The 530,599-nt window shown below is 45.0% G+C and overlaps 10 protein-coding genes and 1 long non-coding RNA gene across 37 annotated transcripts; 7 read left to right on the top strand and 4 right to left on the bottom strand.

The window, feature by feature from the left end:
• Nucleotides 1–29,682: 29,682 nt before the first annotated feature.
• On the bottom strand, nucleotides 29,683–39,571 carry LOC101937461 (neuropeptide Y receptor type 2-like). The gene is made up of 2 exons (XM_005295898.4): nucleotides 39,297–39,571; nucleotides 29,683–31,304 (listed from the first exon to the last, which is right to left on the bottom strand). The coding sequence occupies exon 2, from the start codon at nucleotides 31,255–31,257 to the stop codon at nucleotides 30,094–30,096; it is 1,164 nt and encodes a 387-aa protein (XP_005295955.2). The 5' UTR covers nucleotides 31,258–31,304; nucleotides 39,297–39,571; the 3' UTR covers nucleotides 29,683–30,093.
• Nucleotides 39,572–40,433: 862 nt separating this feature from the next.
• LOC135973270 (uncharacterized) lies at nucleotides 40,434–64,343 on the top strand. The gene is made up of 4 exons (XR_010590088.1): nucleotides 40,434–41,254; nucleotides 58,485–58,667; nucleotides 59,266–59,363; nucleotides 60,736–64,343. It is a non-coding gene; the product is annotated as an uncharacterized LOC135973270 (long non-coding RNA).
• A 1,080-nt stretch (nucleotides 64,344–65,423) lies between these two features.
• Nucleotides 65,424–80,531, top strand: LOC101942122 (zinc-binding protein A33-like). 3 transcript variants are annotated; one of them, XM_008166458.4, is made up of 7 exons: nucleotides 65,424–65,578; nucleotides 66,741–67,015; nucleotides 68,363–68,458; nucleotides 73,601–73,834; nucleotides 75,392–75,411; nucleotides 77,358–77,473; nucleotides 77,602–80,531. In XM_008166458.4, the coding sequence occupies exons 2-7, from the start codon at nucleotides 66,743–66,745 to the stop codon at nucleotides 78,144–78,146; spliced, it is 1,284 nt and encodes a 427-aa protein (XP_008164680.2). In that variant the 5' UTR covers nucleotides 65,424–65,578; nucleotides 66,741–66,742; the 3' UTR covers nucleotides 78,147–80,531. The 3 variants fall into 3 exon arrangements, with proteins under 3 accessions (XP_008164680.2, XP_005295877.2, XP_023959474.2); XM_024103706.3 differs by lacking the exon at nucleotides 65,424–65,578 and adding an exon at nucleotides 66,083–66,322; XM_005295820.5 differs by lacking the exon at nucleotides 65,424–65,578 and having other exon boundaries at nucleotides 66,082–67,015.
• Nucleotides 80,532–94,399: 13,868 nt separating this feature from the next.
• Nucleotides 94,400–192,879, top strand: FLT4 (fms related receptor tyrosine kinase 4). 4 transcript variants are annotated; one of them, XM_065556014.1, is made up of 30 exons: nucleotides 94,400–94,750; nucleotides 130,571–130,667; nucleotides 139,236–139,510; nucleotides 148,096–148,208; nucleotides 149,091–149,253; nucleotides 150,239–150,378; nucleotides 151,651–151,822; nucleotides 152,753–152,870; nucleotides 153,820–153,974; nucleotides 155,268–155,430; nucleotides 163,937–164,078; nucleotides 167,380–167,488; nucleotides 169,460–169,819; nucleotides 170,128–170,274; nucleotides 171,402–171,533; nucleotides 171,954–172,060; nucleotides 172,543–172,678; nucleotides 174,512–174,616; nucleotides 178,518–178,631; nucleotides 178,919–179,007; nucleotides 179,355–179,502; nucleotides 180,951–181,045; nucleotides 181,754–181,876; nucleotides 182,471–182,582; nucleotides 182,958–183,057; nucleotides 183,497–183,602; nucleotides 185,515–185,654; nucleotides 186,608–186,728; nucleotides 187,367–187,452; nucleotides 188,673–192,879. In XM_065556014.1, the coding sequence occupies exons 1-30, from the start codon at nucleotides 94,693–94,695 to the stop codon at nucleotides 188,890–188,892; spliced, it is 4,146 nt and encodes a 1,381-aa protein (XP_065412086.1). In that variant the 5' UTR covers nucleotides 94,400–94,692; the 3' UTR covers nucleotides 188,893–192,879. The 4 variants fall into 4 exon arrangements, with proteins under 4 accessions (XP_065412086.1, XP_065412084.1, XP_065412087.1 ...); XM_065556012.1 differs by having other exon boundaries at nucleotides 94,558–94,750; nucleotides 188,676–192,073; XM_065556013.1 differs by having other exon boundaries at nucleotides 94,615–94,746.
• Nucleotides 192,880–199,916: 7,037 nt separating this feature from the next.
• Nucleotides 199,917–286,059, top strand: RNF130 (ring finger protein 130). 8 transcript variants are annotated; one of them, XR_010590086.1, is made up of 11 exons: nucleotides 200,082–200,520; nucleotides 201,162–201,197; nucleotides 218,273–218,467; nucleotides 238,860–239,110; nucleotides 249,995–250,066; nucleotides 252,023–252,105; nucleotides 257,988–258,132; nucleotides 264,553–264,649; nucleotides 265,711–265,915; nucleotides 268,105–268,198; nucleotides 270,650–270,837. XR_010590086.1 is itself a non-coding variant. In XM_065556016.1 (10 exons), exons 1-10 carry the CDS (start codon nucleotides 200,253–200,255, stop codon nucleotides 282,174–282,176), a joined length of 1,353 nt encoding a protein of 450 aa, XP_065412088.1. In that variant the 5' UTR covers nucleotides 200,082–200,252; the 3' UTR covers nucleotides 282,177–283,495. The 8 variants fall into 8 exon arrangements, 6 of the variants coding, with proteins under 6 accessions (XP_005295880.1, XP_065412089.1, XP_065412088.1 ...); XR_010590087.1 differs by lacking the exons at nucleotides 268,105–268,198; nucleotides 270,650–270,837 and adding an exon at nucleotides 282,125–286,059; XM_065556016.1 differs by lacking the exons at nucleotides 257,988–258,132; nucleotides 270,650–270,837 and adding an exon at nucleotides 282,125–283,495.
• A 15,673-nt stretch (nucleotides 286,060–301,732) lies between these two features.
• On the top strand, nucleotides 301,733–338,696 carry TBC1D9B (TBC1 domain family member 9B). Of its 6 annotated transcripts, XM_024103703.3 has the most exons (23): nucleotides 301,864–302,002; nucleotides 307,602–307,712; nucleotides 308,662–308,722; nucleotides 311,872–311,990; nucleotides 314,359–314,587; nucleotides 315,298–315,556; nucleotides 316,441–316,648; nucleotides 318,810–319,022; nucleotides 320,326–320,487; nucleotides 321,335–321,485; nucleotides 321,994–322,208; nucleotides 323,016–323,133; nucleotides 324,005–324,290; nucleotides 325,987–326,116; nucleotides 327,394–327,492; nucleotides 328,399–328,467; nucleotides 329,311–329,551; nucleotides 329,875–329,940; nucleotides 330,353–330,424; nucleotides 330,841–330,891; nucleotides 333,404–333,457; nucleotides 335,300–335,406; nucleotides 336,010–338,696. In XM_024103703.3, exons 2-23 carry the CDS (start codon nucleotides 307,623–307,625, stop codon nucleotides 336,706–336,708), a joined length of 3,699 nt encoding a protein of 1,232 aa, XP_023959471.2. In that variant the 5' UTR covers nucleotides 301,864–302,002; nucleotides 307,602–307,622; the 3' UTR covers nucleotides 336,709–338,696. The 6 variants fall into 6 exon arrangements, with proteins under 6 accessions (XP_005295882.2, XP_008164677.2, XP_065412078.1 ...); XM_005295825.5 differs by lacking the exon at nucleotides 308,662–308,722 and having other exon boundaries at nucleotides 301,733–302,002; XM_065556006.1 differs by lacking the exon at nucleotides 330,841–330,891 and having other exon boundaries at nucleotides 301,840–302,002; nucleotides 308,582–308,722.
• Nucleotides 338,697–341,878: 3,182 nt separating this feature from the next.
• On the top strand, nucleotides 341,879–350,488 carry MRNIP (MRN complex interacting protein). The gene is made up of 7 exons (XM_005295832.4): nucleotides 341,879–342,228; nucleotides 345,374–345,433; nucleotides 345,531–345,628; nucleotides 346,404–346,476; nucleotides 346,875–347,014; nucleotides 347,256–347,358; nucleotides 349,181–350,488. Exons 1-7 carry the CDS (start codon nucleotides 342,169–342,171, stop codon nucleotides 349,829–349,831), a joined length of 1,185 nt encoding a protein of 394 aa, XP_005295889.2. The 5' UTR covers nucleotides 341,879–342,168; the 3' UTR covers nucleotides 349,832–350,488.
• Nucleotides 350,489–351,225: 737 nt separating this feature from the next.
• On the bottom strand, nucleotides 351,226–359,886 carry SQSTM1 (sequestosome 1). Of its 8 annotated transcripts, none has more exons than XM_008166452.4 (8): nucleotides 359,489–359,886; nucleotides 356,625–356,720; nucleotides 354,449–354,678; nucleotides 354,119–354,275; nucleotides 353,779–353,862; nucleotides 352,901–353,145; nucleotides 352,385–352,592; nucleotides 351,226–351,530 (listed from the first exon to the last, which is right to left on the bottom strand). In XM_008166452.4, exons 1-8 carry the CDS (start codon nucleotides 359,667–359,669, stop codon nucleotides 351,373–351,375), a joined length of 1,359 nt encoding a protein of 452 aa, XP_008164674.2. In that variant the 5' UTR covers nucleotides 359,670–359,886; the 3' UTR covers nucleotides 351,226–351,372. The 8 variants fall into 8 exon arrangements, with proteins under 8 accessions (XP_008164674.2, XP_065412081.1, XP_065412082.1 ...); XM_065556009.1 differs by having other exon boundaries at nucleotides 353,779–353,859; nucleotides 354,575–354,693; nucleotides 359,489–359,778; XM_065556010.1 differs by having other exon boundaries at nucleotides 353,779–353,859; nucleotides 354,575–354,678; nucleotides 359,489–359,776.
• Nucleotides 359,887–372,767: 12,881 nt separating this feature from the next.
• MGAT4B (alpha-1,3-mannosyl-glycoprotein 4-beta-N-acetylglucosaminyltransferase B) lies at nucleotides 372,768–463,552 on the top strand. Its single transcript, XM_005295835.5, has 15 exons — nucleotides 372,768–373,013; nucleotides 437,902–438,081; nucleotides 438,683–438,823; nucleotides 439,709–439,842; nucleotides 442,985–443,031; nucleotides 446,258–446,371; nucleotides 447,920–447,995; nucleotides 448,853–448,967; nucleotides 450,087–450,217; nucleotides 454,891–454,998; nucleotides 456,478–456,671; nucleotides 458,118–458,196; nucleotides 459,724–459,811; nucleotides 461,243–461,355; nucleotides 462,327–463,552. The coding sequence occupies exons 1-15, from the start codon at nucleotides 372,917–372,919 to the stop codon at nucleotides 462,348–462,350; spliced, it is 1,641 nt and encodes a 546-aa protein (XP_005295892.1). The 5' UTR covers nucleotides 372,768–372,916; the 3' UTR covers nucleotides 462,351–463,552.
• A 2,199-nt stretch (nucleotides 463,553–465,751) lies between these two features.
• On the bottom strand, nucleotides 465,752–485,747 carry LOC101945657 (leukotriene C4 synthase). 2 transcript variants are annotated; one of them, XM_065556011.1, is made up of 5 exons: nucleotides 485,004–485,747; nucleotides 470,270–470,369; nucleotides 468,458–468,528; nucleotides 467,526–467,607; nucleotides 465,752–467,023 (listed from the first exon to the last, which is right to left on the bottom strand). In XM_065556011.1, exons 1-5 carry the CDS (start codon nucleotides 485,059–485,061, stop codon nucleotides 467,005–467,007), a joined length of 330 nt encoding a protein of 109 aa, XP_065412083.1. In that variant the 5' UTR covers nucleotides 485,062–485,747; the 3' UTR covers nucleotides 465,752–467,004. The 2 variants fall into 2 exon arrangements, with proteins under 2 accessions (XP_065412083.1, XP_005295893.1); XM_005295836.5 differs by having other exon boundaries at nucleotides 465,752–466,447; nucleotides 485,004–485,589.
• Nucleotides 485,748–497,438: 11,691 nt separating this feature from the next.
• On the bottom strand, nucleotides 497,439–525,447 carry MAML1 (mastermind like transcriptional coactivator 1). Of its 2 annotated transcripts, none has more exons than XM_005295837.5 (5): nucleotides 524,688–525,447; nucleotides 512,753–514,171; nucleotides 508,078–508,338; nucleotides 505,430–505,541; nucleotides 497,439–502,123 (listed from the first exon to the last, which is right to left on the bottom strand). In XM_005295837.5, exons 1-5 carry the CDS (start codon nucleotides 525,054–525,056, stop codon nucleotides 501,135–501,137), a joined length of 3,150 nt encoding a protein of 1,049 aa, XP_005295894.3. In that variant the 5' UTR covers nucleotides 525,057–525,447; the 3' UTR covers nucleotides 497,439–501,134. The 2 variants fall into 2 exon arrangements, with proteins under 2 accessions (XP_005295894.3, XP_005295895.2); XM_005295838.5 differs by having other exon boundaries at nucleotides 512,753–514,174; nucleotides 524,688–525,446.
• Nucleotides 525,448–530,599: the final 5,152 nt, after the last annotated feature.

The raw sequence follows: 530,599 nt of genomic DNA, 5'->3' as shown, positions 1-530,599 counted from the left end.
AGTTGCATTTGAAATGAAAGTTTTTGTTTAAAGTGGGCGTTTCTGAGGATCCTGCGGGCCTACAAGCTTTTTTCCATCCTGCTGTAATAGTGTTTTGAGAAACAGAAAAAGAACATTGCTATTTAAAGATCTCCATTACTGGCCCACAGAAGGGTGCAAAGCTGTGCACGCTGGCCACCTTTGGAGACAGAAAGCATCATCTCCCCAGTACTCCCAAGCCACTGTGTCTCAAAAATTCAGAGACTTGAGAGAAAAGTGGATCACCCTCTTCAGTTCCCTGCAAAATTATACTGATTATGAATTTAAAAGACTAGGTGTCACATTGAGCGAGTATGCTGCTCTTTCGCTTCTGAGGAGTTATTTTCAGATCCTGATTTGGTTACCGATTAAATTGAACGTGATAGTCTCATTGGGTTGTTATGGCTACTGTTCATTCACCCTGAAAGCCTCCACTCAGAGTCCCATGAGGCTAAGTCCTCTCTCCCCCCATTTTATTTAACATCTGTATCAAGCCGTTGTGATGGCTGGTGAGACAACTAGGGCTTGAGCACCAGCAGTAAGCAGATGACCCTCAACTCTCCATCTCCTTTGTGCCAAACAAACGGTACGATTTCTAGCTCTCTACCTAATGAAATCAACAGCTGGCTCAAGCTAAACCCACGTATGAACAAGATGATACTGGCAGGAAGAAGGAAGTGCTTCAAAGAACTTTCCTCCTCTACAACATTCCCCTCTATAAAGAGCATTTTCACGTGGTATGGAGGGTTGAGTATTCGAAAACTCGATTGGTTTCTGCACAAGTCTTGTTTACAGTAGAGAAAACTTGCAGAAAATTCCCATTAATGCCAATACTGGTTCAAGAGTAGTGCAGCATTTGATTAGCCCTCTTCTGAGCCAAGGTTAGATGATGGGATGCTTAAGCTGCCAGTGTTTTATGTTTGAAGTTCTCAATATTGCTAACTTTGGTGGCTAACATGGCCATTATGTTGATTGCTTGGAAGTTATTGTATACTCAGTCTTGCTGTCTTTCAGTATAGCCATTTATCTGGCACTCTTTTTCTTGTGGCTTCGGGACTCCTATTTTGTCACAACACTCAGAAAGATTCTTCTTACTGATAGTAATTTCCGCACTATGGTGAAGATGAAAGTCTGAGAAATGGAGGCTAATGAAAATTATATAATACAGAGAGAGAAAGATGTGTGTGTCTGCAGAATGGTAAATAGGTCACTTTTTTTGCAGAAATGTTAAAACAAGTTGTTACTATTTTTAAAATGGCGCTTCTGGAGAAGTAAAAATAGGCCTTTTACTATTTTGCTATGTTTGAGAAATGTCTGCAAGGACAAACACCAGATCTCAGGCATGTTAACATTTTCAATATTTTTAATTATATACATAGTATAAAACGGTTGGAAGGGGGAGCAACAGTAGTTTATCTCACAGTCTTTAAAACATTCAGTAGGGCTTGTCAGGATCCTCATTGTTTTTAGATTTAATAGGCTTTTAATGTAGTTCTTGTTGTTTTATGAAGTGCCTTTGTTTACCAAACATATTTCTATTTTTGGGAAGTACATGCCTCCTTAACTTCACCAAACCTTCACTAACAAAGGTTCATGCCAACCAGGAAGCTCTTCTCTTACTAAATCAAGGATTAAGAAAGATGGACCATTTTGTGTGGAAGGGGGAGTCATAGGAATTCCATACATATCTTCAATCTGTAATCTACGTCAGGGAATACAGATTCATAAAGACATTTCTCCTCACAAACATACAGCAACGGGGGGGGGGGGGGGGGGAATAGCCTTCCCCAATGTAGCAATGCAACTTAATAGTCAGATTCCCTCTTCCAACTCCCCATTGGATGAAAAAATGGTATTATCAGATGCCTTCTGAGGCTCAAAATATCTTTAGGACATTCTTAACTCCTGAAATGCTAGTCTCAGAAGTTGAGCCTGATCTCCTGTTCAGTAGCATATTAAACTTCTTCCTGAGCTATCAGATCAGATATCAGCCTGACCTTAAGTGAGTTAGATTGTTTCATCCTTGACCATAATGGATTTAAGTTCACCTCATAATGCAACATAGAAGTCTTTGCTCAGGATTGGGCTGTCCCTGGAAAATCGCGTATAGCAGGGGTATAGTAGGGATGCAATATGTGGCAGCTCAGGATTGTAATAGCATAGCTGTACAGGTTAGGATTAGGATACTTTGGTCAGGCTGTTTAGGAGATTCTCATTATTGAGGAGTTGGTTTCCAGTTAAAATTAATCACTGAACTCACTGAGAGCTGTGGTAAGTGGGGGGGGCCCTGAAGACATCTTGGCAAGCGGCCAGCCAGGTGGCTGGCAGAGGGGGCCAGAGCAGAGCCCCGCAGAGAGGTGCGGCAATCCCAAGCAGTGGAGCGTGTAAGGTGCCTCCTTTCCCCCCTCCATACAGGGTGGGAGGTGAACTCTGCAGATGAACCTCTGAACTCTGGGGCTCCACTGGCCAAGCAGAGCGACTGTGAGTGGGGTGCAGAGAAGAGACGAGCATATTAAAGGGACTTTTGGGTTGCTGGACTTAAGAACCTGAGGGGAAAAGGACACTGCCCAATTTACTTGTGAGTGGGTCTTTTGATCATGATTTATGTTTATGAATCCTAGTTGCAGTGTTTTCCCAAATTAATGCAGCGTTACTTTCCTCCTTTTATTAAAAATTTTTGCTACACTTAGACTCTGCTTGCGAGAGGGGAAGTATTGCCTCTTTGGAGGTGCCCAGGGAGTAGTGTGTAATTGTCCCAGGTCACTGGGTGGGGGCTCGAGCCGGTTTTGTGTTGTATTGTTGAAAAGGAACCCCTAGATACTGTACCCACCCCTTGTTGCTGCTGGCTTCACCTGGCAGAAGGGTTACACGTACAGTACTAGCCAGAACATTGCAGGTTGCAGAGACATTGTACTTAGTCACTGCACAGACAAGAGCATGTTTTCTCACTCTGAATGGTTGCTACGTGTCATCTCAGTTGCAGTATTGATAGGGTTCACAAGGAAGCACAACAATCTCTACTGGGCTGGAAGGCCAAGATCAGGCCAATGTGGGGCCTCTGGGGAATGAAAAAATGGAGGAAATGCCAGATGAATTATCCCATCCCAAAATATCCCTGTACAAAAATGATGCAATCTTGGACTCTTAAGTATAACTGCCTTTCCTTTATTGAAATTGTAATTAATTATTCAGGACCGAGACTGTTAGTGACTTTAGGCTGTTGCATGAGAAAAGAGGTTGTAAGTGCTGTTTGATTTAAACTAGATTCCATGAGGAAAAGTCTCTCCTCATTTCATTAAGAGCAAAATAACCATTAAATGCAGAGAGTGAATTGCACTGACTTATCACATAACCTTCCAGGAGCATAAACATTTCAATTTATCAGAGACCTAATATACCCATACACAGTGCTTACGTGGGGTTTCATACATTAAAAAACAAAATGAGCCTATCTTCTTTGAAATTGCTTTGACTTTTGAGTCCACGGCAAACAAAATCTGTCCAACAGTAATCAGACTAGGACATATTTCACAATAAGATAACTGAATTTGTTTTAAAGAGCATACATAAAGCATTTTCAAGGCATTTCGTCAAAGCGTCTTAACCACAGTTAAATAAGGGGCACAGATTCAAATTGCTTCTGTAGTCCGGTTATCCTTATATCATTGTTTGCTAGCCTTAAAGGTGACCTTTTATATTTAAAAAGAAAATCCAATTTGTATCTTTTTTTCCCCCCAAATGATTTCTAAAGAAATCATATTTCTGGTAATGAAAATAACAAAGGCATGGGAAGGCTTCTGTATGAGGGGAATATTGAAAAGATTAGAACTATTTTGGAGAGGAGACAGATAAGTTGGGAACATGACACACACAAATTAACAAATGGCACAGAGCAGGTTGGCTGGGAGCTCCTATGTACCCTTTCTCATAATAAAACAACAAGGGACAGCTAATTAAATTGAAAGGTAACCAATTTGAAATTGACAAAAAATAATACCACTTACCACACTACATAATCTATGGAACTCATAGCCATTCGTTGGAGTACAAGAATTTAGTAGGATTCAAAAATGTATTAGACATTCATATGGATAATGAGACCATCCATTAATGCTGAATAGGATAAAAAAATAAAAGACTCTAAGCCCTCTTGTTTCAGAATAATCCAACCACTAACTGAAAGGGGTTAGGAAGAAACTTCCTCTATGGCCAAGTTATTCCATAATTGTCCTTTCAAGAGGTTTTTGCACCTTCCTGTGAAGCATCTAGCACTGACAACTCTTTGAAACAGACTGCTGGACTAGATGGGACAGAGGACTGATCTGCTGTGGGAATCTCTGTGTTCCTAAAGCAACTGTGGATGATTTCCCCTCCCCACTTAAGTATTTTTATGTTTTTTTTTTCTTATTTAAAAAGATGAGGTATATCTTTCCTGATTTTTGCTGAAGGTCTTCTCTTGTTCTCTGAGTGGGAACCTTTTCTATCCTTGGACATCAATTTTGAATTTTCTCACCCTTTTTTTTTTTTGGTAAGTTATTTGAGTTAAGTAGTGTGGTGCTTCAAAGGTGTAACAAAGGTTGTGAGGCACTGCACTACCACCTGCCCTTAGCATGAGAAGTCTCCTCTGTATCTGCCCTGTATTGCCGACTCCACCTGCCACAAGCAGCACAAGGTAGACTCCAACCCCTGTCCCTTCCAAGCATCTCCTAGGACTTTCCAGCCCCTGTTCCATTAGACACCCGCAATATTCCGATTCATGGCTTCCAATTAAACAGTACACACACACCCCCACGGCTTACCAGTTTCACCTCAGATCATTGCTCTGCTTGACACACAGCACTTAGATGTGTTTATAGTGATAACAAGTAAAAGCTTATTTAACAATGTATAGAAATTCAAGTAATAGCAAATAGAAGTATTGGAAACAAATAGTTACATATAAAAATAAAATTATAGCATGCATTCTAGAACCTATACTTACTTACCTGTATACTTTCATGTCCGATGGAGCAATGTGCTCCCAAAGTCCTTCCAGCACTTTACAGCCAGGCTTGACTGTGATCATCCATTCATGAGAGACAATCAGGCTTTCAGCTTGCCTCCATGGTGAAAAATCCCAGGTAGTCTCTCTGCTCCCCCAGATATAGCAGAACAATCCATTGTCCATAGTGGTGAACAGGCTGCCCCCTGCTGGTTGTGCAGTCTACAAGAAAGGAATCTACAGGAAAAAACAATCTCTTAGGCTTGGTCTACACTACCCCCCTAATTCGAACTAAGGTACGCAACTTCAGCTACGTGAATAACGTAGCTGAAGTTCGAAGTACCTTAGTTCGAATTAGTTCGAACTTACCTTGGTCCACACTCGGCAGGCAGGCTCCCCCGTCGACTCCGCGGTACTCCTCTCGCCGAGCTGGAGTACCGCAGTCGACGGCGAGCACTTCCGGGTTCGACTTATCGCGTCCAGACTAGACGCGATAAGTCGAACCCAGAAGTTCGATTTCCAGCCGTCGAACTAGCGGGTAAGTGTAGCCAAGGCCTTAATCATCTTCTGGATCAGTATGCAAATAGGCACATATTGTGAGGTATTCATATACCATGACCAGACCGGGAGATAAGTTCCTGTTACCCCCTGCCTGAAGGGAACCTGCCTGAGATGTGTTCCCTCACGGTTACCTATCTTAAGAACATAATTTTTAGACTAGACCCATAACTCTTTAAACATTAGCCATACATATACTTTGCAATGATTATGATGACTGGTGCTCTGTTAGCCCGTCGGGTCTACTGAGAGTCACCCTTTTACTGAATTGTTATGCAGATATCTAACCCGGGGATCCCTGTAAAATCCTTTGGAATCCCTGTGCCCTCTGCCACTTGGCATCAAGAAGTCCCTGGGTTACAAGAGTTGTTAACAACAACAACAACAACACCCCACGTTCAAGTCCTGGTATGCTGTGTGGTTGTTTTGTCCAACACTGCCCAAGGCATCTAATGATAGACATAATCAGAAACGTAGGAGGATCATCCTAATACAGGGCAAGCCATTGGTATCACACCAGCTCTTGTGTTATCCCCTCCCTCATTCTATCCTTTCTGGCAGCATAGAGGCAATGGGGACATGGTCAGGACATCTCTATATTCTGCTGATACTGGACTGATATTTTGGCCCACAATTGCATTATGATTCATCCTCTTGTTACTACTATATCAGAAATCCAAAGACAGAACCAGCCCAGGGCTGTGCACTGAGGCTAACTGCTTGGTCTTGCAGAAGGCCTATGGATTTTGTACTTCTTACTAGTTTGCTGTTCCAGAAATAATATAACTTTCTGATTTTAATGTGGTGCTACTCTGTCTGTCTGATTAGAAGCCTTGCAGACATGCTGGACCCTGAGACTCCTAAGCAACAATGCTATCTTTCAAAAGCAGCCCGTTGCTTTAATTTGTTCTGGATTTGTTTATTGTTTTGTAAAAAAAGTATTACACAGAGACACTGCACCCATTATTTAATGAACATGTTAATGAATTAGATCCATGATGGGTCTGCTTCCAATGTAATGTATTCCTCAAATCCTTCCAGAGTTCACAAATTACAGATATATGTCTCACTGAGCTGGTAAATATATTCATTGGTTAGGGATGGGCATTTACAGGCTCATTGCCTTTTGAAATTAAAATGTCCTATGTGTTGAGACTGGCCTAGGTGATTCACAGCGGAGGAAATATCTGGAGTCCTGGAACTGAAGGCTGCAGCTGCAATAAGCAATAATAGTACTTAGCACTTTACATGCAGTAACTAACTGATCATCTCAAGTGAAGTAGGTAAAAACTTGTATCCCTGTCACAGCCCTTTAAGGGGAGCTGGGCTCAGCTTCACCTGTGACTGATCAGTGACCTCCTGAACAAGGGATTATAAGAACCAGTAAGTGGATTAGTGGATGGGGAAGGTGTGACCAGTAGATAGGTTCTTGTAGCTGGTCCTGGAGCACGTGGAGAGACATAAGGGAAAAGGCAGCTTCAGCATTCTTTGGTCAGAGAACTAGCTTTGTTTTGGTATTTTATGTTTGAAGTATACAACTGTGCCCTGAAGGAAAGGCCTGAACAGACACTGGCTGTGGAGTTAGTCCTTCCTGTGCTGAGGGACATGGACCAACAGCCTACAATCCCCTTTTTACCGGTGGAGAAACTGAGACACAAAAAGGCTAAGGGCCTAATATTCAGAAGTGCTCCACATGCTCACGCTCCCAATGAAGTCAGTTACATCATTTACTGAGGTCATAAATAAAGTTAGTATCAGAGCCAGTTTTGGAACACAGGAACTCCTGACTTGGCACAGACCAATAGATTCTAGTGACTACTAGACCATGTTTCTCCCTCCCGTTCCCCCTTTGCACATGGTACAGCAGAGTATGGTGGTGATATTGAAACATACCCACTATTTTCCAGTATTCCTAACACCAACCACTTAAAAATCATGAATCAGCTCCTTAAAGATCATGAGAGAGCATAGATCTGCTATGCCTATACCCAACAGCCAGTTGCATTCCTACCCAGAGTTCAGTACATCCAGGCATCTGGACACCTTAAAGGACTTGTCAGTTGAACCCAAAGCCCTTCATGGCTTGTGAGAGTTATGGACAGTTGGTGCCACTCCTGATCAAAATAGCCAGTGCCTCATTCAGAGAAGAAATCTTCCCTTCTTCAAACATGCAGTAATCCAACCAAAATTGAAGGTGCCCCTCCTGGATACATTGGGTGGTAGTTGGCAAGAACCAGTGTTAAACCTCCCATTCATCAGCAAGCTCACAGAGAAGCAAGCCAAAGGCCAACTTTAAACTCATCTGATTGCTGCTAATACTCTAGATCTGGCAGTATCTGGACTCAGGCCAGAACTGAATTGAATCCATTTTAGTGGCACTGATGGATGATCTCCTGTCAATGGATAGAGTGCAGACATCCATTCTTCTCTTCTGAGACTTCTCTGCAGCATTCAGCACTGTGGACCATGAGAGACTGCGATCTCACCTGAGAGGTGGCTGGGGTCCATGGTAACACACTAAAATGTTTCGAGTAATGCTTTCTACCCTCTCCAGTTGGCTAGGAGAATCAGTCCCAGCATGACAAATGATAACCTGACCTCAGTTACTCATGCCTTCATCATCTCTTGGCTGGACTACCGAGATGTGGTGAAGGAGGCTGGACTACAGCAATGTGATAGACCTGGGCATGAAGCCTTCAGTGCTTAGGAAACTCCAATTAGTATGGAATGCTGCACAACATCTTCTCAGCAACACAGGCTACTGTGAGCATGTAAAGCCTGTCCTATGCTCACTACACTGACTTCCCATAGAATTTAGAATCACGTTCAAGGGCTTGGCCCTTATCTTCAAGGCTCACCATGGGCTGGGCACAGGATATCTAAAAAATCATATAAAGCTCTGGGATGAAGACAGTGGCTGACAACAATGCTCCTCTGGCATAATGAAACTTTCTACAATAAGGGTAAAGCTCGTCTGTGTGTGAGACAAGACTTTCTCTGAGGTTGGTCTGAGACTGTGAAATGAACTCCCCTTGGAACTAAGGACCATCATAAACCTCATCACCTTCTGTTCCAAATGCAAGGCACATTTCTTTGATCCTGTCTTTTCTAACATACATGTTGGGGGGAGGGAAGAATGTGTGAATGAGTTTAAATAAAAACACTCCACTGCAAATACTTCTCTCCGTGGGGAGAGGATGAGAGAGCAAATGTGGCAGATGTTAGCCATGTTGGTTAATGGCTGACTGGAAAGTGTTCAAATCTATGGTGATAAGCACAGTGTCAGAACCTATGTAGAACAGGACAAAGTAAACTCACTGCCCGGTCTAGCCATTTGAGCAGCTAGTGTCTTCTCCTCTGCAGGTTCCTGGATGGTATATTAAAGCCTGCTGGAATCTGGCTCGTTTATAGATTCCAATGCCAGAAGGGAGCATTGTGATCATCTAGTCTGACCTCCTGTATTACACAGGCCATTGAACTTCCCCAGAATAATTCCTAGAGCAGCTCCTTTAGAAAAACATCCAATCTTCATTGTAAAAATCATCAGTGATGGAGAATCCACTATGACCCTTGGTAAATTGATCCCATGGTTAATTACCCTCACTGTCAAAACGTTTGCCTTAATTTCCAGTTAAATTTACCTCCAGCCATTGGATTTGTTGTACCTTTCTCTGCTAAACTGAAGAGCCCATTAATAAATATTTGTTCCCCATGTAGCTACTTACAGGCAGTAATCAAGTCCCCTCTAACTTTCTCTTTGTTAAATTGAGCTCTTTGGAGTCTACTTAGCTTATCATTATCAGGCTTGTTTTCTAATCCTTTAATCATTCTTGGGGCTCTTCTCTGAACCCTCTCCAACTTATCAACATCCTCCTTGAATTGTGGGCACCAGAACTGGACACATTATTCCAGCAGCGGTCACACCAGTGCAAAATACAGAGGTAAAATAGCCTCTTTATTCCTACTTGAGGTTCCCCTGTTTATGCATTTTAGGATTGCATTAGATCTTTTGGCCAGAGCGTCCCAGTGGGAACTCACGTTTAGCTGAGTATCGACCACAATCTCCAAATCCACAACCCTCCAGGAATCTTTGTTCTCTTGGGTTCCCAATACTGCTGGGCTGATGTAAGCTTTCAACACCACTTGACCTTCAGCAGGGTGCTCCTAAATGTACACTCATTCAGATCTCTAGTGCCCCGTTCAAATGCAATCCACAGCTTATGCAGCACCACTTTTGTCACTAAACTGTTAAAATGCCACATGCCCCAGTAAGGAAGCAGCTTTCCTGTAAATAAAGCATTTTCCATTGTATCATGGTAAACAAACACAGGAACTAGCTCTGGGCTCATTTATTTCAGTTCTAGGCAGGCCATTTGTTCAGTCTTAAGCCAGACAGTCCTTTTCTTGTGTGACTTGTCCCCTGTCCAGGGCGAGTATAAAACCAATGGTTTTATCTGATATCACACATGGAGGATGCCATTTTGAAGAACTCTGTCCCTGCTGACATGATCTCACATGCGTGCACTAGCAGAGGCGGGGTCAAGCCATTCCCAGAAGTACTGGAACATCCAGTATTCTGGGGATGCGTCTGTGGCCCCTCTACTGGTGTCCATGTGCAACACGGCATCTGCCTTCAGCCACATTCGCCTCCTCCCCCCTCGCTGTAGCCAGCTTCATTTTAAACTAAAGCCATGTTACCTTATCACCCTCAGCAGCTGTGTGTTGATTAAAAGAATTAAGAGCTTGAGCCTTTATTTTGCTTGCATAACAGAGCGTTTTGAAATGTTTGCAAGTCTCCAGCAAGCAAAGCTTGATGTCAGTACCTTATTATTGTGTTCAGTTTCCTCAGAGCAACTTGGCATCCGTTAACACTCTGGAGGACCCAGTGAGCTGAACCGCAGTGCACATGGCTCATATGGAGAGCCATAGAAAAGCTGCCTGGAGGTTCCAAAATTCAGATTCTTTGCGGGGGATTTATGGATTACACAGCAGGGGTACTTCCACTAATGAAATCACACCCCATAGTAACTGTGAAATATTCAGTTATCAACAACCCTTCCAAAAAGCACACTCCATTTCATCAGGTTTCATTTGATTTGTATGTGGCATCGCTCCAGGCAAATTCTGGCCTGGTTATATATGGTCCCTCTCTCAAAATATTATTCTGGAAGGGCTGAACCAAAAACTTTTGCTGTCCCAGACACAAGGACTGCTACCCCCAGTTCATTAAAACAAGAAATTGTCCATATCACACATATTAGCTGAACCTCTATAAGATTCAAGGGCTCATTATATGGCTGTTTTTAAAAGGCATATTGACTAGTGGTCAGAGCAAGGAATCGCCTCAGTTTGTCCAACTGTAAAATTTGTACTGATCAAACTCACTGGAGTGTTCTGAGGCTCAGCTGGTTAGTTCTACCCTCAGGTACATTCCTTCTTCCTGAACACTTATGCTCTGTGCATCTCATTACCATAGAGATATTGACAAATTGGAGGGAGTTCAGAAAAGAGTGACAAAAATTATCAGGGAGTTGGAGTCACTGTCTTTCCAAAATGAGACTAAAAGAGCTATGTGCACATAAGCATGGCTAAGAGAGATTTACCGAGAAGGCGAGGTGATAATGACCATAAAGATATCTGAAGGGTGTAAACATTCAGGAAGAAGAGGAATTATTTATTAGGAGATAAAACCAGGAATCATGGGAAGAAATTAAGAAAGGGAAAATGTAGGCGGAATATCAGCAGGCAGTTCCTGACAGTGCAATCTATTTGTCTGTGGAATAATCTCTCAAAGGAAATAATGGAAACCCCATAGTGGGATTATGTAAAGCTAGACCAGATGAAACACTAGCAAATGCACTGTAGGGAACAAAAGGATTCTGTTCCAGCTATTCTGGACTACCAGCCACTCCCTTAGGAATGCATCTGATGAAGTGGGTATTCCCCCTCAAAAGCTTATGCTCCAATATGTCTGTTAGTCTATAAGGTGCCACAGGACTCCCTGTTGCTTTTTCCCTTAGGAATCATTGCAGCCTGTGACCCAGGGACCAGTCGGGGCCAACTGACAGGACACTGGAATTGCATAAGGTTTTACAGGGATCCCCATGGTCAGATATCTGCATAAGAATTTACCAAAGGCTGACAAGTGAGGTCTCTTCCGAGAATCAGTAGCCCTCTGGTCATCTTAATCTTTGTGATATGTATGTAAGGATAATATTTAAGGAGTTATGTATCCTCTACTGAAAGTTATGTTCTTAGAGTTAGGGCAGGTCACCAGGAAGTGACAAACCTCAGAAAGGTTCCTTTCTGACAGCAGGTGACAGACTCCTATCTCCCTGTCTGACCATTTGTGTATTTTATGCCTTACACTGCATACCTATTTGCATTCAGAGCCAGTTGGAAAATGAAAGAGTGCCTCAGCCACAGAAGAAGAAATCTTCAGGATGGAAAAAAAAACAGCTGGGGTTGTCCTGTTTATGAATGAGGACAAAAGATTGTTCTGCTTTTATCTTGTAAGGAAACACACCGAGTCCTTCACCTAGGAGGCAAGCTGACAGCATGCTTGTCTGATGTAAGAAGGGTCACAGCCAGCCTGGCTGTAAAAGCACTGCAAAGATTTTGGATGAACAAAACTCTACAAGACATGCAGGTATCTTGTTAATTAAGTCTAGGCTCTAGACTGCAAATTATGATTTTATTTTATATGTAACCAGTTGTTTCCAGTACTTGAGTCTCTATGCTTTGTTAAATACATTTATACTTGATTTCACTATAAATAGGGCGCTACCAAATTCAAGGTCCATTTTGGTCAATTTCACGGTCATAGGATTTAAAAAATCATAAATTTCATGATTTCAGATATTTAAATCTGAAATTTCAAGGTGTTGCAACTGTAGGAGCCCTGACCCAAAAAGGGGCTGCGGGGGGAGGTCACAATATTGCCACCCTTATTTCTGCACTGCGCCTGACAGCCACCCAGCTCTGAAGGCAGCGCAGAAGTAAGGGTAGCAATACTGTGCTCCCTCTCTTCCCACCCCCCACAATAACCTTGCAACCCCCCACAACCTTCTTTTGGGTCACAATCCCCAGTTTGAAAAACATTGGTCTCCCCCATGAAAACTGTGTAGTATAGGGTAAAAGTACACAAAAAGCCAGATTCACAGGGGGAGATAGATTTCATGATCTGTGACACATTTTTCACGGCCGTGAATTTGGTAGGGCCCTAACTATAAACATATCTAAGTGCTCTGTGCTAAGTGGAGTGGTGATCAGAGGTGAAACTAGTAAACTGGGATGTACTGCTTCTTTGGAAGCAACACATCTGCAAGTACTGTGAGTGTCCAGTGAAAAGGGCGAGACGCTCTAGGGAGACGCTCTGAGCACTGGAGGAGTGGGGTGTGCCAATCACTAACAAGTAGACTGACAGCAAGACCTAAAGGGCAGTGCTTGTATTGTCCATGGATTTGGGGAGCTGACCTACGTCAGGCACAGACAAAGCTTCCTCATGCTAAGGGCCGGTGGTAACGAGGTACCTTCCAACCCTTGGTACCTTGGGAATTGCCATACACCCGGGGCAGCCCTGAATTCCAGAGGTGCAAAGCTGGCATAAAGCCACTTTTACCCTGACCCCTTGGCACAGCTCAGAATCGGGGCCATTGTCTGTATATTGTTTTTTAATACACTCTTCCAGATCTGACACTGCAACCGGGAGTGGTACACACACATCTCAGGGCAGAATTTGGCCTTTGGTGTCTGTAAAGCATTTCCAGACCCTCAGATGGACGTGCAGTGCAAAGCATTACGGTTTGGAGGGGGCTCTTTTTAAACAAAAAAAAACTGCTGCACGTTAACAGGCAGACAGCACATGAGCTGCAGGTCTGGGGGGACGTGATCCAGCTGCCTTATTCATAACAGTTGAGACACAACAGTCTGCTTTCCAGCAGCCTAATCTGGATGTGAAAAATATTCTACTTCATGAGGTCACCTATATGCTGCTCCCAAATTTCCTTTTCTGTCATTGCTCATTGCCAAGAGATGTGTGTGAGATTATAAACCTCCTTTGTAACCTGTTTGCATCATTCTTCTCTTCAGTCCATTTACTGCTGCTGAAGTCCAGGGCTTGCGATCTTACAACTGTGTCATAGGCGAAAGCAAGTGATTGCACTTTATACATTTTGGCAATCCGGGAAGGAAATACAAGACGGCACGTGGCAGTAGTGAGAGTTTGCTAAAATATGCTGCTTATTTAAACAATTAGCCTCTGTGGAGCAGAAAACAAAAATATTTTTACAATGCATTTCTAGAACACCTTTCATCTCAAAGATTCGCAGATGTTTTGCAGTCCTTTCTCATCCTCTACTCAGGCATGATTCCCATTAAAATCAATAGAAGTTTTGCCTAAATGCCGTGGATACTTCTCTGCACCTTTGCTAATAGAGAAAATCCCCTTTGGATTCACGTATAATTGTTAGGCATTTTCTGGTAACTTATTCCCACAGGAGAGCTCAGAGGCAGCACCTGATTTTCACTGAGGTTTTTAACAATACTTTAAATAAAAGCAACATCCACCTCTATTAACAAATGACTGAGAAATTAAATTTTGTATTAAATTGTATTCAAATATAATGTTTCGCTACTATAGCGCCATTCAACTAATAAGTGCAGAGTGCTTTGGAAGCATTAATGGACCAAGTCTCAGAACACCTCTGTAAGGCAGCTGTTATCCCCATTTTATACCTGGGGAAACTGAGGCACAGAGGTTAGTGGCTTGCTGCAGATTTCACAGGAGAGCCAGGACTAAAATGGACAACTGCTTCTGTTTTCTGTTAAAGTTTTTGGACAGATGTGATAAGGTATTCAAATGCTACACTGGCCTAGCAAGGGTTAATGAGCTGCTGTGGACTCAATTAACTCCACCCTGCTACATCTGCATGTACTGTCAGGCTTGCCTTGGAGAGGGCCCAGCTTAGTTGCTGCCTGGCTGGAAGGGAAAACAGATCTCTTGCTCCTGGAGAGCAGGGCTGGTAAGGACCAAGACCCATCCAAAGACTACTAGTTGCCAGGGCCTTCCTGAGGAAAGATAGGCTTGGCACAGGACTATCGGTTGCTCCTCCACTTGGGACTAGCTTCTGGTTTGAATAAGACTGCTGTAGGCAACACCCACCTGCGGGCGGGGATGACTGCCCTCCACAAGCCTTGGATTTTGCATTCCATTGGAGTCTGCACCATTATTTGTCCCAAGTTCAGAAGTCCCCTGGTCCCAATGGAAAATTCCTATTTTGTTGAAATGGAAATCTCCATTTTTGACAGTACTCTTGAGGTTTTCAACAAAACATCCCAAAACTTTCTGTTTTCAGCAACTGCAAACCAAAAACTTTACACTGAGCAATTTTGGCTGGTTGGGTGAAAACTTTCAGTAAAACAAAACACTTTTGCCCAATTTGTTGAAATGTTCTGGTGCTGAAAACCAAAGAACAAAGTGTGTGTGGAGGGAGATGGAGCCTTCAATGAATGTCCCCCCAAATGTTAGTTTGGTTTTCCATCAAAACTTTTGGGGGCAGTGAGAGGGGATGTTTCCTGGTCACCTCTACTGGAGTCTAAGCTCTTTGGGGCAGGGACCGTCTGTTTGTTGTGCGATTGTACAGTGCCTAGAACAGCCGGGTCCTGGTCCATGACAGGGCTGCTAGGGGCTCCTGCAATACTGCTGCTGCCCACTCCTGCGCTTTACAAGGCCTCTTTTATAGTGTGTCTGGCTCAACAAGAAGGGTCTGGAGTCCCAAGCTGGCAGGGAAAATGGGCTCCGAGGTCATTTCAGCACGTCAGGTGACCGTCCCAAGGGGGTCTCTGTGACCAAAACCGTCACATGCTGAACCATCATCTACGAAATATCTTTTAAATGATTTCTGTCTCCACATATAGCCTCCTATTGTAACACAACATGTAGTAGGGGGCTGTAACACAGCTGAGATCTTTCAAAGGGACACCTCTGAGTGCTGGCTTCCAGTCTTCGGATAAAGTAGGTTTGGGATAGAAGGGTGGAAGAGCATTGGAAGTTTGCTGTCCCCTTGAGAGAGAGCAGTAATCTCATGAGGAACAGCTGTTGGTGTCTCATTTTCCCCACTTCCAAAGATGTCAGAAATGTGGGGAGAAGGTGATAGTTGTCTGGCCCCTGCCAGCAGGATCTCCCCAGCTGAGGAACTGGTCTACTCACTTTGCTTCCTTGTATTATGCTGAAAGGTGTTAGTGTCTGCCATCAAGTGGTTCTTTGCTCTATAGACAACCACAGAGCTGATAAAAGCTGATGGGTTGTGCTAAGTATCCAGCTTTCCAGTTGAATGGAAGGAGCCTTTCATGTAGAGATAGCAGGAAACAATAAGAGACAACTGGCCCAGGCAACCAGCTGCATGGAGAAGCCTGAGCAAGACTAACCCATGAGGCCGAGGGATATCTCTGGGATTGATGGCAAATGCAGGGGCTAGGGAAATGTTTGATTGCATTGAAGCTGTGTATGAGAGCAGAAGTCCACATGCGTCAAGAGAAGTAGTAGAAAGTGTGGCCCCGAGAGGGACTAGAAGAATAGAGTTCCTCTGGCACAGGGCTAGCTAGAGAGGCAGGTTTGGAAAATGCCCAAGGAAACTGCCTGCTGTTGTTTGTTTCTACTGTGTTCTGGGAAACAGGGCTTTGTGTTCACTCTTTGTAAATAGATAGGATAATGACTTATATGATCAGTTTCTCTTCCTAACAGAAACAACCCAGCAAGACCCCAAATTTTCACCATCCCCTCAGGCAACCAGGGCCTCACTTGCAAGGTGTCAAACTCAAAGTAGTTGATGTGGCATACAGGGAAATGTTTGCCCCATTTTCTCTCTCAACATTTAGGGCTGGAATAGTGTTACAAAGTGCCACAACTTCTACCTACGAGGAAGCAGCATAGAAATAGCGCTGCTGCCGGCATAAGAAAGGCCCTGGTTTTCTGTTGCACAGCAGAGACCGTTGTCATGTAGGAAGAGAGGAGTTTACTCATTTCAACATGTAGCGTGATCAGTAGGCAGATTTAATTTCTCCAGTCCCTTTTACTGCTCTCAACCTTTATGTTTACTTGGATACTTACGAGACCGGAACACTCCCTATAAATAAACTACCAAATTCACGGCCATGAAAACGCATCACAGACTGTGAAATCTGGTCTCCCCCATGAAATCTGGTATTTTGTGTACTTTTACCCTATACTATACTTAGGGCCATCCCTAGGGGGTTGCAGGGCCTGGGACATAGGCACCGAGTTTCTATCTGCCAGGGGGGCTCCCCCCCCCCAGCTCTGCCCAGGCCCTGCCCCCACTCCACCCCTTTCCCCCAAGGCTCCACCCTACCCCTTCCTGTCCCCACCCTGCCTCTTCCCTGCCCAGTTCCACCCTGAGCGCGCTGCACCCTCGCTCCTCGTCCCTTCCCCCAGCGACTCCAGAGCCAAACACTGCAAAACAGCTGATCAGCGGTAGGCACTGGGAGGGAGGGGAGCCACTGATCGGCAGGGCCCGCAGGCAGGCAGGAGGCGCTGCGGGGAGGGGAAGTTTGTTAGGGGAGCTCCTACTTGCCCCCCCCTCACCCATCCATCTCCTGCTTCATCTCCCCGCCCACCTCCTCACAAACCGCGGTTGCCCCAATTTGCTGTACCCTAGGGACAGCACTGACTATACTAGAGGGTAAATGTATACAAAAGTAGACAAGGTTTCTCAAACTGGGGGTCCTGACCCAAAAAAACCTGCAAGGCTATTGTAGGGGAGTCGTCGTATTACCAACCTTACTTCTGCACTGCCTTCAGAGCTGAGCGGCTGGAGGGTGGCCGCTGCTGGCTGGGTGCCCAGCTCTGAAGGCCGCGCCAGCTGCGGCACAGAAGTAAGGATGGCATGGTATGGTGTATTGCCATCCTTACTTCTGCACTGCTGCTGGTGACAGCACTGCCTTCAGAGCTGGATGCCTGGACAGCTGCTCTCTGGCTGCCCAGCTCTGAAGGCAGCACGGAGGTAAAGGTAGCAATATTGCGAGCCCCCTACAATAACCTTGCAACCCTCTCTTGGGTCAGGACCCCTAGTTTGAGAAATGCTGATTAAAGGACTTTACATGTTTATATTTTGCTGTTTTTAAATACATATTCATGCTTTGTTACAACACTGTGAAATTTAAGATTTAAATATCTGAAACCATGAAATTCAAGATTTTTAAAATGCGATGACTGTGAAATTTACTAAATGGACTGTGAATTTGGTAGGGCCCTACCTATAAAACAAAAGAAGCTTTTTAGAAAGCCTCCCGTGCTGCTGAGGGTCTCACAGTCAGGAGTTTTATACCCATGTTTCAGGGGAGTCTATTTTTCCTAGGCTCTTCTGGCCAATAGGAATGTAGCAGCTCCCATCATGGACTCCAGTTTAGCCTCTGTGCATTAAGATAATTACTAGGTCTGGGATTTGCAAAAGAGCTAAAGGCGTGAGATGCGCAGTTTACTGACTCTCAATGAAGTCAATGGGAATTCTGCCGGACTAAGAACTGCAGTATCAGGCAAGAGGGAAACTGCTTATGTGGCTCAGATGTCGCCAAGAAACTGCCCCTTTGAAGGTGACACCTTTGCCACAAGGAATATCCTATCACTGGCACTCTTCAGGCAATTTAGAGTTTCAATCAGTTCTTGCCATGCTAACTCTCCCACATTAGCTTTGGTTAATTGGGCATTGCAGGTCTGTCCCTGAGAAATGAGCCTTGTTCACTGAAACCACTGCGGCCCTTCATCCAGGCTTGGACTTAAAAATGGTATTTCACATAGCAAAGCTGTGAACAAAACTGTAATGATATGCTGAATTGCTGTTCAAATGCATTAACTAAGGCCAATTTACCCATTGACTGCCTCTTGACATTGGAGATGAGCTTCTAGCTAACGAATCTGATTTTGAATTTTTTACAGTTTAAATAATAGAGGTCCTGTCTAGAAACAAATCAAACTTTAACACTAGTTTATCTGGCAGGGATTTAGTGGCATTGTGTGCCCATGTCTATGGGACCACAGGATTTAACCTTATCCCTTCTGGCTTTTAAATGAAAATATCTGACTTATTTCCCTTTGATAGGTTTTATTTCTGGCACTCAGAGTTCGACTGTCAGGAGTACCACAGTGCTACCTCAGTGTGTACTGATTGTAGTCGACAGCTGGATTAGAGCATGTGCAAACTCTGCTGCGAAATGCCTCCCTTGGGTGGAGGTGGCATAATGAGGGATTATTTCACAAGGCAGGAAGAGCCCAGAGGCTGACACAGCCAATCACATCGGAAAGACAAGATCAGGATTGTGAAGACTGGGACAGCCGCTTATCCTTGGGCAGGTCATGAGAGACCTTCCTGTGTGGGAGGGTAAAAGATCCAACCACAACCCTGAATGCACAGACTGATTTTTCAGAGTTGCTGAGCAATCACAGCTCTCCAAAAATCAATGGCTGCTGAGCACCTGGGAGAATCAGCCCTCTTTCACTGAGATGCCTAGATATGGGGTTAGCCTAGCAGACAGGACGGTTGGTGTAGGGCACCAGCCTGGGATTTGGAAGGCCTGGGTGTAATTCCCTGCTCTGCCACAGACTCTGTAGGTGACCTTGGGCATGTCACTTAGGCTCTCTGGCCCCAGTGAACACTAGGAACCTAAATACCTTTGTGGATTTGTACCACTGTGTCTCAATTCAGATGATAACACTTCTTTATCTCAAGGGGGTGTTGTGGGATAAACACATTGAAGACTGATTTGCTCAGATATTTCTATAATGGAGGCCAGATGAGTAACTAGATTACTTTAGGCACCCATGTTTGAAAACTTGTAATTTAATCTAAAAATTACCTGAAACAATTACACAGAGTGTTCCTGAACTAGCCTTCTATTTCACTTGTTTTAGTCCCTTGTATCATCTAATCAATGCGTTCAAGCCTTGATGTTTACCCTTAAAACACTAGTAGGTAGATAGGCTCTCCCTTAGGCCTGGTCTACACTACAAAATTAGGTTGACATAGGTTGCCTTGTGACAACCTATTTGTGCATGTGACTACACTCAAATTTGTCTCCTGCCAATGTAAGCACCCCGTTATGGCAACGCAATTAAAATTCCTCCCCAAACAACTTGGAGCCACTGCCAACCTACTGAGGTCAACACAGTGCAAGTTTAGATGCTGCTTGACCTGTGTTGACCCTACCAGTCCTCCTGCAGCTATCCCACATCATAACACACTTTCTAGAGATGAAACCTACTTTACCAAGCTCACCTTCTGTCTGAGGAAGTTTATCTCTCCCCAAAGTCTTTTGTAGCATTTCAGCCAAGCCTGACTGAGATCCTGTTTTCATGAATGAAAACGTGCGGTCCACCCTTTGCAGTCCTTGAAGAACTCCATGGTTGCAGCTCACTACACCTCCCATCATGCCACATGGCATCACAAGCTGCATCTTCACCCCTCCGCTCCACACCTGGGGACAGCAAGGTAAGCCACATACACTGCTTCACATACACTGACCTGTGAGAACCACGGTTGGTTTATGAGTAGCTACAGTGGATGACATTTGCGCACTGAAATGGACAGAAGTGTTTGCTGCCTTTCCCATTTTAAAATTCCATTCCATTTATGTTAAAAGCTTATTTGCATTGCCTGCTGTTTTTTGCATATTGTGTTTTTTTTCTTTTTGGTTTTGGTTTTGCACTGTTTTTGCCACTCAAGACATTTCTAGTTTTTTAGACCATAACATTATCTTTATTAGTTCACCAGGCATATTACAGAATGCATAAAAACATTCAAAGCACTTGTAAATGTACAGCAAGCACCACTGAATTCATAGGTTCAAGAAAACACAGCTGTATTTATAAATGTACAGCACTACGTAATTCCTAGCAGCACCCAAAGCTCTGGGCCCAGAGACACTCTAGCTTAGGACACTACTGGGGCTGACTGTTGAAGTGCCCTTTCAGAGCCTCCCTCAACCACATAGCTCCATGTTGAGCTCATGTAATGGCCCTTGTGGCTGGCTGTCCAATTCAGCAGACAACCTTCCGCCTCCACCTTGGCAGCAGCTTGTTCACCTTTGCCTCACAGACAGGGCCGGCTCCAGGGTTTTTGCCGCCCCAAGCGGCACCAAAAAAAAAAAAGCCATGATCTGCGGCGGCAATTTGGCGGGAGGTCCTTCGCTCCAAGCGGGAGTGAGGGACCATCCGCCGAATTGCCGCCAAATAGCTGAACATGCCGCTCCACTCCGGAGTGGCTGCCCCAAGCACCTGCTTGGCAAGCTGGTGCCTGGAGCCGGCCCTGCTCGCAGATATCATGCAGAACATAGCAGGCAGCTCTAATCATTGGGTATTTTTCTCACTGATATCCAATCTAGGGAGTAAACACCAGCAGTATCCCTTCAATCTACCAAAAGCACATTCAACAGTCATTCTGCACCCACTGAGCCAGTAGTTGAATCTTTCCTTGGCGCTGTTGAGGTGGCTTGTGTATGGCTTCATGAGCCAGGGGAGCAAGGAATAGGCTGGGTCTCCCAGAATCACTACTGGCATTTCAATATCTCCAATAATAATCCACCATTCAGGAAAGAATGTCCCTGCTTGCAGCCTTCTGATCAGTCCTGTGTTCTTAAAGTGTGACCATCATGCTGATAGCAGTGAAGCATCCCTGGTGATCCACCAACGCTTGCATGACCATAGAAAAGTAGCCCTTGCAGTTCATGTACTCTGTGGTAAGGTGGGCTGGTGCCAAAATAGGGATGTGTGTGCTGTCTATTGCCACAGTTCAGGAATCCCCTTGCTGCAAATCCATCCGCTATTTTCTGCATATTGCTGAGAATCAGAGTCCTGTGTATTAGGAGCCGATTAATGGCCCTTCATGCTCGTATAACAGTGGCCCCTATGGTGGATTTTCCAACTCCAAAATGATTTCCCTCTGACTGGCAGCAATCTGGTGTGTGATTGCCACTCACTTCTCCATTGTCAGTGCAGCTCTCATTCTAGTGTCCCTGCACTGGAGGGCTGGCACACAGATCCAGGAGTGTAGCCTTTTATGTCCGAAAGTTCTGCAGCCACTACTCATCATCCCAGATTTGCATTACGCTGTGATCCCACCAGTCAGTCCTCATTTCTGGGGCCCGTAAGCAGTGCTCTCCCATCTGCAGCTGCTCCCTGAATGCCACCAACAATCTTGAATTGTTTTTCGCTATGTCCCTCAGCAAACTCCTCCCAGAAATTCTCTGTCCCCCTTTGTTGCAGTACTTCCTGTGGGTCTGCATGTGGCCTGTATTTGCAATGTTTATGAGAATAGTGCAGAGCTCTGCAGGCTCCATGCATCTGTCCGAGATGGTGGACACAGAAAATACTGCACAGGTTTGTTGGATTTTTTTTAAAGGCACAAATACTATGTGATATGGATGTGTGAGTCATTTCTGTCCTACAATACACTGTGAAAAGTTCCCAAAAGCATTGTGCCGGATGGCACCATGTGGCACACTGGGATACCCCATGGTGCACCGCATTTTTTACTGACACATGCACTCCTGGTGAGTACGTGTAGAGTTAATGCAAGCAGCCAAGTACACACACGTTCAAACAATAAACAGACTTCAGCAGCTGTACACTGCCGTAACTTCTGTCCACCAAAGTTTGTTGGGTAGGCATGACCTAACTCTCAACTGGCAGAGCGAGCGAGCTGGTTCTTTCAATCTTGTCTCATAAGTTGGTCCCTCCTTCCCCTGTATCTTTTCTATATCTCTTCTCTCTATCCCCTGCAGTTTACCTATTTCTGTGTATTCAGAAACTCAGTAAGAGTAAATTACCTGCATGCAGTAGAACTGGTATAATAATGACACAGTAGGAAAACGGGCCCTCATGTCCAATCGGCACACAAACTATTGTGACTCAGACCTGAGGAAACTTCTCCCTATCAAATATTAATTTCTCTGATAGACTGACGAGTCAGAAAGCTGTCAATGGGTGCTCAGGCTTCATGCTTTGCATGCAGATTGCTTGATTGGAGTAATTGACATTGATGCAGTGATTTACATAAATGCTGCTTAACCAACCACTAGAATGGCCCATTGAGCTTTCTCTTCCCGTTTTTTCCATCCTCATGGTTTCCTGTTTTATTTCAAAAAGGTTTTTGAACTTCTGTGTGGAAAATAGAAGTCAATGCTGAGAAGAGCTGGAATTTTACCTTCCCTATCTGTGCAACTCTTGGAGTCCTGTGAAGTCAGGTTTGTTGAGATGTAGCTGTTAAAACATGACCCAGTACCTCCTGTATGGTCATCCTGTTGTAAGAGAACCCAGTCGCTGGGTGCCTTGTGCTTCCAAGTCAGCTGGGTATGGGTAGAGTCTAGTCACTGTTTCTAGCTCTGGGAATATAGGCCACACTCCCAACCTCAGACATGTTGTCAGACGCCCTTCTTTGGAACAGGAGGTGCCACCATCCAGCTCCCCATGACCACAAAATTGGTGTCTGAGACCTCCAAGCCACCCCAGTCACTGACAAATGCACCCCTGGAGCTCCACTTGGGCTATGGACACTCTGGCTTTCTTGTTTAACCCCTTCAGGTGTAACGTGGTAGTCAAGCAAGGAACACAAGCTTCGCAAAAGAATTTCTGACCCACTACAACTTTACACTGAAAGCACCGCAGAGGGACAGATCTTTGACAAACCAAAGAAAAGTCCTGAGATGCTCCCTCCCCTGGTCTGATCTCTCCCCTTCTTGTGTCCAGACAGGGCAGAATCCCCACTGGTCTCACTCTCCTATATTTCCTCCTTACATGTGATCAGTCTTTTACCCTGCACAGAGCAGTACTCCCTCCCCCCCAAGCCACTTTCCACTGGGAAGCTTCAAAGCCCTTTCAGTCATGTTTCCCTCAGCCCCTATGTGGACCCCTGTGTAGAAAGTCCATTGATAGGCCAGTAGTTGAGTGACAATCAAAGTCGATGCCCCTGGATTGCTGCCTTGATGGCTTCTCAGTGATAGATAGTCCTTCAAAAGCGTGTCAAGCACTGCTCCACGGCTGGGCAGCTGTCTGGAATACACCCTAATAGGCAAATTTAGACATATGTTCAGCACATAATACACCTCTACCCCGATATAACGTGACCCGATATAACACAAATTCAGACATAACGCGGTAAAGCAGTGCTCCGGGGGGGGCAGGGCTGCACGCTCCGGTGGATCAAAGCAAGTTCGATATAACGCAGTTTCACCTATAACGCGGTAACATTTTTTGGCTCCCAAGGACAGCATTATATCGAGGTAGAGGTGTACAAAATGGAGTTCGTAATCTGATACAGACATACCCTGCTCTGTCACAGTAACTGAGAGCACAATTCAGCTCTCTATGAAATTTACTAGTCTCTCCTGGTAGCGATCCTGTTCCTCCTGGACTCTGGACTTCACAAACCCTCAGCTATTAGTGGTCTTGCCCTTCAGACATACACAAAGACAGTGGTATCTGCTCAGCATTTCAATGGCAAAGACACACTCCCCAAGAAAATTCTTCTGTCACCTCCACTGCCTCTTCTAATGCTTCAGAAATTGTAATCTTATAACCTGACTGATACCATCCTCCTCCTATGTTCAGGTTGTCTTTGGAGTGGACAAGCAGCCAGTAGATGATTGCCCATTCACTCTTGTGACATGATGGTGTCTGAAAGCGTGTAGGGCGGGGCTTAGCAGAGTGACCCTGTATGGACTCCATGCTGAGGCACTTTAATACACTGGTGGTAAACAAAAGGCTTCCTTCTCTACTGTTCGCAATCTTTGCTAATGCGTCAAAAGCAAAATAAAAAAAGACATAAGAAAGGACCACATGACAATCTCCTCCTGTGAGCACCAGGAGATGTCTGCACTATTCCCTTTCTGCTCATTACACTGCACAGGCTCTGAAATAATATAGTCAGAAAAAGCATCTTCTGGCGAATATAAATCATGAGTGACAAAATGGTATTATTATGAGCAGAGGCAAAGTGCTTTCCTCCCACAGAATTACAGCCTCATTCAATCCCATACACATACGGCAGTTCTGCACCCAGTGGCGGGGTGTCTGGGTAGTTAATTAAATATGTGTTGTGTATGTCTGAAGATAAATTGGGGCCGTGTGTGAGAGTGACTTTGTCTCTGTCTTTGTCTGATTTATCTTTAACTTACAAAACACTGAGAATAAAGATAACTATAAGCTTTAAAAATCTACTTTCCCCTCAAGCCCCTCCTACATAAATCTCTTCATTGAAATAAGCTCAAGAGACAGATAAATGCTCTGGCAGGAGTATGCAATATTATTTCTGGCACTTGAAGAACCTCAAAATAGATAAGGGAGGAATTGAAAGCAGGCTGTGAAGCTCTGTTTGTTCTAACACATGGGGCCAAATTCTGCTCAATAGTTTAAGTCCAGAGTAATTCTTTTGAAATCATTGGAGTTGTTCCTGATTTACACCCCTTTAGCTGAGAGCCAAAATTGGCCCAGAATGGTTTTTTTTTTTAAACAAAGCCTCCGGAAACCCAAGAGCCCCCATAATTAATAGATCCACAGACGACGACAGTTCTGAGAAGAAAAGGCACCAAAATTGCAGCTCATGCCCAAGCAAAAGGTTAATTTGGCTCCAGAACAAATAAGCACTAATAATGAAAAGCTTAATACCTGATTTCAGGTGAAGCTCTGAGCCGTCAGTGACCGCATCCTGGAGCAGGGCATCCCAGGCATCGCTTGTTAGGATCGGTTACTCTTTCTCCTGACATGGTGTTCATTTTTCCTGCAAAGCCTTTGCTAAAAACCCAAGGCAATGTTTTCTGGGGCCATGTCCAACAGCATATGTGGTAAAATATAAGCCATTTGACATTGTTTGTTTGGGCTTTCACAAGTCAAGGGAGGGACCAAGTTTTACTGCAATGTGAATGTTCAAAAGGGGATTAGCCTAGTCTCTCTAGCCCAGAGGCCTTTTGGGAATATTTGGTTCCAAGTCCAGTGGAACCTTAATACAAGGTCTGAGACAGGCAAACCCTGTTGCAGAACGTTCCATCTGAACGATCACTACATCTCGAGCCTTCCCAAATCAGCCATGTGACAGGAGCAAAGTCTTTGACGTGCAAGGGCACAACAAGCTCTAATAGACACTCAACTGCTCCGCTTTGGCATTAAGAATCTAGATTATACACGGCTCTAACTAGCATCTCCACAGCACTCGTTACCTACAGCTGCCTAGTGCTCAGAAAAGTGAAACGGTCTTTGGCCCTGATTGTATTCCCCCAATCCTTGTGCAGCAGCAACCAGTCCCTTCCTCTCTGACCCCGCAGAGGGTTCTCCATGAGTGCTGGGATTTGCACATAGGAAGGGGGGATGTAGTTTCTTTTTGCCAGACCTCCTCCCCGCCCCCCATGGGGATCCCCCTTTAGGGAAGGGCTCCAGGATAGCTGTCAGATAGCTCCAGTGGAGCTCAGCTGCCAAGAAAGAGGGGTTGCCTGAGCAAAGAGTTAATGTGGAGGCACAAGGATTCCACAGATGGTTCTTGTCTCCCTTTAATCCCCCCCCCCCCAGTCAGCTGTCCCCTTCTTCTGACTGAAGCCTGTGGAGTCCAGTCAGTGGAAAACAAATGAGAGGGGAGAATTGGCCCCAAAGTCTTTCATAGAAGTTTTAGAAAATATTTAAACCTGGAATCTGTTGTGAGATTCATGGACAAACTTTTGTTTTCAAACTCTACCAAACCTTCCACCAGTGAAGGCAAATAGGCACAGGCTGATTAAACCCAGCCTGCAACATATTGATAGGGATGTGCCCCAAAATACTCTGTGAAAAATAAAAACCAAACCTATGTTTCTTATATTTACACTTGAACTAATTTGTTATAATCACATCTGCTTTGGAAAACAAACGGGATACGATTTTCTAAAGCAATCTAGAGGATTTAGGCACATACTTCCCAATAAACAAGGTGGCTGCTGTGTGTCTAAATCCCCTATGCTGCTTTGGAAATCTCAACCATGCTGTTTTATCAGTTCTCTGTTGTGTTCTATATGGACTTGTTGCAGAATGGTGGTTTGATAAGGAACTCTTGGGCTTCTGAGAGCCCTGGAAGACTTTGTAAGAGAGAGACAACAATTATTAACAATAGCAGCTGTTTCTAAACTATGTTGCCATTTCAGTGTGGTTCCAATGTTCTTTTGGCATTCATAACGTTACGAATTGGTAAATTACACAATAACTTCAGGTTGGAATAGGAAAGAGGACTAAACATAGAGAAGTTGTCCTGCAATTGTACCAATACTGACATTATGTAATGACTCCATCCTGCTTCCACTAAAGTCCGTGGCAAACTTCTTATTGACTTCAACAAGAGCAGGAATAGATGACCCTACCTCTGGGCTTTGGAAATATATTAAACACTTGCATTGTAGCTGCTTACAAGTTTTGTGGGGCTTATCATGCAACTAGTGTAATTTCATAGGCGGGGGTTACACTGAAGGAACCTTGAATCATATCAGGTTTCTTCTTTATGTAAACTTAAATCTATTCACCTTTTGGTGGATTGTCATAATTGTTCTGAACATGCTGATTAATTACCCAGCGTATGTGTGTTTGGTAGAGAACTTTGCTCCCTTGCTGTTCACTTTATCCTGTTTGATTTGGCAGTGAAATCATAGGGGTCTATTTCTCTCCTTGTAGGAATGTGATTTCCACAGAAACCCTGCGTGAAGGTGTGATACTGTGTATTAAGATTGTCTACTCTGCAATTAAACACCCACAGCTTGCCTATGTCAGCTGACTTGGGCTCGCGGGGCTGTAACATTTGTCATGTAAACATTCAGGCTCGAGTGGGAGACGGAGCTCTGGGACTCCACAAGGGGAAGGGTCCCAGAGCCCAGGCTCCAGCCCAAGTCTGAACATCTACACCACACATTTTACAGCCCTGTAGCCTGAGCCCCACAAGCCCAAGTCAGATGACACAGGCCAGCCATGGATGTTTAACTGCAAGGTATACATACCCTTAAATCACCGTTGTTTCCAGTAGCCAAAAAAAAAAAGGCAGACAGCTGAGAGAAAGAAATCCCTTAATAACACTGCAAGCATATTCAGTAAAGCAAAGAGAACTTTGCTGAGTATATTTATTTTAGAGCAAATCGTTTTCTTTCCTAAGTTTTCTACAGAATGAAAGATCCCCTATAAACAACATCACTAGTTTTTATTTGTGAAGGACCATGGCCTATTGAATTATTTACCCATGTTTAGTTTAAAAGCCTGACTCCAATTAAATGGTCATTCATAATGTCATCATGGCCATCCTTCTGCAGTCAGACATGCTGTGTAGTGTCACAGGACAAGACACGTGGCAAGCACTTAGGAAAGCAACTTGGCTTCCCATGCTTCTCAGCTGACAGAATGATCTGCTCCAAAATCTGTCTTGCTGATGTTTTACTGGGACATGTTACTGTGTGCTAAATTGCTTTATGAAATGTTTGCGGGTAAAACTGAATACTTGCCACTCATTTAAGCCTCCTTTAAGAAGATAAACATTTTTGTTACCCTCTGGTTTCATGAAGATACATAATGATTTCCTTGGAAGATGAATCACAGAACTGACAAATTCATTAAATAGCAAAGGATTTTGCCAAGATTGCTCCTATATAAAGAAGATGCCCTTGTTATCCAAACACCATCGCTTAAATTCATGAGCAGAATCCCCATTTGTTCCCAAGCACTCTAAAAAGAACCGCATGGGGTTTGATTGAGAAAATCTGCCACCAGCCAGGTTTTATGACAATTATTCCTAGCAATTGTCACCAGACGCTCTGCCCAGGCACATAAGTGAGGTCTTGTTGCCATAACTTGCAGCGCAATGGTCTCCCTGTTTGGAAAAAATAACGTGCCACCTAAGGACTTTTTTATACCTCCTTGCAGCTGGGGTTAAATTCATGCAAATAATAGGAGGAATGAAAAGACTGGGGGAAACTAATCTAATGTGGCAGCATAAAGCTGAGCTGAGGAGCAAGCATGGCTGGACCCTGGTCAAGACGGGGAGGGGGTAGGAAAACAGGACCCACAAATAAGTCATTTAGCAATTTTCCCCCCCACGCTTCCCAGGACTCCAGTCTTGATGGACCAATGATCTGATCCAATATGGCAAATCCTATATTCCTGTGGTCTTTCATCCTTCTCTCATTTGTTTTCCTGTGTTCCACTGAAGACTTACAAATCTAATTTTTTTTTTAATTAGGAGGTATGTCAAGTCCCTTTTCCGGGGTTCTGGAGAGTTACTTTCCGCTCCGATGAACACTAACTTTAAATGACACAAATGACGAGCTGTTAAGATCACGGTGGCAATCAAGTCGCCTTTGATGGGAAAGCTAAAAATACACTTCTCCAGCTGACACAGCCTGAAAGAGGAAAATGTTGGGGTTGGTTTAAAAGAATACATCTTTTTGTGTACCACTTCCCTTAACGTAAGTACAGGGACATTGTCATGGTGAGTTGGTTAACATGTTATTTCTGCCTTCCAAACTAGAGCGTTAATATACAATCTAAATCTGACTCTAAACAGACTGTACCCTAATTACTCATTGTTTATAGGGCATTGTTTATAGAAAATGGGGTTATTGCTAAGGACCCTCCAATAGTGATTCTTACATTTCTCTCAATGATCAGTGGTTCTGGATGTTGGCGAATGAGGCCCACATCTCTGAGTCTGGATGAAAGCAATACTGTCAATAATCTTAACACAGCTTGCGTTGCCTAGTGTCCCCACACTGGGTCTCCCTAAATCCTTGCCTAAACTAAGCAGTCATGGAACAAACTGCAGATTACACTGCCGCCACTACTCAGCCTTTCTAGAAATAGTAGCTCCTGTTAGAGGTAATGCTGGACAAGTGACCTATCTGCAATGGCTGGAAATGTAAAATCATGGGACAGGCTTATGTGCTTCCTGGCTTTATCTTTCAGCTGCTCAATCCTGCTTGTCCAAGACTGATTCTGAGTTTAACAGTAGTAAGCAGAATCCTAAATGTTTCTATTTCTAGGATAAAGTAGGATTCTCCTTGTTTGGAATCATTGTCTAGGGAGGAAAGAATAAGGAAGAGGTTCAAATAAGAGCACGTACATACCAGATACAAGAATATATTTAATGGGCACCAGTCTCAATAGATTCCATATTGGTGATGGATCTTATTTCAATGAATGGAAGCTTTTTCACAACAAATAGCAGAAGAGAATCATCTCACTTTTTAAATGGAAATATCCTCTGTACAACACATGTTTCCATGCTTACGTACAAACAAAGTGCTCTCTGCACTTATGGACAAGTAAGCACAGAACTAAGAGGCCAGAATACTTAACCTGTTTCATAAGACAGAATGGACAGTTGATTGTTTTGATAGATACAGTAGGTGCTTCCATTTGGCTACGGTAGCTACAATATTTTGGCAACACAACATTTCTCTCTAAAAGGTATCAGTCCTGGGAGGAACTGTTCAGGGTCAACCAGTCTCTTCCCCTGTGGATAATGGGTTTCTCATCTCTATACCTCTGTCGGCAGCTGCCCATTGCCAGCGGAGTGCTTGATGCTCCCATTCAAAGTGGTGGCCTTGAAGGTGTAAGACCGGCGTCTAATTGAGCCGTCAGTGTAGATATTCTCAGGCTTGTTCTGGCAGCTGAAGAACGTGAGGAACCCGTTCCGGTAGTTCTTGTTCATCCACCCATAGAGCAGGGGGTTTACAAATGTGGAGCACATGGCCACCACATGGAAGACGGTGTAAAAGAGTTTGTACTCACGGAAGACGAGCACCAAATCCAGGTCGATGGCAAGCTGGAAGATGTGGAAGGGGAGCCAGCAAACTGCGAACACCACCACCACCATCACTAGCATTTTTGTTGTCTTCTTCCTCCTGCACTGGCTGTCACTGCTGGAGGTGGGGCTGATATGATTTTTCAGCTTGAACCAGATCCTGATGTAGGCATAGCAAATAATGGCAAGTGGAAGGATGTACTGCAGAAGAAGCATGGAAAGGCTATAAATGGTGGCATCTCTGTTATTTCCGGAAGGCCACTTTTCAGAACAGACGGCTATTTTGAGGTTGATGGATGGGATTTCCTCATGCCTGTACTCTCTGAAGATGGCCAGCGGGCCAGCCAGGACTGCACCAGTCAACCATGTAATGGCTATGATCATGAAACTGAGCCTCTTGGAGATCCTGCTGTTCAAGTGGAAAACAATGCATCTATACCTGTCCAGAGCTATCACAGTTAAGGTGAGGGTGGACACATGGACACTCAAAGCTTGGGCATAAGGGACCAGATGACAAAGAACAGCCCCAAACTTCCACTCATCCAGTAGCGTGTACACCAAGGTGAAAGGCAAACAGAGAGTGTCCACCATGAGGTCTGCCACGGCCAGGTTAGCGATGAAGAAGTTGGTTACAGTCCTCATGGTTTTATATTTCACTATCGTATAGATCACCAGGGAGTTGCCGATGAATCCCAGCAGAATTATTAAGGAATAAGCTGCGATCAATATGACCTGGACCCCAAGGATCTTGGTACTGTCCATCATGATGCTGCTGGAACCTTGGAGACCCTGGCTAGGAGTGACAGTGCCATTGGAGTGCCAGCCTAGTGGCAGCTTCTCATCCAGAACCGGCTCCTCCATCACCAGGGTGCTGTTGGTTTGCTTCAGCAGCCCCATGTCTGGTGTGTCCTTTCAGGAGAGGGGGGAGGTCTGTAACGTCACCTCTGGAAGAGTAAAAGTGAAATAGTAAAAGTGAGACCCTTTCAGACAGGAGAGCAGCTTCAAGCACCTCGATTCACAGTGGCGTATCCAGGTTGGTATTTCAAATGAAGCAGCAGCAGCGGTAACGTTCCTTGACTTTTCCCTATTCCCTGGTAAACTTGTGGTTTCCATACATAGTTACCACAGCCACTCAGAGGGATGTTAATCCCCATTAGACCTTATTTTAAACAGATGCTAAAATTCATACCAACCCACCAAGGAAAGGCCAGTGCCCATTCCATTTCCCAAATGAATTTTTCAGATTTTATTTATTTAAAAGTGAATGGTTTTTTTAACAAACAAACAATCCTTCCACTCGCCATGCTGATGCGACCAAGACAGAGCTCAGCTTCTGTGTGCCCTGCCTGTTGTGGTCTGCTGTGCTTTTCAAAATGGTTGCACTAGAGAGAGAACACCCCCCTTCTCCCACCCCAGCAAGGTGCACGAGCCCAAACATCTCGCATGAAAATGCCTCTGGCAGCATGGTGCATGATGACACAGGGCCAATCCAACTCCGTAAGCCAATGCTGAATTTTGTTGCGATCACAATAAGAGAATGTTGCCACTGCAGGGGTTTTATTCAGCACATACACAGCAGCATAAAATTCAACACTGCTATTAAATCCCCTTTCTCTGTCAGAACCCCCCACAGCTGAGAAGTGAATAGGGGTGAGCAGGGGTCACACTCTCCACCTGCTCAGACCCAAATGTGGGGCCAAGATCCAAGAATAATGCTTGAACAAAGTGCTGGTTAGGAAAACAGATCAATTGAGTGGCATAAATAAAATTGTCTGCAAATTTGCTGTTCAGCTTTTCTGTTCTGAATCATTTCCAGTTGAGCAAAAGGGTTTTAATGCCGCTCGACTGAGGGAAATGAAATGTGGGTCCAAAATCAAGAGTGCACCCTCAGAGGCAGGAGCAGCTGCATGGCATCTTATCGTCCTCCTTTCAAATGAATTGTTCGAAGTTTCACATTTGTTTCTACAGGAACCAGCGAACCATCTGCTTCTGGGCAGCTCAGCAGATCCTAACCTGACAGCCACAGTTGCAGGGTTCTCAGAAACAGTATGACCCGAGGAATGGATGACTCTGAGTTTTTATGTGAAATGTGCAGTGGTTTAAGCTAGTTCCTTAAACAAATGGAAGAAAATAATGGCCATCACAATGGTAAATGAGGCGGCGATTATGTTGTAATGGATAATAAATAGCTGGGTGTTCATTTAGAACTCCTCAGAACAAGGATCTTCGCTCCCCTTGGGAGCGGCTTCAGGAATCTGCTCTGATGGCTGCAAAGCTCTGTTGCTTGGGAAGCCCAGGGAAAGGAGAACAGCCTAATTTAGATGGGTCCCAGCTGCGCTCTCCCTTGCGCGCTGTGTGTTTTTATTGGCATTTACAACTTTGGCACCAGTGGCTCTACTGGCGATGCTGGTTTCTACGGCAGGGATGCTAGGATAAGTTCTCCTCTCAATGAAATCAGTGCAATCCCACTGCGGTGACAAGTTTAAGTGAGGCTGCGTTGGTCTGACCAAGAGGAGGTGATTCTCTGCCTTTATGTAGTATTTTCTCCATCTAAGCAAAGACGGTGCATTGACAGAGTAAATTCTACACAGCTACAAGTGAGGGAGAAAGGATGGTCCGGGGTGAGGACACGCCCTGGACAAATTACTTAGCCTCTCTGTGTTTCAGTTCCTTAGCTGTACAAAGAGAGATCAAAGCACCCTGCTTGGGCTCTCAAGAGGGTTGTGAGACTAAATACACTAAAGGCTGTGAGAGGCTCACATACTATGGTAATGGGGGCCATATCTAAGGTGGGAGAGATCAGGAGGAAGGGTAACCCTAGGCAGCAGGGGGGAAAGGTAACACCCACATTCAGCTGGAGGTGAGGCCGGGAGGAAGGTAATGAGGGTGAGAAGTCAGTGTTGAAGGTAACATGAGGCTGGGTGGGGTAATGGGAGGGTAACCCCACTTGGAACTAGTCGTGTCTACTAAATCTTCACCAACTAAACCAAAACCCACAGGTAGGTTTGTTGGCACGGTTCTCTTCTCCCTGCAGGACCCATTAACTACAATAGAGAAAACCCTCGGGCCACCTGCTCATCCCTGACAACTAAGAGAAGCTGGCTCCACCACGGAGGCTTCTGCTCTTGCACCGAATGGAGACATTAGCTGAGCAGGGAGACGTTGGGCCATAGAGAATGTATTGATCAGTGCACAAAGAAAATGCTGAGAGACACAGTTTGTTGCACAAGCCTCCATGGAAACAACGCTGCGGATCAATGGGCAGCATGCTGCAGTGGTGACCTAGCCCCACTGCTTCCCTGCAGCTCAGAAAGCCCCCTCCAGCCCTTCTCAGGTAACAGGTGCTGGGCTGAGCCAAAGTCAGACTGCAGTAGGGAAGAGCAAAGTTACAGTCCAAAGGCTGATGCAGAAAACAGAATGAATGATGGGCATTTTTCACTGCAGACTTTCTCAGCTTCCTCACTTCCTCTTGCCCCATATGTACTCATCTGACTAGCTATCTACCCACAGCCTTGGCATCATCCCTGGTCCCGAACCTTCCCTTTCTCTTTTTCCCACATCAGCTGCCAACTGGCTGCAGAGTTTCCTATTTAAAATCAAGCTATTTTCTTTAGTTGGAGACTGGCGATAAAAACAACCTGGGAGCAGCCAGAAACATAATAATCATTAGAGCTGTTTTGCCTCAACCATAAAAGGTCTTAATGGACTTCTGCTTTTCAAAGGGCAATAATTAAAAACCAATTAAGGAATTGTAGTTAAGAGGCAAAACCGCTCTAGACTCATAGACTCATGGACTTGAAGGCCAGAAGCGACCATAATGATCATCTAGTCTGACCTCCTGCACATCACAGGCCACAGAACCTCACCCAGCCACTCCTATAATAGATCCCTAACCTCTGGCTGAGTTCCTGAAGTTCTCAAATCGTGATTTAAAAACTGCAAGTTACGGAGAATCCCCCATTGACTCTAGTTCAAACCACCAACTGCCCCAGCCTGCAGAGGAAGGTGAAAAAAACCCGACCATTAGGCTATACCAAGGTCATTTGGGCTGCTTCTAGGTCAACAGCTCATGCACCGAGGTTCATCCCAATGAGAAATCAAACTGTGGAGTTACAGCCCCCTAAATGCGTATTGGGATGTGGGAGTTAGGGTAGCAAGCCGCCCACACCCTAGAGCCCCAGCAGAACTGCCAGGCTAAATGGAGAGATCTCAGGAGCTGGGAACTACTTTTGTGGGAATGAAGCGGTAGCAGTGCAGACAAGTGGGCTGGCAGAAGCAGAAATACTCCCATGATCTGTTCAGACCTCTACACTACCGTAAACAACTGGGAATGTGTTCAACGGCCTTGTGCCTCTGACAGGAGAATTATTTAGATCTGTTCCCCTGCTGAGATTAAACCTACCATCTCGGTCTCTTCAAAGGCAGAGTCATGCTGGGGAAGGTCTGTGGTCTGCAGGGAACAAGAGGTGACCTCAGGGGTAGAGATATACACCCAGCTGTCTGTGAGAGAAGTGTACCTTTCGACAGGAGAGGCACAGGTCAAGTCTCCTTGGTGGCCCAGGCCCTTGCTAAAGGTCTGAGCGCTGCCTGGTTTTCAGAGGTGCTGAGAACCCACAAATCCCACTGAAGTCACTGGGAACTGCTTGTGCTCAACCCCTTTGGGAAACGGACCACACTAGTGTCCTGTACATCACTGAGCACGTTGCTGGGGCTGAATAATAGTCCTGTATGTGGATGCTTCAGGGTTCATCCTCTGCTTCAGGGAAGACCTGCCACACTGAGTGTGGCAACTGCAGCCCAAAGGGGAGAGAGGCTACCCCCAGTAGGGAGAACTGGGATGTCGGATGTCTCCACTCCTGGGTGCTACAGTCTACCTCCTGCCCGTATGGGAATGTGGGAGGGTGATACTGTGCACCGTGCGGGCTTTCATGGCTGCACCCCAGTTCTCAAGGCAGGACAGGAGCAGGCTGAGGAGGCGATAGAAGCATTTCTGGGGGAAATACAGTTCTGTAGCTTCCAGTTATGCATAGAAACCCCAGCCCAGCATCCATTCAAAGGATCCATCAGGTCTGCAGCCACAGTCCATCCCAGCTGAGCAGTGCAATCTACTTTAGGTTCCTTTTCTCCCAGGGATTAGACCCAGAGTCCACTCCAGTAGGCAATGAAATCCAGTTCCAGAATATTCACATTCTAAATGACCTGCATTACCTGCCTGCCTGACCTCGCTAGCCAGGTCTGCTCACCTGGAAGAGTCATAGGTGACTCACAAATCGCACTCTCAGTGAGTGACTGGCCCCTTTAAGGGGAAATGGGGCCAGCCCCACCTGTGCGGTAATTAATTCCATCTCACCCAGACGGAGTGGGACTAATGGAGTCAGGTGTTAGAATGGCAAACACCCAAGCCTCACACTAAAAAGGCTTAAGAAAACGCAGTTGGGACCGACTGTGGAGGATGGCAGTTGAGCTGGGTTGTGGCTTGGGCTGAGATGCAGGAGCAGAGCTAACTCCTTGGTAGGTCTTTGGAGCAAGAGCGGAGTCTCCAGAGAATCTGGGCTGGGGTTCTGCAAGAGAAATAGGGAGCTGAAAGGGAGTTCAGGAAGATTGAGAGGCTCAAGCCTGGAGCGGGGTGAAATATGCTTCAATAGTGTTTAATTTCATTTGTAGTTTTGAGTTCTACTGAGGAGCTGGAGGAGGTGCCCTGGCACGTGCTACTCTGCAAAGGAAGTGTGAAATTCTGTCAAGTTCTGTTCGATTTGGAAGGACTGTGCAGCCAGCCCCGGGGAACCCAGGCAAAGGACTCTGAAGAGGCCGACTGGGAGAAGCCAGGTTGGAGCCTGACCAGTTACAGCAGGAGGACTTTCCTTGCCTTAGGAGGGGACTGAACTTTAAGTATGACCTGGCTGAGTAACCCAGAAGAACTCTACTGCAGAACCAGATTGGCCACCAAAAGGCAGTTCTGGAGTGGGAAGAATCCCTGCAATGCTGCGTCCTGACCTCCAATGGTGAGTGAGCCCCCATGACATGCACCCGTACAGCCCCCAGTACTAGCCACCTGGATGGTTTGACTCCGATCTATACGTTGTTTCACTGAGTGTCCAGGCTGTGAACATGATCCATACAGAGACAGGACAAGAGAAATGGCAGAGGGCATTTCCTGAAAAATGAGGTAGTTGGACAGATTTGGAGACAGAGAAGGAGAGTCTTTCCCTTTGGAGACAGAAAACAGAGCTGGTTAATTAAAAGCAGTGCATAGTGAGATTATGGTGGCTCCAGCCAGCAGTTTCTGAGCGTGAGGGGGGCAAAGGGAGCAGATGGGAGGGGGATAATGGCAAAGGCTACCCTTAGATCAAAGGCCCTCTGCAGTCACAAGCCCGTCACCATTAGGTTTAAAGTGGGAAAGGAAGGGACCTGGAGCCAGACTCTTCTCTCTGCTTCCAATTTTAGAGTAGCTGTTCTGATTAACATTGCACATGGTCTCTTTTTGCTACTGGCTTGGGGCATGAGGAATCAAAGGGCTACTAATAACTTTTGTATTTTCATGTACCCGGTCATGGTCCTATTGCTGCTGTGCCCTCTCTCCATAATGGCTCAGACCCAAACTGGCCCATCAGGTAAAAAAAAAAAGTGTTGAGTTAGGGCTTGGACTAGACCAGTGCCTGGAAAGGACTAGACCAACTCTCCCTTTGCCTACTTCAGACAGACTGTGTGAGGAGGGGCAGCGATGCTGGAGTCATTGCCTGAGGCGGGGACCCGGCAAGAGCTGGATCTATCCTTCCTCGTGCAACACCAGGGAGTCATTATGGACCGCACTACAGGGGGACTCTGGGTTCTGAGCCCCTCTCTGCCCTCCAGAAATTATGCAGCAATACCGTGCTAGGTTTCCGCTGTCCCTGGTTAGACCTAAGAATTGCCAGACCAGATCAGACACATGACCCATGTAGTCCAGATCCTGTTTCTGAGACTGGCCAGTAGCAGATGGCCTTCAGCGGAAGAGCTATGACACTTTTCTCTGGCTGAGGGTCTGCCCCAAAGTGTGTGTGTGTGAGAGAGAGAGAGAGACCCTCCCAACCTGCCCGAATTCCACTCTGCTCATCGCTCCTTGCAAAATATCATCTGATCCTGGAGAAGCACAAAGCCCCCATATTGTGTAGAACAGTGATAGGACTTCCTGGGGAGGAGAGAGATTGGGGGACAGAGAGGAAAATCAAGGGCAGTCAGGCAGCTGGAAATGGAATCAACACCCTGAAGCCACGGGAATCCAAGAGCACCATCCAGTGGCCACTTCCCCAGCACTCTGGCTCCTCCTGCTTAGAAACCCAGTGGGCCCACGTTTGAATCTTAATTGATTCTGAAAACTCTGGGGAATGTCACGCCAGCAAGGTGGTAGGATAATCCCTCGTCACTCCATGACTGAGCCCCTGGGTGGAGGAGAGATGATAAAACAAGGAAGGGACAACAGCACTAAAACAGCCCTAACAGATGTAGAGGTCAAGAGTTGGATGACCTAGCGCTGCTCAAGCGATGAAGCATAACTGAGGGGAAGAACCCCAGGGGCTCCTGTTTCCGTACTGGAACCTGCAGGTTCCTAGCATGATGCGTTCATACTTTCACAGTTACGGTGCTTCAAAGGAGCAGGTGAAGTTTCTGCAGGAAATGGTGCAAGGAAGTTAATTGGGGGAGCTCCCAGCTACTTGGCTCAGAAGAGGAGGAGCAATAGGTGGTGACAGCACTAGTTGTAAGGGACATTCATCTATACTTCAGCCCTAGTTCTCCCCCCACAGAAACCACTGGGGGGGATGTTGCAGGAGCACTGACTGTGGAAGAGCTCACAAGGTACTCTAGTCCCAGCAGAAGACCCAATAGGGAATGATGGAGGAGCACTGGCTGTGGAGAAGCTCACACATACTTCATTCCCAGCTGTTCCCAGCCCTGTGGAGAATGACAAAGGAGCTGGTATTCCCCTTACAGACATGAAAGCCTGTAGCAGAAGTGCCTCCAACATTGCCATGTGGCAGAGATTGGCTGGGCATGGGGAAGCAGATTCCTGACATGCTTTTCTCTGCACCAGCTGTGGGAGGCTGCAGGAGGTAAGAGAAGGGATATGCTGGTTGTGTGCCAGGATCCAGCTGTGGTTTGGGGAGTGTGCGACCTGATTCTGCTCCAGGAGTGAGATGCAACCACAGCAGATAATGGAGGAGGAGAAGAGAACCCCTGAAGAGAAAGTTGGAAGAGAGAAACTAGAATCCTATTTCCACCAAACCTGTAGCAGTAACTCAACTTATGGTTGGACACATTTGAGGAGCAGATGGCAAAGAGTCTACCCCAGACCCGGGAGCTGCAACCACTCTTAAAAACAATATGCAACAAGGGAGGAAAGATAGCAACCCCTGACTTTCATTCTACACCCAGCCTCGACGGCTTGCTCCTGGAGCAGAGCTACCGGTAGTGACAGCAGCATACCAAGAGCGTGTTCCTATGTAAATGACAATGGAAACCAGCATAAAGGAGGTTTCTATCAGAGGATGCAGGGAAAGATTTACAGGAGGGAGCAGAATTTCTCAGGTGGCAGCTTGTTATATCCACACCTGCCATTCTCTGCTCTGTAGGTTTGTGATTCGTTTCTGCAGATGCCCCCAGCCTCCCCTCTCCTATCCTCTCTTCCCTCAGAGCATCCTGCTCCCCCAAGCTCCCTGCTTCTGCTCAGGAACATTTCAAAACTCCTGTCAGTATTGCTGGCTGCACGCGTTTTCTTAATTCCATAGCTCAGTGCTGCCAGCACCTGAAATCAATCCCCGGGATGATGATGCTTAAACTCTGCCATGGACAAAACATACCAAATCTCCACTGTGCACCAAGAATGAGCCCTTCCCAACCCACCTTGCAAATGCAAGAGCATTCTCTGAATTCAGTAATGAAGGCACAGCAAAGCCACATACCTGGAGTTACTGTCTCATCGCTGTTTGGGATGGGGGTCCGTCCTTTCCTTTCCGCTTTCCCTCTCCGCGTGGATCAACCTATAGCAAGCAGGATTTCTAAAACTAACTCTTGGAAAACAAAAAAAATCATGTTGCTGACTGTGCTCCTGGAATGTGCTTCATCCCGGAGGAACAGTTTGACCTGCCAGCCTGCAGGCACTCAGAGCTTCCTCCAGGAGAGTGACTGACAATCCCTGCCACACAAAGCTGGATGCTCCGTTAGATACTGAATGAGAGAAAGAAGAGGGAGTGTGTGTGTTTTAACAAACAGGAAAGGAAAGGGGGAGGGAGCCTGCTGCTGCTGTTCATACATTGTGCAGCCACTGAGGGGCTTCTTGCAGTGGAGGAGAGAAGAAGAAGCTGAATTGTTCCATCACATCATCTTCTCATCCCAGGGAGAGGCAGTGTGGTCTAGTGGCTAGAACAGTGGCTGGGGAATGAGGCGACCAGGGTTCTGTTCCTGGCTTTGCTCCTGACTTTGGGCAAATCTCATTCCACTCGTTCTGTGCCTTTCTTGTCTTGCCTATATAGATTGTGAGCGCTTTGGGCCTGGAACTGTCTCTTCCTCTGTGTTTGTACAGTACCTAGCACAATCTATGTGCTTCAGTGGTATAAATAATAATGGTCTGAAATGGCAGTAGCCACATGGCAACTGCTTGTCCCTTTTCAGAAATTGGAACTAGGAAGCCAAGTGAGCCTTCCATGTGCCTGGTGCTGTCCAAACTAAACAATCTCTGCATCCAGGAGCTTACCATCTAGTGCAGATGTGTCTACGTTAATGCAACAGGTGTCACTGTGTATGGGGGTTGGTGGAGTTACATTTTCTATTCTTTTTTGGAATAAAAAACCCATAGAGATGTAATTCAAGAAAGAGAGAGGTGATCTATCACAACAGCAAAAGTTTGGTGTTCCTGCAACAACTAGCCTGGCAGAACCATGGGGCATGGCAGAATATCTTGCAGGCAGCCAGAATGGGGGAAATAGCAGAGGGGGCAGGGTTTCCGGTCTTGCTGAAGGTCCCACAGGTGGCCAGCCAATAGAAAGGAGGCTCTACGGCATGAGCTCTACCTGTGTTTGCCTTTCCAGCTGACCTAGACAAGGAAATGCAGGAGTGAGGAAATGAGGAGAAGGAGACCCAGCATCTGCTGTGAGACAATTCAACTAGGAAGCCATTGTGGCACAGCTCTGGCTCTGGCAGGCTGCGCTTCCTCTCTCTGGTCAACTGTGGAGAATCAGGAGCCGAATAGCATCAAACTGGGGGGTTTTGTGCCTGCTCGAAGAGGTCCAGGGTGCTAAGGGAATAGGAGAAAACCCAAATGGCCAGACAGAGAAAGGAAAGGCAAAACATGTCCGTACCAGAGACATCCTTTTCCTGAATCTGTCCGAGTCACCCACAGCTTCCAAGCAGTCAGTAAATGGATGCATGGGGTAGTTTCTAACCAAGGCATTCTTTATTGCTCTGCAATATAATCACAATACATTTTCAGCAATGTATTAGACAGCTGTACCCAAAGGCCTCTGAGCGCCTTAGCAAAAACATAACTCTAAACAGTAATAAACACAGTGCGGGGAGTGAGCAGGCCTGATCCACACTGGCTGCTGCTACAGGCTGAGGTGTAATCATTTCACAAGCCTAAGGATTATGCTTGTTCACCTCTGCCCCTGTGCTGGGTGCAGATGTGACAGGCACGTGCAGCTACACTTTTCATCTAGGCTGTGGTATGCACAGCACGCCTGAACTCTGCCCGTTCAAGAGTCAGGCCACCTAATCACTCCATCCCGGGGTCAGCGCTCTGCTCTGGTTTGTGAAAGACTCAGGTCTGAATGTAGGCTTCCCTTGACGGCCCCTGAATGGTGTCAGCCCAGGAGACACAAAAGACAATGCTGCTTGCTGAACCTTTTCCGCTTACCAAGGTCAGGTGAGGAAACAAGTCTGATGAGCTACACTGTATGCTTTGCTTTAATGTATTCTGCATCACCTCTGCAGTGTGTCATCTGCCAATTGTTCCGGGGGTTACAACTGCCCAGTGCATTGGGACCCTTCCGGATAGGAGGCATTAGTGTATTCATTTGTAAGTTGTTATTACAGTATTATTGCTATTCAAACACTTGGGCAGTATTTCAGGACATGGCAGCACGCTGGATACTAGCAAAGGTTCTTTCTCTCCCTAGTGCTGAGAAGGATGGTTAAGCGCTGGAGCTGGTTACCTAGGGAAGTTGTGGAACCCGCATCAGTGGGGGTTTTAAGAACATGTTAGACGAATGCCTGTCAGGGATAGCCTAGATATACTTAATTCTGCCTCAGCAGGGGCTGATGGACCTCTTGATGTCGCTTCCAGCCTTACATTTCTAGGATTCTATATGGCCCTCATCACCTTAGTTTCTGAACACCTCACAGTCTTCCGTGTACTTATCCTCACAACTCCCCTAGGAGGCAGGGCAGTGCTGTTATCCCCATTGTGCAGATGGGGAACTGTGGCACAGAGAGGCTAAGTGACTTGTCCAGATCACACAGAAAGTCTGTGGCAAAGCAGAACTCAAGTCCCAGGCAAGTGCTAACCATTGGACCATCCTTCCTTTGTCTGCCATTTCTTTTAATAAAAGTCTCTTTACAAGTACAAGCTAGAGCTCAGTAACTGCAGGCAGGCAAATCCAGTGTGTCATTTATTCACTCTTGCTGAGCCACCCTTGCCTGGGAGGTTTGCGTCTTTCTCTTCCCCCTTCTTCTTTCACACTCGTCCATTTTGTTTTAGATGTACCAAAAACTCAAGGCCAAAGGGACAGCTGTAGCTCTCGAATTCCCAGCTAGTTGGGTGAAGAGAAGCAGCAGGTCAGACCCTAAAACTGAGGGGCCCTGAGCTGAGGCAGCGTCTCCCCTCTGTCCCCTTGGAAGATAATGAAGCAGGTGATCACATCCCAGAAGGGGAAGCTCATGGGTAGTGAGTGATGCATAATATCCTGAGTCTCTTCTTGTAGGAGGGAGAAAGTCGGAATCCAGCAACAAGAGCATTAGGTCTAATGTGGATGGCTGATTTCTACCCAGGTGCAAGAGAGACTCCTCCCTGCTCTTCTGGCAAGAGATGCTTGCTACCCGTGCCCCAGAGCTCTTCGCTGAGCTTCCCCCTTGGCTGTCATGAGATGCTGTGAAGAGGGCAGAGACTGCCCCCAGCAACATCCTCCTCCGCCTGGTGCTGTCAGGATGCAGCTCAGAGCTACGGGGTGAATTTCTTCCATTGCTGGCATGTGGCGTTGCAACATCACGGCCGATTGGATGCCAGCAAATATTAACGCTAAGTCTGGGGCCAAAGAAATTGTGTTGTTTTTTTTTATGGACTTTGGATTAATCAGTGTAACTCTGTGCTCGCTCCCCTCCCACAGCTCAAATGGGCCCCAGCGGAGGGTTTAGCACTAAAGATGAGATGCCTGCAAATATTAACAAATCGCTTCAGCCAAAGATGAGCTATTTCTTCATGGATCACTTCATCAGTGCAACAGTCAGAGCCCTCTCCTCTCCCAGAACTAAGCCGGGTCAAAGGGCCTGGGACGCTGAGAACGCCTGGGCTGACCTAGCCGCACAGCAACCCCTGTCCCTCCCAGCAGAAAGGGCGGCAGAGCCCGGGGAGGAAGCACTGTATCGGCTTAACTGCTGATTCTGCTGCTGTCTGCATGTGGCCACGGATCATTACCCTGCTAAATAGAACATTCCTGTCACTGCAGAGTGCAGTCCATCGTTGACGTAGGACAGGCAAGGATGTGCTGCCCCCCAGATCCAGCCCGGCTGTGTGACCGGAGTATTGGAGAGCTCTGCAGCACACCACGGCCTGCAGCCAGGCACTCGTTGTCCTCGGGTTGTGTGCGCACCTCTCTATCTATTCCGTTAGTGAAGGCCAGACCTGTGTCTAACTGGCAGCTATCCATCCAGACTCGTCTTCTACTTCTTTAGGATTCTACTATGGCTCTGAAGAGCCTGAGTCATGCTGTGGGGAAGGAATGCAGTGCCAGAGGGGTGGTACCTGGGTAAGGATCACTCCCGTGTGCATCAGGCAAAGAGTGCCTATCCTACACCCACATCCCATGCTGCCCTGCCAACTCTAACTGGGATCCAAATGGGCTGGGCCAAGGCTCCCCCTGCCACATACAGACAGGCCCTGCAGGCACCTTGCCACTCCTTGCGCTCCCGGGGGCTTGCAGCCACAATGGGGCTAGGAAGGATGAGGCCCTAAAAACAGCCTCCACTCCATGGGACTGTGGAGTAACCGTGCACAGCTGTAGCATAGTTCAGGACTGGCCTGTTGGGGAGCGAAAGCAGACCTCCCATTGCTGTGCCACTGTCCCCGAGAGGGCCACCCTGCCTAAGGCTGTCCCCGGTTAGCCAAACCCCCTTGCATCGACCCTATCCCGAGAGCCTGGCTCTCCTTGCTGCACAGCAGGCTTGGGCTGCGTGCCAGCCTGCCTAATCTCTCCATGCCGTAACGTCATTATTATTGGATGTGCGCTTTGGTAGCGAAGCGCTAAAACGCCAGCTGGACCCTGAGCTTCTAATCAGTTAAAGGAACCATTAGGCCAAGAGCCACTCACCTTCCTCACTTGATCAATGGGAGCAATCAGCCTGGGGAAAGATTTGCTGTAAAATCCCCCACTGTTTTCAAGGGTGGCTCAACTGCTGGTGCAGCAGGGGCTGGGTGAGGACCTATCCCCTCTGCAGAGCCTGGGTTTCTCTCTTGGCAAAGAGATGGACGTACCAAGTAGAGGGGCCTGTCTAATGTCACAAATGTCCAGATCCTCAAACTCCCAATGTCAGGCACCTAAATACCTTTGATCTGGGCCAAACTACCCTACACAGTTATCGTCCTCTCTAGGAAAGCCAGCAGCTTCCTCCAAGATAGAGATTCAGTGCCAGGAAGCCTGCTTGGCTCTGGGCAAATTTCCTGACTGCCATTTCCTATGATCCATCTAGCCCAACATCCAATGGCAGCAAGTACTGGAAACTTGGAATAAGTGCATAAAGACCTGTAATGCGCCTAACTGCAATAGTGCACCATAGGGGGAAATTTCTTCCTGATCCTAGCTGGCAGTCATGCCCTGAAGCATGAGATTGGAGAATCTTTGTTAATTTGTATCCTTGCTAGTGGAAATATGGGTGCTAGACTTATTCTCATCAAGTCAGATCTTCCCAGGTGAGCACCCTTGTTACAGGCAAAAATATTCCCAAATACACATTGGGGAATTTCCACATGTGAGCTGGGCACACACACAACCATGCATGCACTCGGGAGGATTCATCCCATGAATGGCCAGTCTTTTTCAGTCTTGCTAAAGCTCTTTGCCTCAATAATATCCTGTGGCAGCAAGTTCCAGAGGTCAATCGGTTGCCTTTTCAAGCAATCTGTGGAATTGCTCAGAGGATCTTTGCAGCCCAAAACCCATACAGTGTTTGAGTGTTGACTAGGCAAAAGCAAACTCCTCCCCACTTTCTGAATTTCACAATGAATTTTGCAACCTCGGGAGCAAAATGTATCACAAAATATCTGTGCAACAGAACAGATGCAACGTGGGATTTGACTGACCAGTGGTCTGTCTGGAATGGAAGGAGGCAAGTTACAAGTCTTGCTCCTGTAAGGCTAATTCAATCCTAGGATGCCTCAGGTGAGGTATTTCCAGTAGAGACAGGGAAGTATTATTACCATTATACAAGGCACTGGTGAGACCTCAGCTGGAATACTGTGTGCAATTCTGGTCTCCCATGTTTAAGAAAGATTAATTCAAACTGAAACAAGTGCAGAGAAGGGCTACTAGGATGATCAGAGGAATGGAAAACCTACCTTATGAGAGGAGATTCAAAGAGCTTGCCTTGTTTAGACTAACAAAACAAAGGTTGAGGAGAGATATGCTTGCCCTCTATAAATACATCAGAGGGATAAATACCAGTAGGGAGAGGAGTTATTTAAGTTAAGCGCCAATGTTGACACAAGAATAAATGGTTATAAACTGACCATCAACAAGTTTAGGCTTGAAATTAGACAAAGGTTTCTAGCCATCAGAGGAATGAAGTTCTGGAACAGCCTTTGAAGGGGAGCAGTGGGGGCAAAAAAATGATCTGGTTTCAAGATCTGGGGGAGGTCCAGGTTGGATATCAGGAAAAACTATTTCACTAGGAGGGTGGTGAACACTGGAATGCGTTACCTAGGGAGGTGGTGGAGTCTCCTTCCTTGGAGGTTTTTAAGGCCCGGCTTGACAAAGCCCTGGCTGGGATGATTTAGCTGGGAATTGGTCCTGCTTTGAGCAGGGGGTTGGACTAGATGACCTCTTGAGGTCCCTTCCAACTCTGATATTCTATGATTCTATGATGCTAAGACTGAGCTTGATAAGTGGTATGATGAGACTTCCTAAAATGGCATGTAGCCAATCTGCGACTGCTAGTAGCAAATATCTCCACTGGCTGTGATGGGACAGTAGATGGAGAGGACTCTGAATTACTAACTGAATTCTTTCCCAGGTGTCTGGCTGGTGGGTCTTGCCAACATGCTTCAGGGTCTGACTAATTGCCATACTTGGGGTCAGGAAGGAATTTCCCCCCGGTCAGATTAGCAGAGACCCTGGGGGAGGGTTTCACTTTCCTCTGCAGCATGGGGCACAGGTCACTTGCAGGTTTAAACTAGAGTAAATGGTGGATTCTCTGTAACTTGAAGACTTTAAATCATGATCTGAGGACTTCAGTAACTCAGCCAGAGGTTATGGGTCTATTATAGGAGTGAATGGGTGAGATTATGTGGCCTGCAATGTGCAGATCAGATTAGAGGATCATGATGGTCCCTTCTGGCCTTAAAGTCTCTGAGTGTAAGGCAAATTCTATGTCTCACTTTCCTTCAACAAAGAAAAAAATATTATCAGTTATTTTCCCCGTGAGGAATCTGTCATACAGTGCTTGTTACCAAGGCTTCCAGACTCTTGCTTCCTCACTCAGCTGGGGCTGGGAGCAGCAGTGGTGACACACATTTAAAAAGCAGCCTTTTGTTTTAAAAACAGCTGTTTGATTCCATGTGCATGTGACTAAAATGTTTAAAAGGTTCATTAGTGTGGTTTGAAATCTGTGCTTTGTTGATCAGAGATGGAGACAACAACACATGATGGCACAAAAAGCCAATTTTCCCTTTTGAACACAACTGGCCACAGGTGCCACAAATTTGGTGGTCTCAGCCAAGGATCTGTCAAATAAATCACCTCCAGAAAGGTGGCATACGGATATATAGTATCTGTCCACCCTCTGCGTTTGTAGTTCTCTGTAATTGTTTTTAACCCTGCCTACAAGTTCCAGGGTCAGAAAAATAATTGGCGTAATTTCAGAGAAAGGTTCTTGCTGGAATATATGTCTGCTCAGATACTGCAGTGATGGGCACTATGTAAGAACCTATATAGATGAGCGAGGGCTGCAAGATGTTCTGCTTCACTGAAGACGAAAGCAGGCAGAGGAGATAAGTACATCTTCAGTGACAATGCAAATGAGGAAGCACAGAGCAAAGCCTAGAGAAAAAGATTTACAAAGGCTAAACTTGTAACCAACAGAAGAGCCAAAGGCCCACGCTCTGCTTCGTCGACTACTGCCAGAGTTCAAATCTCCCTGGGATGGCTCCTCAGCTGGTGCAAATCAACCTAGCTTAGCTGACTGCACAAGTTCACACCAGCCAAGGATCCCCTTCCGACATACAAAATGTACTCAGTCGAGCTGGGGTCAGCCCATCCTTTTGTCCTGAGTGAACCAGCATAGCGGCAGCAGGATCAATCCATCCAGCATACCTTTCTCATCTAGGTTCTTATATGGTGCCCATCACGGTGGTATCTGAGCACCCACATATTCCGGCAAGATCTTGAGCAGAGCAGTCCGAAGTTGATTCAGACTTGGGTCCACTCTGTTTAGCAGTCATTTCGGCTCAGAGCTTGCTAATTTACTGGAAGGTTGTTGCTGTTTATTTGTGTACCAAACTGTTTAAAGGATGGCTTTCACAAAGGGGACAATACCTTGAAGATAAATTCTTGAGAGCAGGGACTTCATACTGTGTCTGTATAGTTACAGTGCTGAACAATAATAATATACTATGTGCAATAAGTTGCCTTGAGAGCACTGCTCGGTGGATGAAAGGATGGCTGGGTGGTTAGGGCGCTAGCCTAGGACTTAGAAGCTCTCAGTTAAATTCCCTGCTGTGCTACAGACTTTCTATGTGACCTTGTGCATGTCACTTAATTTCTCTCTTTGCCTCAGTTCCCCATTGGTAAAATGGGGTATAAAGATATTTCATCCACCTCGCTAGAGTGTTGTGAGGTGCTCCAATACTCCTGTGGCTCCTAGTCCCATAGATGATCTATCTGCTCCATTCCCCTGTGTTTTTTCATAATTGTTATTGCCACATCAAAGCCACATGCATTGAAATCAGGATCTCTCCTCCTGGCCCAATCCTCCGGTTTGATGACCCCGTGCAGAAGTCACAATGCGGAATTTGTGACGTGTCAACTACTTCTGTGGCTGCAACCTGTGCTGTGATAAACACAGGGTTATGACAGCAGAAGCAGACAGCGCTGGACAGTGTGGTTGACAGCTCTAGCATAAACACTATGTAAGTGTCAAGTTGTATAAGACCAACGGCAGCACATTTACTGCCTGAGAAAAATTCAGTATCTGCCTTCTTTCAAATGGATGTAGTGCAGGTGCAAGATGCTAAACTGACAGTGACTGAAGTCTTACACTTAGCTCCAGAACAAATGTCCGTGGAGAGTGGTTGCTACACCGCCCCACCCAGCTGTCTCAACTCTGGAGAGACCACCGTCAGGTATGATAAAGGAGTTCCTTCCCCCGGGTCCACTCAGCCCTTGGTCTGTCTGCTGAGGCTGCCACCAAAGGTGCCAGTTGTGATGGTGGGGTTTTGTGTTAGGGACACTTGGGGCCAAGTTCATTTCTGGCGTAAAGTCAATGGAGTTACACCAGGAATTAATTTAATAGAAACATACAAAGATAAGGCTGGAAGAAATGTCAAGAAGTCATGTAGTCCATCCCCCCCCTTTGCTGTTCCTGTTTCCTAGAAACTTGATTGAAACCCCACAAAACTCATGTCACATATCTGTAGGACACCAAAGAGCTGTCAGATCGGAATGACTATGTCCTATCGTTACAAAATACAGGAACTGTTGCATAAAAGGTAGTTGATTTGGATCTCCCGGAAGTGTATTAAGTGTCACATTATCTATCTGAACCAGATGTTGGAGTCATTTATTGGCAGGTTATTGACCAGGGTGACAAAGAGCCTTTGAGCTCAATCTTGGTGAGGGGGACAATCATGACAGGGTATGAGCCCAACCCTGGCATGATGGCCAGAAGTAGCAGTGAGTGAACAGCAGCTGCCCTGCAGTGGACTGAGAATGGGAATGTTTTACTGCTTGTCAAGTAATAGTGTGACAATCGTCATCTTAGCTACCACCAAGAACTGAACTGGGGATCTGCAGAGCTAAAAGCACAGACCTCAATAGCTTGAATTAAATAGCCAGGCAGGCTTGTCGGACAAGAGCTCTAAGAGACTCATACCCTCTGTGGATCAGGCACAGGGGGGAGACGGCACACCCTGACCAGCGGGTTACATATCATCAACATACAGGACTTTCTTACATAAAAACAAGACATGCTGGAGAGATTTTAAACCTTTGGAGCTGAAATCCTGGAATGGAGCAAAGGGGTGGGATATGGGGTCTTCCATGGCTTTGATTTTTTTTCTCCCTTTAAAGTTGCTCAAATTCCACTATCCATCTCACCTTTCCTCCCAGCAACTGCTGCCTTCACCCTGAAGTGCAACAGAATCTGAGTGCCCAGAAGGGGACCAGAGGGAGGAAGAGGGGTGACCCTGGAACACCATTGACCTTATAGGAAGCAGCTGCAAGATAGCTCAGGAACAAGCACACCCTTTTGGGAGGGAGCCCTGGAGTTCTGCATTGCCTTATAGGATGGAGCCCAGGAACACACACGCCCTTATAGGCTGAAGCCTTGGAGTGTGCATGGCCATATAAGAGGGAGCCCTGGAATCATTCTATTTTAGGGCATTATAGTACCCAAGCTCCTTCCATATAGAATAGCTCTACGTGGGGTTGAGCTCCTGGGAGCGGGCGGGGAATGGAATGTGCACAGCCTAACAGGAGGGAATTCTGGAATGTGCATAACCTTGCAGGAGGGACTTCTGGGTTTGTCCTTCCTTCACCTCTTCCGAATGATAAAAAGGCGAATTCACAGTCGCTAATTAAATAGAATGTGCTAATACGCCTGAGCTTCCATTGCTAGCAAATTGCCACGGGGACTGTGGGACATTTTCCAAGCAACTGCTCAGGTAACACATGCCTGCAATTCAATATTATTAAATAGGGGTTCCGTTCCGCCTAGAGACTCTCCCCAGAGAAAGGAGATAGGTGAGTCTGTATCTTATAAATCCGCCTTGAACGCTGCTTCACACTGGAGACAGAAGAAGCAAGTTTCTCCCTCGCGTAATCCGAGGCAGTAATAACATAAAGCAAACGTATGAAGCATAAGGGTTTGGTTTTGTTCCCCTGGCATTGACTTAACTCTGGAACAGAGAACACATCAGGTGCTGATTTCACAATCCTATTCCTATTTGGCATTCTTGGTGCCAGGCAGACGAGTAGCCTAACAAATCTACTGCTTGCTGGGACTTCTCGTGCCAGTGAGTAACTGCTATGGGATTAAACGTCTGTTCCTTTGAAATTGGAATGATGAAATTCCCTGGAAAAAATGACACTAATTTGGGGGTGAAATTCACCCCAGTGCAGAGGAACCACACACAAGTCCCGCATAAGCCCTATTTTGAGGATTTAAGTGGCGCATAGTCCTTCTTCTGGCCCTTTGCACAGGCGTGAATTTCATCCGTAGTGTCTTTGCAAGAAAAAATAAAGGAAAACAAGATCAGCTTAACCAACAGCACAGAGCAAAAGTGCTAGCTTGGACTCAACGCCAAGTCTCCTGCGATGGTTATTCTCTGTTCTGACACTGCCTCACTGCATGGCCTTGGGCAAGCCAACCTCCAGTGCCTCAGTTTGCCCACCCTAAGAGGAGGAGAAGGATTGTGCCTCCCACCCTCATTTTGCTGTTGTCAGGCTGGAATAATGTTTTTAAAACACTGCGCTCTTGGGATGGAAAGTGCTCTAGACGTGCAGCGTAACATTATAAAGATCAATTCATCCTTCTTGGTAATGTCATTGTTCTTATTTATACAGGCACCAAAACCCTGCCTCCTGGAAGCCACTGCCTTCCCCTTGACTTGGCTTAATGCAGCATATACCACAGTGTTATGCTGGGACAGCCTTTTGGCATATGGTATTATTTAGGGCAGCAGTTCTCACAATGGTCTGCCAGTCACTTGCTGCTGGTTCATGGACAGCTAGCTGGTCTATCTACTCTGCTACCCACCATCACTTTAGTATAGAAGCCTCACAAGCATTAATGAATTGATCTCTCAATCCCCCTGTGAGATAGTAGCCCCATTTTATCAACAGGCACAGGGAGATTGAATTGCCCCAGTGACAAAGGAAGTTTGTGGCAGAGGCAAGAACTGATCCCAGTATCCAGAGTCACAAACCCACCCATCCTCCACCTCATCATATAGTGCTGGGTCCCCCTCCTTGTTTTCTCCTCTGCTACCAAGATTTTCCAAATGCCCACTGCAACTTCTAATTTGCGAAGGCGCCCATTTCCTCCAATGCTTCTCTGTCACCTTGATGAGGTTTGTGTCTCCTCACTTTATAGTTGAAAATCTCAAACAGTGTGTTTTGAAAGCACTTTTCTCCCTTTACAAATGTTGGTTGTTATGGTGACAGTTCCGGAAGTGAACACTTCCAAGCATCTTTCAGGAGATTTTATGATTACAGTCTACTTACTTCAATTACTTTGCAGCGAGGAGACCATTATCTTTGCACTCTGCTAAATGAGAATTCCTTCGTTTCCTCTCTGAGGATTGCTTGAATGTTTGTATAACTTTTATTCCTGGACCTGGGGATACTTTTTTGCTGTTGTGCACAAGTGCCAAAAATAATCAGCTCTAACAGGGAAAAATACAACAAAGAGCTTACGGGTATTTGAAATTAATACCTTCGGACGAACTAGAGATTGCCCTGAGTTGCAAAGTTCGGCTCTAGATGGGGATCCAGATCTGAGCTTCCCAAAAGTTTGTCCGTGTTTGAATCTAGTTCATGCCCATCCCTAGCAGCAACAATAGTCACCGAAAGCAACTGTAAATGTTGGCGTTTGTATCCGGCAATTTATATTTTGCGTCAGCACAGCACTTTGTGACATTCTGCCTGTATTCAGAATTCTTGATTGTCTGTGAAGATCTCTTCCTGTCTCCTCTCCTGCTGAAACAGTGACTAGGCTTTCAAAGACATTTTGCTGCAGCGTAGAGGTAAATGAATTATTTCTCTACCTTCAATGGACCCAAGACTTCCATGTTTGACATCAAAGTGCGCTGTATATGAGTGAACTTTGTGGCAAACTTTTATGTAGCTAATGAACATAAATCACATTGCCAGCTAGACAATAGTGATTGGAGGATCTGATGTGACCTGAAGGCGCTATTCCATGGCTGTGATACCCTGGCTGTTGAATATGTTCAAAATGACAGAAGCGACACCGACAGCATTTAAACTACTATTGGCCAGAGTGTCTGGCCTATATTAGCAACAGCTGATTGCAGACCCCATCCCCACATAACTGTGGGGGTCAAACTTCTGTGGCAACATCCACCCTCCCCAGACCCGACAAAGGCAACTCTGCATGGTTAGGGGTCTGCAGCTCCGGTGGGGGCAGGAGCAGGAGGGGCAGGCACCATCCTCCAAGCCCTGCACAAAAGCTGGCACTGCTGGCAGGCTGGGGCTGCATTAACTTCTCTATGATGGTGGCAGCTGGTCATTAGCTTATGGAGCCAAGGAAGTATTAACCAGCAACTAGAAGGGCAGCGGTGCAAAACGGCTTTGACAATGCCAGGGTGTGATAGACGTCTGTGCTGAGTGTGAAACGTCAGGAGGCATGTATGCAAAGCGTGGAATGAACATACACCTCTACCTCAATATAACGCTGTCCTCGGGAGCCAAAAATCTTACCGCGTTATAGGTGAAACTGTGTTATATCAAACTTGCTTCGATCCGCCGGAGTGCGCAGCCCCGCCCCCCCGGAGCGCTGCTTTACCTCGTTAGATCCGAATTCGCGTTATATCGGGTCATGTTATATCGGGGTAGAGGTGTACAAATAAACAGCAACCATAAACGTTAATATTCCCTGTTAACCCTGTTTTGGAGCTTGGAGGGGGGAAGGGCTGGAGCTCCTGATGGAATGCAAACATGGATTCCAGGCTGTAGAGAAGATCTAGCGTGGGGAATCTCACTCATTAACATGTCAGAGCCCTTGGCAGGCCAGCCTGTGATGGTTTATAGAAGAGCTCTTGGAGGAAGGAGACCAAGCCAGGCAGAGGTTTTATAACCGTATGAAATGTGCTTCTGTATATTTAGCTACAGGCAGCAGCATCAAGGGAAAAGTGAATAATCAGAGTCCCGCAGCCCCAGAGCATGTCTCCCTTCTACCTCCCCATCCCTTTTCTCTCTTCTCTCCTTTGCCTTGCTCTCCATCTGCTACTTCCTCTTGCTTTATCTATTTTCTCAGCCTCCTGCTGCCTTCCCTTCCTCCCTCTCTTCTCCCCTGCCTTGCTATGAAGGGGACAACCACACCCGTATATTCTCTCCTTGGTGAATTCATCCCTTTGCAGAAGGCCTGCGTAAAGGCCGCTGTACTACACCAGCCCTGCAAGGAAGAGCCGTGCATGGGGCCTCTGCAAATACAGAAAGGGTCTCAGTGCCAGTTCCGAATAGGCCAGGGTAGAGGTGGCTGGCTATGGAAAGGGCCGAAGGCTCTGTTCTTATGGAATCCCCCATAGGGTGGATAAAGAAGGGATGTGGCTACTGTTACCATAGCCCAGAACAATGGCCACAGGGGGCTGTGCTCTGGCCCCATGTCCTGGCTGTAGATTGGGCCGATGGATCCGTCCCCACCTTCCCAGGTTTCCTTGCACAAAGCCCATTGGGGCTTTGCCTGGGGAAGGATGGATGTAATTCAAGCAGAAAATAAGCCATGATGTGAAAATAAGGCTGGTTCCCTGTGGAGCTCCACCGGGTGAGAGCCCTAGAGGCAAAGGAGCATGGCTAGGCGGGCCACTTGTCTGGTTTGAAACTGAACAGTCCTCTTTTTGGGGTGGTTTGTCCCCTGTCTGGTACTGAGACAAACCTGGAAGAGGTTTTGTCCAGTATCTGTATCACGCCGCACCCTTCAAAATGGCATCCCATTGTGGCATCACTTTGTGCGCACCATGCGTGCAAGGGCGTGCTGGTGGGGGGCAGGGTCACTCCTGTGGGGGTGAGCCCACGCCATTTGCGGAAGTACCAGAATGAATGTCTGATATTCTGGGAGTGCATAAGGGGCCACCCTAAGTGTCGCCTATCCCGAATCGCTGGTTACAGTCCCCCTCCCACAATTCTGTCGTCTTTTAATGCCATTGCAATTAATCTCCAAGGTTTAGGATTATAAAGGTTTAGGTGGGGAGGGGATAGCTCAGTGGTTTGAGCATTGGCCTGCTAAACCCAGGGTTGTGAGTTCAATCCTTGAGGGGGCCACTTAGGGATCAGGGGCAAAATCAGTACTTAGTCCTGCTAGTAAAGGCAGGGGGCTGGACTCCATGATCTTTCAAGGTCCCTTCCAGTTCTAGGAGATAGGATATCTCCATTAATTTATTTTAAATAGTATTTAGCACTAACACAGGAATGTGTTATATATTTTTGTACTATTTAAGCATTAATGAATGAATCCTCACAGCCCCATCATAACCGTTGTTATTCCCATTTTACTGATGGATGGAGAAACAGACAGATTATATGACTTGGCCAATGCAACTGCAGGATTCCATACTATAGTGATAGGAATGATAGATGCTATCTATCCCCATATACAGTGATCGATCGATCTATCTATCTATCTATCTATCTATCTATCTATCTCACTGAAGTTGCCTGGATGAAGCAGGAGTCCTGAAGGACCATAAAACCTGTAGTGTTTGTTTTCATCTCAAGCAAAGTGAAACAGGGAAGAGAAAATGTTGTGTTTTTAAATAACCTTCCAGCTGTTCTGCCTCTGCCTGAAGAGTTGATCCAAGGTCTGGTAACATATCTAAGCAGTTCCACTTCCAGTTCATATATAGTTACAAAGATTTCATGCAAATGGTTTGAAATTACAGTGAAACCCATCTGATTCCACTCTTGATCTTGCTGGTTTTATAAGGCAAAGCAGTGTCTCTTCCACTTTGGTCTCCGTGGAACTGGCTTCACAGCAACTATGAGAGTCTGTGTTTACAGTGAGGAGCAGATAATTCTAAAGAGTTTTGGACAAAACCCATCAGATTTCAGCCAAATTCTCCCTTGTCCATCTTATTCTTTATTTCCCCAACGCACAATCCTGCTGCCAAAGACACAGCGTGTTTGGTTTTCAGTTTAAAACCTTGGAATCTCCTGAGACACACATTCTAAAGAAAGAAAGAAAAACATTCCATTGTCAAGTGGTGCTTGATACTGAAAATCAGCCCCTTAGCAGGAGATGCCTGTGGGACCTAACCAAGGATCAGAGACCTGGGAAAGGTCCCCAGTATATTTTCATATAAACTCAGATACCTGGGATTGCAGGAGTATCAACGAGATGTGCTAATGAGGAAATAACTGCCACCTTCCGTTATATTTAGATTTCATAGTCAATGTTGCCCAGTTCACACAATTTGGAAAATATATGCAAAGAACATCCCTTCTTTCACTGAAACAATGGATGGTGATATGACAAAATTGTACCACTCACTCCTGTGGGGCTCTAAAGCTTACACATATGGAGTGTGAACCTGAAAAGACTCCCATGACTAACTTTACCCACACAAATAGTCCCGTTGGCTCAAAAGCGGACTCTTCGCATGCATAAAGTATCAGGGGGGAGCCACGTTAGTCTGAATCTGTAAAAAGCAACAAAGAGTCCTGTGGCACCTTATAGACTAACAGACGTATTGGAGCATAAGCTTTCGTGGGTGAATACCCACATGCATCTGACGAAGTGGGTATTCACCCACGAAATCTTATGCTCCAATACATCTGTTAGTCTATAAGGTGCCACAGGACTCTTGGTTGCATGTGCATAAAGTTACTCCTGGGAATATGTGTTTGCAGGATCAAGGCCTTGGTTTGGACCAGGGGTCTCAAACTCCCGGCCCGCGGGCCATCTGTGGCCTGAGAACCTCCCCGCTGCGGGCCACGGAGGAGAGCGAAGGTAGACACGCTGCGGGCAATGTCCTCTGTAGGCGCCGCCCCCCCATAGCTCCCATTAGTTGCCGGGCAGAGTCAGCCATGGAGGCAGCATCACTTTTTTCCACAATGAATATAAACAAGTCAAAATACCGAACACAACTATCTGACGCACACCTTGCTGCAATCCTGAAGGTTTCAACTGCTCAGTCACGGAGGCCAAGCATCAACAAACTGACAGAACTGAAGCGTTGCCGGGTGTCTGGCAAACACTAAAAACTCTCTGGCAGGCGAAGAATTATATAAAGTTGTATGAGAGTTTTATTATTTCTAAGAAATTTTAAAAAAAATACAATATAAACGTTTTCTTTTCTGAACACCATCTTCGGTGACATTATTGGCCCGCGGGGAGGATTTGAGGCCCTAAGGCAAATTGAGTTTGAGACCCCTGGTTTAGACAGTCCATTAGCCAGATTGCTCCCTAAATCTGCTGTGTGTCTCCCCCTGCTGATACCAACAACAATTGACACTTTTTCTTTCTTTGTCATTTGTACTTCTCAAACTTATACCATCAGTTGGGAGGAGACAAACAAGAATTCTCTCTAGTCATTCAAAATGCTTAATTCTGGATAAGAGATTTGATTTATTACTTATTAATTAAGTATAAAAAATTATCCAGTGAAGGTTTGTGTACACGTACAGATCTACACACATTCAGGCAGAGAGTTCATTAATGAGCAAAAGAAGAGAAAAAAAACAGATAAAATAAGGATGAGCGATACAAGAGATTATAGTAGAGGCAGATCTATCATGGGAAAAGAGCCTCATGTACAAGAAAATTGGTCCCATTCATTGTTTCCACCCAGTAGAGTTCCATGAGTCCTGTAGGAAGCTTCTGCTTCCGTTCCCTGCTAAGAGAAGGAACTCAAATTTTCCCAGCGGCCAAAGAAAATCTGTTTTTAAAGGGCTGTTTCTGTTAATCTGGTTTTCTGAGGCAGTGAGGGATGGGCGAGCCCACATACAGGCCCAGGAGGCATAATTTAACTGAGCATGAAATGAGCCAGAGCGAGAGGAGAGTGCATAGAATTGCAGGTGTCCAGCATTGCTGCATTATTTCATCTAAGGGATGCTGAGAGTCTTGCTGTCAAAAGGCCAGATTCACCCCTCAGGTTCCGCCAACACAAGCCAGCAGAACCTGGCCTGTGGGTCCCCACAGCAGGAAGTCCAGGGACACAGCGCCACAGACCAAAAGATGCCCTGGTAGATTCCCTGACCAGCTCTGAAAGCTGCTTCCCCCTAACAGGACCCGGCTACCTGCCCTGCCACAGAGGTGAATGCTCTCTCTGGAGTCAGTGGAGCTGAACCTACTTATGCCAGTGGTGAATTTGATCCATGACATTTAGAGCATATTTTATTTGTCCCCATTGATAACTCTCAAGCTGTGGAGAGGGTGTACTTTATTGTGAGGTGGCCCCCATGGAGAGAAGGTGGTACATGTAGATGCCCAGTGCACTGTTCTAGCTGAGCTAAGAACAGACCCATCTTTCTACCTCTAGACACTGGAGGCTCAAACCTGCCTGTAACCATGCAAGTACATAAATGGGGAAGTGAAGTAGAGACCACAGAGTCAGCACATGAGCTGGGGCATGCCCTGGGGCAGACACATGCTCACGCAGGAATTCAGAGCTTTAAGGAGGCTGGACTCAGGCCCTCCTGCTCCAAAGGCCCAGGCCCGTACCATTTGAGCTAAAGAAAAATCCCATTTCCTAGCTGCAAGGCTTAGTTCTGACAACACTCGAGCAGGTCTGATATCCCAGCCGGGAGATACACAGTAATATACTCTGTGTGCATTGTCAGGGCCGGCTTTAGGCTGATTCGCCCAATTCCCACGAATCACGCCCCGCGCCTAAGAGGGCCCCGCGCCCAGCCAGAGCGCGGCAAGCCCACGGCCCCGCTCCCCCGGCCGGAGCCCAGCAACCCCACGGCCCCGCTTCCCCAGCCGGAGCGCAGCAAGCCCACGGCCCCGCTCCCCCGGCCGGAGCCCAGCAACCCCGCGGCCCCGCTCCCCCGGCTGGAGCCCAGCAACCCCGCGGCCCCGCTTCTCCAGCCGGAGCGCGGCAAGCCCCGCGGCCCCGCTCCCCCAGCCGGAGCGCGGCAACCCTGCGGCCCTGCTACTCCGGCCGGAGCCCAGCAACCCTGCAGCCCCGCTCCCCGGCCAGAGCACCGGCCGGAGCTCTGCAAGTCCCACGGCCCCGCTCCCCCAGTCAGAGCGCCGGCTGAAGCGCCTGGTGAGTACAAGAAGCCTCATGAATCGGGCCCCGCACGTGCTAAAGCCAGCCCTGTGCATCGTCCTCCCTTGGCACATGGCGCCATGTGCCGGGAAATGCAACGTGGTAGATTCCCTGAAATCCAGGGGTATGGTCTTAAGGAAAAGGGGAGGTGGGTCACCCCAAACTCAGCAAGCGCATATGCTGCCATCCACAGCCAGTGCAAGATGGCGTCTTTGTTCCTGTGGAAGCAGTAGTAACAACTCCCTGCAGCACATGGAGCCAGGCCGGTGAAAGAAGGAGTTGTATGGCACTGCGTGTACCCAATAGCATATCTGACTACCTGGGATGCATTGTCAGAATCTGCACCAAAGTATCTATAGCCAGATTTTCAGCTGGTGCAAACTGGCGTAACACAATTAACATCAGTGGAGCTATACTGATTTGCACTAGCTGAGGGTCTGGCCCCTACGGTTTAACTTACTCATCTGTGCATTGGGTGAATTCCACCATCTCTTTACAGGGCCATCTCCCTGTGTCCGAGAGCATGACAGAAGCAAGAATCTGCGTTTTCCAGCTTCTTTCTCTCCACATGGCAGGCCTGCAGTTACTCATAGAAAGGATATGGTTGGGTACAGGCTGGGCAGAGGCCAGGAGGTGTCATCATTGCTCGGGCCCCACACTGCTTTGCTGTGGCTTGAGGGAGGTAAGTCGTCTGGCGAGCTCTCTGTGCAGGCAATAGTCTGTGATTCATGTAGACTGCTCCTGGCTGTGACAGACTGGGCTGCCCAGGGAACACAACCTTTAACAGCACATTCCAAGTCAAACACGGAACTCTGCTTTATACTTGGAGATGATTATTAATATTTTTTTACCCCCGTGCCCTAGCTGTCCTGGGCATGGGAGAGCTATAGGAATCTCGAGCTGTATTGTCAGGGGCTGGAGTAGATAAGTTAACCAGCATTCTTTGGATTTGGCTAGTTCCCTGCTGTAATGCTAATGTGTATATAGATCATCTGAGACATCTCATAATGACACACAAACAGAGACAAAGCCACCTGCTGGCCGGCTGGGAGATCAGGGCCTCAACTTGCATTAGTAAGCCATTTATCCATTTTTTTTAAAAGCATTCTGGGCAGATGACTCAACTTTCATTCAAAAATCAATCAGTTCAAAGCCAGCCATGTATCAGGGACTCCCAGTGCCTGGCATGGAGGTGAAACACAAATCCAAGTGACAGCCATATGCCAGATTAAACAGAGCCTAACGCTTCCAAGCTGGTATCCTGCACCCTCTCTCAACAGGCTAGATGGGCTTGTCCTTGGCAAGATCAACATCACCAGAGGTGCAATAGTAGATGTGAGGGGAGAGAGGTTTTCTTTTCTGGAATTCACCGCTCAAGGTATGCATTTGCTGTGTTTCTTACATATTCCTGGTTCCTTCTGCTCCTTCGTTACTCGCACACATCTATCCCCTGGTGTCTGATGAATTCAGCCCAATGGCTTTAAAATACCCATCTTGAAAATTATAACTGTAATATTATAGAGCATCTAGCTTAATCTATCTATGTTACTTATATGCCCCCCGTTACCATAGTATTTGAGCATGTCATGGTCTTTAATGCATTTATATTTAGTAGGCAACTGGAGCACAGAGAGACTGAGTGATTTACCCAGGGACATGCAGGAAGTCAGTGGCAAAGCAGGGAATTGAACACAGGTCTCCAAGTCCCAGTGCTCTAACCATTGGACCATCCTTCCTCTAAACAGGGCTTAGTTACTGATTGGGACCTTTAAATGCTACCACAATACAAATGGATAATAATAAAAAATGAATATTCCCCAATTAGGATGTTGTTTTGTATGTGGAAAAAGTAATAGGGGATAAATACTCTAACTTGTTCCACTCCAAGATATGCTACATTATCCCTGGTGCTATACATATAGGCTTGGAAAGCGGTTTTTATTGATAAATGTTGGTAAACATCAGTTTCACCACATACACATAAACTGACAAAAATATTTCTATTGATGCTAGAAATTTATAGATAGATGAAGTAAGAAAAATGCTGCTTGAGAACTTAGTCAAGTTTACTTTAAGGATATTTACTTTGTATATTTTAACATGTGATGTTGACAGTTTGTGTTTTAAAGTTATAAAGCTTTAACTTTTGGAATCTCAACACCTACTATCATTAAATAACTATTGTCTGACACACCCTCTCAGAATTTCCAGCAACTGAAAATTTAAAGTGATAAAAACATTTTTTTAAATCCTTAAAACCCATACTTTTACACAACTGAGAACATGTACATTGATAAAACTAGAAAACAGCTTAAAAATAAACATTGATATCTGTTTAAATTATAAAAAAATAAAAATTCAATTCTGCCATGCCTATATATACATTATTATTATTACAGCGGCACAACAGGGCAAGTCACTCTGCCCTGGAAAATCATTCATTGTTATCTATTATTTTGCATAGTTGTTCCGGTGTGCTTGGTGCCTTGCAGACTGTTAAATAGACAGGTTTCCTGTCCCAAAGCTTCTAGTCCGTTAATGGCATCAGGCATCAGACAAAGAAGGCAGGAGGAGACCAATAAAACAACATGCAGCAGAGGGGTTAAGCTAAGCACACATCTGACAACACCACAGTATTTGTGCTTGTTTGTTTGAAGTTAACCCAGTGGGGGACAGCGGGAATTATCAGGGCAAGGCCTGAGTGGTAATGACAGCATTATAAAAAGATTGCTTTCACATCTGTTTTACAGACACATCTGGAAGGAACTCCCAGAAGGCAGCTCTGTGTCCCAACACGGTCCTCAGACAGGGCTAGTCAGTACTGCTCTCCAGACCCACTGCTATTCTCAGTCAAATCTGGGCTCTGCATGGGACTTTTCTCTGAACCCATCACTGCCCTCAGTCCAGTCTGGATGGTATCCCTGGGTTCTCTGAGGACACGGTGTGGAATTTCCATGCATCTTAAACCCATGCATGGGCCTGATAAATAACAGCTCCATGATAGCACAGAGCCAGAGCTATCGCTCCACTAACTCGATTCCCCGTTCTGCTGGAGCAGGAGTCAATAACCTGGAGGAAAGCAATGAAGGCAGAACAGCCACGCTGCGTGGTTAAAAGGAAAAACAGACTGTGCACCATCAGGGGACTCCAAGTCTTTACATGGCAGCATACAGCCACTTTTCTTCTTCCGGTCTCTGCAGATTGCTGCAGGCTCACACAGTGGAGAGTAAAAATTGCAGCAGACACAACACCTTGGGAAACTGCCCCTGTCCAACAGACATAGGTACCTGCCTTTTCTACATCCACAGCAGCTGATAATGTCTGAGATTGAGGCTTCTTGTTACACTGCCACCTGATGGAGGACTTTGATATCATATATCAGGGATCGGCAACCTTTGGCACTTGGCCCGTCAGAGAAAGCCACTGGCGGGCCAGGACGGTTTGTTTACCTGCAGCATTTGCTGGTTCGGCCGATCGCAGCTCCCACTGGCTGCGGTTTGCCGCTCCAAGCCAATGGGGGCTGCGGGAAGCAGCGCAGGCCGAAGGACGTGCTGGCCGCCACTTCCCCACAGCCCCCATTGGCCTGGAGCGGCGAACCGTGGCCAGTGGGAGCTGCGATCGGTTGAACCTGCAGGTAAACAAACCACCCTGGTCCGCCAGCGGATTTCCCTGACAGGCCGCGTGCCAAAGGTTGCCAATCCCTATCATACATCTAGCCTCCAGTTACTGTAATAGCCCAACTGGCCCAAAAGCGAGAAGTGAATGTACCTGGTGACGTGTTCGTGGGCACTGTATTGATTCATTGGACTAACTACATGCAGCAAAGCAGTATTTACAGACGTCATACATACACTCTCCCGCATTTCTGTAGCTCCCTCCACATGAGGATCTCAAAGCACTTGTGCAAATATGAATGGTCACAACACCCTTGTCACGTAGGTAAATACCATCACTCTTTGTTAAGGATGGGAGGACTGAGATGCAGACGGGTGAAGTGACTGTGCCAAGGTTATACAATGGGCGAGTGACAAAGCCAGGTATAGAACTCAGATTTCCTGACCTTCACTACCCACGCAGGCTTTAATAAAACTTAGTCATGGCTTCTTATAGCAGGGAAGCCCATGAATGCCTGCTAGGGTTAAGCAATAGTTCCTGGCACCGGTGTGTTGCTGCTGGGGTCACTAGTTGGTGATGCAACTAATAAAGATTTGTTCCATGCCTGCCTCGTGCTGGGGCATGACCCACTGGCAGTAGAAGGAATGAGAAGGATCTAGACACTCACAAGAATAACGTTCACCCAGGTCTGGCAAAGGAATACACCTTGCTGTTTGACTTTAAATAAAGCAGCAGCTATTGTATCTCCCCCTCGGCAGAGGTGGTCTCCTGCCTCCCCTCGTCTGATTGCACAGCACCATGCGGAGATGGTGGTTTCATTCATTGATGCTGCACAGCAGGAAGTCAAGCAGCCTCAGCTTGGTGGGGGGCGAGGCTCTGCGTCTTTCCACAGCACCAGCATGAAAACAAAGTACACGGGAGACAGCATGAAAAATCAGCGTCTGCAGTAGCAGAGATTCTTTGGGCAAGCTGATGGTGTCTAGTTCTCCCCACATACCAGGAGAGCAGGGGGTGAGACCCACAGGATGGGGGCGGGGGAGAGTGAAGGTCCACTCAGTCTTTTCCGCCACATCCAGAGACCAAATCATCCCTCTCCCCAACCCACAAAGAGCTGCTCTTGTCCGGACACCATCCTACCCCCTCCTTTACTCCCACTTGTGTTCTGGCTAATCTAGTACACAGCAACAGAGCTCTTCTCTCTGTTGTAGGATGGCCCTTTATTTCCTGTCCAGGGGCTGGGACTGTTTTTGAACTGAAATAATTAAGGGCCAAATTTCCAGCAATCTTCGTTGTCTGCACCAAGAATATTTAGGGGCACATCCCTCTCCATCTACGCATGCAGTATCCTGCTTTGCATGTGAAGAATCCTGCATTTGGCACACAAACGCTGGGGGTTTTACGCACAAACAGTTGTAACCACAAGTACTGCAGTTGCAGTTCAAGGTGGTCAGGACAAAATTTGGATCCTAAAACTGAAGAAAAAGACATGTCTGGTGTGAATAGGAGTTAAAGTTTGATTCTGTTTCCTGTTTACAACATTGATGATATAAAGTTGGTAAGAAAATATCATAGATTTGATTTTTATAACTGATTTTTAAATTGTATGTGATAAACTGGATTTTTTCTTTAATAGGTGGGAGGACACCAAACCAGAAATGGATAGTCAGTGTCTCTGGCGCTGAATAGCTCTGTCATAATAACTCTCCCCCTGCTGTCACAGAGCGGAGACAATTACAGTAATCATGTGGCCTTGTCCCCTTTCCTTTCAACTTCCTGATGTATTATTGCAGCTCGCCGCTTTAACGCAGGCAAAAAGGCAGAGATAAAGGCTGCTGCTGAAATAAAATTTTCTAATTTCATGTTCAGTAGAAAGGGCAGAAAAAAAACCAATACTGTTTTGGCCACAGCTTCACGTCTCCCTCTTCCTCCTCATGTTGGAGAATACAAAATGATCATATTACTAGACCTATACATCCTGATTTGATGGCATGTACTTGTAAGAAGCGACAAAGAGTCCTGTGGCACCTTATAGACTAACAGGCGTTTTGGAGCATGAATACCCACTTCATCAGATGCATGTGTCAGATGTATTTGTAAGAGTGACAGTATCCCACAGCATCACCGAGCATATGCAGGTTTTGACTGAAGCACAAATCTCATAGGGTCTGATTCTGCCGTCCATACTTACATTCGGTAGTACCTTACTCTGCTGGTGAAGTGCCACACTGTAAAATTGGGTCCAGTGGGAACTTATATTCCACACACTCACATTTAGTATTGTTTAATTGTGATTATTAGCATCAAGTTTATAAAATAAGGAGGGCACAGCATGGAGCCACAAAGGAAGACCAAGCTTATGTGGAGTTGCTTTCCAGTGTAGCACTTGACTAGCATGTGGGACAAGTGGAGCTTAGCAAATCATTTGCAACAAGTAATTTCTGAAAGGGATTTTAACCTCTTCCGTTTGCGAGTGTCTGTGAGCAGATGGTGTATACCATGATGCCTGCAAAAACTTGACAATGTTTAGGCTGCTAATGTGCAGATACCACCGCCTGTCAAGCTGACAAATATTGTCTCATTGTTTACTTGTACTCCCCTGTCTGTTGTCTCTTCACTTATAAAAAGAAGAACAGGAGGACTTGTGGCACCTTAGAGACTAACAAATTTATTAGAGCATAAGCTTTCGGATGCATCCGAAGAAGTGGGCTGTAGTCCACGAAAGCTTATGCTCTAATAAATTTGTTAGTCTCTAAGGTGCCACAAGTCCTCCTGTTCTTCTTTTTGCGGATACAGACTAACACGGCTGCTACTCTGAAACTTTTCACTTATAAAGATTATAAACCCCTTGTGGCAGGAACCAGCTTTTTGTTCTGTTTCTACAGCTCCACGCACAATGGAGTCCTGGTCTATGATTAGTGTCCTGAAGCACCAGGGGAATGCAAACAATAAATAACTCCTCTAATAAAATCATTTTCTCAATGTATTCAATTAAAATAGTTCTGAATTTTTTACTCTATGGCTGGATCATGAATATTCAAATTATTTGGTGTCTTTCTGAAAGTCCCAGGTCCTGATGATTACATGAAAATGTCAATTTTTATTTTTTCTTCTTTTTTTAACCAAAGTTTCTAGCCCTTGTAGTTGTGGCGCAAACTTGAAAAGATGACTCTTAAAGAGTTAAAAACCAGGAGGCAAATAAAACGAACTCAGCATGTTTTGTTTTACTCTCATGACTTTGCGGGGTTCTGGGGCCCATTGTTTTTGAATGCTTGGTGCCAGCAATACTATCGTGCGGAGGAGTGATTTGGGGGATAGAAAGGGAACTGAAAAGGAAATCTCTTGTCCAGGGAGTATATTTCAAGTGGAAGGGCCTTTTTCTCCTCTGATTTACGCCACCCTGTAATCCATGCGTTCAACCGGATTGTAGGCATTGTGAAATCAGGCAAAATCTGGCCCTCAGTTAACAGTTCCTCCAGGAACCTGGAGCCGGCAAGGACTTTAGGACAGAGATCTGAAGCTAGGGCAAGTCTTTATTTTTCCAAAATAAAGTCTGCACGCCCTGGAAGGAATTCAGGAATGTGGAATTAAAGGAAACCCCAGCCCAATCCTTAAGGTGGAAGGCTGGGTGGCCCGGGGGTGCTGTGCCCCGGGGGGTGTCTTGGCCAGGCTTGGGGTCCGGGGGAGAGGGGGCGGGTCCTGGCCATGCCCGGCAGGACACCCCCCTCCCTTCGGTAACACGAGGCCGCAGCGCGTGTCCCGCTTTCCTGCCCATAGGACTGAGCCACGGGTCCCCCGGGGGCAGCCTGCTGGCCAATAGGCGACGGCGTGGCTGGCACAGCTCTGCTCCGGTTGGAGCAGGCCGGTGTCACTCACCGGGGAAGGCGGGTCGCTGGGAATGTGGAGCGGCCCTCGGCCGTTGTTTGCTTGTGACCTCTTGCGGACGGGAGCGGTGGGGAGGCGCCGCCTGAGCCCCGAGCAGTAAGGGAGGGGGCGGGTGGGGGGAGTGACGGGGCCAGGGGCGGTGCGGTGCGGGGGCCAGTTGTGGGGTTGGGGGTGGTGCAGGGGCCGGGGGCGTGGGGGGGGGGAATGGAGGGGGCGGTGCGGGGGCCAGTTGTGGGGTTTGGGGTGGTGCAGGGGCCGGGTGTGTGTGGGGGGGAATGGAGGGGAGGGTGTGCGGGCCAGATGTGGGGTTGGGGGTGGTGCAGGGGCCGGGTGGGGGTGAGGGGAATGAAGGGGGCGGGGTGGGGCCAGCTGGGGGGTGGGAGGAATGGAGGGGGCGGTGCGGGGGCCAGATGTGGGGTTGGGGGTGGTGCAGGGGCAGGGGGTGTGTGGGGGGGGGGAATGGAGGGGGGCCAGTTGTGGGGTTGGGGGTGGTGCAGGGGCCAGCTGGGGGGGTGGGGGGAATGAAGGGGGAGCCAGTTGGGGGGTGGGGGGAATGAAGGGGGGGCCAGTTGGGGCGTGGGAGGAATGAAGGGGCAGGGGTGGGGGCAATGAAGGGGTGGGGGGTGTCAGGGGCTGTTCAGGGGGCAGCTGTGGCAGGGCAGGGTTGTGCAAGACTTTAGGCATAGTGGTGGAGGGTATGCCAGGAGCCAGCTGTGCAAAGTGTAGGGGAGGTGGATATTGTCCATCCCCGTGGTTTCTGTTGGTGCGCACTTTCCTTTCCCCAACTGGAAATAAGGAGTGCACCCTACACAGCTGGAAGAAGGCCTCCCTGGACTCAAGGTTGCATCTCCTACTCCCAGCTTGTGTTAGGGCCATGGGGTTAATTACCCAAAGAAGCCTCTGAGAATTGTTGCTGAAGTTAAGGGAAGTGAAAGTAACTGACTCAGCCCATCTTAAAGGAAAAGATCCCTTGCCTGGAGTTCACTGCACTGCAGTAAACTTAAACATGGTTCTTTAGAAACCCGTAGAGAGGACAGTGCACAGAAAGTTTGCAGATCACAGCCCCCATTCGTGGTTTCTGGGCACTTGTGCTGTAGCACAGAGTTCTGGCAATAAACCCTCTAACCAACTGGCCTGCTGATGTGTGGCCAAGAGTGTCAGATGACAAGCGTATGTGGGTGGGGGAGAAGGGAGGCTGGATGTTTATTTCATTCTGACCCCTATGTGAGATCCAGGAGCGTGCTGTGTGTGTGCATAGGAATGGCTGGCCGGAGTGAGGAGCAGAGTCTGAGAGAAGAGCTGACCTGTGCCATCTGCTATGAGCTTTTCAGTGACCCTGTCATGCTGGAATGCATGCACCATTTCTGCAGGGCATGCATCCAAGGCTACTGGGGCAGGTGCCCCCGTGTGGCTTCCTGCCCCCAGTGCCGAAGGGAGTTCTCCAGCCGCACCTTTCGCCCCCACTATCTGGTGTCCGGGGTGGTGGAGAAGGTGCGGAAGTGCAGCTCAGAGGACCACAAGAGAAAAATGCAGGTGAGTGGCTGTTGGCATGGTTATTTAGAAGGCATCAGTCATAATAAAATCTGAGGCAGAGACATGCCTCAGCACAGTGTAGAGCAGATATCTGACATGTCTCTTACCCACCCACTTCTCTGAGGTTCATTCAACCATAAAACCACATACGCATCCTTCACCTGGGCAGAGCACAATGAAGACTTTCTCTGCTTCTCTCACTGACTGGTTCCCTATTCCTCTCTCTAGCACCTGGCGAGTTGCAGTCTGTAGTTTAGCTTTTGTGCTGTTGCCTCCCTTGCATTGCTCACTTGTTGCTGCCTTGTGACACTGATCACATGTTTATTGTTTGTAACATGTAGGGGCCCCGATCCAGGATTAGGGATCCATTATGTTAGGTGCTGTACAAACCAGTGATAAGAGACTCCTTGCCCCAGAGAGTTCAAAACAAACAAATGTTAAACTCCATGCAGGCTTGTATCCCCAGCTCTTATGTATGCTGAATCTGGAGTTTCCCCAACCCACTGGATTCACGTGTGTGTAAAAAGTCAGCTTAGCTCGTGAACATACACCTCAGGTTGGTTGGTTGATTGTTTTTGCCTTATGGGGAGTCTTGGATTTAAACAGCTGCTACTTGCCCTTCTAGAGTCAGTGCCGTACATGTAGGCTGCTCCATGATAAATCCATGGTACGCCCACATCTTGAATATTGCATGCAGATGTGGTCACCCCATCTCAAAAAAGATGTATTGGAATTGGAAAAGGTTCAGAAAAGAGCAATAAAAATGATTAGGGGTATGGAACAGCTTCCATATCAGGAGAAATTAATAAGACTGAGACTTTTCAGCTTGGAAAAGAGACAACTAAGGGGGGAGATGATAGAGGTCTATAAAATCATGACTGGTGTGGAGAAAGTAAATAAGGAAGTGTTATTTACTCCTTCTCATAACACAAGAACTAGGGGTCACCAAATTAAATTAATAGGCAGCAGGTTTAAAACAAACAGAAGGAAGTATTTTTTTCATATAACACACAGTCAACTTGTGGAACTCCTTGCCAGAGGATGTTGTGAAGGCCAAGACTATAATAGGGTTCAAAAAAGATCTAGATAAGTTCATAGAGGATATTAGCCAGGATCGGCAGAGATGATGTCCCTAGGCTCTGTTTGCCAGAATCTGGGAATGGGCAACAGGGGATGGATCACTTGATGATTAACTGTTGTGCTCATTCCCTCTGAAGCATCTTGCATTGGCCACTGTCGGAAGACAGGATACTGGGCTAGATGGACCTTTGGTCTGACCCAGTATGGCCATTCTTATGTAAAACAGCAGAGTAGTGAAATTGGTCTCCTTTTATTTTTCATTCTTAGAAACATCTTGAAAATGCGCTGCGAGCTCACCAGAGAGAGATGGAGAACTTTGTGCGAATGAAGCACACAGCAGAGGAGGATATTTGCAGTCTGACGGTAATGCCAGTTCTCCCAGCTACACTCGTGTAGGCTCTGTGGCAATGCCATTAACTTGGATAAGGGAAGACTGGGAGGTTGCTGGTAGAGGTGGTGCACACCCAAGAGCCCCCTGTAAGAACAGATTTAAAAATTTTATTAAGAAGATGTTTAAAAAAAAAAAGTGATCAGAGTTTGAGCATAGAAGTTTCTGGTTATCAGGGAATACCGTACAGATTATCGAGGGTGCAAAGTTTGGTTTAAGGTCGGGTGGCATAAGGAATACATAATCTGCAATATCCCCGATTGGGGGTAAAAGGTTGATGGGTCAAAGTACAGGCATTGAGATATGAGGGTATGAAATTCATAGAGTGGCTATGTTTGGGTGTGGAGTATAATGCGTGGATATGAGGATGGATTGACCCTCATTTGGTGAGATTTAATATTCAGGGAGTTTATGGTTCCATTTCATACGATCCAACGGAGAAGGTCTCTTGGTCCATTTCTCGTAGTGGGAGAACGATGTCGTTCTGGCTCATGCCTCCTGGTACTAATATACTGGCCCTACCCTTGACGCTGCTGCTGCTGCAAGCTTGCCTGCAGGATGAGTAAGGATCAGGCAGGATATAATCAGAGCTCTTCTACCTGGAGAAAAGAATAAAAATGGAATATTATCAAAAGCTGAGTTATTTGGGGCCTTGAACAACCTGACCAATAAGCAGGCTCACAGCAGATACCTACTACCATCACTGTCGTCTTATGCCAAGTATCTTTTTTAGACTATGGGCAAAAGATTAAAACCAGCAAAGTAAAAATGCTGCAGCAAAAAACATCTCCTCAGTCAAGGTAACTATTTGCAGATGGGAAGATGAATAATTGTAATTGCAGCGCTTAAAGAGATAGCCGTAGGGTAATTACAGAGGAGTGTACAAAGCCAGCTAAAGGCTCCTAACCTTAGTAAAATACATCAGAGCTTTTCCTCAGCAGTGCTACATCTTGAGCCAATGGATCTGTCAGATTTCCCTGAGCCACGTGATAGAGTTTAATTTGGGGCATACCTTTATAGTTGTGTATAATAGTCATTGGGTGACAATCAGCAGTGTCTGTGTCTCTAGCTCTTGTGGCTTTAGTCAAGATTGCTGATTTATTTACACACACACACACACACTCTTACACTTCTTTTCAGAAGCCAAATGAGAGTTACCTACGGATCCTGAATGAAGTTTGTCACACACAAACCAGAAAGACATTACCCGCTTAACTTTCAGAGAATGTTTCCAGAAAAGAGGCATTAAGTACTCGTTAACACAGGCAATTACTGGATTCTGATAAATTGATGCACCAAAGCTTAGACAGGGTTCAGATTGCTCAGTGCTTGATAAAAGATGACATCTGGGCTAGGCTGATGAGCAGTTGCTAGTTCTGGAGAGTTGCCAGACTGTGGGGGGTTTGTTTTTGTTTTTTTAATTGCAAAAGCACCGATGTGACCACAAAGTCCGTCAGATCCCAGATCTGTTTCCATGACAGAGCAGTTAGGTTAATAACCAAATTTAAATATTCCTGTCATTTGTAGAGATAACATAGTCCCTATAAATGCACTATAGTTCAGATTCACTCTTAGAACATTAGGAACCCAAATATTCTTTTCTGAGTTTTCTCAAAGTTGAGTTAAACGTTATGACACAGGCTGACTCACCAAATTACTGTAGATAAACCCCGAAGTAATAGTGGCTGCAGTATAATTCCACTTCTCTTTTGGAAGAGAAAAGGTACCAAGAAGTAGCACAGTGACGCTAAACTTCAGAAAGGAAAAAATCTGAGGAAGCTGGCTAAGAAGGCCCTTCAGAAGTAAGGAAATTAAAATTCTTGGATTTAGTATTGACCTTACCAGAACAAAACTGCAAAAGGCATAAATACACCAAAACTAAAAATGAAGCAGGAAGGCAAGAAATAAATTAGTATGACTAAATGGCAGGGCTGAGCCAGTTATCCAACCCAAACGGGTATCCTTCAGAAAATGGAAATCCATTCCTAGCGAAGCTGATAGAAGGGAACATGAACTACAGCAGTTGATGATATGTAAGAAAGAAATTAGGAGGGTGAGATGGCATTGGAAGAACAAATGGTCAAAATTACACTTAAAGAATTTATTTGGTCTTATAACAGAAGCAGGAAGCCAGCAAGAATCTCAGTAAGTCTGTTAAATCAATTAAAGAGGATATGGGCATGGCAGAAACAGAACATTTCTTCTTTCCATCCATCTTCACCTCAGAAGATATTTGGGAGATACCCACTCTTGTCAGGTAGTCAGTATGAGGCGCTCTCAGAGACTGAGGTGTCAAGAGAAGGTGCTGGAACCAATTGAGAAATTCAATGCAAAAGTCACTAGGAATGGATGGCTGCACCCAGGAGCTCTGAAAGAATGAGAATGAAATTGCTGAGCTGCTAAGAAAACTCTGCAATCTCTCATTAAAATCAGCTGCTATCCTGGAGGCTAGCAAGTGTATCTATGTCTTAACTTCATTGGTCTAACTTCCAGGGTGAGCCTAGGAGTTACTGTAAACTTCATTTTAATAGCAGGGAAATTATTGGTTGAGACCGTAAATAAAGATAGTTATAAACATTTGAATAATATGGTATGATGGGAATAAACCAAATACAGCTGCTGAAAGGGGATGTGTTTCAAGTCCACTAGAATTTCTTGAGCTTGTCAATAAAATATGAGCCAAAGAGGGCTAATTGATACAAACTTTCAAAAGCCTATGACAAATTCCTTCCCAAGAGGCTAGCAAGAAAACTAAGTGGTTATGGTTACATAGATTGTAAGCGCTCTGGTGCAGGAGCCATCTTTGTTGTGTGTTTGTACAATGCCTAGTGCAGTGGGATCCTGGTTAGGGTGACCAGATGTCCCGGTTTTATAGGGACAGTCGCGATATTTGGGGCTTTGTCTTATATAGGCGCCTATTGCCCCCCCACCCCCACACCCTGTCCTGATTTTTCACACTTGCTGTCTGGTCGCCCTAATCCTGGTTCGTGACTAGAGATCCTAGGTGCTAGAACAATACAAATAATAATGGAGTGAGAGGGAAAGTACTGCTGTGAATAGAAACTGGCTAAGAGTCAGACAACAAAGGAGTAAGAACAAATGATGAATTTGCACCATGGTGAAAGATGAGCAATGGGGGTGCCCGAAGGGTCCAGGCTAGGACCAGTGTTTGTTTTATATGTTAACGGTTTGGAAAAGGGGGTGAGCAGTGAGGTAGCAAAGCCTCTGGTTGACATAAAATTATGTAACTCAGAGGAAATGAAAGAGCTTCAAAGGAACCTCGGCAACCCATGTGAACAAGCCACATGATGGCAGATGATATTCAGTGTTGACAAATGCAAGGTAGCCGTAATTGCACAATGGAAGCAATAATTTGGATTCTGAATTAGCTGTAATTACTCAGGGAAAAAGCTGCAAGGCTCATTATGGACCTCTGAATGAAAGCTGCCATTCAGTCTGCTGCAGCAGACAAACCGAATAATGGGGGCAAGAATAATACTGACTATTGTGATGCTGTTATAAATCAACAGTGTGTTCTCATGTGGAATACTTCATTCAGTTCTGGTCACCAGAGAGAGAGAGCAGAACTAGAAGGGCAGGGGAGTTCAGAGACCAGCAAGGAAAACAATTAGGGGCCAGGAGAGACTGAAAACACAGAGCTGTTTAAAGGAGCTGGGGGCTAGCGAGAGATGCATACCAAATGCTATAGAGAAGGTAAATAAATTGCATCTGTTTACCCCTTCTCGTAAGACAAGAACAAGTGCATGTTCGGTGAAGCTCAATGGTAGTATGTTTAAAACTGACAAAAAGCAATAATATCTTACCTGACACGTAATTAACCTGTAGAATTAATTGCCCAGAGATAGCGCACACGTCTGTCTGAGTTACCATTTCAAATGCAGAAGCCCAGAGCCACGCTGGGGCTCAGGACCTCAGACTAAGGATAACATTTTCAGAGGCTCCAAAGTGACTTATGAGACCAACTCACATTTTCCAAGTTTAATTTTGGGACTTGAGCTCCTAAATCACTTAGGCCCTCTTGAAAATGTTAACCTAGGTCTGGAATTTAAGACCTGTAAGTTGATTAATAGGCAGCAGGTTTAAAACAAACAGAAGGACGTATTTTTTTTTCCACACAACGCATGGTCAACCTGTGGAACTCCTTGCCAGAGAATGTTGTGAAGGCCAAAACTATTACAGGGTTCAAAAAAATCAAGATAAGTTCATGGAGGATAGGTCCATCAATGGCGGTTAGCCAGGATGGGCAGGGATGATGTCCCTAGCCTCTGTTTGCCAGAAGCTGGGAATGGGCAACGAGATGGATCACTTGATGATAACCTGTTCTGTTCATTCTCTCTGAGGCATCTGGCATTGGACACTATGGGAAGACGGGATACTGGGCTAGATGGACATTTGGTCTGACCCAGTATGGCCGTTCTTATGTTCTTATTACTCCCAGATTGTTGTCAAAGCAATTGGACAAGGTAATTGAGTTCAAAGAGGTCATTTGAAAAGCTTAGTTCAGTGACTTTACTTCTGACCTTAGTGGCATCCACATGGTCCAAAGCAGGGTTCCAGCAGTGCCTCTAGCAGGGAGGGCAGGGGGAAGACTTCCCTTCTATCCGCTCTCTGGCTAGATTACATTGCAGGAGTATTAAATTAGAGAAATCAAAGGCAGCTGTGTTGTCCCTCCCCCTGCCACCTACTGCTCATTTTGAGTCTTAATCCAAAGAGCCACTCAGCGTAGAATAAGGCCTGCTGTATACCTAAAATGAAGGTCAACCTAGCAACATTGCTCAGGGCTGTGAAAAAATTTGCACCCTGTGCAACCTAGTTAGGTCAACCTAATTCCTACTGTAGAAGCATCTAGGTCGATGGAATAATTCTTCCGTTGACCTAGCTACCGCCTCTCAAGGGGTGCATGCATATATATAAACCAGGTGTGTGTATCTGCTTAAAAGTACCCCAGTCATTGCTCCCCTGTGGATCAAAAGCCCTTCATTTTTATTTTTATCGCCTGTCCTCTGCCCCATAGTTTTGGAGATTTCTGAAACCCTATAGGAAATCGACCTGTAACCCTCTTCACTGTGTCTTTTATGGCATTTGCCTCTGCTCAGAAAGCCTCCGGGGAGCTGAACTCTAAGATTCGGGCAGAATTTGAGCGCCTTCATCAAATCCTGGAGGAAAAGGAGAGAGTTGTGTTGATGGAGCTGGCCAAAGAGGAGGAGCAGTTATTGTTGAGGCTGCGTGGGGACATCATGCAGCTGGAGGAGGGGATCTCAGAGCTGGGAAAGAACATTGAGCACATACAGGAAATCCTGAACAAGACGGGAGACTCATTACTGCTGGAGGTGAGATTGCTCAGCCAGCTCTTAACGCATTGAGGCTTGGGGAGGAGGGCGAAGGATGTTAGCAGGATGCTGACACGTGGTGGGAAGAGCTCAAAATCTGAATCGGGAAGTTGGAGAGCAGCAGAAGCAACTCTGTTGTGCTGTAGGACTGCCCAGGACTCTAGGCTTACACATCTGAAAGGGAAGCAGCGAGGCAGGGCAGAAGCTACAGTCCAGAATTGGGATCCACAGATCCTGGGTGGTCTAGAGCTCTTGCTGTGGTCCCTGCCAAGCTGTCTGGTCAAGGGGTGACCTCCTCCCTCTCTTTCCATCTGCTAAATGACATCACAGGAAGGTTAAAATACGTTTGAATACTTCCCGAATTACTTTTCCGTGTATGCCACAAGGATGTTTTGTGATTGAGGATGGGAGGGGAGGAGGTGGTTCCTGAGACAAGTTCTCTGCTAAGATATGGTCTGTCCCGGGAGACATGTAGGGACCCTGGGGCTGGGCAAAAGGAGCAGCGCTGAGCAGCATTGCTGAGCTGGATCTGCCAAGGCTCCTGTTATAAGAAATCACCATCCATCATTGCGCTTGGCAACCGTGAATAGCTGGCACCCAAGGTGGGTGGGCGAGCGAGCCAGCCGCTGCTGGGAAAGTGTGCTTCAGTGGCACTCCGATCCCTAGCACTGATGGGCTGCAGAGAAAGCATTAACGGGGCCATGAAAGCAAAGCTGGAGCACCCAGGCAACCCTCTCTGATAGTGGGGTCAAAAGCTCACTTACATGCCCTGTCCCCATGGGCAGCCATGGCCCCCACCCCTCCCCATTGTGAATGGCAAGATCTCCCCGTTAGTAGATGGAAGGGGAAAGGGTAAATCCTTGGCACTGTTGTCTTTGCAGAAGCTCAGGTTGAAAACAGACTGGCAAGGTGCAGGGGCGGGCGAGAAGAGGTGTTGACTCCTGTACTGGGAGAGGGGTGAGGAGCCCCCAGATCATGAAGGCAGGCTCTGGTGGCTTCAGGTAGGTAAAGGTACGCTCACTGTATTTAATAATAAAGCACGTGCCTTTACCTGCCTCAGGTTCCCAGAGCCAGCTGTATCCTTTGGAGCCCATCTCTGCAATCATGCTTAATCTTTCTTCCCGTCTCAATCATTGAAAAGATCCTTTAAGCAGAAGGAAATCAGTCCCAAACCGTACCAGGCAAATGAAAGTATACAGGGGAAGGGGGGAGAGAGAGAGACTGTTCATGAGCGAGTGAAACCTCTCTTGAGACTGACTCTCTATTAGAGACACAGCTGCAATTTTGTGTCTCACTCCCACTCTTCTGGATCTTATTCTCAGTCCCTTGGACTGAGGCATCTTAGATGTGTTCTGAGTCCTCCTCCTCAGCCCCTAGCCCTCAAAACAACCTTGGTTTATAGACACAACGTCCATCCCCTGTTGGGGTCCAGTTGGACTGGTGTGTTTATCGTCTCTGTGTTCGAATGTGGTGGCAGGAAAGAGGGTAGTTAATTTATTTGTGCAGCTGTACAAATTAAGGACGGTGATTGTTAATTTTCTCTGCCTTTCATTGCAGGTGGAGAGCGTGGCTATCAGGTACGTGTCTGGAATTAAACAAGCTGTTTCCCTTTTCATGAGGCTTTTATCTCCCCTCCTTGGCTGGGGACAGTGGGAAGAGAGGCGTTATCTTTTTAGTTTTTAAAGCACTGCTAATTGTCTAGCAGGCCATTGGCATGGAGCCAGCCGAGGGGAGAAGGATCTGTTCCCCAGCGAGCATCAGATGCTCTCATGTAGACGTGCTGGGCTCGTGGAGCTAGGTTCAATGGAAGTGTGGGCTATAGTGGAAGTGGGGAAACGGAGTTGCGGGTGCGTACAATGAGCATGAATTACACATCAGGGAAAAGTGGAGAACTGTTACATCAAATAACAGGGTGTACAAGCTAAACCGGAGGGCCGTGTGTGATGAATATGGAAATGTTGGTAATGTTTGTATTTTTATGCACGCCCCTGTTGTCTCTGTGTTTTATGCTGCTATACACTGACTGCAAAGGGAAGGGATGAGGTGTTGGACTCGGGTAGCCACTTGGCTGGAGACCAGAGTCATTAGCAAACTGAATAGAGGCTACATGTGTGAATGGAGAATCTGGAACAGACAATGGAGATATTCACACCCAGTGACCAAAGGCCCAGAGGAAGGATGATTTCCCCCCCACTTTTCTGCCAAGAAGCAGAGAAAAGGCCCCCGAGCTGGAGAACAAGGGGAGAGGTGTCAGGTGGCTGTGTGACGAGCTGAGCTCCCAGAGACACACAGCAGCTCTCACCGGGGACAGAGACCAAGGGGCAGAGACAGAGCCTGCAAGCAAAAGATGGTTACTACAGCAACATGGCCTGTGGGAGCCCTGGCACTGGCCAGTCTGAATTCTGGCTTAACCTTTGCTTCCCTGTGGTGACCCAAGGACTTTCAGATTCTGGAGGTCAGGAGACGAATCAATTGTCACCTTGTTTTGAAAAGGCTGCTTGGTGTCACCATAAATACTCACTAAGAGCATTGCACCTTGAAGGGGTAAAGGACAGGCCTCCCACAGCAGTCTGGCTTGACGGGACTTGCTGCAGGAAGTCATAGAGAGGGATCGCTGGCTCCTGAAGACCCAGTGTCAGAGTCATGGAGGCCACGGGGCTGCCCCTGTGGCACCCTAAAGGGATCACTCCCAAGGGACTGGGTACAGGCTGGGACATAGATGACCCTGTGAATCCGGGACATTCTGTTTAGCTGATTTTACTGTTTTCCTCTCTGCCCCCTTGGGACCAGCTTTTCAGTGCTTGGCATAGCTCAGAGGAGAGGGGGCAGGTGCAAGAACTTGAGCCTCCTGGGGGGGTCTCTATGTTCACCCCCAAGGCACAACTTAGAGCAACCTTCTGGCAGGTCTGAAATTGTGCCAGCTGCCACTGGCCCCAAAGGCGCATTTGTGCCCTTTTCCCCCATTCCCTGCACTGGGGGTTGGGGGAGGAGCTGCTGCAGCAGGCGGCTGATTCTGTCTGCTTTGCACTGCCAGAGTGGAGCTGAGAACATGGTCGGTGGGGTGGAAGTCGTGCTCATCTTGCATACCTGCCGAATGGTGAACCAGTGCATGTTGCTCTGCTTTACCAGCCACAACACCGTGTCCATCTCTGCTGAATTTGGCCCAAGGCTTCTGGGGGGCTTACACCTTCCTTCTGCAGGGCATTTCAGCCAGTAGGGGAGCAGGGAGACAGGACAGCAGCCTGTCTCAGCTCGGAGGTCTCTGTATCTACTAATCGCTCTGCCCTCAGAGGGACTTCCTGTTTGAGCTCCTTGGCAGGATGTAACCACCCCCCGGACCTTTTGTTGTGTACCCTGCCCCGCTAACTCCATTTGCTCTGGTCCCTTGCCTCCCGCAAAGGCCTTGCTTCTAAAACACCCCCAGTCCAAGTCCTCTTTTCTAGTGGGCTTTTACTAATGGCTTTGTAAAAACAACTGGCTCCTTGTCTGGACCCTGCCTCACTCCTGTTCCTTGCTTGCCCAGGCCCCCAGTGCATGTGGAGGCACAGCCCTCCCTGGACATAGAGCGCCACAGAGACCGGTACAGCGGCCCCCTGCAATACATCTTCTGGAGACAAATGCTACAGTCAATCCACCCTGGTGAGTGTGACGCAGCGCAGGGTCCTCGGGGGTGGGGAGGTGGCCAGAGGAGGAGCGCCTAGGGAGGGGAAGTCGCCTAGACTGAAAAACATGGAGCAAAGCCCTGACAAATTCTAACTCTGTTATAGCTCCTGCCCTGCTGACATTTGACCCCGAATCAGCCCACCCTAACCTCATCCTCTCCAAAGACCTGACGGCAGTGACGGAGAGCAACAGGCGCCAACCTGTCTGCAGCAGCCCCAAGCGTTTCCAGCAGTGTGTGAATGTGCTGGGCTCCGAGACCTTTGACAGCGGGAGCCACTACTGGGAGGTCTGGGTGGGCAGCAAGACCAAATGGGACCTGGGGGTAGCAGCGGAGTCCGTGGACCGGGCAGCCAAGGTCAAGCTGTGCCCTGAGAATGGTTACTGGGCACTTCGTCTGAGGAATGGGACGGAGTATTGGGCCACTGCTACCCCGTGGGTGCGCCTTGCCCCAAGGAGCTGTCTCCGGAAGGTGGGGGTCCTTCTGGACTGCAAAGAGGGGAAGGTGGCGTTCTACAACGCCGAAGACATGACCCACCTCTTCACCTTCCACCAGGCTGCCGCACGCAGGTTCTGCCCCTTCTTCAGCACTTGCTTCAGCGAGGGCAAGCTGAATGTGGAGCCCATGAGAATCTGCCACCTGACTCTGTAAGGGTGATATTGGCGGGGGAGTGGGGAGGGAGGAGGCAGTCTCCCAGGAAGCTATGCAGATACCAAAGAGACAACATGTGGCCCTGGGAGCTGGTGTTGCTTTCTGGTTTGGTTGTAGTTGCTGCTGCTTGGACTGTCCCTGGAATAGGAATCGCTTGCTAGAACAGCTCAGTTGGCTCCCCCCTGCACTAGTGCCTGGTCGTTTACTGTTTGAGCGAATGTAGCAAAGGTGTGTGGACTCTGGTCAGTCTAACCTGTAAATCCCAAGCCTCTAGGGCAGAGTCAGGGAGAGTCTCTCCATTTGTGGCTTTACTCTGTGGGGAGAGAAGAAGTGACTGAATCTTAGTTCCCAGTATTTTGTCTTCTGTTCCCTGCCTTGGCACAGGGGCGAGGGTCCTGGACTCTCACCTCAGCAACTCAGCTTGAGCCATAGCGTATTGTGCACTGAGGTTTCTCCAGCCTTCCTCCCAACAAAGAGATGGTGCATCTCGCTGCTTTACAGGCCTTAGAGCAGCCTCGTGCAGCAGCCAGTGACACTGAGGTGAACACAGCCGCCTCTCAGCAGCCGCTTTGGTACAGACTGTGAGAAGATTCAAAGGAAACTAGGCAACCTAAGTGAACAAGCAGGAATTGCACAATGGAAGCAATGACTTGGATTCTGTGTTAATTGTAATCACTCAGGAAAAGGCCAGGAGGCTCATTAGGGACTACTCAAACAGCTGTCTTCAAAGGGCTCCTGCCTTTGTGCGACTAGAACAAGCAGGTAGAAGTCAGGTGGTAAGTTCTAGGGAGCTCCTGGTCAGTGGGTAGGCGCCTGTTGCATGGTGGGGATTGCATCTTCATGACACAGTGGACAGCGCTGGCTGGGAGTGGAACAAGCATGGGGGCAGGGGATGGATCTTCAATGATTTACTGAGATTTTGCTGCTCTTACTCTATGAATTTGATCTGTGAAGTGGACACTGCTTATCCTAGTGGCAAGCATTTAGTTAGGGGCCAACTTGTTAGGGTGTTACAAGTCCTGAGGAGCCAATGGAGAGGAAGGAGAGCTGTAGCCTTACTGACCTTCTCTGCTCCCCACAACTTTCTCTGCACAAACGGTGTGGCCTTTAACAGCCATGCACTTCTGCCACTGGAGACAAGGTGAGGGGCTCCTTTTCCTGCCTGTGAGCAGAGGAGTGTCCCACCCAGTGCTGGGAGTGTAACCAAGCAGAGTCTAAGGGACTCTCTGGAACCTCCTGAATGCAGAACTCTTGGGGGAGAGGGAGGGGAGGAAGGCAATTCAGGGGCCAAGGGGCATCTGCTGCTATTACCCATCAAACTCTCCTTCCCATGTCATCAGTCTGAGCGGTTTGTGTTTGGTTCTCGAATTGTGTGGCGCTATAGCCATTGTCTTTCCCTGCGCCCCTAGCGGAGAGGGGAGTTGAGCCGATGTGGAAGCACCTCTTGCGGACACGGCCACTCTGGGTGGTTGCCTCCCCCTCACACGCCTCCTGGCAGAAGTTAAGTCTTTTCCGGTGCTGCTCCAGAGACTACTGGGGGAGGCAGGTTTCTGGTCTGTTTAGATTGTAAGCTCTTTGGAGCAGGAGCAGTGTTTTTGTTCTCTGTGTGTACAGCACCCGCAGCTCTTGCTGAAGTCAGTCAGAGGTGAGACCGCGGCTGCTCCCAGGGGGCACTCAGCACCTTGCAGTATTGAGCTCTATGGCTGCTGGCAGAGAGGTTTGTTTGGGGGTTTAGGGAGACAGCTGCCCTAGTGCCGCAGTGTAGGTGCTGCAAGTCAGGCGCACTGACAGTGATGGGAGGTGGGGGGGAGCTAGGGTTTGAGTAGCAGGAGTGCTGAAGATCAGACTTGGGCTGCATTGGCACAGATGGAAGAGGGACCCAAGGGCTGGAGGAGCAGGGGGGCTGGAGGTGAAGGCTGGCATACATTAGCAGAGCTGTGTGAGAACTGGCTTGTGCTGTGCTGTGTGATCAGCTATTCAATGCTGGGATCTTAAAATTCATGTAATCTGAAAACCTTCTGCTACACAATCCTCGGCAGGAATGTCTTCGTTCTGCAGCCAGCACTTGTGATCCCCAGCCCGTGCCCCGCTCTCACGTCAGTGCTTGAGCAGTTGGTAAACTGGCCTTTCATCTAATGTTGATGCTTGAAGAATTTCTTAATCCCAGCTGTGGAATTTCCTTCACTTGAAGTTTGTTTCCTCCGAGGATCCGAGGGAGGGGTTCCTGCTCCTGCTCCCCGCCTGGGAACAGGGTGGGCCAGCAGAGGGCACTCTCCACTAAGCGAATGTCATGAACAGCTCCATGGTGACAGGCTATTATAGCTGCAGGTGATTTATATGCTGTACTCTTAGCTACTGTGCTGCTATTAAAGCTTGTTAGAAAGACGGCTGCATGCTGCCTTACCTTACTGTCTTACCATCCATACACTCCAGCAATCCCGCCTCCCCTGGCTGCAGCAGAAGAGGGGCGCAGGTAACCCGCCCTGTCTTTTTGTAGTTCTGTCACTAGCTTGTTCCCCTGTTCACTGGGCTAGATGTGGATCGTGGATGCTGGGAAAGAACGGAGGGTGGCCTTGAAGAAAAGGCTTGGAGGGGGAATCTGAGGCCCCTATCACCAGTGTGGCCTTTAGGTTCGGGAAGAACCTGGCCCAGCACTCCCTACATGCAAGATGACGATGCAGGGAGAGGATGCTGGGTAATGTGGTTGTCTGTGGTCTCGCGGGCTGGGACTCTTCTGCTGCCTTTATTTTAAGGAAATTCCTTCTGCAGGGATTAGAACAGGGCACCCCATTACCCTCCCCCCTTACCCACACCTCAGACGTGGAGATCTGAAACCCCATGCCAACTGCCAACTCGTTGTAGCCATGGTGGGCACCTTCCTCTCCATTTGGCAAGTTGGTTGGAAACAAGATGCAACCATGACTAGGTTGCAATCAGTGGGTGGAGGGGAGTGAGGTATTTTCCATCCAAACTGTACTGGTGGAACTTAACCTAAAACCATTGGAATCTGGATTCTTCATGGCCTGCCTCCTTCCACCCTGCTCCCTTTTAGGGCACATGTATGTTCTGGCTGTGCTAGGCAGCCTACACAGACGACAGGGTTTTCCATCGGTGTAGGAACACCACCTCCCTGAAGTGCAGTAGCTGTGTTCACAGAAGCGTTCTTCCAGCAACAAGCTGCATCTCCAGTGGAGGTTAGGACAGCATACCAACAGTGGTGTGACTTTTTCATCTCTCTTTTTGACATAACTTTGTCAGCCTAACTTTTAAGTGCAGACCAAGCCTTAAACAATACAGCTTTACTTTGTGTCTCGTCTTTTGTCCCAGCTATCTCTCTAAACCAGGCATGCACAGCTTGTAAAGCGGCGAGGGCCATATTACTCCAAAGAAAACAGCTGAGGGCCGAAACCCCCCGAGTGCCGCCAACCCCCCCCCAAACACAACACACACACCCCCAGCACCGCCTGACCCACGGAAACAACCCCCCCAGCGCCTCCAAAACACCCCCCCCCTGTGACACCTGCCCCGTGGAAACAAACCCTCCTTCCCCAGCGCCACCCCACCGAAACAGCAGTATTGAACCTCGGTAATATGTTATAGCGGGCCCCTAAGGTAGTATAATGAAGGTAAAAGAAAAATGTCTTTTTTCGAGAAGTAGAATAAGATCTTCCCCCCCCACACACACTTTGTAATCAGTTGCCCTGTGGAATGAATGAGGTGTGAATGAGGAAGGCGTGGAAGTTAGGCAGCTCCAGACAGCTGCAGCCCTTGGAGAGGACAGGGCCAGCTCTAGGATTTTTGCCGCCCCAAGCAAAGAAATTTTTGGCCACCTCCCCTTTCTTTTTCGTGCCCCTCCACCCCTTCCCAACCCCTTCCCCAAATCCCCAGCACTGCCTCCTCCCCTGGTGTGCCGCATTTCTCCTCCCCCCCACCCCCATTGCTTCCTGCAGGCCCCCCGTGACCTCCCGCCCTAGCTCACCTCCGCTCCACCTGCTCCCCTGGGCGTGCCACCACTCCACTTCTCCCCCTCCCCGGCGAGAGAGGGCGGAGCAACGGTGTGTTCAGGGGAGCAGGCGGAGCGGAGGTGAGCTAGGGTGGGGGGGGCGCAGGAAGTAATGGGGGGGGGGGTAGAGGAACCACTCCCCGCTCCAGCTCACCTCCACTCCACCGCCTCCCCAGAGCGCCTGCTGCTCGGCTTCTCCTCCCTCCCAGCCTTGCTGCGTGAAATAGTTTCGCGCGTGGCAAGCCGAGGAGGGAGAAGCGGAGCGGCAGCGGCACGCTCAGGGGAGCAGGCGGAAGCGAGCTAGGGCAGCAAGGGCACTTTTTCCCCTTGCCCCGGAGTCAGCACCTATGATGGCCGGCGCCAGAATGCCGCCCCAAGCACCTGCTTGTTTTGCTGGTTCCTGGAGCCGGCCCTGGGAGAGGGGATGGGAGCCAGACCAGATCAGTAGAACAGGTCAGCCACCGACTCACCACTCGCCTCCTCAGCCCCCCTCCCCCGGCTCGCTTACAGCCGCTCCCCCCCCGCCACTCCCTGCTCACTCGCCTCCTCAGCCCCCCACCCCTGTTTCACCTGCCCCCGCACCACTGCCCACCCGCTCACCTCCTCAGCCCCCCACCCCTCCTGACTCGCCTACTTACCCCCTGCCACTGCCCGCCTATTCACTCCCCCCACCCGCCGCTTGCCTACTCACCACCCGCCCCCCGTGGGCCGCACAGTGAGCCCATCTACTCAACTCTCACTGGCCGCACAGTGAGCCCATGCGGGCCGCACGTTGTGCAGGCCTGCTCTAAACACACTATAGTGTTATCTAATAAACAATGGTACAGGGAGAGAGACAGGATCAGCACTGGCCTTACCATAGCGTTCATAGGCATCCTTGTCTTTCACCCCATATGCCAAGCAGTCCCTGCTTGATTGAGATCGTCCTTTCTACACACTGCTCTATGGCTGCCTAGATCTTTTAGTTCCTAGTTCTATTGGCTTTAGGGTACCTGAATTTCATGCAGTTCTGGGGGAGAATCCTGGTCTTCTCCCTCTAGAGCCTAGTTTCAAATTCCATTTCCAGTCAGCCATGAGAACAAACTGGGTTTGCCTTTCTGCCGGTGATGGGATGTTCACCCCCACGCTAGCCAGACAGGCCACACCTGAGGGAGAATGAGGGTTGATAAGCAATCCTTAATTGAGGCTGGAGCCCAGCTGAGCAGGAGCAGGTGGGGCTGGTATGAGGTCAGGAAGATAGGACAGAAAAGGGCTGCAGTGCAGAAGTCTGTAGTCTTTCACTGAGCTTAGCAGGGAAAAGGAGGAAAGCCCCAGGGGACAGAAGCAGCCTGGGATCCTGGCCCTGAAGGAAGGGGGTTTACCCAGAAGGGTGGTGGAGCAGAAGCCCGATGGGGTGGAGTAGGAAAAGGCTCAGGGAAATGGCAGCAAGGTTCGGGATAGTGCTGTCTTTGCTGGTTTGAGAGTCCCTGAGCTGGAACTGGAGTAGTGGGTGGGCCCAGGTTCCCCTACTGCCCACCGGGGAAGTGGTCTAGCTCTGAGGTAGAGGACGGCCAGCAACAATACCTGGACAGGCAGTCTGGTGAGACTTTACCCCAGAAAGGGAAACTGTAGTGACCTGGCTGGAGCGCCGAGCCGCAAAGAGGGAGCACTGTGACTCCTGAAGCTTGAGAAGGGGTGTCAGCGTGAACGTGCCTGAAGGGGGCGTTAGACTGGGCAGAGCTGTTCCTCAGACGTAGCCTCGAGGAGGTGCCCAGCGGTGAGTAGAGACCCCTCTAACACTGCCCACCACAAAACCGAGAGGGCCAGACTGGGCCCAACACCGACCATTCCAAGCAGAGCTCTGTGGGGAAGTTTTTGCAGCACCCACCCTCTCGCCAACACTGCACTTCTTAATATACCGATTTCCCGTTAATTGGGTAAGTGAGCAAATACCATTCTGCCCTCATTATAGCACCTGTTGAGAGGCTCCTACCCACTGCTTTGTCAAGTTGTCCTGTTCTGATAAAGGGCTAGAACCCCCAGCTCCTGCAGGAAGACTGATCTACTTGTGGGGTCTCTTGCCTGGCCACCTTTGGAGATTCTGCATGGCAGCAAAAGAAATGCCGGTATTCGCGTTGTCTCCCTTCTTGCCTGTTGCCTGGCCTCCAGCAAGAGGGACAAGACCTCCTGGAGTGGCTGCTGTTGTGATACCTGTACTTCTGGCTTCAGATAGCGACTCGTGCCTCTCTTGGGAGCAGGTTTGGAGTGACGCTAACCGGAAGATGGTTTTGGCCGCCGGAGAGAGAGCTGCGGCTATTCTTACTACTGCTGCTCTTGCGTTTGGGAAACTGGCTGCAGCCCCGACTGGCTCGCTACCTCTCGTCTGTCAACAGCATTTCCAAAGGAGGCAGGAGACTCTCTGATGTGAGTCTCGCAGCCAAGCTGGCAGATCCAGGCCAGGCTGGCAAGAGCGGTGTCTGAATTGGCAAGAGTGAGCGGGCCTGAGGGTCAGGGAGGGAGGAGAATTGATGTTGGGGAGATGGAGGGTGGGTGGGATTGTCATGGTTATCTCACCATAATCCCACTCTGAGCTCAATGCAGAGGCCAGAGTCAATATAAGATCATATAGCCCCAGGTACTGGATGAAGAGCACAGATTCCTGATCCTCAGAAACTTGGCTTACTGTAAAGCCCGAATGCCCCTTGACAACTATTTTTCAGTGTAGTGCGCTCATGATTAAGGGCTGTGAGTAGCTTGGGCTGCCAAGGCTAATGGGTTGTTCGGGAAGCCTGGCTGATATGGTGCGACTACCATGGTGTATCTAGTTCCTGGTACAAAGAGTGTCTTTCCCTTACCAGCTGCCTCTTCTGTTTCTCTTCTTTGTTGAAGGATGGGGAAAGGTTCTTTGCCTGTCAGGGGCCACTTCCCCCATGATACCAAGTATTGTGGATTTACCATGGGGATGGACTTAAAAAACAATGGGCCTTTCTGAGACCTGGCAGCCTGGCACTAAAGGCTCAGCAGTGGGAAGGGGCAGATGTTCCATGGGGTACACGGCCCTAGTGCGACTGTTTCTTTAAGGACTGGTCAGCTAGAAGGGCAGCTCAAACATTGGCTGAGATGGATGGGACCTAGAGGCAGTTACCAGTTGTACTCTAGGAAGGGGCCCACCGCTGCAGGCGAGTGCATTTAATGCGCTGCTGCCTTGCTTGTTTTTCCCCCTTCCAAGAATCAAGGTCTCCCTTGTTAATGGCCGTGCTGAGAAATGGGGTGCCCTCCCTCCCTCCCCCTCTGGCTGCATGCACTGCACTGATCCCAAACAGCATGCTCTGCCCTCCCCCTGGCAGTCCCGGAACAGAACTAGCCCCCTCATCGCCTGCTGGCCACAGATGAAATAAAAACAGCAGCAAAGAGTTGTTTGTTTGAAATCTCCTGCTGCGGGGGATAAATCCAGTTCCTGGGGATGTTTTGGCCATGTGGGATAGGAGACAAGGTGAGGACAGTTTAATTGTAGCTGAGACTGGCTGACCCATCCATACTGCACTGGGATTAAATACCCCCACTAACGGGGACTCCGGTCAGAAAAGAGGCATAGCTCTGTCTCTACAGTGAGGCAGCGGGAGCATGGCTCTGTCTGCTTGGTACACATCTAATAGTTGCACTAGGAACCTCTCATCCTACCTGGTATTTGGTAACTGCAATCTCAGAGCACCTCCCACCACGCGAGGACCTAGCTCAATAGCACAGTCCCCATTTTCAGATGGGGGATCTGAGCCATACAGGTTAAGGGGCAAGGGTACAGCAGTCCCTGGCCGAGGTAGCCGTAGAGCCTGGGCGTGACGGGTTAGTGCGGGGGGAATGAGCTCATTTGGGTGTTGGGGGGTGGTTGTTGCCATTAGCACAGCATGTCATGCGCTCCGTGTCCTTAGCCAGCGTTCCAATGACTGCTTTAGTGCACGCGCTCGCTAGTTCTTGCCCCGCTTGAGTAACTGACTTTCTCCGTGAGCATAATCAAGATTCCCAGTGGGAGATGTTCATGTCTCAGTGTGACGCCCACCCCTACCGTCGCTGGGCCGCATTCTGTGTTTGCTATCCTGGCAGCTGGCAATAACAGGCTGTAACACCGGGGAGGGGATTCTGAGGCCATCCCAAACCAGGAACACTAGCCAATATTGAGTCACCAAGAGCATAATCCCTTAATTCTAAATGTATGTTGGTTTTAGACAGCACTTTCTAGGGAGTGTGCTTCCCCTCTCTGAACCTTGCTCCTCTGCCCACCTGCCTCTTTAAGATGCTGTGCTTGAAATGAGGCTGCAGCATTGGGTGGTGCCTTGTCAGATTGCACTTGGGGGAGGAACCTCAGTGCTGTTCCCCATATACACATGCACCCCCCTACCCTCCCGAATTAGCTGCTCTTTGTTATAATAATGATAGTTGGCAGCAGCTGCATGATGCTACAATATTGGTTGTGTTTTTAAAAGGGGTGGGTGTTTTTCCTTTGGAAAAGGGAAAAGCCAGGCAAAGGTTTCACGCTGTCCATGAGGCTGAGGCCAGGGGAACTGGGATGACAAGAGCAGGGTCTGAAAGGTGATCACCAGCTCTGCAGAGAGCGCCTGATTGCCCAGGAAGGTCTCCCTCTGAGTGCTAGCATGCCCTTGATCTATACCCCCTTGTGGGCCTGAAATGGCAACAGCCTGCACTGGGGGCCAGGAGGGGAGGAAGCACATTGAAGACCCTGCAGGGTCACTGTCAGGAAATGAGACACAGGCGGAGATATGACCCGAGTATTTGTAACTGTCCACATAGTGATGTGCCTGTCCCAGGTGATGCCGTAATTCAGGGGTATGGCCTCCTTTTCCGGGTGATAGTGTAATCCAGGGCATATTATCCTCCCGGCAATGTGGGTGTAACAGGCAGACTCCCGCTGCAGGCAGAGCGCTCTGAAGTGCGTGTTTGTTGTGGTCTGCAGAGAGTGGCAGGTAAATTAAGCACATTCTTATAAGCATGTAAAATGCTCTTCTGCGTCTCACTATAGCTTCATGTGCACCATTGAAATCCGTCTGATACAGCATTGCCTACAATCAGCACTGCAAACTCTCACCCCCTGCTGCAGGGCTGTATGAAAAATGCATTTTACTAATCAATTATAACAGTGCAGAATAGGGAAAACACACAAACACAACAAGAACAAGCAAATGATAAGACAGTGAGCAAGGAGCAAAAAATGGTCCAATGCAGTTATGTGGAAGAACATCATCAAGCGGCTGACGAGAGAGACTGAGAGGCGCTATGGGCAGTAAGAACATATTTACCCGCGTCTCCTCAGGGATCTCACGCCAGCTTCTAGTGTTGTCACCCTCTGCTGAGCAGGAGCCGTTTTCCATTGGAGGAGAAATCAGCACAGTGGAGTTGGGGGATTCATTTAGCATAACTGGTTTATTTACAATGGCATTGGGCAAACCACCTTCAGAAATCTCAACCCCAGCACCAATGCCAGGAAGCAACTCTGTGCCAAAAATATACTCTAGGTCAGGGTGGGTGCCAGCCTGCGAGCTCCTACTGGGATGTGGGGTCTGGGGCTTGCCCCGCTCCAGACGGGGCACAGGGTTGGGGGCCGTTCCATGCGGCTCCTGGAAGCTATGGCATGGCCCCACTCCGGCTCCTATGCTCTCCAATGACCCTTTCCGGTGCTCCAATGGGAGTTGCAGGGGCGGTGCCTGGGGATGGGCAGCATGCAGAGGCGCCTGGCCACACCTCCGCATAGGAGCCAGAGAAGGGACATGCTGCTGCTTCCAGGAGCCACTTGAGGTAAGCGCCATTCGGAGCCTGCACCCCTGAACCTCTCCCCATGCCCCAACCCCCTGCCCCAGCCCTGATCCCAGCCTGGAGCACCCTCCTGCACCCCAAACCTCTCATCCAGAGCCTGCACCCCTTCCTGCACCCCAACCCCTTGCCACAGCCTGGAGCCCCTTCTGCACCCTGAACTCCTCATTTCTGGCCCCATCCTGGAGCCCACACCCCCAACCAGAGCCCTCACCCCCTCCTGCATCCCCACCCCAATTTTGTGAACATTCATGACCCACCATACAATTCCCAGATGTGGCCCTCGGGCCAAAAAGTTTGCCCACCCCTGCTCTAGGCAGAGAGAATTAAGACAGAGCAAATACTATTGCTGCTTGCAACAGCACCCTTGAAGAAGCAATGACATCACTAACCTAACAACAATACAACATGGCACGTTGTGGAAGACTAGATGCTGCTCACTCACTAAGAAGAAGAACGTATAAGGCTGTAGGTAACTCCAGCATGGTGTTCTGAAACAACTGCCCGAACGCGTGCAGACCGCCTCTCACAAATGTATTGCTGAAGAAGCTAGCGGCTCCAGCTCCATTGCGCTAAACCCAGTAAACGAAGACGGCATGAGAGGCAGTCCCTGCTCCAAAGAGTTTACATTCTCTATAGACAAGACAGACATGGGGGGGTGGGGAGGAGAAGTGGCTTGCAGAAGATCACACAGCAGAGGAGTGTCAAAGAACCCAGGTCCCCTGAGTCTCACTACAGTACCTTAACTCCTGGAAAACATGCCCACCCACCCCTCTAACTCCATCCCCCCACCCTCCAAAGAAGTGTAACTACATTTGGGTTATATACTCAGTTACCCACCAACTACCCCAGAGGCATCTGTTCCTTAGCGTCTCACTTGTACGGTGTAATGCCATCACAAGTACCAATGGCAGAGGAGGGAGTCTGCTGGGGAATCAGGCAGACCTGAGGGCAACAACTTGCTGCACCAAACCCTTGGGTGTCCTTTCAGCCCCTACAAAGAAGGGCAAGAGAGAATAACTTTGTAAAAAGGGGGAAATCACCCACTCCCAGGGAAACATTCTGAAAATGAGACACGCCTCCTATTCAGCAGAGTCAGCCTAAGGCTGCAGCCAGTGGGACTTAGGTGGAAAAATTGGACCCACCCCAGATAAGGTAGTTTAAAAGATCACTGTAGTTTTGAAGGTGACAACAGCAGGTTAAAGTCCCATTGCAACCAAGGAGATGTCAGCTGAGTCCATGAAGCGGGGTTGCATCCAGCCAGAGAAACACTGCAAAAAGAATCATCCCATCCAATGTTCCCAACCCCGTGTGCTGCAGGCCCCATTGCTAAAAAGGACACGTGCCCTGGCCCACCCAATGGAAGAGTTTGCCACAGGGTGACAGGCCCCTAAGGAGAATGGGTCCAGCCCCTGCTGGGGGGTGCTTCATAGGCCTCTCCAGGTGGAGAAAATGAGCAGTGTTGCATGACTGAGTCACAGGACCTGCCCCTCAGGCCTCTGGGGTGTAAATAAAAGGAAGTCCAAGGAGTTGCTGGGGGTGAGTCAAAGGAGCACGTCAGCTGCCTGAGATGCTCTGCTCATAGAAGCCCACAGTAGCTCCTAGATAGAGGGCCGTGGGTACAGCCTGCTGCAGGGAGCAAGCGCTAGCTAGGAAGGCTGGAGCATGGAGGATAAGTCTGCTAGAGGAAACTCTCAGCAGCACAGGCATGAGAGCCCTGCACTAAGGGCATGCGCCCGTTCGGAAGGCTGGGTGGGAGTTCTTGTTTCCTGGTGAACTTTATTAATAAGCCCATATCCCAAGGAGTGCTGCCGCTTGACCCATGATCACCAATTTCAAATTTATTGGGAAGCCTAAGGCATGAAGGTGGCAGCTAGCCCCAAGCCAGGCCAGGTTCTTGGATCAAACCAATGGGCTGCAGCTGGGGACTCTTTGTTGAGGCCTCCATTTCAAACTGACCTCAGGCCTTTGTTTACTCTGCACAGTATTTAAACCTTTATTTAAGTAGGGCCATATATGAGAGATGCTTAATCACTGACTGTGACATGAATGGGACAGGCCTCTGTTCCACACCTGCTTAGCATTCTGAGAGACCTGCTCCTATAGAAACCCACTGCAGGAAACCCACTGTACACGGGGACCCCCACGGGACTGAGAGATGTTTATGAACCGTGTTTTTCATGTCACAAAACTTCATGTGCTAATTCTTATTAATGAACCCTGGAACACCACACCTCAGAATCCGCTGGTACTGTAGGATGGAAGTACCTAATGTCTTCTGCTGCGGAAAGCCCCAGCAGTTCTTTGGAGACAGTGCCTTGACTATCTGCAAAGCCACATCCATTGTATTTCTTAGGAAGAGGCCTTTCTTTTTTCAAGACCACTAACAGTGTGGCCTCTTGCACCAGCTGAGAGGAACTGCAGTCTACAACCCATGCCATCCTAGCTGAATCAAGGCTATTGGTAACTGCCCTGGATGGGAGTTTGTTTGGATATTGACTCTTGAGTGGACCGGACCATGGGAGAGAGGAAGGTGCCACCAAGTCTCATCACTTGCTTTAGCTGAGTAGAAATGTGATTACTTCATTACACTTGTTGGGTTTTTTTGGGTGTGGGAAGGGTAAGATTTTAAAATAAGATCCTTTTGTTTCCCAAGAATACAAGAATAGAAAGGCCCCGTCAATCACATAGTAACCCTGTGTTTGTGATGGAAAATTCGCCTCACTTCCCACCATTAGATGGCAGTGTGGTAAAGGCTGGGTGACAGACCCCTTTGGGGCACAGTGTGAGACATCCCCTATGTGACCAATTACGGGCTGTTCCATAAGCTGTGTCATGCAGTTTTTATTGCTCTGGTGACAAACACACCCTTCCCCACCTGCGATTGCTGATTGAGTTCTGTGTTAGCTACCCCTCAGCCTGGCATCCTCAGGGGAGCTGTGAATGGGTGAAATAGAAGCCAAGCTTCATCATTTCCACTCCAGCGGTCCTCTCTTATCAGTTCAACAGCCAGTCCCCCAAAAGAGCAGTTCTATATTTCCTCCTGGACCTGTCTGTCCGAGCCATGTGATTCATCTGTCACTCTATGAAGCTAGCTGCCTCTTTGTCACTTGGTCCATGCCCAGGTGTCTGCCTTTGCTTCTCCTAGTTAAAAGAGGTGTTCACAGAAAGTCTCCACGCTGACGTTGATTTCCATAGTCGTGAGTTAAAAACATGTTTTTCCTCTCATAGCCTTTCAAAGGGTCAGAGACCAAAGCTCATACTGTCAAATGTTCTACCAGAATCATCCCAGAGACTCAGGAAAACAATCTTCACGTTCGCTAGTGAAAACCAACATGTTCTCTCTCTGTTCAGTTCCCACATCACCAAACCCTACTGCCCCCGCAGCTGGCACCCTCATTGGTAGTCTCAATACTGGGTGGGCACAGACTCGCCATTCTAGATGGTCCCTCCCCATTAGGGCTGAATCATGTTAGTAGAGCAGGGAGGAGAAATGTTTACAGACACTTTAAGAAAACATTTCTCAGTTCTCTGTCTCTGTCTCACCAATCCCCATTGTCCATACAGACTGTTAGCCCTGTGGGGCTGGGGCCTCCTTGGTTACTTATATGTAATGCACCTACCGCAGTGGGCCCAGCTCCTTCACTGGGGGCTTCTTAAGCCATAGTGTAATAGAACTATACAGTGATGATCCATTTAACTGTTCCAGAAGGGACTGCTGCAGAAATTTGCAGAGTTGCTCTAAAATGGGACATGGGCTGCTGCATAATTGGGGATGTTGCTGCTCCGGATTCTGATCTAGACTTACAGATGGTATTTCATAGAATCATAGAATATTTCTGGCATATGGTGGGATCTAAAATTGTCCTGACAGGTAGACTGTTCTTCCATAATAATTGTTGGCTAAATTAAACTAACAGATCTTTTTCCTACTTGGAAAGTTCTTGAACTGATGAATGAACATTGTGAACCATGAGCGATGAATATTGGGGTATGAGAACTTGGCAGCTTTTTTATGGAAATTTCAGATGAAAATGCGAGAGTCTTTGCCAATTCTGACCTCTAAAGGGGGTTTGAAAGATGGATACTGAGGATACAATGTGTGTGCATGTGTAGACATTTTAGGGGGTTGAATCTCCAAAATTGTATCTCATTGGGGGAGGGGGAGGGAATCTTTTCGAATACCTGTAGCTTCTTAGATTTCCTTTGATGGCTTTGGGAAAAGGGCGTGGTGCATTTTTTCCATAGGTTTGGGGAGGCAATTAAACACACAATAGAATTCCATGCCATTTTGAAACTTCAGAACACATGAGTCTCATTCCAGGCCTCTTTTGTGATGTCTGCAAAGTTGTATAATTGATAAATCTCTAAGGTACAGACTTGGGACTTTTGTTGTTGTTGTTTTGTTTGGTGGGTTTTTTTCACTATGGAAATATGCAAGGTACGTGAGGACTGGTGTCCAGATTGCTAAGTCTTGAATGTGATTAGTAAGGGCTCTACAGTCATTGACATGTACAAGTTGCTATTTTATGGCATTTCTTTATGGCTGTTTTGCTTTGATTTTTATTTATTTATTTATTTTATTTTGCAGCTTTCCTTGGGAGAGGACTTTCCCCCCCTCCACAGAGGCTATATTGGAGGTATTTTTGTATCCTCTGTAATTTAAGAACCCCCCTGGCTGTAGCTGGAGGGGAATGGTGGAAGAGAGTAGCCCCAATGTATTAGACAGTCCACATAACCAAAACTCTCCATTACATGAGTGAAGGGGAAGGTCCAGTATTGTACAGTGCAGTACTCTCCTTCAGTCACGGATACACACCGGGTGACAGACCAAACACACTGACACACACACACCCCAGCATGCAGCTCTTCGGGGTTTGTAAAAGGACCTGTAGTAGGCTCTTTATCCTCTCTGCAGGTCAGTCACTAGAGGATATCATCTCTCACTCATTCATATCCCCACAAAGCCAGTACATCGCAGGCTGTCCACACCTCTGAGACCACAAGGAACCCGTGCTCCCTTGCTAGCTGACTGAGCATAGCCGATGGCATGCCCTGGCCGCTCCTGCCAGCTCGAAACAAGATGGCTGCATCCTATAACACAGCTGACTAGTGCGGAGAACCGTGGCCCACTCTACACTGGTGGCAGTGTCGTCCCTAGCACCCACACTAAACCAGCATGCTTGTAAATTCCCCTGGCACACTCTGCCTGCGGCCTAGAAATTCTTTGAAGGATTAGTTCTAGGTTTCCTAATGTGGCTAGCAAAGGAAAGGAAAGGAAACAAATCAACAAACAGCTGGAGGAGGAAATCGCATCCAGTAATCAGCACTCCTGGGCCCCAAGGGTGGGCTTGTTGCAGATGTTGAGAGAGCTGCATTCAATGACTCCCATGCGTTTAGTGCCCTATACGATGTGTGCGATTGTGCGTGTGTGTTCCTTTGGGTGGGAGGGAGGTGTACTACACTGGTATGTGTACATGTAGATTTGTGTCTGGGTGCATACACGTACATAGATGCCTGCCTGAGGTGTTCGCCGCGTAAGCATCGTGTGTGTGCGCCTCCATGTGTTCCTGTTTGTGCGCGTAGGCGGCAGTGGGCTTGTGTGCGCCCATGGGTATGTGTGCGTGGGCATAGCAGGTGTGCCCTGGTTGCAAGCCTCAGCAAGTATCCCACAGCAGAGACACTAATGGATCATGCCCACCCAGGCCAGCCCTTGAAGGAATGGATGCAAAAATATTGAAAACAAATCAGTGGGTCCCTCCTGCTCCTTCCCTTCCCTGTCCCTCCCCTCCCCTCCCTTCCCCCATGACCCCCTTTCTATTCTGCCCATCACCCCCACCCTGCCCCTCCCCTCTGACCCCCTCTCCCTTCTGCCCATCACCCCCACCCTGCCCCTCCCCTCTGACCCCCTCTCCCTTCTGCCCATCACCCCACCCTGTCCTTTCCCTCCCCTCCCCTCCCTTCTGCCCATCACCCCATCCTTCCCCTCCCCTCCCTTCTTCCCATCACCCCCATCCTTCCCCCCCTCTAACCCCCTCTCCCTTGTGCCTATCACCCCTCCCCTGCCCCTCCCCTCTGACCCCCTCTCTCTTCTGCCCATCACCCCATCCTGCCCCTTCCTTCCCCTCCCTTCTGCCCATCGCCCCCACCCTGCCCTTTCCCTCCCCTCCCTTCTGCCCATCGCCCCCACCCTGCCCTTTCCCTCCCCTCCCTTCTGCCCATCACCCCATCCTTCCCCTCCCCTCCCTTCTTCCCATCACCCCCATCCTTCCCCCCCCTCTAACCCCCTCTCCCTTGTGCCTATCACCCCCACCCTGCCCCTCCCCTCTGACCCCCTCTCTCTTCTGCCCATCACCCCACCCTGCCCCTTCCTTCCCCTCCCTTCTGCCCATCACCCCACCCTGCCCCTCCCCTCTCCTGCCCTAGGACCCCCTCCCCGCCCCGTGCACACGCCGCCGGCTGCTGGCGGACGGAGCGGAGCGGAGCGGAGCAGTGGGAGTGCGCGGGGCTCGCTGGCAGGAGCAGAGGAAGGAAAAGGAAGCGGGGCCCGAGCCTGCCTGCGCACGGGGCCAGCGTCTCCTGTGCGCTGCGAGCCGGCGGCTGCACAGCTCAGCGCGGGGCTCTGCGCCTGAACCCGCCGCCAGCGCGGACCTGCCCGGGCCAGGGGAGAGGGGACCCGGCTCCCGGTTCGCCTCCAGCCCCGGCCTTTTCCCGACGCCCCCCCGGCACGGAGCGCTGGAAATGAAGAGAGTTTGCACTTTGTCCCTCTGGCTCTGGATCGGGATCGTCTCGGAGGCAGGTGAGGCGCCAGGGCAGCCCCGGGGCGGTGGCGGGGCCCTGCGGGGACTCGGGGGCTCCGGGCTGGGCAGGGCAGACGGGGGATGCCGGCGCCGGGACTCCCCGCAGCCCAGCGCCCAGCACCCAGCCTCTCCCCGCACTTCTACCCGGCGCGGGACTTCGCCCCTGGGGCGCTGCTGCCGGTGCGGGGAGCCCAGCTCCTCTGTAAATGGGCGTGAGCCGTGAGCCCAGCCCCTCGGCGCCTTCTACCCCCCCCCCTGCTCCCCATCACCCCCCCGGCGCCTTCTACCCCCCCTGCTCCCCATCACCCTCCCCCGGCGCCTTCTACCCCCCCCTGCTCCCCATCACCCCCCCGGCGCCTTCTACCCCCCCTGCTCCCCATCACCCCCCCCCGGCGCCTTCTACCCCCCCTGCTCCCCATCACCCCCCCGGCGCCTTCTACCCCCCCTGCTCCCCATCACCCCCCCGGCGCCTTCTACCCCCCCCGCTCCCCATCACCCCCCCTGGCGCCTTCTACCCCCCCTGCTCCCCATCACACACACCCCCCGGCGCCTTCTACCCCCCCTGCTCCCCATCACCCTCCCCCGGCGCCTTCTACCCCCCGTGCTCCCCATCACCCCCACCGCTTCCCATCACACACACCCCGGCGCCTTCTACCCCCCCTGCTCCCCATCACCCCCCCCCGGCGCCTTCTACCCCCCGTGCTCCCCATCACCCCCCACCGCTTCCCATCACACACACCCCGGCGCCTTCTACCCCCCCTGCTCCCCATCACCCCCCCCGGCGCCTTCTACCCCCCCTGCTCCCCATCACCCCCCCCGGCGCCTTCTACCCCCCCCCCGCTCCCCATCACCCCCCACCGCTTCCCATCACACACACACACCGGCACCTTCTACCCCCCCGCTCCCCATCAACCCCCTCCGGTATCCGCTACTCCCCCCCGCTCCCCATCACCCCCCCCCCCGCGTCTGTTACCCCCCCCCCCCCGCTCCCCATCAACCCCCACCGCGTCCCATCACACACATCCCGGCGCCTTCTACCCCCGGCTCCCCATCAACCCCCTGCGGTATCCGCTACTCCCCCCCGCTCCCCATCACCCCCCCGCGTCTGTTACCCCCCCCGCTCCCCATCACCCCCCGCCGGCGGTCTGCTACCCCCTGCTCCCCATCAGCCCCTCCAGCGTCCGCTACCCCCCATCACTCCCCTGTTCCCCATCACCCCCCCTCCGGCATCTGCTACCCCCCGCTCCTCTTCACCCCCTCGTGTCTGTTACCCCCCTGCCCCTCATCACTCCCCTCCAGCATCCGCTATCCCCCCGCTCCCCATCACACTCCCCATCACCCCCGTCTGGCGTCCGCTACCCCCCATCCCCATCATCCCCCCCGCGTATGCTACCCCCGCTCCCCTCCACTTCCCCCCGGAACCCAGCCCCACTCCTCATTACCCTCCAGCGTCTGTCCCCCTTCTCCCCATCACACCCCTGGCAGTCTATTGTCACCCCATCGCTCCCCATCACCCCCAGTGCTCTGTCCTGCCCCAGCCCACCCTCTTGTCTGCCCCCCCCCACTCCCCATCACCCCCTGGTGTCTGCTACCCCCCTACTCCCCATCACCTCCTGCGATCTGCCCCCCCAGGCCACCTTTTGCTTTTAGCTGGTCCCCTTTTGATAGTTGATACAAACCCAAAGAGGGACTGAATCTGTCCCTCGGCCTGTCAGCAGAGGGCGCTCCTACATGAAGGCTGTCCCCCACGCCAGGCTGCACCCAGCTATGGGTCAGCTGCGTGGGGTATGTCCCCCCCAGCCTGGAGCACTAATGGACTGGGTGGGACCTACTAGGCCTTTCCCATGGCTGACCCCTGGGGTCCTGCGCTGGTCCCCCTTGTGGGATGCGGGTCTCTCACTTCACTGGTCTTTTCAAATGTTATGCCCCATTCTACCTCGCCCCCACCTCCGGCAGGCATGTGGCGAGCGCTATGGGGCAGTGGCTAATCTGTACCCGTGTCCGTGATCGGCATGGGAACGTGGCATGCTGTATCACGGGGGACAGCCCCGGTCCCATTTGCAAAGGAGTCTTCTGTCCACCTCCAGCTCTGGGGCCGGGAATTGGGAGGGAGGAGCAGTTTGATGGCTTGTTTATTTACTTTTCCTAACATCATTCATTAATTAGTTAATGTCTGCGCTGCGCTCTGCAGAGGAAAAGTGCTCCGTAAGCGCATTATTAGCCCCCTTCCAGTGTGGCCTCCCCAGGGGGCCAGAGCTTGCCTCCCACAGACTGGGCACTAATTTGCAAGGCCCCCAGCTCGGTGGGCTGTGAATCACTTCTCTCTCCAACAGCACTCTGGGTGGGGTGGGGGGGGCAACAGGGGTGGTTTGGGCAGAGAGTTGAGTCCCGCTCCGGTCCCGTGGCCAGAGTACGAGGTCAGATTGATACACGACCTACAGAGAGACCCAGGGCCGCACAGCCCCTCACAGTGCTTGGGTTGCTTGTCCCCGAGGAGGCTCCCAGGCAGTGTGACTGGTCCTATGGGTGCATGTAGGAACAAAGCCCGCTGAGCTCACATGGAGTAGGTGCTGGAGTGGTGGTGGTGAGCCCGGTGGGTGCATCCAGCAGCGAAATGCTCTGGGCCAGCGTAGCCATATCCGAGTGCTGGGTGTATCTAGGAACAAAACATGCTGGGCCTCTGCTGCCAGTCTGGAGTGGTGCTGGGCCAGCACTTCAGGGACTGAGCAGGTATCAGGAGGCCAGACAGAGCAGGCTCTGGGCTGGTGGTGTCAGGATGGAGTGAGCCCTGGGACAGGGCAGCTGGGATGGAGCAGGCTCTGGGCTGGCCCTGCCATAGTGGAGCAGGTGCTGGGCCAGTGCTTTTGCTCCACAAATTGCTACAGCTCAAATGTGCAGTGTAACATCAGAGCGAGACCACAAGGTAAATAATAGTGCAGGAAGCTTCAAACGAGAGAGGATCCATTTCTGGATCATAAATAACCTTTTTTAATAACCTCAGCTTCATGACTCATCATTAGCGCTAACGGCAGGCTTATGGGGCTGACTTGCCCAGGGGCAGGAAAGACGTGTAGAAGGGAATGTGCCACACCAATGCAGGGAGCACCCTGCGCTGGGATGTGCTCCCAGGAAAGCTTGTACTGGGCCTAATGTTGCTGGGTTAGAGCACATCAGGTTGATGGTACTGGGACATAGAACCACATTGGGCTGTTGCCGCTGGAATGGAGCGTCCCAGCGGCAATATGTCAGCAGACGTTTGTGTCTCCAGCCAAGCTCTTTTGGTGGCATCTTGTAAAGCATCTTACGGCTGTTCCTTGAGTTCTTTCCTCTTGTCCTAGTGCTGAAGGCTTTGGTAAGATGAGTTTCTGGCCCAATGAAGACCAATGTGATGTGCGGGTTTAACGAACTGTTTGTACAGCATTTTGAACCTAACAGGTGCTATATAAAGGCTAAATATTATTGCTAAGCAGGGAAATCTGCATATGAAACATGGGACTCTACCAAGGCTTATATTTCAGTCTACCTATGACCAAGGGTATCCTGGAGTGGAGCACAACAATGTGAAGTGTCCACAAGCTCCTCACCACATTAGCCCCCATTAGACAAATATAATCATCTTCCTAATTGTGGGCAAATGCAGAGGTTTATCCTCCTAGAAACTGGAGTGTACCCTAAAGAGGGCGCCCCACTCACTTTGGACGTCTGCAAGAGCTATTCTGTTCTATCCTGGTTGATATCCCACACTCATGACCAATTATCTGATTGACTGACGTGATCTGGTAAATGCAGTAGGTATCTGGGGTGGGGGTATATGACTATCAGAGTTCATGGATTAGGATTTCTAGACCCTCCTTTCTCACTGCAACGTTCTCTTGGCTCAGAAGCCAGGTTGAGTGTTATAAGGCGGTAAATCCGACACTGACCGATCTAAACTGCCACAAAAGAGAGCATCAGGGTCAGTGCAATGGATATTGCATGGCTGGAATTGCATAGGACTGTCATCCCACAGTTCTGAGTGAGTCTGGCCAGCGTAATAAGCTCCATGGGAGTGGAATGTTTGAAAGCTTGACTATCCTACTGACTGCTGCCGGGAAGGTCTACCTGACCAGCCACTTGAGTTGTAGGAGGGGAGTTCCTGGACAGGACAGTCTGGCCAGCTCATTGAATTTTAGGGATTATCTTCTTATCATTAGGATGTAAGCATCCAACCATCCCACTGATGGCCAGGATCCATGTGCAGGAACGGAGTTATTCACTTTGACCAAAGTCCCTGACCCAGCTTCCAAGAGCATTCAGTCATCCCTCTGTTTGCATGCAGTGGCAATACAGCTGTGACGGCTCCAGGCTTGGCATGAGTATGGCGGAGAGATGGTTGCACCACTAGCATCTTGTGCGTGAAGCGGCTACATCCAGACTTATTTGTTGTTAGTAATAATACCAGCCATTTCTATAACGTCCTTCATGCAAAGAGCCAAGAACGTGCAACCTAAGGTGCAACGTTTAGACACGGATTTATTAACTCTACTTTAATTAACTATGTGGTGAGTGCCAGCAGTGTGCTCAAGATGAAGGAAGGCATTCCAAGCTTAAGGGAGGCAGGGAAGAAGGCTACAAAGGGAGCACTGAGGAGACCAGACTAGGTGGAGTGGAGAAGTATGAGAGCAGTAGTAGAGGACATAGGGGTAGAGCTGTGCCTTGGGCCTTGACAATGATACAGAGATCACATCACCTCTCAATGCAGTGCAGCCCACTGTGGAGGGGAAGGGGACAGTGCACTCCAACACTACGTAATTCATTTCAAAAGGGGAGAGCATTTCTGATGAGCAAATGGCATTACCTAGCTGGGATGTGGCCAGAATACCAGAGCAAACACCTGCACTCCTGCAAAAACCGCCACAAGATTTTTAATGCTTGTGGACCTTGATTTGTACATCTCATCTGAAGGCCACGCCTCCTGCAGCAGGGTGCCCCCCTACCAGTGTGGGACAATACCAACTCATAGGGAAGAGCTACCTAGGAGGTCACCAGCACCACTTAGTTTTTTCTTGGAGGTCTCCCGTCCGCATGCTGACCAAGCTTGGCTCTGCTTAGGGCATGAGATCACAGCTCAGGGGGTTAGAATATCTCCCTGTTAGTTTTACATTTTCCACTTCTGACCTCCTTGGCATGGGAAGATACAGGTGTCCCTGTTTGAACAGAAGTGACGGGGAAGAAAGCTTGTGGTTTTACAGCTCCCTGCGGGAATTTCTTGCAGAAGAAAAGGGAGAATTGACTTCCATGGGAACCACAACAAGAGGTGTCATCCCAATGAAGCTGACTGACTGGAGCTAAGAGCCCAGTGCAGAAGGAACTTTACAGAGAGTATGGTGCGGGCTGTGGATGGGCATCAAGAAGGGGAATGCAGCTTTACCCAGCGTTTGTTTCTCCAGAGGATGCTTTGCAGGGATCTGGGAGAAGGATCATGCTCAGAATGAAGTGTTCCTTTGCAATGCTGTTTCTGGGTGAAGGACCCCATGCAGACTTCTCCTAACTCTGGGATCACAGCTCTGCCTCCAGGGGCAGAGGACAGGGCTTTTCTCAAAGGCCCATCCTGCTCTCTTCGTTCACTGTGACTTGGGGGAATACAGCCATTGCAAGTGCAGTGTCCACTCCCTAGGCTTCTCACCCAGACACAGTTCAGAGGGGAAGCTTCCAAACGGGTGTTTTACGACAGTGGTTCTCAACCAGGAGTCTGGGGCCCTCTGGGGGGCTGTGAGCAGGTTTCAGGGGGTCCGCCAAGCAAGGCTGGCATTAGACTTCCTGGGGCCCAGGGCAGAAAGCCAAAGTCCCACTTCATGAGGCTGACACCCGGGGTCCTGAGCCCCAGGGCTGAAGCTGAAGCCTGAGCAACTTAGCTTCATGGGGCTCCCTGTGGTGTGGGGCCTGGGCAGATTTCCTGCTTGCTACCCCTTAACGCTGGTCCTGGCTTTTATATGCAGAAAAACCATTGTGGCAGAAATGGGCCGTGGAATTTTTATAGCATGTTGGGGGGTCCTCAGAAAGAAAAAGGTTGAGAACCCCTGTTTTACCTGCCATCCCTCTTTCAATTGTTTAAGAGTTTGGGGTCTTCTTTGCGACCAGAGACAGCACCCATTGCTGGGGGACTCTACAGTCACAGCCCAATGACAGGAACCCTACGGCACATCCCCACTACTGGAGGAATCCTACGTTAAATCCCAATGATAGGGAAACCCAACAAGAACCCATGGCTGAGGGAATCCTACGACAACAGCCCACTGATGAGGGGGGAACCCTACAGAGTGAGCCAGCTGATGGGGTACTCCTACAGCATGAGAAACCTGACAGTAACAACCCAATGATAAGGGAGTAGCACAGTTTGAGCTCACTTACTGGGGTGACCCAACATGGGGTGTCCACTATGATCAACAATAGGAGTCTGTGGGCGGGGAGAACCTGACAGCCCAGGCCAGTAGATATGAGGTTGCTCTTACATCTCGATGCTACTGAAGAGGAGATTTCCGCACCTCATTTCATTTCGTCTCTGACTTTTTTGGGTGAGATTTTCAAAAGCTGCCTAGGAGATCTAGCTGCCCAATGCCCAGCTCCTAGGCCTCTTTCAAAAATGTCCACTTATGTCACCAGAGGGGTGGGAAGATCCAGTCCAAAGACTTGTTGTGATGGGAATAGCACACAGGCCATGCAGAAGGTACCAGTTGCAGCAGTTCCTTCAGACAAACACCCAGGGACGGTAGCATCTGTCGTAGTGTTTAGCAGAAGACAACCGTACACGTGGTGTTTGCAAGCTTCACAGCACTGTCTGCTCATTGGGACGAGAGCCTAAGTTTTCCCTGGGCTCTTATCTGGAATCATAATATCTCCTTTATGAGCAAAGAAATGCAGCTGCACTGGCATCTAGCGACTGGTTAAATTAATCCCAGGGTTTTATTGCCTCTGGCTCTCCCAGACCTTTGTTGCTTATTTCAAGTTGTTAATGCGGAGGGTTAGATTAGTCCCAGGAGTGTGTTTCCTCTGTGGTCAGAACTGTTATGATGTTTTCAGCGTAAAGTGTTGTTGCTCATTTGCAGCGTCTCATTGTTAAAGCAACATAACAAACCTTACTGGAAATGGGAATCCAAGAGATCAAGGGGGCTGGGAGGCAGGAACTCCTGAGATCAGAGCCTGGCTCCGCCACGCATTTGCTCTGTGGCCTTGGGCAAGTCACTTAATGCTCAGTGCTAAATTCAGAGGTGATGCATATGGTGATATAGAAGTAGGTGAAATCCTGGCCCTGCTAACGTCCATGGCAAAACTCCCATTGGCTTCAGTGGGCCCATGATTTCATCCAGGGAGTCTAAACTGAAGAAATCTACATGCTGAAGAACCTAAAGTAAATTACAGCAGCTGATCATCCCATCATGTACACCACCTTACTCCCAGCTTAGTTGCTTTTCTTGCAGCACTCCTCTCCCGTAACCCCTGGGGGGTGACTTACCCCAGCTCAGACTCCCGTGTACGCGCCTAGGCTCGGCAGGCCCAGTTCAGAAGCGATGTGTGAGGTAGGATGCAAGTCGCATGTGGCTAAATGGACATGACTCTAAGGGAGTCTAGAATGAATCCAAGTTGGTGGAACATACAGACGAGGGCAACACGAAAAGGCCTGGATCAGACCAGACGTAGACACTTAAAATCACCTCTGATTCTGGCTCTCGCTCTGTTCCCCCTTCTGTGTTATGGTAATAATAATACTATTAATCTTCATTCTCCTCTCCCTCTGCATTGTGAACTAATTGCCGATTTTGTGATGAAAATGTGCAGTCTGATTGATTGGTCAAAAGCCATAACCCCCGTGGTGGTGATCATGAGAAAGGCTAGACAGAAACCGTATCATAGACACATCCGAACCTCCTGGGCTTTACGCTGAAGCGTTGGTAGAGCAGTAACTGCAGGGGGTGGGTTTTGCCTTCCTATAGCAGCAACCCTCATGCTGGTGAGAACTCAGATCAGCTTCTGGAAAGACATAGTCTGGTCCCGGTAGCTTCAAAATGGAGTAGACTCAACTAGTATCACGGGATTCGTGTGCAATCTTAATGCAAATAAGAAGTGGCAAAGCTGCCTTTAAAGAGTTAAAGTAGCTAAAGACTTGCACAGGTGTAGAAGACGCTGTTCTGATTTCTAGCTGCGCAATTCCACAGCTTGCAGGTGCTGAAGGGTTAAATTTTTGCACGGTGAGATTCCAGTTCATTGAGTGAAGGTCAGCTGGTGTGTTGGAATCAAGCTGCAATGGTTTCCAGTTCCCATGGCGGTGCTAAACCAAGTGACGTAGTGTCTTGCACACAACCATGCCATCCCTCCCGGGGTTAAGCCAAGGAACGTGGCAGCAAGTCTGGGATGCCCATGGCGCTTGGATTGGCCAGCGTGGCTAACCTCCCAAGGGTTAAGTGAAGATGAGTGGTCCTGATGCCACGCTTGGTGTCCAGGTTCTTGCTGGTGGAGGTCAGCAGTGGTTCATGGGAAAGGAAAAATTGGCAGCTGGGCCGGATGTCCTGCATTTCCCCTCTTCCTGCAGCCGCCTGAGCGATGTTCCTTATTTAGCTTTCCTGACGGACAGGAGGAATCTGATGGCGGAAACTGTCACTGCCTGATAACAGCTCAGGGACCCCTTTATGATGGGCAGCACACAGGGAACAGGCAGCTTTCATGGGCGAAGAGGGCAACTTGGGCTGCCCCCTTGCACCATGTTTTCATTGGCTATTTTATAAACGCCGCCTCTGGGCGGGGTGGGGGGGGAGAGGGCATTTTCAGCCCCTCCCTTTGCACTCATGCTGCTTTGTGCCTGAACCACACCAGATTCTGTTTATAAGGCAATCAAGGGCGAGAAGCGATGACGTCTTTCTGTGGAGCACTGATGCAGGCATCCAAGCTCGCTGATGGATAGAAGACTGCGGGGGGGAGAGGGGAGATCCTGGAGTAAAGCCTCCTGGCTGGGGTCCAGGGCTGGGCAGACCTTTCCAATTGCTAATGGTGATGATGTGACAGCAAGGCCAATGATAACAGTGGTGTGGCGTGGTAACACAGGGCGTGTTGGCTGGGTGGAGAGAGAGGGGTGGAAGGGCAGGTCTGTGCACCAGGGAGCTATGAAACAACACACACACCTGCAGGTGTACTCTCTACGCTTCCCTCGCTCAGTGCACATACCAGCCCCCCACTCCTAGACACAGATGTGCCTTATATACACAAAGAGCAGCCAGTCAAGCAGAGAACCATATCTAGGGGAGCATCCACCATGTGTCTCATCTCTTCCCCATCCTCTCCTGGTGAAAGATGCATCTCACTGGCTCAGAGACTAACGAACTATTCGTATTATATCCCCCTACAATGTATGTGCTTATGTGAATCATCCCATAAACATCAAAGTGCCCCAAAGTAGGGTGAAAACATCCTACCCATTGCTTTTTAGCCTGCATTTGGGGATACCATTAAGATCCTCTCATACCAAGGAGAAATTTATCCTTTTTTCATCGTAATTGCTACATTACAAAGAGAAACAATGGGAAGAGAGGTTTTTTTGAAGGGCAAACACCAAGCCATATAAATGGCCTAATAACACTGACAAGATTAATGCTCTCAGTTCCACTACATTTAAGTCAGTGAAAGACTCTGGATTCACACTGGTATAACTGGTGTCAGAATCAGGACCAGCAGGTGATGCAATAGAAAGCTGTGAAGTGATTTTCCTACTGGTTTTGGATGCTCTCCTCCGCCACTAGGCCCTGGGGCGCTTTCCCATAGTCCACGTGGCTTTACCTTCTTGGTCACACACGCTTCCGTGGAGCTGGGCAAGGCTTGGGCACAGCCGCTGCGCCGGGTGGCCTGTTCTGCATTGCACAGTGGGATGGCACGACAGTTTCCACAGAGTGGTGTAATTTAGACAACTTTGATTTCATATGCTGTGCAGTGGAGGTAGAATCCAGGGGACTAGCACACTACTTGTAATGGTTGCAAACAATCTATTCTGTGTGAGCTGGGCAAATATTACAAAGCTATCTAGAGAGACAAGGTGGGTGAGGCAATATCTTTTACTGGAGCTACTTCTGTTGGTGAGAGAGCCAAGCTTTCGAGCTACACGGAGCTCTTCTTCCGGTCTGGGAAAGGTCCTAGGGGCGTCACAGCTAAATACAAGAGCAAACAGATAGTTTAGCATAAGTAGTGCTAAGATCGAACGAACTGTTCAATCTTGTATTTAGCTGTGACACTCTCGGTACCTTTCCCAGACCGGAGGAAGAGCTCTCTGTGGCTCGAAAGCTTGTCTCTCTCACCAACAGAAGTTGATCCAATAGAAGATATTACCTCACCCACCTTGTCTCTTGAATATCCTGGGATTGACACTGCTACAACACTGCATAAATCTATCTAGGGCAGACTTCCAGTCATGCTTAACTTCATGCACTGGGTGGTCCCATTGGCTTCAGTGGGGTTACTCCCATGTTATGTCTACGCTGCAATCAGGAGGTGTGACTGCAGTATGTGTAGACATACCTGAGCTAGCTTTGATCTAGCTTTGATACTGCGATCACACCTCCCAGTTGCAGTGTAGAAATATCACCAGTGCATCTAGTTAAGCATGTACAAAAGTCTCTGAAGGATCAGGACCTAGGCTACCATCATACTGCACTCAGTGCCATGGCCTTGGGTTACCTAACCATCTTCTGTGCATGTATTCTTGGATTTTTAAATGAATTCACTTCAGCTAGGTTCAGATGCTTTTTGTATCAGAGGGGTAGCCGTGTTAGTCTGGATCTGTAAAAAGCGACCAAGAGTCCTGTGGCACCTTATAGACTAACAGAAGTATTGGAGCATAAGCTTTCATGGGTGAATACCCACTTCGTCAGACACATGTGTGCTTATGCTTTTTGTATTCACTTTCCATGAACATTTGTGCATTCAGGTGTCACTGACACGCAGGTTCATGTAAAGTGAATTTCAAAGTCACAGGCATACTCATCCAATGGGAACTAGAAACAATACCATGTGACTTCCCTTGCCAATTCCACCTAAACATCTGAAATGTCGGTGCTCAAGAATCGAGTACTCGCGGAGGACTGTGATCATTCCACCGAACAATGTTTTGAACCCATCAGATACATTCAAATAATAACAACACCTGGGAAACCACACATTTTGTGGCTATTCTGAGAGCAGACAAATAAGCACAAAGCATTGAGTAAATTTCTGGTTTCGAATTATTCACGCACTGCTTATACTGTCACTTCCTCTAGAGAGGCAGGCCCGTGCTGCTCATTATAACTATGCGTAGTCGTGTTTCCACTGGGATGGTTTAATTCCCACCTATCTACATTTACACACCTCATGTGAACAATCCGCATGACCCAACCTTCCACATTCCAGCAGGGTAGGAGTGCCCATCTGGTCCACACACTTTTCCTTGCTGATGGGTCAAAAGCTTGCCTCACTTCCACGTGGCAGCTAGCAGCTGCAGGAAGGGATGGGCATCTCATCCAGCAGATGGTACAACAACAAAGAGCAACATAACCAAAATAACTGGTGGCCCAGGTCTCCAGAGACATGGACAGTAGAGAATAGGGCTCAGCAGTGTCATGCAGCGTGAGCACTACATGGAGGAAGAAAGTCTTTATTATCTGACCAAATCCTGAAGTCCTTCATCTTTACTCAGGGTAAAGCTTTAATGATGTCAGTGAGAGTTTTGCCTAAGTAAAGCTGGAGTAAGGACTTCGGGACTTGCCCTTTGTTAGTAGAATTATTTATTGCATAATGCATCCACAAGCATATGGTGTCTTTCACAAGACGCTTATGTCCTAAGTTAGCCAGAGAGTGCAGTTCAGATACATACACCAGATGCTAGGCCTCCAAACAGTGTCAGTATCATTTTTTTTCAAAGGTGATATGTGTTTATTTCACGGGTGGATTAACACTGATAATAGTGATCTAATCAATCAATGACGTTGCTACTGGATGTCCTTCTGAAAGGCATGATGCTCTTCTCCTGTGGACCCTGCAGGGCCTATGATGGGTGCATAGAGTCATGCTGTGAATCAGATGGCTTGTGAGAGGCATATCAAGAGATTCATAAGTCTCCAAAGGCCCTTGAAGGTCTGTCAAGTGTTCACTGGCCTTCGAAAGTTTGTACAAGACACATAAGTTCTACATGGGTCAAATGAGGTCTGTCAAAGGCCATATAGCCCCCAGACAGCCTGTAGAAGGTATGTAGCTGTAGTTGGGACACCAGGATCTGTAAAAGGTTCCCAGCATATGAAATGTACATAGACGCAATATGATCACCCAATGTAGAAGGTGTGCATACTACACTTTGAAGCCCCCACAAGGGTATGGTTCTACTAGTGTAAGTGTGGGATTGGAAGTCAGGACTCCTGGGTTCTGTTCCTGGCTCTGTTACTAAGTCTGTGACCTTGTTACTTAGTCTTTCTGTGACGTCTGTAACATATTGACTTCAGGATGTATTGACCTGAAAAGTAAATATTGGTCAAAGTGAAGCTTAAGTTGATAGTTTTCTTGAAGGACAATAAATCTTGATATTCACCAAAACAAGAAGTCAATATATGAATTGTAATTTACATTCACTCGTTCAAAACAGCCAGTCTGTAATTCCATGTAACTGAATAAACTGACAATCGGGTTTTTTCCCCATTTAAAAATAAGATTATATAGGGGAAAGGAAGTCAGATGCACAGAAAAATCTATTATTCACTTACTGGAACACGAGTTATATTCAGCAGAGTCTATCAGGGTGCATCATTTGCATATGTGATCTGATTGGTCAACATTCCTTCACACCTTAGTATTCATCTCTCAGGAGGTAAATAACAGAAACTTAACGATTCGCCTTGAGAAAGTTCTCAGCCAATCATGAGGCAGGATGTTTCTCTTGTGTGCACAGTAATACCTACCTCCCAGGAGTGCTAGGAGCTGCAGCTTTAATATCCTTGAATGGATGTTTTTGAAAAGCTTTGATATCCTTGGATGGAACGTGGTTATAGAAATTCAGTGGCATCATCTTCCCATACGTCTTTTATATGAATAAGAGGCTTTGCCTACCCACAAACTTGCCCCAGCAAAAATGGATGTGTGGATAGATGTCTGATTTAGTTGTCTGTTAAGTACCATGCACACACATGGTGCTGTATAATTAATAAGGAACCCAGAAAGTAGGCATGTAGAAGTCTCTTGTGGCCGTGGGAGTCAGTCAGAGGGCTCCTGGTGTGTAGAACACACAGGAAGGACCGTGGGCATTATTCTAAACAGGCTGTAGAAGTCGATTTTTGTATCTGCTTTCGTTAGAGCCAGCTTTCCAGCAGGAGTGAAGGCTGAAGAGAATAAGCAAGGTCAGGTGTGGGGTTCAGAGCCTAAGATTTCTTTGCAAGGGTCACTCCTTGACTGGAATTCACGTCCTGTGCTGGGGTGGGGTCATGTGACCCATTTCATTCATGGAAAATAATCAGTCCTTTACCCATTCAGAAAACGGTCTGTCATGCCAGCCCTTTGTTTACACACGTGCACACACCCACACAGCCTGAATAGGAATTTTATGACCCAGTCCTATGGACTAACGTGATCCACTCCAGGATCCACTGACCTCACAGTTCGTCATGTTGGTCCCTCCATATTCAAGCCCAAGCAAGAGCAGGTTTGAACAAAGCAGGAACAATTCCTCATGGTATCATCCAAATCTCCATAGAGGGACAGACAACTCTGTCAGCTCCATTCTCTTTCCCCCTCCCTCCCCCAATCATTTTAGAATCGGGCCCATTATGGGACTTGGCTTTCAATGAACATTGCAAAGTGCTAGTGACTTGCAAATGGCTTGCTCCTGGCTTTGCACTTCAATGGCACCAGGTCTGTGCTCACAGAATTTGGCTTTTTACAATATTCACAGCCCCTCCTCACCCCCAGCTGCTTAGACAAATAAAGTATAATGCTGACTGAAGGCATTTAATCCTCAGCTCTCCGGCCTCTGTAGCAATAACAAGAGCTGGGTGGCATTTCAAAGAATTTATCAGTGGGAGAGGACTGGGAAAGGGGGAGCATCAGAAACTATTTTTTTATATGCGGGGAAAAGTACAAGCCTACCTATAATGTAGATTAGGGCCACTGGCTGGGCCGGAGCTGCTGCTTAGCGATTATTGCTGTGAATGGAAGGCAGAAGATTCCACGCAGCCCTCACCTGTCAGTCACCCTCACCGAAAGAAAACACTTTTTAACACACTAGTAGATAAAACGCAATAATAAACACGGCCCTGTGTGAACTCTCGAGACCTGCGCAAGTGTAGAAAGACACGTCTGCAATCAGACCTACCAGGTGGGAGCTGGAGCAGGCAATGTTCTTCTAGGGAGAGTTACAGTTCCTGCTTTCAGCCTCTCGATACCTCAATAGTGAAATCACTCCCCTTGCCACCTCTCACCAGACCAACTCGCTTCTCCTCCCTTCAGAGTCCAAGCCAGTTCTTCACTGTGTCCCTGATGCTTATTGAACTTTTCCATGGTATTGCAACCAAGGCTTTGCTGAGATCCTAGTGAAGGAGGTTTGCAGCGTCTCCTGCTCTCAACCACCACCCTGATACCTTGAAAAAAATATTTTTGAGGTGACTCTAGTAGAGGTGAGAGGTGATGGGCTGACAGCCCTGGGGTCAGAAATCCTCTTCTTATGCACAGACTAGGTACAGCCAGATGGATAAAATGGTGCCGGGGCACTTGGGTGGGGGGCACTGGGGGCAGTGAGTGGGGAGTATTGGGGTGGTGGTGGGGAGTACTGGGGGCAGTGAGTGGGGAGTATTGGGGTGGTGAGTGGAGGCACAGGGGCGGGGCTGGCTGGGAAGTCCCAGCGGGGGGCAGTGCTTTCTTCCTGCCCACCCCGCTCCCCCCATCGGCCCGGGTCAGGGGAGCAGCGAGAGATGAGGCAGAGGAACCACCTGCCTCATCCCTGCTCATCGAAAGCCACAGCAGCCTCGGGCAGGTGGGAGGATCGTCTGCAGGGCTATCCGGTTGCCGGCCTGTGCACGCAGGTGGGCTGCAGGCCCACGTGTCAGGTGAGAGGCCGGGCTCTAGCAGCTTACTCCAGCCCCGAAACGCATCTCAACCCTGACCTGAAGGGAAGATCTCTAACCTTTCCCCCAGAGAGGCTGCTTCTCTGTCCACACGCACTCAGCCCTGGCCCCCACTGCTGAGACTGCAAGCCTGCTCTTTGGGATGGCGATGAGATACAAATTAAGACAGACAAATAAAACAGAGCTCAATGGTACATTCTAATACAAGCTTATTATAAGCAATCAGAAATAACCTTTCTGTGACCCCAGACAACCCTCGCTCTGCTCTGATGGCTACCCACATCCCCCCAGACTCTGTACCCACTTCTCCCCACTACATTTAAGAATTCCTTCTGAGCTGCTTGCCTTTGTTCTGCGCCCCCTTTCGCATCTTTCACGCTTGCGATGCTCTGAGATGCACTCTGTGGTAAATAGATCCGGCAGGTGTGAAATTTGCCACTTGCGAAGCCCCGCACAAAGGCAGCTGGACTATCTTCAAACTGACCTTCTAACGCCACGTGGGTGGAGCAGGGAATTCTGCAGGAGAGGAAGGGTTTGCAAGCATACAGGGGTGGACAAAAGCAGGTGGAGAATTGTTTGCCCAAAACGGGTACTCTGGTGAAAGATGTAAGACATCCAGAAATTTGATTTGGATTTGGAGTCTAGGGGTGAAATCCTGGCCCCATTGACATCAGTGGTTTTGCCGTTATCTTCAATGGGGCCAGGATGTCACCTTAGATTTTTTTCTCCCCCTCAGTTGTCGAGGCAATCTGCGTCTGTTCTTAGAGGAGTAGTTTGTGATGTGGATATTTGTCCACCAGGAACTGAATTGCAACCAGACTTGTGATTTCATTGAGGCCACCACTCCGCCATCAGATGGTAATGACTTTCTGATTAGAAACAGGGAGGTCGAGGTGTAATGAGCCAGACCCCTTTATGTCTCTTCTGAGCCAGGAGGTCCCCAGGCCTTAATCACGTCTTTGCAAAAGAAATCTATTCGATTTACGGGGCATGATCGTCCCTGTGGGCATCCATGGGGCTGACTCGGCACTCCTCTGCACCAGCGGCATCCTGCACGTGCACCCACAGCGGCCTTGCTCGTAGCGAATATGTTTTATGACAATCCGCATTGGCCAGGGCTGCTAGAGCCTGGCCTCTCACCTGACACGTGGGCCTGCAGCCCACCTGCGTGCACAGGCCGGCAACCGGATAGCCCTGCAGACGATCCTCCCACCTGCCCGAGGCTGTTGTGGCTTTCGATGAGCAGGGATGAGGCAGGTGGTTCCTCTGCCTCATCTCTCGCTGCTCCCCTGACCCGGGCCGATGGGGGGAGCGGGGTGGGCAGGGAGAAAGCACTGCCCCCTGCTGGGACTTCCCAGCCAGCCCCGCCCCTGTGCCTCCACTCACTGCCCCCAGTACTCTCCACCACCACCCCAATACTCCCCACTCACTGCCCCCAGTACTCCCCACCACCACCCCAATACTCCCCACTCACTGCCCCCAGTGCCCCGCACCACCACCCCAATACTCCCCACTCACTGCCCCCAGTGCCCCCCACCCAAGGGCCCCGGCACCATTTTATCCCTCTGGCTGTCCTAGCGCCAACCCCGGGCACCCTGCCAACCACCCACCCAGCTTCCCTAAGCACCCTCTGCTTGGAGATCGGGGTCCCGGTTGTGTGTATGGAGGGCTGATCCCGCTCCCGCCTGTTCCCAGTGTTCGGGGGGGATTTGTGCCTTCTCCACTCAGGGAAGGAAAGGGGAAATCAGTGAAATGTCACACACAGAGGGGCACAAAGCTTGGCAGCTCCGATCGGCTGGGTTAGACTTTTGATGATTCAGGGACGTTTAAAAGCGTTTCTGGGAAATGGGTTTGAGCAGGCAGCGTGCGCAGTTGTATGCTTGTGTCTATTTATTGTTTTGTCTTCAAAGATTGCGACCAGGGTAAACCGAGCTTTGTCATATCCCCATGTATTTTTGCCTACACGGTTATGCTGCAATTATCCAAGGTGGCATAGGTAACCAGCTGGTTCTTGTTGTGGTTTCCAAAGCCTCTTAGCATGCTGTTTCTGTAGGCAATCTCTCAGCTATTAATTATGCTCCTTCAATGGAAGTCATTAGCATATGTAAACACTTCCTTTCTGTTCTTTGGATGTGTGCTCCCTGGATCGAATTTCTTTGTAAGGGAACTAACCTTAAATATGGAAACAGCAATCAACCGGTGTGAATAAATAAAGTCATTTGGATATTTACATCATTCTGCAAACCTTTTGTAAGCTAGTTAACAACCATGTCTTCAGCTTGTTTGTCTTCAACTAGCTCCTCAGTACGATGATGCAGTTCACGCTCGGTGTTGGATCGTAGGAACCCTGCTGTGCTAGTCAAATCTTTTCTTTTGAAAGGAATTAAATGAGTCTAATATCTGCAGGGAATTTATTGTTTGGATGTCAACAGAGATACCTGTACAGCTGTTAAACAGTATCTTCATCCGTACCTATAGCAGTGCTACTGCCACACTATCATTCAATCTGTCGCGCTCAGAGCTGATGATAATATCATGGCTTAATAAAATCACGCATGGCTGGCTGTCACAGCTGTACACCAAGAGGAAAAGAAATAGTGTGTGTGTGATTCTGCAACCTTCACTATTCTCCTTGAAGTCAAGGGGTCTACTCACCGAAGTAAATTAAAAGCTGCCAGTTTGGTCCCAAATATGGCTAATTGTTCTTACAACAGCATCTGTGTATTAAAGGTTCTCACTAATAGGGAATAGAAAAGATAATTTAACTCATTACAGTAAACCAGGGCTCTTTTTCATACCGTATGTGGTATGAGTTCCCTGCCATTTACTCATTTAAAACTTATTCCTCTGTGAGATCCAGAAGGGGCGATAGTCAATTAGATCTGCATTAGCACATTAGACCAGTGGTCCTGATTTGGTCAATGCCGGATGCTTTGGAAGATGGCAAGAAGCCAATTGTGCAATGTTTTCCATGGGGGTTGGAATTCCTTTTTGATTCCTATAGTGCTGCATATCAGATTAGATAAATCCTTGGAGGACAGGTCCATCAATGGCTATTAGCCCAGAGGGCGAAGCCTCTGGCTGCCAGATGCTGGGACTGGACGACAGGAGATGGATGACCCGATAATTGCCCTGTTCTGTTCATTCCCCCTGAACTATCTGGAATTGGCCACCGTTGGAAGACAGGATACTGGGCTAGATGGACCATTGGTCTGACCCAGTGTCGCCATTCTTATGTTTCATACTCCTGGAATCTATCACTTGGTCCTGCTAACGGTACTTCTAATTCAAACACAGGAATCCCCATTGCTCAAATGAGTGATTAGAGGCATTCCAGCTGCCACTTCCATTTGTACATGGACCCTAGCCTCTTGTATTTGAGGTTTTCATCTACCCGATGCCGCTCACAGTATTGATTGCTTTTTGCAGATTACCCTTGTGTGACTAATATTCCTGGTTCTGCTCACTCCCCACACACTTTTGGGTGGACAGAACAAGTCATGCAGGGGTGTGTGTGTGTATATCAGCACCTTGCCTAAGAATGTCTATGAATGTCTGATTTGACATGCATCTGCACACAATCCCCTATAGTTTTATTTACACAGATTATATCTCGTGTTTTGAAAAACCTGCCCTTGAGATCCAAGGAAATTAAAGGCTCCTATTGCTGTCAGCTTGTTCTTTGGAAAACTCTCCTTGCTTCTTGGCATCGTCACCACCTCCCCTAGCTCCTTCACATCAGGTGGTCTCTGTAACAAACCCCTTTACTCTGCCCTTTCTCACCTTTCCTTGTGAGCTGCAAGGATTCTTCCTTCCTCGTTTGATTTTATCTCCCCCTCCAGGGTCTCCTCTCTCATCTGCTTTCAAACTGTCCTCTCCATAAAAAGTTCTCCCATTCTATCTAATCTACTTATATGACCACCATTGCTAACGTATCTGAGCGTCTCACAATCTTTTATCCTCCCACATCCCTGTGAAGCAGGACATTGCTGTTATCCCCATTGGGCACACTGAGGCCTGGAGGCTAAATGACTTGTCCAGGGTTACCCAGACACAGCAGGGAATTGAACCAAGGTTTTCCAAGTCCAAGGCTCTCACCCTAATCGCTGGACCATCCTCCCCTCCATTATCCAAGTCTTTCCGATCCCTTCTAAACACCCTCACACCCATCCCAGATACCCACCCACTTCTTTACCACTGCTGCGTATCCTTGACTGCATTCACCCCAGTGAAGTCACTGAGAGTTGAATCTCTGTAGCTAAGGGCAGAATGTGACCTCCTTGATTGACCCCTCAGTCCTGAAATATCCTATTCCTACCACGCTGGATCACGTCTGGTTTTCTCTTTAAATAGAATGCTAGTGAAAGGCACAGGTCTGTCCAGTTTTCCGTTTAGTCACAGAATAGAGTCCCCATGGGCAAGGACCATGCAGGCTTCCCCCAAGCCAGCCCACCAGCGTGCCCCCCCAGCTTGCAGAACCATTTGCCTTCAACCTTGACCGGGAGGGATCACCACTACGACTACAGCAGAGTTCAACCTTCCTGGCCCATTCAAATCTTGGTCTCTGCTGAGAAGGCCAAGTAGTGCCAATTGTGATGGTGTCTTTTGGTGACACAGACACTTGTCTGCTAGGAGCCGGACTTAGCTGACTGATGACCTGTGTGAATTAATTATTGGTCTATCTGATCTATTGGTCATGCCCAATATACGCTGGATCACTATGGCTAGCAAGCTGCAAGCAAAATGTGCTGTTTTCCATTACCAATCCACTTAATCATCTGGGCCCCATGCTTTTTAGAATTAATCAGAACTTACTGACATGTAAAATGGTATCGTTGCCAGGCTGTGAGAGAGAGAAATGACAAGAGACAGGGAGGAAAACTGATGGGCTCTAAGATGCGGACGGGTAATTTTTAGTTAATTTGCAAGGATCTAACCATGTGACCATGGGGAGAAAACCTCTGCTCCCTACTACTAAGAAGTCCTTGAGTCTGTCTCTGATTTTGATGGCTACAGCACAACTCAGGAAGTCACTGCAGACACCTTGTTGAAGCCTGTCAGATTTTGAAGCGCTCCTTTCTGGCCCTTTAAGAATGAACCTGGTGATCAAAGCAGGTCCAACTTGACTTGTGTCTGAAGGGGCTTGTTCTTCCTCCGCTTCCTCCCTCGTCTCCCTGGCCTGCGTCCCACTGAAAGCCCGAGCGTTGCTCAGGCAGAGGAAGCAGTCCTGGGCATTTTAGTTTCTAGGAGGAAATAAAACACACAGATGGTTGGAGCATCCTCTATCTCAAAGACAGGAAAAAGATTCGCCGGCTAGGAGTGGGAAGCCAAAGCAATTCAGAGAATCAGGGACCAAACAAAGAGGTGTCTGGCCAGCCCCTTGCCAATAAGAGAAGGGTGGGCCAGCAGCAATTGGCTGGCTGGCCTGAAGGGAAACGCACGCTCTCAGATGTGCAGAGAGCATCCCTCCCTGACCAAGAGCGGCAAACATCCAGCTCCCCTGGGGGCCGGAGAGGCTGCTGACAGCACAGATCTGAGAGGAGGTCTGCAGGGTGGCCTCGGCTGACCCACTGCTCTAGGCCGGACATGTGGCTACCTGACAGAGACTAACTTTGGCTCAGGACATCTCCTCTCTGGGAGGATGGAACAGAGAGCGAATGGGGAAAGGGAGGGGGGGTTGAGGGAGGCGAGAGGAAAGGCTGGGGGAGACAGAAATGCAAACACGGCCTGTCAGCCATAGCGTGGGGGTGGGGGAGGAAAAAGCAGGGTAAACCTGGCAGGAGAGGGCAGGAAATCAGGCTGGAGTAAGCCAGGGGGATGGTGAGATAGAGCTTCCTGCAGCGGGAGTGGGAGAGAGACAGACAGATAAACACTCAGACAGTCAGTGACCGGAGGAACTGATGCTGTTCCCTGAGCAAAGTAAGGATGTTGGAAGTCCTGGAGTTGACTGAACTTTGGCAGCTTACCATGTAGGGCTCCCCTCCCTGCACCCCGTCTCCTCTCTCCCGGAAACAAATCCAGGGCCAAGGCCCTGCAGACATGGCAAGCCCATGAAGGCAAGTCCAAACTCTAAAATACCTGGCAGCCTGCCAAGGGCACTGCATGATCAAGGGCAAGATCCTATAGGCCCTAATGCCTGGTGGTTCCCTGACACACACATGCCCCCAGATAGACAGGAATCTTTAATAGGGCTGGTGCTAATAATGCAATGTTATCCCCAGAAGCACCTACCCTTCCCCCCTCTGTGAGATAGGTAAATACCATTCCCATTTCACATGAGGCACAGAGAGGCCTAAGGTCTCAGAGCAAGTCCAGGCTTCAGCACAGGTCTTGCTGCCTCCCTTCCTCCAAATAGCTGGGCCACAACGTAGAGTTATAGCTGGTCAGAAAAACAGATCCATTTACATTCCTTCTCAAAGGCCCCAAAGAGCAGCCAAGAGCAACCTTGCCCTTCAAGATGGCCAGATCACATACTCAGGATGCCCCTTCAGGCCTCTCTCTTGCATTTTGTGCCTTCCTGAGGAGTTCTGGACATCCCCAGCCCACTTACTGGGAGCCTCTTCGGTTGGGTTCAGTTGCTGGCTCTGCCACAGCCCGACGTCCTATGCAACCCAGGACAATTCTCGAAGGGCCACATTTTCAAAAGGTGCCACTCTCTTGAGTGCGTTTGGTTTTGAGGTCTTAAGATGGGCAGCCAAAAGTGGAGGCACCCAAAATTAGTGGAAAATTTTAGTACGACTCTCTCTGCGTGTCATTTCACAACCTGGATTGCCTGCTCCTCTATAGGCCTATACGTGGCCCCTCTGTGCTATACCTCCCCCTGCATGGTTCTGGGAGCTCTTCTGTTGCAGCAAGTACCAGATATTTAAAGGTATTCAGGCACCTAACTACCATTGAAAGCAATGGGATTATGCACTTAAATACCTTGTAAAATCCAAGCCTAGGAGCTTAGAGGACCAGGTTCTTTTAGGCCACTCTTCTCCTCCAGCTGGGTTGGGATTGTTTCCTGTCTCTTATTTCAAAGGACAAGCCCCAGTTTTAACAGGAGCTTTTTGCAAGGTTAAAATGGCCCCAAAAGATCTCCTATGCTTGCAGCCCCATCAAGATTCCCTCCAGGCTCCTGTGTCTTCTCAGGGTCTTCTTCTGGCATCAACCAGCTTCCCCATTGGCACCACTGCCTTAATAACAATGCCCAGCTCTTACATTGCACTTTGCATCAGCAGATCTCAAAGCACTTTGCAAGGAAGGTCAGTATCATTATCCCCATTTTGCAGATAGGGAAACTGAGGCACAGAGCGGTGCCATGACCTGCCCTTAGTCACCTCACATGCAAGTGGCAATGCTGCCAATAGAGCCTCGGCCTCCTGAGTCCTAGTTGAGTACTCTATCCATTAGACCACACATCTTTCTCCCCAGCCTCTGACAGCCCATTATCAGGGTAGGCCCCTCCCGACAGGGACATGCTGCGTGATGAATTTCTAGGATAGCCCCTCAGAGAAATCAAGAACCATCTTCAGTCCCCACGCTGGTCTCTCTACTGGTACAGAGATGACTTATGGCCTCTCTGCCATAATTTCCTAGTCAGTAGAGAGAACCCCGACCTCTCACAGACGTTCTGCAATTTAATTAATTCGCTAATGTGTAGATATGCAGTGCTTTGAGATTCCTGGATGAAGGGCACGATAAAGCAGCTAGATATAGTATTGTAAGCATCATTTATTATAAGCAAGCCCAGGGGGCGAGGATAGGAGGATGCTGACCTATGAGCTGAATGAACTCTGGGTAGGACAGGGCATGTCACCCTGTAATTAACACCACGTGTGGCGTGACAGAGGGAGGACGTTAAGTAACTCCTAATTTATTTACGAATGGGATTCTGATTAATTCTCTAATGGGGATAACTGTGTGTGGGACAAAGACACTGGCCCCTTATAATGAAGGCATTGGTGGTCATGGACAAGACACCTACAGCTGCGATTGGCCCTGCATCTGGTAGTGAGAAAGCACTCGCTGAGCCCCTGTAGTTAACTCTTTGTGGGACCAGGAACAAGCTGCTAAGTGAAGAGCTGCACTTAATGTCCTATGGAGCAAAGCCGGGACACTGACTGACTCACTGCAGTGATTATAGAGACCCTCCGCGTTACGGACACCTCGAATGGAGAGTGTCCTGAACTCTGAAATGTTCAGAGTTACGAACAAAGCACAATTCTGGGTCCAGATCCACCAACTGAGAATCCAGGCTAGGTTTCAGCAGCAGCGGAGCACCCTACTCAGCCCCTGCATGAGTTTGCAGGCAGTGGGCATGGGGGGAGGAAGGAGAGAACAGGCAGCCCAGATGTGCCTTTAAGATGCAATACAGGCACAGTACAGTATTTGATGCTTTTTTGTTCGTTTGTTTTGTCTCTGCTGCTGCCCGATAGGTTACTCCCGGTTTCACATGGTGTCTGGTTGACCAGTCAGTCTGTAACTCTGGTGTGCGGAACTTTGAGGTTCTACTGTAACTTCTTGTGGAACAGGGGAGAGCACGTTGGAATCAGCTCTAATTAGCCCCTTAAGAGAAGCACAAGAAAGGGACCCAGTTCCTTGTCCCTCGTGTGAACACGCTGCTTTTGGGCATTTCCTGCTTTCTTCTTCTTTATTATTTGTAAGGTGGCAGTGTCCTAGCCCCTCTCCTGCCTGCAGGGACCCTTTAAAAAGAAAGAGGATCAGAGCTATTCAAACCCAGCATTGAGCCGTGACTCATCTTATCACTGCTCTTGTGCCTAGCCTGGCACAGGCTGGTGGTAAGAGACTGTTCCATTCTCCCAGAGTGAATTCCACCCAGCCTTTGGGATTGGTCATCCCAGCTGACAGGCTGGAGAGAAATCACCTGGGGCCTCTTTGTGGTGGTTTATCCCAGCTGTGGCTAGAGCTGCGAGAGCAGCTTTATTCATTTTTCAGCCTTCTGTGATATCTCACTCCTCCGCAAACGAGCCTTCCTCGCTCCTTCCTCATCCTCTCTCCTGACATGCGTGACCATGAGGAGGAGGAGGTGACAGCTGTGCACTCAAATTCCCCTTGTAGACCTGCCAGCTCCCCGGTTCAATATGTGACAACCATACTTTGTTTTTCACGTGTGACTCTATACAGTTATCCTGGAGAAGAGAGGAAGAGTCATTCTTTTCTGGGAACTCCACTCCCAGTAGGTGGGAAATGGGGCCAGTCACTATGCTTATGCAAGGTGGATAAAGACACCAGGGGCCAGATTCCCTGTTGTTCTTGTGCAATTGTTGATACCAGTGCAAAGTGGGTCTAAAATGCTACACGTTCAGAATGGTAATGATTTGCACCTGCTTTGCACTGGTGTAAATTACTGCACAAGGTGCAGGGCAATGGGGAATCAGGTTCCAGAAATACAGAGTTAAGTGGATTTAATGCTGGGGAAAGGTGCTAGTTCTGACAGCCCAGACTGGGAAGTCTTCTGTCTCCACACCCTGTCTAGTCCTTGGCCTTTCTGCTGATTACACCACGGAGGGTGTCAGTTGTTTTCATTGATAGTGGTTCTTGTGCTCTGTCTCCTAGGAACTAGTCCAATAGAACTTGACCACCAACCCATTTCATCTGAGCCACCAAATAACCATCAAACAATACATACAGTTCCCTCCCATCTGGACTAAATAAGCTTTCATGATCCCAGCCATCCTGTCTCTGCTACATATGTCTCATGTGGTTTGGATAGGTAGCAAGTGCCCAGGGCTGGCACAACCCATTAGGCAACCTAGGCGGTCGCCTAGGCGCTACAATTTGGGGGGCGGCGACCGCGGCGGTATTTCGGCGGCGGGACCTTCTGCAGCCTCTGTGGGGCGGCATTTCGGGGCAGGACCTTCCGCCGCCTAGGGCGGCAGAAAAGTTGGCGGCGCTCCTGCAAGTGCCCCTCACCTGCTTCTCTCTGCCGTGAAAAACAAAGCTGAGAAACAGAGAAGGATTCCTTCCTAGTATTTTCTTGGGACGGAGCTCCTTTTACATCTAGGGTCCTTGCTGTCTGGAGAGTCCATTTCACTTTGCAAGGCGTCAGGAGTAGTTCGGGACAAGAAGATAAATTTCTAAGGTGCAAACACACAAAAGGCAGTTCTGTCATTTTTCCCAACTCCAGGGAACCCAGGAAGGGATGAAGTGAAGGGTCTTTCTCCTGGGGCTTGCAAACAGATTAAAAAACGAAAGTATCTCACAGCTGCAGATATTATTCTTATAAAAATGTTGGGGGAAAGGAGCAGGAATTACCACTCCCCAGCAAGTGGAATGGGAGCCTGCTAGGGCTCAGTAGACTCAACACGAAGGGAGATCGATAAGGGAGTAGTCTGGAGAAGTTCAGGGAGCACAGACTGCCTCTGAAATGCAAAAGCTCCCACCAGCCAGGAGTTCAGGCTCACAAATTCATGACACAAAAGCCAAAGGAAACTGAAGACACTTTAAAGGAGACGCCATGTCGTGCTGTCCTGGTGGCTCTGTGGTACTGCTGAAGAGAGACGATCTGGATTCCCAGCTCCAGTTTCTGATTGCAGGAGGCTAGGTTCATTGTAGATGTCATACGTTCAGCCCCCTGGGTAGGGAGTGCTTCACTTTGTTCTGCACCTCAGATCAGCTTTGGAATGGTCTTGGTGGATTCTGAAGAGTATGTCACTCGGTCCAATCCTCCTTGGCTTCAGAAGGCTCTCCAGGATGTAAGGCCACAATCTGATCCCAGGTACACCGACCTCTACTGTCAAGTTTCTCCCAATTTGCACACTGTAGCTGAGAGTGGAGTTAACACTTAGAGTGCTTGAAATCTTCACAGCTCTTTACAGACATTGCATAGTGACTCCTCTCAGCACCCACAAGGCAGGTCCGTGTTGGCATTTACAGACAGGAAAGCCAAGCTGCTGAGGAGTTGAGTGACACCCACGTGACGACTCCGGGTCAGAGCTAGGCTTAGAACCCAAGGGATCCTCCTGACACACGGTGCCCTGCTCAGCCCACTATACTGCGCCATCTTGTATAAGACCACATGGGAGAGGACTGTAAACTGTTGGGGCAGGAGCTCTGAACTGTGATGTGGGAACTGGTTACCAGATGTTTGCCTGGGTGGAGATGCCCTTCATAAACTTAGTGGTCCAAAGCCTGAGGCCTTTCCTTGGTTGTTACGAACTCCCATTGACGGGCAGTTTTGCCTGAATAAGATGAGTGTGTCAGGATGTGTCCCTTTGCTGGGTGGGGGAGAAGGAGGCACGTTATGTTTCTTTTTAGCTTTGCCTGTGTAACAATTAAGTGTGTGCCAGGCTGGTGATGAACCTCAGGTTCAGAGCTGTATCAGGGAAGTGAAGGACCACACTGTCCAATGTGCCCCCAGCCATGGGGCAGGTGGGGGAAAGGGGAGTGGAAATCTATGGCCTTGTCCTGACATTTCTGGTGCTGACATCCCCCATCAGCAGTAACCTCTGCTGTTGTTGACACAAGGAACTCACCCAAAAGGCCGTCTAGACATTCATTTGGCTGCCAGCTTCTCGGCTAATATCTGGAATTGCTCAGAGCTCAACTTGAAGGCAAACAAGGCAGAGAGGGGGGCTTGGGGAGGGAAATGTCAATTCCCTTGTTAGAACAAAATAGGTTGATTTCATTCCTCTTGCTCAACTTGGTTCCCTGCTCCTCTCCCCAGCGAGGAGCCACTCGGATTTGAAACGCACTCTCTCTTGCAGCTTTTGCGGGTCACCTTTACCAGTACTGCTCTGCGTTGTCCCCTCAGAGGTCAGACGGCCCTGTCTGAGCAGGGAGACAAGAAGGGCCAATTAGCCCAATGCGGCTCCCCCAGTGTAGACTAGCTACAGCCCCAGTGACGAGCCAAGTGAGTTTCCAATCCAGGGGCGGTTTAGAACATGGGCGGTGTGGAGGTGAGCCATGAAACAGGAAGATGGTCAAGGAAGGGAGAGAGGATATGGAGGACAAGAGTGGGAAGAGGAGCTGAGAGGAAGACTATATGTGGGCTCAGACGGGGACGGCCAGGGAGAAGGGGAGAGGAGAAGGGGAGAGAGTCTGTGGCACTAGGATGGGGGTGGGAATAGAGAGCAATGGGCCTAGGGTTAATGAACCTTTGCTAAATGCTTGCGGCTCCAACTCTGGAAATACTTACTGGGGCCACTGGAGATAAAACAAACAGCCTTTGAAAAGTCCATTTATTAAGCGGCTTTGCGGCACGAGGGGATATCTCAGTCGTGGGGCCCGGCTGGGGCTGCACGATACTTAGGGGTGACTGCAGCCGGTGTGTTTCAGTCCGGCATTGGACAGGAAAGGAAGTCAGCAAGAGGGACAGAGTGTGAACTAAATCCTTCTCCAGAGAGGAACTGTGTTAATCAACAGGTCGGACTCCTCCGAGAGGGAGGGAAAGGGAAACGGAGAAGTGCTGAAGTGGCTTGAGAGGGCTTAGAGAGGATCCCAACAGGGCTTCCTGCTGGCCTGAGCGGGATGGGAGCTCACAGGCACTCACCTTTCTGAATGGCACTGACCGCAGCACACTCACAACAGCACCCTGAACGGCTCAGCTTTCCCCGGCCCAGGCAAAGGCTCTGTGTTACTCCGTGTCTGACCGTGGCTGCAGAACTCCACAGCACGTCAGGCCAGCCCCCAAGTCCTCGCTGATGGTCCAGCGGCAATAGGAAAGGGCCGAGAATGAATTCACACACACTGGGCCTAACTGTCCTCTCTCAGATGCTGGTGTAAATCAGGAGTAACTCCATTGAAGTCAGCCTGGTTGGTGTAAAATCATTCAAGGGAGAAGGGAATGTGCCGTCTGAATGTGCTTCCAGCACCCGCCTCGTCTTTGCTTTAATCTAATACCACGGAATTATTACCTGGTGGGACAAAAGACTGAACGCTGGAGAAGTGGAGCAAGAGTTGGTTGGAGGCTCTAGCATATACACCATTGGTTGGCAACTGATTTAGGGAGATTAGCCTTCCTTCCCTGGCAGTCCAACAGTCAGACAAGCTCGGAAGCTCCTCTTTCTCACCAATAGAAGTCGGCCCAATAAAAGATACCCCCTCAACCACCTTGTGAGTCCAACAGTGGGACAGAAGGGTCAGGTGGCAGAGAGGGTGGGTGGCAGAGAGGGAGGACCAGCCATTCCATGTCAGAGACTTGCCCTTATTCTGAGAGAGTTCCACATTGGGATAGTGATTTCAGAAAGCAGAAGAGGGGGGTTTCAAGGAGATTAAGGAATCACAGACAATAAATCCAGTAAGGATAAGGTCGTTGGTCTGCAGCCTGCCCCTTTAAGAGCCGTGTGCTGAAAGATCAAGGATAGGAAAACCGATGGGAAACGCACTTTTCCCGAAATAGACAAGGTGTGAGTGGCTGTGGAATCCTGCTTCCTCTCTCTATGTCCCATCAATCCAGCACTGTTTATTTTAATGTCCTGCTGCCAACTCACTTGGAAATCATCTTGAAAAAACAAAGATGGCTGGGGCTGCCGCATGCCTTTTTAATTACATTAATTCCTTCTCCACTGAAGTGTGTGTGTGATTTCAGATATCGCCCCCTTTCACTGCACACAGACGTGCACAAAAATTGCACTTCACTGTACATGTGAGAGTTGGGTTCCCTTGGGCTCCCCCCGTGAGATGAAGTGGCTGAGTGATAATGTGGAGACTCTCCTGGGAGATGAGGGAGCATTGTATTCGCATGAGACATCTCCCTCACACTCTGGGATTTGCCAGGGACATGAACCATCTGTATGTCAGTCAGCTGACGTTTAATAGCAAAACCCCGTGCCAAGATCAACTGTCAAGAGAGTCAGGTTGTGGTGTGCGAGCACTGGGGAGAATTCCAGCACAGGGTGCATTACCTCGGGAAACTCTGCCACATCAGTGCAGGCAAGGGATCCATGCAGAATGTGTTGGGGGGGGCGTTGGTGAAGGAGCAGGATGGGGCCGGGGGACGGCATGGGGAGCAGTTCTGATTCAAACTGTAGAGTGTCGGATGCCTGCGCTGAAGTCTTGGAGGTCAGTACCCCATCAGAGACCACCGGTGACATGTATCCTCCTGCCCATGAATCCGCCTAGTTACCTAAGCTACTTACTTAACTCCAGCCCCCATGCTTCCCAATTGCTGAATCACAGCTCGGGGCCTAAGGGTCACAGGTGCTTTTCTAGTTCAATTCAAGAAGCTGCATCTAGGGATCAGGGAGCCTGGGAAACTCCCACTTGCTGTTATGAAAGGTTGGGAGCTATGGGGAAGATAAAGGGGGCTGAGCGAGGTGGGATGGATTGATGGGAGGGCCGGATCTATGCCGGCTGGTCAGTCACACCGCTGTCCCTTGCTCACTGCGATGAGCTCAGGCCACGGCGCATTTTGATGGAGCATTTGTTCCTTTTCCTGTTGTACTTGTGGACAGCCATGGACAGGATGCATCTGCAGGAATCCCAGAACCCAAACCTGCACAGCTTGTACTTTTTCTTTCTTCCCCAGCCTTCCCTCCGCCCCCCGGTGCTGTTTTCTAACAGGTCATAAAGTTGTACATAAAGGGAGCGAGGGTTTTGGTTTTGTGGCTGTGGGTGCTCCATTGGGTCTTCACCTGGGTCTACGTTGGAGGAGGTGCTCTGCCTTGAGCCTCCTGGAGGTACCCAAGCTGACTGCACCTCCCCCGTAGGGAAACAACCCAGAGCACCAGTCTCAATCAGCTGCTGCTAACACGCCTGACTTTTCCTAGGGAGGCAGCATGGACGTGGGACTTGGTGGAGTCAGGAGTCCTTGGGTCTATTCCTGGCTCCGCCACTCACCTGCTGTGCATCCTTGGGCAAGTCACTTCACCTCTGTGCCTCTGATGTTCCCTCCCCCCCCCCCCCCCCCCCCGTTTGTCTGTCTTGTCTATGTAGTTTGTGAGCAATTTGGGGCAGGGGCTTTCTCTCACGACATTTATGTACAGCACCTACTGTACTTGAGCCTCTAGGCACTACCATAATATACATCATAATAATACATATAGCCATAAATGCAAGGGGTGGAGAGGGGTGAAAGTCTTAGCAACTCACAGCTGATTGTTAATGGCAGTGAGCCCCACAGCTCCCCCTGACTCCAGCTGGGGCTTCGGTGCTCAGTGCCTCTGAAAACCAGGCCCTTGCAGAGACAGAACTGTATTGCAGTTGAAGCCTTCCTCAACATTTCCCCAGTAAAAGCAGGGAGCTGGGACCTGCAAATCAGTTTCCGAATCTTTCCTAGCTAATTAATTATTAGGATTATTTAATTTGCTGTCAGTTAAACTCACCAGATAAGGGAACTGATTTATTTTCAGGCCACTGCTGACATCTCACTTCTTCAGATGCATGGAGTGAAAATTACAGTTGCAGGCATTATATAATGACACGTGTCATTATATAATGCCTGCATCTGTAATTTTCACTCCATGCATCTGAAGAAGTGAGGTTTTTTTTACCAACGAAAGCTTATGTCCAAATAAATCTGTTAGTCTTTAAGGTGCCACCCCGGACTCCTTGTTGTTTTTGTGGCTACAGACTAACACTAGGGTTACCATATTTCAGCAAGCAAAAAAGAGGACGGGAGGAGCCCCGCCCTAGCCCCGCCCCTGCCCCTCCCACTTCCCGCCCCCCCCCAGAACTCCCAACCCTCCCCCCGTTCCTTGTCCCCTGACTGCCCCCTCCTGGGACCCCTGCCCCTAACTGCCCCCCAGGACTCCACTCCCTATCTAAGCCTCCCTGCCTCTTGTCCCCTGACTGCCCCAACCCTTATCCACACCCCCACCCCCAGACAGACCCCTGGGACTCCCACGCCCCATCCAACCACTCCCCACCCCCTGACAGCCCCCCCCAGAACTCCCAACCCATCTAAACCCCTCTGCTCCCTGTCCCCTGACTGCTCCGATCCCTCTCCGCACTCCTGCCCCCTGATAGCCCCCCCAGAACTCCCAACCCATCTAAACCCCTCTGCTCCCTGTCCCCTGACTGCTCCGATCCCTCTCCCCACTCCTGCCCCCTGACAGCTCCCCCCCAGAACTCTCAGCCCCCCCCCGCTCCTTGTCCCCTGACTGCCCCCTCCTGGGACCCCTGCTCCTAACTGCCCTCCAGAACCCCACCCCCTACCTAAGACTCCCTGTTCCTTGTCCCCTAACTGCCCCCTCCTAAGACCCCCCCCAACTGCCCCCCAGGACTGTATCCTGACTGCCCAAAACTTTCTCCACTCCCCCCAAAAAGCCCCCCCCCCCCCGTTTCTTGACTGCCCCCTCCAGAACCTACCTGTCCCTTCTCCTGCCCCCCCTTACCCTGCTGCTCAGAACAGGGTGTTGGGCTCTGTGCGAGCCGGACACGTGGCTGCGCTCCCCAGCACAACAAAACCCGGTCCCTGGCCCTGCACAACAAAACCCGGTCCCTGGCCCTGCACAGTGCTGCCGGACCGGGCTGCAGGAGGAGGAGCTGCCGGCCGGCTCAGAATGCAGGGAGGAGGAAGCTGCTCCGGAGTCCAGCCCGGGACTTCCCTGCAGCCCTCCCAGCCAGTCGCTCTGCTCTGCCGCGGGAGGGGGGAAATCCCGGACATTGTGAGTGCTTTACAAATTCCCCCCGGACGCTATTTTTAGCACGAAAAGGAGGACATGTCCGGGTAAATCCGGACGAATGGTAACCCTAACTAACACGCCTACCTCCTGATGCTGACACTGGAGCTTCAAGCTGGTCAAGTGGATGAATGCACTCACCTTTCTACTCCAAAGAACTGGGTTGATACATTGCCCCGGTCACAAACAAACTGGGTGGAACCAGTCAAAAAATGCCTTTTATATTTTGCAGGGAATTTTTTAAAAAATATTTTTTTCAAACTTATTTGTTTTGTTCTGTTTTGTGTTTTCAATGAAAAACTGTAACCAAAGCCCAAAGCATTTTTAGTTGTTGAAAACCATTTTCGGTAACAATTTTCAGTTTTGAAAACCTGCAATTGAATATTTTTTTAGCAAAGCTCTGACCATTTCAGTTGCTGGTGTCTGGTTTTTCATCTAAAAAACTGGGGGAAAAAATGTCCCAAATGAAAGATTTCTATGAACATTTCTGTTGACACAAAAACTCCAGCCAGATGTAGAAATGAGTTTGGTGATCTCAGCCTAGATCTTAGTGGATCTCTGCTATGGGGAGGCCTGGACCAGCCAGGAGTCCATGCAGGACTGGGGAGCATTGCATAGCTGTGTGGGCACCCAGAACTGGACTAACAAAGGGATTGTAAGTCTGGATTGATCTGCATTCTCGGAGCAGTGCTGGGACCAAGGGGAGGAGTATCAGAAGGGTCTAAAGGTCTGGACATGGTAGAGCTGGGGGGGATGTTCAGGCGGTGCTGTGGGTTGAGCCCGAGGTACAGTGATGGAGGTGCATAGGAGAAGCTTAGGCTCTGACCATGCAGATACTTACCCATGTGCTTATCTTCGAGCATGTGAGTCGTCCCATCAGGCAGGCATACACTGCATCTGGGAGCAACTCTCCCGGCCTGAAGCCCACTGCCTTGTCCCAGCGGGGCTCATGCTAGCGCTCTGAAAACAGCTGTGTAGACACTGCGGCTCAGGCAGGAGCTTGGCCTGGGGGTGGGGTGGGTCAAAGTAATATCTACCCAGCTATTTGTAAAGCTAGCGCGAGCCCCACTGACATTGCTCACTCCCAGATGCCCACTGACTCCACTGGGACTCCTCCTGGGAGCGCATTGTTTGTAGGGTCAGATCCTCGCACCCGCGCCATACCTGGCGCACTGCAGAGCTGCTACCCCACTGCGTTCACTCTGAGAGGACGGGAAAATGCCCCCAAACAGACAAAAAGCGGAAACTTCTTGGAGGGTAAATCATAGCACCCCGTGTCTAACGGGTGTTTTATTTCATGGGTGGGCCACAATGGAATGGCACCTGTAGAGCTTGGTTTGTTTTCTCCATTCATGTGCTAGGATCCATTCACTGGGCAGGTCCTGCAGGGCAGTGAATAGTCTCTTCCAGACAGACCCGGTGCTCCCTGGCCAAGTGGAGAGCAGGGTCTACCCAGGGATAGACATGTCCAGGAGTAATAGGAAAGGCCGATTTGCATTCAGACCAGGCTTGTAGCAGAGGAGCTGAATTTTTTTTTTTAATAAATGTTGTTATATTTTTCAGGGATTTTATCAAAAATGCTTTCATTTATTTTCACAACCATGGGGCACATTTTTTTGTATGTTGTCCAAAGTCTCTTTCTAGCGTCGTCTTTTTTTTTTTTTTTTAACAAACAGTTGTTTAAGTGATGGCCTCGGGTGGATGGGACACTTAACCCCTTCTGTCTATGCCTCTCTCTCCTTGTCTTCCACACTCACTCACTCTTTCCCTTTCTCAGTCTCCCCTCCCTCCCACACTGCCATCTTCTTTCACCCACACATGGCCTTATCCTCTTTCACTCGCTCACTCGCACCCTGTGCCAGAGTTTCAGACTGCATAGGCGAGGCCCCCACATTGGCACACTTCAGTCAGGTTGCCTGGGCAAGGTCAGAGACCTGTTTGAAAAGATGCTCGCCCCGTCTGTCTGTCCCGCTCGTGCACACAATTCTCTCGGGGCCTTTTTCTCATCCTGTCTATCTCTGGCAGGTCCTTCACCCCCTCCCACTGTCTCTTCAAATCCTTTATAGCTTGTTCCCCTCCCAGCTATTTTTTTATAATTAATTATTTGCCGGGAGCTGACAATGTGCTCAGCACGACCCTGGGAACAAAAATCAGGCAGTGCCTTCCTCAAAGAGCTGTCAGTCCAAACAAGGCAGACTTAGAGCAGGCCAGACCCACTGGGAAGCCTAGAGGAGTGGCTGACTCGGATCCGCTTATTTCCTTGTAAGTGACGAATGTTGTTGACTCATTGCTTACGGGTTTGTGGAAGAAGTGAGACTCTTGGAAGGATTTGAACGAGCGGGGTGGGGGGCAGTGTGGACGCGTGTGTGTGCTTAAAGGGCAGTGTGGACAAAGGCACGAATTCATTTAACTCCGATCACCTGATTCTGTGCTATGAACAAGTACAGTCATCTCATCACAGAGCCAACCCAGGAAAATCTGACCCCATCCCAGTCATCGCGTGTCACAGGAACAGGAAAAGAGTGATTGGGAGAACAGTCCATCCATCAGAGCTAGAGCTGGGCGATTGCTAGCGCTAGCCCTGTTTCCATAGACACAGCCAGTCACGTGGCCCCAGTCAGAATGACTTCTAGGCGGGAAGGAAGTGGAAAACAATTAAAAACCCAGGCTGTCTGCGCAGAGCTCTGTTACTGGAGGTCCATTCACGCAAGGTGGGTGTTACTCTGCACGTCTCACAGCTGACTGCGGGAGCCTGTCCCAGTCGCCATACAGCCGCTTCTCATTTGCTTTTCCAGATTGTAGCTCAGTCCCAGAGGGAGCCAGTCATTTCACCAGACGCTTTCTTTCTTTAGCCTTTGCCATATCCTCAGTCACCTTGCTATCTAACAGAAAACCAAACTCACCGCCCAGGAGCAAAACCTAGCTGCCCTCCCTCCGCCAGGATGTTAACACGATTGCCAACCCCAGGAGTTCAAAGATCAGTCTCATGACTTTTGAGGCCTGACTTGTGGTTTAAAAGCCAGGAGGCTTTTAATAATCCATTCTTTAGTTCTTTTTCTTTGCCGCCTTCGCCTTTAGCATGCACCTGGGTCACATTTTAAACTTTCTTTTGCAATCTTGAGAGCTAGAAACCTTTTTTTTTTTTTTAATGAAAGCCATGGGGCTTTCCTAATCACATCCCTTCAGAAGCTGGGGCTTTAAGATAAGCATCAAATATCACAAGGCTCACGATAAAATCAGGAGAGTTGGCCACACTGGGTTAATGAAAATCCGTGGTTATTTACCTTCCAGTAACTGTTGTTCTTCAAGATGATTTCTCAGTGTGGATCCCTCTTATGGTGGACATGTGTATCAGATGCGTGGCTTGTGCCCTAGAAGAGGGATCCACACAAGACTTGAAGAAGAAATTAATTATATTATGTTCACCTATCCAAACAATGACTCTCTCCGCATAAGGGTGCGTAATTCATCTCATGGAATTCTACACCCCCAGCCATGGAAATGGTTCTGCCCGAATCCCAAAAGGTACAACATCCTCCCAGACAGTCTCAGTCTTATCCAAGAGAGTCCATGGTTAGAAAAACATTCAGTGTCAGTGTGAAAAGATGCTGTTGCTTTTTGAGAGCCTTGTGTTGAAAGGTTTTCCCCACGTCATTGGTACATATGCAAGAGTTCTGCGTTTTGAAATTGGGGGTCTGTAAGCAGATGGGGTACACACCCAACTTCAGACAAAACTACTGGTTTATTACTAAAAGGGATCATTCCAAAACAATACTTCATGTAATCGCAGCCTCAACCAGCTCTTGAAGATGGACTGTTCCTAGATTTCCTTCAACCCAGCCATAGTCCTCTCTCCAGGCCTCATCTGCTCCTGTGTTTCCTTCCCTCAGGATCTGTACCAGACCCTTTGCTGGAGAACTGCTCCCTTATGGTTAGAGCCTAATGAACCTCACTTTCCCCAGTGAGTCAGCAGTAAATTAACTGGGGGCAACAGAATCCCACTGCTCTGTTACAGGGTCTTTCCCTCAGCAGGCCTGGTCACCCTCCTGCATTTATTTAGACTGGCTTTAGAGACCAAACCAAACTACCACACAGCGGAGTGACCAGATTTATCACATTTCCACATTGCTCCTTCTCTTCTTTCTCTCCCCAGATCTGGTGAGAGGCTATTCTATGACCCCACCCACTCTCAGCATTACCGAGGAGGAACACACCATAAACTCCAAGGATACACTGACTATTACCTGCAGGTAAGAGACAAATAAAAATGTCTTTGGGTAGATTGCCTGAGCCAGCTCTTAAGTGCTCAAAGAAAAGTCCAACAGGAGGTCATCAGGGGAGCTCCCTAGCTTCAGGACAGCTGGAAACGGGCAGTTTAACATGGCTTGTTAGAAGTCTATGGCAGATATTCCTGGTTGAAGAAGAATCCCTTGAGATGGTGGTAACCTCCATTGCTCCATTACATGTAAGACCAGCTGGAAGCAGCTAGTAGAAGAATGGGGAGCTGCTTGCATGGTCTCACAGGTTCCATTGTTGGCTCTAGAATAAGGTGTTTTCTTTACCATCCTCCTCTTCCTTTTCTGTGTGATAGCCTCTTTGGCATTACTCTCCCTGCTGTTCCGGCTAGTTCTGGCTTCTCTCTGGAGCAAAGGGTGCCAGTCATGCTGTGGAGAAATAGAGACTGGGGGGAAAATGCCACTCTCATCGATGACTGTGACTGCATCCAGAGTCCCTTCTTCTTTTCCGGCAAGCAGGGGTTTAATGTCTTGCTTAGTCCTCACACAGACGGGCAAGGCAAGGCTGTTGGGGGTGGAAGGCCACCGACAAGCTCTCAGGGAGGGATGGGTAACTCTAGAAGAGGAGCTTGGCAATTGGAAGGAGAGGATGCCTTTGAGAAGACAGAGCTCTACACTGACTGGGCTGGTTTGCCCCACGCTGGGGTGTTTTTCCATTTATGCTGTACACACCGCCCTGCAGCCCTTAAGGAAAAATAAAACTGTGGGGAGAGAGACTTTGCTGGCTCAAACTGGATTTTGCTGCTGAATCAATAGTGTCACCCCAACAACTTACAGTGATCGATGCCAGGATTTGAGAGCATGTCTCCAGTGGTGGCATGCAGCCCACAGTGCCACTGAAAGCCCTCAGTAATATGCATTACAGTGGCGCGTCCACTCCAAACCCCTCCGTAAGGACGTTAGGCTTACCCACTCATCTTGACATAAGTTTATCTAGCCTTTTCTTGAACACCCCTAGTAACTGTGCACCATTGTTACCTTGCAAGTCATTTGTTATCCTGGTTCTGGGGAGCAAGCGGAAGACTAGAAAATATAGATGAAGTCAGTGGAGTTCCTCACGGGTGCAGGGATCTGCCTGCCCAGTTCTCTTTGCAGTGTTGGTGCCACACTCTCCCGTGGCTTCATTTGGACCTTGGTAGGTAAAGGAGAGAGACAGTGTAATTGGTCTCAGTTTAGGGGACCTGTCTTCACATCACAAAACCTACCGCACCTCAGTGGAACCCTTCTTAGCAGAGGCCCAGGAGTGGACGGGCCTGCCAGCGGTTGGAGCGCTTCAGCAGAGGCAGCGTGGAACATGCTCGTGCCCCCAGGGCCCGTGCTCTGCCTTTTCTTTGACTATATACGCCTCCATTCCCTAGCGATGTCATGTCAGCATCATTCGGCACACTAGGAAAGCTGCTGCAGCCTGCAAATCTGGCTTGAGAAGACTTCCTGCCACGGCTGAGCAGGAAGGGTCCTGCCTGGCATCTAACATATTGCAGGGTGCGTGTTGCTCCACCTCTGAGCAGGTGCAGCGTGCATGCCTGACCTTCTGTGAGTCAGCGCTGGCCGCTGATGGCAAGGCTTCCTTCTGCTGGCCTGGACACTCTGGAGGGAAGCTGGCTGCCAGCTCAGATTTCACCCATCCTGTTCTTTTGCATGAGACTGAGGAAGCCACACCCTTTTGCCCCCATTTGCAGCAACACACGCAAGGGCAGAACCCCACACGTAACCATATGTATAGTTTTCCATTACCTCTGTGATGTGCACTGCACGGGACATTGAGCAACATGTGAGGGGTTAGTTACCAGCCCTGACCCGTCTTGCTCAGCCATGGAAGGAAACTGTCTCAAGCCAGATGTACAGATGTGCAGGTATCCTTACACCACACAGGGCAAGGGAAGTGATGGATAAATGCATAGAGTCCTGTGTTGCTGGTTGATCTAAAGCAAAGAGGATGTATTCAGGCTAGAAATGGGTGGTAAATAAAAAATACCCCCTGCCAGTCAGTGCCTCTGGCTGTCCTGTATGCATATACTTGCCTGTTTAATATGCTGTGTGAGGCCCTTCTCTTTAATTCCACCCCTCCAGGACAGGAAATAGCAGTTATGCTAACGTTGTATCTTTAGTTATACCCTTATTATGTATCTATTTACATGAAAGGAAACCATGGGGAGCAGAAAAGAGTCTGATTTCCAGTCTGGACTCTACGCAGAAAAGCCTCCTTTGCCAAAGCGAAATGACCCAGGCTCTCAGTTAGCATCTGAGAAACAGAAGAAGCTACCCAAATAGCTTACAGCTTCCCCCGTTCCCTGCTGCTGACTTCGGCTCATCTTTCATGCTCGCTCGGAAGACATCCAAACTGCGGGCCAGGGTGGAAATGGTAGAGGCAAAAAAGGAACAACTCTGTCTTGAGCTCCCAGATGTTCGGGAGAATACAGGGCCAGCCAAAGATCATCTGGTGGGCCTGCGAACAGCACTAAGAGGGAGGGATCCCTGCACCTTCCACAAGATCATGAAAACTCTGCCCACTTGAAGCCCTGCTTCCCCTCAGCGTAGGGTGTGCGCCCTACGTTACCCAGAGAATGGTACCCAGAGAATGATCACTTTACAGGGACACTCCACAGACGCTGCAGACACGCTCTGCACCTTCGACGTGGTTCAGATGCTCCCCCTCCTCCCGTGGAGCTCTAGGGCTGGTGTTTCTATCACCTCTCGAGGGGATGACTGCTGAGAAGGCAGTTACCCTATCATCCTCACCCCCAACTGCTCCTTCATTGGAATGAAAAGCAAATCCTCATTGGTTCATACATCGTTAATTATGCCCAGCTGTGTCTCCAAGTCTCCTCTGGACCCCGGACCACCCTGAAAAGACATGGCTTACATTAATGGGAGCTGAAGGGTTATGGCAGCAAAAATATGCAGCGTGCAGACCACAGAGGTGCGGGGGCAGAGAAGAGAAAAGGGGGAGAGTCCCAGGGTGGGCAGGGGGAGATCGTTGAACTAAAATGATGTCCTTTCAGATTAGTATCCAGTGACCCTCCTGCTGGGAGTCAAAGTGGAGCTGGCTTTTGTTTGTCCACGTTGTAACTCCTGGGAACCATCCTTTGTAGCTGCCTCTCATCCCTGTAGTCCAAGGCTGCTAAGCAGTGTTTAGGCAGAGAACTGCACTCAAGCTGGCTTTTGTTTCCTTGCACAGACAGTGCCGGGCCCCATGTAAAAAATACTCTTCTGCTCCCGGAAAGGTGCATCAGCTCTGGGCCCTTGGAGTGTCTAGCACCGGAGCTGAGCAATTGAGTCCGAGCATGTGATGGAGTAGGGACAAAGGGGTGAGGGCCACACATACAGCACTTTTATGAGTTCAAGTCCCAAGAATGGCGGAAACAATATTGGGATGAATCTCAGTGTTCATGGCCTGGCCGCACTTGCCAGAGGGGAAGCGAAGAGACGGTGCCTTTCCATTTCCTGAATACTGGAGCAGAGCACATGGGAGCTGCTTGCACAGCAGCAGAAACGTCAGGAGGAAAGAAATGCAAAAAGAGATTGGTATCACACCTCTCACTACCTGCAGGTTTTAGTCACTCAGCGTGCTGGGTCAGCGTAAGTGGCTTTGAAATTCAGGCCTGGTCTAGGCTAGAAAGTGTTAGTGCCTCAACTGTGCTGTTCATGTACAGGAAAAGGGACAGCTGTACCAGTATAAATCCCCATTATACCAGGGTAACTGCATCCACACTAGGGCTATCACTGGTATAACTGTTTTGGTGAACATAAAATCACATCCCTAACTGCCATAGTTATATTGGTAAAACTTTTAAGTGTAGAGCAGGCCTTAGAAAGGAGAGTGGAGGATTGTCATTAACTGCATACAGCTGTTTAATGGATGCTTGTGGGTGCACAAATATTGCTCTGGGAGAAAGGAAGTTTGATCCTGGACCCCTCCTGGCTCACAATGACAAGTCCGTGAGCACTGTTGCGGTGCTGGAAGCATGGAAGGAGAAACCTATGTCCTGCACGGAAGCTTTCATGGGGGCATTGGGAAGAAGCAGAACTGCTCCCATTTTGATTCGCTGCTCAGCATGACAGACCCCAAAAGTCCTACCTGAAGTTTGGTGATCTCTCTTCAACAGGTTAGACCACAAAGCTTCTGCAATTTTTGCTCTGTATCCATCAGTCTGTGTTTGGGAGATACAGAGAGGGCAGGTAAGAAGAGTGCTGTCAGTTCCTCTCCATCTCCCTTGAAGAGCATCCTTTCAGAAAGTATTTTGGCTAATGAAGAAAACAGCTGTTGAGAAGTCTGTACTGTATCTGTTGTTAGCTGGCACCAGCACTGCCTGTCTCCTAACTCCCAGCGAAGCAGAATGCTGTCAAGGACCTGACAGAGGGGCCAATGCTGGATCAGTGTGACAAAGACCGTTGTGAAACAAAACTGTGAAGGTGAAATATAGCTGAGATGCCCAGAAACCATTACTTGGACCTCTTCCAAACACAGCCGGCCTGGTTCAGGGGTGAATCTAAGTGAGTCTAAGCTCGTGTAACTTCCATCTCCTTCTAGCCCACTTAACACACAAATTACACTAACTTAGACTCACACCCACTTACCGACATGTAACTCACCCCCCCATACACATCACCATGGAATTTGGACCAGAAATGTTTGAGGCAAGAGTGCTTCGATTAAGAACAACCCATGGGCCTGTCAACATGTCTGTTTGTATTGGCCCATCTCAGATATATGTTTATATAAATATCCATCACTCAACTACTGCTAGCCCTGATGGTTAATAAAACAATGGATTGGACAACATATGAAAATCCCAGTTGGTAAACAAACAGAAAGCAGAAACTCTGGAGACTTGTAGAATTACTAAGCTTCATATGCAGCCCCAAGAATTCCTGAACAAATGCAAGAGGTTTTGAGGCTCCATAATACTGTCTGCCTTAAAATCTTGAGATCTAGTTAATAAGCACTGCCGTCCAGCTAGAGTCTGGTCTCCCAGGCTTTTGAAAAGCAAGTTAAGTGCAGAGGGAGTAGGTGGACTCAGTAGGGAATGATATGTATGACTCTGGATAGGAGGTGAGGAGGGTTTATAATTTGTTTCTGGTTTTGATGTCTGATTAATCGATCGATTTTATGTATACGCATTGGATGGAAACAATTTTAAAATCCAAATATATTTTTAAAATATAAATAAGAGCCTATGGAAAAGAGTCAAGTTAGTCTAGTGTCTCCCCCAACTCTGGCTTGTTCTATCCTAGTGAAACTAGATTCACGCTACATCAGAGACTTAAAGTGACACTCTACTCAGGTCCCATTGTAAAAATAGCCCCTTCTTGCTCGATGGACCTGTGCTTTTGTGTATGCCGGGTCTGCTCATTTTAGTGATAAAGATACCTTTAAAGGACATTTTTATTCCTGTTAGCTCTGTGAGACTGAGTGAATTGCGGTTTCAATTCCATTTCCTGAATCAACAGAATTAAGTAAACAGAAATGTTCCCGTCAGTTACTCCGGTGCGAGCCCACTGAAGACAAGGGGGTTACACAAGTGCCATTGAGGGCAAATTTTGAAGAAAATGGGGATGCCCAGATATGACTGAGGGCACAATGTAGCCTGAAGCTCTGGTTATTGGTGATATGTGAGCAGGAAAGGACCCAGCTCGGATCTCCCAGCCCAGGCTGAGTTTGCAGGACGGGCAGCTTAGAACATACATTGTTCTACTTGTGCATTCATGAGGCACAATGAACACGGAACTCCACAATGCCTCCCTGAGCCACCTTTCACAACAGAGCCACCTTTTAACAGAGCCCAGGACTCTGTGACAAGCCTACAAAACCTTTTCAAAAGCCATGGACATTTAGAGCAAAGAGACTTGGAATTCTCCAAGTCTGCACCTTCGGTTAGAGAGATGGGGCTAAATGCATCATGTACATTTCACCTCCCACCACCTCCTGATCCCTCCTAACCCCAGGAGGGGATTCCCAGAGGAGGGAAGTGATAAGTACTGGTCAGAGTTTCACGGTATATCCATCAGGACAGGGTGCTCAGTGGATGTGTTAAATAAGCACAGTCCCTGGCTCCGTTGGCCATTCTCTCTTCCCAGCACCACCCACTTTGGAAGCTGCACCGTCCCCCCATGGGCATCCCTGGGGCCACAGGCCACAACAGCCTCCCTTCCTCATGCACCTCCTGCTGCTTGGGCTTTTCCCCTGCATCTGCACAGGTATCATTTGGCTTAGACTCGGGAACGAGTCTGGGCAAAAAGTACCAAGAGTCTTTGTAACTAATTAAGCATCTAATTCTGGATCCTGATTAGTGGAGAAGACAACCAGCAACTTGGTCCTTTGATGAGCATGCCACAATGCCATGAAACACCTAGGAACACAGGAACTGCCAGACTGGACCAGAACCAAGGGCCATCTAACCCAGTGGCCTGTCTCTGACAGTGGCCAACACCAGGGACTTAGAGGGAGGTGTAAGAACCTTACAGTAGGCAGGTGTAGGATAATCTGCCCCCACATTAGGTCTCATCCTGGTCTCTAATAGTTAGAGATTGGCTTACACCCTGAAGCATGAGGTTTAACATCCCTTCCAAAAGAGTTGTTAGCATGAACTATTTTAATATCTGTACAATTCCTGAGACTTCTCTTGCTCCCTATATTGTCAGGGACCGGGACCGCTGTGGAGGTAGGAGAGGGGTCTTGCATCATTCAACAGGGACCTCTGTGGCTAATTAGAGGAACTATAAATTTCTTCCAGCCTTCCTCTGCCAAGCAAGGTCTCTGCAGCACAGAGCTTTCAGGAAGGGAAATCCTCTGCTAAAGACAAATACAAAGAGGAAGGCAAGGCATCTCCAATGCCATGGGACAGGAACCCTATCATGGGCTAGTGTCAGGTGATATCGAATTGTGCCCTCCGAGGGCTCTTTATCTAATTTCTTTTCTTATCTTTATCTAACTTCCTCCTCCTAGTTCCTTGCTTAAAGAATCCAGCTGTTGGTGGAAATCACTCTCTCTCGGAGGCAGGGTCTGATTTTGCAGAGCGAAACCTTCAGCGTAGAATACACAATAGTGTTATTTTTAATGAGAGAGTGCTGTTGTGTCAAGCTGGGGGGGTGGTTTTTTACACACAGATGAGTGTCTGTGTATATCCCAGGCTCCATAAATCCTAGACCGTGTATAAATACGCACTTGTATTTCATGCCTGGAGTTTTCTTCATGTTCCCTGGCACTTTTTCCTTGAAGGATAGAGAGCAAAACTCTGGTGTCCTCCTTGGGTTTGATGAACATTTGCAGTCAGAGCTCTCCACAACAGCAGAAACGTGAACCCGATCAGAGCTGGCCTGTAAGGCGCTCGTTGGGCAGCCCCATATAGAAAAGGTTAGAGGAACTAGCATTGAGGGACTGCTTGAATAAAAACACATGGTGAGAGCTTCTGCCAGAGTGATTGGCTGCAGGGAGTCCCAGCTGGTATGAAAAGGAGGGAAATAGACCCAGCGGCTGGATTTAAGGAAGTTCAGTTTGAGTTTGTAGCTTTCCCTTTGTTTGATCTCTTTTGCTCTCTCCTCATTTTCTTTCTTCCTTTTTCTTTCCAATACACCATATTCCTCTTTCATTTCTCCTCTCCACTCCATTTATCACATCAGAGCCTGAGTCAGCTGCTGCCCCACATGGGGTAAGGACAGAATAGGTCATGTCTAAGGGCTTGTCAACACTACCCGCCGGATTGGCAGGCAGTGATCGATCCAGCGGGAGTCAATTTATCGCGTCTATAAATTGATCGCTCTCCCGTCGACTCCGGTACTCCACCAGAATGAGAAGCACAAGCGGAGTCAATGGGAGAGCGTCAGCCGTCAACTTACCACAGTGAAGATACCATGGTAAGTAGATCTAAGTACGTCGACTTCGGCTACACTATTCACGTAGCTGAAGTTGTATATCTTAGATCGACCCCGCGTGGTAGTGTAGACAAGCCCTTAAATGTTGTCTATATGGGAAATACTGGAGAAATGGATTCTTTCTCTCTAGCTCCTGGGCTAATCCTCACCCTGGAATCAGTATCAGTGAGATAAAGTCATGGGAACTAGGGACGGATAGACTCTCTATTGAAAGTGAACTGATATTTGACAGCATGAAATTCCCCGTGGAGGTGACCCCATGGCAGTGGGATATATCCACCTTCCTGTGTGTCACTGGCCGGGCTAATGGAGCTATATGCTTTCACCATCGCACTGCACCCTTTCCTGCCCACGAGGAGCGAGGTGGTTCCTCCAGTGGCGTTCATGGCCTGCACTTCCAGGCATGTGCAGACATGGGCTGGGCACACCTTATTTGGCTCTCCTGGGGGAGAACAGGGACAGCGGTCTGGTGCCTGGGGCCCCCTTTTCCCAATCTGCACAGGAGAAGTAGGGGGAAAAAGATGGCCCTAGCAGGTGAGGGTAGTAGCCACACTCCTATGCGAATGAAGGGCAGGCTGAGTAAGGATGAACAGCCCCCCAGGTGCTGCCATTCCTGGTCACTGGCTAACCTTTCCCTTTGTTTCTGTAAAGAGGGCAGCACCCCCTGGAGTGGTCGTGGCCTGGGGGCCTAGTGGACCCTGACCAGGGCGAAAAGGAGAACGAGACCGTGGTATTGGTGAACCTCAGCGGCGGCCGGACCATCAGGGAGGAGGACTGCGAGGGCACCGACACAAAGCCCTACTGCAAGGTCTTAGTGCTGACTGGGACCCAGGCTAATGACACCGGCTACTACCGGTGCTACTACAAGTACATCAGCGCCAAAATTGAGGGCACCACTGCGATCAGCATCTACGTGTTCGTGAGAGGTAAGAAGCCAGTGACTGTGCAGCTTCCCCTGCCGTAACCCAGACCTGGACTGCGTGAGCTCACGGGCTGGCCCACATGCTAGCCTTAAAACCCCTCAGGGGAAGTAGCTATCGCAGCAGGTGGGGAGGACTTGCCCAAGCAGAAGTGGCTGAGTGGTTCGATTCAGTGTGTGTGGGAAAGGGTCACCTGCCTTCTAAAAGGAGACTGATAAGCACCGGTTTAGAACCGAACAACATGGGAATCTGTATAAACTCCCCAGTTCTACCACTTCACCTCTGTCCTGACCTGAAGTACCCTTGCTAGTCCTCTCCTAGTCCTCTCGCACAGCTCTGCCAGGGCACCTCGCTTCTATTCTGCAGAGCTCCTGGTAGGTCAATCCCAAGGGCCTCTTCAGCGTAGGCTGGCAGCACCCCACGCTGGCACATTAAGGGTACAGCTGCACCGCCAATGTAACACTCCTAGGCATACCCACACTAGTTTTAACCTAGCTAGCACAGGTAACAGTAGTAGTGTAGACGTGGCAGCACAGACTTCAGCATGAGCCAACTGCCCCAGTACATACCCGGGGCCCCGGCGGGCTTGTGCTGGGGTGGCTATCCTGTACTGAAGACCTAGCCACCGTGTCTTCACTATTAGTGTTACCCATGCTAATTGACTAAAGCGAGCACTGGTATGCCTGTCCACACTGCATTTGCTGTGCAGACGTGGTTAAGATTACATAGCTCTGTGAATAATACAGGGATGTGGCAGCATCACTGGACCTGAGAAAGGTCTGTGGTGTTCGAGTTTGCCTGGCTACAGGAATATGTACACGCTGGGATGGATGGGGTGAGTGGTAAGAAATTACTCTCGGTATGAAAGATCACTGTTGGTTGGTGGCATCCCTGGTCATCTGGGTGAAGAGGAGCAATTGTGTTTGCCTACTTGCATCAGGGCTTTCAAATCCTGGCTGTGATTAATCTAGGGCTGTCAAGCAGTTAAAAAAAGCAATCATGCTTAATCGCGTGATTAAAAAATTAATTGTGAGATTAATCGCACTGTTAATAATAGAATACCATTTATTTACATATATTTTGATGTTTTCTACATTTTCAAATCTCTTCATTTCAATTACAACACAGAATACAAAGCGTACAATGCTCACTCTATTCATTTTTTATTACAAATATTTGCACCGGAAAAAAAAAAGAAATTGTATTTTTCAGTTCACCTCATACAAGTACGTATCATGAAAGTTGAACTTACAAATGTAGAATTATGTATAAAAAAAACTGCATTCAGAAATAAACAATGTAAAACTTTAGAGCCTGCAAGTCCACTCAGTCCTACTTCAGCCAATTGCTCAGACAAACAAATTTGGTTACAATTTGCAGGAGATAATGCTGCCCACTTCTTTATAATGTCACTTGAAAGTGAGAACAGCGTTCGCATGGCGCTGTTGTAGCCAGCGTCGCAAGATATTTACGTGCCATATGCACTAAAGATTCATATGTCCCTTTATGCTTCAACCACCATTTCAGAGGACATGCGTCCATGCTGATGACGGGTTCTGCTCAATAACAATCCAAAGCAGAGCGGACCGACGCATGTTCATTTTCTTCATCTGAGTCAGATGCCACCAGCAGAAGATTGGTTTTCTTTTTTGGTGGTTCGGGTTCTGTAGTTTCCGCATCAGAGTGATGCTCTTTTAAGACTTCTGAACACATGCTCCACACCTTGTCCCTCTCAGATTTTGGATGGCACTTCAGGTTCTTAAACTTTGGGTCAAGTGCTGTAGCTATTTTTAGAAATCTCACATTGGTACCGTCTTTGTGTTTTGTCAAATCTGCTGTTAAAATGTTCTTAAAACGAACATGTGCTGGGTCATCATCCGAGACTGCTATAACATGAAATATATGGTAGAATGCGGGTAAAACAGAGCAAGAGACATTCAATTCTCCCCCAAAGAGTTCAGTCACAAATTTAATTCACGCATTGTTTTTTTTAACAAGCATCATCAGCATGGAAGCATGTCCTCTGGAATGGCGGCTGAAGCATGAAGGCATCCAAATGTTTAGCATATCTGACATGTAAATACCTTGCAAAATCAACTACAAAAGTGCCATGCAAAAGCCTGTTCTTAATTTCTGGTGACATTGTAAATAAGAAGCAGGCAGCAGTATCTCCAGTAAATTGGCTGAACAAGAGGGAGGACTGAGTGGACTTCTAAGCTCTAAAGTTTTATAGTGTTTTGTTTTTGAGTGCAGTCGTAACAAAAAAAATCTATATTTGTAAGTTACACTTTCACGATAAAGAGATTGCACTACAGTACTTGTATGAGGTGAATTGAAAAATACTATTTTTTTTGTTTATCATTTTTACAGTGCAAATATTTGTAATACAACATAATAATATAAAGTAAGCACTGTCCGCTTTGTATTCAGTGTTGTAATAGAAATCAATACATCCAAAAATATTTAATAAACTTCAGTTGGCATTCTAGTGTTTAACAGTGCAATTAATCGTGATTAATTTTCGTAATTGCGATTAATTGTTTTGAGTTAATCGCTTGAGTCAACTGCAATTAATCGACAGCCCTGGATTAATCACAAGACACGGACAGTAGTGAGGGCAGCGCTGCTGTCAGTCTGACTGAGTGGGGGATAAAGACAGAAATTCAAGGAAAGCTTGATAACGATGACAGAAATATGAAAAAAGTCCAACCTTGCTTTCAGGCAGCAACATGTCTTCCAGCAGCAGCTGGAAAAGAACTGAGTTCACACCTCCTCTCTTGAAAGGCTCCTCCATAAACATGCTCATCCCCTTGTCTGCAAAAGGCTGTTGGAATCCAGAGGGCTTGGAAAGTGGGGCGGAGGGCCATCTCCTCATGCTGAGAGCAAATCAATATCCGTCCACTTCTGGGGGATTGCTGAAGCTCTGCTCCGGCCAGGATTCAATTACATCGGTGCCTGGGGTGATTGTTCCAGTCGGACTGGAATGCAGGAATTTTCAGCTCTGCCGTGCCCTAGGAGCAGATCACTGGGCCTTGGAGAAGCGCGATCTGTAAAATAAATAAATAAATAAAACAATTAGCCTCTGCTCTACTGGGGGGCTGTCAAAGAAACAGAAACGGAGCCAAACTAACTGAAATGCTCAATATTGTGCTGGACTGACAGACTGAGGAGAGCAGGACACAGTGCAGTCAGATGCTGTGCAACCCAGCCATACGCTGCTCTGCCAGTGTATTTCAGCCCTGACATGTAACACCTCTTTCTATGTCAGTCCCGGTTCAGGATCCCCCAAAACCTCTGCCAGTTCTATCGGTCTTGATATGCAGCCCTCTCGTCTCTTCCAGTCTTGACCTCCTCTGAGCAGAGACAGCCTGCTCGTCCCGCAGAATTCGGGGGTGTTTTATGGAGAGGCAGACTGTCCGCCCGGGATGAAATCGAGACTGTCCCATTCAAACAGGAGACCTCATTCAAATCTGAAGGTCTGCAGAGGTGAAAGGCTGATGCACAAACTCTCTGCATCCCGCCAAGTTCCTCCCACACTCCCCTGCTGCAAGGCTTAAAATGGATGCTGTTAAGATAAAGGTCTGTCCACTGGAAACTGTTGGCTTAGTTCAGCTGTACAGTTATTTCTCCCTCTTTTAGCCAGTGCCATTGTCATAAGACAGGAATCATGATAATGAGACAAAATTTTCAAAAGGCCCAGATCAGTGCCAAAAAATGGCACACAAAATTCTGGCTGCGTCTGAGCGCACAGTTACTGCAGTGGCAAATCAGATCAATCTATACAGCTGACAGTGAGGACGGATGGTCTTATGGTTAAGGCATTAGATGGGATTCTAGAAATGGAGGTTTAGTTCCTGGCTTTGACACATGTGCCCAAAGGTGAATTGCTTGACCTTTCTGTGGCTCAGTTCCCTGTCTGTAAAATGTGATATTTTCCCATGTCACAGGTGTGCTGGGAGGCTAATGCATAAATGTGGGATGGCGGCTCAGATGACAATAGCGGGAATTGTATAAGTACCTAGCTATATGGCTGGTTGGGTGTCTAGCTAACAACGTGCATAATTTATACCTGACTTACATGTGTAAAGTAAATCGTGTGCATTTGCAAGAGCCTTTTTTGCATATGGATTTTGCCTTTGCCTATAATTTTTAAACCCTAGAGGATACTTGGAATTCGACGTGTGATCAGGGAATGTTTCCCCCCTCCCCTCAACATCCCCACTGGCGAGTTGCCAATTGTAGGATTTCCAGATAAAGTTCTGCTCTTCTCCAGCTGAGTTGTTCTGTGTTCTGTAGATCCATCCCAAGAGCTAGGGAGGGCTGATTTATTTGTTGGAGAAGTCCAGAGAGACGGTGATCAAACCACTAATTTATCACTCAACATAAATTTTCACATTAGAGCTCTCTGTAGAATTGACGGGAGGATGTCTGTGCTGTGATAGACCAGTGAGACTTTCTATTGCTTTGATCTGACCATCTGCACTCAGCACTAAAATTAACACTCTACAGGTCTTCTCTCTCCCCACGTGTGTGTGTGTGTCTGTATGTATTGTTATTATTATTTTATTATTACACTTTTTTAGTCAGTGCTGTAAACATACAGAGTGCCTATAACAAACAGAACAGGATGCAGCCCCTGTCTCAGAGGGCTTAGTATCTATGGCTGAAGAAGATGCTAAATGGGTCCCAGCCCACCCATTATGACAGACTTATAGACAACACGTGATGTGGTCAGACAAGAAAATGAGAACATGAATCACAGTCTCCTTGGCAGTGATCCACCTAGTAACTGAGTTCTTTGCTGCCATCTGTGAGCTCAGAGGAGATCTCATGGTGTCTCACCTGCGATAGTTATTCCCTTCCCCTTCTCCAAAACTCTGCAAAGGGCCAGTGACAGGAATCAGGGCTGTGTTGAAATTCACAAACAAATCTGCAGCCCTGAGCACGGAGACAGCAGACTTGTAGGGCAAAGAGCCCGGGAAAATGAACCAATAGGTTCTCCATGCAAATTGAATTTTAAAACAGAGTATCCCTAAGTCTGAGCCGCATGATCCTAAATTGGGGGCCGTGGCAACCTTCGTCTTTGATGTTGAGTTGCCACGCCACAGTGTCTGCAGCTATTCCCTCTTTCGAAGTGGAGTGAAAGACCACGGTATATCCGATACCACTGTGCACTGAGTGCTGGCCAGCACCCACCTTTCAATGGCAATCGTTGTCACATATTATACCAGCGGCAGCCAATGGAATGGGCTTATTCTGGCTGGGTCCACTCAGACACTGGTGCAGGTCTCAGGCTCCTGGCAAGTTGCAAGTGTGGCTCTCAGTTGGGCAATATTTGGGCACTTCTGTTTTAAAAAGACCGCTCTAGTGGTTGGGTAATGAGGAAAAAGGGTCACAGGCATCTTAACACATGGCCTACATAAGGTGCTATGCAGTGGCGTAGCCATGTGGAGCGAACGGGGGGGGGGGGGGGGGGGGCGGACATAAAAAAAGGCGCCACCCGTTGCGGCGCTTGTATTCATCGGGCAGCGCTCCGGGTCTTCGGCGGCACTTTGGTGGCAGGTCCTTCACTCGCTCCAGGTCTTCGGTGGCACTGAAGGACCCGCCGCCAAAGTGCCGCTGAAGACCTGGAGAGAGTGAAGGACCCGCCGCCAAAATGCCGCCGAAGACCCGGAGCGAGCGAAGGACCCGCCGCCGAAGACCCGGGGCGAGCGAAGGACCCGCCGCCGAAGACCCGGGGCGAGCGAAGGACCCGCTGCCGAAGTGCTGCCAAAGACCCGGAGCACCGCCTGGTGAGTACACACGGACGCAGCAGGTAGCACCTTTTTTTTATGTCCGCCCCCCCGTTCAAAGTAAAAATTAAAAAGGCGCCAAAAAATTAAAAAGGCTCCACTTGTGCTCTGTGTGGGAGCGGCCGCTCCCCCTGCTCCTCCCCTAGCTACACTACTGGTGCTATGCCAAGGGGAATCTCACCTCCCTTGGAAGTTATGGTTATAGTCTCTGTAGGGACCCAGGTAAACAGAGTAATAGATTTTAAGGCCAGAAGGGACCATTGTGATAATCTAGTCTGACCCAGCAATTCAGTTCACCCAGCAATTCATGCACAAAACCCAGGTCTTTTTGAAGATCCACCACAACCCTAAGTAAGAAATATTCCCGTAGTCCAAATGGGCAGATTGCACAAGGGAAGCCAGACAAGATCAGATACAACACAGACATTTCAAAGGATATTGCCTTCACTTTGGAGTGACGCTGGGGTCAGTTTAGATTCTAGACACGGGATACGTAGGATCTGGGCTAGATTTAGAGTGGCCAATTAAGCGTGTGCGGCTGGTGTTTGCAGAGCACCGAATACCCAGCTGGGCAGCTGGTGCTGATATTTCAGAACAAATCCTTCCATAACAAACTCAAAACAACCATAGCCAGCAGCAGAAGAGACTTGGCAGGAATTCCCATCCCAAATATTAGTTGTCTCCTATTCTAATCTTGCCTTAGTCCTTCATATGAACATCAGTGGCTATTCTTCATGTGTGTCCTGAAGGCACTATTATATAAAGCCACAACGATGAAGTAACCCCTAAAATGGAACCTTTTGGCAGGAGCATTTAACAACAAAGAAATTCATGGGAGAAAAACACTGCAAAGTTCTTGTATTGGTAAGGGCAACAGAAAAACCATGTGCTTCAGTGCATGAGCAGTAGCAGTGCAAACTTCCCACCTTGCCCCTGCCGGTGAGTCCTGTAGGAGAACACCTATAAGGGATGAGAAGAGAGTTTGGTCTCTAGGCCTCTTCAATTCTTGTTAAGGTATCCTGGGATTGACCCTGGGACTTAAAAGCACAAGTCTCTACTGCCCAAACTATAAAACATGGGTTCTGCGAGACAAAAGTTGTATGTGGACTAGCTGCTCGAGGATGACAGTGGCCACATGGTGTTTGTGTGAGTTACATTGACTTTGTTATGACTGAGACTGCTCAAAAGAGGCCTAATTGTGGTAATGGATTTTATTATGTGATCCCATGTCCACTAGAACTTATTGCACGCATAGTACAGTGGTTGCCATTTAAAAGTCAACATTCGCCAACGGACACCGCACGGTTACATCTTTTATTTCCTACTCTAAATATGGGCGGAGGGAAGAGCAAATAACGCATCTTAGACACTGTTGGGAATCTCTATCTTTTTACTTAGATTGTAAGCTCTTTGGGGCCAGGATCATCTGTTTGTTCTATGTTTATACAGCGCCTAGCATAAAGGGGACCTGGTCCATGACTGGGGCTCCTAGGTGCTACCACAATCCAAATAATAATGACAACCAAATAATGCCAGCAAACAGGCATCAGCTGCTCTCAGCTCTCTCTCACTGTGGCCCTTGGCTGGATTTGAATTGATGATTTAGAGGTGAAAGTCTCTGTAGCCCATTTCCAGTCCCAGATCATCCAGTTATCTAGTCCCACTGTTTGGAGTGACATCAGAAATGCTGAGTCATGAAACGGTGTTTATAGAAAACATTATCCGTGCTACAGAAATGGACCCCCCACATGTCATTGGAAGCACCGTATGTGCTAGTGGTTAGATGTGTCCTTGACATTTTGGACCTTCTCTCATTTGATGTAGGCCGGATGCTGAGCAGAACAGGGAGAGCAGTCCCTCCATGGGGTGCTTGTTTGTTGGATGTTCCTTTGGAGGCCCTCACTAGGATCCTGTGTGGCTCTGATGGGCTTCGCCTAAAAAACTGCATTTATTAAACAGCTTCAAACATTAATTCTGTGTACTTGGTGTTTTTGCTCTTCCTGTCAATATTTGTGCTTGTGAAAGTTGAGAGGCAGTTGGGTGGAAGCCCTGGAAATCTCAGCTCATTTGTTTATCTACCGGGCGGGATCTCCACAGGATGACATCTGCATGCCATTGGGCTGCAGATCACCTCCTCCTCGGGCCGGAAGGTCGTGCTGGCTGCCTTTACTCTGGGCCTGCACATCCCGGCTAGCTCTGCCCAGTGACACAGAGCCATTTAGGTGTTAGGGGAAGAGCCGGCCAGGGACTGAACTGAGGCGAAGAAGAGCCTGTTTCACAAAGTCCCCTGAGGTAGATTTGAACCAAGGGCCCAGAAAGAGAAACCTGTAGAGAGCGGGGGGTGGGGAGGTAACGTCCTAAATTTACAAAAATTAAAAAAAACCCACTCAACTGCCGTGGCAATTGGGCTGAGCGGAGACACCCAACATGGACAACCCTGACTGGCTGGATGAAGGGTGGGGTCTCCTATAACGAGGAGGCTCATGGTGATATCAGAAGATGAATTGCAGGCCAGGCCTGAATTTCAGAGATTCCTTGCGTTGCCTCTACCAAGTTGCTTTTCTTGTCTGCTGGATGCTGAGAGGTTGTTCAGTGGCAAGTCACCCGAGTCTCAATTACAAGGAGTCTTTTAAACTTTCCAGCCCCTGAATAGTCAGGGTGTCTGGCTCAGCAGCGCTACCTCTGGCAAGCTTTTGCTGGGTTAACAAATGCCTGAAATTCACCTTTTTCTTGTTTCTCCCCCTTCTGTTCTTCTCCTGCCTCTGTTTATTCCTTCTTTTCTTCACTTCTCTTTCTCAGATTTCGAGCAACCCTTTATCAACAGACCCGAAACACTCCTCATCAACAAGAAAGGGAACACCTGGGTGCCCTGCTTGGTATCCATCCCAGATCTTAACATCACCCTGTTCTTGGTAAGAGACCTGCCTGCATGAGGCTCCTATATAGACAATATCTCCTTTATTATGCATTTTAATTGGCTGAGAAGGAGCAGAATAGACATTGCAGGAGCTGGGAAATGCACAGGGTGGGTTTTCCATGGAAAATGCAAGCCGCCGGCTTCCTCATTTTATGTGTTGACCCAAGCTCTGCTGACCAGCTGTTTGGGCATTCCCTGCAGCATGGCCTGTGGGTTTCCTGCTAGATCTGCTCCCCTTCAGGGAAGTTGTAAAATCTTTGTTTAGCATTCATACCTGTTCCTTGTTGTCTCTGCTACCTTTAGCTCCTTGGTCTTCAAATACCCTTGGTGGTCAGTGTTCCCAAGGGGCAGGCGCCTGTACTTGTGGGGACTGCTGATTAAAAACAACTCTATTATCAGCTTGCTTTGTGACTTTTTTACAATGCTAATACATCCTTCCAGGATGAGTGTTACTATTGTGCAAAGGCCTCCTGGGACACTTTGGGGGCCAGGGGCCTTTCCCTTGCCCGGGAAGGACCCCACATGAGGTCAGCCTTCATCCCATTTGGGCTTATGTTTGGGGAATCAGCAGCAATTTCCTTAGTTATCACTATCTGTTTCCATTCCTGGAAGTTCCAGTCCCATTCTGCAGACTGTGAGCTTAACGGCATGGATACTTTTATGGTCACTTCCCAGGCAGCAGAGGATGCTGGGATTCCTATAGGACAAAGAGTTGGGGGGGGAGAGAGGGCAGGAGTCCAGTGTGGCGTGATGCTGCATTTATTCTGCCCAGCCAACAAAAATGGAATGTGTTAGCCTTGGAAGAACAGGGGGTTGATGAGGGAATGCTGCCACCATTTACTTCTGCAGACAGTTTGCAAACTGTTGCTTTTTGCAGCCAAGCTCCGTTATCTACCCAGACGGGAGAAGGATTCTCTGGGACAACAAGAAGGGGATGCTGGTCCCCACCCACCTGATCAAGGACTCCTTGTTTGTTCAGTGTGAAACCATCATTGACAAGAAACTCTTCAGGTCCAATTATTTCATTGTGCACGTCACAGGTGAGGCTGGAGCAGGGCAGCAGGTCGCTCTAGAATTTCAGCTCCCAGTGGAAAAAGAAAACTAGTTTTCTCCTCTCGATAACTTGGAGAGAGAAATGACGGGATGTACCGGTGAGGCTGCAAATGGGCAGGCGGTGATAAGTTCTTAGCAGAGTGGTGAACTTTCCCGTTCGTTTTAATGTGGGTGGGTTTCAGAGTCCATTTGGGAACATTTCATTGCTAATTAATTCTTGGTGACCCAAAACACACCACCCAGCCTGGAATCACTGATGCTTAGGAAAGTGAGGAACTCCTCATGCAATCTGAATGGCTCCTTTTCTAATTCAGGAAGGCGTCTTTTCAATGACCACTTAAGGGGCCAGATCGTGACACCTTTACTACACTGAGTGGCACCTTACTCCTTAAGCTGTCCCATTGGATTCAGTGGGACTAGTCATGGAATAAGGTATTATTCAATTGAAGGATATCAGAATCTGACCCTTAGAGATTCGATTAGGTGCAAACGGGGCAGTTTTAATGGCGCTGCAGTTCTCAAATCCTGTGTTCTAGAGGTGAGTCTCGGCAGAGTGTGATGGCACAAGCCTTGCCCAGCAGTCTGTACTATCTGATATTATGTTGGATTTATAGTATTCAAGCTGTTCTGTGTATATGCGGCACTCCAGGCTGTAGCATGCACTCTATGATCCCCTTACAACGGTCTGCATTGGTAACAGTCAGTGACCAGGCCGCGCTGGACGTGGAGAAAGGTCACTTTGTCCTTCCTTTCGGTGTTGCTGCTTTACCCATCACTGCCCCCTTCAGGCGCAGATGTCCGTAGAATGAAGCGAAACCCAGGGACAGGGAGGTGAAGGGAGGGTGGGTTGGGCTGAACTGCAAGCCCCGGCAGCCAGTGTGCATTGTACGGAGAGTTCCAGATCCCAGGGTCAAAAAGTTAATGGCATTTCTTTAGCTTAGAGATGTATTTTTCTCATCTTCTTTATATCAGGGAATGAGCTGTATGACATCCAGTTGTTTCCGAAGAAGGCCATGGAGCTACTAGTGGGAGAAAAGCTGGTCCTCAACTGCACAGTGTGGGCTGAGTTTAACGCTGGAGTAAACTTCCAGTGGGATTATCCTGGAAAACAGGTACATGTCACTTTCCTCTGTCCCTCAGATACTCCCCCCCCACCCCCCCCAACCTCTTTCCTTAGGGAACAATCTGTGCTGGCTGTTTCTACAGGACATCTGCTCAGACCTGCCTCTCTAGGCAGTTCAGTTGCTCTTTCTGTGCTGGGTTAAAGAAATCAGTGGCCGATAAGCAGGATGCGTGGTCCCCAAGCTTAACGCTCCTCCTGTTCCCATCTCAATTTGTGAGCTGGGAAGGGGTTTGCCAGTCAGTAAACTCCTCCTTCAGAGCTGTCAGTGAGAGTTAGATACCAATTGTGCTGTGACGTCATTGGCTGAAGTAGGGCATCCCATTTTGATGGTGTGACTAGGTGGCTACCCACCAACGTTTTGCCACGCTACAGCAGAAGCCAGTTAACAAAAGAACCTTTGCTCCCTCTCTCCCACCCCAAAAAATAACAATCCCTTTCAACGTATTTATTGTGTTAGCCGTTGTCAGACCAAACGATCATCTCATTTTCATGGCTGCAAAGCCAGAGTAACATCCCTGACTTAAATGGAGTTACACCAGGTTTACAGTGCTGTACCTGAGAGCAAAATCCCGCCTTTGATCAAGCGCATTTTCCCTCCTGGTGGAAGCGGATTCTTTTAGCAGGTGTTCTCTTTAAAAGCACCGCACCGTATTCCTCTTGAGTTTTTGCTGTAACAGGCCTATTGCATTAAAGCGGCTTCGCTGTTTGTCAGTTTGACATCCAATCGATTATTTACACGGAGGTTAAATATGGGAGGCAGGAGGACAGGGAATGCGAGACCCACTTGTCTGTTGAGATGCTTACCAATTCTGGCAGCCCACTGCTAGCTTGTGGTAACTAACTACAGAGGAGCAGGTTTTCAGGAAGAATAGCCACAAACCAGATTTCTCTCTGCAGAATGTTATTCAAGGGTGATATCATCTTGTGGGCTTCAAGGAATTACTGTAGTGAGGGGGCTCTGCGGACTGATTACGCTCTGCCCCAGGCTACTGGCCTACAGATTGGAGTGGAGCCTGTGATAACAAAGGACCTGTTACAAGACTATGACGTGTATTTCTAGGCCCATAGGAATGGCTGTTTGCCAGCCCTATCATGGCTCAAGGGCTGAAGCAGTTCTTGGCGCTGCCCATCTTTAAAACAATGACTCGGGAAGAAGTCACTGAGGAATACTGCATGCTCCTGGAGCCTCACATGTAACCCATCCAAACTGTGTCTGTTCCCTTGACTTATCTTTTAACCCCCTTCCACCTATTCTTGGCAGATGCACCGGGCTGTCACTGAGCTGCCCGAGAGGCGCTCCCAGCAGACCCACACTGAGCTCTCCAGCATCCTGATCATCCAAAACGTGAGCCACCAGGACCTGGGGAAATATGTGTGCATGGCCAGCAATGGGGAGCATACGTTCGAGGAGAGCATCGATGTCATTGTGCACGGTACAATGGGTTTCTGCTTTGTCAAGGCAGCAGGGGTGGGGCAGTGGGAGAGAGCCCAAAAACAGAGAGCCAAGGAGAAGAGAATTCTAAAAATTATCAGGAGGTGTTTTGTTCACTAACGCGCCGGAGAGCTAGTTTTGAAGCATTGCCTGTTGCGTGCGATCTAGAGGTTAGAGGATCCCCGTGACCCTGAGACCCTTGGATTGCAGTAACAGCTGAGCTACAGACTCAGTGTATGTGACCCTCCCTTCACCCCCATGCAGTAAGTCATTCAACCGCTCTGTGCCCATGTCTGGACAGCTGGGTGTGAAATAGCATGAACCTCACTGCAAGGCAAACACTCACTTGAGCTGAGACGTCCTTGGCAATAAATTACAAGTACGCCTACGCGCCTGCACATCACCACACAGTGCCCATGTGATCATGGGGGTGGGATCACCCCCGTACGAGTGCACGCTGCAGAGATGTATACATGTAGCCACACACGTTCACAGACAAGCGTACACGTGTACAAAGGCGCTTGGAGACGCACAGTCACATCACTTTATGGAAGAGGCAGGGTAGTGTAGTGTAGTGGATAGCGCATTGGGGTGGAACTCAGAAGACCTGGGTTCTATTCCTGGCTTTCTATTAGCCTGCTGGGTGCTTTGGGCAGGTCACTTCACCTCTCTGTGACTGTTTCCCCATCTGTAAAATGAGGATAATGATTCTAACCTTCTTGGAGATCTGCTAATGAAACGTGTGAAAAAAGAGCTAGGTACAGTTTTATGAATGTCTCAGAAAGTGCAACCTCCTTCTCAGGTTGCTGGGCAAGTGACATCTCTGCCTCTGTGACAGCTCAGCAGCTTGACAGGTCTCTTTCTGCTTTCCCCCCCACACACACACACCCTTTTTGTCTTATCACCTGTCTGCATGCCCCTGCTTTTACAGAGAAGCCCTTCATCAACGTGGAGTGGAGGAAGGGCCCTGTGATAGAAGCCACAGCAGGAGACGAAGTCGTGAAACTGCCAGTGAAGGTGGTCGCCTATCCCCCGCCAGAGTTCCAATGGTAAGCCACCTTTCTTAGCCTGTGTCCCCCAGCCTTCATGCCCATCCTTCACAGAGGGGGGAATAGGGAAGGGGTGGGAGGGGGGTTGGGGTTAACAAGGGTCTTGCGGAAATTCCTTGCGGGGGGGAGATATCCCTATGCCACTCTGCAGCAGAAGGAGCTGGCTAATACGGTTGGCCTGAGGATCCCAGCAATTTCTATTGATGGAAAAGCTCTCCCTTAGCTCTTTCCCAGCCAGCTGGCAGCCAGCCAGGGAAGAAAACCTTCCTAATTGGTCCTCGCATGCAGTCTTCTGGTTTTGGCTACATTCTGCTCTCTCATCGTTCGCTTTTCTCCTCCCACCGCACCCGCACCCACAGGGCTGCCCAGCGCTCCCTGCTGTTGTGCAACACCTGCCCTCACACACAACAGGGCAGAGGCCTTCCTGGGGTTGGGAGTGGGGTGGTGGGAGAGGGGACGGTAGGTTAGGTCCTGGAACCTGGCACGTAGACAGCAAAGATTCCGGTCTGCGCTGAGCAGAGGGGCCGAAGTAAACTCCCCTGTGAACTCCGTTGGTGCTGCCTCTCTCCTGACCAGCCAGCTGGGGTCGCTGCTGCAGCCTGGAAGAGAAAGGCCAAGGGCCTGATTCTCCACTTGTCACCAATTGCACCAGTGCCAAGCAGGTGTAAAAGGCTAACAACCAGAATTCTCCACTCACACCAGTGGTGGTATTTTACACCCATCCTGACCTGGAGCATTCTTACCTCTAGGACAGCGAGCTGCCCCCTAACTTGTTTTCTTGGGAAACCTGGTAAGTCCCCTCTGAGAGGGCTCCTGCATTAATGACCGAAGCCCTCTGAGCACATTTTGCTGCCAGATGGCTTCCAGCATTAATGCCTGCAGGCCTCTGACTATATTTCAGTAGGACCGTACCTCTCTGTAGATGCATTTGCTCTCTATTTCCCCTCAGGTACAAGGACGGCAAGTTAATTCCCAACAAGCAATCTCCCTATTCGATGCAGATCAAAGACGTATCAGAACAGAACTCCGGGACTTACACCTTAGTTCTGTGGAACAGGCTGGCTGGTCTGGAAGAGCGCATTAGCCTCCAGTTAATAGTCAATGGTAAGGAAGGATAAGGCAGAAAATGGCAGGAGGCAACTGGCCAAGAGACCTTCCTGGTGTTCTTAGACCCAGTGGGCCAAACTCATTCCTGGAGTAACTCCCCTGAAATCATTAACCCGTTGTATTTAATTCACCAGGGGATGTCACTATTCTGTAGCAGTCAAAGTTTATACCTCTCCTCTTTCCCCATTCCACCAATTGTAGCCAGATAATGACATGTGGCCTTTTCAGTGTGATCTAGTGGACAGAGCACTGGAGTGGAACTCCAGAGACCTGGGCTTTATTTCCATCTCTGCCACTGCTGGGTGACCTTGGGCAAGTCACTTCCCATCTCTGTGACTCAGTTCCTCCATCTCTAAAATGCTGATCCCCTTTCTAAAGTGCTTTGAGATCTACTGACAAAAAGTGCTAGATAAGAGCAAGGTATTATTATCATCAAAGATTTCTCTGTCACTGAACATGGAGAAATATAGAAAAGGAAGGCGACCTCTTTTCCATGAACAATCCTCCTTGTCTTCATGCACATCTAAATTCTGATGCTGATGTGCTGGCCTTTGCAGCTGTCTCCTTGATCTGGTTTAGAAAAGCTCCTGTTGGAAGAGCTGATGGAGGATGGTGAGTGACACTGATTACGACTAGGACTTTGTGTCAGGGCAGAATAGAAACATGATACCTGGGGTTTATATTCATGTTCCCCAAGGTACTTGTGCCAGATTCACCCCGATGCAATTCCATGGACCTCAGTGGAGTTACAACAGGGATGAATGTGATCCCTCGTGCATCCCTGCAATATGGAAACAACATGGCAGAGCATGGAATTCTGGGATGTGAGGGATGGGGATGGTCTAACCCTAATTAAAGTATTTTTGGCATCCACTGTAACTGAGAAAGTGAGGCTTAAGAGGTACAGACAGGAATGGACTGGGGTGCAGGACTGCGAGGAGCTGCTTTGATACATGCAGTAATTGGACAGTCACACCAGTGAAGTCTTGTAGAGGAAGAATTCGCTTTAAATGTTGCAAAGTATAACTTACCCCTGCTTGCACAGCACCTCTACAGTGGGCCCAAGAGCTCCACAGATTAAAGACTGTTGCTTTAATTCATCGCACCACCTGGAGCCTCCCAGCAGGTCACTGCGTCTAGACCCAGTTGCCCTGAAAGTCAGGGTGTTCTGGTAACCTGTCTTTTTATAGCCCAGAACAGGAAGGATGTTCTGTCTGGGCGTGGCGACTCAGCAAAAGGGACAGCAGTGCTGATGCCAGATTACAAATATTGTCATTCTGCTGATTTCAGTTCCTCCGCACATCCACGAGAAGGAAGCGTCTTCCCCAAGCATCTATTCCCGTAGGAGCCACCAGGCCCTCACCTGCACAGTCTATGGCATCCCAGCACCAGAAGTGATCCAGTGGCAGTGGAGGCCGTGGAGTCCTTGCCGGATGTTCTCACGACGTAGCCTGTAAGTGCTCTTCCTCACCATCTTGGCCCTGGCTTCCTAGTGCTAGGTGCCAAGATCCCAGTCATATCACTCAGAAGAAGGCCTTGGGCCTATTCAGTATACACAGAGCCAGTAGCCACTCAAAACTAAGCTATGCCATTTGGCTGCAGATTTGAGTGGTGCATGGCGCATGTTGGGTGTGGTTTGTTGGTTGGGGGAAGGCAGTGTTGTTTGCCGGTTAACATAGGGAGTCAGGGTTCTATTCCCAACTAAGTCACTCAGTGATTTTGGTTACATCACTTCACCTCCCTGTGGCTCAGTTTCACCATCTGCTGGGCACAACGCTCCAGTCCAGCATTTGCCTGTGACGCACTGAGGTGAAATCTGCATATCCGATGGATATGCAGCTTCCTCAGTCTGTTCATTCAGAAGAGATGCTGAGCCCACCTGAAACAGACTTTTGGAGCATTCCTGATGTGTCATAGGTCTAACCCCTGACAGCCTCTAACACAGAGCCTGAGGAACTTTCTCCTGACTCCTCATCCACCTACTTCCAGTGCTTCCAGTGAGGTCACGGACCTGTCAACACTCTGACATTTGCCATAATAAGACCTAACAATTTACAAACCTTAACTGATCCTCACGTTATCCCTGTCAGGCAGGTGAGTATTATTATCCCCATTTTACAGATGGGGAAACTGAGACAGAGAGCCCAAATGACTCACTCCAGGCCACATCATAAGCCCATGGCAGAGCCAATGTCTGGTGAAATCCACTAGACCATGCTGCTTTTGCAGTCGGCCAGCGAAATACAAAGTACTAGGAAACCAAAGGGCTTTCTCTTGCTTCATTTCTACTCTGAGGGGCAAACACCAACACAGCATCTTACAGGTGATAAGCATCAGTGACCAATGACTTATGCACAATCTAGAATCAGATCTGGCTTCCTGTATGTCTCCTATTAGAAAGGTCAAAGTCAGAAGTCTGTGGTGTTTCAGTTTGGCATCTAAGTGGTTAACCTCTGAAGTGGGAAAAGAAACATCCTAAAGAGGAGTCAGACAGCTGCTGTCTCTGTGAGGGCTAGGAAGGGCCCCAAATGTCCCTGGACCCTTACTGCAGAGCTCTGGGTACTGGAAGGAGGGGGCTCTGACTGAGGAGACACCTGTTGCTTAGGTGACCTGTGTCCTAGCGACCCGGATGCTGCATTCCTGGATGTGTTCATTTCAATTCATGTTGCTAGGGGGAGCAGGAGAATTTCATTATTCCTCTTGGAGTGCTGGTCCCAATGTGTATTCCATTGTGAGGTACACGCGCGCTCCAGGTGCCTGAGACAGGAAGATTTTTGCTAGCCGTGTCTGTTCGTTTCCGCCTGCACTCTTCCTCTCTTTGTGCTCTGGACCGCCTCTCCAGTTCCTTTCTTCCGCCACATGGTCTGAGACATAACCCTCCCGTGTTCACGGAGCTAACCCTCTAACATCGAATCTGTAAATACTGTAAAATATAAATGTTGTTAGTTAGCTATTCGTTTTAGAGTTAGTTTAGTTAGTTAGAATTCAGGATTCTCCCCCCACCCCACCCCCCCACACACACTCCCAGTACAGGACACACCTTATGCCTGGGATTCCAGGCTTCAAGAACTGTATGTCCTACCCACAGTCCTGCCTGGTCAGTGACAACCAATGTCAGAGGTGCCTATGCTGCCTCCGAGAAGCTAAGTGCCGCTCCCAGCCAAACCCGGCAAGTGCCGGAGTTCAGATTTAGGAAACATCTCATGGAGTGTGCTATGAGACCCCAGTCTGATCCAGGCCGAGCAGAGACACCTGTACAGTGGGCAGAGGCGTTGAGGAGCACTCCACCTGCACTACCACTTCTGAGAGAGGGGTGAGCAAAGACAGAGCCAAAGACTCCTCTTCTCAGGCTCACCACCAGACCAGGGAGCCCTCTCAAAAGCCTAAAGAGAAATCCCCCACCTCTACGAGGCGGGCTGCATCGCCAATGCCTTCTAAGTTGGATGATTCTTCATGCCTGGCTCCAGGAGGCTCAAGGACCCACAGGAGTCGTGATATGAAGAATAAGGGTATTCTCCACCTCACCACTATTGACAGGAGTGGGACCATTGGTGCCAAGCAAGGAGAGAAATGAGCCAAGGCCGGGACAATCACCGGTACCTGCCAAGATCAAACACTAAGAACCTTGCCATGCTGTGTGGAGTGGCTCACGAGTATGTGTGCCAGCCTCGGGGCAGACTGTCAAAAAGCAGGGCAGAAATCAAAAAGGGGTTGTATATTCTATAATTAGGTTTCACCAACCCAGTATCAAGTGTGAACTCCTAAAGCAGTGTGACAGTCTTACCCTAGTTTCACAGCCAGTCCCTTTGGCCATTCCAGGCTATTTTGCCACCCAGGCAAGTTGCATTATGTGATAGGTGGTCACTTTACACCAAAAATCACACCAATATTCAGTTTACTCCCAGTCCCAAAGTACCAGTCACTTACCCCAGGTCATTTGTACTCAGATCTCAAACCAAAGACACACCGGTAGCCAATCCTGTAATAAACTAACTAAACATTTCTTAAGTGAGAACAGAAATAAAAGAATTATGTACGAGGTTAAAACGGGAAAAACACGCACACAAATGAGTTACAGTTTTCGATTTATAAAAGTTATAGACACGTCTATAATAAACAGGTCTAAGCGTCCTTCAGGACTGACCCATGCCAGGTAGCATGGGGATCTCTTGCTTACATTTAGGAATCTTTGACCCTCAGAGTCTAGACAGCATAAAGAGACCAAGTTTCTCCTTGTCAGGGACGTTTTAGTCCCCAGATTCCAAGATGATGGGATGAGTTCATGTTTCCCCTTCCTGGAGAGAGTTAGGAATGCAATCAACAAGGTCTCTGTCCTTTGTTACACAATGCCTCGTTTGCCGTCAATGAGCCATCTTGTGTGCAAAACAAGCACTTTACCTTAATTAATGCTTCTTTTTCCTGTTTGGCGAGTTACACAATTACAGAGGATTACAGTGCAAACCCTCAATAGAACTTTTTACCATGGGATACAGAGATTATAAGCAGTATCCTATGAGCATTCCATAAAGTCTAAACACTAACACATTCTTATTAAGCTAATATCCATTTTAACTATACTAACCCACAGATAAACCAGACTGGTTTCCAGATGTGCATTTATCAGTGTTCAGTGAGACCCTGGACCTTGGCATGAGCTGGCGTCTGGTCTGCCAGCATCACAAAGCCCATGCACCGTCGGTACTGACACGCTCACCTAAGGAAATGCTGGCTTCCAAGGGCCGTTCTATGCCAGCTCTAAAGGTGCATAGAGAGAAGACTCTTCACACCCCGATGACTGGTGATAGGTGCACTACTCCACACGATATCATAATCCTTCCAGATCCAGAATCTTCCCTCCTATCGGACCCAGTCCTTACAAGGGAGATTCTGACACCATCTCTCCACGAACTCTACAAGACAGGTCAATCCCCGATTCCTTCTAACAGGCGAGGTATTTCCATGTCAATGGTACCGATAGCACCACCATTGGAGGAGGCCGCATTTTCCTCTTTGGGGAAATCTGACATGGGGGAAGGCATCATCTCCAGTGAGAGAAGTGAGCCCAGATAGAGGATCCAGAATCACCTGGACCTGCAATGACCTTGTAAGATGGGGTGCCCCCACACCCTGACCATGATACCCTATGCCTTGGGGACCTCCTCAACCTATATTGGATCCCTCTCATTGGCCGTACTCGGGACCATGAGACTCATAAATGCAATATTCTGAATCAGAGTGGTCTCTGCGTGAATCACACCATCCCTCCCCCTCCAGAGATCAACCAGACCTCCCTCAGGAACCCATGGAGAGGAGAAGGAAGAGCTGGATCCAGCAGTACTGATGGTCCCAATAGGAGTACCATTATCATCTCCTGATGAGGTGGTTGCCGTGGCCCCGTCGCCTCCACCAGATGACCACAGTGTCAAGATCTGTTGAGGAGAGTTATGGACTCTCTCCAGATTCCTCTGGAGGAAATCCAGAGGCTACCTCACAGGCTGCAGATATTTACGGACCGTGGGACCTAATGAAGTAGTGCTCCTTGTTAATCAAGCCATCCTAGAGTCTGCCAAAGTCGTGTGGCATATTCCAGCAATATGTGCACCTCCTCCTAAGAGGGCAGACAAGAAGTACAGCCAAGGGAGCAGAGTTTTAGTTCACTCATCCTGCCTCAAACTCTTTTGGTGGTTCAGGCTGTCATTGAAAAGAGTAGGAAACAGTACCCCTCAGGGAAAGAGGCCAGACGTTTGGACTGCCTCAGAAGGAAGGAGTTTGCATCCACCAGCCTGCAGTTCTGAACCAGGCCTTGCTGTCACAGGACAGTATGTCTTTGCTAACTCTTCAAAGCTTTCGGAATTCAAAGACAAGCTTCCCCAGGAGAACAGGGCACAATTTCAGGCCATTATCTCTTGAGGAGAGTAGATTGGTGGCTAGAACATCTCTACAGGCTGCTGTTGATTCAGCTGAGACAGCTTCAAGGTCAATGGCGACTGCTATCATTATGTGTCACAAATCTTGACTGCTCTTCTCAGGTTTCCCCAGGGAAGTTCAATCCACTGTGGAGGATTCACCCTGTTATGGGTATAACTTATTTACCGGAAAGACTAATGAGTCTTGAAAGACTCAAGGGCAACCCTTCTTTCCCCAGGTATATACATAGGTCAGCACTGAAGAGCAAGTATGATAGACAGCCTTACAAGCCTAAATCACTACCACAAGCCTTCTACTACCAACGCAGATATGAACCACCACAGAAGCAGCAGAGGATGCAGAGAACCAAACACAATACTCCTCCCTCCAACCACAACCTCCCACTAAGAGATACTTTTGATGAGACACTTGAGAGCTGCGAACCAACTCGGATGCCATCTCCTACCTACCTAGACATCCAATTTGATGGCCACCTAGCCCAATTTTCCCAGACTTGGTGAATGATAGCAGACAAATGGTTCTCTGCATCATCCATTTTGGCTACACCATTGAGTCACCTCTCCCCCCCCCACCCCCGCAAAAAAAACTTCCTCATCTCATATGTACCCCACAGTAAAATACAGGTAGGGACCACACATCTCAAAGAACTTCAGTTCCTGTACAAGGCGGTAAGTGATCTCTCTTTACATGAAGGAAGTTTGCTTCTGAAGGTGCTGATACCAGGACGACCTCAATCTCCTCCAGCCGTTAAGCGCAGTGACGATGCAGGCAAGATCCACCTTATGGCTGATCCACCTTACACAATTATCTATAAGGCTAAGAGTTCGTTGAGACAACACACAAAATTCACCCTCAAAGTAATCTCGACCTTTCACCTAAACCAAACAATATACCCACCTGTCTTTTTTTCTGAAGCCACACGCTGCTAATGAGCAGCACAGACGTCATTCCCTGGATATGCACTGGGTGGTGACATTTTACTCACAAAGGACAAAGGACTACTGACTTCTGGAGAGAATGCCAAATCTCTGTGGCTTTCCAGTGTTTAAGTGCAGAGAGTTTTCTCAGCTGGCACAGAGTAGGTAGGAAGAGATATCTCTGAGGCTCTGTCTCCCTTCTCCATCTGCCAGCTCTCCCCACCTGAGCTCATCACTGCCTGGAAAGCCGGGAAAGAGAAGGCCACAGAAAGTTGGTTAGAAAACTGTACTGAACCGAACAGACCAACTGTGGCTGTTATGTGAATGGCCACATCTGGATGGCACTTTGTAGTGCAGAGTCATACAGCCCCGTGGGTCATTATATGCAGGAAATGTGCTCCTCCAGAAGCAGCCTGCCATGTATGGACTCTGCAACCAGAGCAGTAGGGACTGGGAACCCTGCAGAAGCCACGTGCTCAGGTTGCGGGGCATAAGAGTGCCTCCACTGTGGCATTGACCCACTGGCCGAAGTAGGAGCTATGTGAGGCTCTGAGGAGAATCTCAGCCTTGCTTGGCTGAAGGAAGGTCTCTAGAATACAGGACCTCCACGGGATGGGTTGTAAAGGTCAAGAATCAGTGAGCGGGCCTGTCTACGTTAGACTTTCTTCTGCAAAGTTTCCCGGTAGAGCTAAAGGTATCCTAGTGAGAGCAGTGGTGGGTGCACTACTGTAGACAGGGCCCAGGTATGTTTACCCCTGTGGTATCTAACCCTGTTCAGAGCAGATGACATGGTGGTTAAACAGCCAGGGGCCCCAGCTGCCTTTTTGACCTCAGTGCGCCTGCTGTTGCTTCCACCAGTGGAACTGGACTAGGAGAACATTTGAGGGGAATTGACTTAGTGGAGATGCATCTAGCGAGACACACGGAGAAAGGAGCCAACAGAGAGCAGAACATGAGCGAGGCAAAGTCACTGAGCGTGGAGGAAATGGGGCGTCGACACAGACACCTAGGCCACAAAGGTTCTGCTGTCACTGGTGAGGAAACCAGTGTATTTCCAATAGCATGTGAGCACTCGGTGGCCCTGTCAGGAAGCAGAGGGGCTGATGAATTATGAGCACTGTCTCCCAAGGCCGCAATGTTTCTGCTTAGTGCAGCTCCAGAGGATGCAGGAGGCTTCTTCCTGACTTCCTGTTGTTTACACAGATTCCTGATGTTGCCCCCGGGGCACTCACACTGCAGGGCACTCTGCCCTGTGCTACCAGCAGACGCCCCCTGTCCCTGATTCCTTGGGGCACTCACACTGCAGGGCACTCTGCCCTGTGCTACCAGCAGACACGCCGGGGAGCACTCACTTCAGAACCCCGTCCCCTGCATGGACAGTGGATACTCCCTGCTCCTCATTCCTGGCACCCCCGACTCCCACTGCTCACTCTCAGTGCAGAGCCCGCTCCTGCAGGCAGCGAGCAGACATCCCTGTGCCTAACCCCATGGATGGCCCTGGATCCTCCATCCCCCACCTTGGCTCCCAACACACGCTCCACTCCACTTCCTGACCTCTTCACCGCATGCCCTCGTGCACATGCATTTCTGAAACACACACTGCAGTTTGTATTCAGTTTCCCTATGAGGACTGGATTCTGCACTCCTGGAGGATCAAAGACCGAACTCTCCCTTCCCTTCCCTGTACCCCTGGCATCAGTGGTAATAACCTGGAGGCTCTGGTGCCAAGGTGAATCTCTCAGTCCTGTTTCTTTTAGCTGCCTAAATGTTTGAGACATTTCCCCTGGGTTAACCAGGTGCACTCCCTGCAGGGCTGGAAGATCTGCTAACATTACCCAAGCCATGTGGTGACTTTTACACCCTCAGTGCTGTGAATCAGGCTCAGAAGAAACACTATGGATCTAGGCCTCGCGACAGAGCAAACCAAACCGGAACAGAGCCAGAAACTGAGCATGGCACAAATGACTGGCCTTTGTTCCCACCGTAGCAGGGCTGGCTGCGTCCCTCGTGGTTAGAGGTCGCTCTGCAGCACTCCGACCAGGAGCGGCGCAAGCGTTTTTGCCGCCCAAGGCGGGGGGTCCTTCCGCGCCCCCGGTCTTTGGGGCACTTCGGCGGCAGGTCCTGGAGTGAGTGAAGGACCCGCCACAGAATTGCCGCAGAAGACCCGGAGCGCGGAAGGCCCCCCCGCCGCCGAATTACCGCCAAGGGCAGCAAAATGCCGCCCCCCAAATCCTGACTCCCTAGGCGACCGCCTAGGTCACCTAAATGAAAGCGCCGGCCCTGACTCCGACCCATTGTCTCCTTCATGGGGTCCCTTAACCAAGAAATTAAAACCTATCCTGGTCCCACTTAGTCACTTTCAGTATACACTGTCCCTCCATGCCCCAACACCAGTTCAATGTCTCTCTTCCTTTGTTGGGGGTCCCCAGCCCTCTTTCCCAGAGCCAGGCACAGTTCAAAGTCGCTGCAGGAGCCAGTCTTGTTCCTTGCAGCAGCTGCTACGTGTTCTCAGGTCTCGCCTTCCTGAGCATCCTCGCCCTTACTGCACCCACCTGCTGCTCTTCATAGGGAATTTGCATCTGAAGAAGTGAGGTTCTTACCCACGAAAGCTTATGCTCCCAATACTTCTGTTAGTCTTAAAGGTGCCCCAGGACCCTCTGTTGCTTGCTGCTGACTCAAATGTTACTTTTCCTGTAATCAGGGCTGGCTGAGTCCCAGGTGCCCCAGCTCAAGAGCAAGCCACCTTGTTACACCCTCTCCTCCATCATTGGGGGGGGAAGGATGATTTTGTGGTGAAGGCAGTGGCCTGGGAGCCAGGAGCCTAAGAGTCGCATCCTCTCTCTCTCTGCCTCAGTTTCTCCATCTAAGGAGGAACTATCCACTTACTAGCCATGGGAGTGTCATTGGCCTTCAGGTGCAAAGCGCCATGGACGTGTGAAGTATTGCTGCCGGGAGAGCTTTCCTCGTCCCGGGAAATCCTATTGGTTCCAACGAAAGGAGCATGCGAGCTCTCAGTCCCCACCCTGCAGACAGGAGTGCCACCGTTTGGCCTCATTCTCAGCGAGCACCCTCTCTCCCCTCCCCTCTTCTCTTGCATGGCTGTCGGGTGAGCAGTAGCAAGCATCGGGCAGCAAGGCGCCATCAGCGGGACCGAATGCCCGAGTGCAAGGACTGGGAGGACGTGTCCCCACAGGATGCTAAGAACCCCATTGAGAGCATTGACACCTGGACAGAGTCTGTGGAAGGAAGAAATAAGGTGAGGTGGTTTCTCTGTATCCCCACGGCCTGGGCTCGTCATGTGGGAGCACTCTAACAGCATCAGGTTGTCTAGTGATCACAGAATAATGAGAAGCCATGCCCATGTGTCTGCTAAGAATTAAGCTGTGAGATAAAAGTACCAGCCCTGTCAATGACCAGGAGAGAGGGGACTGAGAAACAGAGAGATACAGGCAGTATCGTCAAATGGCTGGGGTAGTTCCTGGTTGCCTGACATGCAGTTCCAGCTTGTCTCTGCCAAACCAAGCTGGAGAGAGAATGGTTTCCCTTGGACTTGGACTGAGCCCCAGAGACAGGCCTCTCTCCCACCTCACTCTGTGCCTCGAACTCCCCTCCCTTCAATCCCACACACGGACATTGCTTCTTAGAAGCAGAATGCTGATATAAAAGCGGGAACAAATTAGTTAATTTTGGGGGGGAAATCAGCCAAATACTGCTGACCAGTCACCAAGCCACCCGAGAAAGAGGGAATGGGGGCCAGGGCTGATGGGGAAACTTCTGAACATCCCAGGAAAATGCTTGCCTTCAGTGGTGCATGTCACTTGCTTGTGTGGGTAGTGGGAAGAGCCAGGGAACAAAGGTTGTGTAGAAATCCTGGCCTGAGTCCATTGCTGCTTTGTGAATGAAAATGTGTTTGTGCAGGAGGTGCCCCTGGGAGTCCAAGAAATTCCATTGGCTCTCGCAGCGCATTTCCTCTCTAGAAGGGACATCTCTCCCTCTTTCTGATGTGTTGCCCTATAAAAGCATGGCCAGCATTCAATAGCCGTTTCTTTCCATCCCCCGGTAGCCATAAGTGTCAGTGATCTGTGCACTCCTTCATGACTAACTTCCTGTTCAAGGCTAGAGTGTTCGACACCAAACACACACAGAGCAATGCAGGCTCGAGAACAAACAAATGGCTCCCAACTTCCTAAAGTCACTTCCTGTTTTCATACACACCTCCAAAGTCACTTCCTGTTCCAAGGCCCCAGCCAGGAATCCGTCACTGTGACTGAAAGGGCGGTGGACGGGAAGATGCTGCCTATGCATCTGCTCAGAGCAGTTCTGAGTCAGGGTTAATGGTTGAGTGTCCACACCAGAAGCAGGAGCGTGAACTGGTGACCAACAGGTGTATCGGGAGATGGTCATGGAACCTGGAGCCTCTTAGCATAGTTTTCATCTTTTCTTATACCATCTAGGTCTTCATTCCTCTGCTCTTCTCCTCCTCCTCCTTTCCTTCTTTCCCCTTCTTTCCTCCTCTATCCCTTGCATTCTTCACCTCTTCCTCCCCACTCCCTAGCTAGTTAGATATAACTTTAAATGTAAATATTCCAAAGTTCTAAGTCAGACAGTGAAGCCCCATAGGAGTTACCAAAACTCTGGGAGGAGAGAATTTTGCTGCTTGTGGTGGGAAGTTGTGTCCCCAAAGGTGTCTCCTACAAGTCATTCTGCAGGGCCCTAAGAGAGAGGTGTTGTGAGGGACCCACCTCCCTTCTGAACCGCCTAACTCTGACTGCTGGATTCACTCTTCATTCTTCAGGAAGGACTCTCAAGTCCAGGGTGGTCCACAGGTCACAGTTTGAGAACCTCCAGTCAGATTTCAGTTATCAGGTCATAGGTGGTGGTGTAAAAATTGGCTAAAAAGGCCAATATGTGCAATGATGTGTTCAGCATAGGATAATCCAGTCTATACAGAAAGACGTAGAAGAAATGCAAAAATCCCTACATTCATGCAAAATTATGGCTGCAGAGCAAAAAACACAAGATGTCAGAAAATGCAACACATAAGGTTCCAATAATATTAACTCAGCCATGTTGCAGACGTATAGTATTTTCTATACCTGTTTATTCTGATTAATTACCTAGCTTAGTATATTATTATTTAGATCACAAAATGAATATTATAAAATGTACAGGATGCATAGTGTGGGCAAATTATTTTTGTTGTCAGCATTTTAATTTTTGCATTTTCATCCTCATTTTAGACATTGCATCGTAGTTTTTTGCATTTAATTATCGTGTAGTTTTCAAATAAAGAATGGGGGGAAGGAAATTGCCCAGGCTTCATGCTGCAATGTCTTTTGAATGGGAAGCACTTCATAACACGCAGCTTTGAAGTTCACACCTGAATGAGGTGACTAGGGTGGAGGAAGAGTGAATTCCAACCTTTTGTGTTACTTGCTGTTGTCTTCCGGAGACATTTCCCTGCCGTTACAGGGGCCTCAGCCACTGGTGCACCTCTCTCCCTCCTATTCTCTGCCGGTGGCACATAATAGTCTAATCTCCTGTGGGATGTAATTTTTGGGTCTAATTTCAGTTGCTGGCTTAGTGTGTAGGTGCCGGTGTTGGTGGCCTGTGATGTACAGGAGGTCAGCCAGATGATCTGTTGGTCCCTTCTGGCCTTAAACTCTATGACTTTAAGTTTGAACTAACAGAACAGCAGCACATCTGCTTACTTTGCATTGGCTGTACCTTGGCAATGGGGAAAGGAAGAAGAATTTTAAATGAAAGCTTGGAATTTACAGAATGGAGAAAAAATTACAACAGGCTCTAAAATGGTCAGATGCACAATGTTTTCATACCCCTGATTTTCTCCTGATAGTAACGAACCCTCTTCAGGAAAACACTTTAAGCATATTCTCAAGTCCCATTGTCTTCAGCGGGACTTTAAGCACATGCTTTCCTGCTTTCCTTTAGAGGGATGCTTTCTTGAATGAGGGCCAAAGTACAGTTCTGCTCTGAGACGCAGCCGTAAAATGATACGGAGGTGTGTCATGTTCAGATGTGCTCAATTTACAAATAAAAAGATTTTTTCTTCCCAACTGCAAGTCCTGCAAACTAAACCTGGGATCTGGGAATCAAACCAAGCTCTTTCCTTCTCACTCTTTGTCACCCGGAATAAAGGTTTGGCAGGCCGTATTGGGCGCTCAGGGACACCTGCTTGTCCCATTGTCTCCATAGCCCTCCGTGGGCTTGCTCCCTGTATGACTGATTGGAGTTTAGTGTCTGATGCACAAGAGAATCCTGCTCACTCTCTGTTAGCCACGGAGGCTTTGCAGTGCTAACAGGAGTGGAAAGCAGCAAAAAGGTAGTGCTGTCACAAGAGTCAACAGCAGTACGCGGAATAGGAAAGGGCACAATCACTGTTCAGAGTAGAACAGCACTTTAAGGTTTTGGGGGGGGAAGGAGGGAGGATTTTGCTGTTTGTGTTTTGCTGCCTGTCCCATTGTCGGCCTGAGAGCCATGAAGATCCTGTCTCTCCCCTCACCATCATTCATTCTGACATTCACTTCCTTTATCAGACGGTCAGCAAACTGGTGATCCAGGAAGCCAATGTTTCCGTCATGTACAAGTGCGTTGCCTCCAACAAAGTGGGTAGAGATGAACGGCTGATCTACTTCTATGTGACCAGTGAGTACCACCAGATGCCAGGGAGGTCTGTCTGTCTATCTTGTGTCCCTCCAATAGGCAGTTCCCAAAGCCACTTAGGGCTTTATAGGTCAAAACCTCAAACTCCACCTGGAAACCCTGAGGCAGCCAGTGCAGAGCCCAGAGAACTGGTGCCATGTGCTCAGAATCAGAAATTCATCTCAGCAAGCCAGATGCATTCTGCACTAGCTTCGGCTTCCACATTAATTGGAGATGTAATCCCACATAAAGAGTCCTGAAGAAGGCTGATATCCAGCTGGCAAAGGCACAGATCCTGGTAGCAAACTTAGCATTTAAAGTAAAATGTCATTATCTTTTAGGCAGGCATAGATGGGGAGAAACCAGCTTGGTCACTGCTGCAGGTTATTTTTTTTTTAATTCAATACTGAAAAACGGTGCCTATGTCAGCATCTTCTGGGACTCTGTATGTCAGTCACTGATTGTGAATCCTCTTTCCTTACACTATCCTGCCTACTTTGGAGTGGAGAATTCACAACCTTAGTCTTTAATAATCGTAAAAGTCAGAGCCTGCAACTCTCAGGTGTGTCTGATGCAACAGCACCCTCTAGTGCTCTGTAGGGTAACTTCACCCTTCCTGGTTTGCGTTCGGGTCCTGAGACACTTGGCAGGAGCCTTGGGGAATTCTGAGGGTACAGGGCAGAGATGAATTTGATCTAGTTGAGTTTTTAGAAGCTGGAGACTGACAGCATTGGCTAAACCTAGGGATCGTGCAGTGAAATGCTGTGTAAACTTCCTTTGCACAGTCCCCATGCTGTTACAGGCCCATGTCCCTGCTATGTAGAAATTGGGAGTTGGACAGAATTTCATGGTGATTTTGTGCCTGAGGGCTGTGTGGGTTATATGCTGTTTGGGGGTTGAGCCTGCCTGCAAAGAGCCCAGCACACTGTTGGTTTCTATCCGAATAATTAATAACAACACTGCGCGCGCACACAGCCAGTATTTGTGTATGCAGATATGTATTTGCATAGGCAAATTGGGTAATTGCATCCCAAGTAATCTTCTGTGTGTGCACTTGCCTAGCTTGTATGCACAAATGCCTCTTTGCATGTGCAAGTGGTCAGGGCCGGCTCTGGCTTTTTGGCCGCCCCAAGCAAAAAACAAAAAAACAAAAACAAAAAACGGGGCGGCCAGAACGGCAAAGCAAAAAAAAAACAACCTGTGGCGCGGCCAGAGCCAGGGTGCAGGGGGACTCCCTGCGCTGCAGATGTGCCCTGGCTAGCGGGGGGAGAGGGAGGAAGCGGGGGGAGAGAGAGAGAAGGGGGGCGGCCAGGGCTTCAGCGGGGCGCTACCACGCGGCCCCTTCCGCCGTGCCCCCTGCCGGGAGGGCTCCACACCACTTCAGTCGGCTGGGAGGGAAGGACGCGCACTGCCCTGCCGGGCTTGCTGCAGGGCGCTCCCGTCCTCCGCGCTGCCACCCCCTACAGGGCGGCCGGAGCAGAAAAAAAACAAAAACAAAACAAAAAGCGGCCGTGCCGCCCTAGGATTGGGCAGAATGCCACCTTGAACAATTTGCCGCTCCAAGCACCAGCTTGCTCGGCTGGTGCCTGGAGCCGGCCCTGCAAGTGGTGGGGTCCAAACACATTTTTGCAGAAGCGGTTTAGAACCCTGGGTTTTAATATCGGACCAGGGAAGTAACCACCAAAAGCTTAAATTCAGACCCTGCAACCTTATTTCATTTGTGACCCAATCTTAATTTGAGCCTCGGCCTTCAGTGCACCACCTATGACTCCTCTTTGTTTTAGCATTTTCTTAGCAGCATCATGCAGGTTATCACTGTGCTTTGGGGAGGGATTTTTTTATCCGTGTCTATATACAAGATGGACTCAGAGTGCTAAGCACAGGGAGACCATTCCACCCTGTAAGGCAGTGATGCACCATGGAGCCTTAAAATCTCAGTCACGCATCCGTTTCCTTCCCTTGCCTTCCTGGCAGCCATTCCGGATGGATTTGAAATTGAATCCCAGCCCTCAGAGGAGCCCATTGAGGGACAGGACCTGAGGATGAGCTGCAATGCGGATAACTACACCTATGAGAACCTGCAGTGGTACCGTCTGAACCTCTCTAAGCTCCACGATGAGGAAGGCAACCCCCTCGTCCTGGACTGCAAGAACGTCCACCACTATGCGACCAAGATGCAAGGGGAGCTGCGCTTCGAACCCGACTCCAACGACGCTGCCCTGCTGCTCACCATCCCAAACATCTCCCTGGGGGAGGAGGGAGACTATGTGTGTGAGGTGCAGAACCGAAAGACCAGAGAGAAACACTGCCAGAAAAAATACATCTCTGTACAGGGTGAGGAGCGTGGGAGCAGGCAGAGTGACTCTGTGATGGTGGGCGTGATGCAGGGCAAGGAGCACACAAGGAAGCACAGGGAAAGGGTGCACAGGGCCTGAGCAGCAAGGGGTGCTGGCTATGAGAGAGTTCTCAACACTGCCTGTCTCAGCCTCACCCAGAAGGGGCTAGATACTCAAAATTTACAGTATATTAGGACCCCCTAGAATTCTTTCCCCAGTACTGTATGGGCCGAGATGGTCTTCAAAGCAAACAATCTCCTGCTTGTCTTTAATCTCCTCTTTGTCTGGATGCTGCTGCTCCTTTAGCCCTCGAGGTCCCCAGACTGAAGCAGAACCTGACAGACATATGGGTGAACGTCAGCGACTCGATAGAGATGCGTTGTAAGGTGGATGGCGCTCACATTCCTGACATCAGCTGGTATAAAGACGAGAAGCTGGTGGAAGAGGTTTCAGGTACGGTTGGTTCAAGAGGGTGGAGTTGAGGTCAGGGAATCTTCTTCCAAAGGACAGTCAGGCAAACTAGATTTGAATCCTGGCCCTGCCATGCCCTGGTTTAAAGACGGCTACTAGATCATTGGGCTGGAATATGTTTTTTAACCAGGTTCTGCCACAATTTGAGTGTGTCCTCATTGGCCAGCCAGACCGCATTAGGACCTGGCTCAGGTGCCGCTGCATTTATGCCATGCTTACACACAGCTGGTAAGCTTTATTCAGAGACTTGTGCAGACAGGAGTTGCTGAACTATTACAAGGTGTAGCCAAGTTAGACTCTGTCCGTGTTCCATCTGAAACGGCAGGCTGTGTGGGTAACTAGATACTAGGGCAGTTAAATACTGGTGCTGCTAGGTGCCTCTGGCTTATTTTCCCTGAACAGCCTGGAGGTTTTGGTTTGAGAAGACCAGTTTAGTCATGTAATGAAGCCATGTTGCAGGTTACCGAGGGGGCTAGTCTGTGGCATGGTTTAGCTGCACAGCTCTATGGCAAAAAAAAAATTCCTTGTTCACACCACTCTAGGGAAACTCGCAGGAGCCCTGCTAGCAACAGTAACGTTTGCTGGCCTGTGTTTGGCCAGGGTGCAGAAGGACCCAAGGGAGAGGGCACGCTCCAAATGGGATGGCTTCATAGATGGTGCTGTGCACATGGTGAGGGCTCTATGAAACTGGAGCCAGTAATGGGAGCGTTCCCCGCTTTCCCTGCAATGGTTCCTTGTGCTCTGAGTCCTGCGTGTTCCCGTGGGTGCTTAGAACCACTTCTTTAGACAGGCCCTGAGGGGCTTTTTATAGCCTAGTTGGAGGCCACGTGTGGACGAGGAAAAGAGGCCATGTTCTGTGACGTGTTAGATAAAATCTTTTAACTAATGGGCTGTTAGACCAGATCCTGCACCTACTGCAGACTGGGCAGGCCATGTTTAAAACCTTGTTAGCTAGTTGAGGTCATGTGCAGTGGGGAGCCTAGGCTAATCACCCTGACTGTTAAAAGGCTGCATTTTACTTCAAGTCTGAATTTGTCTGGCATGAGAATCCCCTCCCTCCGGAGACTGCACCAGCTCACACTGATACCATTAGCCTCTGTACCTTTCAGGGATTGACCTGGCGGATTCGAACCAGAGGCTGAGCATCCAGAGGGTGAGAGAAGAGGACGCTGGGCTCTACCTGTGCAGTGTCTGCAACGTCAAAGGCTGCGTGAACTCCTCAGCCAGCGTCTCTGTGGAAGGTACCGCCAGCATCCCAAGCCCAGGGAACAATCCCCTCAGACTCTGGGAGTGCAGACAAAGCAGGAGGAGCAAGGCCCCTCTCTGCTTCTGTGTGCTCTGAGACAGTCGATGCGGAGATGTGAGTGAAGGCCCCTCCATCTAGCTGGAGTGAAGGTGTCAGTCTGAGGAGTCCAAGGGCAGCTCTAGGCCAAGCTTGGATACCCACAGGGCAGCGCAGCCCTCCTCCCAGAGAGGGAACAGGGCTCTCACAACAGCGTCTGCTACTCTCCTGTGCTCAGCCCTGTGCGAGAGGGAAGGCACAGACGCACCTTCTCCAACACCTGCCTCACAGTACCCCATGATGAGGATGGGGCAGGCTGGAACAGGAGGTGGAGAATGAGCATCTCTCTGACTCAGCAATTTCCCTTCCTGTTCTGCAGGCTCCGATGACCGGACCAACGTGGAGATCGTGATCCTCATTGGGACCGGGGTCATCGCTGTCTTCTTCTGGATCCTCCTCATCCTCATCTTCTGCAACATCAAAAGGGTACGTTGCCTGCTTTTGCCCCCGCAGTGTGGCACCAGGGAGGGAGGGTGGAGAGCAGAGGGGAGATGGAGATGGGAGTTCACACGGCTCTTGCTTCTCCGGGTGGGAGGCGTAGCTGCAAAGGTGATCCGCAAAACCACTGCAGCGTGTCCCTAGTTCTAGCATTGCTGGCAGGACGATCACTGAATGGTGCTCTGGACTGGCTCCCTTCCAAGTACAGGGCTCACAGCAGCCACAAAGAAGGAGGCAGAATGGTGTTTGGCATTGGAGAAGAGGACCCAGAACAAAGGGGGTGAGGGAAAATGGCGGGGATCCCCAAAGCCCCCGTTCAGAATGATTAAACCTACTCTGTGGTGCCAGAAAACAAGGGAGTCAGGTCACAGCACAAGGGGGTAGGACAGAACCGGAGCTGTGTAAGCGTCTCCCCACTGGAACTGGTGCTGAACTGCCTAGTCACACCCCCTCTTTGCTGATTCCTGCAGCCTGCCCACGCTGACATCAAAACCGGTTACCTGTCCATCATCATGGACCCCGGAGAGGTTCCCTTGGAGGAGCAGTGCGAATACCTGCCCTATGACTCCAGCAAGTGGGAATTCCCACGGGAGCGACTCCGGCTAGGTGAGAGCTCTTTGCTGGCCACAGGACAGACAGGGCCTTGCTATGCGAGCCTCTTGGCTGCGTCTGATGGTTGGGTTCCAGCTTTCTCGCTCTCTCCTTCTCTGTGTCCACTACTTCCTTGGCTTCAGGACCACCGCCTTCTGCCTTCAAATGTTTCCTGGCTCAGCTATGCTTGGCAGATTTCTTTGTCTCTCCTCGGCCACCATCCTGGGACCTACTGTGGATTTCTGGATTGTATTCCCTTGCTTTCTGTGGCCCCTGTTTTACTGGGATTCAGGAGTCACTCTTTTGTCGTGGCCAGGTCCCCAAATCCAGGCCCTTGTAGAACCCTGCTCTCTCTCTGTGAACAATATGTGCTATCCTCTCTCTGGAAGCTCCTGTATCTCAGTGTGAAAGCTTTCAGAGCTATGTAGCTCTCCCTGTGAGGCCCTGCTCCTGTCCACACTGGGTGATGAGTTAGGAGGAGGAGGAGGAGCTTGGACAACTCATATGAAATCATTCCCCAGTGATGGCTCTGATAACACTTTGGAAGGCCACCACCAATGCTGCTGAGTCTCCCAGTGCTCCGTCTTTCAGCTAGGGTCAGAAGTTGGTCCAATAAAAGATATTACCTCACCCACCTTGTCCCGCTAGTATCCTGGGACCCACGTGGCTACAACAACACTGCATAGGGTCAGGAATGTCATTTTGCCATTACAGTCAGGATGCCTGGGTTCTAACCCTACTCTGTGACCTTTGGCTAGTCACTTGGGGCCAGATTTGCAACCCCAACTCACCCTGTGTATTATCTTACTGGACTAGTAGCCCCATTGATTTCAGTGTGGCTACTTGTGGAGTAAGGTGCTATTGTGCAGGAGCACGGGCATGAGAACCTGGCCCTTAATCTCTTTGTGTCTCCTTCTTCTGTAAAATAGGTATAATAATACTAATGTACCAGGCAGGGGTGTGATTAAGAGCTGATTAGTATTTGGGACCCAGGGAGGGAGTTTACTATCGCAGAGCTGTGTTACTATACGTGTCCTGTCTGATGTGGTGGTTGCTTTATGAAAGACTTCCTGGTCTGCAATTGATCACACTCCTTCACTCCATTCATCACCTTGATCCAGGGAAACCACAGAGCTCATAACTCTGCCACCCCATCGCTAGGGTCCATCTCCCACTCAGGAGTACCCCTCTGTTGGACATGGCTTGCAACTCAGAAGGGCTAACAGAAGAGCAGCCAATGCACTTCAAGCCTGGGGCTTCTGGCTTGTCCGGGGCATGCATCTCCTTTCAGCTGTCCTGAGGGAACATGCAGCTGCCTGGGCAGAGCTGTGCCAGCCTGAGGGCACATCAGCGCTCCGGTTTAAAAACCAGCCCTAGGAATGTGTCCACCACCCTGAGCCATGTGCACACACACACACACACACACACACACAACACCACTCCACTCCTTATGTAGCCTACAAAGGGTTACACGGAGCGCTGTGAATGAGAACGCCAAGGACCGGAATAATGACATCAGCCCTGGTCATTCTGCTCCAAGGTGTCACGCACACCTTTCCCACGCACTCCGCTCCAGGGCAACAAATGGCACCTCACCTCCGCAAGCTGTTTCCTTCCTCTACTTTGTCAATGCTGGGTCTGTCTCAGTTCCCCCCCTTGTCCTTTCTCTCATTATAACCGTCTGAGCAGGCAGCCACCTGGGAAGGGTGCACACTGCACTTCTTCCTCTTCCTTTGTCACTCATTTTCTCCTTCTCGCCGTTTCCTGTTTTGTTTTTGTCCCATTCCCCAGGCCCCGCACCAGTTCTCCATGACGCTCCCTTTTACCCTGTGTTTCCCTCCTTGGCAGGTAAAGTCCTGGGCCATGGCGCTTTCGGGAAGGTGGTGGAAGCCTCTGCCTTTGGGATTAATAAGAGTAACAGCTGTGAAACTGTGGCAGTTAAAATGCTGAAAGGTACGAAGATGGGGAGGCAGGATGAATGGCTTTTGTGGACAGCAGGGGATGAGTCATCTGCCTGGGAACGTCCATCTGGTTAATATCTGTCTTTCACAGAAACATCTTGAGTGATTTAAACTAATCCCTTGTCATCGCTAGAGTGCATACCTGTGCTCATGGCGTTAAAGAGTCCAAGGGCCCGATCCAGCCCTTGGTGAGGTGAATGGGGGTTGGATTATGCCCTAAAGGAACAACCTTCCTTTTTAACGTTTAGCTCCATGGCCTTTGACCCTGTTGACCTCTGATAAGTGATGTCCTGTCCCCATGCAGGTCCATTGGAAGGAGCCTGGCAGAGCAGACAGGGGAAAGAAGGACAAAGAGCCAGGTTTTCAAAGGTATTTAGGTGCCTAACAGGATTTTCAAAAGTGCCCAGGAAGGTCAGGCACCTCACTCCCATTGGAATCAGCTCTGGTTCTGCCGCACCTGACCTGCTTAAGCACTTTTGAAAATCCCACCAGGCACCCATCTGCATCTTTAGGCACCTACATACTTTTGAAAACCTGACCCTAATTGTGTAGAACTGTTTAAGGTCCCAAATTGGTAACATAGTCTCTAGATCATTGCACGTCTGACACAAAGTACAATAACATTGGGAATCAAAATATTTAAAAATCGGTTCTTTCATATAGCTGCCAAGACTCAAGTTCAGGGTTCTGCTGGAGTTAACGCCAATATTAGACACCTAAGAAGCTGTGCATAGTGCAGGAAAACACTCCTTTCCTGCTTCATTTCAAGAGCTTGGGTGATATCAGTGACTCTTAAAGGAGAGATACAGAATCCTGAACCCCACTCTCGGCTGGTCAGTATAGGAGGAGCTGCTTTTCAAATCATTTGCTTTTCAAATGTGATTGTTTAAGGGCCACATTCAGATCACAACTCAGTTGAAGTCAGGAGTGTTGAACCTGCCTTAGGGCCAGTTTCAGAGCTGGAGTAAGATTGCATGCTACAGATTTGAGATCTTAAACTTATGTGGCCACGTTTTCAAGCAGGACCCTAAAATGGCACCCTCCTATTCTGCATGTTGCCCATTTGGGTAAAAAAAATCACTTTTGTTTGCACATATTGGTTACCAGGCATATATGAAACTTCCTGACATGTAAGCAAAAGAGGAAAGCACATAGAGAGGACTATTTGCATGTGGAAACCAAGTAACTAGAGCTGTCAAGCGATTAAAAAAATTAATCACGATTAATCACATGATTAATCGTGCTGTTAAACAATAATAGACTACCATTTATTCAAATATTTTTGGATGTTTTCTACATTTTCAGATATACTGATTTCAATTACAACACTGAATACAAAGTGTACAGTGCTCACTTTATATTTATTTTTTATTACAAATATTTGCATTGTAAAAAACAAAAGAAATATTATTATTCAATTCACCTAATACAAGTACTGTAGTGCAATCTCTTTGTCATTAAAGTTGAACTTACAAATGTAGAATTATGTACAAAAAAATTACTGCATTCAAAAATAAAACAGTGTAAACCTTTAAAGCCTACAACTCTACTCAGTCCTACTTCAGCCAATCGCTCAGACAAACAAATTTGGTTACAATTTGCAGGAGATAATACTGCCCACTTCTTGTTTATAATGTCACCTGAAAGCGAGAACAGGCATTCGCATGGCACTGTTGTAGCCGGCGTCGCAAGATATTTACATGCCAGATGCGCTAAAGATTCATATGTTCCTTCATGCTTCAACCACCATTCCAGGGGACATGCGTCCATGCTGATGACGGGTTCTGCTCGATAACAATCCAAAACAGTGCGGACCGACACATGTTCTTTTTCATCGTCTGAGTCAGATGCCACTAGCAGAAGGTTGATTTTCTTTTTTGGTGGTTTGGGTTCTGTAGTTTCCCCATCGGAGTGTTGCTCTTTTAAGACTTCTGAAAGCATGCTTCACACCTTGTCCCTCTCAGATTTTGGATGGCACTTCAAGTTCTCAAACTTTGGGTCAAGTGCTGTAGCTATTTTTAGAAATTTCACATTGGTACCTTCTTTGCATTTTGTCAAATCTGCTTTGAAAGTGTTCTTAAAACGAGCCTGTGCTGGGTCATCATCCGATACTGCAGTAACAGGAAATATATGGCAGAATGCAGGTAAAACAGAACAGGAGACATACAATTCTCCCCCAAGGAATTCAGTCACAAATTTAATTAATGCATTATTTTTTTAACGAGCATCATCAGCATGGAAGCATGTCCTCTGGAATGGTGGCCGAAGCATGAAGGGGCATCCAAATGTTTAGCATATCTGGCATGTAAATACCTTGCAACACCAGCTACAAAAGTGCCATGCGAACGTCTGTTCTTAATTTCAGGTGACATTGTAAATAAGAAGCAGGCAGCAGTATCTCCAGTAAATGTAAACAAACTTGTTTCTCTTAGCGATTGGCTGAACAAGAGGGAGGACTGAGTGGACTTCTAAGCTCTAAAGTTTTATAGTGTTTTGTTTTTGAGTGCAGTCATGTAACAAAAAAAATCTATATTTGTAAATTACACTTTCACGTAAAGAAGTTGCACTGCAGTACTTGTATGAGGTGAATTGAAAAATACTATTTCTTTTGTTTATCGTTTTTATAGTGCAAATATTTGTAATAAAAAATAATATAAAGTGAGTACTGAGCACTTCGTATTCTGTGTTGTAATTGAAATCAATATATTTGAAAATGTAGAAAAACATCCAAAAATATGAAATAAATTTCAATTGGTATTCTATTTAACAGTGCAATTAATTGTGATTAATTTTTTTAATTGAGATTAATTTTTTGAGTTAATTGCATGAGTTAACTGCGATTAATCGACAGCCCTACAAGTAACTGTTCATCTCAATGCTCATTTGTGCATATGGATGCACATGTAAAATCTGTGGGAACAATTTCAGAAGCCTGTTTGAAAACGTGGCTGTTTGTGACTACCTTTTTCCACAAGTTTTGCAGATCCCCTTTAGGTGCTGTTGTTTTCTGACTTTGAGGCCCGGCAGATTTTGTTTAAGAAGGAGCTCCTTCCACACAAGTTAGGGAATCTCCACAGTGAAGCAGCCAAAAATTGCAAATCCCAGAGGTGGTGAGATTAGGATGGAGGAACGTAGCAGAGAAAATACTCATGATAAAGGAGGATACAAATTGAGAGTGAAATTGAGTCATGGAGCAATAACAAAGTATCTCGCTGCCTAAATTACTACCAAGACACAATGCCTGATGCTGTTCGTGTTCTCTGGGGAAAATGCCATGTAGAATGAGCTGTTCAAAGAGTACCTTTGGGTGTTTAGAATAGTAAATGGACTAGAAAATGAACTTCTGGGTTAAAATCGAGCTGGGGACTCTGAACCTGTATGTTCCTATCTTCAGTCAGGATCAGAAAACCCCAAATTCCTTTTGTTTCCCAGAAATGGGTTTGCGGCTCATCACATCAGCTCAAGAAGTCAAAAGGCCAAGTTACAAGTGTGTGTGTGTCTATGTCTGGGTCCATCTGCCTTTGTGTCTATAACCCTTGTGTCATCATTTATCCCTGGATATAAACCACTTCCAACTACCTCTGGCCTAAGTGTGTCAGGCCCAACCTGTGTTCGCTTTTACTTCAGTGCTCTACATTAATAGTCCAACTCTCCTCGCCTTCAAACAGTGATTCTGCAGGGCTGAGGTTATCACTTTATAAGCTAATATTCAAAAGTCCTAAAGCCATATCTATACTAGTGCCGTAACCATGTTGACAAGAACTGTTTTAACTCAGTTATGGATCATGCTGCCAAGGTTTGGAGGCTATTGGGGATAAAGCCTCAGTAAAAAGAAGGGAGGAGGAAGGGGCTGTAATTAAGGGGGAACCATAATTCGGTTTATTTGTTTCCAGAGGGAGCTACTGCAAGTGAGCACAAGGCACTGATGTCGGAGCTGAAGATCCTCATTCACATTGGAAATCACCTCAATGTCGTTAACCTGCTGGGTGCCTGCACCAAGCCCAATGGTAAATATCCAAGACCACCAAGGCAGCTGGCCGTGAAGTGAAAAGCTCTTTCACCTCCATGCTGGGCATCATTCCCTCTGCCTCACTCTGCCATTTCCTCTGTTGTGTGTGTGACTGTGTAGGTGTGTGTTAGCGTAAGGATGCAACTGTTTGTATTTATGTGTGTGTGTGTGTGTGTGTGTGTATGTACTGAACACAATGGGATTGCATGTTGTGTACATCAAGACAGATTTTAGCCCCATGTCCTTAACTCTGCTCCAGGAACTCCTTTGTTTCTTTTCTTCCAGGCCCACTCATGGTTATTGTTGAGTTCTGTAAATATGGAAACCTCTCCAACTACCTGCGGACCAAACGGGAAGGATTCAGTCCTTACAGGGTATGTAGCCTCCTTCATCTTGTGTCATCTTTAAGGGCCTTTCCCATGATTAGTGAACGAAGACGAATATCTCTGGCTTGGAATGAGTTTAACCCTGACAATAAGATACAAAGACATCATGTGCCTAGAAATGTGTCAGTTCCATGTAACAGTGTGTTTGATGTGTGAATGCAGAGTAAATTTCTTTCTGTCCAATGGGAGATTGGTGCTTCTAGGCCAGGATTGGGCTCCATTGGTGGACCAGAATTCAAAAGCCTAGGATACAATAAATGTGTCAACTGAATTACTGCTGCAGTGGTTAGACGATGTGTCCCGTGATTACCTTTTGGGTGTGGCCTGCTTCCCAGGAGAAATCACCCAGACTGCGCATCCAGGTCCGGTCCTTAGTAGAAGCAGTGAGAGCAGACAGAAGGAGTCGCTCTGGTACCAGCGACAGCGCAATCTTCAACAGGCTTCTGATGAACAAGAGCCAGACAGCACAGCCTATACAGGAAGGTAATGAGCCCCTGTTTTCACCAGCAGCTCCTCACTTCATCCCGTTAAACTAGTGCCAAACTTAATTAACATTGAATAATTAGGGCATCTGACAATGTACAGTAGGGAACTCTGACTCACCGGGACAAATAGGCTATTCGTCAAATTGTTTTGCATTAGTTGGAATCATGTGGTATTACGTGATCCTCGGTTACATAAGCCAGTATGATGAAGATTAATACTGTCTATGGAGAACACTAGCAGTTTATAACAGATCTTAGCTCTTACAAAGAGCTTTTAGTCTGGAGCCTCAAAAAGCTTCACAGAATCAGGTAAGTATCACCCCATTTTACAGATGGGGGAACTGAGACACAGACTGGTTAAATGCCTTGCCTTAGGGCACAGCGCAAGTTTTTGGCGGAGGTGGGGGTAGAACCCTGGTCTCCTGACTAGATGTTTTATTCGGTTTTCCAGATGGGTTGATTAAGTCAGATGGAAGGCTAGTCGGGCTACACAGTGAGTTTCTCTTCCCGTTTGATGTAGGACAAGCATCTTCCTCTTTATGTGAGGACAGATAAAGGGAGATCCCTGAGGGGGGAAAGAGGGAACCTCTTCCCCTCTGATGCTGAGGCAGACTATTAATTAATCTAATCACTTCGCTGTTGCCTTGTGGTTCCCCCCATCCGTCTCTTGTAATAAACTTAGGCTTGGTCTACACTAAACCCCCAAATCGAAGTAAGGTACGCAACTTCAGCTACGTGAATAACGTAGCTGAAGTCGACGTACCTTACTTCGAACTTACCGCGGTCCACACCCGGCAGGCAGGCTCCCCCGTTGACTCCGCGTACTCCTCGCGGCGAGCAGGATTACCGGAGTCGACGGGGAGCACTTCTGAGTTCGATTTATCGCGTCCAGACAAGACGCGATAAATCGAACCCAGAAGTTCGATTGCCTGCCGCCGAACCAGCGCGGTAAGTATAGAGAAGCCCTTAGACTGTAAATTCTCTGGGTCCAGGACCAGCTTCTCATTCTGTACATGTGTAGTATCTAGGGTAATGGGCCCTGATACCTTAGGGCCTTTAGTCTCTACCACAATATAAATAATAAATATTAATAGTGGTGAATATGGTTAATCTGGAAGCATCCTCTACTTGCCTGGTTCTGCAATTGGCACAGATTCCGTAGGTCTGGGATTTCTCTGTGACTGTCCTAATTGAAGAGCATTAGCTGCAGGAATTTTCTTCCTCAAACTTGCACAGGTGCCTTGACTGAATATTTTATCACCTGCAATGGTCACAGGGAAACTCTACGGTGGATCTGGTACTTTTAGGAAACAGGCTTCATTAAACATCCCTGTAGTTTGCCTCGATGCTGACCTGGTCCAGCAGTTGTGGAGGTAGGCTGTGAGCGGGGGAGGGTAAATTCCACTAGCTAGGTGAGATAACAATTTTTCTTTCCTTTCTGGACAGTGGATGATTTGTGGCAAAGTCCATTGACTATGGAAGACCTAATCTGCTATAGCTTCCAGGTGGCACGTGGAATGGAGTTCCTGGCATCTAGAAAGGTGAGCTTGCCTTACTATTTTACATCTGTCTGTCTATGAGTAACCTTACATGGTGCCCACCATCATAGTTACTGAGTGCCTCATATGTAGGTGTGTTTATTATGTATATGTACATATATACTTAATCTCTGTGTCTCAGTTCCCCATCTGTAAAAAGACAATGAGGTGGGTGGGGGGGATATCAATTTATCCACCGAACACCCCTGGGAGGTAGGAACCTATTCTTAGTTCCCTTGTTACAGATAGGCAACTGAAACACAGAGAGATTGAGCCACTAGGTCTCAAAATGTCTGAGGCAGAGGTGCAAATAGAACTCAGATCGCCTGAGTCCCAGTGCAGGCCCTTAGCCACAACACCAAGTTTCCTTCTAATTTTTAACTTCAGCCTCTTTCAAAAGAATAAAAAAAAGGTACCGGCTCCCATAAGGAAGCAAAATGTGACTCGTTTTATTCTGTTTGTTTTTATTCTGTTTCCAGCACCCAACACTCTGTGAGGCAGTTATTTGTGTGGTTGTTATTTATTCTTTGTGAGCTAGTGGGATTTGACCCCAGGTCTCCAGAGGTGGAAGGCTAGTGCACCTAAGTGCTGGGTTCCTATTTTAGTTGCTACAAGGGAACTGAATGAGAGGCACTTCAGTTTCCTCCTCTACCCCTTCTGATCCCCCACTAGTCCCACTCTTTGTGATTTTGCCATTGTTTTTCCCCTTAGTGTATCCACAGAGATCTGGCAGCTCGGAACATCTTGCTGTCAGAGAACAATGTGGTGAAGATCTGTGACTTTGGACTGGCCCGAGACATCTACAAAGATCCTGATTATGTCAGGAAGGGCAGTGTGAGTATAGAATCTCAGCTAACTCACATCTGGATTAAGACTGGGACTGGAAGTATAAAAACAATCCTGTGGCTGGTGTATGCAGGGAAAGACCAGGGAAACAGGAATGAGCAAGTGGTCTAACACCATCTGTGACAGGAGAACATTCAGACTGTAACCCCTCGCTGGATTTAGCCAGGAATGTGATATTTACTTATCTGGAGTGTGCATGTACTGCTGTAATCACTGATGAGCTCTAAACAGAGCATTGCAGATCTGTGTACATCTCTCTTCCTTTCCCAGACATCAATCCTTCTCCCTCCTGCCCATCAGTCCATCCGTTTCTCTCCTTTCTTATCTTCTTAACTTTCCTTATTCCTCCTCTTTTCCCTGCCTGTTTATCCCTAACCCCCTTCTCTATCTACCAGACCTCAATGTTTCCCTACTTTTGACTGAAGAACTGCCTGACTGCACATTTACATCTTCATCTGTCTATAAAATTGGCCAGGGAAGAGCAGTTGCAGGATGCCTGGCTTTGCTTTCCTGTTGGTATCCATTGCCTTGTTCCAGGCTGTGATGGTGACTGAATTTCAACAGCATGCTTCTGTCCCACAGGCTCGCCTTCCTCTGAAGTGGATGGCTCCAGAAAGCATCTTTGACAAGGTCTACACCACCCAGAGTGATGTCTGGTCCTTTGGAGTCCTCCTCTGGGAGATATTTTCACTAGGTAAGTGGTAGTGGTCATGATGATGATGTCACCATGCTTTGCTGTGCAGGAAGAATGTTCTCTTCTGCAGTATGTCTGAGGGAGAAGTGGGAAGAAAATGACACCTCCTCCCAATGTGGGGCATTCTGGTGATCACTTCCTCCCAGTGCAAGATAAAGGTGGTAGGCAGGACTAGAGGTCTGGAGTCAGCCTCCTCCTAATGTGAGGGTTTCTGGCTCAGAAGAAAGATCCATTTCATGAATGGGAGTGGAGCAGAATAGTGACTGCATCGCTCAGATTGGTTTGAGAGGAAAGGTAGAATGAGGAGAAAGTTTGATTGTTGTCCTATGGACTTCATTTTCCAACCCCTGGACCACTTTTGGATTTTTCTCCTAGGTGCCTCACCCTACCCTGGTGTGCAGATCAATGAAGAGTTCTGCCAGAGACTGAAAGATGGTACCAGGATGAGAGCTCCAGAATACGCAACTGCAGAAATGTGAGTTGGAAATTTCAGACCTGAACCCCCGCCAAGGAAATACTATAGAAAACACAAGAAAACATGGGGCCAAGGAGGCCAGGGGAAAGTCCCCCAGGCAGGATGGATAGACTCTCTCTTTCAACCAGTGTGTGGTGGGCAGGCCCAACCACTCTTTAGCCTGCTACCAAGTCTCCAGGAAGGAGCCTGAAACAAATAAGAATAATCACAAGAACTAGAGGGATGTTTCAGAGCTATTTAAAATAATTCAGCTTTAACCTTCCTTCTGTACAGGGTAACCAAACTGGGATGGTGCTGTAGGAGGCCAGGTGGTGACATGGGGGATCACATTCCCCTCCATCACAGGGGTGTCACAGTAGTCCTTGTGTTCAATTGGGAGTTGCAGCTTGAACAAGAAGGATGAACTTGATGAACAGTGCATGTTGTTTCCTCTTGGCAGTTATCGTATAATGCTGAGCTGCTGGCATGGGGACCCCAAGGAGAGACCGACTTTCTCAGACCTGGTGGAGATCCTGGGGGACCTTCTTCAGGAAAATGTCCAGCAGGTGAGGTTTTCATGCACTGTCATAATCCAGCACCAAACTGCGCTGGGTCAGTTTTCTTCAAACAGCTTGTTCTTCCTTTCATTGCTGGCCATCCTGCTGGCCAGCTATGCCCACATCTGACTCCGCTTGTGTTTGTGCATGTGTGTGCAGGCACAGGGGTCAGAGCCTACATTGGTGCAAATCAGCGTTCCACCACTGGAGATACAATATATATGTGGGCTGGTATAAATTAGTGTAAGTTTCCTTTGTAAAATGTATACTTCACAGTATCAAACATATCACTATTGTCTAGCTCAGGGGTAGGCAACCAATGGCATGTGTGCCAAAGGTGGCACGCGAGCTGATTTTCAGTGGCACTCACACTGCCCGGGTCCTGGCCACCAGTCCAGGGGGCTTTGCATTTTAATTTAATTTTAAATGAAGCTTTTTAAATATTTTAAAAACCTTATTTACTTTACATACAACAGTAGTTTAGTTCTATATTATAGACTTATAGAAAGAGAGACCTTCTAAAAACGTTAAAATGTATTACTGGCACGCACAACCTTAAATTAGAGTGTATAAATGAAGACTCAGCACACCACTTCTGAAAGGTTGCCGACCCCTGGTCTAGCTATTGGACAGATCTTTTTCATTATTCCTCGGTTGTCTTTTTAATATTTTTATCCTTATCTGTAAATTATGACTTGTTCATTTTTAAACTGATTCAAAATCCTGGCAGGCTCCTGCCTCTGTCAGGCATAATTAACAAACACGAGGAATTCTTAAAAACTCTTCGGATCTGAGTGTCGTGGACATTTGAATGAAATAGTTATTCTTTTACACAAACACATGCAAACAGTGCCATACAGATTTACCTTACCGTGTTACTAACTGTTACTACACAGTAGCTTATCTGCACTTTTATCTGGTGTGAGCATGCCACTGCACTTTTATCTGGTGTGAGCATGCCCCTGTGGTTTTAATTTCTCCTTTGCACACTATTTTAGCTGAAGATAGCTGGATGCTTAAATATGACTAACCTTCTCAATTATAAACAAAAATTAACCATTTTATAAATGCAGACCTGTCTTGTCTGCAGCTGTGTGCCTTTGGAACACTGACAATTCGTTGGTACATCACATAACAGGTGTATGACGTGCAACACACTGCAGGTGCTGCTCAGTAGTTGATAAGTCGGTTAGAGGGAAGTACTATACCCAAGGCATCGCCTGATGTAGTGTTTATTCTGTATTGTACATACAGGATGGCCCAAAGGCAGTTAAGTGGCTAACAGAGAGCCTAGGGATGGAGGTCAGCAGAACAAGTACTGTACATACCTGTTATAAACACCTCAAGAAGAGGAAAGCCTAAGGAACTGTATACATTATCAAGCTATGGAATTAGAGTTCACCTATTATTTCCCTATTCCCCCCATACATACACATCAGCACACACTGTACACACCTGTATGCACACAGACACTTAACTCACTGTACTCAAAGGACATGGAAATCTCCAGGGGGTTGTTGTGTTCCAGAAAAGCAAAAGACCTAAAATGGGAATAGAGAGACAAGGTGGGTGAAGTATTCATGGGAAGGAATATTTCCATTTTATGCAGTGTAGTTGTAGCCGTGTTGGTCCCAGGATATTAGAGAAACAAAGTGGGTGTGGTAATATATTTTATTGGACCAGCTTCTGTTCTTTTGAGCTTACACAGAGCTTGTCTCTCTCACCAACAGAAGTTGGTCCCATATAAGAGATTACCTCATCCACCTTGTCTTTCTAATATCCTGGGACCAACATGGCTACAAGAACACTGCATACAATGGGAACACTCCCTCCTATTATTGAGGGTGTCTATGTACAAAGTTCTCTCCTGTTTGCAGAGTCCTCTTCTCTCTGTAAGCACATTCGCTTTCCTTCCCTTCAGGAGGGGAAGGATTACATCCCACTGAATGACTCTCAGAGCTCCGAAGATGACGGCTTCTCCCAAGTGCCGTCCTCTGCCCAGCAGAACTCTGATGAAGAGGAATTTGACATGAGGCTACGCTGCCACAGCTTAGCAGCAAGGTGAGTCCCTGTTGTCCTCTGGGAAACACTGTGAGAGGAAAAGAGAGAGCCAAGCAGGGATCCAGACTTCTAAGGATGCCCTTTGGAAGTGCTAAGACCCCAGTAGTGCTAGGTTGGGAGGTCACATTCTAAGCAGAACTGACTCCAACACTTAGAGATCTTGCATCTGGGTTTTGTTCATGTTCTCTTCAGTGACTGGGGAGAGACCTTGGTGTCTGAGCATACGACCTGCCTCCTCCACCTACCTCCAGCTACACTAACAGGGTAGTCACACTTCCAAGACCATGGCTATAGATTTCAGGGTCCTGTGCATTAACAAGGGAAGAGACCTGTTAGACTGTCCAGTCTCTCTCTCTTCCAATGCAGGTTGATCCCAGCTGTGCTTTATCTTGTCCCTTTCTAAATGATGCAAGTGACAGGCCTGCGCCTCTTTCTTTGGGAGGCCGTTCCACAATCTAATGTTGGGACATGAGGACATCTGCATGTTGAGGATTTCATCATGTCTCCGTTCAGTGTAACTGGCTCTGTCCCTCTCACCTTGTCCCCTAGAGCAATACATCAGCAGCTACCCCTGCTGCTAAGCACTGTAACCCTACCCCTGCTCAGGTGAACAGCTCCTCTGTTTGGGTAGGGGGAAACCTTTGGAGGACTGGGGCTAAATTGGAAAGTCTGCCTTGCTGCCACCCTCACTAAAGTGTGCTTTCTGCTGCAGGAGGGACAGGGAACACAATATTCCACTCCATGCGTGTAAGAACGGGAGGCTACCTCACAGCACCGCAGTCTTGAGGTGTATGAATTCCTCCAGCCCCCTTAAATGCCCCATTGTGCTTGCCTGCTCCCCAGAGTAAGCTCTGTATTGAGAGGGTAGCATAGGGCAAGTGACCTGTTGTGGAGCACCGATCCAGATATTTGGCTTATTCAGTTTACTGTGTGCTGTATGCTTCTCTCGCCAGATACTATAACTGTGTGTCATTCCCCGGCTGTTTGACTGGAGGAAATCAGATAAGGTGTCCATCCAGAATAAAGACATTTGAAGAGTTTCCCATGACACACACAATGTATAAAACACACCCGGTGAGTAGACTCTGGGTGGAGATGGGCAGGGAGGGATGAGGGGGTTGTTTGTTTTCTGGCCCATTTACTAGTGATAGAAAACCGTCCTTCCTCCATCTGTCCATCCCAACATGATCTCATCCCATCCCATGCACACTCATCTATCTGTCATGTAAGGATTTTCTATAGTGCCGATCACTGTATGAGCTGAGTGTTGAACAAGTAAATTAGATCTGCCAGCGAGGTCCAGAGAGGATTCGGCTCTTCACCCTTCCCAGGTTTGTAAGAACAAGGCCAGTAGATCAAGCACACTGAAATCCATGACAGGACCAGTCATATGCTAATAACCTTGTGCCAGACTTTAACAATCCCTGGTCTGCATTGTATAACACCTGGGAATGCTCCCCAGGCAGCCACACGCAAACTCTGCATTTGCACATGCCATTTTTAGGAGGCTACATTTGAAAAGTGGGCCCCAGTGAAACTATGGCACTTACAGATAAAATTGTCCCACGATCCCCTCAGGGCTACTTTCTCACTCTTCCCAGCTCCCTCCTGTATTTGATTTAATGAAGGATTGAGTCTGCGCTTGATGAGCGAATGGATCTCTTGACAGGGATGGTACTCATAATGCATGTTGCTTCCTTGTTTCCTCCCAGGACAATCAAACGGACAGTGGGATGGTCCTGGCATCAGAGGAATTTGAGAGGATAGAAAACAGACACAGAAAAGAAGGTGGATTCAGGTACCTCCTTAACTCGCTCCCGTGAACCACTCTTGTTGTCCACAGCAGTGCTTGCTGTGAGGCACCCTGAGGCAAAAATGCACTGAGATCACTGAAGTATCTGCAGCTGCCTACCCACAGAATCTGCTACTGGAGGCAGCATTCCTAGAGCCCTCTGCAATAAAGGGCTTGATTGGTCCTATGGCTTTTGCATGGTGAAGTTGGGCCGAGTCAGCTGAGTGAAACGTATAAACTTTTAACAAGTGGTAAAATACCTCAGCACATCGACCTGTGAAAGTTGTTAAATAAAAACCACCCCTTGTTGACAGCCCAAAACACATTCCATACGGCAAAGGAGTAATGGCTCTGTTGAGATAACAAGGCACACGGAAGTACTCGTCCACTTCTCCTTCAGGCACCTCCACGCTTTTTTCCCACACCACTCACTGCACCTGGGAAAATCTCCCCAGCAAATTTTATAAAGCCACCATGTCTATTAAAATCCTTCCTTACATCTTTCCTCTGTCATAATGCCTACAAATCATTGCCCAGTGGTGTTAGGCAGGTGGTAAGTTGAGATGTCTGCTTTTCTGCTGAACTCTGTTCCTGTTGTTACCTTGTCCTCCTGCACTCCCCCACCTGGTTTGTTCTGCCACCTGTTGCATCCTGTCTGACACCAAAACTTGGACTTGCCTGGGGCAGGATCTGTCTTCATTGTTACTTGTCTCCACAGTGCCTGACACAATGGGGTCCTGAAACTTGATTGGGGTTCCCAGCTGCAAGCCTAAAACAATGTCATAATAATCATGCAGCTGCAAAAAGCTACTTCGCAGCAGAGCCAGAGGCAGGTCAGGGAGTGGGACCCGGGGATCCTCTTCTGGACATAAGGGCCCCACAAAGACTAGTTCAGTCATTGCGTTGAAATAGCTTCCAGAGAGCAGCCTGCGTGGGAAGATTCTAACACATGCACACCTTCCCAGTCTCGGGCCCGGGGCCTGAGTGTGCTGCATATCAGTGTGGTGGGTGCCCCGAATGTTAGAGCGCTGGGTATCAGAGCACTGGCTGTTAGCTTATTGGCTGTTTGTTAGCATGCAGGGTGTCCCCCTGAATGCCTGCCTTGCCTCCATGCTTTACCAGCTCTTTAATGGGGTTCTTTCTGATGCTGGGAAGCCTCTCTGAGAGGTGCTGGGTTTCTCCAGTACTGCTCTGAACTGATTCTCTGCATCTCTCTTTGCTAACAGCAGTAAAGGGCCCAGTCGAAATGCAGAGTTGGCAGTGGAACAGTCGGACCTGAGAGGCAGGTGTCGACCGTTGTATCAGTCCCAGGTCGGAGGCCAGACTTTTTACAACAGTGAATATGGGGAACTGTCAGAACACTCAGAGGATGGCAGCTACACCCCACCTGGAGAGGGGGCCAGTCCCTCCGCTGTCCATGCGTCCTTCTTCTCAGAGCAGTATTAACAGGAACAGGCTGCAGAGACACCATGCCAAGACACCACCTTCCACCCTTCATGCTGCATTGCCACTGCCATATGGAGCTTCCCCTCCAACCTAGAACAAACCACAGCAGGAAATCCCCACAAAACAGATGGAGAAAGGGAGCGAGAACACCTCGGAATTACAGACTGATGACTCAGGATGCAGCTTCTGATCCACTCAGGCACAGGAGAGAGCACATCATTGATTGGGATGTTTTGTTTTATTTGTACGGGTGAGACGGACTAATGCCACTGGTTAGTGTGTATCTGTGCTGAGTGCTGCAACTGCCTCTCCACATCCAGCCTCTATTCAGATAGGTTTCCACTCAATACGCCCCATTTCAGGTCAGATATAAATAGATCTGTCTGAGTCAAGGCTCTTCCTAATGTGCAGCTTCAAATGTTTTTCCTTGGATTGTTTTTAATACGCTTTGAGTCTTCATGACTTCAGCCACTGAGGAGAGGGACAGAACCAAAGGGAAGACTTACGAAGTGGTACCAGCAACAAGAGCAGGACGTTTCCGAGCGGTGGCTGGGAGGATCCCAGTGGATTCAGATATTCCCCGTAAACATACCAATGTGTGTGTAACCCACTAGGCATGAAAGCACTCCCGGCCCCTCAAAACCACTTCATCCAGTCCCACCAATATTCCTTTGTGAATTATCCCCAGGCATTTAGCATCCCTAGCAATGGAGACCTGCCTTTATATCTAATCAGATGATAATTTTTGCCATGTTAAGCAACAAGCCCTGAAACGGTTATCAGTTAATAGCTAAAGTCACCCCAGTGAGACAGGGAAACATCCACTGGTTTTGTAGACCTGTGAAAAAGTCAAGTTTTATACACGCTGTGCTGGCAGCAGGTAACTAACCATCCCTCTCCCCAGAGCCCTGCTACAGTTTGTTGCTCCAATTAAAAAGGAAACAAAACAAAGTCATGTTAATTTCAGCTGGATTCTAAACACAGAGGGAAAATCAGTGTTTGATGAAAGGAAAAGATCAAAGAGGTCAGATGTGATATTTTTATTTGCAATGAGCTGTAAGGGTTTTACAAACAACCGAGAATACAAAGCACAAAGATAAGGTCCCTTTAAATTGCATCACTTTGCTGGCATCACTGCAGTGGAAGAGAGAACCCTGCGTTGTGGGTCTGGTAAGTGCTATTAACTTGGATAGACTATATCGGCTTCACATACGTTTGCATCCACTTTCAGCAGCCAGTGAACCATTGCCCCAGCAGGATCTCCAAAGGGGAGACCACACCTCAGACAGACTCCTCTTCAGCATCTATCACAGCACTTTGCCAGAGTCTGCAGCACAGTGAACCTGTCTTTCATTCCAATGGGCTTTCTTAGCTGTGGGATCAAGAAGTATTGGTTTCTACAGAAGCAGCTTCAGTGGCTTTTTTATGTGAAATCACATGAGCTCAGAAGCTCTGGGGACTCTCTGTGCAGCTCATCTGAACACATTTCGGTTCTGATTCCCTGCCATTCCCCACCTCCTTTTCCTCTCCCTGCCACAGAGTATCTTCACAAAAGCGTCAGAGGAATCTTTGTGACGAGGCTCATTTGAGCAGCTTGTGAGTTTCCTTTTAGCATCTCATCCCACACACCTTTCAGAGGCAGACGCTCCCTATACCTTTGGCGTCTCAGCACCAGAGGAATTCTGCTTGCAGGCCAGGCTTCTATGTATAGAACTAAGGGGTTTGTTTTGACTTTATTATTTTGTTTTTTTTGTATCAGATATATTTTTCCAGATTCTATTTTTCCTCCATAAGAGGGTTTTGTGCATTTATAAAGCTGGCACTACCGTTGTCTGTACCTTTCCCACATAGAGTTGTATGTCGTGGCTGCACTCAATGTCTTGTCTGTTTGATTACAATTCTCTGCACAAGTGTGGGGCTATGAGTTTACTTGATGAATGGGAATGTAGGTGGTTTTGTTTTTAAAATTACATATAGACATCCGCAAGGCACAAAATCAGTCCACCAAAATATTGTTCTTCCCTTTTGTGTCAGTGGAATTATAGTATGATGTGCATATCAGAGAGCTGGAGGAGATTCCCCAAAACTCAGACCTCCCTGTGCCTGCTAATCCCACTGCACCCCGTGGGAATTCACCCCACAGTTGTCAGCTGCTAGAGTAGGTTTAAGTTGCAGTCATGACTCAAGTAAGGAACCCTACTGATGGAGGCTGCTAGGAGAGACACTGAATCAGTGCATCCTCTAGGTGCCTAGGCCATGCCCTATGCTATCACCCATTTTTCAGCTGCAGCAGCCCCTTGGCTCTGGGGAGGTTGATTCTGTTCCTGGCTCACTGTGGCAGAAGCTGGTATAAACCCAGGCTGAATTTAGCCCACTCTCTTGATGCATCCTTTAGACCCAGCCTTTTTTGTCCTGACTATACTCATCACATCTGCCAGCCTTCAATGTTCCATAGAAAAGAGTTCACCTGGAAATACACTTCACTGCAAAAAAGCCCTAAAAATATTTACCAATAAAACAACAAATAAAACGCCACCGTACAAAGGAGCCAAAAGGCCTTCTCAATCCGATGATTGAAAATGTACCAGCAAACCCCACATTTAACAGAGTCCCAGCACAGTTTCCCAGAGCAGTGTGTCCAGGGCTTTTTGAAATAGCCTGGTTATCATCACAAGCAATGAACCACACTGCTGTCTGTGCTTCTGTATTCAGAATACAGCGTGGATGGGCATTCCATATACGTGTGCACAAGCATCAGTCTATGGAAAAGTTATTGCACTAAAATCCATTGTTTAAAGGCAGCCTGGGTGAGTCCATCTGCAGGTCAAGAGCAAGGAGCTGGAATGACGTATTTCAGCAGAGATTTGCTTTGCTTCCTATATTTTGTACCCTCTTTAGGGTGGAGGGGCAGGAGGGGTGGGGGAATCAAATCCTATTATATTTGCAACAACATTAATACATGCGTAACATACCCATAATATGAGTAAACCTGTCTACTCTGCAGACACTCCCTCTGATGTAGTATCAATGTAATGTGTGACCATGCACAGTTGTATAGACACTTGTATTTTCAGTCATTTAAAAGCACACTATCAAGATTAAAATGATAGTGGTAAAAGTTGACATTCTTTCCTATGTTATTGCCACCATCCATGATTATTAAAATTGACAGTTTTAAAAATCAATGTTTTCATCATTTCTGCCATTTTTTACATTCTGCTACTTAGGTTGAGCAATGAAATGAGGTTGATCTGTTTCATTTTCAGTTCTGAGGCACTAGCCCCATGCTGCAATGTTTGGGCTTCCACAATTACAGTAGACAATTTCAACTTTTAAAACCCCTGGTTTAATTTCTGTACCTATTAGGTTTAGCAACACCCTCACTCCTTTTATTTTTAACTGAACCTAATTTTTGAGGCTAAGAGATTTGTTATTATGCCTTAAAAAATGACCAATATACTGCTGGTTTCATTTTCTTTACCACTCATTAGTTATTACAGATCATTCCTCTCTCATGAAAATAAAGTGTTTGACACAGAGCACTGGCATGTATTCTCTACTTGCTTGTACGTATGCACACCCCCAATCAAAGCCATTGGCATACATGTGAATCAAGTAATGCTTCCTTTACATGCCAATATTTTAAGCTGGTACCAATTGTTGCCACAGCAGCATTGAACGTTTTGGTGAAGTGGCCTTTGATGCACGTGGGGGGGGGGTAGGGGAGAGAGAGAGAGTGTGTGTGTGTGTGTGTGTGTGTGTGTGTGTGTGTGTGTGTGTGTGTGTGTGTGTGTGTTACACAGGAGTGTTTATGGGTTTTTTAAAATCACTTTATTTGAGTCCTGTCTCTGACAGTTCACAGTTATATATCAAACCAGTTAGAACACTGCTTTTTCCCCCTCTCCTCCTATAGTACTTGTTAAACTTTGTCATTAAGAGTTTTGTTGTAATATCTAAATGTGAAATTAAATAAAGTCATAACTTTCACCTGCTTTCTGTCATTTCTCAGTGGTTTGAACATTGGCCTGCTAAACCCAGGGTTGTGAGTTCAATCCTTGAGGGGGTTACTTAGGGATCTGGGGCAAAAATGTGTCGGGGGATTGGTCCTACTTTGAGCAGGGGGTTGGACTAGATGACCTCCTGAGGTTCCTTCCACCCCTGACAGTCTATGATTCTATGATTTCTGAAGTTACATAGCTTTAGCAGCTACAGAGACACTGGTCCTTGCTAAGTCGCAATGACTGTGATCTTCACATAAAACTCAAGCTTGAATCCAAACCTTGTTTGAAATCCAACTCAGATCAATTAACATGTTTTGGTTTTATTATTTCACGTGTGTGTCTCTTTGCATTTCCTCCTTTCAGGCAGGAAACAGCTGTTCTTGTGGCATTTCCAGGATGAAAGTTAGTCTTTTCTCATGAGATCCTTGGATAAAGCCGGATACACTTTGGATAAGTATGTTTATCTGAACCAATGACCTGAAAACTAAGAGCTTCACTCAGCAAGACCCTTAAAATACTGACCAGATACTTTGGGGTTTCATTAATGTTTTATTGTCTAGCCAAAGTCTACCCAAATGGGACACACTTTCTAATTTACCCTCTTTAATGTTGCCGCTCCTCCGATGGCTGTTTCTTGCACATGTTATCCAGCTAATTTTATAGCATTTCTCAAACTGTGGGTCGGGACCCCAAAGTGAGTTGCAACACCATTTTAATAGTGTCATCAGAGCTGGCATTGGACTTGCTGGGGATCGGACCGAAGCCAAAGCCTGAGCCCCACCGCCAGAGGCCGAAGCAGAAACCCAAGGCCTCATGCTACGGATTCAGCCCTGGGCGGCCGGGCTCCAGTTACAGACCTCCCATCAGGCTTCAGCTTTGGCCCCCCCACCCTGGGGCTGCGGGGTTTGGGCGGGCTCAAGCTTCAGTCCCCCTTCCTGGGGTCATGTAGTAAGTTTTGTTGTCAGAAGGGGGTTGCGGTGAATGAACCGCTGAGCCAGTGGCACTGGAACCGGGGGTGCCAGGGCCCTCCCACTTTTTGAAAGTGGGTTGGCCCAGTCTGTCCACTTTTCACTGGGGTGGACCCTGCCCCTTCCCCTCCTCCTCGCCCCACCTCCCAGTCAGGCCAGTGTGGAGCCCAGCCAGGGAGCACAGCCGGGGAGCCTGAGCAGCTGTGAGGAGCTGTGGCATGGACCCTCCACCTGCCCTGGTCGGGGGGCCTGAGCAGCCCCCAGCCCATGTCCCTGCCCCCCAGGCCCTCCGCCCAGGGCAGGTGGAGGGTCTGCACCGTAACTACCCACAGCTGCCCGCCCAGCTCTTATCATAGCCAGGCCGTGGCTCCGAGGCGCACATACACACACCCCGGGCTGGAGCCGGGTCGGGGAGAGCCATGCAGGCAGCTGTGGGGAGCCTGGGTCCCTCCACCTGCCTTGAGCAGGAGACTCAGGGGGCAGGCAGGGTGCTGCTTTTGGCCCCACCACGGGCAGGAAGGGGTTGTGGCCTCGGGGGGGGCCACCACTTTTGGGAAGGCTCCGGCGCCCATGCACTGAGCTAGAAGGATGTATGAATGGCCTCCTCCAAATATGGTGATGCTCTGAGATTGGCTGGCAAAAGTCAAAGCGAGCCCCAAAGCACCCTGTCAGAAACACCCTACTGTAGACAACCTCTCCTGACCTCATGATCAAGAGTCTCAAGACCCCTCCAGATCCATTTTTGCTCCCTGTGAATCCCATCCACTGTCACCCCTTTCCGCTGCGCGCTGCTGCCTGTTGTCTGAGCTCCACTTAGCTGCCCTCAGAAGTAGGTGAGAATTTTTTTTCTTCTCCAATACTCCCCTAGGTGGTGCTGTAGCTCTAACAGTTTCTTCTACAGGATGGGAAATGGCTCAGGGGCAGGTGAGGCACAGCTCTGCAGGTTGGAAGCCGGTTTTGTGGAGGGATGCACAGGAGACAGAGAGAGAAAGGGGAGGAGGTGGAGGAAACTTTTGACAAAGAACATTTGTACCATAAAAAGTAAAGACCGGGATGAAATTTAAGCCTATTGCGCTGGGGTAGAGGAAGGATGTGCTTTTACGGAAATTTTCAGCAGCTCTTTCACTGGGGAAACTTGTGCAGTTAAGAAAAAGTATGAACGTTTCCTGAAAATACACGAACTTTAATGCCAGCCAAACCCTGGCAGCCTCCTCTGTTTAACCACAATAGGGTGAGCTTGCGAAATCATAGAATCATAGAATATCAGGGTTGGAAGGGACCTCAGGAGAAATTTAGAGGCAGTATAGTCAAATCTCTGAATCTCTGGAAAAAAACAGGCCCTCAGGGTACGTCTACACTGCAAAAAACAAACAAACAAACAAAAAACCCTGCCGCATGAAGTCTGACTCTGGCTTGCACTGTGGGGCTAAAAATAACAATGTAGACGTTCGAAATCAGGCTGGAGCCCAGGCTCTGAGACCCCACCCCTTTCAGCCTGAGCCAGAATGTCTACACTGCAGTTTGTAGTCCCACAAACCAAGCCCCATGAGAGTCAGCTGACCCAGATCAGCCATGGCCATGCTGCAGGTCTTTTACTGCAGCGTAGACAAACCCTCAGATGCTGGACAGCAGATAAAGATGATGTTGTAACAGCCCAGTTCAGCAAAACTCTCTGCATCTCGTGGGGAGTGAGAGGGAAAGTACACACACCAGTGCTGACTCTCCAGGCATAGAAGGGTACAGTTCACAATTGCCTTGCCTCTTGGGTTTAATGCTTCGTTGCAGCTGTGCTATCCTTGGCACAAAAACAGGGTGTAAGAGAACAAATATGGCTTTAAACTACCTTTCCCCTTTTCTCAGGTTGGCCAGGGGCCTGCTCAGTCCCCTTTGTAATTAGAGCCTTCAGACTGCTCTATTTTACATTTGACTACCTAGAGCCATAAGGTCATGCCCCATTTTTCTTAACCAGGCCCTCAATGCTGTGAGGGGGTGTGGCAGAGAGGCATTATGCCAGCCGTATGCTACCTAGAGATTTGCCCTACCTAGGGAAATTCTCCAGTGGCCAGGTCTGCTGGACTGGTGTAAAAGGGTTGAAACACAAGAGAAAAGGTGATCCCTTGTGCAGTCATTTACACCTGTGCAAAGTGATCTACCATTCTGATTTGGTGGTGTTGTACACCTACTTTTCACAGGTGCTACTGACGATATAAGATGCAAGGTGAAAGTGCTCAAGAATGAGGCCCACAATATGCAGGAGACATGGAAGAGATGATGGAATGTAGCACCCACAAGGAGATTCATGAATTGGGAAGTACTAAATGGGGAAAAAAGTAACACAGAGAAAAGGGGCAGAGGGAAAAGGCAGAAATTCTCAAGTGAAATGTAGAGGCAGTATAGTCTAGTGTGGTTAGAGCAGGGGACTGGGAGTTAGGATGCCCATGTTCTATTCCCAGCTCTGATACTTGCTGTGTGACCCTGGTCAGTTTATGTCCTAGTGACTTGGTTTACCTAGCTGTAAAATAGAGATAATTCTTATTTCATTCCCAGGAGAGTTGTGAGGAATAATTGATGCTTATGAAGTGCTTTGAGATCTTTGGAAGAATGGAAGCATAGTATTAACAACTAATACTTATACCCTCAAAGGGCTGGATCATACATTAACCAAATAATCCTCACAACATCCCTGTGGGGTTGCTATTATTATCCCCACTTTACAGCTGAGGAAACTGAAATACAGAAGGGAAGTGAATGTCCCAGCATCACACATCAAGACCCAGGGTGAGAAATCAGCATCTCCTGAGGTCCATCACTGTGCGCACACCTCCAGACCATGCTCTCTATAGAAATGCAAAAAGCTGCTATGACATGCTTTACCCCATTCATCCTTGCCTTGCAGCTCCTTCTGGTTGGCACAAAGGCGCTACAGAGCAGGTGTCAGGGACCACCTAGAAATGCCTCCAGCACAGCCAATTCCACCAGCACCATGCTGCCTTCACAACAGGCCTTGGGCTAGGGGGCATTCTGGGGCAAGGATGGACTGGAGGAGGCAGACTGGGGGCAGGAGTGTGTGGTGGGGCATTTTTACACCCCAGGAATTCTGTGCCTCTACAAAGCCGTATAGGGGCCATTGAAGCAGGGACACAAATTAGCACAGCCTGGCAAGCTGCCTTAATTTGCACTGTGGGCCACCCCAGCCCCTGCTGCCACTGAACAGGGGAGGAGTAAACTGCCTCTCCTCCGTCCTGGGGCTGGTGCCTGCACCAGTGCCAAGATGAATCCAGCTGTTTATGAGGACTGCTCTGGGAAAAGCGGTATTTCAACAGTAAAAGTGCTAGCTCTGAGTTTGCTTTAAACACCACAGAGCTGCTGGCCCATAAAATTAAACTGCCATCTGTATTCCAAGCGTGATGAGATAGGGTTCTGGAACATTACCTCTGAAGGCATTATTGAAATATGAGCATTTGTCATTACCGTTGCCTTGTGGTCCCTCCCCCTTGTATACAGGATGAAAGGTTTTGTAAAATGCTTAGAGGCCATTAGTGAAATCATTGTGGTTCTTCACCCAGCATTTCCCAAGCAGGAGGGGGGGAAAATATGATGCGAAAGCAGAACATTCCATTGCTGCTTCAAAGACATTTCCTGCATTGTATTGACATTTCTATAGAGCTTTTCATAAGCAGCATCTCAGAGGATTTTACAGCTCCACAAGTTACATGCCTTTAGTGGGCCTCGTGGGCCAGTTTGTGCTCTCAGAGGCACACATCTGATTCCCACTACCTTCATTGGAAATTACACGGACATTTCCAAGGATAGAATTTAACCGCCTGGTTACAGGTAAAAGAAAATACAGGAAGTTCTTTCTCCTTGCTAGCTCACATGCATCTGTGACCAGGTGCATCACAACAGGATAAGCTGCAACTGTTATAGAATGGAGCAGTTTAACCACAATATTTAAGGTTAATCACTACCCTTATCTTGAGGTCTTCCACAGCTGTTGGTAAAGTCATCAGGGAGTGCATATCTCAAAAGAACATCAGCACAATTATTTGCTCAGGAATTCAGAAAGTATTCTCAACAAAGGCCCTGTGAAGACTGAAATACTGGATTACTAGTTTTCCTTCCCATAAATAAGTTTCAGATACTTTGCCTATGTGAGGCCTGGAAGGGTTTTTTGGTGTTTTATTTTTGATTATTCCTGTGGCCATGCACAGACCCAGATCCTTGGAACTTCTATGATGTTATTTAACTGAAGAAATCTAATTATTCAAACTATGATATTACAGTATTCATAGGATTAACATTTTTTCATTTTACTTCAGAAAACAAAGGCCAACTCATGCAGCAATGGCCAAATGTCCTAGCCAAATTCCAAATCAGGTTGTTACACCGTAGTCCATACCTACTTAAATTCTCTCTCTAGTTTCAATTGGCTAAATTATTTTTTACTTTCCCACATAACCCCTCCTTCCTCCCATGCATACAACACACATTTTTCCATTATAGACATGTGCTTTTAATCATGCTCACTGATCTACTTGGTACTCAGCAGAACTCTGGATCTTAGAGGTTAAAAAGCTAAAAGAATAATGGAGACCCTCTAGGCACAGTGTTTGTCCTTGTCTAAATCCCTGAATCAGAAAACGGAGTTAGTGAGCCAAGTATTTCTTCAATATAATAACTGTAAAGTATCTAAAATGGCCCAACCATTGTATTTAGGGCTCTTAATAGTCTATTGAATTCTAGTTTATGTCCTAGAGGCACTGACAGGGCTTCCGAGGAAGAATGGCAGTAGTTGTGTTTTGCAAATTCTTTTGTTAAGAAAATTGAGCCTGTCAAAGATCAGATGCCGCTTCAGATCAAAGTCTTGAGAGTCCAACCTGAGGGCATTGTTATGTCCTTCTGATTTTCCTTTCAGTACATTTAAGGCAGAGGTGATGGCAGTCTTGGAGACAGAAGGGCCATATCCTGCTCATACATATGACACCATGAATCCTGACTGACTCTGGTGAGTCACTGAAGTAACTGAGAGCAGAATCTGATCCTGTTGTCCAGAGACCATCCCCATGTGGTCCCAACCAGAAGAGACCTATCTCTAGCGGTGAAGAGCAGTTCTCTCCCCAAACCTACTCTCTCCCAGGCCCATTGACAAGGAGACCCATTACACCTCCCTCCCTTAGGCCTTGTTCAGCTTTGTCACCCCTGCTCCCCTGGGGCAGCCAAATCTGTGGGTTCAGCCCTTCCATCCCCATCAGAAGGTGCAGCTCCCAGCACTTCCCAGCTGGGAAGGAGCCAATGCAACCTCTCACAGGAAGTAGCTCGGATCCTAGTGGGAAACACCCCTTCTCCCCAGCTCTTCCACTCCCTCAAGCATAGGGTGCAGCAGACTGCTGCTAGCGCCCCACCTTTCCCTGACTAGCCCCGCCCCACCCCTCCAGGCACCTCCCCTCAGCGTAATAGCCATCCCCTTTCTAGGTCACCTCGCCCCCGGGTGGGTGTGACTCCCTGCAGAACCGCCCTCTCCCCGCGTTAACCACGCCCCCAAGTGGGCGTGACTCTCCAGAGCCCCCTCATGGCGCTGGGCGGGGGCGGGGCCTAGTGCGCCTGCGCAGCAGGCGGGGAAGTAGGAGCTGGCTGCTGTCGGGCTCGGTGCGCTGAGCGCGGGCTTTGCCTGAGGAACGGGTCGGGTCGGCGTCTCCAGGAGCCCCGGCCTGGGGAAGGCGCTGCGGGGACGGGCCCGGAGCCGGCCATGGCGCGGTAGCCGTCAGCGGGAGCGGTCGGGCAGGCGGGGCAGCCCCCGCGGCACCGAGCGGATCCCTGCCCGCGGGGGAGGCTGCGAGTCTGAGGGGGAGCCTGAAGCTAGGGGGGAGGGGCGGCGAGCTCCCGACGGACTCCGAAGCGCGCGGGGAGGCGACCTGCAACCCCGGCGGGGGCCCCTCGCGCCGGCCGGCGCCCGCTGCGCGCCCCGCCCGGTGACACGCCGCGGGGGGCCGCGAGCCGCCGCCGCATCCCCCCGGCCCGGCAGGCGGCTGGGGGCTCTGGCTGCCGCACGCTCTCCGTAGCAGCGCGGGCACAGAGCGGGACTCTCCGCCCCGGCGGGGGGCTGCTTCGAGCCGCGCCAGCCCTGCGCTGACCCCCGAGGCCGGGCTGTGGCGGGATGCGCAGGAGCCGCCCGCGCCTGTGAGTCCAAGTTCGGGGGGGGGGGCTTCATCGGCAGCTCCTTGGGGCCACCTGCAGTGCCGCTGGCCGGTGGATGGACTGTCGGGGGGCTGCCTTGCTGCGAGTCCGCGGCCCCTTGCTGCGTGCGGGGGAATCGACCCCCGCGCTGTGCTGTCGGAGGCGCCTGGGCCTGTGAAGACACTTTACAGCTCCCTCTGTGCTCGTGCCACTTCGGATGAAGATGATGCTCGCGAAGTGGACTTCCCAGTATTGGAACCGTCTCTCTTCCTTGCCAGTCTTGGTTCTGGTTAACTGTTGTGTCTTGCTGGCTAGCGCGGATAATGCCAGTCAGGCATATTACACAGCCCTCATCAATGTGACTGTATTGAACCCCGACCGAGTCAGCCCCACGTTACTAAGGATCGATCGTGGACGCTACGGGCAGGATTCCCCCAAAGTGGAGGTCAAAGGCCTGCTGCTGGCACCAGTGCCTATCAACGGAGGTAAATATCGTTGACGACCACCTCTTTTCCTTTATTGTGAAGGGAGAGGCTGTGCCTTGAAAGTATCCTAGATCTTTTTATGGGTTTTGGATGGTATGCTTGATTATTGAGTAAGATTATGTTGGGTAGCACACACAAAATAAACACAGCTAATAACAAAATAAACTTGGCCGGTGCTGTCTTGTGCTGTGGAGACTAGTAAACTATCTAATCTGATCTCAGAGTAAATCATTCACTTGCTATCTGGTAACTGCTCTGTCAACAAGATATCTGTGTGTCAGGCTTGCTGACTTTCATTGTTATCTCTGGCAAAGAAGAGGAGGGAGGACTTTCCCTTGCTAGAATATTCATAATCTGTTTCTGAGTGTGCTAGTACTGAGCAGTTGTACAGGGTTCAGCAAGTGTTAGTCATGTCAAGACTCATGCATTCTTTCTGAATTAATGGCGGTGTTTAGATATTAGGTATTTTTTATACATTACTTTGTTTAATACACTATCCCCAATGTCAAAATTGCTAAACTGTCTCTTCTCAGAACTTCCATACTAGGTATTTATCAGGAGAATTTGATGTGTCTAACTGCATGAAACTACTTGATAGCATAGTCAGTTATACACTTAACCTTATTTCTATGTATTTGCAGTTACAGGATGGTTGAAGTCACTAAGCTTGCATCCTGGTGAGTCTCAGACACCCACAGTATGCTTGCATCTGATACAAACAATACACCACCTATGTGGCTCTGTGTAATTACACCTTACCCAGATTTCATCTTTTATTAATGTGTGCATTATTTTTGTAACTAGTGTGATATTAGCATTTTAAATAAAATGTGAATGTAATAGCTTTAACTTTTTTGTTGGTTGCATTCTGATAAATAAAATGTGAGATTCTTAGAGAGAATATTAACCTATTCATGTTCTTTTAATGATACTAATCTTGTCAGGGCTGGAATTAAAGCCATTAACTAGGAGTACTTAAGCAAGTCAAAATAGTAAAAATTTTAAATGGTATTTCTTGAATTAAATGATGTATCACAGGGTTTGGAGGCTGCTACCTTTCTTGGATAATGGGCTTACTTAATGGATCATATCTGGCTCCTAGCATGTTTTCTGGATGCTGTACTTCTGCAGAGAGAGAGAGGAATATAAAATTTATCTTCTACTGCTTGTAATGTAAACCCAGAAACTAATAAGTAGTATTTTTGGGGGGGGAACCCAAAATGTACAATTTTTTTTTTTAAAGAATTGAAAAAATCTTTTGAATTGTCATAATTACCTGTCACAAATCCTAACATCACAATATTCTGTTTTGATGCTGAAGGCCACTTATAGGGTTTGCCTTGACTAGGCTAAAATATGAGTGGATTTTTTCATCTTTTTTTTTTTGGAATGTGGTAATATGTTTTAAAAGTCTATTGTAGTGTCAAGGCAAGTTGTATTTTAGCACATGCTAGCTGGTCTAGTTGAAGCCTTGAGCTTCACTAGAGGTTTTTAGAAGTGTTACTTAGAACATGCTAGAATAACACATTCTGAAAAACACTTTTTTTTATCATAGTCAAAATAAAACCATAGAATGATTGTTCCCGAAGGGCACTTGCGAGGGATGGATTTGGAATTCAAATAAAGGCCCTCCAGTGGTAGTTGACCTCTTTTTTGAGTCTCTATTCTCTCCCACTTCACCCCTTCCTCCCCCCCCCCCCCCCAAAAAAAAAAACCTTGACATGAAATTAAGATGCTATCTTGGTAAAGTGGAAGGAGATACAATACCATCTATAAGACATTGTTTTGCATCTTTTTAACATATTGTTTTTAATATATGAAAGAGTCTAACATCTGGATTTCCTTTACTGCGAAGTGCTGCATCTTTGATCAATAAAAATTATTGAGGAAACAATCCTTAATTCTATTCTAGCAGTGTTTTCCATTCTATTCTGATAGTCATCTCCAAAGAGTTAATGAAAGCATTCGTCAAAGGATGATAGTATTTTCACTGGAATAACAAGAGAAAAGCGAAATAAAACCTTAGCAAGTCCATGAACAGCCTTAAAAGTATCACATGACAAATAATTTCAGCTAGGTAGCATGGTGAATCATGAAATTGCAGACCTGAATTATTGCGGTTTTGACATGCTGTAATCATTGATGTTTGATATGTCATCACTTGCTGAACAAGTTCAGTTCTGTCCTTCAGCTTGGCAAGAGAAGCTTATAAAGGTAGACCTAACTGTCTTCCACTCGTCCTTTAATCTCTTTTATGAAGTGCTTTATACTGCTCTGTTAAAACCTTGCATATTTTCTTTATTTGTGCAAAGACACATTTTCCCACAGGTAAAAATAATAGTATCGCACAATTCATTTAGTGTAGAGAAAATTGAAATATTTATTTCACAAGCTATAACTAACATACCTGTTTGCACACTTATAAATAGTCTTAAAGGGTTTTTTGTTTTATGTTGGTTGTATTGCTGTATTTGATAAGTGAGCCTTAATGCCATCCTGCTACTAGCAGTTGCCCTAATACCTTTATCCTTGTCTGTTTAACTTGCTGCAAGAGTTTAAGAAGATAATAACTCTTAAACCAGAATAACTAGTGCAGTCCTTTGCTGAACTAGGACTGTAATCTTGTCTATACATCGACTCTTTACCTGTCACTTAGGCTGAGCAGAAAAGACCTTGTATTTGTGATATTATATATGCAGATTTACTGATAGTGAAGTTAGGGCTTGGTAGCAGCCCACTCAATCACTGTCTTGCATGGAATTTTCGTGAACCTGGGTGCTCAGCATAATGACTTTGCTTATGCATATACTGAGAGCATCTCTGTGAGGACCTGAAATGCCCCTCTTTGTGTGCAAATGTTACTTCAGTGCACTGTAGTCTCTTGTTCTTTGCATATAGAGAAGTAAATTACTTTCACACATAGTGGCATTAGGACCAATCCTGAAGATACTTAACTGCCATAATGGGACTCCTCCTGGTACTAGGTAGTTTTCATGACTTGGCTCTTTGTTTATTCAATATTTTTATATGCTATTAAAACAATTTTTTAAGATGCTTTAGTCCCCTGCAATTATGTGGTGGTCTTCCCAGATGTTAAAGATGTGATTGCATCATGCTGCAATTTTTTTACACTTGTGCATTTTTCCCTTCTCTCCTGTCCACATATGTAGCTGAAATACTTCCAGTTTATTACTCTGTCCTGTTAGTATGCACATTAAGACAATTTGATTTCCCTATGCCTTGCTAAAACTTGTGTGAATTTGATATCTGGTTTCAAAAGCTGTATTCCACCCAAAGAAACTTTACTTGATTAGATGGTAATTCACAAGTGATTCTGTGAATGTAAATTGCTAGTGTAACTTGAATGGTATGACTATATCACAGTTACCCTAAAATGGAAATACAGCATAAATATATGTATACCTTTGTAAGTATGATAATATAAAGGCTGAATAGCTCATCTGTTCTTGTGTTCTCCACTTACATGTGTTTTGGGTCCTTTTATGGTTACCCCAAAAACTATAGGTTTTTTTTTTTTAATTACTCAAAACCAAATACTTAATTTTTATCATGAGAATATGTACTTTCTAAATATAGAGATGATCATAAAAAAAGTACTGATGAGGAAACCTGATGTCATAAAGTAATCTGTGCGCTGAATAATGATGATGAAAGAATTCTTTTATAGGTCTGTGACCAGCTTCTCTAGGACTATAGATACGATTTTAAAGATTATTCTGTCGCTTTAAATCAGCAAAATTGACTTATTTCAATATCTGTAAGACTCTGACAATGTAGTTTTCTAATGGATCTTTTTGTAATTATCCCAGTGATCATTACTGTGTTTAGAGTGGCTTCTTATTGCTTGCTCTATCTTTGAAATTTTCTCTGGAAAATGTTTTTTAAAAAGGAACTAAGTAGTTTATGGAGTATATTTTTTTTCACAGTGAAAAATCTTGGGAATTGGGAGCTTGTTGTGGTCAATATTAACCCATGATCACTTGTGTATGTGTACAATCCAGGGATTTTAAACACTTATAAAATAAACCAAGGAAACTAAACCATAGGAATTTGGCTTTTGTAACTTGTTTTTCCCAGCGATGCTTAGCATCAGTGTTAGAAATGGTGTACTCCCATCCTGCAATTTCCTTGACTTAATATGTGAACACCTTTTCAGCCATTTTCTATTGGAGGCAGACAAGTGAGACTTTTCTTGTCTCCTTAATTTTTTGTCTTCCTTAATTGTGTGAAAAAGAAACTATTGAGCAAAATAAGGCATGTCCTTTTCTAGGGGTTGAATATGCTATTTTTGCAAATCCCAGTCAACCACATACTGTTGCATAGTACTGTTTTATTATTTTTTTATTACGACAGCACCTATGGAGCCTGTTTGGGCTCCACTGTACTAGGAGTGTACAAATAAAACACAATGCCTGCCCCAGATTGTGAACAATCTTGAGATTTAGACAATATGTGACTGACTAAACCAACAAACAAGAGCAGGGAGAGCATTGTGAGGAAAGTGTTGTGGCAGAGATGGATATGGATGCATATAGCCTAAATCATGTCAGACAATAGGGATTAGGAGATATAGCTAGACTAAAACTGTACTGGGGTTTACAGTTAAGTGGTAATTACATTTTTCTATTGAGCTACCAAGAAAAAAAATTATTACAAAAAAGTTGCATAAACTGCAGTGATTTTCCTTTCTTTCCATATGAACTAATGAGTCCTTTGAAACCAGATTAATTCTCATTTCAAAGTGCTTCTCCTAATCAATTTAGTTAAATCCAAAATACTACCTTTTGTAGCTAAAATGCTCTTTTATGTAAACTCTCTGATAGATTTTATACAAGCAATGCTTTTTAAAAGACTGACCTAGTCAACAGTTTTAAAAACACATGACAAAACTGATACTGCCTCTTTAAAATAGGAAGAGGTAAGGTGACTGCTGCTTTTCTGCCATTAATTCTTCCATCTGGAGTTCTAGCCTCTAAATTCTAATGCATAAGTCTTATTATATTTTTGCTGCACAAGCCTGCATGTTTGAATGTTACCTAATCCTTAGTTGGACAACTTTTGGAAGAGCTGCCTGGCATTGATGGCCCCGTGTTTTGATCTTGTTCATGTTAACAAATCCATATTTCTGTAGCCCTGCAAATCAGCGGATATCCCCTTCCAGGGTTGCGGATATCTGTGGACCATTTATGCGGATACCAGCATAGATACGGGTACAAATTTTCTATCCACGCAAGGCTCTGATGGTAAGAGTGGGTGGGCAGCTGTGAGGAACCATGGCGCGGATCCTCCACCTGCCCTGGGCGGAGAGCCTGACGGGCAGGGACAGGAGCTGGGGGTTGCTCGGGTCCCATGCCCCGGGCAGGTGGAGGGTCCACCGTGGCTCCCGCTGGCTCCTACTGTAGCTGGTCTGCGGCTCTGAGCCACCCCTTTCCCCATCCGGAGCTGGGTCAGGGAGAGCTGCACTAGGAGCTGTGGGGAGCCTGTATCTCCACCTGCCCTGGGTGTGCGGGCTAAGGGACAGGGACACTGGGCAGGGAGGCAGGGACAGGGGCCGTGGGCTGCTCGGGCACCCTGCCCAGGGCAAGTGGAGGGTCCACCGTGGCTCCCCACAACTGCCAGCGCATCTCTCCCCGACTGGCTACAGAGGTGTGGGGTGCCTCAGAGTCTCAATCCAGCCCCCAGTGTAGAGCCCTGCAAATCTACGCAGATTGGATGCGGATACACATTTGTGTATCCACGCAGGACTCTACGTATTTCTCTTCAAAGCAAATCCTTTTTCTTCTAGGTTGTTCAGTTTCTACAGCTTTCATAAAAGTTCTTGCATTCCTAATAGCAGCCCGCAGACAGCAAAAGACCCCTATCTCTCCCTTCCTGGACAACTTGTTAATGAGGGTCCCATTTACAGACAAAGCAACAATGGATACCCAGCATGCAACCTGGTTTCTAGAGGATTGTGTCTTCATGCTGCATCTAAAGAGCCAAATATTGATTGTGATTAAAAATTGAGACACCACCTACACTATAACGTGTTAGTGTCATAGGAGAGGCAAGGTAAGTTAAGGGCACTCACATGAGAAGTCTACAACTTCAGAGACCTCAGTCTCTCTCTCTCAAGAATGTCATGCATAGATATGCCAGTATGGGCCTGAGTCCACATGAGGCTTCTTCAGAGGTTCTGTCTTTTCCATACACTCTGCTGTCTTGTTTAGTAATGAATCTCTCTCCCCCCCCCAAACTGGCTACCATTTTCATCTTCTGGTGATTGAAGGACAGACTTAAAAAAGGATTCCTTGTACATGAGGAAGACGGAGCGTTCATAATGACCAATGCCGATCTAGGAGAGTGGAGTACTCACTGAAGGACAAAGATCAGAGACCTGATCCCAGGAAGTGAAGAGGCACAACATAAACTGGCTAGAGGTCAGGGCCATCCAGTATGGATTCACAGCATAGATTCCTTCTGTGCATTTTCCATAGAGTCTTGTAATGACAGACCACATCTCTGCCGTGGCCTATGTAGACAAAATGGAGTATAATCACGTCTTCATCTTTCCAGAAAGACACAACTGTTGGTGTCTTGGGCAGAGCAAACCTGTTACCAGTATGCACCATACATAATAAGGGAAAGCTGAATACCATCACAGTCAGGCTTGGCACTAGGAAGAAAAACAAAGACCTACAACACCAAGGCAATGGACCTGTTAGCTTTTTCTTGCAACCACACACTGTCTAACTAGTGTCTAGCTTTTCAGGAGGAGGTTCATGAACTTGGCCAGCAGCCACTCCTCAAATGGTTAAGAGATGGAAGGAAAACACACTTATGCCTCTTCCACCACCACTACTTGTTGAGGAGAACTATTCAACATGGCAAGTAGGTCTACTCATATTTCTACTACAAAGTGACCTGTCTGTTGTCACAAGGGCCAATCTTGCACCAAGAGCTAGACAGGCTTGAACTAGCTGCCTGATGTGAGAAGAATTGACTGTAAGAGGATAATCTGATATGGTCACTATGTGTTTGGTCTCAAGGAAGACCTCTAATATGACTTATTTCATGATGTGGTCAAGCAGTGGTTTAGGGATTTGTGACACTCTGTACCCCAAAGCAACACCCTGGCACCCCCATATTCACCACTGTCAATATAATTGATATATTTTGTACAAAGTATGCCTTGTGAGATATCATTTTAAGTCTTGATCTGTTTAATATTAATATCCTGTTGGATTGTATGTGCAATCATTGTATGTGAAGTTATGAAGTTTGCTATGTGTGTTACTGAAATATGTTGTGATGTTGGAAACACCCACAACCAGCCTTTCAGGTACAGAAATGGTGCAGCCAGACATTGATAATGGCCCATTAAGGGGAATCATTTACACAAGGACTAACCCAGGAACTATATACAATGGAGACCTCTCAGAGAAAGCACATAGACAATGGTGACTGCTTGACGCACATCATAGCAAAAGATCTTTCCAGCAAGTTGGAGGAACCTATAAAGGAGGGGAAGTGACATCCTCATTTGGCCTTATTCCTCCACCCCCCAACTCAACAACCTGGAGACACATCTGGAGGACAAACAGTGAACTGGGGAGGTAGTTCCAGGCTAAAAAGGAGAATCCCAGCCTGTGTATTAAGGAATTATACCATCAGGATGAGACACTGTTTGATTTAAATCCTGTCTAGTTTATAGAACTCAGATTTACTTTTATTTCTTAGGAAATCAACTTTGCTCTGCATGCTTATTACTTATAATCACTTTAAATCTATCTTTCCCTAGTTAATAAACCTATTTTTATGTCTAAAACTGTGTTTTGCTTGAATTACTTGAGGAATCTGCTCAGGAACAAAAACTGGTGCATGCCCTCTCGACATTGAGGGAGGGGCGGACTGGGTAATAAACTTACACTGGTCAGGCTTCTGACCAGGGCAGGACAGGACAACCCTGAGGTCCTAGGCCGGGGAGCTGTGGGGAATTGGCTGGAGCCTGTCTATTGTTGATTCATGAGTGGCTGGTGAAAGTATTCACGTAACTCAGCTGGGTGTGTCCCTGGCTGTGGATGGCTGTGTAAGAGCAGTACTTGGAGTGGTTTGCAGCTTGTCACAGCATCACAATGTGAGAGGGAGCCCAGGTTGGTGAGACAAAGGGCTCAGCAGTACCCCAATCCCTGGTTGCACCCTGGGGATCCCATCATAGGATCAAGGCATCATTTCATCAGAATTAGCCAAGGTTAGGGGAACTTGAAGGTGGTGGCCATGTAGTTGTCTTTTCACACATTCTCCAATTCTGTAACTAGGACATCGAAATGTCATCTGATCTTCCTTTTGAGAGGAGCTGTACTGTGACCTTGTGTGCATGTAAAAGTGTGTACATAATTGTAATATATCTGCCTTCAACTGGGTTCACATTGCTAATAAAAGACCATTATAACCGATGTAGACCTTAGACGATGAAAAGGAATATTTCTTATCTGTACTTCCTATTTGAACAAAAGGACTTTTCAGGTAAGTTCAGACTGGCCATTCCTTGGGTAGAGTATTTTCTGTTGTGAACTTGGATCAGAATTGGTCTTTATGTTGAAGGAAGTTTTGTTTTTATTATGTTCTGTATAAGGAGACAGTAGTGCCCATAGTTACTTTCTTGAACTAAGTGTTACTTCCTTAATGAGGTAGTCAAGATCCTTATTTTTGGCTATGGAAATTGCTTATGGAGAGGGATGCACCCCTTTGTGCCAGTGACTGATGATCACTTCACTCAATAGACTTGTTATATGCAGATTAATTGAAACAGAAGAGGAGAGATGTTTTATTTTGCTAAACATTAGATCCCATTAGTTATGAAAATGGTAGTTTGCTAAATTGACTTTGCTATAATCTGTGAGAAGGATGTCCAAACCGCATCACCCAACAAGTTCACAGTACAGCAGCAAATATAGGGAAGGGGATATGGGCCAAATACTGATTGTGCCAGTCCTAAGATGGACCTGTATGCTGGTAACAGATCACTTTGAGTTAGCCCACATCATTGCACTTGCATCTATAGTGAAAAGTACAAAAATGGCTGTCTGTTTATTGATACTTTTTTTTCTACAATAATGAAATGACATAAATGACTTCTGATCAGATCTCTTCATATGTAAGTGATTTGTATTAGCAATCATTTAAATTACTCTTAAATTGCTTTTCATTATGTCATGGAGACCATCCAGCTGATATATTCAAGTCCTAGGCTTGTGAAAAATATTGTACATTCCAAATGGCATCTGAATAACTGAGCATAGATGACGGATGATAATGGACAACTATTGACAATTAAACTTGCTGACTTAGTTCGGTTATCTGTCCCTTACAGTGCTGATATGCTCAGCACTAGTGTATAGTAGATATTTTATAAATTCTATAAGAAGGGGGAGTGATTCACTGTAAGAGTTAGATCCTCTGGAGTGTATTAAAAACTATAATAAAACAAAAAACCTCTAAAAATGACTGACTCTCCATTAGTGTTCCCTGTACACTGTGCAGTTGTCAGCAATAACAGACTTTATGGAACTTATGCTACGTACATAGGATGGTAAATTTAAAGATGTTATAATGACTAGTGGTATCTCAAACAAGGATATACCTATAATAAAATTTGATTATACTAATTTCTAAAATTTTTCAGACACTGTCGGCTCATGATCAGTTTGAACACTATTCCTTAATATGTTTTGACTGCTACAGGAGACTGTGCACTTTAGTATAGTTTTTTTTATTTTTTTTATTTTTGCCACTTGTAATTTCTGGTTTTGGTCATTAAGTGCTTCTTACAGGAATGCTATGCTACATTTTGTCCCCCTCCTCTTGTATTTTGGATATTTTTGTACCTCTGGGTTTCATGACTTCAAAATTAATTTTCTGCTAGAGATTATACTTGTCTAATATTTGTAGGGTATATATTGTCCAGGGCATAAGTAGCGTTTAAGCAAATCAAGTTTCTGGTTAAACTCCTACAAGTGGAGTTTGTTTTCTGCTGGTTTTAGGTCTTTTTTTTTTTTCTTCAGGCTCCCTTTAATAGAGAATTTGGCTATAATCTTCCCACAGTTGCTTAGTAGGGATTGGTAAAGGCTTTCACTCAATCTACTGTCCTTACCAACACAGCTGGATCTGATGTAGATGATTATATCCTCTCTACTTGATCAGAGCTTTTGTCAGATTTATTACAATTGACATGCCTGAAGTACCGTCTCAGATATCTGACTTAGATGTTTCCAATATTGGCCATAAAAACTTTTGTCAGGCTTGTTGCCTCTTCTGTAGTAAGGCCACCTAACTGAATCAATAAGTTACAGCAGTTTATTCCAAGCTTCTAGCGAGAAATGCTACAACAGCTTTTTGTAGTACTTAGTTGTCCCTCACATGGACTGCTGCGTTTATTGTGCTGTCGTACCTTAGGTTCTCAGTTCTGGAAACTTTTGTATTTTTCCCCTGCTTCTCCAGATTTCTGTGTTGCTGAAGTACAAAGTCTAGAATGTCTCAGAAGCACTGGTTTACGCAATTGGGTTTCTAACGTGCTCTTTATTTTTGGAAAAAGTAGAGCTGTCTACATTTCTTAAGGACACTGCATCAAGTCCACGTAATATTGTTTGACATTAAATAAATCAGTACTGCCTTTAGATGAATTCAAGACCTTTATAGTTTGGCTCATTTGTGAATGAACACACAGCTGCCTCCTATTTCCTATTAGTGTGAAAATAGGGAAAAATCTAGAAAATCTTTTTGTTCTGTACATGAACAGCAAACTATATAGTCGTCTTTCACTGCTAGTGATCGTAGCGCAGGGGTCGGCAACCTTTCAGAAGTGGTGTGCCGAGTCTTCATTTATTCACTCTAATTTAAGGTTTCGTGTGCCAGTAATACATTTTAACATTTTTAGAAGGTCTCTTCTAAAAATAAATAAATAAATTAAATAAATAAATTATATATATATATATATATATATATATATATATATATATATATATATATATAAACTAAACTGTTGTTGTATGTAAAGTAAATAAGGTTTTTAAAAAGTTTAAGAAACTTCATTTAAAATTAAATTAAAATGCAGAGCCCCTTGGACCAGTGGCCAGGACCCGGGCAGTGTAAGTGTCACTGAAAATCAGCTCGCGTGCCGCCTTTGGCACGCATGCCATAGGTTGCCTACTCCTGTCGTAACTAAACATTGTTTAAAAATTGTAAGTGATTCAAACATACTGAAACGCCTACATAATTTCCTTTTTATGAAACTGGGATATTTCTTAACTCCACCATAATGCCAGACCTTTTATTATTCTAGTTACTCCATTTTTAGCTCTTAATTTCTATTTTATTTTGCCTTAAGTGCTCGAAGGTATCGGACCACTCTCTAAATTAGAGAACTACTTTGAAAAGTGAATTTTTTATGTTGTATACGTGAAATCATGACCTATTAATAAGGCTCAGATTTTTGTCACAGATATTTTAAAGATATGCTAAAAATATACCTGACAAAATGGGGAGGGAATAGGGTCCAGCTTCCCAGTGGCTGGGAGTTTTGGGGTCCCCTCACCCCCCGCAGTGGTGGGGAGCTGTGAGGTCCCCGCCACGGCTGTAGCTGGGCTGCCGCAAGGGATCCGCCCGCTGCAACTGGGCTGCTGCAGGGAGCCCTGTGGAGAGTGGGAGCTCCAGGGGATCCCCGCCGTCTGCCACGGCTGCGCTGCTGCGGGGAGGGGTTTGCCACCTGCCGCGGCTGGGCTGTTGCGGGGAGTCCTGCTGTCCACAGCTAAGTGGGAGCTCTGGGGTCCCCCTGCTGCTAGGAGATGGTGGGGGCCTGCCAGCAGCATCTGAGAGCTGCAGGGCTGCCTGCTGACAACTCCAGCTCTAGGGCAGAAAATGTCAAAGGTCCCCGGAAGTCACGGATTCTGTGACTTCAATGACCTCCGTGAAATAATCGTAGCTATATCTATTAAGCATGCTGACAAACATACCTTTACTGGATTAGTATACTTGCATTTCTTACTGTAGAAAGACTTTTTGTGGTAGTTACAATGGATGATGTATTTTATGCTACATCCCATTAAAACTTTCTGCAGCTGGAAGAGGATGATGATGGAAATGTGCACTAACCTTTGCTCTTATTTGAACATGTCATCAATGTGACTGAAAACTGAAATGGACACAGATTTATTCTGATTTGAGACCAAACATTACTGCATACTCCATGTTTCCTTTTGCTCTTTAGGAAGTTTAACAAAGATAAGGTTATCACTTAATATGAGTTAGTCATTCTAATTCTTTCAATGTAGTACTTTAAAACAAAACTAAAATGTTTGGGGAATATTTTTCTCTCAAACAAGTCCCAGTAGTTCCTCTCTTCATAAAGCTTAGTCAGAAACTTCTAGTGTGTGAGAGAGATCCTTTTCTTTCTCTTTTACATAGCTCCAGTATGCTGCATGACTTACTCCTGGGGGAATTATGCACCAAAAAATTATAAATTCTGCGTATTTTAAAATACCTGTCAGCGAGTTTGTAACAATAAAGAGATTCAGGACATATTTTTTGACAAATAGATTCCTTACTAGGCATATTAATGCACAACTTTGAGTGATAATTCATTTAAACCAGGAGTTCTCAACCTTTTCCCTTCTGAACCCCCCCTCCACTCCCCCCCCCCCCCCCCAACATGCTATAAAAACTCCACAGCCCACCTGTGCCACAACAGCTGGTTTTCTGCATCTGAAAGCCAGGGCCGGCACTAAGGGTATCAAGCAGGGCAACTGCCCGGGGCCCCGCACCTCGGGGGGGGGCACCGCAAAGCTAAGTTGCTCATATGGTGGCTGAATTTCCTTTCTGAACGTTCTATAATTACCGAGGGAATAACAAAATACAGTGATCCCATCAAACCATTAATAAAGCGACGTACAAATCAAATGGTTTTGTGACTTTTTTTCTTAACAAAAAATAAAACAACAAAAGATAAAACTAGCCCTGAAGTGGTAACTAACAACAAATAGTATTTTCTATTGCTGTAGGTACTAGTTCTATTCCATTATAAAATAGTTTAAGGTTTATAATGCCTTTTTTGCTAAATTTGAGTGAGGTGTGAAGGGATAGTGATTTGACTTAATGTAAAAGATGTATGGCTACAATTTTCACACAGTTTCAAAATTCTGGAATGAGGGTCTAACTATGAAACTTATTGTAGTAAGAAAACTTTTAGGCTTCCATTCTGGAAGTTCAGTGGGCCTGGCAGCACTGGGAGATCTTAACATCCTAGATACTACAGTATCTAGTTACAATGGGATGTATTAAAGATGGAGCAATTGTCAAACTTTCTTACCCCACCTATTTAATGTTAATCTTCTGATGTCTTTGTTTCCTATCATAATTACTTTGTCTTGCCTCTTGCATATTGCCCATCTTTGCTCCCAATACTTCTGTGAGGAAATAGAGCAGGGGGGCCTTCTTTTTAATAGCCAGAGCTGTGAATCTGAAGGCCCTGAAATAAACCCTCCAACAGAGATCTGTTATGCTGACTGCCCTTAAACAGAAAGCAGTACAGGCCAGGGCCTGAACCAGACTAAACTGCACAATTCCCTGCCAAACTCGGTCAAGGGTCATGACCGGGGGTGGGGGGGAGGGCAAGGAGGGAAAGAATAAAAAGCCCCAGCAGCAGCACTAATGAAATATGTTCATGGCTGATGAAATATAATAACCACTTGTGTGAAGCAATAGGTAACTTTAGCTAAATGCAATTTCTTAACTCATGCAGCTTCTCCTTTGGGTGATCTGTGACCCACTCCGTGATTCCAGCTATCTGCTAAATTAGCCAATCATAGATCTTCTTTAGGTGTCCCATGGAAAACCCCCCCCCCCAATCTTTAACCAAAACCCCTCCAGAAAATAACATGTCTTGAGGAATGTACCCAAACTGGTGCCAAGTACCACCCCTGGGGAAAAATCACCAAGCGCCCCTCTACCCAAATAAACACCCAATTCTCGGAAAATAATGAGGAAGGTACCATGGATGGGAGGGGAATGACCCCGACCCTAATTTCTTAACTCATGACGTATTGTTTGTACTTTGCTTGCGGTTTAATGAAATAAAAACCTGCCTGCGAGCAGTCCTCGGTGTGTCAGTCTTCGGACTGCACCCCAGTGCACTGGTATGTATGTCAATAAACTGGCCTCAGGCTTGAGTCTTTGAACTAAAATCATTGCGTGGGTGTCTTTGACCACAACACTTCTTAGCCTTGATAATGATTGCAATGAAAAAAGTAATCTCATAATCTGATTAAACTATTATCCCAGGATAAAATTTGCATGCATTTGCTTTTAAAAGAAAATGCAAACTTAATAATATTGGATATAGCTTCTGCTTTGAGCTGCAGTAGTTAAGTTAAAAATAGGAAATTAGAGAGAGTAAAGTATCCTGTGAGTTCTCATTGTTAAGCCAAGGAGTTTGTGTGAAATTCTGGTTTTACATTGAGCTTCATCTTTGCATGCGTGTATGCTATGCCACAGTTATTGGAATCTGATTTTGCTGAAGAAAAATATATATGCCTTTGGCCCTGGGAATTTGAATGTTTTATTGCCCTGCTCATGATATTCTGTTTTTTCCAGTTCTTAGACTACTGCTCTGAACAAGTGGGAAGTATTTATTAAATAGCAAACAGCTTTATCTAAATGGAGATAGTCAAGGTTGTTATGTCCAAAGCTTGACATACTTTTGTCCCTTTTGCAGAGTGCAATGTAATTTGAGGGATTTTTAAAACAAATACATGTGCTACTTTCGCTTTTGTAACCGGTTTATTGTACTTCTAAATAAAAACAAACGAAATACAAAGTATTCTTATGGTTATCGGTAACTTGATACAATATCAGTGCTCCTAAAATACTTTTTTGTGACTCAGTGTCAGTGATTAATGGTTACCATAAATCTTAAAATAGAGGGGTTGTGTGTCAATGTAATGGAAGAAAACACCTGATTTTAAAGCAAGAGATTCCAGTTTCAAACTTCTAGATTTCAGAGTTTTGTTACATACAGAGTTCAGAAAAGAAATGAAATTCAGATTTAAGAATTCTGCTAAGGAGCTTTTATAACAATTCCTGAAGTATTCTAATCTAACATTGCAGAACCACCATGAAGATGTATATAACTTACTTAACTAATTCTTACAATGTTGATGGAAAAACTTAATTTCCTGTCAAATTACTTGTCCCAGGCAAGTGATAAAACAATTTTTTGTAAAGATGTCCCTAATACAGGTTCATCCACCCAAATGAAATGAGGATGGATCGTGATCTTTAAAATTTCAGAAGAGATCTTTTAACCATTTGAAAGCCCCATTTGTCACATTCTCCTGCTCTTGGAGAATGTCACCTCACTGCATGTTAAACAACGGGGACCTTTGTCTGGCTTGTTGAAGGTTGTGTTGCCCCTTTAATGGCAGCTAGAGAGTTACCTGCTGTGTGGAGACAGCTTCATACCAGGTCAGTGTGGGGAGGCTAGGTGACCAGAAGAGAAGGGAACTGTTTATGCACACGTCTATGCAGTAAAAGCCCTCTTTTCACCTGGACCATGCTAAGCAGCACCCACTTCCCCACCCATGGAAGTAGTTGAAATGCCAGGTTTCATCATGATCAGCTGTGAGCATTATGCTAGTCTCCGCTTTCTTGGGGGGCTAGGAAGGATCTTTTCCCTTACCACCAGATTGGCCAAGACAAGGTGGATTTGTTTGCCTTCCCCATAGCAGGTTGAGGGCTTAATGGGGGACAAAGAACAAAAAGGACAGGAGTTAGGCTGTGATTGTGTAAGCTTGAGGCGGATGTCCAATACAGGTACTTCATAGGGAATGGATATGGTGATCAGATAAAATGGATTGGGAAAGGATTTAAAGGAGGTATTCTTTAAAGGAGTGGAAGTGGCGGGGGGGGGGGGTTGGGGCTCTTATGACTGGCATGGCAGGGAGGCAGCCCCCCTTCTTTACTCTCTTAACACTCATTTGAGGGGATAATGAGGTCCCAGTAGTCCATTGGCTGGGCCCAGGATGGGTAAGGAGGAGGGCTGCCAGTAGCCCCCTGGGTATATGTAGATGAGTATGGAATTACCTGCACTGAACAATTTAATCTGCCAGATTCTCCTAGTCATGTAGAAATAAAGTTTCAGCGTAATTGAAGCATATCCAGTGTCTGCTGTCCTTCCAGCATAGCTGGACAATGCTTACAAAGGCCTTCCGTTTGGATTCTTTGTTACATGTAGTAGGCTGGATGGTGTTGTAGTAAATGTCACAAATAGACTTGTCCAGAAAATGCAGTTTGCCATGGAGAAGCACATTTTATTACTTTTTTTAAAGGGCACAAAGTTATAGCATACTTGACTTAAATTTTTTTTTATAAAGTGTTATCTGAAAAGCTTTCAGAAGCCTTACTGTGTTTACACAAAACTACTATTGGTTTTAACCTTATTGGTAGCTAGTGATATTTTTACTTTTTGGCAGTTGAAGGGCGTAACATTGACTCTTTTTTAAATACTATAGATGTTACCACTTTGCTCTCTTGTAAGTTACTATTTAATAATGCTACAATTTCTTGAATGAGGCAAGCATTAGGTTCTCTGTCTAAGCAGTAAGTTTCCAGCCACATGCAAACAGAATAATCTTTCATTGGTGTCAGCTGTTGTACCACAAGTGATGTATTGTACCTTGATTTTTGTCCCTTTTGTTTGGTGGGTTGGTTTCTCAGTGTCCCAGGAGAAATTGTATGACACTTGCATTTTCACTATAGGATGGGTGAGGGGTACTACAGGAAGGCTCTGACAGAGGTGTTGACAGGAGCGGCACCAGGGTTTTTGGCGCCCTAGGCAGGGGTCCTTCCGCACTCCCGGTCATAGTCGGCAATTCTGCGGCGGGGGTGTCCTTCCGAGCTCCTGGTCTTCGGGGCACTTCGGCGGCAGCGGGTCCCGGAGCGAGTGAAGGACCCGCCGCAGAATTGCCGCCGAAGACCTGGAGCGTGGAAGGACCCCCCGCCGCCGAGGGCGGCAAAATGCTGCCCCCCCCCCAAATCCTAGTGCCCTAGGCGACTGCCTAGGTTGCCTAAATGGAAGCGCCGGCCCTGGGTGTTGAAATTAAGAAGTATAACTGATAATTTTTTATTCTGACAATATATTAATACTGTAGTAGAAACCTGTTAAGTTGGTTAATTAGTTGCACCAAAATATTCTTAAGATAGACCAGTGACAATTATTAGCACTAGTCTGTACTTGACCGAACTAGTTTAAAAGCTTGTTTTCACATCCTCCTTTGTTTAGCCATACTTCACACTGGAATGATATTTATAACTGGAATAAAAGGGAGAAAACCCTGTGTGGCTGAGAAACAGATGCTTGGTAACACCTATGGCACACAAACCATATTTTAATGTTGTCTTTCCCCCTGAGCAAGTATTGATTCAAATATTATTTCATTGTGGAGTTAAATATCTTTGTGGTCACTAAATTAATTCTCAGGCGTATGTATTCACAGCTCCTAATGAGTATGAGGTTTTAAAAATATTTTTTGAAGGGGACTTTCTCTTTAAGCATGCAACTTGTTTTAGGCTTTGGTTGCCAGAGAGTAATAACTATCAAGTATAAGACAACTGAATTCTTTGGCAAATGTTTCTTTGTTTTCCTTCCAACCTTTTTGCCAGTTTGAACAAATCCCTGATGTATAAATTTCTCCTTTTTTAGTGGTGGATCGTCTGGGCTGTGATCCTCGAACACGTTTCCATGTTCCTCCGAATACCAAGCAGTGGATTGCCTTGCTGCAACGAGGAAACTGTACATTTAGAGAGAAAATATTGCGAGCAGCTTCACATAATGCCACAGCTGTGGTCATTTACAACAATATATCCAGTGAGGAACCTGTCACTATGACTCATCAAGGTAAATAGTATGAAGTCTGTTTCCTTTTTGTCCCCTTTGCCCTCTGGATATTTTTCTGCCATATAAACTATTTTTAAGGCACTGTTGACCAGGGCTTTGGAGCTGTGCTCCGGCTCCGCTCCAGCTCCAGGCTAAAACCTGAAGCTCCACTGCTCTGGAGCTGCTCCGGGCTCCGCTCCAAAGCCCTGCTGTTGACAGTATACAGCTACTTCTTAAGTGTTTGTACCCTTTGTTCTTTGCAAATATGAGCAAGTACACAATATAGTGAAATACAATGAATACATCTGGAACTGTTTTTGTTTTTTTTAACTTCAGAGGAATACTCTTATCCACTGAGTAACTTTTTTTTTCTTTCCCTTTTTTGGGATCTTAAAGCTATCATTTTTGTTTCAAATCTTAGTGCTATTGCTTAGTGGAGAGGCAGAAAACAAAACCGTGTATAAGAAAAGAGCTGTAACTTTATAGAAAACATCTGAGAGTGAAGAATTTTTATAGTAATGGGACTTATAGTGGAATTTTGAAGGCTGGGGTTTTCAAACGAGCCTAAGAGAGTTAAACTCCAAAATCCCAGCCTACAGGCTTCTTTTAGTGACATCTTACAAGGACTTCACCATTCCTGATGGTACAGACTAATAAGGCCACCACACCATTGCGATGCAAGACTAAACAGGACATACCTACTGTTTTGAGGAGGAGTTGTCTTTGTAAACATAATCTGGAATTCTTTCACGATTTGATATATTAATGATCTGGATCTCTGAAGACTTGCACATTTCTAGGGCAGATCACATGTAAAAATTTGGCATTGCTAGAAAATAATTTTAGGATCACTGGAGCTTTTACCCTTAGGTTTTTTCCCTTGCTGAAAGAATCCCTTTAGCAAATTTTACAGTTAGACAAAATTTGCGTTTACCTGCATTTTCCCAAAAGAATGTCTATTCACTTGGGATTCTTCATCCTTCAGCTCACCCCAAAAAGGCCACTTTCGATAGTTGCATCTCCTTTGAAAACTTCCCCTAAAAATTGTTCCACTATGGTTTTTTTGAACATACTGGGGGAATGCTTGTGGAATTTGGAGTTTCCAAATTATCATTTTGTATCTTACCAACCTCAGTGTGAATAGGATTGATATTCTAGGGAAATGAATATACACCTCTACCCCGATACAACGCGGTCCTCTGGAGCCAAAAAATCTCACCACCTTACAGGTGAGACCGCGTTATATTGGGTTCGGTCTGGTACGGCGTACCAGCAAGAGCCGGTATGCTGTGCCGGACTGGACCGGCTTCCCCAGCGGTCATTTAAAGGGCCCGGTGCTCCAGCTGCTGTGGGGAGCCCTGGGCCCTTTAAATCCCCGCGAGAGCTCTGGCAGCGAGGCTTGGGTGGGGATTTAAAAGGCCCGGGGCTCCCTGCAGCGGCCAGGGCCTCTGGCCCTTTAAATCACTGCCCGAGCCCATTTGTCAAAGCCCGATTTAAAGGGCCCGAGGCTCAACATGAGTTCGGATATAACGCGGTAAAGCAGCGGGGCTCGGGTGGCGCTTTAAAGGGCCCGGGGCTCCCTGCTGCTTTACCATGTTATGTCCGAATTCATGTTGTATCAGGTCGCGTTCTATCGGAGTACAGGTGTAGTTTAAAAAAAAAAAAAAAGGCTTTCCTGAGGGAGCCATACAGTCACCTGAACATCTCATTTTGGGAGTGGAGCAGAACCTTATACAAAGGAAATTACCCAACTCATGTGTTCATTACTTTTGTTGATTGTAAATGTCTCTTGCTTTGTTCCAGCAAAACTTTTTTTACCTTTGTTTTCTTTTGTGAGCCATCACCACTTCTCTGCTCATGCAGTTCTCCTAAAGACTTAAGCTCCAAAGGCAGAGACCAAAGTTGATGTGAAGTTTGTAACAGTTACCAAGCCCAAAGTATTTACTTCCAGATGATGCAAATGATTTCTGACTTCTAGTGGCCCTAGTGAAGTGGGATACTTGTAACAAGATAGTAAGATTTCTGTTTGTTGTGACTAAAACAGAGAGGAGAGGCAAGAAGACTAATATAGCCAGACTCTCTCAGACGGTAGGAAGATTTAAGATAGCTTTTTGCTTGAGCTCTCTTATCTCTGAATCTTGAGGTCTTTTAGACCTGTCTCTTTGTAACCAAACTTGATCTCAAATCTCTTAACTCTTCCCTTGCCTACACTGTCAACGGTCATATTCCTTGCTCCATCTTTTGGGAGCGGATGGAAATCTCTGCACTAATTGGATATTTAAGCTCCATTCCTTCACTCTTCCAGCTTTCCCCTTCCTTAAGGTCAGCAGTAGTTGAATTCTTTTCATGTGTCTGACAGTTTTGTAGACTCTTAGTGGGATGACAACAAGTTATAAGTGCCTTAATCAAATAGTTTTTTGACATATTTGGCAAAATAGATGCTACACACCAATGTTGTCCCAATTCCACATGTTAATATGGATCAGTGGGTCTTGTTCCTATTGCTTACCAGGTAGCAGCATATACTGTTTTGTCAGGGAAGCACAGCAAGGAAAACAGCAGCTGCCCAGGATGCAGTGCTCCTGTGGGCCATATGCATGATCTCAGCCTGGTGTGGGTCCCAACACCAACCTAGGAATGCTTGTGCCAAAAATACAGGGTTTGGGTCAAAATAAAAAGTGTAGGTTTATTCATGCTGTATATCTCAGGTTGTAGGCATCGTTTATGTAGTTATGTAACTTTATTAAAATATTGTCCCATTTCCCACAGGGGTGCCACTTCAGATTCTGGGGTGAGGAGGTAACTTCCAACCGGGGGTGGAATCACTTGCATTTGTTTGAAAGATAAAATGTCTATTTTTGGAGCATTTATTTTGATTAGTTCCTGTATTTTTAACAATACATATAGATTTATTACAACAAAATTACCAACACAGGGCAAATAGGCAACTTTTAAAGCTAAGCTAAGCACCTTTGCATGCAAACCCAGTACCAAATAAAACCTAATTTTCAAGTCTCTAAAGCAAAGCTCAGAACACCCAAGAGAAATACAGTAAAATATTACTGATCCCACAGCCTTGATATATAAATCTTTTAGCCTTTACAGGTAGCAGTGCAGTCATACAGTATGATACTTTGCTATTATGGAGCAAACTTGGACAAATTGCTAAGGAGTACAAAAGAATAGCAAAAGAATAGCATGTAAGGGCAAAATCAGAAAGACTAAGGCATAAAATGAGTTAAATGTATCAGGGACCATAAACGGTAATAAGAGGTTCTTTAAATACATTAAGAACAAGAGACAAAGGAAAGTATAGGTCCTCTACTTAGCAGGGAAGGAGAGCTAATAATTGGTGACCTGAAGAAGGCTGTGGTGTTTAATGCCTATTTTGTTTCAGGTTCACTAGAAAGGTTAATGGTGACTAGATACTCAACTCAATTAATAGTAATAACAAGGGGGAAGGAATGCAAGCCAAAATAGGGAAAACAGGTTTAAAGAATATTTAGATGTATGCACTTCAGCAGGACCTGATGAAATTCATTCTAGGGTACTTGAAGAACTAACTGAAGCAATCTCGCAACTGTTAGCAGTTATTTTTGAGAACTCATTGAAGTTGGGTAAGGTCTCAAAGGACTGGAAAAAGGCAAACACAGTACCTATAGTTAAAAAGGGGAACAAAGAAAACCCAGGGAACAATAGTCCGGTCAGCTTAACTTCAATACCTGGAAAGATAGTGGAACAGATTATTAAACAATCAGTTTGTAAGCACTTAGAGGAAATAGGGTTATAAGGAATATCCAGTATGGATTTGCAAAAACAAATCATGTCAAACCAAACTAATTTCCTTCTTTGACAGGAATACTGTCCTACTGGATTTTCAGGGAAGGAACCAGTAGATGTGAGATATCAAAAGCTGTACTAAAAAATCAAGATGATTCTTGGGGCACCCAGAACTGTGAATCACGTCATTACCCCCTGCCTCCATCATGAGAGGGAGTCTTGCCTATGCCTGGTTGGGTGTCAGCTCCTTAACACTACCAGTCTTTCTCAGGCTCTTGCTCGGACAGTCTCCTCTAGGCGAGGCCAGCCCTGTTTTCACCTTGCAGGCTAACAATAGATGCACCCCTCTCCCTAAGTCCCTTTGAAGTGTTCCACTGAGATATCTAGCCCCTTTAATTGGCAACTTATAGAAATTCCAGATCCTCTGCCCCTGGAAGAGCAGTGTGCCCCAGTTTACTAGTTTTACCTTAAACCACCACTCCTGTAAACCAGTGGTTCTCAACTAGGGGTACGCAGAGGTCTTCCGGGGGGGGAGGGGGGTACATCAACTCATCTAGATATTTGCTTAGTTTTACAACAGGGTACATAAAATACAGTAGTGAAGTCAGTACAAACTAAAATTTCATACAGACAATGACTTGTTTATGCTGCTCTTTATACACTGAAATGCATGTACAGTATAAAATAAATCAATTGGAATATAAATAATTATATGGTAAAAATGAGAGAGTAAGCAATTTTTCAGTAATAGTGTGGTGCGACACATCTGTATTTCTATGACTGTTTTTGTAAGCAAGTAGTTTTTAAGTGAGGTGTAACTTGAGGGTATGCAAGACAAATCAGACTCCTGAACGGGGTACAGTAGTTTGGAAAGGTTGAGAACCACTGCTGTAAATCACACAGCACTGATGAGCCCTTATAATAAAACAAAAGTAGATTTATTTAAGAAAGACTAAAGATTTAACTAGAAATGAGAGTGGTGGTAACAAATAGTTACAATACAAAACAAAATCATAAAATGCAAAACGCTGTCTACCCTTAATAGTTACCTTCCCTATCTAATAAAGTACATCCTCTTCCCCCGCCCCAAGGTCTGGCAGTTGCAGAGCTGGCTGGCTTCACAAGCCCCAGGATCTAGTTTTTCATGAGAACACTGGGTTCCTCCAGGTGTCTCCTGAGTGAAAGGATCCACAGGACCTCACTCCTCTGTTACATTGACAATCCTTTGGTTCTATACACTGACAGGGTGAACCCGTCTTGTTGTAATGGTGGGGTTTTTTTTTTTTGTTTGTTTTTTTACCTTTAAGTTCAGTTGTTTGCAGTTGCTACTCATGGCTTTCCACTGAAAGTCTTAGTATTGCACAAAACTATACAACGGAGCCTTGCATTGTGTCACGTCACCTAGTGACTAGTTTCTATTCCAAGTCCATAAAGCAAACTGTCAATATAAATATATTATTCCTTAAATATTACCCATACATACATCTTGCAACAATTAGAAATCTTGAAAAGTTACAAGCTTTCTGTAGATATTTTACATGTTACTCCTTATAGCTAAATATCCTGTAAGATGTGTTTGGTGTAGTGAATTTGTCAGTCTGAGGTCAGAGTTGTTTGCAAAGAAACAGGGATCCTTTGCAAAGGAGCATATATGTCATGGGGCAGCTCACTTGACCTAAATGGAGCCCCTGATTCTCCAACTAGGCCCACAGACCTGTATCTTTCTAACTCAGAATGGCAACTCTGAGTCCCATTTGCCCTGTAGCCTCAATCGTTAGCATCTCCCTATCAACTCTCTTTGCAAAGAAAAGCCTTGACAAATGTGTAGGTCTAATAGCATGTACTGAAAATCACCACATCCAGTTGCTGAAACAATTTCCATAGCAGCCAGGGGACCCTTTGCATTTCCCACCTCAGATTATCTCAACTACTGTGGTATCTTGTGGGGAGAGGTAGTTTCTCAGGTACCTGGGAACCAAAACATTTGAGGCTTGGATACACAAATCTTGCACATAAAAACAGAGTCCATAAAGATTTACCTTGAACGTTTTGGTGCTTTTTGAAGGGTACCTGTCCCCTTGTGGATTTCAGCAAACAATCCTCCCTCAGGTCAGTTTCTTTTGGCATGGTGAAAAATATTTCATCCAACTCATTCTTTCCATTTCCTAGCTGAATATAGATTTAAACATTTGAAATCTATGGAAACACATGTATATGCACTTTCTCAATAAACTTCTCCAGCAGAGTACAAATTCTTTTTGATGGCCAGATATCAATTGTCACTCTCCAATCAATATTTTCATCATATTAAATGAAAACAATTGGCATCTTTTATAGCAAAAGCTGTTTGATTTTATGTGCTCTGGTAGTATATTAAGTCTCTGACGTTCAGGTTTTAATGCTACACTGTCTCCCAGGGCCAACTAGCGAAAGAGGTATTGACCTCAGTGAGCTTGTATCCACTAACAAAAAACTGCTAAGCTTAGTTACAACAGGTGTTTTTGTTGTCTCTTCCCTATCTATATCCCTATAGTAATATTTTTATCTATCTGTCTATCTATCTATCTCCACGTATCCTGGTAAATGACCTTTCTTGGGTAGATGAAGGACATCTTTCCCAAAGCAGTTTATATTAGAAGGGCTGGGACATTACTGGCAGGAAGGCAGCTTTATCAGTGGTTTTGCTTGCTGCTTTTATTCAAGCCGAACAAATAATATCTAATGCACAGAGAGAAGATGTGGCAGGGGCAAATATTTAGTAGCTGTCTCTTTATAGTCAGTCATGGGAATAGGAAGGAAATGCGGGTAAAATAAGTGTTAATATTAATTTTTTTTAAATGTGGTTGTGTAGTAGAGACTTAAATTTAACAGTGTTACTAAATTACTGATTAATTCTCAAATTCAGGTAAATCTTGAAGTGTTTTATCATTTTAAATCTATGTAAAAGTGCTGTAATTTTACATTTGAGATTAGCACAGCTTCTGTCCTTTTCTTCTACATTATCTTCTTCACCTTGTTGTTAGTTGGGGTCGTTGGCTCTTTGTCTTGACAGGAACTCTTGAAGATCAAGTGTTTCTTCCAAGCTGACATCGACATTCTTCATGTCCTCCTTCAGCACCTTGAAGCACATTTTTCTGGGTCTCTCTCATGGTCTCTGCCCCGTGACTACTAGATAGTGTACTCTACCACCTCCCACGTATCATTGTTTCATACGACCCAGCCTTCTCAGTTGATGCTCCATCAGCTTTTTCGTGATGAGGGCTATCTGCATCGTGGCTCTTACTGTTTTGCGTCTTAAAATAAAATTTATTTAAATGAGAACTAAAGCACCAAAATAAAATTATTAAATTCCATTGATTACTGATTCAGTGTTGCCAAAGTTACAGAAATTTTCTCCTTAAGTCTTAACACTACATCTAGCATTGCATCTTTACATCCAATGTAGACTTGGATTAAGGCTTTAAAGTAATCAGAACAAGCTTACTGCCTCATTGCATCCTTGGATAAATAATGCATCCCTTTTTGAGAGAGAAAATCCATTCAATGATGTACGAGTGACTCTTTTCATTCTGCTTTTAGAATTAAGACTGTAGCTTTTTAGAAGATGAATCTTACACCCCACTCTATCCCTCCCAAACCAGGAAAGCGTAAATTACAGATCAAGGGGAAAATATAAAAATCAGATTATATTCTCTGATAAAAGAATAATGGTTGATGGAGGAGAATTCATGCTTGTTTTGAAATGTGATCAGAGAAGATGGGTGTGTTCTTGGTTACTGGTTCAAAGGCAAAACGGGCAGTGGATGACAATGACTTCAGGTCACTAATGGCTGTTTAGGGATCTCAGTCAAGTTCAGAGTTGACAGGTCTCTAAAGTTCATGCTGCCACCGCAGTTGCCATGGTAATGCTTGTTGGCAGGCACTTGGGGCAGGTCTTCACTACGGAGAGGGGGTCGATTTAATATACGCAAATTCAGCTACACGATTAGCATAGCTGAATTCGACCTATCGGAGCCGATTTACCCCGCTGTGAGGACGGCGGCAAAATCGACCTCCGCGGCTCCCCATCAACGGCGCTTACTCCGACCTCTGCTGGTGGAGTAAGAGCGTCGATTCGGGGATTGATTGTCGCATCCCGACGAGACGCGATAATTCGATCCCCGAGAGATCGATTTCTACCCGCCGATTCAGGCGGGTAGTGTAGACCTAGCCTTGGACATCAAGAAGGGGAATGGATATAGAAGCAGAACTATCCTCTCTCCAAAAAAGTGGTGATTTCAGGTCAGGATTCTGGGATATTGGTGAAACAATGAAGAGACGCTTGAACCAAATCTCTGTTCTTGCTATACTATAGTTTATTATTCCAATCAGGCATCAAAATTAATTTATTAAAAGGATGTGCAAACATGTTGGTAAAAAGCTGCATAGGTTTTAAGCACTCAAATTTATCTTATTGTAGATCTGGAGTATCCAAAACCAGTAGAATAATGGCAGATCCACAAGAAAAATAAGTTTGGGGGTTGCTGATGCCCATTAAACCCTCTTGAGCATAAACAGTCCATTGACTCAGACCAAAGCCTTTTTTTCCCCCCATGGATAAGTGAGAATTCCACCCATTCATTCCCAAACTCAGAGTGAATTTTACTCTAGTCTGCCAGGCTTATGCAAAAATCAAACAAAAACCTAGTGGTTCAGGTAGTGTCATCTTAAAATTTATCTCGCATCAACTTGTTTCTCCACTTGTGTTTTACTTGTTGAAGTTAGATAACATGATTTTAAGGCCATGCGGTCGGTCTGACTTTCATTATATACTCTTGTCTCTTAGATGATGCAGGATGACAGGTCAGAGGTGTGGCTGGCTTTTCAGGCCTCCAGTGGAATTTGAAGAATGGGATTAGGCTTTAAGATCAATAAACTGAGATAAAAATAAACTTTTCTAGTTGTAGGAACACATCTTATATATAGCGTTTAACATTTTATATATTGTGTGATTCTGATAATAAAAACCATTTTGGTAACACACATCAACTGCATCATATTTAAAGCAGTCTTCTCACTGTATCTCTTGGAGGCACATAATCAAAGTCTATCGTGCAGTAGGTGGAGTTGCCTGACTAGATAATGGGTCCCAAACAGGAGTGTGTTTGAAGCACACACCTTGGAGCATAAGGAAGCTATTGTCTCATTCTAAGACGAGCAAGAAAATCTGTTCCCTAGTATTAAGGAGACTGGGAGAGCAATCTGGGACACTACCAAAGTGCTTTTCATGTGGTGTGTATTTCAACCAACACTGAAATACCTGTAGCCACTGGTAGAACTGGCTTGTTTTCAGAGGATGGAGAAGTTACATCCTCTTACCGTTGTGAAAAGGCCCAGGAGATTGTTAATGACCATAAACAGTCAGGAATTGTTTCTTATCCACAGACTAAACCTCCAGCAATACAGTGCCCCCTAGTTCCTTGGGTTTGTTTGTCACATGGTTTTGTAGCAATTTCAGATTCAGATAAGGTTGTTCTCTTGCCATTCCTATTGTAGACTTAGCTATACTTATTTGAGGGGACTCTTAGATTGAAGTTTCTCTGTGGGGATATATTGCCTACAAGCAAAAAATATCTCTTAAATAGGCATCCATTATTTTCTGGCTCCATAATCATTTGGAGCAAATTGAACCCACTATCCAGAAATAGCAAAGATGGAGCTGCCTGCCAGCATCACCTCACTGTTATGGGATGAATGAAATTAAATATTTGGTTATCAAACTAAAACATCTTGATAAGAATCTGTTCTCATATGGCCTGCATTAAGCTAATACTTTGATTTATCAAGATTGCAGATTTTTTTAAAGCAGATTTTGGATGTAAAAATAATCACAGGCCCCAAGGCTATAACTTTTGGACACTGTTCTATTGACAATTCTACTCCCCCCCCCCCCCCCCAACAAGCTTTAAAATATGAATATGAACTTTCTATGAAATAAGAAAATATTTCACATAAAATATTGAAGTTAGTTGTTGAGGGCAGAGGCATGAGTCTAATTGATAGTGATAGCTACCTTATTTAGCTTCCTTATTTTGCCCAATGACAAGGTTATCTTCCTTCTTGGTTCAAAACTAAAGATCTTAACACTTTTTACTACCCTGTGTCTGAACACAAATCCAGTCTTTAGAGTTTCGTGGTACATTTAAAAAGTTTGTCTACTTAACCTTGTTGAATCACTCTTCCTGCCCTTTGGCATTTCTTTAAAGACTGGTAAACTTTTACGACACAGAAGTGGGGATTATTAAGAAACAAAATGGAAGTATTCATTGTGGTTTTATTTTTAAGATCTGTTTTTCTCCCCCATGCCTTACTTTCTGTGTTCATTGTATTCTACCCCAGGTAAGAAATAAGCTACATTAGGTAAGAATGTAGGTTGTGATAAGCACAATAATGAAATCACTATTAGAAGACATCCAGAAAATGCTGTTGAACTAGTAAATATTGAACACTTAGCACTTTAAACATATAAAGCACTTTACAAATCTTATAACTAATCCTTGCATTACTCCTGTTTGGCAGGTATGCAAGTATTATCATTCATTAACATATTTGGTTAAATGACTTGTCCAAGGCCCCACACACTCAATGGCAGTTCTAGGACTAGATCCCAGCTCTCCTGATTTGATCTTGTGCCATAAACACAAGACACTCCACTTCTTGTCTGGTGAGCACTGGTTGGCTGGAAAATTCAACTATGTACAGCAAGGGATGTTGCTGTTAGTCATAGAAATGAAAGCTGAACAAGAAGTAATGCTAATGTAACAGAAAATGAAGAAGTGTGTGGGCTAGTGTGAGGAGACCCACTGGTTATTCTCAGAATCTTTTGAAATGAGTTTTTATAGTTGCTACTGAACTGCAGAGAGCATATAAAGCAAATATTGAAGATGTTCCTTGCAGCGATGGCCTGCTATTGTAACTTCTCTCCAGTCGTGGTCTACTGTGCTGAAAACATTTGGAATGAACTTGCATTAGGACTGAAAATGTAGTTTCTACTGTTGGGAAGTAAGCAAAGCTTAAAATTGTTTGTTTGAAATATTTGCTAATAACCTTTTAATTGAAGTCTTCTCTCTTGTGTTAGCTCATTTCTGCATCCGTAACCTTGTGGATCCAGATTACCATCTGTTTACTCTAAAAGCAAAACCTTAAGTGATCTCATACTCTCTTGTAATAACAGACTGTCATCTGACTGGCACAAATTCTAGGCATCCAGTGAATTATTGTGCCTTAACATTGCTGAGGTCATGGTTAAAATTTTGTGTGTGTGTGTGTGTTTGAAATTGGGAGCTTATTTTCAGTATCTGTAGGAGATGGAGTTGTAGCATTATAACTAAGGCTACGAGTATGTCACAGAGGTTGCAGAAGTCACGAAATCCGCGACTTCCAGAGATCTCCATGACATTGGGGCGCTGCAGCAGCCCAGCCCCCACCGGCAGCAGGGGGGCCACAGCTCCCTGACGCTACATGCAGTGGGGCAGGGGGCAGGACCCTCCGCATTTTGTCAGGGATGTTTTTAGTAAAAGTCAGGGACAAGTGGCTTCCGTGAATTTTTGTTCATTGCCCGTGACCTGTCCCTGACTTTTACTAAAAATGTCCGTGACAAAATCGTAGCCTTAATTATAACTTTTCCATTAACTTGTGTGTAAAAGGAAGTATGGTTGCTCATACTTGAGTGCTTTCTTGGGTAGGGGATTCCAGCCTTGATCAATAGAGATGGTAAAATGCCTAGAAATATAACCAGTAATCACTAGAAGTGAGATATGAACATAGGGTGTCCTCTTTTCCAACTCGTGTAACTTGCTCTAGGATACAGGCTATTTGATTAATAGCTTTCTCTCTCTCTCCCCTCCCTCCCATCATGTTGGTGTATTTATAAGCAGTAACCTAACTGCAGGAACTACCGCCAAAAAAGAATGGGGACCCACTTCAAAGCGATATTGCCCTAATTAGCATATACAGAAGCAAAAATCAGGTCCCAGATGCCAAAATTGTTGCCAAAAAGGTGATTTCCCTTTCAAATATTTTTAAGTAGTCAACGTCTGACATCTTATTATTCCATGTGTAATTAACCCGTATTATTCCATGTGTAATTAACCCGATCTATACCATACTATACCAAATCAACATGAAAAATTCAACTATGTGAATTTTAATTTTTCTTTGCCATTCTTGCAACATTTCTTAAAAATAAGTATAAAATTCTTGTTGGATTGACTGCAACCTTAACTTTGGCATTGCTACTGTTTCCCCCACTAGAGAAGTGGAAGAGAGCTGTTGTCCATTGAAGATAGACTGGTGAGCTGAACTGGTTCACCTACCATACTGTATGATATAAATACCTGGATAATTAGAAACAACATTGGATGTGTTGGTCAGCTTGAAGAATATCTGTTTGTTTCTATTGCAGGTTCCTTGCTCCTTGAAGGCATTATATAGAAATGTCCTGAGTGAGTACTAGTGTTTTCCTCAGGACCACTGAATCCCAAAATATTTTGATTTGCATGTCAATCAGTTAGGGCACATCACTTTTTTTATTTAGTTTACTTTGTTGGGTTTTAAATAGGATTAAGTACTAAGTAGAGTAGATTTTTAGCATTAATCATTTTTCCATTTTCATTTGCAGCTGACTGAAATGGATTCATTCTTAATAAGCTATTCTGACATCAAAATTTATATTTGCTCAAGGTTTTCTGTGTCATTAACATTTTTCATTCCCTGATTGTTAGCTTTGCTTACTTCCCAACAGTAGAAACTACATTTTCAGTCCTAATGCAAGTTCATTCCAAATGTTTTTGCTATGAAATATCCAATAAAATTTGTGCAAACAAAGGTGGTAAATATAGATGCAAAATGGGGGGAGGGAAAAAAGTAGAAAGATCTGTCTACCATGAGTTTTTTTCCCTCTGAATAAGAGCAAAGTGAGAGCTGCTGCTTCTCCCAAGGCCAACCAGCTGCTCATCATTTATGCTGGCTCATGTAGTGCCTTGTTTGTAAATAAACATGCAAACTAGATCTCCTGAACCATTTCTTTTAGATTTATTAGCCTCTTTTCCTTTATCAGTTGCTTTAGTTAAGAAATGGAAAGTGTTCCTTTAACTTATACTTTTGTCATGGTAGCCACATTAATTCACTTGATAAAAAACCATGGTGTGCTACAATGCAAACGTTTTTAAAATACTTTTCTTAAAAGGTGACCACTAGCTAAGATGCAAATGCTTGGAGGCAAGCTTTCAAATCAGTACATGGAAGTGACTCTTATTGATGAGAGCTGCATGATTAAATGGCATTGTCCTCCTATGAAACTTATCTTTTAGTTCCTTGTCTCTCTCGATGCATTTTCTTCTGATCACACCTGAGTTTGAGTTCCTTTTTATTCTGGAGGCAACCAGAGCTATCATTCAGACATGCTTGAAATGTTAATAGGGATGTTAGTGGTACTGGGGGAAACAAGCATGGAAAGGGCTGTCAAAACAGCTTTAGCTGCCTTCATATAAACATATATTAAAATCCACTTTGGAAGATCACAGGAAGTGAGTATATCTCCAGGGCTACAAAATTCCTAGGCAAAAGAGGTTTGAGCAACAGATAGGAAAAGAAATACTTCCTCTAAGAACTCTCCTCCATCTTCCATAGAGCACCCCCAATGATCTGTTTCAAACTTTTTAAAATGTATGTTCTTCTCAGAGGGACCTCATTCACTGTAAAAGTGATCTGTCTGACTTAAACTGGTTCTCAAAAAGGACAACCTAAAAAGACAATGAATGCATCACTTGAAAATCGGATGTTAACAGACTACTGTATGTTTCAGAAAAAGAGAGCAACCACGTAAGATGCATGCTGTGGTAAAGTCAAAATGAAGTCTATTTTCCTTTCCATTCCAGCCTTGCAAGGTCAAGTAGATAGAAAGAAGCATCACTTCGGGGAAGGAGGGAGAAACTACTACATCAAACATCTGTAGACACATTTCAGTCTTCAGCTGCTTTATACCTGTTTTACAGAATTGTTTTGCCTTGGTGAAAAGAATTAAAAAGCTGAAAAGGCTAGGTCATCTTTTGAATAACATTTCCATCACTTAAAGCCCCTGAGACTACTACAAGATTTTCTGTGGGAGCATGAGCTGTAAATGCTGTTTCCAGAAGGTAACAGACTCTACACCTAGAGGGAGGATGCACAGTACAAGCAAAATGATTGGTCACATCTTTGAACTATTTGAATCTAAGGCTAGGTCTACACTAGGGAGGTGGTCAATCTAAGATACGCTGACTTCAGCTACGCTATTCGCATAGCTGAAGTTGCAGATCTTAGGTCGATTTACCTGGCTGTGAGGACGGCGGCGAGTCAACCACTGCCGCTCCCCCGTCGACTCCGCTTCCGCCTCTCGCCGCAGTGGAGTTCCGGAGTCGACGGCAGAGCGATCGGGGATCGATTTTGTCGCGTCTAGTGTAGACAAGATAAAAATCGATCCCTGATAGATGGATCACTACCCCAGATTGGCGGGTAGTGTAGACGTACCCTAAGAATAAGGCAATAGGAGGAAGGTGGAAAAAGAGAAGCCATCTTTACCATTTAACAAAATTCAACCCTGTCATAATTTTAGGTCTGAAGAGGATTTATAACTTTTTCTGTGGTACTCACCTTATCTGAGCTCAGCACACCATGAATTTATCCTCGCGATATTCCAGTGAAAGTTGTATTGAAAGCTTGAGGCTTAAAAAACCCAGACACACAAGCTGTTCTGTTGAGAAGGGTATTCCTGTTTAAGGCTAGTAAATCTGCAGGGGATGTGAAAATGCCTCAATTTGTCACAGTCTTGGTAAACTGGAATGTAACACAATTTCTTTAACTTACTTTGAAGGTGATTTCCCAGTGCCATTCTTTGGAAAGCTGCATATACTTTGTGGATTTGTGTTCCTCTTAATCTCATCCCCTCCCTTCTTAAAGAAAGAAAACAGGAACTGAATGAAGTGCTGACATTTACATTAGCAGTGCAATTGTGAACTTTAAACCCCAGTATAGTGAAGTCTGTAGGCAGATTTTCATAATACTGTCCAATGCCTGTTCTTGCTGTTTCGCGCGGCAAGCCTGGGAGGGAGGGGGGAGAAGCGGAGTGGCAGCGTGCTCGGGGGAGCAGGCGGCAGTGGAGCAGAGGTGAGCTGGGGGGGGGGGGGGAGTGGTTCCTCTGCCCCCCCAGTTACTTCCTGCAGCCCTCCCTGCGCCCCCCACCGCCGCAGCTCACCTCCACTCCGCCTGCTCCCCTGAGCGCGCCACAGCCGCTCCGCTTCTGTCCCCTCCCTCCCAGGCTTACCGCAAAACAGCTGTTTCGCGCGGCAAGCCTGGGAGGGAGGGGGGAGAAGCAGAGGGGTGGCGCGCTCGGGGGAGCAGGCGGCAGTAGAGCGGAGGTGAGCTTAGGGGGGAGCGGTTCCTCTGTCTCACCCCCAGGGTAACTCCCTGCGGCCCTCCCCGCACTACCACCGCAGCTCACCTCCGCTCAGGGCCGGCTCCCGGCTTTTTGCGCCCCAAGCAAAAAAAAAAAAAAAAAAAAGCTGGAGTGCTGCCCCTTGGAAAATGCTGCCCCAAGCACATGCTTGGCGCGCTGGTGCCTAGAGCCGGCCCTGTCTACACTAGCCATTTCTGCAGAAAGTCTTCCCACTGTAACTAACGTGGCACAGATGTCAAAAACATGGTGGTTAAAATGTTGGCCGCTGTCTGGTGCCTTGTGCATACTATTACTTGAACCGTTGCTACCACCAGTGGAGCTGCAATGGCGGGACCTTTTCAGTAAAAGGTTAGTGAGGCCAGGGGGACAATAAATGGTTTTGCCTAAAGGTGTTGCCTTGAAAACAGTTCATCAGAATTAACTTGACAGTCTGTTGCTGTGGGATCTTGGTGTCACCAAAATGGCAGAATGGAGTGAAAGTATAGTATACTTCATGTACGCTTCTAGCCACCTTCAGCCACATGAGGCAGAAGCAGCAATGTCCTCTGAAAAGATGATGCACAGAAGCTTGAAGCACAAGTAGCAGTGAGGGGAGTACGGCCCCAGGAACCCATCACTGCCAACAGAACCAATTCTCTTATTTGCTCATCTGTCCAGAGGGAGGTGAAGAAAGGTGGGAGGCCACTGGGTATAAACCTAGGGGTGAGATGATGTGGTTAATGTGTTGGAGTTACTTTCACCTGAGGGGAAAAGAATCAAATTATAGATGAAAAGTTAAAAGCAGTGGATGAAGTTTGAAGAGCAAACAGCATTGGGGGGTGCTAGATATCAAAAAAGCTTTTGGGAAGATAAAAGTTTGAGGACTGGGTTGTAATGAAAATGCAATGAGTCTGAATGCAACACATTTCTTACCCTTTATTTTATCCTATTCATTTTTCTCCTTAAATTGTAAGTTCTGGGGCAGGAAGAGACCTGTCATGTACGTGAAGCACCTAGCATACTTCTGGGTACTTGCATTAACATTTTCTAACTTGAGTAGTTGGTAGGGGGAAAGGGGCAAACTTCTTCAAAGTAACAGCAGTACCTGACATCTGTTCCATCAAGTAAACATAAATGAAGAGCTTTTGTCTGCAGGTTTTCCTAAACATCTGCATTTTAATCCACTTGTCCTCCTGTCGTATTAACCATAGACCTGCATATGGTACAGTTTCATTAGAATATTTGTCTTGCTTGCTGTGGAGGTGGTGTGGCCAGGGGACTTCAGAAAAATTCCCTTTAAGCCTTCATGCTTGTGCAAATAAGATTTTCTTTGCATGTTTAAAGCATCTGTGATTGCTCTTGCTAAATCTGTAATAGCCTTTCATATTACTTGAACAAATTTATTTTCTACCCCCTCAGCTCAAGAGCTGTGTGTTTGCTCTGTTCTGAGTGGTATAATGCTAGGAAATCTGTCCTTCATAATAAAAGGATCGATCCTCCCATGGACAGTGCATAGTGTTTCATTATTTTCATATGTATTGAAATGCTTTCAGAAGTACTCACATGACATGTAAATGTGGGATTTTTTTGCTGTTGTAATACAAGAATGGAGAAATCTTGCTTCTGTAAAGACTGTCCATCTCATTCCAAAACTCACTGTTTCCTAGTACTGAAAACTTCATTATGATAATTACATCTGCTGCTATATGTTGTCAGACGGCCACCGGGGTGGTGCTCTGCTCTGTTCAATGTTGATAAGTCGGCTGCATGCGTGTGTTCCATCTGTGTGCTGCCCCGGCTCTGTGCAGATAGCTGACACAGCAGACCCCTGAGAGAACCCCCAATGACTACAGACTCTAAGAAGGTACGAAGGCCCCCGGCCAGGTTTATTGTCAAACAAAGCACAGTAATAGTTCCCCACAGACTGTACAGGACATACTACGAATATGTGCCCCCTGACAATGGACCGGCTCAGTCAGTGGCGGGATACTCCATTGCCCCTTAGGCCAGACAAAGAGACCGCCTCAGATATAAGTTACACATCACTCCTGACTTATTCAGGTGCAACCCCCCTACGTAGCAAGTTACAACCCTTCTACGCAGTAAGGTGTCACCTCTCACCTTGTACATGTTGGTTCAAACAAAACAACTCTATCCATCATATTACCCTTTTGACCCTGTCTTTAGGATGGGTCAGCTTGTTCCTTGTTATCTGTGTGGAATGTGCAAGTATCCAAATGTTCTGCTATCTAGTGTCCAGTACCTCTTAGGTATGTATCTTTTTGCAGCATCAGCCCTTTCCTTGCCAACTTCTGTGAGCAGGGCCTGCGTCTGGCTCACAGCTTAACTTTGCTTTGTTAGTAAAGTCTTGACCATTACTTCAGGCCTTAGGCCTCATACCAGCTCTCTGATATAAGGGTTTGTTTCAGGGCCTCATCTCACTACACTATATATGTTTTCCTGCTCTGATAATTGGAATAAACTGTGCCCATCTTACAGTGGTATAAATAGGATGAGGTGGGGAGAGAAGCTTTGTCAGGAGGTTTTCGGTGCAAATGCCCTGATGGCAGATTGCCACCAGGTAGTTATGGTGGCAAGTAATGGCCACTCTTTAAAACTGCACAATGCTTATTTCAAGGAACAAGACTAAATAGATGAATGTTCCCCTTTTAAAATCCATTGTAACACACACTAACTGTACAGGTTATTTTTATTAAAGTTGCTGCCATGGAAGGACTGTTGTCACCAAACTTAAATGGTGTCAGCCTACTCTTTTTTTTTTTTCTTTTCTTTTTTTTTTAAATGGGTTTTGCAAGAGTCAGATATTCACAAAACATTTATCTCCCTCTCACCATGTCCTCACCAGGCACTGACTTGTTCAATCAGTCAATCAGCGCATTAACCCCATACATTTACAGCCAGGCCAGCTGACTTGTATTTAATATAGGAAAAGCTACACTAATATGAAATATGAGAATCATTTAAATTAAATGTTGGCATCTGTGAGTGTTGCATCCTAGATCTAGTGTCTGTCCTTAGTTCACAGCCTGTGGCTGGTTTTAGTGAAAATCCAGTTGTCTTTTTCCTGGAGAATAGCTTTGTTCTTGGGTGACTGAAATGTTGGTTCTCATTAGCATTTTGGGATGTGACTTCACTGTTAATACATACTCTTATTTCTATAGATACTTTCAAAATTTTATGTTCAGTATTTCAGAGGTTTTTCTTCCACTCTTTTGAAGCTGTGTAAGATGTGACGCATTTGATAGACTTTTTCTCCCCTTCTCTATGGGTATTTGGTTAATCGGCTTTGTTAGTGTTAGCATACTAAAGAACTTTCCATCTTACAATTTCCACTGATTAAAACATACAGAAAATTTTCACTCCTAGGTACACAATCTGTTTTCCTTTTTTTCCTTAGTTTTCTTTTTTGGACTTTGTAGAATCAGAAGCAGTAGAAGTGGTTTCTGTCTGTTTACCTTTCAGTCCTTCCAGGTGTAAATTATATTGCAGTAGTGGCAAGGAATCCCAGTCATGGACCAGACCCCTTGTGCTAAGCATTGTACAGACACATGACTAAGACAGATTGTCATAATTTTGGGGCAAAGACCAAGTAAAGGCTTCTGCAGTTGATTGAGAAAGAAACAGGCTAAACTACTGAGATCTTATTCAGTTGTGCTTTGCCGATGGCTCCATAAATAACGTTTGTATTGGAACACTAGTTTGGCTATTGCTGGCTGATATTCTGATGCACTAGAGTGATTCCAGGATGGCTGTATGTAACTAATTGGGACTCATAGCAAGACAGGGTTCTCAGGCAGGGGTTCCCAAATTGTGGTACATGAGTGTAATGTTCCATCAACTCTCTTCACAACAACTCTTTAAGAAGGTGGTATACGAACCAATAAAGTATGAGACTTGCTGTTCTAGGGAAAACACTGAGCATAAATAAATGGTCTGCTCTTGATCATCACATGTCATCTGTGAGCCATACTGTTCAGGGTTTCAGAAATACTTAACACATCAGTGCTGCATGTACTAACAGAGGTTTCCTCAGCCAAGGGACAGATGGCTCTTATCTTGTACTCATCTCAGCTGCAGGTACGGACTGGGCCACTCCTGTACAGGGTAGGAAGCCAACTAATGCCCTGTTCATAGAATTAAGGAGTTAAGGTGCTGACTGAGAATGGAGATACTGAAATAGAGGGTTTGGGCTTTCTGCTCTCTTAATTTCTTCAACCCCTATCATCTAGTAAATATCACAGCAAATAGTTTGTACATTTTCATGTGAAAATGAAACACTCAATCTTCCCCAAGAATTGAGGGAATGCCTGTACAGCGACAATCTACAGTGGATCTTCTGTGAATCTCTGGTGCTCTACTATTCAAATTCATTTTCTATAACTTGTGTTGGTTTCTATTTGTTTAACGCTTCAGATGAGTTATGTCTACCTTTCTTTAAAAATACTTGGTTCTGAATGAAACACTGGATTTTGCCTATTTTACGTTAATTGCATGTACTTTGTAGACACCTATGCTGCTTCCCTCCCTCTTCAGATATTTTATAGGCCCCCAACAGATTGCTGCCCCACTTGACACTCTGGTACCTCCTGAGGGGGAGAACTGAGAATAACTTTTTCTCCCTTAATTACTTGGCTTCCTAAGAGATGTAATTATTCTTTAAAACACATTGAACTTTACGTGGATGATACCTATGAAGTTCTGTAACAAAACAAAAACCCTAATAAATGCCATTTATTTCCTGTAGAAGTGAAAATTTCTAGTGGGATTTCTGTGGAATAGTATTTAAGTTCCAGGAGAATAAATATCTGCTCTGGTCTTATGGCTGAAGTTTGCAGGGTATCATATGTAGATAAGAAATGTACCTTTTTACACTAGTTCAATACACACACAGTTTAAAAAAACAGCACCCATTGACAATCTATAAATTGGTAGCATTCAAATACATGGTAGCACTGTGGAAACCTAACATCACAATTCAGAGATCTGTCTTCAGTACAAGCCATGAATGCTAAACAGCCACAAGGTGTTGAAGAGGGCTAGGTGCATCCTTTAAGACAAGTCATCAAACCTCTGTGTAATAAAGCTTTGGTGTGAACAGTGTGCCATGTTAATTTTCGATGTAAAGTGAGTGGATTTTTCTTTTATCTGTCTCTTTTGTAGGAACTGGAGACATTGTTGCTGTCATGATTACAGAGTCCAAGGTAAAGGAGATCCTCAATTACTTGGAAAAGAACATCTCTGTCCTGATGGCAATAGCAGTTGGAGCCAGAGTTCCTCCAAAGAATTTTAGTCGTGGCTCTCTAGTCTTTGTGTCAATATCATTCATCGTTTTGATGATAATTTCATCAGCATGGTTAATATTTTACTTCATCCAGAAGATCAGGTACACAAATGCACGTGACAGGAACCAGGTAAGATGCCCCTTGCTTCTCTCTATTTAGATGTTTTTATTTTTTATATATTGCTGTAGTTAACTATCAGATCATATATGTAGTAATTATACTATGCTATTAACAACGAACCCTGTATTCCGAAAGTGTATACCAATGGAGGAAAATTTTATCTAGCAGATGCTTGCTATGATGAGTAACAGTCATAGAAAATCTCCATACAAAAAACAGGAAGGAATACTATTTGATACTATAAGTTATTCTAGTTGATTGTCATTGCACGTTCTTTATTATTGCACCACAAACTGAAGTGTGATTGACTTTTTCAAATTATTACTCTGAGAAAGTAGATCCTGGGTTTTTAGATATCCATCACTCTTAGCCTGAGAAGTTTAAAGTTAACTGCTCAAGAGCTGTGTGTAATAGGATATAATGAAAATCCTAAAGAGAGAATGTATCTCCTTATGATTATTCTTTAGTTTCTTGAATCTGCTCATTAATGTATATGGGGTTATTTAAAGTGAGAAATTCCTTCCTTAGGAACTCTAAACAAAAATGACCCAGTGTTATAAACTGTTGTGCAGTGCAATAAAGTATTTTCTGCTGTATCTTCAAGTAGTGTCCCTGTGGGTGCTCTACTGTAGTTGTATCTGCGACCCTGCACTGCTGATCGGAGAACTTTGGTAGCAGTGTCTGTTCAGCCTGCGCATGCACTGCCCCCCCACGATGCAAACCAGCACTGTGCAGGCAAACCCTCCGCAGTTCCTTTTCAGCTGCCCCTGGCTAGAGATGGAGCTTTAGCTATTCGTTAGCGGATCATTAATCTCTTTAGAATTGCTAATCTTTAGCTTTTTTTTTTAAGCTTCTTTTCTTTCTTTACTCCATTTATCTTTTATTTGGCCCTTGCTCAAAACAAAAAAGACTTCATTTTTCCTTAATCCCCTGTCTGGGGGGACTCCCCCCACCCCCCTTGGACAGGGTATTTCTGGCTCTCCAGGCTTCAAGAAGTGTCTCAGGTGCAAGGAATCTATTCCAGTGACTGATGGACACTCTCAGGGCGTCTGCTGCCTGGGAGAGGAGCACATCCCACAGAAGTGTGGATTGTGCCAGCAACTGAAGCCCAGATCCAGAAAGGATGGAGAACTGAGGCTCAAGCTCCTACTCATAGAGGCAGCCCTTCAATCATCCAAGCTGCACCAGGACCCCAGACGGCGGAAAACCTCACCACAACCCTCTACTTCTAAGGCAGGTGAGCCCAAAGAGATGGCTCTAAGAAAAGGGCCATGAGTCCCCACAGTGACCCCTGATTGAGGCAAAGACTATCTCCAGCTCGATGGTCTGTACCAACTGCACCAAAGCTTTCTAAATACAGTACCCAGGGCTCTCGTGATACTGCCCCAACAGAGCATGTGGGGTTGCCTAAGAACACAATGGGCACAAGCAAGGAACCATCGGTACTGTCTGGTGCGACAAACACAGAAAATCCGCCCTGGGGAAGGCGCCTGTGGTATGGACATAAACATCGTACTGCTTGTGGCACGCCAGGCATGGACAGACCATACTACCAGGTCCATGTTACTGACTCCTTTGGTGCAGGCATCTCAGTACCGACAACCACCACTGGTTACCGATGCCTTTGGCACCACCAGACTTCTGCTATGCGATGGACCTCTTGGTGTTGGGTTTGCTGGATTCGCCTCTGGTCAGTACTGGGGCCCTGCTACCGAGTTCACCCAGAGCTCCTGTCTCACCAACAACCTCATGTCATGCACTACCCTTCTCATCCACTGAGTCAGAAAGTGAGCAAGAGGACTTGGTCTCCCATTGCTCTTCTCACTCTCCATATGGTGCCCAATTCCACCATGGACCACAACCATACCATCCCCCTGACCCACAGCCTCCCTTGTATGGACAGCCTTGGTACCAACAACCTGGCCCCTCCCTGACAGGCTCAAAGACAAAGCTGCCTCCCACAGCTCTAATGTGGCCTATCAGCAATTGAGGAGACATCCTCCTTCAGCTGCTGCATCTAGGGCATCTGAGCCCCCTGAACTAACAAGGGAGGAACAAGAGGCTGAAACCAAGGAGGAAGTTACCACTCAGGCTAATTTCTCATTGTCATCACCAGATGAGACGGTGATGTTCCCTCCACCATCGATGGCAGATGACTTCAAACTATTTCAGGAGCTGGCCCAGCGGGCAGCAGAGGCACTACAGGAGGTGACCGAGTCACAAACTATTGGACATCTTACATTCTTCTGCCTTGTCCAGAGCAGTCCTCCCTATTAATGAGGTACTCTTGGACCCTGCCAAAATCATATGGCAGACCCCCACATCCATCCTGCCAACATGTAAGCAGGCCAACAAAAAAAATTGTGTGCCAGCAAAAGACAGTTTCTCTTCTCCTACCCACCTCCCAATTCGATCATAGTGGATGTGGTTAACTCAGAAGGCCCCAGCACCATTTCACATCCAGCCCTACATTTGAGTCACCCTCTTGAAAGTGTGTGGCAATAGTAATGGTCTAATAACGTGGTCACAGTCAAAAAGAGAATTAAAAATATTTGGCATGCTCTAAATGGGCCTCAGAATCATAGAAAGAAATATAGGACTGAAAGGGATCTTGAGAGATCATGAAGTCTAGTCCCCTGCATTGAGACAGGACCAAGTATACCTAGACCATCCCAGACAGTTGTTTGTCTAACCTGTTCCTAAAAGTTTCGAGTGATAGGAATTCCACAATCTCCCTTTGCGTATGTCTACTTCGCATTGTAAGCCCAGGGTTAGTGGGACTGGAATCCACTGACGTGTGTTAGAGAACCCAGGACTTGAGCATATGACCTGCTAATTATTAACCCGGTGTTCAGAATTTTCTAACCTGGGCTCGAACCTGGGACTCTGGCATCCACACAGCAGCACACAGACCTGAGTCAAACCAAGCATATCCCAGACTCCCACGCACACTCCTGAAATGTGGCCATTCTAGCACCTTTGACCATGGTGCATAGTGGAAAACTTTACTGCCCACGCTGCATGTTTCAGGAAGTTTGAACAGTCTGCCAACACTAGGGTTACCATATTTAAAAATTAAAAAAAGAGGACACTCCACGGGGCCCTGCCCCCGCCCCAATTCCGCCCCCTCCCCTGAGCGCCCCACATTCCCCCTCCTCCCTTCCAGCCACGCGAAACAGCTGCCTGAGTGCTACCGGCTTCACGGAAAATCCGGACGTATGGTAACTCTAGCCAACACATACTGCTGAGCAGTCACTTTGCTGTGTGCTTCCAGCTACCAGAGCGAGCAACGTAGAGGAGGTGCCTCTTGAAGAATTTTCCCTTGATTGAGCTTTCACCCTTGTGTCGTGAAACAGGCTGAGCTTCTGTGACATGCTGGTGGACGTTTCTGCAGTGTTTTCTGACCCACCAAACGCACTTGACATACCTTATGATGGAGAAGGAGGAGGCGTACCTAGGCATGGTAGACTCAAACTGTCCGATGCTGTTCATGACACATTCTAGCTGCTGATGCCCCCTATGTACACCAGCACTTCTGGAACAGGGCCACAACACAGACTGGCGGGATCACATCGTCATGCAGTTGGATGAAATGTGATCTAATATAAGACACTAAGGGCCTAATTTTCGTCAGATAGTCTCCATATATGCTTGAGCTCTTCTGGTGCACTAGGACCTGTGTATACAGAGGATGGATTTTCTCATCCAGTATGTACAAGTGTTAATGTACAAGGATGTGCACCTGCAGTTACACATGCCTAAGCAGAAAATGAGTTGAGGTTCAATTGAAAATCAAGACCTGATACTTCCCCAAGAGCACTAGCTAATTTCATCTGATTTCGGTGCATCTCATCAAGTTAGGGTGGTGGTCTAGTACACATATGCTACATTTGACTGAAATAGAAGTTCCCAAGAAGTTCCTTGGTTCTAAAGATTGCTGGTCATCTGCTGAGCTATTGCGTCATTTCAGGCCTGATAGTCACATAGCACTCTCTCCTCATTTGCAACTACTAAATAGCTTTTTTTAAAAAAAAATAGCAAAACGGCATTGCTTTTCTAATATTATTCTTCCCTGTAAGCAATTGCTGGTGATGCCACAGAGCTGTTATGAGATTGCAAATAGAATGGTCGGTAATTCATGAGACACTGTAAGACGTTGTCCTTCTTATGAAAAAGTTTTGAGACCACAGTTCTACTGGACTTAAAAGTACAGTACCCTTGTGTGGGAAGGCAGAGATGCAGCTGGACAGAATTTTCTACATTAATCGCTACAGAGTGACTTGAAGAATGATGGCAGTTGGTAAATTAAAAACAGAATTTACGCCCACGTCATTGAGAGATGTGATTATGTAGGCTCAGTGTCTGGCTTGACATTCTGAAAGCTGCCTGAGGACATTCAGACCAAGAAATGAGTCATTAAAGATCCAATCCTCTGGGGAGTTGAGTCTCTTTAGCTTTTACTGACTTCATTGGGTCCTGTACTCAGCACCTGACAGTGATTTTCTATAGTTCCAAAAAGCTGATCCTGAAACAGACCATTATTTTAAAGAAAAAGTAGCCCTTATTTACTATCCTAATTAGTGGACTGAGAACTGATTAACTTCATAATGCACTGCACTTCTACAGTGTACTCTGTATAGATTGTCAAAGTGCACTCCAAACACCAAGGAATTAATCCTGTAATGCTCCTGTGAGTTAAATAAATATCCCCATTTTCTAGATTAAGAAACTGAGGCACAGAGAAACTAAGTGATTTGCAGTAACTTCTTGTGTGACCTTTGGGAAAGCACAAAGTAGTACACAAACCTCCTGACTCTCCCAGTCCTGTGCTTTAACCGCTATATTGTGCTGTCTGTTAGGGCTTCCTTATAGTGATGGGGATTCTAAAGAACCAAGGAAAATATTTTAAACCTGGCTGATGTCAATGCAGAGAAGGATTCTCATGTAGACTTCATGCCATTTAACTGTGCAGAACACCTCTGACTCTTGGTACTACAAAACTCCAGGAACCAACTTAGCCAGTCTTTGAAATTTATTGTGCTATTACTGTCTCTTTCACCAATATTTTGTCTATAGTTGTCTGTCTAAATATGGCTCCACTGTTTAAAAAAAAAAAAATTCCTTAGTCACTTATGACACTTACTCAGATATAAATTGGACTCTGAAAGTGACGGCTTTGTTAAATGGACATGGGCCTAATGGCCTAATTTTTCTTCATTCTCTTCCTGCTTCTGTTCCCATATACTGTGCCATTTCTTTTATGGGGAAGGATTAACAAGCCTCAACAAATCCTGCGTGAATTCTTCTTGTCATTCTATTATTCTCCACGCTGAGGATAGAATTGCTGTCTCTGTAGGTCCTCAGTTTGTTTTGAAACTCAGATTTGTTTGGCTATAATCACTGCTTAAGTAATCATTTTCAAGAGTCATTAAAGCCCATCTGTGGTGACTTGCTCTGTGATGCCCCTTTGGATATGTTCCGTTAAAAAAATGACTCCTTATGGCCCCTTTTGAAGCTCTACCAGCTCTGCTAAATGCTACTTGAACAATGCCTAACAAATGCAAAGCTTTTTAAAGCTTCAGAAGTGAGGCTGTCTATACTACGTAGCTTTTAGGGACACGGTAGTGTCACTACAGCCGTGCCGCTAAAAGGCGCACGGAGTAGCCGCTGTTTGTCGGCAGGAAAGAGCTCTCTGCTGACAAAAATCTTCCACGCCCACTGAGTGGCGTTAGCATTGTCGGCAGGAGAGCTCAAAGCGCTGTTCACACCGCCGCTTGTCATCAACAAAACTTTTCTTTCGGGGGGACGGGGGAGTGAGGTGTTTTTAACATCTCTGAACGACAAAAGGTTTGTCTTTGGGTACATCCAGACTACCTGCCGGATCGGCGGGTAGCTATCGATCTATTGGGGATCGATATATCGCGTCTCGTCTAGATGCAATAAATTGATCCCTGAACACACTCCCGTCGACTCTGGAACTCCACCAGGGCAAGCGGCGGAAGCGGAGTCAATGGGGGAGCCGCAGCCATCGATCCCATGCCATGAGGATGGGAGGTAAGTTGATCTAAGATATGTCAACTTCAGCTACAGTATTCCCGTAGCTGAAGTTGCATATCTTACATTGACACCCCCTACCCCCCAGTGTAGACCAGACCTTTCACTTGCCAGTGTAGACAAACTCTGACTAAAGATTTCCTTCTCAGTTGTTCCCAGTAATAGTGGTTGTGGTGTGGTAGGCCCTATGGAGACCCTGCAAGCTTTCCTGGGATACGTCATATTTAGGTTCCCATACTGTAACTGGTACTCCTCATGGTCCCTTTGGATGTTAAAAGTTTAAATATAATTAGTACTCTATGGATATTCCTTGAGTGACAAATTATTCCCCTTGCATCCCATATATTGCTGTAGGCTTCTTCCCAGTGCAGATGCTTTAAAACAGCGGCTCTGTGGGGAAAGTGCTCTTATGACCTTTTTTACTTTCTTTAGATTTTTTTCAAAGGTCAGGAGAAACTTGATGAAATTTTTATGTGGTTTAAAAAGCTCAGCTTATTAAAGTTTAATAAGGAGGTGGCAGCAGCTAGAACTCAGTTTGAAGTGCTCAGATATATTGTAAAGGAGAAGCCAGAGCTTTTAGTGATGCAATAACAGCTAATTTCTGAACTGTGCAGTTTTTAAGCTATTATGTGTAGAAGCACACTAGCCTTTCTACAGAAATCATTGAAAACAGATGCTGTGTTTCTTAAATAAAAAAAATAGGTAGAACTGTATGTTACAGGTGCCTTACAGTTAACCTTGTGCACTTCCACTAGGCCAAAATCATTAAACACCTTTTGTGGTTATTCAGTTTGCCAGTTAATGTCTTTTTCCTTAAGCTAGTATCAGTCATGAGTCTAAAAGCAAAAATTCCATCTACCTAAGGTACAAATAGCAAGACTGGGGCACACAGGATATTGGTTCATCAGAGAGCTTGTCTACATTAGGAATTTTTGCATCAGTGTAAGTACATGAGTGAAAATCAAAAGTGTAAATACTCTGCACTGGTACCGTTTACACTGGTTTCAAACTGGAGTAAGTCCCACTAGTGCAGCACATCTATGCTGCTTATTTTCACATTAGTATACAACCCCTGAAACTTAATATAATCTCCAAACAGCTACTAGAGTTACAAGATAGTTAAATGTGAAATGTTGTTAAAGATCAAGCTTGCTCTGTTAATTTTGTAGGTGTCCAAATTAAATATTAACGTTTCCAAAAGAAAACGAACTCTTATATTACAACTTTCAGCGCAGGCACATATTTATATGTTATTGTCACACAGTTTGAAGGTCCAATCCAGATCAGTGAGAGGTTGTCACTGCCTGCCCTGTGACCCTGGGTGCCTGAAATGCCCCACTGTTGAAGCTCACAACCTGGCACCAGCCGACAAGCCTTCAGGTCACATCCAAAGTGTCGGTGCACTAGACAGCCCTGTTTCAACAGCTTTGATCCATAGCCTGTCTACAGCCCCTCTCTGGCTTCCATCAACCTTGGTTACAACCGGCAAGGTGACTCCAACACACTCCAGAAGTTTCCCAAAACTGTGTGCTCTGCAATGTCCAGCCCTCTCCTAGACAGTTCAGAGAAAAAATAAGGTTTCTTTGTTCCTTTAAAGAGACAAAAGCACATCAGAGTTTATTAATTTACCAGGGGTAAATACACCCTACCCAGAAAACACAGCACTGAGTTGGTTTATAGTAAAAATAAAACACATTTATTAACAGAATATAGGTTAAATGATGCCAAGTAAAAGAAATAGGGTTAGAAAGAACACAAATAAAAGTGAAAACACTCGTCTAAAACTTCATCTAGTAAGGTTCAGGCTTTGTTCAAGATGTTTTCTCTCACCATTCATTCTTTCCAGCCCTAGCTGACTTTCCCTGTCAGGACCTTCTACAAAAGTACAAGATGCTGGCTTCCTTTGTCTTCCTAGGTGAAAAATCTTTGTGTAGGCAGGTTTCTCACCTATATTTAGTTTCCAGAGACTTCAAACCCTTCCGTGGTTGAAGGACCCATCTTTCTCAGCTAGCAAGAGCTCGGGCCTCTTGTCTGTCCAATGATGGTTGCCAAATATGTCTTCTGCCCTTGCTTCTTTCCTCCAAAATGTAATGACTTTTTGTTTCAAAAATAGGATGACCTCATGGTCTTCTTCCCTTCCTGTGGACTTTCCATCCATCTGTATATAAATGGGGTTTCCATTGTTTTGACTTCACCATGCTTAATTTACATAAGAGTTAGGTACATAGCTGCCTTCTCTCCTTGTAGGGAGGAAACATGATTGGCCACAGATTTTAAAGCATAATATTTCCTCATTGTGTTAATACATACATTTCACAATATTAATCACCAATGTCATTAGCTTTCAGAAAAGACCTCACTCTGTACACTTTTATAATACAGTAATATTGTACACAATCAGTTGATTATTTATTACTTGAGGTTCAGCCCACTTCTTTATAGACTGGTAACCCTTTGAAATTGATTCTTTTCAGGATCAACTCTCAAAGGTTTTTTTTCCAAGCTCTGAGAAAGGTGACATGGAGTCTGGTGGTGAAGGAAACTCCACGCTCTTTCATCCCTAGCTGGTATTTGCTAAAACGCAAATCATTCTGTTTCCTCCAATCTACCCTCTCCTTGTAGTGTGATAACCCTGTTTACGCTTATATGTAAACGTACCTTCTTTGTCTCTGCTTCATGACCAGGCTGGGTAGAGCAGCAAACACATTCCTTTGTCCAGGGCAGACCTGTTTACCAATTCCCCTTGACATGCCTGGTTTAAACACATTCTAGTTATAATCTCAGCATATATCCATAACTCTTAATACACACTGTGTACACACATCATGCAAGAATATTAATCAGTGAGTTCACTGTCAAATGATACAAGGCATATTTTATACAAAGGTTACAGTAGTTTGTAAGGTGTGAATACAGGGGTGCTTAGTCACAGTAATACCATAACATATAATTGCATACAAAAAGTATAGATTCCAAGAAAGTTATTTAGGATGCAAAGTTACATGCACAACGGGACCGAACAAATGTTTCCAGGGCAATATTAATTCTGGCACTTCCTAACTTTTTTGAGTGCTTGACTCTGCAATCTTAATGTCCCTTTAATGTAATTTTTCGGTGTAATGCCCAGTTAAAATAAAAAATTCTATCATGCAGAACCATATGGATCTCCAACACCAAACATGGGTCATAAAGTTGGCAGTGGACCTTTAGATTCACAGCACAAGCTCTACCACTTGAGCTGATCAAAGTCATAGGCTGTTATCCTCTACATTGACCAGTCACTAGAAGGAAGATGGGACACACACTCTGCCAGTGGGCTTCATAGTTATTTGCTGATAGAGTAATGTAGAGACCCAGGACTCCTGGGTTCATGTCCAGGTTCTGAAGGGGAGTGTGCTCTAGAGGTCAGACCCTTCTGCCCCTATCTCCCTGTGCTTCTGTCTGCCACACCCTGCCTCCTGCCCCTTCTGGGTCAATCCTCACCCCAGATCCTACCCCCACCATTTCTAACCCCTCTGCATTCCAGTCAGGTTACTTTCTCCTCCTCTTCCCTGCCTGGTTTCCAGCAAGGGGGAAGCATTGAAAATGGGGGAGTTCTCTCTGTTCAGTGTCAGAGCAGCAACCAGGAGAAACAGCTGCAGTAAAGTCCTGCTCAGACCCTACCCCTGGAAGGAGCATGCTCAGTACATATTTAACAACTACTTTCGCTGAAGATTCAACTGTAAACAAGTCTCTCCGGAGCATGTGCAAATAGCAGTTTTTCTAAGGCTTATAAACTGGCCAAATTCATGTGGATTTTCACTGGGGGTGGCTTAAGACACATCCCCAACCCCAGTAGTAAAGGAAAACTTGAAAATAAAATCTTTCCTTACAAGTTGTCCTTACAAGTGGTAACGGTAGAATATTCACAGTAATTGTATGTGTGCCTATAGAAGTTTTTAAAGGGAAAAAATAAACTAACTTTGTTTCTCTCCATCAATGTAAACCTCATCCTGTTTCTGTGGGGCGTTGTGGTTATTGAAACAAGGAAACATGAGCTTTGTTCAGCTCAAAGTGACCTGGCCCTGAAATCTGTGAACTAACTGGCAACTTGCCATTCTTAATTGGCTTGAATCAGAGCATTGCATTGGAATCAGCACTTTAAGCATAGAAATGACCGTTTCCAACTAACACTGATGCCCATTAAAAACAACTTGACCCTTTGCAACCAAATAGGTTTGTCTTGGAATCAGTATTCATGTGAGCTTTATTCAAGTATAGCCTGTATTGACTGAATTTTGATTTTATGGCCATTAAATTATTTTCTGGCATGTGAAGATACTGGTTGGTTTTATGGTGTATTGAGATAAATATTAGGCTCAGGTGTGAATTGTCTGCCTTTAGAGGTAATTTCAGGTTTATTCCCTACTCAAGGAAACCCCAAATAGAAAACTTAGGAAAAGGGCAAGTGATATTATACAGCTCATTGAATAAAAAGTAATTAGAGTGTAGTACAGTGGGAATTAGTGGAAGGGCATGAGCCTCTATTTATATCCCAGTGTGTGTTTTGATGGCTCGTAGATATGGCTTTAAAAAAAAACAGCTCGAACAGCCTATGAGACTTCTGCCACAGTAGATAATTACCTTGACTGCATGTACATGGTCTGCAGTTGAATTTTCTCTCTGATCTTATGTGCAGGTTATCGGATTGTCGTTGCTATATCCTCTGTACTTTGAATATTAGCCAATTATAGCAGAGTATTGTAGCATTAATATTTAGTCAAACTAAGTCATTTTAAAAGAAAAATTGTTACACTCTAAGCATTAATCCCTGCATTCTTTTCTCTGTAAATGTAATAGCGTCGTCTTGGAGATGCTGCGAAGAAAGCCATCAGCAAATTGACAACCAGGACAGTAAAGAAGGGTGATAAGGTATAGTAATAAGACTTCAGCAAAATATACTTGAATCTCATGGTTTATTTTGGTAGTAAAAACAATTCACTTTATCTGATTTGTTTTTCTTTCTCCTCTCATCTTTAATGCTGGTTTACTTGCTGAGGAGTTCATCTTTTGCTACAGTATTTCAGTGTGACATCTAGAGCTTTTCTGTATACTGTAGCCTTTGCTCCCCCCGAAGGAGAATTTCTCTTGCTTAGGGACTAGTTGAGCTCCATCTGGTAACTGTGATTGTGAGTGCTGTTCTGTGCTAGCTGGCTGAGTATTTCTGCAGGCAGGAGTGCAGAAGGCTTTGTATTGGGCCATCATGACAACATTTCATTTGCTATGCTCCTAATAACTCTGTATAAATTGTCATTACTAGAGAAAGGCAAGGTTAGTGTTAGTTATGTGGAACACTGTAAACTTGGAATGTTGCACATATATGATGTGCAAAATAAAAATAGAGGGGCTAAGAGGAAGAGTTCTTGTGAGAATTCACTTTTTATAAATTAGTCTCTTGGGTTAGGGGAGAGGTATTTCATTTGAGTTGAAATACCTGAGTCTGAAGTCTTGAGCTATGGGGAACTGTATTTGGCTGTCAGAGAATAATTGATCATGAACTGTGAATTAAAAAGCTACAAGTACTCATCAGTTCTTGATCAGCGCTGTAACATTTATTTATAGCCTTGCTCATTTTTCCCTTTCCTTTTGCAAAATGCACAGACCTGATTATAATTAAATGGTGTTCTGATTATGATTTTTCTTTTTAAAAAGAAAACAGTTTCCCTTTGGTGCTTCCACTGACTCCCTCTCATCATCTTTCCTACCAACACAACAGAAATACGAGAAGCCACCTGAATTTGTTTCTCTGAAGAGAAATATGAGAAAAATGCTTTTCCCAAGCCTTTGGGGTTTTTTTTGTTTCTAGGCAATTTGGTTACAAGAATCTTCTGCAGTAGATCTTTGCTGATGTGTGTATATTTAGAACTTATTAATACTACAAGGGAAGATGCTGCCTTCCTGACAACATAGAGGCAAGATTGTTAAGTGATATGGAGGTTGCAGAACAGGCAGCAGGAGATGTGTATGTAGTTGAAAGGAATACAGGAATAAATCTGCCATTCATCAGTGCAGCCCATCAGGGTTCTCTGCATGAAATATTGACTGCCTGTTTCCAACAGTGGAGTTGTTAATTTTGTCTTGCTGTGGTTTTTGATGTCCTTGTCTCAGTACTGAAAAGAATTGTATGATTTTGGAAGAAAGCACAGCCTGTGTGTCTGTGTAGCCCACGGATTTTAGTGTATAACACCAATGCCATGGCTTTATCTATATGAAATCTGCCTTTCTCCAAAGGGAAACTTAAAATATGTGAAGTTTTTTATCCATTTAGAAACAGTAACCTTTATAACAAACTATAGCCAGCAAGTGATCCTGAGCTGCATGTCTGTATAGGAATGACATCAGTAATTGTTGGGTCTGAGGAGCAGGAAACACTGGACTTTCTGAAGTATGAAATAAAGCAGTTTTTTAGCTCTGATTATAGCAAGAGATGAAAAAAATCTGCTTTAATATTATATAAATTATATTTTATGAAGTAATGATGTAGACTAGATCTTAACTGAAATAAAGTCCTGTGGAAATAATATCTTTTGAGTCAATATGAAAAGTACTATTATACAAATGAATTATAGCTATCTTATTCTAGTTTAAATTTAAGATATACACAAATGCTAGTTTTAAATGAGATGGTGACTTTGATATGCATGTAAAGTGTGTGTTGTATCTTCTTTGTGAGGCATATTTTCACCCTTTTCTGCCTCTTCCTGTTCATAGCCACTTTGCATATTTGATCCTCACTGCCACAGTAGAATTCCTGTTTACTAATCATGTCTACTTTACCTTTAATGTAGTCTTAACTCTTGACTTGAGTTTTCATGCTATTCATTTTAGGAAACAGACCCAGACTTTGATCATTGTGCTGTCTGTATCGAGTGTTACAAGCAGAACGATGTTGTCCGCATTCTGCCATGCAAGTAAGCTAGCAATTTTTCTTCTCTTGTTAATGGATTTATTCCTAAGAAATGTTTATGCTGATTCTTGTTTACATCCCTTTGTTTCATTTTATCTAGCATTTGCTCTTTCCTGTTATATACCAACATAGGTGTGCATAATATTTTACACATACCTAGTTTAGACAGGTCCCTTGTCCTAGGAGCATGCAATCTAAATAAGGTTAATACAATACAATTAGGTGAGAAGGTGGGAGCTGGCAGAGTTATTGACAATGGAGACTATGCAAGAAGAAGAGAGTCTAGAGGAATGGCAGGTGATTGGCCTATTGGAAGTAGGAAGTGATTTTTAAGGGAAGTGAAGACCATGAAAAAGGCACAAAATTGGGAGAGAGTGAGTGAGACAAAGAGAGCTTTAAGGATTGAAGATTGGGCAGACCCAGTACTTGCATTAATTATAGTAAACTAAAGTATAGATGCAAAATTCCACACAGTGGATACTGCAACCTGGTATCCTGCTATGCATGTGGGTCCCAACCCAAAATTATGCTGCCAGAATGTATCAAAGGGTTAGATGGGAGACCTGTGGGGTAGGGCAGGAGGGATTCTGCCCAATGAGGGGGCTGGCAGGGGTTGCAGAGCCCACCCTGCATTCTGTGGCTCCAGTCCCATGAGGTTGGCTGGGCTCGGCTCTCTGCTCCAGGTGTTGCAACATGAAGTACAGGGTCACAGCACTGCTTAGATTTGGCCCAGCCACCTCTCCATCATGATGATGAGGGGTCAGACAGGCCAAATTTGAGTGGCTCAGTGACAGCATGCACCAGGATACAACACCACTCTCACAAATTTGACCTGCCTGGCCTCCACCAAACATGAGCAGCACTGCAACCCCAGAGATCACAACTCCCAGAGCATGGAGCTGAGCCCAGACAGCACTGTGGGACAGAAGCTGCAGGACCTGCCATTATGGTACTCCTGGTATACTTATTTAGTACTTATTATGTAAGTGTGTATATTATGTGGGTAAGAAATATTTAGTAAGCCAGATGTTTCTTTTACTAAAGGTATTTTGTGTTTTGGGTATTTGGGTTGTGATAGGCTGTCCTGAGACCAAAAGGTGAGAACCAGAGGTCTAAGCAATTCGAGCTTGCTCAAGCATTTCCCAGTTACTAGAAATGCTGCTATCCCCCATCTCCACCTTAGTGTTGACATCAAGGACTATTTAAGAAAATCATTTCGGCTATCCAATACTGGCACTTAAAATGTATCAACCAAACTCTATCCTTGTGCTCTTGCCTCAGTCTTCTCATTTGCCTTCCATCTCAAAGATCTCGATTTAGAGCTATGTGACATTATCTCTGTAGCAGATTTTCAGTTTAACTGCTTTTTGTGCGTGGTGAATATTTTTGGAAGAATTATCTAATAATTTGTGGGAGCTTTGACTGTTACCAAGGATATCTTTCCCTTTCATTTTATAACACATTTTTCTTCTCTTCCCCCCTCCAAAAGAGAAATACGTACATTACTATGCATACATGCAGCCAAGATCCAGCAACTTGGCCTATGTTTGGTATATAAATAGCTATATGCATGATACACTAAGAAACAACTAAGTCACAGTGTCGGAACCAGGCATCAGTCTCATGTCCCTGGGGGGCATATTGCAGCTCATTATCAGTCTTCTAAATCCTCCTGCAAGCTGTCCTAGATAGCTGGAAATTTTTTCTTCTAATGCATAATGAATTTTTGCTGTTATAAGATATTAAAGAAACAATCTCAAATTATAATTGTATATAGTAAATAAAAATGTCTTTACCATGGATGATTCTGTTAATGCCTTTGTTTACTGGAGCAGGAAGATTTTATAAATCAATTCACTTTCCCTGTATTCTTCATTTACTTGCTTTTTTGTGTGTGTCTTGGACAATGAAAATCAGTGAAATGTCTCATTTTTAGGTTTTCAGTGCTGCAGTGCTTGGGTAACAAACACTGCAGAGACATGTTTGTTTAGAAACTATTTCCATTGAAATGTGGTTAAAAAAACACCACTTGGGAGCATTTTTCTTGGTCTTCGATGTTGTAAAAGTTTGTTTTTACAAAGTCTAAATTTTTTACCCAAATTTGAATTATACTTTTAAAAATGCACTAGTTTTTATGCACTCTTATGCAACAATATTCTGTCCTCAAGGGCCCCTACAAATTATTAGCAGCTGCTGGATAGAAATTTCAGAGACTATTTGATTGTCCGTAATTCCAGGGTGTAGTTCAAGAACCTTCAGTTACATCATAGTAACAACAAGGAGTCTGGTGGCACCTTAAAGACTAACAGATTTATTTGGGCATAAGCTTGAATGAATGAATTTGCAACAACATCAGAGGACCCAACCACGTCAGCCACACCATCAAGGGCTCATTCACCTGCACATCCTCTAATGTTATATATGCCATCATGTGCCAGCAATGCCCCTCTGCCATGTACATTGGCCAAACCGGACAGTCCCTCCGCAAAAGAATAAATGGACACAAATCTGACATCAGGAATGGTAACATACATAAGCCAGTAAGTGAACACTTCAATCTCCCTGGTCATTCTAGTACAGATTTAAAAGTCACTATCATTGAACAAAAAACTTCAGAAACAGACTTCAAAGAGAAACAGCAGAACTAAAATTCATTTGCAGATTCAACACCATTAATCTGGGCTTGAATAGGGACTGGGAGTGGCTGGCTCACTACAGAAGCAGCTTTTCCTCTCCTGGAATTGACACCTCCTCATCTATTACTGGGAGTGGACTACATCCACCCTGATTGAATTGGCACTGTCAACACTGGTTCTCCACTTGCGAAGTAATTCCCTGCTCTCCATGTGTCAGTACAGAATGCCTGCATCTGTAACTTTCACTCTATGCATCCGAAGAAGTGAGGTTTTTACTCACGAAAGCTTATGCCCAAATAAATCTGTTAGTCTTTAAGGTGCCACCAGACTCCTTGTTGTTTTTGTAGATACAGACTAACACGGCTACCCCCTGATACTTGACATCATAGTAACACTAATTGTGGGTCCAGGTTAGAGAAGATTATCTAGAGATTCCAGACTCTCCCACTTCTTTCCCTCCTGTCATTAAAACTTCTGTTTAGCTGTTCTTTGAGCGATTCATGCGCATCTTCACGTGGATGCCATTATCCTAGAAAGTTTGTGTCCTAACAATTTTTCATGTGTAATTACCTTGATCTAAAGTCATCAAAGTTTTTGAGTACAAGTATTTTCAGCTTTCTTTTATATCAGTTTGCAATAATTAGATTATGGCTTAATACTGAGAGCCAAATGGTGTCAGATGATCTGTCCATGAAATGTGTTCTCTTATTTCACTGTAGAAGCAGGGATTTTATTTGAGGTGTGCTTTTCTGAGACTTGTTTCTAGTCTTGAAAACCAACAGACTTCAACACCTGGAATGTAAAGGGCACCTGAAGGGAATAAGGAGTACACCTAATTCTGAGAAGAACTTGGCTTTATTTATTGGGTTTCAAAATATAGGGTCTGTAAATTTAAATAAGTGCTAATATATTAAAATGAATATCAACCAATTTAGGCTTAACACCTGACCTCTTAAATGGTGATAAATTGTCTATAAATTTCCTAAATCTGCTTTGGTCCCAGAGAGAAATAAAAAGGTATCCACATTATTATTCACCTTATGCAACTAACGAATCAATAATGTATTTCATCTTGCTGCAGAAGGGATACAATGAATGAAGTGTATGGCAGTTGTTTGATACTGTGCAGGTTCAATTCCCAGAACTATTCCTGCTGATATTAACACTTAGAGCCCTAAAGAAAAGTAAATTTGACTTAGTTGGAGGGACCAGAACAAAGTAAAATAGACTGCTTTCCCTCAACTTTGCTCTGCATCTTGAACTAAGTCCTTCCCAGCCTCCTTAGTCCTTCCCATCCCCAAACAATAAAGCAGTATCGTGCCCCAAAAGCCTGATAGAGCTTCTGCTGGCTCTATGCCAGTTCCTCCCAGATTGATGATCTCTCATAATGCATGTTTTCCTACTTCTGGATCCCAGCCTAACTGTGTGTATCAAGGATTATAGTAGTAGGCAGAAGAAAGACCAGACAAGCTGAACTGTCTTTCACCAGTTTGGACTGCCTCTTTAAGGAGTCCCAAACTAGTTCTGCATCCCTGCCAGAAACTTACCCTCCTTTTCAGCAGAACACTGCACACGCATGCACATGCTGAGTGAAACTCCCTCAAAATAGCTTCTAAAGTGTTAAAACAGCTACAGGTCAGCATAAAATCCTAGTGCATAGACCGAAGTAAATCATTGGTTACCATGTTGGCCTCTGAGGCACTAACAAAAAGATAACTCATGTTTACCAGATGGCAGAAGAAAAAATGAGCATGGAAAAATTTATTTCCGAGCTTCTAAGACAACATTCAACAATGGAGAGTAAATATATAATGTATTATGGGCATTTGGTAGTGACTCTTTTAATTAGAATCATATCAACTTAAAAAAAAATATTAGTTTACCTCACCTACCATTGGTCCCCCTACAAATTTTTGTTGTTTTGCAACCCTAGCTTCTATTTTTAAACATTTTTCTTCCCTGGAGCTATATGAAAACCTTAAATCCACACAAATGATACTATGAAACTGCTGTCAAATACACAAAGCAATCTGAAAGAATGTTTCATTACCCTTTTCAGCTACAGTAATATAGATATAATAATAGATACAAATATTAGACTGAATGTTTCTAATTTTTTGCCTGGGAATATTTTGTATATAGAGTATAAAATTGCCTGCTGATCAGCCAAACACAATTAAGATTCCCTGCAATTAAGTGGTTATCTTTGGAGGTCAGACTAAACAACCATAATGGTCCCTTCTGGCCTTAGCTTTAAATCTTGCTTGTGCATCTCTCAGATCACTTAAGCATCTTGATTGGCTCATATTTAATTTTTTCCTGGTGGAACATTGTTATAGTAAAAGATTGATCTCATATGAATCAGCTACATGTAATAACAAAAAAAATTTACTGACCTCTGAAAAAAGAAAGCATTACAAAGAATGGTATGTCCATGGCATAGTAATATTATTAGGGTGCAGTTTTGCTTGCATTTTCCCCCTCATATCACTAACAAGATTGCACATACTTTACTTAGTATGTTCAAAAATATGTATTAAATTACAAAAGCAGTGAACAGAATTCTTTAGATAATGGGCTTTTCTAGACTTGTTTGATATGAACAGGTAAGGAACTGGGTGTACTAATAAATACCTTTATAGGATCTTAATCTCTCTCTTTCCACTCTCTTCTCCCTGCCACTCCACCTTCTAATTTTGGTACCATATTTGTAGTCAGTAATAAAGCAATAAAAACAGTACAGTCAATAAGTCAGACATGAAGAAATGTCTTGCAAGAGAATGTTTAGAAAAATGGATAGAGCTGTATGTTGACCAAGAAGCACCAAATGAAAGCATGAGCCTCTGTCTTTTAAGGAAGCTGTAATCATTGGACAGTGGGTTTCAATGACATGTGACACTAATGTAGTTTACTTCTTATAGCCCATTGTGAACCTAGCATTTCCTTTTGCTAGCTGCTAGAATTGTGCTCTCCTGTTTAAAGTCCTGGTCTGACACTCTTATGCATTGGTACAATGAAATCTGGTGTGGCCCAATGTACAATGTAAGCAAAGCCCTATGTGCTCCGTAGCAAGTTGGACCTAAATTCTGTGGCAAGACTCTAGTTTTCTGGTGCACATAGGTGTTGTTTTGTGGCAGATTCAAGTACATTCAGTAAAATTCTCCTCTTTAATTACATATGAAAATGACTAATATAAACAACATAGTATTACTTGTGCATATTGTAGTTAAAGGCAATGTCTCTTACACAGCCACCTCTGTGCTCCAGAAGCTGAAATCTTTTCAACACTCCGAGCCTGTAAACATGGCTGCTGGAACTTTGTGGTAAGAGGACATAAGAGAGCCTCCATTTCTACCCAGCCTCCCTCAACACAGGGTGACATCATTTTTAGACTTGTGAGCATTTATTTAAAAATTTTCTATTGTATTATCTTATATAATAAGTTTTTAAAACAAGTAATGAAACAAATGTGTCAAAAAGACACTAACAAGACAAATCTCTTAAATAACTTTTCCACTCGGATTCCACTTCACTTTTCCATCACAGCATTGAGGCTAGGAAAAAGGAGGGAGACCAGAGTGGGGATGGGGTGATGAGGAGGTAGCGAGTTGTCGGTGTAATGAGTGGTGTGGAAAGAAAGGAAGGAGAAGCTAAGGAGATGGTTTTAGAAACGAGGAGAGAGGAGTTTGGGGAAATCAGATTGGAAAAGAAAATGAGAAAGGAAGATGGGAATAGAAAATGAGTCAGGAAGAGGGGAAGGAGGGAGACACCAGAGGCAGGGAAAGAAAAAGAGTGGACAGAGGGAGGGGGGGACGGATACTGAGAAACAGAAGAGCGAAAAGAGGAAGGAAAGGAAGAACAAAAGCAACACAGCAAATTTTAAAAATTTTTACAATTATTATAAGGTTGAATGCCAAATTGATAAGTAAAATACAGTACATACACGTTTTGGGCCAGCTTCTTAATTTTCCTTTGTGCTAGGTGCAGGAATGGAGAGGGTGACAAAGATGACTAGCCATATCTGTGCCTGCCTTATTCTGGTGCTACTATAAATTGAGATGGCTTGTACCAACCATCTATGGATTGTTATGCTGGAGCAACATTCTTTGCACCCAATCTCCCTTTACTAGGGAATGGTAGGGAACAATTACACCAGCCAAAGAATCTCCCTATAATGGGGCTATTTTGTGGGGGACATTTAGGCCTACTTCCCTCTTTCTGGAATGGCATAAAGGGTATGTCTATACAGCCTGTGGCAGCAAGCCTCCCAGCCCAGGTCAACAGTACAGTCCTTTGAAGTTACAGCTCAGCCTGGAGCCTAGGGCTTCAGAGCCTGAACTCCAGCCCGAACCGCAGCTTCGAATGCTGTTTTTAGACTGCTAACTTCAGCCCCACTAGCCTGAATCTCTCAACCGAAGCTGTGAGGCTGGCTTGCCACCCAAAGAGGTCACGTTGTAGAGCAGAATCCGGTCACTGTTTACATACCCACATGCAGAGGCTGGTTGGCTCAGACATTCCAAGGAAAACAAAACTAATTAAAAATCACTTGCTGGAAATTCTGCCAGCATGGGGGTGTCCTTTGCTGCCACAGGGCTGACTTCTGTGCCTCCTTTCCTGCAGCACCCAGCGCAGGAGGAGGAACAGGGCCGGAGCACATTGCACCCAGTTATCCCCTGCTGGTATAAGGTTTCTAGGAGACCATAGTAAGCTAATGTGAGTTAGAGCAGCTCCCTCAGAACTACTCAGATTTGTCCCTTTGGAATGCTCCGTATTGGACTAATTCACATGTATTTTGGGGGGGGGAGGAAAAGGTCTCTGGTGTGGATACAAGGACTTCCTCTTTCAAGCTCAACTTTATAAATTACTCATACTTGTGCATTATTGTCGTATCAGTTTGTAACTGCTGTTCAACCCCTGGAAATACTAAAAAACCTGGACTGATCAAGAGCCCCCATATCAAGGCCAGCAGGATATTTAGGGGAGGGAGAAATAGGCAAAAATATGTTGATTAAAATTAAAACTTGGTGGGGAGGGGAGAGAGAGATTGGAAAACATTTATAAAGTTTCCCAGAGTTCAAGAGGTTTAAGAACCAATAGCAAAGAATGAAAATATCAGAAAAGTAGTTAGGTTTTAAATGCACAGAAACACCTTATCAGACTGTTAATATCTCTTTAAAATAATCTCATAATATTTACTAGGTACACATTGGAATCCCTATCATTCAGTGTCTGATTTGATCTGAGTGGTTTTATAGCACTGAGCACTGATTAGCTGATAACAGCATATTAAAGCTGTTTTCATACTTATGTGGAGTCTTGATGTCTGCTGTTTCACAAAATATTAGATTGTTGTAAATGCATGTCCCACTCTAAAATCCAGACTATGGAGTTTAAAAAAAAAATACAAGTGACTAAAAGCATTAAAATGTGTAACACAACACAGTAACGTAATTATATGTACCATGGGATTGCAAGCTCACTTCTACCTCAAAGGACAGCTGAATAATCTTTTCTGTGCTCTCATGAGTGATACAAATAAAAAGTTAATAACTATTGACAGCAGAAATAAGGAAATAGGGAGTGAAGGACCGTTTTTTGTATAGTTGCTCAGGAAGGATGAGCAGAGTACCTATCCCATTTTTCACACTTATGTTTGTCCCACATTCATTGCCTTAATAAAGATTCTAGAATGAAGTAAGGACATCAGCAGGCTGGTTAGTGGAGATTCTTAAATTTTCTTGATTAAACAATCCAGCATATTCAGCAGTACATTTGTAGCTTGGTTAATACAGCTCTCCATGCTAGATAGCTGTGCCGTGCCGTGCCATGCCATGTCAAACCAGCCCATGAATGCAGGAGAGTATAGTTCTGATGTCAAAAGTGACTAAAAATATGATCATAGAATATCAGGGTTGGAAGAGACCTCAGAAGGTCATCTAGTCCAACCCCTTGCTCAAAGCAGGACCAACACCAACTAAATCATCCCAGCCAGGGCTTTGTCAAGCCGGGCCTTAAAAACCTCTAAGGAAGGAGATTCCACCACCTCCATAGGTAACCCATTCCAGAGCTTCACCACCCTCCTAGTGAAATAGTGTTTCCTAATAGCCAACTAAGACCTCCCCCCGCTGCAACTTGAGACTGTTGCTCCTTGTTCTGTCATCTGCCACCACTGAGAACAGCCGAGCTCCATCCTCTTTGGAACCCCCCTTCAGGTAGTTGAAGGCTGCTATCAAATCCCCCCCACTCTTCTCTTCTGCAGACTAAACAAGCCCAGTTCCTTCAGCCTCTCCTCGTAAATCATGTGCCCCAGCCCCCTGATCACTTCCGTTGCCCTCTGCTGGACTCTCTCCAATTTGTCCACATCCTTTCTGTAGTGACGGAACCAAAACTGGACGCAATACTCCAGATGTGGCCTCACTAGTGCTGAATAGAAGGGAATAATCACTTCCCTCGATCTGCTGGCAATGCTCCTACTACTGCAGCCCAATATGCCATTAGCCGCCTTGGCAACAAGGGCACACTGCTGACTCATATCCAGCTTCTCATCCACTGTAATCCCCAGGTCCTTTTCTGCAGAATTGCTGCTTAGCCAGTCGGTCCCCAGCCTGTAGCAGTGCATGGGATTCTTCTGTCCTAACTGAAGGACTCTGCACTTGTCCTTGCTGAACCTCATCAGATTTCTTTTGGCCCTATCCCTATCCTCCAGCGTATCTACCTCTCCCCCCAGCATAGTGGAGTTCCATATTTCTCTTCATGTTTAAATGGCTTCCAATCCAGTGGTGCATAAAATTATGTTGTGTTGTTTAGGATGGCAATTTATTGCTTTTCGTCTCTTAAATTTCTTTTTAAAACTCTAATCTGGCTTTTAGAGTGAGACAAGTTCACAATCTAATATTTTGGAAAATTGCAGATATCAGATGTACTCCTATTTCCAATAAAGTTATTTTTTCCTAACTGCCACCTGTGCAAACTCAACCTTGGTTATTAATGTCAAGCTGAAATCTTTCCTTGTGCATCATCACTGGTAGTAAAGGTTCTGCAGACCAGAGTAGACTCTTAGTTATACCTGTACATCCCCACTCCCCTTAGTTGGTTTGAACAAGTACTACTGATTAGAACATAATTACATTGATGTACTTGAGTATTGCCACCGGCTTAATACCTGTGGACATAAAATTATTATTGTACATGCACTACCTCTTTCCATTTTTACTAACAAACCTTTTCAGGAGCTGTTCTCCAGGAAGTCAACCTGGAGACTTAGTAGCTTCCTGGTGACATGCCTCCTCTGTTCTGCTTTTAATGTCTTGTATGGTAGAGAAGGAAGAATGAGCAGTATTACTATGATTTTAGAACTTGGGGACACATGCCATGCTCAGCATCTCAGGGGGCTCAGAATAGAAGGCAGAAGTAAAGGCAGCTATACAGCGCCGTTGCACCTCCCTGATTCTGAGCTGCTCTGATGGCCAGCTGTAGGTTGCTCTGTAGCCTGGAATAGATGGTGCACTTTACATTCTCTCAGGTATGTCAGAACAAAGCTGTTTCTCAGTTAGCTATGCCCACCTAGCCACACAGCCTGCACCAAGAGGAGTTTTTCTTCTCATGTAGGACCATCACTTTCCTGAACGATGTTAGCTACATCAACGGAGGCTCTATTCCATCAACATAGCTGCATCTACATTGGAGATGTTGTTGGCATAACTGTTGGTCGGGGTGTATGTGTGGTTTTTTTTTTTTTCACCCCGACTGACATAGCTATCCCAATACAACTTTTCAGTGTAGACTAAGTATATTAGTACATGGCTGTGTTGTATTAAAGTAGATAATCTACTGATACCATTTCCTTCCCCGACTACTCATTGTCAAAAATGTTCTACAGGTAAAGTGACAGGTCAAGGAAGGCCTATCATATTCCTTTGCCTGAGCGTGTTGTTACTATCCTTGTACAGTCCTTTCCTGTTAAGTTTATATCAAAATCAATGTTAATTACCTCTATATTAATCAATCTGTCTGAAAGCATGTCTTTGCAAGTCACGCGGGTGGCAATACAAATCTCTTGTCTAATGCAAATTAACATGCTGTGCAAGTAGAAGCCCATTTTGCTTTCTCATCTTTAGAAGATTTGTTTTTACTATATAAGATGGTTAACCTGTTTTTCCAGTTCTCAAAAGGTATGTATGATAGGGTAAAGCTTCTAAGTGTTTCTCCTTCCTTTGACATACCTTTGCCAATTATAAAAGCCTGCCAAGAATTAATCCATAATAGGTTTGGTTTGCTTTTAATTGTAATATGGCAATTGATTTTTAGTTCAAACTTGACTTCTAATGGGACTGTGCTCTTGCCACTTAATTGAGAATAAGTCCTGGATGGAGCTTAGTGACATGGGAGGAGGAGGAGGAGCAAAGCAGCAACTTGTGTGAAAGCAGCTGCTGCAGAGAGGCTCTACTGCTGCTCAGGGCTGTATTTCAGAGACCCAGCTGTATTTAGGGGAGTCTCTCCCCTATCCCAAGAATCCAGCATGGAGAAGCCACAAAGTGTCCCAGCAGCTACAACTGCATGGGGAGGGAGACAGCCAATGTAGTTCAACCAGGAAAGGGAAGACACTGATGCTGCTGCAAGTTGTCACCTTCTGAACCTGCAAGAGAAAGTTCCCTCAAGGTGTCAGTGTCAGCAGGTCGGCCACTGCCCGCCCAAGCCAGTTTAAACTGATGGAAAGTAGAGAGGTGGCAGCTCTCCCTCTTGATGACAAGCACAGAAGCACTAAAAAGACTAGCTCCCTGCTAGGGAGAGGCAGCAGCAAAATCACCAAAGTTGATTATAGCACTATTATGTCAAGGTAGAGGAGATGGACACTCTCACCCCAACTTCCACCATTATTAGTTATTCTCAGTTGTAATGTTTCTTGTCCTGTTTTGACTACTTAATAATCCAGCTAGCATATTTGAACAATTTTAATGGGGCAGGTCCCTATTTGAGATAGTCAGTACCTAAATACTGTTGCAATAGGTACTTTCTAAATTGTTATACATATCCCCTTTTAAAATGTTTAAAATTAAGGATTATCGTCTGACACAGATACAGGATCTTAACTAGAATCATATACTAAAAGAAAACATGCATGTAAATTTTACCCTGCAGTTTGTACTGTGGTTACATCCAGAAGACTCGAACTTAATATGCAGAAAATAATCCTGCAGTGATCCAATTGTGTGATTAGGATCTTCATTTGTATACCTGATATTTAGCTAAATGATATATTAGTAATAAAAAATATATAAATATTGCAAAAATCTGAAGTATACTTAGAAGACATCACAGGTTATTTATTGCTACAGGTGTGTGTAAAGTTACTAGTACTGTTATTTGGTGGAATGCCTACATATTCAGTATGTCACAGTTTTACACCCATTAAAGACAAGGTTGTGGATCTATATAGATCCTGTAGTTCACGTTATAAACTGATCCTGTTATTGGGGCTTCAGCAGGTGTCAAGGGTCTGCATGTGCAGGCCCAAGTGCAGAACCAGGGCTTTAAATTCTATTTTTCCTAAGTGAATCATGATTAACTGATGGCAAAGGAAAGCAGAACTTTAGATTTCCTTGGTCCAGACAGCACAGAACACTAACAGAGATGGATTCTGCAGTTAGGTTCATAATATTCTTTTCTTTGTCTTTTAGTTTGTGATGCAAGCTTCTAAATTGTTTTCATTGGAAGTTTCATTTCTGAAATCTCATCTGAGTGTGAGACTGTTTATGCTGTACACTATGAAACTCTGTGCAGGTTAATTGTGTGTACCCCTGTGTATTCTTTTCTAGGCACGTTTTCCACAAAGCCTGTGTGGATCCTTGGCTTAGCGAACACTGTACCTGTCCTATGTGTAAATTGAACATTTTGAAGGCTCTGGGAATTGTAGTAAGTTACATATTTGTGACCTTTATTACATAACTGATACAGCCAGTTCAAGTAACTTCTTCACACAAAGTAGCTCATAAGAAATCCATCACAGCAGGTATGGTGGGTTGGCAAGAGCATATTGCTCAGTTGTGTTGGAGCCCTTCTTCCTGTGGTTTGAGTGTGGCCTCTGATCTGTCTTTTCAGCCAGAGGACCTCAAATGCATATAGAGAGGTTGAGTGCTCGGAGAATCCATTCTGCAAATACCAGCTGCTAGCTGATTCACAAGGAGACATTAGAGGATGGTCTCAGAGGAGATCTTTCTCCCGTTTTCCTGTCTGGGGAGAAGTTCTGAGTGCATTGGTGATTCTCAGGCAGATTATGTCCCTCATATAAAGGGGAAGGAAAAGCTTATGCCATGTCTATAGTAGCTATCAGGTCAAGCACAGCAAGGGAGAAATCAGGCCCACATTCCTAGCTGTGTCAAACTGCACAAACTTTCTAGAAATAACAGCAGATAACACATTGTGGGCAAGCTACTTTTGAAATTAACATACCTGAGTTGGTAAAGGAGGAAACAGTGTAATTTGACATGTCTTGACCAATACCTCTCACTATTGATGTAGAGTACAAAGAAATCAGCTTTTATGGCCCCTGGTAACAAATTTCTTTACTCTTAAGAATATACTGTTGTGTATAGGCCACCAACATATTCAACTCCCTCTCCTGAATCATAATATTTTCTGACCTATGTACAGAAGGGTTTTTAGCCTTGTTGTTGTAGCCTTATTGGTCCCAGGATATTAGAGAGACCGAGTGGGTGAGGTAAAAGTCATAAGCTTTTGAGCTACACACAGTGACCTGAAGAGCCAAACATTTCTTTTCGCCATCAGAAGTTGGTTAAATAAAAGATATTACTTCACCCGCCTTGTCTCTCTATGATAGAGATAGGCTTTTGTACATATTCAGTGTCTTCTTTATTTAAAAAAAAAAAAAAAAAACACTTAAGCAGGGGAGACTTTTGCAGGCTGCCTGAGGATTGAATAATTAACATTTTAATATGGAAGTAATGTTTTTCCAGCCAAGTGTGCCATGTACAGATAACGTAGCCTTTGATATGGAAAGGCTCACCAGAGGCCAGCCAGCCAATAGACGATCAGCACTTGGTGACTTTGCCAATGACAACTCACTCAGCCTGGAGCCCCTACGTACTTCTGGGATGTCACAGCTTCCACAGGACGGGGAAATAACTCCAAGGACAGGGGAGATCAACATTGCTGTAACAAGTAAGCATTATTTGGTCTTTATTATAGTTTCATGGTTTCCCTGTTGTGTGGTGTCCATTTTTGCTGTGGTTCTGCACAGCAGGGCAGCGGTGAAACCTTTCCCTATAGAGAAAAAGGTGACCTCTCTCAGTGTAAGAAATATACATGTTTTTTATTGAAACTTGTAACTTCAGGGACTGTTGCAAACACTTCCATTATTAATGGTAAATTCATTTAGAACTGCATACAATTATTAGGTGAACTTCAAGAAAAAAATTAATTTGGTAACCAATATGGGAAGCGTGGTTGGCAAAAAGGAGTTTACTATTTTTACATAGCAAAAATATACTGCAAGACTATTATTGAACTGGTTAGTAGTTACTAAGTTGGTTATAGGTATTATCATGGGTACTTAGACGCTTTCTCAATTAGTGTGTTGCATTTGGAACCCCTAAGGCCCAGGAGCAGAGATCTAAGAGATTAGCCCTAGTATTTGTCATGTCTGCCTTTATAACATACGATTTTTGTGTTTGATGTGAAGGTCTTTGAACCCAGCATAATCTGGATGTTACGTGGTATCATGATATTGTAGGACAGTGAAAGCAAACTATTTGCAGGGCTCTCTTCAAATGAAAAACGAGAGGAAATTCCACTGAGTAGATTCCACCTGGGGTTTCTGGTGTATAAACAAAGACCCTGAGAATACAGTATGCATGGCATTGCATCATTTTCTAAATGTTTTGGGGTAATAATTTGATGTATGGATAAGTGTTTTTCTCATTGCATCACAGAACTCAAATCCATGTTGGAGGCAGTCGATTTTCTCATATTTTCTTCATTCATATCTATTCACCCAATCTCATAAACTCGGGGGACACTGCTTGTAGTCTTACCTATGTTAATAAGCAGAGTTACTAAAAAAAGCTTTTAAATACAGTGCATTATGGAACATTTCTTATGATGCTACAACAAAGCAAACTTGTGATAGAAGACTTTCCTTTTTCCACTTTTCCCACCTTTCCTCCAAATTTACCAATATCAATTAGTGTGCTGGCCTGAGAAGGACAAATCCAAACTCCAAATCTAGTTCGTTCACAAAACCAAGAAGTCACTTTGTCCAGCATCTGTCATTACTAATCCATCCCTTATTTAGCTCTCCCAAACACAGATTAAACCTGGTAACAATTTTTAATGTTCAGAGTGTTCCCATCCAGGAGAAAGAAGTTTGCAATTAAACCAGGCTAACTGCTCAACTTCCTTGAAGGCAGGTGTGTTGACTGTCTGTTCCCTGTTGTAGTACCTGCCTTTCAAAGATGGAACACCGTGGTAAAGAAAAGACAAATATAAGAACCAGTTCGTTCTGATAGTGATTATAAAATAGTTTCTTTAAAAAAGCTTTTCGGGTTTTAACTTTCTGTATAACACACATTTCTCTGGCACACTCAAGTAAAACCTAAAATACATCTTACTAAACCAGAATATTTGTAATTAAACCTATTTGCACATGCAGAACTTCTCAGGAGGAGAGAGAGCATAGTGTCTGTTTAATAATGCCTTTGATATTGAATGCTTTTTTTAAAAGGTCATAGCAAAATATTTCTTATTTTAAAGCATTTGTACATTTTTATAATCATTTGAAACTGAAATCTGTTTCCTTTCCAAATATCACATCCTTCCGTTATGTGGAAAATTTGTTAGAGTTGTGGTTTAGTGCTTGGCAACTGGCACTAACTTTGTTTAAATAAAAATAGCACTAAAGTATTTGCTTTTAAAAAATAATTTATTTTTTTATAAGTATGTGTCTATATACACATGAATATGAAGTCACATTTTGAGCTCTCCAAACCAACCCTGACAATATCCATATTAACTGGGAGGAGAGGAGAGCCTTCATTTACTTTTTTCCTTGTCTTGCATTTCACTTTACTTTGTTAAATGATCCTTCTTTATTGCTAACCCTGGGACTCAGCCAGGAGATATTGTTGTGCCAGGCTTTTTTTCCACATCTTCTCTCCACTTCTTCTTTGCTAGCCTTCTCCAACCAGTAACTCTGTGGCTAACTTCCTTCTGCTTTACTTCTTGGTGCCAGTCCTGGCTTAGAACTCTGTAGCCTTCTGCCAGTGGCGTTTGAGGGAAATGTTCACATCGATTTGACAGAAGGACATAATCCTTCTCCCCCGAGTGATTTCCTCCCTTTCCTTTATCAACAGAAGAATGGTTTATTATTGCCAGTTTTGGCCTCCTCAGTGCCCTCACACTCTGCTACATGATCATCAAAGCTACAGCTAGCTTGAATGCTGACGAGTAAGTAAAAATTTAGATATCTATTTGTTTTTGGTGCTTGTGTCACAGGCAACACTGGGAAGAAGTGGCAGGAGGGGAAGCATGGGAGAAATGAGGTTTTTCAAAGTGAGTGCCTACTCTTTCTATGTAAAAGTCTTTACTAGAAATTGTTAATGCACAGGTAGCTAGATTTGCCTAAAATAGCTCCCCACAAAGGGGAAGTGCAAAAAAAGAGTGGGGTATCATAGAGCCTGGTTAGACCCTGTAGTGTTTGAATTAGCATTTAATCAGCTGATACATTTAAATAGTAAGCTTATACCTTTAGTCCACCAGGCCAGACTCTGCCTGATGGGAACTAGTAGTTGTTACCATCTGGTGGCTTTCTGGCAGCTTCAGTCTGTTTCTCTGAAATATAGCTCAGTGGTTTGAGCATTGGCCTGCTAAACCCAGGGTTGTGAGTTCAATCCTTGAGGGGGCCACTGAGGGGTCAGGGGCAAAAATCCGTCCTGCTTTGAGCAGGGGGTTGGACTAGATGACCTCCTGAGGTCCCTTCCAACCCTGATATTCTATGATTTTTTCTATGATCTATGATTTTTTTCTCAGATTTCAGCTCAGCAAGCCCATTTTCACTGTTGGAATTCCTTTTCACAGAGGAGGAAGGATATAAATGTTACATCACTAGGGAAGCTCCTTTCAGAGGATTTTGGGACTCAAGAGCAGTAATGGGAAGTTTGCACTGCTGCTGCTTGCTTTGTAGCTTTGTAGATATCGAATTGCAGCTAGTTATCAGGGAGTTGGCAAAATTAGAGATGGTGACCTCCCATACTTAAGACAGTCGGCTGCTGTGAAAAATAGCCAGAAAAACTGGGGGAGGGAAGTTGTTAGGAGTTGTGTACATGTGCCTGTGAAAAGGAATTTCTGCATTTCTGGGCACTGCCACGTGCATTAGGAAGAGGATAGAGAAAACTCAGTCAATGTATACTCCTAGAATCAGAACCAGTTACATTTCTGGCATTTCCCCTTCAGCTCCTCATCTTGTCTTCCTGTTGATGCTCTGTTGGTTGCGGTTCTTTCTTTTAGTAAGCAGCAGGAAGTATTGCGTTAAATTTCACACCAACTCTTTTTATTCACAAGGAGCTACTGCATCCAGGGAATTTCTTCAGGCCAGTATTTAAGTGACACAGGCAGACTGCATCATTGTCATGTGAACTATCAGCAACAGTGGTAGAATTGAAAGCTTAGTCAGTAGATTAAAAACACTATTTTTAAAAAAAGAGAGAGTGTGAAATAGACTAGTGAAGATGGAAAGAGTACAGAAAGGGGGGTGGCAAAAATTTGCCCCTTTCTCTCTTCATGGAACTTCAGTACCTGCTGCAGCCTCCCAACCTCCATGGCTTCCCCACTGGATTTCACTGGAGTCTAGCAACCTCTGACTCTGCTGCCAAGTTAGGCTACCTGGTTTAGGCCTGTCCCCTGTGTATGCATGCCACTATTTTTTGATTAATTGCTTCACTGCTGCCTAATGTGCAAAGTATGTCAGGTGAAAAGTTTCTCCTATGTTGGTCAATGTGCCAGATACGTCATGACTCTCTGTTGTGGTTTCCATGAAATGCCACACTAGTATAGATGCAAGAAAGGAGGAAAAGCAGAAAAGCTTTTTACTTCCCATTTCTCCCTATAAAAATGAATGTTGACAGTGCCCCTGCAATCAGTGAACAATAACTAAACATTTCCTCTTGGAAGATGAAGCAAGCAGGAAGGAGAAGTAGTAGTAAACTAAGCAAGTGGACGATGCTAAGCATTCTGTGGTGGTATTCTCAGAGAGCATTTCTCAGTCAGTGAAACCCTTCCAAGGGACGTTCCCTGCTGCTTGCTTCCTCTTCTGTCTCCCCCACTTCAGACAGGTTGATTTAAGGCATTAGTTGCTGTGTTCATGTGCACGTACAAAAGATAAATAATGGCTCCAGACAACTATGACCATTTTTATAATAATAAGAAAGGAATAACAGTAAGGGGCACTTCATTAAATGGCTGCTTTCACTTGGCCTTAAAACATCTCATGGTATTCCCAGGCTGGGGAGACACTTCCAGGAACTTGTCTGACTTCTCTGTTGCCTTGCCTGTTAATTATTTAGATAATAGGCAAATTTTGCTCTATATCACCAGAAATAACCTGAGACTGGCCTCCCAAAAGCAACTGCACAACCACATTTCATAGTCCAGAGGCTCCTGGCATTGGGCAATCATTTCCCAGTGGTTTAGAAGCAAGACTCAAACCTAAGGCAGGGTTGTGAAGAATTCTAGTAACAGATATTCTTCACTCATTATAGTAAGCAATGATGTGGGGAACCGCATTCACCATTTTTAGCTCTATATAATTTTCACACTAACTTTTATTTGACAGTTTTTAGTTAAACATTCAGTATTAACTTTAACTAATATAAATATTCTGTCCTCTTTCTTACCCCACAGAGCAGAATGGTATTGAAGAAACACTTTCTGACAGATTTGCCTTGGAGAGACACCTATTTTTTGCATCATTTATTGATCATGCAGCATATGCAGTTATAATTAGTACATTTATTTTTCATTAAAGTTTGCTAATGCCAAAGCTTTGTATTAAGAAAAAATGAAGAAATAAACTTTAATTATGAAAACTTTTTCTGTAGTTGAATTTTATTTTCCATGAACCTTCTGCATTGAATACTCTATCTTTAGTGTTTTGTGTGTGATATATTATTGCAATGTGTGTATTGTCTAACCTCCTGTCACAAATGGCTTCATCTTAGCTAGATTTTTATGCATCTCTTTTTACTCTGGGACAGAAATTAGCATAACACCCACCACTTGCATGGTGATTAGCGACAGCATTACTAGAGACTGCTCCATACCAGTTTGTTATAGTCAGTCACATAACTGGTCCCAACGTTTGTAAATATCAGACTTTTTTCTTGACCTTTTTACAGAGTTGTTTTGAACTAAAATACTCTTTTGTGTTACCTTGGGACACATGTTACCTATGATCTCTTGTCTTCAGTCCGGTCCCCGCAGAAAGTTTGCAGTTCTGTTTTCCTTCTTCATAATGCATCGGAAGATTAATCTTTCTTGCCCTCCCCCACTACCAGAAAGTGAAGCTAATCTACACCACCTCTTCCTGCCTAATGCTGCACGAAGAGGTGGTTTTTCCCTCCTCTTTCCGTTGCTGAATCTCCTCACAGATCAGTAAGCTTACTGAATAATGGTGCTGGTTCATGTCAACTCATAGGTGATTATGCAAGATGGAAAGATTGATAATGATCTTGACTGTAATATGGTAACTCTGATCATGTCCTTTCCTGCCATTCTTTGCTGGGGATTTTCATTTTCACACAGGCTTATTTATCCAACTAGACAGTAAGAAATAACCTAACATTCACTTCAAAAATGCATACTGTCTTTGGTATTGGATGTAGAGCTGCTAAGTTCTGATTCCCAGCCAAAGGCTAATGTCAGAGTTAATGAGATTGGCTGGTGAAGTGGGCAGATCAGTTGGAGGGGCGGGGGAGGGGGAAGTCATAAGCTGATCGGAGTTAGAACTTGTTGTGGGTTTTCTCTGTTATCAAGATTTAACTGACATCCGAAATCTAACACTATAATTAAAATATACCAGTTATTTCCAGCTATCAAAGAGAGCCATTTTATTAAACTGTGAAAGGATTTAGATTTTCAAATGTACTTGGAGTAGGGAATTTTTTTAGGTATAGGCACTTCTGGAATTCAGGAAGGCAGCCAAAATCTGCATTAAAATACTTACTTAATTTGTAGCTGTCAAGGAGAAGGCAGTTTTTAGAAATGAAATGTATGTATGATAGTTTCAATAATGTTAATAGCGGGTTTTTTAAAGTGTCTTTGTGAAATTTTGAAAAACATGAATGCAGTCAATGAAATGAGAGCAGTGAATCTGTTTTGAAAAATCTGGGAAACCTTGTTGGATGGGTTTGTGGAGGAAAAAACTCCTACGTGTTGTGCTCCAGGATTGGCTCGTTTTAGAATCTGTGTTTATCAGCTGAATGTTGTTGCCAAGATGGATGAATGATGTGCAGTATGATGTAAAACACAGACTATACAGTAAGGGGATTACATTTTTCACCAACTTCCTAAAAGCATAAGGCAACTGAAATGGCTTTAAATCAAATAACACCCATACCTGCTGGGATCATGGTCTTAAACTTATTTTTAAAGATACTGTGGAGAGCTAGTTGGGGAAAACCTGTGTGGCTCTAGAAAGCAGATTCTTCTTTGAGTGCTTGTTCACGTCGATTCCAATCAGGTATGTGCGCACCGCGTGCACCGTCGTCAGAAACTTTTTCCCTTAGCAGCTCCCATTGGGTCAGCTGGGGAGCTCCCTGGAGTGGCACCTTCATGGTGTTCAATATAGGACCCTGCCCACCCGACCCCCCCTTCAGTTCTTTCCATTGAAACTGCATCTCGTTTGCCTTGCAAGTGCTCCCTTAGCTTAGTTATCTAGTTCTCTTTGTTTCTTGTATAGTAGTTGTTGTTAGTGTAGTTTAGTATAGTTAGCATAGATGTTAGGGACAATCCCGCTCACCATCCCCTCACCCTTTTTTGAGCTCCGGGGCATGCTGCAAACCCAAGGCTTTACGTCATGCAGTGTATGCCACAATCCCATGCCAAATAGCAACCCCCAGGACTCTTGCTTCAGGTGTCTGGGGAAGGCATATCAGTCCGAGTGCTGCAAGATCTGCAGGGCTTTCAAGCCCGGGACTAAAAAGGATTTCCATTTAAAGCAGCTGCTCATGGAAGCTGCACTCCATCCAGCGGCCTGTGACCGCCAAGGCCCAGAGCGCTCCTGCATCGGTCCGCGAATCGGTGCCAAGGAAGGACTCTAGTGCAAGAGATCCTCGGCACTGGCGATCCCCAGCACCGCAACAAGGAGTAGTGGCCTGGCACTGCTCTACGTCACCGGTGCCCCATGAACACAAAAGGGCTGACAGAGGGCACTCTCCTCAGAGAGCTGTGGGACTGCCAGGGGATGCCTTGCTACACCAGAGGAAGGACCCAGCTCCCAGGCAACAAGAGTCCATGCTGTTGAGTCCGGCTCACAGCGACTGTCCATCAGGGCAGTGCCAGGTGGTGGTGTTGGAGCCACCCTCCACTCCAGACACTTCTGAGGCTGCAAGAAATCTCATTGAGATGACTGCAGCTCAGCCCCCGGCCATTAGTGACAAACCTCCACACCGTCAAGACTGGTACCGTCCAGAGGCAAGCCCGCCATGATGCAGAGCTCCCAGTTGCCGGACCGGCACCGCTCCAGGTCCCCCTCGCCACGCCACCATTCCCTGGCACCGGCTTCAGTGAGAACGTGCACGGCACCAGGGGCGTGGCGATCTATCTCCCCGGCAACGAGGGGTCGACACTGTTCCATAATACCGTCACAGGACTGGCACAGGACCTATGGCACCGGTCTCTGTCATGAGATAGCTGCACTAATCCATGACACCGGTCCCCTACCTCCTCTACACAGCACTGAGCACCAGCACAGGCGTCTTCGGCGCTGCTGTGGTCATAGCCCTCGGGATCCTCGGAGTCTGATGCAGACTCATACTATTCAAGGCGCAGTCAGCATAGGTCTGGTAGGTGCTGAAGGGATGTGTGGACGGACTGGTAGCCACAGTGGCCACTCCACACACAATGGCCCTTTTGGAACCCCTGGGCTTACCATCAGGCCCAGGGTACCGCTTCTAGGGCTTCTAGGTCTGTGACCTCAGGATGCCATTTTTTCCTGGTCACCTAAAGGTAGACCTGCCCCTCCGGGAGCAGAAGCTGCCCTCTCCAGACCACCCTCTCAGACTACAGAGGTGTCAACGGAACCAGCCCGGGACCTATCCATAACCCAGGAGACATCCGGCCCTGCTGAGCCAGTAGAGGAGCCTAGTTCAGCCCAGGAGCAACCTGGGCAGCTAGAGGGCCGTGAGGACCCTGTACCTCCACTTGCCACATCATCATCCTTCCCCGATGAGGAGGTGGCAGAAGTGTCAGTTTCAGGACCCGCGCCCATCGACCACAGGGTGCATCATGCCCTGCTCCGCCGCATTGCCTGCAACATGGGCCTACAGGTGGAGGACCCAATGGTAGACATTCTTGCCCCAGAAGGTCCTTCCCAGGTGGTACCACCACTAATAAAGACCATATAAAATAATAAAACCCTGTGGCAGACTCCAGCCTCCAATCTGCCCACCACCGGGGGCATGGAGAGGAAGTACTTTTGTCCCATCTCAGGGATACGAGTACTTATTCTCTCACCCACACCCTTGCTCCCTGGTGATCTCAGCAGTGAATGAAAAGGAGCAACAGGCAACGGCCCCCAAGGCTAAGGAGGCCAAACACATGGCAGGAAAATCTATGCTGCAGGAGGCCTCTAGCTGAGGATAGCCAACCAGCAGGCTATCCTCAGCAGGTGTAACTTTAATTCTTGGGACTCTGTGTCCAAGGACAAGGAGTTGCTCCCCGCAGAATCAAGGGCGGAATTTTCCGCCATGGTTGAGGAAGGGAAGGCGGTAGCGAGGACCTCCCTACAGGCCTCCCTCGACTTGGCTGATTTCAGCGGCCCATACCATCTCATCAGGGGTGGTCATGAGGAGAAATTCCAATCCTCTGGGTTACCGCTGGACGTTCAGCAGACCTTGCAGGACCTTCCCTTCGAAGGTGCAGGGATGTTCTCGGACCAGACTGACTCTAGGCTGCACAACCTGAAAGACTCAAGGGCAACGATGAAGTCGCTGGGGATGCACACGATGGCTACCCAGTGCAAGCATTTCAAGTCTCAGCCGCAGCAGTACCAGCCCTGCCCAAGGCAGGACTCTTACTGCTGTAGGAACAGAAATAACTGGTGCGGGCCTTCAACCCCGCCTTCAGGGCAGGGACAGGGCCCGACCAAGCCACCATTGGGCTCCAAACAAGGCTTTTGAAGGGATGCCCGAGGACGATGTACCTGCCAGTATCCCGGATTCTTCCCCGTGCTTCCTGAACCATCTGTCCCACTTCTACTGTGCTTGGTCACAAATAACATCAGACTGCTGGATGTTTCGCACGGTAGAAGTGGGATATTCTCTGCTCCTCCCCTCCCCCCCTGCCCCGTGCATCTCCAGGGACCCTTCTCACAAGCAACTCCTTATACAGGAGGTGCAATCGCTCCTCACCATAGGGGCAGTGGAGGAGGTTCCTCAGGAGCTATGGGGCAAGGGATTCTACTCCAGATACTTCCTTATCCCCAAGGCAAAGGGGGGGCGGATCTCAGACCCATTCTAGACCTAAGAGGACTCAACCAGTTCATGGTGAAATTGAAGTTCCGCATGGTCTCCCTGAGCACGATCATACCTTCCTCTGATCCAGGACACAGTTACACCGCCCTCGACATGAAAGACATGTACTTTGACATAGCCATTCGTCCAGCCCACAGACGTTTCCTTAGAATTGTGGTTGACAACAAACACTATCAGTTCACGGTGCTCCCATTCAGTCTATCGACAGCCCCCTGAGTGTTCATCAAGTGCATGTCGGTTGTTGCAGCTTTTCTCTGCAAGAGGAAGGTACAGTTGTATCCCTACCTTGACAACTGGCTGCTGTGGGGGCGCTCCAGGGAGTAGGTGGAGTCCCAGGTCCGGTTGGTCAGAGCCACCTTTGAGAGACTAGGACTCATCCTCAACGTTAACAAGTTGATGCTGTCCCCGACCCAAAGAACAGAATTCATTGGGGTGGTGCTGGACTCAGTACAGGCGAGAGCATTCCTGCCGGAGTCCAGATTCCAAGTAATGACAGATATCCAGACGCTCAGGCGATACCCCACCACAAAAGCAAGGGGATGCCTGAGCCACCTTGGACACATAGCAGCCTGCACCTGCATCGTCAGCCATGCCAGACTGAGGCTCAGGCCACTCTAAGCATGGCTCGCCTCAACTTATCACCCAGGTCGAGACAGCTTGGACTCGGAAGTGACACTGCTGGAGCGAGTTCTAGAATCCCTCCACTGGTCGCTAGACCCTCACATGGTCCACCAAGGAGTCCCATTCAGCACCCCTCAACCCTCTATGACCCTAGTAATGGACACGTCGCTCTGGGTGGGAAGGCCCAACTAGGAGACCTACAAATGCAGGGTCGGTGGTCGCAGGCCGAGCTCTCGCTCCCCATCAACATCAAGGAGCTCAGAGCTGTGTGATTAGCCTGCCAGACCTTCCAGTGCAGAATGCAGAGCCAGTGCATGGCGGTGATGATTTGCATAACGAGCAGGGCGGAGCTCGCTCCTCCCCTCTCTGTCAGGAAGCTCTCCAGCTTTAGGATTTTTGTATAGGCCACTCCATTCACCTGGACGCAACTCATCTCCCAGGAGTTCGGAATGAGCTTGCAGACCATTTTACCAGGTCGTTTCCCAACCAGAAGTGGTCCATCTGTCCAGATGTCATACATTCCATCTTCCAAAGGTGGAGGTTTCCCCAGGTAGATCTATTCGCCACCAGGAGCAATAGGAAGTATCCAACGTTCTGCTCTTTCCAAAAATACAGTCCGGGCTCCGTCTCGGATGTGTTTATGCTACCCTGGGGAGACCGCCTCATGTATGCTTTCCCACTGGTCCCACTCATCCACAAGGTGCTGCTCAAGAACTGCAGAGACAAAGTGGAGGTAATTCAGGGCCATTCCAACATTTGTACACCCCGCTTCTGGAGCTGTCGGTGGACACCCCGATCACACTGCCACTATACCCTGATCTGATCACACGGGACCACGGTCGCCTCCTTCACCCAGATCTCAAGGCCCTCCATCTCATGGCTTGGAAGCTTCATGGTTAAAACAAATGGAGCTCCAGTGCTCAGATTCGGTGAGGGAGGTGCTGCTTGGTAGCAGGAAATCTTCCAGCCGGGCCACTTAGCTAGGTAAGTGGAAAAGGTTCTCGTGCTGGTGTAAGCAGCGGCATGCTCCTCCACTTCAGGCATCTATACCGCTCATCCTGGAGTATCTACTGCATATGAAGCAACAGGGTATGGCAGGATCATCCGTCAGGGTATACCTTGCGGCCATCTCGGCGTTTCACCCGGGAGAGTTGGGACGCTCTGTATTTGCCAACCCCATGGTAGGGCATTTCCTGAAGGGCTTGGAAATTGAACCAACTGTTTGTATCAGTCGCAGACCAGGTGAAAGGGCTTCCTGTCTCCTCACAATGCATTTCTTCCTGGATCACGGCCTGCATCCATACCTGCTACAAGCTGACCAAGGTCTCAGTCCCAGCTATTATGGCCCACTCAATGAGAGCTCAAGCCTAGTCAGCAACCTTCCTGGCCCAGGTGCCTATCCAGGAGATCTGCAGACTGGCAACCTGGTCTTCCGTGCACATGTTTACCACTCACTATGCCATCACCCAGCATGCTAGAGAGGATGCAGCTTTCAGCAGAGTGGTTCTCCAGTCAGTGATTCCTTAACTCGGACCCCACCTCTGGGGGAGAGCTTGGGAGTCACCTGATTGGAATCGACGTGAACAAGCACTTGAAATAACGGTTACTCACCTTCTCATAACTAACTGTTCTTCGAGATGTGTTCACATCCAGTCCAATACCCACCCTCTGTCGGAGTAGCCAGCAAGAAGGAACTGAAGAGGGGTGGGGTCAGCTGGGTCATATATTGAGCGCCACTCCAGGGGCCTCCCCAGACAACCCAACGGGAGCTGCTAAGGGAAAAATTTTCCAACGACCATGCACACTGCGCACGGACACCTGATTGGAATGGACGTGAACAACACATCTCGAAGAACAACAGTTACGAGAAGGTGAGTAACCTTTTTTCCCCAAAACAGGTCTGTTTCATGTCTCTTATACAGAGCATCAGCACAGTGGTGAAAAGTAACCTTTTAACTGTTACCAGGAGCTGTTTCTACTTCCTGCCCCTCTGTTGGGAACTTTGGCCACCCAGGGTCCAGTTTCCTCCACACTTTGCATTGTTTTTGTGTCTTTTAACAATTGCATCCATTACATGCTCACAAAAATAGAGAAACTAGTTGACAGATGTCAATCAGAAATTAAAGGGGCGTCAGCCCCAAGCTGAAACTAAAGATATAACTATCCTACTATTATCCCCTCAAATGGACTTTACACCATCTCGTGAAGGTCGACACATTTGTTTACTCTGAACAAACAGAAGCAAATTCCAGAGTTGTTCGCCGTCTTTTCCGGTGTAAGTGTTTGGAGCAAGAGCATATCAGCTAATTTCATTGTTGGGACTGTGCACAAGTAAATAAAGAAGCACGCCCTTCAATAGCCGGTTTTCCTTTTTTCCAAATGTTGCCGCAGCGACTGGGAGACATAATGCTGTAATACTGTACTGCTCAGATGGGAGCAACAACGCGGTGTTAAACAGCTCACTTTGTGTAAAGGACCCTTTATGAAATAATCTCACTATTTAGAATGGGTTTTGTTCCTCCGCTATGCTATATAAAACTCTAAGAGGTCTAAGCAAGAGAGAGGAAATATTTCCAGATGAGATTTGACTCTCATACTGCTTTACACCGTCCCAGTCTCCAAATGGATTACACAGTGGAAACAGCCTAGGGAGTACCCTGACCTTAGCTCAATGTCAAGAGAAAATTCTCTGAAGGGATTGTAGAATAGGCTCTTCAGAGCAGAGACCATGTATCCGTGTGTGTTTGCACAGCACCCAGCACAATGAAGCACTGATTAGTATCTCCGAGTGCTACTATAGTAGTATAAATATTAAATAAAAAGGGACTGCAGGGTAGCACTTGTTGTTTGTGCAACTAGTATGTCAAAGCAATGCAGAGACTTTTCAGTTGACTGTTTTGTACCGTACCCATTCCTGCAGCATACCCATAATGGTGGGGATATTTTAGACTTCAGGCTGAGGTTTATGTCCTAGTTTAATATAAATAGGTTAGTAGAGTGGTTCAGTCTAATGAAATAATGAAAAATAATGGCAAGTATGACTTGTATATGTATTTTTGACCTGTTAAACCTGAAGTGTCTCTCCAGTTTGCTTTCCAAATTGAAAGTGCAGAAACCTCATTTCAGCCCATTTCCCTGATTTCATCAGTAGCTGCGGAATAGGGAGAGCAAGCTCATAAGGTGTGTGTGTGTGTGTGTGTGTGTGTGTGTGTGTGTGTGTGTGAGTGACTGCATGTTGCTGCTTGCTGCCAAGACATATTCATGCCTGACATGGCAATGGATTTACAAAGAGTGTTTATGCCACAGTTGTAAACAAAGCTGGCAGTTTTCTGCATTGGAGGGAAAAAACACGTCGGTCAAGGTGCCGGTAATTCTTTTAAACCTCTAACACAACTAAGTATTCCTACAAACCAAAACAAGCCTGAGCTTTGCTTTTCAAGCTCTGGTATCCTTACAATATGTAAACATAGCTTGTCAAATTGAAGCCTCCAAAATAGCTTCTGACTAGAAGAAGATGCATTGCGGCAGAGTGGACAGAGACTGGACTGGCACTCAGAAGGCTGGGGTTCTCTTTCTGGCTCTGCTACTAGCCTGCTGGGGAACCTGGGCAAGTCACTTCACCTCTCTGTGCTTCAGTTCCCCATCTGGAAAATGGAGATAATGATACTGACCTCCTTTTTGTAAAGCCCTTTCAGACCTACTGATGAAAGCACTATATGAGAGCTGGGTGATGTAAGATTGTTTGAGTATCTCCTCTGATATATGACTTAGTGCAGAGTCACTCTTCTTATGTGTACTCTCTTGAACATTCCTTAGGCTCGTCTGTCCAGGTGGAATGCTGCATAGTGCTATGTGGAAACACAGACTTCAGTTCTGAGACCAGATTAACCATGAGATATGACTGGTGTGCTATTTTCTGGGGGGAGTTGTGAAATTGTGGTAAACAGCAACAACTTCCAGCTTAAGGGACTGGTGAAAAGAGGAAGAAGGGAGCTCCCATCTAGTTGTGTGCATCTGGGGGAGAGAGTTGGCAATATTTGGTCTTTCAAAACAACAATAGCCTTAGGGGCTGTATCTGGTGAACAAGCAATTCTGCTGAGCAGGGAAGAATTTGAAAAACACTGTTTGGTGTCGCTGATGTTTGACTAGGAAGCATTAGAAAGAGAATGAATGATGAGTTCCAAGAGTGCTATTGAAGTTGACCAGTCAGCTGTACCTGTATATAAACACACCGCTTCTTTGGAGGAGGGCAGGTTCAATGTCTTGTCAAGAAGCAAGGAAACACAGAAAGCAGCAAAGAATTTGAGATGCTGAATGCAGTGTCTGCTTTCAGAGTACCGGTAATTAAAAAAGAAATCTGTTAGGTGAAACATGTATGGCCTTATGCCTGTTGATTAAAATTTCTCCATCAAATTTTGTATTGAAAAGGTTCATTCTCTCTCTCGCACACTGATTGCTTAGGGTGTCTGCTTCCTAATCCCTTGTTTGATTTGGTGCAATAAAAACAAATAGGAGCAGCATTCAGTCTTTAGAGTCCCTTTGTGTTGCTTCTGCGTTGCTTGTACAATATGTAACACTTCAGTGGGAGGAGAGAGGAAATGAAGCATTCATTACTCATTGCTCATTTCAGCACCAGGGTAACATGAGATGCAGCCTTCTCAAGATCTAAATGCACCTGATGCATAGTGACATTGGGCCAGGCACATAATGCAGGAGACTTCTGATATCAAATTTATCCCTAGTGGTTCCTAAGTAGGCGTTTCATAGTGGAGTTGGGGTTTGTTTGGAGAGTGATCTCTTTGGGAGTTGTAAGCCTATGCAGATCCATGTAGATAAATACATCTGTCTTTTTACTACAGCATTGCACAGTTCCAGAAAGCTTAAGTCTGGGATAGGATTCAAATCCACAAACTGAGCACTAATAATTCAATAATCATATTGACTGGTCTGTCCCTATTCCAGCACTGTGGGGGGGGGGGGTGTAGATATAAGCTTTATTGGCAGAGTCAGCAACTTGACCCTGTGGAATTTAACAGTTTTTCACACTGCAGCAGACTGAGGTATTAGATTATTCACAAACACTTTCCCCCCTTTATCAGGAGCATTCACCTTCAAATGAGAATTGAATGGGTTAGTATACTAGCAAGTGAAGACCTGGGATTGACTGTGATTTAAGTCAGAAGTGGAGGGGAATGTTTGGCAGTCTCCATCTGCTGTATTCCTTAGTAGATGTTTCTTTGTCACAAAACCACAGAGCAGTTCAGCACCATTCGCACACTCGGCTCAGGACTAGAACTAGCAAGGCTGCTGCAGATCAGGATTGTGGTGTATTGTCAGAGCTATGCAAGAGGAAGCTCACATGGCGCCGGTCCACGTTATTTCTGGCTCCAGCCAATACTGTTATTAGGCCTTCATTTTGATAAGCACACAATTCTTCCTCATTTCAGCTCTTACAGAAAATGTCTTCCCAGATGAGTTTGCAAAACTAGCTTTTTCTTTTTAATACCAAAAGGAGGGGGAGGGGGGGACTTTTAAGAAGCCTGTTTGGTCTGTTATCTCCTAACGGAGAAAATTAGTTTGGCCATAGGCCAATCCTCAATGGACAGCTGTTTACCTTCTTACACACAGCATAGAGCATGGTCCTGAGCAGAAGGAAAGTAGCATGAGAACACTTGAATTACAAGAGGACCACACCTGCAGCTCTGACACCTGAGGTATAAATATTTCCCTCCCTGTCCACATGCATCCCTAAAATAATGATGATGCAGCAAAGGTTAGGTTTCCTCACACTTGTCTCCTCTGCCACTTCATACTACAAACTGTTACAGATTTACTTTAAAAGGAAGTTAATTTTTAGGAGTATATATGTTCTTGATTAGAATTGGGGCAGGTGCAAGAGAATAGGTAACCACAAACAAGATCTTGCATGCTCAATCCCTGTGGCGTTTTATAGCCATATGTACAAATTCCTAACAGGGTTGTTTCTTTGTTCTGCCTCTTGTAGGTGGTCACTTCTTTCATCGCAATTCTTTGTCTCCTCGGAGCCTGGTCTATGAAAGTGAATTCTCAACAATCCAACCTGCCTTGGACATGTACGATGAGAACAAAACCTGAAAGGAATGTGTGTTGTGGTGTTGGTTTCTTCCTTTTTTTTTTGTTTCTCATTCCTGTTGTTGTGTACTCCTTCCATGGGTGTCCTTTTGTCTAAAGAAGAACTGCTTTTCCCAGAATACAAACCTGGCTTCCAAGTGACGAAGATGAAGCTCAACTATGGTTGTCTCCAAGGCCATCATCTCTGGGACAACAATGTGCATACACAAAATGGGCTGCTGTTAATTGCAGAATTGGAGTGCAAGTTAGGTTTGTCAATCCAGCCAAGTCTGTACAAAAAAGGGCTTGCCCTGATCCAGAGTACTTTTGTATTGAAAAGGTGTGTCTTAAATAAGCACATGATCTTTCCATTGTTTTAATCATGCACGTGTTTGCTGGACTATCAGACAAGATACCTGGTGGTAGAGGCGATTCCAAGTTCCAATGATGTAAAGGAACACCATTTTTTTTCTGTCTCCCCATGAGTTTATTGTGATATGTCCCCTTTCTGAGGGGAACCTGTAGAAATGCATTGACTTTCGTATTGCCCATTTAACTCTGGGTAATGGCAAAACAGGTTGGCATTAGAGCTACAGACAGGAGCTGTGTCTTGGAGTATCCATGAAAGGTTTCAAGTAACCCAATACTTCAATTTTTCAGTTTCCACTGAAGTTGGACAAAGGTTTCCTATACAGAATGCAACTTCAGCCATTCCTAGCCCTCCTGCCAAGTGAATCTCTTGACAACAGGGATGCTGCTGATGTTCATGGGCCCACCATTTGATCTTCTTGAGAAATGTGCAGGTATCTAGATAGCTATCTTCTTTTGATTTTTAAAAAAATCCACCAGTTTTTTTTCACCGAGATTTTTGAGAAGCCAACATGTTGGTATTGTACACAGAACAAAATGTAAATTTCCTATCCTGTTCTCCCAATGAGACCTGCAACAGTTAAGTAACAAACACTTTCTCAGTGCTGTGCCCTTTCCTGCTGCCATCAGTAATGTGAATGCAGAAAGCAGAAGAATTAAGGAAAGCACCCACGCTTTGACACTTGGAGGAAAATCAGGTTTTTGTGACAAAAAGTGGCCACGAAATGAATATTGTCCTAAAGCTTCTAAAAGGGTAATGCCGAAATAGAAAACAAGATTTTTTTTTTTTTTTTAAGGACTCAATGGTGGTCTTTTAAAAAGCAGCTCTGGAGAGTAAGTCAGTGTGTCTAATGCACCTTTTCCTACTGAATGCTGTGTAATTGTTTAAGTTTAACAAATGTCAATATTTTCTCCATTGCAGTCTGAGTAACTGTAGATGTAGAAATGCATTTGTGTCCTTTTGTAATGTGAACAAAATCTTCACTCTATATAGAAATCGTGATTTAGAACAAATGGCAAACTGAAAAGAAACATAAGAAATGTCCTGCTAACTTTGAATCTAAACAGCGTCTGCTGTAGATGGGGAAACTTGCCTTCTTTTTATAAAGCAATCAGTCGTCTTGGCATGTACTCTGACTTGAAGTGTGTGCAGCCGCGACATTAACGCAGATGTTAAAAACAAAAAAGAACTCTAAAGTGAGGAAGTGAGCTTCTAGCAGAGCAAACTTTGGCTGTTGCTGAATCGTATTTAATCTGATAATTCTAGACTGGGTGGTGCAGAGTTTAAAGTGTTTTACCTTTTACAGCACTTTGTTTATATTTGACAAATTTTACTGTAGTCAGCTAACTTTAGAAACATTTTTAAAAAACTTTTTAAGAAGCACAGTTTTAACACACACACAGCATTGAGGATATGAAACTGAAGGTTGGTGGACAATGTCAGCACTGTTACTCAAGTAAAAGAGGCCCAAAATCAGCATTTGTTCCTCTTTTCAATCTGAGAAGTAGAGCAGATATTTAGTGTGTGAACAGTCCTGAAGCTGATCACCCAAGCCCCAAACTCCCTGAACTAAGGGTATGTCTACACTGCCCCCCAGATCGGTGGGTAGCGATCGATCCAGCAGGGGTCAATTTATCGCGTCTAGTTCTGTCACGATAAATCGACCCCCGAACGCTCTCCCATTGACTCCTGTACTCCCAGTGCCATGAGAGGCGCAGGCAGAGTCCACGGGGGAGCGGAAGCAGTTGACTCACCGCAGTGAAGACACCGCGGTGAGTAGGTCTAAGTATGTCGACTTCTGCTTCGTTATTCATGTAGCTGAAGTTGCATAAGTTAGATCGATTTCTTCCCCCTCCCCTCCCCCCAGTGTAGTCCAGCCCCAAGACTCTTTCAAGTCTGACTGAGTTCAGGCACAGTGGAGCGAGAAGGGCTGATGGGGTAATCCCAGTTTTCATCATTGTAGCTGAGTGATCATTACATGCAGATCTGTAAAAACGGCGACCTTCCCAAACCAGACAAAGAAATAAAATTCCCATCTTTCACGGGCAGAGTGGCTTTTAGCAGGGCTTGTAATAGCAAGGCAGGGCAGGCAGGTTACAATTGGCTCTAACTAGGCACTCTCCCAAGCTGTAATATTCTTTATCTGCATCTAAGGTCTTTACTATGCAGGAGAGTCCAGCCACCAGTGTAGCTGCAGCAGTACAAAACGTAGGCAGGCAAAGCTGCTACGAACTATTATTTGCACTGGTGCAATTTACTCTGATTTTAAGCAGGATTAAAATCCACTGTGCACATCCTAGTTTATATGGCATCTTTGCCTGTCTTGCTCTAGGGGTTGCCTCAGTGCAGCTGTATCAGAGCTGGTCACTGACAGCTGTAACGGGGGCAAATTTCCTGTGTAGACAAGGCAGCCTGAGCAGCACCCAAGAGAGGTAACAAGTCCTTAGGTTTGAAAACAATTCTATTTCCAATTCTAGCTTTTAAAACCCAGTGCCCCAGTGAACTATAAAGCAAGAGGCAAATACATCAGCACTCACAGGAACAGACTTTTTCAAAGTAATATTGATCCTCTGAGCCCACTGATCACAAATTCTGAATTCCAATCAGTGCTATCTTTCCTTCTGCTAAGTCAGTTTCTTTGCTCCGATTCCATAGATTAATTAAAACTTGCACTAACTTTTTATGTTTTGGATAAATTTGACAATGTCACCAACTCTTGGGATATTTGCTGCTTTTTCTTAAAGCTCCAGCTGCTGGAGTCATGTGAGTACGTGGAAAAATCTCAGCTTACTCTTTTTTAAATGAAGGAAGTAGATCCTTTGCTCCAGCTATGACTGTTTACACCAGCCGAGGATCTGCTTCTAATGTTTCTAAGCCTCATGGTTGTGGAGAAAATCTGGCAAAAATAAATCCTAAAGGCGCAGGGGGCAAATAAAAACTTCAGTACCATTTTAAAAATTATATTACTAAATCTCTTGATTTTTTTTTAAGCCAATCTCATGATTTTGGGGGGCCTGGTTCATGATTTTTGAAAACTTGGGGATGGCAATACTACTATTACTAGCTACAGCACCAGTAGATTCTTAAATAAGTGAGTCGAGGGATGTGTTGGAATTTAACACTTGTAAATGACACTCCCTCATTTGGAAACTCAGTGCTGTGAGGAAAGCTAAATGTCAGTTCAAACTGATCCATGAATGCATGCTCTGACATGTGGTATTGGCAGTCCTTGTGCTTGGTCGTATTAAGGATGTGAAAGAGACAGTGTAGGGAACATGGCTGATTTTTCAGAGAAGCATTCTTAGTTTTGGGGTTTCCTTTTTAATATTAAAAGGAACTAGATGCTAGCATCATTGTCCTTTTTCTACTGTAGTGACACTGCAGGTGGTTGTCACTTTGCAGAAGTAAAATGTATGCACTGTGAGTGCCAGTTACTTGAAGTCATATTTTTAAAGCAAATAAAGGCTTGATAGCTACTCCACCAATTTTATGAAGTTTATTAAAATCCTTTTTATCCCAAATCCTACATCTCCCCAGTTAGGCTATAGTATTCCCCTCAATTTTTACCCAACTTCCAATTATATGGAAGTTTTGCATCCCCCAAGATGTTTGTAAAATTAGGATTTACTTGTGTTCTCCAAGGGATATTCTCAAGTTAAAAACAACCTCTCAGCATGTTTCTTACCTACGTTACCAACAATAAAATAGATTACAACTGAAAACATCTTACAATCTAATGTACTTTGCAACATCCATGTTTATTTGCTTCATTAAGCTTGAACAATGAAAACTTTAACATTTATATTGTGGTAGCACCTAAAAGCCACAATCAGGTTGGGTCATACTATGTTAGGCACTTTACGAACACAATATATGACAGTTCCTGCCCTAAAGAGCTGATTTGTCAGTTTCACTTTTACCTCCCCTTCTGGCATAATGTTACAATGTTTACATTCAAATAGAAAACTGAAAAGAAATCATTAAAATAATGGGTTTTATAAATGTGTATTAAAAAACAAATCCTGAATTTTAGGCCCAAACTACTGGACAATGTCACTCTTATAAAAATATAATCAGTAAGCCTATGAAATAATTACAAACATTCTTTCAAAGGATAAGTGGCAGGAATCAAATTCTTCATGTACAAGATTCTGTATATGGAAAATATCAACCCTTGCTAAAGAGAGACTATAAAATAAGACACCAGGTAAACAGAACAACTTGATGGTGTGTTCTTTCCCTTCAGGCAACCATTTGTTACTCTTGCTAAGGAGAGCTTTGTGGCTGTGTCGTGGTCTATACAATTGAGAATATGCCCCTCAAATTCTCCCCCCTAGAGTATTCAATCACTTTAATGCAGCAGCAGGACTGGGGTAGAAAAGACAAGTAGGAAATGCTTATGCAGCGAGTTCTGACTGGAGCCTAAAATTGATTGAATACACTGAGTGAGTGGTAATAAAAGGGTGCTAAGCACCTCATAGGATCAGACCCTAGGAGAGGGTAGAATTATAGTAGGTAAAATATTTCATAGTTTTATTACCATTGTAAGAGAAATGCAATGATCAGAAGCCTTTTCAACAACGCTTTTGCAGACTTTCAGTGCAAAGCTGCGCAAGTGCCAAGAAGTGAATAGTCCAGATGAAGCAAGCTAATGCATTACTGATCATCAGTAAATAGACTCCATTGGTGTGGCCCTTCCCCACCAAGACTTTCAGAGCCTCAGTGATAAGGGAATATGAGGTTACCAGACTAGGATTTGTATGCATAAAACCTGTCATGAGAAAAAAAGGGCTTTTCAATATCTGCCCTCACAATGTTTCTTGCTTTTAAAGAGGAGTGTCATGGTGTTAGTATAATACCTCTGGGTTAATTGTGACCAGCTACTTAACACAATGAATATTAAAAACCAAGTAAAAGAATCACAAGTCAAAATAGGGAAAGAAAAGGTTAAAAAAAATATTTAGTAAGGCTGTCAAGCGATTTAAAAAAACTAATCGCGATGAATCGCATGATTAATTGCACTGTATTTATTTAAATATTTTTGAATGTTTTCTACATTTTCAAATATACTGATTTCAATTACAACAGAATAAAAAGTGTACAGTGCTCACTTTATATTTATTTTTTATTACAAGTATTTGCACGGTAAAAAAACAAAACAATAGTATTTTTCAATTCACCTAATACAAGTACTGTAATGCAATTTTTTTAATCACGTGAGTTAACTGCAATTAATCGACAGCCTTAATATTTAGATAAGTTTGATGTATTCAAGGCAGTGGGGCCTGATGAAATTCACCCTAGGGTACTTAAGAAACTAGCTGAAGCAATCTCGCAACCATTAGCAATTACCTTTGATTACTCATGGAGAACAGGTGAGGTCCCAGGGGACTGGAGAAGGGCAAACATAGTACCTATCTTTAAAAAGAGGAGGAGGGAGGAACTGAGGAATTAGAGATGGGTCAGCCTAACTTCGATAGCTGGAAAGATACTGGAACCAATTATCAAATAATCAGTTAGTAAGCACCTATAAGATAATTGCGTTATTAAGGAATATCCAGCATGGTTTGTCAAGAGAAAATAATGCCAAACCAACTTAATTGCCGTCTTTTTTTTACTAGCCTAGTGGATAGGGGGAGGCTGTAGATGTGATATATCTTGATTTTTAATAAGGCTTTTGGCAAAGTACCACATTACTTTCTCATAAGCAAATTAGGGAAATGTGGGCTAAATTAAATTACTGTAAGGTGGGTGCAAAATTGGTTGAAAGACTATACTCAGGGATTACAGTAGCTCCTCACTTAACGTCCTCCTGCTTGAGGTCGTTTCAAAGTTACGTCGCTGCTCCATTAGGGAACATGCTCGTTTAAAGTTGTGCAATGCTACCTTATAACGTCGTTTGGCTGCCTGCTCTGTCCACTGCTTGTAGGATTCTGTGGAAGAGCAGCAACTTTACAAGGGAGCATTGCACAAGTTCCTCTTCTCCGCCTCCTCCCCCTCCCTCATAGTGCTTTCCTGACGCCAAACAGCTGTTTGGCGGTGCTTAGGACTTTCTGGGAGGGAGGGGGAGGAACGGGGAAGCACCATGTCTCCACTCCTCCCCCTCCCTCCCAGAAAGTCCTAAGCGCCGCCAAACAGCTGTTTGGCAGCAGGGAAGCGCTGGGAAGGAGGGGGAGGAGCAGGGATGCAGCATGCTCCAGAGAGAAGGTGGAGTGGCGGGGGGAAGAGGTGGGCGTGGCGTGGAGCAGGGAACGGGAAGAGGCAGGCCTGGAGCATCCCCCGGCAAAGTCGGCACCTGTTCTTCTGGGGGGAGGCTGCGGCTGCTGCTGTGCAAGTTGCTTCCTAGCATCCTTGCCTGCAGCGGGCTGTGACTGTGTGGGGTAAGCCAGGGGCACCTCCTGACCACTGTACAGTACACAATGCCTTTTGTCTGCCCCCCAAAAATTTCCTTGGAACCTAACCCCCCACATTTACATTAAATCTTATGGGAAAATTGGATTAATTTAACATCATTTCACTTAAAGTTGCATTTTTCAGGAACATAACTACAACGTTAAGTGAGGAGTTACTGTAGTTATCAATGGATCTCTGTCCATCGGGGGGAATTTATCTGGGATCCTGCAGGGGTCTATCCTGGGTTTGGTAGTACTCAATATTTCCGTTAACGACTTGGATAGTGCAGTGGAGAGTATGCTTATAAAATTTGCAGATGACACCAAGTTGGGAGGGGTTGCAAGCACTGTGGAGAACAGGATTAGAATTTAAAACGATCTTGACACATTGGAGAATTGGTTTGAAATCAACAAGATGAAATTCACTAAAGCCAAGTGCAAAGTACTACATTTAGGAAGGAAAAATCAAATGCACAGTTACAAAATGGGGAATAACTGGCTATATGGCCGTACTGCTGAAAAGGATCTGAGGGCTATAGTGGATCACAAATTGAGCATGAGTCAGCTGGGTGCTGCATTTACAAAAAAGGCTAATACCATGGGATGCATTAACAGGAGTGTTATATATAAGACGAGGGAGCTAATTGTCCTGCTCTACTTGGCACTGGTGTGAGGCCAGTATTGTGTCCAGTTTGGGCACCATACTTTTAAAAAACTGTAGATAAATTTAGGAGTCTCCAGAGGACAGCAACAAAAATTATAAAAGGTTTAGAAAACGTGTACTATGAGGAAAGATTAAAAACTGGGCAGATTTAGTCTTGAGAGAAGACAACTGACAACAGTCTTCAGATATGTTAAGGGCTGTTACAAAGAGAATGGTGAGTGGTTGTTCTGCACATCCACCAAAGGGTAGGACAAGAAGTAATGCTCTTAATCTGCAGCAAGGGAGATTTAGGTGAGATATTAGGAAAAACTTCAGAACTATAAGGGGAGTTCAGCTCTGGAACAGGCTTCCAAGGAAGGTTGTGGAATCCCCCTCACTGGAGGTTTCTAAGAACAGGTTGAACAAACACCTGTCAGGGATGGTCTAGGTTTACTTGGTCCTTCCTCAGGGCATGAGGCTGGACTAGATGACCTTTCAAAGTCCCTTCCAGACCTAGATTTCTATGATTCTGTAATGTCAGAAGACTGCACTGCCTTGGCTAAATGGAAACTGAAACAATTGTGTAATAGTGAAAGAAATGCCCGCTGTGCTTATGAATATATTATGAAACACTTGTGTTTTCTTCCTTGTTTAAACAACACTGGAGTAGTCTGACCCATTCCATTGGACAAGTCAACATCTCTCTTCAATACCGAAGACTTAGCTAAGTGATCTGACTGGCTGTCTGAGCATCCCCATGTGCTTTATAAAAAATGGATGTAACCTACACTTCTGCCAGAAGCATCTGATAAAATGAGTTGATCAAAACAGCAGTGCTCATTTAAACCATTTCAAAAGCGTGGGAGAACAAATGTCTTTGTGGTTAAAGTTAGACACCGGGACAGCTATTCTAATATGCTGCAGCAAGAGTGCTCCAGGGGCAAAGTTTATGCTCTGGTATGCCCTTAACCACAATCTGTGTTTGAGGCTATATCACCACTCTGTGCCTGAGGATGGAGTTGGGGTGCAAGGGCAGAGAAATCTAGCTGGAGTTTCTCTAAGGCAGCTCTGTGCAATCTGCTTGCTGGTGAGTGGGAATTGTGAATTTTTTGCTTAGAGAGTACTTTGTGTGCTTTTAAAACCAAAGAAGTCATGTGGCATCTCAGAAACCAAGTCATTCGGTGCCAAATAATGAATGTATATGCTAGGCAGCAGGTGCTCACTGCTCTAATCCACTGTGGGTGGGGTTCTCTGCCCCTGCTGATGTGTTTACAGAAAGAGAGGCAAGCATTTAGAACTAGGGAGGCAAGAAAACTACTTTCCCGCAGAAAAGTGGAGTGGGAATGTGTTCTGTCAAAACTTACCTTAGATGTTACTTATTCATATAGTCTATCAGATTGCGGGGCAGTGTGTAGCCTTAGAACTTGAGTAAATAAACAATGTGTTCCTCTGAACTACCCGTCCTGGTAAAATGGAAATTAAACAAACATCACAGGTGAAGCTTTAACTGTAGGTTTTTACCCTCTCTGTTATAACTCCCTTGTGTATCTTAATTTCCAACCTATTAGTACAGAAGAATCAGTGTTATCTGAAAAGAGAATTTACACACACATGTATTTTTTAAAATAACCTTGCCTTTTTTCTTCAGTGCTGGGTTTAGTAAAGTGGGGACTACTATTGTATGAGACGGGATTGAGGAAGTACAGCGTTTAAATACATTCAGGGTGAAACCTTGGCCCCATTGGCTTTGATCGCCATACAACAGGTGTGTTATTTTTTCACTGCAAGTGTTTTAAAGAGGGATATAAAAGATTAAGCTTTGTGCATATGTATAATGCTCCTATTGAATAAATGCAGAAAATGTCAGATTATAAAGGAAAAAAAATGTTTTTAGGGTGGGGAGTGAGTGTGATGCAGAGTCAATATGTCTTGTAAAATCAAGAGAAAACAAAGTATCCAACTCCTCTGATATTTACTAGTGGCTAGATGAGGGGCCAGGGACTGGATTTGTCCTTAGCTCTGCCGCTGTGTGTCCATGGGAAGAATCAAGAATGCATAACCTCTGTCAGTTGCCACTTGCTTCCTCCTCCGGCTCTTCAGAGAAATTGGTAAAGTTTTTAAAAAGTGCCAAAGAGACTAGACTTCCAATGGGGTTTAAGCCTCCTTATGCACTTTTGAAAATGTTACCCATAGTCTCTTTTCTCCTGCAAAATGGAGACGTCTGTAATGAAGCTGTGACACGTAGAAGAACTAGTAAGGGACTGGACTTCACTTCCTGGCCCCCGTCATCTGTCATGGGTTAAGGTTACAAAAGATGAATACCCCATCACATGGCAGTGGTCAATATCAACTGATTCCAGTGGCTGCTGTTTCATTGTGTTTTGTCAGAAGGAAATAAAACCTAATACCAACTAAAAATAACCCCAAACTAAAGAGACAATTAATAGAGAGGGGAAATAGTGACATCCAAGATGGAGGTCTGGAGAGGACACCTGATCTCTCTGACAGATGAGAGGATCATTCTGCCTCCTTTTGGACATCTGTCAGCTACTACAGTCTCTGATGCTCAATGACTTTCTGATGACAGAGCCACTTCTTGTGCTCAGAACATGTACTGCCTATTTGGCAGCTGAAAGTGGGTCTGGATCTGCCTCCTGGAGCCTGTGCTTGCTGCTCCTGGAGCATTTCATTGTCAGTGACTGGACAAGCATGTTACTTCTGCCATGGCTGCAGTAACAAAGGCTGCTAGGTCTGGAGAGCTGAGCTTCCCATCGTCATTCTGAAAAACCCTTTACTGTCAGCAAGGCTGCTTTCTTTTACTGCCATCTGAGGGAAACGGTGAGCAGCCTGCAGGATGATTCCAAAGGGGAGAGAAGACAATTGCAGCCTCTCCCTGACCTGTGGGGTCTGGCTCACCAAATTAAGCTGTGCTGAATTTTCAGTTGCATGCAGTGACATCTAGTGGGGAGGACAGAGTGGGTCAGCTCCCAAGGTCAGATAAGAAGCGTCTCTATTGTCTTTTTATTTATTTATATTTCCCCCTGCTTGTTAGGACAATAGAGGCACCATTCACTCAGTTCTCTGTCAGTCTGATGCCAGGACTGTTCAGATCTGACAGACAGATTTAGCTATGTCTGACATTGGGTATTTAGTGAAACAATCCATATGCATTCCTCCGAATCAGCTATTTTATCTAACAAGCTTTGTCAGATTTCTCTCAGCCTGGCTTATCCCCTGCTAACTCCCTTCCCCACACTGCCTGCTCTCTCTAAAGAAAATTAACCCTCCAAGTGGAAACAGCAATCCTGGTGCCAGTGGAAGGTAGAGTGATCCCTTGTCATTCTCAGTTACATTATTAAATGGATAATGTGACCCAGTTTTGCAAGACACTCATTTATGCAGATTATTACTTTGTCACCCTTTCACTTTTCCTTCTGATCTTAGAGGAACCCAAAACTAATCCCACAATGGAATGGGATTTGAAGTTTAAGATTAAAACATTTTTCAATCTTTATTGTTTGTATTGTGGTAGTACCTGCCAGCCCTACTCCTGGAGCAGGACTCTATTTTGCTAGACACTGTACAAACACAGAGCAGAAAGATAGTCTCTGCCCCAAGGAGCTTACAAAGTAATAATGAACTGTTCATTTTGATGTATTCAATTGTGACTGTTTAGAGACTGCAGAGGGGTTTTGTTGCATAGCTGAGTTAATATTTTATTATTTGTATTATTGTAGTATCCAGAATAGTGCCCAGCTTTGACTGGGGCTCTATTGTGCTAGGCACTAGACACACATGTAGTACAAGAGAGTCCCTGCTCCCAGAAGATTACAATCTACATAGAGTAGGCATGGCTCTTGTGCAGAAACTTTCCCTAGCGGCAAGCACAGTTGAGGGCTCTGTAGTGAAACATCAGATAGCATCTGGAACCTTGCAACTAAAAAAAAAGGCTCCTCAAACCGAAGTTTAATAATAATCCACCTGGAATAGAACTTCCTGTGTACTGAGACTGCTAATGTTGGCACGATTTGTATTGGCACATTGCCCTGCAGTATACCAGTCCAGTTGTAAGGTGTGAGGTATGGGAAGGGCCTAGATTCTTTTTATCAATGAGACACAAGTAGGTAGTCATATGATTAGAGCATCAGCCTAGAAGCCAAGAGTTGTGTAAGCAGAGATTCCTGACTCTCAGACTTCGGGGACAAATCAGATTCTGTATCTGTTTCCCTATCTGTAAAATGGGGGTGATAGCTACCTCACGGGATGGTGTGAGGCTTATTTCAGTAATATCTGTAAAGTGCATTGAACTCCTTGCATGGAAGGTACTGTATAAGTGCATACATTTATTTTCCTTTTGTGCTTGGTGGAGCAGGTCACAACCTATTTGCTTATCTTTTTCCATCTGTCCTCAGCCTACTTTACACTTTGGCCACTCAGGAGCTGTGATCAATTTTAGCTATGACTTGTGATCTGTTTTATCTGTTTACTCTGATGTAAAGTTTGCCTTTCTTTGCTTTCTGCGTGTTCTGTCACTTTTGTTGCTTGGTTCTGGTTGTTCTAGACTAACTCTTTTGGAATATTCAGAACACTGGACGCAGTAGAACCTCACTAAAGACCGGAAGTCCATTTGCTAATTACTGAACTTTGTCAACAGTTGAATGATGCTGAATGTAATTAATTAATTGATTGCTAAAAAAAAAAAAATCCTCTTCTGTATCCTGAGGATGAACCAGGGACAATGCGAGGATGTGTCTGAAAGTAAATGGTGCATTGATCCAGAGTCATTGCAGACTATCAAGTTTACAAATGACCAGCATGTGAATTAATGAGGTTGCACTGTGTTAGGGAATTTAGCCTCCGCTTAGCCAGTTGAGTGTCTTGGCAACTGCTTCATACTCCAGCATTGGAAAGTGAGGCTTGGCAATGACCTTGGCTCGCTTGCTTCCAAGGCCAGTAAAGGTTAGCACAGTACATATGGGGAACAGCATCCCTGCAGTTGATATGTGCAGATTCTTGGAGTACTATGATAGCATCTGCCTCAGAGAGATGGCTGGCTAGATGATAATGGCCAGTGGAAGAAGTGCTCTCCCCATCCTTCCCCTACAAATGATCCAGATTCTTGCGTATATGCACACCGGAAGGAACATGTGGAAAGCCCATGCTTGGATGCCAAAAGAGAAATGTCACAACCAAAACAGAAACATCCCACCTGGTGATTATCTTATGCATTTATACGTAAGTCACGATGGTGATGAGACCCGTCATGTTAGCCGTGTACACAAGTGAAGTGAAATGATTTCTAATCTGATTGTCTAGTCGAACCTGCAGCAGTTAGAAGTAAAATAATAAAAAAGAATTAATTAAAAAAAACTTGTGTGTCCCTGTCTCTATCGGGATCACCTGTTATAGGCCACAGCTAACTATGCACAGAACCAGCTGAGTGGGAATTATTTCATTGTAATAACAGAGAGAAAAACTCTTTTTGGATCTGGGGACTGAAAGTAGTAAGAAAAAAATCTAATGATTTGTGTATGTGTGAAATAAAAAGGCGGTTTCGATGCATTTCAGTTTGTTTGCCACAGAGTGGTCTGTACCTGTATGGATATATATTCTAAAACTGCAGGCAAACTACCACAGGTTTTGCAAAGTGAAATGGATGATGGCCTTGTTTAGAACCTTGGCATGATGAGGTGGTATGTTAGCCTCTTGACAATCAGATCCTTCAAGCCCTTGTGAAATTGTAGCTCAACAGCAGCAAAACCTTTTGGTCTACATATTTTGATGCAAATATAATACCGTATTGTAGCTATGTGGTATAGGCCAATATGTTAATAGTGTATACCTATAATTTAGGATTTGCTAATGTAATACATTTCAATAAAAAGCTATTTAAAATACAAATGGTGTCAGCTTAGTGTCTTTCAGAAAGGTGTGTACATATGCATGTTGGGAGGATGAGATCGTTACCCTTGGACAGGAGTCCCAGGAGAAGTTTATGGGACAGTCTGGCACATCTTTGTTGAAGATCCACAGGCAGAACTGGTTTTATTCTCTAAATAGGAAATTATTGTTTTGTTATATTGTGATTGTGCTATAAGTCTCAACCTCCACCGGTCTAAGTGATGTATGAATATATAGAAATGGTAGTCTCTATTCCCAAAGAGTTTACAGTCTAAAAGACTAGACATTACAGGTTGATGAGACAAATAGGCAGGCAGTGAGGGGGAAAGCTGAAAGTAACAAATATGGGATGTTTTAGCACAGACTAGCTGTGCATGCAATTTTAAGCCAATCAGTACCAGTAATCACAGCTCACCACTTGTCTAGTCATTATCAGACCACGTAGAACCCCTGCACAAAATTGCTCTGTGATTGAATTAGCTGATCCAGAGTGCAAGGAAAGTTTCTCTTCCCGTTGTGGGCAGCACTGTGTTATTTGTATGATTTTAATAGTCTGTATCACAGCACTTGGCTGCCAAGGCAATAGGTGCTGTGAAGGTAATAAAATGTCACTGTCAAACGATTGACGGTTTCACATTTTTTCTAGTAAATTTTACTTGGTCCCTGTGAACCAAGTTAAAAACCCTGGCACATCTGCTACTGTAGGGTTTGCACCATTTTGTCTGCATTGTTGTTGTTTCTCCCCCTCCCCCCATTCTTGTTCATCAATTGGTTCCCTTTTTCAGTTAGAGCGGGAAAATTGTGTCATGTGACTTAGGAATAGTCTGCCTAGTAACGGGAGTATAAAATCCCTGCGTGCCCTGTGAAGATTGCTATCCACCCAGTGGCAGCCCAGTGCCTGCCATACCATTAAGAAGAAAATCGACTTATCTATTCCTGAGTGTGGTCCTGATTCTGTTCCTGGTTGTTCCTGATCCTCGTAATCCAGTCCGTGGTATTCACGATCAGTGTCTTCTCCTGTTCCTGGTCCAGTCATGATCCCAGTCCTGTTGGTGTCTCTGTTCCCTTGTGTCTTTGTGAACATGACGATAAACAGGTAAAACTGTACATCTTTTTAATCCACTTATAGTTTGGGGCCCTGGCTTTATGCCAAATTTGTGTTAACGACCGAGTCGTTCTAATAAATCCTACTGTTCACACCCCATTTATTTCTCCATTCTTTACTTGGTGGGGGTTTGAGGTGGGGATCACTACCGGTGATTGAGATACGGATCAAGGGGTACCTGTAACAAGGAGGGAAGGGGAATTATTTCTTGCTTTCAAAACCTCTCAGTTGCATGTTGGGGGTTTAACAGTACAGTTGAATCAGCATTGTCATTTGTGTATTTCCCCATTTTTAAAAGGAACATAACACTTGCTGATGGTGCTTCCTGCACTCTCAGGTGCCAGAACTCCTAAAACTAGCAGTCTCCACTGCATAGCAGCTTGAACTGTGTCATTTTAAAAAGCATCTTCCTGACTGTTCTCTGTAGCTAAATGGCAGAGTATGAAATTGGCACTACTGGTTCTAGATCAGTTAGGGCTTCTGTAAATCCTGCTTATATATATTCTGCCAGTGAATACAGCTGTCATTAACCATTACCACTGGCTATCCAGCACAAAAAGTGGATTACAATGCAATGTTCCAAGAAAAGCAAACATTCATTATAAATGGAGGTCCTTTTTCGTTTCGGGGGGAAGGGGGAGCAGGTTACTTCGAGCAACTTTAAAAGTAAATCAAACCTTTACAGTCTCGTGTTTGACCACATTTTTGGCAGTTCTGATCCAAAGCCAACACAAGACAATGGAAAGACTCCCACTGACTTGCATGGGCTTTGGATCAAGACCTTATAGTCCAAATTTTCCTAAGACTTACAGGCAAAGTGGGTTTTTAAGCAGTGAAACATGGCCTAACCAAAATCACCTGCTTTAAGGGCCGGTGAAATCTCAATCTCTCTGGGCAATGGGGCAAGACACTAAACTTCTCCTATGAAGCACCGAGTGGCCCCAACTTGCAAAATTTACACATGTTCTGCTAGGTGTTGGGGACCTTAAATCTTGTTTTTGTTTAAATGTCAACAGAATGTTTCCTTTAGAAGGGCTCTCCTGAACTGCCTGTTAGCTTGTATTTTATTTTAATCCTTTCATGGCTTCTGTAAATCCTGCTCCAATACAAAAATCTCTATGGGGTTGACAGTGAAACAGGCTGCTAATCCCTAGCCACTTCACAAAGCCATTTCATTTGTCACGAATTGCTGACATTTTTGGTAGAGGCTAAGGACTAAATGAGAGCATGAACCCTCCATTTACACCAAGACTTTATCTACTTTTTTGGCCAGAAATTTCCCTCCATTGCTATCACAGGTACAGCTCTGTTAGTAACAGCAGCAGTGAGAGCACTAGTGTAGACAAGGTGCCAGAGCAGGGGGTTAGAAGTGTTATCAGTAAGCAGGGTTAGAGGACGTGGTGGTTAAATGCTGGCTGCAAGACTACCCATCCCACCGTTGCTTGCGCTGGTGGAGCTGCATCGGTATTAACCCAAGAGCTTATCCTTCTAGGTCAGGGTTGAAGCAGTTTGGTGGGGCAGGGCGGGAGAAGCCTGCACTGATCTTGTGCATGCAGTACTAGTGCTGTGAATGGAGGATTTTGGTTTCCAGCTCCATCGATTTGGCACCTTTCACCCAAAAATACAGGAATTGAGGCAAAACCGATTACTTAATGTACTCATGCACATGCCAACATCCAGAATCCTCTTAATTCTGTTCCAGTGCAATACTAGGATCTAGGTTTAGGCTAGCTTGTTTCTAATATTAATAAATATTTTTTGTCATGGGTAGCTATATGAACACAGAAAATAAATGATCCCTGCCTTGAAGATGTGCCACTGCCTAAAGAAGGTATGCCACTGCCTTCTTCCTGTGAGTTTTGCTAGTGAGAATGTTAGAAAGTGATTGCCAGTGTTTTTCCTTCAAGCCACTTTTGGAATCTGAAGAAATTCTCTCAAGTAACGGTTATAAAAATATGAAGGGAAACTCAACTGAGCATGAAAGTTCTCTGCAGATAACAGAGGGGAAATATCAGTATATCTTACTAATCACCTTTCCTGCTTTGAAACAAAGATTGTCCTTCACAATGTTGTTGCCAGAAATGCCTTTTCACAAATAAAAAATTTTGGAGTTAGGATGAAAGCTCCACAGGCCTGACCAGGTGCGTAACAGTTCTAAAAAGGCTGGTGTTTCAAAGTTGAAGGGCGGTACTAGAGTGGAGGTGGTATGTGCACTTTTCAGATAGAAGTATAAAATATCTTCCTAAATGCTCAGCGGGGCAGATAAAGGCTGGTACAGGAATAATCTAGACCTGTATAATAAATTCTAAGAAAGGCCCACACCATGGGAACAATGAGTGTCTAGGTTACATATTGCAGTGGGAAAGCCGGCTGCCCTAGAGTCCAGGTTTTGCAGTGGCTCTGAGCCCATTCCACACAGACAAGAAGTGAACATGCTCCTGTTTACTAGGGACTGAAGCTGCTCTATGAAAACAAGAGAAGGGACCAGAATAAATGCTGGGAGTGGGAGTTTGACAAGAAGGCCTTTGCCCCTTACAACACTGCTTTTGACGTTCCCTGCCATTAAGTAGCAGTGCAGACAGCGGAAAAGAGTATTTAAACCAGTGGTAGTTAATGTCAGCTTCAGTGGACCCCAAGGGGGCTGCCTGAAATTTTACTATAGAAGTGCACTACTCTGGCAAATTATAGTTCTGCTGGAAAGGACATTCAAGTGCAAAAGAGGAAATCGGCACGAGCTCAGCAAATGCCTTTTGTAAAGTAACTTGCTGCAACCACATTGTGTAGGCTGACTCCATAAATGAAAGGAACAAGACTGAGGGGGGGAAGGGCACCCATGTTTTCAGAATTAACTTGCCAAAATATGAATATAAAATAACCTCACTCTAGCTATGAAGTTGCTGTTGGCTCCTTCCTGGAGGGCTGTAGCTGATAGCTTTGGGGTCAGCAGAGCAAAGAGGCTGATCCTGGTTCCTCCAGGGGAGACATGATGACTGGAGAGAAAAATTAGGGAATGATTCCTGTTCCTCTGGGCTGAAGGGCTTATTGGTCCTATCCCTGTTCTTCTAGCTACTGTATGAGGGAGCTATAATAAGAGACAATCCTTGCTCTAGATGGTAGATGTGAGGGGAAGGAGGCCAGGAACTAGGGACACTGAGTGTTGAAAAACATTTCCTCCGTCCCTCTTGTCTCTCCCTCAGCAGAAGTTGTCAGCCTTTTGGTCTCCACACACCAAGTTGTCCCTCTAGTCCATGGTAACTGTGCTTTATCAATCCTAGGCCTCCTTCCCGGCACTCAGTTAAATCATCTCAAACCAGTTTTGGGCTGCTCCCTCCTATCCCACACAACCTGTTTGGCCATCTCCTCTTTGCCCCCTTCCTTCAAATGCACATAAGGAGTTATCTTTGTGCCTCTCAAAGCCACCTCTATATGCATGGTCCTCAGACTACCCTCATGAGCCATTAGCTGAGAACAGAAGTCCAAAATAGAATCATAGCACTGGAAGGGACCTTGAGAGGTCATCTAGTCCAGTCCCGTGCACTTGTGGCAGGACTAAGTATTATCTAGACCATTCCTGACAGGTGTTTGTCTAACCTGCTCTTACAAATCTCCAATGATGGAGATTCCACAACCTCCCTAGGGGGGACAGGGGAGAGCTGTTTCCTCAGGGGCACAGGAAATGTTTGGGCAAATACTGTTTCATGTTCCTAAGGGCCTGGACATGGATGATATGGGGGAAGATGCATACTCCCCATCATCTGGCAAATGCTGGAAGGAACACCACAACCTGTCCCCACAGGAAGATGAGACACTTGTTTGTTTTGGGGGGAAGCACATTTTTTGTGGCCCATCTGGGTGAAGGCAGCATGAGGAGGAGCCCTCCCTAATCCCTTTGTAGGGATAGGTGGAATGCAGCGGGTTCCTTTCCAAGCTACGTTCTCAGGGGTTCCTTTACCAAAGAGGGCTGGGACATGGGAGCTGCTTCTTGTTGCCCAGAGGCTGCAGGTGGCACAAAAGTGATGCTCCTTGTCTGTGGTAGGGAGCATTACTCCCATTCCCAGAGGGAGTAGGGTTATAGTTGGTGCAGAGCATACTCCCATTTCTCCAGGAGGAGGGAAAGGCTCTCCCTGCTCTCTGGCAGGGGAAGTGGAGGGAGCACTGGGAAGGAGGGTGTGTCCTATTCCAGTGGTGCCAACTCTCATGATGATGTCACCAGTCTTACAATATTGGGTGTTTTGCTTGAAGCCCCAGCTCCAGGAGTTGTGATTGCAATGGGAATCTCAGCTTTTGTTTCACAGAAAGTAAGTTATTAACCCTCATGGTTAGGGAGAAAAGCCTGAAAACATGACCTGAGTTCACCCTACAGGTTCAGGCACCAGAATGCAAATACTGTATAAAGGACCCTGATTATTTTATGAACAACCTTCATGATTTTTTTTGGGGGGGGGGGCTAAATCATAATTGTTGAGTGCTTAGACAACATTAATCAGGGGAGGAAGGAAGGGGCTTAGGAGCTGGAGGCTGTCGGGGGCGGGGGAGACTCCCTATTCTCTGGGGTGGGGTGGAGCTGACACAACCATAGGTGACCTCTGTTGTGGCACTGGGGGAAGGGCTATTCCCCTATAAGGGGATGGAGGCAGGAGGGGGTAATCTCTGTGTGGCACTTTGGGGGTGATCTCTGTCTTGGCATTAGGGACAGGGGCCATTCCCCCCAGGGGTGGGAGGATGGTGTCTGTGTCACAGGGCAGAAGGACTGTTCCCCGCAGGAGGGTCTCTGTGGCAATGGGGTGGGGGGGTTCTGCGGCACGGGGGAGGGTCTCTGCGGCGCGGGGAGGGTCTCTGCGGCGCGGGGGGGTCCGTTACTCGGGGGGGGGGGGAGTCTCTGAGGCACGGGGGGGGGTCCGTTCCCCGGGGGCGGGGGGAAGGGTCTCTGCGGCGCGGGGGGGTCCGTTCCCCGGGGGCGGGTCTCTGCGGCACGGGGCAGAGGAGCTGTTCCCCAGGGCTCGGGGATGGAGGCGGCTCTGAGGGGGGCAACTCCCTTCCCGCCCCCGGCGGAGACGTGGTGGCGGCCGCTGCCGTGAGCCGGCCGGGCCGCCAGAGGGCGCCGCCCCCTCGGTTGCCCGGGCTGAGCTGAGTCGGCTCGGGCCGTCTCCTCAGCTCGGGCCCCGCGCGCGGCCCCCGTGACTCGCCAGTGCGCGGCCCGGCCCAGCTCGCTCCCCCTGCCCGAAGCCGGCGGCCTGGCCCAGCGCGGAGCGGAGCCGGCACCATGTGGCTGGGCCCCGAGGAGGTGCTGCTGGCCAACGCGCTCTGGGTCACCGAGCGGGCCAACCCCTTCTTCCTGCTGCAGCGGCGGCGGGGCCACGGCAAGGGCGGCGGCCTGACGGGTGAGGGGCCGGCGGGACCGGGGTGCTCCTACGGTTGCTTGCAGCTGAGGGGGTGGGGCGGGAGCCGGGCCTGGGCTGGCCTGACAGGCGCGGGGAACCCAGGGCGCCCCCAGACGGGGTGAGGGGCGCCAGGCCTGGGGCAGGGATCCCGTCTCCGCCCCCTTCCTGCCCATAAGGCTCCTAGGCAGGGCGAGGGTTATCGGGGCCGCCCTGGGGTGAGATCCCTCTGCCTTATTCGTGGCCATAAGGATCCCAGGTCTGGCTCCCCTCGCGTGGAAGGTGCGTGACAAGGCTGACGTGCAAATAGTGACATGACCTGCGCTCAGCAGTGATCCCCAGTGTGCATGTAGGGGCTGGTCCCCATCCCCAGTTCGCTAGGGCAGGTAGGCCAAGGTGCATGGATCGTAGACTTGTTACATTTCTAAACAGGCACCTTTATGCGGTCTCTTTTGCTGCCCTGCCTCAGGCTGGGGAGACCTGACCTTAGTCCATCCCCTGCTTTGCTGCACATTGGGCTACCCACATTTGCCATCCTTGCCTGTCAACCTCCCTTCTCTCTACGTTTTCCCATTTCATGTTCAGGTGCTTGATGTCGTTCAGAACTGTTCGTTTCCATGTTACTCGCCATCTTCCTCTCTTTCTTCTTGCGTTTTCTGGCTTCCATTCCATTTGGTAAGGGCTCTTTTTCCATTCTCAGCACATGTCCCAGCTACTGATGTCTTCTTTTGTAGATTATTTATGAGAGAGGGTACCTTGTCCAGTAATTTTTCTGACTTCTTCATTCGTCTTCCTATCTCTATATGTTATTCCGAATATTCTTCTCAGACATTTGTGATTAAATGCATCCAACTTTTGCATATCTTTTTGATAAGTTGCCATAGATTCATAGATTCTAGGACTGGAAGGGACCTCGAGAGGTCATCGAGTCCAGTCCCCTGCCCGCATGGCAGGACCAAATACTGTCTAGACCATCCCTGATAGACATTTATCTAACCTACTCTTAAATATCTCCAGAGATGGAGATTCCACAACCTCCCTAGGCAATTTATTCCAGTGTTTAACCACCCTGACAGTTAGGAATGTGTCACTGCTATATGTTGTGATGGCGATAACGCTTGGGAGCAGATCCCTGTAAAGATCTACAAAGCCATTTCATTGCCCTCCTTCCTCCTTAAAACTGTCCTTTGCAGTAACACCTACAAAAATCATGATAAAGGTTAGGCCATTGGTTTGCTGTGACCACTGCCAGCCATGCTGACCAATATTGTCTCATTGTTTCCTTGTGCTGCTCTGTCTGTATCGGTGCATTGTCTCTTATACTTAGATTAGAAGCTCTCTGGGGCAGGGACCATCCTTTTGTTCTGTTTGTACACAGCCTTACTGCAATGGGGTCATGACTGGGGATTCTAGAAGCTACCACAATATAAATAACAATAATAGAAGTAGATGGAATTATTTTTTTCTGCATGGGAAAAGATAGTTGTTTGAATGATATTCATATAGTCTTGTCTTGCTAAAGTACACCTCTACCCCGATATAACGTGACCCGATATAACACGAATTCGGATATAATGCGGTAAAGCAGCGCTCCGGGGGGCGGGGCTGCGCACTCCAGCGGATCAAAGCAAGTTCGATATAACACGGTTTCAGCTATAAGATTTTTTGGCTCCCGAGGACAGCGATATATCGGGGTAGAGGTGTATCTTCCTTTTTGTGGATTTGTATGATTGGCAACCTTTATATGAGTACGAGAAAGGTATTATAGTTTTAATGTGCACGTATGAGAGAGTGTTTTGTGATGGATGCAGTTGGTTTAGACTTTATAGTTATGAATATTTTCTTACAGTGGCAAAATTGAAGTTGTTTGCTGGTCAGTGAGAATTATTCATTTTATTTATGTGTGCCAGATTTGGGTATAAAGTGTAGTGAGGGAAGTGATCATAAAGGGTTTAACTGTGATCAAAAACCAATGTTTGCAAACACTTTCAAAACATCTCTTAATAGAATACATACAACTGTCATTATGTGAAATGCAGAATTAGTTATGTAAATATTGCAAAATGTATAGGTCACATTTAAGCTAGTTTGTGAAATGTATAGTCAGTTTTTACATGTCAACACTTGTTAATCAAATGTACTCAATATAAGATGATGTAATATTTACATAAATTGCTGTAGTTGTGCATTTTTCCACAATTTTTAAAGGCGAGAGTTTTGTATTCTGTTTATGTAGTGTATATCAGTTATTTGAATAATCTTAATTATAATTTTTTTATGCTGGAATTTCCTGTTTTCAAAAAGAAGCTATAAGAAGAGATGATTCGCTGGTGCTGTGGATCTCCTGAAAGTTTTAACATTTAAACTAGAGCAATTAAGTGACTGAACCTACAAGCCAATTTGGTTCCAGTGCAAACTTTTTTTAACATCTAAAAAGGAAAGTGGCTGTCTTTGAAGTCCTAGACCTCTAGAAGCTACAGATAGGCACTATCCTTGTTCAGTGCGTCTTAATGTTTTGGAGGAGTAGAAGAACATAGGGTTATGACTGAGTCAGTTAAGTACTTGTGCCCTTAAAAGTTTGAGCACAATAGCATGTAATGTTTTCACTCCAATATGCCATGTGTAAATCATACACACTTGGCACTCAATCATGGCAAGTATTTAGAGAAAGTAGTTTTTATTTTAAAAGCTAATATTCTGTTAACCAATTTGTACAAATATGTGCAAAGCATCTACACCAAAATCAGGCACCCATTGTGCTAGGTACTGTATGTATGCACTGTAAGAAACTGTCCGTGCCCCAAAGAGCTTATAGGATAAAGCTCTAATATTGTAGTTGATAGCATGTGTGAACCTAATGGTCTACTCTTTCCTGTCACTTGCAGGATCAGGGCCTCAGTAGACAAGACAGACAAAGGGTAGGAGAACGGAAGTATTGTTATCTACATTTTACAGATGGGGAACTGAGACATGAGATTAAACAACAAGAAGTCCTTGTGGCACCTTAGAGACTAACAGATTTATTTGGGCATAAGCTTTTGTGGGCTAAAACCCACTTCAACAGATGCACAGAGTGAAAAATACAGGAAACAGTATATATATATATATATATATATATACTTCCACCTCAACTGAATTGGCCTCGTTAGCACTGACCCCCCACTTGGTAAGGCAACTCCCATCTTTTCATATATATATATGAAAAGATGGGAGTTGCCTTACCAAGTGGGGGGGTCAGTGCTAACGAGGCCAATTCAGTTGAGGTGGAAGTGGCCTATTCTCAACAGTTGATTACTTTTGTAGTGCTAAAGAGTCCAATGCAATCAAGGTGGACATCGCCCATTTCCAACAGTTGACAAGAAGGTATGAGTATTAGCAGAGGGAAAATTACTTTTTGTAGTGATCCATCCACTCCCAGTACATGCACTGCCATGTACATTGGCCAAACCGGACAGTCTCTACGCAAAAGAATAAATGGACACAAATCAGACATCAAGAATTGTAACATTCAAAAACCAGTAGGAGAGCACTTCAGTCTCCCTGGACACTCAATAACAGACTTAAAAGTGGCAATTCTTCAACAACAAAACTTCAAAAACAGACTCCAATGAAAAACTGCAGAACTGGAATTAATTTGCAAACTGGACACCATCAAATTAGGCCTGAATAAAGACTGTGAGTAGATGGGTCACTACAAAAAGTAATTTTTCCTCTGCTGATATTCTTCTTGTCAACTGTTGGAAATGGGCGATGTCCACCTTGATTGCATTGGCCTCGTTAGTGCTACAAATTTGTATCTAGCGATCAGCAGATTAAAAAATTACCCAAAACAATTTCCATTAACTGTGTTTCCAAATATAGAGCTTGCAGGTGCTAATTTAGAATTTGTGTTTAAATGATCCTTGTCTCTAGTTTTTGGGGTTTTTTTTACATTTCTTTCAGTACTCTTGTAGTATATATTGCTTGGGAGGCTGACAGCTATCAAAAATGAATAGTATAAAAATATAAACACTGAAGCCTCTTGTACTGGTTATATGTAATAGAATAAGTGATAAACCAGTTTAGTGATATTTAGTAGCATTGAGGGAGATAAAATTTAATCATTATCCAATCTTTTGAATCAGTATCAAAGTTCTCAGAGAGTTTCACTTTATCCTCTTCAATCATTTTTTAAAAAATGATTTGCTGATTTTTATATCCCAGAAGATAAATGTTTTGGCTTGAAATTTCACTCTGAAGTTAGGAGGAAGTGAAAACTCCATAAAATGTCTTTTGATCAGCATAAAGTCACCAATTCAGGAAAGCATCCATATTCAGGACAACACAGAAGCAAGAACTTAACTTTAAACATGTGCTTAAGTGTTCTAAATAGGGATGGAACTAAGCATGTGCTTATGAGCTTTTTTGAATTGTGGCAAAGTCCTTCCGCATCCTTTGGGTGGGAGTCTAAGTCAAGAAAAGAAAGTTTTCTTTTGCCTTGCAGCCTGAGGATTCATTCTTTCTTTGTGATAGGAGAGAGGGAAGTTGTTAGGCTCCTGATCCCTCTGTAACCTGCAAGGGAATTCTGTAACATCTTCTGATAGAAAGAGGATCACCTTTAACATTTAGATTTAGCATCAGTTTAACAAACAACCACATGGGTTTCATTCTCTCCCCCCCCCCCCCCCTTTCTGGCTGCTATCCCTAGTATTATCAATATTTAGTTCCAAAAGTACTTTCCTTATATTAGTACAGTTTCATACTGTTCAGACCAAAGACTTCTCTGCTTGTGCGATCTGACCCCACTCCCATCTAAATTGCTAATTTAAGAAGTGATTCAATCAAATTTGCCTTCTAGAAATGTCACTGAGACCTGCGAGCATCAGCTTTTGCTAGTATTTGCTCAGATATTTCCCTCTATTTGGTTCTACTCTGGTTGAGTGTATCATCTTACCTGCTGTTTTTCAAAGGTGGCACTGAAAGCCGTGGCCTACAAAAATCCTCTGCTGTATTAGTTTTGGATTTTGTCATCCTTAAAATCTCTCCTCATTTTATAAGAATATGAAATCTGTAGGGTCTATAACTTTTAGTTCTTTTAATAATGTTTTAGGTACATCAATGAAAACTCTCCGGAACTACCCAAAAGCATTCTCTGTGTTGGGAACTCGTCTCTACCCCTAAAATCTTTATTTATATTTTTCAAAGAGGGCTTATGGTTTGAGTGCTTGTCATTTGAAAAGTATTTATCTTAGTCTTGAATATCTCCAGAAAAGTTCTTTCCTGTGTGTTAATTACAAACACTTTCATAGGAACATCTCCTTCCAAAGAAAGTTTAAAGGGAGTGTCACCTTGTGGCTTATAATGGACATCTGGTTGCAGCCTTAACTATGAAGTTATTAACAGTGAGCTGTAGCTATTCAGTACAGATAGTTTGTTTGCTCCTATGACTGGATGTTTACCACGCCCTCTTCCAAGACTGAGACACCATTGCTCACCTGTCCCCTAGGAATGTCAAGGGGTCATGCATATTGCTTCCACCATCCATTTGAGGCTACATTTCTCCTTATCCCAACTCTCTTATCAATGGCTCACTTTGTTTATCTTCAAACCTTTTGTTTCCTAGGTCTGCTTGTGGGAACCCTTGATGTGGTTTTGGATTCCAGTGCTAGAGTCGCCCCTTACCGGATCCTGCACCAGACTCAGGACTCGCAAATCTATTGGGCAGTGGCGTGTGGTAGGTACTACTGTGATTAATGGCAAGTGGCTACATACATATCATTGCACCATTCAAGACTGAATGTTACAACTCTCACAGGAGTTGTGGATTTTTAACGTGTCCACAACTTTTTTGTGATGATAATAGGTGAACCAATTTCATTAAGAACCTTGACAGCTCTTAAATCAAACTTGCAAGCAATACGGGTTGCTAAAACTGGCTGAGCTCCAAAATCTGAGGTCCAGTGAACTCTCAGCGAGAGCTTTAGTTTCTTCAGGGGTTGTGTGGATTCTCCCTCCTCTCAGGTGTGCGTGTATGTGTGCAGGAGCAATAATTTGGAGAATTTAACTGGGTTTACTAAGGACTCCTGTGGCAGAGTTGGTGCTCTGATGTACTCATTGGTAGCAAAGCACAAAATGGGAACATGTACAAAAATGGGAAAATGAAGGTTATTCAGGGTGCTGATCAATACCCAGGATTATCTCTTTGCTATATTGTCGTGGCTTAGTCCTTTCCAGACTAATTACTGCGTGATTTTTCCTTTAACAAAATGTAATCAGAACCCCAGCCCCACATATCATTTGCATCCCTTGTACTTGTAAAGCACCATTGCTGTACTGGAATCTTAGCATTCCTTACTGCACAAGGCCAGGTATGAGTTGGATAATATGCCCTTTTAATATCTGATAGAGAAGTTTGGTTATTGAGAGGATTTCGGTCCTGCCCACTGATGAGGAGAAAATTGTATTCAATTCAACCTTTTGGGTCAGATTGACCAGTGTATGATGGGAAATCTTTGCTGAAGGGAATTAAATGTGAGCCTAAAAATAATCTCGCTCTGATCCCACAAATGTCAGTTTCTGCCCCTGTTCCCCTCCTTCCTCCAGATGGCCACGCAGTCTCTCCTGTAGAGCTGCTTAAAGCCTACAGGAGAGGAGAAGCTTAGAACTGCTGCGTTCCTCCACAGAAACCCATCAACTCCCATTTGTGGGGAAGAAGACACAGGAAGAAAGCAGGAAAGCAGAATGGTGGGTGAGAAACTCAGAGCAGAAGGAAGCAGCATTTTTATGGATGTACATGATGCAAATTGGGATTTATATAGCAATGTGACAACAGTAAATGGTGCAACTCGCCTCAGAATCTCATTATGCATGGAGCCCGGCACCTAAGGAAGAATGTAAAGTGCATGGGCAACAACATTAGTATCACGCTGTCTGGAGTGCCTAACCACTGTGAGTGACTATCTCAGGGCAGACTGTCAGAAAACAAAGGCAGACACCCAACCCTGGTGGTGTGTTCTAGAATTAGATTTCACCAAGCTTGTAAAAAATGTGAACTCCTGGAACATTGTAGCAGTCTTACCATGGAGTTACAGTCAATTCCTTTAGCCTCTCCAGCCTATCTCGCCATGCAGGCAACTGAACTTTGTGATAAAAGGTTATTAAAACCAAAAATCACACCACATCAGGTTTCTCCTAGTCCCAAAGTCACTTACCCCCAGATCAATTGGTAGTCTGGATCTTACACCAGAGACAACACTGGCAGCCAATTCTTTAGTAAACTAACTAAAGGTTTACTAGCTAAGAAAAGGAATTAGAGTTACTGAGAGCTTAGAGCAGGTAAACCATAGTTTGTAACTCTAAATGGTGGCAGTGATGTAATAGACTGCCAGTTTCCCAAAAGTCTTTTCCAGGGCTACCCAGAATAATTCTGGGGATCTCAGTCTTCTCGTTCAGTTCTTCTGCCCTGTTCTGCCTAAATATATACTAATCCATTTAACTCCTTAGGCCAATTCACTTGTGCGTGAATATCAATGGCTCTGGCCTGAGCTGGTCTGTCAGGGTCACAATTAGCTTCTTAGTTAACTACTTTAATCCTTGAATTACACCTCTACTCCGATATAACGCTACCCGATATAACACAAATTCTGATATAACGCGGTAAAGCAGCGCTCTGGAGGGGCGGGGCTGCACTGCGCACTCCAGCGGATCAAAGCAAGTTTGATATAGCGCGGTTTCACCTATAATGCGGTAAGATTTTTTGGCTCCCGAGGACAGCGTTATATCGAGGTAGAGGTGTACCTCTAAGGAATGCAGTTTTGTGCGCTAAAAGGAAATATATAGCAAGTATTTGGTTGCTTATAAAATTATTAAAATATACACTTTAGAGAGAACACTTATCTTTATTTACTGGGTTTTTATATTGATGTAAGAAAAAAGAATGAACAAAATTACAAAATGTTATTACATATGTGTATTTAAGGTTGTAAAAATAGTATGTATAAGGTACTCTAGTTGAGATTGAAATACCATATGATTGTGCGTTTACAGCTTGTGTTATATTGTATAAATATGAGTGGATAGAGTTCTAGTTGTATATGCAACCTCAGCTTTTGTCCTCCTTGACTATTGAGTGATTAACTGTAAAGTCCTAACATTCTTGTAAAACTTGGTGGTACATATAGAACAATAATACTCTGCATGACTCTAGTGTCTTTCATAGAAAGAACTCAAACAATAATTAAGGGGGAAAAAACAGAATTCCAGATTCAATCCCATGCTATAAACACTCTGCTTCCTCCAAGTCCAAAGCACCAAGCAGATACTTAGGTGCCTTTAGAATAAGTCCTTTAAGATTGTGTGATCCTTTTAGTTTGAAAACATGTATCAATGACTAAAGTTAGGCTACAGGTAAACTTCTTCTTTCCTCCTGACTTTGTGTATATTTGTCTATACTCCATTGACATAGTGAAGACACAATTCATGGTCCCCTGAGGCAGAAATATTTATTGCTGATTCTAGTTTCTGGTTTCAGATCTTGAGGTTATTTTGGTTTGCGTAACCACAAACAGGATGGGGTAGTTTCATTGTTAGGTGTCCAACTATAGACCTTTCAGCTGTGATTCATTTGTTGCCGAGGTTGCCTCTTAACAAGGTAAGAAATAAATCTTGTGTAGAGTAAGAGCTTCAGGGAGCTTTGTATCTTTCCTTGTCGCCCCTTCTCCTCCTTTCTTTCATCAGCCCTGGTGCAGGGGCTTCTATGCCTGCATAGAAATTGCTTGGTAGGATGGATGCTGTGTCATTAAAGCCATTGAAATGTTCACCTACACATTTTTAGGAATCCCATTTCTATACTGTTTTCAATTTGGAGTGAGTCCTGTATATAGTTGAAGTAGGATTTTAGAACTTACTGGAATTTAATTGAGGAGGAAGTTTACAAACATTTTAGACTTAAACATAAATGTATTCATCTTTCACTTGCATTTCATTATATTTCTTACTTTATCTGCTATCTACCAAAGTTCTTAGTTTTTCTGTGAAGGCTTCCGTCTATCTTCTGTGCTTTCATACTGCTCTGAAGTTATAACAATGAATACCTGATATAACCATTTCCATTACTCCATGGTTCTGACTTGAATGCAAAGTTGAGCCTGGGTGGAAAGGGAGAAATCTCTTACTAAAATGTACATTTCTGAAATAAATAGCTAAAGGAACAAAACCACAGGCCAGCTACCCTTTCTGTAGAAATGTCCCCTCCTCCTAATTTGCTCCAGCATGAAAGAGGATTTTAAAACTTGAAACTTGCTGATGTAGCATTAAAGTGATTGACAAACAAGCTTCTTTTGAAAGAAAGAAATTGTGCCAAACATCCCAAATAAACAGCACAGCAGCATTTCAAATGTGAATGTTTCACATTTGCCTTGTTTGTTTATTTCAGGTCCATCTGCTCTCTCCTGGCAGTCATGCACAGCATTGGAGAATAGCGTCAAACTGCAGGCATCCAGCAAGTCCTATTTGTCTGAAATTAGTTTGTATAAAGTTTTCCTAATATTCTGTAGGGTGTAAAATACTAATTAAGAATTAAGAAAACCTTTCCAAGCTGTGTGATTTAGGGGAAAATAGGACTTGTTGTACACTTGCAGGCAGGCTGACCTATAGTGTGCGTGGCTGTCAATAGAAAATGCTGCTTGTCGCCACTAGGAGGACCTGGCATTGGCAACAGCAGTTTGACTTTCAATATATATATATTTTTTTTAAATGACTCCATAGCATGGTGTAGTTGACTGGTTACAGGTGCCCTGCCCACTGTTATCTGCGGTGATGCTTTTATTGACTTTCTACTGTGAACTTGCAAGAAGAATGGTGTTCTGACTATTTCCTGTTTGTCCCCCTGCTAGGCTCATCTCGTAAGGAGATCACAAAGCATTGGGAATGGCTAGAGAATAACTTGCTGCAGACTCTCTCCATCTTTGATAATGAGGACGACATCACCACTTTTGTCAAGGGCAAGATACATGTAAGGGGCACATGTTTCCCTGCAGATCATGGGGAGGTGGTGGTGAGATTTTTTTACCTTTTGGAGGGGAAAAAAAATTCCCTATAGATATTTCCATCTTCACCTTCTCTGGACATAGGTATGCTTCAGATCTTCATATAACTTATACTATTTTATCAGTACTATGTTATTGCTGCAATAGCTCAGGATTAATACATACTGCAGTAGAAATCATGTGACAAGAACAGATCTCAAAGAGCAACCTGCCTTTGAGAATTCTTCTGGTGCAGTAACTCACTAAAACCTGCTGCCCGTCTGACATTATCCCCATGAGCTGTATCTTTGGCACATTGCAAGAGGACCACATTTCACTGTCTGGCCTCCCCCATGTTTGTCACCAGATAATTCTAGCCTGTAAACAGTGCACTTTCCCCTGCTCGGACTATCCAGAATCTGTCTCTGGTGTAAGGTGACTGTATCCTAATTCCCACGGTGCTCTGTTTCAAACAAACACTAGGATCTCTGCTGGTTGAGGGGTTAACTAAGAAAGAATCGGTCTGAACTGTAAGTGGGTGGGGCCTTTGATTTTTTGGGGGGACACTGAGTAAGTAATCTTGCCCCCCTGGTGTGATGAGGGTAGAGTCAGCTGTTGCCCAATTAGTAGAGACCGTGAAGGAGGTGGATGGACCAGGTCTCTGAATGCTTGACAGTTTCTCACTAGAAATATTATAGTAGTAAAGACAGCCTGAGAATGTCAGAAACAGTGCTTTTGTCTCAGCATGTTGATATAGATTATTAATTCCCTAGATGATCTGGGTCCTCATTTTCTGAGACTTCCTCTTCTCTTGTGTTTTATAGCAACAGTTGAACTTGGCTGATGTACCTTCACTGTCAGTCCCTAGATCCAAATGGGTTGCTGGCATTTTTGGTGAAGGGCCTTTAACTCTGGATTTTGCTGTCCTGGTAGTGCCCAAAGTTAAGCTTTGGAAGCAGTGCAAAGCTCCCCTGACTTATTTTGGCCTTTGCCTGAAGTCTAGGGTGGAATATGTTATCCATACTTTGGTTTGGTAGATGGAGGCATAGTTGTAGGTGCAGCCATAGATACAGTTGTGTCCACATTTCTGAAAATTGAAAATCAAGCTGTTTATAAACTAGACTGTAGATTTGAGAATGATGCTAGGAGCTAATGTGATGATCCATCCTCTAGAGAGATGGAGGTGATAAGAGCAAGAAATAACTAAAGTGGGCAACTTGGAAACAGTAGCACTACCCAGGCAGTGGCTCTGCCATCAAGGTGGCTGACTCGAACAGAGAAGGGCATCTGTGCTTGCTGAAAAGGACACTGTAGGCACTGATAAGCTAAGAAACTGATCTATTTTTAAAGTCATCCTATCCTTAAAATAGATCTGTGAATGTTCCAGAAAAATCCTTCTAATAGAAATATGATAATAGCACACATTTTTGAGTCACAAATTGGTGTATGCTCCTGGATATTGGTAACACAGAGGCAGTTTCTTTTTCAGCATCTTAGCTGTTGAATTTGAATTTTTTAAAGGGGGGGGAATACTTTATTTTCAGGGTAGGAAGTGCAAGTTGTGGACCATTGTCAAGGAGAACTCTTTCTATTTTAACCTATCAAGCTGATAGGGTCTATTTTTCTGAGGTCCTTAGGACATGCAACTCCCATTGAAGTTATGTAAGTTGTAGTTTCTTGTTGTCTTTGAAAATCAGACCCACAGTGTCACTGTAAGTCAATGGTAGGCTTTTTTTAGATGGTATTGAAAGGGAAGATAAAAATCTCCATAAAGTAGGAGTGACTTGTTACTGTAATCTAGAAAACAAAACATTAAGACATCGTTATTAGTTGTGACTGTGAAAAATTGTGTTTTCTTGAGACTCCTTTGTATCTCTGTCAGGTTCCTTGCCTATTTCCCCCAACTCTTGGGTTACTGTCAGTCCTTTCCTTCTGGTTAAACAGATTAGGACAGAGCTGTCTTTAGTGCCCATTGGTGCTGTCTGTGGAACTCCAAGCCCTCTAGGGAGCATGCTCACTCTTCATCAGTACCAGGAATTGACCTCTGGTCTCCTGCATGGCAGTATAGAGTGCTAACTCTGAGTTACCAGGCCAGTCAGGAGAAGGACACTGAAATGTTATTTATGGACACTAGCTTTAAGTGTGTGTTCAGGCATAGGTTCACCTTTAACAGGATTCCAAGCTGTCTGGTTTGTTGTTCTTATTAACCGTCTCTGTTTTGCCTTTAACTTGGATCTGGTGTGGATTCCCTTGCCATGTTCTTCCTCTCTATCTCTAAGATTGTGCTACTTTAACACTGTAAGTGAAGGCAGCATTGATTTTTCCACTTTCCATCATCCTCTCCTCTCCCTTCAGGGCATTATTGCTGAAGAGAACAAGAATCAGCAGCCCCAGGGTGAAGAGGATCCAGGTAAATTTAAGGAGGCTGAACTCAAGATGCGGAAACAGTTTGGAATGCCTGAGGTGGAGAAGCTAGTCAATTACTATTCTTGCAGCTATTGGAAAGGGCGTGTTCCAAGGCAGGGCTGGCTGTATCTGACTGTCAATCACCTCTGTTTCTACTCCTTCCTGCTGGGCAAAGAAGGTAAGTTATCAGCTTGCTGTGTGCTCTTGTCTGCCACTTTCCCCCTTGATCTAGTTGATCATTGGTGTGGGCTTTTTTGGCTGTTTTAATTTTTTTTCCCCCATGGAAATCCTCTTTTAGCCCCAGCACACAGCCTTCAGGTCCCACTTACACTTGTCATCTAGCTTTCTCATGACTTTATGGGTAGAATTCTCAAAAGCACCTAAAGTGATCTAGAAGCCTGTGGCTATGTCTGAACTGCCCTGCAGTTCAGAATATGGGGGTGCAAACAGTGCACATACAAGTGCTGCACTGTAACTCCCCCATGTGGATACTGTGAGTGAAAACTAAAAGGTTCCTAGTTCGCATTAATGTAGTCCTGTTTGGGGTTCTTTATTGGAGTTTTCAGATCTTGATGGCATTTGCCTCAGGAGTTACTCTGTTGCCCGTAGTTATCTGCTATGGATGAGATATGAAAACCTGAGAAGATATAATTAGGAGTATGCACTGATTCAGCAACATTCAGGTGGGATCCAGTATTGTTTCAGAGGCCAGTTATTCTCAGACGGTGCTTTCTTTATGGTGAAGCACTTGGGAAGAAAAAAAAAATTGCCCAAGAATGGGAAAAGAAATAGCAAGTCTTGCTTGCTACTTTAACTTCTCTCCTACTGGCTGTGTGTGTGTTTTGCATCACGTTGTAATTGGTGGGTTTACTTTGGGTGCTTCCTTAGTGACCCTGGTAGTCCAGTGGGTGGACGTGACACAGCTGGAAAAAAACGCCACACTGCTGTTCCCTGAGTGCATTAAAGTGAGTACCAGGGATAGCGAGCTTTACTTCTCCATGTTCCTCAACATCAATGAGACCTTCAAGCTGATGGAACAGCTGGCTAATATCGCCATGCGACAGCTATTGGACAACGAGGGCTTCCTGGAGGACAAGTCCCTTCCCAAGCCCAGCAAGCCTCTAAAGAACATCTCTGCACTCAAAAGGTGTGTGTCTCTTCCAGCAGTGGAAATGGGGACGGGGAAGGTGGGAGCAGGAGAGTCAAAGAATGGGTGTACATTATTTGGTGATATTGATTAGCATCTGAGGCCCAAATCTGAATCAAGGCTTGATTACTTTAGGTGCTACATAATCTCTGACATTCCCCCCTTGTAGCTATGCTCATTTTTGTCCTGAGTACAATTCATCTATTTTTTAGACAAGTTCAGTTTTCCCCCTGTGCATGAAGGCATAGACTGAACTTTCAATGATCCCTATCTGAAAATAATCATGTAAGCAGAATTTGCTTCTATTGGAGATGACTTAATCTACAATGCCTTCTGCTTTGGTACGGTAATGCATGCCTTACCCACATGCAACTATTTAGAAGCATGCTTTCAGGATCCCTATATTTCCCCCCAATCCTCTGCTTTGATCTCCTTTTTTTAAAAGGTGAGGATCTTTTAAAAAATCATGGTACGCTTTATAGCATTTTACATTTTCAAAGTATTGTACAAATTTTAATAGTACCACTGTTTTGGGATGGAAGGTTGCACAGTTGTTTAAATCCATCTGTTTCAACCTTGTGATGATTTTCCTCAAAGTATTTATCTACAAGAGTAAGGTATATTTTATGTTTATGAGATGCACCTGAGAGAAACCTTGTTTTATCTTTTAAGTACTTGTGCTCCAGAGAATGTGTGGGTGTTGTGGTATATCTCAGTTTGAGAAGTGAACAGTGAGAAGATAAGAGGCACTTCTGCGCGTTGTGACTGGAATCAACCTTTGGTTGTGGTGTTTCCTTCTTAGGATTTTGAGGATGGAGGGTGAGGCCATTCATGCCTCCCAGTGTGGAGATTACCTTTCTCTCTTTTTCTCCCCTCCCCCCCAGAGATCTGGATGCTCGAGCCAAAAATGATTGGTACCGTGCCACCTTCCGGCTGCCCAAGGATGAACGCCTGGATGGACATACAGACTGCACCTTGTGGACTCCATTTAACAAGATGCACATCCCTGGCCAGATGTTTGTTTCCAACAATTATATCTGTTTTGCCAGCAAGGCAGAGGAGGCCTGTCACCTCATCATTCCACTCAGGGAGGTGGGAACCTGTTAGAATGAAAAGCCACTTATGCATCAGGACTACAAGCTTTTGGTCTTTAGCTTTTGGGTGTTTCTGGTGCTTACAGGTTGTGAATCCTGGCTCTTGACCACAGTAGGTTAATCCGTAGGCTAAGAACATAAGAACAGCCATACTGGGTCAGACCAATAGTCCATCTAGCCCAGTATCCTGTCTTCCGACAGTGGCCAATGACAGGTGCTTCAGAGGGAATGAACAGAAGAAGTAATCATCAAGTGATCCATCCTCTGTCATTCATTCCCAGCATCTGGCAAACAGAGGCTAAGGACACTTCAGAGCATGGTTTTGCATCCCTGTTCATCTTGGCTCATAGCCATTGATGAACCTATCCTCCATGATTTTAACTAGTTCTTTTTTGAACCCTATTATAGTCTTGGCCTTCACAACATCCTCTGGCAAAGAGTTCCACAGGTCGACTGCGAGAGACTTGTGAAGAAATACTTCATTTTGTTTGTTTTAAACCTGCTGCCTATAAATTTAATTTGGTGACCCCTGGTTCTTGTGTTATGAGGAGTAAATAACACTTCCTTATTTACTTTCTCCACACCAGTCATGATTTTATAGACCTCTATCATACTCCCCCCACCCCCCTTAGTCGTCTCTTTTCCAAGCTGAAAAGTCCCATTCTTATTAATCTCCTCATATGGAAGCTGTTCCATAACCCTAATAATTTTTGTTGCCCTTTTCTGTACCTTTTCCAATTCCAGTATATCTTTTTTGAGATGGGGTGACCAGATCTGCACACAGTATTCAAGACCATGGATTTAGAGAGAGGCAATATGTTTTCTGTCTTATCATCTATCCCTTACCTAATGATTCCCAAACGGTTTCACAAGAAATGGCAGTTTATTTAGGTACTGGGGGATTCTTTCGTAATGGGCAATGATTCTAGCAAAAGACTGAGATCAGTTCCTATTGAAAGAGAAATCTGTCTCCAAAATCTGAGTAACAGGGAAGGAAGCAAAGGTAGAGAACACAGACAAATGTTTTCTTCAGTAACCATGAGATTACTGACTAGTAAGTTTGTTTCTTATCCAATTCTGGAAGTATCCAGAGACAAGTCAAACTTTCAGCGTTTAACAAAGTCTGTTCAAAGGACATTGTGACTGTTGGCTTTCTGGTGCTTTGGTTTTGTTTTTTGTTTTTTTTACAGTTTACATTTTGTTTTTCCTCTTCTGTTTGTAATAGACCTCTTAGCAGCTTGAAAGTAGCATTTTCTCCTGTGCTACCTTCTCGGTTCCCATTTGGCAAACAGATTTTTTCTTCTATTTTTAATTAAGCTGAAATGCATTTTGCTTGTGTGCCATCATTAATGAAATCCGCACAGCTCCTTCAATAGCACTTGTTAACTACCTGTACCAGAAGGAAGGGGAAACAACAACACAATTTTTTGTGTAGCTCTTATAAAAAAAAAAAAGCTTTCAGGGTGTCTTGCTCTGTTCTGTAGTAGTGGAGATAGGGCTCCTGTTAAAGAATCAGGCACAGCTGTTTGTGCACAATGCAGGTGAGCACACTTTTCTGTCTTGGCATTTTCTCTCCTATTCTAGAAAAGTAGCATTTTTTTAAACAAGCTCTTGTATTTTCTTACTTTGTTTATACACTCCATTTTGTAAATAGGAAAAAAGGCAAAATCTTATTCACACTGCGTATGTTTTTATTCTTTCAATTTAAAAGGGGACGCAGCATCTTGATAGGGGGCAGTGAAAAGTCTGTCCTTCAGCTGAGGAAACTGAGGAAAGCCCTCTGATCTTTCTGTATAAACCAGAGCACATGGCAGGCATGAGGAAGCAGGTGTTTAAAAAGCAAAGTAAACTCTTCTTTGTGGGGGTGCTCCATCAGTTTTCTCCCCCTTCTTTCCACATCAGCCACCACTATCATTCCTGTAAAAAACACATCAGCTACAGCAGAGGCTGCTGGCTGAGACCAGCTTGCATGTGTCTTGTTACATGTCTTGATGATGGAGTTGATGTGCTGGCAAAAATTAATACCTAGAGGACAATCCAGGTTATAAATGTTTTATAGCAAGTTAAATTTGGACATGCATCTCGGAGTCCCTTTTAATGATCAAATGGAAATGATGGAGTCCTACTATATCCAAATTGCCTGTGACTGTCTCTTCCAGGTGGCAGTTGTTGAGAAAGCAGACAGCTCCAGTGTCTTGCCCCGCCCTCTCTCGATCAGCACCAAAAGTAAAATGACCTTCCTCTTCGCCAACCTGAAGGACCGAGATTTCCTGGTACAGAGAATCTCTGACTTCTTGCAGAGAACACCATCAAAGAAATCGGATGGCTCTGGCAGAAAGTGGAAGGGGAGCTTCAGTGACACTGGATGTGAGGTACTAGGGCACGGTTCTGGAGGGGGCTTTCCACCTTTCCAAAGAGACGTTTGTTGCATTGTCTACTCCAGCAAATGGCATCTTCCTATCAGACTCCTACTCTGAAAGCTGGAGGCTGACTAAGCTCAGACATTTCAGGTCTTTATAATGAGGAACACTAGGAATAAGACTTATTTACATCAATTTCTCATTTGCGTCACCATTCTCTGCAGATTAGGGAAGTTACCCATTTCATTGGTTAGAGTTGAATTATAATTTCTCAAGATAAAGAAAGCTAGTTCCTGTGAGCCTGAGCATCACAGAGAAAATGGTGTTTATGCTGGGGGAGTGCTGTTGGCAAGTGGAAAGGAAGTAGGCAGCATCTATTGCTTTGAAAGGCAGGGGAAGAGAGAGAGAGGCTGAAATATTAGACTAGATTCTCTGGTCCGCTGTGCCCTTCTGCACACTCAATCAGTGTAAAGGGAGCAGAAACCTCCTCCTAAATCCCGTGCCAGGGATACCCTCAGCATGGGACAGTCCCCAGGAAGTGTAAAGCTTCCCTTTCCACAACCCCTGGTGTGGGGGACATGTCAGGGTGAGCAGGGGAAGTGGCCAAAGCTAACTAGGCTCTGGTAATCCCCATCTGGCACAGTTTGGAGCAGCCTCTAGTGACTCTTATTTGTTACAGTCAGTGAGATCTGGACACAGCAGAGGATCAGAGGGGTAGCCGTGTTAGTCTGTATCCACAAAAACAACGAGGAGTCCGGTGGCACCTTTAAAGACTAACCGATCTGTTAGTCTTTAAGGTGCCACCGGACTCCTCGTTGTTACAGCAGAGGATGTGGCCCAATAGGTCTCCTAAGGATGCGTGAGACAATAAATCTGAATACATTCATGGATTATGGGTGAAGATCTTAGAATAGTTCTTAAAGCTAAGTAATGGATAGCTCTGGGGACTGGTAATGAGTTACAGAAGTTTTTACTTTTAGGTTAGTGGACAGAAGTGGCATTGCTACTGTTCAGTAGCCTGTTGGCCATCTCCATCTAACCTTTGTTGGCAGGTCTCCACATCACAGCTGGCACCTTTGTTAGTCTGGGTAGAAAGGGGAAATATACAATGGGCTTGGAGCCTGACCTCCCTTTTACTCTAGGCAGCGGTCCTGCAAGGGCTGGGTTGAGTTGTATTGGTTGGGCAGCAGGGAGAAGTCACCATGTTTTGTAGAGGGGTCTTCAGTGTAGTATTTGATCACACAAAATGTGCTTGCAAAATAAACAGTAGAAGCTTATTATGCTTTTTTTCAGATTATATATTTTTGTTCTTCAGGAGTTTCCAGAGTTCTCTTCCATTAGTCCACCTGCAGTCAGCCCAACCTCTACTCTCAACAACCAGTTGGTCAGCTTCTGTACAGGGGAGGTGCCAACAGCCTCCCAGGGGCTACTCAAACTCTTCAGGAGAGACTCCGAGGAGCTCTTAGGACCCAAAGCGGTATGCAAGCTGTTTACATATAAAGTAAAACAACTATTGCAATGAGTTTGGTGTTAAAGTGAAGTGCTGACTAGAACAGGCAGGCACAGTGAAAGCTTCGTCGTTCTTCATTCTATACCCCAAAGCTCCATCAGTGCATCTCTCCACTGACCTGTGTCACCAGCTGCAGTTCCATTGATAGGCTCCCATACAGCTCTGGAAATGCATCTTAGCTGCAACCCAAGCACTATCTTGATTTTTCCAGTCATGGGCTACTTGAGCAAAGACTACCAATTGTACTAAATTCTTGTGCTTTTGCGATATTGACAAGTACCCATTGAGTCAGTTTTGCTCTCACTTGAGATTTCCAAGAGCGTTAGCCTGGGTACGGGGACGTGGTAATTTTAACCATGTAGTAAGAGAACGCCCTGACTTGGTTACATTTGTGTTGTAGATGAGACATAAAATGTTGATTGAGGCCACCAAACTCATTTCACTTGTGATCTATTTAAAATCAGATCTTTGAGATGAAGGGTGATGTGTCATGACTACAGTGCCATCCATCACATCCTCAACTAGCGCCTCTTTTTATTCAAGTAAAAGCTGTGTCAATGTCACATTTCAACCTACTTGCTTGCACATTTTGTCAGTGAATACTTAGAAACTTGATACAGATGATCAGTTGTTCATAAATTATGTACATAGTGAATGTAGCACATCATAGAATAAGTAAGAAGGAACAGTTTAAATGTGGCACTGTATTTCCTTGGTCAAGTATGGGCTTGAGTAGAAACCTCCCATTCTATAGGTGAACTTGATGGAAATGCTTTAGTCCGTCCAAATGGCACTGTTTGTTTTTCCCTCTTAGGCAAAGGAGAAGATGAAGGAAGAGTCATGGAATATTCATTTCTTTGAGTATGGGCGAGGAATGTGTATGTATCGCACAGCCAAGACCCGCGAACTGGTACTAAAAGGGATCCCAGAGAATCTTCGTGGAGAGTTGTGGCTCTTGTTCTCAGGTAAAAGGCTCTACTGTACACTCATGACAGTTCCCAGGTAACGGGTAGCCCTTCTGCAGTTAGCAAATATCAGGCCTTCTGCACATTTCCGAGATTGGGAGAGTTAAATGTTCATATCTAAATGGATCACATTTATTTCTAAATTAATCCTTTACTCCCAGGTGTACTCCATCTGCATGAAGCTTTAAAGAGACCCAATTTCTCTCTCCATCTGTATGCAATATGCCAGCAGGTGCTTTCTGAAGAGATTATGATCTGTTGCCTGCTTGTGCTGCATGACAGTACAGTGACAGGATATTCTAAATTCCCTCTTCTCCCAGGAGCTACATAGTCTTCTTTGTCAGGATTGTGACATTCAGAAGCTGGGGAATTATCTGATTTAACTGCAGATTTGTTTCTGAACCTTGAGATCTGCTTGTATTCATTTGAGTCTGTGTACCGTCCCCTATCTGCCCCTTCACTGAAACTTTGGGAACAAGGGAATGAAGCAGTGCCTTTGTCATTGTAGGGGCCTGGAATGAGATGGTGACGTTTCCTGGGTACTATGCAGAGCTGGTGGAAAAGTCAATGGGGAAGTACAGCCTTGCCACAGAGGAAATTGAGCGAGACGTGCACCGTTCCATGCCAGAGCACCCTGCCTTTCAGAATGAGTTGGGGATCGCTGCCCTTCGGAGGGTCCTGACAGCTTACGCATTCCGAAACCCCACAATCGGGTACTGTCAGGTAAGAGGGGAGTATAAATTAGCCACCCCACGCTTTGGACATTACTGAAAGCCAAACCCCCATTTTAAGGAAGTTTCATACTTGAATTTGGGATCCTCCTTGATGATGCCCTTGTACTCTAGCAATAAGGCAGGGGCTGCTGTGTTGTAAAACTGTAACTGTCCTTTGGATGTGATGTTAAATCAGTTTGTTCTGCCTATCTCTAGTGACTGTGAGCCACAGAATATTTTATTAGACTGGGGAGAGCCCCCAGTGTCCTGGCTAACTTTCCCTCACTTAGTAAAAGCACCTTCTAGTTTCCTAAGTAGTGCATGAGAACTGGTTGAGGTTACGAAGACAGCTGTATTGACTGTGCACAGCCTGCATCAAACTCATTAATTTGTAAACTGATATAGGATATCCAGAGTATATAGGAACTGAATAGTTTTGTGTATCCTTTGGATATTTACAGCCCCCTACACACTGCTCTATTAAAAACTGTCTCAGCATTTTCCGTATAAATACCATTTTCAAGGTTTTAGTAACCTGGTTAAATAATACTAATTCTTTGCTCCATGGATCAAAGTGCTTTACAAGGATGCGTGGAGTTATCCCCATTTCACAGCTGCAGGAGCTGAGGCCTAGAGTGGTTAGCTGGAAACAGAACATTGATATTCTGACTCCCAGTCCCCTACCTTATCCATAGGAGCTTAGTATTTTAACCACATTTATCTCACATTTATAGTGTCCCATTACCTTCCTGAACATCCTCAGCTAATGTGGTATTTTCTTCTCCGTGCATGTTTGTGTCGCTCTTCCTGCTCCCAGGCCATGAACATTGTAACATCGGTACTGTTGCTGTACTGCAATGAGGAAGAGGCTTTCTGGCTCCTAGTGGCCTTGTGTGAGCGGATGCTGCCAGATTACTACAATTCCAGGGTAGTGGGTGAGTCTGTCAAATTCATCATGGGGGCTGGCATTTCCTTCTACTATACGATCAGCAGAACTCAGGAAAGAAGGACAGTCGTATTTATTAACCGACCATTAAACACAGTGCATTTGAAAGAGTGTGGGACACTAGCCGATGAAAGCTTTGGCCTCATTAGTGATGTGTAAAGAATTTCCTGCAAATTCTAAATATCCAGTTATTCCTCCTGAGAGAATTCAGTTCTTAACCCTTCAGGACCAGACAACTATTAATTGGAGGGAAGAGAGAGAAGAGAATCAGAAATGGGAGGGGGCTGGAGGGCTAGGCTTACAGGGAAAGAGATTTAAAAGAGCTAAAAGTGTACATGACTAGAGGGATGAAATTAGGGGGAAAAAATAGCCTATCAAATACTTCCTCATTGTGAGATCAGTTCAGTTTTAGAATAGTCTCCCAAGGGAAGTTGTGGAAGCCCCATTGCTTGGAACTTCTAAAATTAGACTGAATAAAGCACTAACGTATGTGCTGTAGGCGATTGTCCCACACAGTTCTTCAATTTTAATCTCTCTGCTTCTGTGACATTATTTTTAGAATAATAATCATTTACCTCACCATTCTTTTGTCTGGTGGGATATACAGATCAATTAATGACTTGCTAACTCAGGCTCTACAGTAGCAGATCACATGATAGTCACATGTGTATGCAGAATTCTTCAGTTATATTAAAGAGGGAACCAGGAAATACATATGACCAAACCTTACTTGATTTCAGTTCTGTTGAAAACTGGCTGGTTTGTGACTAGAATCAATATTTATCTAACTAGCATAGATTTACATTACTTTGTGCTCAGTCCCGTGATACCAAATTGTCACTTCCCCCTTGTCTTTTCAGGTGCATTAGTGGACCAAGGCATTTTTGAGGAGCTCACGCGAGACTACCTTCCACAACTGTCAGAGAAGATGCAGGAGCTGGGAGTGATTTCCACCATTTCTCTCTCCTGGTTCCTCACCCTCTTCCTCAGCGTCATGCCCTTTGAGAGTGCTGTGGTCATTGTTGACTGCTTCTTCTACGAGGGTATCAAGCTTATCTTGCAGGTGTCTCTGGCCATCCTGGATGCCAACATGGAGAAGCTGCTAAACTGCTGTGATGAAGGCGAAGCCATGACTGTCCTGGGCAGGTAGCCCTTATTACTCTTCTTTATAATTAAATGAATGGCAGTGGTACTCGCCCTTCCACTCTGGTGTAAAATCCTTAATATTTTTCATGCTCTCACAATCTTCATTGCTTAGCAGTTCGAACTGTCTTTACTAGATGTCACTGTGTCTCAGTGGGTCACAGCTGAGGATGCCAAATTCAGGACAAACTGCTGAGGAATAAGGCAGACTCACCCCAAACTGCTGGTTATTCTAACATTAGATTATACCAATCCAGTAATAAAAGTAAACTTCTATCTCACCACACTGGTTAACAGGAAGTCAAAAATTCAGTCTCCTTAGGCATTCCAGCCTTTGTCTTCCCACCTAGACACCGTCTGATGAGTAGTTACTGAAAACCAATTTAACCAAATATGGGATTCATCTAATCCCAAGAAATCAGCCATTTAGCCAGGTCAATATATAACTCAGCTCTTTCAACCCAATAATCACGCTGATGCCTTTATTAACTAAAACTAAAGGTTTAATAATAAAAGAGAAAAAGAAGAGAGTTGTTAATGTTAATTGATCATATACATACAAATAATTGCAAAGTCTTTATATCAGGTTTGTAGCAGTCATGGAATAGACTGCTGGCTTGTAAAATCTCTCTGATAACTTCCAAAAGATTGGAAGGTCTTCAGTCCATAGTTCAAAATGCTCCTTTTAGTTGTAAATCCACAATCCAGAGAATCAAGGCAGGAAAGAGGCAAAATGGAGATAGCTCAGGGGTCTTTTATATCCTTTGCCATGTGCCTGGAAATTTACTATCTCTGTTTGTGGAAAGTTACTGGCCTAAGATGGAGTCCAGGATCACATGAGCACATCATATGTCCTTACATGGCTTGATGACTCTCAGGGGGTAGCCATTGCCTGTATTCTTGCTGAGGTGTCCACCGAAGGAGCTACCTGGGCAGAGTGAGTTTCTTCTGTGGCCTATTGGGAGAGCTACATGTCCTTGGTGGGCCATCAATACATAGTTGTTTGGCCTTAATGTAAGTTTTACCTGGTGGCTGTTACCCAGGAATACAACACATGTATGATGCCAATACATAGCCAATATTCATAACTTCAGATACAAAAATGATACGTGCATGTAAACAGGATAATCATATTTAGCAAATCATAACTTTTCCATCGACACCTTACATGACATACTTTGTACAAGATTTGTTGCAGTTGTATAACATGAAGAGTTTCATCATATTTCCCAAAGCCCATCCTGTCTTGATGCATCCCTGCTGTCTAGCTTGAAGGATTGCTGCTACAAATCTAGGGAGAATTCTGATTCACTGTCAGTAACAGCTTCTAACGGAAGGAGCCTCCTAAAACCTGGTGAGGCAAATCTTCCTGTAGTGTAGCAAATGTAAGAAGGCTTCCTGTAGCAAAGTGAAATGTTCATCAATTCCAAATATGCCACCACCTGCACCTTATTTTTCTGAAACCTCATTTAAAAACAGGTGCTCTGAAGAATGAAATGAAAACTGATTGTATTAGAGTGAAAGAGACATCAATGGAGCTAGGCAGGCTAGCTGGAAAGAAATAAATTATTCTAGCCAACGAGATTGACTGTCCAAAGGAAGTGGAAATAGTATGTTTAAGATCTTACTTTTTTTTTTGTTAATTCTTGAGATTGTATTAACCCAGAGCTCTGCCTTTGTTCTTTGTTTATCCCCACAGGTACCTGGACAATGTAATTAATCGACAAAGTATTTCCCCACCTATTCCACACCTACATGCCTTACTCACAAGTGGAGATGAGCCACCACTTGAAATTGACATCTTTGAACTCATCAAAACATCTTATGAGGTCAGAGGCAAGATTAATATTTACTTGAGGGATCTTTGCCGCTTAAGGCCCAGTCCTGCATTCCTTGTGCAGCCAAGACTCATTGGCTTCACTAGGGGCTTGTCTACACTTACCGGAGGATTGACGCTGTGGCGATCAATGCATTGGTGGTCGATTTAGCGGGTCTAGTGAAGACCCACTAAATCAACCACAGATTGCACTCCCGTTGACTCCTGTACTCCACTGGATCGAGAAGAGTAGGGGGAGTCGACGGGAGACGCTCGCCTGTCGACATCACGTAGTGTGGACCCTGCAGTAAGTAGATCTAAGCTACGTTGTTTTGAGTTATGCTAGTCACAACTCAAATTGTGTAGCTTAGATCGAATTTCCCCTATGGTGTAGACCAGTGGTCCCCAACCTTTTCAATGCCCATGAATCCCATTCTGCGGTGTCTGTGTTGTGATGATAGCTGGATGACCTGAAGTCTCCTAACCTGGGAGTGGTGGCAGCAGCAGCCATGAATCCAATAGGCCATATTACAGAAGTAGCAGGAGTTCTCCCTGTTCCCAGCTACACTTTTCCAGAAGTAACTCTTCATGGATGATGACAACAGTAGATTTGCATGGGAGAAAATAGCTTATTTTTATGTTTAATTACCAGGGCAGTCATCAGTGCCCACTTGACACATCCTCTCTCTCAATGCAATTAGAAAAATTGGGAAAAGACTTAGTTTTTCAGGTGGATTTCTTTTCTCTGATGCTCTCTTCCTCTCTGTCTTCTGTCATTGTCCTTTTCCTCTCCCTTCAGCTCACCCTTATGCTGTTCTTCCCATGCACCTTACGTTGCTTTCTAGTCTCGGTTTCTCATTAACTTGTGCCTGTTTGTCTCCTCCTCAAGGAAATCCCGTTTCTGTCTTTGCACTCTCGTCCTTCAAAGCACTACTCTTTCTGACTGTTCATTCCTTCTTTTTCCCTCCTTGTTAAAGCAGCAGCATCCAAATCATTTTACTTGTCTGATTAGTGCTGTTGAGAAAAAGCCCAGCCTCCTTACAGGTACAGCACTCAATTTGAACATGGATTCCTAATGAGTGCTAGCACATCTCCTCACATGTTCTTATACTTCCCACCCACCATTAACAAAAGAGTCTTCGCAGACTATCTCTATTGACAAAAAGACATTTTTTCCCTTTCAGGTCACTTCTAAGGTGATTCCTGATTTGCTGAACAATGTTACTGAACGTGAGACTTGTCTCATTGATAGATGGGGGTAAACCGATGTGCTTTTCTTCCTTACTATAGAAATTCAGCAACTTGAGGGCAGATGACATTGAACAGATGCGCTTTAAGCAAAGATTGAAGGTGATCCAATCCCTGGAAGACACAGCCAAGAGGAGTGTGGTATGTAACACCCTGATTAAATAAGTTACCAGTTGGCATGTTAATGCAGCACATTTTGCTTTGAGTCCTCTGAAAATCTGCTCTGTAGCAAACCCAGAATGTGGTGACTAAAGGGATGATGGTTAATGTGGAAAATGTATCTGCTGACTTGAACAACTTCCGTTTAGCTCTCATTGATCTAGTCGAACAAGTTGGGTTGAAGTGCTAAGACATGATCCTGGTAGAATTATAGGCAAATCATTGCCAGTATGAACCACAACAGGCCTTGTAACACTTTCCACTGGTTAGAGCTGCCTGTATTTGTTACTTTTCATCTTGGTTCTTTGAGGGTTGCAAGATGGCAGATACTGATGTCCTTCCCACCCAGTGTGTGTGCTATGATGTTGGGAACCCACAGAGGACTGGGGCAGAGGAGGAGCATCTGCATCTTACTGCCACTTTACTCTTCTATTTGTGCCAGTTGTGAAACCTGTTCCCTTTGCCCCTCTCACTGTAGCACCCGCTATAGATGTCTGACAATAGGTGCATTGGAAAGCCACAAAGTGAAACAAAGGCAAAGAGGTGATATGTTACTTGTTCTCACTTCCAATTACAGTGCAGTCAGAGCAGAAAACACATTTAACACTTTGAGCAGCTTTTTATTGTTTACCCTCCTTGTTCAAGGCAGGTACAGCTGTTCTCTGTGTCAGCAGTTGCTGGCATCTTCCTGTCCTAGCAACTCAGAAATGTGAGACTGTTTTCCTTCAGTTCAAAATCACTATAACACTCCTTCCTCCCTTATACCTTAGTCAAGTCTCTTGGCCTTTTTCATGGTATATAAAATATTGTTTCATATAGTAAGTGAATACATTTTACAGTTTAGGAGTAATAAATAAATGTTCATTCTGTTTCTCTTCCTTACTTTAGGTCCGAGCTATATCTGGTGACATTGGTTTTTCTATGGAAGAACTAGAAGAGCTTTATATGGTGTTCAAGGTAGGAACCTGGTATGGGGAAGAGTGTGTCCTAGTCACTCTGCCTCCGATATACAGAAAGATATTCAAGATTGAGTGGATGGGCAAGTAATAGCATTGTGTTTCTATCCAGAATCTGATCTGTCAGAAGCAGAAGTGGGGCTCTGGGGTACATGGTGCCAGTGGGACTGGCTCTAGTATGTCTGATGATTTTTTTACAAAGATGATGGAAAACTGTTCACAGCATTTAAATGATATTCCACAGAGAGAGATGCTGGCAATGTTGGAAAGAAATGTTTAGTGGCTAGAGTAGGGGACTGGGATTCAGACGTCCTTGGTTTTATTCCTAGCTCTGCCACTGACTTGCTCTGTAATCTTGGGCAAGCCACTTAACCCTTCTGTGCCTCAGTTTGCCCATATGTAAAAATGGGGTGATAGTTCCCTACCTCATGAGAGTAATAAGACTCAATGTTTGTGATGCCTTGAAATACTCAGCTGCAAGATGTAGACATAGCAAAGTAAGATGGTATGACTTATTCATAAAACTTTAATTCTCACTCTGTGACAAGTCTTGTGTACTCAAATCTCTGCCTGAGTCTTCATCCAAATCTGATAGTGCTTTTTGTTTTCCTTGAAATCAGTCTTTTTCTAGTTTGATCAGATCCTCTTCTTTCATGTCTCAGAGTTCAGCCATGATCACACATGACCTTCGGAGTAAATAAGGGGAGGAGAAAAATAGATGTATGAGCAAAAGTCTCTTCTCTGGCTACGCAGTGTCTTTGTCCATGAGGTATAATTGAATCTCTAAGCATGAAGGTTTGTGTAACTATTAGTGGTTTGACCTATTAACTCTTTCTCCTCAAAGGCAAAACACCTGACAAGCTGTTATTGGGGGAGCAGCCACACTGCCGCCGCCCACCGAGATCAGAGCTTGCCCTACCTGGAGCAGTATCGCATTGACCTGGAGCAGTTCAGAGAGCTGTTTGACAGTCTAACCCTCTGGTCCTGTGGCCTCCACACACCTGTGCTGGCAGGACGAATGTTCCGGCTTCTAGATGAGAACAGGGACTCTCTCATTAACTTCAAGGAGTTTGTTACAGGGATGAGTAAGTGTCTTTTCTAGAGATGCCGTGGAATGTTTTAGCAAAGTTTTCCACTGTTCCAAGCACATAACCATAGAGAGACAATGGAATTTGTCCAGGAGGGAGGACGATGTCATTACAAAATGAGACGTGCCTTCTTGCTAAACAAGTTAGACTTTGCGCAGGATGCAGCAGCACAGATTTCTTTCTGTACAGGAGCTGTAGTTGCAGATCTTTTCAGCTTCCCCTTGCTTCTATGGGAACTCTAGCGGTCTGTTTGATGGATCCTGTCAGCTATCAGTGACTCTTAACACTAAAGGCTATTTATCTCATCCTTTCCTGCACAGGTGGGATGTACCATGGTGACCTGACTGAGAAGCTTAAACTACTTTACAAATTGCACCTGCCTCCAGGTGAGTGGGTGATCTCGTCTCCCTCCTCCTCTCAGACACCCAACGGCTGAGGAGGATCCTTATGTGTTTTGCTAGATATTTCAATAAAGCTTTTTTTTGTATTCCTACTACTGAGGGGAATGAGTGGATATCCTACCTTAGTGGTTCTCAAACTGATCTATGAAGAATTTGCAGATGATTTGCAGAAAGCTGGTTACATAGCCAGCCTCATTTCCAGCTACTAAATTGCATTGAAGGACAGCTAAATATTTTAAACAAAATTAAAAAAAAATGATATATCTGAATTATCAATGTAAGTAATTGCTGTAGTTTCCACAGGGATGTTACATGATGGCAGATGGGAGGGGGAGGTGCCTCAGTAACCTGATCATCTTCTCTTGTTCTCTCTCTCTGCCTTTCTCTGCATGTTCAGCTCTGATCTCAGAAGAGGCTGAGTCTGCTCTGGAAGCCACAAGTTATTTCACAGAGGATATCTCGACAGAAGGTAACATAATACCTGCTCTAACCTAAGAGATGCAGGCAGCAAGTGTTGCACAAGTCTGTGCCGTTTGAATGGTGACCCTCCAAAGCAGGGTTGATCAGTAGAAGTGTTTTAAGGTTGCTTCTCATTGTTGCATGGGGGAGATGAGTCAGTTGATGTGCTGTTTAATCTCTGCTTTTCTAGAAGCGAAGTCAGCATGCTGTGAAACACTCTCACAGAGGCTGCTGAGTAGGGACGTTAATGATGCTGTCTGCTTTTACCAGCCCGTCTTTCCAGTTTCCAAGTTCAGGGAGTCTCACTGTGTCTCTCTTTTTTTGTTTTTTTTTCCCCCTCCTTTATGTGTGTCTCTGTGTCCGGCCCACTCTCTCTGTTTTCCCTGGGATTTACCCTGCCCTCAAACCCTCTCTCTGCTGCTCCAGTATCTCCTTTTGTCTCCGAGCTGGATTTCTTCTTGCACTGTGAGTCTCAAGGTTAGTCTCTAGGGTGTGTGCACACACTGAGCTCTTCGTTATTATGCTAAAATAATCTGCCAGCACTGAAGCTCCATTTAAAATACCATGAAATTATTTAATTGCTGCTTTCCACTGGCACTCCCTCTATGCATCCCTAGCACTTTGTTTGTTGGCCTCATGTGCGTTTTAGATGCCTTTCAGTACCTGTGTTTATTCTGTCTACTGGGTTACATCTCTGTTATAACCAAAGGTGACTAATTTTAAATAGAGGCTTTGGCCTTGAGAAAAAGTTTGGCCTATAGTTCCTCCAGTGGAATTTGGTAATGGCTATTCCGAGACATTGAAAAATTTACTTGACACCTACCAGGCTGAGAACTAAATCTACTAGCCAATGTAAAGATAGCAGTGCCATCACCAGGGCTTCTCCAGAGCCTGGCAGCTTAAAGGAAAGATTTGCTTACTATTTAATGTGTACTATAGCATTGTCAATCAACTGTCTATTTAATACGCTTCTTAAAATTAACTTACTACTATGGCTGATCAAATAGCAGAATAAAAGGATTAAGTCTATTGTTTCATAAATTTCACTAATATATATTGAATAATATATTAGCCAAATAAGTTGTCACTCTAAAGAGCTGGTTGAATAACATTGTCAAATAAATTACTCAAATAACATTGGTGACATTTGAATAATATATTTATTTAATAATGTTCCATCATCTTTATGTATTTAATTTCTCTTGCTTTTGTTGTATCTTCTTTCTTTCCAGGGCTCATTCCATTTTTTCTTTCCTATAATAGATCATGGGGCTTAGTTAACGTCTATGTCTATTTCATCTCATCCTTATCTCTCTCTCTCTTCTTTCTCCATATTGTGCTCTTTTCTTACCTATCCCCTTGTACCATATTTCTCTTTGCCCACTTATCCCATCAATCTCTCCTCCCTCTTTCCTTTCCTGCCCCTGCTCACTCCTGTTCATTCACAGGCTGTGTATATGCTAACACTTTTCTTCAAACTTCTACCATTGCTAATGTCAAGCTGTCCTGTGGTGGCTCAAGCATGTGAATAACAACCTCAGGGCAGACTGTTAAGAAGCAGGGCACAAATCCCAAATTGGTTGTGAATTCTGCACTTAGATTTCACTAACCTATTATCAAGTGTGAACTCCTCAAGCACTATACAGCCTTAACCTGGAGTCACAGACAGTCCCCTTGGGTAATCTGATCTATCTTGCCACCCAGGTAAGCTCACCTTTGTGAAAGATGGTCCCTTACACCAAGTACTACAGCAATATTCAGGTTATTCCCAGTCCCAAAGGACCAGTCAGTTACCCCAGGTCAATTGCACCTAAGATCTCACACCAAAGACAGCACTTGTAGCCAATCCTATAATAAATCATCTAAGGATTTATTAACTAGGAAAAGGAAACGAGAGTTATTTACAAGGTTAAAGCAGGTAAACGTTCACACAAATGAGTTCCACTGTTTCAAAAGGTAATTGAAGCTTCTATAATATGCAAGTTCTATATGTCCCTTAGGGCTAACCCAGGCCAAGCACTGGGGATCTTTTGCTTATGCTTACTATTACTTGCTCCCTCAGAGTCTAAGCAGCATAAAAGATACAGTTTCTCCTTGTTACCACCTTTTATTGCTTCCCCCCTTCTGTTTCAAGTTGCAAGTTCAGCTGTTGGGAGGAACTCAGTTGCATGTCTCCTCTTCAGCTGGGGATGAGGAGAGCAATCAACAGTTTTTTGTCCTCTGATGTTCCACAGTGGTTTGTCTAGTGTTTATGGGCCTTCTTTTGTTGGACAGGAGATAACACCTCCTTGTGGCAAGCTAGTATTTCACACTTGGTAATGCTTCTCTCCGACTGGTGATTTACAGTTGCATATGTATTATCTTATGACATGGGATACAGATATTATAAGTGAGATCAATGCATGCAGCAGTTTACAAGCATTCCATAAAGTCTAAGCACATTTTTAGAACTAAGGCCTATTTTAACAATACTAACACATGGGTGAGCCAGACTGGTTCCAGTTATGTATTTGTCAGTGTTCTGTTGAAACCTAGGGACCTCGACATGAACTGGCACCTAGTCTGCCAGCGTCACATCTACCACCTGTTGAGCTGCACCAGTGGAAAAAATTAAGAAAACGGCTATTTTAGACAATGCCATAAGGCTTGGAAATTTAGGAGACACCTCACACAACCCAAGGACTTGACTTTCCAAATATGAGTAACAAGTAACCTTTGGAACCACCGGGCTTATGAACTTTTTAAAATGTAAACTCACATTCTGGAAAAGCTTCCTACTTATTGTGTGCAAGTTGATTTTTCAAGTTGTGGCTCTTTCAGTCCTGCTGTCTGCTGTAGGGGAATGGCGTAGGAAAACTAGCCCTAATTTTATTAAAAATACTCAGTCTGAGTACCATACTGGACATGTAAGTTGTCTTGTATTCATTGCACACTGTGCAGTAAATAGGATATTCGCTGAGTCACTTTTCTAATATCAATGTTTGTTTAGAAGCAGCTACTCAGGAAGACAGAGGAGGGAGAAATGAGGATTCCAAAGAAAAAGGTAACTAACTATTCCCTAGTATGGACAAGTAGTAGCCTCCCTGGCATTTCCCAGTTTTGTCATTCATGTCATGTCAAGTTTTTTAACTCCTACCCCTTTACCCTAGCAGAGGAAACCTCTCAAGGCTTCGCTCATGGAAAGAGGCACAATGTAATGTGGTCAAGGGAATTTTTATGCCTTGCTGATTCTGGTATTGTAACAGCCTCCCTGAAAGGGTCTTGATGTGCTAGGGAGGCCTTGACTCACCCGCCATGGACTTCAGAACTGCAAAATTTACCGAAGAGCAGAGTTTATTTCATAACTGCCAAGCTGATTGCAGCAGTGTTCGTTTCGCTCCTCTGCATCACATCAGAAAAACTGTCTAAAAGCAGAGTGGGGGGAGGGATAGCTCAGTGGTTTGAGCAGTGGCCTGCTAAACCCAGGGTTGTGAGTTCAATCCTTGAGGGGGCCACTTGGGGATCTGGGGCAAAATCAGTACTTGGTCCTGCTAGTGAAGGCAGGGGGCTGGACTCAGTGACCTTTCAAGGTCCCTTCCAGTTCTAGGAGATGGGATATCTCCATTAATTATAAAAAAAAGAGTGCCCTTCCCTGTAGGTCTCATCTCCCGAGTCCTGTCAGTGAAACGCTCTAAAACAGTATTCTTGCCAGCATGGAATCATGGAAATGTAGGGCTGGAAGGGACGTCAAGAGGCCACCTAGATCAGCCCCTTTGCACTGAGGCAGGACCAAGTAAACCCAGACAATGCCTGACACGTGTGTATCCAACCTGTTCTTAAAAACTTCCAGTGATTCTACAACCTCCAGTGCTTAACTACCCTTATAATTGGAATATTTTTCCTAACCTGTAACCTAAATCTCCCTTGCTGCAGATTAAGCTGATTACTTTTTGTCCATCCTTCAATGAACATGGAGAATAATTGGTCAATGTTTTTTAGGCCTTAACATATTTGAAAACGGTTATCAGGGCCCCACTCAGTCTTCTTTTTTTAAACACCCAGTTTTTTTAACCTTTCCTCATAAATCAGGTTTTCTAAACTTTTTATCGTTTGTCCTCTCTCCAGTTTGTCTACATCTTTCTCAAAGTGCGGCACCCAGAATTGGACACGGTATTCCAGCTGAGGCTACCGGGGCCAAGTAGAGCGGGACAGTTATCTCCTGTCTGACATATGACACTTCTGTTGCCCGCAAGAATGGTGTCCACCTTTTCCACAGCTGCATCACATTATTTACTCTCATTCAATTTGCAATCCCCCAGATGCTTTTCAGCAGGACTATCATCTACTCAGTTATTCCCCATTTTGTATTTGGACACTTTATTTTTCCTTGCTAAGTGTAGTACTTTGCACTTGGCTGTTTTAAATTTCATCTTGTTGATTTTTGGACCAATTCTCCAATTTGTCAAGGTTGTTTTGAATTGTAATCCTATCCTGTAAAGTGTTTGCAAGCTTGGTGTCCTAAGCAAATTTGATAAGCATACGCTCCACTCCATTATCCAAGACATTCATGAAAATATTGAATAGGACTGGACCCACCTGTGGGACTGAACTAGATATGTCTTGCCAGTTTGACAGGAAATCATTGATAACTACTATTTGAGTACAGTATTACAACCAGTTGTGCCCCCACCTTATAGTAATTTCATCTAGACTGCATTTCCTTAGTTTGCTTATGAGAATGTCATGTGGAATAGTGTCAAAAGCCTTACTAAAATCAAGGTATATCATGTCTGCTGCTTCTCCTCCATCCACTAGCCCAGTAACCTTGTCAGAGAAGGAAACTAGGTTGGTTTGGCATCTCAATCCATTAAACCCCTGACTCTAATGATCTGGCCTTGCCTTGCAGAGGAGAAGGGTACCAGCCCCCAGGATTACAGATACTACCTGCGAATGTGGGCCAAGGAAAAGTATTCCAAGAAAGAAACCATCAAGGATCTCCCCAAAATGAACCAGGTAGGAAGTGAACTGAGAATGTGTTTCCAGTTGAGCAATTTACAGCAGAGGTGGAGTAAGGCAGGATACAACAGGCTCAGAGTTCTGCCAATACACTTTAATCCTTACTTGCAGCATTGCTTGCTGTTTCAATATTTAGAGTTCTAATAATGTCAAACTCTAGTGGTTCTATTATATGGACGTGCATCCGATGGGGGACTAGTTTGAGATTTTACTTATAAACTAAACTGATTTTGTTTCAAACTTAAGACATATTTCCAGTGGTGAAAATCAGGTGCATTTAGCCCTCCTTCTCCTATTAGAACTCTAAACAAAAGCTCCCCTCTAGTGCAGTGTGCTTCAAACATCCCCTCAGTGCCATTCTCCTGATTACACACTGTCTAGGGTTTCCACTACCTTTAGAAGATGGAGCACTATGCAAAATATTGGACTACATATTAGTAAATGAAAACATAAGCTGCTACTTGAGGGCATGATCTAATACAGGATGATCTCTAATAGGAGTCATTGCTTCTTAGTAGGTGGCTCATAGTTTCATCCACCATTGTAGATTTAGTGGAGGTTTCATAGTCTAACCTGTGGTTTCGTTTTCTGTTTTTAAAGGAGCAGTTTATAGAGTTATGCAAGACCCTTTACAACATGTTCAGTGAGGACCCAGTGGAACAAGAGCTGTACCATGCCATTGCCACTGTAGCCAGCCTCCTCCTACGAATTGGGGAGGTTGGAAAAAAATTCTCCAACCGACCCATGAAGAAGACTGATGACTGCAAAGCAAATAATACCCAGGATGCTGTGAGTGAAGAGGAGTCACCAATGTCTGAACACAGTCAAAATTCAGCAGTGGAGCAGCAACCCCAAGCTGACCCTGGAGACGGCGCTTCCGGCGATATCCAGGCTGGAAAAACCCAGCAGGAAAAACAAACCCCAGGAGATGGGGATGGTGGAGAAGGACCAGGATCTCCTATACAGCTCCTGTCAGACGATGAAACCAAAGACGATATGTCCATGTCTTCCTACTCCATGGTCAGCACGGGTTCCCTGCAGTGTGAAGATATTGCAGATGACACAGTCCTAGTTGGTTGTGAAGCTAGCAGTTCAGCTGCAAGGTATGGCAGCACCATTGACACTGACTGGTCTATCTCCTTTGAGCAGGTCTTGGCTTCCATGCTTACAGAGGCAGCCCTGGTCAACTACTTTGAGAAGAAGGTTGACATTGGCCTGAAGATAAAGGAGCAGAAGAAAGTAGAGAGGCAGTTCAGCTCATCCAGTGACTATGATCTCTCCTCCTCAGTGTCAGGCTGAACTCAAGGAAAGCAGTAATGTCTCAGGTGATAAAGGGTGAGGCTATAGACATTGGGCAGATGGCAGGAGTTTTTTACCGAGACCAATAACTACACAACAGCTACAGTAGATTCTGCTGAATAAGTGGCTTGTCACAGTGGCTGTTTAACATACACCTCTCTGGAGACCCTGCTTGGTGGAATTACATTACATTCTCAAGAGCATGAAAGCTATTAGAACCTAATAGCCCCTAAGGCTTGCAATTACCACTGTAAATTATGCATGTCTGCCTCTGGCTATCTTTTTTAAATGAAGTTTTATTTCAAACACAGCCACTCCATGCCCTACCCTCATTTGCTGTAGGTTCCTGGGTAGTTTTGTACAGAAGATGCAGCCCAGCTTGAAACTCTGTACGTCGTTGGCTGCCACTCTGTGATCTAAGCAGTATGTCCAAGTGCTCTAGGTCCTTGGCCTATAAAATAGTCTTATTAGGTTCTTAGATACTGTGCTGTACCTTGGCAGATGTATTGCAATTGTATCCCATTGATCCCAGCATCCTGAGATTTGAATGCAGTAGTTTCTCAGATCTGGAGGCTTCTATTGGATGTGATTTGCCATCCCAGTAGCATGTGGTTTTTCAACATTTTACAAGAAGGTTTCATGTAAACACTGTTTTCTAAGCCTCTGTTTTTAACTCTTTGACGCAAGGAATTGGTGGTTTTGAATTGTGTCTGAAGCCACAAGCTCCTTGGCATTGATGCATAAGAAGCAGTAGGGCTGTAATAGATATTGGGTCTGCCAAGGGGTTAGATCATGGAGGCAAGTCCTGAACTGGAAATCAACTTATTGGAGCCTAGTTGTTACAAGCTGTCGGTACACAGATCTGTTTTTCTTACTCGTGTTGTTTCTCACATTAGGTCATCACAGCCATTAGCTTTTAAAAGAAAAATATCTATGTAATTATATTGTCAGGAAATTATTTACTTCATTTTAATATACTAATGATGGATCCAATTTTTAATAAGATCCATAGTAAATTTGTCGTAAATCAGTCAACTATCAATGTATGACCCAGGTTTACAGAACCCATGTCAACCACTAAATGATCACAGAGCAAACGTATCACTTAGCGGATCAGTTTCTCACTGTGGACAGGACCACAGCAGATCTGATCTATATGAGGCAGAAAACTTACATGAGCACCTGGTGCCACTTGTGACTGTTCCTTGTAGCCTCTCTGAAGTACAGTGCTTTCCAGGAGCCTGTGCATCTCCAGGCCTCCTGTACAACAGGAGTCCAAAGAGCTGTTTACCCCTCAGTCCTGAGAAGTAAAGCAGAAGCGGGAGGAAAGTTGTGGTGTTCTCCTCTCAGCCATCACTCTAATAGCTGAAATCTGAACAGACTAGCTCACCCGTAAGTTTAAAAGCTTACATAGCTGGAGGGAGTGCCACAGATTACCCTCTGCAAATTAACTGTGGACCAGCGGAAAGTAGATGCTCCATTTGGGAATGGTAACCTCCCTGTGGGAGGGCCTCGCCTCCCAGGAAACATCATTTCTTTTCATACAGACATATTCATCTCATTACAAAAGCATCTGTGTTCCAGTGGCATGTGCCTCATTGGCAGAGAGTGAGAATGTTGGCATGTGGCTGGTGCAGACCCAGTACTGAGGGTGAGCCACATTGGTGCTTCAGGCTGGTGTTCAGAACAGATGGGGATGACAAAGACTGGAGCCAGCTGATGGATGTTCCCAAGAAAGGTACCATTTTATGCGATGTTCAGTGTTACTTCCTTTTGTGGTGTTCTCTCTGTATTCACAGCCAATGCATATTTCTTAATTCTCTGCCTCCTCTGTCATGTACCTCTGGAGAGCAGCTCTAGTAAAATTGCTTTTATTAATTCTTCAGTAATTTATTGTAATTTTTTTAAGTACAGATAATACATGTGATTTTACATTGTCTGTGTCTGATCTGTCACGTGCTCAATAAATGAACCAGAATACACACACAGCCCTGGACTGGCTTTCACTTTATCAGCTGAACACTGCTTACCTTCAAGGTGTCTGAGCGTATGATTTTTTCCTCACTCCATAGCTAGGTTGTATGTCTGTGATTGTTGCCTAAGGCAGTAGACCCAATGGCTGGCCTGTGTCACCTGATTCGGGCTCCAGGGTCTCGCTTTTCTCTCCCTATCCCTTCCACACAAATCCCATCTCCCTCACAATATCAATGCCAGGAGACTGCAGTTGCACACAGATTAATCGCTGTGGGGATGCAAAAACATGTCCCTTCTCTCTGGATTGCAGTGGTCACCTTCATGATTATTTTAATCAAGGTAGGTCTGCGGCTTCTATGGAAAAGCCTTTGCCAACTACTACAGCAGTCCTGGGGCACTGAACAACTTAAACATTTGTTTTGTTTTTTATTGACTTTGGACTATTGGGGGGAGGGATAACTCAGTGGTTTGAGCATTGGCCTGCTAAACCCATGGTTGTGAGTTCAGTCCTTGAGGGGGCCACTTAGGGATCTGGGGCAAAATCAGTACTTGGTCCTGCTAGTGAAGGCAGGGGGCTGGACTCAGTGACCTTTCGGGGTCCCTTCCAGTTCTATGAGATAGGTATATCTCCATATATTATTATTATTATTATACATGTTTCCACATGGAAGCAAGCTTTTTGAGTTAAGCTTACACCAAGAATTTTGGCTAATAATCCAGAGGATACAATTTATGGGTGATTATATTACAACTCCAAGGAACCACCATCAGGTATAAGAGATGCACTGTACTGTGCCAGACACTGTATGGACAAGTTACAAAAGATGGTTCCTGCCCCAGAAAGCTCACAAGTCTAGGTTTTGGACAGACTTCAGTAGGGGACAAAACAAACTAATAGGATGGGGGTGGGTTGGGAGGACATCAACAGCAGAAACACAAGTTGCAGCTTGCACTTGCCTAAGTCAGCCAGTAGTGATTTGTATGTTTTAGGGCACAGGTAGGTTTTAAGGAGGGATTTAAGAGGATAAAGGTCTCACATTTTGATGGGAAGATTTTCAATACACAGCTAGTGGCGTAATAGAAAGTATGGAGGTGCCTTAAAGATACATGGGCAATTGATGTCGGCATCAATGCAAGAGCAAAGGTGGGGTAATTGACAGCTCAGTACTTTAGATCGGATAGGCTGGGGCTAAATGGTAAAGGCAAGAATATCTAATACAGTAGAGATTGCAAGCCAGGAAAGACTGAAAGGAGTGATGTGGTCAAAGAGAAGAGCCAGCAGCATTTTGAATGGACTTGGGAAAAATATAACTGGTATCAAGCACAGAGAGGAGTAGATGACAGTAGTCAAGGGATAAGGAAAGGGCCTGACTCAAGACAGACAGAAAAGGCAGAGAGGAGAGGTCAAGGCAGATTATGTTGATTTTCTATTTGAAAAGGTCAGAGAGATCCTGTGCAGAAAGGTTTTTGGACGCTTTCCTGCTTTTTGGTACTTAGGCAAATTTATGGCTGATATTTAGAAATAAAATTTTTTACTCCCCCCCCCCCCTTACATTAAAAAAAAAAAAAAATCTTCCAAAGTCACATGGAATAAGCTGCCAGCAACTCTGCGTGGGCTTATATGCCCTCCAGCCCACTCTTGCTGGGTTTTCTCCTAAAACCGGAAATTCTAGTAATAACTCTTTGTAAGTACTATATAGAAAGATTCCTTGTTGCCTATATCTATACTTAAGGATTTGACTGACCAAGGAAGCTATAGTTATTTGGCATGTACTCCTGTGTGATCTGAAATAGGGGAATAGAAGAGCTTCAAATCCTGAATATTTTTTTCTCATTAAAATCTTTAAAATGTCAGCTGCTTCTATGGAACAAACACACTTTCTGGGTACATAGATTCTGGGCATTTAAACTGCTAGTGTGCTCATGAGTAACAGAGGTCATTAAGTAGCAAGGAGGGGAAATAGCATTGAAACACCCACAAATGGTTGTCTTCAAAAAACATTGGGAGTGAGGAAGAGCGTATGGGGGGAAATTGATTAAAAAAACAGGTCTGGGGATTCTTAAAAAACGTACACCAACCAGCCTGGAGGAGAGACAAGCTGGGATATGAAGGAAATTAATGTTGGTGTGCAGCACCTAGCACAGTGGGGGGCTGATCTATTATGGGTTCCAAGATGCTGCAGCAGTACAAAATAAAAAATAGCAAATAAACGTACTTTACCACTGATGACTGCATTTGAACAGTCAAGGAGCTGTGCTAATAGTAAAGAAAAGTAGTTTTAGTACCAGTGGGGAAGAAAGAAAATTGTACTGCTTAATCCCATAAAGAAACCAAACATCTAGAGGTTATTGGACCCATCAACACTAAACTGCATGGAATACTGCCTAATTACAAACTAAATGGATGAAGAGGGAATCCATTTAACCAAGCACTTGATACCCAATGTCTCACATTATATACCCAAAAGCAAATGAAAGATCTGGTTGCTTGTGAACACTGATAGAAAATTGCTGGATGAACCTTGAAGGTGTAATGACAAATATCAGTCTGAGTTGGGGGAGGCTTCTTGTGAGGTACCAAAGGTATCTGATTGATTATAGAATGGTAGAATTTAGGACTAACCTAGAATAGGGCCCGTTGATGCTCGGCCCTGTACAAAGTTAGATAAACAATCCCTCCCCCAAAGAGTGTCCAGTGTAAACAGACAGAAAGGGATGCAACACGCAAGCAGAGTGTTGGCAAACGTTAGGGTGGAGTTCAGTTTGGAGGATGTGCTGAGCAGAGAGACATGGCAAGGGAGTGGGTAAGAGCCAAGGCAGGGGGAAGGAAGGAGAAAGCATGCAGAGCAGCGGGAGTGGGGCGGAGGTGAACAGCCACGGGGGACGGGAGCACCCAGCTGCTCTTATTGACAGGTCAGTGCTCTGAAGGCGGTAGAAGCACCCAGAGGCCGGTTTTACAAATTGCAGAGACCTGAGCAGGGAAAACTACCGGGGCTTTCAGGCTGGTGTTGAGCTGCAGTTCCTCAGGCAGCCACTGGGCGGCAGGCACATAAAGCGGCGAGACCGGCGAGTACACCCAAAACACCCGTGGGGGGCCGAGCTCAGCCCTCCCCGCGGAACTCCCTTCCCTCCGCGCCGCCCCCCGCGCGGGGCTCTGCCGGGGGAGGAGGGGCCGCCGCCGCCATCTTGCCATTCCCCGGGCGGGGCTCTGCCGGGGGAGGAGGGGCCGCCGCCGCCATCTTGCCATTCCCCGGGCGGGGCTCTGCGCAAGAGAAGCCTCAGCCCCTCCGGCAGGGGGCGGGGTTGGAGGACTGGCGAGGAGTAGGTACCCCAGAGCGCCCAGTTGGCAGGGGGACTGTCTCTCCACCGGAAGTAGAGGCCAGTGTGTGTGTGACCGGAAGCCGGGAACGAACGGCGGGTGCCGGGGGAGGTTCCCCGCGCGCTGGAGGGGTCGGCGGAGCTCAGCTCAGGGCGGCCGCTCACGGGATGGGGCAACGGTTCCAGGTGCTGAGGTGCTGCTCCTGCGGCACCTTCCAGGTCCACCAGGTGGGGCAGCTTGAGGAGTTCAGGGGGAGGGGCCTTGGGGGGGTCCTGCGGAGGGTTCTCGCCCGGGGGGGGCAGGTGTTGGGCGGGTTCTGGCCTGGGGGGGGCGAGGTCTGGGGGGGCTGGCCCGGCCCGGGGGGGGCTGAGGTCGGGGGGGGGGGGTCCTTACTCCTGGGGGAATTCTGCACCAAACATTTAAAATTCCGCATGTTTTATTTGTCAAATTTATACAATATAATCACACGAGTTTCAGTTACTTTGGTCATTTGTTTCAAAATACCTGTCAGCAAGTGTGTCTGTAACAATACAGACAACCAAAGAGATGGTTTTTGACAAATAGATGCCGTACTAGGTATATTAATACTAGGGCTGTCAAACGATTAAAAAAATTAATCGTGATTAATCACATGATTAAAAAAAATTAATCGCGGTTATTCACGTTAAAAAATGATAGAATACCATTGATTTAAACTTTTTGGATGTTTTCAAATATTGATTTCAATTACAAAACAGAAAACAAAGTGTACAGTGCTCACTTCATATTTATTTTGTATTACACATATTTGTGCTATAAACAAAAGAAATAGTATTTTTCGTAATACAATTTCTTTATCATGAAAGTTGAACTTACAAACACAATTATGTACAAAAATAACTATTCATAAATAAAACAATGTAAAACTTTAGAGTCTACAAGTCCACTCAGTCCTACTTCTTGTTCAATCAGTCACTCAGACAAACAAGTTTGTTTACATTGTCAGGAGATAATGCTGACTGCTTCTTGTTTACAATGTCACCTGAAAGTAAGAGCAGGTGTTCTCATGGCACTGTTGTAGCCGACGTCACAAGATATTTATGTGCCAGATGCGTTAAAGATTCATATGTTCCTTTATGCTTTAACCACCATTCTAGAGAACATGCATCCATGCTAATGAGGGGTTTCTATAACGATCTAAAGCAGTGCAGACTGACGCATGTTCACTTTCATTATCTGAGTCAGATGCCACCAGCAGAAGGTTGATTTTCTTTTTTGGTGGTTCAGGTTCTGTAGTTCCCGCTCTTTTAAGACTTCTGAAAGCATACTCCACACCTCATCCCTCTCAGATTTTTGGAAGGCACTTCACAGTCTTAAACCTTGCATCAAGTGCTTTAGATATCTTTAGAAATCTCACATTGGTACCTTCTTTGCATTTTGTCACATCTGCAGCGAAAGTGTTCTTAAAATGAACAATGTGTGCTGAGTCATCATCCAAGACTACTATAACTTGAAATATATGGCAGAATGCGGGTAAAATAGAACTGGAGAAATACAATTCTCCCCCAAGGAGTTCAGTCACAGATTTAATTAACGCATTATTTTTTTAACGAGCGTCATCAGCATGGAAGCATGTCCTCTGGAATGGTGGCCGAAGCCTGAAGGGGTATACGAATGTTTAGCATATCTAGCACGTAAATACCTTGCAGTGCTGGCTACACAATGCCATGTGAAGGCCTGTTCTCACTTTCAGGTGACCATTGTAAATAAGAAACCGGCAGCATTATCTTCCGTAAATGTAAATAAATGTGTTTGTCTTAGTGATTGATCGAACAAGAAGTAGAACTGAGTGGACTTGTAGGCTATAAAGTTTTACATTGTTTTGTTTTTGAGTGCAGTTACCTAACCAAAAAAAATCTACATTTGTAAGTTGCACTTTGACGATAGAGATTGCATGACGATATTGTCTGAGATTAATTGAAAAATACTATTTCATTTATCTTTTTTATAGTGCAAATCTTTGTAATAAAATAATAATATAAAGTGATCACTGTACACTTTGTATTCTGTGTTGTAATTGAAATAATATATTTTAAAATGTAGAAAAACATCTAAAAAAATTAATAAATTTCAATTGATATTCTATTTAACAGTGTGATTAAAACTGCGATTAATCTCAATTTAATTTTTGAGTTAAGTGCGATAATTAGGGTTGTAGATTAAATACAGAATTTGAGTAATAATTCTTTTAAACTACAATACAGTAGCTTATTTACTGCACCCCTCAGAAGCAGTTCAAAGGCTTGGGGAAGTCAGGGTAACGGAGGAGCTGAGGGAGAGGGAAGTAATTGCTGGGAAGAATCCTAGGAGTAAACCTGGAGAGTTGTTGGGTGTGGGTGGGAGAAGTATAGAACAGTTGGGGTTTTTGGGTGCGGGATTGTTAGGGAGTTGGGAGCCTCCCCTATGCAAACTCTGGCTGACCCCTAGCCTCTCTTTCAGTCAGGCACATCTGCCCCCATCCCCATGTGGCCCTGCACCCTTACTCAGCCGCCCCTTGTGTCCCTGAGCACCGCTCAGCCACCCCCGTCCCCTTGTCTCCCTGCACCCCGTCCCCTTGTGTCCCTGCATCCCCGCCGAGTCGCCCCCGTTCCCTTGTGCCCTGCACCTATTCAGCCCCCCACTCCAGTCTGTCCTCCCACACTAGCCCATCAGAACCCTAGTATGTGACCCTCCCAGCAGCCCTGTGTGCCTCGCTCTGTCTGCCCACCCCATATCCCATGCCTCCTGACCTGGCCCCGCATGCAAGGGACTGTGAGGAACGTAGCCTTGTCTCCCTATTGCCTGCTGGCTGCAGTGGCCCGTAAGCCAGCTGCCCTCTGTTCTGGTGCCAGAGCAGCCTCTGGTGGGCGAAAGGCTTAACTGCAGCGCCTCTCCAACATAATGTATTTTCTGCAGTGGAAAAAAAATCTGCAGGGAATGTGAATTCTGCATGTGCGCAGTGGCGTAGAATTCCTCCAGAAGTTGGTGCTTGGGGGAGGTCTTGGCAGGGGGGTCCTGCATGGGACTCTGGCCTGGGGGGTGGTGAGGTCTTGGGTTCCAAGAGGGTTAGGGTGGGGAGGGGGTGAGGTCTTGGGGGTGTTCTGCAGCGGCTCTGGCCAAGGGGGTTCTATAGGGGTGCTCTGGCCTCAGAGGGCTGAGGTCTGTTGAGGGCACTGCAGGGGCTCAGAGATCTGTCCAGGTGAAGGGAGACAAACCGCAGCAGCCAGTGTTAGCCTGGAGCAGTACAGGTGGGTGATGTCTCCCTATGTGCTGGGCAGTTGGGGCCTGAAGGCAAATGGCACATCCCTGCTATTAGACTCAGTGCTGACTGCTCTCCTCCAATCATTCTCTTAGGTTAAAAAGAGCAAAAAATGGAGCTGCAAAGTGTGTGGTGAGAAGCAGATGCTGCTAAAGGTGAGTGTGGGGAGACTGTTTCTTTGTGTCATGCTAGAGCCAGAGCGAGGCCTCTCCAGCATCTCAGCCCTCATCTCTGTCTTAATTTCCTTTTCAGGCCTATGGCCAAGGCTCTGGGTCTGACTGTAGACGCCATGTCCAAAAATTAAACTTGCTGCAGGCTGGGACGGAGGTGGCAGCTGAGGGAACATCTTGGTACAGTACTGAGTATTTCTTATCTGTTCCTTTATTTTAATATGCAAGTCTCAATTAATGTGCTCAACATATCAGACCTCTAAATGGAAACTACCTAAGCTGATCTCTGGAGGGAGTGAATTTCTTACAGTTGCAAAGATGTGGAACACAGTCGTGTCAAGCAGATCTTAGGGACAAATTATCCATGGAACATATTGTCCTAACCTTGTTTTTTCACTAGAAGTCCTGTCAAATAAGTTCAGTTGATAAATTGCACAAATTGCGTTTACATAGTTCACATGCAAAAATGCAGTGGATGATCTTTGAAACTGGCCCTTCTTGTTTACTTCCTGACTGACTGTGGGAGTGGTGACCTATTGCATACTCTGTTAAGCAGTGTTGGATTAGTACTGTCAGGTTGGGAGGCTAAATGAAAATCCCCACCTCCTTGTTTGCAGTGTTGGAATTCAAGTAGTTTCCATTAAGTATCAGTGAGCACTCCCCCCTGCTCGTGCTGAGAAGTTTGTTATTGTCAGCAGCATGGGTGTAATGGCCACTGTGCTGGAAAATCTGACTGGTTTTCTGTTTCCGCCAACCACCCAGTCCACTTGCAAATATCTGGGAAATGGGCGTTACTATTTCCACTGGTAAATCCTATAATTCACATCTGCTGTTCTGTGGACTTGTTTTCCTACATATTTTTGTTCCTGCTCTCTGTCCCTGGTGCTAATGGTTAGGTGCATATAGATATAAGACAAATACCCTAGGAACCCTAGACTAAATCTTTTATTTTTAGGTATATAGAGGAACCAGTGAATAATGACAAAGAGAACACAGGAGTTCCACAGGAAGAAAACGTGGGCTGGCAGGTAAGACACTATGAGACAAATGGTATCTACAAAGCTAAATCAAACACCAACCAATTGTAAAGTAGCAAAGAGGGTGCCATGTAGTGCAGCGGCCAGTGTTCCCTCTAAATTGTTCTGAAGACTGTGTGCTATAAAAAAATGGAGAAACTAGCCCGTGAGTGAGGAGGCTCCAGGACAGTGTGTGAATGGAAAAGGATGTGTGGAAGCTCTGCTCCATGATGATGTTTTGGAACATAACCACTAATACAGCTCAGTTTGGGATCTCTTCCCATGAAATGCTGAGCACACTCAATTCTTATTGAAGCCAATGAAAGTTAGGACTTTTAGTATCTCTGTGGTGACTCCACCTGTGGGGGCTCCTTGGAGGAGTCATTCTGAGTCATTCTACAACATTGTAGGAAGAAGATGTGGAATTCAGTCCCTTGGTCAGCCGGTGGAATAAGTATCTGGACAAGGACAGTGAAGATCAGGAGGAGGAGGTGTATACAGACAGAGAGCAGGTGTACTCCCATAAAAAGAACATTGTGGAAGAACAAAGGTGCAAAAATAACTTCTTCCGTAAGGCTTATTTTAGCTTGATGGTGGGGATTTGTTGGGCAGTATTTTGGGCATGTTCACTGAGGCTGCAGTGACCAATCCAAACTGACCCTGAGGAGTGTTGGGTACTTGGGGATGAAAACCTCACCTCTTGGCAGATCTGCACTTTTTTAATCTATGAAATTTCCCATCTGAGCTAATCTAACATCTCTATGAATTCCCATCTCCTGCTCCCCCACCAGGAAACGCAAGAGCAGCTTCTACCACAACGATGCTCTGGAGTGCTTTGAGGAAAAGGGAATGTATGGGCTCACTGGCCAAGCCAAGAAAGTCAAAACCTTTGAGGTATTTTGTTGTAGCAAATGTTTCCTACCTCTAAATTATTTTCTTTGGCCTTGTGTGTGTGCTTCATTCAAAGGTTGTTATAAAAGTCATTTCCCCTCCTTTCCCCCACCCTTCCATGTAACCATCTGTTTCGGGGAGGCAAGAGGACTAAATCTGCATAACAATAGTTTATCTTTGAAGGTTATAGTTAGGCAAATATAGTGCTGTTTCTGTGTAAACTAACCCCCTCTGCCTGAGTCTCCCATCAGTACAGCATGCAGTGATTGCATGCTCCTCCCCAGTAAGTTGGCTGTAGCTTAGGGCTGCTGTCAAAATCTCCTGTTAGCCCAGCTACTCGACTGACTTTTCCTTATTGACCTTATATAGTATGGTAATAGGGGGGTCATGTAAGTATCCTAGCACCTCACAACCTTATGTATTTATCCCTTGTTCAGAATGGGGATGTGCTAACCATCCCCACTTTACAGATGGGGAACTGAGACACTGACTAAGTGACTTGCCCAAGGTTACACAGGAAGTCTGTGATGGAGCATGGAATTGAACCTGGATCTCCAGTTCCCAGGCTAGCACTGGACTTGGCTGGCCTTCCTCGCTGCTCCTGGTATCATGCTTTCCTTGCTTTTGCCACAGTTGGGCAGTGACTGCTTGTTGTATCAAGCAGTAACAGTGTAGTGGGTGGCTCTGGCCCTGTTGTGCAGGAGTCAGTCAGAGGGTGGTTGTCACGAGTATCGAGTTTGCCGAATATGCAGTCAGTGAAGAGATTTCACAAATAATTCTTTACTCTGCCCCTTTCTTAGTTCAGTTTCATTTGTCCTATGGTTGAGAGGAGTGAAATACAACTTCAGTAAATAAAGGGCCAACCTCCAGCCCATAATTCTTCCAAGCAGGCCTCCTTTTTCAAACCAGGGATTGGATGAAACTGCACCCTGGGCAGCTGACTAAAGAAGAGTTGCTGAGCTACACCCAAACACCAAATGTCCTGGTTTCCTGAGCTTTCCCAGTCTGAGCGCTGGTTGTAAACCATTTTATACCAGTATAACTATATTTAAGTTAGCGATGTGAATTTTTTTAACCAAAATAATGAAATCAGTATAACTGCTAGTGTGGACCCCAGTATAACAGGTGCTTAGTGGTGTAGCTTATTCCCTCATTGAGGGGAGGAGAAAGAGGCTGGATGGTTTAAAGCCTTGGACGTGGGAGACCCAGGTTCAGTGTCCTGCTCTGCTAGACTTCCTGTGGTACCTTGGGGTAAATCACTTAGGGTTAGTGTTCTCCATCTGTAAAATGGGAATAATAGCACTGCCCTGACCCTGGGGGTATTGTGAGGGTAAATACATTAAAGATTGTGAGGCACTCAGATACTACAGTGATGGGGCAAGATTGGTACCTAGAAAGATAGTGTATAGACAGCCCAATAGAGGTCAGGAGAGCAAACCAGCAGGGTTCCCCTTTCATCTGCATATTTAGGATTATATGCTGGTGACTAATTAAGTGATGTGTAAGTGAAATGAAATATTTGGAAATACTTAACCTCTAGTGAAATACAATTTCAAAACAGCTCCTATTCTTTGGACAGTAGAGCTGACCTGGGCAGAGTGGGTTCTGCTTCATGACTGTTCTTTTTCACCATATGTCAGAATAGCTGGCTCTGTACCAATCTCACCTCTCTCTGGAAAGTGAAGTGATGAGGAATAACAGTGAGCCTGGTTGGAAGAACAGGATTACTTCGTGCATGTCTGTCTTGTCAGTTCTGTGTTCACCAGGCTCACTGCAGTTAGGCTATAGCGCCAGCAAGCACCACCATTTTGTTTTCTTGTTACAGAGCAGGAAAGATTCACCAACTGTAGCTGACCAGGCCTGCGGAGATTATATATGTAACAGCGTTGTGGTACCTGAGAATACACCAGCTCCAGAGTCAACTAATGTCACCGTGTCCAAGTGGGGAAAATTTTTCCCATCTCCTAGCAGCCATAATACTGGTTACATAACCCTTGCAGCACAGATGAGCAGTTGGAAATTAGAGACACAGAGGGCTTCTGCAGGAAACTTTCTAATGTCTGATGGATATCCACAGCAGGAGGAAGATTCTGAATCTCCAGGCACAGGTGCCCAAACTGAACAGAGCTTCACTAACAATAAGTGTACAGCACAGAAATATGCCTCAAAGCTTCATAGCACCACACTGGCTGCCAGGGGGCAGACTGCCTTTGACATCAGTCATGCAGCTATTGGGGATGTGCTTTCTGGAAAACGTAAGGACTGCCTGAGTAGGGCAGCATCTGGTGTTGCAGAGAACAATGAAGGCAGGCAATGCTTGGCAGGCACTGTGATGCCAGCGAACTGTTTATCTAAGGATGCTGTGACCTTTACTTCTACAGATCCTTTTGCTAGCTCTACTGGGGTGCCTCAGTGTCTTACTGCTCCAAGTAGCAGCTTCTTTTGCACAGATGATGAGTTTGATGATGATCTTTGAAAAGTTCCAGGCTCTGCACTTTGACTTTCTTGCCCGTTCTCCTCCCCGGTGCATGATGACCCTTAATGCCTGTTGGTGTCCCTAGTTTAAGGACAGAGTCTCACTTCCTCACCTTCTTCCAAAGTTAGAATTAACATGGAATGAATTTCCTAAAGGAAATATCCATAATCTTTCTCTGATGTTCCTGTATGGAGAAGAAAAACTGACCTGAGACTTTCCTTTCAGGTATCTGACTGTTCAGAGCAATTATTGTGGGGTTTTACTGTTCACAAGTAACAGATTTTGTTTGCAATACAATAGGTTCCTCTGGTAGTGCCTTGTACTCTCCTAGGGGGTGTATCTGAGGAGGAAGTTGAAAGGTGGGCTCTTGCCTGGCCAGAAGCATGAGCTGTGCTTTTCCCTATAGGTCCAGAGGCAAAGCCCTGCTGCTGCATAACTGTCACTGGCTGTAGTAACCCTTAGGAGAGCCAATACTTCACTAAGAGCACTGCTAGGCCCTGCTCGTGGAGGACTGGGTGCTTCTCCCCCTCTTGTATTGGAGATCTAGTGTTTTGAAAGGTTAATTCCAGAGACAAATGAACTAAGTGCTTCTGTGTCATTACCCCAATTGCTCTTCTTCCATTACAAATTAATAAAGAACACTAGTGTGCAGAAAAAGGCCTGAGCTTCTACCACACTTCTCTACAACTCAAATAGGAGCCCTCACTCCTGCATTGACTGTTTTAATAGTAGGGCAGACCCGATTCAAGCTAGTCATTCCTCCTAGGGGGAGGGAGGAATTTACTAAGTGAGCTGGGAAGTGTAGCTATTCTCTCCAAGGGCTTGGAATTTGCTTCTGGACTAGCAGATGCTATTGGGTTGCTGGCAAAATAAGGCAAGAACCCTCCTCTGATACTTGTGTAAACAGATACTAAGGCAGAGGGTTGGTAGAGCCCTGAGAGCTGAAGCTGGGTAGTCCAGGGATCTCATTGTATGAGAGCACCTCCTTACTGTAAGCTTCTGTCAATCCAGGGCTGCTGTGTGTTCTGGAGTAGGTGCCACCACAGTTGTTTGTCATCTCGCTAAAGAGAAGTTAATCCTACTCTCTTCTAGAACTCTTGTCCTCCACTCTTTATCTAGGATTGGATCTATACCTACAACAGTGCTGGGTGCTTGAATATTTGCTGTAGCATAAGAAGCAGTTCCCGTCTCAGCAACAGTCACAGCTTCTAGAAGAGTGAGAGACCACTGATTACCTTCTTTACTTTGCCCAAGTCCTTGAGTTCTCCCCGGTTAGATGTTCTTCCTAAACTAAATTCCAGCCAAGATGTATTAGGGCGTTGCAGTTTGTCCCAGGAGTGGCTAGGTTACCCTACAGATTTTACAGTCAAATAATCTGATATTTCACAAACGAATAATTAAAGACAGGAAATATTTATTTTCCCCACCATGGAAACAGAAAAAGACAACAACCGCTCTGCTAGGGAGACAAGCATCAGTGTCGAACTGCTGTTCAGTTTTCATCAGTTCACAGGAAAGTGCTCTAGCTTACACAAATGCCATTAGGAGCGAGGTGGTTGCTTGGAATACTGGATGGTATCCAGTGCTGCCCCAATGTCATATTTCTTTGCCTGTAGGAGACGGGTCAGCCATCCACCATCATCAGAGAAACCCATGGAGAGCATCTGGGACAGAGATTCAATCAGACGGGGGTCTGCTTCTGTTAAATCAAAAGTTATGAGTACAAAGTGGGATTATACCTACAGTTTAACAAACAAAGCAAGGAGCTGATGGAACTTGTGCTGTACCTACATAGCAGCGATCAACTAGCACCATGTTGTATAGCTAGTTACTTATCAAGGATATATCCTTTGACCTGGTTTCCTAAAGAACTTAATTCTTGATGCCGTATAGTTCAACAGCACATGCCTTATTGTAAATGCATGATCAAACTTGACTCCAGCCATTCTTCATGTAAGAATGCTAGAGATCATGCGGTGGCTATTATGGCCCAGAATTCCATTACTGGCTCACCCTAGTAAGTGCCATCTCACTCTTATGAGCTGCCCCTCACAGGAAGCAAGGACAGCATTTCCTAATTGACTGCCTTTTTCAGGTTGGCTGAATGAACCATAGTTTAAATTAGCTAACTGTTTATAGTTGGTATTGGTGGAATATCCTTACTAAGAGTCTCTGAATTCCCCCCTTCCCCCACCTAGTATTTACTACTTCCCCATAAATCTTGGGTGTTTTCCAATTTTATTTAGTGCATCTGGCAGTATTTGTCAGTTTGTCTAGTGTAATTTTTCATACAAACTGAAGTGAGGTGAAAGTGACAACCTACATGTCATCCAGGGCAATACAAAAACCAAAAACTTCTACCACCACTCCAATGAAATGTTGCAAGAGATGGCAACAAAGTCTTAGCTGTAGTTTAGCCATAGACAAGGTTTTCCGCTCTTTGTTCTTACAACCCATATGATGGACAGTGTTAAGGTCCTTCTACTAGCAACCCAAGAAACAATAGGCTTCATTGAAAAGGGACAAGTCGTTGACCAAAATACAGCTACTCACCTGGTGGGAGATGTGGATAGAGTGCAGCTTCTCGCAGGCCTGTAGATCCTGGTCTAGGGGGAACCTGAAATGGATCTAAAGAACTGGGACCCTGTGTCTCTGGAATTTGGAGAGACTGCAGTTCACCTGTGGAGGGATCCACTTCTTTTGAAGTTAAGTGGGTCCAGTCCTCATCGCCCCCTGCAGAACTACTGGATTCATCCTGTTCCTGTAAGTGTAAAGAAAAAGGAGCCAATGTCTTGCACAGTTCTCCAGAGTAGGATGCAGGCTCTGCTATTATCTACCATGAAATGAAACAGGCTCATTCCTTTCCTTTAGCGAGAAGAGTTTATGGGATTGAATGCCAAGATACCAACAGAAGTAGCTACTCACAGATCTATCTACACTGTGATTTGTGCTATTAAAATCCATTCCAATGATGCTATTTAGTTTATAGTAGTAAGAACCAGTTATGGCTGTGCCTAACGGCAAAAATGAACTTGTCATGTCTGTCATCTAGTAAAGGAATTCACGTACCTGCGACAGGAAATTGCTGACTTCCATGGGTGTGGAAGGAGGCTCTATCACCATCTCCTGCATCTGCTCTGTAATAGAATTTTCTTTCTCAGGGACAGGTTCTTCACTACTCCCTTCTGGTTTGGTCTGGCCAGTCTGGCTAGTGGAACTGCCTCCAGGCTCAGAATCACTCTGTGAACTTGGACAAGGGGGAGTCACTTTGCTTTTTTGTCCCCCATGTTCCACATCAATATCTACTTCAATGCCTAGGAAAACAGTTGAGGGGGAGAAGAGTCAGTACACTTGTCTCCAAAGCACAGTCCTGGAAGTTCCTTCAGTGATCTCACATTAATCCTAGTTATTTTAAGGGGGGAAGAGAGAGAGAGAGGAGAGGGGACTGTTCTATTTTCCATCTACAGCTTCTCATCCCCTCCGGGATACTTGAAGGTAGAAGTCTAGCACTTACAATGCCAAATGGAGCACCAGCTTGGTGCACATTTTCATGTATACTGTTGTACACGTGCTTCATCTCCTCCTGTCAGAGAGCGCTGCTCACTACATTAATTTAGACTAGAGGATGAAGGAGGGAATTATTTACAATCACAGGAGTCACTTGAGTTACCACCAATTGTTCCCAGTTAAATACTGACATTACACAATAAAGTAGCGTATGCCTCATCTTTTGCCTCAGTCTGAAGAATGAGGCTCCTAGTTGTCTCTAGTATGTTTGCTGGAGACTAGACCACATCTCAGTGAAGTGGGAGTGAGAGAAGGAGAAACATGGAGGTTGCCAAGTTGAGTGGCCAGAAATGGCTCAGGTCTCCTGTGAGGCAGAAGTAGGCCACTGTTCCTGTTGATTCAAGCTATGGTAAAATGCTGGATTTGGGATAGTCACTTACCAAGAGGACTTAGCATGGCTGCAACACTCTCTCCAACATTCTTTAAAAAGGTGACATGGTCCTGCGGCTGGCTGTTAAAGGCTTCTTAAAAAAAAAAAAAAAAAAAAAATTTAGCTACTGCATGTTAACAGAAATTAAGAGTACAAAGTTCAAAGAGGGGTTTTGGTAATTCTACCAGACAATCCAATCCAATCCCTCTCACTCTCACACACACCTTCAATCATTAAATTCCAGCAAATCTCATTTAAAAATACTTAATCCAAAGACTCCCTACTACTCTGCAAAAGTGATCAGTTATTTTACCTTGAATACTTCATTGACCAAGTCATTCCATCCTTACCTTGCTCAGGGTCTGGATTTTGGGGTGCAGCACTGGCTTGTGGCTGCTCAGAGTTTCCACATGGAGGGGCAGGGCCAGGGTGCCCCCAGCCATGTATCCATGCAAAGGGTGGAACCCCATGTCTCATCTTACGAAGCCAGCGACCTCTGGGAAGCCACTGAGGGCGGGGAGAAGAAAGTTATGTAAGGCCACATATTTAGACAGAATATTTTAAGTATAAGCCACAAGATACAGCTGCCTGTTATCTACAGTTTATCCTACATTTAGCAGTCCTCTACAGGCTCCCCTCTAGACCAGTCTTTCCCCCTGCTAGAAGTTAGTTTTGCTCACCTCAAATGGATTGAGCAGTGGGCTTTGAAACATGATCATGTTGTGCTCCTTGTGGATGCCTTTCCCCTCACAGGTGCTGCATAGGTCATAGTCTGGGCAAATAGTGCATTTGAATCGAGCACCTACCACTGGTCCTTCACAGCCATCACAGATCACATTGGGGTGCACCACATTGGGGGGACGCTCCTGGTTGCACTGTGAACGGTGCTCACGTCTGCACTCCTTTTTCTCTAAAAAGAAAATGCCTTTATAGTGCAAGGAAACAGGTAGATTTCCATTTTAAGTATTTAAAGGAATATGATCCGTTGAAAGTTTCTATAGATGTATTTAGTAGTACATAATATGCACACACTAGTTTGTCACTGAAGCCCTACTAATAGAGGTGCCCATGTTGCCTACTTATGCACTATTCATAGGACTCATATTGAATAGGAATATGAGTGGACGGTGATGGAAGGAGCTGTCTGCACTATGATAGGTTGAGAATCCCTGCACTAGTTTAAATAGATGTTACTTGCAATACTGTTTGGAGGTTAAAGGAACCACTGGATTTTAGTCGATTACTTCTTCAGAAAAAGATGAGCATCTGTTTGAGGCACATTCCCAGTTATTTTAATTCAGAGGTATAAGGCATCAATCTTCAAACCATTATTTTTAGAGCAGTGGAAAGTTCTCCATTTACTTTAATCTTTCCATTAGTTTATCTGCACTCAGGCAAGAGTGCCACTTTTAAATTTTAAGTGTAGTCCTAGTTTTAGGAAGTTATGTGATTCCCTCTTGAGTCGGGCAAATCTTTTTTAGAGCTCCATCTTAGACTACTGCATTAGTGGTTTGGCTCAGACAAGAATAGATGCTCTTGCCCTCAACTTTTGCTGCATACCACAACCTCTAGTCTGCAAGAGGAATTTTTTTTGGTATTCTTCTCTTCCTTCATTAGTCAAGATACTGCCTCTACTACGCTGTTCGTTGTATGATTTAGACTAAAGTCATACACAGGAAGAAGCCAGCATAAATCTGGATCAGAGTATGATATTGAGACCAGTCTATTCAATAGCTCCTAACTAGTTCTCATGTGAATGGGTATTTTTAAAAAAAAAAAGCCACACCACCACAAGAGTCCTAGAATAAAGAGGCCTGCCTTGCTGAATATATTGCAATTGCTAGTGTCCCGCTCTTTAAATCAGAGCCAAAAGTCAGCAATGCCCCTCAAGTGTTTTGGACCAGCTTTTCCAGGTTAGATTTTTACATTGTTCAGATCACTCCAGTGCAAGAATCATTAGAGGACTGGTCAGAACTAAGTTGTGCATTAAGGAAGTAGTTTCACCCCCACCCCCAAACCTACACTTGAGAAATTTTTTACATTTCATTAAGGCAGAGAATGGATAACTTTTTTCCCCACTTAATCAGTCTTATAACTTCCACAGTCTATTCCATTCCTTAACTTGTATCATGCCAGTACCAAGATCCATCAAGTTCGTGCCCCATTGTTCCAGGCATCATGCAAACATCAATACAATATAAACTTTTCAGGGAAGTTAAGAGAAAACAAGCAGATTTAACAGATAGGAAGGGAAGGACAAGGAGCAGTGATCTGTAAATCTGCAAACTGTGCATGCATCAGTCTTTGAAGCTATGTGAGGAGAGTGAAAAGGTACATGTGAGCACTGACTCCAACCATCAGAGTGCTACTATGAAGCATGTTAAAATGCTAGTAAAATCAGAGAGGAGTACTGAATGAGTCATGATTAAGAATGAAACTGTACACACCTTCTCATTGGTGAATAGTACTAGTGAAGGTCCAGCCATGTTATTTTTTTCTTAAACTATCCAATGGTGTGAATTTTGTATTAGAGTAGAATCTGACAGTGGATTTGCTAGTTTATTCCCTGCTCAGCAAAATGGAATAGGGTTTCTCCAAGCCCATAAACACCCTTTTTATGCTTTGTTCACCCTACCCTCAAGGGACCCATATCACAGTGCCATCCTTGTAGCAAAGGAAGGCAAGCGTGGTTCCTTGCCTATTGCTCCGGAAGCAGCCAGTGTGTGATACAGAGTACCTGAGGAAGGGTGAGCTCTGAGTACTACCTCTGCCATACTCAGTAACTCATGACAGAAGCACAAGGCCAACCATGCATCTCTTTGTGGTGGTACAGAGGCTGTCAAGACCAAAGGTTACCTTTGATGTAAATACGAAAAATGCCATCCTTCACATATGGCAATGCCATCTTGAGTTCTTCATCACTGGAGAAGGCAATCATGTCCCCATCTTCATCTGGAGAAGACAGAGATTAATAAACTGGATAGAAGTGATAATCAGGAAGAGATGCAAGTAAGTCCTTGTTTTCATACAGTGACATGCTCAGTAGTCTTAAGTATTTTGCTAGGAATGGAGACTAACAATCAAGCAACACCTCACTGCTTTGAATGTTAGAATCCATCTGTTAAAGAGGGAATAAAAGTGTTGATTATCTACCCTCGCCTCAAAATGGCACTTGGTTCTTACTCACAGAACCCAGATCCGGCAAAAGAGGACGGTAAAACCAATTACAGTGAAAGCTGTGTTATCTGGCATGTTGGGGGAAATGGGGGGGGTTTCTGGTAAATCAAAAATTCCAGTTAACGAAGAGGGAGGGAGTTTGGATGCAGGAGGAAGCTTGGGGCAGGGGATTGGGGTGCAGGAGGGAATTTGGGGTGCTGGATCCAGGCTGCACTCACCTTGGGCGCCCCATAAGTGGCAACCTATTCCGGCTGCTCCTAGGCAGAGGCACGGCAGGCGGCTCTGCGCGCTGCCTCCGCCCACAGGTGCCACCTCCACAGCTCTCATTGGCCATGGTTCCCAGCTAATGGGTGCTGTGGAGCCAGCACTCAGGGTGGGGGCAGTGCTCAGAACTGCCTAGCCACACCTCCGCCTAGGAGCGGCAGGGACATGTCACCACTTGCAGGGAGCCGCCCGAGGTGAGCGCTGCCTGGATCCAGCACCCCAAAGCCCCTCCTATGCCCCAACCCCTTGCCCTAAGCCCCCTCCCGCACCCAAACTCCCTCCCAAAGCCTCTGCTCCCTCCCGCACTCCAAACCCCTTGTGGCCATTCCTCCGTCCAGGAACAGCAGAGACATGTCGCTGGTTCTGTGGCGCCACACCGAGCCAGGCACGGAGCCAACCGGACTATAAACCAGACTTTCAATGAAGATCAGAAATGCTGGTTTATAGAGCTTTCCAGTTGATCAAGTGACAAATAAAACAGCTTTTACTGTACTTAGACCCAAAGTTTGACCTACTTGATTATGCAGAGTTGTAGCCAAGTCAGTCCCAGGATATCAGGACCAACTTCTGTTGGAGAGAGACACAAGTTTTCAAAAGCTCCTCTCTGTCACCAACAGAAGTTAGTCCAATAAAAGATATTACCTCACCCTCCTTGCCTCTCTATTTGAGAGTAGTTAGTTTGATAAGGAAGTATCTTCTGTTTACACACCCACTCCACTGGTATAGTTTTGAAGACACATGCACTGCAGCAATAGTTAGGTTTAAATAAGTCTCACTGTGTCTGCAGTACTACGTTGCCACAGCAGCAACTCCCAGGAAGAAGCTAGGTTGCAGAACTGTACGTGTTCTTGTTAAGAACTGGCAGTGGTGGGAACTGAGAAAAATCTTACAAGGAAGCCATTTCACAATAAACAAGTTGAATATCATCTGAAGAAAACAGGCTTCTGAGTGTAAGATATTTAAGAATTAAGTAGTTGGCACTGGAATATGTTGCTCTTTGATCAGCACTGTATGAATAATACTTTAAAGGAAGTTTGATACATCCCATAGAAGTGGGCAAGTCTCCTCAATGCTTTGCCAACTTGCTAAGAGCTGGTCTAGAGACTAAAGACATTGATAAGAAAGTGTGAGATGGATACTGTGTGAACTGAAGTTCAGTTCATGTTAGTGAAGGGTTGGCAGAATAGCAGCGAGAGCTTTTCTTTCTGTAATTTGAGCTAAGACAAGTCTCACTTTATGTACTTTCCTTCTAAGGCTGGTCTTCACCCACAGTGCTACAGCAGTGCAGCTATGCCATTGCAGCGCTTTAGTGAAGACGCTACTATACTCCCATCAGCATAGTAATCCACCTCCCCGAGAGACGGTAGCTATGTCAACAGTCCACGTATGGGGGAGGGATGGGGTGTTAGATCAGTATAACCAAGTGACTCGGGGTGGAAAATCCACACCCCTGAGCGATGCAGTTATACGGACTTAAGTTTGTAGTGTAGACCAAGCCTTAGGGTGACCAGACAGCAAGTGTGAAAAATCAGGCTGGGGGGGTAATAGGAGTCTATATAAGAAAAAGATCCCAAAATCGGGACTGTCCTTATAAAAATCGGGACATCTGGTCACCCTACCACGCCTTAAGCATTTACAGAGGTACAAAAGAAAGCTTATGGACCCTGTGTAAGGAAGTTAAGCTCTTAAGGCAAGACTGGCACAAAGCATTGTTCCAAGCGCTATTTGGTGTGCCTGTTTTCCTTCAGGGGAGCAGCCAGGTCCCCTCTGGGGCATCTCTTATCCGATAGAAATATCAAGCTCTTAGTGATACACAGTGGCGTCCGCCCTTCCTCTTTGAGACATTCGAAGTAGATGAGAAGTTCAAAAAAAAAAAAAAAAAACGCTTATTTATCAAGAAGCCTGTGAAGTTTCATGACTGCGTGTGTGACCTCCGCTGAAAGTAACAGCGCCTGACAACCCACGGCCCAGGCCTAACATCAGCTGTGCCGCCGCCGCCGCCGCTTTGAGTGTAGACATTCGGCGGCGTGACTTCGGGTGTCAGGTCGGCCCCCAAGGGAACTGTTCAACCACATGCACTCGCTGCGGTCCAACCAAACTCAAACGGGGGTGGGGGGGGGGGAATAAAGGCTTTTCTGCCCCCAGCGGGTCAGGGTAGCCGGGGGGCCCAGCCTGGAGCGGGGAAAGCAGCCCGCTCCGGTCAGCGGCGGACCCTCCCGGTGTCCCTCAGTCGCCTCCCGTCACCACACCGGAGACCCGGGGCCCCGCGGGGCGCTCACCCTTGTAATGCATCTGGAAGGTGCCGGGCGCCGCGCCGGCCCGCAGCAACCCCGGGAAGAGCTCGCAGAGCTTGTCGCGCACGTCCTGGTAGCGGGCGGGCGGCTCGAGGGCGAAGCGGCGGATCTCGCGGACCACCTCCTCCTTGCCCAGCAGGTAGGCCTTCACCGTCAGCGCGGCCATGGCAGGGCTGTGGCGCAGCAGGAATTGGCGGCGGGCGGCTGGAGAAGCGGCGGCGAGAGCGCGGCTGGGACCCGTGAGCTCCCTCCGCCCGCCCGGCCGCCTTATACCCCGGCGGCGGGAGGCCGGGCCTGAGCCGGGAAAGTCCCCACCCCTCGGCGCCCCGCTAGGGGGAAGGCAGGGCGGGACCCAGCGCGACTCGGGCACCTTCTCAGCGCCCGGGCGCGGGGGGGGCTCGGCTCCAGGGCTTGAACCTGAGGAGCCCGCCCGTGGGGCGGGGTATCTAGATTTGGGGGCGTGGTCTGAAGCCTGAGGAGACGGGGGGTGGGGGTCTTGAGACTGAGGAGATGTGGGTCTGGAGCCTGAGGAGACTGGGGGGGGGAAGCTCTGGAGAGTGAAAGGACGGTAGGGGAGGAAAGGCGGCTAGAGCCTGGGGTGGGGCTTGAGGAGAGGGAGGTATTTGGCTCTCGCCACTGGGAGGTAGCGATACCCGATCCCGAGTGGGTGGCGACAGCCCACAGGGAACTCGCCTTGTCCAAGCCATAGGTAACCGTGACTCAGCACTTTCCCCTCTGCTCCAGTCAGAGGAGATGGAGGTGAGGAAGGCCTGCCTGGCACTAGCTGCCCACGCCCACCTGATGTTTTGGGTGGGGTTCAGGCCCCCGCAAGAGCATTAGGTAACATAGAAGGTGTTGCAAGTGGCTCCATAGGTGGTCAGAAAGACCACAGGACTTGGGACTGAATTAAACTGATGTTCACACTAAGGCCAATAGTTCATCCTCCGTGTAAAACCACTGAAGGTAATACAGATATACTGGGGATGAATTTGGCCCATTGAGTCTAAAGCACAATTTAGAAAGATGCAATTGGATTAAAAAGAATATTTTAGGAAAAGTATGGTTTTTATCTACAACATCAATAACAAGAGTTAATACGTAATTATTTGTGTTCTGGCAGCATTCAAAGAACCCGGTCAGGACTGGGGCCCCATTGTGCTAGGTAATGTACAAATACAATATAGACATGGTACTGCTCTGAAGAAATGCGTTTTAAACACCTGTTGTACGCCTCACTCTTTACACTATTTGTTCACCTTTTGTGATGCTATATTATTGTTTTACTTGTACTAGTACAAATTACTAACCATCCATTGTAAATCTATTGTTGATGAAACACGAGACAGTTATAATGGACAGTTTGTGTTTGCTATTTAATCCACTGTGCTCACCCCAAAAAGTAATATAATACAGCAGATTCTGCTGTGTGTTGGACTCTTGCCCCTCCCTGAAGTGTTTTGAATACCAACAGGGAGTGAGACAAGTTGCAAGATTCAGAAATCTGTACATTAGAACTGTATTCATATTATTCTTCCTCCAGTGCCTTTTTATCCTTGTACACCTCGTGTGTGTTCCCCTCTTTCTGGTTTTCTCTTATCTTTCTTCCTTTTATACTCTTTCCAGACCCCAGTCTTTTTTGCCTCTTCTCAACAAAGCCAGCAGTTTCTTTTTATTTGACTCTGCTTTAACAGGGCTATTTAACTCCATGCTACCTTCAGATTTCAACTAGTCCACTTTTGGCAATAGATGTGCTGAGGAAATCTGTCTCCCAGCACAAAAGAATGAATGGTTCCAAGTGTAGGAGACAAGCGAGAGGGTGTTGGGTTCCTTTAATCAAAATATACAACTCTAAAGCTCTGTATAAGAGCTTCAAATGAATGAGTGATTACAGATAATATTTAATGTCTCCAGGTCTCAGTGTAATGGAAATATGATTCAGTTAATCTGAAAGTGATTTAACAAATCTTCAGCACCCTCCAGCAGCTGCCAGCTGGTTTTGATATCTCAGGCTTGTCAGTGGTTTTAAACTTGGTTAGTTAAATACAACAACAACATCTGTGCATCATTCAAGAACCTACAACACTGAGGAATGAAAATTAAATTGGTGCTTCTGTCATTTTACAACACAGCATCCAAGAACCTCTGGTATGGAGACATGACTGCATAACTTCTGCTATGCCACAGTATGATATCCAAGGACCTTCAGCACTGAGACACAGTAGTGTTACTGTACCTCTCTCTGTGGTAGACATGGCATCTGAGACCCTTTAGCCCTGACTGGTTGTGTTGCTTCCATAATGTTATCGAGCAATGATAGGCAGGACAGAGTGATTGGTGGAATGGGGCTCCAAAATCCATACTCTTTGATAATCAGAAGGCAAATGTGTTAATTAACAAGATCTGCCTCATATTCAAAAGGTAGCGTATACCTGCCCTCCTCTTAGTAAGTGTAGCTAAGTAATTGTCCTAATAATCTCTCCTGGATCTGGATTTTTGGGACCTAAAAATAGCTGCTTGCTGACATCAAGAAGGATGTTTGTGGGCTTTCCAAGTTTGTTGGCAGCAATATTTGCAGATCAGATACAGTTGACAGGATCCTTAATCAGGTCAGATAAGAGTCCAGCTGGCAGAAGAAGCTGTCTGAATCTCCCAAGTATAATTAAAGATGGATCAATGAGTATTAGGTTCCCAGTTGGTGTTAATTTCATTTCACCTTAAGGGCCTGCGATTTTTAGTGACACATAGTTCTTAACCTAATGGGAAATCTTGAGTGGCCTTGTCATGAATTAAATGCTCTTTAAAGTTAAGAGAAAGATTTATTTCTTTTTTAGGATGAAGAAATAAAAAAAAAATAAAAAAAAGACATATTTTAAACTCAGCAGTATACTCAGCCTTCCCAGTTAATCAATTAAATGTTTGAAGACACAAGTAAATTTTAAATTAATTATGACATGTTTTTTATTTCAAGTATATTTATTTTTATAGTAGACTGAATTGCTCTTTTTGCCTTAGGAAGAATCACTTGAGTTGCTTGATAATAATGTTTTATGGCATTGATCTGGCTTGAACTGTTTAAACACATGAGCAGATAAATAGTGCTGTGTCTGTAATGAAACATTTTACTAGGTTTGTAAACACAGGTACATGGGGCTAATGATCCTAAACATGAAAGGGTTTGTGGTCAAACAGAGACATAATCCACTAGCCCTCTCTTTTTTTCATCTAATTTAAATTTGGGATTATTTCAAAATGTTGGTGAAAGTTATGGACTTGACATTACAGGAGACTGAAGTCTTCTGTTTATCCACAAAATAGAAACAGTATGTCCACCAGCAATACAAAGATGCCCCTCCCCACGCTGTCTTTGCCAGTGTACCTCAGTCATGTCCTGGCAGGCTCACCTGTAGGCCTATATGTACTTTCTGTCCTTTGTCTCTGTGCTGACACTGCCAATGGTGCCAATTAGTGTTATTCGTGAAGGTGGACCTTTGTCCCTACTAGGAAATGGTCTCAGAACATCAGTTGACTTTCTATTGGCACTAACCTGGCCTCAAACACAGAAACACTAACAATTTTTGGTATTAAAAATTTGGGTAGTATTTAAACAAGTGCAAGAGAGGTGTATTCCATTCCTATTCACCCTCCACAAATGTTTGTCCTATAGAGTTCTTTTGGGATGTAAGGATTTCTCCATCCCTCTCACAGATGTGCTAAATACTGTTGCTCCAGTCTCCCAGATTAATTTATAAATCCATAAAAAGCAAGAGCTGCACCAAATTAAAAACAGAAGCAGATCTAATATTTGGCTAGTGTGAACTTTAACTCAGTTAGCAAATATGAAAGGTGGCCAAAAGCCAGAGGAAGTTTGCCTGTCCTGATTGGTGTGTATTGAGTCATGTTAGGTCTTCTGTTTATGACATCATGCTCCTTCCAGAAGTTTCCTAGCTGAAAAATAACAACAAAGGCAAGTATTTGGAATTTGCACTCTGGGGCCTCATAAAGGGTACTGTTATTTGCTTATCTTATCTGTCTGTAATTCAACTGTGTCCCATATCACAGTCCTTTCTCCTGCTCTGCAGAGCTTCTCATAGGGGATCTGATCCAGCTAAAGCCCCCTTTCCCTACACTTAATTGTTGCCACAGGAACAGAAGTGTATGTGTGGAGAACTTCGCAGCTACCTGAAGATGACATCTAAGAATCTAAACTGAGTTTGACACATTCACTTATTACTGTGAATAATCCTCATGTTCTCTATAATAGAAGGTCCTCTCTCCCTCTAGACTATTCTCGTCTTTTTGGAGAAAAAAAGAGTGTTTCAGAAAAATAGGTGGATGTGAGAGAGATTAAATCTCTTTGGAAGTTAAACTGGGCTTCATCTAACATTTGTCTTGTTCTGCCTATCCACTTCATATGGTTATTTAATCGAACAACTTCCAAAGAGCTTTTAAAGTAGTGATCCTTCTAGGGTCTTTGTCATGTTTGGCCAGAGACAGGAAAATGTTAAGGTTTGTGCACTTTTTGATTGTATCTCTGAAGTATGGGAACCAATTTAGAAGGTATTTTATAGGGAACAATCCTGCACTGGGACTAGACTGAATTATGATCAAAATTGAAAAGATCTTATGTCTGTGCTTCTATGATTAACCTTGGCCTTACATTTCTGGCTTCACAGCTTGCATATTTTTTCCTTGCGCTTCCATGGCTAAAGTTGGCCTGGAGATCTTGGGGTTCATATGAGCTTTGATCATTTTTCTTATGTTTTCTTGTGGATGCTATTTTTGGCTTTTCTGTCATGAAAGCTTTCAGTGGGGAAGCCCAGGAAGGAAGTGTAATTAAATACGGTTGACACCTGCCTGGAAAATTGCTGCAGTTTTCATTTTTGAACAAGCATTAACTCTAACAGAAAACAATAAAAGAGACAGAGGGAGCTTTTAAAAGTCTTAAAATGGTTACAGTCAATCAGATGATGAGTAAAGTACTGTATATATGTGTACAAGACTGGGGTTAATAGGACAGAATTTTGTGATACACTTGTTTTGTTTAGAAGCCTTTGTAAAAGACTGCTCTGACTACTGATTTCCCATGTCTGATTCCATGAAAATCTACAATTCTGGAGCTATGTGAGGGAGAGAAGGGGCTCAGCATTTCAGCTTTCCTACAATCTTCCTCTTTTCTTCCCTCAAATCCCTCTTCAAACTGCCTTCTACTCGGAAGCCTTTTTTAAAGTGACCAGGCAACTCCTATACCACAGGCTCATTCACCATGTACTGTGTGTGTCCAAACTATACATAGTACAAAACTATAAACTCCTCGGCTCAGGTACTATCTCTTCTTTGCAAAGCACTAAGCAGAATGCTTATGCTCATGGAATAATAATACTTTTTCAGCTGAGAAGGGACTCTTGTATCAAAACAATCCTGCCCCAAAGGGTTTATGTGGACAAAAGGATGACAGCATGATGTATTCTGCATGGTGTTGAGCTAGTGTTTGGGGTACCAGTTCCACCTACATTAGTTTAATGGGGGGGATCTTCAAATGTGGGAACTGCAGCTAGCTTGGAAGTAGAGTTGAGATCAGTTGCAGCAGGGACTGTGCATAAAGCCAAAAACTAAAGGAGGTTCCCGGTCTACCTAGGCTGAGTCACTCTGTCTTTCTTTTTTATGTCAGTATGCTCCTTCTAGAGTTTTCCTAACTTTGAAATATATACACATAAAATCTTCCCACAATTTGATGTCGGCCCTCTGGAACCCCCCTGATGGACCCTCTTGGACTACTTAAAGGAACTAAGTCAGATGGCTGTGACTCAGCTGAGTCCCGTGATGATCACTTTCCTTTCTCCCCACAGCTTGGGGACGGAGCTGTAGACTGGGGATTAGATAATGCTTGGGATCAGTGATCTAACATTCCCCTCCCACAGACATACACACAGACATTTTGCTTCGTCATTGGCACAGGAGCAGGTCAGTATGGGGTGATTTGCAGCCTGCAGAATCCAGGCTCGAGTCAGAGTTCTTCGGGTCCTGTGACTATGAGAAATAATTACTCTGCTCCTCGGGAGGAAGGAGACAGTCCTTTCTCCTAACCCGAGAGTCACTGAAAGAATATTTCAGGCTGTCAAGTATCAGGGGGTAGCCGTGTTAGTCTGTATCTACAAAAACAATGAGGAGTCTGGTGGCACCTTAAAGACTAACAATATAATTATTATAATGCCTGCATCTGTAACTTTCACTCTATGCATCCAAAGAAGTGAGGTTTTTACTCACGAACGCTTATGCCCAAATAAATCTGTTAGTCTTTAAGGTGCCACCAGACTCCTTGTTGTTATTTCAGGCTGGGATTGCAGGGAGCTTAGATCTGAAACGTTTACTCATTGCTGTGTTAGGTTGGATTGTGTCAGAGCTCTCCTTCCTGCTTTCTTCATATCAGTGTCAGTTCTCATGCAGTTATCTCCTGCTTCTGCATGCCTTCTGGGGTCCTACAGGTGAATGGCCAGAATCAGAAAAATCTCTATGTAAGACTGGATGTAGAGGGAATTTTCTTTCTCTCTCAAGGTCACAGGCAGGAGAGAAAGCAGCAGCCAGTCTTATTTTCATATTTTGAGGTTAAGCTATCCTGAAGGTTAGCTGTGAAATGTCAGGATTCTTACACAGGACAGGTTTCAGAGTAGCAGCCGTGTTAGTCTGTATCTGCAAAAAGAACAGGAGTATTTGTGGCACTTTAGAGACTAACAAATTTATTAGAGCATAAGCTTTCGTGGGCTACAGCCCACTTCATCAGACATCCAATGAAGTGGGCTGTAGCCCACGAAAGCTTATGCTCAAATAAATTTGTTAGTCTCTAAGGTGCCACAAGTACTCCTGTTCTTTTTACACAGGACAGCTAATCAGTCAACACCAATTTTAATTGGAGCATCAATTAGTGTTATACAAATATAAGAACTTAAGAACCAGAGAGTGAGAAAAATATATATTTTTTACATATACACCAGAGTGTGTTCTTTAGGAAATATTACCTGTGGCCATCTCCTTAAATTAAAGAATTCAAATGTGGCTAGTTTTAAGTGCCTTATTTACAATAATGTTTTTGCTTTTCTAAAGATCATTCAAGAACCTTTATACAGTGGTAAAACAGTCTGTAGAACCTGCCTCTCAAGCACACTGACATGCAAAATAAACAGGAAGTGAGGTCACTCATCATGGGGAAAATATACAACAGCAAATAAACTGGCTGGAACAGCCCTGAACTGGAATGGGGGATGGGCCAAAGCAAAACCAGGGAGGGACCCAAAAGCCTCTGAAGTTTGAGGAGGTTAAACTCTGGATATAAATTGCTGCTTAAATCTATCTCTAGATTTAATAGATCTTTTCCATTCCTAATTTGTATGATACCTTTATAACAGCCTCTAGATTTAAACCTCTCTTCGCTGCTGACAATAGGGTTGCCAACTTTCTAATCACACAAAACTGAACACCCTTGCCCTGCCCCAAGGCCCCACCGCCGCTCACTGTATCCCCACTCCCTCCATCGCTCTCTCCCCCATTCTCACTCACTTTCACCAGGCTGGGGCAGGGGGTTGAGGTGGGCTCTGGGGTGGGGCCAGAAATGAGTGGTTTGGGATGGAGGAGGGGGCTCTGGGGTTCGGCGTGCAGGAGGAGACTCAGGGCTGGGGCAGGAGGTTGGGATTCAGGAGGGGGTGTGGGGTGCAGGCTCTGGAAGGGAGTTTAGGTGTGGGAGGGGGTTCAGGGCTGGGGCAGGGAGTTGGGATGAGGAAGGGGGTTCAGGGTGTGGGCTCCAATTGGGCGCTTACCTCAGATGGCTCCTGGAATGTCTGTCTCTTAGGCGGAGGGACGGGTCAGGGGGCTCTGCATGCTGCCTGCACCCGCCCCACAGGTGCTGCCCTTACAACTCCCATTGGCCGCGGTTCCTGGCCAATGGGAGCTGCGGAGCTGGTGCTTGGGGCAAGGGCAGCGCACAGAGCCCCTTTGCCTAGGAGCCGGACATGCTGGCTGTTTCCAGGAGCCATGCGGAGCCAGGGCAGGCAGGGTAGGGAGCCTGCCTTAGCCCCGCTGCACCACCGACCAGAGTTTTAGCAGCCTGGTTAGTGCACACCAGGGTCCCTTTTCGACTGGGCGTTCTGGTCGAAAACTGGATGCCTGGCAACCCTAGCTGACAAGGTATTTTCAGTTGCAGGCTCGGGTCTGAAATTTATTCTCTGTTGCCAACCCCAAGTGTTCAAAAATCATGAGACTGGCTTAAAAATCATGCTGTTTTTTTTTAAATGTTATTTTTATTTACCTTTAGGAGTTTGAGTCTTTGCAGTTCATATTTTCAAGCTTTTCTCTTAATTCGCAAGAGTTAGAATCTTTCTTTTAAGAAAAATGAAAGCTGATTGTCTCATATAATCACATGACTTCAGGAGCATGAGGGGAAAGGGCTTTAAGAAAAACACCAAATATTGCAAGACTGATGATAAAATTGCAAGAGTTGGCAACACTGCTTTACTCCCCCTGTTTTTTTGACAGGCTAAGTGTTGTTGAGCTGCACTGTATGGTATAAATCCCATCCACTTATTCAGATCTTTATGAGGGAAAAGTGTGATTATGGAAATGATAAAGACCTATATCCTGGGGTGAAACCCTAATTAATTATGCATCCGAAGAAGTGGGCAGTAGCCCACGAAAGCTTATGCTCTAATAAATTTGTTAGTCTCTAAGGTGCCACAAGTACTCCTGTTCTTTTTGCGGATACAGACTAACACGGCTGCTACTCTGAAACCTAATTAATTTGTCTATTAGTAAATTATGAATGTTATTCTAATGTTTGTATATATACCCACAGAACAGGGTAATAGGTGAATTTTACAAAAGTAAAAATAAACAAATTAGATATGATGCACTAAATAGTATTAAGTGATTTTTCTTGAACTCTCAGATGGCAACAAAATCTCAAGTGATATGTGCACGATCAGACCTTACCTGCTTCCTTCTCATCAAGTTTTCCCCCTTGGCCCCAGCTAAACATATTTATTGCTTCCTGTTTACCAGGTTTAACATGTATATTTAAATACAGGAGACAGGACCTGGTATGGCTTAAGGTTTCAACTATTTTCTGAAGGTGAAAACGCTGCTGCCGGTGTGTGGTTGCTGGCTATACCAGCTGAGTTATGATTTCACATGATAGGTTGAAGGTATCTGCATGGCATTGTTGTCTCGCAGAGCAGAACAAGTCAAAAATTGTAGGTACTTGGTATGAGATTAGCTCTTATCACATTCCTGTAAAGCACATTTCACTAAATGGCAATGTGGGCTGGATTTGAACTTGCAACACAGAGATGACAGAATTCAGGGGTTAATGTCTCAATTGTCTTACAGGAGCAATCTTTATTTACTAGAATAGTACTAATGAAGTCAATGGAATGACTCCAGTAAGTAAGAATTATGTGTGTGAATAAGGTATTCAGGATCAGGCTTCTTTTGTTTAGCCTTGTTTACAGACAAACAAAATCAGTTTCAATATGTTAATTTGCTTGTGGGCAGTAAAGAAAATGGGTCAAATGCATCCTTTGTGTAACTCTCCTGGCTGATTTAAATACAATAAAATTACCATATGAACAGACGAAAACAGACCAAATCATTTCAAAATCTGATTACTATTGGTCAACAGCTTGGCAAACAACTTGAGGTTATAACCTTCTAGTTTCAAGTCCTTTAAAAATTATGTTGCTTTTCCAGGCAATAGCTTCCCTTTGCCATGTTCATCCATCATTGATTTACTCTCAGTAGACATTAGATGCCATTTCCTTAACTAAGATTAAATGCCTTTGCTAAAATGACAGCAAATGTGCACTGCAAAGCCACATTGATCAGGACATATTTGCATATTAAAATGTTCATAAAACTCTGCCAAGCACACCTGCAGGGACTTCAGTGGCTACGTATATCTGGGCTGTTTGCCTGCTATTATATTAAACTTACCTATTCTTAGAACCCACTAAATCAGTGGTTATCAAACTTTTGTACCGGTGACCCCTTTCATATAGCAAGCCTCTGAGTGTGACCTCCTTATAAATTAAAAACACCTTTTTATATATTTAACACCATTATAAATGCTGGAGGCAAAGTGGGATTTGGGGTGGAGGCTGATGGAATCAGGCTGGTGGAATCAGGTAAGTTTTAAACTAGGGTAAACTGCACCAGTCCAAAACACACTGCCTCAGTCATGTCTACACAAATGTGTTTGGCTAGAAATGCAGAGTAGAGAAGGCCTCAGTAAGGACTATGGAATGGTAGTTTTATCACTGTGTAAACAAGCACATCACAAAGTACCTATTGAGGAAGCAGTAGTTTAGAAATAGGAAAGCTCCGTTTACACAGAAATATCTTGGTAAAAGTCAATGTTGGGAAAGGACATATGGGGGAAAACCAGTCGTAACCATCTCATACAATTTTAATCAAATATATTTTTTGAGAATCTGTCCAAGAGTAGCAATGCTCCGATGATGAAAATGTCATGACCATATTGTGTACCTGGGAGGAATTGCTGTGACTGAGTGCCAGCCTCTTGTGACATAATTCCAACTCGTTATGGAACAACTATAATCCAGTACAGGATGTCATGAATCAGTGCAGATATTCCATCATGCTCCATAACAAAGACTGCCAATCTATTCCCCCCACTTTGTTGTCAAACACTGCCTTTTTAAATCCTTGGCATATTTATTTATAATGATTTAGTTATTCTTCCTGTAATAAAACATATTTCTGGTGTGCAGGGCCTTTGTCAATGACAGTCTGTTTTGTTCTGCACAGCTGCAGCGTATTTTCAATTTCATACTAAGTGCAATGAGCTATGGAGAAAGCTAGAGAAAGCACTCAGAAATGTGCTTTGGATGATAAGGGTGACATATTGTGTGGGTGGGAGGGGTGATAAATTAGGTTATGACACAGAGGGTTTAATCCTACTTCTCTGGACTATTTAGTGTTTCCTATGATGGAAAATAACATTACAAAATGAGAACATTAGAACTGAGAACTAAACCTGTTGGTAAACACAGGACTGAACCATTATATACTGTGCTGTCTTTATTGCACATTGTTCCTCCATTTCCTCTCCTTCATCCCAGTGGAGACAAATGTGTGGTGTGTCACCAGTGCTTTTTGAATATAAATCTAGAGAAGGACCAGAATGAGATACACAATTCAGATCTGAAATCTGTATTTTGATACCCCCTTTCTCTGACAAAGTTTGGGACTGTCTGGATCCAGGGTTTTGGTTTGGCCCATTACAGAGGTGGGGATCAGCTGCAACATTCAATTTTAGATCTAGATTTAGATTCCAAATCCCTTCAAGGTTGGGAATATTTGATTATGGGGTTTTAGTTGAAAGCCGCTTCTATACAAAAGAGCTCACAGGCATTCTCTCTTTCTCGCCCTCAGACCCCATCCATCAGCATAGCCAGGTAGCGCCAGCCCACCTCTTAACTTCCGTTTCCGAAATAGAATAGTGACTCCACAAATACCACTCACTTTCTTCTCTCCCTCCGGTGCTCAACGCCATGGTGGAAACAGCAGGTGGCGCTGCTGGCTTGGCTGCACCCAATGCAGGACATCCGGACACATCACTTCCATTCCATTGCATTTTGTGTCTTCAATCAAACTTTAGAAATATCAGGAGGAGAACAAATCCATGCTGGTTTTTGTGCTGCTGCATTTTTCAGATTAACATAGAATGCAACCAATGATGCAGTGTTTTTACTTTAGTGTATCTTCTTTGACTTCTGCTAGGAAGTACGAGCCCCTGTGAGGCTATCAGGTGTATACTAAGGATACAGTGTTTTTTCTTGAATAGTGTTGCCTACTACTAGCACTATTCCAGCTAAACGTATGTCTGTGTTTGTATTATAAACATTTCCCGCCCCAACTCCTAAAATGACGTTTTAAATGTTGTCACGTAAAATGTTTCCCCAAAACTTTTAAGTTCAACAGAAAAAATAACCCCCCTCACTCTGAAAGCTTCTCTATCAAGGACATATTCTCACAGATGAATTGAGAGGGCAATTTAATGTAGATTATTCAGTCTGTAGGATATCTGTAGCATATAACCCTGTTTTTTCCCCCAACATGCAGCACGTTTTCGTTGCCACAAAAGTGAGGATGAAAAGTAATGAATATAATATCCCCAGCATCTGTGCAGCTTCACACGCTGAAAACTACATCGATGTTCAAGCTGACACCAAGTAAAAATATTGACATACTGAATATACTAATAAAGATGAAGAATGAGGCACAATAAAGTGATTGAAGGCAGTAAATAAGATGCTTGCAACTTAGATGTATGGTTTATTTACCCGCTAGCTGTGAATGTATTCGCTTTCATTGTTTTGGGTGTTTCATAATTTCCCTTTTAAAATTTAAATTTAAAAGTGTTAAAAGGTTATTGCAGAGTGAATATAATTTCATACAGCGATTTAAAAAACACTATTATATAAATCATCAAAAGGAAAAACAAACAGGACAGCGACTAATGAGTAAGCGTTAGCAGTATTATCCAGTGTTTCATTATTTAATACAAGGAATCATATTTAGAATTAATCATAAAAGGGTGAGAGAGAAAATACCCAAAATGGGATTATTGCAGGGAAGCTCCCGTTTGCATATGGGAGAAGACGTTGTGTATTTAATATTATTATTGTTTTAATTATTCAGACAGTGAAGTGAGTTCCCAAAGCCTGTCGCCTGGCCCCGTTCATTCACCTGCCTTGCTGTGATTGGGTATCGCAACGGGCAAGGGCTTTGCCGGCCTTTTGTGGGGCAGTGTTAGAAGTTACCATCCTGCTGTTTATTGTGGATTAGTAACACACACACACACACACATCTGCACGTAGATTTCCGTGCACACTTACTCACACACACATCATGCACACGGTTGCCCTCGCACGCATGAGGCCAGGAGCTCGCACAAGCATAGGGCCCCGTTTACACGAGCACGCCCTGGCACACTCACGAGGCCCTGCCTGCGCGTGCACACGTGAATTCGCCGCCACCTGTTCACGGAAAGGCGCGCGGCGCCCTTGCACACGCACATTGCCCCCCCTCCCTTGCACGTCCGCCCGGCCGCGGCATGTGCGCGGCTCCTTTAACTCGGTGCCATCTCCGCCCCTTCCCCTCCCCGGCGGCAGCCCCCTCCCTGCTCCGGGGACCGCGCGCGGCCGCCCCATCCCGCTGGAGCTGGCGGCCCGGCCGGGCGCGGCCAGTGCATGAGGGCAGCGGGCGAAGGCGGAGGAGGAGGCGAGTCCCTCCCGCCCACCGCGGCTGCCCCCGCCGCCTCCGCTCCTCGCCGGGGCCGGGGCCCGGGAGGCTGAGGCCGCGCCGCGCCCGGGACATGCGGCCTCCCCCACCGCCGCGGAGGAGGAGATGAGGCTCCGCAATGGCACCTTCCTCACCCTGCTGCTCGGCTGCCTCTGCGCCCTGCTCTCGCTCTCCTGGTACGGGGCCTTCAGCGGGCATAAAGGTAAGGGGCGGCCGGTCCCCGCTGGCTCCCTCCCGGCCGGGCATCGCCAGGGACCCCGCTCTCCTGGAGGGGTCCCTCCCGCGGCTCCCCCGGCCCCTCGCCTTGCACCCGTTAGCCGGGCCTTCAGTGACCGCAGACCCTGCCCCAGAGCTGAGCCCGCCCCCGCCACTCTCTGGGCACCCAGCCCCCGAGCTACCGGCCAGGCACTAAGCCTGGGCACCCTCCCCAAGCTCCTGCCCCTCCAGCCTGGCACCCAGTACTAGGGTCCCCCCCTTACTCCTCCTAAGGCAGCCAGCCCCTTGCAAGCCCTCTTCTGCAATCAAGGGATGGCTAAGGATCTCTCCCGCCCCCCGACCACCCATTCTCCTCCGCTGGAGTAAGGGGCTGACAAGTATTCCCTTTCTCCAGGCTATGCATCCTAGATCCCTCTCCCAGTACTTGGGGTATGGGGCAGGCAGAAAGGCAAGAGGGACCTGGGCAATGAATAGCTCTCTGGAGCTGCCAGCCTTCCTTTTACCGCCTCTGTGTTCAGCTGTGGCTGTCCTCTTCTTTCTGCTGCAGAATATGAAGTTCCCTTTCCGCCCCCCTCGGGGTACCCAGGCATCCCCCAGATACAGTGCTGTCTACAGACACACTCCACGATGCTTTCCTCTCTAGGGATTCCTTCTTCAGCCTGAAGTTTATTCTCCCTTTGCAACCAATTCCACGACCCAGAATTGAGCTCTAAAGGGGCATCCCATGGGCCAATGCTTCCCAACCAATGATAATTCAGGCTTTTTAAACTGGTACCCTAGGTCAGTGGTTCTCAACCAGGGGTCCAGGGCCTGCTGGGGGGCCGTGAGCTGGTTTCAGGGGGTCTGCCAAGCGGGGCCAGCATTACACTTGCTGGGGCCCAGGGCAGAAAGCTGAAGCCCCACTGTATGGGGCTGAAGCCCGGGGCCTCGAGCCCTGCCACTCGGGGCTGACGCTGAAGCAGGAGCAACTTAGCTTTTTAAATAGCATGTTGGGGGGGGCTTCAGAAAGAAAAAGGTTGAGAACCCCTGCTCTAGGTTCCCCTTCCTCCCCACCTTAGTGATGAGTCTCTGAACTAGACTCTTGTTCTCCCCCATTGTGAACTTCCCATTGTTTATGTGTGCTCTGACCTGTAAGGATAAGACTGGTGTTTCGAGTAGCAAAAGCTCCTGTTTGGGGTTAGATCCCACATACTGAATGACAAGCAGCAGTTAATGCTCGGTACAGCCAAGTTCTTAGTCTGGTAAACTGATAGCTTCCTGAGCTCGCTGAGAACCCGTTATCATAGGCTGTACTTAATTTTCTCGTTCCTGAGTAGCCTTGGCTGGAGACTGGATTTTTCCTGTGCCTTGTTACCTTGTCATCATCCTGATCTGCTTTATTTCTGAGTTCTGAGTATGTCCATCTGTGGGTTGGCTGGTCTGGGGATTTCTTTTTTGTTGTAGCATGTAAGTATTTTTCAGTCATGGCTCACCCCTCTTTCAAACCCCTCTGCTCCCCAATTCACTGGCTGAGGAAAGTGGATGCAGAGCTCTGTGGAGCTGATTTGATGAGAGGAGTCTTTGCAGAGTGATGTAAAGCAAGTGCCTGTTGGTCAGGACATGGATGAACAAATGAAGACATCTTTACCCAGGCTCTATGTGCTCTGTGGCAAGCATGACCTAAATTCTGTGGCAAGGCCCTTGAGTTTCACAGCACTCCAGTGCAGCAGACTGTAGATACTGCAGCAGCTGCAGAAAATTTAAAAAAGGAGTTTTGTATTGAATTAAATGAATAATAAAACTAGTACTGTAATCCCTGTGTTATTTAATATATCAAATACAATTTATTTTACACTTCCCTTAAATATTTAATTGTCCAGTGTGCTGAAATTTGCATTGAGAACACGTAACTGTATTGTTTAAATGATTGAGGGCGGGGGGAAGCTGGAGACTTTGGAAATGGAAAAGAGACATCTGGAGCTTTTGGCATGTGGAAAGGTGTGGGAAGCGGTTTGGGAGAAGCACACTAGCTGAATGTTTGCTAAAATGATCAGCAGTGAAATAGTTAACAGTATTAGACACATTGTCATCACTAGGTTTCAAAATTAACACCCTATTCACTTTCTCTTTGAACACATATTTCAGATTCTTTTAAAATCCAGTCAGGTAATACATTGTTGATTTACAGCTCCAGTCAAATGTAGGTTTCAGAGTAGCAGCCGTGTTAGTCTGTATCCGCAAAAAGAACAGGAGTACTTGTGGCACCTTAGAGACTAACAAATTTATTTGAGCATCAGCTTTCGTGGGCTACATCCCACTTTTTCGGATGCATAGAATGGAACATATATTGAGGAGATATATACACACATACAGAGAGCATGAACACGTGGGAGTTGTCTTACCAACTCTGAGAGGCCAATTAAGTAAGAGAAAAAAAACTTTTGAAGTGATAATCAAGATAGCCCAGTACAGACAGTTTGATAAGAAGTGTGAGAATACTTACAAGGGGAGATAGATTCAATGTTTGTAATGGCTCAGCCATTCCCAGTCTTTATTCAAACTTAAATTGATTGTGTCTAATTTGCATATCAATTCGAGTTCAGCAGTTTCTCCTTGGAGTCTGTTTTTGAAGCTTTTCTGTTGTAAAATAGCCACCTGCAGGTCTGTCATTGAATGACCAGACAGGTTAAAGTGTTCTCCCACTGGTTTTTGAGAAAACAGACTCCAACTGTTTTGAGCGGGTAAAGAAACTGTTTCTGTGCTTGTTTAATTTAAATTAAGATGGTTAAAAACAGCATTTTTCTTCTGCATAGTAAAGTTTCAAAGCTGTATTCAATCAGTGTTCAGTTGTAAACTTTTTTGAAAGAACACCCATAACGTTTTGTTCAGAATTAACAAACATTTTAGAGTTATGAAGAACCTCCATTCCCGACGTGCTCATAACTCTGAGGTTCTACGGTAGCTAGAATGTTTAGAAATATAAAATTACACGCTTAGCTAATCACGTTACAAAATGGTAAAGCCAGGGGTGAAAATAAGTCAGGACACTTACCGGTATGGGCCGGGGGAGAGCGTCCGGCCCCCGGAAGGGGCGGGCCTCGGGCAGAAGGGGCAGGGCTGGGGGCCAGCATTCCCCAGCCAGCCCTTCCAGGCCCCCTGGCCCGTGCTGCCCAGGACTCCAGTGTTGATTTAAAGGGCCCAGGGCTACGGATGCTGCTGCTGCACTAGTGGCAGCAGCATCTGGCGCCCCAGGCCCTTTTAAATTGGCCCCAGAGCAACTGCTCCCTTTGCCCCCCCCCCCCGCACCCGTTGGAGGCTGTGGGGGGTGGGGGCAAAAGGGGCAGGGACATTAAAGCGCTGCAGGGTCCTTTGCTGTGGCAGTGCTTTAATGTAGCTGTGTCCCCCTGCCCCCGCTGACTGGGAGAGGGGGCGCAGAAACGTCAAAGCGCTGCTGCAACAAAGGGCCATCCTGAATCGGCATCTCAAATTGGGCACCCAAAATTCATTAATATTTGCAAAGCACTCAGAGGCTACAGTGATGAGCATCATAGAAGAGACTATGAAGAATTTAAAAATTCAGTATTCAGAGGAGGGTTTGAATAGTGTGCAGAAAATAAGAGATGGGACTGCTCGCTGAACAATGAGGATGAAATAAAATATTGAGCAGCAGGTCTGGCCCCTAGGCGGGGGGCCATAGGGCTCCGTGCACTGCACCTGCCTGAAGCACTGGCTCCGGGCACCAGTCAGTGGGAGCTCGGGGGCGGCGCCTGCAGGCGGGAGCCACGCGGAGCTGCTTACGCATCTCTGCCTAGGAGCCGGACCTACTGCTGGCCGCTTCCGGGGCACAGCACAGTCCGTGATGCCAGGACAGGCGGGAAGCCTTCCTCTGCACCCCGGCTGCGCTGCTGACGGGGAGCCGCCGGAGGTAAGCCCACGCCCCAGCCCCACATCCCAATCCCCTGCCTGAGCCCTACCCCAAACCCGGAGCCCCTTCCTGCACCCCAAACCCCTCATCCCTGGCCCCACCCCACAGCCCTCACCCTGTACCCCAACCCTCTGCCCCAGCCCTGAGCCTCTCCCACACCCCAAACCCCTCATCCCCAGCTCCGTTGGGTCGCAGGCATCAACAATTTTCTTCAGCTGGATCGCCAGAAAAACAAGTTTGAAAACCACTGATGTAGGGTGTGTATACACTGCAGTGTAAGCCAAGAGTTTGAACTCAGGTTCAAGCCTAATACCCCTTCATCTACACACAAATCGTGCTAACCCAGGGCTCGGACCCTAGGTCACAGGAGTCCACAGGAGTGGAAGGTCTGAGCCTGAGTCAAGCTGGGACCCAAGCCCTGTTGTTTTGCAGTGTAGACGCAGCCCCACTGCATTCTTGCTCTGTGAGTCTGCCAAAACCCAAAAATATCCCACAATCCCATGGACTGTCTTTCTTTGTCCTCTGGATAGTCAAGTTTGGTGGACAGTCAAGTTTTCTCTCACTGCACCATGAACGAAAGGCTAGAGTGGCCACATTTTGGGAGGAAGGTAGGAAGTCTGGGATATGGGTGGCTGGACTCAGGTCTGCATAATGTAGTGTAGGTGCTGGAGCCCCAGGTTGGGACCCAGGATTCAACAATTCCTAACTTGGGGTTGCAAATGAGTGTAGATACTCAAGGTTCTGCTAACTCAAGTTCTACTAACTCTGGGTTTACATTGCAGTGCAGGTATACCCATAGAGTCAACAACTGAAGCTAAATACGTTCTAAGAGTTACAGTATTTAATTTTACGATGGTTTTGAGAGGTAAAACCTCTTGTATGAAAAACAGGAGTGTTTGGACATTTTGAAAACAGTATTTAATTTCCTGTAAAACTCTGATAACTTGGAAAGGTTGTTTTTAACTCCTTCTTATTCAGTCCATTTTCTGAGATATTGTTTCAAGTTTATCTGAATCTTTCCTGCCACAAGAAGAACAAAGGCAGTTAAAGAAATGTTGCATATTAATTAAACCAACTGCATAATCAGGAGCTGAAAGTGTCATTGAGACAATCCCGAAGGTATGGAGCTAATTATAAGAATGACAGCAACCAACTTGAATCTAAACAAGCATGAAAGAGGTGTGTTTTCCTATAATTTAATGAAAATAAGGAGAAGGGTATAAAAGACTCTGAAATGAGCACCCCACATTCACAGCAAGCACTCCACAACTCATCCTGTCCATCTCTACAGGTAAGCTGCCTCAGACAGATAAGAAAATCAGAGAAGACGCAAGAAGAAAACAATCCAAGTAATCCTTCCCACCACTTCAATGTGGATTGGTGAGAGGAAGTTAACTAAGAGGGTGCCAGGTGCTTAGATTTAAAATTCTTGTAATGATTTTGTTGGAATATTGAAATACAGAAATAACTTAAAAGACTAACAGTTTTTCCTGTTAGTCCCTAGGTGGTTAGACCATATATTCCTGGAGAGGAGACGGGGGCTAAATATTGGTAATCAGAGAAGTAGTGGGATTTAATTGGATTTAAGATTTTTAGTGTTGGTTAATTGGCCTGTCTCAAGACAACTCCTTAAAAGGCTTCTTCTAGTAACTGATTTAAATATTTTCTCCTGTTTGCCTAAGATACAATAAGATTGCTTACTTTGCCAACTATAAACTAGCTGGTGGTTATTAATAACCAACAGGTTCACCTGCCCTGAAACAAAGCTCTTTTGCCCATCTGTAAACCTTCTTATTTATGTAAGGCTATACTCAAGAATGGATTCACAGTAATTTTGGAAAGAATATATTTTGGTCTCAATTTACGGAGAGAAGAGTACATTTGTTAAAAATACACCATTGAGAGACATGTAGAAGAGATTGTAATGCAAGTAGGAAGCTTATCATTTGTGTTTGGTCATTTGTGGTGTTTAATATTTTCTTTTCCTTTATTTAATAATAACATATCTATGGTTAATAATTGCGATTATTTTGAGTGGTCTTGATCATAGTGTCCCCTAAGGCAGTGTTTCTCAATAACCGGTCCATGGAGAGGCGCCCGGTCCTGAGATTTCCCTGGTGCAGTTTACCTATTGGGTTCCGGGAAGTGGGCGGGCGGAAGTCCGTCCACTGCTGAAGGACACCCCCCCCTCCTCCAGCCTAAGGGGAGGATCTACAGGACCTGGAAACCAACTGATTTCGGGGGACAACTAATGAAATAACAGGGATAGGAGTGCGGTCACAGGGTCACAGAGCATTGTTGGCCAGTCACAGGTGTAGCTGCACCAGTGCAACCCCCAATGTAGACAGGGTAAATTAAGACTCTTACGGGTATAGCTTTATCCCACTTGAAACTGGTGTAGACGAAGCCTAAGAGTTCACCAATGTAAATGGTTCCACAGAACAACAATGGCAACACAAAAGCCTGGTTCTAAAGTCCCAGAGAGCCAGATCCATACTGATTATCTACTAGAGGCCAACTCCTTCCTGGAGACTGCAGAATGTAGAAGGATATTATTCAAATGCGTGACAAACAAGCTGTACGTGAGCAGATCTGACAACCATCTCTTGCACGGTATGTTGCTTATCATAACTCGTGTGATTGATGGCTTGAATGCAGCAGGATTTGCAAATTGTTTTGCATACAATTTGATGAGACTTTGCCTCAGACTGACACATTGCAGTCTGAGAAGACCTGAAGAAACTTTTTGTAAGCTCAAAAGCTTGTCTCTCCCACTAACAGAAGTTGGTCCGGTAAAAATATCTCAACCACCTTGTCTCTCTAATATCCTGTGACCAGCATGGCTACAACACTACTATGTGCAATATTGTGGTGTTCACACACACTTACCATAATGGATCCCTCTCTGTTTGGGGTCAGCTATACTTCTGTAACTTGTGTTTTGTTTTGTTTTTAAGTTAGACATTCTTGTTTGTACTTCATTTACACCTTTTTTGTATGAATTATAGATACAGCTATTACTCCTATAGTGATATTCTGATGAGCTTGAGAATTTTTGGGGCAAGGAAGGATGGTTCAATGATTAGAGTACCTGTATTGAATTCCCTGCTCTGTCACACATTTTCTGGATAAGTCACTTAGTATCTCTGTGCCTCAGTTCTCTATCTGTAAAAGGGAAAATAGGGCAGTGCTATCTCACAGGGGTACTGTGAGGACAAATATTGAGGCACTCAAATACTGTGATGATAGGGACCAGAAATGTATCTAAGATGGAAAGGTCATAACATACAGAAAGGAGGTGATAAACTGACCAAGATATATTTAGTATTTTCCCTGTACTTGTATACCAGGAGTCGGCAACCTTTCAGAAGTGGTGTGCCAAGTCTTCATTTATTCACGGTAATTTAAGGTTTCGTGTGCCATTTTAACGTTTTCAGAAGGTCTCTTTCTACAAGTCTGTAATATATAACTAAAGTATTGTTGTATGTAAAGTAAATAAGGTTTTTAAAATGTTTAAGAAGCTTCATTTAAAATTAAATTAAAATGCAGAGCCCCCCGGACTGGTGGCCAGGACCCAGGCAGTGTGAGTGCCATTGAAAATCAGCTCATGTGCCATAGATTGCCTACCCCGTTGTATACTATGAGTGGGCCAATTTCTCATTCATTTGATTCAGTTGGATTCATTTAAAAGAAAACATTGATTTATGCTTATATCTGAACATACATTGATTATTTACTTGGTTTCAGCTAGCAAACAATGGATTTGTTTTACATTAAAGTAACGCTACCAGTCATCTGTAGAAGGCTTTGAAGTCTGCAGAGCTGTGAACTAACTGCTTTAGTAATAAAACCTGGTAAATGATCGTTCTATCCCAAAATGTAACTACTAGTGGGCAGAGTGGATGAAAATTGATTTAAAAAAAAATCAAGGAAATTGGATTTTTAATTTAAATTGGATTCTTTGATTTTATTTAAATCATAGTGTTTTTTCTTTTTAAAAATCTGTTCAAAATGGAATCTGAATTTAATACAAAATATGTTAAGGCCTAAATTTATTATAATCTCTTAAAACATTTAAATACAAAATAAATGTGGTGAATCCATGAGCCTCTATCAAAAACTTTGCATTAAAGGCTGCTGTTTTATATAAAGAAAGAATCAGGAGAAAAACATCAAACTTTTGAGGTCACTGCTTTATAAATATGTCACAACAGTCACGCCAAGTAACTTCGGAGACTCATTTTCAAGAGAATTAGGTGAGTAGGAACTTAAGCTCCAGTCACTTTCACTTACGCATATTTAAATATTTTCCCTGGGCTGAACTGAAATCATCAGTTTAGTTCACTGACTATAGTTAATCCCTCTGTTTAATAAATCATTTAATTGTAAATATGAAACATATTTTAATGAGAGAAGTTTATGTATCTAAAATATTTGGTTGATTTGTTTAATAAAATAAATTTTATATCCTGTTTTGTGTGTTTAATTAAAATCCGGTTACCATTCTAATGCAGCTTGACACCAATCATAAGCAAAAAGTTATCTAGTAAATAAGCAATATCTCATTCACCATTTTCTAACATACTAAAAAGCAGCAATTAATAGGAATCTGAAAATATTATGATATATAATTGCTTAAACAAATGTATATAGTCCTAGTGTACCTTCCTACGTAGCAAAAAGATGCACCCAATCTAGTGTAAAGGCTCATTAGTTGTAAATCAGCATGTTTGGGCTGTTAAGCAGTGAAAATACACCTCTTTAAAAGATAACTGAAGTATAAATGGAAAGTTGATTAAAATGAGTAATTTAAATCGAGGCTTTCCGCGTGGTGATTTAAATCACCTTAATTTAAACGAATCCACCTTGTCAGTACATTACTGCAGATAGACTTTTGATTGTCCATTGAATTTACCTCAGTTCATTACAAAGTGACTTTTTTAACCTTTGCACCAATTCTCTTTATAGTAAAACCTTCAGGCTAAGTCTTCGCTACCAGCCTGAATCGGCGGGTAGAAATCGATCTCTCGGGGATCGAATTATCGTGTCTCGTCGGGACGCGACAATCGATCCCCGAATAGACGCTTGTACTCCACCAGCGCAGGTAGGAGTAAGCGCCGTCGATGGGGGAGCTGTGGAGGTCGATTTGCTGCCGTCCTCACAGCGGGGTAAGTCGGCTCGGATATGTTGAATTCAGCTATGCTTATTTGCGTAGCTGTATTTGCATATCTTAAATCGATTTCCCCCCCGCGAAGACGTAGCCTCAGTTAATCTAAATACTTAGGTAAGGAAAATATGGCAAATACCAATTCTGTGGTATAACTTAGTATTTGCATTACAGTAGTTCTTGGGGGGGGGGGGCCCTGAAAGAGTTTTAAGGGCTTTTTTTTTTTTTTTTTATTAGGGTTGGAAGATGACCTCAGGAAGTCATCTAGTCCAACCCCCTGCTCAAAGCAGGACCAATCCCCAGACAGATTTTTACCCCAGTTCCCTAAATGGCCCCTTCAAGGATTGAACTCTCAACCCTGGGTTTAGCAGGCCAATGCTCAAACCACTGAGCTATCCCTCCCCCCTTGTCTACACTTGAAAGGCTACAGCTGCAGTGCTTCAGTGTAGACACTCACTCGAGCGACAGGAGGGGTTCTTCTGTCGGCATCGTTAATCCACCTCTCTGAGAGGCAGTAGCTAGGTTGATAGAGGAATTCTTCCATCAACCTAATGCTGTCTACACCAGGAGTTAGGTCAGCTTAACTACATCACTCGGGGGGTGTGGATTTTTCACATCCCTGAGTGATATTCGACTTAACTTTTGAGTGTAAACCTGGCCTAAGATGAGATGCAGCAGGTGGTGTAATAATCAATGAGAAGGAACATGGGAGTGGGGAGGATGTGGGAAAGGATAAGTAATGTAAAGCTTGTTATAAGATTACTCAGTTCCTCTTTTTCTGCAGTATTTTTTCAGAATCTTTTATATACTCTGTCGTCCCCCTTCTCTTCCTGCCAACAGACAAGGTTTTGAAAGGCTTCTTCTCCTACCACCTTTCTTGCATATTGTGTAAAGTGTACACCTGATACTGGGAAGGAGAAGAGAGCTAATTATAGGGTTGGCGATTTTCCCCCCCTCTTGCCCCCCACACTCCGCAGTTTCCATCACAGAAGAGACTGCTCAGAGAGGGAAGGAAGAATGGTACAAATGTGAAGACACATCCCATTACAAGTTGTGGATTTTTATTGTAGATGGATGAATAGCTAATAATTCCTGCTGTGGAGGTGTTTGCAGCATAATGCCATGAAGAATACCAGAACGCAAGGAAGTGTGGTGAATTTTCCCCTTTAGAAGCTGGCATTGGCGGATCACAAAGATAATTTTAATTAGAGGTGGGGTGGGAGAGAAGATCTGTTTATAGTGGTCCCACCTTCATATCTAGCGAACTTCTCCATAGGCATGGACTTTGGGAACCATTGGCCAATGTGTTACTACACAGATGGCTTTTAGAAGAAAATGTGTTGTGTTGTAAGTATAAGTGATCACAAACCACATTCTCAACCCAGTAATGATGTCACTAATACGAAGTTTTGAAAATTTGATGCAACCTCCCACTTTCCTTCTTTTTCCAAATCAACACCCTATCCTCCAGCTCTGTTGAATTAGAAGTAAAAGGAAACAGTATGTGTGGGTATTTTTTTCTTCCATAGAGAGTGAATATGATAAGAAAATGCACCACTTTTTACACATTAAGATGAGAGATTCTAGCTCTGAATCTTAGAGGTTACAATGCAGACAAAAGGACCGGAACTGCAAAGTTATTTTTGGAATGGGAATGGGGAAGAAAATCATTAGGTAAATCAGAACACCAATTTGGCAGAACTACTACACAAAGAAAGATGTAACCTGTTCATACACTTCTTTCCATTACAGGAAAACAAGTGAAGTTAAATATTGGGCAGCAGCCTAAACAGTTGCATTGCGAACACGTTGAGTATTCTTTTGCTTTAAAATGCTAAACTTTAATCCTTAAGTAGTAACTGGCCAAATATTTTTTCAGCATTGATGTTATTTCTGGTGAGGTAAATGTGAGAGTCGGTTAGCGTGTTTTAAATTCAAGGGTAAACAAACTCTGGGGTATTCTAGAAAGCTCAATTCTGAATTTGGTGTCTGAGCAGACACCAAAACATAGGAGCAGGAAGTTTTATTACAGGTGTAGCATCAAAAACAGCTGCTTACCTCTTTGAGTTCCATTTGCAGTCGACTGCAAGTTTCTTTGATGGTATCCCTTGGTGACATGCTACGTATGTGGAGGTATTGGAAAACCAAGGTTTTAATTTTTTTTTTAAGCTGCTATTATTTGTTAAGGTCAGTTAGTTTTGGATTTCACTTTTTAACAAATAGAAGTCCACTAGGTCAGCTGGGCTTGGTGAGGGGCAATAAGGTTGCTACATAGGCAGAAGTTACTGATCAGATTAAAAGATTATGGAAACTGTTAAAATAAACAAAGATGGGGGTGGGAGGTTAGCTGTGTTGTTAAAGAGACAAGGTGCCCAGAAGTTACCAAACACAACTCCTAAATTAAAAAACCCCCAAAACTATGTATTCTAGATTCCTGTTCCAATTTCTTTTTTAATAGAGGCAAATGCAGTTTATTTTCTGCCTCATTGTGGTTTTTGTATTTGACAAGGACAACATTTTTTATTAAAAAGGTCAGTTTGATTTGTTTTTAAATGACCAGGCCTCAGACTTGAAGCGAGAATGTCCATAGAAAAAAAAAATCTACTTAAGTAGTCATTTTCTGTTCGCTTTATTATGTCACTACTTCTCCTGCTTCCTCCTGCAGTTGAGTCTTGTGCTTGGGAATCCTCAAGAAAGGGATAGATAATAAGATAGAAAATATCATATTGCCTCTATATAAATCCATGGTACGCCCTCACCTTGAATACTGCGTGCAGATGTGGTCGCCCCATCTCAAAAAGAGATCTATTGGAATTGGAAAAGGTGCAGAAGAGGGCAACGAAAATGATTGGGGTATAGAGGGGGGATATGATAGAGGTCTATGAAATCAGAGCCTGGAATGTGCAGGCCTAGGTGCTTGCTATTTGTTGGCTTAGGTGACTTTCCTAGCACCCAGAGGTGACTTGATTGTGGGCTGTTGCGACCTACATGGGAGGAGATATCTGAGAGCAAGGGGCTGGTGAATCTCAATGAGTTCCAATGACTGGAAGCTGATGCCCGACCAATCCAGGCTAATATACAATTTGTGTTCAGACAGGAGCAACATTGTGTGGTAAAATCAACAAACAGCCCAGTAATGTAATTTTCTAACAGTGCATTGTTCAACAGAATTATTTTAATAGTGTGGATTTTGAAACAAATGTGTGTTGTCCCTGTTTGAACATGAATTGTTAATTGCATGAGCATTCATGGTCCGCCATACAATTTCCATACCCAGATGTGGCCCTCAGGCCACAAAGTTTGCCCACCCCTGACCTAGCGCATACATAGCACTGTACCAATATCAGCTCGTCCTCTCAATACCCATGTATGTGGCTTGGAAAATTTTCCTGACTCCTACTTGAGAGTGAAACAGACCAGTACTACAATCCCCTGCTCCCCAAAAGCTACACTCCCTGCAGTTTTAAAGAATAAAGCAATTGTACAATGTATTGAATGTAACATTTGTCATTGACTCTATTATGGTTTTAAAGATGTATTACGTACTATTAATAGCAGAAGACATGTTTCTTTAATATCTTATTCTGTGTTTGTCGCATGTATTTGCGGAGCAGTATTTGACTCTGTCATAGAGCTGCGTGAACACCACGTATAAAAGTACTTGTCAAACTACTCAGCTAATATATTGGTGAAATCTCAACAGTATTTTTGCCAGCATCTGTGTGACTGTTCCTGCTTACTTGAACTTCCTTGCTTTTGTTTGATCTCCATCCTTTTCCTGCCTCAACGCTACTCCTTTTCCTGCCACAGATCATAGTGTATCATTTCCGGAGCTGTCTTTGGTATCTGTTTCCTCTTTCCTTCTCTCTCCCTCCATCCTTGTACTCCCCCTGCCATCTCCTTCCCTCTGTTTCTCTTTTTGTCCCACTTCTGCTCCACAAAATTAATCTATTTTGTTGGAATTTATTACAGTAATCTTTCCCGCTCTCATCATCCCACCCACTCTCATCTACTCACCCACTTTGGAAACTTTTCCAGACACTTAATAACGAAGTAAACCTGTTAGCCCATAAGTCATACCAAAAACAGTGTGAGGATGGAACACTGCCCAAGAGTGACACTAATCCCAGCCTTTATGTTTCTGGGAAAGGGAAGGGCGTTAGGATTGCTTTCTAGACTGTTTACAAGAGCTCCGTCTAGCTGAAGAGTGCCCAGAGCATTCACTTAATCTCCTCTTCCAGCTAATAAGTTTGTGATGAATTTGAAGCCTAGATTCCACTCAGGGTACATCTATTCTTCAGCTGGAGCTGTAATTTCCAGCTCAAGTAGATGTATCTATGCTAACTTTGAGCTAGTATGCTAAAACTAGCAGTGTAACCAAGTGGGTCAGGTGGCAGCATGAACTAGCTGTCTGAGTACAGTTTGGTGCGAGATCCTAGATAAGATTTGGACAGCTGGCCCGTGCCACTGCCCGTGCTGTTACACCTCCACTGCTATTTTGTAGCACACTCGCTTGATCAAAGCTAGCATGTGTACCTCTACCCGAGCTGGAAATTACACATCCAACTGCAGTAGATATGTACTCCTAGACTCCTCCAGCAATGGGCCCAGTTTTTTCCCCATGATTCTTCAGCAGCCAGGAAGGACATGAGGGTTCCCAAGTGCAGGCTGGTAAAATGTGTACAACACTCTCCGTACTTAGTGAGTGACTGCCTGAATCGTATCTACTAAGATGACACTGGTCCCCTTAAAATATTTCCCTCTGTCCCCATAGAAGCAGAAGACTCTTCAGGAACAAGTGCGACTTATCTGCAAAATAAGAAGAAACCTCTTCCCAATGGGAGGAACTCGATTTGGCCACCACGCATAGCCAATCCTTGCTGCCTGTGCTGTGTGCCAGCCTCAAAACAAAGTTGCTGATTGAGTCTCTGCAGATGCTGCAGGGGGAGTCAGTTAAGCATTTCTGTGCCTCCTGCAGAACTGTAGTGCAAGACTTTGTCTCAGTCAGCTTTGATCTGAGATTTCTGTCCCCAGTACTTCAGCAGTCTTCCTTCATGTTTCAATTGTCATCGGCCATCCATAAATTAAGATGCTCTTTTGAGGCTCAAGCCAGGAAAGGGGGGAGTGGAGCATGCATGGGCGGGGATGTGGGCACCTTATCAATGGCTGAGTACAAAGAGCATTCTAAAATTCCACCAAACTATTGATCGAGAGGCTGCTGGCAGGGCAACAGCATTTCTCAGATCCCTCTGGAAACATTCAGGGTCCATTAGTTTCCTAGGGCAGTCTAACAAAACAGGTCAATTGCTTCAACTGATGAGTGCTCCTCACCCTTAAACTGAAGGAGGCAACAGCCTGTTTGTGACGTGAATATACATTGTCCAATCTGTGACTCCAGTCCCGACCCAAATGCTCAAACAAGAGCGAAGCTATCAACCTCTTGGGATAGCCGTTGCGGTAGCTGTGAAATCCTGAATCCAGTTGACTCATCCTCTTTATGGGTGTTTAAGTCACTGCGTAGTATCAGCTATGCACCCTCAATGCCACAGCAGTGAGGAACATCAACAGCTGACGCAGGGACTATGCAGTACAGTGGAACGGTTGATGCGCCAAAACCAGTCCAACTGCCTGTATTCACTTTTTGTCTCTTGTCTTAATTTTAGAATGGAATGTTCTCATGTCTGGGACTCTCTTTGTACAGGGCCCAGCAAAATGGAGCCCTACTGCAATACAAATAAATAACTTAACTCAGTCAAGGGATTCTCATCAGAGATGTTTCAGAGTAGCAGCTGTGTTAGTCTGTATCCGCAAAAAGAACAGGAGTACTTGTGGCACCTTAGAGACTAACAAATTTATTAGAGCATAAGCTTTCGTGGGCTACAGCCGAAGAAGTGGGCTGTAGTCCACGAAAGCTTATGCTCTAATAAATTTGTTAGTCTCTAAGGTGCCACAAGTACTCCTGTTCTTTCATCAGAGATGGACACTCCTGATCAATAGTAGAGTAGGACTATAGTAGCTCTCATCCTGTTTAACCAAGTATCTGCACTTAATGTTGCTTCAGTGCACAGGTGGCTAGTTACATCTGATACTGAATACGTTAATAACTTTGAGCAAACCTCTACAGCAGTTCATCTGATTGAGTCTGCCTTTGTGAGAAAGCTCTGATGTCAGTGAAGAGCAGGGGGTCTCTATGGACACGATGAAGCTGGGGCAAGGAGTGTGGGGTGCTGGTACTACATCCCAGCTTATGGAATGACAGGTGGCTCTGAGGAGTAGGATTTCCTATAACTCGACGATTGTGGCTGAGGTAAATAGCGGGGGCGAGGGAATAGCACTTCCAGCAAATGACAGGAGAAGTCATTTGGTGCTAATGGCAGATACATTTGCAGATATCTGGAAACAGGATTAACAGAGTAAAGTAAAATATCTATTTAGAAAAAAAATTTGGAAGTGCAAACTTCTTGGTTTGTGTCTTTAAAATCTTGTCTGCTTTATTGTTCCAGTAAACTTGCATGAAGTAGCCATTCTGGCTGAGTGTGATAATAGGCAAAAGCTGATGAGGGTTGAGTGTGTTGTATAGGGAGGGAACATAACAACAAGAATATGGGCTTTGGGTTCACTGCTTATAGGTCAGTTTGTGTACCATTAATATCTGGTTTTGCCCTGCCTGCTGTCTTATTAGATTCATTTATTACTTTTAAAAGTACCTCTCCAGTGAGTTGCTAAAATATCTAGAGTCACTAGAAGTGTTTAGCTTATTTGGCATGTGCATGGCAAGCATTAACTATCTTGTGTTTATTTTGTGATTAAACAATCTTTTTACCTTGGCTATTGATAAGGTCACCTATGGACTTGGTAATTATTTGCTAGTTTTGAAAATAATGATTTAAGAGATCAAATTCCACTTACTTATTTTACAGGTATGTTGGTGTGTTTTCGTGACCGAATGGAAGCTGTACTGCATCTGTTAGAACTAGTTACTTGTGAATATTTGGCATCTTAAAAGCTCTTATGTCTTGAGAGAATAACAACCATTGCCGGTATCTTCATCTTAAAACTGAACACAAAATTATAGACCAATAAAAAGCCCTGCGGCCACGATTAAACAACATATTTTCTAACGTTTTTATCAGTAGGAATGGCTAGATTCTATACAACCAAAATAAGAGGGGGAATAAAATGCTGATTAATTGGTGTGTTTGGTTTTTTTTAATGTTCCACCTTCTGTCCTTTGAAGAATCGTTTGCTGGTTGAGACTCATGGGGTAAATCTGTGAAATGGACTGCAGATATGTGGTGGTTATGAAGCAGCCTCTTTATCTGGAGGGGGGAGAAATCTTCTGCAATATTTGTATGTTATCAAAGAAGTGTGTTAGAGTAGTGACATATCTTGCTTTGGGGGAAGATGAGAAATGGAAAATCCTTCACTGGGAGTTAAGAGAACTGGCACCAGCTATCACTAGATCTCCTGTCTTTATAACTTGGTGTAAATCCAGCTATGTAAAACAGCTCTCCCGTGGAAACAGTTGCAGAGCTGTAAAGCATATCTGTTAAGGACTTGTGCTTGTTAATATGAGGTCTCATACATAACTTCTCAAGTTTCTAATAACTCTGATGGAGAAAAAGACAGATCTTTTTTTTCCTGTTGTTCAGGAACACTTTCCTCACTATTACACTTACTTTAGTTTTGCCCTCATAAATTTGTTAGTCTCTAAGGTGCCACAAGTATTCCTGTTCTTCTTTTTGCCCTCTAGTTTTTCCTGCAGTGCATAGCCATAGCGAGATGAGATCTGTCATTAGGATAGCAGAATGAACATACCGTCTCACGCAGAGGCCAGTACCTGGAATGACCATTAATCTCTGTACTAGAGACCTAGTCATTTGTGTGTTAAAGTAGTTGGGTGAGGAATCTCTTCCTGGTCGCTACAGGTCTCTTAGGCCCTGAAGCAGGAGATTTTGTTGACTGTTGAATTATCTTGGTGTTATCACTTTCTTATTCGGAATGAGGTCCATAGATCTATGATGTTGAGCACTCTGCTTTATGCAGCCTTGAAGGCAAACCAGACTTGTAAATCAGAAGCTTTACCTCTGGAGAAACCGCTAGATTTTGTTTCCTCTCCAGCTGTGGGACTGTTGATCAGCACCTCCCTGCTGCAGATCAAATTTTAAAAGAGAAAAACAAGAGGGGAAGAAAAAGACTTGAAATCTCCAGGCTGTCAGGGTCTGCTTTTATTGGCAGAGAGAATTCCCTTTCTCTTCAGTTGCTGGGACTCTCTCTGCTCCTGGCTCACCAATGCAGAGTGCAGCATGGCAGAGACGGCTCAGAACATATCTATGCTACAAACATCTGGTGATTCAAGCTGTCTCTGCATATAGCTGCTGAATTTTGTATATCGGTTGTGCGTGTGCATACTTGGCTGCTTGGATCAGGATTGTGCACACTTACCAGGAGACTTGCTTTGATGTAAATAGTGTGGTGCACCATCGTAAGTATCCCGATGTGCCACGTGCTGCCATCTGGCGCAATGCCCTTTTGGGTATTTTCTCAGTGTTTTGTGGGATAGTAACAATTTGTGTGGAGCCAGCATGGTTGTTGGACACAAACAACAAAAGTGAGGAGGTAGGTGTGCTCATCGAGGTGGGCAATCAGAAGCAGGCATTTAAAAAACACATGGCGTTTTTAAAGCGGGGGGGCGTTTCTGGTCTCTATGACCCATAGGCAGTGGAGCTCAAATTTGTGACCAGAGCAGTCACTATTGTGGAGACTGGGGGCATTATGGGACAGTGACTAGAGGACTGTTAAGATCAACACAGGTCATGTAGTGTTATACACGTACTGTGTATATCAAAGTAGGTCGATCATGGCTCTATGGTGGTTTTACTACATCATCGTAACAGAATGCTTACATTGGCCAGATATGGGAGCAGAGCTTTGACTGACTTCAAGTGCTGATCATGACAGACAACACCTCAGCTGTGTCATATGTCAACAGACATAGACAACAAGATCTACAGTCCTTCAAAGAGAAACCCACCTTCTGATGAATTGGATGAAGGAGAATCTGTAGTCAATTTTCACTCTTCACATCCAAAGCAAAATTGAATGTTATGGCTGATTGGCTCAGCAGGCAAAAAGTTAGATCATCCAGAATGGGAAATACACAAAAAGGTGTTTCACCTGAATCACAGTGTCAGTGTTACTCTCTTGCTGGTGGGATCGCAGAGGCAATGCAACAGATTCCTTGTTGCAGAGATGGCCAAAATGGACTCTTAGTCTTCCCTCCCATTTCCTCTCCTCACCAGAATGCTGGAGAAGGTCAGGAGAGAAGCAGCACTCGTAATTCTTGTATCCCCGTTCTGGCCAAGGAGGCCTGGATTCTCTGATCTCCTTGACAGGGTGCAAAGACCTCCATCTGCTTTCCCGCTAGAAGAGCTATTCTATTACAAGGACCAACCATGCATCAAAATCCAGACAGTCTGAGCCTAGCTGCCTTGCTTTGAACATAGCCTCTTAAACCGAAGAGGTTATTCAGAGAGGTAATAGCCACAGTTTTAGCTTCCAGAAATGAATCTACTAACTCAGCATATTCAGTGGCCTGGTTGAGCTGTAAACATTAGTGCCAGGACAAGGGTTTTACACACACACACCCCGCCCGCCCCATCTGCAATGATATCACCAATTCTTGAATATCTTCAAAATGGACTCAGGTTAGGCCTGGCAGTTCAGACTCTCAAAGGTCACGAAGCTGCTTTGTCTAGCATCCTTTGTGCAGTAGACAAGAATGAATTTTATCTTGCCCAGATAATGCAGCATTTTTCTTATGAGAGCAGCTTCTCTTCTATATCCTCCCAACCAACATGCATACATTTCTTTTATGGGAACTTATCTGCCATAACAGGCCCTCCATTTGAACCACTCGTGAGGATGCCTCATTGCTTTCTAACTGTTAAATTTCAGAGTAACTGTTAAATGGTGCTTTTTTTTTTTGGTGGTGGGAAATCAGGTCTGTTCACAGGGTGTTTGTGTTGGGAGCTCTTTTCCTGGAACGTCCATACTGCCTTTTCCATAATGCTAAAGTGATACTCAGAATTGACCCTGCCTTCATACTCAAGATTAACTCCAGCTTCCACAGAGCACAGGAAACTATTCTTCCATCCTTCTGTCCAGTCCCAAAGAGAAATTGTGGGATATCTTGCTTGGGATGTCATATTTGGGATGTCTGCAGAGCCCTCAAAATGTATATTCACCACCCAGCTCAGGTCAGATAGAAAATGCTTTATTTGTGCTTTATCCAGTGTCCAAGGGAAAAAAAGAGTTTGAAATCCTCCGTTTCCCTGTGGTGCAGAGATATTGTCTGACACAAGTCAAAAAGCCTAACTCCATCTTCCAATATCACAGCTCACTCCCACAGAGCCGTGTCAGCCTAAGGGGTCAGAAAGATTATATGCCTTATACGAGAAAATCAGTAAAGCAGACATCTGAGCATGCCACCTTCAAAATTCTAAAGCTGAACATCCAGTCATCATCTGATGCTGCCTTCAGCAGGTGGGTGCTCCTTGCTGTAGCATCTCAATAATTATTAGGAAAGGGTTATCCCTTTTTGCATCTGTACATAGTATCTGTATATAGATCTCCCCCTGAATGGATACCGCTATAAAAATCCCAGCGTCATGGATCTGTGGACCTCATTACAAATAAGAATAGAAAAATTTATTCATGACTCACCTGAAAATTTCCTTTCTTGGAGTAAGGAGGGCCACCGATTCAACCCACCCGGAATGCGGCGTTAGTTGGGAAAATATATTTAATCGTTAATAGGCACTCGACGTTTGTTGTTCGTTGCATTCCTTGCTCTGTAGAAGGATTGTTCTATTTAGCCTTAATGCTTAATTTTCCTTACTGCTATAGAGGGATTAGTTTTTCCTAGGCTATTGAAGGGTCTAAAGTGGTGGTTTCTCGGAGGTAGAGCCGCACCTTCCCTGCCTCTGACAGGTTTGGTTTGCCTCCAAGGCTGCATAGAGCTGAGTACTCAGTGTCATGGATCTGTGGACCTCATTACTCTAAGAAAAGAAATTTTTCAGGTAAGACGTGGATAAATTTTCCTACACTTAGTTAGTGTAATTACAGACATTACTTAGTAGTTATAAAACTACCCATTCAGTGCATGCCTAAATGACTTCCAGTCACAGTGAATTCCACGGGGTGCATAAAGTGATTCTTTTAGTTGATTCTAAACATTACTATCCTTCAATTTCATTGGATCTCCTTGTTCTTTTATTATGGGATAGCGGTAAAAAGGAGTCATTGATCAGATTTTTACCATATTCTTCATAATTTTGATTACCCAATCAGATCCATTTAATTCTTCTATATCGAAGATGAAATAGGCCATTGTATCTACTCCTTTAGTCTCGCTTAGGGATGTGATATGGAAGACCCATCTAATTTTGTGGAGGGGGGGGAGGCTTGGAGGGTCAGAATCTAGGTTAGTGATACTTTATTTTCAGATTCCATTCAGCACCTTGGTTTGCTACGTGGCAAGGAATCTCAGAAAAGAGGGCACTACAGCTAGTCTTGGAAAGTGTGTAATCTTTTCTTGATACCAGAGTATAAAGATAATTCCAATTGGGATTGAAACAACAGAGGGCAAATAATAGTTGAGGAATCCGCTTATAGTATTCCAGGGCATGGATGAAACCCACTAATGGGATAAAGAGGGATCCAAATAATTATCTCAGCTGCATTAACTTGTGGCCTTCTAGTAGGTTGCTCTTGGTTTGACACAACTTTCAAGATTATAGAAAGCTAAAGCTGTCAAGATATTTTCAGGATCTAACTGGTTACTTTTTTCTAAAATGGGGTATTTTCCCTTCAGGATCTGTATCTCTTTCCTTGGTGACCGTCTGCATTACCCCTGCTTGTTGATCCCAATTAATCTGAATATATTCTTGTCATCTATGTCTTGTCTTTGTATTGAGGATGGGTCATGCAAAGCTAAAGTATTTGAGTCAATGTTTGTTTCTTCCTTGTCTGAACAAAGGTTGAACAAACAATTACTCAGATAAAGCAATTGATCTGTAGAGTTGAGGTTACATTTTTGGCACTAAGAAGAACAGGAGTACTTGTGGCACCTTAGAGACTAACAAATTTATTAGAGCATAAGCTTTCGTGGACTACAGCCCACTTCTTCAGAAGTGGGCTGTAGTCCACGAAAGCTTAGAAGTGGGCTGTAGTCCACGAAAGCTTATGCTCTAATAAATTTGTTAGTCTCTAAGGTGCCACAAGTACTCCTGTTCTTCTTTTTGCGGATACAGACTAACACGGCTGTTACTCTGAAACCTGTCATTTTTGGCACTATTGGTGTATTGCTCAAAGATTTGGCGGTGAGCAGTCAGAGATGGAAGGTATCTCTATCCTAGTCCTCTTTTCTACAGGAGATTAAAATTAGGTGATGTGGATTTCATATAGGCCAATTTTGGAAACCTTCTTTGCATCTTTGATTGCTGTGATTTAAAAAAAAAAAAAAAAAAAAAAGTAAAAACTTGTGATTGAAGAGCTGCTTGTAATTTTAAGGTATGTGAACACTCTTTAATTACATAATCACATTATTTTTTCCAAAGGACCCCTGCCTCATTTATTGCGCAGGGTGGACTGTGCTCAGAGAATTAATCAGGGTTGTGTAGTTGATGGGACTGTTGTCTGTAGGACTCCTGCTTGATTTATTGCTGAAGCTGGAAGGTGAGTAGGAATGAGGCAGGGAATTGCAGGAAGAGAAAGGATGTTCTTGTAGTTAAGGCATTTGAATGTTGCCCTAGAGAACAGGATTGTATACCTGCCATAGAGTTCCTATGTCAAGCTGGGCAAGTCACCTAAACTTTTTGCAGATTGACGCTAACTGTATGTTCTTCATTTTCTGGGCGTCAGTCTTGAGACAGCTATAGTCTGATTCGCTGAAGTGCTAATCACTCACAAGTCCAACTGAATCCGTGAGAGCTATTTTCTGAATCAGTAGTATCTTATAAAATGCTAAATTCTCTGAAAAATCAGACAATCGGCATCTCAAATTGGGCACCCAAAATTCATTAATATTTGCAAAGCACTCAGATGCTACAGTGATGAGCATCGTAGAAGAGACTATGAAGAATTTAAAAATTCAGTATTCAGAGGAGGGTTTGAATAGTGTGCAGAAAATAAGGCATGGGACTGCTCGCTGAACAATGAGGATGAAATAAAATATTGAGAAGCTGCTCATCAGTGAGTTCCATCCACCCAGTGCAATGAATGAGGCTGGAGTCCTGTGGACTAAACAATACGTGATGGTGCAACTACAGACTGTATCATAATGCACAGGCACAAACAGCCTTAGTTCTGCCATTTCCAAACTTCTGACTGCTTGACTTCGTAATCTTAACATTCTGTTAATCTATTTTTTTATGTAATTATTTAGATTGTGACTGCATCTAAAATGTAAGTGCTTTCCAAACAGAAAGCCACAGTCCCTGTCCACAAAAGCATATCTGTTAACTTCGTATAGTATTAAAAATGATTTTTTTTTTAAATGTAATGCATTTCTCACCATTCTTGTGGCCTGCCTTATGAATTCTCTGTTGAACAGCTGGTATTGGGCTAGTCAGTTTCGCATTGTGGATTCCAGCACGTGCACAGTACCTGGGGTGTTGAGATACTAACATTGAAGGGGATTGTTTTAAATCTAAGCAAACTTCGTTTAAACTTCATTTAATTAAAAAGAAATTCCAGTGTCTCTTTTAATACTGTGTTGTAAATCTTTAAGCAAAGCTTACGTTTTGACCCTAAATTACTTAACAGTTTCTCTTCAACAGTCTTGAGTTAGCAGCCTAGACAGTTATAATATTTTCTACTTAGGGCTACCTTTGAAATCTATCTACAGAGAACCTCAAAGTTACGAACACCTTGGGAATGGAGGTTGTTTGTAACTCTGAACAAACATTATGTTTGATCTTTCAAAAGTTTACAACTGAACATTGACTTAATACAGCTTTGAAACTGTACTATGCAGAAGAAAAATGCTGCTTTCCTTTTATTTGTAAGTAGTTTATATTTAACAAACTACTGCACTGTATTTGCTTTTGTTTTGTGGTGTTTTTTGCTGCTGCCTGATTGTGCACTTCTGGTTCCAAATGAGGTGTGATTGACTGGTCAGTTCGTAACTCTGAGGTTCTACTGTAGAGCATAGTAGCTCCACCTAGCACAGCTAGCTGCCCGGCTCCTGAGTGGTTTGGTCCAGGATGAGTCTTTGTATTGGCTACTTGTTAACTTCCAGATGCAGTTCAAGGTGTTGGTGATGATCTTCAATGGTCAGGTAAGATGATGACCCTGTAGTCCTTCATGGCAGTTAAGGTCAACTGGACAGTGTTTACTGCTGGAATCTAAGTGTAAACACTCTATATGAGAGATTTCTTAATCAAGACTCTCCATCTTTTGCGGTTCATTCTCCTTAAAACATCAGAACCAAAGATAGCACCCTTATTATTCGTGTATCACAGTAACTAACAATGAGTGCCCTATTGTGCTAAGAGTTGTAGGTACACACAGTGTTAAAAAAGTAAGTCTCAACCCTGAAAAGTTTCTAATCTAAATACTGTAAATAAGACTGACAAGGTTTGGAAGGGGAAACAGAGGCAGAGAGAGGAGATGTTACGTGACCAAGGAAATGTAGCAGATCTGTGACTGAACTGGAAATAAAACTTAGATTTGCCAACTTCCATTCCAGTGCCCTCTCCACTGGACTTTGCTGCAATGATGCACACATCTTAAGTTTTGCATCATCAGAGCAAAATGTGTGTTGCTCAGTTCTTTGTTCTTGGTTTTTATATCTTAATGAACCAGAGGTTTTCCCTGGGCTGCTTAAAGTTTTTTTTCATTCTTTTGAATATCTTTGTAATCCTGGAGTACTTACATGAGCATAACAGTATTTGAAAGACTTTAGATGCTAGAAGCACAGGGCTGTAATTTCACACTGAATACAAACTTCATTCTAAAAAGTTAAAAGGAAAGTAATGAGGTAGCAAGGTTCTTATTAGGCCTACTAGACTTATCAGGAAACTTCTAGAATTGACTGGAAGCGTAGACAAGAAAGGGAAATGGGTGAATTCATTGATGACTGGAGAGTGGGGTGAGGCACGGGCTAGTGGATGAAACAGAGCAGAACGGATGACCTTTCCCCCAGTTCACCATGAAAATAGAAGTTTCTATTTTTCTTTTCTCTCCAATTTCCAATTCCTTCCCTCATGGGCAATTTCTGCCTGCCTAAATTTCCTCCAGCACTTTGTTGGATATAGTATTCTTTTCTCCTAAACTGCTCTAACTTGCTGGGTAGTGTTGCCGTGCTCTGTAAAACACCTGCCACTTTCCAAACCTAGATGTGGCTGGACTTCACTGATAAGTGAAGTGATCTCTGTGTATAACATTTGTAAAGCATTTTGGGATTCTTCAAGATGAAAAACGCTGTATAAGGGTAAGATTACAACCTGTTCTTACATTACAGAGGATTTTGATTTTGGGTGGGGAAATAATGATCCCTTTATTAAGAGAACACTACAGGTAATATGAAAAGAGAGGCAGAATTGTCTTTTAGTGGAATATTAAAGCTTTTCATGAAACGTTAGTAGTCTTTTAGTGGGGACATATCTTGCTGTCAGTTACATCAATATAAATCCTGAGCAATTCCATTAAAGTCAATAAAGTTACCTTTAGGTTTATGTGATTGTAACTGAGAGCACTATCCGTACCTAGATCTTATCCGCTGAAGTAATGCAGTCTTATCAAGATTCAGTCTCAATGCAGAACCAAATTCAGAGAAACTACTAAATTGGACAGTTGAACCTGCCTGTTTAGTAATAATGTCACTGCTGCCCTTTAATGAGGTTGGAATTAAAGCATGGCTAACAGTTTAATGGTGAACAGTGAATATACAAATCCTGTTTTGCAAAAGGATTGTCTTGTACCTGTGTGTCTTATCAGAATGTGAACTAGCACAATTTATCTAAGGAAGTGATTTTTTTTTTTTTTTTTTTAGATGGAAGTGGCTTGATACAATCAACTTGAAATCTAATTTATTTCTCATTTCAGGCCTATATTTTTTTGATTCCATCGCAAGTCTTCTTGAAATGCTGATCAATAGTCCTTTCTGTATGTGCAGTAATGTGTAATATTGCATTCATAGTAAATCTGTGTCAAAGGTCAATATTTATGGTAATACAAATAATAATAATAATACGTGGGATTGTTACATGAAGAACTTGCCCTCTTTGTGGCTCAGCCATTTAACAGATTGGAGTAATTTATAAGAGAATTATCTTAGGTTTGAGGAGTATTCCAAATAAACTCCTCAAGGACTCTGAATACAATATAAAAGTGCTTGTTGGAAGCACATAACAAATCACAAGAGTGGTATTGGCCAATGACCTAAAATAACCTTAGTTTCACCCTGTTCAGTAAAGTAAACATGCAAGTTGTAACTTTCTGGTCATTGGACAGTAACTTGTTATTCAAAGTGCCTAATTTGATGTTGCTTATGCTTCTTGGTACCTTCCTACTTTTGAGTCTTTAGGAACTGAGCTATCATAGACTGAATGTGCTGACTTGCTGTGAGATAAGACTGTTTCCTAAGGTGGAGGAATTGTCACTTTGGGCATTTGACCTGTTATTTCCTGTGTTTCCTTAGGAAATGTCAGTTCCTTTGCTGGTATCTTAGAAGTGGTTTGTTTGGAAAAACTAAATCTTGTTTGGAAAAGTTGATGGAGCTTCTATCCCAACCCCTCTCACTAAAGTACTGTGGCAGAGCAACTGTCACAGACATCACTGGTGTTGGTGATGGTGCCATGTACAACTCTAAAGAGAATTGTCATGTGAGCATTTAGGACAGGGGTGAGCAAACTTTTTGGCCTGAGGGCCACATTGGGTTCCAAAACTGTATAGAGGGCCGGCTGTGCCTCCCCAAACCCTAACCCTATCCGCCCCCTCCCACTTCCCACCCCCTGACTGACCCCCTCAGAACCCCAACCCATGCAACCCCACCTTCTCCTTGTCCCCTGACTGCCCCCCTCAGAACCCCGACCCATGCAACCCCACCTTCTCCTTGTCCCCTGACCACCCCCTACCGGGACCCCCCCTAATTGCCCCCCCAGGATCCCACCCCCATCCAACCCCCCTGCTCCCTGACTGCCCCAACCCCTATCCACACCCCCACTCCCGACAGGGCCCCCAGACCCCACTCCCTATCCAACCCCCACTCTAAAGCCCCTTTCAGAATGCGGCCCTGCGAACATGGGCGGAGGACGTAGGAGGAGCAGGGGCAGCCGGAGAGAGGCGGCGGTTTCCCCTTCAAAGCGCCGCTTCTCTCCAGCCGGCTGTGCAGCCACCTGGTGCTCCCGCTGAGGCCTCCGCTCGCGTTCGCCGTGCTCCCGCCATCCGCACCGCCCGCCTGCTCCTCTGAGGCTGCAGGTGAGCCTCCCTCCCTGCTCTCCCTTGCCCCCGCATTGCAGCCCCCTCCCGCGCTGGTGGTGCGGCGAGGTGAGGCAGCAGGGGGAGGGGCCAGGGGCTAGCCTCCCTGGCCGGGAGCTCAAGGGCTGGGCAGGACGGTCCCGCGGGCCAGATGTGGCCTGCGGGCCATAGTTTGCCCACCTCTGATTAGGACCAGACTTTCAAAAGCACCAAAGCAGGTTAAGTCCCTAATTTATTGATTTCAATGGGAGCTAGGCATCTAACCTGTTTAGGCACTTTTGAAAATCTCACTAGGTGCCTATCTTCATCTTTAGACACTTGAATACCTTTGAAAACCTGGCACGTAGCTCTTATTGGCAGGGAGAGCTGCAGAAGCAGCTCGCTCAAATTGTTTGAGTGCCTTGCATCACTCTGTAGTGACTCTATTGACTGACTGGGAAATGGCATTATTGGATTAAGAGGGGGCTGTGTGCATCCTTCTTGGCCTTGAAAGATTGTCTGACAATGCAGACTCTTGAGAGTTGGGGAGAGCAAAAGAGGGGCATGTTCTTGGAGTAACTGCAGAAGCTGCATGGGATCCCTGGAGAAGACATCAGTGTTTCTTGGTGCTGAGATGCTGCAGGTGGACTTGGATGTCAGGATCTTATTTCGTTCCCCTACATTTTGTACAACAAGATTATTGCTTTGGCAACTACTTCTTATTGCATAGATATTACTGGAAAACAGCAGTTAACCATTAATTCACTCTAAGGTTGGGATGAGTAAATTGATTCTCCTGTTGTGGAAACAGTTATATTTCCACAACAGGAGATACGTTCTCGATATAGGTCCCCTTAGAATCTGCTACCATTGCAGAAGATTGGGATAGATTTTCTTTACATCTTTATAATACCTCTCTTGTTATCTGTCTGCATATTTACAACCTTGTGAATATTTGGTAGCCTGGGCACTGTAGCGTCAAATGATTCCTTGGTAGCCAGGAATGAACTGTTCTAATCATTTATAGAAGGTGTTTATAATTCTTGGGCATTCCTCTTGTCTCAGAAGAGACACTGTCAACTTGAAATCTAGACAACTAAAAGAAAACTCCAAAAACTAAACTTAGTTTTATGTGTTATGCCTGCCCTTGAGCAACTCTGTCAATTTCTGTAGTCTTCCAACCATACTCACATTATTTAAAAAAATAGGAATCTGCCATCCTTATTGCTTCGTGAAAGACCCACACAAATTGATTAACTCGCTCACTGTGGGAAAACATGGGAGACTTCTGTATTATTTCTATGACTATTATAGGTGCTTCAGTTTACTCGCTCAGTTTTGTACTGCTGCTTATTTGGACTCTCCAAGGGTTCTCCTATCTGAGCCATGATCTGTCTGTATGGGGAAGGTGCAGATGATGATTGAGATAAGCCTAGTCACCATATTCAAAAGACAATACACATGTGAATTCCTTTGAAGGCCAACCTCTGATAGAAGTCTGCCTGAGCTGGCAACACCAAGAGAGGAGTAAGAGTCCTAGGGAGAGGCATAAACCGGTTCTGTCTAGATTGAGAGCAAATGAAAAGACTTGGAAGGTGGCAGCATGGGGGAAAATCTGGAACAAAGACTTTTGAACTGGACCCCTGTCACCGGTGTGTGTGTGTGTGTGGAGGGAGTAGGACTCTGGGAAAGGCTGACTGGGAGTCAGAGGTAAAAGCGACATGCATGCAAGCTCTCTCTCCCAGCCCAAGGCTAATGGTTGCCTGGGCTAAGCAGGGCCTATGTAACTGAGACAGTAAGAGTCGTGCATATAGGCTTCTTTTGTTATTTTAATCCATTTCTCTGACTACTGTATTAGTATTGGCTAATAAATAATACACCTCTACCCTGATATAATGCTGTCCTCTGGAGCCAAAAAATCTTACCGCGTTCTATCGAACTTGCTTTGATCCACCGGAGTGCACAGCCCCGACCCCCTGGAGTGCTGCTTTACCGTGTTATATCCGAATTTGTGTTATATCGGGTCGCGTTATATCGGGGTAGAGGTGTACTTCTTTTTGAAATGGTGCCTCTGCATACATTTTCTGGCTACAGAGCTCCCAAGAGGGAAGACTCCTGCAGGACACCAAGCCCAATTGTCCCTGCTAAAGGAGCCGCAGTAAGAAATCTGGGATGCTGAAGCCCAGGGACACAGTCTAAGGGTACCCGGATCGGCGGGTAGTGATCTATCTATCGGGGATCGATTTATCGTGTCTCGTCTAGATGCGATAAATCGATCCCCGAACGCGCTCCCCATCGACTCCGGAACTCCACCAGGGCGAGAGGTGGAAGCGGAGTCGACAGGGGAGCCGCGGCCGTCAATCCCGCGCCGCGAGGACGGGAGGTAAGTCGATCTAAGATGCGCCGACTTCAGCTACCCTATTCTCGTAGCTGAAGTTGCGTATCGTAGATCGATTTCCCCCCTCCCCCGCCAGTGTAGACCAGGCCAAAGAGTGCAGAGTTGCAGGACTCCCTCTTGAGTGAAGTGGAAGCTGAGGGAACGTCACTGGGAAGGGTGCACTCATGGACACTGCAGAGAGGTACAAGACATGGCACGTTCTGTCATCCGTGACATTATAAAAAGTAACTGGATAAACTGATCATAAACCAAGTGCTGTCAAATGCAATGTAAACAAAATAGGGACAAAAACATTTATTCTCTTATCTCCGTTACAGGAATGCTATGGGGTTAGAAACTGTAGGAAGACAACATTTTTAAGTAGAAATGATTTTTTTTCTTAAAATGACCTTTTGATTTCTCGGCACTGGCTGATGCATAGTTCTTTGTCTCTTGTTGCAGCGCTTGCTTTGTTTCTTCTCCATTACAATCAAGATAATCCAATAAAATACTGCACTAAGAATTTCAGTTCTTCAGTTATTTTTCAGAAGTTGGCTTAATTGTCTCTGGCTTTGTTAAATGATAGCTCTCTACTGTACATAATCAGACAGACTGAATGAGAGAGCATTAAGCAGATAAAGGATTTGTTTCTGATAAGTAAATAAAGGCTTTTGAAATATTACTACTTACAATTGTAAATAGGATAAATTACACCGAGAATAATGGTCCTAGCATTCTTTTGGGCACAGCTGTATAACAAAGCAAGAACTCTTTGTTGCAAGCAGGCATTGATTTTACTGTGCATTTCAAAGAAATCCAATCCTTTTCCTCTCGGATGTGTTCCTATAGACAGTATTGCAGAAGACCAAGAAGTCTGTGCTGCTGAGCTTAGTACACATAGTTTGGAAGATCCTAAAATACAGGGACTGATCAATTAGTTTACACCTCAGAAATTATGCAAATGAGTGTGTGATATACGATGAATAATTCAAAATGAAGATGTGAGGCAGAGGGAGATTCCTTGGTTCTAAATGGAATATACATGAAAAATGAAGTTCTCCAATGGCAGATACTCTACCAATTGGTAAAGCAGGGAGCTCCCAAATTGAGAAAACCCTAGCATTCTTTAGTCTTTTTATTTTTATTAGTCACTAGTTCAAGATACTTAATAATTTATAGAAATTGAGGGGTCTTACTTCCCATTTACATGTAGGGAGGACTCTAGTCCATTGCTACTTATACATTGATAAGAAAACTCCCTATATTGTGGGGTGCAATACTAGGAGTGATGGAGGGCCGTAAGCCATGTTCAATGAGAAAAAATTAAAGGGTGTACTGGAAGTTAATACACATTGTCTCCTTGTAGAAACTAGGCATGGGAGGTGGGTGGCTCCACAGTGGATGAAAGAGGCCAGCAGGTGCCTGGACAGACAGACTCCATTGTGTTAAAGCATAACAGTTCTGCACGTGGTTTTATCCATGCAACCTCCTGACTTATAATGTTTACTTGTGTGCAATGGTAGTGGTTTTGCATTTATTATATTTGTTTCTTCCACTGCTTTTTTATACTGGTGTTCATGATGCAAAGTACCCTTTTTTGAGTCTGCCACATTCCTAGTTCACCTGAATAGTGTATTCTTTAAATAAAGTTCCCAAGGTCCGTATTTTGTAGTAAAATTACATAGTGATGAATTTGAAGGAATGGAAGTAAGGAATATGTCCCCCAGCCTCTTCCCTCATCCCCCCTGCAAAATCTGTTTCTGGGGCTAAATGCTCAGCACATTCACAGGAACAGAATGCGTATTCTCTCATTTCTCCACCCCCACTATTTTTTCTGTGGTTTGTGTTACTATTTGTTACCCTGCCTTGCAACATTCAGCGTGGCCATTAGCCCGGGGTAAGTCACTTTGCAGTGCAAAATTGGTGGGTAAAATAAATAAATACTAGGGTTGTCAAGCAATTTAAAAAATGAACTGTGCTTAATCACACTGCTAAACATTAATAGAATACCATTTATTTAAATATTTTTGGGTGTTTTCAACATTTTCAAATATATTGATTTCAGTTATAACACAGAATACCAAGTGTACAGTGCTCATTTTATATTTATTTTTGATTACAAATATTTGCACTGTAAAAAAAAAAAAATACTGTATATACTTGCTCATTAGCCCATTTGTTTATAAGCCGACCCCCCAAGATGGTTAGGTAAAAATAGCAAAAACTGTATGACCCTTTCATAAGCCGACCCTATATTTCAGGGGTTGGCAAACTTTGGCTCCTGGCCTGTTAGGGTAAGCCACTAGCGGGCCTGGACGTTTTGTTTACCTGGAGCGTTCACAGGCACGGAGCCCCTGAGCTCCAAGTGGCCACAGTTTGCCGTTCCCAGCCACTTCCCGCAGCTCCCATTGGCTGAGAAAGGCAAACCACGGCCATAGGGAGCTGAGGGGCTCCAGGTAAACAAAACGACAATGTATTAGATATTCAATTTAATGATTCCATAGAGGTTTAAAATCATCAAATTTTGGTGTAGACCCATTTATAAGCCGACCCCCGCTCTTTGATGCATCACCTTTTTACCAAAAATATTTGGCTTATGAACGAGTATATACGGTAGTATTTTTCGATTCACCTAATACAAGTACTGTAGTGCAATCTCTTTATCATGAAAGTTGAACGTACAAATGTAGAATTATGTACAAAAAAAACCTGCTTTCAAAAATAAAACAATGTAAAACTTTAGAGCCTACAAGTCCACGCAGTCCTATTTCTTATTCAGTCAATTGCTCAGACAAACAAGTTTGTTTACATTTGCAGGAGATAATGCTGCCCACTTCTTGTTCACAATGTCACCTGAAAGTGAGAACAGGTGCTCTCATGGCATTTTGTAGCTGGTGTCGCAACATATTTACATCCCAGATGCGCTAAAAATTCACATGTCCCTTCATGTGCTTCAACCACCATTCCAGAGAACATGCGTCCCTGCTGATGATGGGTTCTGCTCGATAACAATCCAAAGCAGTGCAGACCAACGCATGTTCATTTTCATCATCTGAGTCAGATGCCACCAGCGGAAGGTTGGTTTTCTTTTTTGGTGGTTCGGGTTCTGTAGTTTCCACATCGGAGTGTTGCTCTTTTAAGACTTCTGAAAGCATGCTCCATACCTCTTCCCTTTCAGATTTTGGATGGCACGTCAGATGCTTAAACCTTGGGTTCAGTGCTGTAGCTATCCTTAGAAATCTCACATTGGTACCTTCTTTGCGTTTTGTCAAATCTGCTGTGAAAATGTTCTTAAAATGAACAGTGTGTGCTGAGTCATCATCTGAGACTACTATAACTTGAAATATATGGCAGAATGCAGGTAAAATAGAGCTGGAGACATACAATTCTCCCCCAAGGAGTTCAGTCACAAATTGAATTAATGCATTTTTTTTAATGAGCATCATCAGCATGGAAGTATGTCCTCTGGAATGGTGGCTGAAGCCTGAAGGGGCATACAAATGTTTAGCATATCTGGCACATAAATACCTTGCAGTGCCGGCTACAAAAGTCCCATGCGAATGTATGTTCTCATTTTCTGGTGACATTGTAAATAAGACATGGGCAGCATTATATCCTGTAAATTTAAACAAACTTGTTTGTCTGAGCGATTGGCTGAATGAGAAGTAGGACTGAGTGGACTTGTAGGCTCTAAAGTTTTATATTGTTTTGTTTTTGAGTGCAGTTATGTAACAAACAAACATCTTCATTTTCACGATAAAGAGATTGCACTACAGTACTTGTATGAGGTGAATTGAAAAATACTATTTCTTTTGTTTATCATTCTTACAGTGCAAATATTTGTAATAAAAAATATAAAGTGAGGAATGTACACTTTGTATTCTGTGTTGTAATTGAAATCAATATCTTTGAAAATGTAGAAAAACATCCAAAAATATTTAATAAATTTAAATTGGTATTCAATTGTTTAAGAATGTGATTAAAAACTGCAATTATTTTTTTTAGTTAATCTCATGAGTTATCTGCAGTTAATCAACAGCCCTAATAAATACTTTTTCCTCATACTTGCGTCTGATGAAGTGGGCATTCACCCATGAAAGCTTATGCTCCAATACTTCTGTTAGTCTTAAAGGTGCCACAGGACCCTCTGTTGCTTTTTCCCCATTGTCATTTGAAGGGGTAGATGAATAAATAGATCTTGTGTCTGATATCTTTTCTTGACAGTCTTGTAAGACAAAACCAAGTATGTTATAATGCACTTTAGGCTGCAGATTCAGGACTATTTGATGTACCTGTTCCCTAGTAGGAGTTTAATAAATAAATCAGTGAACCAAGTTGTATCTTAGATTTGGCATAGAAGTGTGCATGTGTATGAAGCCTTGTCTCTTACTTAATTGAAAATAGTCTAGAAATCGTGGTGTTTGCCAAAGTGCCCTGATACACTTAGTAGTTTTAAATGTGTTATTTTTTTAATTTCTGATCGTTTTCTTTGTGTAACCATTGAATGGTGGTGGTTCCATACTATATCAAATAACCTAGATTAAATAATTTTACAAAGAGTTGTTCCGTAGTACTCTAGTATAGTCCTGCACCGGCAGACAGAGATGGGACTAGAGATGATCTAACATAATTTTGTACACTTTCAATTCATTTTTTCCACAGTGGAGTTTTGCTGATCACTTTAAATACAGGATTACCCCCATCTTTACCATGCAGAAAACCATTTGATATGTAATACTTTTCGGTTAACGTTCCTTTAACACTTTAGTTGCTGTATTGTTCGTAGCTTTCTCTGTAGAGCATTGGTTAGTGCAGGCTGGGGTGATGGGAGAAAACATTTTCTCATTGTGAGCCCATTTTGGGGTTTCCTTTGCTCTCAGGAGAGGGTATTATGATGAAAAGCCTTGGACATTTTACCATCTGCGCAGAAAGAGTGGAGCATTTATTTTTCAAATGAAATTTTGTGTGTCTGCTGCATTACCAACAATGTTATTGAGTAGCTATTTTAGTGAAATATAACCTGAGAATTTGTATTGACCTAGCACTTAAAATGTAGCCAAAAGAAGGTGGAATATTCATCTTTATGATATTAGTTTCCCCCATAATGAGACATTACTTCCTTTATGATAGGAAGTCATCTTGGGCCCAGACCTACTGTGTGCATATTCAGTTATTTCTTCCTGCTCCATTAATTTGTTCAGAGTCCTTTTATATATGTGGATGCCTTTCAACTCATTTATAATCTCTGCCAACTGCTCTTCCCCTTTATGAAATCCATTTCTCTAATGCTGGGTATTACACAAATTTGCTGGAGCTCTTAATGCAGATAATGTGGGTGTGAATCTATCTTGCCCACTCGTTGCATTGCGACTTTCTAGTTTTCATCAGAATTACACAAATGGCTTTATTTCTCACTGAAGGAATAACGTGTCTGCAGTAAAGAAAAATAAAATTTGAAGGCTCAACCAGAGTACAGTAATAACACTTATATACTGCTTTGTAAAGTCAAAACACTGTAAAAATGCTACCGCCCAATGTACGCTAAGGAAATATTTTGAAAATTTTCCACAATTGCTAATGCTGGGGTAGCAATATTGAGAGCCTTTCTGTAAATAGACCACTGGCTATTATTGCTATTTTAACTACTCTGCCATATAAAACTTCTTGGGGCGGGTCTCACTGACATGGCTAAAATGGTGATGGGAGCTGGCAGCCTGGCTGCGGATTGTTATTATGAATAGACACATGAATCATTTTATTATGTAGGTTGTAAAAGGGCAGGCCTTTGTGTTGCAGACTGACTGTTTTTTGTTGTGTGCATTGGGTGGTGAAATATTGTTGGACTGTATGTTGCATGTGGAGGAGGATGTGTATCATGATGGTAGTGGGCTACTGCTTGGAGACTAGAATTGTGCTGAGTGTGGGCTGTTCTTAATCTGATTTCTGTGATTTGCAGTATCTGTGTAGAAATGTCTAGTAGAAATTATGATGCTCCTGACTGTTGTCATTCTTTCCCAGCTGTTTTAATCTATTGAGTTTACCCATAATACTGTGACCAATAGAAATTACTACCTGCCAATACCAACAGTACTAATACCCGTCTGTGCTTTTTCTTTTCCAGTGAAGTGTTGTGGAGTTCATTCAGGCTCTTATTCCTCAAAATACTTAAGCACATGCCTAACCTTAAGCATATAGATCGTCCCATTGAAGTGCGTGGGACAACTTGCATGCTTAAAATTAGATATGAGATTAAATACCTTTCTGAATCTGGGCCTTAATATCCCACTTCCATGAATAACAAAAGGCATCATTGCTTTGTGGCACATTTTGATGACTTGCAATGGGGAACTTCATTTTATAACTTTTTTTTTTTTTTGGTCCTTTCGGATTTCTTTCCTAATTCTTTATTACTAAGAATACTTGCAGAATCTGCTTTTAATCCTTTGACCACATAATCATTTCCACAGTGACCTACTTTGATGCCACAAACAGGATTATGACATTAAATGGGGAATAAGTTGTAGGACCAGATGAAGCTTCAAAAAAGATGCTTTTACGGCAAAAGCCTAAACCGGTAAACTTTTAAACAAAGATCTATAGTTATGCAAGCAATAAATACCACATAGTAAAACAGCGCAGTCAGAAAAAGCTAAGGGGAAGAAAGTTCTTATGTCTTATGGGTTTTGTTCTGTTCCTGTTGATTAAAATAGTAAAACTTGTACTTTTGTCTCGATGGCCATATTTAAAAGATGGTGTTGGCCATTTTTTTTAATATATATATTTTTTGACTGGGCTTTTCAAAGCAGCCTAAGGGGGAAATTTATTGAGATTTGGGAACCCAGCTCCTTAATGCTTCTTTGAAATTCCCAGCTTATATTTTTTGTACTCCGATAAGAGGACATGACAAGGCTATATTACTCTCTTGCTTGCTTTTTTTCTTTTTCTTGCATTGTGTTTTTTTTAAGGACATGGCACATTTCACAAGCATGGAGTTTCATCCCTGGAATAATTTCTCTTAGCTACAGAATCTGTAGAGCAGAGCCCATGACAGTGCAAGGTGCCTCAAATTGCCCTGCTAAAGTGTTTCAACCGCAACCTTCAGGGACCACTTCTAACAGCGAGAGGGATTGGTTGGATTAACAGATCTTTCCTTGTTGCCTGGATCTGGTTTATCTACAAAGTCTCTTCTGACTGTTTAAGGTGAATTAGCCAATTAGGCCATACTGCTTATGTAGCTTTTTAATTTAGGAAGGAAGCTAATGGAATAGGATACAACACACATCTGGAAATAGTGTACCAAACATGCTACCACCATCTGAGCCAAGGAAACTTGAACAAAGTTATTTACACACATAAGATGCCCTTGGAACAGCAAACCATAGGTGAATTTAGTCTTATTTCTGAAAAGATTTCAGCCTGGAGCTTTTTCCTCTTCATAAATCAGGGTCCTGTCTAAAAACTCTTTGCACAAAAAATGGCCAGTAGCCTGTCCCTTAACCTGCATATTCATCTTCAAACTATCTTTCATGAGCTTTGGGGAAACTTTGTATGTCAGTACATCCAGAGTACAGCTCAAGAGGTTACCTGATGTCTTAAATGTGAATTTAATTGTGCACCTCATTCATTTGTGAATCATAACAGATAGATAGGTTTATGTTACTACTAAAATTGAAACCATTATTTTTCCTTGAACAGAATTCATGACTTGTAGGGAGGAAGACTAGACTAGAGGAGCTCATCAATGCTTTAGAAAGTTAATGGGATCTGTCACTTTGCTGGTTTTGGTAATGTAATTCTTTAATGTCAGTGTAGTAAATAACAAATGGATGTTGTAATGGGTAGAGTTATATAGTTCAGCAATTCTGTGCTTCAAGAAACTTGGCCAAAACAGATTTCTAAGAAACCATTGCAAGTTTTGGGGAAACTGTCTTAGGTGTCCGTTCTGCCATTGATGCAGATTATTCTCAATAAAGGAGTTATGAGCATTAACAGCAAAATAGATTTCCCTTAATGTATAATGTTACAATATAATAACACTTCCTCCCTTTCATAGTCTTGTAATCTGATGCTAAAGTCAAGAATGAATTTCTGTTAACATGTATAGTGAAACAGCTCAGTATGCAAGATTATGTATGTTTCTATGTATGTATTGGTCCTTAAGGCTCCATCAGTATACCACAGTGGAAAGTCACATTTTAACGAGTTCTCGAGTTGGAATTTATTATGTTGACAATTTAGCAGAGGTGTCCTCTGTAAACCCATTCTCATTCATAAATGATCACGTACCAGGTGGTGGTGATATGCAGTTGTTCTTGCCTGGCTGTAAAATGTTTATGAATTCAACAGGGAAGGCCTCGGGGAATGCCACCACCGCCACCATTCCTGCAATACCCACTCCCAAAAAGGATGCCACATCGCAGCACTTCATCCTGGCAGCCATTGGGCATATCTTTCATCTGGAGCCCCTCCACGTTACTTCTGGTCCGACAGATAGGGCTGCATTTTGAAAGCCTTTTGAGTCACTTTATTTCCATTTCCCTGCCTTGCCAGCAGGTGTTAGGCAAGCTGCCTCCACGGTTCTGCCAGCTCCTGCTTTCCTCCAGAGCAGGGGGCCCCAGCTTCAGTCCCCCACAACAGCATAGTATTCTATCATTAGACCACCAAGTTGATCTCCGTGAGTGATGATCTTCAGGTAACTAGTTGCAAGCGTTATTAATATGGAGGTCTCCAAGGTAATTAATCTCTAAGTGCTATAGTGAGGACTCAGTGGGAAGTTTAAGTTACAGGAGGCAGGAGGAATAAAATAATGGCCCCTCCCAATAAATAAAATGTTTGGTACCCTACATGCCCAAAGGGAGAGGTTACATCTGTATTCCAATATAGTTGAGGATACTTGACAGGCAATGAGTGTATAAACAATTCTCCCTGGCCATTGCAATTCATCAGAATCTAACAACAAATCCTGCTTTCTCTGCACAGTAGGGGCTCAGATTGGAGAATCAAACCGTTCGTGTCTCGTGTTCCAAGCATGAGGCCTGTTTTAATCTGTGCGTATGAAATTTGGTTTCTCGTCCTGCTCTATTTACTTGTTATCTACTTTGATTATGGAGCTCTCTTCCCACTGGGGGATTTGCCCCGATTTCACCCATCAGTGCCCACTAAGTAAGCAGAACCAGTGCAACCCCCCAGTGTAGACAGGGTACAGTGCCATAAACCATAATTGGCAACAATGTAGCTTACTATGGTTTCAAGCAGGGGTTAGCTTCACCAGTACAAATAGTGCCTTTGCTTATCTATGCGAGGGGCTTTTATTGTGCAGCTGCCCCAGTTACAGCTATTTGGTAGAATTTCCAATAGTCTCTTCTTTTACCTTTCCAGAGACTATCTGGACTACCCCCCGCCCCCCCCAACAGCTGAGTCCCCTTTATCAGTGGTGGAAGTAGAATTTATTTCTTACTGGTTCGCTGCGCATGGGAGGGACACAAGGGGGCCACATGACCTCCCCATGTGACTCCTCCCTGCCCTGCCCCCCAGCCTGGGGCCCCCACGCTCTCCTCATCCCCTCCCCATCCCATGTTACCTGGAGAGGGGGCCCTGTTCTCCCACTGTGCCAGATATTGACTTCTGAACCACTGGGCTCTCCGGAACTGCAGCGGCAAAAGGAGCAGAACATGGGGCCACCGGGTGACCCCATGCCAGCAGCTCCTCCAGTGCGGCTGTACAGCCTCCAGCCCTGTCCTCCGGTGGGGCTGTACAGACCCCAGATAAGAGACGCAGCTGCATGGAAGGGCTTGGGGCGGTGCAGCCGCGCCAGAGGAGCTGCCAGTGTGGGTCCGCCCGGCAGCCCCACATTCTGCTCCTGTGTCTTTCTGGTATGGCGAGCCAGCAATAAATGTCTTAATGGTACGGTGGACAGGACCAGACTGCCCTACTTGCACCACTGCCTTTACTTTGACTCTCATCTCTTTCTGTTCCCCAAATTAAAAATATAGTTCCTCTTGTCAGAGCTTTAGTGCAAGTCTCCCTGTCTCCAATATAATATAAAATTGATTGCAGTTTGTGTTTTTTATTATTTCTGAGATGTGGTTGACAGTGCACCAGGTTCATCCAAGTGAAACTCAGCTATATATGAAAGAGTGCATTCTCCTCCCATTGTCTGGATGTTTCCTTTTAACTTTGTCTTGGAATGAGAATGTACTTTTTAAGTATTCATAGCTGCGCTGGTGCTTTCTGTGCTGAAGTCAGTCACAAGATGCAATTGTTATCTGTCATATAAAAATCCTTTATGGGCTCTGACATTGATTGTTGGGGTCCATTTTGTGAACTCCTGTAAGAAGCTGGTTTTTTTTCTTCTTGAATGAAGAAAGCTCTTCTTGCATTTTCCTTGCAGCAACTAAATGTGTCAAATTGAACCTTGCTTTTAACATGATTTCCCTCTGGGTGTAAAGTCTGGAAAATTGAGTTATGGCACCACATATAGTAATTAGCACCAGTAAAAGGTAACCAGGTGTGAAATACTGAAAATCCAACTTTATGTATTTAAATGGGCTTGTCCGAGGCAAGTGGGATATCTGAAGAGAGTATTTTTGTAGTTTTTTTCTTTGCAAAATGTCTTTGTTGTGATTTGATCTTTGTCCAGCACTGATTCCAGTACTCTACTTACAATAGCCATGGGAAAACAGCATTTTAGGGACTTTAGTGAAATATAATGTAATGTGGCCTTGAATTTTGCGGGGCTTGTTGTATGATATAGATAGTGTAAAGATAAGAACTGGTTGAAAAACGCACCAAGCATCTGCTAATTGGAGGAAGGCGCAAAAGACAGTGAGAAGCACCAATAAGGTCTGTCTCCCCAACCCTTGCCCTACCTGCCTGCTTGAATTGGGAAGAGTGAGATTTCTAAGAGGATAATGTCACTGGACACTGGTTAGGGGCTCCATCTTGTACAAACCTGAGGCTACAAGGTGTCTGTTAAGATTTATTCAAGTTTTTCTTCTGCCATTTCTAAGGCCTTGGCTACACTTACCCGGTAGTTCGGCGGCGAGCGATCGAACTTCTGGGTTCGACTTATCGCGTCTAGTCTGGACGCGATAAGTCGAACCTGGAAGTGCTCGCCGTCGACTGCGGTACTCCAGCTCGGCGAGAGGAGTACCGCGGAGTCGACGGGGGAGCCTGCCTGCCGAGTGTGGACCAAGGTAAGTTCGAACTAAGGTACTTCGAACTTCAGCTACGTTATTCACGTAGCTGAAGTTGCGTACCTTGGTTCGAATTAGGGGGGTAGTGTAGACCTGGCCTAAAACTGCCTGGCTGCTGTGAGATGGGAGGGTCTCCATTACTTTCTATCCCTTTCCCACATCATCTTGGGTGCAGGGTGGAAGGGAGAAAGGTCTTGCTAATCTACTACTCCAGCAGTCTGTATTTTGGGGTCTTTCTCCCCAGGAATTATCCCAGTCCCTGCTTCTGCTGCTGTCAAATAAGTTTCCACCACATGAAATTAGTTTTACTGCCCAAAAGGTTTTGAAACTGATGAGTCTTATTAATTACACTCTGCTGCTACTTGTAAATGCTTTGAACAGAAACACAGTTACTAAAGCTGTCTGTCTGCAATTTCAGGGGGAAAAAAACAGAATTCTTTGGTGTTCATATTTGGAAGGTTATCTTTGCAATCTTAAAGACTAAAAACGTTTTAAAAAACAACTTAAATTCTGAAGAAATCAGTAGTGTTTGGCCCCCTGGTTGTTAGGGAAAGCTTTCCATTTGCTCCGAGCCTTTTTCAAGTCCTGATTACATGAATTCTATCTGTAGGCTTTTATACTGCGCTCACCACTGTAGTATCTGAACACCTTCCAGTAGTGCAGTAAGGAAAGTGACTAAGGAGCCATCAGGTGCTGGGTTAACAACCTGGCAGTCAGGCCAATGGATATTCTATATCTTAGTACCGTGTATATTTATTTTATTTTTTATTTAGAATTCATCAAAAGTCCCCACAAAGGCTCTCTAAGCACCCTGCCAGTTATTTAAAATTATGAAAACAAAGTGCAATTCTATCAGTTCACCCCATAATCTGTATGTGGTGGTTAAAAAGATAATTTTTTCTACCCACTAGTACATCTTGTGCATCTGATCAGACATTAGTACAAAAGAGGAATTGTAATTTGTCTGGTCTCCCTCTGCATTATCTCTAGGTAGAGAAGAAATGCAGCTCATAGGCACAGCCAGCGGAGTTGATGTCTGGAGGGTACATGCTGAACACCCCTCCACTGTGATACAGTCTTCAGTGCATGATGAATGAGCTAAGAAGCAGGGGTGAAATCCTGATTCCACTGAAGTCAGCTCCCATTAACTTCAGTGGAGCCAGCATTTCCCCCTAGATTTCTGTGATCTGCCAAAGCCTTGCTATATGACCTAGGGCAAGTCACTTAACTATTCTGTGCCTTTTTTTTCCCATTTGTAAAATCATGTATAAAGTGCTTTGAGATTCTCAAATGTGCTGAAGATCTATTATGCTATTAGCTAAAAAAATTCCAACATTTCTGCTTGTTTCTGTTAATAGCTTCAGTGTGTAACACAAGCGCTAAAAGGCCTTTTTGATGAAAAGGAACAATATCTGCATGCATTTTTTGCAGGGATTATGATGAATTCAAGGTACTTTTTAAGGTGAAAAATACCACACTACTTAGAAGTATTTGAACCTTCCAGAATTCCACTCTTGGAATAATTGGTGCTGCTTTCTTTAACTTGCTCCTCTGTGAGTTTATTGGAAAGGGGTGATAATAGCTTATTCCATACAACAAATTTACCAGTAAGTCTGCAGATTCGAGGGTTTTTCCTTCCACTAATTCTCCATCTGTTCTGGATGCTAGCTAATTCATCACTTGCTACACTAAAGTGTCAGTGATGTGTCGTAGTTTGAAAATGTTGTTGTTGGATCACCGTAATGTTACGAGGAGGATTAATAAGAATTTTATTTTAACTCCATCACAGGTAATTAGCCACAGCTGCTGTTGGAGAGAAGGGGAGAGATGATTAACAGAGTGACATTTCCAAAGATCAGCTTGTCTTCCTGAAGGAATTCCTTTCTAGTCAAGCTTATGGGGGAGGTGGATTGGTGTGGTGGTTCAGCAAAAACAAGATCCCCTGTTTCTATATAATGAAGTTAATTTCAAATTAAACACGAAAGTGCTGTAGAATTCTGGCATTGACTTGGCTTGTAGTGCTTTTTTGGAAAGAAAAATGTTCACTTTTCCAGTAAGCTATCTTTGTAGTACCATTGGAGCAGAGCAGTGCTGCAAATTCCAGACATTTGTACTAATGTCTTTATCTTAGGTTATACAGTTCATAAAATTCTGACTACTAATTTATTTTGGAACCCACTGTGAGCACTGTATTAAGAGGAAGGGGAGGACACAGGGTTTGGAGGCTTGGAAGACCCATGTTGAGAGCAGAGTGAAAGCTTGATTTGGCTTCAGGTAAACTAGCATTGCAGGGACATGCGATAAACCCTAAAGCTGGTATCCATAGGCATGTCATGGAGCATGCCACTTATTAGATTCCAAGACCAGAAGGGGCCATTGAGATTATCTGATTTGTTCTCCTGTATAACACAGGCCAGAGACCTAGATAATTCCTAGAACATGTCTTTTAGAAAAACTTCCAATTTTGATTTAAAAATTAACGATAGAGAATCCACCACAACCTTTGGTAAACTGTTCCAATGACTGACAACTCTCACCGCTAAAAATGCTTATTTCCAGTTTGAATTTGTCTAGCTTCAACTTCCAGCCATTGGCTCCTATTATACCTTTCTCTGCTAGATTGAAGAGCCCATTATTAAATATTTGTTCCCTGTGTAGATACGTATAGATTGTAGTCAAGCGACCCCTTAGCATTCTCTTTAAGTTAAATAGATTTAGCTCTTTGAGTCTATCACTAATCCTTTAATCGTTTTCGTGGCTCTTCTCTGAAGCCTCTCTAGTTTATCAACATCCTTCTTGCATTGTGGGCACTAGAGCTGGACACAGTATTCTGGCAGCTGTCACACCAGTGCCAAATACAGAGGTAAAAGGACTTCTCTTCTCCTACTCAAGATTTCCATGTTTATCCATCCCAGGATCTCCTTAACTCTTTTGGCAACGTTGTTACATTGGAAGCTCGTGTTCAGCTGATTATCCACCATGACCCCCAAATCTTTTTCAGTTACTTTCTTCCAGGAAAGAGTCCCCTACTGGGTAAGTATGGCCTACAGTCTTTGTTCCTAGATATATGCATTTATGTTTAGCTGTATTAAAACACATTTTTTTTGCATGCACCCAGTTTACCAAGTGATCCGGTTCACTCTGAATCAGTGACCTGTCGTCTTCATTATTTACCAGGCCTCCAATTTTTGTGTCTTGTGCACATTTTATCAGTGATGATTTTATGTTTTCTTCCAGGGTCATTGATAAAAATACAAACTAGTGTAGGACCAAGAACTGATACCCCTTTGGAAACACAGCCATTTGATGATGATTCCCTGTTTTCAGTTACGTTTTGAGACCTATCTGTTAGCCAGTTTTTAATCCATTTAATGTATGCCATGTTAATTTTGTAGTATTCTAGCTTTTTAATCAAAATGTCATTCAGCACTAAGTCAGACACCTTACAGCAGTCTAACTATATTATGTCAACACTATTCCCTTTATTAACAAAACTCATAATCCCATCAAAAATATCGCAGGATCTGTTTTCCATAAACCCATGTTGATCTGTATTAATTACATTACCCTCCTTTAATTCTTTATCAGTCAAGTTCTGTGTCAGCCTCTCCGTTATCTTGCCTGGGATTGATGTCAAGCTGACAGACCTATAATTACCCAGGCCTGTTTATCTTTTTTTAAAAACTTTCTTCTAGTCGTCTTGAACTTCCCCAGTGCTCCAAGATTTATTGAAAAGCAACATTAATGGTCCAGCAAGCTCCTCAGCCAGCTCTTTTAAAACTCTTAGATGCAAGCGATGTGGATCAGTGCTGATTTTTTTAAAGCTTCCGTTTAACATTCTCCAGAGATACTAGTGGATTTAATGGAGACTATAGGCTGACAGGCCCAGATTTAACTATCTGAAATATCTATATTCTCACTAAAAAAAGAACAGGAGTACTTGTGGCACCTTAGAGACTAACAAATTTATTAGAGCATAAGCTTTCGTGGACTACAGCCCACTCTGAAACCTATATTCTCACTGCTCTGTTAATCCCTGAAAATGTATTTTGTTCCCCCAATAAGGCTGCAAAATAAGTAAAATCTGTAGTGTTTCCCTCAGGATATCCAGTAGCATATTTAGGGTGTTGCGGTTTACGCACACCTTGCGAACGCTAAGTGTGTTGTTTGGCAATTTGATAACTAGTGATTTATTAAAACATACAAATAATTCATTTCCTGGCTTCTCCTGAAGGCAAGATCTTCCCAAAGGGCAGATATCAAGTTAGACCAAATTCTAGGCCTCAACTTTGTGTGCCCCCTTTAAAAATCCTGTAGAGCTATGCTTATTTTAAGGTTTAATGGCCCAGGGTTTCTGTATTATGTTGTTCACTTCCAGCATGTTTTTATTCCCCAACCAAATAAGAGCTTAAAAAAACAACATAGCCTTTTGCTTTGTATGTGAGAGAAAATGCTTAGAGAGCTTTATTTGTGCTGCACAGATAGAATAATTAGATGGCTAATGAAGAAGTTCTGCTTTGGAAAAAAAAAACCATTGCATTTGCAATATCCATGTAAATTTGTAATACTTGTAGGAACTTTCTGGCCCTGTTTACAAATGTTGGGAGCACAGGAATTGCCGCACTGTATAAGACCAGAGGACCATGGAGTCCATTATCCTGTCTCCAATATTGGTCATTTCCGGGTGCTTCAGAGGAAGGTGTAAGAACTCCGTGGTAGGCATATGTGGGATAATCTGCCCCCACATTACATCTCAATCTGATCTCTAAGGGTATGTCTACACAGCAATTAAACACCCACAGCTGGCCCAGGTCAACTGACTCGGCCTCGGGCTGCAGGGCTGTAAAATTTCTGTGTAGATGATCAGGCTCAGTCTGGAGCCAGGCTCCAGGACCCTCCCCTCTCGCAGCGTCCCAGAGCCTGGGCTTCAGCCCGTACCCACATGTTTACACAGCAGTTTTTAGCCCCACAGCCCAAGTCCCATGAGCCTGAGTGAGCTGACCCAGGCCAGCCACAGCCATGCCACAGGTCTCTTACTCCAGTGTAGATGTACCCTCATCTATGAATTTAAGCCCTGACGCATGAGTTTTTAAATCCTTTCAAAAATGGTTGTTAGCATTCATTATGATAACTCTGCATGTACTTGATATCAGTGTAAATGTACAGCCCCTTTTCGAATCTTGCCAAGTTCTTGCCCTCAGTGACTTCCTGTGGCAATGTGTTCCACGGTATAATTACATATCGTATGGAAAAAGTGTTTCCTTTTTATCGATTTTTGAATTTGCAACCTTTTTTAATTTAATTGAATGCCCCCCTTGTTCTTATGTCGAGACAGAGAGGACAGAAGTGCTTGATCTACCTTCCCTAGACCATTCATTCTTGTATGTACTTTCTATCGTGATCCCTGTTGTTCATTCCCCTTTCTAAAGTAAACAATCCCAGTCTTTTCAATTTCTCCATCGTTTTCCAGGCCCTTGACCATTCTTGTTGCCCTTCTCTGAATCACCTCTCATTCTGCAACTATCCTTTTTGAGATGGGTTACCAGTATTTCACATGGTATCCCAGATTAGGCCACATCATTGATTAATATAATGACGTTCTCCGTATTATTCTTCATCCCATCTTTTTATGCATCCTGATATCCTGTTTGTTTTTTCAACTCCAATTGCACATTGAACAGAGCTCTTAATTCAGCTGTCTACAATGACTGTCAGGTCCCTTTTCTGAGCTGGCAGTTAATTTTGAACCTTGTAGGGTGTATGAATATCTTAATTTTTTCTCTCAGACATGCATTACTTTGCATTTATTGACATTCAGCTTCATGTGCCTTCATGTTGCCTATTTCCTGTACTTGTCTAGCTCTCTAAAGTTCCTCTCAATCCCCTCTGGTCTTGACTAACCTAAATAACCTTGTTTCATCTGTAAATTTTTGCAACTCAGCCCTCTTCTCAGATAATTAATAAATATATTAAACATTGGACTTGGTATATAGAAACTTGAGGCCCTCATTGTTAACTTTATGCCAGGATGAAAATTAGTCATTTAATTCTATACTTTTTCTATCTCCTAGCCAGTTTTTGATCCATGGTGATACTTTGCATCTCACTTATTCATGAGAATACTTTGCTACTTAGTTCCTTTAGTGCTGTCTTGTGAGGGACCTTGTTGAAGGACTTTTGCAAATCTAAATAATAGGGCTGTCAAGCGATTAAAAAAATTAATCATGATTAATTGTACAATTAAACAATAATAGAATACCATTTATTTAAATATTTTTGGATGTTTTCTACATTTTCAAATATATTGATTTTTAATTACAACACAGAATACAAAGTGTACAGTGCTCACTTTATATTTTTGATTAAATATTTGCACTGTAAAAAACAAAAGAAATTGTATATTTCAATTCACCAAATACAAGTACTGTCGTGCAATCTCTTCATAATGAAAGTTGAATTTACAAATGTAGAATTATGTACAAAAAAGCTGCATTCAAAAATAAAACAATGTAAAACTTTAGAACCTACAAGTCCACTCAGTCCTGCTTCAGCCAATCGCTTAGACAAAGAAGTTTGTTTACAATTTGCAGGAGATAATGCTGCACGTCTTGTTCTCACTTTCAGGTGACATTGTAAACAGGCATTCGCATGGCACTGTTGTAGCCAGCATCGAAAGATATTTATGTGCCAGATGCTCTAAAGATTCATATGTCTCTTCGTGCTTCAACCACCATTCCAGAAGACATGCGTCCATGCTGATGACGGGTTCTGCTCGATAACTATCCAAAGCAGAGCAGACCGACGCATGTTCATTTTCATCATCTGAGTCAGATGCCACCACCAGAAGGTTGATTTCTTTTTTGGTGGTTTGGAGTTCTGTAGTTTCCACATCGGAGTGCTTCTTTTTTAAGACATCTGAAAGCATTCTCCACACCTCATCCCTCTCAGATTTTGGAAGGTACTTCAGATTCTTAAACCTTGGCTCGAGTGCTGTACCTATCCTTAGAAATCTCACATTGGTACCAGCTTTGCGTTTTGTCAAATCTGCTGTGAAAGTGTTCTTAAAATGAACATGTGCTGGGTCATCATCCGAGACTGCTATAACATAAAATGTATGGGTAAAACAACAGGAGACGTACAATTTTCCACCAAGGAATTCAATCACAAATTTAATTAACACATTATTTTTTTAATGAGCATTATCAGCATGGAAGAATGTCCTCTGGAACGGTGGCCAAAGCATATGAATGTTTAGCATATCTGGCATGTAAATACCATGCAGTGCCGGTACAAAAGTGCCATGTGAAAGCCTGTTCTCACTTTCAAGTGACTTTGTAAATAAGAAGCAGTCAACAGTATCTCCCATAAATGTAAATAAACTTGTTTGTGTTAGCAATTGGCTGAACAAGAGGGAGGACTGAGTGGCCTTGTAGGCTCTAAAGTTCTAAATTTTTTTGTTTTTGAGTGCAGTTATGTAACAAAAAAAATCTACATTTGTAAGTTACACTTTCAGGATAAAGGGATTGCCCTACAGTACTTGTATGAGGTGAATTGAAAAATACTATTTCTTTTATCATTTTTACAGTGCAAATATTTGTAATAAAAATAATAATATAAAGTGAGCACTGTACACTTTGTTTTCTGGGTTGTAATAGAAATCAATATATTTGAAAATGTAGAAAAACATCCAAAAATATTTAATAAATTTAAATTGGTATTCTATTGTTTAACAGTGCGATTAATCGTGATTAATTTTTTTAATTGCCATTAATTCTTTTATCAGAGGGGTAGCCGTGTTAGTCTGAATCTGTAAAAAGCAACAGAGGGTCCTGTGGCACCTTTGAGACTAACAGAAGTATTGGGAGCATAAGCTTTCGTGGGTAAGAACCTCACTTCTTCAGATGCAAGAAGTGAGGTTCTTACCCACGAAAGCTTATGCTCCCAATACTTCTGTTAGTCTCAAAGGTGCCACAGGACCCTCTGTTGCTTTTATTAATTCTTTTGTTAATCGCGCGAGTTAACTGCGATTAATCAACAGTCCTACTAAATAAATTATATCAATTGCTTCTCTTTTATCCACTAATGTATTGACACATTCAAAGAATTCTAAGAGATTAATTAGAGATGATTTTCGTTGACAGAAACTGCTGGTTTTCATGAGATTTTCTTGTTCTTCAGCAATTTTCTGCAATTTAAATGCTAACGCTAGAAGTGCAGATTGAGGCTCAACCCATTCAATCTGATTCACCCACTTGGATCTCATTGAAGATTTGTCACCTAAAACCTGTTCAGGGAGTGGGTGAGGACAAGTTCATTGTTTCAAGTTCTCTCCCGTCTCTAAAACTAGAAGCGTCAGGCAGGCATGCATGATAGATTCATCACCTCATTTTTCAAACAGTGAGTCATAGAATGCAAGGATTATTATCCATCAGAATGTTGCATCTGTCAATGGTGTGCTCCAGCAAGCGTCTGCATCACAGCACTGAGCACTGCTTTGGGCCTTGGATCTAGGCTTTATCTCTGCAGACTGATTCTAGTCCCTCCCTTCCCATATGGTGTGAGATATGAGCGTTTGTCTCCGGTGTGTGTGTGTGTGTGTGTGTGTGTGCGCGCACCCATTATGGCAATGATCCCAGTCTCTGAAATAGTACGTGCTAAAGGTGTGTTTAATGTTTTCAGAAGGTGTGGCTTGCATATTTTCTGAACGTAGATTTGAAATGCCAGCACCCACTCCTACTCTGGAATTTTGGAAGTACAATATGGGGTACTCACATAGTTCTATATATAGATTTTCCCCTCCTTTGAGTGAGTGTGTGGTGAGATGAAACTGAAATCAATAAGGAGATGAATTAGAATATCATTGCACATTTTGCAGTAAAAATGGTAACTGTGTGTTATTGAGCGTTCCTCTAATTGGTGGTTCTTCACCATCTAATCACACAGTGCATTTCTAGTTCATTCTGTGGAGTTGTTGCAGGTTGAAATGTTAAATATACCACAGGCTCTTACTAAATGACTAAATAAAAAATCCATACGGATTGCAGTCTGTGGGAGTGTTTCCTGCACTTGATTTTTTTTTCGAACCATCTGACATTTAATAAATCTCCTATGAAGACTGACATGTTGGCTCAGCACAATAGTGGTGTGGTAAGTGTGCTGATTTGTCTTTCAAATCCAAGAGCTACTGTCAACACTGGGGCTGGAAGAAGTGCTGTGAATCAGGGATCAACATGCTAGTAACATCAATAATGTGCTGAGCCAGCATGTTGGCCCTTGGGAAGGCTTACTAAAAATCTGCTTGTTCTCTAAAAGGCTGAATTATATTTCTGACAATCTCTGCAGCCAGATTGTATTTTGTGGAGTGAGGAGCTTACTACTGCTTACCAATTTGATAAATCTACTAAATATGTCCTCTAAACTCCACCTATGTGGAAATGCAGTCTCTCTTAAGCCAGATGCCCCCAAAGCAGGAAAGCACTTAAGCATGGGCTTCAAGTTAAGTATCATTGTCGTGCTTAAGTGCTTTTTTGATTAGTGGATGCTTTCCTGAATCTGGGCCTGACGTGTTCAAAAAAATACACAAACATGTAAATAATCCCTGTTGACTTGGAAAATTAGAAAACTCTCTAGAGTTCTTAGTCAATGACAACTTCTATTTCAAGGCAGTTGTTTAGTGAGAATGTGCCATACTGCATCAGCCATGAGTTATTTGAAAATGGCTCACAAGAGGAAGTAACTTCCTGAGTTGTACAAATGGCGCCTTTGTATATAACTGCTATTGTATAAAATAAGATTCCAGCCAAATTAGGGTTTTTAATCCCATCTCTCTTCTCCTCTTTGACAGGCTATTTAATAGACCTAGTTAGAGCCCTGCACAGATACAAAATTTGTGTCTGCATCTGATCCACGATTCACAAAGATGGTCCATATCCATGGATATACAGTGAATTTGCAGGATTCTAGACATTGTAGTTACTTTGTTTAAATAATAAACCCCAATCAAATTTTGAGATAGGGGAGGGTGGCAGTTTGACCTGCGACATGCTACCTCTGAGCTGAACACTTGTGTGTTACAGTTATTTGGAAAATCTCCTTTTTTTTTACTTAGTTTCGGATCTCCTAATTCCATATGAGCCTAGCAGTATTTTCCAATGATAAACAAAAATGAGTTTCCCAGTATTACCAGTGATTGTTGTTCATATTGCTTTACTATTGTGGCATAAGGTCTTCTAACATTGTAAAATGGGACGAAACATATCCCTTCTTTGGCTTTTGATTAACAATCTGGAATTCCTTGAGGCTCTTGGGTGGCTTAAATCAGATGGGTGGTGAGCATGGAGTAATGATCACTTGGGATATTTATAAAGTGGGAATGCGGCTATCCTGTGAACAAATAATGGATATGTGTCACTTACTTAAATAACATTTATCCAGCTATTGCAAATACAACATTTATTTAAGGGAGGCAATTAACTCAAGGTTACTCAGAGCTTTTAATTCTCTTAAATGTGGTGTTGATTACGGATAAATCAAAATAAAACTGAATTTCTTTTTCTTTTCTTTTCTTTTTTTCTTTTTTTTTTTTTTTGGTTAGGGGAAGCATGATAGGCTGTGATTGGGGGGGCATAGGGAGCTGACGGGCAAATTAACTAGGCAATGAATATACTCGCGGATGTGCAGACATTGGAAATACAATCAGCTTCTGTGTGGCATAAAATTCGGTTTTTTTTTTAATTGTTATTAATTGTTCCATAGAATGTGCATGGACCCAGGATAAATTGTTATAATGCTAAATGTACATATTATAAGGTAGTTATAGAATCATAGACAATTGGGGTTGGAAGAGACCTCAGGAGGTCATCTAGTCCAACCCCTTGCTCAAAGCATGACCAACCCCAAATAAATCATCCCAGCCAGGTCTTTGTCAAGCCGGGCCTTAAAAACCTCTAAGGATGGAGATTCCACCACCTCCTTAGGTAACCCATTCCAGTGCTTCACCACCCTCCTAGTGAAATAGTTTTTCCTAATATCCAATCTAGACCTCCCCTACTGCAACTTGAGACTATTGCTCCTTGTTTTGTCATCTGCCACCACTGAGAACAGCCTAGCTCCATCCTCTTTGGAACCTTCCTTCAGGTAGTTGAAGGCTGCTATCAAATCCCCACTCACTCTTCTCTTCTGCAGACTAAATAAAACCAGTTCCCTCAGCCTCTCCTCGTAAGCCATGTGCCCCAGGCCCCTAATAATTTTCATTGCCCTCTGCTGGACTCTCTCCAATTTGTCCACATCTTTTCTGTAGTGGGGGGCCCAAAACTGGACACAATACTCCAGATGTGGCCTCACCAGTGCCAAATAGACGGGAATAATCACTTCCCTTGATCTGCTGGCAATGCTCCTACTAATGCAGCCCAATATGCTGTTAGTCTTCTTGGCAATAGGGGCACACTGTTGACTAATATCCAGCTTCTTGTCCACTGTAATCCCCAGGTCCTTTTCTGCAGAATTGCCGTTTAGACAGTCGGTCCCCAGCCTGTAGCAGTGCATGGGATTCTTCCATCCTAAGTGCAGGACTCTCCACTTGTCCTTGTTGAACTTCATCAGATTTCTTTTAGCCCAATCCTCCAATTGGTCTAGGTCAGTGGTCCCCAACCTTTTTCGTCTGGCGGGCGGCAGACGACAAGCCACGGAGGACCGTGGCGGCAGACAAGCATCTGCCAAAATGCCGCTGACAAGCAGCGTCATCCAGAGGAGTTGCCGCCGAAATGCCGCTGAAAATCGGCGGCGACACCTATCGACGTTGCCGCTTGTCAGCGGCATTTTGGCAGATGCTCGTCTGCCAGCCAGTATGCGGGCACATTTAGACGCCCTAGTGGGCGCCATGGCACACACAGGCACCGTGTTGGGGACCCCTGGTCTAGGTCACTCTGGACTCTCTCCCTACCCTCCAGCGTATCTACCTCTCCCCCCAGCTTAGTGTCCCCTGCGAGCTTGCTCAAGGTGCGAACCATCCCATCATCTAGATCATTAATCAAGATGTTGAACAAAACCGGCCTCAGGACAGACCCCTGGGGCACTCGGTTTGATACCGGCTGCCAACTAGAGGTCGAGCTGTTGATCACTACCCATTGAGCCCGATGATCTAGCCAGCTTTCTATCCACCTTATAGTCCACTCATCCAATGGAATGGAAATAAGTATAGGAAACTTAAGGTACATTTTATGTCAGATTATTATAAAATGTCTATTTTGGACCAAGATTTTGTAATATCCAGAGGATTCAGAATATTTTCAGCATATTATATGTTTACACAACGGTTCATCTGATCTTTCTCTGAGCAGACACAACAAGAGCTGTTAAATTTAATGTTGGCATTCCCTAGAATCTATCTTACCTGACATGGGGAGAAGACTCTATTCCAGGGGTCAGCAACCTTTCAGAAGTGGGGTGCTGAGTCTTCATTGATTCACTCTGATTTAAGGTTTTGCGTGCCAGTCATACATGTTAACGCTTTTAGAAGGTCTCTTTCTATACGTCTATAATATATAACTAAACTATTGTTGTATGTAAAGTAAATAAGGTTTTAAAAATGTTTAAGAATCTTCATTTAAAATTAAATTAAATGCAGAGCCTCCCGGACAGGTGGCCAGGATCCAGGCAGTGTGAGTGCCACTGAAAATCAGCTCGCGTGCCGCCTTTGGCACGCATGCCGTAGGTTGCCTACCCCTGCTCTATTCGTTCTGTGGCTGAATGGTGTTGATGCTTGTCTTTTTGTCTGGACACTCAAGTTCTTGAACAAAATGTGGTATTTGTATATGGGCCTGTTATAAGGACTAACTTCATGACTGTTAATGATTGGATGCTTTTTTCTCTTGTTTTGTTGTCTCCGGAATTTTACCTAAATACTGAAATATAAAGCAACTGATTCCAATTTGGGATTTGTAGTAGCGGTTGGGTGCCAGATTTTCGGAAAAGCTCAGTTTGCATTTAGGCACCAAATGAAGTAGCAGATCCTCAAATGAAAGCAGCACTCCCTTGAAAATCCATTTCCATTGTAGATGTTGTGAATTCCTGAAAATCTGGCCTTGAGTCATGATTAATTTGTTACATAGTTTGCTTCTTTGCTAACTTTGAAGTGGGTTAGGGAGTTCTCTATGGTTTTTGTATGAGTATACCTATCCCATTAAATTAAAATAGTTCAGTAATAAGAGATAGTTCCCCAGTCTGTCTCTAGTCTTTATGCATCAAGGAAGACACCTTGTCAATCAAGAATCTTCCTGGTGAGGGTAGTTACTGTGTTGTTGTGCTGAACTGGCATTCAGCTAAGTGAAGGGGACAGCTAACTGTTTTGATTTTCTGGTAAATCAGTGCTTTCTTGAACTCCCTCTGAATGCTACAGGCTGTCACAAGCATGATCAGTAGCACCAGATGGTCCAGCAGAATTGCCTTCTGCTCAGGTTCCTTGTGGGATACATCTAAAACCATGTTTCATGCAGCAGTTTTCCACCTTCCAGGAACAAATTAGCAGACGGGAGGTCTAATTTAAAGACAAAAACTTATTCTTGGTGGCATGAGCAGTTTATTATGTAGTCATTACTGATACCTGTGTAATCCTTGCAGGGGTTTTCATGCTCATAGTTCTGGTTGCAGTGAGGTTTGCATTTAGAAAGAACTAACATTCCTCTTTTTCTCACTCAAGTAATCGAATTTAGTCCCCAAGTTTGGGACAATAATTTCACACACACAAACTCATTGGTTCTATGGAACTTGTTGAACCAGAACAATATACAGTGAGTGTAACTTAAGACACCTACACTGACCCATACATAACTCACTTAACTACCAGAACATGCAACCGGTAAATGTAGTCTGCATTCAAGGGTGCCTGGTTGGCTTACTTGGGATGAGGTTGGTGAGATGTGAGTGGCAGCAGAGAGGTAGCCGAAGTTGAGAAGGGGACTGAGGAGTGGAGTATTCTGGGATGTTGAATTACTTAGCAGCTTGTTTTTCTGCTTTCTGCAGTTTGCATTGGTGGACAATGCTGTCTAGCAACCTTTACTCAACCTCGCCGTTTTTGTGAGAATTTTAAAGTACCGGCCTTTGCACTCCAGACAAGTCCACCTTGTGATACTAATGCAAAAAAGTGTCTGGAATTAGTAACTTGTATTGCAAGTCTGCCATATGTAATTTGAGTTGTAATATTAGCTAATTTAGTGCCCATATCTACATTATTTATGTCCACGAGCAAGGCCTCAGGATCAGATGCCTGCATATTAGAGCTACAATGTGTTGGAGGCAAATATAACCTAGTCTAACTTGATGATAAGCATTTTACCCATATTTAAAGTAAAACCAGAAGAGAGTTTGCAGTTACCTGCACTAACTAGGCTTCGCTTGTAAGCAGAGAACTGTAACTTCCTTTCCAGCTAATTGTATTTGTTTCCTTACCTTTCTGCTCTTAGGAATGAGCATTTGCTTCACAAGACTGGAGAATTTGAAACAAAATAATCAAAATATGCAGTTGCCCTTTGAAAACCAAGATTTTTATAAAGGCAAAAAGTCTGTTTTTTTTTTAATTTTATAAAATTATATGGCGTGGCAAATGCAGTTTGGAAAGACTTGGTATTCATTTGCTGAAAGACTAAGGTGGAGAAATCTCAGGTTTTGGACATCAATATGCTCTGCTGGGAAAAGTTATCTTCAAAGAACAAAAACAAAGCTAATTGGTCCTGAAATGCTGACATATTTAAAATGCACAAAGGGCTTTCTGGGAGATTATGATGCAGTTTTAAAGACTAATACAGACTGAAGACATAAAACTCCTGACAAATGTGGATGTGGACTAGTCTCAGAGGCTCACAAGCCTGGAATTTTAATTGCACTTGTGATACTGTGTGACTCCCCTGCTTAATTCTAAAGTTATATCTCTGCTTCAACATTGAACTGAAAACCTATGAGTAAGTGGTAACCTTGCTTCCTTCCTCCCCCAACTAGCAAACATGGTCATTGTTTTTATATCAATTTAAGAAGAGCAGAGCCACAGAGAATTCTCTGTGGTGGTGAAGTATTTGCACATTAAGTGGGCACTGCCTTAGCTGGCCCAAAATTTTATCTGCTTCAGTGTTTCTGATCTGTTTGCAGAGCCAATATAAACCTTATTTTATTTCCCCAAACAAATGTTTCAATCTTCTTAATTGAGTCAAGAAAGACATGTGGGTGGGTCCCGCCACCACCAAAAAAACCCATGATGTACATATGCCATTGATTTCAGTGGGGGCTGCTCAGCATCTCTGAAAATCAGGCCACTTGTACAGATGCCTAAATATGGACTTGGAATACTAACTTTAGGCACACTTTTAAAACAAATAATCTTGGTCATTGTTTTAAAGAGCAACCCAGTGCAGGGAAGGAAGCCAGAGGGAAGAGCCTTCTGTGTGAGATTGTAAACTATTAAAGTGATTCTGAAAAATGTCACTCTAGCTTTTCTAATGCAGTTATCCTGACCGCCAGCCTAGTTGTGTTCCAATAAACTTTGCTCATAAGATAATGAGCGACACCTTTGTTTGAGAACTAGTTGACTGTTCTGGGACTCAGTAGCTAGTCTGTAAACAGAGCCATCCCCTGTGTAGACCGTACAGCTGTATGGCCGACTGTATTGTAGAATAACTTTTCTCAGTTCTGACTTTGATTCCTGAATGGGGGTAGGTTTCAAGAAAGACTGTCACTAATGGCTGAGGACCAAACATAGCAACGTGTGAAACCTGGCATTCTCCCAGGCCTGTAGATTTTCATTTCAGCACAGAATGTTCACGAGGTAGCAGAATACCATGTCTGAGATATTCTGGTATCTCATTTGTTACCATCAACTCTCTCACCCAGCACAGACATGCACTATGTCACAGGTCAATTTATGTTATGTTTGCTTTCTTTGCAGCAATATATTGTATATCAAGAAAAGGGAAACCACAAAGTAACAGTCACACTTTTGGTTTTTTGGTATGTACTGTGAGAATTTATATCTGGATCTCCGTGTGCTTGATTCTCCGGATAGTTTACGAGAACTGCCATTGCGATTATTTTTACACTTGGAGGCCATGGAAGAAAAAATGTAGATTTTCAGAATCTGTCTATTTGAGAAGTGTAGCTAGGAGCTGTTTTGAACAGACACTAGCACAGAAATTTGTTCAGCCTAATTAGAAGCAAGTCCCGCCTTCTGTGTTTTGAACTTGCTTTTATGTGTGGGAGCTAAGGCTGTTTTTCCTTTTCAAAGGATACCTTCCGTCACTCAGGAATTGGGCTCTTCTTTTGTGAGGGCAAGGGGAGGCATCTTCCAACTACACATTGTGTGCTGACATTTACAAAATGGCATGATTGGTAATCCAGAAGAAATAAAATCATTCTATAGTTGCTTTAATACTTTAGTTCTCACTTGTCCAAGCAGGAAGCACTGTAATTAAATCACAAGGTCATGTGTAACTTCACAGGGAAGTGAAAAGCCTCCTATAGACATTATAGAATAGAAGCATTAAAGTTAGATACAATTTCACTTTTTCTACCGTTAGTTGGAAATGCAGCAAATTGCTACAATTGGGCATCAGCACTCCGGTTTAATGAAAAGTACTGCTGTCTGCTTGAGCAAGCAGGTCAATAGTGAATGAATAATCAGTGACATTTTCCATTTAACTCTGACATGAGCAGAGTGTAATGCCCTAGAAAAAGCCATTAAGCAACGCCTTAACTCTGTTGCCAGTCTTTGCAGACCAGGCCCCAATATCCATCTTTAGTTATTAGGAGGGGGTAAAAAAGATTAGATGATGTTGTTTGGTTTGTTAGTACTTACATTGCTACTGTAGTTGCCCCAACCATACTGAGAACCCATTGCACTAGGCACTGTACAAATATAGTAAATGACAGTTCTTGCAACAGAAATATTCGGTCTTGTTTAAATAGCTCTTGTTTTTACTCCTTACTGGATGCTTTGTGTGTATTGTTTGGTTCAGTTAAAAGGTATAAATGGTATAAAAGCAATACTCTGGAGCATTTGGGAGTTCATGGGCATCTGCTTGTATTTGAGTTAGACACCATCAACCTAAAAAAAAAAAAAAGTTTCAGGTGCTACACCCGCCTCTGAATCCCCGGCTGCCAGTTTGTTGTGGTTTTCAGAATTTTTTCATGTATCTCTAAATAGTTCTCTCTCTTTTTGCAACATTGCAGTGTGAAAAACTCGAACACAAAAAAAGGGGAAAACTAACTGTTTGGGGGAAGGGGGAAGTAGAACGACTTATGCATAAAGTGCTGTCAAACGCACAAAGTAAACAGGGAGGTGGGGGGGTAAATAATTTTTTTCAGTAATCTTAGCTGTTATTTGTAAAAATAGATCAAACATTTTAAAGCAGGAGTGTAATTTTTAAGTTAATGAGGTTTCTTTAACCTTGCAGCACAGTGCGTGTGTGTGTGTGTGTGTGTTAGTGTTAGTGTTAGAAGGGGGTTGAGGAAAATAGGAGTGAAAATTAACTTTCCCTGCATATTCCAGCTAGGGGAAAGGATTAATTACAGAATTGACTGAAAACATGTCATGCCTTGGAAACTGTATTTTATAACTTATGTTCTACAGTTTTAAGATGCAAGTTGCTGCTTTATTTTATAATCTAAACTCTCTCTTATGAACCCCAAAACTGAGAATGCTCATGGAATCTTCTCTCTCATTAAGGAGCCTAAGCTTATATTTAGAATTGTATTTGGAAATTTCAGTGTAATGTTTCAGTCCAGCCAGTTTGCAAAACTGCAGAGTCTCTGGAGTCAACAAGAAGCTTACATAGCCGGTACCACAGTCAGCAAGGTAAAAATAGAGCTCTTTTTTACCTCTTCAATTCATTCTCAGACATAAGCAGAAGTGCAGATTATATGTGACAGGGTTTTAGTTGCGTGTGACACTCTTGTTCTAAGATAATGTTTTTGGGGTGTTCATAACTTCTAAAAAAGAAAACCCCTCTTTAGCTTCGCTAGCTGTACTCTTGCCCTCAGTCCAGGGTGACTGTGTGTAAAAGTTTGTTAAAATCCCATTTTTCCACTACAGATATTGAAATGGGGAAAATGTGCTTTTCATGCTTCTAATAAACTTCCTATCATTTTGTGCATTAAACTTAGGTGGTTTCATTTTTAAAATTAAAACTTTGCAATGCCTGCTTCCCTTATTGCGGAATCTGTGTAAAATAGGGGACAGTTTGGGTCAGAAATAGATAATAGAAAATCTGTACTTGTGGAGCACCCATTGTTTATCAGTCTTTTTTAAAGCCTGCACAGAATAGTATATCTGCACACTGAAATAAAAGTAACAGCTGTTAAATGTATGCCTAGAGATACCTGGTATGAGAACACAAGACCCAGAACAAGCGTTGCAGACTCAAAGCATACCAAACAGTGGTTTCTTGCAGTGCTCTTCTTGTCAGTATAGACAGAGCCCTGGTCCCATGTAGGTGTCTGCTTAACAGATATGCACTAATTCTGTATCTTTATTATGAAAACTGGCATGGCCTCTTGCCTGTGATAGATTTAGTAGTCTAATATTAGTTGAATAAATTTTGTCTTGGGCTAGGGTCTAGTGATTCATTCTGTAGCTTCTAACTGTGGTCAGTCACGCATGTGTAATACTGAATTGCCCAGTTTCATTAATAATAGAGTAAGAAGAAATACAGGAAAATTAAAAATGGTTAATTTATTAAAGTTTCTAGTCTATTATACATGTGTAGTCAAATACCACTGAAAACAATTGTCTTTCCATGTCTGCTTAAAAAAAAAAAAAGGCAGACTGACATGTAGTTTTGCTTTGAAATAAGATTACCCGTGTGTTTATAGTGCACCCTTCATCATGGTATGAGAGGATCTATGGTTATATAAGCAACTAGTCAGTTTGTTGCAGGAGTCAGTGTGTGGAATTCTTGGCCCTGCATTACACAGGATGTTGGATTAGATTATCGTAATGATCCTTTCTGGCCTTAAAATCTATTAATGTGAACATACGAATGGATCCCTTCTTACGCACTGTGGGAGGGTGCGCTTGGTTGGTTGGTTTCTTCTCCGACCTCACCCTACTTCTCTTCCTTTCTTCTCCCATTCTGTCTGTCCTCATTGAGCTATTCTAAGATTGTTGTTGCAAAGAGAGAACTGAGTTTTACTGTTAGTTCCTGAGCATGGAAAATTTCATGGCTATTCACATGCCTCATGGAAAGGGGATCCTTCACATCTCAAGGCCAGCTACCATGACGGCCTGTTTCCCCAACTCCTGTTAGCCTTGTTCTTGGCATTGTTACCTTGATCATTACTGATGACCACAGCTACGGTCTCAGAGGTAGTCAGGGCCCAGGCTTATTGAAAGCCTTGAAGATTAGGGTCTTGTGTTGAATCTCTTTTTGGAAAAGGGACCCAGTGCAGCATGAGGCATGCTGTGGTGGTGTGTCTTAGTTGGCTTGTGTTGCTTAGAAAAGGGTCTACTGTGTGTTGGACTTGGGTTTGTTTTGTGATATTAAGTGTCAATCACAGGTGCCGTGCATTGCAGTAATTGAGCTTGGAGGAGATGAGCATGTGAATCAGCTGCAGCTACTTCTTATAGCAAGGGATGCGACTTCCTGGCCAGTTAAATATGGTAAAAGGCATTTCTGCTTATTGGTGCCCTTTGGGTCCCCAGGAAATCCCTAAGACTGAGTACCACCTCAACAACTGGAGGCAGATGTCCTGAATGGAGAATGTGCCTGTTTATAATGTTTTCCTCCTCCTAACAGTATTGCCTCTGTCTCTACAGGTTTTCATTTGCACCATCTAGTTGTTATTCAGGTGCTTATCTTCCTCAAACACCAGGGCAGCTGAGTTACTGGGTTCTGTGTCTGATGTGAATGTTGTATAGAGTAGTGTTTCACGTGTTAACTGGTGTAAAAGTCCATGTCCTCCCACAAGCTCCAGTAGCCGTTTTATTAAGTTGTTGGAGCAGTTTCTTAAGTTGAGGGGGAGAAGAGAGGGCTAGAATTGAGCCATGTGGGACTCTGCAGGGGAAAGCTATCAAGGCATAGGAGCAGCTGTTTCTCCATCACCACCTTTTGGGTAAGACCTGTCTAAATTACTGTGAAGCTGACTGCCTCTGTGTAAGTTCGAAAGCTTGTCTCTCTCTTACCAACAGAAGTTGTTCCAATAAAAGATATTACCTCACCTTCCTTGTCTCGCTAATGCCTCTAATCAGAAACATAACTGACAAAATACTTTAACAAAAGGCTGTTTATTAATAGTGTATTTCTTTAAATGCCCACTCCACTCTCAGGTTTTTGGGTTGATGTTGTTTTTTTTATCATCCCAAGAGCCTTCTTGTGCCATCTGGCTAAGACCACAATCTGTGCAGGTTGAGGTCCTGCACCCTATCCTTAATTATTCACGCTGATCCACTCGAAGCAGCTGGGGCCGTGGACACAGCTGGAGATTTGGCTTTTGGTCTTGGCTGTGATTTCCACACCCCATCCTGGCTTGGATCGGAGTTATGGTTGCACTATTTCTAGCTGTATATCCAAGTAGTTCATATTTATAAAGAGAGGAAGCAATGTTATTACTGAGCTTTTAAACTAGAACTTTAATCTAACCAGTGTGGTTTTTTCCTTCTTACCAGCGTCCTCACTTCTTGGATGCCACACTGCAGTTGGTACATAGTACTCTCTGGAGAGTGGAAAATAAACTGGAGAGTTTCATGCAGGAGACCGGCTATTTTTTGTGTCTTTTCTGGCTGCTATTCTCAGTAGCCTCAGTTGCCATAGTAAAAACAATAACATCGTCTTGTGTGGCGGCATCCCCTTTTGCAAAGTGATTTGAGAGCCAGTTCAAAGAAGTCCTGATAACTTCACCCTCACTTGGACATAGCTCTGTCGTTTTCAGAAGCTTCTGGTGCTGCTTCATATACGGAAATCGCTCAAGGCAGCATGAACAAAAGATGAAAGTGCTGCCCTGAGGGACTCTTAAAGCTGTGACCTACAAAGGATTTTTTTTTTTTTAATCGGGCTCGTGCCTTCTTTGGTTCCCCTGTGACGTATAAAAGAGACCCAGGATGTTCTGTGCTGTGTTTTGTTTAAATAAAGTTCCAAAGTTTAAAAAAAAAAAAGGGGGGGGGGTAGAGGGAAGGGAAAGAGAAGCTATCAGGAGCGTCAAGCTGGTCTTCTCTAGTTTTGCTGGAGGAACAAAGCATGTGTATCATGAGCGCTCATGGCTTAATTCTGCCTTGCAGAACTGCCAAGATTTGACAGGCAAAAATCTAGCCCACCCTTCCCATCCACCCCACATTCCACCCATGAATGCTCATTTGCATGTGCACACCCCCTCTTCTCTGACTCATAAACATCCCTTGGACATGTGCTCTCAAACTTGCACAGTCTTGGAAGCATGCATATTGTAATTCAGGCTCTTGTGTGCTGTCAGGTACACACACCTGGACATGCTTTCTATGTCACACACACTTGGAATGTCTCATTGTTTTGTTTTTAAACCCAGCGTTCAGGTCACCTTTACACCATACATTATAAAGAAGTGGAGAAGGGCAAATTACTTTTCCCTTGTAGGAAATCTTTAACAACATGGGCAATTTTTATATAGCACATTTTCAACCCAAGGTGACTTTAAAATCAGGCAGGTTATATATTAACCCTCTGGAAAACTGAGTTGAAAAGAGAAATCGAGATTGTGCTTTAACTATAGCTTTGCTACTATAATTGCCTGTAGATTCTGGACTCTTGCTCCAGGGTATAGATTTCAGGCTGAACGGTAAATGTTTAACGTTCTAAACGGGATTACACACACAAACCAATGTTCAAAGAACACTATTAAGGTCCCAAAGTCAAGCACTCATTAATGGTGCCTGTGCTAGACCTGGGGCTCTAAGGGCTTTCAGGCTCCCAGCTCCATGGTAGGAAGCCTGGAAATCCTGGCATGGCAGAATGGCCCTGGAGCTGCTGGTCCCCAGCAGCCCACCAGGCGAGCTGGTAGGGAACCCGGGGAGGTATCTGACAGAATCCTGCCTGTGTTTTGACAAAATTTCTTCAAACCTGAACTGTTTTCACAAGACATTTCCAGTTTGGAGTAGCATTTTCCAACAAAACTCGGTTTCATTGGAAAATTTCCAGCCAACTCTATTCTAGATGTGAGTGCTCAGCACTTCTACAAGTCAGACCGCAGCGTCTCAAGTTGGGCATATAGAAATTGATGGACATACAATTAATAGCCACCTGTGAACACTTTGGTTTAAGTGACTTGACCAGGATCACATAAGAACTCTGTGGCAGAGGTAGGGATAGAATATAATGATCCAGGGCAGCACCATAAGACCATCCTTTCTATTTCTCACTCACTCTCTACATCCTTTCTAACTTCCTCAACAAATGAGGCAGGGATCTTACAGACCACAGTCTCCTTTACTACACAATCCTGATTCAGCCATCCTGTGCTCTAAATGAACCAGGGGTCCTTTGGAAAAAATAGTAATTAAAGCATATCATAACACACATGCACAAGGTTGCACAGGCAGTCTTAATTCTGCATTTCCAAACTTCTGAGTGCTTGACTTGGCAATTGTAATGTTTTAAGCTAGGTTTCTTATACATAATTTCCTAAGTTTCTAAAAAAGCAAACTGCAAAAATAGAAATTCCCTTATGTGGCGGTGTATTGACAAACACATGGGTCATCAGCAGGGTTGGAAGTTTTAGATCCACTGCATAGATCTCTGCCGCTGGAGATAACAGAGTAACTGATAGGAGCAGTAGTTTGTAATTGGCTCCTCTTCTCTATTGCATCAAACATAAATTACTTGTCTTCACTTTCAGGGCTCTTCATAGCCTGTCTCTTCACTACGTATTACCTCTTATTTACTATCGAGATGTCAGCTTTTGCCACCAATCAGCCCACGATGCCTGCTTCCATTGTTCCCTCGTTACATTTTCAAACAAACACCTTTGTGCTTTATCTTATGCTGCCACTTGCACTTGGGAGGACCTTCCCCCACCATCTGCAGAGTTATCTCCTTAGCCTCTTTCAAACTCTCCTTTTCCATGGAGCCTGCAAAAACTTGACAACAGCTGAGCTGCTGCTGTGCTGAAACCTCTGCCAATATTGTCTCAGTTTCCTTATACTCCCCCATCTGTCTGTGTTGTATCATCTGTTGACTTATATTTACACTGTAAGTTCTCTGGGGCAGGGACCATCTTTTTGTTCTGTGTTTGTATAGTCCCCAACGCAGTGGAGTGCTGGTCCATGACTAGCGATTGTTCATGCTATGGTAATTCAAATAGTAATGATGAAGGGGGGTGAAACGCCCACTCTGCCAGTGTGTTTCACATGTATTTGCTGACCGCAGAGGAATGTTGAGACAAGAATCTTGGGTTCCATTCCAAGCTCTGGAGGGGCGTGTGCTCTCGTGGGCACAGACTCTTCTCCAAGCATGACCCTTTATGTGCTGTCTCCTGCAGCCTGTCCCTACCCTGGCTCTTTTCAACCCCTGGCTCCTTGACCCAGTCTACACTTCCTCAGGCTAATCTTCCCACTCCCGGTTTCCTTGACCATGCAATTCTGGTCTCCCCATCTGTCAGAGCCCCAATTCCCATCTCTCCCCAGTGTCTCCCCCTCCACAGTCCAGTCCCAATTCTCCCACTCCTGCCCCAACTCCTTGTCCCCAGTCTCCTCACCCAACCAGTTCCACTTCCCCACCTGCTGACATCTCATCTGACTAGTCTCTCTCCTCCCTAGTCACTGGCTCCCAGTTCTAGTCTTCCTTTTGGGGCCGCTCATCCAATCTCAATCCTCATCCCTTAGCTCCTTCCCGAGCCTCACCCCTCACTGGCTCCTTCACTCATCTCATTGCCCAGGCAGTCCAGGTTTTCCTCCCACACCCCAGCTCTTGGGCGGCCGGTGACCCAGCCGCCTGGGGAGGCTAACCCCTGGCCCCTCCCCTTGTGCCCGAGACCCTGGCCCCCTTCTACTTTCCCCTCCCCCGCAGGAACCCAAAGCATCCCCACCGTGGCCCTACTGCTTCCAGGTGCGGGGGGTGGGGGTGGCGAGGCCCCAGCCCGGGTGCACCACAGCCCTTGGGTGGTGCGGTCACCGTGTCCCCAGCTTTGGGGCTCCAGGCAGCCAACGCGACCCAGCCCTGGCAGCCCCGAGTGGCTGGAGGAGGCCCACTGGCATTGGGGTGGGGCCACGGTAGGCTGTTTGGGAAGGCAAAGCCTCCTCTTGCCTAGGATACTCACCGCCCATGCCCCAGCTGCTTGTCAGATCGGTCTCCCCTGCCCTCAGTCCCTCACTGGTTCCTTGTCCAGCCACTCCCAGTCTTCCCCCCCCAAGCCTCATCAAATCTGTGTCTCCCCCAAGGCAACTGAGTCCCAGTCCTGTTCTCCCCCTCCCGTACTGCCAGTTTCCCTCACCGTGGGAGGGAAAGTTATAAGCAACTGACAAAAGGGTGTTTTAACAGGAAGGACCAAGCAACATTAGTAAGTGGTTCTCCCCGCTCTGCCTGTGTTCTAGAACCCGCAGGTAAAATGGCCAGTGCTCTGAGAATTTTACTTGCTGTGAAGCGCACATGGGTGAGCAGTTACCTCCGAATCAGCCAGTGATTTGGCAATACTTCTCCCTCCCTCTGTTTTAGGTTTGGTGCCTAGGGCTGCGGAGTGGGAGAATGGATGACTAATGACACTTTGCCTTTTGGAACCTGTCACAGCAGGGGGAAAAAGTGTTTCCTCTCTCTTCTCTCTCCACAGGTGAGGTTGTGGATATCTATCAGCGAGAGTTCCTAGCGCTCAGAGACCGTCTGCATGCTGCTGAACAGGAGAGCCTAAAGCGCTCCAAGGAGTTGAACCTGGTCCTAGACGAGATAAAGAGAGCGATCTCTGAGAAGCAGGCCCTACGGGACGTAAACCGGACATGGAGCAGTTTATCTGGTGAATCAGACTTTAACAGAGAGAAGCTGTTGCTATAGAGGAGGTAGTGAGATGTTTGTTTGTGTAGGGCTGCAGATAGGATGGGCAAGCATAGGCCAAGGTCCACATCGTCTCTGATTTAGCATGAGAGGCTTAAGAGTTCAGAAAATCTATTTGAATGGAGATGGCCATGCATCGTTAGACATTGAATCACGCCTCTGCAGATAATATACGCTAACTTGCTTGCTCGTGAGCTTTTATCACCAACTATATGCCAGGATTGAATGTTTATGAAAGGCGGGTCACAGTGGAGGGTTTAGATTTGCTCTCTTATTTCAAAGTGCAAAAGTTGATTGGATGGGAAAATTGGATCTTTTTGATAAAATCTGATTGATCTTCATTCTCCTCCCCTCAAAGATTTTGGACCTTATTCAGTACCTTTACACACAACTCCCACTTACGTTAGTGGGGGTTGTGGGTGCCCACTAAGAAGGCTGGATGGATTAATCTAGTGATAATCTAAAATGGCCAGATTGCCCTGTGACGGGGTTTTGTTGCTAGAAGCCTTGTGATCTCTTCCTGTATGGTATCCTGCATATTGACTTCCTTTTCCTCCTTTAAGATGAAACCAAATTAAAACTCTGGAATATCACCAACAAGAATGTGCTGCATCTTCCCACCATCTTTCACCATTTGCCACATTTGCTATCCAAGGAGAACAGTCTACAACCAGCTGTGCATGTGGGACAGGGACGCACTGGAGGTAAAAACAGCTGCAGCCGCACTAAGATCGAATGTCTATTCCTTTCACTTTACGTGTGCCCTTCTCCTCCCCTCCATTCCTGGCTCGGGAAAAGCAGGACTGGATGTAGGGGAGCACATTCTATGCAGGCTTCCTCACTGCATCAGTGCATTAGGGTGGATGCGCAGAGTGTAACCCTTGTAAGTTAAGAGGTGCAGGGAGATACTGTCTGTGCTTTAACCAGCCCTAAAGTGATATTTGACCCGTCTGTCTGACGATTTTACTGCCACCCCTCAGGATAGTATCTGAGCCGCTCCCATGTAAAGTCAATGGAATGGCAAAGCCCCTAGTGGACTTCATGGGGTCCCTGGCACTTTTCCTCTTCTTGGGGTAAAAACTCTGCTTGGGATAGGGGTTTTTGTTTTGTTTTAATTTTTATTAATTTACTTTTTTTTTTTTTTTTTAAATGTTGATTTGTTAAGGGTTTTGTTGGTTGGCCTGTTCTGGGCAGAAGAGGTCTCGGTCTTGAGTGTCTTTTTAGGGTTGAAAGGCCTTTCTGAAGAGGAACATTTTGCAGCATTTCCTAAATATCAGTCTTAAAGCTGTAATAACTGTACTGAATGCTTCAAAGGGAGGCCCTGCATGCTAGCACACCGTTCCTTTTTGTTTCCTGGCCAAACTGTTCATCAGAAAAAAGTTAACCTGCTGATAGGGATAATTCAGCGAATTAGCCCTGGGTAGCCACAGGCATTTTGGTCACTAACCCATTTTCCTATTGATGGAACATAGTGCTAAAAGCAAGTAGAAAGTGAGACCTCGGGGGCTGAGTGGACAGTCTTGTTTGTTTTCCTGGCCTATTGCCCTGTGTTTGTCTTTCTGAAAACACTTTGCTTTGGTTCTGAGCAGTGTCCATAGTGATGGGAATCCCCAGCGTGAAGCGAGAGGTGCATTCATACCTTACGGACACCCTGAACTCCCTGATCTCAGAGCTCACCCAGCAGGAAAAGGAGGACACTGTGATTGTTGTTATGATTGCTGAGGTAACGTGACCCTTGTATCTATTTATCCCGCTTCATCAGCTCTTCATCCCCTTTTTCCGGCTGACAGGGACTTGGTACTGGTCCAGAAGGCTGAATGCAGCCATAAAACAGCAGGATGTCTTGTCATGGATGAGGGCCAGATCCACCGCTGTACAGGCAGATAAGCCCAACCTTGGGCTGTTGTCTGACAAGGTTCATCAGGCACATCCCCCTGATGGGGGCCAGCAGCCTGTTTTTAATGTGAAACAGTGCTTGGATGCGCTCTTCTACAGAGGGTCAATATGTTAGCAGATGATTACATTATAGCTGCCAACATGGCCCTTTCATTCATCTTTTTCATTTAAGTTGTGCTCATTAACCTCACTCGGCTCCTACAAACGCCAAAGCAGCTGTTGACTGAACCCCTTTAAACACCACTCCACCTCATTCATGCTTCCCTCCCAAGACTCCATCATGTTTTCTCTGCAATCCCCCAGCCCATTTCTCCAAGGCTGAGACTAGCCTATTTTGTTGCACTGATGCCCAGGGCCGGAATCCGTTGCTAAATTCAGGAGCTACAAAGCCTTGGTGCGTTAATCCACTGGAGCTGCTTTTATCTAGGGGTTTATAGGGTTATTTTTCGCCACCGCTTTCCCCTCTGGATTATTTTCTCAAGCCTAAAATGCATTTGTCTTAGTCTTCAGAAATCCACTGAGCAAGCAAAACCTCAGTGGTGTGTTGCCGGGAGCAGAGTGAAGATAAATACCGGTCTTTGCTACCTGTTTAGCAGCAATTAGATGGTTTGAGTGGCATTATGCTTACAGGTCTCTAGCTTGCCTTTTTTATAGAAAAGGAAAGTGCACTCGAGGAGCGAGTGGCTGCTATCCAAAGTGCGGGGGGTGGGGGGGATTGGATTAGTAGGTTTCTCCTGGGACTGGGGGGCATGGGTTTGATTCTCTCCTAAACTGCTTCATTGGCAGGTTGTGATTTTGGGCAAGTCACTTAATGCCTTTGTGCTTTAATGTACATGTCTGTGAAATGGACCTCACAGGGATCGTGTGAGGATTTAAAGGGAAGCATCAATGTGAAATTACCTTTTTTTTAAAATTGATTAGCAAGAATTTTCAGGTATTGAGTTCCCCCTGCCAAATTTTTTTCTCCCTCACTATATTTTAAAAATATTTTTCCTTCTTTTGAAGTATGACAGACTGTCTCAGATAGGGGAAACTGATTGTGGAGAAACAGTGAAATTAATTCTTCAATAAATTGCCAAATGCACAAAAACAGAGGAAATCTTTCTTATGTCTCAGTTACAGCCATAGTAGATGTTACAGGTAACAATAGAAGGTAAAACTACTTCAGACAGAAGGGGTTAGTAGACTCTGTCCTTTTAACTGTCAGGTGTTGCAAGATCTGCAGGAGGGCGCTATAGAGGTGTGAACTATTGCTATGCTTGTTACACACCCAATCCAGACAGTGCATTTCTTCGTACATCACTGCTGATGGGTCACGAGTCTTCAGGCCTAGGGTAGAAAATGATATAAAAGATGGTATGAGATTTGAACAGTCATCAGATAGCTTGAAGAATCTAGGCAACATGAAGCTGCCACTGTAGTCTTAGGAGGGGCAGGGGCGAAGATAAGAGAACTGATATGGGCTCCATCCTGAGGGGTTTTAATGACTGCCTCTAAAATTTAGAGTATTTCAGAAACTGAGAACTCCCAATTCAACAGTATCTGGCTCTGGCAGCTAACTTCCTTCCTACAAGTTGTGAAAAAAATTCCACTGGGTCACCGAGGGAAGCAGCCTGCTTATTATGTTGTAAGACTCCAGCCTGAGTCCTCTAGCTGCGTTGGCACTGGGACAGCTGTCCCTGTCAGAGCAGTTAGACACAGCTGTAATAGGAAGAGTCCTCTTGGAGTGGGTTTGCTGCATTGCAATGTACTGTCCCAGTGGGGAGGAGCCCCATTCCTCCCCTACATAATCATTTAAAGCAGGATGGCATGTGTGGGCAGATGTGGTGTTTGGTATCGGATGCAAAGTGCTGAGGCAGTTATAGTGACAGATGGGAGTTGGGTGTTCGCTCCCAGAATATAAGGCCATCTTCCTTCCTTTTTGTAGCTGTTTTCCCGGCTCTTCCAGGGTAAGAAATCAGTCTCTCACGGTGGTTCTGAGAACCCTTGGAGAAGGGGAGCTCGTCTCTCTAGAAAAACTTGACTTGTCATTATTCTGGGTAAAGCACTGGGCTTGGCTTCTGGCATAAACCCCTGACCTCTCACTTCTCACCTCAACATGGCACCAAATCTGACACCACCTCGTACTGAGCAGGACATTGCAAGCAATTGTTTAGCACTTACTCCTCGGGATGGTAAAAGTCATCGTCCCTCCTTCTCAAATCCCAGCCTAAGACTTGTGTTCGCTGTTTCGAGAGCAGTGGAACCACTCGGAGCAGTAAAATCTTTGGAGGCCTCTTGATCTGGAATTCTGGAATAGAGGGCATGGGACCTTATTTTCTCTCCACCGGCCCCCTGCATGAGTCTTTGCATTTATATCTTTTCTATTAGTGTCATGCAGCATGAGTAGCCTTTTCCCCTGAGCTGCTGAGAGTGACCAGGTCAAATCTCAGGACCAACTGAGAGATTCAGGTTTGCAGCTGAAATTAACCCAAAATATAAATACACGTTATAATAGAAACCCCTCTGTTTTGCTGACGAAGGTAGAATTCCTTTTCTGTCGGGGACTGTTCATTTAGTTAAATGCCAACAATCTGCTTGGCACTGTACAGAAAATAGAGGAGGATGACATCCTTGGCCCCAGACACCTAGGTTTGTTTTTTTTGTTTGTTTGTTTGTTTGTTTTTTGTTTTTTTTGTTTTTTATTTAACACTGGCCAAACCGGAGGGATTTGAAGAAGAGTTTGGTTTTGATCCACCAAAATGGGGAGAGGATTTCAGGCACAAGGGCCATAAAGAAGAAGGCCTGGAGATGAATGAATGAATGGCGTATGGAAGTGTTGACAGCACAGACTAGGGAGTACTAGCAGTGGCTTCTGAGATGCAGGCCCGGGCAAAGAATAAATCCGGATGAGGCATTTAAAGTATTGATGGTTGGTTTCTCTGAAACTGAATGACCTCTTCTTACAATGTTTAACTTTTTATTTTCAGACAGATGAACAGTATACAACCGGAGTGGCAGAAAACATCAAAAACTTGTAAGCAATTCCCATTCGTTATCCTGATGTGAACTAGGCGTGTAACAATGTAACAGCCTCGTTAAAGAAAATAAATGTCTTTTTGTTTGCTTGATTTTTCTGTTATAAATTCTAGAGTCTCATCCTGTCTCTTAATTAAGCTGATCCCAAATTCATCTCATTCTAAAATATACGGTATTGTAACTTTAATTTCTTTCTGATCGTATCCAACCAGTTTTGTGCTTTTATGTTCTCAATGCACATGATCTTGCCATCTGAGTCGCTCTTCCTGTCCTGTGTTGTTATGAGAAGATGGATTATTTATATGTACAGTCATCCTGGGGGGGGGAGGGGTGTTCCTATTCTCATATAGTTCAGCATCCTGCCTGCTCATAGAGTCAGAGCAAGTGAACAGCATGACTGGCACCAAAATAAGGCTGTTACCGCCTGAGTGTCCATTTCCCTGCCCCTTTTTGCTACACCAGGTTAGGTTGCATTCTTTCTCTGGCACTGCAACTGTGATCTCTCTGGTAACAAATTTCTGCCCCAGAGTTACAGTGGCCGCCGCAACTTCACAATTGCTAAGTGTTGGCAAGAAACCTGTGGTAGATGGTTATTAGAGAGCTGGTCTAGGCATTAGCAGCATCAGAACTCAAAGAGGAAGAAGAAAGCAATTGTAACAACAGAGGCTCTGAATCCAGTCCAGCTTCCGTGTCTGCATGTTTCCAAAGAACCACAGTAACCTTAAGAGCAAGACTTTTTAAAGGATGATGTGACCTAATGGCTCAATTCAATTCCTGAGCTGGTGATGGGAGAGGGCTTGGGACATGCTTCCAATAATAGAAGAGCAGAAAAGCATTGTATTCCTACTGCACTTGTAGAAGAGCTGGAACAGAGCCCTCTGTCTTGCTGTGCAAAGTGAGGCAGATCCACCCTTCTGCCTTTTGTGGCAGGAGCGTATACTTAGTAGGGGACGATGAGCTGATTGTCTGTTGTACCCTGATGAAATTACCAGGCACTATCGAAGGAAGGGCCCCTCTGCGAAAGGTTTAGAACTTGAATTAACTTAGTGATTTGATTTCCCCCCCCCCCCATAAACTCATAAATTATCTCTTAAATTCAATTGCGGGGGGGAAGCCTACAGTCTAAGCGTGTGTTGCTCAGGGAAAGCGCCAGTGCTCCTTTATCAACGTCCCAGAGTTTGTAATGAGAAGTCATGTTTCAGATATCGCTTGAGGAATGGTAATTTAAAGGGACACCATGACGTCAGCTGGAAATGTTATCAATTTAAAAAACAAGTTAAAAGTAGTTTCGGGGACTACTGTCCTGGAGTCTCTCTGTCAGTCGTGTCTGTTCCTCCCCTTGCTGCCTAAATGCTGACACATAAATAAGGGAGACTGACTGACTATAGGGGTTAAACAATGAAACTGGAGATTAAGGCTACGATTATGTCATGGAATCTGTGACTTCCATTGACCTCCATGACGTTTTCTGCCCTGGGGCTGGAGTTCCCAGCCAGCCTCGCCCTTGCAGCTCCCAGCCCCCAACCTGGTGGGCGGACCCCGGGCCGCAGCAAGCAGGTGGGGGACCCCGTGCCACTGCCCAGCCGTGGGAGGCAGGCGGGGGAACCCTACAGCAACCAGCTGCCTGGGGCGAGGGGACCCACAGCAGCCCAGCCCTAGGGGCAGAGCTCCCACAGATATTTTTAGTAAAAGTCAGGGACAGGTCACGGGAAATAAACAAAAATTAATGGTAGCCTGTGGCCTGTCCCTGACTTTAAAAGTCAGGGACAGGTCACGGGAAATAAACAAAAATTAATGGTAGCCTGTGGCCTGTCCCTGACTTTTACTAAAAATATCCGTGACAAAAACTTAGCCTTACTGATGATACATAGAGTGCTGTCAAAATGTACAGTGTAAAACACTGGGGGAAAGCTGTCTTTCTGTCTAATCCCTTGCAGTTACAGTAATACTGTATTTGGATATTGTTTGTAACAATGGGTACACATTTTTCAGACAAGTGACTTTTTTTTAATTGACTGTGACCCTTTAAATTGTTCTTAACCATGTCACAGAAAATATACTTTGGTAGCTTTGTTTGGCACAATAGGAAATCAAATCAGCAGTAGAAAACAGGTTAACTTTCCTGGTGGTCTTCTAATAACCACTAAGACCAACTACAATGGTTTTGATAACCTATCAAATAAGCATAATATAATCTCTGCAAACTGGCATTTACTTTGACACTTTGCAAACACCTGTATATCCACCTTATATTAGTAAATCAGACTTTGGGTCCCCCAGATTTGCTGGGGTCAAGCTAATTGTCTGTAGGGCTTTACCTGCAAATAAATGCTTATGTTTTTCGTCAAAACAGACTAATATTTTTAAGGGGTTAAATGCAGATTGCCTCAAGCAGAAGTGGTAGATGGGACACTTAGACATCAGTGGATCCAAATTGCTTCTTCAGGTTCCTCACCTCTGAAGTGGCAGCTGGTCTGCTCCCACTCCGCTGCATCACAACTACCACGGGAACCCATTGGAGTGAGTTCGTGGGGGAGGGCCTCGTAAGGGACCTTTTTTAAAGCATGTGCTGGGGCTTTGCCAGATTACCTTTAAAATAGTCTAGAATCTCTGCAAAACCTCATCATATGCTTATTAACAGCCCTGATGGTATTCCCCTCCTCTCCCAAATGTGCCAACTTGGTGCTCCTACAGGGATGCCGCCTTATAGCCATGTTGGACTATCGTAGCACAGTGAGAACTGGACAGTGTGACTTGAGGGGAGGAACCTAAAAGGAAGAAATAAGGCTTAGATTCCCTGATGTGGTGAGTGTCGTTCCTCCTGCCAATGTTTGAGGCATTCCACACACAACGCTTGTGGATCATTTAAAAAAGAAAATCTATGCTATCAGCCCAGCATCCCTGAGCAACCTACCATAACAAATCAACATGTTTGCATGTAGTAGAGAGACAAATACTGGTATACAAACAGATTGCAGTTCCAGGCTTACATGGGGCTGTTAGAAACAGTTGGGGGAAGAGGAGATTTAAAATCCCATGACAAGTACCCTGCTGGTGTCCTTTTGTTAGAACTAAGCCTGCAAGTGCATTCACTACTATAGAGGTTTTATCTTGGAGGTTAATTTTGTTTGATTCCACGGTCTGGTGTTTTCCAAGTGACTTCAGTCTGAATCTGTCATGTTACGCCCGGTACAGCAATTGCTTGCTTGCACTTTCTCTCTCAGGTTCCCCAAGGAAATACACTCTGGTCTCCTGGAAGTCATTTCCCCCTCTCCTCATTTCTATCCAGACTTTTCTCGCCTCCGGGAATCTTTTGGTGACCCCAAGGAAAGAGTCAGGTAATGCCAGATGATTTAAAAATCTGTAATAAGTAATACTTACATCCTGTATACTCCTGATTCAGAAGAGATAAACACTTCTGTGGATTTATGCAGGGCCCTTAAATTTGCTTTTTGTGAGAATTAAGGACCTAGTGAATATGCATTGTTGTTAGCTTCATTTGGCTTGGCTTGCTCTGCTGTGTTTCCCATGTCTATTTTCCACAAGTCAAACTGAGACAAAGCTGCTAACCTACAGGATACTTACCTCGAGAAGCCACTTGTTTTCCAGTTAACTCCAAACTAATCATACAGTAAAGAATAGGCTTTCTTTATCCCATCTTCTCCTCTGGTGAAAGTGAAAGGTGTATTGTGTTGGTCCCTGTGACATTACCCAGAGTACAATCTGGACTGATTAACAGCTCTGTCCTCTCAGTGCTCCAATCTGGGATGCCTCTTAACACTGCTTTGCTGTGAGAGCAGCCACTCCTGGTCTGCTCACACACAGTCTCCAGCATGTAAATTACTCCCAGTTATAGTATATGAGTGCTATGGCCAGCCCCTCATGCGTTACACTGCAGAGCAACACCAGCAAATTCCCAGTCCCAGACTTTCCACCAGAAATGTGTGTCTTGAACTGCCCAGCTCTCTCCTGGACAATGCAAGCTCATATAAAGTCTGTCATTTTATTAATAGAAAATGATATGCACACATCCTATTATCCCAAATGGAGTGTGTCCCCCCCCCACACACACACACTGGTTTAGATAAAACAAGTGTATTATGTACAAAAGATAGATTTTAAGTGACTACAAGTAAGGAGACATAAAAGTCAGAATTGGGTTACAAGAAAATAAAAGTAAAATGCAACTAATGCCTAACTTAACAAGCTAAGTGAATTCAAAGCAAAGTGTCTGTCACCACATGTTCTAGCAGTTTTACTGGCTGAATTCCTTTTAGTCAGGATCCCTTCCCCCTGTCCAAAGCTTTTTTTCCTTTGTTCTTCAGGTGTTGTGAATGCCGTTGAGAGAAAAGGAGGGATAATTTGTGATGTCTCCTCTCTTATAGTTGTTTCTCTTATTCAGGAATCATTTCCAACTGAGATTTAGGAGACAGAAAGTCTGTGTGGATGGGAACCCCCAGCTATTTCTTTGTCAAGATGTAGATTTTCACCCACATCCTCTTTCCTGCCAAAGAATGGCCACTTAACCGAGCGGTGGTTCATTTGATTTTGTGGACACCTGGATGAGGTGTTGGCTAGCCTTTTGTCTCTGGGGAACTGGTCTGTGGCTGCTCCCTCAGACTTGGAACATGTCTTAATAATACCATACAGAGGAATCTTATACATTTACATGCAGTGTTGCCACAAATACTTTACCAGGACAATAATGATCAGCAAATTCTGAGTTTTCAAATGACACCTTACAAGGCATACTTTGTACAGAATTTATCATAGTCCTGTCAAAGGGGTGAATATAAGGGTACACAGATTGTCACGCTCCCCAAATGAAGCATCTGCTGGCTGGTAGTAAGGCAGTGGTGTTCTCATCAAATTTGTCTGGTTTGCAGGTGGAGAACTAAACAGAACCTAGATTACTGCTTTTTAATGATGTATGCCCAGTCCAAAGGCATTTACTATGTGCAGGTAAGTTTGATGGTGGGGTGGGAATGTTTGAATTCACTGAGACACGTAGCTTGTACCAGTGACTGTGGGGAGGGGCGCGCGCGCGCGCGCGTGTGTGTGTGTGTGTGTGTGTGTGTAAAACATAAAGTGGAGTCTTTGATGTGGGGCAGGGGAAGAAGGGAGAGGTTAATTCAAATGCTGTTGGAGTGTTTCTGGTGTTGACTCTTCTCCAAATGTGACACCCATAGGATATGTTGTCCCTTTCACATCCAGTCCTCCGAAGTCTGATTCAGGAACTCCTCTGCATTTCTCCTTCAACCATCTCTCTCTCTCTCTCTCTCTCTCTCTCTCTCTGCGCGTGCACAGATATTTACTTTGGACCAGGTTAGATTAACCCTTTGCAAGCCAAAATGTAAGTCTTCATTGTAGTGTGATGTAGATTCTCCTGAAAACAAAGCATATTAGCTCTACATTATGGGCAGCATGCAACTGTGGGAGGGATGGCTCGCTTTGAAATTTGCCGACCTGTGGTGCCACGCTGCAGAAAAACTTTACAATGGAACCTGGTCTAATGGCTAGAAAAGTAGCAGTGCCTTTGCTGTCATGTATGAGCTGCAGCTTACCCAACACAGCTGTTAAAGTTCCCTTTGGCCAAACAGGCTAAAGAATTTTGCCCAGGAATGGAAGAGGTTCACAAAGAATAGGAGTCAGTTTTCCTTTAGCCTGTTGGATTAGATTAGACGTGTATGTTCCCACAACAAACTCTGCCTTTGCCAAAACCTTCCCCTGCCCTCCTGTGTCGAATGTTGTGCAGCAGAGAGACTGGAACAGAACATGTGTTTTTGTTGCATGTGCTAAGTTTCCTTTTCTCCTTGCAGCTCGAGGATGACATTGTAGCCAAACCAAACTATCTCAGCACAATGAAGAACTTTGCTCTGCAGCAGCCCTCTGAGGAGTGGATGATCCTGGAATTCTCACAGCTTGGTTTTATTGGTAACTGACTCTTCCTCCCCCCTCCCCCCCGCCCGCAGCACCTTCCAAATGTGGCTATCACATAGCTGGCTAGATCTTACAAACAGCAACCCCCTTGCTTAGAGACGTTTTCCCATAGTAAGGGTAAATTCCATATGCTTGGCTTCTTCTAACACTTTTATAGTGACCCTTTGACTTGCTCAGGAAATAAACTACCTCCAAGTCTTCTGTCCTGAGCCTCCTGGTCCTGGGATAGTTACACAGCTGGAATGAGAACCTGTGTGTCAGTCACCTTCCTGTTGACACAGTTCAGCTAAAACACAGAGCAGGGCAACAGCAACTGCCTCTAGCTTCTCATTGCCTTTTATGTGGCGTAATGTTTTACTGATGTGCTGTGTTGAACAGGCCAAGCTTCCTACGAGACTTAGCTTACAAGTGGGTAGGGACGGTGCAACTCCATGCTTGTCCATGTTGCATCTTCCACAAGCATTAAACTACTGCTATTCTGATTCATTTTTAATAAAAAATAAATCTGCCCAGTGGCCCAGCAGTGAGGCTCGCTTCCTGGATGTGTCTGGTTGCTTCTTGGTTGGACGGGATCTAGAAGCATCTGCCATAACACGCTCAGTCTGTGGGCTGGAGGAAGTTTTACATCAGCTGAGAACTATTTCGGGAGCAGCACTGTATGGTTATGCAAGCAGTTTGGATATTCCTCTGCTGGGTGTTGGCTGCATTTGTTAACGGGGTTTGATGTTTTTCTGAACTCTGCGGGCAGGAAAATAATCTATGCTAGAACTGTGCATGAATTCCATTTTCACCCCTATCTCTCTGGTGTCCCCTCCCCACCTGGTGTGAGTATTCCCACCTTGACTTCAGTGGGACTCATAATGGTATGTGTTGCTAACTCGCTAGCAACAGTTCTATAATGAATGCTAATTTTAGAACTGTACAGGCAGCATCAGTGATGCTGATGCATAAGCTCCAACTGCGCAAATCCATGGTTACTTGAAACTCTGTTAGAGATGCAAGGAGAGAAACCAGTTTTCCCCCTGAGGAACTTGTTATTCTTTTCAGTGGCTGGATCTTGTTTGTTTCATACTGTATCTGCTTTGTCTCTTCTCCATCCAAATATGCTTTCAGGAAAGATGTTCAAATCGCTGGATCTCAGCCTGATTGTGGAGTTTATACTCATGTTCTACAAGGACAAGCCCATTGACTGGCTCCTTGATCACATCCTTTGGGTGAAAGTGTGCAATCCAGAAAAAGATGCGGTAAGTAAACAATCCCCACAGAAGGCACGAAGAATCTTTCCACTCTGCACTTGCTCTGAATGTCCAGAACTTGCTGGGAAAGGTGGGAAGATCTCTTTTTATAAGAAGTAGTGATGATGAAATTTTGTTCTGAATCTTTGTTAATCTCATTTAGCCAGGAAAGCTTCATTAGGATCTTATCTAGGAAAAAATGTTTGGAAAATTCAATATGTTGCCTTCCAGATTAGCATGTTGCTAAGAGATGCTTTATGCGGATTCTTTGTGATGGGTAGAAAAGTCAGAACCTCCCTTCTGTAGAAGGATACTTCCCATTCTGGGCAATAATCTCTCTGATGCTAGAGGAAATTGAGACCGGCTCCTTGTTTAACTCCATCATTAGAGGATTTTCCCACAAACCCTAAGGAGAGTGGTCTCTTCCCCTCCATGCTTTTATCTTATCTTTTTTAACTATGTGTTCCCTTCCTTGAAGCCTGCCTTCCCCCCCCATCCCCCTACACTTACTGTAACAGCAAAATACCCCTTTGGAATTGCACTTGAGTGCCCTCTCCGTTTGGAGCACACGTGCATGGTGACTCGGGATCCCATTGCAGCTCCCCGAGCTTCTCCACAGCCAGGAGGGTGGTAGCCATGTAGAGACGTGGAGGGGGAGGGGAGTCTAGGGGAATCCTTATTGCTGTCTTGTGGTCATTGTGATCTATTGTTTACTGTGGTGTGTGTGTGTCTGATGCTTTACAGATAACAGTAAAAAAGGGACATCCTTTCTGGTGTTCTAAATTAAACTAGCAACAACAAGAGATCAGAGTAACCGGGATGGAGTGGAGGGTATGGGAGGATGAGGGTTGCAGCCGTGAGTGTGAGATGAACTCGTTGCCAGATGCACACTCTGGTCTTGTATTTGAATACATTTAAATCTGAAGCCGAGGTCAGTGCCGCAGAGACCCCAGAGAAGCAGGGCTAGTATCTGTCTCTAGTAGGTTTTTATCTTTTCTCCTCTGTTCGCTCTGAGAGAGATAGGTCGCAGTATCCCTTAGATCCTCTTGTGTGTAGGGTGATTTGTGTTCCGAACACCGTTTGCTTGTTCTTCAGGCGGTTTTGGCCCAGTGTGCTCTTGGGTGACAGACCCATTCTCAATCAACATATCCTACAGAACCTCTTCTCCTGGTCTGGGCAAGATTGGGATTTGTTTGTGCGTCTGCTCCATGCAGGAGTGATGAGATGCAGCTGGTGCTTCCCCTTCATCTCCCCCCACCCCCTTGTATTTAGCTTGAGCGGTGTTTTAATGCAATTCCCACTGCACAGCCAGGTTAGCTCATACTCTCCTACCTGACTGCTTCCCCTCCACTGTCTTCTCAGGGGATGCTGCAAACCTCTGAATTGTTGCTTTTTTACAAATTTAACCTAATTCTAGTGTGGATTTCTGTCTCCTTCTCCCACTGTGTGCATGATTAACTCTCTGCAGCGCCCCTTGAAACGTGACTGTAAATCCCACTGTGTCGAATCAGATTGGTAGCTCTAGGATTTGCTTTCTTGATTGAAAGTTTGCTTGGCCTGGGCTCTTTGGGAAGTGCTTTGCCTGATCTGGATACATCCTGTTCTCTTTACGTTTGAAAACTAATTGTAGATTTACCTGGGATAAAGTTGCATATGAAGAGCTGACCTTGCTGTTACTAGCAGAGCAGTTCCCCACCCTAATGTGCCTAGGACAATGTTGCTTTCATTAAATGTGTCCTTAACAAAATGAGTAAAGGTGGGGGAGGGGGTGTTAAGGGCACTAACATATTCTAACCTGTTTTTCCCATCTAGGTTAAAATAGGGACCTGAAATGAGCTGTGTTTTTTTGCTGGCAGTGCAAAGAGGTTCTCCCATTAACAGGGCCAGTTTTAATTTGATAATGTAATGAGAGTTGGATTAAGGGATTAGCTCAACTGCAGCCTGCAGAGAATACCCCTGGAATGTCCAGGTTCCGGGGAGGCACAGGCAGACGTGCCAGCTCTCGCGGATTGATCGCGAGAGTCACAATTCCTGAGTAAATTTAAACCTCGCTCGTTATTTCACGATAGAACTCTCAAATGTCAGGATTGTGGGCGGGGGGGTTTCCAGCTGCGGCTGGAAAGAAAAAAATCATTAGATCTGAGAGGTCTAAAAGTGAGGCTTAATTTTACTTAGCAATCCTGTCAGCCACAGCGGGGGCTCCCCCGTCAAGCCTCAGGTGTGGGCCGGCGGGGCAGGATCCCGCTGTCAAGCGCAGGTGGCTGCTCCCCTGCCAGCCCGGGAAAATGGGAGAAGGGACCCCACTGCAGCCTCCCCCCCCCACGCTGGGGAGGGTGAAGAAACCCTAAGAGGAGCAGAGGTGAGGCTGGGAGGGCTGAACCATGGCCGGAGGGCTGCAGGAGGACTGAAGTGAGGAGGGTGGGGGCTGATGGGGTTGGGGGCCTGTATTGATGGTGGATTCTGAGCAGATGGGGTGAGTTCTGGAAGGGTGAACTGAGGGCAGTGGGGGTTGATGGGGTAGGGGGCTGAACTGATGGGGTGGTGATAGGGGTAGGGAGACTGAATTGACGGGGGATGGGTGAGGACAAACTGATGGGGGAGGGCTGGGGGACAGGATTAATTGCTGGGCAGAAGATGGGCAGATGTGGGGGGTGAGAGCTCCTGCAGCAGGGGCCAAAGTCACTTTGTCCAGTACATATGGAGGAGTGGGCAACACTACCATGCACACACCTTGGGGATGGGCAGGGGGAGTTCAAACATCAAGAGACCGAGCTAAAAAACACGTAATGATTTTGGGGCCAATCTCTTGACTTCTTGGAGTCAAACATGATTTCTGCGAGTCCAACTCATGATTTTTGCTCTCTTGAAGTTGCCAGTACTGCACAGGTAACGTGGGCTGTGCCAAGGGCTTGCTTAGCAAGGAAGGCTTGAGTACCACTGATGGGATTCTATGCAGCTTGTCCCCCTTTTTAGGTCTTAGTATAGTGCAGGGACTGCATTCAGAGAGCCCATCAGAAAGGGTACGTAGACAGACCTCATTGAGTTTGATACTTTGCGGACATCCCTATAAGCGGGGGTCACAAAAATTGTTGGACCAAAAAAAACCCTTATCTTTCCCTGTGCTTAAATCCATATTTGCATCCCGTTACCCTCCCCACAAAGAAAACTGAATTAAATTTCTAGCTAATGCGACTCCTGGGCAGTGTACTGTGGATAAATCCCCACAAGCCAGGGGCTTCTAATAGGTGTCCTGGATAGGATATAACTATCGGGGTAGCCGTCATTCTATAACAGACTTAAAAGTCACTATTCTTGAACAAAAAAACTTCAGAAACAGACTTCAAAGAGAAACAGCAGAACTAAAATTCATTTGCAAATTTAACACCATTAATCTGGGTTTGAATAGGGACTGGGAGTGGCTGGCCCATTACAGAAGCAGCTTTTCCTCTCCTGGAATTGACACCTCCTCATCTATTATTGGGAGTGGACTACATCCACCCTGATTGAACTGGCCCTGTCAACACTGGTTCTCCACTTGCGAAGTAATTCCCTGCTCTCCATGTGTCAGTATATAATGCCTGCATCTGTAACTTTCACTCCATGCATCTGAAGAAGTGACGTTTTTTACCCACGAAAGCTTATGCCCAAATAAATCTGTTAGTCTTTAAGGTACCATCGGACTCCTTGTTGTTTTTATGATCTAACTAGACTGTCTTTTCCCTCGGACTCCTCTCTGCTCCTTTCCCCAATCTCTCTCTGTCTGATTTCCTCTCTGCTCAGGGCCGGCTCTACCATTTTTGCCGCCCCAAGCAAAAAAAAATAAAATAAAAAAAGCCACTTGGACTGCCGCCTGAACTGCCGAAGCGCAAAAAAAAAAGGCCGCTTGGACTGTGCCGCCCCAAGAATGGATGGAATGCCTCCCCTTAGCATGTGCCGCCCCAGTCACGTGATTCCTCCGCTGGTGCCTGGAGCCGGCCCTGTCTCTGCTCCACGTTCACAATGTTTTTCTCACTGTTTTTTTCCTTTGTTCCTTTCTGCTCGCTCTCTTCTCTGTAGAATGTGAACCTGATAACAGTAGTTCAGATTAGAGTTGAACTTTCAACCCCACCTTGTTGGGGTGGTTTGAAATCAGGCCAAACAGCTTTGACAGAGGAACTAGCAAACTAATAAAAACCCTACTGGAGCTTGTACCCAACTTGCCCAAAGAGAGAGGAGCATTGTTTGGGAGGAAGAGCTAAACCAGTCAATGAAGATCCAGGGATTGAAGAAGGGAGGAGCAAAATGAGTTTCCTGGCAAACCGGAGAGGCTGATCTATTTTGTTCCTTTGATATTAACAGCTGAGAATTTAGGGAGGACGGGCGCTGATTAGGCAGATGGCAGAATACAATCGGCGGTGTTGGGTGCGGAGGAGAGTTTGAAATGTAGGCACTTGGAATTAATAAGAGCATAGATGCCATTGCTCCTGCTGGTGGACCAGCTCACCGAATCCTTCTGCATAATGAGCTGAAAGTCACTGACAGATTCATCTTACTTGCAAATCAAAGGCAGAGTAAAGGGTGTTTCCCATGGTTCTCTCCCCCATGATCTGACCTGACCTTGGCTTTCCCCCACTCCTGGTGATCCGGGCGCTCTGCACACCAAAGGCAGAAGCCAGAGTTCTCACCGTGCTTTCTCATTTCAGAAACATTGTGACAGGCAGAAGGCGAACCTGAGAATCCGCTTCAAGCCCTCGCTCTTCCAGCATGTGGGAACCCACTCCTCCTTGGCTGGGAAGATCCAGAAATTGAAAGTGGGTATCTGACACCGTGGCATCGCATTCTTCCCCCACCCATAAAGATCTCCCTGATGTCAGGCCCTTCTTGCACTCTGGATTCACATGCACACGCCAACTTGCCGCCTTTGGAAATCAGATGTGGTGCTTGGAGTTTCATATCTTAATGGCCAGGTTTCCATTTGGGGGTGGAGTAATGCAGCATCTCTGCTCCCCCTTTTGTTTTTTCAACACGGGACACCTTCAAACTCAGCAAATTTAAATGAATATTTTAGACACCTTTATTAAACTGCCCTGTCTCTCCTTTTTCCTCCTGTCACCACTGGACGGCTGGTTGCTAGGTAATCTGTACTAAAAGCTGCTTGTTAATGCTGTGGTGGTTGGTGTAATGCAAATTCATAGATTCAATTGCATTTGAGTTTTCAAACTTTTTGAGCAGGGGAAGCAGCTGCTTCATTCAGGGCATTACAGGCGGAAGGGAGGCACCAGACAGAAGAGGAATGTTTTACTTCCCGAAATAATGAAGGTTTTTTTTAAATGTGTTGGAAGGAAATCGGAATTCAGTCAGGAAACTGGGTCTTGAAACAGGGCACGTGCCATGACTAAAGAGGTTAGGACACATTCACTAGCCAGGTTTCCCTAATCCCGTTTGTTTGAGTGCATCAGAGCTGCAATGCACTTGAAGAGAGGTTGAGGTTGACTGGTGTTTCCACCCTTCTCCAGAGGCTGGAGGTACTTGACCTTCAGTCTTGAGCATCACAGCACACCTGAGCTTGTAGTGTAACAGCCCTTCTTGTCATGTCGTGGTCATTCCGGGTTGCTGTGTTTTACCTGATTCTTGGTGTTTATTTTTAGGCAAATTAAGGCTCACTTCTTAACAGTGTAAATTGTATGGGGCGGGGAGGGGGACTATTTAAATTTCAACAAAATCCAACTACAAAGTAGTGCTGCTAATTTTTTTCGGAAAGTATATTATGCAGTAAAAATGTGAGAAGCATGATTTGTACTCCAGTATGGCTCTGTACCTGATACAAAATATCACTTTATATAAATGGTATAATTCAGTCCAAATAACGCAGTCATTCTCTGATATAACTCAATCACTGGCAAATAATTTGACCCAGGTTAACTAAGACTTTCCTTAGCTTGTAAGATGCTTGAGGCAGGGTTCTGTGTTTGTATGGCACCTACCATTATGGGGCCTCGTATCTGACTGGGGCTCCTATGTGCTACCATAGTGCATATGATGATTTCCCCTTTGCAGCCCTGTGCTCCCGGGAATCAGCTCCCCAAAGGAACCCGAGGGCTCTGTTTTTCCCCATGCCCTTTGCGCACCAGCTTCCATCTCACATTCTGTAAATGTTGCATTGATACTTTGGCACTGGGATGTTGGAGCCTTTAATCTCTGTCTCCCTAAAGCTGGAAACCCTATTTATTTCTCATTCAATGAAAGCCATGTGAGAGACTTCACTCTTGCTTTGCATTGTATGTGTTGAGGACAAAGACTTTGGAAAGCAAGCCCTGCGAAAAGAACATGTCAACCCTCCCGCAGAGGTGAGCACCAGTCTGAAAACCTACCAACACTTTACCTTGGAGAAAGCCTACCTAAGAGAGGACTTCTTCTGGGCATTCACCCCCATGGCAGGAGACTTCATCCGATTCAGATTCTTTAAACCACTCCGCATCGAAAGGTCAGTGTGTTGGGGTGCGCTCAGCGGTGGGGGAAATATACAAAACTAGGGGCTGAGATGGGCTTCCCCTTTTCTGTCCCCATATTACCCTGATTTTTATCCCAAGTGGTGCAGGCTGCTTCTCTGACCCCATTTTACTTTCCTTTGCATTGCCCTGCCCCTCCTTGCAAAGGCAAGTCTTTGTCGTTTCACTCCTTGTGTTAGACGTCTTGATTTTCCTCCCTGGAGTGTTGTCCCTTGTGCCCAGACTGGTGTCCCATCCTGCTGGCTGCAGGGCAGAAACTTGCACACCCTGATTCTAGACTTGGCTTTGCATAACTCTGACCACTGCCAGGGAAGAGCAGCACGATAATAGAAACAGCTGTAGTCAATACCCAGTTCTGTGTGGTAACACAGCTCTGTGAACGCATCGTGTCTAAAGGGCGGAGGGTCTCCTGACTCAGTGCAATTCCTTTGGGGCGCGTGGGAGGCCTTTATAGGAGAATAAAATTGGAACTGAACTGGGGAGAGTAGTTTATGGCTCAGATTTCTTGCTGCCTTGATAGTCAGTAGTAGGAGCCTGACCTTTCTGGAAAACAGTCCTGCCTGGGTTTTTCGTCTCTAAGCATGCCCCAGAGTAAGGCCTTGCTCATCCCTCCCTTCAACCCCCCGACCACCGCAAGTAACCCTTTCAATCTTCCAGAACCCTGGTAGCAGGTGTTGCAGAAACCCTTTTTCTTTTTGAGGACAAGTAGTGGTATCAATGCTGCTCCTTGGCTTTGCCTACAATAATAGCACTACTCAACACTTGCATACCACTTTGGAAGTATAATGTAAATGTCCATCCCAGAGCCTCCCCGCCCCCGTGAGGCAGGTGTGCACTGCTGTCGCTCTCCCACTTTTACAGGTGAGGGGAAGCTGTGCCAGATGCTAAGGGTCTAGAGGGACCTGTTTTTCCAGAGAAAGGGAAAACTCATCTTCACATGGCTCTTGTTCAGGCCCAGGATGGGGTGGTGTGTGCAGATGTCACTTCCCCAGGCCTGGCAGTTTTGTCTTGATCTGGGGTTGAGGCATCTCCTCTCTGAGACTTGTGTGATAATCCCAATACACCTGCAGCAATGGTGACGTGAAAAACCCCTTCTCCAGAAGATCCGTTTATGAAGCCTGCCCAGAACTCCGGCAGCCCTCCCTCATCCAGAGCTCACTCTGTTACCTCTCGAGTTCCTCTCATTGGGAGAATTGCTTATGTTTGCTCCCATAGGCACTGGAACCCTTCACTTGTAAATGCAAAGAAACAATAATCCATAAAGAGCCATCTCAGTGTCCCCATCTCAATGAAAGCGGCTCTCCTTAAAGCTGCCTGTTTGGTTCAGACATTCGATAAATCGCTCCTGGCGGGAGACACAACGGTCCCCCCGCACCTCTAAATCCAGTCAGGTTCTTACAGCTTTGGTCTCTGTTACACAGATTCTTCTTCCGCAGTGGCAACATTGAACATCCTGAAGACAAACTCTTCAATACGACTGTGGAGGTTTTGCCCTTCGATGTAAGTTTGGGGGGATCGGGCTGGAGGTTGGGAGTAGGGAGAAGTGGAAGTTTTGCAGGGGGGAATTTAAAATTCTAAGGGAAACGTTTAGTACGTGCACGTGCTCTGTTGGCTGTGACGTGTTTGCTAGTCCTGCTAGTATCAGACTAGTCTGACTTTGTTATTAATAATCATGCCTATTATGGTGGTGCCTTTGGTGCCTATGGTTTGTGCTAGGCGCTCCACAAACACAGAGCAGCAGACAGTCTCTGCAGAGCTTACAGTCTAGACAGACACCGGTGGGAGGGAAGGTCTAACATGCAAGCAGAGTGATTGCAGCAAATGCCATGTTTGTCGCATGACTTTGGCTGGGCATTTGATTTAGTTCAGAGGGGATCAGCTAAACAGACAGAAAGGTGAAGGGAAAGGAGATGCTGAAGGGAAGTGGGGTGAGGGGGACAGGGCAGGGGATAAGAGAGTAAGAGGGGCAGGTATGGAATGAAGCTGAAGGGAAGGGCAGGGAGAGGGTTGGAGTGAACAGCCAATCAGTCCAGGGTAGAGAGGGTCCCGTCAAAACTGTAGAAAGTTTTTTCTGAATGTCCAGTGGTCCTTGCGGTGGCTCCTTCTGCAGCTGCTCCTACCGCCTGGAGTCTCTGGCTGGCTCCCTTCTGCAGTTTCCCCACCACCACCACATGGGAAGGGGAGGCACTGCCTGAGTTCTAGTGCCGACAGAGGGGGGCAGGGGTCTCCCTTGCATGCTTCTGAGTTGGGGCAAGAGGTAGCCCGAGCAGGGCCCCATTTTATGCTCCTCACTCCCTCCAAATGCAGCAGTCCCCTGCTTTGGTTGCGTCTGCAGCTGCTCCTACCAGCTGAACACTCTGGCTGGTTCCTTGCTGCAGTTGTCCTCAAAGTCACATGGCAGCCTGGTGTTGGATATGTAACTTCTATATAGGTTAAAATTAGACCAGAACCTGCAATCCAAAACCAATCAAATTACAAGGTGGGTGGGAGGGCAGGTAGATTCAGATTCCCAATCTGAACCATCCCCCTATGGATTTTGTTCCAATTTCCAGTCCAGATGCCAATGGAATCTTGCAGAACACCTGTTCTCTTGTGATTCTAATCCAGGATCTCATTAGGCCCAGAACGGATGATCTTGTCAGATTTCCACCACTTGAAAGATTTTATCCCAAAGAAGAGCATGTAAAACTACTGTGCTGTCTAATCGGAACCCAAAACCTAGTCCTGGCTCATACCCGAAGCCATGGGGTAAACCAGGTGCTGCTACTGCCTGTCTGTAGTTAAGACACAAGCCCATGGCAGTAGAGAGCCCTCATGGTTTAATACCTCTCGTGTATGTTTTAATATACTAGACTTGTGCTTGAAAGGAAAGACCTTACAACAAGTCTACATGTTGCTACAGTGATTTCCTTTGAAAGTTGCAATGCTGTTTGCTTTATGGCTCTGGCTGTTAATGCTGTACCCACAGCAGGCTTCCTAAATTCTTGCCACTGGCTTTCTGCAATGACTGTCTGTTTCCCCGCACAGAGTCTCCAGTCAGATAAGGAAGCCCTGCAGGAGGGAAGAGGGACAGTGTTCAAGTACCACAGGACATCAGATGGCTACATACAGATAGGTAAATTACTGGTTCAAGGCAAAAGCTGGCCTGCTGTTTGCTGATAGTGCACCACATTTGTTGATCTTCAAATGAATAAAGACCACTAAAAACCTTGCTTGGAATTGATTTGCCTGGAAATGAGATTGAAAGTCAGTCATGTAAAGCAAGTTAGGCTTTTTTTTTTCCTCCATGAACCAAAACTTGGATGGGTTTTAATCACAATTCTCCTTTCTGCAGGTCTCTCTCTCTCTCTCTCTCTCTCTCTCTCTCATATATATGTAACAATAGAGCAGGATTAAAGCTGATTCCTAGGGCAGGGAAAGAGGAATTGAACAGACCTGAAGGGAATGAACAAAGTTGGCTTTCAGTTAAGCAAAATGCTGTCGTGGTGCATTCGTTAGTAACTTCCCGCGAGTTTCCTCTCTGCACCAACAGGAGTAGTTTTCAGATGCCTTGTGCTAGGATCCTTGCTGCTGCTATGTGGCTTTGAGGGTTCCCAAGTGGGGCATTGTTGGAGAGAGCAAAGATTTCACCATGAGGGGAAAATTATAGATGTGATTTTTAAGTCAATTGCACCTTCTTTTTTCTGGTTCTGCTCTGCAGAGCGGGCAGTAGTGTAGGCTCATGCATACGTTGGTGTGGACACATGGATCAAATACACCACTAGGGAGATCGTAGGGCTGGAAAGGTCCCTACAGGAAAGATTTCTTCATCACACCTTAAAAAGCAGAAGAAAATCTCTGGAGACGGAGCTCCTTTATCACAAAGTACAGGCTCCAACTTGTGGTTCAGGGTAGCCAGTGCTGTGTGGGGAATTCCTGTGCTGCTGTTTGCATTCTCGTGGCCTTTGCCACCATATAGACATGCTCAGGAAAATAAAGGGGCTAAATATTCTCCTTACGGTGGCCTTTTCTCCACGACCCTGTTCAACTTCACAATGTTTAGGTAGCTACATTAAATGTTAATTTATGAAACACTGCCACCTACTGGCCATGTAGGGCTCTGCATTTCTAGACTTCTGAATCCAGTTTCTTTGGTTGTGAGATGCATCACTTCTTTTTTTTTAAAGGTATTGCTGTTCTGGGAAGGGCTTATATTTGACCTCACAATGCCCTGAGTCCCTTTCATTTGAGAGAGTGCAGTGGATCAATCAGGTAGTTTGGTGCTGTGTGCAAACTAAAAACAATGAGCATATGTAGTTACCCTCTCACAGGTTCAGTGGTCAGCAACACTTAAATGTGGCAGCTGCTTAAAGAGTGAGAGTGGTTGGTTTGTACAGGACCATATCTATCAAAGGCTCCCAGCGAAGGCCTGGGTTGGTGCTCTGTAGCAGCTAGTGGAAAACAAGACTGAAAATGCGACTGCTTGATGTTGGGGGAGCCCTCAGGGACAGCTCAGCTGCTCTTGGGAGGATATTCTACCCCAGACCTGTCTGCTTTTCTCCATCAGGCTCCTTTTCTAAGGGTGTTGCAGAAGGAGAAGTGGACCCTTCATTTGGGCCTCTGGAAGCCATCCGTCTGGTCATCCAGACTGATTCTCCAGTGTGGATCATCTTGAGTGAGGTAACCTGTTTTTCTGGCTTAAAAAAAGCAACTTAGATCTGGACAGCGCCCTCCACCAGCCTGGAACAGACAGAACCCCTCCCCACCCCCTGAATTCTTCCCATGCTGGAGGAATAGATATCAGGGTAAAAGGGGTGGGGGGGATTTTGAGTTCTCCTTGAAGGGAGAGGGGAGGAGGGTGAGTGGCCTTTTCATCCTGTTGAATCCAGAGTCCCTGGTCTTAGAAGCACAATCCTGCTGCCGTGAAAGCTAATGGAAAAGCTCACCTGGATGTCCATGGGAGCAGGATAGGCCCCTAAGTGGCAATGCATTTTGTACAGAACTTTGAATATAGAGATGAACCTGTGGAGTTCGAGTGAGTTGGACAGAGGGACTGTTACTCTAGTTGGGGCAAGTGCTTTCCTGGTAATGTGACTGTCGTTAAACCCAGTCCTTTGGAGAAAGGAATAGGTGCTTGCCCCTTACTCTACTGGCCAGACAGCTGAGAAGGGAGAAAATGGGCTTGTACAAGGAATGTTTAAACATCCCAAGTATTTTTTAAACATTTAATTAAATTCTTGATAGTGTCCCTTCAAACCCACCACAGTTTTAATAGCCTGAGGGTCAGGGGATTTGGGTTTTTCTGCCCTCTAACATCATTTGTGTCCTGCAAATGGGGCTGTCACCTTGCTTGCTGATCCCTACACCAGCATCGCTAAGTAAGGGGTGTGGAGACCAACCCTTTGAAGACTAGTCGCAGGCTGCAGTCACGTGATCTTCTGGTATCCCCTCAAGATGGTGTCTTGTCAGCAACAAATTAGCAAAAAAAAAAAAACCAACCTCATTCTAATACCCTTCATAGGTGTCTTCACCCTTGTGTCCTCTCTCCCTGCTAGCGGGGGGACTGCCTGGAAGTTTTGTACCTGAGAAAGTGCCCTACCCTGAGGCCTTTTGCTTCCTTTCTCTTATTCTTCCCCATTCTATCTTTGCAGATTTTTCTGAAAAAAGCAGAATGAAATTCCCAGGACGAAGGGTGGATGCACAAAGGAGTTGCTCAGTCCCTTTTCCCAATCTTCTGCTCCCTTTGATTCCCTTCCCCCAGTCTGCAAACGGTGTGAAAGTGTTGCATGCACAGCACCACCACCTGCTCCAAGCCAGGAAGAAAAAAATCATCTGTGGTCAAAGTACAAACATCCTGGCAAGCTCTGCAACAGACTACATGGAGGGGAAACCTTTCCCTAGGTGGGTGCTGGCTGGAATTAAACAAGATAGCACCAGTGCCCGCACTGGCACGTGTTGGCTGCAGCTGACTGCGGGGGGTGGCCATACTGTCCGCTCTAGCTGTATAGAGACCAAGGGAAAATAATCCTAGTTTAAAGGTTTGGTTTGTTCCCCTGGGCGAGGACCACACTCCTCCTCTCAGGGATATGGCTCCCTGAATGTAGCAGTTGGGTCAGATCACAGTACGGTTTGGCATGCTTACAGAACAAAGGATCTAATGAGCAGGAAGGCCAAACGACTCTTCAGCCCAGGAAAGGGCAGCCCCTGGCTATATTGGGGTGGGGAGGGGGGCATGGTAGCCCTATTGCCAGAACGGTGGAGGGGGAGAGTTTTGGCTATGAGCGCAGGGTGACTGAATTCCCCTTACTAACTGCAGAGCAGGGTTGAGGTGCATTGGGGGAAACAATCACAGCCTGAATCACTTCATTTCCCCTTGCCCCAGCAAAAGGCAGTTCCTCCAGGACTACAGCTGAGGATTAAGTGAGCAGGAGGATGGAGCTCTCCTCTTGGTCCAGGAAGGGGCCTGGTTTTGCCAGAGGGGATTACGTATATCGGTATGGCAGGGAAATACTAAACCACACTGTGCCTGCCAGGGTTGAACACGGCCCCTGAATAAAACTTATGTTGAAGGCCCCAGTGTCTTCACGCCTTGAGATTTTGAGTGCAAAATCCATCTTTTTAATAAATATTTCAGTTACTGGTTGATGTGAATTTTGAAAATAAGTAGCCCAGTTCTAAAATGGTAGGGAGTCATGTAATTTCTCAGAAGTTTTTTCTGAAATCCCAATGTCTCTTCAGCTATACACTGGAATGCATTATACTACTTTAATGTGCTGTATTTTTTATTATTGGATACATTTGATTTTTCAAGTACATCTCTATATAAATATATATTAAAAATAATGTGCACTGTAATAAAGTTTAATTAAATTTAAAATCCTTGCCCTTGTCGTCACTCGGGTTTTAACTTTCTAGCAAGAGGATCTTCGTATTTAACCTGCAGATTGTAAAATTGCTTTCCCTTTCCATGGCTAAGCGATGTAACTGTTGAATAGGGTTATAAATTAGCCAAGGCATTGCTGCTCGTGCCAGTTCCAGGGGCCCTGCTTCTACAGGCAGGGTGCTGTAGTTGCATAACTGAACAGACTGTACTGCAGCTCTGCATATACTAGTGAAAGGAACCATTGCTAAACTCTCACTCATTGTAATATATTACTTATAAAATGTGCTCCCCCTCCTCCCCTTACTAGTCTACTATTGACAAGGGCCACCTGATGCTGAAAACATCCTCAGTGGCTCTGTATCCAAGTAGAGGGGCTTAATTCCTCCCTCCTCAATTCCTTTATTAAAACCAATGCACGTTTCTGTTGGGTTAGGAGAGAGCCTTTCTTTGAATGGCCTTTGCTTTTCAAGTGTGGTTCTAAAAGAAGAAAATTGCTAAAGTATTGTATGTTCCTCCCCTTCAAACCAGTATATCTAAAGCTGTAAGTTTGGGAAAGTCTCTCTTCACCTTTTTCTGGCTATTTTCTGTCTCCACTCACCAACTGTGTATGCAGTGCACCCCTGGACTGTCCTATGCCATTAGATGCATTGACTCTTATAGCAGAAAACCTGTGTATGTTTCCCATTGCACAGGTAAGTGCAGCAACAAGTGACTGTCCAATATTAGCAAGATAGACTCTCTGTGCCAGTGCTCACCAACCCGGCGATTGCGATTGACTGGTCAGTCCTGGAGCCTCTGTCAGTTATGATCTTCGCAAGCTGCCAAGTGTGGCCCCGGGGGAGGGGGAGCAGCAGGGCTGGTGCAAGGAAGTTTCGTGCCCTAGGCGAAACTTCCACCTTGAGCCCCACCCCCCCAGCCCTGCGGCAGCTCCCCGCCCTCTGTCCTGAGGTGCCCCCCGCCGGGGAGCCTTGCGGCAGCTCCCCACCCCTGCTCATCTCTGCTCCACCTCCTCCCCAAGTACGCCGCCCCCGCTCTAATTCTCCTCACCTCCCAGGCTTGCGGCACTAAACAGATGATTGGCGCTGCAAGCCTGGGAGGCCAGAGAAGTGGAGCGGCGACCGTACGCTCGGGGAGGGGGTGTAGGAACGCTGTAAAAAATAAAAATTGGGGGCACCACTTTTTGGCGCCCCCAAATCTTGGCGCCCTAGACAACCGCCTAGCTTGCCTAAATGGTAGCACCGGCCCTGGGGAGCAGGGGTTTCCGCGCACTGCTCCTGCCTGCAAGCACTGCTCCTACAGCTCCCATTGTCCGGGAACAGGGAACTGCGCAGGGTGCCTGCAGAGAGGGGTAGCCCTTGGAGCCATGTTGGTCCCTTCCAGGAGCGGCGTGGGGTCACGGCTGCCTGAGGTAAGTGCCCCCCCCTTCAATGGCCAGGTTCTGAATGGCTCTGTAGCATTAAGACCAGGTGTAGTATGGACCAGCATTTCTCTTCCCCACCCAACCTGCAGCCTCCCAGAGCCAGCCCCCAATACCCCCTCCTGCACCCCCAGCCCTGAGCCCCCTCCCAGAGCCAGCACCTCATACCCCCTCCTGCACCCAAACTCCCTCCCAGAGCCCATACCTCCCTGCACCCCAACGTGCCCCAGCCCAGAGCCCCTTCCTGCACCCCTCACCCCCTCCTGCATCCCAACCCCCCCTGCCGCAGGCTCAGCCCAGAGCCCCCTCCCACACTGCGAACCCCTCAGCCCCAGCCCAGAGAAGGTGAGTGAGGGGGGGGGCGACCGAGGGGATGAAGGGAGCGGGGAAGGAGCAGGGTAGATCCTGGGTTGCCCTTAAATTCAAAAAGTGATCTCGTGCGTAAAAACGCTGGAGACCACTGCTCTAGGCTAAAGACTATGACCGCTCTGGGTTTGGCCATGGAAATTAAGGCTCATCTTTTTCAGTTATTGGTGTGCTTTGAGTGCCCAATTTGATTGCTAGGCTCTGCTTTGTTGAAGTTCAGGGTGCTCCTAGCAATCTCATCTTAGGTGCCCAATGCCACAAGCCATTAGAAAACATGGGCCTAAAAGCATTTAAAGTATTGTATGAACAAATGTCCTAGAAACAGGTGGTCTAGATCTCGCCTCCCACGATGTTTACTAATACTCTATTTGAAGTACTGCTACCTGCTGTGTAGAAGAAACAGTTGAGAATTACAACATACTCTTTATTAGCTTAAGCAACATCCTACAGAAGCTGATTCTAGTGGCAAAATCCTTAGTTTCAGCTGAGTGCATGGGATGGGAAGGAAGAAAAGCGTGTGCTAATAATATCTGTCTTTAGCTTCTCTAGCAAGCCTGTGCTTTTCTACATACATATGCACAACTTTTAGTGGGGGAAGAGAAGGCGTTTTAAAAGCCGAATGAGGGAAATTAATGTAGCGTTGCTCTATTCTCCACTTGCGATTAAAACTGTTTCCTGATACGTGGAACTTGCTGTGTATAACTTGGGGTGGGGAGAGGGAGAGAACCACTTTCTCCCTCTTCCCCATCATTCAAGGAAGAGAATTGATGCAGGGGACAAGTGGCTGAAGATAAGTTTGGGAGTATTTTAGATCTCTTCAACCACAGCAAGCTGGTGCTTTTTAGCTCTATTTTGAACTGCTTTAGTGTGGAGAAAGTGAAGGATAAATTCTTATCAGCCTGGAGGAGTTGTAGGAGATGCTGAGCTAAACGCGCAACTCAGCAGTCACAGGGGCTGTTTACCACCGGAAGAGCAGTTGCAGTTTGCTTGGAATTTCCATTCTCCCCACAAAAGAATTCAGAGACAGGAAGTGAACCAAAAGCCCAGCCACGGACAAACCAATCAAAATCCACAGAACTTTGGCACTGAAGTACATGGGCCCCAATCTGTGTGAGGAGAAAACAAAGTTAACTTGAGGATAGTCAACCCTGGGCTATTGCTACTGCAGCCTTAACACATTAATTAAAAGAGAACAATGACCTCCTCGGACAGGAATGATTTTTTTTATATATATAAAACAAGCCGGGTCTATAACAGGCTTTGCAAACAGCCACCTTCTGCCCTCAAAAATCCAGGTTTTTTTGAAGCTACTGTATTTATTTTCAGTTCTGTGCAGCCGAGCAAGGCGTCTTCGCCACTGACAAATAGTCATATGTGGTTGTGACACTGAAGATGCCGCATGCCAGAACAGCCGGCTTGACAAGGTGGGGGACACAACCTCAGTAAGCCATTGAGAGGCTGGGCCAGGCAATTATTTAACAGAAAACTTTGTGTTGTCTTCAGCCCGCTTAAATATCTTCAGCCAGTACAGAATGCAATTACTTTGTTCTAACCTTCTTCTCAAACTAGTAACCTGCAGCAGCAGCGTGTTTAAAGCAATAAAGCCAGCTGGCTACAGTTATTGTTAAGCACCATGGAGTCAGCCTCTCGTGCAGATGGAGTTTTATGGACTGCGAGCATTCCTGAGGAAAGATGTACGCTTCATTTAGAGGAACTGCACTGCCCATTGTTACACTCCAGTGCAGAAGACTCCTGCACTTTGGTTTAGACCCACGTGATGAACTGGTAACACATTAGGGGGAGGGATAGCTCAGTGGTTTGAACATTGGCCTGCTCAATGCAGCATTGAGAGTTCAATCCTTGAGGGGGCCACTTAGGGATCTGGGGCAAAATCAGTACTTGGTCCTGCTAGTGAAGGCAGGGGGCTGGACTCAATGACCTTTCAAGGTCCCTTCCAGTTCTAGGAGATAGGATATATCTCCATTCATGGTGCTGTTGCCATGGGTGGCAGGGAAAAATTAATAGCAGCAGTGGGTTTCTAACAGCAAAGCGGGTAAGGATACAAGCTCAGATCCTCCTCACAGGTATTTTGGCACCTGACTCCCACTGATTTTAATGTGTATAAGGCAGGCTACTTGTTGGGCACTTTCACTCACACGATTTCAGGCCTGGCTACTTACTCACCTTCCATGAGCAGACAGCGTATATCCCTGGAAGTACTGGTACCGAGCGTACAAGTAGAGTAGCCCACAGACTGCAGCCACACCTAGATGTGAAGCCAAGAACCAAAATTGTTACCAGGGGGCAGTGCCCCAACTGTTTCACTGACAGAGTCTGAAGGCAGGGGTACAACGTCCGACAAGTAATTGGAAGAGAACAATTCAGCAAAATCAAAATTACAAATTGACAGTGACACACCTGACCACTGCATCCAGTGTTGCCTGGGAGGCAGGGGCCCATTGCCCTCCCCCTGCTTACTGGCCATAAGGACAAGTGAAAGGGGGCAGGGCCTGGGGGAAGAGGTGGTGTGGGAGCAGGGCCCCAGGGGAAGGGGTGGCTCAGGGCCTGGGGCTTGGAGGGGGGGGGGGCCAAGGAAGCTTCTGCCACCCCTTCAGGGAGGGGTAATCATGGCTTTTTCCCCAGGCTACAAGCCATATTTCCACACCCCTCCCTCTTTAGGAGAAATAAATGAATAGTAGTATAGTGCCTGAGACATTTAGGAACTACTGCACGTCGGGGCCAAATATAAGCAAAGTTAGCAGGTTGAGGAGTAGGAGGCAGACTGGACTAGTTCATCTCTAAAGGCTAGAAGCACTAACTAGCCATAATGCAATTATGTAAATGTCTCCCTTGGGAAAGGCACAAATACCTCCATATATTATCAACAGGTTGGCATGTCAGCTTTTCAGTGTTAAAATGTAGCTGCCCAAACCAACTGAGGTTCATTTAAGTCTGGCCTATTTCTCCTCTTTCCCCATGTTGAAACAGCACATCCTTGAGCTCCAGGAGGCTGCTTGCTTCCAGCAATTAGCTAGCAACAGTTTGATGTAAGTGCACCAATGTTATAAACCCAATCAAGTGTCTCGATTTTGGTGGGATTTTTTAAATTATTTTACCTTGTTGGAAGAAGATTCCAGCCACCCATAGGACAGACACAAAGATTGGAAAGTATTCGGAGCAGTTCGCCCTAAGGAGAACCAGAGAAGAGAAAGTTAAAACTGCATCACTACAAAAAGCAAACTCCCATATAAACTCCCTCCCAGGGCAGTGCATTTAGCAATTCAGTTTCAAAGATATATTTTGTCACACGTGGGCAGGATGAGTTTGTGGCATTGTGGGCAATGGGCCCCCTTTCGGCATTGTAGGGCAAATATGCAGCACAGGCTAGGGAAACCAATATTTGCAGTGCTTACAATCTTCTGAACACTTGGCCAAAATTAGCATCTCCCACCAGTCCTGAGTGGAAGTGGCATAATCTCCTCTTCAGAGACGTACCCAGAGGTCATGTAATTTGCCCCAAACCACAGGCTTTCTGCATCAGAGCTGGAATTAAACATGTGTAAGGTATTCCCCCTTTAAGTTAGTAACAGGAAATTACACAATCACCTAAAGCATAAAGTTGTACCGTAGGTGTTTAAGAACTGCTCTGTGTCACGCTACTGTGCTGAGTCAAACTTTTGCTCAACCTTAAAAGTCCCCAGCGTCCCCAAAGGAGCGTCCTGGCATTCGTCAAGCAGCAATGGGGAAGAAAACCTCCAGCTCCATTTTTTTTTTAAATGGCAAAAGGCATTAAATCTTCTGCAAAGAAGTACACGGAGCCTCTTCCAAATGTGAAAAGTTTTACAATTCCATGGACAACTCATCTAAAATTTGGCCAAAATAGTCTCCTCTGGCCCTAGGGGATATGCCAAATTTGAGTCAGAAACGGGAGTGCTGCAAATTTTATAAAGCATGTGCCTGTAAACCCTTAGCTAGAGAGAGGCTGCCAGTTTTCCACTATGAAGTAATAAATCTGTGTTTTTAAAAACATCAAAGCATCTCATCCATCAGACTCAATTTCCACAGAAATGACCTTCCCGGTGATCACATCACCTCCCCCACAAAAGATGCAATAGAGATTCTCAGCCTTATATCTTCTGCCATGCACAGAATTAAACAAAGAGGTTTGTGGGCTGGAATTGGCTGTTGCATTTCACACGTGGTGGCATTTCCGTGTGTCTTAAACGAACTCAAGTGAGCATTTGGGACAGTCCAAACATTTACTGTTCGCTGGGTGAGGAAATACAGCATATTATCTATTCAAAATTTACTGTTGTATTGAAACTAGCCTTCCAATTGTCATCAAACATGGCAGCCCATTTCTTTTAATGCCTTGTTGAAATAAGAGGCAGAACGTAGCTAAAATGAGCAAATTCTTCCTCTCCCCTTTTGACTGGAGAAACAACGGAGTCCCATGTTCGTTAGCAGTGTGACGGACCTGAGCACGATCCAAGGCCTCGTGTCTTTCCTCAGGAATAGCACCGATTCAGCGGTGGGTGCAATTCAGGAATTTCCTCAGGAATAGCACTGATTCAATGGGTGGGTGCACCCACACTGACCCCCCTCAAAGTGTAGAGATTTTAAAAAAGGCAGGGCCTCAGGGTTCTTACAGATAAGCTGTCCCTTACCTTGCACCCCTTCACACAACAGAGCAAACGGGAACACAGACTGGACAGAATTAACTTAATGAGCTGGCATGTAACAGCTCAAAATAAATGTTTCTGTTACACCTCAAAGGAAACCTGCATGACCCCTTCAAAAGATGAGCCCGGGAGCTTAAATTCATAACTTTGCTAGACATCAGCAAGGATCTGTGGAGGTTGGACATAGCGCCTGGCTCTAGCCTCGGTTGAGGTGTAAACACAGCGTGTTAAGGAAAAATCTCTTACTGAGCTCTGAAGACTCTCTCAAATTCTGGTGGGCCGGCTGTATCCGGGGGGGAGACTTTGTACTTCCGTCTGGCATAGATCACCTGCAGCGCAAAATAGGCTGGAAGAAGAAAGCAAAGAAGGGAACATTGACAGCTGTATAGTGCATGTTACACTCATTACACTACTCCATGCATTACCTGGTTTGGAACTAAGGGCGTTCTAAATATAGCCACCATGCGTCTAGATTTTCATTACAAAGTCTATGAAAAGAGACACTGTTAATGGGTGGACTAAATAAATACCCCCCCACACACACTGGTTCAATACAATGTATGTGCATTGTATTGAACAGATTGTATGGCACAGACAATTTAGACTGTTTCATAACAAGTTAAAGTTAGACACAGCTCCAGTTGCACACTGCCCTAGACCAATGCCAGACAGACAACCCCCCCCCCCCCCGCCCAGCTCAAAAATCATGAGTCAGAAACCTAAAAATCATAACATTACAAGAGCTCTCATTATTTTGGGGCCAAAATATTAATTGTAGTTTTGGCCAGTCTTCTGGTTAACGCCCCTAACGATGCTCAGCTTGTGTGGGGTGATTACAGGCTGAAAATTCAACCTTAAATGCATATAAATGATCATAATAACTAATATCCTAGCTCTCATATAACCCTTTTAATCAACAGCTCTCAACGCGCTTTACAGCGTGAAGTATTGTTGTAGCCCCATTTTACAGATGGGGAAACTGAGGCAGAGCCAGAGTCACTTGCCCAAGGTCACACACAGTCCAGTGACAGAGCCGGGATTATAACTCAGGTCTATTGAGTTCCAATCCAGTGCTCTTCCACTAGCCCACACGTCCTCTGGCCCCAGGTCCTCTGTGCTCCTGCTTCTCACCACTCGCTTCCCCGAAAACTGGCCCATCTCCAAGGGACAGGGCTGCCCTGGGAACTTACCTCCATTAAAACTGCTTGCGGTGAGTCTACAGTGCAACAGCTGAGCTTTGGGAAAGGAAGAGCGGGGGGCAGGGGCAGGAACACCCCCATACAGCTCCGCTTGTAAAGTGGCGCCTGACTGCTGAAAGAGGAACTGTAGGCGGCGCTGGCCAAATTCCAGCGCTGCCTGTGTTTTCTGGCAGCACCACATAGTGCCACCCCAGTGATAACATTGTGAGGGTTGGTGGCCCGGGCAATGGCTCTCTGCCTCTCAAGCCCTAAGAAAAAGGAGACGTTTAGGGCGAAAGCAAAGAACAGGAGTCAAAGGGACCTGTTCAAAACCCACCTCCTCCTTTTGTTAAACACAATCAGTGCGGCAGTACCTGGAGCCTGTGGAACGGACAGCGGACGCATAACAATGTGTCTGAAAGTGTCAGGATCCAGGCACAAGGACTAGGAACACTGATGCTGCCAGAGCGAGAGCCAAACACTATCACAGGGGTCGGCAACCTTTCAGAAGTGGTGTGCCAAGTCTTCGTTTAGTCACTTTAATTGAAGGTTTCGTGTGCCAGTCATACATTTCAATGTTTTTAGAAGGTCTCTCTCTATAAGTCTATAATATATAACTAAACTATGGTTGTATGTAAAGTAAATAAGGTTTCAAAATGTTTAAGAAGTTTAATTTAAAATGCAGAGCCGCCCCCCAGACCAGTGGCCAGGACCCGGGCAGTGTGAGCACCACTGAAAATAGGTTGCCTACCCCTGCTCTATCAGCTGTCAGTGTAAAGACCAGCAACACCCCTCCCTGGGCGGATGATTTTTACAGCTTTCGCAATAGCAGCTTGAGGCTTTTCAAACTGAACTTTGTCAAATTCAACTCTGTGCCTTCTAAGAATGGGCGCTGGCTGCTCCTTTGACGCCTGTACCCGGTTGCTACACTCAGCAGCACTTTGCATACAGCTGGGCCACTTTCACCAGGGTCAGATTCAGTTGTTCTACAGAAATTCAGTGCCTAAAGAGGCACAGTCAGGTGCAAAACACGCAGCAGATGAAAAAAAAAATTGTTGGGCTGGAAAAGCACAACCTTGTGGGCTTTCAAGTCACTAAATGCAATTGCCTGTAGTGCACACACATGGAAGAGAGGTTAAGAATCCCTCCCCCCACACACACACTACTGGCCTTCTTGCCCCAAGCTTGTTTGCACAATAGACACACTGAAACCTAATTGGGAACCTGGGTGATGTAATTCCCTGTTTTTATAGGACAATTCAAATAAGCATGGTCTCATCTCGCTCTCTCGCCAATGTCATATTCTGATGGGATCAATATGTCAATAACAATATCTATTATCTTAGAGGTAACCTGCAAAACATTCACTCTTGTGTAGCCATATTGGGTTTTTAGCACCTCTAGGCTACAGCCACTAGAGGGAGACATTTACTATTCCGCATTTACTGTATGTGGCTTTGGAAAGCGACAGCGTGTTTCACAATCCATACAAAGATACAGCCCCGATCCAGAGCCCTTACAACCTAACACAGACAAGTGACAACCAGGACAATGGTTCAGATAAAGGAAAATACTGAGAGATCAGTACAGATGGGCATAAGAAACAGAAATCAGTTTTAAGGAGGAGAAAGACATTACAGCCGAGCAGCACTTATGTCCCATATAGTAGAGGAGGCTGGTATAGACACACTTGGAGGAAAGAAGAATTATATTAGAGATTTAAATAATCTGATGTTGTAATGCAACTTCCATAAATATTACTTAATTACTATTTTAAACACACACATTTCCTTATCCAATTGTTGAGCTGTTCAGCACATTTCTTCCTATTAATCAGAATTCAGATGTAAATATAGTATTGGGGGGAACTTATAAAAGAGCTAGAACACAGTGAATAAGAGCTACAGCATCACTTTGATTGTGAGATGATAAACTTCCCCCGTGTACCATTCAGCTACAGAGTTCAGTAAACCCCCAAGAAAACAGCCAGAGAGCAGATAAGTCTGATATGAACCTCACAGTTCAGCACTATCTACAGGATATGTGGGGCGAGCTTCAGAAGCAAGATCTAATCAAATATTAATTCCTGTCAACTCCTCTGTGCGTCAGTAAAACACAGCCCCCAATAAATGCGTTTTTTTTTCATCATTTTGTCGTCCACAAGGCACCTCTCAAAAAAGTGCAGGCTGATTTAAAATCACTGCATAGACTAGCTAGACTTGAATCTGTTAGTCTTTAAGGTGCCACCGGATTCCTTATTGTTTTTGTGGATACAGACTAACACGGCTACCTCCTGATGCATAGACTAGTGATCACAGTGCTGGATTTTGGCATAACACTGAGAACATCAGGTGTCACCACATAGTCTTAATTCAGTCCTATAAACAGTCAATAATCCATGGCATTTGTTTCATTTTTTTATGCTTAGTCAATAAACCAAGTTTAAACCTGTTACAAGTTTACTTGCACCTGGGAATAATTGAACAGTAAGTTCCCGTAGGAAACCTCACGTGCTCAACAAGTATTTGTATAATTAACCATCACCATCAGAGAGCCATCAGGGCTGCTTGAGAACCCGACCCATGCTGTAGGGATCTGAAATATATGCACAGTGTAAGAGTGAAGGGTTACACACTACAGGTGGCTCTTAGAATGATACATTACAAAACCCACCCTGAGCTTTGCAATACCCACATTCAAGCTTTTTCCTCAGAGGCAACTCCCAGAGGGAAGCCAGTTGAATCTGGTCAGACTTTACATTTTTGTCAGTAGAGCCTTCTCTGCATCTCTGGACAAACACAATATTACTCTGACGCAAGGGGGCAAAAGGGGAAAGATTTTCCTGAAAGAAAAAGAAAACAGAAGCCCCGTGTGCTTTCAACACTTTGGTATAGGACATTTCTGTGCATGTACTGAACACTAAGCTTCCATCTTTGTTAAACTGCGATTAAGTGGATTAATAATTTACTATCAGCCAAGCAACCTGCGACGTTGCACTCTATATGTTTTATGAAAGTATGCTGATGAGTGTGAATATAATGTAACTAAAGTATGCATCATGCAAAAGGGCTCTTGTAATCTACTGAGTGTGGTCATCCTATTTGTATAAATGTATCACTCTTGTATCTGAAACTAGAAATATGAAATATAACTCTGAGGGCCTATTGTAATTATGCAAAGTGTGGGCCATTAATAGTGGTTTGGAACCTTGATGGCTCCCATTAACCAGGACAATTGACTGTAGACGGCTCTGTTTTACTTGCAGGTCTTCCTGTGTGCCGGTAAGTGGGTAATGAAGTCTTACAGTGACATCTGATCATGTCACCTGAACTGGAATCCATCTTTAACCTGGTGCTTTTCCATTGAGAAGGAGGGGTGGGAACCCAGAGGGACAAAGGATTCCCACCTTATGCGAAAGATATACAAGTGGGTGGAACAGAACAAAGTGGGCTGCAGTCATGAGGAATCCTCTAGCTACCACCTGAGCTGGAACAAGGGCTGTACCAGGGGAAAGGATTGTGCCCAGACTAGGAAGGCGTCCAGTCTGTGAAATAAACTTATTGAAACATCTCTGAGGGTGAGATTTTTACCTGTATTTCAGTTTTATTACAGCATTAGGCTTAGACTTGCAGGTTTTATTTTATTTTACTTGGTAATTCACTTTGTTCTGTCTGTTACTACTTAGAACCACTTAAATCCTACTTCTGTATTTAATAAAATCACTTTTTACTTATTAATTAACCCAGAGTATGTATTAATACCGGGGGGGGGGGCAAAAAGCTGTGCATATCTCTCTATCAGTGTTATAGAAGGTGAACAATTTATGAGTTTACCCTGTATAAGCTTTATACAGGGTAAAACGGATTTATTTGGGGGTTGGACCCCATTGGAAGTTGGGCATCTGAGTGTTAAAGACAGGAACACTTCTTAAGTTGCTTTCAGTTAAGTCTGCAGCTTTGGGGCACGCGGTTCAGACCCTGGGTCTATGTTGGAGCAGACTGGCGTGTCTGGCTCATCAAGACAGGGTGCTGAAGTCCCAAGCTGGCGGGGAAAGCAGGGGCAGAAGTAATCTTGGCACATCAGTTGGCAGTTTCTGTGGGGTTTCTGTGATCCAACCCGTCACACAACCCTAATTCAGCCTCGTCGCATCGTCCTCAGAAATGCTGGGAGAAATCTATCTGTCCACAACAGTTTCATCACTGTTTCTCCTCCTTAAGTCCCCAAATAAATTACTTTTACTTTTAATTGTATAATTCATGCAAAGAACATGCCTTTGTTAGTTCCAGAAAGAGACCATCGAATAAAGTAACAAAACAGCACGATGAAGGCAAACATTTTCTGCTATTAAAAAAGGGAGCATGTTCGACAATAATCAGAGACCTAGCACAAAGCTACTGTACCTAGGCCTGGTCTACACGAGAAAATTAGAGCGGCATAACTACATTGCTCAAGGCTGTGAAAAATCCACCCCCCTGAGTGGTGTAGTTATGCTGACCTAAGTCCACGTGTAGACAGCGCTAGGTCAGTGGAAGAATTGAAGCACAGCTGCAGTAGCATTGTAAGTGTAGACAAACCCATAGACAAACTTCCTAGGCATAAAATGATGCTACTTTGCATGATCAAGGCTGTGACACAGTACAATATTTGTTAGCAAAGACCTGTAGGTATAAAACTAATGCTCTGTGACTCACTCTCTATATGCCATCTGTAAATGCAAGATGCCTACAGCTGAATACTTCTAAAACCCCCTGGAAAAATTCCTTGATCCAATAATACATGTGTGTCCTTACTTGAGACAAAGTTGTCAAAGTGGAAGCTAGGATGTAGGGACATTCTAGGGGCAGTTGCTCTAAATATACCTAAAAAATCTAAATAATAAGCAATTTACTACATCCAAACAGTAACAAAAGATTTATAAGCATGTGATCAAAATACTTACAAATGGGCTACACCCAGGGGTACTTAGACCCATTTTGGTTGGCTTCAGAATGATCAGGCAGGTATTCGCAATGAACCCTTTAAGCATTTACTTTTTAATACCCTTAAACAAGGGATGTCACTGCCAATTACTGACTTCAGCACTCAAAAAAAGAATAAGTTAAGGCCTGTTCACCCTTATTTCCAGTCTTAATCCAGGTAATCTTTACAATCTCCTTTCTTCCCAAGGCCTTTCTTCCCCTCCTTCTTGTTGTTCAACAGCGTGCCCATTGCACCTGGGTTCACACCGGCTTTAACACTGCCATGTCGATCGGGGAAGGACTCATTTTAAAACAGATTCTCTTTGTTTGATTTAAAACTATCTACAGTCACCCCTTCTTTTTAAAAACCTCTTTTAGAGCCCTTCTTTTTAGAAACTTCCCCTTTTCTCATTAGTTATTCTTTAACCCAGACATCATCCCTACTTCATTCCTTTTGGTTTTATGTCATTATTTCCAAGGCCTTCCTTCTACTTGCTAGTCAGGGCCTTTCTTTACAACACAGATATATTTCCTTAACCAAACTTAAGCTAACTTTAATTTTTTTCATATTAGACTTATCCTACACTTTCTATTCTCCTCTGGTCCTATTTCAAACATAAAACTTCCACATTTCCTGCAACCAACACGCTACAACTGCACTGCATTCCACATTTGGAGACAGCTCTCTGAAATGCACCAAAATCCGACAAAAACATCCCAAGTTTGAAGTTTCTCAGGCTCATTATTGTAGACATTGGACATAAAACAAGTGTTACAAGTTTTCCAGTCAGGGGAAAAAAATGTTTTATGTATTTATTTTTATATTGCACGCACACTTCCAACATCAGCCCTGTGACGTTGTACAGTCTATATGGTTTTATAAAAACATGATAATAAGTGAACATAATGTAACTGGGATATGCTTCATGCAAAAGGTCTCTTGTAAGGTATCATTACAAAGCTTATAATCTACTGAGTGTGATCATCCGATTTGTAGAAATGTACCACTCTTGTATCTAAAACTAGAAATATAAAATATAACTCTGAGGGCCTATTGTAATTATGTAAAGTGTGGGCCATTAATAATGGTTTGGAATCCTGATGACTCCCATTAACAAGGACCATTATCCGCAGATGGCTGTGTTTACCTGTGAGTCTTCCTGTATATGTGTGTGCTGGCAAGTGGGCAATGAAGTCTTGCAGTGACATGTGATCATGTCACCTGAACTGGAATCCATCTTTAACCTGGTGCTTTTCCAGTGAGGGGGGGTGGAAACCCAGAGGGACAAAGGGTTTCCCTCATCATGAGGAGCCATCATGAAGAATCCCGTAGCTACCACCTGAGCTGGAACAAGAGCTGTACCAGGGGAAAGAATTGTGCCCAGGTCTGGAAGGTGTCCAGTCTGAGAAAAAACTTACTGAAGCATCTCTGAGGGTGAGATTATCTGTATTCAGTTTGATTAGACATAGATTTGCGTATTTTATTTTATTTTGCTTGGTGACTTACTTTGTTCTGTCTGTTACTACTTGGAAAAACTTAAATCCTACTTTCTGTAGTTAATAAAATCACTTTCTACTTAGTAATTAACTCAGAGTATGTATTAATACCTGGGGGAGCAAACAGCTGTGCATATCTCTCTATCAGTGTTATAGAGGGCGAACAATTTATGAGTTTACTCTGCATAAGCTTTATGCAGGATAAAACGGATTTATTTGGGTTTAGACCCCATTGGGAGTTGAGCATCTGAGTGCTAGAGACAAGCACACTTCTGTGAGCTGTTTTCAGGTAAACTTGCAGCTCTGGGACATGTGATTCAGACCCTGGATCTGTGTTGGAGCAGACGGGAGTGTCTGGCCTGGCAAGACAGGGTGCCGGAGTCCTGAGCTGGCAGGGAAAACAGGAATAGAAGTAGTCTTGGCACATCGGGTGGCAGCTCCCAAGGGGGTTTCTGTGATCCAACCCGTCACAAGCCCATTCTCCCCAAATTTAGCAACATCTGATTCTTCTCCCCAAAGGACATTCCTCCTACAATTTAGAAACAGCAGCAAATTACTCTTTGTACTGAAACTATTTTCGAGACCTTAACTACACAGAGATGACCAACACCTTTAGAATGACATAAATCAGGTGAGACAGTACAAAACCTGAGTCTTCGGCCTGGTCTACACTGGGGAACTGGGGAGGGGGAATCAATCTAAGATACGCAACTTCAGCTATGAGAATAGCGTAGCTGAAGTCGATATATCTTAGATCGACTTAGAATCACTTACTTCGCGTCCTCGTGGCGCGGGATCGATGGCTGCGGCTCGCCCGTCGACTTTGCTTCCGCCTCTCTCCAAGCTGGAGTTCAGCAGTCGATGGGAGAGTGATCGGGGATCGATTTATCATGTCTACACTACACGCAATAAATCGATCCCCGATAGATCGATCGCTACCCGCCGATCCAGTGGGTAGTGTAGACGTACCCTTCAATTGCAAATTCAGATTAACTGAATGTTTTGAGGGAGGTAGAATTCCTCTACTCAACTGCAGAGTATACTCAGAGTAATAGAGCAATTAGACCTGAAAAAGCTAGCTCATCTCACTGCCAATGGAGGATTACCTTGTTACACTATACTTTCAAATTCCTTGTTCAGTCTAATTTTAAGTGTTGGAGAGCAATGGTGCTTCCACCATCTAATAATTCTTATGGTCAGGAAACATTTCTTTAATCCCAGATCAAGCCTATGTTAAAATGGAATTAAAGCTGAATTCTGGGTAAAATACAGTACAGGGATATTTCAATTGTTCCCCCAATCAAGCCTTAAATACCCAAGAAATTTGGAGTTAAGCTTAAACTTAAAAGAAATCCTGACATGCTGAAATATGGAAACAAACAAGCACCCAAAATGACCTTCACTCTCTCTCTCCTATAGTCACAATATGGCTAAAATCATTATAGTGTTTGGGGCCCAAATTAGATTAAAATGATTTCTGAGGACATGTTACATTAAGGCAGGCCATTCATCTGGTTTTAAACTGAACGATCCTGTTTTCTAAGGTTTGCCACCCACCCGGCACTGAGGCAAAACCAGTCATGGTTTTGTCTGGTAGCTGACAGGGGACACCATGTTGAAAAGTGCACTACCCTGCCCCCGTGACTGCGCAGATGAGGTCACGTGGGCGGGGCAGCGTGCGCTTCAAAATGGCTTGCCAGGTAACCTTGCGTGTGCACATGCCAGCATGGGCAGGATCATGCAGACCCATGTCATTCCTAGAAGTACCAAATTGTCCAGTGTTGTGGGGATCTGTGAATGGCCAACCTACATTAATTCCACCTCCCCATGGGAAATTAGTATTTGTCATAATTTTTCATAACAAGTTTGTCATATCAGAAGCTGATGCATAAAATCTCTTTCAGAGGAACTCATGAACAAGTGCCCTCTTTCAAAACAGCCACCATTTCCCATTGTTTTCAATGGGATTGAGACGACACAATGCCCCTCTGGGAAGATGGTGTCTATCCCTTTCTCAAAATGGCTAATTGAGGGCACTCTGTAGCCTCACTCCCAGTGGGAACAATGGTAAATGTGGAAGCCATTTTGAAAGAGGGCAGTTCTTTGTGCAAGTCTCTGTATAGAGAACATTCTTCAGCCTCTCCTTGAAGAAACTTTCACTTAATGAATATGAAAAATGACTATTAATTCCAAAAAGTGTAGCCTATGGCCATAATTTCGGTTAGCTTTAACTGAAAGAAAAGTTTGAAGAGTCTGTATCATTCCATTATTAGGACTGTTAGGGACAAAAAATGGTCTGACAAGGTGCCAGATTCCTTAAAGGACACATTTTAAAATGAATAATAACTCCTAAATTAATTAACAGATTTACTTGTAAATTCTCAGCAAATTAATTCTAAACTCTAAGATGAGAACTGTAATTGTAGTGAGATTGCTATGTATGAAAAATATAGTGTAAAGAGATTGAATCCTTACTTCAAGTAAAAAAACCAACCGCCCTCCGCCCCCAAAACCCATTCAACTCAACCTTCTCTATACAGCTGCAACAGTCTCCTCCATGATGTTCAACCCAAGGATCTCTTCTCTTAACTCTAATTCCAGTACTCCTTGGACTCCTTGGACTGGACTAAATACATTTTCTACCTCTGGTATATACTGTTCAAATACTGGTTGTATGTAGTGTTGTTGTAAAGGTGTTGGTCCCAAAATATTAGAGAGACAAGGTGCATAAGGTAATAATATCTGTTATTGGACCAACTTCTTTGGGTGAGAGAGACAAGCTTTCAAGCCACACAGAGCTCTTTTTCAGGTCTGGGAAAGATACTCCCAATGTCACAGCTAAATGCAAGGTGGAACAGATTGTTTAGCACGGGGTCCCCAACGCGGTGCCCACGCGCGCCATGGCGCCTGCCAGGGTGTCTAAGTGCGCCCATGTACCGGTTGGCGGACGAGCATCCACCGAAATGCCACCATTTAGGCAGCGATGCCTCTGGATGACGCCGCTTGTTGGCGGCATTTCGGCAGATGCTCGTCCGCCGCCACGGTCCTCTATGGCTCGCTGTCTGGTGCCCGCCAGACGAAAAAGGTTGGGGACCACTGGTTTAGCATATATCTGTTCCACTGTGTATTAAGCTGTGACACCGAGAGTACCTTTCCCAGAGCTGAAGAGCTCTGTGTGGCTCAAAAGCTTCTCTCACCAACAGAAGTTGGTCCAATAAAAGATACTTCCTCACCCACCTAGTCTCTTAAATAAGGGTTGACAGTTGTAGTCTGTCATACTTCTCCTCCCTCCTCTGTAGTCATTACTGCTTAATCAAGTGGTACTTCTTAAAAATCTCTTACCTCAAAAATTCACTCTCTCCACCCCTTGATCAGTTTTCTTGCTTTTTTCTGAATTCTTCCAGTTTATCAATATCTAAAATTTAATGCAGGAATCTAGGCATGGGCTCAGAGTCCTAGAGCAGTGGTTCTCAACCAGGGTACGTGTACCCCTGGGGTTACGCAGAGGTCTTCCAAGGGGTACCTCAACTCATCTAGATATTTGTCTAGTTTTACAACAGGCTACATAACAAGCACTAGCAAAGTTGTCAGTACAAATTAACATTTCATACAGACAAAATGAGAAAGTCAGCAATTTTTCAGTACTAGGTTGCTGCAACACTTTTGTATTTCTAAGGCCTGGTCTAAACTACGAGTTTAGGTCAAATTTAGCAGCATTAAATCGAATTAAGCCTGGACACCTCCACACGACGAAGCTCTTTTTTTTTACTTAAAGGGCCCTTTAAACTGGTTTCTTTACTCCTCCTCCGACGAGGGGATTAGCACTGAAATTGGCCTTTCCGGGTCAGATTTGGGGTAGTGTGGACGGAATTTGACGTTAAAATTTTAAACTGCAGTGTGTCCTTGTCCTTCCCTCCTCCCCCATCCCACCTGGTGCTTCCCTCCTCCCCCACCCCTCCCGGGCTACCTTGGCAGTTATCCCCCTAGTTGTGTGATGAATTAATAAAGAATGCATGAATGTGAAGTAACAATGACTTTATTGCCTGTGCAAGCGGTGCTCGAAGCGGGGAGGGAAGGGTGGTTAGCTTACAGGGAAGTAGAGTGAACCGGGGGGTGGCGGGGAGGGTTCATCATGGAGAAACAAACAGAAGTTTCACACCGTAGTCTGGCCAGTCACAAAACTGGTTTTCAAAGCTTCTCTGATGCGCACCGTGCCCTGCTGTACTCTTCTAATTGCCCTGGTGTCTGGCTGCACGTAATCAGCGGCCAGGCAATTTGCCTCAACCTCCCACCCCGCCATAAATGTCTTCCCCTTACTCTCACGGATACTGTGGAGCGCACAGCAAGCAGCAATAACAATTGGAATATTGGTTTCGCTGAGGTCTATCCGAGTCAGTAAACTGCACCAGCGCGCTTTTAAACGTCCAAATGCACATTCTACCACCATTCTGCATTTGCTCAGCCTATAGTTGAACAGGTCCTGACTACTGTCCAGGCTGCCGGTGTACGGCTTCATAAGCCATGGCATTAAGGGGTAGGCTGGGTCCCCAAGGATAACTATAGGCATTTCAACATCCCCAACGGTTATTTTCTGGTACGGGAAGAAAGTCCCTTCCTCCAGCTTTTGAAACAGACCAGAGTTCCTGAAGACACGAGCATCATGTATCTTTCCTGGCCATCCCACGTTGATGTTAGTGAAACATCCCTTGTGATCCACCAGAGCTTGCAACAGCATTGAAAAGTACCCCTTGAGGTTTATGTAGTCGGTGGTTTGGTGCTCCGATGACAAGATAGGGATATGGGTTCCGTCTATTGCCCCACCACAGTTTGGGAATCCCAATGCAGCAAAGCCATCCACTATGACCTGCACGTTCCCCAGAGTCACTACCCTTGATATCAGCAGGTCTTTGATTACGTTGGCTACTTGGATCACAGCAGCCCCCACAGTATATTTGCCCACTCCAAATTGATTCCCGACTGACCGGTAGCTGTCTGGCATTGCAAGCTTCCACAGGGCTATCACCACTCGCTTCTCAACTGTGAGGGCTGCTCTCATCCTGGTATTCTGGCGCTTCAGGGCAGGGGAAAGCAAGTCACAAAGTTCCATGAAAGTGCCCTTATGCATGCGAAAGTTTCGCAGCCACTGGGAATCGTCCCACACCTGCAGCACGATGCGGTCCCACCAGTCTGTGCTTGTTTCCCGGGCCCAGAATCGGTGTTCCACGGCATGAACCTGCCCCAGTAACACCATGATTTGCACATTGCTGGAGCCCGTACTTAGTGAGAGGTCTATGTCCATGTCAATTTCTTCATCACTCTCGTCGCCGCGCTGCAATCGCCTCCTCGCCTGGTTTTGCTTTGGCATGTTCTGGCTCTGCATATACTCCAGGACAATGCGCATGGTGTTCATAGTGCTCATAATTGCCGCCGTGATCTGAGCGGGCTCCATGATCCCAGTGCTATGGCATCTGGGCTGAAAAAAGGCGCGAAACTATTGTCTGACGGAGGGAGAGAGGGGCGAGTGACGACATGGCTTACAGGGAATTAAAATCAACAAAGGCGGCTGTGCATCAGGGAGAAACACAAACAACTGTCACACAGAATGGCCCCCCCAAAGATTGAACTCAAAACCCTGGGTTTAGCAGGCCGGTGATTTCATGGAGGGAGGGGGAAGCAAATGAATACAGAACAAATCTGGTCCATCTATCTTTTTCATCTTAGGCTGGCAGCAGACGGTGCAGAATGACTGATAGCCATCGGCATCTTCTGGGTGCTTGGCAGAAGATGCTGCATTACGATTGCTAGCCATCATCGTCAAGACGGTTCAATAGGACTGCCGGCAGGACTGAGTCTCCAGGAGACAAAAAATGTCTGCCCAGGTGCCTCTGACCGAACTCACTGCGGAGTACGACGATGATGGATACCGGTCGTAATGCACCATCCACTGCCAAAAGGCAAGGAGCTGCTGCTGTGTAGCAGTGCAGCCCCACGTCTGCCAGCACCCAGATAGCTGATGACGGCTACCAGTCATACTGCACCGTCTACTGCCAAAAGGCAATTAGCTGCTTCTGTGTAACAATGCAGTACCACACCTGCCGGCACCCAGATGACATATTGTGATAGTGAGCTGAGCTGAGCGGGCTCTATGCTTGCCGTGGTACATCATCTGCACAGGTAACCCAGGTAAAAAGGCGCAAATCGATTGTCTGCCATTGCTCTGACAGAGGGGGAGGGGCCTGACATGTACCCAGAACCCCCCGCGACACTGTTTTTGCATCATCAGGCATTGGGATCTCAACCCAGAATTCCAATGGGCGGTGGAGACTGCGGGAACTGTGGGATAGCTACCCACAGTGCAACGCTCCGGAAGTCGACGCTAGCCTCGGTACTGTGGATGCGGTCCGCCGACTTCATGCACGTAGAGCATTTTATGTGGGGACACACACAATCGACTGTATCAAAACGATTTCTATAAAACCGGCTTCTATAAATTCGACCTAATTTCGTAGTGTAGACATACCCTGAGTCTGATTTTGTAAGCAAGTAATTTTTAAGTGAGATGTAACTTGTGGGGGTACTCAAGACAAATCAGACTCCTGAAAGGGGCACAGTAGTCTGGAAAGGTTCAGAACCACTGTCCTAGAGAGTGAGACTAATTAATGCCCCCTGCTCTGATGCTTGTGATGATACAGCCTAGAAAGTCAGATTGGCTTTTTTGTTACACTGCATTATTGTCTCTTCTTATTTATCATCCTCTATTAATCCATTTAATAGATTTAAATAAACTGTATGAAACAGAATACCTACTACAGAGAATGCAGGGTATAACATGTTGGCATTGCCGGTGAAGCACTAGGAATAGGTCTATATGTTAAACGACAATGTACATCTCTGCCACAGAGATTTTCCACCTCTGAATGTGCATGCGTACCTTAAAATACCATAAAAGTTTCCTCAAAGCGCTGAGTAGTATCCCACTGACTTTAGTTTGGATACTTTGCCACCGCTCTTTTATTTGTGCAAAATTACGGCAACTTACAAAATAAATCAACCGTGCAGAATATTTCATCGATAACGCCGGTGAGTCAATTGTTAGTTTCCAGATAACACTTCATTTTCATTTCTGTAGCACATGACGGGGGTTGAGGGCTGCAAGTCATTTGAGTTCTTTGCAACTCAAATGCCAGCGGTGGCGATAACCATTTTCATCCCGAGCACCCCCCAAACTATTTGCATCATTTACCGCCCAGGACAAAAGCAGCCTTTCATCCCGCACAGCCTGGTAACCCCATCCACACCCCCAGCGCTGCACTGACTAGACTAATGGGAACGCGGCCGGCACCCTACCTTGCTCCAAGACTCCCAGAACGGTCACAGCGGCGAGCAGCGCGATCTGATCCAGCATCTTGGTTCGGGCGGGCGCTGGGGCGAAAGAACCGGTCCCGGCTCCTGCAGGGGAGTGACTGCGGAGTGCGGTCTGCTCCCCCTGCCCCCTGTGTACACCGCTACCGACAGCTATTGCTCCGCGCTAGCATGTGCTTCCTCCCCGCAGCGCTATTAACCCCTGGCGCGCTGCAGCGCTGTTGCTGGACAGCCGCAGGGAAGCGGTAGGGACAGCAGGTAGGGGGGGGGGGGGGGCTCGCTCGGCGCTGTGGCACGGGAAAGCCGTGGCCAGCCCCTAGGGACCAAGGGCAGAAAAGCAAAGTCTTGCTCTTGAGTGGGCTGCGGTGCGCAGAGCCCTTCACGTGCGGATAATACGGGCTTGAGAGCCCCCGGGTTCCCTGCTATACGTGGCGGGCGCGCCCCGGCCCGGGGATAGCGCTTGGCTGCGGGGGGGCTCGCCCCGCTCCCCGGTTAACAGTGCGCGCGGGGGGATCCCGGGCTGCGCTGCGCTGCCCCGCGCTCTGCAATCGCAAACGGGGGTGGAAGGACTGAGAGAGGCGAGCAGGGGGTGGGGAAGAGGCAGGAGAAAGGGGCGGGAGAGGAGCCCGGGGACAAGGGGGAAACTAGCGCATGCCTGCCTCGAATACTAAGGGGGAGCGGGAGGGATTGTTTTTCCTTTTCTTGCCTAGCCCAAGGAGACTCCAACCCGCACCAGCCCAGGGAGGTTTTTTTGTTGGTTGTTTTTTTTAAGCTGCAAACTAAAAGCTGGAATCCCTCCCTCTGCCTTTCCTTTGGGGCTGTTATCCTTGGCCAGCTTGAAATACTTAAACCAGTGGTTCTCAAACTTTTGTTCTGGTGCCCCTTTCGCATAGCAAGCCTCTGAGTGCGACCCCTCCTTATAAATTAAAATAACTTATTAATATATTTAACACCATTATAAGCAGGGTTTGGGCTGGAGGCTGACAGCTCAGGACCCCCATGTAAAAAGCAACAGAGTCCTGTGGCACCTTTAAGACTAACAGATGTATTGGACCCCCATGTAATAACTTCATGACCCCGTGAGGGATCCCAACCCCCAGTTTGAGAACCCCCGACTTAAAGACTGTACCTGGATTGAAGCCAGGTTCTAGCCTGATCTTGGGTTAGGGATTTTAGGAAGGTTGCAGAGCTGTTTTCTTCTCCATTACATGTTCCAGCTTTCAGCAGCTTTTTACATCCCACGCAATCCGGTTTGTTTCCCTGACCAAATTCCCAGTCCAGGAAGGAACTGTTAGCATAGGCAATGGGTAACTGTGGCAGTTGGAACAATATAAAATATATGGGAAAAGATAAACTATGTTTTTTTAAAAATATTTAATCAACATTAAAGCAGGCAACATTCACTTCTGCTCTTAACTTACAACAGTAAGATTTTCTTGAAGTAGGCAAAAGTGCAAGAACGCACCTTTGAAAACATTACCCATAGTTCTTACTGGTTCTAATTTGGAACCCCCCGTAGTTGCTAATGTGGAGCAACTGTTTCCTTGTTTAAGGGAACAGAACAATAAATTAAGGAGTAGATTATGGGACAAATAAATTTTGACTGGCATCAGAATCCTCTAAAACACAACTCTAAGATGTAAAACTTGCGTAAAAAGAGTTCCATAACTCTTGAACTATGCTTCTCCTTGACCCACAAGTGCCTAATTTGCTTTTAGTAAAATGCTAACAACTTCTTGCTCCAAAACATGGGATGTAAATGGAGGTTGATTTTGACTTTTTAACTCCCCTCTTTAAGAAAAAATATCGTTCAACATCCACTGAGGATGTTTTCCTTAAATTTTGTTGGAGAGGGAAGATCTTATGCCTGAAAGAGCCTCTTAAAAATTCCATAGACGATACGAACAGTGGCTTGCCAATGGACTCAGTGCACCAGACAGAGCAAAAGAAACAGGCTGCCATCCCCACTGACGTAAGACTTCATGATACAAGTCAGAAGCTAGAAATTATAGTTTAGATTATATGTTGTAGTAAGATGAGGCCCTGAAACAAACTCTTGTGTCAGAGACCCAGTCTGAGGCCTGAAACCTGAACCAAAGTACTTCCAGGCATTGCTAAGCAAAAGCTGGGCTGTAAGCCAGAGGCAGGCCCCGCCCACAGAAGTTGGCGAGCAGAGGGTTGTTAGAAGCAGGTGCATCCACACGTAAGTGCTAATACACTGGTCTACAATTTTTGAGAAGTCATCTGCTTCAGAGATAAAATGTGCTATTTATTATGTATTTTGATGTGCTGAATTCAAATATGACAATTAAAACAACTGATTGGCTACTGTTTCTAAGATATTTAAGTTTTTACATTTTATGTCTATGTATATTGTGTAGATAGAGTTTTAATCATAAATTGTAAACCTAGGTCTTTTCATGTGATTATGGTTGCTTTACATGATAATATTTCACCTGTCCTGTTTATGTAACACTTTAAAAATCAGCAAAAGGGTTATATAAATAAAATTTATTATGAAACAAAAGGCAAAAAAATATTATGTACATAGTTTAGTCCTATTCAGTGTCTACTCGGCCCTTCTTGGGTTGTCTCTTGTATTCATTAAATGGAGCATCTCTTGTCACTGTCCAGCAATAGTCTGCAAGCATTGATGGGCTCCATTTGCCCTGATAGCGTTTCTCCATTGTTGCAATGTCCTGGTGAAATCGCTCACCATGCTCATCGCTCACTGCTCCACAGTTCGGTGGAAAAAAATCTAGATGAGAGTGCAAAAAATGTATCTTTAGTAACATGTTGCAACCAAGGCTTTTGTATGCCTTGAGGAGGCTTTCCACCAACAACCTGGAGTTGTCTGCCTTGTTGTTTCCGAGAAAATTTATTGGACACTAACTGGAAGGCTTTCCATGCCATCTTTTCCTTGCCACGCAGTGCATGGTCAAATGCATCATCTCGAAGAAGTTCACGAATCTGAGGACCAACAAAGACACCTTCTGTTATCTTAGCTTCACTTAACCGTGGAAAATTTCCACGGAGGTACTTGAAAGCTGCTTGTGTTTTGTCAATGGCCTTGACAAAGTTCTTCATCAGATCCAGCTTGATGTGTACGGGTGGTAACAAAATCTTCCTTGATTCAACAATGGTGGATGCTGAACCTCCAAGGCTCCAATGACTGCCGGAGTGGCCAATCTTTCTTGATGTAGTGGGAATCTCTTGCACGACTGTCCCATTCGCAGAGAAAACAGCAGTACTTTGTGTATCCAGTCTGCAGACCACGCAAGAGAGCAACAACCTTCAAATCGCCACAAAGCTGCCACTGATGTTGGTCATAGTTTATGCACCTCAAAAGTTGTTTCATGTTGTCATAGGTTTCCTTCATATGGACTGCATGACCAACTGGAATTGATGGCAAAACATTGCCATTATGCAGTAAAACAGCTTTAAGACTCGTCTTCGATGAATCAATGAACAGTCTCCACTCATCTGGATCGTGAACGACGTTGAGGGCTGCCATCACACCATCGATGTTGTTGCAGGCTACAAGATCACCTTCCATGAAGAAGAATGGGACAAGATTCTTTTGACGGTCACGGAACATGGAAACCCTAACATCACCTGCCAGGAGATTCCACTGCTGTAGTCTGGAGCCCAACAGCTCTGCCTTACTCTTGGGTAGTTCCAAATCCCTGACAAGGTCATTCAGTTCACCTTGTGTTATGAGGTGTGGTTCAGAGGAGGAGGATGGGAGAAAATGTGGGTCCTGTGACATTGATGGTTCAGGACCAGAAGTTTCATCCTCTTCCTCTTCCTCGTCTGACTCAAGTGAGAATGATTCTGGTGCATCAGGACCCGGCAGTCCTTCTCCGTGGGGTACTGGGCGTATAGCTGATGGAATGTTTGGATAATGCACAGTCCACTTTTTCTTCTTTGACACACCTTTCCCAACTGGAGGCACCATGCAGAGTAACAATTGCTGGTATGATCTGTTGGCTCTCTCCAAATCATTGGCACTGCAAAAGACATAGATTTCCTTTTCCTGTTCAACCACTGGCGAAGATTTGTTGCACAAGTGTTGCAGCATATGTGTGGGGCCCTCCTCTTGTCCTGATCTCCAATTTTGCAGCCAAAATAAAGGTGATAGGCTTTCTTAACCATAGTGGTTATACTGCGCGTTTGTGATGCAAAAGTCACTTCACCACAAACATAGCAGAAGTTATCTGCACTGTTCACACAAGTACGAGGCATCTCTGCTCATTTTGGCTAAACAGAAATGTGTCCCTTTGCAAAAATCAAACAGTGACAAATAAGAGAGCACGACACTGTATGATTTCTAGAGCTGATATAGGGCAATTTGTTCAGCAGAGTGATGGAAGCTTCGTTATGATTGCATCATCCATGACTTCTAGGAATAACATGATGCAATTCATATCATGTATGACGCAATACCAGCTTCAGATTGCATCATTCATTGTTTTGCCTAAAAAGCAAGTACTGTCCAAACCCAGTCATAGATTTATTCATAGATCCAGTCAAAGATGTATTTTAGTCATTTCTGGTTTAAATTGAGATCCCTTCCCTTTATAACTCACTTATCCTCCGCCATTCCCAAGTCAAGGGTCGTATATACTGACCCAATAGCATATCTTGAAAACGAGAGCCAATCAATAATTTTAAGCATCATTTTCGGTCTCAGTGACCCAGAATTAGTAAAGTTTGACTACATTTATTTCAGAAGCATTTTGGCTGTAGAGCAGTGTAAGAGGAACTTGTGCCAAGATGACATCAGGACACTCCACAGACATAACAAGGAACAGGCAGGTGCATCTTTAAGACAGGGTCAAAAGGACAGCATGATGGATAGCTCTATACGTTTGAAACAACATGATCAAAGGAGGAGACAGCACCCTAATGAGCCAAGGGGCTGTACTTCAATACATCAGTAGGGATGAGTAATCTGTCCTGTAACTGTATAAAAGTAGGTCCCCGAGTGTGCATCTTTGTCTAACCTAGGGGGCAGTAGTGTGTCCCACCACTGACTGAGCCGTGTCCATTGCCAGGGGACACATATTCGGAGTATGTCCTGTGGAGTCTATTGGAAACTATTACTATACTTCGTTTGACAATATACCTGGCTTGGGTTCCTTCGTACCTTACTAGAGTCTGTGGTCTTTGGGGGTTCTCTCGGGGTTTGCTGTGTCAGCTATCTGTGCAGAGCCGGGGCAGCACACAGAGGGAACATGCATGCAGACGACTGTTAACATCAAACAAGAGCAGAGCACCACACCGGTAGTTACTGACAACGTATGTCACTCTTATCAAGTTAAAAAAATTCAGTAAATTCAAGGGTCCACTACAGCTAAGCCCAAATTTTGCAATACTCATCCAACATGACTGTGTCCTCCAAACTTATAGGTTTTTTCTTCTAATTGTATTACATCTTTAGATGTCCCAACATTTTAATAAAATTTAGATTTTACCCATTTGAGGTCCCTATTATAAATAGTATGGGAAAGGTCACTTAGGGCCTGCTCTTACTCCCATTGACTTCAATACAGTAGAACCTCAGAGTTACAAACCCCATGGGAAGGGAGGTTGTTTGTAGCTGTGAAATGTTTGTAACTCTGAACAAAATTACGGTTGTTCTTTCAAAAGTTTACAACTGAACACTGACTTAATACAGTTTTGAACCTTTACTATCTATGCAGAAGAAAAATGGTGCTTTTAACCATCTTAATTTAAATGAAACAAGCACAGAAAGTTTCCTTACCTTGTAAAAAAATTTTTTTTTTTACTTTTCCCTTTAATTTTTAAGTAGTTTAACACAGTACTATACTGTATTTGCTTTGCTTTTGGTCTCTGGTGTTCATAACTCTGTAGAAGCACAATCAAGGTTTAGAATCTGCTGATAAAACCACACTTATTTTAACTGCAGACAAAAGTCATCAGTTTACAAGCCAAAGTGACAGACAAGAAAGTAGAAAAAGAATTTCAGAGCTAAGGTTGATAGCAGTTTGCATTAGCCCCTAGAGTCCTTGGAAACTCACACATCTGCACCTATGCTCATCATATAGCTGGGTAGCCTGGAAAGGGTCTACATTAGTCAACAGTAAGTTACAAACTAATGTCTTTAGTGTGATAATGAATTATGATCTGTAATGGAACAGTTCCATTGAGGTTACAGCTGGTGCCTTCTGGACCGGATGTTTTTATTACTAAGACATGAACAGATTGTTAGGTCAGGTTCTCCCTGGATGTACAGAGTTGCAAACCCCCCCCCCCCCCCCTCCCACTCCAGCACAAATAAATCAAACAACATAAAAAGGACAGGAAACAGACAAGAGTTTCAAAGGACACATACCGGTAGCTGAGGAGAGTTTGCAGCTTGTGAGCAATTAGCTCTGTTGCTATGAAGTTTTTCCTCCACTACATGTGATTGTTTTTGGGGATGAAACTAGCTGAAATCAGACTCCTCTCCCCGAGAACTGACTGATGGAGAATCTAGAAGATTGGAGACCCTCATGTGTAGCACAGATTTCTAGCTGTAGGCCGAAGTCATGCACCTTGGTTGGCTGCAGCATCCTCTGGCCAATGGCAGCTCTCTGTTGTAAGGGAGGCTGCAGTGAATTAATTCCCAGTGCTTTTCAAGAGTTGGGATTAGCTGGCAAATGAAGGAAGAGCAGCAGGAGGAGCAGGCCTCTTTTTAATCCCTCCTTCCTTCCCCTTTTTCCTTTGGGTTTAGTGGTTGAATGTAGTACATTGTGTCACACTATGTATATCAGGCTCCGGTTGCTCATAGCCAGTGGTGGGGCATAGACATCTGGACATTGAAGTAGTCTGTGTACCGTTTGACTGGTGCCGGTACATGTCACAACTGATGTCTTCAATGTACAGGATCACACTTTCAGCAGCTGGTGCTAGTTTTCCCTCACTGGAGCCAAAATTAATGGGGGGATGTAATTGATGCTCCTAACCCTCTAATTTTAGACTCAGAGTAGTGCTGTATGTGATGTTGGTTTAAGGGGTCAGGCTTGTGACTAAGGTAAGCCCCGTAATTGGGGGAAATGTTAAAATGCAATGAATGTGAGCATCAAGAGGGTAAAGGCCCATAGCAGCTTCAGTGAACAGGGGCCTTAGCTCCCTCACCCCTTCACTACTTCCAAGACAAGGAGCTGTTATGAAATCTTATAGTTAGGACCCTACCAAGTTCACAGCCAGAAAAAGCTGTGAAAGCTGGTCTTGTGTGTGCTTTTGTCCTATCCAATACAGATTTCACAGGGGAGGCTAGCATTTCTCAAAGTGGGGGTCCTGACCTAAAGGAGAGGTGATGGGGCAGTGCAGTTACTTAGGGGGCTCATGGTATTGCCACCCTTACTTCTGCGCTGCCTTCAAAGCTGGGCATATGGAGAGCAGAGGCTACGGACCGGGCACCCAGTTGTGAAGGCAGCACCCCATCAGCAGCAGCACGGACTTAAAGGTAGTAATACTATACTATACCTTCTTACTTCGGCTCTGCTACTGCCAAGGGCTCTGCCTTCAGAACTGGGTTCTTAGCCAGGAGCTACCACTCTCCAGCTACCCAGCCCTGAAGGCAGCACTGCTACCAGGAATGGCAAGGATAGCAGTACTGCAAACCCCGACTCACCCCCATCCTTTTTGGGTCAGGACCACTACAATTAAACTGCAACAGAGGGTCCTGTGGCACCTTTGAGACTAACAGAAGTACTGGGAGCATAAGCTTTCGTGGGTAAGAACCTCACTTCTTCAGATGCAAGAAGTGAGGTTCTTACCCACGAAAGCTTATGCTCCCAGTACTTCTGTTAGTCTCAAAGGTGCCACAGGACCCTCTGTTGCTTTTTACAGATTCAGACTAACACGGCTACCCCTCTGATACAATTAAACTGCGAACTTTCAGATTTAAATAGTGGAAATCATGAAATTTATGATTTTTTAAAATCCTGTGACAGAAATTGACCAAAATGGATCATGAAGGTAGTAGGGCCCCACTTATAGTAAAAGGTATGGTGTGGTAACTTGGCCAAAAGCTATCACTCTTATTTCTGTCCCTGTACTAGTCACAAAATAATTAAATCCCAACCCAATCTTAACATATTGAAGATAGGATGTAGCTCAACAGAAGGAACTGATACAAGAAAGTACAGGGTATCAAAAACATCTCTTCACAGGAAGTCAGGCTGGATCTTATTTCTATTGAAAGTCCCTCGAATGGTGTTACAAAACTCATTATACAGAAAGAAACTGCAACAGAGCACTTAGTAAATAATCTTTAGATATATCAGCTAATTAAGATTCAGGCTAAATAAGAGGCTGGATGCTATCCAACCCAGATGCCTTGTTTTTCAGCTTCTGCAATGCTTTTTTGTTTTTAACTTCGATTTTTACCTCAGATAAATCTCTATCTAGGTCTAATGGTTTGTCATTGCTAAATTCCAGTCTTGTAAATCGGTTCTGGTTAGTTTAGCACTTCGTGGAAGCGTTCCACCCATCTACTTTCTTGTTCCTCCTCGCTTTTAAATTTTTTTCCCCTTGTTTCCCCATTTACTGTGACACTTCTGAATTTTGATCCATATCCTATTAACTGTTTCAGGATCATGTAGACTGTTCCGGTATTGTTTCTTTCCCCTGCTTCTTCAGCTTCACTAGCCTTTCTTTCTATCCAATTTCCCTTATCTTTTTTGCATTGATTCTTTACTGCTTTATCTAGATTCCTATGGGTTTGTTTAGTTTCTTCAGTTGCATGTTACAGTACTAGAGCCTTTTATTGTCTTTTTGTCTATAATTTTTCATGTTTCTTCTGAGATCCACTGTTCTTAATAGGTAGAAAGAGGAAGCAAAAATATTTTCAGCTGCTTCTAACATAGCTGTTTTGAAAAGATCTCAGTATTTTTCCCCACTTCGTTTTCTTCAAGATCTTTAAGAGCCTCAAACCTATTCTTGACCACTATCTGGTGCTCTTTTCGTATCCTGCAATCTTGTAGTTTCTTTGTATTGAATAATCTGAGTGTTTTCTTTTTGAGTGCTTTAAAAACTTCAATTTGATGTTTGCTTTCAGCAAATAGTGACCGCTCTCTATATCTGATCCTCTGAATATCTGTGTTAGTCAGAGGTGGAAAACAGTGTTAGACATGAGTATAGTCAATCTCATTCTGCGTACAGCCAGCTGGTGAAATCCATGTCTTTTTTGTGTATGTTTTTATAGTGGAAGAAAGAATTGCAGATACGAAGATTGAATTGTGTGCCAAAAACAAGAAGTCTTGTGCCACTGTCTGTCGTCGTTCCAGGTGTATGTGGGCCGATGACTGTTTCCCCAACCTCTTTTTTCATTTCCAATCTGGGCATTAAAATCTCCCATAAGCAGGGCTAGATCATGGTTTGGTATTTCTTTCGTTACATTGTTCAATTCTGTATAGAATCTTTGTCCTCTTCGTCTGCATTGTTTGTTGGAGTATATGCCTGGACTATGGTGCATTTAATGTGCTGAGAGTGGAATCTAGCTGCCAGTAGCTTATCTGATATTGGCTGCCAATTCGTAAGTGATTTCTCTGCAGCGCTATTCATGAGGATCCCTACACCTCTCTCAGGTTTGGTTTCATGTGACTATAACATTGTGAAGTTAGATGGAAAGATCAAGGTATCATAGTATCTGGAGAAAAAAATAAAGTCTAAGTATGTCAATTTTATATCTATCAATTTCTTTGATTACCTGTGCTAATTTTCCTGCACTATTTAAAATTCGTACATTACAAGTAGCTATAGATGTACGCTTTCTGGCTGTCAGAATTGGACCATCCAGTGGGTGACTTCCAGGATCAAGACAGGTGTAAGGCAGGGGTCCATCCTGTCTGCTTTTTTGTTTATGCTAGTCATAGACTATGGATTAAAACAATGCAACAGGGATACATATGGCCTAAAATGGAACAATTCAAGGCTATTTAATCTAGACTTTGCTGATGACAGTGCTCTTATCAATGAAGATGCCAACAGACTACAAAAATGCACAAACCAAGTGAAAGTAGAAATGGAGAAGATTGCATTGTATCTCAAACCTAAGTCATGTTGACGGAGGGGAGGAATAGCTCAGTGGTTTAAGCATTGGCCTGCTAAACCCCGCGTTGAGAGTTCAATCCTTGAGGGGGCCATTTAGGGATCTGGGGCAAAAATCTGTCAGGGACAGTACTTGGTCCTGCTGTCCTGATGACCTTTCAAGTCCCTTCCAGTTCTAGGAGATAGGTAAATCTCTATATAATAAAAAACTGGAGAAGGTGGACAATTTTACGTATCTTGGAAGTACCATCAGCCAAGATGGTACCAGTTCCAAAGAAAAGAATTGGAAAGGCAAACACTGCATTTGGAAGACTCAAAAAACCATCTCCCTCAACCCAAAATTGAACATTACAAAGCAATTGTTATCGCATTAACATATAGCAGTGAGACATGGCAATTTACCAAGAAGGATACACAAAAGTTGAATGCATTTCATCACACGTCTGAGAAGAATATTGAGAATAATAGAGATAGGAAGACAAAAGTCAGAAAAATCACTGGACATGGCACTCTCTCTCAAATAATCTACAAAAGACAACAACAGCTGGGACATATACTGAGAATGGAAAAAGAATGCTTACCAAATACCGCCCTTAAATGGAAGCCAGAAAACAAGGAAAGAGGAAGATGGCAAACAACATGGAAATGAACAGCTCTGAACGACATCAAGCACCTCAACGTGAAATGGGAAGATTTAGAGAGAAGGGCAGTTGACAGGCAAGGATGACAAATGTGGGTACCCCAATGTGCGGCAAACTATGGGATGGACTAAGGTCTAAATAAGAGGACTTTGAAAATATTCAAACATGGAAGAGAAGTTTTGGACTAAAATATGGACCCTCTGATGGCATATTTAGGCAAGTTTTCTAATCATTAGTGCTAATCTGTGGTCAAAGCATGAGATGACTAAGAGGGCGGTTCAGAACTTGGGAAGGCTAGAGATGAAGTTTGTCAATTATTGGAATCCATGTTGTATCAACTGTTTTGATAAACAGGAAAGACTAAAAACAACTTTAGATCTGCCTAGTCCTTTCATATGTGATTTTTCCATCATTTCCCAATGTTTCGCTTGTCATACCGTGCATAACCTGCTGTCATAAGATCAGAATTTAAGATCCTTGCTTTCTGAAAAAACGGCAGTGGATGCTGGTATCATCTGAGTGGGCAAACACTGACCCAAAGATTTTTTGCTCAGAGCTATGAAGCCTTACGATAACACACTATTCTAAGCAGAGTAGGCAGCCCCTACCAAAAAGAGATGCAACAAGCCATAGTTAGCCCGAAGTAAGAATCTGGAGTAACTCTTTCCCCTACCCCATTCTTTCCCACCCACATCAAGCAGCTTTGATATGCTTTGAAGGAAGCAGCATTCATTCCTCAGCCAAAGGAAGTCAGAGCATTTAGTGGAAGAGGAAGCTTAGAGAACTCCACTTCAGCCTTGTGTTTTGATGGACAAGTGCAAGGACTATTGATAACTAGGGTTTTTGCAAAATATATTTTTCTGTGTTTATTTCAGAAAAAAATTCTACACTTTCATATCAGTGTCTTTAGTGCAGATTTTGTCATCTAACAGAAGAGATGACAATACAAGTGTTACATTGTAAATTGTTGGAGTCAAATTTTTTTTTTTAAATCACTTTTGTACTTAAAGTACTAATAACCTCAGGCCTAAATTTTCAAGAACTGAGTTGCCCACATGTTGGTAACCAGTCTGAAATGTTTGATCCCACTGTTAACAGTATTTCTGTTGTCTTTCAATGGTTTAAAATAGGGAGGTTGCATGAAGAGCAGCATAACTTCTCCATTTTTGGAAGTTTTACTAATACCACCTTTTACTTTTTGGAAAGTTGGGCACAATTTAAAAGTTCTAGTAGTCAATACCAGCCGTAGCAACTCACTGTTAGTCTCTGCAAGACAAGTGAAAAAAAACAAACAAAAATCTTTTACACCTAAATCTGGAAATAAGAGTAGAGAGGGAAACTTGAAACCAACTCTCTCTCCACTCACCACCACAGGATCTAAGAAAGAAAAGCCATTTAAAAAAAGCAATAACCATCACTAATACATAGGATTTAGTTGAATATTAAACTTAATTTTTCAAATTTAAGTGAAGCCTCTGGTGGTTGGCCGGAGAATATCCTTATCCTTCCTCTCTTCGCTCCCACTGCAGTACTGGTCTCAATTTGGAAAGGACTTCGAAGGAAGGAAAGTTATGTTATGAAGACAGACCGAATATGAGCATTACTAATCAAAGCAATAGGTGTCCACCATCATTAGGCTAAGGACAAATCTCATTAAGAATGACAATGCAAAAGTCCTTGCTCAGCTCACACAAAGGTATAACGTCACAGCCATCTGTTTAATACACTAGCAAAATATTTATTTTTATAACAATAAACAGAAATGAAGGATTTCTTTTTTGGTGTGCACCAGTAATTGTAGTAAAAGAATAAGGGGATTAATGGGCTCTTCATACATTTCAATGACAAAAACACAAAGGTTAACATCAAATTCAATTATTCTCCATTTACAAGCATAAAACTTACCATAACCCCCCAAAAACACACATAAAGAATTATAGTTTTAAAATCTATAAAAAGTAAAAAATATACAGTCAGAAGATCTAACTTATTCAATCTTTAATATAAAACTGTAAACATTTATTTACACAAAGGAAATGTGTATAACAAAAGTCTGAGCACCCTTTTCAATTGAGTTGTGGTTTTTGGAAGGCAGCGGATGTTGCACAGTGACAATTCTGACCCCCTTCCCAACTACCCAAAACCGCAGTTTATAAATAAAGCCATGGGCAGCTGTGGCTAGGTAAAGGCAAACTACATCTTATTGCTCTGAAGCTGCATCAAAATGGAAAACCCAAGTGCATATATAAACAACTACATGTAGAAGAGTTTAAGGACAACGCATAGCCCATCTTCATCCATGCACTTATGTACATCTAGAGCCCATTTTCAATGTCCACTGAACTGTCTTTAAACACTGTTACAGCAATACCATGTTTTAACAGTTTCATCGTGTTGTGTAGTCAGGGACAAACAACATGTGTGTGTTTAAAAATAAAATAGCAGTCACGTTCAAACAGTTCTAAACCCAGGTTTAACACTGTTTGCACATGATGACCAAAAGATGTTATAAACCAGTTTGCCTACAACAATGTTTGAAAAGTGTTTAAACAGTACCGTGGCTATTGTAGACAAGGCCCTACAGTCAAATCAGGACACCAGCATGAACAAACCCTCAAGTCATGTAGGGCAATATCCATCAGCTTCCACAACAATGGAGGGAACAATACCTCTGTAGTTTCTTTTGTGTGAGAGTCTATATGTAGACACGCGGTGTCTTTTTTGGTAGCAAGTATGCTAAACATGCTTCTGTCCCTCAGATTATGGAATAATAATGGATTATATTTTGTTTTAGAACTAACTTCCTTGTGTTAAATTCACTGAACAATGTGGAGGATTTCACCACATATAATAAACAGGGAAGAAATAGGATTTAATTCCTACCACCCTGTTATTTCTCAGTGTTTGTTAAGTAGGAAGAAAAGTGACATTACAGGATGCCACTGTTAAGAATGAGGTCCCAAGCACCCCCAACAGGAAAGGAAGGCACACTGGTGCAAAGTTAACACATTTAAAAAAAAAAAGTGTACAATGAATGCCCCTTTCCCCGTCCCCTCCCCCACACCAAAAAAGGTTAATAGGTTCAGAAGACTTAAATTTTTCTTGGCTCAATTTTTTGTTTAATGCAATATTAAAACCAATCTTACTAAGGTTTCTTCCCCCCCCCCCTCCCCAAATTGTTGATACCAGAGAAGTTAGGATTAGTAATTTTAAACCTCAGCTATTTTACCTAGAAAAATCTTTAAAACTGTGTCACTAATACCAGTGTCACTAGCACTTACTTCTCATTCAATGATCAACTCCCTATCTTACCTTGTTTTAAATAACCTACAAGGGATTTAATTTGCTTCAGTGGAGTTTCAACCTCTATCTATTCAATGGTGAAATCCACTGGTCAACATACAGCTATCAACAGCCTCTATATCATCCAAACTCTGTTTAACAAGGCATAATTAACTCACATTAGGTAAATGTGTACGAAAAAACTAGGTTCCTGTGTATTTGGACAGGGTTAAATTAAACTTCTTAGTGTTAAAAGCAGTTTGTTTTTTAAAAAGTGCAAGTTGTCTGATAAACGAGCTGCCCAGAGACAGTAAAATATTTTCTTTCCTAGAATTCACTTTTATCCTTCACTTCCCCCCCCCCCCCCCCTAAAAAAAAAGCTTAAAATCCCCCATGCTTCTGCAGTGCAGAAAGGCTCCTGAAGATACTAGTCTGTATTGAAGGAAAACCTTTTAATCATAATGCTGGAAAATTTTAAGGAGCTTTACAAAATGGAAAAAAGTTGGCCCACTATTTTTTTTAAATGGGGCTTGGAAGGAAAGAGGTATTTGTACAGCTAAAACAAATAAACTTTATTTCCATTTTAAATTAAAAGTTAAGGCAAGGTGGTTTGTTGGTGAGAGGGGAATATTTGGTAGCAAGTAAGGACTTTAGAACATTGACTGCTCTCATTGCTTTTCGTACCCTGTGTGAGACTGACCCTAACACATCCGGGTGAGGGTGAGCGGTCTCCGTGGGCTTCTGCTTCAAGTGAGATTAGAGAAGGCAATCCACCTGTTCACAGAAAGATTATCTAACTAAATACTCACCTCCCCCCCCAGTTTGTGAAAGTGGGAGATTTTCACATTGGAGCAACCCTGAAACAAGGTTAGTATTTTTCCAGGCTCCCTGTGCTATTACTTGCAGATATTTACATTTTAATAAGGACTTTACACTTCTCAGCCCAGTGCTGCTTTTATGCACTTGATCCTAAAGTGACAAAATCTTGTGCTTATGGCATTACTGTATTTAGTTTTGGAGAAGACGGATCTCACCAAGTCCACGTTAGAAATACACTGCAGAAAAACAGTAAAACAAGATGAGCTGTGATGGGGCAAAGCCCTCATTTAAACACAGCTACCTTTGGAAACTAGTTATGATGAAACATGTGCAAATTAAATTGGTTTATGTTTCAGTTGGATATATTTGAAAAGTTCTCCCATAAGAAAGTCCCTCTATAAACTGAGCAAGGTAAAAGCCAGGAACTCTGTGTCCCTCCACAACAGAGTGCAAACTGGAGCTTGGGAGTCCACAATTAGGGTGACCAGACAGCAAAATGTGAAAAATTGGGACGGGGGTGGAGGTAATAGGAGCCTACATAAGAAAGACCCAAAAATCAGGACTGTCCCTATAAAATCGGGACATCTGGTCACCCTATCCACAATCCATTAAAGAAGTCACTATCCTGGGCCAGCTGGCCAGGTTTTAACACTTTCATCTATCACCAGCATTCAGAACAATTTGCTGTAAATATTATTGTGAAATACCACTTGCTTGTTGAGAGTACAGGCACACACTTCACTGGTGGGGGAAAAAAGGACTGACTCAAAATAAAAAAATGTTTTGCAAATGTACTGAGGTGCACATCCTCTCCTCTGGCAAAAATTAAGTAAAACATTTGGTAGGGCAATACTGTAGCTAGTAGCATGCCAAGCTGGGAACAATGATCAACTCAAGTATTAGCTGCAGGAGAATAAGCCCTAAACACAAAATACTTGCAGTTTTATTTGCTCTCTTTCTGCACCATTGTTGTGGGTTTTTATTTATTTTTAAATAATTAAAAACCTAAGTTTCAAAACACTGCAAGTGAGATTTCTGAAGGGCTCACTGGGATGCACACAAATTTGCCTGACCTGTTCAAATGTGCACCACAGATGCCACAAAAATAAACACATAGTCATTGCAGACCTGCTTGGTGCACCATTGTGTGTCGAAGCCTGTTGGGAAGCAGCTCCAGTCCATTTCCCAACCATTTACCTCTAATGCCTGTAAGTCTCTTCAATGCCACAGGTTTTTGGTCCAAGTGTAGTTTATATTTCATGAAATTAAAAAAAATAATAAAATAAGATGTAGAAAACCCTCAAGCCCCATTTTAATGATTTCCTAACAACTCATCCAAGTCATTCATCCATTCCTCTGAAGTCCTGTTTTTCAGCAAAGAGTCTATCAGGTCTGTGTCACCAGTCAAGCTCTGCAGTCCATTATTGCCTGATTGGCCACTGTAGGCAAAAGGCAGCTCCTGACTGGTTGTCCTCACTGAGTAACCTTGAGTACAGTGCAGACTGGCTCTATTGGGCAGTTGCTGATTTGGATTCTGGCCAAAAGCAGTCAGATCTGGAACGGCCTGGCTCATGCTAGGCAAAACTTGTTGCGAGGGTACCTGCTGTTGGGTAGGTGGGTTTGTCCTCTGCTGTGCACCTAAAGATGACAACAGCTGCCCAGAGACAGCAGAGTTCATGGAGGCCATTGATCTGCTGGTGCTTAGGCTTACCTGAGGCATCCCTGGAGCAAACTGCTGGTTGGCCATCTTTAGGTGAGTTTGCTGCATGTGGAAAGTGGAGCTGGCAGTAAATGACCCTAAGCCACCATTTCCTTGTGTCTGGTTATTCATATTAGGCATGCCTTGGTGTTGCCAAGATGGATTTTGGGCGCCAATAGCTGCTGGCACTCTTGCCATCTGTGGCTTGGCTATGGTTGGATTCAGTGCCCCCTTATTGTGCTGCTGAGAAATGCTTGGGTTTCCCAGGGTGCTCTGCCCATACCCAGCAGGAACAGGAGTGCCCTGACCCAAGCTGGGCTGCCTTTGCATCTGTAGCTGTCCGTTGGCACTTTGACTTGCATGCTGTGAAATCATTTGGGTCATACCAGATGTCATGCTGTACAGCCCCCCTCGCTGAATGTTTTGCATACTAGTGTACTGAGTCACACCTCGATCCTGCTGACTGGAGCCTGGTTGGAGAGGAGGAACAGAGCTGTGTCCAGGTCCAATCTGAATCATGTTCTGGGTCTGAGAAAACATCCGTGGACTGCTGGAGTTGGACTGTCCTAAGTTACTTACCCCAGTCATGGCTGGAGAGGACCCTGTAATAACATAGAAAATATCACTGTGTAACTGTTTATGTCAGTTTATTCAGAGCCTATCTAGACCTTTAGATGTTCTTTCACATATATGTAGTTGATGCATTTAACACACACACACACACACACACACACACACACACACACAATAAATGGGAAAGTTCTATATTACATCTTCCCCTGTATGATCAGTCTTGTGGTATGTCAGTAAAGAAGCTTCCACCTACTGTCCCATAAGTAAGGCTGCGAGTTGGTCATGGATTTCGTGACTTTGTGACTTCTGCTGCGGCCGGTGCACCTGGCTCAGGGGCAGCTCAGGCAGCCCCTGCATCAGTCGCACTGGCTACTTGTGGGGCAGTCTCAGGCCACCTCGCCCACCGCTCAGCAGCTGCAGAGTTTGGGTGTGGGAGGAGGTAGGGGGTTGGGGCACAGGACGGGGTGAGGCAGGCTCTGAGCAGCACTTACCTAGGAGGCTCCCCGGAAGCAGTAACATCCCCCTCACTCAGCTACTAGGCAGAGGCAGGACCAGGCAGCTCTGCATGCTGCCTCTGCCCAAAGCACTGGCTTCGCAGCTCCCATTGGCCGGGAACTGTGGCCAATGGGAGCTGTGGGGACAGTGCCTGCAGGGGGAGGCAGCCACACCTCTGCCTAGCAGCTGAGCAAGGGGGATGTCACCACTTCCGGTGAACTCCCCACATAAACACCAGCCAAAGCCCGCCTCACCCCATCCCGTGTCACAACCCCCTGCACTTTCCACACCCAAACTCTGCTGCTGGGGTAGAGGGAGAGGGGGAACGGAAGGGGGGGTGCTGAGGCGGCTGGGGAAGGGCAAAGTTTAAGTCAGGGGTATATAGAAGAAGTCATGGACTGGTCACAGGACATGAATTTTTGTTTACTGCCTGTGACCTGTTACTAAAAATACCCCTGACTAAATGTAGCCTTACCCATAAGTCAGTGCTCGCTACTGATCAACATGCACAGGTGTGATTATAACAGAACATCAGCAATTTGAATGGCACTTCTTTTGGGGAAGGCAGAAACCAGGATCACAAGGGCCAGATTTTTAAAGGTGTTTAGGCTCCTAAAAATGCAGACAGGTGCCTAGTGGGATTTTCAAAAGCACCTAGGAATCTAACTCTTATTGAAATCAATTGGAGTTATGCATCGAGGCGCTTTTGAAAGTCCCACTAGGAGCCTATTTGCATCTTTAGGCTCCTAAAGACCTTTACAAATCTGACTCAAAGTGCCTATTGCAGGGCTAATGAGATAAAGATCTAGGTCCTTCACATCAGAGTTCATGTCCATGAAAGTGCTCTGAACTGGGAGAAGAGGGTCAAATATACCATGGGCTGAGAAGGAGGGCAGACTCTCCAACTTGTTCATCTAGAGTGGATGCAAATAATTTAACTCATTAGGGTATATGCCAAATCATCTCTTTTACTGATAATAGATCTGCTTTATCTGTTTCAGTTTGAATGTTAGGACTTTCAAACCAGATAATACATCTATTTTCAGTTCGAGTATCTTTTGGATTTTCATACTGAAGCATTCACTATGCATCAACACGCAAGACTGATACAAGCATGATGAATCACAGGAATAAGCAATATGCTCAGTAAACTACCAAGGTGGCGGCTCCTTTAAGTCTACTTAAAAGCATTTATGCAGAACAGCTCCCTCTCCCCCAGTTAGAGTCCAAATGATATAAAGAGACAAGAGGAATAAATAAGAAAGTGTACAGAAAATAATTCCTAGAAATAGTTCCAATGCATTTTCTGCAGTGAGATATCAAAGGAGTCCCAAGTCCCTCTTTCAAATTTGTTAAACTGAGGCAGCCACTCTTACCAGAAAAGCTGGGGGTGAATGTTTTGAATTCCAGATAAGTGAAAAAATTTGCTAGTTTGAATGGTAAGGCTTTCAAAGCATTAAACAAGTTATCAGTGAAATATACCATCAAAAAAAAAAAAAAAGTTCAGAAGTGGATAAAGTCTGTTTTTTGCCATGCTTATAAGCAAAGAGGAGGTGCATATGCCTGGATGTAACAGTGCTAAAATAACTATAGTTCACATGCCTATAGGATAGAACCAATAGTGTTTTTAACGATGCTGTAACTCTTGCAAATTGTTACACGCTCAGTATTTCTAACTGTTCTATCACTGCATTTCTGGTGGTAGTGGTGGGGAGAAATAAGTACTGCAATGCTCAGACTGAGGGACAATACTCACCACCTATCCTACATACCAATCTGTTATAGATGTACAAGCATTTCTTCTGTTATGCCTTGATCAACTTACTTCGGTTACTTATCTTGAGGAAATAATTGCCTGGCCGTAGAAGCCACATTTCATATCACTGACTAAGATGTTGCATGTTACCATCCGTCAGCATTATTAATATAATGGTATTTTGTTTATATTTCCACATTAAGAAGATGCCCTTCAATGGAGATATTGGAGGTGAATGAAGAGCAGGGCAGAAGGAGGAAGGAAATTCGCTATTTTTTTAAGTTTTTACCTCCAGAGAAAGTGAGTGGACCAATACCTGCAGACATATTTATACTCAATTAGTTTCTTGCCCCAGTGCAGGGGAAGCCTCTTTCTGGTACAAAAAGATGGGTGATTACTGGCTTCCAATGTTTTCACATCAGTTATGCTATTCCACCTGACTGGTAATTACACCTTCTTGCTACCAACATTAGTACGCTAACAGATGTAGCGAGTTCCACCCCTCACCCTCACAAATAAATGCAGACTATCACCCTAAAATGCAGAGGATCAGAGCTTATATTCCTCACTCAAAATCAGCAGGGATAAGAGTGCTGTGGATACTACAAAAAAAAAAAAAAAATCAGGCTCTTTAGTGGGGGAAAAAAGGTTCTTATGAGGCCTTGTGATGAATATAGGGAGTGATGCCATTCAGCTTCAGAAAGAGCTGTATCCTTCATGTATTGGAGGCAAGGTAACTATAATTTGGGGCCTCTGTGGAAAGAGGAAGGAGGAGAAAGTCACTAGATCTCCAAGGACCCTTGGGGAAATGTAAAGACATTTAAGAATTTTCATGCCATCCCTTATCCAAGCATTACAGACTTATTCCTAGAGGTGTATTAAAGAGTTGGATACTTAAGTTGTCATAAAAACATTCAATTAATGTATGTGGGCTAGGCAGTTTTGTTAAATAGCAACTGAAGTCAGAGAGAGAGAGAGAGAGAGAGAGTGTGTGTGTGTATATTTATTCAAAGTCCAGGGACTTTGAAGACACCCTACGTTTATTCTTTTCACCATTATTAATTCAAATCTCATGTTTGTTTACCTGTGAACTGTCCAACCTGCTGCTGGTAAGGGTTCTGTGCCTGATCTTGGTATTGAGGTGGTGGTCGGGTCAGGTGCCGCTGCAGCTGCTGCTCTTGTTGGTGCCGCTTTTCCTATGGAAGGTTCAATACAAGAGTAAGGGGGAAAAAAAATAACAACCCAACACTTAGCTTTGAAGACACTTGAAATTATCTATGCTTTGTTCAGAGGTCTGATAACTATAGGGGCTTTAATAATGTTATATAGCCAACCCAGAAGAATACTCTCTCTTTACAGGGGTCAAGTGCAATAATTTTTATTTAAAAAAGAGGAAGGGACAGGAGGGCAAATTAGTAAACAGCGGTTGACAGAATTCTGATAAACTCAGAGAAAAAACAAAAAATGCACCACCTGAAAGCCAGGATGACAAACATGCATCAGAGGTTGCTGCAATGCATATCTAAATGCTCTCAGATGCTTGAAAAACTGACATTCCAGTTTTCCTAACACATGCCTATTCAGTAAATAGGCCTGAAGAAGAGCTGTGTGTAAAAGGAAAAGCCTCTCTCTCTGTCTCACCTACAAAAGTTGGTCCAATAAAAGATATTACCTCACCCACCTTGCCTCTCTAATATTCAGTAAATAGCCATTTTCAGTAACATTTCTGAAAACACTACAGGGAAAAAAAACATGCACTTTTACGCAACTTCCTCCACTATCAATTTGTCTCATTTTAAAGGGGCCCTGCCAAACAGAAAAGTGAATTTTCTTATTTTTATTATGTATCAAGATGACTGAAAGGTTGTTTTAAAAGATTTTTCCTGCCTCTGCCAATCCGTTTTCCTAAAAGACCATGAAACCTACTAGTTCGCTAGCTATGATAGAGAACCCATACCAATGATGTTATTCACTATTTAAGATTGTTTTAACAGTCCATTAACTCAGCTGGAGGAAAGCTCTCCATTAAAGATTCAACAACCCTGCCTCTTCAATTTGGTGGAGAAAGCTCCCAGTCCACACCCAAGTCATCTAACAAATCCACCAGCAAAAATAGGGAACCAAGAGTTGGCATTCGGGGGAAGTTGGGTGGGAGGGAGGAATGAAGTAAGCACCGCTGGCCTTTCTTCTGGGGATTGGTCTTGAATGTCCAGGGAATTCTGGGAGCACAGTCTCTAGGAGGGAATGATGCAAATTGTAGTCCCAGATCCTGCAATTGCCAGGCTATACTAAAAAGCGACCCCTGGCTCCAAAGCTGAGAGAGCTGTAGTGAGGCAGAGGAGAGGCCTACAGGAAAGGAAGAAAAAAAGACTCACATCGAAGAGGTAAGCATTTGAAGGAAAGGCCTTCAGGGCAATACCGCAAGGGTATAGGGCCAAGGCATGTAGTTGGGCTGTACAAGTAGGAGCATTGTCAGCAGATCAAGGGACATGATCATTCCCCTCTATTCGGCATTGGTGAGGACTCATCTGGAATACAGTGTCCAGTTTTGGACCCCACACTACAAGAAGGATGTGGAAAAATTGGAAAGAGTCCAGCGGAGGGCAACAAAAGTGATTAGGGGGCTGCAGTACGTGACTTATGAGGAGAAGCTGAGGGAACTGGGATTATTTAGTCTGCAGAAGAGAAGAGTGAGGGGGGATTTGATAGCTGCTTTCAACTACCTGAAAGGAAGTTCCAAAGAGGATGGATCTAGACTGGTCTCAGTGGTACCAGATGACAGAACAAGGAGTAATGGTCTCAAGTTGCAGTGGGGGAGGTTTAGGTTGGATATTAGGAAAAACTTTTTCACTAGGAGGGTGGTGAAGCACACTGGAATGGGTTACCTAGGGAGGTGGTGGAATCTCCTTCCTTAGGAGTTTTTAAGGTCAGGCTTGACAAAGCCCTGGCTGGGGTGATTTAGTGGGAGATCGGTCCTGCTTTGAGCAGGAGATTGGTCTAGATGACCTCCTGAGGTCCCTTCCAACCCTGATATTCTAAGATTCTATGTATGCTTATTTAGGGGCCAGACTGCCTGTGAGGGAGAAAAATTCTTCAAGCTCTGCGCCAATGTGGGAATACGGGTAGAGGAACCAATATAAGGGCACGACTACAGTAGAGAGTTTACAGCTGCTCTAAGCTGATGGGAGAGAGCTCTCCCATTGGCTTAACTACTTCCACATTAGGAGAGATGAAAGACTGGGACTTTTCAGCTTGGGAAGGAGATGACTAAGAGGTGATATGATATAGGTCTATAAAATTCTGAATGGTATGGAGAAAGTGAATATGGAAGTGTTATTTACCCCTTCACATAACACCAGAACCAGGGGTCACCCGAAGAAATGAATAGGCAGTAGGTTTAAAACAAAAGGAAGTACTACTTCATATAACACACAGTCAACCTGGGGACCTCGTGCCAGGAGATGTTGTGAAGATAAACTATAACCATGCTCAAAAAAGAATTAGATAAATTCATAGAGAATATTAGTCAAGATGATCAGGGATATAATTTCATGCTCTGGGTGTCCTACACCTCCAACTGCCAGAGGCTGAGAGTGGACAACAGGGGATAGATAACTTGATAATTTCCCTGTTATTTTCATTCCCTCTAAAACATCTGTCATTGGCCACTGTCAGAAGACAGGGTAGCAGGCTAGACGGACCTTTGGTCTGACCCAGTCTGGCAGTTCTTACCTGTTCAGCTAGGAGTTGTTGCTGCCTCTGCCCTATTAGGAACTGCTGCTTCTGTTGCTCCATCAGCAAATGCTTTTGTTGCTGCTTCTGCTGGTCCAGTAACATCTGGTGTTGCTTCATTACCACTGCTTGCTGCTGATTGCTGAGATAGGCCGTGTTGTTATGGTTACCTGCCATGGAAACACTGGAAGGCTGAGCACTGACACCAGGGCCTGGGACAGAAACAGGAACACGAGGAACACTGGGAGAAGGGTTTTGATCCTGCAGAATATAAATAACATCAGTTATAGGAGTGGCATGGGTACTACTGAATCTACAAGTGCTATATGAACATATTCAGGTCAGCAAAATCATCACTCATGACAAATGATTACATAACTAGAGAATGGCAAAGTACTTTTATTACTTTCCTCTCTTACAGGACACAAGTCATAAAAATATCCCAAAGAAAATACACTTGGCAAGCCATATCCATTTTTGTGTTTTCACACAGTCGATTAATAAAATTCAGTGTAAAAATAGAGTGCAAAACAAATCTAACAAAATATTTTTAATTCTCAATCTATAAAACTTCAGTTTAACCCATGACAATGCCAGATTAACTGCCTGGGAAACAAAAAGAAACAAAAGGTGGGCAAGGAGAAATGTGTATCAAGGGCTATGCATGAATAAAGTGATTAGAGGAAGATCTGGAGCTACACAACATTCATGGAGGGAGACTGCAGTGTCATTCTTATTTACAACACTTCCCCTATGCCTCATGCAAATGAATGGCCCTATGTATGCTTCTACACAGCTAGGAGCACACTGCCAGGTATTAATAGAAAGGTGTGGGAGGGGGAATAAAAAAATCCACAAATCACCACTCTGACATCATGCTAGTATCCAGGTAGTGGACTAACTATTAATCTTTAGTCAATCCTCCTCCAGAACTTCAGTGCTGTTTCCAAAAGCATGTTGTAAACTATTAAGTACAACATGCATCTGTGCTCCCAGAACCTTCTTTTGAAATGAAGCAACATTTTGAATTGTACCCCCATTAAGGTTATTTCGGAAATTTTATTATAGACACACAGAGATTAATTTAATTTAGTAAACTACCAGGAACTATAGGATGTGATTAAGCAATACAAGATACCAATTCTGCAAGAATTTATACGTTATTAGTTCCACTGAATTCTATAGCACTACTCATGTAAGTATTTGCATTCTCCACTAAGCCCCTGATTCTGCAGATAGCCTTTCCAGTATAATCCTCTCTCCACAATAGGCTTTTGCTTCCTCAATTAGGCTTCATTTAACATTAATTATTCACAGCATACCACAACTAGTGTGAAGCACACAAACTTTTTACATTTACCTGGGTGGCAGCATTTCAAATGAAGACTGCATAAAGCAAATTTGAGATACATTCTATCTGAATGTGAAATTATACCTAGTAGATACCAACAAAAATATTACAGTAATCCTGCTTCTTTCAATTTCTGATTGTACAACTGAATTATTGTTAATCAGATAAACTATCTGTTAATAAGGAGTTGGTGGTATTGGGGGGGGGGGGGCAAGAGTAGGTTTTGTTTTGTTTTTTAAACCAAAATGTATAGTCCAAAAGCATGATTTTTAACGTCCTGTGCCATTAGACGATCTGTAGAAGAGCTGACCAAAAAGCCAAAAAACGAACAAACAAAAACAAAACAAAAAACCACAGACTAACAGTACAGAGATAAGTTTGGGTCTTTAGTTTAGCATCCAATATTTACTGTTTGATATTCTTGTATTTTCTCCACGTAGCTGAAAACTGCAGTGTGAAACTCTGCTCTTTTAGGAGTAGGAGACTTGAATGAACATAAGTGCTACCTATAAAATAGCAACAATATCAGAGAAGTAAGACAAATACTACGTCTGCTTTGACAGTTTTACAGGTAACCACATCAAAAGTCTTATTTGGAGTTCCTATGGTTACCTTCAGACATCTTCCAACCCCAGCTTTAATCTTGATAAAAAAAACTGTGTGGAAAAATATTAAAAAGTGTCAGACACTGGGGTGTGGGGCCAGCTCCTCTACTCCCCAGTTAATCAGATACTGTGAACCAAAAGTAATTGATATTGCACGGTATAAGAGCTGGTCTACACAAACTTGCAGCAAATTAACTAGATCTGTTTTAATTAACATCTTTTGTTATTTTAATGCACATTAGTGTGTGGTACAGCCTCGAGTCAGCAAACATGAAAAAAGAGCTGCTGAGGTGTTACTTCCCCCCCATTTTATCAGTGCCGTGTTAAAAGTGACTTACAAAGAAAAAAAATTGGAATGATGCCTTCTTGCTTTTTATGAAGCATAAAGTAGCTCTAATTTACAAAAAAATTCTGCTTGATCTTTACCTTAGAACAGGGGTGTGCAAACTTTTTGGCACAATGGCCAGATCTGGGTATAGAAATTGTATGGTGGGCCATGAATGCTCATGAAATTGGAGTGTGGGAGGGGGTGAGGGCTCTGGCTGGCGGTGCAGGCTTCGGGATGGGGCCAGAAATGAGGAGTTCAGGGTGTGGGAGGGGGCTCTGGGCTGGGGAGGGGTGCAGGCCTCCGGCTGGGGGTGCAGGCGATGAGAGGTTTGGTGTGCAGGAGGGTGCTCCGGGCTGGGACCGAGGGGTTCGGAGGGTGGGAGGGGGAATCACGGCTGGGGCAAGGGGTTGAGTCGGGGGAGGAGGCAGCGGCTCAGGGCAGTGCTTACCTCAAGCGGCTCCCGGAAGCAGTGGCACGTTCCCCCTCCAGCTCCTACGCGGAGGCACAGCCAGGTGGCTCTGCTGTGCACTGCCCCATCTGCAGGCACCGCCCCTGCAGCTCCCAGCATAGGAGCCGGAGGGGGGGACATGCTGCTGCTTCCGGGAGCCATGCAGAGCCCCAGACCCCACTCCACAGCAGGAATTCGAGGGCTGGATCCAAATACCCGGCTGGCCGAATCTGGCCCGCAGGCTGTAGTTTGCCCACCCCTGCCTTAGAAGCAACAAATCATGTCTTTCCTTTTTTTTCATTGGGGTAATCTTGAAGGACCATATTACTGGAGTAAGAGTTCAACAGCCTTTAGTTGGAGGGACGGGCTTTTAAATTTTTTTTAAAAGATCTTCTCTCTCAACTGTTCAACAAGCATGTGTGTTCTAGGTATTAAACACCACAGTTTTAAATATTCTGACAAGTCATCCTCAATTGCACAGATTTGTATTTGTGATACCATTTGTGTATTTGTATCCTATTAGTTCTGCAGTCTTCCTATTAGTTCTGCAGTCTTCCAGGAATAACAGGGTAGACAAGACATGAATTTTTAACATAAAACAAGCACTACAAGCCTTTTGGGAAAAAGCATTAGTACACCATAAAGCAAAAGCGAACAATTTTTTTTCCCCCTTTGCAGGTCACCTTTTATTCTCCATATTGTACTCGTGGGGGAATTCTGCACCAAAAAATTAAAGATTCTGTGCACAATATTTTAAAATTCTGCGTATTTTATTTGTCAAAACCCTATATAATCATGGCAGTTTCAGTAATTTGGTATCTTATTTCAAAATATCTGTCAGCAACCATGTCTGTAACAACACAGACGCACAAAAATTCCCCCCAGGATGAGAGAGTTAAAGAAACCTCCTATCACAACCCAGTTCCTGGTTCTTCCCCCTCCCTCATTCCAGACATCTGCACCCCCTTCCTTCCCCAGAGCCCAGCCACAGGCCACCCCCCCAGCTGAGACGCTCACCCTCCCTTCACCCCAGGGAGTTAGAGGGAGAAACAGCAGGATGCTGGGTCCCAGGCTTGTATGATGTTTCCTGCATGGTGCTGCATTCCTGCAGCTGCTGGGAATCCTCCAGCTCCTCCTCCCCCCAGCATCATCATCTATTTGAGAGCTAGGTGCTCTGCTGGGTCCAGCAACCCCGAGTGGCAACCAGCAGCACTGCAGCCCATCTTTGCAAGGGAAAAAGGAAATTATGCGCACAACACTAATTCTGTATTGTGCATTGGCACAGAATTCTCCCAGGAGTAATATTGCCTCAGGTAGACAAATGTTACCACTGTTAATTTCCACCGGGGGTCGGGGGGGACAAACCTCTCCAACAGCTGAGATTTAAGATAGCCAACCTTGGGATTTCACTTTAAACAGTCCATTTGTTCTCCCAATGCCCCCCCCACCCCCAACTACTCATATGAGCCACAACACTCTCAGGAGTCAAGAATACCCAGAAGGAAACAGACCTGAGGTCTTCAAACAAGTCACCCGAGAAGAGAAGACATTGATTGAAAAGTAAGGTTTCTTTAAAACTTAAAAATAATTCTCAAACAAGAAATTATTTTAGATAAAGGTTTACAAAGTTTTCAAGTATCTTTACAGATATTGACTTTTATATTAAGGAATTTGGTTCCCACATGGTGTATTAAGTTGGAAATATATCTTATCAGCCTAGCTATTAGTATTAACTATTAGACACTATACTCAATGAAAAATTTGGTTATTTCTAGATGTTTTTTCCTTGGTAGTGTCTTGGTTTTGCTTGCTTTAGAATGGAAAATTAGGATATTCAGTAAACTGTATTTCCAAATAATTGCAACTAATAATTGGATCTGGTCCAACCCACCTAGCACTCCAAGATCTGTTACTTCACAATGGTAACAGCTCCGAACATTTACCTGGCTGTGTGGTACTAGAGGTCTGTAGGCAATATTTCCAGACTTCTGCTTCATCAGGAACATCCCATTTTGTTCTTCACTCATATGAGGCAGTGGCGGTTGCTGGCGTTGCTGCAGATATGCCAACATAGGTGTCTTGTTCTGGCCAGATACCGTAACTCCTTGCTCACACTCTGCTTTGTAATGTGAAAGGGGTTTTGTGTTGCCATAATCTAGCATGGAGCCTTGGTTATTTACAGGGTTCTGGTTCAGGCTGTTTGGCTGATGACTCAACATAGTCACATGGTAATTGCCTCCATTCCTGGGAGAACTCTTATTTGCCATACTAGGAATTATGAGTTTCTGGTTATTGAAGTCCTGTTGGTAAACTGAAGGGCTGGTGGGATTGTCCATTGTGTAGGGGACACCCAGTGGACTATGAGAAGGTCCAGACTGCTGCCAGCTGGACATCTGACTGGTTTGGTGTACTTGTGAAGCCTGCTGCTGGTTCTGCAACATCTGGTCTCTCTTCTGCTTAGCAGCCATCTGTTGAAGTTGGTGAGCAGAGGACATTTCTTTGGCATTTCCTGTGCCCTGTCCAGATAATAATACATTGGGTAGAGGCCTCTGCACATTTTGAGACTGCTTTGATGCCTGCATCATAGACTGGTTAGGATTTTCAGTCACTGGCTGACTGGAAGACTGGAACATAGTCTGAGATCCCCCAACTGCTGGAGAAGCAGCACTAACAGGTACAGAGGAGGCTCCAATGAATGTTGGACCTGAAGAAGTGGATCTGACTTGTGGAGACCCCATCTGCTGTTCCTGCTCAAAGGCTGCTGGGGAAAATTCAGTCTTTATGTTAATGTCTTGTGGCAATGGAGTTTGTGCAGCTGAATTTGAAGAATCTGCATCCTTCTTCTCCTCAAAGTCTTCATTAAATAGATCCTTCATGTCTTCATCGGGCACCGATCTATTAAGTTCATCAATGAGCTCCTTCCATTCCTGCTCATTAAGATTAAGATCAGGCATCAAGTTGTTCTGAGATATAGAACCGCCTGCTCCAGCAATCATACAAGGAAGGTCATCCACAGGCTCTTGCTTGAGCTCTTTGTTCAAACCCAAAGGAAATGAGTCATCAGCATCACTACGCCCATTTAGCTGAAGGTTAGAATCTGGAAGACACTTTTTATTGATGCTGTCCAGTCCCATTGAATGCTTTCCATTGAGCTGTAAGGCATCTCCACCGGAAGATTTCTTGTCAAGTTGATGTAGTGGGGATAAAGGAGATACGCCATTGGAGGAGCTACTTACCCCACCAAGACCATCCTCACGACGTAATTTCTTGGACACAGAAAACATATCCCCATACCCATTCTGTTGATCTCCATTCTGAGGGGAAGCAGCACTATCAAGTTTTCTTTTCACCGTCTCATGGAGCTGCTGGAAAAAAAAAGCCAATTTTAAATGTTTTAGTTTTATATGTTTCACTACAATATGACCATTATCTCCTATCATATCAATAGCTAGTCCAGCTCCTTCTATCCTCAAACATCCAAAGGCTAAAGTTTCTACTATAATGGCACACTTCATAATGAGAATGTTTCTGAACCAACCGATTTTACTCAGTACTTCAAGATATGCTGAACACAACAACTCTTGGATACAAGAGCAGCTTACAAAAATGGAAGATGGGTCTTTCCTCTGCCATGAACAAGCTCTTTTGCATGCCATCTTCCTAAGGAAATCTTCTGCTCAAGAAAGATTGTTAGATTAGGCCTTTAAAATTGTCTGAAATCATAACTTCCTGCCTTGAACAATGGAAGCAAAAAAAAAAAAAAAAAAAAAGAGTTTAAAACCTAAAGACAATGGAGAAAAAAGTGTATAGAAATTATTAAACCTTTCCCTCTTCAGAAATCTAACATATTGATACATGTTAAAGGGTTTGGGGTTTTTTTTGGATGAGATGTTATCTATATAACTGTAAGAGATAAGTATTTGGGGTGAGAGAAGGTCTGGCTATGCTATAAGCCATTTATATAGTGGCCTCATTTATATGCTAAGGTAAATAGCTCATCATTGTAAATTCTTTGTACACAAATCACATTAGTTTTGTTTAGTGCAAACACTGACCCTTCTATAAATACCTTCATGATTCATGCTTATCTAAAAGTGATTCAAGCACACTGATCAGTGTTCCTATATCACATTGGGATGAATGAGTGAAATTTTCTTCCCAAAGTAGTATGTAGGCTAGGCAATTAAATACCACCATGGATAAACCAAACAGCTTATTGCTAAGCCTATATAGTTAGCTTGCCTCACCAGACTGTACATACAAGTTCTCTTATTTCACAGTGCCATCTAGAAGCAAGTAGAGTGAACAGCATCAGATCTAGTCAGCCTTGTTATTTCAAAAGCTTGGGAATCCTCTGTTCATCTTATCTCCTCTGGCAGCACTTAATCTATAACTTGCTACCAATGACACTAAACAAGGCTTGAAAAGTCTCCTGCACAAACCAAGGGTGAACAGGAATCTTTCCCAGCAAATGTCATCACTTTGTGCAAAAACAAAGCTTAATTTAAAAAGATAAATCCAATCAACACTGGGATATTACAGTCCTAGTGTAACAGTGCTCTGCTGTTGCAGTGTGTTGTTTAGAGCAGGAGGCTTCTGCTATCACCTCCTCATCTGGGATGCCGAGGACCCCTACACACCACCTGAACTGAGGCTTCTGCAGCCATCCTTACAAGAGGCATCTGTCTGGTATCAGCCATACAAGAGCTCTCTGATATGGGAGAAAAAAGCCTGTCTTTTTTAAAAATACACTAAATGGAGCCTCCCTACTCAGTCCTCTCCTCCGTGTTCTTGAGTGGGATGAGCCCAGATAAAGAGGAGGGAAACCTCAGTCTCCCACCGCTCAAGAGGTATCTGACCACTGGGAGACTAGGCACAAATGGGTACAGCTGGAGGATGAGCATGAGATACTGGTATATTTTGGCTTGAAGAGTAGGCTTTCAGCTTAGGCTAGGAAGTGTTGGGTAAATTTTTCAAGCCTTGGCTACATATTAAAAAAAACAACAACATACATTTGATAAAAATCTGGGTTTTTTAGATAAATGTTGCTGGCTCTGCGTTCATTTTGGTTTTTGTAATTAACTGACCAAGCAGCACAGTACAGATGCAATATTCGCCTTTCAGCATGTTTCCTATTGTTTAGTCAGTTTCCCAACTGGGATAATTGAAGCACAAGGTGGTTGAGTAACTTGCACACGGTCACATAGTGAGTCAGTGGCTCAGATCAAAAATAGGATCCTCCTTTGCTTTAAACCATTAGACACCACTCCCTCAATACTCACATGCAGGTATCTCCAGAAAGAGCTGAAACCCAAAAGCGGTGACTGAACTTTTAATATTGAACATATTCTTCCCATAGTTGTAAGGAATATGTTCTTAACATAAGAATTTGCTCTATCTTTCTTAGTATCTCCTCAAACTTTAGAAACTTCCCATTCATTTGAAAGCACACTGGTGTTAAAATGATTTTGTTAGTGCTCAGATATCTGACCACAAAAAGTAACAATTTGATCATGGAGACAGTCCAAAAAAAACCCCACTCTCGCCTCAAGCTGTACTTGCATCTTTGCTCCAAAGTGGAGCGAGTACAAAACCAAAAACTTACACACTTAGTAATTTTATGAAAGGTATGCGAGGTAAGTTGATTTTTAAGAATTCATTAAGATACTTAACACCTTGCTTAGCCTCATCGAAGTCAGAGGCATTCTAAAGACATCTGGGCCTTATGCAGCATCCTGTACAGATGCTGCAGAAAAAATTGCCTACATATTTGTTATTGTTGGCATCAGTGCACAAAGTTTAAGCCTGAGAGAGAGCTGTTAGCAAGACACTGGGTTTGGGCTTATATACAAGCTATTAACGGACTTCACTTTCTTGCTGGTTTATTTTTTACTTCTAAAAAAAATAAAGAGTGCATTTGGATATGTGGATTTCCCCAATGGCAAGACATAGCTACAAAAGTTTCCAACAGCCAAAAGCTTATTTTTCCTGTATGTCAATATTTGTGCCTTTGAAGATTAAAAGTAGTAATGGAACCTGAAGTCCTCCCAATTCGTAAAGTTGGGTAGTTGCCTTGCAGATTACTCACCTTTATTTTGTGGGGTATCCCTTTCTGAAGGGAAGACTAAACAAAATTTTCCACATATCAGTTTTTTGCTTCTGCCGAGTAGAAAAATGATATGTTTGCCAAATCAAAAGTACAGTGACAAGACCTACACTTCTTGGGTGCAGTTCCAAGTACAGCCAGTTCACAAAATCCTGGCAGCTGAGAGTTACGAGTCAGTCAACAAACTCCATGAACAATCAGCAGCCCAATCAAAGAGATCTTGAAGCAAGAAAATCCTGTTCTATTATGATGAAAGCCCAAAAGGAACAGAAACACTGTTTGCTGGTGTGTAAGGAAAGCCGTTTAGACTGTTTAGGTATGTTGGTCATTGTCATCATGTTAAGTGCAGTGACTTTTTGGCATGCTGCTCTTGCTAGTTGTTCATAGCACAATCAATCCATTTAATCCAGTGATCCTCAAACTGAGGCGCACCTCGGGAGGCACAGAGGAACTTTTTTTTATTGGGGGTGAGGGGCGGTAAAGATGAGCAGCAGGGCCTGGCCAGCCCCCACAGGGAGTGCCACCCAGCTCTGGCCCCAGCCACAGTTCCACTCCCAAGCCAGTTCTGCCCTCATTCCTTCTCCTCCCCCCAGCTCCACCTTCAGCCCAAGCGCCTCTGCTGAGCCGACTGTGTTGTAACAGAGGGGGTGTATGGACGGATTCCATTACTGGTAAGTCGGGGGGTAAGCACAACAGGAAAAGTTTGGGCACCACTGATTTAATCAATAAAACAATATGAGCCAGTGTTTCCCCATTCACATGAGACCAGCGTAGGATTTCCAAGTCTGATTCTCCCCCCCTCCCCCAAGCTAGAAGCATTGAAGCAGCATCATATTCAGGGCCTTAGGGAAAGAAGAGTCTCAAAATACTCTGCTGCAGACCTTTAAAATTGACTTAGGCCTTACCTACAACAGCATTTTTGTACCACTGCAAGCAAGTCACTTTACATACTGGTGTGCTGCATCTATATTAGGAGTTTGCACCAATGCAGCAACTTCACTGCCAAAAGGAAAAGCATGGACAAGGCTTTAACCCATCAGGTTAGCTTCAACGAAGCAAAGCTCATCAAGCCCTCCTTATTAGGAAAGTAGTCTACCAGGATAACACGCCTTCAGAGAAAGAGTGATCATAAACTAATGGAGAAATCTAATAAGGAGAACTGGGAGGGCCTCAGGACCCCAGAAGTAGGAAGAGTTGGAAACCCAGCCATTACACATCCATCTGCAGAGATCAAATCTTTAAAACAGCATCACTTATGGTGAGGAAAAAAAAAAAAAACTCTTCTGGCTTTAACTATTTTACATACGATTGTTGGAAGTATCACATTGGGTTATTTAGCAAAAAGACTTCAGAAAAATACTCTTTCTTCAGTTTACCTTGCACATTTGATAGTATTTTCCATATATACCCGGTTTCCTGTTTGTCCACATCTCTTACAGCAACAGGGAAAAAGCATTTTTTAAAATAGAAAAATGTTATTGCAAAAGTCACAAAAATTAGCACAGACCCAATATAGTACCTGACAATCGTTATTTGAAACTATTTAGATTTCAAATTGGCATCCCTTATGTGGATCAGCTTTACGTCAACATTACCAAGTTGGAGACTAGAAATAAAGTTTGGCTCTCACATTTAACAGTAATTTCAAAATAGTAGTGACAGTCTCATTATCTAACTATATTAGATATTAAAGGGACAGTCAAATCCTATTTTTGAAAATTCTGTACTTTGTTATACTATCTTGAGTATTATAACTTGAAGGTTACTACAAATTTGGTTTTTTGGAGGTTTATTTTCTGTATCTGATATGTGTATAGTCAGCAATTCTAAAAGTTGTACTGATCTAGAAAATATAATGCAATCTAGTTTTCTCCAAAATCAAAAAGTTAGTAATAAGCGTGCTCTAAGAAAGCAGTGTTTATCTCCTTGAGCCAAACCATGATTACGAGCAACTGATGACAAATATTTTTAGAAGTATTACTATTTTAGTAGTGCCTACAAGCTCCAGCTGAGATCAGAGTCTCATTGTGCTAGGCTCTGTACAAACATAGAAGACAGTCCCTGTCTGCCTGGACAATAGCTGAATCTCACTCAAGAGGCATCTATTTCCACCTCACGAGGTTACATTATCAGAGGTCATGGTCTGGGAGTAAATACAGAGTACACCTCTACCCTGATATAACGCTGTCCTCGGGAGCCAAAAATCTTACCGCGTTATAGGTGAAACTGCGTTATATCGACCTTGCTTTGATCCACCGGAGTGCGCAGCCCCGCCCCCAGAGCGCTGCTTTACCGTGTTATATCCGAATTCGTGTTATATCGGGTCGCGTTAAATCGGGGTAGAGGTGTATTTTAAATGATTTTCTTGTTAATACTATACATTAGGAATTTCTCTACTCACTTAGATGACTGAAATATAAACAGTTTTTATAACTATGTTCTGCTTCTTTCAAGAAAAGCATTTTATTACCAAATCTGTTCCCATACCCTAGAATGGTCACCAGGCGGTCAGAGAACCACAACACTGGACTAATTTTAATTTGACTTTTAATTTCATTCCAAAAAATGTGCGCGTTTGGGAGGCAGCATAGTTTGGGAGGCAGCTGTAGTGAAGAAAGACTGCTACAGATGTGTATGTATAAAAATGTAATCACCTGTATTATTCACAAGAGGCAGCTTCTGCTACAGGAACTGTTCTGCTGAATCAAAACTGCTACGCTTTAAGCAGCAATGCTAGGTTCTCCACTTAAGTTGAACTTCAGCAGCACTGATCACTCCCAGTTCTTTACAGTTTAGGAAACACCACTGCAGGCCTTAGCAATCCAATAAAAATATATATGTTTTAAGCACACCACAATAACTTGTGCCAAGAAAAAGCAGACAAAAAACCTGCTTGAGTTGTTTGGCAACAAACTATCAGACTTGTCAGCAGATGATGGCAATGGTGTAATTATGGCGAGACAGCACTATACTTGTTATAGTAGAGTATTGCAAAATTATTCATATTTTGCTATTTTGGGGCCAAAAAGTAATTAAAAGACATTTCTGACATCCATACATAGAGCTAATGCCGCCTCCTCCTCCTCCCGTCCCCCCCCAAAAAAGGTTTCAAATATGTTAAACTGCAACACTAGGAACCCTTGCAAGTCCAATCCAAACAATACTTCATTTATTTTCTGCTACTACTCTAGATCTAAGAGTCAGGACACAGATACAGTTTTCCTTACTTTCTTTTACTATGTGTCAATCTAATTTTGGTTAAAACGCTTCATCTTTTACTTCTGGAGGACCCACTGCCATAGGAGCAGGTAAAATGTACTTTGTTGTGGGCAGAAAAAAACAACGACCCCAAAAACAGACTGTGCTAATCTGCAGGAAAACAATCTCTTGGTTTGTCATAAATAGAATTTCAGCAATGTAAAGCAAGTTTTTCTTTTTTTTTTTTTTTAAATAAAGGTTTTAATATTTAAATTTAAGCAAGGGATAGAAAGATTTGATGTCTATTATAACACGAGTTAAAGGGTTTTGTTTACATGTTTAAGCAAGATTTATTTTATTCTTTTGTGGTAAAAACGGTGTCTGAATTCTATTTATTTATATATACACAATATATTAACTGACCATTCTGGGGCTTGTTGTTTGTAGTAGCATGGGGGAAATCTGTCCCTTTTGCAGAATTTAAGGTTTTTGCAGGGGGGAGTGAGATAAAAATGCAAGAAACAATGCAGGAGCGAGTGGGTATTGCAGGACAGGACAGGAGCTGGATTAAAAAAATAATCCCACGCTGGCTCTAATCTAGGACACCTTTATTTCACTGGGGTTAAACAGAGCAGAGAGGTCATTCTCAGTGTAACAACATCTCTTCATATCAGACCCAACTAACTGCTCAGCTGCTAAAGACTAATATTGTGTGCTCTTAAGATTTAAGAAGAATCTTTCCCCATTACAGACTGAGCTTTCCTGGTCACTGTAGGAATACCATTCTAGGTTTTGAGGCAAGACTAGAAAAAGTGAATCACCCATACAACAGCTGTTCACTGATGAAAGCAAGTCATAAGAAATGTGTAAACAGGCCTGTTTAATGTTGGTTGGTCTCCTGGCTAGGAGAGCACAACATGAAATAAGCAGTGGAGATGAGAATCCAAATCTTTAAATTCTTCTGAAACCTATATCAGAAAGAGACTTCCTATAGTTAGATTTTGAGTCTATGTTAAAGTCTTTCTAGGGAAATGGAAGAACCCCCTGCACACACACTATGGACATTTACAAGGAAGTTTACCTTAAAGCACTGGAAGAAACTGAAAGCAGCAGTCCTAGACCGGAAATTAGGAAAAGAGGAGGTGTGCTATATGACCTATAAGTCTTTTTTGTCTAATATCAATGTTTCTGAAACACAAGATTAGCATGAGGGACACCCAGTTATCCAAATACTAACACTTGCCTTCATAAGGCAGAAAATAGTTAAGACTGAAATGGAAATTTGACATTTCTATTTAAAGGACATTTTAAAACCTTAAAAACAGCCTCACATTAAGGAAAAAAAAGAGGAAACTAAGCATTGTTTCCTTTTTTTAAAAAAAAACTGGAGGACAAGCTTAGGTAGCACACACCCTCAACTAGAAGTATTTCTGTGTCACAGCATATTCATCCTGGCAAACAAACAAAGGATTAAAGTGACCCACACTTTTGTTTATGCCCCAAGATTGTCTGGTTTCTGGGTCTAAAATGAAGAAATAACTATCAGACAAAGCACTTGATTTCTAACATCCCATGTGGGGATCACCACCACAGAAAATGCCAAAAAAGAAATGAAGGTGCTCCCCTTTTACTATTTGGAACTGCTATCGAGTACACACAGCACCTTGGAATTCACAAGCAAATAAATACAGCTATTCAGAAATGTCCTGTCATTATAGGTCATCAGATGCTATACAGCGTGGCAGTTCACCTGCATTTTTATTGCAAGTGGCTTAAAAAAAAAAAAAAGGACCAACATCAATGTTTCATTAGCTTTAAATGAAAGTAGCACTATACAGAGCAAAGCCTTCTAGAAAATGTTTTATATGGATCTCTTTCAAAAAAGTTCCATGTAACTCGGCAGCAGCATTGGCTGGTGTATTACCTGGTTAATGGCTTAATTAACATTATTTTGAAAGAAACATGTCCAAGATATTTTAAAACAAAATAATTTTGTTGTGAAACCACAGGTTTAGTGAACATTTCAGACAATACCCCACCCCCTCCCACCACAGCATGCTCAGTTTTGATATTTGTTACCTGACTGTTGGTGGTGAAACATCAGGATCTGGGTTAAAGTAGTACAGACTACACCAAAGAACTGAAATAAGCAACATACAAAGAGGGATTTTTTTTAGTTGAATTACTAAGTGATCCAACTTTATAACCAAGTAACAAGATGAAGCAGCAGCAGCAATTTATCTTACAGTCATGTATACTAGGAAAGGAGTAACAGGTCAGCACAAGGAACAGTCATTCATACACTAAAGGCCTCCTCTGTTGTGTAAATCAACAGTTGGAGGCAGCTTCCTGTACAAGAAGGGCTTCCCTAGATGCGCAGTGCACTTCAAAACCACACTGTTCTTGGGGAATTTAGAGTCCTCATTATAATGCAAGCTAATGAGATGAAATCCATATACAGAGCAACTTAAAATAAATACCAGCAGTGATTCAAGACATTTTTTCAGAGGTTCAGTATGAGGAAGTGTGCTGACAGTCTAAGTAAGTGAATTCAGTGTGTTAATCTATATTATCTAATGAATTGAACGAGCCACAAGTGTGAATCCTTAAAGTCCAGATGCAAAGCAAGCAGAAGCCTTAATTTTATGATCAACAAAACAAGCATTTAAATCCTGGGTTCCACCACAAATCTTCATTCAAGACCCAGCCTGCTAAGCAAAGTCTCCCTGAAGTGATATAGATACACTTCTACCCCAATATAATGCGGTCCTCGGGAGACAAAAAATCTTACCGCGTTCTAAGTGAAACCGTGTTATACTGAACTTGCTTTGATCCGCCGGAGCACGCAGCCCCGCCCCCCCGGAGCGCTGCTTTACCGCATTATATCCAAATTCGTGTTATATCGGGGTAGAGGTGTATTCTCATTAGGAAAGTACAAATTGTTCCTTCTTTCAAGGATTTTTCTCCTCTTCTATTGTGTGAAGTTTTTGACTCAATCATAAGGATCTTTTCCTTCAGAAGGGGACAAGGATCCAAAGGAATCATCAGAAAGACATGTGTCCCACCACTTAAGAGATAAGAGAAGTGATTCACTCAAGTGATACTTGTCATTCACACTACAACCATGAAAAATGCAAGTTTGTAATCCTAGTCATACTACAGGCTAATTCATTGTGACTGATTCTTCTGGTCTTATGTAGTCATATACTCCCGTACACAGTGAACATAAAATGCTACCATTGGTGTGACTAGACATTTCTGATTTAATCGTATTTTACATCCTTTTTTCACTTGGATAAGTTATTATACAAGGTGTAAAAAAGTGGCAAATCATGTCCACTTTTTCTATCTATATTTGATCAGTGCTCAGGAAACCAAACAAACTACATTGCATTCCACAACTTCAGTGTGGGCTGCATAACACAAAAGGTAGTTATTTTTTTTTAAACAAACTATCAGTGAGATACTTAATGCATTCTTCCAACATGCCAGATTTTATCCTTGGAGAATTCACTTCCAAATCCCAAAGGCAAAGTTAAAGACAACTTTGTGACTTACTACTTTTGGCTGTAACTTGAATGTGACATTAAATATGCATATAGCTGGAAAGGTGCCCAATTAATGCCAAGAGGCATCTTGTAAGGGGCTCAGGACCATAGTTTTATGATGGACTCTGGGATACAGTTTAGAAACTTTACTTTTTTATTAAGGCAGTGAGTCACTTTTTAAAATTTGTTCTGCTACACTGCATTTCCCTGCTCCTTGGCCATATCATATAGACCACTTTAAAGAGCCCAGAACAAATTAAACACCTATACTGATGCACATAAAACATTATTTTACAGTACATAGTCACAACCAGGATCCTTTTGAAAAGTAAGCCATTTTTAATGGGTGGAGTGGGATCAGTGTATTGGTCAATATTAGTTCACATCCAGTAGAAAAAGTGGCAAATAATCAGCTACCTTTCTAGCACCACTTCACTTAGTTCCGTGCAGTGTGGTGTAGTATTAACGGACATTACTATTTTGAAAAGCAGAAAACTTCTAGTTAGTAACAACTGTCTTTACCAACCAACTAGAACTGTTGACTAATGCCTGACAGCTTCCATCTCCCTTCTTGTTCGCTTCCAAAAAAATAGAACTATGAAAACAGTCACAGAACAAGTACTACCGGGTTGCTCCTGCAGAGACAACTGAGAGTCAATTTGTCAGAACCATAAATAGCCAGGTTACATGGAGCACAATTCTAAGCTGCTAAAACATCTATGACTGTTCTAAATGGAAGTTACTCCTGTCCCTTCCATACCCGTTGTTGCCCGCTTCTGCATGTGCTGTCAATGCAGGAGGATGGCAGTCTGGGCAGGAATACCAACCGCTAAGTTTTAGTATGGGCTGCACAGGGACCTAACAATGTAACACTACCTCCTGCCAGTATGGGCCACGATTCCAACTCTAGAAGGCTTGGAGGGTTCCTCTCCTACCCCAGCCTGGTCGGGGAAGTAGCGGTGCCAGCTGGGCACTGTCTCACCCACCCCGAGCTCGGGGCCCGCTCGGGAACAAGCTGCTCCTTACCGCGATCAAGGTACTGCTGCGGCCGTGCTGCTCGCTACTCGCGGCGTCAGTGTCGAGGCCGTTGGCTCCAGTCCTGTCGGCGTTGCCCGCAACCACAGCAGGAGGAGGAGGAGGGGCGGGCGGCGGCGGCGCCGGGGGAGGCTGGCGGTGTTTCCCGGCCCGCTTGGCCTTGGCCTGCAGGCAGCGCTGGTGCAAAGCGAAGGTTTGTTGGCGCTCCAGCTCCAGGCGCTCTGGGGACACGGCCTGGTAGCGGGACTCGCAGGCGCTGTGGTGCCGCCGGCACAGCTCTATGCGCCGGCGGAGCCGCTCCATCACCGCGCTGTGCCGCGGCACCACGAACTCCGCCATGGGGCAGGGGGGCAGCACCATGGGCCGGGGACCGAGGCGGCCGCCGCCGTTCACCGGCTCCTCACGCCGGCCCCACCATGGCCAGGACACCGACAAGGGAGAGACCGGGGTGCCCCTCGGACCCTACCCAGGCCTCGCCCCCTCCCACCCGGGATCCCCTCAGGCCTCGCCCACCCCCCACTTCCTTCTCTCTCGGGCCCGGCCCGACTCCGTTCCCCACACCCTACTTCCTCCGTCGGCCCGCTACCGCTCCCTCCGCCCCCGTCCTGCCCGGCCGGAGCCCGCTCCACTTCCCCTCAGGCGCGGCGGCCGCCTCGCTCAGGCCCAAACCCCCGACTCCCCATTGTTAGCTGCGCGGCCGCCATCTTGAAATTGCTTTTCCCCTTAAGAGCCGAGTTCAGAATAAATAGGCGGAGCTTCCTGGGTGGTGTCTGACGTCACGTGTACGTAAGGGCGTCGCGGGAGATGATGGACAATTTCTCAAGCCTAGCGGATTGGTGGAGCGGGAGAAATGGGTGTGGCCTCATGACGATGCTGTAGGCGGTGTCCCTAACCGCGTTTAAAAGGCACCGAGGAAGAAGAGGCGGGGGCGGTTTGGAAACGGCGAATGGGAAGGGAAGGCAGGGGTTATGTGTGATTGACAAGTTGGATCATCCTTCTCCAGCCAGTAGAGGGCAGGGGAAGCAGCAGGGCTCGTTATCCCCGCCCCCGCACTGCTAGAGGCCTGATGAATGAAGAATTAAGGAATAGAAGGAGGGTTGCAGAAAATAGAACCGGTCACAGTAACTAGGGCTTTTGAGACTATACATTTACTGGCTGTAGGGTGACCAGATGTCCCCATTGTATAGGACAGTCCCACTTTTTTTTTTAATATAGTCTCCTAGTACACCCCACCCCCATCCCGATTTTTCACACATGCTGTCTGGTCACTCTAGGTCAGTGGTTCCCAAACTGGGGTTCACAAAATGTTAGAGGGACTTCTTGGGAAAAAAATCCCTAATGGCAGACAGAGCTGTCCCTAGGGGCCCAGGGCCAGCAACCCGGCCCCTGGCCTTCCAAGAGCTAAGCAAATCCATGCAAGCTTGTCTATCCCATTGAGGAAACATAACCTTCAAGACTCCTTATAAGAAATGGAAAGGGAGGTGGAGATTTGTTGCTGTTTTTAAAATTAAATAGGCAGCTAGTATTGTTTTTTAAATTATTATGAAGTAGTTTAAACTTTGTTGTAAATGTACGTTGTTTGCCTGCCCTGCTCAAGACCTGAATGCTTGTGTAGGAGGAACTCTTCGAGTTGGCTTCTAAAATACCTTCATGCTGTTTCACATCTGACACTCCTTGATGAAACATAGGAGCCTTGTCTTATAACAGGCTTATTCACGTGATACAAGCTATGAAAGTGAGGTCTTGCAAGAGTGTTGCCGTTTTCATAATGTAATAAAAATACTGTAATATAAATAATAAATGTGTAATAAGCATGTCATAAAAACAAATGTTATATTTTTAAGATCACTGCTTTTATAATTTATACTCAGGTAAAGGAGAAAAATCCCTGGAACTATTAATTTTTAAGAGGGGGTTCGCGCAACTTCACATTTTAGTGAAAGGGGTGCACACGTTGTTAAAGTTTAGGAACCACTGCCCTAAGTAGCTGAAATACACTCAGACTTTTATAAAGAGCAAGAGAGTCCTGGGGCACCTTTAACAGATGTATTGGAGCATAAGCTTTTGTGGGTGAATACACATGCGTCTGACGAAGTGGGTATTCACCCACGAAAGCTTATGCTCCAATACATCTGTTAGTCTTAAAGGTGCCACAGGACTCTGTTGCTTTTTACAAATCCAGACTAACATGGCTCCCCCTCAGACTTTTATAAAGCAGTTGTCTTGGTACTAGAGGACTGTTTAAAAAAACTAGAATATAAAATTAACCTAGTATTCATTACATGGATTAAAAACTGGCTCACTAATAGGTATCACTACATAACTAAACAAACTCAGGCCGAGCAGGTGTAGTTTTGAGTTGGGTTCTATAGGGCTTAGGTCTTGGCTCTCTGCTATTAATCAGAGCTCCAGGACAAAAATCACTGATAAAGTTTGCACATTAAAAGTGTTAGGGAGTAGTAAGAAAGGAAGAGGACAGAGCCCTGAGACTTATCTGGATCACTTGATAAAGTAGGTGCAAGCAGAACCACGTATTTTCATAGAGCTAAATGTAGATATCTTGGTATAAAGAATATAGGCCATACTCATAGGCTAGGGAACTCTCTCCTAGGAAGCACTGACTGAAAAAGGTTAGGTGAAGGGGGGGGGGGGGGGGGGGGAGAAAGAGGGTGTGATGGTGGATAATCCACTAAACATGAATTGCCCCTGCAACATTGTGGCCAAAGGGGCTAATGTGCTCCTTAGATGCATAAAACAGGGAAAAACCTAAGGGGAGAGATTGCACCTCTATTTGGCATGAATACAACTAGAACTGGTAATAGTATTCCAGTAGTGGTGTCCACAATTCAGATAGGATATTGAAATAGTGGGGTGAGGTTCAGAGAAGAGTCACAAGAATGATTAAAGGATTAAAAAACACACCTTCCAATGACTGAGCTTTGTGTCATCCATTGATCAGGTTTTAAGTACCACGAGGGAGAACAAATATTTGATAAGCTTTTCATCTAGCAGACATTTTGTATTGGTGAAGAACATCCATTCAAAAAGATGCCCATCCAAATAGCATGCCCTGAGGGAAAGCACCCATGGATTAGGATGGCTGATGCTGCCATTGTATCAGTAGAGCAGGGGAAGGGAATTGGGGGGCATGCAGACATGTGACGGAGGTTGGGAAACCAAAACTGTCTGGGCCAGTGTGGGGCTAATCAGGATGACTGCCGCTTTGTCCCGTTTGATCTTGTGTAGTACCCGCAGTAGGAGCAGGAGAGGAGGGAAGACATAACAATTGAATTGATCCAACCAGGGTAGGATGAGAGCATCATGCTGAGAGTGCTATCCCAGACCTCCACTTGAGCAACATGCATTCACAGAGGATGCAAAGTCGTCTCTGGTCGGAGTTCCACATTTGTTGAAGATTGCTTGTAGTAGGTTGTCGTGGGGTTCCCACATATAGTTGATCACGAACCGTTTGCTGAGCAAGTCTGCAATCACTTCAGTGTCCCTGGGGGAGAGGCTGTAGCCTAGATTATCTTGTGGTCGATACACCAGTTCCAAAGGGTGACTGCTTATGAACACAGAACTGGTGACCTCGTGCCCATTATTGATGTAGCACACCGCCGTGGTATTGTCCAACACAATAAAAATATGGTGGGAACAAATGCGGGGGAGAAGGGCCTGGCATGTCTTTCTTACAACTCAGCACTCCAGAATGTTGATGTGCATCTTGGATTCCCGAGGGGTCCATGTTCCCTGAGTCATATGTCCATCCATATGTGCTCCCCAGCCTAGAAGGGAGACATCTGTGACAATAGTCCTTTCCAGGAAGCCAGGTGGGGTGGGGGAGAGAAGGGAACTCCTCCTTCACAGACCTGATGAGGTTCCCATCATGACTCACCACGGGATGAGAGTACCTTTGGGAAAGCTGTGAGCCCGAGATCCACAGTATGATGAATTAGCAAGTAAACCTTCTGGTGCCACATCCTGAGCTTGCGAAAGTGAAGACAAGCAAAGGCAGTGAGATATGTGCACAAGGCCATGTAACCAAGGAGGGAGAGGCAAGTCCTGGCTATGACTGACATTGTCAGTTCTTGCAGAATCTGGAACCTGTCCCATAGTAGGTAGGCTTGAGCTGTGACCGAGTTGATGGTGGCCCTTACGAAGTGTAGGCATTGGGTAGGTTTTAAGGTTGACTTTTCGGTTTTGATACTGACCCCTACGTAAGAAAGGAAGCCCAGCAACAGAGGTTGAGGCCTGAGCTTCTTGTCTGGACTGTGCTGCCAGAAGCCAGTTGTCGAAATGTGGGAATACAATAAGTCCATAATGTCTTATGTGAGCTGCTACCGAGAAAAGCTTGGTGAACACACTGGGAGCCATGGTGAGTCCAAAGGGGAGAATTCTGTACTGGAAATGTGAGCTGACCATAAATCTGAGGAACCATCTGTGGGCCAGATGAAAGTCTATGTGAAAGCAGGCATCCTGCATATCAAGAGCTGTAAAGCACATGCCTTTTTCTAATGAGGGGATGATTTCAGATGGTAACACTAGCAGCAATCTTAGCTTCAGGATGAATCGATTGAGAAAACAAAGGTCCATGACAGGTCTCCATCCGCCCTTTTTCTTGGCTATCAGGAAGTAAGTTGAATAGAACCCCGTTCCTCAATATTCCAAAGGGACATGCTGTCTTGCTCCTCTATGTAGTAAGGAGCATACCTCTTGGGTGAGTGCTGTTGTGAGATTGATCCCAGGAGGGGGATCAGGATTGGGGGCTGTGAATGAGGTAGCGTGCTGACCACTATTGTATAGCCACGGTGGGTGACATTTAGCACTCACCTGTCTCTTATTGCACTCCAAGCTGAAAAGAAGAATACAGATGACCCCCGAAAGGGGTGGGGTGCTTGTATGCAGTAGGCATTGTGATTGACTGCTCTCTAGAGTTTTTCAGAAATATTGTCTCTCTGGTGGTTTGCATCTGAGACGAGGAAGAATGCAAAGGTGGTCCTGGAGGGTGTGATCTGAGAGTTTTCTGATGCTTATGTAGCAGTTCATAGGGCCTCTGATGGAAGAGCTGCTTGGTCCGGTCGCATTGTGGAGGTGGAGGTGGGTGGTAGAACTGGCACTTCCATGCAGGCATGTAAATACCCAGGGTATGCACTGTAGCTCTGGAATCCTTGAGGGTGTGCAAGGAATAGTATTTTTTGGTTAAAAAGATGGGATTTGTTGAAAGGGAGATCTTAGATGATATTTTGTACCTCCTTGTGGAAATCAGAGGTATGGAGCCACAATTCCTGCCACAAACTATACCCATGGCCATGGACCACACAAGTGTCCACTTCAATCAGCTGAGGATGCAGCGAAGTCCTCACCACCAGTTTACCCTCTTCTACAATCACTTGGAGTAGGTGTACATACGGCGGATGTGTGCCAAGCTGTCCTGGGCGGCTCGAGTAGAGTTTCGTTGATGAGTAGCTCAATTTTACTCAGTGCCAATGAATAAAGGATGTCCAGGAGCTGGTGTTGGGTATCCTGTACCTCCTCCAGTGGGATGTAAAGCTCCCCAGCCACCCTCCTTAGGAGATCCTGAAACTGGCAGAAGTCATCAGAGAGTGAAGAGGACACCAAAGCAAGTGCCACATCCAGAGAAGAAGACTGAAACCTCTCTTGCTCTCTTGGTACCATCGGAACCAGGCTGAGCAGCTATTTCTCTATCGCCAGTTGTGAGCGTCTTCTGGAAGGCACGCAGGACAGGGAAACTGGAGAAGTATCCCTTGCCAAATGCGTGGCAATGAGTATTGACCAAGGTCCCCAATAGGGCCAGTATGACTGATCCAGAGGGTGTTGAGAAGGACCCCCATGGCGTGGGAAACCATGAGGCAGCTGCAGCTGATATAGTGCCACAGTGTAGA

This window comes from Chrysemys picta, chromosome 8 (assembly GCF_011386835.1).
Source record: "Chrysemys picta bellii isolate R12L10 chromosome 8, ASM1138683v2, whole genome shotgun sequence".
In the NCBI taxonomy this organism is placed as follows: Eukaryota; Metazoa; Chordata; order Testudines; family Emydidae; genus Chrysemys; species Chrysemys picta.
Note: the sequence above shows the minus strand (reverse complement) of the source record. Positions and strands in the feature narration are given on the sequence as shown.

What these genes read in the sequence shown, in the direction of transcription:
- LOC101937461 (XM_005295898.4), bottom strand. Translation starts at nt 31,257, where the DNA reads ATGGGGCTGCTGAAGCAAACCAACAGCACCCTGGTGATGGAGGAGCCG.
- LOC101942122 (XM_005295820.5), top strand. Translation starts at nt 66,623, where the DNA reads ATGTGTGGCCAAGAGTGTCAGATGACAAGCGTATGTGGGTGGGGGAGA. An exon ending in AGGATATTTGCAGTCTGACG is followed by an intron (nt 68,459 to 73,600) that starts GTAATGCCAGTT and finishes GCCTCTGCTCAG; the next exon opens with AAAGCCTCCGGGGAGCTGAA. An exon ending in GTGGAGAGCGTGGCTATCAG is followed by an intron (nt 75,412 to 77,357) that starts GTACGTGTCTGG and finishes TTGCTTGCCCAG; the next exon opens with GCCCCCAGTGCATGTGGAGG.
- FLT4 (XM_065556014.1), top strand. Translation starts at nt 94,693, where the DNA reads ATGAAGAGAGTTTGCACTTTGTCCCTCTGGCTCTGGATCGGGATCGTC. An exon ending in CCTCCAGTTAATAGTCAATG is followed by an intron (nt 153,975 to 155,267) that starts GTAAGGAAGGAT and finishes TGCTGATTTCAG; the next exon opens with TTCCTCCGCACATCCACGAG. An exon ending in CTGGGAGATATTTTCACTAG is followed by an intron (nt 182,583 to 182,957) that starts GTAAGTGGTAGT and finishes TTTTTCTCCTAG; the next exon opens with GTGCCTCACCCTACCCTGGT.
- RNF130 (XM_065556016.1), top strand. Translation starts at nt 200,253, where the DNA reads ATGAAGATGATGCTCGCGAAGTGGACTTCCCAGTATTGGAACCGTCTC. An exon ending in GTCACTAAGCTTGCATCCTG is followed by an intron (nt 201,198 to 218,272) that starts GTGAGTCTCAGA and finishes CTCCTTTTTTAG; the next exon opens with TGGTGGATCGTCTGGGCTGT. An exon ending in TGTCACTATGACTCATCAAG is followed by an intron (nt 218,468 to 238,859) that starts GTAAATAGTATG and finishes TCTCTTTTGTAG; the next exon opens with GAACTGGAGACATTGTTGCT.
- TBC1D9B (XM_005295825.5), top strand. Translation starts at nt 301,885, where the DNA reads ATGTGGCTGGGCCCCGAGGAGGTGCTGCTGGCCAACGCGCTCTGGGTC. An exon ending in TCAGTGACACTGGATGTGAG is followed by an intron (nt 319,023 to 320,325) that starts GTACTAGGGCAC and finishes TTTGTTCTTCAG; the next exon opens with GAGTTTCCAGAGTTCTCTTC. An exon ending in TGAGGATTCCAAAGAAAAAG is followed by an intron (nt 333,458 to 335,299) that starts GTAACTAACTAT and finishes CTTGCCTTGCAG; the next exon opens with AGGAGAAGGGTACCAGCCCC.
- MRNIP (XM_005295832.4), top strand. Translation starts at nt 342,169, where the DNA reads ATGGGGCAACGGTTCCAGGTGCTGAGGTGCTGCTCCTGCGGCACCTTC. An exon ending in AGAAGCAGATGCTGCTAAAG is followed by an intron (nt 345,434 to 345,530) that starts GTGAGTGTGGGG and finishes TTTCCTTTTCAG; the next exon opens with GCCTATGGCCAAGGCTCTGG. An exon ending in GCAGCTGAGGGAACATCTTG is followed by an intron (nt 345,629 to 346,403) that starts GTACAGTACTGA and finishes TTTTATTTTTAG; the next exon opens with GTATATAGAGGAACCAGTGA.
- SQSTM1 (XM_042850944.2), bottom strand. Translation starts at nt 359,669, where the DNA reads ATGGCCGCGCTGACGGTGAAGGCCTACCTGCTGGGCAAGGAGGAGGTG. An exon ending in CTTCCAGATGCATTACAAGG is followed by an intron (nt 356,721 to 359,488) that starts GTGAGCGCCCCG and finishes TGTCTTCTCCAG; the next exon opens with ATGAAGATGGGGACATGATT. An exon ending in CTATCCACATCTCCCACCAG is followed by an intron (nt 351,531 to 352,384) that starts GTGAGTAGCTGT and finishes TTGATTTAACAG; the next exon opens with AAGCAGACCCCCGTCTGATT.
- MGAT4B (XM_005295835.5), top strand. Translation starts at nt 372,917, where the DNA reads ATGAGGCTCCGCAATGGCACCTTCCTCACCCTGCTGCTCGGCTGCCTC. An exon ending in GGGACAGGGACGCACTGGAG is followed by an intron (nt 438,824 to 439,708) that starts GTAAAAACAGCT and finishes GGTTCTGAGCAG; the next exon opens with TGTCCATAGTGATGGGAATC. An exon ending in GCAATCCAGAAAAAGATGCG is followed by an intron (nt 450,218 to 454,890) that starts GTAAGTAAACAA and finishes TTCTCATTTCAG; the next exon opens with AAACATTGTGACAGGCAGAA.
- LOC101945657 (XM_005295836.5), bottom strand. Translation starts at nt 485,061, where the DNA reads ATGCTGGATCAGATCGCGCTGCTCGCCGCTGTGACCGTTCTGGGAGTC. An exon ending in GAGAGAGTCTTCAGAGCTCA is followed by an intron (nt 468,529 to 470,269) that starts GTAAGAGATTTT and finishes GGTTCTCCTTAG; the next exon opens with GGCGAACTGCTCCGAATACT. An exon ending in TGGAATCTTCTTCCAACAAG is followed by an intron (nt 467,608 to 468,457) that starts GTAAAATAATTT and finishes CTTCACATCTAG; the next exon opens with GTGTGGCTGCAGTCTGTGGG.
- MAML1 (XM_005295838.5), bottom strand. Translation starts at nt 525,056, where the DNA reads ATGGTGCTGCCCCCCTGCCCCATGGCGGAGTTCGTGGTGCCGCGGCAC. An exon ending in GCAGCAGTACCTTGATCGCG is followed by an intron (nt 514,175 to 524,687) that starts GTAAGGAGCAGC and finishes TTTTTTTTCCAG; the next exon opens with CAGCTCCATGAGACGGTGAA. An exon ending in AACAACTCCTAGCTGAACAG is followed by an intron (nt 505,542 to 508,077) that starts GTAAGAACTGCC and finishes AACCTTCCATAG; the next exon opens with GAAAAGCGGCACCAACAAGA.